At 39.8% G+C, this 576,716-nt stretch overlaps 1 protein-coding gene, 1 long non-coding RNA gene, 1 other non-coding gene and 3 pseudogenes across 7 annotated transcripts; 2 read left to right on the top strand and 4 right to left on the bottom strand.

Annotated features, from left to right (window-relative positions):
- Positions 1–119,277: 119,277 nt before the first annotated feature.
- LOC101710602 (proteasome maturation protein pseudogene) lies at positions 119,278–119,823 on the top strand (annotated as a pseudogene).
- A 102,889-nt stretch (positions 119,824–222,712) lies between these two features.
- On the bottom strand, positions 222,713–550,784 carry Arhgef28 (Rho guanine nucleotide exchange factor 28). 5 transcript variants are annotated; one of them, XM_021251666.2, is made up of 37 exons: positions 550,516–550,784; positions 498,183–498,226; positions 416,775–416,922; positions 412,965–413,258; positions 404,752–404,802; positions 393,863–394,046; positions 390,943–391,123; positions 386,801–386,870; positions 366,214–366,266; positions 365,636–365,696; positions 323,966–324,087; positions 317,640–317,908; positions 315,205–315,412; positions 312,905–313,016; positions 309,368–309,410; positions 304,564–304,687; positions 304,087–304,219; positions 296,987–297,042; positions 296,085–296,133; positions 294,101–294,245; positions 293,890–294,014; positions 291,921–292,061; positions 288,443–288,690; positions 285,933–286,055; positions 284,390–284,507; positions 281,138–281,392; positions 279,533–279,609; positions 274,783–274,961; positions 273,685–273,776; positions 272,468–272,650; positions 270,165–270,299; positions 266,725–266,825; positions 263,827–263,865; positions 263,677–263,724; positions 258,731–259,225; positions 257,373–257,673; positions 222,713–223,876 (listed from the first exon to the last, which is right to left on the bottom strand). In XM_021251666.2, exons 2-37 carry the CDS (start codon positions 498,213–498,215, stop codon positions 223,713–223,715), a joined length of 5,160 nt encoding a protein of 1,719 aa, XP_021107325.1. In that variant the 5' UTR covers positions 498,216–498,226; positions 550,516–550,784; the 3' UTR covers positions 222,713–223,712. The 5 variants fall into 5 exon arrangements, with proteins under 5 accessions (XP_021107325.1, XP_004874207.1, XP_087065712.1 ...); XM_004874150.4 differs by lacking the exon at positions 404,752–404,802; XM_087209586.1 differs by lacking the exons at positions 390,943–391,123; positions 393,863–394,046; positions 404,752–404,802; ... (1 more) ...; positions 498,183–498,226; positions 550,516–550,784 and having other exon boundaries at positions 412,965–413,144.
- Positions 304,694–309,361, bottom strand: LOC110347381 (cytochrome c oxidase subunit 7C, mitochondrial pseudogene; annotated as a pseudogene).
- Positions 429,064–429,165, bottom strand: LOC147828531 (U6 spliceosomal RNA). Its single transcript, XR_015450645.1, has one exon. It is a non-coding gene; the product is annotated as a U6 spliceosomal RNA (small nuclear RNA).
- A 95-nt stretch (positions 550,785–550,879) lies between the features above and the next one.
- LOC147828530 (uncharacterized) lies at positions 550,880–556,955 on the top strand. Its single transcript, XR_015450643.1, has 2 exons — positions 550,880–551,833; positions 552,267–556,955. It is a non-coding gene; the product is annotated as an uncharacterized LOC147828530 (long non-coding RNA).
- Positions 556,956–561,614: 4,659 nt separating this feature from the next.
- On the bottom strand, positions 561,615–562,477 carry LOC147828529 (uncharacterized; annotated as a pseudogene).
- Between the last annotated feature and the right edge of the window lie 14,239 nt (positions 562,478–576,716).

The following is a 576,716-nucleotide window of genomic DNA, read 5'->3' as shown; positions in this document are numbered from 1 at the left end:
GTTTTGGGCCAGGGATTTAGCTCAGTGGTTTCACTGCCTGTTACACAAGAGGAAGGACCCGAGTTTGATCCCCAGTACCAAAAAAAAAAAAAAGAAAGAAAAGGCTGTTTGTTTGTATGAATATGATAATAATATGCTCTGACCTTCTACAAAGAGGAACTTGGTGTAGAATTGCAAAAGAAAATAATATCTTTGACAAGAAAAGCATCATAAACTTTTTTAAACAAGCAGCGATACAGGGAGTATAGCCCAAAGGCTGAGAGGGCTCAGTCATTTGTAGAAATGGAATATTGCATTTTAGAAAGATTATTTGTTGAGTACAATGGGAAATTTATAAATATGTCTTTGTTGTGTTCATAATAAGTCTAGAAAACTGTAAGATTTCATGTGGTTAGCCAGAATACTGCCAGGCAAGCTCCCTCCAGAGCTGCCCACCAAAATGGTGAGGGGGAAAGGTGCCTGCACAGACACATGAAGCATTGGACAGAGCCTTAGCACTGGTCAAATTCCATGCAAGGTGGGCACCATGCTGGGTACTTCATATGCGGCATTTCATTTAACTTTCACAACAAGCCTAAGTACTGGCTGTTCTTACTCTGGTTTAAATGAGGCTTGGAACGTTGAGACTTTTGAGCTACAGACTAATACGTGGCTCCATTTCAGACTCCAAAGTCCATCTTCTTTGTGCCATTCCAACAGGACCTTCTCATTCATTCCTTCCTTCAATGTGCATTTGTTATGCACTAGAGGTGCCACCAAGGGACCGATGGAGGCCAAGTCTGCAGTGAGGGGAAGCTCTTCACAAACAGATGCTGGGAGAGTGCATTCCACTTTGTAGAACCGACAGGAATAGGTAGAATCATGTTCAGTCACAGCTTTTCTCCCATTACTTCTTTGCTGGCTTTCCCCCAGAGATATTGATCTGCATGTCAAATGCTCACCATGCTCCCCTGGAGAGTTGTGTCCTTATCTGTTTCTGTGAATGTGGCCATCTTCCTTCCTCTCAACCAGAGCCCTGTTTGGCTGCTCCTCGCTTCAATTCTGGGCACAATGAGTCCTGTGGCTGCCTCCATTCTGCCCCTAAGAGTCTGTAAGTGGACAAGCGAACAAGGTTCTGGGAGCTAAGTGGACTCTTTACTCAAGCATGTTATCACTCCCTTGCAGCGTTTCCTCTCTTCAGTGAAAATTCTTTATCAGCCTTCAGCAGCATTTCCGTCTTCACTCTCCTCTAAGATTGCAGAGGTGGGAGCTAGGGGTTGGAGAATGGAATGATATTCAAGTGGAAATGTTTACCTTCAGCCTTCAAGTTCACTGATAATTCCAAGGTTCAAATATAAGAGCAAAGTCTTTCTTGTGTCACCCTGTCATCTATGCTACTGTTGGGCAGGCATGGACTCACATCCATCTCCGGGACCCCACCTTGGGCCTCAAAGGCCTTAATAAGGTAACCTCCTCATGCTCAAAGGAGGAAAGACCTAATGACCTTATCAGACTGATAAAACTGACAGGGGGAGGCCCTTTCTCTGAAGTTTGATGTAGAGTAGGCCCAGAAGAAAGATCCACTGCCTTCTTTGAGAACTGGTATTCGTCTTTGACAGTTTAATTTTGTTTGCAGAGAAGCTGGGGCCTCTACTTTTCCTGAACCCTCATGCAAAAGTCATCTATGCTGCACTCCCAAGGAGTCTCACAGATTCAAGAGTTAGCTAGGGGGCCTTTGGATCCCTCTTCACTGAGCTGGTGAGTGCCTCTCTGTAGTTCCAGATTTTCTGTCTCCCGTACACATAGAATGATCACTTGGATTAACTGGAGGCACTTTTCCTCTTTTTACCCAAACTTGAACACATAAGAAAACCACACAAATGGGGGGAAAAAATCAGTGACCAAGTCACAAAGAAAAGCAGCCTTCAGGTGGCTGGTTGGCAGGCTGCCCTGTCCCAGGCATGGAATATTGCAGGAACTGAAGAGATGGCAGCTGCCAGGCTACTCCCCAATATGGAACAATCTAAAGGGTACACTAGTGATCAACCATAGGCATAGTTGATGTGTTAGCTTTCTATTGCTGAGAACAATACCTGACTTAAATGAAGTTACAGAAGGAAAGATTTATTTTGGCTCATGACTTCAGAGGTTTCAGTCCATGGTTAGCTAGCTCCATTGTTTCTGGCCTATGGTGAGACAGAAACATCATGGAGGAAGAAGATACTGGAGCGAAGCTCCTCATCTCTTGGTGGTTGGAAACAAAAAGAGAGAAAGAGGAAGGGGATAGGAACAAAATCTACCCTTCAAGGACACTCCCCCAGTGACATACGTTTTCCAGCTAGGCCCTACTTCCTAAAATTTCCACCACTTTCTAATGGCACTACCAGCTGGGACCAAGCCTTCAACACATGATCTGTTGGGGGACATCCCATGCCCAAGCTATTACAGTTAGGCTGGGGTTGTAAGATAGCTTTCAGTTTCTTAACGTGTGTAGATGATGATTTGGAACCCAGGCACAACACCGAATCAACTCAAACACACCAGCAGAGCCAGCACCAAGCTGTACCTCTTTCTTATTACATATTTGTCAAAGCTATTTCAAATATTAAGCAGAAATTCATAAGACTCATTTGTGTCATGCATCACTGTCATTTTCCCTTCCTTCAGAGAGGAACATGACTCTCTTAGAAATCTGAATCAGGTAAAATTACACTTATTCAGGGGTCATTGTCCCAAAATCTGAATCATCTGTCCCACTAAAGAAAAACTAGAAGCAACCGAGAAGAGTTTTCAGTACTTAAAATTTATATTGCATAGTGCAAGCCCTGAACTTCATGAAATGAATTACAGAGAAGACCCTTGTGCCCTTGATCAGAGCTTATGTGTTCCTGTTGTAAATATGACTGTATTTAAGTTTCACTGATTAGGAAGATTAGGAGAGGGTAAAGAAAAGAGAGAAAGCTTAAGAAAGTGGGTGAACACTATGTGCCAAAATATCAGCTCCACAAGGGCAAATACTTGGTTTCATGTATTCATTGCCGAAATCTCTGTACTCAAAATAGTTCTGGGCATAGAACAGATGCTAATATCTCCTGAGTTAATGAAGGAGAGAAAAAGAAAGTACTGACTTTTAGAGTGAGTGTGCTAGAGGAAAGTAGAAAGAGGGAAGCTGGAAGCTGGGCCATTCTAGCACAGGGGACAGTCTGGCTGGCCCCATGACCATGCAGTGCCAGTGTGGATTGTCTCTTGGATTGCTGTATATGGGGGAATAGATGCACCCTCTCCCCTCTCGCTGCTGAGTGTGACCATGTTAGCCTGAAATTGCTGTTTAAGCCCCTTCCTTGGCCCCATGGGAAAACTTATTTGCAGGAGGAAGAACTGAGGCCAAGAGACAGAAGAGATAGAAAGTGGGAGAGAGAGACAAATCGTTACAGTACATCCTTCTCATTTGAGTCCCTGGGTCCGGCAGGGCCTGGATCCAACTTCACTCCTGAACATCTGAATATGGACCAATGCATCCTCTTTATTTACTTACTTAACCTGATGGTTATTTGTAACCACAACAGTTTGGCCTAATATAAGGAAATTTGTCTTCTACCATTTTCTTCCCCTACAGTGTATACCCACATAAGGAGTCTGGGCAGATCACTAAATTATATACATGGTAGAAAGCTGAGCTGTTTGTGCCATGTCACCTGGGTGTGGCCAAGCAGCATATCCTAGATTGAAAATGGGGCAAAGGGCACCGTGATACTTGGTGCTCCAAACAAGGGAAGGATGCTGCAGAAGGAGTAGAGAGAATGTCAGGTTCTACTCTGTTTTAAGGCACAACATTTGAGAACTAAAACAGCAAAAGTAACTAGGAATTATGTCAAATTCTCTAATTATTGAGAGAACAGAGTTGACATGGCCAGTTGGAAGAACTGTGTGTTGGACAGAAAGGGCAGGACAGGGCAGGGTAGGGCAGAAAGGACTGGTGTGCTTCATGTTTGCGGGCTTTGGAAATATGGGGTAGAGCTTGGCATACACAGTAGGGAATAGTTGAGAGGTGACCCAAGGCCACAAGCCTAGAGGCTGGCTGAGCATTCAAGGGGGAATTTGGTCACTGAGAGTTGTTGCTGTGCTTTATTGGTCAGCAGAGCAGGCAGTGGCAGAGATTGCCAACAGTATGAAGCACAAGTAGAGCCCGAGACCCACTATGTTGAGCTGAGTGCACAGCCAGATCTCACCACAGCCCTAAAGTTGGTGGTTACATTTTCAAACTAAGTATCAAACACTGAAATTAAATTAAATTCCCCATTAAGTTATGTTAAAAGCAAAGATAATAAATACTCAAAGTTAATTTCCATATTATTTCACCACATTTTGTTATTATCTGTGTTCTCAAAGTTAATTCCACTCAGGGTTTAATGGCATTATCTGTGGTAGCTTAAATCTTCTTAAATCTTGGGTAAGTGTAGACACCACAAACTCTATAAATCATGGCTTAATTTACTGTTTTATTGATTGTTAAAACTGAAGAATATGATGAAAATGTTGAGAATCCAAATTAAACTTTAAAAAGTATATTGTAGGGCTGGGGATTTAGCTCAGTAGTTTCGCCGCCTACTACACAAGCACAAAGACCCGAGTTCGATCCCCGGTACCAAAATAAAAAAAAAAGTATATTGTACTCATTATACTGTGAATAGCAGAAAGCATAGATCTAATATTCTTCCAATGTTATAAAACCTTAATCTGATTCAGCAGAGACGTCACTCATATCTTTGACCAGAAGGAAGTTCCGACATGTCTTTGCTGTATTATTTTCATCATATTCCACATAAGTGAAGATATCAGCAACATTTATGGATGAACTACACTTGTCACTTGCTAGCAATTGTGGGTTGACTATACATACAAAAGTTTAGCAGACCCCCTACCGAGATCCTGAGTGGAACAGAACACGCTGAATCAGCCCACTGCAGACATGAGGGCTGTGCACGCCCTACCGAGGTCCTGAGTCACACAGAAGACGCCGAATCACCCCGCTGCAGACAGGCAGCCACCTGGTTCCACATTACAAAGACGCAGAGGACACCAGACCACGAGATGAAGGTACTGAGTCCCGGTGTTCCCGGCCCAGAGGCAGGGGCTTCTGAGCCGCAGTCCCACTGCTCCTGGTCCAGAGGAAGAGGCTTCCCGGTCACCATCCCTCCCGCTGCTCCCAGCCCAGAGGAAAGGGCTTTTGGGCCACCTTCTGTTCCCCTGCTCCTGGCCCAGAGGAAGGGGCTTCTGAGCCACCACCCCACTGCTCCTGGACCAGAGGAAGGTGCTTCCTGGCCACCATCCCTCCTGCTGCTCCCAGCCCACAGGAAAGGGCTTTTGGGTCATGATCTCTCTGGGCCCCTGTCCCACCTCTCCCACCTCAGAGGAGGTAATCCGTGCAGGCGCTAACAGGCCCCTCCCCCAGTCAAAATGAGAAAACATGTAAATAAGTATCAAAACCAGACTTCCAGATTATCTAGAGCAACCCCAAAGGGAAATGAGATGGAACACTCTGATACTCAACCACCTGGACCCACTGAACTGGCAACAAAAGGGGATCTGGAAAAAATGAAATCAGAAATAATTTCTCAGATAACAGGAGAAATTGTGCCCCTAGTGCAAGACATGATTAATTAGTCTAGAGAGGAGCTCAGGAATATGATGGAATCCCAACATAGAAACAAATGGATTCCATAAAACAGATGCAAATAGATTTCCAGGACATGAAAAACTCCATTGAAAGTCTACACAGCAGAATGACCCAATGTGAGGACAGAATTTCAGATATAGAAGATAAGATTGCAATTAATGACAAGGAAAAGAAAAATTGCTTTAAAATTATAAGGGAACATGAGAAATCAGTCCAGCAGCTGCTAGATGATGAAAAGAAGAATAACATAAGACTGATTGGGCTCAATGAAGAACAGGAGAGAGTGGAGATGACATAAAAAAATCTCTTCACAGAAATAATGGCAGAAAACTTCCCAAGCAGGGGAAAAGAGCTTGACATACAGATAAGTGAGGCATATAGGACTCCAAATAGCCTTGATCAAAAAAAATGTACACATAGGCATATAATTGTTAAGATTCCAGAAACTCAACAGAAGAACAAAGTTCTCCAAGCAGTCAGAGAAAAGAAACAAAACACATACAAAGGAAAGCCCATCAGAATCACAGCAGACTTCTCAACACAAGCCATCAAGGCAAGAAGAGCTTGGAGTGACATATTCCGAGCCCTAAAAGAAAACAGCCTCCAACCCAGATTGATGTACCCTACAAAACTATCTTTCAAAATGGATGGAGAAATAAGATACTTTCATGACAAAGAGCACCTTAGGAACTTCGTGAATACCAATCCAGCACTCCAAAGAATTTTACACAATATCCTAGGAACAGACATTGAGGATCACAACCCCAGGAAGCAAAGCAGAATGAACCCATCTGGCATGACAAGAAATTAAATGTAAAGAGAGAGAACCCAACAAAAAGAAAAAGTCATGGCAATGATAAGTCAATAAGATTCAGTTATAACCATCAATGTTAATGGTCTCCATTCACCAATCAAAAGGAATAGACTGGCAGAATGGGTCAAGAAGTAAAATCCAACAATATGCTGCATACAAGAAACACAGTTAATTCAAAAGGAAACTCATAGACAAAGTTAAAGGGTGGAAAACAATACTCCATGTGACAGGAACCCAAAAAAAAGCAGGAGTAGCTATGCTCTTGGCAGATCAAGTAAATTTCAAACCAACACTGATTAAGAGAGACGAAGAAGGACACTACATCCTTGTAAAGGGAAGAATCCAAGAGGAAGAGATGACAATCATAAATATCTATGCACCAAACACTAGTCCACCCAACTATATAAAACAAATACTAATGGACATGAAAAGTCATATATGCACTAATACAACTGTAGTGGGGGACCTCAACACCCCACTCTCACAAATAGATAGATCAACTAGACAAAAAATAAGTAATGAAATACTAGAACTCAATCGAACTCTTGAACAAATGAACTTAACAGATGTTTACAGAGTCTTCCACCCCACAAAATCAGAATACACATTCTTCTCAGCTGCACATGGGTCATTCTCAAAAATAGACCACATAGTCACACATAGAACATGTTTAAGTAAGTGCAAAGGAATTGAAGTTATCCCCTGTAAATTATCAGACCATAGTGCCATGAAATTGCAGATCCATAGCAAAAGAAACAAAAAATTTCATAAACATGTGGAAATTGAACAACACACTCCTGAATAACCAATGGGTCACAGAGGACATTAAAGAAGAAATCAGACAGTTCCTTCAATTAAATGACAATGACAATACAACATATCGGAATCTATGGGACACAATGAAAGCAGTCTTACGAGAGAAATTCATAGCAGTGAATATGCATATTAGGAAAACAGAACGAACCCAGTTAAACAACCTCATACTGAACCTCAAGCTTCTAGAAAAAGAAGAGCAGGACAACCCCAAAGCTCATACAAGGGAGGAAATTATAAAGATCAGAGGAGAAATCAATGCAATGGAGACTAAGAGAATGATGCAAAAAATCAATGAAGCCAAGAGTTGATTCTTTGAAAGAATCAACAAAATTGACAAACCTTTAGCCAACCTTGTCAGAAAAAGGAAAGGAAAGGCCCAAATCCATGCAATTAGGAATGAAAAGGGTGAAATGACAACAGACCCAGCAGAAATCCAGAGGATCATCAATACCTACTTCCAAAACCTATACGCCAATAAGATGGACAACACAGAAGAAATGGACAGATTCCCAGATACATATGAATTACCAAAGTTGAACGAAGAAGACCTAAAAATTCTAAACAACCCAATATCAACCAATGAAATTGAAAATGTGATTAAAAACTTATCAACTAAAAAAGCCCGGGCCCTGAAGGCTTCACTGCTGAATTCTACAAGACATTTCGAGAGGAACTGCTGCCACTACTGTTGAAACTCTTCAATGAAATTGAAAGGGAAGCAATACTCCCAAATTCATTCCTGGAAGCAAGCATCACCTTGATCCCGAAAGTAGAGAAAGACCCAACCGAAAAAGAGAACTATAGGCCAATCTCACTAATGAACATAGATGCAAAAATCCTTAATAAGATACTGGCAAATAGAATGCAGAAGATCATCAAGAAGATCATAGACCCTGATCAAGTGGGATTCATCCCAGGGATGCAGGGATGGTTCAATATACGAAAATCAATCAATGTAATACACTATATCAATAGAGCCAAGGACAAAAACCATATGATTATCTCCATAGATGCAGAAAAAGCATTTGACAAAATCCAACATGCATTTATGATAAAAGCCCTACAAAAAAATTGGAATAGATGGTCTCTACCTCAAACTGATAGAAGCCATCTATGAAAAACCAACAGCCAATATCATACTAAATGGTCAAAAACTGAAACCTTTCACACTAAAATCAGGAACAAGACAAGGATGTCCACTATCACCACTCTTCTTCAATATAGTTCTGGAAACATTAGCCATGGCAATTAGACAAGAGAAAGAAATAAAAGGAATAAAGATAGGTAATGAAGAAGTCAAATTGTCATTATTTGCAGATGACATGATAGTCTATATAGAAGACCCCAAGAACTCCACCAAAAGTCCTCTAGACTTAATAACCAAATTCAGTCAAGTAGCTGGTTACAAGGTCAACACACAAAAATCAATAGCTTTCCTCTACATGAATGACAGACTCACTGAGAGAGAAATAGGGCAAATAATTCCTTTCACACTAGCATCCAAAAAACTGAAATACCTGGGAATCAACCTAAAGAAAGAAATCAAAGACCTCTTCTCTGAAAACTATGACACTCTGAAAAGAGAGATTGAAGGTGATATCAGAAAATGGACAGACATCCCCTGCTCCTGGGTAGGAAGGATTAATAGAGTGAAAATGGCCATACTTCCAAAACTGCTATATAGATTCAATGCAATTCCAACTGAGATCCCAGCAGCATACTTCATGGACCTCGAGAAAACAATCCAAAAATTCATCTGGAACAAGAAGAGACCCAGAATAGCAAAAGCAATTCTAGGTAACAGAGACATGGCAGGGGGTATCACAATCCCCAACCTGCAACTATACTACAAATCTACTGTGATAAAAACAGCATGGTACTGGCAAAGAAACAGACCTGAGGACCAGTGGAACAGATTAGAAGATGCAAAAACAACGCCAGACACACTCAGCCATCTCATCTTCCATAAAGGAGCCAAACACCCTCACTGGAGGAAAGATGGCCTCTTTAATAAATGGTGCTGGAAGAATTGGGCTTCAACTTGCCAAAGATTCAAACTAGACCTGTATCTCTCATCACACACTAAACTAAAATCAGAATGGATTAAAGATCTAAATATTAAAATAGAAACTCTGAACCAGTTGGAACAGAGGTTAGATAGAACCCTTGAAGACATCGGTGTAGGAAAAGATTTTATGAACAAAACCTCAGTTGCCCATGAACTAGCACAAACAATCAACAAGTGGGATCTCTTCTTATTGAAAAGCTTCTGCACAGCAAGAGAAACCACCAACAGTGTGAACAGACAACCCACAATGTGGGAAAAAATCTTCACCTGCTCTTCCTCAGACAAAGGCCTACTATCTCGAATCCATAAAGAACTCAAAAAGATCAGACCTCCCAAATTTAAAGACCCAATCCAAAAATGGGCATCTGAAATGAACAGACATTTCTCAGATAAAGAAGTGGAAATAGCAAATAAATACATGAAAAAATGTTCAACATCACTGGTCATTTGAGAGATGCAAATGAAAACAATGCTGAGATTCCACTTCACTCCAGAAAGAATGGTTGCTATCATGAAATCAACCAATAACAAATGCTGGCAGGGCTGTGGGGAAAGAGGAACCCTGCTCCACTGCTGGTGGGAGTGTAGACTGGTGCAACCACTGTGGAAATCAGTATGGAGATACCTCAAAGAACTAGGACTGGAAGTCCCATTTGACCTCGCTATTTCACTGCTGGGGATCTTCCCCAAAGAATTAAATGAATCATCCCACAGTGATATATGTGCACCCATGTTCATAGCAGCACAGTTTGTGATAGCTAAAACTTGGAAACAGCCCAAATGCCCTTCAACTGGAGACTGGATAAAGAAAGTGTGTTTTTTTTTTTATAAAATGGAGTACTACTCAGCCATAAAAAATGAGAAATTAGAGACATTTATAGCTAAGTGGATGCACATTGAGGCCATACTCTTAAGTGAAATAAATAGGACACACATGTGTAAATACCGAATAGTTTCTCTGGTGTGAGAAACTGAAAGTGTAAATAAGGACTCAATGTATAATAGGTAATGTGAAATAGGAAGAAAAGGGGCAAAGGGGAAGGAAGTGGGAGGGCTAGAGGAAAGGATAGAAGGGAATGGGATTAATATGAGAAAATGGAAAAATAGGACCAAAATCTTTGTAAATAGGGAGGAATGGAGGGGTTGAAGGGAGGGCTGGGCAAGGGTGAAAAATAAGAACCAAAAGAGACTATGTAAAGGTGCAAATTTCCAATGATGAATGTCATTATATTGTATACCTAAAATGTACCAATGATTAGAATGAATAATTGATAATACAAAATAGGAAGAAAAGGTCCAAGGGGTAGGGGTAGTGGGAGGGGCAGGGGAAAGGAAAGAAGGGAAAGGAAAAAGGATGAGGAATGGAAATAATGGAAATAAAGTCTTTGTAAATAGGGAAGGGTGGAGGGGGTGAAGGGAGGGCTAGGAATGGGGAATAAATAAGAACCAAGATGCATTATGTAAAGGTACAATTCCCAATGAGAAGTGTAATTGTGTTGTATACCTACAATGTACCAATAAAAGAATTTAATAAAAACAAAACAAAACAAAAAGTTTAGCAAAAAGCAGAAAGCATTTTGTGTGCATAAATTAACTACATGGAAGTAACTGAGAAAGAGTCATGTATCTTATTATCCACGTCCCAGTTTAACCCCAAGAGTTCACTCAGGCAGTGCATTTGTTTACTTATTGACTATCCAGACCATTGGTTGGCCAAGTGTCATTTCAACCAGTCGATTCTTAATACATTTGACTAAACTGTCCTTTTTATATTTCTTGTTATGTTATCTTATAAAAATTAACCAAAAAATGCAATTTTTGGTCATCCTGTATTTAAATAATTGGACTGGTAAGTGGTTAATCTTAAATTGTGTGTTACATATCCTTTACATTGGTAAAATGGAGAATAAGCCTATCTACGTACCTATGCAAGTGCAAACCATTTCCATTTTGAGAAGCAAGTTATTAACCATTTCCCAGGACACTATAGCCTTCTCCACCTGGCACGCTCAGTAAGCAAGCACAGTGCAAGAAGCTTGCTTGAAAAAAGAAGCTCCGCTTCTGCCCATTGTGGAATAAGAACAGTTAAGATTTTCAGGGTACGAGCATGGAGACCATGATAGGCAGAAGGCCCGAGCAGCTGCAGAACTAACTGCAGGGGAGGTTTGCCCCCACCCATACCATCCATTTACTTGCATTCTCCATCCCTTGGATTTTTCTTTTGTGTTTTTAATTCAAGTCACATGTGTAACCTGAGGACCTATAAATTACAAAGGGCCTTTCAAACAATGTTAGTATGTAAATATAAAATATAACATTAAGTTCCCATCATTAATATTGAGGAATAAGTCAATATTTGATAAAAATTTCCCCAGGGGAATGTGCTTTTCAGCCTGGTTCTATGCCTCACAGACTTATTCAATTATTATTTAATTACCTGGTTAAATGTCATGGCTTACAATGCAGGGATTAGATTAATAATAGCATGAGGTTTATTTTAAACCAGCCCCACACTAGATAGAGCTGATTTTTTTTTTCCTTACAGGGCACAGAATTTGCATTAGCCCTCTGCACCTGGTTTTCAATGAGTTGATTCTATTTAAGCTTCCTCCCTTCTCTTTAAAAAAAATCATTCTCCTGTATTTGTCATATTTTTCCAGTCTTTCAGCTATTCTCCACCCCCTCTCTTCTTTTCCCCCCCGTGAGAGTCTTAATTCTACCATAAATCAAATACCTTAACAAAGAATTGTGCCCGAAATACAGAAATACAAAATAGATTCTGGGTCACAGAGAACCATCTAGTTTCAAAAGAAGGTGGGGCACCATGCAGAGCGGCTTCTGAGCCAACACCTTCTGCTGAATGGTTTGCTGCTTTATTCATCTCCATGAGGTTGCTACAGCAACCGCCCCATCGGGAGGATTCATTGGCACCTAGATGGACTTTATTTCCCTGACATTCGCAGAGGAGGGCAATGCCAGTGTTTAATGAGAAGACTGAGTGATATTAAAGCATTTCTCTTTCAGCTTCATCATATTGAACCAACATTTGTGGTGTTTTTAACGTGTCCTTTTGTTAGTCCAAGAGCTGCAGAGCTCAGGGGTGCTTGCCGGGGGCTGGGGGCGGATGAGAGGAGGTGGAGGAGAGGACCCAGGAGGGCTTGGGGGCAGGCTGCGGACAGCTGAACTGTGGTGGGCCGTGCAGGCCTTTTGTTCTCTGCCATCTGTGTGCTGAGGTTTGGGGAGTGGAGCCAAAGCAGCATTACCTGCATTGTGTCCCTCAAGTTGGGGCAGCAGTCAGTCCTGCCTCACACCAGGGGCCCACATACAATGGCAGGGCCCAAACAGCCAGGCAGATAAACTATCTGAACATTTGATTTGATGCATATTGAGCAAAACTCTTAAAATAAATTATGAAAAACGCTCTAAGAGAATAGACATCTGAATCCCATTGCAAGCCCAGGGCAACTGATTTGTAATGCTAAGTATGAGAACAGTTGTTTCAATGAGGAATGATTTTCAAAATAACCAGAGAGCCTCAGAAACTGCTGCACTAAGGGGGGTGGGGGGTGCTACCTGATGATTGTTCTTCGGGCCAAGACTCTGGCAGTAAAGCTGAAGGGACCATGTGAAAAACCTATGTAAACGGAAGGCTTTTCAGACACTGAATATAAAAATCCAACTATGCAGCTTCAAAAAACCCATAATTTACAAAATATTATATAGTTTTGCAGGAAGTCAGTTTGGCAATCACTGTCAAAATCCACAGGAGGGCCGGGGATTTAGCTCAGTGGTTTTGCCGCCTGCTGCACAAGTGCAAGGACCCAAGTTCGATCCCCGGTACCAAAAAAACAAAAACACATCAGTTCTCAAAATCCACAGGATTTGAAATAATCTTTGATTCAACAGCTTCATCTCTAGTAATTTGTCCTAAGGTAGCAATCGTTGAGATTTGCAAACTCTTAACCATAAGAAAATCCACTCTAGTCATATAATCACTTAACATGTTCCCCAGTTTGAAGCACTGGTAGTCCATGCGTGACTGCCCATCCGGCGGCTTGCACCACCTGGTGGGACTGACCATGCCATCCAGTGGTACAGTCATGCACGTGGTTCAGAGCCACCCAGCAGCGAGACATGAATTATAGCCTCATCAGAAATCTGCTAAATGTAAACCATGGGTAACTGGTTAAAATAAATTTGGTATGTCTATGTAAGAAAGTATTTGTAACCATTAAAATGATGCTGAAGTATATTTGATGAAATGCAAACAGTGTTAATAATATGCTACTGAAGTTAAAAAGCAGATTACAATAGACTATATATATGACTGATTGCATTTTAAGAGAATATTACACTAAAATATACTCCGAAAGATCTGATTAAAAAATTATGGTTGTTGTCTACATGGAGTAGAATTACAGGGGATTTTATCCTCTTTATTGTGTTTAGATTTTCTAAGTTTTCAGCAATGAGTATGTTTTCCTGCCATTATGAGAGTTTTGTAAAAGTATTGTACAAAGGAAATATATTAGTTTTACATTTCTGACTATTAATCACTTATGTAAATGTACCCAAGTTATTTTAGAAGGAGAACAAAAGTCCTGGCCAGATGCTCCAACCTCCTGAGTCCCAGTAAATTCACATCTATTCTGGGAATGGTTGGGACACGGATGCATAAGGAAATGTGGGGAATGTGGGATCAAACTTCTATACTGGTACGTCTTGATTCTGAGATCTGGAGTTCAGGAGCTCTTTTGTTTTCTGTGAGGACGAATTGCTAAATGCAGTGACTCAGGAAGGTAGAGACAGGGAGAGTGAGATAGAGGTGGTTCTACAAACAGAGCAGAAAGTATTATAAAACAAGAACATTGGTCTTATAGTGGTCATACCCTCTTTTTTTAGAGGCCCATCCAGTAGAGTAGAGAAATACCCACAGAACTTCTGCAAGCTGTGCCTCTGGGCAGGGCCACTACCTGGGGATGGTACCCTTCTGCTCTTCCTGGCCATCCTTTGGAGTCTTGACTCTTACAAAAGATACTGGTTCTTTTTTTAAAAAAATTAATTTTATTGGTACATTTAGATATACATAATGATCACATTCATCATAGGGAATTAGTACCTGTACATAATATGTCTTCTCTTCTCCTGCCCACCTAGCATAGATGGTCACTAGCAGTCAATCAATTAAGTGACTCAAGTTTGTATTTGAGCTAGGACTCCTTTGCCATTATGGCCACACTGACTATTCCCAAGTATCATTACAAAGGACCATGATCTAATTTACCAGGTTTGCTCTGCACTATGACAAATAATACATGGAACCTAAAACACCTTTGCATGTTTGATTAGGTGTGTTACAATTAAAAAAATGGCTAGAAATAAAAAACCACATTATAAGTTTGTCTAACTTCTTTCAAATCCTGCAAAAAGAACATACAGAGTAAAACTTTGGATTGGATTGGAAGTAACTTGTTCTGTGGGTATTCCACAAGACAAGTGTGTATTTCTAATAAATTTTAACTTGATAAATGGGCAATCTATTGCAATGTGAGTAGTATGTGAGGCCAAAGGTCACATGCTCACAAAGGAGCCAATGGTTCTCTCCCCCCCCCCAACTGCAAAGGAGGAGGAGAAAAAGGCAGAGGAATCCCTTACTTCAAATAAGATTAGGAAGATGTATAAAATGTGAGAAACAGAAAAAAATTTTGTAGAAAAGCACCACCCAAATAAGGCTGTAGCAGTGTGAGTGATGAATCTGTTTAAGGGCAATGCAGCGTCACATTTCCACGAAATATTCAGAAGCCAAAAGCAAGTGTCTTTGGATAGGTTCCTTGTTAAAGTTGCATGGAAAGAAAAAGATTCCATTGAGCCAATAGATGGCAGTGATTCCATTAGTGGTAGTGAAAGTCCTCCTACACAATAACCTTTGACCCCCTCATACCAGCCACAAAGGTTTTCAAAAGTAAGTCTAGGTTACTTATTTACTTTTTTTTTTTCTGTTTGATACCAGGGATCAAACTCGAGTCCTTGCACTTATGAGGCAGGTGGCAGAACCACTGAGCTAAATCCCAGGCCCATGTGTTTACTTTTCTTTATATTTTGTATTTTCTTTATTATTTTTTACGGTATTACAGTATTGTAATCATTTTATATGAATTTTTTGGAGTTGTGGAACAAATCATTTGAGTTTTCATTACTCCTAATGGGAAAATTCTCTTTGATATACAAGTGCTTTGGATGACAAGCATATTTCTGGAATGAATTATGCTGGCAAACCAAGGTTCTACTATATATATATATGTGTGTGTGTGTGTGTGTGTGTGTGTGTGTGTGTGTATAAAAATGTGTGCAGATATGTACATAGATATATTTTAGTAGTTGCTATAGTTTGTTACATCTGCCCCTATTAACCTTGTCAGTACTTGAGTAAATTTATTACATTAATAGAGTTGCATGAATTTGATTTTAGAAAAAAATAATCTCTCTGGAAGGAAAGTGCCGTCGGCTTCATATAAACAATATTCTTCTGCACACAATGTCTTCTATTTTGGCAACATGTCTTTCCTGCCATCTGCCTTGGAAAGCACTTGCCAGAGTAACAATAATTGAGTTACAGAGGGAATTAGGTGTAATGGAGGGGAAGAAAATTGATTGCTTAAATTTTATGAACAGAAAGTGAGAAAATTGTGATTCCCTGCTATGAACCAAAATGAAACAAAGAAGAAAGATGCAGCGATGACTCCAGGTGGCAGGAACGTTCCTGCACAAACACCAGCAATTCTACGGGGAGGGTGAGAAGGGCCAAGTTTAGTTGAGCAGAGGAAACTGGAAGGAAGGAGAAGGTAAAGGTAGCCCAGAGCAGAAATGATGTGGCCCCAAGGAAAGCACACAGATACTTGAGATCTCATGACCATCTGCCAGAAAGAGTAGTCGAGTTCCTACTGTATTCTGACTGTCTGAAGGCGAGGGACACATCTTTGTCAGGTGGAAGCTGGAGTCTGGGGTGTGTGCGCGGGTGTATGTTGAATGAATGATTTCTGATTCCTGCTGTAGAGACCACTGTGCCTCTGAAGTAGCTGAAAGGCTATGACACACTGTGTGGATTCTTGGGGCCAATCAGACCTCACAGGTCTCTGTGCTATCCTCAGATCAGATGTGAGCTGGGCCACCTGAGCTGGGTTGGTGTCCCTTTTTTGTTCACCTTCCTGGGAAGCCAGTTTTCTTCCTCTCTCCAGGTAGCTGCTGACTCTGATAAACTGTTTGTGAGCCCTGGGACCTCTGCTCATTTGGGTATCAGTTTCACAGGTATGGTCTGTGGGATTCGGAAGGAAGTAGATCTCTTGGATGTGGGGTATGAGGAGCACTCGGCTTGGGGAGAGAGGCTCAGAGGGTCACATCACAGCATCACTGTCACTAATGGATTCAGCCTGCTTACTGCTAAACCATGTTGACAATCGCACACCAGAAGCATTTGTTTCCTCTGTGAGGGGTGCACAGGCTTGGCTGTGACAAGGAGATCTGAGGCATTGTGCTCAGCTCCTAAGGGTTCCAAGCCCCAAACTCCCTCTCAGAGGGCATCTGGGTAGCAAGTTCATAGACCTTTCAACAGAGAACTGTACTAAATAGATTCCTAGGGAAAACCATGGGTTATAATTTTGCATCTCTCAGAGAATGCAAGAAAGGTATAAAGCTATATTCTATCCTAACTACTGGAGATAATTTGCATGTATTTCGATTGTAATTTGGAATTAGTAGAATCTAACTGATGAAGTCAAACCCAACAATGCATGAAGCAGGGTAGATAACATAATTACAGTACCTCTAAAATGGGGTGGAGGGAAGTTAAATTTGAAACAGTCGTGTGATACATTATTAGACAAAAATAATACTTTTATATTTTATTTTTTTAAAAACAAAGTCTCACTATGTAGTTCAGGCTTGTCTTGAACTTACTATGTAGCCAAGGCTGGCTTCAAACTCAGCAATCCTCTTGCCTCAGACTCCCAAATTCTAGGATTATAGGCATGTGGGAGGCTGAAGTCTATTTAAAATGTGTACATTTTCACACTATAAAAGTTATAAAACAGACAGACAGATAGATAGTCTATATATAGAGAGAGAAATTGAACATAAATAAATCAGAACTGGGAAAATCTTTTTCAAATGAATGAAGGAAAAAGAAATTTTTTTAAAATTTAAAAAAATGTATTATAGTAAAAGACGTGTTGACACTAATCTACCTCCCATCATTCTTGCCACTTTCTGAAGCAGTTCTGGAAGTCCTCTTTTGTGAGTATCTTTACAAAGTCTGATTAAAAAAAAATACAGTGAATGCTGCTGCCAGGTGCCATCCAGTGGAGAGGCAATCTCACAAAAACATTACAGAGAGTCCTCATTCATCTTATTCACCAGATCTGGCACAGTGTGACCAGTGTGACCTCTGGTTCTTCCTCAAAGTCAAAGTTTGAATTGATTTAGGACATTTAGGCCTGCCTCCATGACAGCACAGCTGAAGATATTCAAAAAGAAAACTTCCAGAACTGTTTTCAGAAAGTTTTAAGAACTACACGATGTGTTTAAATTGTGGAGCAATCTTTTGAGGGGCATTAATGGCAATGTGTCTTTGACTGTAATAAAATTTTAATAATGTAAAAAAAAATTTTTTTAATGTAAACATCCACTATGTTTTTCAATCACACCTCATACACAACACATAATACTTCAATTAAAAGTTACTTGAAACAAAATATTAAAATTTATGGAGAACCTGAGATTGAAGAAGTGGAGTTTGGACAGCGCAGGTGACACACGTTTGCTGACTCCTTCTCTAGGCCACTGGGCTCCAGCCCTATGGGTTTTTCTGCAGCCAATTATGAGACCTTTCGGGATAACAGAGGGGCACTTTCTGCAGAAGCATAGCAGCTCATCTGCAGGTCCCTTGTATCCTTCAACATTGGGGAGGACGTTCCCTCAAATAGGAGCTTGCTCAGCAGGCTCATATGTGACTGCCTGTGTGGATGAAGAAATTGAGTACAGCACTCAGGTGTGCCTTGGTAAGGACCCCAAGTATCTACAAAGTGAGACTCTAGTATCATGGGCTGCAGAAGCCTTCTGCCTGGGAAACATCAGCCCCTGCCATCCATACTTTCCCTAATGGATTTTAAGTTTTCATTCCACTTAAAATTTTAGTTTTACTTTTTATGAGCTCTGCTGTATTACTTTGGGCTCCTGGTTTTTAATCTCCAAAATGGTGGTGATATTAGATGTACTTGGCTCACATGATGCTCAACCTACAAGATGCTCAAACAAAAATAACTCTTACTACCATTATTATCCCTATTACACTCCCCATTAGTAATCATATTTCCAGTTGAAATAGCCAAGTATTTTGGCTTCTTGGGAAAGCTGGCTGTTGAGAAGTTGGAATTCACCCTCCTTTTGCAGTAGGCTGTGGAGGAAAACCACTTAGCTTCCAAAATCAGTGCAGAATTACCCTAGGACTTCTCCTTTAGAGACTCAGTGTGCAGAAAAGGCAACATTTGGCCACAGTGGATATAGACTTTGGAATCACTGGCTTTCCTGGGCTTCTCCCTCATGTGATAAACTCACAGGAAACAGGGTGCTTTACCACGTGCAGCTCCAAGAGACAACCATGGCATTGTTGTCATCCCTGCTGAGAAGGGTAGGAAGGGGCCCTAGCATTTTCAGAGAACAGTGGAGTGATTATACCACTGTTCCAAGCTACTGAAACCAGCTGTACATTGCCTGGGAGGAGAATGGCTCCAGACTTTTGCTGAGAAGAGACCTGGGAGCCGAGTGTTGGGCCAGACTGCCAAGCCATGAGCTCAATGTCTTTGGCAACCTGGGGAAAATAGGGATCCAAGAACAGCAGCTGCCAGGAAGCTGTGCAGGAAGCAGTACCACCCACAGTGTGAGGATAAAGCCAGGAAGGTCAGGGTGGCCCCAGGGCAGGATCCTAGCCTTGGGGCCAGTCAAGTCACCCACTGATTTCTGCCTTTGTGCTTTTTTTGTATCTGAAAATGCCCAAAGCAGCCCTCAGCTGTCACTTGCTAGGGGAGCAAAACTTCCTTCCTATTAGTTCATGATAAAGAAAAGAATTCTAAAGTTAAAATCTCTTCTAATTAAGTAAGTTTTAGGGCCCTTAAAAAGAATCATTTCCCTTCTGCAAGTTTGAGTACCTGGAATGTCTGCATTGGGAGGAGACCCAGCAGTGTTCCCATCTGATCCCGCATTGCTATAGGCACGGAACTGTGGGCTGGAGAGGTTGTGATGAATTGTACCCGGTCACATAGCAGTGAGGGAAGGGAAGGGACTAAAATCCAAAGCGATTACTGGTCCAGTTTATGCTCTCTTATTCCCCACTGCCTTTTTCTCACTTAGTAAATGAAAAACCTACAATTAAAGCATCAGTTTGAGGGATTAAAAAGTCTTCAGTATGCATGGGACCTCCAACTGTGGTGGGCCTAGGGGAACCCCAGTGAGTCGCCCCTCCCTTCCTGTCCTAGTTGGGACACATTATTTCACCCTATGGTGCCTCTGCTGGAAAGCAAACATGCCCTTCTGGGGAACTAGTGCCAGGATTAATAAGCTAATGCAGAGAGTGACGGATGCCTGCATGGTGTGTGGCTTTGTGAGTGAGCTGAATCTACATCAGCAGGCATTGCAACTGTGGAACACTAACCCTGATGAGATAATTTTCTTCTTCACCAAGAAGGCCCTCTAACCTAATGAAAAGCTATAGATCCCACCCGGAGACAACATAGTCCACAAAAATGCCAAAGCACTTGTAAAATTTGTAGTGACTCTGTATGTGTTACTAAGAACATTCCTTCACCCTGCTACCCTGCCACCATGCTACCCTCAGAATAGCATGTCGTATTTATTAAGCACTATTACGTGTCAGGCAGTGTCCAAAGGGATTTACACCCAAATTTCTCATCTAATCCTCCCAACACCCCTGTTAGGAATGTGGGATTTTTATTGCCATTGTACAAATAATAAAAGGGCAATTCAGGAAGATTAAGCAACTTCCCAAAGTCACAGAGCTGCCTAGTCAGGTATGACATTCTTGTGCAGGCGATCCTATTTTCTTTCAGTACCAGGGTGGGATGGAATAGAGGTCCCGTCAAAATACAATCTTTATCATGGCAGTGGACACCAGGCAGAAACACTGAGCCTCAAATCTAGCAACAAGGGTTTGCAAGTGGACACTGGGCTTTTATATTTTAACAAAGCTGAACAGGAAGGCAGAAGTGAAAATCAACTTAATAAAACAGTGGCAGAACCCAAGTACATGGGTGGACAGTGCAAGGGGATGTATCTGAGGAGCTTTGAAATTTGCATCCTGTTCCTAACCAATATATTTGAAGCATATTGTGTGGATTTAAAGTTATAGAACATAAAGCTGAAACACTCTTGTGGACAATCAGGTGCAGTAAAGACAAACACAGCATATTCCCTGAACAAAAAATTGCCCACATGCTGTGGTTCCTGTGGAAACAATAAAAATAATCCAATTTAGTTATGCAGTGCTCACCTTCCCCTGCCTGTAATTAGTACTGCTATAATGAGGAAAGTGGGGGGGGGGGGGAACCTGTACAAACTGCAAGCATGAAATTACATCTGGCGACTGATGATGCCCCAGTTCCCTCTCCCATCTGTGATTTTCTACACCACACCATCTCTTATTAGAGCTATTTAACATGCCTTAATGCACTAAGGTCCCCTCGCCACAAGTCCTGTAATTTTTTTTCCCATATTCACTCCGTGGTCTAATGCATGAAATAGGTGCCCCAAATATGCTTGTTAATTAACGTGGCATGTTTTTGCTTATTTTCTTGTTAGTTCATAAAAGAATTCTGCCCAGGAATAATGGCTGTGACCTAAAGCCGACGACAAGGATGCCTATGTCTTAGTGAAATCTGTCCACAACAGAGGCACCTCTCTGTGGGTGCTCATGACAGCTGGCAGAATGAGACTCATTGTCACCAGTCAAGAATCCCTCTCCAGCCTGTAAAGAGACTAGGAAGAGAGAGAACTGTTGGAAACCTAAATTTTTGTGGGACACAGATTTTTTACAGGGGAGTGAATTTCTTCCCTTACTTCAGTGGGGACAGGCATTACATGTCTCACATTAAATGTCTGACCTGCATGACTCTTGTGTCATCATAAGCTGAACAAAAAGATTTGGAGGAGATAGCAAGATGGGAGGAGGGGCATTGGCAGAGCTCTCCACACTCTTGTGAGGCTCCTGCAGAGCTCTGGAACACAAAGGAAGGGAGCTGGATTTGGCCTGCCTCATTGGTCTTCTACCTGAGAAGACTGTGACTCCCAGGGGATTGGAGGAGACAGATGCTGATGAGCAGACTGCTGGTCTGGATGGCAGGAGGAGGTGCCAGCAGTCAAGACAAAGAGCTAGGTCTTCCATATCACAGAAGAGCCCCACAGGCTTCCACAGAACCAGTGTGTGCTCCAAAAGGGAGCCAGCCTCTAGACACTTATAGGCACAAGCCACAGAGACAATTGGTGACAGACCAGTCATCCTGCTTTCACCCAGTGAGATGTACTGCAGTTTAATCCCAGTGGTAACCACCAGAAATGAGTATCAGACCCCACAGGTTTAAGATCCTCAACAAGACTGCCCTTACTTCCAAGACCAGCTGTGTGTAGGGTTCCCAGGTCACACTTTTGACCAACTAGTTACAAATTCAGCAGTTTTCACAACCTTTTCATGTTTGTTAATTCACTAGGATGACTCACAGAACCCAAATTCAAGGCCTGGGCAGGAGAGAGTTGGGACATGTCACCAGGCAGGAACATCAGTGTGTTTACCAACCTGAAAACCAGAAAGTGCCCCTGAATGTCAGTGTCCAGAGGTTTTGTTTTGTTTCTGCTGTATGGGGGATTGAATCCAGGGCCTTTGTGCTGAGCTACATACCAAGCCCCTTTCTATTTTTTTATAGAATCTTTCTAAATTGCCTAGGGTGGGCTAGAACTTTCAGACCTCCTGCCCCAGCTTCCAAGACTGCTAGGATTATAGGCATGTTCCACCATCCCCAGCTGATGTCCAAAGTTTTTATTGCGGTTTCACTATATAGACAGTTGGATTAGTCATTGACTGTATAATTTAACTCAATCTCAGCTCCTTTACTTGGAGTCAGCCTGTGCCAAAGTTCTGATCCTCCAGTCACGTGATTAATCTTTCGAGTAACCAATCCCCTTCCTAGAGCTGTCTAGGGATCCACCAGAGTACTCCTTAGCATGACAAAGAGATCTTTATCAGGAAATTCCAAGAGTTTTTGAGGTTGTATCAAAAATCAGATATATCCTCCAGGGTACTGCACCAGTACTGTTTAGAGAAGTGGCTGCAGCCAATAAATTATTATGACCTTACATAGTTACTTTTATTTTTTTACTTTATCTTTTTTTCCTTACCTCCATCTAAAACTGGAACCTATGTAGTAAGGCGGGAGATGGAGATCTGTAAAGAACAGACCACTTTCTGCTGTACTCCAAGCCTCATAAGGCCCCAGTTTGGATTGGCAAAGAAGGCTCTGAATCAGAGAGTGACATTTTAAACTAAACAAAACTATCTTCTAATAACTGAAAAAGAACCAAAGTTATGAAGTTTTTTCTACAATGTCATTAAATGATGGAAAAATTAGGATTTTATAGCATGAATGAAAGTAAGCACTAGAAAAATAAACTCCTTTATGTTAAAACTGCACTAAGCCTAACACTCATTTATAGCCATTCACAGACACTAGGATGTCTAATATGAAAATAATGGAAAACGTCAAGTGTTAGCAAGGATATGGAGCCACCAGAACTCTCATATGATCCTGGGGAGTGTAAATTGTTGAAGTCATTTTGGAAATATATTTGGCAGCATCTGCTAAAATTGCATATGTGCAAAATACAACCCAGCCATTCTGCCTCTAGGGGTACCCAACACAAATTCATTCATATGTTTATCAGAAGACACACACAATAATGAGATAGGAGATAGGGCAAAGCTTAGACTAGCTGGGAAGAGAGGCCTGGATCCCAGAACCACTTCTCAGGACCCATAGTAGAAGTTCTCGCGGGTTATCTCGAGATTTGGATGGCACAAAAAGACAGATGCCATGAAGAGTTCACTATCATGGCTAGTTTCTCTCTCACTCTTCACTTTCACTTTTTCAAACAAACATTGTTACCATTGTTTTGCTTGTTTCATTCAATTCTTTGTTCCAGATGAGAAGAACCTGGAATCCAACTCCAGAAGGAGATGCAAACTCCACAAAACCTGGTAACATTTATTTGGCAAGCCACTTTTAGGAGGCGCTACCTAGTAATAATAATATTCGTGGCAACACAGACCATAATAACATTTAAGTGATGATTATTCAAATGCCCATCAAAGTAGAACAGACAAAAAATAAACTGTGGCATGTTCATAAGTGGAATACTGTATAGCAACCAAAATAAATAATTCAAAACCCTATACAACAGTGTAAATGCATCTCATAAACCTGATACCAGAAGAGAAAATCCATGCACAAAAGATTGAACAACGGGTAGAATATATTCATCCGTGCTGTTGGAGGCTGGATAGTGGCCTGAAAAGTGAGAGAAAACTGGAAAAGAATATGACAGAGACTTCCAGAGTGCTGGGAGCTTGGGAGAGTTCTACTTGTGAAAGGGATGTGTCTACTTTTCTGTACATGTGTTACGATCGATAAAAAGCTACTGGGGAAGGAAAAAAAGGAAGGGAAGGAAAGGGAGGGGAGAGGTGGGAGGGGAGGGGAAAGAATAGGAGGGAAGGGAAGGACAGGAAAAGGGAGTGGAGGGGAGAAGAGGTGAAGGAGAAGAAATTAAAAGTAGGCTTGCTGAAAAAGCATTCGAAACTCTATCTGAAACAGGAGATCTGTGGGGATCTTCAAGGGCTCCAGGGACCTGCCATTCCCTCATCTCATTCTCAGCCCTTGTGGCCTTCCTCATGGGATTAGGGCTGAGAATAAGCATCTTCCGCTTCTCACTTCTACTTGGCCTATTTCTTTAGCATTAGGTAGCTTTGGTTATGTAGGGGGTCTGATTTGGTTTCCCTTGGCTAAATACCAGTGTTGCTCGAAACACAGTGTTTTTGTTAGTCATCCTGATTAGGACTTTGCTTACCAAAGGCAGAAGCTAAGGTGAGGCTGTTTTCTCTTAAAAGGCTATGCTGGCCTTGCAGTCCTTTCTATGCCCGATACATTTACTACATCAGAAGGTGATGTAAATTTCATAATATCAAGGATGGAAACACAGACCTAGTAGTTATTCTTTTCTCTATTCATTGACAGAAAAATTACAGATATGCAAAATTTCTGTGTATTCAGTGGAACTTTAAAAACATTGTATTTTATTTGTTGGGAAACCATCATTGGTCTGTTGTGTTTTTGAGTGTCTTACAAGCAAAGGCACTGGCAACTTCTGCTTTGGAAGAATGAAGATATAGCAATCAAGCTCTAGAGGTACAGTGTCTAGAGGTACGGTGGAGCAAGGGGGAAATGTTTTCATAGCACAATACAGAGATTCTGGTTTCGTAAGCTCAAGATTCCCCCCCTGTAATACAACCTACTATATGTGCAGGTGTCCCCTGGCCCTCCTCACTCCATCCCCATGAGAATTGGGAATCAGGGAAATGACAGGAAAAAACTGATGCTGCTGTAGCTATAGCTATTGCTGTAAGTAAGAAAATGTCTTTTGTCTCTGAACCTTCTTTCCCCTGGCTTAGATATGCTCACATATTTTCAATGTCCTCTGTGCATCAACACTTTAAACCTTTTTTTCTTACTCTCTTCTCACCTCTTCTTAGTGTCAGTTCTTGCATGGGTTCACCTCCAGGTGAGGTCTGCACAGCCATGTTCCGACCCACCTACAATATCTTTCACATAGCATCCGCCATGCCAGCCCGATCATTCACATGTGTCTAGCTCATCATTCACCATCAGTTTCAGATCTTTCTTCAGAGGCATGGCAACTGTGGTTCTGCTATGAATTTGATTATTATCTACTTCATTAACATTGTACAATTTGTCTTTTCGTCACCTCAATTTGGTAGTTTCAGCCCCCTTCTCTAATGTAATTTAAACTATCTTACCTTTTACTGTACAGTTTTCTATCTTTAGAACTTTCTGCAGAAAGGCTCATTGGGCTTTTTTCCTAGTTATATTTAAAGTTGGTGGAATGCCATTCAAGGGGTCTTTTGTAGACTGGTACTTAGTTCTCCCTCCTATAGTTGAAAATAGATCTCTAACTTCTCCTTGATAAATTTTAACCTTCAGTCATTGTCTTAATTATTTCCTGTCACTGAGACACAATACCTGGCTCCAAGCCTATGTGGTACAGCAGAGGAGGGTTGCTCAAGGCATGGCAAACAGGAAGCAGACAGAGAGTGAAGGGAGGAGCAGAAGAGATCAACAATTCCGGGCCGGGCCATATCTCCAGTGACCCACCTCTTCTGACCAGATTCTGCCTCCTAACAGCAAATCAGCTATAAACTCATCAGTGGACTAATCCATTGATAATTATCACACTCCCATGATCCAATCACCTCCCCAAAGCCCCACCTATGAGTGCATGAAGCTTTGGGGGGACGTCTAGATCTAAGCTAAGGCAGTCATATATTCTTATGTCCTCGTGAGGCCATCACAAGAACCAATAGCCATTTTCACATTTCATGTGGTAACTACTGGGTAATTCTGACCATGAAAAATAGTTGATGTTTTTCCTAAACTCTTGACCCTTACTTTACGTGCAAACTCCTTTTTTCATATTATTTCCTAACAGCAATTTTTCAGATTATTTTTAAGGTCTCTTGCTGGTTACTGAGTTTCTTTTCACTTACATATATTTTGTTCCAATGATAATTCCACCATGCAACAAAAGATAACCATATCAGGATGGTATCTTATATATAAAATGAGAAATTAATTAAATTTAATTTAATATGGACTGAACTCATGGCTCCGAAATAGTTTTAGCTTGAATATTTTTGCCTGAATTCATGAATAATTATTAGTTAACAGTCTTTTCTAACAAAAGATAAAAATTTAAGGTAATTTCCATTTCTTAGACTTGCCTTGTATCCTGTAAGAATTAAATAAATAACAGATTGATAAAATTATAAACTATATTTAGGTCTTCCAGAGTTGATATGAACCTCTCCTTCCCTACCATCTCAGCAGTATTTCCCTGATGTTGATTACACAACCCCCATGCATTTGAACTCTCCCTTCAGGAAGTTTGTCTAATTAGCTGGTGGGCTTACAAGACCTGGCTGCAGTGCCTGGTGGGGTTCAGGCAAGCTGAGTCAGAGCTGAGCTCTGGAGTCCTGCAGCCAGCATGCTGGACTAATTTATACTCATGGGTAAAAATTAAGTCGAGTTCTTGGTAGCTGGCCAGATTGTTACACAGGGTGAGAGCTGGGGATGTAGACTGCAGTGTTGGGGTGTGCTTGCTGTGTTCTTCCTATTCATTCTGAGAGCAATGGAAATTGCTTCTGGTGCTTCTCACCTGCATTTTCATCTCAACTGCCTTTATCATGTGACTTTTACCAGAAGGTACAGTTGTGAAAATAGGTACAAGTGCCTACTGAGTTTGGAGTTCAAATTAATAAACAGTCATTTCTCCACTTTGTAATATACATGTTTCTAATAACTGAGTAACCCATTTCTCAGCAAGCCTCGTCAATAACCCAAATCATTAGTAACTGGCTTTCACCGTAACCTTATGGCACAACAGATTGCATTACAACATACTGAATTTCAGGCATCCATTCTGAGAGAAGGTGAGAGAATATTCTCTGGGCTTTCTTTTGTCCAAATTTCTGGTGTCCAACACCTCTTACAATTTTCTCCTTGTCTCCACTGTGCAACTAAATTACAGAAGGGCCTTGATGTCCTTGATGGAAAATCATTGACAAAGAACCTTGTTAAAATTAGGCTCTTTGGCCATGGATTTAGCTCAGTGGCACCACGCCTGCCTTGCAAGCCCAAGGTCCTGAGTTCAATCCCTGGTACCCCCCCCAAAAAAAGGGCTCTGGTGCTCTGAATCACTAAGGTATCTGAGGCACATATACAAGCCTGATGCTATGATGGCTCCATCTTGTTGGGGACACCATTACAGTAGCATTGTGAATCTTTATTTGACTCCTCAGTTGATAGCTGAACTGGCTAGAACCTCTTATCTTATATAAATCCTTTTGTAAATATGGGCAACTATGCTGCTTACCTGAGATCATCTAGGGAAAATGGCAATGAAAACACCTTTCCTGACTGAGATATGCTTCGTGCATACACCACAACTTGTTATCAACAAAGTGGCAAATCTGCATTTCTGGATGGAACAAAGTGTTTAAAATAATAAAGGAATACTATTTTTTCTCCATTAGGAATCAAGGCCCCCATCAAAAATATTCCCACCAAAAGCATTCAATTCATTTAAAAGAAAAAGAGCATGCAAATGGAAATTTGATTACTGTTCATTGTTCTTGTGAGGTGTTTTCAGAAACAGAAGAAATTAAATGAATAATTTTAAGCAAATAAATGTGATATATATGTGTGAAAATGGCCAGCAATAAGAAAGTATATCATTATGTGAAAATTAATATTCTAACAAGTTGCAGAGTGAGGGATTAATTTTCCATTACTGGTGATATTGAGAAATAGTTGATTGTTTAAATGCTGTAGGTCAGGATTTATACTTCTGGCATACATAGTTAATAAATATTTGCTGAATAAATATAGAATGGGGAAGTAAATACATTCCATCGGTTATAACAGCAAATCACAACTTCTGATTTCTTCACAGACTAACTTCCACAACCATCTTTTTGCCATGCCCCTAGAATTGTCATTGAGAGAGAACACCAAGGATTGTAGTTTAGAGGAAGGGACATTCTAGAGAATTTTTTGAAGAGCAATAGTAGTAAGATTTGAACCCAGGAAGAGTCAAAGACCAGATAGAGCAGATAATGCTGCTGTCATGTGGTGGTGGGGAACGGGGGTCTTCTCTGCATTGATCTGAGTTGGAGAGAAAGTGGTTTGTGACCAAATACTGACTCTAGTTCATGCCAGAAAGTGAATATGGGCAAGCTCTCCGTCTGACTTTTGTTTTTAGCACTGAGTTGGCTCTCCTAAAACCAACCACTTGTTGGCTTAACCTAGACGCTGTAAGTCATAAACCTGTGGTTGTGGCATTTGGGCTGACTCTAGCATGTAGCTTGAGGCTGTCTTATGGGTTATTATATTGCATAGCCTTAGCCACATTACTCAAGTCATGGCAATGAGGTGACTATGAACAAGCTCTTACAGCCTGTGTCTGGATGTCCTCCCCAGAGTCTTGTGAGCTCAAAAGTGGAGCTTGTGAAAAGTGACTAGATTATGAGGGTATTATAAATGACTTGCTGTTAGGAGGTGGAGTCTGGTCAGGAGAGGCAGGCCACTGTGGGCGTGGCCTAGGAGAGTATTATCTCCCCTCCCAGCTCCTCCCTTGATCTTTCTCTGCTTCCTGTCTGTCATGCCCTGAGCAGCTATTCCTCCACTGCCCCTGTGCCATGCTGCTCTCCCTTGGAGCAAGCAGACTATGGACTGAAACCTCTGCAAACTGTGAGCCAAAGTAAACCTCTTGCTCTTTAACTTGCAGGTGTTGGGTACTCTGTCCCAGCAAGAAATGTGAGTAATGCACAAGCCAAGCTTATTACAAGATTACACCTTTCTGCTCATAACTGTGTTTTTAGTTATTTACTCATAATGATGATGAGCTTTCACAATAATTTGGGTACATTTCCTAGCCTTGTGATAAACAGTTTACTTGTTGTGTGAGGTAGCCAGCTTGATTGTAATATATTTTCTGTAACCATAATATGTGACTGCTCCATGCCTTTCTTGATCTCATTATCTTGTCATCTTTAGGACAATAGCTTAACCAAAAAGACTTGGGCCAACAGGACTAATAACTATTTTGTGTCCACCAAAGTTTCCTGGCAACAGATAGCTCAGTGAATTATGCAGCTCCAATACAAAGTGGCTGAGGATAGAATTTGTAGATAAATTGTCATAGTTAATCCCATAATTCCATTTTATATTTAAAAGCCATTTCTTTCAGCAAATGTATCAATAGGTGAAGCATTTACCAGAGATGAGGTCTCTGATTCTCTGGCCCCTTTGGTGAAGCATCTATGACCAACAAGCTAGGACAATTGGATGAAATGATGATAAAGCAAAAAGTGTACATTTGAGAATTGTTCAAACCTAAAACAGTTCAGAATTGATTTTTTATTTGAAGGACATCTCCATATTTTTTTAAGAAGGATGTAGTTTTCAGTGAGCATTGCATTCTACTTCTATTTCTCAGTATGGATCATGCATTCAGGGCCTAGAGAGGCCAGGTGGGTGCTATAACTGAGGGAAGGAGTGGACTGTGGCAGTCCAGAGAGCCCATGTCTCCTCATAGAGAGGCAGCCTGAACTCTCAGTGCCTGATGATGGCTACCATGCAGCAGATTTCATGGCAACCAGATTTTTCTACTTATCAGTAAAAGCCAGGAAACTTTATCTTTCAATCAAATCACCTCAGTGTTAAGTCCTGGTAAATAATTCAAAAACATTTTGAATATTCTCTGGGCCAAATAAAATATGAGTGTAGAATAGATTCAGACCATGGGCCACTAGGTTGCAACCTCCCTCTTAACATGTTCTTGGAATTTTTGCTGACACTCATATCTTACACTCTGTATTTTTCACTGCTACTATAAATTACTATTTAGTGTGAAGAAAATGAAATCTATTGTTACCATGGTAGCCTCAACATTTTCAATAATGAGCAGAGATAATTTGTATTTAAATAATGTTGGCTAATATTGAGCTCTATGAGTTTAAAAAATTTATCAAATTAATATGTTTTAGAAAAAGCAAGCTATTCTGTTTTAATTCTATCCAACATAGAACCAGTCTTAGGAACATTTTTGGTTTAATAAAATCAGCAACCTTATCTGTAACCATTTCCTCTTTCATTTGAAAACCCTGTACATCTAAAGGAAATGCAATATATCTATTTCTGGTTCATTTACATTAAATCATTAAAATGTTGTTTGATAAAACCCCTTTGATGTCTATGATGGTTTTGGAAGTTATTCAAAAAACAATGTAGTCTTTTTCCTCTGTAGTCACATTTTGACTAATATAAACAAGTTCAAACACCAAAGGATTTCACTTCTAGGCTATAACCCAAAATTTAAGGATTCTGTGACTTCTACACAGAGACAAAAATGAATTATTCTTTCTCTAATTATCACTATCATCATTTATTCTATCCCAAAGAGATGATGATATAAACTCATCAAACAAAGAATTCCCATTTTATAATTGCAAGTTATAGACTCTATCCATTTTAAGCATGACTCTGAGCTGAGGTCAAACATTTGTGTTCTTAAAATAACATGAGCTTGGTCATACAATTTGAAGCTCCTGCTTGCTATTCCTCCAAATGCACACATACCTAAGGCTGAAAGGATGTGCCATATGGGAAAAGAATATATATTTATGAGATGATTCTTTATGCAGAGAAGACATACATTACTTTTTGTTCATTTCAAGCAGACAAAATAGATCTTTTGTGAGAGATGGAGCTATCCCCACATTACCGAGAGCTGTCACTTAAAATACAATTGTGATTAATATCACTTGCAAATTGAATACTGACTTGGTTCCTTTCCTTCCAACAGGAAATGCAGTTCTGTAGGGATACAGGCAAAGAACATATGTAAACCCTTGGGAACGGACAATGATGAAATGACCCAAAGCATGATTATTCCTTACTACTTCCTGAAATCTGTTCCTCAAATCCCCAAACTAACAGTTCTCTGAATTTATGGTTCACAAAAGTGTTCAAGGGTTTTCAGACCCCTCGCCTAACTCCACAAAAAGTGCGGAAGGGAGGGATTTCAAAGATGTGCAGAACTGGGTCAGCCAAGGTTCACTCCTTGAGATCTTCCAGATATTTATTAGGAGTTCATGGGAGGGGATGTTCCTTTCTGTAGACACAAGATGGATTTTCCTAAACAGAAAATGCAGGTACTTTTAAGTCCTTGGCTAGACTGAGATAAGCTTGTCTGTTGATGATGGGATTGTTCAAACGTAGGATGTCTAGTTTACTCAGAGGCCACCAAGCAAAGTAGGAGGGGAAGTGGGAAGCAGGCCAGCAAGTTTTACGTCGAAGGACTTTCCTAAGCTGGAGAGACAGTTACCAAGTGAATCTGCCATCTCTATGTGAAGGGCTCTGCTGACCCTGTGACATTAAGTGGCTATTCTGAACTCCATCTCTTGCCCTCCATTGAGAAGAGAGAAACAAGCATATCGTGTCAAGGTGCACACACTTACTTCGCAAGACACCTAGGGTAACTGTGTGCATCTTGATGCAATGTACTTGTTTCCTTTCGCTTTAATGGGCAGAGTATGCTTACAAAGACTCAATTGGAGTCTGCTTCTATGAGTGAAGCACTGTGCTAGGCACTGGGGCTCTCCAGGGCAGCCTGGCTAGGGCGGACTCTTCTTTGCTTTTCTACTCCCTATCCTGGTATATACTGCACAGCTATCTCTTCTATATGTTCTAAGAAAAACCAAATGTGTGCTCATTTCTTTTTAGACTCATTTATGTGTGGTAATCACAGGCCCATTTCATGGAAAAGAATTAAATTTGCTATTAGAAGAAAAAAGGAAACTAAATTTGATGGTTTTAAAAATTTTCCTAAATACAGTCACATGCAGCACAGCAAGGGTTCCATTAAAAATGGAGCCCATATTTGATGGTGATCCCACATAACTGGAGCTGAAATAGTGGTCCACACATTGGAGCTGAAAATTTCCAATCACCTAGTGATGTTGGAACCAACCTGAAGTACATTTCATTACTCATATATGAGCAGTGACACTATTATGAACAAACCTGCCTCATTCCCAATCATATAATAGTATAGCACATATGATTATCTACAGTATACAATGCTTGATAATAAAAGACTATGTTACTAGCTTGTGTGTGTACTATACTCTACTATACTATATTATACTTGTACTCCTTTTCCTTACTAAAAAAATTTGACATAAAATAGTGCCCATGCATCTCATGTTTGCTGCCTCTCTTGTTGCATCAATAACCCCTGTGGAGTGACTGACTCAAACTGTCTAGGTCTGTATGAGTACACTATTATGATCACATGATGAAGTCATGTAATGTTCACCTCTCAGAAGTTACCTCCATCAGTAAGTGATAGTGACTGCAGGGTCTCTTTCCCTCTTATCAAATAACATGTGTACAGTAAGTGTACTAATCTCAAGTATGTAATTCAGTGGATTTTTACACACATATATACCCATGTAACCACCACTCAGATCAAAATATAAACTTTCCCACAAATTCCAGAAGTTTCCCTTGGTCTTTTCCCAGTCAACACCCAGGCTCTCCAGGGTAACATCTATTCCTACTTCTGTTGCTGTTAGAGTAGGCTGTTCCAGAAACTCATATAAATGCAGTCTTACAGAGAACACTTTTTTTGTTGGTTTCTTTCACTCAACATAACGTCTTTGAAGTTTATGTATATTGCTTAGTGGAACAGTAGTTCATTCTTTTTTAAGTTTATATGTAATATTCATTGTATAAATTATACACAATATATTTATCCTTTGTACCACTGATGGGTATTTGTGTCATTTCCAGTTTTCGACTATAATAAATATAGCTTCTGTGTCCATTTTTCTTAATGTTTTTATTGGATGTAAACACTTATTTCTCTTGGGCATTTATCTATGGGAAAACAATATGTGTTTAGCAATATCGATGTTGCCAAGTAGTTTTCCAAAGTGATTTTGCCATTTTATACTTCCACCAGGAATGTATGAGTGTTTCACTTGCATACCTTTCCAACACTTGGCTTTGTCTATGTGTAAAAGATTTTCAGTTCTAGCAAATGTGAAATGTTATTTCACTGTTTTCTTTTAAGGGATATTATCCTGATGACTAGTAATGTTGAACACTTTTCTATATGGTTATTAGTTCTTTATATGTCCATTTTTATGTAGTGCCTGTTCAGGTCTCTCTCTCTTTCTCAATTCAATTATTTTTCTTTTCCTTATTGATTCATAGTGTTTTATGTATCATGAATGTCAATTTTGGGGATTTTTTTAGACGTCATTCCTTTGTCAGATTTCTATTGTAAATATCCTCTTCCAGTTTGTGGCTTGACATTTTACTCCTTTATTGTCAAATTTGGATGAACATATGTTCTTAATTTGAAACAAGTCTAATTTATTAGCATTTTTTATGACTAGTCCTTTCTATGTCCTAATTTAAAAAAATTTTTCCTTAAAGGTCCAAAGGAGTAGGGGTGGTGGGAGGAGATAGGGAAAGGAAAGAGTGGAAAGGAAAAATTATGAGAAAAGAAAAACAAATGGAAACAAAGTATGTAAATAGGGAAGGGTGGAGGAGTGAAGGGCGCATAGGTAATGGGGAAAAAATAAGAACCAAGATACATCATGCACAGGTACAAGCACCCAATGATAAATGTAAATGTATTGTATACCTAAAATGCACCAATAAAAGAACTTGAGCAAAAAAAATATTTTTTTTCCTTGTCCCAAGGTCAAAATTATCTCCTATGTTTTCTTTTAGAATATTTATTAATGTATTTCCCATTTAAGGTTATTTTATATCCTGAATTAATATTTAAGTAGATTGTGAAGTAGCTATCAAGGTTAATTGTTTCATATAGGTATTAATTGTTCTAACATGACATAAAAAAGATCTTACTCATATTGAGTTGTGCCTCTGTCATAAATCAGGTGACTATATATGCATGGGTCTGTTTCTGGAAGTATTTCTATAGAGAAATATTTGAACAGTTTTTGTTTTCCAAAGCAAGATCTTGCTACCCATACTAGAAATATTTGTTTTGAAAGCCAAAATTTTTTGTTTTTTAAAGCTAGATTTTTATTGAGAGGAAAATCCTTTGAGAGGTGAAAGAAAATTGGGTGTTGTGTTAATTTACAATCAGAAAGATCATAAAGGAGATCTTGACTAATAATTCCTCATTTCTAGGAACTTACATTGGACTGGGAGGTAGAAAGGAGGAGAATTGGATGGGGCACATGTACCTGAAGAGTGCGCTGTTGGGCAGAAACACTATGTAGGGAGGAAAGAATCAGCAGAGAGAGAGAGAGAGAGAGAGAGAGAAATTGAGAGAGAACAGTCAGTGTTTACTAGAGAAATAGATATAACACCAGACACACAAATATATAAGAATTTCCACCATTAGCTTACGATGACCACCCATAGAGTGAGATGAGGAAGAGTGCAGAGGGTCTGTCTGCACACTGGAGACTGAAGGATTCAGTCAAGGGACTGGAGCTCACTGTAGTGTCCTGTGCGAGTCCATATCAGGAGGATGGAAAGCTGAAGAGTCTATGCTGGAAGGCTGAAGGATCTGCGCCGGAAGCCAAAGAGACTGCACTGGAAGCCAGGAGATGACATCCAAGGTGAAGGGAGAGACCGGAGCTCCTCTGATGAAACAGAAGTAGATTCATCCTGTTTCATTTCCCCTTCGTATCATCCAGGTGACAACCCACCCTAGAGTGGGTTTCCACACCCTAGTGTGTGGAATTGCTGAGCCAGTTTAGTTGAACTTCTCTTACTCAAGTTAACACAATCAATCAACCATCACAGGGGGTGGGGTGGGGTGGGAAGGAGCACATTATGAACCTCATGGAAATTAGGTGGTGGTTTTGAAGTAGCCTTTCAAGGAACTATGACCTCTCCACCAGTGCTGAGCCATGTGAGCAAGGTAAGGGCTTTTCCCTGACTTCTTCTTCCAAGTCACCTATATATCACCTAACACAAGTGACATCCCAAGCTCCAAGCTGATACTCAGATGGATTTTCTCTTTTAGATGGGCCCTGTTTTAGTCACATTTCTCATCACTGAGACACAATATGCAACACTCACAAGTTAAAGGAGGAAAGTTTTAGTTCAGCTCACAGTTTGTAGAAGTTTCAGTCTATCATCATCTGGCTCAAAGGCAAGGTGCCATGGCAGAGGGGCATCACGGAGGAGAAACAGCTCATGGCACAGCAGATAAGAGGAAGTAGCCAGTCTTCCCTTCTTCTGTCTCTTTATAGTCCTTCCAGGCTACACACCAGTTGGTTGATGCCACCTACATGAGGGTGGACCTTCTGTATTCAGTAAATCCATTCAGCCACACCCAGAACTATGCTAAAGCAATCAGTGAACTAATTTAGTACCATAAACCCTTAATCCAGTATCATGCACCCATGATCCAGTCACCTCCCCAAATCCCCACCTATGTGCACATGAGGCTTTGAGGGGGACATCTAGATGCAAGCCTAACAGGCCCAATATATGGAGGCAATGTTATAAAAGGAATACCTCTGTGGGAGTTTTGATCCCATTAAAATTGTGACAAAAGAAACACTTTTAGTCCTTTTACTTGGATGGGACCAGACAATGGTAATACCTACCTCCATTAAATGATAGTTAGCCTCTTAAACCCTAGGAAGAGAATTACTTCCATCATTAGACATCACTGGGAGAAATGCTATATAGCGCTTGTTGATCCTTACCCTTCTAAGCTTATTTCTTTGTAAGAGCTGGATGCCTAGAAACTACATTTCCTGTACACCTTTGCCAGGAAAGTTCCTGTTCAGATTTAGTCAATGAAAGGCATTGATGTCAGATTGAGATGGCAGAAGAGCACAAGCCATTGGTACTCTCCCTCTGGTAGCAAGACATAGACTCTTGGAAGACATGAGTGACCTCTACGGTGGATGTCAAGGGAATTCCTAGGATGTGCCCGTTTTAGGAATGCTAGAGGCACTTCACAATTTCCTGAAAGATAACAAAGTTTCTCTGTGACTTGGACTTTACCAGCTCTTATAATAGTTTCACATGTAAATAATTTCTTGCGTTAAATCCCTTCCTGCTAAAATATTTTGAATGATTTTCTAAGTAAACTCTGACTGATTTAGGAGGACACTTTCCTTAAAAAAAAAAAAAAAAAAAAAGGGCCTTTAAATAGTGAGTTGGTCCAATTCATTATTCACCCTACAGAAGTTAAATTTTATACATATCCAGTGCACAGCTCTTGGGTAAATGACTGTGAATCTGTTTGAAGCTATCTTGTTGCAGCTCTTTCTTCATCCCATCCAATTTCATTTCATCTGTTTCAGTACTAAGTCAGCACTCAACAAGTGTTGATGGACAAATCAATAAAACTTGGAGGCAGCTTGATGTAGTAGAGAAAGTACAGAATTTAGACGTAGACAAAGGCCTTTAAGTTTTAACTTCACAACTAAAAAATTCTTTGATCTTAGGTAAGTTATTAAAACTTATTCACTAAGTATAACAAAAAACTTCTATTAGTCTATTTCAAAGGACTTAGCGAGATAGTGGATGTACTGACATGTTACAATTAGCTGGGAGATAGTTATCATTTTATTAAATGATAGTATTTCAGTTGTGCTGTGGGTCACTGTGGAGCAAATTCCTTCTTGCTAATAAAAATTGTAATAACCAGAACATTTTATAGGCCATGCAGTATCCTAAGATATATGTATATCTCCACAATAATCCCCACAATAACTCTGTGAGATAAATACTATTTTTGTTTCTTTTTTAATAGATGGAGAAACTGAGGCATAACGAGGTTAAGTAAATCACCCACCGTAGCTTATAAAATGGTAATAATGGAATTTGAACCAGATAGCTTGGCTGCTTCCAGCCCCTGCAAAAAACTCAGAATTTGGAAGAATAATAGAAAAAGAAAAGTTGGACAGTCCAGCTTTCCACTGATGTGCTCCATTTGACCAGAAGACAAAAAGTCAGTCAGTGTCAGCTGTCAGGCCACATTCTAGCTCTTGACACTGGTGTGGAAAGAGACCCTGGAGAACAGGCTGTGAGTAGCAGCAGCTGTAGCCTCCCACTCTGGAGTGAATGTGTGGGAGAAGCAAAGAATGGCCAGAAAAAGGCCAGAAAGCACAGTGTGCTCAGACTTCACAGAACAAGCTTGGTCCCAGCCACCAACAGTGCCAGGCCTAAGCCAGCCTGAGAGCAAAGGCCCAAGGCAGACATTGGAGCAGCTGAGCTTGGACCTCATCTGCATTCCTAGTGCCTGTGTGCAGGAGGTCAAGCTGGCTGGAGATGCTGCATCACACTTAGGGGAGATACCACACCCAGATTCTACTCCCTGGGATGCTGGGAATGTCGGAACGATGGCTTTAGATCACTGGCACCATTCCAAAATGGCATCTGGTGGTGGAGTCTTTGCCTGTTCACCATCTCAGCCAACAGAGATAGTAGCTTTCTTCCTGCTATTTCTGCAACCACTATAACCTGCTGTCATTCAGCTTCGTACATTTCTTAAAAAAAAAAAAAAAAAAACTAGAGAAAGTTCTAGACAGACTTTTAAAAGGCTGTTGGTACTTTGAAAAAATATTTACCAAGTTCCATACAATAACTGAAATTACAAAATAGAATGATTAATGGAAATGGTGAAGTCTGGAAACAGACCTTAATGGAGAAGAGAGAGTGAGTGAATTGGGTTTTAGATACTGAGCTTCAGATGAAGAGGAAGAAACGCCAGGTATGGTCTGAAGATTCCAATACCCCAGGTGTAACAGAGAGGCTTAAGAGATAGATTTGAGCACCAGTTTTGTGGGAGTGATGTTAAATCACAGGATGAGATTTAATCTTAAGAGCAGTACTATAGCTGGAAAACCCAAAGAGCAAAGACTAGGTCTAGGTAATTTCTTCTGTCTCCCCAACCATTCTAAGAAAGTTTTAATATTATTTTCAAGGGGTAGGATGTGGTGTTCAAATATTTCAACTTATACTATTCTAATACCTCACTAATCATTTTTCCTAAATCTCTTGGAATCCTTTCTGAATAACGAGTTGGGAAATTAGAGTAAACTTGTAATTAAGAGCTTTTAGAAGAATATACATGGAGTCATACTGGATTATTTTGTGCATTGTATTATTCACTGGCTTTTGTTTTACTAAACAGTAATGTTTCATGCAAATTTGTACCATTTTCAATTAAAATTAGCTCTATTAGCTCATGAAAAGCATGCACTGTAAGTTTTCAAAATATAATTCCTACACACTTGAGGTTTCTCCATTACTGCTCCTAGATTAAAAATTTGTAAGTAAAATGAACTCTGATGGTGAGCACTGACATAGATTAATTAAATAAAATGATAAAATGAATTCATACATAGCAAGGGTTTTGGCTGAGATCATTCACTATGTTTTTGATTGTGAGATGTGCTGAATATCACCCACCCTTTCCTGTCCCCCATTCCACTCCACCTTTACCCCCAAGTCAACTTCGTCAGTGGATTTATATGGAGGGGGTTTGCTGCCTACACCATGTTTTCAATGTGATTCAAATATGTCCAACCATGTTTGAAGGGGCGAGGGAGTAGGGGATGTGTGGGGAGAGGCAAAAGAGTAGTCCTCAAGGGAGAACTTATTATATGCATTAAAGAGATACATATGGGCCTGCCAGACAGACCCAGCAAAAGGATCTGCCTGCAGTTCCAAACAGTGTTGGTATGTCTGGAACACACAGCGTGGTGGTGTCTGGGTATGAAATCCTCCCCATCCTTGCTTCCTGGGTGGTATTGGTCCACCCCTTGAAGAACAGGAACTGGATATGTAAACTGACAGGTGTTGCAATAAACCTTGTACTAATCCTAGGACTGAGGAGCCATGCTGTGGGATTCCACCACCACCATCTGAAGGTGACATAGCAGGAGTGAATGTTTTTCTTTCTAATTTACAAGGAACTGTGAAGCTGTCAGGTGCTGTGGTGACTAATAGGACTGGTGGCCAGGGTTGATTAGCCTGGCCAGGCAGAGACCCATTAGAAAGGGTCCAGGTCAAAGACAGGAATGTAGCTCAGGGAGGCAGAGTCCACAGGAGACTGCAGCTGCAAATGACAAAAGCCAAGTCACGGTGGTCCAGGTCAGGGCAGTGGTGGGCCAGTGGACAGCAGAGGCCCTGGGAGGCTACGCATGATACTAGAAGGAGCAGGAATCAATGTTCCTAAGGTGAATCACAGATATATGTGGGGGAGGGACATCCAGCACTATATGAACAGCTGGTTGCTTGGGGTTTCTAAAATATGAGCAGTAGTAGTCACAGCATTTCATTCAAGTCTATAAGCTGGTATGTTGAGGATGTTTAAGATATAAATAAAACCTGTGGATCACAGAACAGTTGAAAAGCATCTGTTTCCTTATTTCAGCTATGTGTATTCTCTCTTTCTCTCTACACACACACACACACACACACACACACACACACACACACACACACATATATACAAATCATGACCTGGAAGAATACATTTGCAATTAATTTTAAATTACTTAAGTGTCAATGGATGATTTAAAAATGCTTAAACATAGTTTGTCCTCAAGCATCTTAATACTTGAACTCATTCTTTACCTTTCTATAATTTATTTGCATTTGTTAATTTGCTTAGCAATTATTCTCTAACTAATGACATATTTGTACATGTTCCTGGCTTATGCAACCATAGGGGCTCAAATTCTGCTCCAGGATAAATACTAGACACCTGGAGACCAGAGGAGCAGGGTCTTGTGTATTCATAGAGGTCATAGTTTCTTAGAAGGGACAGGATGTCCATTGTATTAGTTAGGGGTCTCAAGAACCCTAGGAAGAGAACCAGTAGGAGACTGTGTGTGTGTATGTGTATATGTGTGTGTGTGTGTGTGTGTGTGTGCAGTCTATCCACTAGATACCAGCAAGACACACACACACACACACAAAGTCATAGCAACCAAAATTGTCTCCAGACATTGATGAATGCCCTCCGAGTGGCACCCCCACCCCATTAAGAAGCACTGGTCTAGATCATTGCTACTCAGTGCATAGCAGGATGAGCATCTCGTAGAATCTTGTTAAATCTTGGGGCCCATCTAAAACCTTCTGAACCATATTTTAACCTGTATTTTAACCTGACCACCATACGATTTGTATGCACATCAAAGTCTGAGAGGCACTCCTGATTTTGCAGAGTCCTGCTTCATCAGAGCACTATTGAGAAACTATCATGAGCAAGACATCATTATCTTGCTCTGAGGATAAGCTAATAAATAAAATAGACATAATCTCAGATCTCATTAACGACCCAGTCTACACTTGTTCAGCTTAGCTAAAGTGTGATACAATCATTCTCACACGTGCGTATACAATGAATAATATATAGTCAAACTTATGATGCAGTTATATACTTAGTTACATGTATTGATGTTCAAAACATATTTTGGTAAGTGAAAAAGCAGATTGCCAAATAGTATACACTGTACAGTATGATCTGTTTTGCAGATGTAAATTAATTTAAATGATATGCACATAAGAAATCTATCAGTATATAAATAAGAAAAAATTTTAGTATGTCTTGGGAAAAGGGATTAGGAGTGATTTTTATCTCCTTTTTCAACATTTTTCTGAATTTTTACAATGAGCATAGATTAGTTTTATAATTAGAAAAGACAAGAATCCTTTTTTTATTTTCAAAAGATGACCTTAGCAGCTACATCTGTTCTGCTTCACAGTCTGTTCTCCCAATAAGGAGGTCCAAAATTCATAAAACATATCTGCACTATTCCTCTCTGGGCTGAAATTTACCTGTTTATTCATCTAGTGACAGGACCAGAAGTAATGATAGATACGAGTTTACTACAGTGCCTGTGTTGGGGGACCTGGTGACCACATCAAGTACATACTTAACCACCACTGAGCTGAGGGGTCCAGACACCAGGCCAGGACTCACCAATCCCATTTGCTCTTCTTTTTGGGCACAGAGCTGGGCCACACTTCTCAGGTATTTTCATGGTTCAGTTTGGTCTTGTAAGTAAACCGTGAGGAGAAGTGATGCATCATGCTACGTGTACAACCCTAAAAACCTCCTGGTATGAGTCTCGATGCTTCCTCCTCATGCTACCTTGACCCAGATGGGCCCATGAAGCAGATGGCTGCTCCATAGGTAGAAGGACTCAGGGTCCCTGCCTCACATATTGAAGTAGAGAAGGCTGCCAATTGGGACCATAGTTTGGATATTATATAAGCAAGAATTAATAAACCTTGATTGCATTTTAGCCATGACACATTTGGGGGGTTTGTTACAGAACATTTGCATGCAGTTTTGAATGAAGTACTGTTGGTGTGTGGAAAAAAGAGAAGCAGGAAATAATCAATTTGAGAGCAGTCCATTGTAGGAGGACTAGTTTGAATGACTGGATCACTATTAACTTGAGTTTCACATCTAGACTTTGGGGAGCAAATAAATGGAAAAGGATAGACATTTAGGCCCTGCCTGTTAGCTAACTGTTGAAGAGCAAATTAAAAAACAAATTTTCTTTTCTAGAATAATGATCTGCAGAAGGACTCTGAGGCTACTGGTCTCTGAGCAGAGAGCTATCTTGTCACTTTAGCAGCAAGTTGAAGCGAGTTGCCACCAAGCAAACCTGTTAGAAGTCAGAGTTTTCTTTTTTGCTTGATCATAATAGATCATCCATTCAAAATTGAATTAGTTTGAAACTTGGCACCAGGCTTGTCAGAACAGATGTGAAATTTTATTGTCAGGGAAAAAGTTTAAAAGTTTCCAGTAATCTTGAGGTTGTTGAGATTTAAGTTTAGTTTATTGAAAAATTGAGCTAATAGAAGCTTCAATTAAAAACATAAAATTCTGCAAAGTTACTATTTTTAAAAATATGTCTGTATATACATTCAAAAGCCTTTGAAATAACAGCCAAAAACAAAAGCAAAAGACCGTGCCTGGTAATAAACTGTTTGGGTGGGCCTGTGAATGTTCTTTTTCTTTTCAGTCCACTAAAAGGAAATCTTAACATTGAATAATAAACCTTGACCTAAGATAATTTCTCTGTTTTTCAGTTTCCTTTCTTGACCTTTTACTAAGCAAACCAGAAGTATAACCTGGGAGATATCTTGACATCCAACACTTCCCTTTGCATGAGAAAACACGACTGTTTCTACAACAGGATATGTCTTGTACGCTAACACATCTGAACAGTGCTGTGCTCAGGTGCAGGCCTGAAACGCAGCAGCAGAAGATACAGAGTTAACCAAAGCCAGGATAAACTAGAGAATCCAACGTTTTCAAGGAAAGGGCTACTTTTGTCAGGACCAGAGAACATTCAGGCCATCCAGCACTGTCAATGAGTTAGCTTCATAAAAAAATGAAGGACAGGGCAGGCATGGACAATGTCACAAGGAGAAACTAGAAGAATGGTATTTAAAAATCTGGCAAACCATCAGAAGGCATAGCACAAGTAAATTACAAACCCCTTCTGGAGCTTAAGCAGAGACAGCGCTATTGAGAAGCAGAACTACACTGGGAGGCCAACCACAGACCCCTGGAAGCCCACTGCAGACCACCAGGGAAGCCAGGACCACCCCCGTAGGACCACTGAATAGGCAAGTAACTCTGGGAGCCCAGAGGTAACACTCCATGGCCACAGCTCCTTTTATTACCTGAGAGACAATGATACTTACAACCCATTCTGGGAGTCTGTTGGGCTTAATAAGCTCATGTGTGTAGGCACCAAGATACTTGGATAAAGGACTAAAGTTATATTATTTCTGGCTGGGAATGTTCCCTTTAAAATTCCTTCTAATTACAGTGCCACCCTTGTAGATACAGACCACAGTGAGGCCCTGCACTGTATTATAAACTTATTACCACCTAATAGACCTCCTGTTTTGGCATTTTCTCACTCACACATTTTCTTTTAACCCCACAGCTTTCTGAACCCCGGCTTGCCAACTTCAGTCAGAGTCTCAGAGGGCTGAAACTGGATGAGGACCACTAGAACTGCAAGTCTGACCATATCATGTCAAGATGAAGACCCATTTCAGAGGGATAACCTTGCACAGATTCTGAGCTGGAAATAACACTCACCTGAATGACTCTCAGGCCTAGCTTTTCATACATGGCTACATCAGAACCCTGGGGTCCCATGGGCTGTACCCACCATACACTTAAATTAAAACTAGTGGACAATTTCTACTAACCTATTCCCCCCTCCCAACACACACACGTGCGCGTGCGCGCGCGCACACACACACACACACACACACACACACCCGAAATGCAGTATGGTTGAATTTCTTCAGTTGTAAAGAGTTTGTGTTTGGCATTTTTCTAATACTTTCTGGGATGAGAATCTAAGAGGACCTATCACTTAGCAAAACCACTGTATAGGTACTTAGTTATTTTGAATTTAATGTATTGGTGATTCATGGATTTCCAGAAAGTATGCCATGCTTCTTGTACTCTGCTATTGGGTGGGAATCTCCCTCACCCCAGGTTTTCTCTCCTTGGTTTGGGCACATAGGGAAAGAATTAGATTTAGAGGAGAGACACTGTGAAACTCAGGACATTAGAGTGTTGCTTCTGGGCAAGCTACAGAAGCTCTGGGACCGTTCTCCTGAGCTCTTCAAAGAAGCAAGTTTCATCCGGGCCCTCAGGGCTACAAGCTTCTGGAAGACTGGCTGCCCTGATCCCTTTTATCCTGGCACCACTTACTGCACCCACAGTGTGATGGCTCCCAACAGCTTCCTGCACAGTATTTGTTGACAAAGCAAAGAAATAAAAGAGGATATAAGCTGTCCATGTCCCACGGCAGTTGTTAAAAACTCACAGATGGATTTGAGATCTACATAAACTGATCTTTGAAAATTTTAAGAAGTATTTGTGTGTGCTAGAGGTGGGGTAAATGAAATGGTAGTTGGCTTTATTTAAAGGAAGAGGTGCCGAATAGTTTGCAGGCAAGAGCAAAAATGCCTTTTGGGTTACTAATATTAACCATAGCTCACTGGGAGTCACAGGCTGGGCTGATAAAGCCTGGGACACATGCATGAGTTACACAAAGTTAACACTTTTATCAATGATCACATTCTCTTGTTCACAAAGAATAGTATCCCGGGGCAGAGAGTGCTACTGCTCATCCCTACAGCACAGCTGAGTGAAAAATGACCTGAGCACTAAGAAAATCTTAGTCCAGCTGATACAGGCAAAAAGTAATATCTTTGTATGTTGGAAAACAATTTGGGTTTGAATCTGGCTCTTCTTGCTATGTGATTTGGGTAAAATTACTTAACCTCTCTGATCTCAATTTTTTTTTGTTAAATGGATATAGTAGCATCAAACTCACAAACTTTATGGGGAGAGGATTCATTCATATAATAAAAACGTTTGCTAAGACCAACTCTGGCACCAGAGGTAGAATGGTGAATAAAAGACAGTATTTCTTCACATATGGAGATTATCTTCTGGTAGAACACATGAAACAATGTATAAAAATTACATTAGCACAATACTTTAGAATAAAGAGTGTTATATAGACAGCAATTTTATTACTGTTTTCCACGGCTACTTTATCTGTTAGTACCTTCACATCTATGGCATAAAATCTCCATAATGACAAGGAATTTTACTTATTTTGTGCATTACTAAATAGTATTTATAGGTAACCAAGAAATATTTGCTTAATAAAGTCTAAATATTCCTCATAGCTTTTAACATATTTGCTTAGCTTCTATATGAGTAAACATGTTTTGGAGTGAAATTCACCCGCATGTCATATACTTGATGTGTTAAAATAATGCTTGCCGCTGAAAAATATTTCTTAAAATGTTTTTGTACACATATACTTACTTCCATATTCATGCTTAGCAACCCAGCTTAGTAATTGCTGGTATGTTTTCCCTTTCCTCTGAGTAAGCTCTACAACCGGACAGAACCCCCAGCACAGACACCCACATGCTTTCAGCAATGAGAGTGCACTAGGCGTGTCTTCTCTCTTGTGCTGTGACCCCACTCTCACCATCGTCTTGCTTTTGGGGGGAAACATTTTGATCCCAGATAAGTGACACAAGATGCACAGGTGCTGAAGCCATAGCTGCCAAGTGGAAGCAAAGTGTGTTCTCCTGGAGGGGAAATTCTAGCACCCATGGAAGCCCAAGCTACCTTCAAGACAACGGTGGTGGAGGTGGAAGGAGAAGAGCAGAAGGCTGTCAGGGTCTGGTGTAAATCCTTAAGTATTTTGCATGGGAAATATCACAGGAGAGTAAATGTAGAAGGATAGGAGTGGTTGACAGGCAATTGCATGCCTGGTAACTTCAGAGACCATGACCAGAAGTACGCCACGCCTTCAAGAGATTTCAAGCTATGGAGGAACCATTATTGATGACGAGAAAACACCTCTCAATAGGGATGATGTTCTGTTCTAGTGGGCAGTGCAGTGTGGATACCTAAGTGTTTCTACCTCTTACACTATAACCCTGTGGTGCACAGGGAGCTGGGAAATCAGTCATTAGCTTAAGCCAGGAAAGAATTATTCAACCGTACTTCCAAAATGCTCAAGGGCAAGCATGTACCTGATCTCAAAATAAACTAGAATCTGAGGGAGAAAAGCTTTAAGGAATCTCTTTTAGCTCCTCTTCATTATGGATTTCTTCTCTATACTCTTTTTATACAATGACTTCTTCTTCCGTGGACAACAACATAAAACATAACCAACAAATGGTGTCTATCCACCAGGAACAGATAAACTCTCTCTTCCTTTCATTTCATACGCCTAAGAAGAGCTATTCTTATTGGCCCCACTTGGGCTTGGTGACTAACTTGGATCTGTGGCTAGGGTTTGATCTGCAGCCTACAGACATGAGCATCAGGAAGTGTGTGAGGAATGGGAGAGAGAAACAGTCCCCCCAAAAAGGCTGAAGGTGGGATGGAGGTGAGTTACAAGAAACATACCTAAAAAGTTTTTACCACAGTTTTAAATTTAGGACTTGTCCAACAAAAATACATCAACTAGTATGTAATCTGAAAGCAGACCATAGGTTCTTAGCTAGATATAGGCTCAAGTAGACAGAAGTAGCCCTTAGCATTGCAGACCTGGGTTCTTGTTTTTGCTTTGGGACCTGAGGCAGGCCTCCTCTCTGGACCTCTGTTTCCTCTTCTGAAAAGTGGGAAAACTGTATTAACTTTGTTCTACATCAATCACTACATCTTAACAATGTTTACATATCATTGACAACAAGACTGATTGGGAAACTTAATAAGGAAAGCTCTTCACCTCTTATTGGAGATACAAACACTGATGTCTCACATGAGAAGTTGTGATGGGGTGATATTAATATGTCTGAATACAAAAAGACAGGGAAATGAAATTTGTTACTAATTTATAAATGCAGTTTTATTGGTAAACTTGTAAATAAAATCCATTTGGGGTGAATAATAGTAGTAGTAACAACAATAAAACTATTTTCTTAGCCAATAATAGTATTAAACATTTGCCAGACTCTGGTCTAAGACATCATTTGATATTTTGTTTAGTTGTCATACTAATATCATAAAGTAGATTCCACTTTTCATCTTCATTTTACACATCAAGGAACTGAACTCTGGCTTAAAGAGAAATCTGGTAGGATGTGGCACAACCACATTTCAAGTTCATTTCTGTTGTAAAAGATTGGAAACTATTGGATTAGCTGACCTCTGACCCTTAAATGAAATGAAATGTGAAATTAATAAATCTTAATAAAATTGAGTATTACTCAGCCATAATGAACGAGAAACTAGAGGCATTTATAGCTAAATTGATGCACATTGAGGCAATATTCTTAAGTGAAATAAATAAGACACACATGTGTAAATACCGAATAGTTTCTCTGGTGTGAGAAACCGAAAGTGTAAATAAGGACTAAAAGGTATAATAGGTAATGTGAAATAGGAAGAAAAGGGGCAAAGGGGAAGTGGGAAGGGTAGGGGAAAGGAAAGAAGGGAATGGAAGTAATATGAGAAAATGAAAAAATGGAAACAAAGTCTTTGTAGATAGGGATGAGTGGAGGGGTTGAAAGGAGGGCAGGGGAAGGGGGAAAAAATAAGAACCAAGATGGATTATGTAAAGGTGCAAATTTCCAATGATGAATGTCATTATATTGTGTACCTTAAAGGTACCGATAAAATTAATTTTGAAAAGATAAAAAAATAAATTACAAAATTGTGCAATATGATGTGGGTGTGTGTATCATATACATTCCTTTTCATTTCTAATATTCCACATATTCACTGCAGGTATCAGAAATATATAGGTGCATCTGACTGTTTAAATGTCTCAACGGGACCTATTCCCTTGTCTAAAAGATACAACAGTGTCTCAGTCACAGAAGCAGCACATGGAGAACCTTCACCAGCACAAGCTCAACTATATGAGGGCACACAGTAAAGTTTTTACTGGCTTTGAGAGTGGCGATTCAACCCTTGATGTTTTACTGCTTGAGCCATGTGGTTTGGGAGGTGCTATTGCTGGATGTGTGGGTTTGTGATTGCCCACGTGTGCACACATGTATGTTAGGGCTGAGTGTTTTCCAGAGTGGAACAAGAAGGATTAACTTTCAGCATTTGGCTCACTCTAACCTATAGCAGATGGGTGCTAGCTTTAAGTTTGTATAAAGTCAACCCTTGGAGACTTGTTAAATAATTTATCCTCAACTTTGGAAGAGCAAAGGAATAAGGTGATTAAGAAAAATGGAAAGCCATATGATAATGTGCCATTGATGGAGTGGGGTTGTCTTTCACTGTAGTACATGGCAACTATAGCAGTGAATGGATTCAGAAGGGGTGGGAGTGGGAAACTCTTGCAGAAGACAGCTCCTGACTTTATCCCCAGCAGCTGCAGCAAAGAAAGTGAGAAAACCTCCATCCTTTACCCAGGGAATAGCCCCAACTTTAAGACATATTGAACCATGCTAATTTTAAGGCCTCCCAATATAACCATTTTATTTTATCCAGCTGTGGGACCTGACTTTTGGCTGGAATACGAGAGCCAGAATGAGAGGGAGGGCAAAGCTGGAAAAATAAATCCACAGGATGCCTGTCAGTACCTGCTTTTAAATTGGGGGTGTGGGACCTGTAGTGAAGTCAGATGGGTGATTTACCATAGACCACCACCTCTTGCTGGCTTTAAATGACCTCCTTACCTCTTCCCTACTGCCAGTAGCAGGGTGGTAAGTGAGATTGGTAGTAGTCCAGACCTTTGGAAGTACCAGGATGGCCGTGTAGGAAGCAGTGAATAGGGATATACAGAGCCAACAGTCACTGGCTAGTGACAGGTTGAATCGATTTAGTAGGAAGTGGGTAAGCTGTAGCATGTTGTCTAGATAGTGTGGAAGCAAAGAATGAGTTAACTGGAGTGCATTGTGTATGTGTGTAAGGTTAACAGGTAGGAGTGTGGTCATGGAAACTGAATGTAGAGGGAGGAGGAGGATGAGAATGGGAGAATTGTGGTGTGGACCTCATAGTGCATGATGGGACAGTGATGAGTCGTGCCAAAGGGAAAAAGAGAAGAGCAAAGAAACATTTTGTGTATTAGCAAAGGCAAATAAGAATACCAAGAAGAGTGATAATTAGGTAATAGGTTGCTGCAAGAAGACACTTTTATGAGAAGGACCAATCAGTTGGGTTCATGGCAAAGAGTCCATCTCCAAGAAGGGTACCAAGGGACACAAGAAGCAGAAGGGAGAGGATGTCAATGGGAAGGCCTATAGTCAGGGCATTGCATATCCCATGAATGTTGTCTAGCATAAGGGGATATTTATGAATTGAGGGACAGGCATTGTCAGGCAACACACTAGAAGAAAGAGGTAGAGGGGAACCTTTTTGGGGTGAAATTGGTTAGGGAGCCCTGATAGTAGCTGTCAATCACCCATTCATGTATAGTTTTAATTATCAACTCATGTTCCTCCTCATTATCAGTGATCCAGAGCCAGATAAGGTCCTCCTGAAGTGCCTAGGTAAAAGTGTAGAATTGCACCGTGAGGCCGCTTAGGGGCATCAATCAGATGGTGACTCTTCAGGAATTCAGGAGAGTTTGAGTCTTAGAGGGCCTGTTAGAGAGAAGAATAGCTGGGAGCTTTGGGTTGCTCTTCTGGCTGATCTATCTGGAGAGCCAGAGGGGCTCTTTTTATTATGGAGAGGTGGAACCAGAGCACCTTTCCTTGAAGTTTGACCACTGTGGGAGTGGTTAAGGAGACAGTAAAAGGTCCTTCCCAGAGCGGCTGGAGGGGTTTTTGGGAAAGAGCCTTGAAATATACCCAGTCACATGGGGAAAGAGAAGGGTGTAGTGTGTCTGATGAGTCTGGAGAAGGAAGAGTTTGACTGCTAGAGTCTGAAGGAGATGATAAGCATAGTTAAGTGTTGGAACATAATCAGCAAGAGGTGGTGAGGGATCAGGTAAATTAGAAAATAGGAGAGGTAACCCATACATTAACTCAAAGGGGGTTAAATTTAATGGTTTTTGAGGAGTTGAGTGAAACCACATGAGAGCCAGAGGGAGGAGGGTGACCCAGTTTTGTTTTAATTCATGGAAAGTTTGGTTAACTGATTTTTAATCAGCCCATTAGCCTGGTCAATGTTGCCTGATGATGGGCCGATAGGGGATGTGGAGTTTCCATTGTATGTTGAGTGCCTCTGTTACCTGTTGGGTGAGCTGGGAGACAAAGGCAGGTCCATTATTGGACTGGATGGAGCATGGGAGACCAAATTGAGGAATGATCTCTGTTAGGAGTACATGAACTACAGTGGCCACACACTTTTCTATGTAAGTGGCCTTTTCCTGGGGGGTGTATCCAGGCTCCGGGGTAGAATAATTAACATTTGGTTTTGAGGAATAGAGGACTGTGCCATTTTGGGGGCAGTTTGATTGGCTTTGTTACTTCCCTGGGCTGTGGAAGAAGATGAGGATTGATGTCCCTTGCAGTGAATGTCGGGAGAGCTGCTGCTTGGAGGGGAGCATGTATCAGGTGCCCATGGACAATGGGGGTTTGCTTTGGGGTCATAAAGCCTCTCTTTTTCCAGGTAGAGTTGTGAGAATGTAGGATATGATAGGCATAGTTGGAGTCAGTGTAGATGTTGCCTCACTTGTTTTGTGCCAGGGCTCAGGTGGGGGCAATCAGTTCAGCCTGTTGGCAGGTGGTGTTTAGTGACAGTGCATTGTTCAATGGACTGTGTGAGAGAGACTCTGGTATATTCTGCCCCTTTTTTGCCTGGTAAATGGGAGGGAACTGAGCTACCATCAATGAACCATGTGAACTCTGGGTTGGGGATGGGCTCTGAGGAGACATTGGGAAGGGAAGAGAGTAGATTTTCAATAGCCTCTGTACAAGAGTGGGTGGGCACCTGAGTGGCCTTGGGAAGCAGTGATGCTGGATTAAGAGGAGGGCAGGATTGAAGGGAAAAGGTTGGGTTTTCTATAGAAGTAGCATGGAAATATAGCCAAGGTGACAGGTGTGAGAGGCTATGGTATGTGAGTAGGTCCTATAAGTGATGGGGTGACTTTACTGCCATTGGTTAGCCAAAAGTTAGTTTAGAGCTCTCTTGGGCTAGGAGAGAAGTGGCTGCCAAGGTACGTAAGCATGCAGGCCAGCCCCTGATGGTGAGGTCTAGTTGTTTGGATAGGTAGGCTACAGGGGTGAAACGTGACTCAATGTTTTGTCCCAAGACCCCCAGTGCCAGACCTGCTCTCTCAGTGACATAGAGAGTAAATCGTTTTAGAAGGCCGAGAAGAGCTAATGGCAGGGCAGAGAGAATAGCAGCCTGAAGTTTATGAAATGATTTTTTTGATGGATACTCTCTCTACAGGCTCAAATGGGTCCCCCTTGGATGCATCATATAGGGGTTTTGCAAGCAGACTGAAATTGACCATCCATAGGCAAAGAAAGCCCAGGAGTCCCAGAAAAGACAGAATCTCGGCTTTGGAAGAAGGAACCAGGAGGACTCAAATAAGCGTTTGTGGTCTAGTGTGATCTCTCGCTGTTGGTATGAGATCTAAACCCTGAGATATTGGACTGTGGATTGGGAAAGTTGGGCCTTGTCCTTTGAGACTCGGTATCCTTGTTGGCACAAAAAAATTGAGGAGTGAAGCCATGTGTTGTTGGGAGAGCTCAAGGGAGGGGCTGCATAAGAGTAAATCATCCACATATTAGAGCAATTTAGAAGGTGATAGATATAGCATAAGAAGATCAGCAGCTAGGGTCTGTCTGAAAAGGTGTGGGCTATCCTGAAACCCCTGTGGGTGGACTGTCCAGGTGAGTTGTTGGGAATGACCAGAATCAGGGTCTGTCCAAGTAAAGCAAAAAGGTCTTGGGATGCTGGATGTAGGGGAATTTTAAAGAAGGCATCCTTAAGGTCTAAGACTGTAAAGTAACAAGAGGAAGATGGAATGTGGGACAAGAGAGTGCAAGGGTTAGGCATTAAAGGATGTATGGGGAACACAGCAGCATTGATGGCCCTCAGGTCTTGGACCAATCAGTAGGAGCCATTGGGCATTAAGACAAGCAAAATGGGAGTATTGTAGGGAGAATGAGGGGGTCTCTGGAGTCCCTTTTTTAGGAGGTCTGTGACAATGGATTTGAGCCCCTGTAGATGTTTTAGAGCTATAGGATAGTCAGGAACAATGGGGAAGTGAGAGGAATCTTTACAGGAGATTTGAATAGGAGAGTGGTGGCTGGCAATGGAGGGGGTAGAGGGATCCCACATCGAGGGATTGATATATGTAGAAGAGGATATATCAGAGGAACTGAAGGATAAATATGTCAAGGGGGCAGCCTGGAGCAGCAGAATATTGGTGGGGTTTAAATTTGTGCGATGGAGAATGAGGGAGGCCCTAAATTTAGAAAGGATATCCCTGTCCAGGAATGGGGTGGGGCAGCTAGGGATAATCAGAAAATTGTGTGAGAAAGTGCTGCCTAACAGGGAATAGGCTAGGGGTGGGGTGATTAGGGGGTTTGTTACTGTGGAGGAACAAGTAGGACCTGAATAGTGTGGTAAGGCCAAATATATAGCCCCTGTGTCAAGAGGAAACAAGATAGGCTTACCTGAGACACTCACAGTTACCCTGGGCTCACTGGAAGTGATGGCTGTGGGGCCTGTGGGCAACCCAAGGCACTGTCAATCCTCTATCACCAGGCTGATGAGCTCTGGCAGAGATGTCTCCATACCTGCTGTCTGGGCTTGAGGAGGGGATGGCCTTTTACCTTTTTGGTGAAGGGGACAGTCAGCCCTTCAGTGGCCCATCTACTTACAGTCAGGACAGGGACCAGGCTGTGGTTTGGGATTGGGGGATTTATTGGCCCAGTGTCCAGTTTCATTACACTTAAAGCAAGCCCCAGGGGGCCTGTCATGAGTGAATGTCTTTTTGTAGGATGGCAGTTTACCCTGTAGGGCTGCTGCCAACATCTGGTAATTAGCCATTTTTTGTTGTTTTGCCTGTTCCTCACGGTTATTGAACACCTTAAAAGTGATGTTGAGGAGCTCAGTTTGCATGGCCTTAGGGCCCTTCTTGACCCTTTTAAATTTTTTTCTAATGTTGGGGGCGGACTGTGAAATGAAATAAGTGTTAATAACAATCGTGCCTGCCTGAGATGTAGGCTCAATCTTGGTATATTTTTGAAAAGCGTCAGCCAATTGGGAAAGAAATTGCACAGGGTTTTCTTGGGGTCCTTGAGTTACCTCTCTGATCTTGTCAAAATTGACTGTCTTTTGGGAAATCCTCTTTAAGCCTTCTATGAGAAGACATATAATCTTGAAGATCCCTGCCTGGGTCATCATCCTGATAAGTCCAATCAGGTTGGGTGTCTGGTACTACCTGCATCCCTACTAGCTTGGTTGGGTCTGTGGCATGGAAATCATCTGCTGCTGCCTAGGCTGCCCTCCAGACTCTCTGGTGCTCCTCAGGGGAGAGAGTGGTGGAGAGAATCGTGTAGATATCTCACCAGGTCATATCAGAGGGCTGAATAAGGCAGTGGAATTCTTTAATATAGACATCAGGATCAGAGAAAAAGGAGTCTAAGCATTTTTCAATCTGAGAAAGATCAGAAAAAGAGAAGGGGACATGTACTCTAACAATGCCCTCAGTCCTGGTGACCTCTCAGAGAGGCATTTGTGTAGCTGGGGGCCGATATTGGAAGGGTAAGGTAGTGAGGATGGGTGTGAGGTGGGGAGTGTGGGGGTGAAGGAGAAGATGGAGGAGGGTGAGGATGAGAAGATGGCAGAGGGGAGGGAGATTGTGAGAAGGCAGAAGATGAGTTGGTCTGGTTGTAAAGTGGGGGGGAGAAAGGGCTAAAGGAGAGTGATCGGTGGGATTGAACATGTTGGAGTCAGGAGGGGTGGATGGTAGGTTTTGGGCTAGAAGTATCTGAGAGGGTATGCAGGTTTGACAGAGAGAGGGATGAGAGCATAGGTTGAAGAAGGCTTGTATGTAGGGGATTTCTGACCATTCGTCATTGCATTGACAGAAATTGCACACATTGCAAAGTATATTAAAATCAGAAGTGCCATTTTTGGGCCATTGAGACACATTGTCTAATTTGTATTGTGGCTAGATCTGATTACAATAGAAGGTGAGTCTTTTTGATTTGAAGTCTTGTCCCAATAATCTGAGGGGCTGGAGTTGTGCCAGGAGGCAGCCTAGAGGCATTTCAAAGGGGTGTTTGGATTATTAGGCTCTCATGTTAGGGTGGGTGAGAAGGAGGCAGCTCCCTAGGAGAAGGGCAAAAGGGGGGAGTGCCCTTATCCCCTTTGACAATCTCTGAGTGAGTCTCTGGAGGGAGAGAATGAGAGGAGCTAGGTGGATGGGGCATCCCCCAGGGGCATGGTCCTAAGCTCAGTGGCTGAGGGGTCTCTCAGACCAAGCGCTTGGATTTTTGAGAACTCCCCAGAGGGAAAAATGAGAATGAGACAAGGACTCCTGAGAGGGAGGCTGAACTGTCTTGTCTGCTCACCCAGAGATCGGTAAACAGTGTGGATGTATGGCATCAACAATGGCAAAGGCAGAGAGCCCCAAGAAGGTACTGGCTCAGCAGATGTGGTCTGGAGGAGACGGCTGAAAGGCCAATCGACCCCAACCCAAAGGGAATTGTCACTTAATCGACCACCTACCTCCCAGTTTTCGGCACCAGATATGTCAGGTAAAAGAGCTGAAAACCAAGACCAGATTAGTACCACAAGGCTTATTGGAGGGACACTCTGCCTCTGAAAAGAGTGCAGCCATGTGGCAGGGGCTAGAGCACCTTTATAGAGTCTGGGTGGGGATTGGGAGATGTGACAGTGAGGGATTAGAGGGTTTGTAAGGTGTGTCACCAAGGGATTGGAGAAGCCCGTGACATCACTGATTGCCAGGAAGGGAGTAAGTATGTTTTGGTGGGAAAAGAGTCATGCTGGGAAGAAGAAGGCGGTCTTTTGGTGGGAGAAGCCATTTTGAGGCTAGGTTTAGGCGGGAAACACTGCATCATGGGAAGGAGAAGGCCCATTTGGGAGGGAAGGGAGACATCTTGGAACTGGGCTTTGGTGGGAAGAAGAGCATGATGGGAAGGAGAAGGCAGCCATTACATGTAGTGACCATTTTAAGGTGAGGGAAATCTATCAGGAAGAACTGAGTGAGGGCACAAGACATAATTTTGCCTGCACTTCCTTCTCTTCTTCCTTTGTTAGAGTTTCCATGTAGCACACGAGGCCAGAGAGCTTGTAATCTGCTCTGTGATTAGAGAAGAGATGAGAAAAACTTTTAAAATAAAAGGAATTGTGTCCCAAATGCCTTCTTTCTTCCCTTTGTGTATCCTGTCCTACCTCCCAGCAGTCCATCCCATCTACTAGGTACCAAGTGGAGATATTTTGCAGATAAAAGTAGGTTAGGGGCATACTAGAGAAATGGAGAGGCTAAAGGAATGGGAATTAGGGGGAGTTAAAACAGAAGAAAAAGGTTTATCTCTTTCCCACTCCATCCAGCCACCAACCATCCCAGCTCCAGATTACTTCCAGGAGAATTAGAGAAGTAGCAACAAAATTTAATTATTTGCTTTGTGATTTGAAAATATATATATATATATATGCATATATATATATATGCAATTTTAAGTTCTTGCAAGTTTCCAAGGTTTTAAGTTACAAGACACTTTCTGCACTGTTTGGAGTTTGAGCACAATTTCATTTTACAGCTTGAAAAATGTTTCATGTAGTAAATATTCTTGGAAGAAATTTATGAAATGGCAAATATTGTAGGGCAGGGGAAGAAGGAGGTGAAGTCCAAGTAGGATACAGGAATTTGGAGGAATATGTGAATAAGAAACTGTTCTGACAGATCTTGGAGGGTCTGAGAAGATGAGAGAGAGAAGGAGAGAAAGAGAGAGAGGAAGAAGAAGAAGGGGGGAGGGGAAAGGAGGAGGGGAGGGGAGAAGAGAAGGAAGGAAAAGAGAAGAGAAGAGAAGAGAAATCACGTAGAATTTCTGACAGGACCTAAGCAAAATCTGTGCACAGCATACTATTGAGTCCATCATTATCATTTGTTTCCTTCCTGGTGTAGCCTTATCAGACTTAATGTGAAATAACCACACAAACAGGAAGTAAGAATAAGTCCCTAAAACTCTGGGAAATAAAGAGGTCAGCCAGTCCTCCTATGGGACTCTTTTACTCAATGAAACAACAGAAAGAGAGACAAAATATGGAGCCACTGGAACCCAGGTCTGAGCAGCAAAGCAAAATGGTGGTGCCCAGTAGAAGATGGCAGAGTAATAACAACATCCATTAACACAGATCAAAATATTGGAGGAACATTTAAGAGGGAACAGTGGAACTGGGATAAATATTGCTATCGTGTTTAGGCTTTGTTATGGCTTGTATCTAGATGTCCCCCCAAAGCCTCATGTGGTCAAAGGTGGGGCTTTTCAGAGGTGGTTGGATCAAGGAAGTGATGCTGGTAGTAATTCATGGTGTGATGCTAGGATTGAGTGCCCCACCATGGGTGTGAGTACTAGCCACCCTAAAGGTAGGTAACCTGGGTAGGATATAGTAAATAGAAAGAGGGCTGCTACTTGTGCCTTGCTGCTTTTGCTGCCTTCTGCCCACCATGAACTGTTTCTTCTCTGTGATACTCCTCTGCCATGCCACCCTGCCTTGGAGCCAGGCAATTATGGACTGAAACTCTACAAACTGTGAGCCAAAATAAACCTTTCCTCCTCTAACTTTGGGTGTTGGGTATTTTGACTCAGCAATGGGAAAGTAACCAAGACAGGCTTACAGTGGCCTGGGAAGACTTGATTTACTAACACAACTACTAACCTGTGTCCCAAGCTTCTCTGTCTGGTGTTCTATTCATGTTCTTTTCCCTCATCAAGACATCACTCAGGCCAACTAATTATTAGAATCACCCACACATAGGTCACAAATGTATTCAACTGATAGCTCTTTACCCTTAATAATAGGGACAATCATAACCACACCAAGTTTTGTAGTTGTTTAAAACCCTCTGTTACCCACATCTCATTGGGTCTGCATAGCAAGCTGGTGAGGTAAGCACTGTGTATATAAGCCTGTTATAAAACCATACATAAATACAGCCAGGTAGTTGAAAATATCTCCACTCGGCAGTCTCAGGCTCCCAGTAACAACTACCAGCTTCCCAGCAGAGCCAGGCCCAGCTTCTCCTATGAGCCAGGCTGATGTGGTTATTTGAGATCTTATCAGTTTTAGAAGGGAAAGATGTTAAATTTGCATGGCCTTCTGAAAAGGATCAAATATTTTGCTTTCTACCTGGAGATTTGATTCTTCTTGACAAGGGGATGAACTTGATGAGCTAATGTAAGGAACTAGTTCTTACAGACTTGGTTTGTTCTGATTTGTATTTGTGAGGTTTGCTTTAAGATGTGTCTACCTGTCACCGTGACATACACCAGTGCATTGTGCTGAGACAGCTCTTTTAAGGCTCTCTCCCCACCAAAAAAGAGTCTTAAAACCTGGTAGTTAACCTTTGGCCTTCATATGAAGACATAGTTTGCTGAGTGCCTCTAGCCCTGTCTCCAACTATTGTAGTCCTGATTTTCCTAGGCAGGGCAGAAAGCTCTGAAAAATATATAGTCCAATCCCAGGAATCTCCTTAATCTTCGAGGCCTAAATCCCCTCCTTTTCTGAAATGTGGAGGAGTGGGAGCTGCAATCTCTAGTGTTCCTTCCTAACACATTAATTCTGTGTTCCAATGAGGCTGGATCTCCACTGTAGGACTTCCAAGGTTAGGTGATTTGGGGCAAAGAATAAGATGCTGAGATCTCAGGAAGCCCAATAATTCAACTGCCTACCAAAATTCCTCCTTCTACTGCAGTTCCAGTTAGTAAATGTCTTTTTGATTAGTGGCCTATTATCAGTGGCCCATTTACAGTTTGGGAGCTCTACTCATGACTTCAGTTCACATCCCTGGCTTTATCTTTTATTCATTCATTTACACATTTCTTTAAGTAATTGTTCCATGCACCAACTACCACTAACTAAATACTAATGTGTTTAATGATGTTTAGATGGTAGCTACTGTGCTAAGCATTTTACATATATCATTCCATCCTCCCTACAACAATCTTTGAGCTACTATTGATGTCCCCTTTTGATAGGTGGGAAAATGAATGTCCAAGGAATTTGAAAGACACTGAAGCAGGAATCCCACATTAAACAATGTGACTCCAGTGACCACTGTCTTGAATGTGCTGCCTAGGAAAATTCATAGGTGAGTCAAGTGTGGTCACTACCCTCGTGAACTCATGCTTTACAGAAGTTATGAAATAAGCATGATGAAATATAAATGTTATCCTAAAGAAATGTGCCTTTAAATAGCACAGGTAGGAGCACCTCTGCCTGCTGGGTGGGGTGAGGGTGATATGTGGTGATCAGGAAAATCACCAGAGGTGGGCAAAGGAAATTGAGTTTCCAAGAAGAGATGTCAGCTTCAATCACTCTCAGACTTTCTCTGATACCGCCATAAAATAAAGCCCAGATCATTGTCTGTTAATGGGCTCATATCCTTTGTGGAGTAGGTGAGCTCTCCTTGGGAAGAAAAATGTGAGCTTCTCCCTAAGAACACAGAAATGGAGAATCTGTAAAACTTTTCAGAGAGTTAAAGCATCAAAAATCATAAGAATTCAGAAATATACAATTTCCACATGACTCTGATTCCCTTGCAGGGCAAGACCTATCTAAAAGTGTTACCATAGATAAATAAGGTACAGTTTAACCTGTGCCTTAGAGGAGGATTGACCCGCCCTGTTTATGATCTTAGATGAAGAAAGAGTCAAAACTAAGGGTGAGTTGCCCTACTCAGCCCTGTTTAGGAGAAGGTGTGTCCTTTTAGACCAAAGCTAGCATAGTATTGACTTCCTTGTCACTGAGACACAATACCCAAAACCCTCAACTTAAAGGAGGAAAGGTTTAAAATGCTCATTGTTTCAGTCCATGATGGGCTGGCTCCAAGGCAGAGACATCTTGGTGGAAGAGCATGGAGACGCAAGGCTGCTTAGTTCAAGGCAGCAGGGAAGTAGAGCACAGGAACAGTGCCAGAGAGGAAGGGCAAGGGGCCAGACCTAGACCCCAAGGCCAGGCCTCCGTGGCCCACCCTGACACAGGTAGGTGTGTGCCCCACCAATCCCTGGGGGTGGATCCCAAAGCCAATCAAGTTGAAACTCCATCCTAACAGCCATGGCTAGTATTCTAATATGCCTACCCACCCACATCTGGCTGTTGGCTCTTAATGACAACATTAAACATTCCCTTTGCAAAATAAACTACCGTATTTGTGATCCAATACCATTGCTATGCTGGGGCCTTGTGTATAAAAAAAGAGAGCTTTGACTAGCCCATTTGTATACCTACTCATGCCTGACAATAGTATCTCTCAGTCCAAAATAATAAATTATTATTATCTCATATCTGCTAGGGGAGAAAGCTGAGGCCCAGAGAGGTACAAACTGTCAAGGATTCTCTTTGGGACCCTTCTTAAGCTAGCCTCATCTACGTAAGACAGGAAGCCCACCCCCCATTTCCCTACTGCAGTGCACAGGCCTCCTATCTACATAAACAATTTCATTTCAAAATATGTTTAAGAACGTATGGGTACATTTGATGTACTGTAATCTATTAAGGGAGAATTGGAATAGTAGGGAGAAAAGAGGTCCTTGCATATTTGCTTACTGTTTAATAATTGTGTCCAGACACCATCTCTTCTTGTGAAAGTCTAGTAACTAGACTATCTCTCTTATTTATTTTCAAATGCCCTGGCTCTGTCTAATTTCATATCTGTCACCACAAGACAAAGTTAGTAATGCTGTTATTACTGACAGTTCTCTTACTGTTAGAACCTGTTTATATTGAAACAACATAAGTCTGCTTACCTCTGCAGTTCCCCAACACTGCTGATTTAATGCCAGTGGCATCTTTATTCACAGCACTGCATCATTCATCAAGCTGTTTGTGCATGCTGGCTGCCAGTGGCAATGTCAAATGTTATTTCTGGGCTTTACGGATGATGACCACAAATGTAAGTCATGCCCAGAGGATGAAGGAAAATGTGAACAATAATTCATTTTCCGGTCGTGTTAAATTTGCAGTTTGGAACTTTATAGGATAGACACAATACTGCACACTTTCCAAGCAATTCTTGTTTCAAACCCTTTAGGTCATAATCAGGGCCTCCTTGGAATGTGATCCTTTCCTTGTGGACCACAGTCCTGCCTACCACACATCTCCCCTGGTACAGAAGATGGTCAGGCAGCCCCAGGCAGCTAGAAGCTGGGTCCAGTCTGTGAAAGATTCTTGCCATACACATCTAAAATAAAGCCAAGAGGACAGGGGAGGAAATACTCACATCAGAAACAATTGTTCCAGGAACTTCCTGCAGGCTAATCTAGAGTAACAGCTCACTTTATCTTTAAGAATATAATTTTTACTTCTTAGCAACAGTGGAGGGAACTGAAAACATGACCTAAGGCTCATTTTACATACTTACTGCAGAGCCTGGCCACAGAATTTGCCACCTCTTGCCAGCCCCGAAAGTGCCAATAAACTTCCTTTTCTAATAACTTGTGTAGATTTCTGTCCTAATAAAACCCTGAACTTTTCCTTTGTTCTCTGGACATAGAGAGGGGTACGGCAAGGGCTAAAGACAGAAAGACAAAGAGACACAATTTCAAAGTACACGGGGGCTGGGAGGTCAATGCCACAGAGGGCAAAGACAAAGACACTCAGAGCTTGCCACTATTTATTGGTGCACACAATAACTGAAGAGTGTATTGGGTGACTCAGAGGGTGGTGGTAATCCTATGTCAATGAGGATCTTAGGTGGATGAGGAGGATCTTATGTTGATGAGGGTCTTATGTTGATGAGGATGTTGAGATGGGCAAAGCATTCTTACAATAGTAGATGGGACGAGGTAGCAGGTTAACAAGGAATTTGTCTGTCCAGGTGAAACTTTTCTCTTTTCTTACTACTGCTCAGTTCTCAAAGAACCAGGATGTTTTCAACTGGCGTAATCTTGCCCTTGAGCATCACAGCATCATGGGACCACTGAGGCTCCAACTTGTGATCAGAGGTACGCCGAGTTATGTTTCCACATACCATAGCCAGTTGGTGGGCAAGGAGACATTAGGCTTCAAAGAGCCTTAATCATAATTTAATTATGAAATGATTTTTCCCCAAAATTATTTAGAATGGCTCTTGACACCAGAGTCCACCCTGGCCTGTGTATGTTGTCCCAGATCACAATCCTGTTCCTTAATCCCAAGTAAAAGATTGGTCTCTGTATTTTTGTTTAGCTTTGACAATTCAAAGACTATCAGTCATTTATCTGGTAGGTATTAAAACCTGTCTGAAACAGGGCTAGGGATTTAGTTCAGTGGTTTTCCTGCCTGCCTTGCAAGTGCAAAGTCCCAAGTTCGATCCCCCAAACCGAAAAAAAAAAAAAAACCAAGACCTGTCTTAAAGAGCCAGAGGTCACTACAACTCTTGGAGGCAAGAGAAGATACTAGATGGAAAGGTTTGTCAGAACTATGCAGCAAAGGGGTTGTGAGCACCTGTGGAAACAGGTATGACCACCCCTTGATGTGTGGTACAGGCTGGTAGAGGAGTGGGATGACTCCCCTGGGTGCCTGCTGCCTCCTTGCCACTGTGGGGTACAATCCTTTTAGACTATGTAGATAGCCTGCTTCTCATCTAAACTTCATTCTGTACCTCTAACATCCACTGATAACTTTTTAAAGCTATAATTTTCTCTATATTTATTAGTTGGCATCCTACTTAAGGAAGAACATTCTTTTCTTTCCTAGTTACATGTCTATTGATATCAGTGTAGACCTGGGATTTTATTTTAGTCAATAGGTACACTCTGATTACTTATTTTGATGCTCAAATTGTCCCACATTTAAGAATCAGGAATTTTAATATCAAACTATGTGACCTTGAGCAAGTCACTTTGCTTTTTGAGTCCTCAAGGACTTGCACAATAAGGAAGCTATAGTGGAAAATCATTAATTTCTTTTTCTATCTGTAGAGTTGAGGAACCAAGATACATAATTTCCTTCTGTTCTTTTTTAATGACCTTTTAAATATTGTTGTTTTTATTTGAGAGTATTTTTTTGCTCAACTTGAATTTTGTAAATTATTTAAATAGTCCATAATAGTGGTTTGTCTAAAGCAACACATGATTAGTTAGCCCATTTATTTCTTAACATGGGGAGAAGGAGGATGGAGTATGGCCTTTTGTATAAAAAACGATGGAATAATTTAAAAGACCCCTTGACCCTCAACAGGAAGTATTGGCTGCTTCCTCTAATAGTGGTGGCTCTTCTCAGATGGCCCACTGGTCCTGGAACTCACGTTCAAAGAAGCAGCAATTCTCAGGCACCCTCTCATCTTCCCTCATGTGCCCTACCATTTCCTCACCCACTGGAATGCCCAACACCAAAAACCCTAGGGTGCTCCCTTTCCCTTTATGCTTTTATGGCCTGAGTGGATTTGATTGTGTTCGTGAGAATTGGCATGTGATTTGAAAGGAAGAAGTTGCATAAGAGTTCTGCTTTGTGTTTCCTACTGACTCTATTTACAGGCAAGCATGTTGCATGGTTAGGATGCTAACACTTGTATGATGTGTGTAAAAGCATCCTTATACATAAACTCTGAGAGGAACTTCATTCTTTTACTCCAATCTTTATATCTGGTTTTTGTTTTTTTAAAAAATTAGCATGTCTATTGTTATCTCATTGAATTATAACTTCAGTCTGTCTCCATTGCTGATGAAATCTTTAGGGATTTTTTTTTTTTTAAGTATTAGAAAAAGACACAGGAAACAAAGGTAAGAAAAATAAGGAGCATTTGTATGACGTGTTTACAAATCTTTTCTTGGATCATGAACTATCAAATATTTCATTTCATTCGCTCAGTTTTGTATTTTCACTGTTCTAGCCAGCACCCTGCTCAATAATGGGGCAGATCAAATGCAAAGGACTTGATCTTTATTTTAAATATTCCTGTCAGCATTCCAATGCAATATTAATCTATTATCAAAAGAACTTTCACCCCATCTTTTCAAAAACTATAATTTGGAGTGGAAGGTATGGATAGGAGATTATCTATAGACTCACAGGAATTTTGCTAGGCAAAAATAAGACTAGTACTTCATCAAGCTTGCCTGTTGTTAAAAGCACAGACTTTTTGTGTTTGCTAACATATCTAGTTGTCACCTTCTTTGGTGAATTTCATGGAAAAAATCTATACTGACCTAAATATAAACTGTACACAAGAATTTAGAATGTTCCCACCACAAGTCAGAAACCAAACATTTGAAATGGTTAAGAAGAGGGGAGCACAGAGTTTTCATTCCATTCACTCAGCACATTAGTGCAGCAGATCTTCTGGCTATGCCAGCCATCTTCAGACGACTTACAGGAGAAGCTTCTAGAACCCAATGACTCTGAGGAAATGAATTATTCTTGTTACCATTCATGCTGGAGAAGAAAGCAGATCTACTGTAGGGCATGAAATTTAAATGTCCAGGTAGCAGCAAATAACTGATACTGTGAGGTGACCTCTGCCTGTGGCAGCCGATTCCAATCTAGAAAGAGCATTAGGGCTGGCTAGTCCATCTGACCCCCACAAGCTGAGCTTAGAAAACAACTTCCATGTCTTCCTCATAAAGGCTCCCCATTTTGGTTACCTTTGTTCTTTCAGCCTTTGTTCTAAGTCAGATGCTCCTGATGGACTCATAAATTTTTAATGAATTATTAATTCATCCACCTGAGTCACTAAGTGGGAATCAAATTTTTCAATTTACTCTGTGGAACAGGGTTTATAATTTTTTGGGTTTTGTTTTCACCATACAACATTACTTTTCCTGAATTTTCAGATCCTACTTTTAAACATTTAACATTAGATGTCTTTATGGAAAATAGAAAAAGATAACCCTAGATAAGCTTTTTTTCTTCTTCCTGACTACTCCTTTACATGTATTCAAAATTAATTGGGTTCTTCATGATTGTGCCAGAGCATCTATCACCAAGTATAAATTTTAAGATGAATATGGAATTTTTTAAGTAATATGAAGATAGGAAAGACAACCAGCATGAAAGAAATAGTATGCCTGTCTTTTGGAATTGCTCAAAAGTAAAACCATTTTGAAAATTTACCCCAAAATATATTGCCAATCTTGAAATTCTTGACACTGGGTGTGCAATAACTTTCAAATTGAGATTATTTGGTTCAAAGCTCCAAATGTTTTTAAATGCCTTAGGTAAGGAAAATGGACTGAAAGTCCTAATGTAGCAATTTGGGGAATAAATTATATAACAGCAAAGAGCAGAGCCACAGATCACAGCTCTGGGAGCCAATTTAGATTTTAATCAGATTTTTCATTCAACTTTAATTAAGGTGTTTGACTTAGAAAAATGACTATGAGTAAAACTGACTGTCAATAAAGCAAAAGAGAAAATTTTTTTCCCAATTAAGGGAAAAAATGTACCCTGACTGCTATGAAGATTCATAGTATGTGCTATGAAAGGCAGCTGAAGAATGCTTTAATGAACTCATAACATATAGTGTACTTCTCTTTCTAGACATATAGAAAAATGTGTGTGTGTCATACTTTTCTCCTTAGATGCTGACATAAGTGAAAATAACAGACAATTTCTTTTATTAATTTAAAAGCTAAGATAACTTCCAAACACTAGGCTGTAGCTTATCATTAGCTTCCTTTGCCTGGTTGGTCAGACTAATTTCAGTAGCTATGAATCAGTCAGCTTATATCTCTACTCAGGCACCGGAAAGATGATTGAAGAAGTATCTGATATAGTTCTTGCTTTCTCAGAAGGCTTGAAGGCTTATTGAGGAAACAAATGGGAAAATCTCAGTGAATCAAACGAGCCTGAGAAATTGGCTGGCATATCCATGATAAAATTGAGATAAGGGGTATCTGCCTCATTTCAGTAAGCCCACAGGGTTCATGGGGAGGGAGACTGAAAGGAAGGCAGCACTGAACCACAAGCTACTGCAGTGAAAAGGAGAGTTGAGCATTCCAAGGCAGGGCAGCAGGAACCAAGCCAACCAGACTGCAGGGTTCAGAGGGGGTACCAGGTGGATGAGTTTAGGCTGAATTAGACTTTAAACACCAGACGGAGGCATTCACATCAGCTGTGATATGTCTAGTATTCACCTGAGTGCTACTACTGTTTGTGTCATGAATTTAATTCTCCGCTGTACTACATATTTCTTTTCTATAGGCACTGGGAGTCTCTGGGTGAGGATGAAACTTTTAAAAGAACAGCCTGGAAGTTTTATCAGATCACATTGTCTGAAGGAGACTGGCACCAGGTGTGGTAGGAGGCCTCTGTATGTCTGGGGTGAGAGGTGGGGCCCATCTGCACTGGGACAGATGCAGCAATGTTAGATCAAAGAGGAGAAGCCAGCCAGGGATTTAGCTCAGTGGTTTTGCCGCCTGCTGTGCAAGCTCAAGGACCGAAGTTTGATCCTCGGTACCAAAAACAAAAAAAACCCAAATACAAAAGGAGAAGCCAAACCTTTTCATTCCACAAACATTCCTGGACACCTTCTGTGAGCCAGTCCTGGATATTAAATAAATAAACAAACAAGCAAGCAAACAAACCACTTGGTAAGCAACCAACCCAAAACAAACCACTTGGTAAGACTTGACATTGGAAGAGGGAAAGCTCACAGTTAGGTTGTGTCCAGCTAATAGGGACACAACATCAAGACTTCAGGAAGCACAGATGCAGGCTCTGTTCCCTCTGGTTTGAGATAGCATAGACTGGTGTGGTGGGCGTGGGCAGAAGAGACAAAAGAGACTCACCTGAAAGATCCCGTCTAGTTGGGCTTTGAAGAATAAGTCAGGTTTTACCAGGCAGAAAAGAAAGAAAACTCAAAAGTGGAAGCTTAAAATAATTGGAAATAGGCTAGTAAATTAAAGACAGAAATTTAAAAATTGAACTAAAGAGGCCAGCATTTGCTTTAACCCTATATACATCCTGTCTGTGACTGTACATTTTCTGCAGGAAAAAATTTTAAAAGGAAGGGATTCCATATTTTGGCAAACACAAAAACATTTATAGAGATAAAGAGAAAGAATGCTTGGAAGGATTGTCATGGAAAACTTAGGATGTATTTTAGCAGGGGTTCTCTTTAAAAAAGAGAGAGAAAGGAAAAAGAAACCTGGACAAGGCTTCTGAGCTAATTCTCTATTGGGAAATGTAGGCACAGAAAGTGAGAAAGAGAAAAGGAATGGAAGGAAGGACGAGGCAGACAAGGGCAGCCTAGGCCACTGTGTCACAAAACCCCCAGACTGGCACAGCCAGTTTCGGGACAGGCACTGAGTGCCTCCAGATAAGAGGTATGAAAAACCTTATCTTAGAACTGCACATCAGAGGAGAAGCAAAAGGAAGTCCTCTGCCCACTTCACTGTCTCTGCTTCCCCATTTATCCAGAAGAGCCCCTGGAAGTTGATGCTTCTGAATGTATTTCTGGGTTGAGTCACTTGGCCCATTATGGCAACAGAGTTCTTTGGAGGAAGCAAACGCTGTAACTTATGGTGTGACATTTTATGGAGTCAGAAGTTCACTACCACTCAAACAGCCGAGGATTCAGAGGACAAGTGAGGCAAGAAGGCCCGTGAGATGTGTCCTAAATTAGTGTATTATGACCACATATATGTCTCATAAAAATTGTGGCCTGTCCTCTTCTACCAAGAAATTTCCAAACTCATTGTTCCTTTAATTTCTCAATTTTGTCCTTATTGTGCTCAAGTATTTGGATCTTCCAACATGGCAGCATGAGACATGCGAGCAAACCCCACACTGGTTAATATCTGTCACTTAGAAGTTCTCCAGAAAAACTGGTTAAGCAAGACGGAGATGAATGAGGATAGTTGGTATTAAATTGAAGGATAGGAAGAGAAAGAAGTTCCTGATCATGTTTGCTTCTTGGTTTTCATGAAACTCTTTTTTCTTTGAAATGGGGAGTGTGGGTTGTGCTGAGTGTGTCTTATTCCTCGAAACTTGATCCTCTTCTGAGGAAAAAGCAGGAAGAAGGGGTGAAATTGACTGGGAAGGAGAGACACATGGGCAGCATGGGGGTTCGAGAGGAAGTGACCCTGAGACGTGAAGTAGCAGCTGTTTCTATCTCTGCCTGACCTGACAAACTCATGAATTTAGGACAAACACTTGAAAACAAAAGAGATGAAAACAAAAACCAAAACAATGCTTTGAGTTTATATACATGGTCAAGATGGCAATCAGCCCATGATAGTGATCCCAGTCTTCCCTGGAAGGTTGCTTTGGAACTTGAAAATGATGATATGACCAGCCATCAGCTGGGAGCTTCAGGTCCATGTGACCTGTAACTCGCTGGTGGCTCCCAATTAACCTCTGTCCTGCTGACTCTGTAATTCAGAAGGGACTGCAGACGCCCTGCTTCAAAGTTAACTGAGACTGTCTGCTCATTCAAGCTAATCCTGATAGTGCTTTAAAGGGTGATCAAGAAATGGAGGGAGGGGCGGGGAGGGAAGGGACCGGGAATGAGAAAAGGAATTGGGGTGTGTTACATACAGGTACCAACTCCACTCAAGGAATGTAGACATTGTGTTCTCCAAACATATCTCCCCCACAAAAAAAGGACGGGGATCAGGAAACGGGTGAAGAGGCTGGGGAGGAAAGGGAAAGAAGATGAAAAAAGGAATTGGGATGTGTTATGCACACTTACCAACTCCACACAAGAGGTGTAGACATTATGTGCTGCAAACATGTACTAACAAGCTAAAAAAATACAAACGATAACATAAAAAATAATTAAAAGGAAAAGATTAACTACACATAAGCTACATGTGACAAGAGTGTGTGGATGAAAGAAATGGAACTATTATTTTCTCCTTTTGTCTGTTTTGAAGTATTACTAATGAGAAAAGAGAATTCTGAGTGTATGTTCTTGCCACACTTATAATCCAGCAACCAGTTTATTTTTTTGCTTAGATTTGATAGTACATAAAATTTTTAACTAATCTCTACATCTTTTTCAAAATCCAATCATTTTCCTGCCATTTTGCTGTCCCTAGATCCTAGATCACTTTTTTTTGGAACCAGGGATCGAACTCGGGTCCTTGAGCTTGCTTGCAATGCAGGCAACAGAACCACTGAGCTAAATCTCCGTCCCCCCTAGATCCCTTTTGAATTGGCTTACTTTTCTGAAACAAAATAGCTACTTTAGCCTTCTGTAAGAAATAGTATTGTAAAATTACAATTTTGATGTGTTTTGTAGGTGTATAACTGTTTGTGTGTATAACCGTCTGTATCATTACGAAAATGTAAAATGTCAGAACGTCCAAGTTTTCTAGGCCCTTGGAGAATAAGGAAGTATGGTTGTGGGACTTTTTAATTGAGGCACTGACACAACAAAATGGAAAGAAAAAAATATCAAAGACTTTCTATGCTTCTGGAAGTCTAAACTAGATGATTTATTTGTTTGCAAAAAGAAACATTGCAATAGTTGCCACCTGTCATTAATCTTTAATCTCTAAAAAGCACTAAATTGTCCACTTTAAATGGGTAAGTTATATGATGTGTGAATTTCAATAATGCTCTTGTAAGAAAAATGTTAAAATTTGTCTTGGAGAATATTTTACTTCAAAAAGCAAAGAAGACATAGATAGATAAACTGATATATAATGACAACTTCTTTACCAATTAGAGTCAGAGAAGGGGCCACGAGGTGACCATCAGGCTGAATGTCATCTACACATCAAGAATTAACTGCCTGCAAATAAGAAAGTCTTAAAAGTTGGAACTTTTCAAAAAAAAAAAAATTAGACCAAATCATATCTGCTTTGGGACCTTGGGGAATGTTACATGAGACGTTATTTAATTAGTGCTCTAAAACATTTGGATGGACAGAACAACAGGTCAAAAACTTCTATTATAGGAATAAAAGGGGCAAAGGGGAAGGGGAAGTGGGAGGGCTGGGGGAAAGGAAAGAAGGGAATGGAATTAATATGATAAAATGAAAAACTGGAAACAAAGTCTTTGTAAATAGGGAGTGATGGAAGGGTTAAGGGAGGGCAGGGGAAGGGGGAGAAATAAGAACCAAGAGAGATTATGTAAAGGTGCAAATTTCCAATGATGAATGTCATTATATTGCATACCTAAAATGTACCAGTAAAATTAAATTTTAAAAAAACTTCTATATTCCTGGAAATACTTAAGAATCTAAGCCAGTTTTTCACCTTTGATGGGAAACATTATAGTAATTTCTAGGCAACTGCTGTGAACTTTTAATGCATTATGGTTAGCAAGAAGTCTTCTCTACCCAGTGTATCGAAACAAAGACCTAGGGCCATATAGTTCCTCTAAAACTATCAGAAAACATAAGGATAAATAGAAGTGAGCGTTGCTTGGTTTCTGATTGTACTATGAACCCAGAGATTCCTTTAATTTGTGTGTGAGAGATGATTGCTGGAATGAAAAGATGTAGAAGAAAGAAAAGGAAATGAGAATCCAAACCCAGGTAGCTGGATAGCTACCTCTGATGTTTATGATCACAGTTTTCAGTGAGATGTCTTACCGAGGTGATTCTTATCTTCACTTGATGATTTGTTAGCTAAGGTGTTTTCTTTATTCTTGATTGTATTAACACATGTAGATACAAGCACTAACATGTATAAAGAGTTAGACAAAGAGATATATACGGTTGCCCCGCTGTGTCCAGAGGTACCATATCCATAGATTCAACCAATCATGGGTCAAAGTGTTTAGAAAAAGTGCTGTACTGGGACTGAGAATGTACAGACTTTTTTCTTGACATTATTCCCTAAATAGCACAAAACTATTGACATAGAATTTATACTGGGTGTGTATTATAAGTAATCTGGAGATGATATAAAGTATATTGGAGGGTGTGCATAGAGTAGATACAAATGTGATATATGGCATTTTATATGAGGAAGTTGAGGATCCCCAGACTTGAGTGTCTATGGCGGCCCAGGAACTGAGGGATAATAGAATAGTGAGAGACAGTAATGCAATGATTAAAAATTTTGCAATGATTAAAAATTTTGCAAGGATTTAGACTCTAGTTCTGTTATTTACCAGCATAGAACCATGAGTACTCTATCTGTGCCTTAGTTTCCTCATCTATAAATAAAAAAGAAAATAGTACCTACCCCTGTGATCCCTATAACTATTAAATATTATTTGTTAATGAACAAATTAGTTGACATACAGCAAACGCACAATGTTAAGATTATGTGTGTCTACTTATTCAGTGGTGATAAAATCTCCACCATCCAATTTCAGTTGTACACATTCTGCCTCTGGAAAACACTTCCAACTGAAGTAATCTCTTAATTGCTCTACTTGAAAAGCTAATTTTTTTTCTTTCTTTCTTTCTTTTTTTTGGGGGGGTGATACTGGGGATTGAACTCGGGTCCTTCTGCTTGAGGCAGGCTCCAGAACCACTGAGCTAAATCCCCGGCATGGAAAGCTAATTTTTAAAGAAATATTTGTTCCAATTACCAAAGTCATTTATGTTTGACAAGGATGCTTGGAAATAAAAGGATTAAGGAAAAACTAAAAATTACCACTATTCTATTACATAGATAGAAGTGATAAAAATTCACATTTTTTCCTTCCTGTGTTTTTGACTTGCTGGAGATCACATATTTATTAAGTTTCTATGTTCATTTTATTGTAGGCACTGTAAAATTATCTGTTATAGAAATTATTTATAGACTTCAATTATATATTGCATATTGACATGTGTTTATATTTTCTCCCTCCTAAAACCCACTTAAAATGAGAGTAAAGAGCAGAGAAGAGCAAATAAAAGAATACAACAAAATTTTTGAAGATAATAGAGAAGCAATGTAATGGATTTTCAGAGCAAAGGAGACCACATTCCCAAGGTCTGCAGTGGTAGATATCCCAAGACTCTTTGACCTTACAGAATTCAGGTAGGTTGAAGACTTGGTGTCAGTGGGTTTCACTGAAGGTCAGAATGAGATGCAAAACCAAAAACAGAGGTATTGATTGAAGTCTTAAAATAGACTCATAGTCTCAGCCCCTCCTCTTCCACAGGAAACCTGAGGTTTAGTCCCTGGATAAATTGAACTAGAAAGAATCCAGCTGGGGATTTAGCTCAGTGGTTTCAGTGCCTGCCGCCCAAGAGCAAGGACATGAGTTTGATCCCCAGTACCAAAAAAAAGAAGAAGAAGTAGAAACAAAGCATTTTGGGCCGGGGATTTAGCTCAGTAGTTCCGCCACCTGCCTCACAAGAGCAAGGACCCGAGTTCGATCCCCGGTACCAAAAAGAAATTAAGATATGAAAGAACCTGAACTCAGATATAGCTGATACAGTAGGGGTGAAGGAGTCAAACATGGATATAAATTCCAGAGAACTAAATGAAATTCTGGATATGAATTGGAAGAACCTCCAGTTCTCTTTGTCTATTTCTTTAAAAATGCTAACAACCAGATGTGTGCCCCAGGAAGGAGAGTGGAGGAGTCTTCCCTGCAAAAAGTCTGCTTGTAGATACCCCTAGAGAAAAGAACTTTAGATGCTGTTATTTTAGGGTTTCACAACAACAACAAAAAAGCCAGCCTGCTAACTCAACACTGTCATTTAAGAAATGATATGTCCTGCCTACACAAATACAGGGCTGTCAACAAGTATTCCAGTCTCACTCTTAAAAATGAACAGAGAATGGAGATCATTTAACAAGGATATCTTCCATAGAAGAGGCTGCCAAAGTTGTTTTCTCTTTCCAGACAACCTACTAGACTCCACTTTCAGTCTCATGCATTGAGTTGGGGCCATAATGATTAGTCCTTTCCAGTGGAACGTGAGCAGGTGGTTGGTGTCACCTCCAAGCTCAGCTGATGTACTTTTCCCATATCAAGGAGATATGGCACCCCTAAGCACAAACAGGAAAAGAATAAAAACTAAAACAGAAAGAATTGGAAATAAGAAAAATCAGAGCTAAAAACATGAACTTTAACAGAAAGATTGTCCAATGAATAGAATCACCCATAAAGTAGAATTAAAAGGCAAATGAAGAGAAGACATAGAAAAGAGAAGAAAATTAGAGCATCAGTCAGGTAAGTCCAATGCTTAATTAACTACACTTCCAGAAAGCATAGGAGAGCAAAGAGGAGAAAGTTTTCAAGTAAATAATTTTAACAATGAGCCACTAGCTTTAAGGGGATCATAAAACTCCCACAAATGTGAAAGCAAATATACCCTTTCTGAAGAATATTGTTGTGAAATTGGAAATACTAAAATGGAAAAGGGACTTACACAAATGTCTAAGCAATGTTCATGCAATGTAAATTAGTGCAACCACTAAGGGAAACAGTAAAGAAGTGCCCTCCCCCCATATATAAAACAACCATATGATCTAGCAGTCTCTCTACTGGATATATACTCAAAGGAAATGGAATGAGTATTTGATTTCTACACTCTCTTGCTTTTTGCAGCACTTTCTCTTAGTAGTCAAAATATAGAATCAACCCACGTGTCCATTAATGGACAAATGGATTTTAAAATGTGCTATATATACAAATGAAGTACTACTCAACCATAAAAAAGAATGAAATCCGCTCATTTGCAACAACATGGATGAACTTGGAGGACATTATATTAAGTGAAATGATTCAGGCACAAGTGGACAAATACCACATTATGTCGCTCACATGGAATCTAAAAAAAAAGTCAACCTCATATGAGTAGAGAGTAGAATAATGTTATCAAAAGGGAGAGAGAGAATAGAATGAAGAGAAGTTGATCAACTGATACAAAGTTCTATCGCGTAAGTAGGGTATCTATAGTTAACAATTTATTTTATATTTTAAATTAGCTAGAAGAGAGGATTTGGAATGTTCTCATCATAAAGAAATCATAAATGTTTGAGGTGATGGATATGCTAATAACCTTGATTTGATCAATGCACAATGCATAATGAATAAAAACATCATGTATGCCATAAATATGTACAAATATGGGCCAAGTAAAAATTTTTAAAAGCACTAAAACAGTGGACCCTTGACTTACAAACTCAATTGGTTCCCACAGGTTGGTTGTAACTCAAGTTGGTCAGTTGCCTTCAAAGTCTCTCTTCTGTACAATTTTAGGTCATACTTTCTTCCAGGCAGATCTCAGTGTCCTTAGAGAGACACTGCCCCAGGATTTCTCAACTAACCCCACACAGGAAAGGATGTTCCTTCCAGAACTCTTTAAGGGTTAAATCTCTATCTGAGACCATCTGGAAGCCCAAGTGGCCAGCATTCAGGTCATAACTGAAGACTTTGGTAGTAAGTTAAAACTAAAATTGTGGTCGTAACCCAAGTTGTTCGTATGTCAGGCTGGTCGTAACTTGAAGGTCCACTGTAATTATTTTCTTGATTTATTCTTTATGTTTAAATAACTAGTTAATTAAAAAAGAAATCAAAGTTCAAATTTTAAAATGTTACTCAAATTCAGTAAAATATTTCAGTTTCACTTATTTTTAAAAAATATCATACCTTTCAGCTTGTACTATATTTCTGGTTTAAATTTTAAATACAAATAAAAATGACAAATAATTATAAAGAATGAAACAAAGTAACTAAAGTTCTGTTACTCTGGCTCTACAATCATTGTGCTTTCATTGTTTATTTCAAATCTACTATTTAAATGCAGTCATATGTAGTGCACAGGGGTTGAAACAAAACTTATACTCTGAAGGTTCCTGAAATGAGTCCAAACCATAAGGGAATCATTCTCCAAACACATGTAGCTGAGTCGGAGTGTGTAGAGACCAAATGTATAACTGGGAGTAATCAGACTTAACATGTTTTATGCAGTGACTACCAAAGGATAAATGATAAAAATGTGCTAATCTGTGCTAATACATTTCTGTATTTACATATATGTTATCAAAACTCAAGAATAACCAAAATGATGAGATAAGTGTGTTTGAAGCAGGGAAGGGTAATTGGAGAGGGGTTCATGACAATATGTCTTTTATTGTAATAAATTTTTTAAAAATATAAACATTCGCGGTATGTTTTAATTACATCTCTTAAGTGAATTCCGCCATATTTGTCCTTCCATGACTGGCTTACTTCACTCAGTATAATGTCTTCACATCATCAAAGATGCAGAATTTCTTACTTTTTAAGGCTAATATTCAATTGTATGTATATATCATATTTCACTTACGCATTCAAATGTTAATAGATAATTTGGGGAATATTTGTTCTTTTTATATTTTTCAAATACCTTCAGGAACAACTTGTATCAATCTGGAATTAACTCATTATTGAAGTATGATAGATATCAACTGTACAGGCAGGTGCTTGATTGATATTTTTAAGTATTAGTTACTTTGATATTTAATTCTTTCACATTTATTTTATTTTTCTATGCAAGTTTTTTATTTATTCATATACTGATTTGGCCATTTTATATTTTACAAAATTTATGTACTTTACTAAGTTCAAATTTTATGATGTTTTCTTATTTAAAAAACTATTTTCTGTAGTAATTTCCTCCTTTTCATTCTGTACTTGGTTTATTTGTATTTTTTCTTGATTATCCACTCTAGAAGTCTACCTATATTACGAATATTTTTAAGGAAGCATTTTTGTTAACCTCTATTTCTCATTCACAGGTGTATGGGTACAGGTGCCTATACTATTTTATTCATTTCTGTATTTATTTTTAGTTTTTCCCCTCTGTCCTAGTCACTTTCTCCTCACTGAGATACAATACTCAACATCCACAACTTAAAGAAAGAGAGCTTTATTTTGGCTCAAGTTTTTAGTCACAGTTTGCTGACTCCAAGGCAGGGAGGCACGGGGGAAGGGTTTGCTGGAGGAAAGCTGCTCACCTCAGGGCGGCTAAGAAGAGAGAGTCAGGGAGAGGTACAGCCTTGCAGTCACACACCCCGTGACCTGCCTTTTGGGACTACACACCCCTTCCTAGCAGCACATCAGCTATACAGGTCCCATAATCCAATCACCTTCCAAAGAATGAGGCTTTGGGGGCCATTTTAGATCTAAACTCTTACACTCTCCTTCTTGTTTATTTGAATGTTTTATTGCCCCTTTCCCAATGTATGAGTTGAACTCTAAGTTTATTTTTACTTTTAATCATTCTTATTTCCCTATCAACCTATTTTAAGCTATATATACCAAATATCTGTTTTGCTGGCGTTCCTTTAAACTCTTAGGAAGAAGTAGCATTGTTAGAAGGCAATTTTTTAAATATTTAAAATTTGGGGATTTGAAAAAAGAGGAAGAAAAGAATGGGCATCCTTTCATTAGCTATTCTTCCCACTAGGGATTTTGCTGCCCTGATATTTTTAAGATATCAGAGGCCTGAGCTGAGGGGCTTATTTCTATGGCTCTGGGTCAGGTAACTAGAAGAAACATAAGAAAAGCAGAATTATGTTCTTCCAATTCATCCTCTTACAATTGCCATGGGCTGCCTTGTGTCCTGCCCATAAACATCACTTCTTCCTCCGCTCTCCCCACAACACACACACACACACACACACACACACACACACACACACACGGAGGGGGTTAGTCCCCTGAGTGTTCTTTCTCCCTTTCTTTTTCTTTCTCTCTTTCTTTTCCTCTTTTTCTCCCCACCCCCTCTCTCCATCTCTCTCTATCTCTCTGTCTCTCTCTCTCTCTGTGTCTCTCTCTCGCACGCGTGCATCAAAAACCCATGCTTCAGTGGTTCTCTAGGGTTGACGGGGGGAAGAGGTAATCAGCAAGCCATGGCAGTCTGCCATCTTGACAGAAGCCAGAAATATTCTTCATTTTCAACATCTGCTTGGCTCTTCTTTACTACTTGTACCTACAGATGATTTTTAAAATATTGTTTCACTGTCTTCCAAAGAAACCTCACTAGGTTATCAAATACTTGTCTTACAACTATAAGTTGATTTGTGAATAACTGACATATTTGTGATAGGCAACGTCACCATTTAGGCATCTAGTATGTGACTTGAGATACTCCATTATTCCTTTATATCCCTCAATAAAGTTTTATCATTTTATTTATATAAGATTTTCTAGCTATTTTATGTCTTTTACTACAATTGTGTGTGGGACACTTTTTTGCTTTATTTTTGTAACTAGTTATTGATGATCTATAGAAAAGTTTATTAACATTGGCAAACAGATTTACTTCCATTGCTTCCTGTAAATGCTAATAATGGGAAAATGGATTTTTTAAATATCTTTTGAAAAGCAAGTGAAAATATAATGAACTTTCTTTTAATGCTAAATAGAGAGGTGTCTTATTTACTTTTCTTGTTGCTGAGACAAAATACCCAACACACAAAGTTAAAGGAGAAAAGGTTTATTTAGCTCACAGTGTGTAGAGGTTTCTGTCCGTAATCGGCTGGCTGCAAGGCAGGGTGGCGCATGGCAGAGGGGCATGGAAGAGGAGAAACAGTCCATGGGGAGTAGAAGAAGCCAGAGCCAACCACAGCTCTTCCTGTCCCTTCTGTTTTATGCAGACTACTTAGGGCAGGTAGCACTCACACCCTTAATCCCAGTGCCCTTGATCCCAGCATTCCACCCTGAATCAATTCCAGCATCACACACTCTAGATCCAGCCACCTCTAAAAAAGCCCCACTTCTGACTGCATGGGGCTTTGGGAGGACATCTAGACACAGGCCATAACATTCCACCTCTGGCACCACCAAGGCTTATGTACATTCCTTTACCTCAAAGGGATCTAGTTCATCTCCAAGAGTTGCCAAAGTCCTAACAGTTTCAACGTTCCTGAAAAGTCCAAGTCCAAAGTCTCCTCTGAGTTTTAAGGCAAACTCTTAGCTGCAAGCCCCTGTACAAATGAAATGAAAGTTAAATACTTCCTACATTCAGCAACACAAGATAGACATTTCCATTCCAAAAGTTACAAACGGGATAGTAAGGAATGGGAACAAAGGAAGACCAAAATGCAGTACAGTAATCATTAAATCCCACAGTTCCACTTCCAGCATCCCCAGCAATCTGTGGCAAGTTGTGAACTTCTACCACCTTAGGTGGCTATGGCTCTTCAGCACTTCTGATGGTTGTAGATCCCATGGCTCCTTTCTTTGGCTGGCTTTGCTCTCTCTGTGCAGCTTTCCTTGGACAATCCGTGTTCCTGGCTTCTCCAACCTTCTGGGTCTCCACTGCACCTTCAGCTTCACACTCACAGCTTCACACACTGTCCTTTGAGGAGCACATTCCCTGGCCTTCCAGACCTTCTGAAATCTGAGTGGAAGTCTTCCTGACCCCAAAACTCTTGCACTCTGTATGTACCTAATACCAGCACCACATGGATGACACCAAGGTCTGCTGCCAGCAGGAGCAGGAGCCAGGCTTCCTTCTCTCTTAGCTGTAGTTGTCTAGTGCCTATAAGCCAAATCCTGAGGAACAATTTCCCTAGACTTCCACCATTCTGGAACATGGTATTCTGGGGCTCTTTTCTCAAAACAAAATCTTTCACCTTTGCAACTCTGAGGCTGCAAAGACTGAAGTCCTGCTGGTTCTTGTGATGCCCTCAAGCCAGATTTTTATTCTCCTGTTCCTTCTCAGCAATCAAGATATCCTCTGCTCTATCTTTGCAGTCCACAGCTTTACTGGAGCTTCCTTTCTGGCCAAAGTCACATTTTAAATCATTCTGCTGGGCTCTTTGTTCTTGATTCTCAATATAAATCTGGCTAAAAGCTCCCAACAGTAGCCAAGCCGAGGCCTCAACATTATACTGCATTGAAATTTCTTCTGCCAGATTAATTAGTCAGCCTTCCTTAATCTCAGTCTCAGGAAAAGTCTCTGGACATGAGCAAAATGCAGACAAGCCTTCTTCCAAAGCATAACACACATTGTCTGGAGTCCAACAGCCAGGCAGTCCCTCTTTCCAGCAGAAACCTCCTGAGTCTGGTCTTTACTGGCAGAATTTCTATCAACCTTCTGGTCTTCTGAACTCTGACCAGAATCTCCCATCAAGCATAACCTAAGGTGTTCCAGCTCTACTTTTCCACCAGGCATCTTTGAACCTTTCCAAACTCTTCCCACAAGCCAGGCCCAAAAGCTTCTGGACCACATGGTCAGGTACAGTCACAGCAACAACCCCACTTCTCTGGTACCAAATTCTATCTTAGCTACATTTCTTGTTGCTGAGACAAAATACCCAACACACAAAGTTAAAGGAGGAAAGACTTATTTAGCTCACAGTTTGTAGAGATTTCTGTCTGTAATCAGCTGGCTCTAAGGCAGGTTGGGGTGGCAGGGGGGCACAGCAGAGGAGAAACAGTTCATGAGGAGCAGATGGTATTAAAAGAAGTGAGTGCCTGCCGTGCAAGCTCAAGGTCCCGAGTTCGATCCCCAGTACCAAAAAAACAAACAAACAAAAACAAAAGAAGTCAGGGCCAACCACAGCTCTTTCTATCCCTTTTATCTTATCCAGACTACTTAGGGCAGGTAGCACTCACACCCTTAATCCTAGTGCCCTTAAGCACAGCATTACACCATGAATCAATTCCAGCATCACACACTCTAGATCCAGCCACCTCTGAAAACCCCCCACCTCTGACTGCATGAGGCATTGGGAGGACATCCAAACACAAACCATAACAAGGGGAAAGTACTTATATTTACATAGGGTTTGGCAGTTTTCTTTGACAATATATGATCATTATATTTAATATCCTTTTCTCATCATAAATGTAATACAGTGGAAGCTAGAGAAGCAAATTTAAAAGGTCAATTAGATCAAGAAGGATAACAGTCCTCAGTAATATCCAGTGTTTATATTTCAGTGTTATATACTTCTACACATTAGGAGATTAGCTTATGTCTGAAAAGGGTTCACAACTAAGTTTTAGACATAACTAGACATGCTCAGTTATGTAATGGGCAGCCAAGACGTGAGTTTTTTGTTTGTTGAAACAGATCGGAAGGCAAGTCCTGAGAAGTTTTCTGGGACCTAAAGGACTGTCTCTTAGGGAAGAAGCCAGATGTTATAAACTCACCTGGTTACAGAACTTTAGTTAGGGAGGACCTGCATGATCCAGAAGTTTTCCAGTCACCCAAATCTGTGTATTCCCAGCCCCGTTCCTAGGTGCATCTTTAGGCCTTGTAGAGAGATAAAGTGATGTCGTTTTCCACAACTCTCTAGACATGGATATCTGAAACATTACTGAGAGGCCCATGATCTGAGAACCACGCCAGAGGAACTATGCTCTCCCTGCCTGCCCCCAGGACCACACAAGACTCCAACGGGACTCCAGGAATCAGCAGCCAGGATTCCAGAGCTAGAGCTACTCCTAGTGAGGGAAACTCAGTGTCTCTAAGGCCACTGTCGTGCTCCTGGAGAAGATTCTCTGAGCCCATGTAACATAGGCCTTGGTGACTCCAAATGATGTGAAGAGTGTGGCAAGGGAACTTGTGAGTCATGGGTGAGCAGGTGAGAAAACAGCCAGTGGGGTCTGAGTTCTAAGAGTGCCCATGTGAGGCCTGAGAAGCCCTAGATAACTTAGGTGTATATATTTACCCTTGGATTGCCTTACATGTTTTAATGCATTAACCCATGCTGTTTCATATTCTCTGAATACATGACAAAGATGGAAGTAACATTTCTTATTTGCAAAATGCCTAGAACCAGTTTATCAGTTGCCAAATAATTTTGAAATTCAACCCAGTAGGTAATGAAAAGCACCTCAAATTATTACTGATGCAGTTTTAACGATGAGGCCCATAAAATGAACAATTTTTAAGTCATGGTTCATCCATTTCTAGTTGATATCCTATAAATTTTAAAAATTATTTTAAAATGGGAATAATCTTCCTACTTCCTATCTTACCAAAAGAGAGCCATCCTGGATCTGAGGGGCCTCAGTTAGTTTGGTAGCTGAGGAGGAAGTTCCAAATTCAGCCTTCTCTTCTCTTTGTCACTTGGTCCTTTGAGTTTTAAAATGATAAGGCTGTTATTGTACACAAGGCAGCTGGCCTTCAAAGAGTTGGCCCTCTCCAATAATCTCACACAAACACACACACAGACCTACATTCACAAGTATATGTAATATGTACACAAATATATCGATATATAATTATAGGTAACATACACAAATATGCCTCATAGAGTGGCAATTAGGAAGCAGAATATAACTTCGTGCTCACCGTCTGACTCAGAACACTGACCTTTAATGTAGCACATATTTATGTACAGTTGGGCCTCCTTATTCCCAGAGTCTGTGTCTGCAATCTACCTAACTACTAACAGTCTAACTACTAAACCAACTTCCCTCTCTATATCATTCCCCACGAGCAAGCTTGAAGACAGCCATCTCTAGGGAAGGCCACCACCCTACTGCTCAGAGGGAAAAAGAACTTACTTGACTCAACTTAGCAGAATAATGACAAAAATATACTTTACTTCAAAAACAGCATTTAAGTCGGAGTAGGAAACCCAGCTGTCTAGCTACCTTTAATAACCTCAAGCCAGGCTGCCTTAATGGCCTGACTCAGCTTCCTGGCCTGGCTCCTCACTGTGTGTTGCTCGGCTGCTGACTGCCTTGTGCCTATGCCCTGGTGGCTTGTTTTTCAGGTATCACTGAGGCTCAGTGGACTGCTGTGTCCAGCTCTTCCCACTTCTTAAAGTTCCTTACCATTGTCACACCCACAAGCTTGTCGCCATGAAGTCTCCCAGTCCTGAGGAAAAAAGCAGCATTCCTCACATGTAGCCAATCCTAACCTGCAGTAATTTTTCACATGAATGTGCTTAAAAGGAAGTAAGATTACTTTACCTTTTAATAGACTTAAAAGACTTTCTCAGAATTTATCAGTAAGTAAAAATGAATCAGCAAGGCTGTCAGGACAGAGGGAAGGAGCCTCAAAAAACAAGCAAAATGTCTTTCTTATTATTTGCCTCTTCTCCCTCCCAGCATGACTTGCTGGGGTAATTATGAAGCAGGGCTTAAGACCGTTCCTCATACCTGGTACTCCCAGCTCCTCTGTACAAGGAGTGAGAGTGCGTGTGCTCCATATGTGTGAAAAGTCCCTTAGTATTTCTGGACTCTGTGGGTATGAAAACAGCTTGGTCTGTAGCACCAGAGATGCTGAGAAAGAAAATAAAATGGCTCAGTTCGCACCAGGTATGGTGTGGCACACCTGGAATCCCAGGTCCTGGGAGGCTGGGGCTGGAGGAGCTCCACAAGTTCAAGGCCATTCTGGGCTTCATAGGGGAATCCTGTCTCAGAAAAACAAAAACAAAGAAAACAAACAAACCAGTTCACCTTCTCACAGAAATCCTGCCAGCTGGGAGGGAGGCTGTATGACAGTGTTTCTGAGGCACAGCTCTGATTTCCAGAAGAATAGATCTCCGCAGCCCTCTGACAGCCTCTTTCTTTGGAAACTCTTATTTAGGGTCTAAATTATTGAAGCAATCAACATGGGAGGGAGCAAGGGAGGGCTGGGGGACTGAAAAGGGGGTTCTCCGCTTTGTGTGAGAGGAGAAAAAGAGGGGCAGCTTTTGCAGACCAATTCGAGCCCTTTTCTGCCTGCCAGAGTGCCAAGTGCCAGCTGAGGCCCGACACCTTGCTTCATTGTGTGAAGACGGAAAGCGATCTCTCAATTATCTTCCAATTAACTGCCTCTTGCCGTTATCTGCTCCCTGAGGACCAATCAGAATGTGTGTTTGAAAAAGCTGAGAGTCAGCCTACCACTTCATCCACTCTCTGGGATCCCTTCCCACCTACCTCCTCCCAGACACACACCCAGCTAAAATCATCCGTGGCTGCTATTTCTCATGACAAACTTTAATGCTTTAATTAGGAAGCATCTGTGTGTCCACTCTTCACAAACACCATATGGTGCTCTGTACGAAATAGGTTTCATTTTCACGAAGGCAAAGCCTTAGGAAAGGGCAGCATTTTGAATATCAATTGTTGTTCCCACATTTGGTGAAGAATAAATTTGCTGTGCTTCAAGAGACCACAGTGTTGAAAAGAATGAAAGGGTTTGTTCTTTACCTGGCAACCATTGGAGGAAAAGATGCCTTGTGTTAGAATAAAGTAGAATTCTACTTTTAAGAATAAGAAATGCAAAGCCCTTTAGAAGTATATTCCAAGAATCTTCTAAACATTCTAAAGATTTAAGATAAGAGATGTCCTATACCAATGTTTCCAATCTATAACAGAATGGTAAAATAGCCATCTCTTACACTTTGAGTATTTAGACCATCTAGGATAATGTTTTGGAATGTTGAAAACACATCCAGTAACCAAAGTGTTCTCTATACCTGTTCAGGAGCCTGGCTTTTCAAGGGTGTGTGCATGCAGCAAATTAATTGCTTTCCATCTCTGACTGCCCTAGACTAACTTGGAAAATATGGTCCAGTGGGATGATATCAGGCCTTTAGATTTGTTTTCTTTTAAAATATTATGTCAGTGAAATAACAAATCTAAGTTTCCAAAGTTCACATTTCTCTAAAATTCAAGGACTTCCATGAGGCCATGTTCAGGATCTTTTCTCCAGTGAGTGAAAAAGGGAGAGACAGGCCAAACTCCAACATGGGCCTTTTCCTGCTTTTATGCAAATCACTCAACATGCAAATGGCTAAATAATTAAACCATTATGGTGTTTAAATGAGCCATTTATATTTTCTTCCTTGCTCAGGTCAGCTACTATTCCTTTGCTGGAAGCCATTGGAAAAGGTTAGAAAAAGTGGCCTGTCAAGGGGAGGGATTGGGCCAAGAAGGCCTATAATTAGTCATTTTCATTTTAAGATAAATAAAGCAGTTGATGTTGCGGAGTGAACACCAGCCCCCTGTCCCCAAATGAGGGGACTGGTTTCTTTCTTCTCCATCACGGGGGTCCCTGTTCTTTACTCCAGCTTGGGTGCCAGTCAGCTCAGCGTCCTCTTTAACTCCACTGCATAATTATGGTACCACATGTGGCTTCTGAGACACAACTTTAATTACTCAAACTCAAGCACACAACAAACCCTGAATTGAGTGAACAAAAGCCTATTAGAAGGTGATCCCCTGTGGCCACAGCATAATTATTGTCAGGGGCCAAGGCTGCTATGGAATTATCCCTGCAATATCTCACTAACCTTCTAGGCTAGAGCCACATGAATGATGATTTGTGCCATAATCTCATTTCCTTTAATGGTGTGACACTGAAAATAATGGGATGGGGAAAAGGGGTTGCTGCCTGCCTGTGGCTCGGGCCTCCATTCAGAAGCCACCACAGATGTGCCAACACGGCCCATGCAGCAATTATGGCAATGACACACAGCCTCCAGCTTTGCATGCAGCAAGGAAAGAGCTGAGAACAGAGGGGCACAAGCCTTCCAAAGTTGGCAACTGAGGCACGCAGCAAGAGCGGCAGAGCCCTACGAGTGAAGATAAACAGGAACCATCCTGCCAAGGGGCTCCTTGTGTCTTTTCCCAAAGCAAAAAGAGTCCCTCCACTGCAATGGCAAGTCTTGAACGAAAGACATTAATGAGATGTTCACAGGGCTTTTCTTTGCTCTAATTAAGCATGCTTTCCCCCCAAGGAGATTCTCATATTTTATCCTTTGGACTCCTATAGTAGTATATAATGCAACTCAGTGCAAATCTTTCACTTCTTAACTAGATGAAGCAGACTCTTCAGAACCCTCTGGTGAGCTCGATCGCGTAATTTTTCCTGTGACAATGTAAAGAAAAAGCATTAGGTTTGAAAGTTACTGGTTTGTTTGTTTAATGTATTTATTGAAGACAGGATCTCACTAAATTGCCCAGGTTGAGCTTGAATTTGTAATCCTCCTGCCTCAGTCTCCCAGGGTGCTGGGATTACAGACATGTACTACTGTGTGTGGCTGCTTCTTCTGTTTTAATTGTTCATTTAACAAAACTGCTTTGATGGCTTTCTTTGCACTTTATTGGCTGGACACATAATAATGATTTAATCACCACAGAGACCCCTATATTACAAGCTAGGAAAAATCTGACTTGTCATCATAGAAATTAATGATGAACTACATCATATTATCACAAATTACTTTTTCTTTCCTGTAATTCCAATCTTTTCTCAGACCTATTATGCTTCTGAAAGATGTGCTTGAACAAATCTACCCACCCTAAGGCAGCTTTTTCTCATCATTTATTTATGTCTGTTTGTCATCAGCTAGCATGGGTCCTTCCTTTAGTAGAAATGGAAATTAAAACTAAGGCACAAATTTATAGAAAAAAAGCTTTAATTGGAAAGTCTAAGAGAAGAAAAGACCCAAGCTTAAGGGGGTATACTCTCATTTAGGGGATCAAACTTTCCCTCTCCCACCCCAACCCCCACACAAAGGCAGGAGGCCAGCTTTAAGGATCAGCTAGTGGACTAGGGTCTAGAGGTTATAAGTTCGAGCCCAGCCTTGGCACCTCAGCAGAATCCTGTTTCAATCATTGTCTGAACCCTCTTGTCGGAGCTCTGGAATTCCCATGGCTGAGGGATGGTTCCATTCTTATGAAAAGATTGTCTCTGTCTGTGGTAGTTTCCATCATGTGTGGCTCTTCTTTCCTTGGAATCCAGGTGAGCATAGGTTTGGGCCAATGGCTAGAGGCTTCTGGAGTAACCCAGTGTCCCTATAAACCTCTCATCTGGTGTCCTCAGTCTTAAAGGTGGATGAGATTGTGTAAATTCAGGGCTAATAAACCTTGTCCACCCAGCTCCTAGACAGACATCCACTAAGTGATCAACATACCCTTATGAAGAGCTAAGAGATTCGACCCAAAATTTACAGAAAGTAACAAAGGATACAAAACCATGCTCCAGCTTTGTTCTGTCTTTAGTTACCTGTTGAGCATCTGTCAGCCCAAGTGGAGTATCGTGATATTTAGCAGAAATGGATTTTAAGTCCCTGATTGTTCCAAAAGAAAAAACAAATCATGCTTTTCAAAAGTAGCAGATAAAGCCCAAGATTCTACTTGTCCCCTACCCCTGTGGTGGCCTCTGGCTATATTATGACTGTGTCATGTATCATTTCCAAATTAGCAGACTAAGCCATTAAAGGACCTGCATAATATAGGCTTGTTCCTCCTCTGCATGCCATATACACTATCTGAACACAACTCTTCCCACCTTGCTGTAATAATTCACTCTGTTCACTCAGGATAGAATCTCCTTCCCTATTTCTAGTCCATCCACCAGATTATGATGTCCTACCCATTCTTGCCAGGCAATTTCAAGAACCACTCAACTCTGCTTAAATTCCCAGGAATTGTAGTTCTCATTTTCTTTGTACCTAAACATTACCTCCTCTGTCGTGTTGCTCTAATGTTAATGACTGTATTTCAACATGCTTTGCCATCATCTGTGTACTTCTCTGTTTCTTTCCAGAGTGTGATTTCTTCAAGGCAGTGAAAGGAATTACTCCGTGCTCTAGTTTGGCTCCTGAATGTCCCCCAAAGGCCCATGTGTTCAGTTTGGGCCTCAGTTCTGGGCTATTGAGAGACAATGGGACCTTTGAGAGGTGTGCCTAGTGGGAGATCCTTAGGTCTTTGGGGATGTGACCCTGTAGGGGACAGTGGGAGTCTGGGCCCTCAGTCCCTCTATGGTTCATAAGTGGTTTGCTCCATCACACACTCCCACCATGAGGCATTGCCTTACCACAGCCACCACAAATGGGGCCATTTTATTATGGACTGGAACCTTTAAAACTATGAGCAAATATAGCTTTTATCTATAATTTAATTATCTAAGGTATTTTGGTAGAGCAACACAAAGCTAATACACTCATCATTCATATATTTATCTATCTATTAATAGTTATTTGTTCCTTATTGGACCAAAAATATTTACTGAGCACCTATTAAATACTAGAGATTATTCCAGCCATTGAAATCTAAGGATGAGAAGGACTTAGTAAGACCTAGTTCTCACAGTCCCTATCACACAAAAACTTAAAGTTTAGGTGAGAGAAACATTCTATTTATCATTGTTCCAATAGGAGTGACCCTTAGAGCATACCCACCATAGGCATAGTGCCAAATGCATGACAGTTGATGAAATGGTATTTGCTGAACTCTGAGATATACTGAGTAAAACCAATTTCTCCTGAACTCATTTTTGATTATGAATATTTTAGCTAAATCTGCTGAGATACGTTATCTCTGACAATTCCTAAACTGAACATCTTTAGAGATGAATAATTCCTTGGCAATAATTCAGAAGGAAAAGGATGCAACATAAATTCTTCATGGATAAAAGCTTTAGAGGTTCATTAGATAGGAGGTAACAGGAGTAGAGAAGGAAAGGTGTGATAATTGCTCCTTGAGAACACTCTGGTCGCCTTCTTTCTTCTATCTGACATTTGAGTGGCTATGAAGTGTCAGACCATACAGTGCAGAAAGTGTTGCAGAGTTTCGTGCTCCATTATAAACATTACTATAAGATCAGGAAAGCCTTCACAGAAAAGTGCTCCGGTGTCCGGGTCTGAATGATAAAAATTCATCCATATGTCCATGCTGGGTAAGTACGTTCCTTGGTGTTCTCCCTAACTCTCCTCTCTAAAAGATAAGGACAATCAATTTTTAAAATTAAAATCAATTAATTCATTGATATCTTGGTTTATTTTTACACATAATTCTTCCTGATCAATACAAATAGGAAAAAAATGGCCAAGGTAAAATCTGGAATTTAGTTAATGGTAATGGTATCAATGTTGATTTTGTATTTTTGACAAATATAATATACTTATGTAAAGGGAAATTGAATTAAAGGTATGTGGCAGCCCTCTATCATTGCAAATTTAAAACTAAAATTATACCAAAATGTTAAAATATTAAAAAGTATTTAAACATTTCATATATATATATATATATATGATATAGGATTTAGTATATATATATGATATATATCTAGGATCTAGGATATAGGATATATATAGGATATATATAGGATATAGGATATATATATATAGGATATATCCCTAAATCTACAATAAACAGAAATATCATTTGGAATATCATGGGCCTCACACTGGCCCATGTCCATCTTTATTTATGTTTTCACACATTCTTTGCTCAAGTTGACCTCACCCCTTCTGTAACCTCTTGAGCTCTTGAACCCTCTGAATGTAATTGTGGGTCAATGTCTTCTTCACTGGATCGGTCGAGGTGGCCCAAGTGACATTTTGCCTTGAGGTGCTAATGGTGACATAAGCTATCCCTAGGGTTCTGACCGCAGTCTGCCGTTAGCCAGCTGCCATTGTTCTGTTAATCTAATGAATGGTTCTGTAGGAAATAACAGAGTAAAGGCTTATTAAAGGTGAAGGCTTCATCCATTAAAATGTTCTTTGTCCTTAATGAAGGTCAGGGAAAGACTGATTGTAGGAGGAAATCTTGCTTTATGCTCTCCCATATGTCTTAATTAATCACCATGTCAGGCAAGCCCTCAGCCTGGACTTGTGTTTGCCTTTATTCTTTAAAACTTGCTAGGAAGGGGATTACTGGGACAATTTAGCATGTTCTGTCAGCAGAGAACAATGTGTGATGTACAACATCTTCCAAAATATATTTGAATTTATTTTCTGAAATGGATATTTTCAAGTATGTATTTTTCTTTTAACCTCTAATCTCACAAAAATTTTTAGATTTGGATTGTTCAATATGGCAACCACTAGTCACATATGGTTATGGAAAACTCAAAATGTGGCTAATATGAATTGAGCTATGGTGTAAATGTAAAATGTGCACACTGGATTTCAAAGAATTATTATGAAAAATGTAAAATATCTTGCTGATAATTTTTATATTGATTATATGCTGAAATGATATTTTTAGTGTATTGAGTTAAATAAAATGTTTTATTAAATTTTGTTTCACTTCCTTTGTTTTCCTTTTGTTTTTTAGTGTACAAGTTAAGTTTTTTATTAGAATGTTTGCAGTACATGATTTTATTCATTGTAGGGAATTGGCACGTGTGCATAGCACATTTCAATTCTTTTTCCCCCTTCTTTTCAACCCCCTTTTACTTTTCTACCGTCAAATTCACTTAGTTATCTTATAAGATCTTATAAAGATAATTATCATATATATAGATTGACATTTTCCTTTTTTTTTTGAGAGCCAGTAAGAAGTTTGAAACTACATATGTGGCTCAAATCATATTTCTATCAGATACTCCTGCCTTGGAGGATCCAAAAAAATATGTTCAGTACTTTCCTTGCCAAATTTTTCCACAAATTTTAGATTTGACTTGAAGGCAGGTAGACATAATGAAAACTGTAACTTGTTTTTTATCCTCCATTATGTAGTAAATTCATCAAATTAGGTCTAGCTGCTATACTTTGGTTCACAACATTTTAAAACTGCGATTGAAAATGTCCACACCATAAAGCTTTTACTGTGTGTTTTAGGAATCAGGGAAAATACCAGGATACCACGTTTGCTCCAAAGCAGTTTGATCCTTTCCCTACTTGATTATTTCTTTTTTCCTACCTTCATGGTTATTTATAATCTACTTTGACAGCTTCTTCCTGTGTCTTCCCAAATTGCCTTTATCTTTTACAAATTATCTTTGTCTTGAGGACAAAGCCCATGTCTTAGTAATTGTCCCAGGTTGTCCCTAAGAACAAGGAACATATTAGTTGCTCCACTCATATGAATAATATAAATAATAATACAAACAAAGACAATAATAGTGTTACTGCCAGATGGAGGGTCCTGTGGATATTCTTTCCAAATTCTTGGTGTCCCAAACAAGGAATTGGACAAGACACATGGAAAAGGCAGTGAGGGTGTCTTATTGAGAATTAAAAAGAAGTACGCACTACAGGACAAGAGCAAGCCATGAACAGTCTTGTAGCAGCCTTGAGGATAAGGGAAAATTTCAATTTGCATCTGAAATTCCTGAATTGGCTTCCCTGTCATGCAATTAAAGCACGGGACAATCGTTCTATCAAAAACTCGCTTGGCCTGGGCCCAGATTTAAACTGCCCTGTGGAAAGACTCTTGGCTTTCCACCAGATGTAACTGAAGGATTGAAAATAGCACTTTTCTGACTAGTCCCGCAAACAGCACCAGATTCAAATGAAGGACTGACAATATCGCTTTCTGATTGGTTCCATGTACAGTGCTCAGGAGCTGTGGAGTCACTTTGGATGCTGTGTTCTGCGCATGTCCTCTATTTTTATAACCCATAAAACATTTCACCCATTTAGTTGTCTGGTTTGCCCCAGCCCTAAGCTCCTACCGCAGTGTCATTATTGAACACTAATACTATGTCTGATTTTTTTCTAAGTGCTTTTACTTCACTCTCTCATAGAACCCACTCAGCAACCCTATGAAGTAAAAACCAAAACCATCTATATTTTATACCTGAAGAAATCAAGGCTGAGAGGCTACAAAGCTTACCAATTCTCACACAGGAGTGAGTGATGGAGCAGGACCTAAAACAAATTACACAACTGGCATGATGTGGGGCAGGCAAAGGGAGGTGGCACTGCACACTATGAAATTCCCTTGGTAAGGCTGAGGACAGCATACTCAGGCTGACAAGAAAATACAGACCAGGAGGAAGTGGCTCCAAGTCCCCTTCCACCATGAGCCCTGGTCCCTAGAAACAAAGAATCATGTTCCAGTCTTTCCATCTGCTATTTCTACTCTGGAAAGATGGTTGGATGAACACTGAGTTATTTTAATTTTGGTAACAATCTGTGCCACACAGCAGAAAACATTGTTGTTGGCATGCTGTAGTGGAGTCACTCAATATGACAGCCCCATACGCCAAGGCAACAGCAGGCTGTGGTGACCACCAGTCTTTGTGCCCAGATAGCTAATGGGCCAAGTAAGTGCAAACCCTCATCAGTCACCGGGGAGTGCTCTGACTTGGGCCTTTCCTGAGAGCTACGGATGATGTCTCCACAGTTCACTTGCCTGTGGGAGACGCCAGTGACAGTAGGTCAATGGCACCACTGAAACTCTCCCCTGCCATAAAATGTCAGAGTTATAGGGAAAGGTGAGTAGAGACGAGACTGGAGGTAGAGGAAGGGTCAGAGTGAGGCAGGCTGAGAGCATCAAGGTAAAGTGGTAAAACAGCCACCAGGGTTCTAGGTGACCATGACTTTAGTTTCAGCTCTGATATTAATTAATTTTATGACCTGAAGAGAACTCACCTTACCTCAGGCTTTTTAGCATATTCTTCATTAGATGAATGAGATTATTTTTTTCTCTAGAGTTCATCAAACAAAATATATGGGTATATAAAATCTTATTGTGAACATGTTTTCATTTTCTAACTAAAAGGCAAATGCATAGATTGAACTCACCTCTGCCACTTCTCTTAACCATAAATAGTACGTGGAACAAGTTACATTCAAGGGAATTCAGTGGAGGTTTAGAGCAAGTAACGTGTGCATGTTTATACTTCACCCAACCAACAAGAGACATTAACACAATGGTTGGTCCCATCTTTTACACTATAGAAATGGTTTCCTGGTTGCTGGTGAGTAGTAGCATGAAACAGTATCCTAAATGTTTCTGGGCCTCTAAGTGCTTAGTTTGTCATTCACAGCACCAGCTTTTGAAAATTTCTCCCTCTAGTTAGCAATTAAATTTTATACTGTGCATCATTTGTGAGATATTTTCTTTTCGTAACTGAATCCTGTTAACTAGAGAACACAAAAAAACTTCCTTATCTGTCACAAGATCTGAAATAAAAATGCAATGCCGTTGTCCCAAACTTTTTTAAAAAGTTGCTTATAAGTGACATTTATATTTCTCATCTACATAAAGTTTCATCATGTACTTTCTGTAACATGTACATTTCTAGGACTCATGGGAGTAAAGATGGGCTTGGAGGATACATAATATAAACCATTGGGTAGGACTTACCGGGGCTATTCAGTTCTTTCACAAAGTATTGCTATTTATAGATGTTAATATCTGTCTAATTTTAGACTTGTCTAATTTTAAGTAGCAAACCCTTTAGGCAACAACCATGACTAATTGTATGTTTTGAGGAGTACTTAGTGCATGGTTGGTGCTCAATAAATGTTAAATAATTGAAAATGTTAACAATAATCATATTTGTCAGCACACTGAGCAGAGACTGTTCCTAAATATGTTTTAGTGGAGGTCTCAGTGCATTGTTGGCAGGCAAACAATGTGGAATGATAATAACACCAAATGGTCCTCTTGGTTTTTCCCAGAAATAAAAGGGGAACTTAGAGACAGTCGAATTGATTTGAGGGTCTATAGCAGGCAAATAATGGCCTTCTAAGGATATCAGTGTCCTAATCCCTGGAATCTGTAAGTTTGGCTGTAGGGCAAGGAGCGACTAAGGCTGCAGAGAGAACAGAGGTTTCTTAATCAGCTGGTCTTAGATGGGGGAATTGGGCTCAGTGTAACCCTGAGTATTCTCATTAGTGGAAGAGGAGGAGAAGAGTCGGAGTCAGAGTCGAAGAGAGATGTGAAGATGCTTTGCATTGTAAAGGCTTTGAAGAGGGAGTAAGGGGCTATGGGCCAAGGAATGGAGGTGGCCTCTTAGGAGCTGAAAAAGGCATGGGAAGCTAATTCTTTCCAGAGTCTCTGAGAGGAACATAGAACTTCTGACATCTTGGTTTCAGGACTTGGTCCTCCAGAACTGTACCATAGGAATTTGTGTTGTTTCAAGCCACTAATGTTAGATTAATTTGTTATAGCAGCAGGTATAAAACTATGACTGGATCTTATCAACACAGACATATTGGCTGGCTATTGGTGTTGAATAGTTTTTAGGTACTCTGGGTACAACCTGAAATGTTACCCAGCACTATCCCAAAAGATAAGAACAGAAAAAAATCAAAGTACAAAATCTTTCAGTTCATTAATACCACCCTTATGAAGCATAGACATCTAGGCAGGAATGTGGATGGTTACTTGTATAGACCTATAAAATTGTAACTTTTCTCTTTTTCAAATTCCTTTTAATGCTGCCCTAGAAGTTTTAGTAACATTTTTTTTAAGAATGAAAAAGAAGGGCTGGGGATTTAGCTTAGTGGTTCTTGCGTCTGCCTTGCAAGCGCAAGGTCCCAAGTTTGATCCTCAGTACCAAAAAAAAAAGAATGAAAAAGAAGAAAAATCTAAATTTTAGAAATAAATATATAGGGCCAGAGATTTAGCTCAGTGGTTCCACCACCTGCCCCCACAAGCACAAGGACCCGAGTTCAATCACCGGTACCAAAAAAAAAAGAAAAAGAAAAAAATATATAGACCAATGTTCTTAGACTGGTACACATACTTTTCAAGCCTGTGTGATCACATGTAGTTTTTAAAGAAATTTTTTTTCCAGAACTCCAAGATTTTTTCTAAGTTATGTTAGCTACCTTCAGAGTAATCCCTGGAATATATTACTATACTAAGAGAAAAACAAAGTCAAAATAGTATGACTTCGGTGTGTTCTTACAAATGTAAAAGAATATGTTTGGGGACTACTATAGTTTTCAAGATACACTAGAATAAATTTTTGAGATAAAATTTTTGAATAATTTTTATTTGCTATACATTATTAATAATATATATATAAAGTCTATTTTATCAAATAATATTAGATATAATTTGATATCCAAACTATGATCAACTCTTATCTTTTGTTTTGTTTTGTTTTTTTGAGACAGGGTTCCTATGCAGTTTGAGCCAGTCTTGAACTCACTATGTAGCACCCAGGGTGGCCTCAAACTTGCAGCGATCCTCCTGCCTCAGCTTCCCAAGTACTGGGATTACAGGAGTGTGCTACCACGCCGGCTGTCAACTCTTATTTCATCTAATAAAATGTTTAGTATTTTCCACTTCCAATTTTCAAAAATTTAATTGTAAGAGAGCAGAAAAATAATTAGCCTTTATTGGTATATAGCTTTCTGTTTCATTAAATGTAAGGAGGAATGTCTAATTAAAATTAATGGAGTTATTTTTAATTTTTATGCATGATCCTCTCTTGTATTCTAAAACAAAAAAGAGAATTTGATACATCCAAGTGCACAAAGGCTTACTAAAAAATCATGCCAATTACCAATAAATTTGTTGAACTTCTTTCTTCCTACAAAACCTTTTATCTTATCTTCACATTATCTTGCATTATTACAAATTAGAACAGCATATTTTGCATTTTAAAGAGTTATAACAATAAACTAAATATACTTAATTGTCATTATTTTAGTCTTGATTTGAAATGTCTTACATGATGTATTTAATAATTTATTTTTCTTTAGGTCTTAAAATATTACTCAAAACATGTATTAACTTCTCTATTTCAATTGAAAATTCAAGTTATAGTCTTTTTGGCAAGAAGTAATTCTAATTTGAATAATTTGTTTGAAAATTAATCTGGGCTTTGATAATTAGGGCTTATGGTGAATATTTCTCCAAGTGAAATGAGTTATAGTCCAGCTTTTGAAAAAAGTACTTAAAAGTATACAATAAGAAAAAAGGTATTAACATAAAATATATTTGCAAAGGTATAATAAAACTAATGGTATATTTCTAACTTTTTAACATGTCAGGTTTAAATAGAGTGCTTCTAAGTGAAAAAATAAAAGTTCAAATGATAATCATTTAACAAGGATTATTAAGTTTTGGTATACTTTCCAGAAATTGAAAAAGTAAATGATTATGATGCCAATTATCTTGTAAGTTAGGTGACTTCCAATTCTTTAACTTGAACAAGACTGAGAGTGTCTAATAAAGTTGACAACTAAATGACCCTTAAAATGTTGACGATAGAGCTTTATATAATTTTTTGGCTCAGAATTTAGCCATTCAAAGAATTGAATGAAATGTTGTAACAAAACTTTCAATTCTTAATCACCTTGAAAATACATATTTTTGGGCCAGGGATTTAGCTCAGTGGTTTCGCCACCTGCTGAGCAAGCGCAAGGGCCTGAGTTTGATCCCTGGTACCAAAGGAAATACATAGTTTTTCAAAATTCTGCAGCTATGTGAGCAAAACCATTTGTAGAGCACCAATGCAGATAATTTCTTGCTGAATTTCAGTGTTTTAGTAGTATCTTTTCATGTACAGAACAAAGATTGCTTAAGCTTACCTAGGAAGGAATTGGGATATAGAGGGGAATGAGGTAAAAACCTGGAGGTCTGAAAGGTATATAAGCACAGGCTGGCCTCAGGAACTACAAATACATTTTCCCAGGATTCCCACCATTTTTTACAGCCCTTGCAATTTCTCCCATCTGATTTTTTTCTCATATCTGTCCTCACCTTCCTGCTTCTCTTAGCAGGAGAGTTTTCTCTAAACAACCATCAAGGCCTAAATAATGGCCTCGGATCTTAGTCTACCCAACGTTTCTCTTCAGCAACCACTGCTGAATGTCTCAAATGCTCTGTCAAGGAGGAAGTTCTGATTTATCCAGCTGAGATAAGAGCTCTACTCCTGGTGGAAACAGCTGTGACCTGGATACATAAGCATTTGTGTAACACAGTCACCATTAGGGGCAGGGGATGGAGGATGGAGGCAGTCCCCAAAGAGGAAAGCTGTGAGTAGGGAGGTAGCCAAGAACATCAGCTAGTTAGTTCTCCAAATTGCTGGGCACAATCACTGCTAATGGATTCAAATACATTAACCCATTTAACTCTCAGCACAACCCTAGGAAGATATTAGTATCCATATTTATAGATGCGGAGACGGTGGCACAGAAAGCCCAACATATTTGACCAGTGGCGGTCTAGATTCAAATTGACTGAGCTAAACTGCCTCAGCAATTTGATCTTTTTGTATCTAGACTTGCACTAAGCAGAGAACATTCTGTATGAGAAATAGTAACTAGTAGAGAAAATGGTAATGCTTGATATTCTCTGTTATGGTTTATATCTAAAAGACCCCCCAAATTCTCATGTGTGTGGAAGGTGATTGGATCATGGGGTACTATACTCATCAGGGGATTCACCCAATGATGAATCCATGGCTGAAGGTGGAGTCGGGCTGCAAGAGGTGAGTCACTGTTGGTGCAGAACGGTGCATCTCTCTCCCCTGCTCCTCTTTCTTCTCTCTCTGCTTCCTAGTCACCATGATGAGGGCAGCTTTTCTCTGCCAGACCCTTCCACTATGGCTCTCCTTCCTTGCAGCCAGCAGACCGTGGACTGAATGTTCTAAAGACTGTGAGCCAAAATAAACCTCTCCTTAAATTGTGAGTGTTGGGTATTGTGTTCAGTGTTGGAAAAGTGACTAAGACATAATGTGACCTCAATCACTAGAAATTTGGGAGATTAGGAATCAATGAAAGAGGAACTATAACATTTTCAATACTTAATTCCAGGCACTTTTTATATATTACGATATTTCATATGCTCTATAATAAGTATTAAAATTCCATTTTGCTATCAAAGAAGCTGAAGTTAAGAGGATTGAGTAACTTGCCCAAAGTTTTGTTTCCATGGTAGCAGAGGAAGAGTCCTGTTCCAGGGTTGACGCTTAGGCCTCTGGACTGTCCTTTTCATTGCTCTGCCTGATCAGGGCCAAGACCACGAAGGTGACAGGCAAGGTGGGGAATAATTCAGTCAATCACGAAACCAATGAAAGTAAGAATCAACTTCCTCAAAGTAAGGTCACCACTTTACTTACAGTTGTGTATTTTATCAATCTGATTACTTTATACTCACCCTGTTTCCTTTCATATACAAAGCATTACCCCAGCTGTCACTGAACTCTATTGCACATATTCAGGTTTCTCCTGAAACAAGGAAGAGCTCTGACTAATTCTTTGCCTAAGATACAACTATGTGAAAAAGTTTCTTTGTGCTCTCGCTTTCCTGGTGGGTAAGTCTTTACTTACTCATTTCAAATGAATTTTTAGGGACTCACAGAATAAGAATTTTAACTCCTAATGATAAACTCTAAAGGCAGGAACAACTCATTTTTAAAGTATATCGTTTAACATTGTTTCACTGGAGTGGCAGCAGTTAACAAGTGACTAATAGCTCCTGTTGGACCCTTCAGAGTGCTAAGAAGCCACCTTGTCAAATGCAGCCCAGCAGACACAGTGGATATAACATGGCACCCTTGATGGACAAAACTGAAACAATTGCGCTCAGGGTACACTAAAGCATCTCTGTGATTTTGTTGTTTAATCTCACAACTGTGCACCTGCCATTGAGAAGTGTCTCACTAATAAGGCAGGAGGAGGATTTGGATACTGAGTTTAAATGTAAAGAGATGGAGGGGAGTGGGCAGGGAGAAAAGGGATAAGGGAAGTAAAAAGAATTAAGACGTGTTACGTACAGGTACCAACTCCCCACAATGAATGTAATCATTCTGTACTGAAAACATGTATTAATAAAATTTTTTTTAATTAAAAAGAAATTTAAATGTAAAATCAGAAAGTGCTTGGGCCCATCTGTATAAAAGAGTGTGCCTAGCACAGAGTCAGATGCTTCTATGGGTCTGCCTTAAAGTAGGGAAGGGGTTACCCGGAAGGGGGCTTGCCAAGTGCCAGTGTTGGCAAGACCTGTGTCATACCACTGACTGTCCCTTTCTCACAATCCTTTGAGGAGGACCTTACCAGACCAAGAGACTAAAGAAAGTAAGTAAGAGACAGTGAGCTCTGTAGGGCTTACACAGCTAGGAAATGGCATCGCTGAGTCACTACCAGTCCTGAAAAACTCCAAAGAACACATTCTTTCCATGGACCTCCTACCCATTCAAAACTGATGGGCTGCTCAGATTATGAAGCAACCAAGAGTTACTAATGAGAAGTTCCTAGAAGGACTCTGATTTGTGATGTGCTAAGATTTGCATGTCTTAGCTTAGCCGTATCACTCTCATTCCTGGTCTCCCTGCTCCAAGCCCAGATTCACCAATCCATCTCATTCGGTCACCAGAGAGCTCACCCCAGAATGCCACCACCATTGTGTTATTCTTGCACCAAGACTACGTTGCTTAAATGAAAATTTCCTAGGGCCTTTCCCTGCATAGGAAAGAGATTGAATAGGAGGCTTGAGAGACAATCATTGAGAGGACAATTTTCTATAGAAGGTCAAGAAGAGGCATTTAAAAGTTACAGGAGGGACATTAACCTGAAAAGGAGGAAAGGACATTTTTTCCCTCTGAGATAGGAAAGCTGAGAAAAATGAGTGTAAATCCAGACTCTTGGAGTGGGAACATTCTTAGAAGGGAATCTCTAACACAAGATAATATATGTGAAGCCCACAAAGGTTCTCCACAGATGTATGATCTCTGGGTATCTGTCAAGAGTCATAAAAGAAAATCTGGCACAAAAGATGAAAGTAACATTCTGTAATAATGAGAAAACTCTCCACGCTGGGATCCTGTGCTGCCAAAACACGGGGAAGTAATGCTAATGTGGAAAATGCTGTGAACTACCACCCAGATCTCTGGAAAGTGAGGTCTTCTCAACAAACCGCCAGCCCCTTCAAGCGATCTGCCTCTCCCAAGGTCACAACCTTCCAGGCAGCTCATATCTAGTGACTGAGTGCTCTAGGGGTGAGAAGACCTTGTTATCTGGCTCACCTTGGGAAAGGCCAGTCCAGCTCAAGAGCTCTTGGTGAGATTGGCCAAGGCCATTCCTGGGCCTGCGTCACTGCTTAAATTCTTCTATCCAGCCCTACATCAGCTCTTTCCCCTCCACAGGTGTGGACCCCAAGGGCCCTCCTTAATACACATTCTGTCCAACAAATACTCAGCCTTCTCTCTTGGCAACCAACTTACAAGAGCACTTTTGATGAACAAGGGGCATAGAGCAAATTAGAAAGCTTATGTTCTCTCTGTCATATCCTGAGCCTATTCAGACTACCATAAGCCAGCACAAGATCACTCCTCTGGAGCTTGGATAACTGTGTTTGTGGGTCCAATGACAAAAAACCCACAATGACTTAGTTATAAAACTTCATGAGGTCAGGTAGTTTCATCTGTACATATGTACTCTCAAAAATGACATTAAACACCTTTCTGTGCCAGGGATTTAGCTCAGTGGTTTTGCCGCCTGCTATACAAGTGCAAGGACCCGAGTTTGATCCCCGGCACCAAAAAAAAAAACCAAAAAAAAAAAAAACCACCTTTCTGTTACCAGGTTCTGGGGTGTTGGAGACTCTTTCTAGAGATTCTTTCTAGATTTGTCTTGGGCTGATCCAAGAACAGAACAAAACCAGCTCAAAAGGTAGTGAGGTTTTACATTAATTAAAGATAGCAAAACAAACATGCTCTGCAGAGCAAGTGTGGACCAATTAAAAGTAGGAAAAGAAGTAGTCTCTGCAGAGTGAGAGCAAATAACCAGTGGCCCAGAGCTTAATGGCTGCCTTCTTTTGTATCCTCCACTTCTCAGGCTGACATCAGGTCTAGGCAGTCCTATCAAAAACCTGCTCAAGTTCTGGAAAGAACTGCAAGTAGTATTTTCTGATTGGCTCCAGGTACAGGGCTTGGGAGGTTGGCTCCTGTATCTCCATGATTGACAGGTCACACCTACTCGCCCAGTTGACTGGCTATGCCCTAATCTCCTGCCTCATTCCTAGGAACTATGCCAGAGCTGGGACATAGAAATGGAAAAAAAAAGCTCCAGGTATCATGGGATTCACAGGTAACTAGAGAATACAGCCTCTGAAACACATGAGAAAGTGCTGTGGTGGCACCATGGACTCAGTCTTTTACAAGCCCACTGATGGTCTGATTGGAGTTTCAAGACGGCACAAGGGGAAGTGGTCAGAATGCATGCAAGCTACTCCCTTCACCATAGGCATTCAACCATGGTCATGGGGAGCACAGACCCTGGAGATAGACCACTTGTGTTTGAGTTGTGCCTTCATTGCTTTCTAGGTTTTATTAGCTAAGTGACCTAACCTCTCTGGGTCTCACTTTTCTCTTTTATAAAATGATGGCTGTATTAGTCAGCTCAGGCCACCGCACCAAGCAGACAAAGATTTAGTAACTTAAAAAACAGATATTTATTTCTTACATTTCCACAGACTGGGAAGCCTAATTAATATCAAGGTGGTAGCAGATTTGGTTTCCAATAAGGGACTCTCTTCCCAGCTTTCAGATAGTGATCTTCTCCCTGAGTCCTCACACTGGGAAGTGGGAGACAGGGACAAGCTTTGTGGTGTCTCTTCTCACAGGGACTATAACTCCTGTCAGTCAGGAGGGCTCCCCCTCCTCATGACCTCATCTAAACCTACTCACCTCCTAAAAACTCTACCCTCAAACACCAACTCTTTGAGGGCAGAGCTTCAATGCGTGAATTCAGTTTACAGTAGTAGTAGTAGTGCAAATAGCACTTTCCTCTTGGGACTGTTGTGAGGATTAAATGAGCCAGTATACAGTGCCTAGACCAGAGGCTGCCACATATTTAACGCTCAATTTGTAAGTTCTTGTTGTAGTTATTCAAGTCACATGAGTTGAGTCAAACACTGGGAAATATCAAGCACGTCAAGGCCTCCCTTTCTGGAGCTCAATTCCTTGGGGTCATATTGTCTCAAAGGGGGAAAATGAGCTTTTCTTGAGAATTAAGAACAGGTCTATTTTCATGCAAATATGGGCTTGGAAAGTCCCTTTGCAATCAATTATCACTAAGATGAAAATCTTAAACCTCACTTTCATCATGCTTCTCTCTGCTTTCCCTTCTTTCCTTTGTGATCAAATGCCTCACAATGTTAAAAAACACATCCACTTAGAGGATTACTCTTGTTAGTGAGTATTTAGCTTTTAATCCCACAGGGAACAAGCAGGTTGAACTATAAAACATCACAGAAAAAGAAGAATTTAGCAGGGTTAATCTAGAGGTGAGAGGTGAAAAGGACGAAATGGAATCCAAAGTAAACCCATCTCAATGAAAATAGTAGTTAGTGTTAAGAGGAGCAGACATTGGTTAATTTTTTTAGCCCATCAGTCACTCTGGAATTGTGTACAAAAACAATACATTTTTTCAGCTTTCCTTTTCTCTTTACCTATAAGTGTTTCAGTATATTTTCTACTAAAGGCAGGCTGTTGGATTCAGTTCTGCATGCAGGAGATGTGGTATGAACATTCCAGGTTAAGTAAACAAATGGGAGATTTCAAAATTCTTTAGGCTGAAAGAAATGGGTCCTTACTCTTTTTCTGGAGTTCTTGAGCCTACTTACTTGGTTGTTTTACTTAGTCTGTTGAATTCATTGGCAATTGTTGACAATGTGACTGTTTTGACTGTTGCCATTTTAATCATTTCCATTACTATTAGACTAGAAAGTTGAGAGCACAAATCCTAAAGTCCCTTCCTGACCTTTTTGATTTTTCTAGTCATTTCCTGTTTTGTCATCGACCTTTGGGAAGAACGAGGACGGTTGTGATTAGAACAATGAGGATGAAAAAGTGTGAACACACATTGTCAAGGGGAAAGGATAAACATGTACTCTTACATATTTCATTTAAAAATAGCTTTATTAAGATAAAATTCACATATAAAATCGACTCTTACACAGTATTCAATTCAGTGAACTTTAGCATATGATTGTGTAAGCATCAGCACTACCTAAGTCCAGAACATGTTGTCACTCCTGTACCGTCTCCTTACAACCTTGAGCACCACTAATCTACGCTCTATCTGTATGCGTTTGACTATTCTAGATATGCCATCTAAGAATCACTTATGATAGAGCCTTTCTGGCCTGCTTCTCTCACTTAATGTATTATTTTCAAGTTCTCATGCATTCTTGATAGTTTACTACTAAGGGTGTCCATTGGTTCAGGATTTGGAGGAAAACGTGTTGGTATCAATCAAAACTTGAAATGTGTGTGTTCTGACTCAGAAATTTTACATCCAGAAATTAATCCCTCAGTAATATTTCTGTGTACATAGACTTGTAAACACGCATTCATTTCAGCATTGTTGGACTGAAAAAATCTGAGGCCCACCAGTGAGGAAAAAGGTTGATATAGTATGTTGAACCAACCCTATATCGGGTGAATCAGTAGTGCATGGGATGGTATGGAATGGTCTCTAGGATGTACTGGTAAGGGAATATAAAGGGACATAACAAGGTACAGAACAATATATAAAGCTGAGTTCTACCTGTGGGGGAAAAAAGTGCATATATGTATATGCATTTCTATGCATGTGCGTATGCACTTATATATTTTCATATATATACACATATGGGTAGTCCAACTTAACAGATCTTTGTTTTATAATGCTCCGAAAATATTATGCATTCAGAAGAAACCAAACTTCTAATTTTCATCTTTCCCTAGGCTGGCAATTTGATGAAATATGGTATGACACTCCCCTGAGATTCCCAGCAGCAGCAGAAAGCTGCAGCTCCTAGTCAGCCCTGAGATAGTGAGGGGAAGCAAGGGGCACTCAACATGTACTGTGTTGCTAAGCTATGATGTTTGGCAGATAAGGTGCATTAAATGCATTTTTACTCACAGTAATCTTAGTTTACTATCTGTTTATCAGATCATAATCTCACTATAATTCAAGGAGTATCTATGTGTGTGTGTGTGTGTGTATGTGGGGAGGGAGAGAGAGACAGAGACAGAGACAGACAGAACATGAGACCATCTTTTTCTAATAGGATGAATTAAAAGTACTAACAGTGGTTGCCTCCAGGGAGGTGAGATGCCAAGCTAGGAAACAGAGAGGGGAGAGAGAAAGGCTTACTCTTCACTGTATCTCTTGTACTGTTTGAGTTTTATTTACCAAGTACATATACACCCTGAAAAATTTCAATGGAGATAATGCTTATTAAGCAGCTCCATGAGCACAGTAGTACCTGGGGCCTATGCAGTAAGTGCCACAGCCTCTGCTCTGCAGAGTATTGAGCCCAGCTACAACAACCAGGGACAGGCATCCCAGGGACAGAGGACCATCTTCAGTGAAACGTAAAGATCTAGGATTTAGGGGCTGGGGTTTTAGCTCAGTGGTCTCGCTGCCTGCTGCACAAGCTCAAGAACCCGAGTTCGATCCCCTGTACCAAAAAAAAAGAAAAAGGTCTAGGATTTGAAGCTCAAAGGTGTGTCCTTATCTTCCTGGAGGCCTGTTGACACTTACACAGTATTTCTACCTGTTGATTAAAAGACTAACACAGATCTTTGATGTCAAAGATTGACTGGAGAGGTAAGTTCAGAGGTACTCATGCCCCCTCCCTGAACACCATCTCTCCCCAGGCCTCCTGGCCCAGTGCTCCTGTGTTTTTTGGGAGCAGTTCTATTTCCACCACTGAACTCTTTGGAAGAAGGCAGTCAGGGTTGGGTCTGGAACCTGGCGGATTATCTTCATGCTCCCCTTCACTTTTGGGTAGAAATGCTGACATTTCCTGTCTTCCCTGTTTCTCTCTGTATCTACCACATCCCAACGCCAAGGAGTAGAGAAGACACAGTCAAGGTCTCTGCCTCAACGCTGTTTGCCGCACAGTCAAGGTCACTTTCAATTTTGGTTTCAATCAGAGTTCATTTCCTCCACTAGTGTCGGGACGAAAGTAAAAAATGAAGTGAAAGACAGACTGTGTAACTTTTATTTTTGAAAGGGTGTTTAATTACGGAAGGTATGATTCATACTATTTCAATACTGCTTATAATGGCTTGCTATTATTTTCAACTAATCAGAAATGAGAAATCTCATCTTCATAGCCAAAATCTGATGCATTTTCCCCCAGCTATACAAAAGTCCTTCTATTGCTCTCCAGGACACAAATGTCAATGCACATCATATCTTAAAATTCACCTATATTTACCTGACACCTTTTAAGATCTCTCTCCAAATTACCTCAGTAACCTCTAGCATCAAAGCCTAGTGAGAATGTGTGGAGTTTTCCTTCCTGTTTGAGTAACACCTATTAAGAGCAAATTAAGAGCAAATCATAATTTTTAAACCTTAAGGGAGGCTATTGCAACATTGCTCAAAACATACAGTTACTGGAATGTTAGCTACCACCTACACATCAGATGATGAGTAATTAAACAGCAAACTCCAGTGGGCCTTAAAACCAAGCCATTCCTAAAAATAAATTACCATGTAAGTCATGGTCTCATTCACACACTGGAAGTACCATCCTTTCTCTGCACTCTTACAGCCCTCTGCCTTGACGAGCACTAGCTTACCTCCATGGCTTTAGGCAGATGGCCACTGGTGCTTGGAACATCATTGGGGTCCACATGTGCCAGATTGCAAGAGGCTCTGATGCTGCACTGCCAGCTCCCCGTTAGGCCAGAGAGCTCAAGAGAAGCCCTTGTCCATTCCTCAGCAAAGCACTTGGCCTTGAGAGCTACAGTGAAAGGAAATTCACCACACTGACTTCACAGGTGCCTTAACATTAGCATTCTTTTCTGAAATCTCACCCCTGTAACAAAATCAGGTACAAATCCTCCTGTCCTCTGCCAGTGCCAAAGCCCTAGAAAGTAGTAGCGGGCTTATATTTGGCTGCACATTTTAAAATCACCTGGAGGAGGGGGGTAAAGTATACCAGAGTCAAGGGCCCACCCCAGAGACTTTTGATTAATTAGTCTATGTTATTCCTGAATTAGTACCCTTTAATCCCTCCCTAGGTGTTTCTAAAGTACAGCCAGAAATGGTTCAGCACAAGCCTCCCTTGTTTCTCACTAACATTATGGAAAATGACTCCTAAAAGCCATTTATCTTTTGTACCTGAGGCTAATTATCTCAGTGTGTTATAATGATTGATTGATTTTGCCTAATCACCCATGTTTGACATAGAACAATGAGTAAATAAAAGACAGGAGGAAAAAAAATACCTACTGCAATTAAAAATAATGAGAATATTGTGTTGTCTTTCCTCCCATATATTTTCCTTGGTACATAAAATGCATATTTTCAAAACTGAGGTCTTTCCTGAGAAACCCAAAGCGTAAATAAAGAGCATAATGAAGGGTAGACCGTGGAAAGTAGGAAGGACATGTTCAGAGGAGATCAGTCACGTTCAAGGTGGTATGGCCGTAGACAGGAAGAACATGTTCAAATGGGAAGAGGAACAGGGAGGGGAAGGAGAAAGGGAAGGGAAGGGAAGGGAAGGAAAGGAAAAGGAAAAAAAGAGGATGGAGGGGCCTGGGATTTAGCTCAGTGGTTCCGCTGCTTGCCCTGCATGCACAAGGACCCGAGTTTGATCCCCGGTACCAAAAAAAAAAATGAGAGAGAATGGAAGGAAAAAATGGAAACAAAGCTTTTATAAATGGGGAGGAGAAGAAGGGTTGAAGGAAGAGGAAGAGGATGGGGAAAAAAGGAAGAATCAAGGTATATTATGTACAGGTACAAGTTCCCTATGATGAATGTGACCAATATGTATGACAAATATGTACTAATACAAAAATAAAGATAAAAAAACCTTAACCTCTTTTTAGGATAGCTCTCCATAAACTTTTTTTTTTCTTTTGGCACCGGGGATCGAACTCTGGACCTTGCTCTTGCCAGGCAAGCAGTGGAACCACTGAGCCAAATCCCTGGCCCATCCATAAACTTCTATTGTCCCTTAACAATACACTGTGGGCATATTTCCATGTCAGTAGTTATAGGTTTGTATCCTGTTGAATGTTGCACAACATCTGAGTGTGTACCTGTGCCACCTGGTCCTTCACCAACCCTTTATATTAAGGTTGGGCATTTGTGTTGCTTCCTTGTGGGGTTTTCTTGTTTGGAGCTTCTTTCTGTTTTTGTTATGTTTTGCTATTATAAACAACATTGGAATAAATAAAACACTTTTGTGAGTTGACCTATTTCCTTAAAATGTACACCTGAAAGTGAATTTGCTGAGTCAGTGTAACGGGGGGGGAATGCTAAGAATGCTGATGCAGGGATGAGTGGCATCCCTCCCCCACAGGAGCACACAGACCCCTGCTGGAGGAGCAGCACCCCTCGCCCACAGGGGCAAGTAGCCCCCGGCCCACTCTTACCCCTGATGAAAAGGTGCAACCACATGCCAACTCCAAGCCAGCTCTGCATTTTGCTTCCTCATGGCACAGAGCAGCAGAGGTGAGGAATAACCAACTTCCCTGATCCTGGACTAGGACAATGCCCGAGAAGAAAAGGGAGCAATCAATGCAAACCTTATGTCCAACAACCTACTCCAACTGGTACCCTGTAGTCTACAGCCAGCAGAGACCAGAGGATGAATTGCATTCCCCACCTACCAATGGGAACCCAGACACACCTTGATTTGGACATCAGCCACAATGGGGCATGGCGTGTGTGGAGGGGGCGGGGGGTGGACAGACGCATCACTGGTGAAGGGAGAGCAACTCAAAACACCCTAGACTCTAAAGCTAGGCATAGAACATTATGACTAGCTGGATCCAAAAACTGCAGATATTGAAAATAAATCACACATTCAATAACACAGCAATTTTTTCTTTGACTCAATTTTCGAAACTTGTTTTCTATTTTGTATTACTTTAATCTTTCATCGAGTTTGAGGGGATTTGGGTTTTTCCTCTTTTTCACCTCTTTTCATTTCTATTCTCTTTGTCTTTTTCCCTTTCAACTTTTTTCCTCTTTCTTATCTTCCTTTTCTTTTCTGTTTTTGCTCTCTGTTTATCTTTTTTCTTCTTTTTCATGTTCATTCTTATGACCGTCCTCTATCACCATGAACTTCATTTTGCTTCTCAATAGGCACACCTCTCACTTTTCTCTCCTCATATCCCACTGAGGAATTTTTCAAATTTTGCTTTTTTCCTTCCCTGGATCCCCACCTCTACTCTGAGTAGTAGAATTACTAAGCTTTATGAGTCTCTAGATAGTTAAATTTATACCACTGTTACTGAATACTGTCCTATTGTTAGCAGAGGCAAAATTGTTTCATTTAATAGATATTTACTGTAAGTCAATAGTACATCAGGCCAGGGATTTAGCTCAGTGGTTCTGCTGCCTGCCTTGTAAGGGCAAGGTCCCAAGTTCGATCCCTGGTACAAAAAAAAAAAAATTACATCAATATTTGGTTGTCTTAGTGTTCATACTGTAATTATAGGTCTCTTTTTTATGGTAAAGGGTGGTACTTCATTGGTCCTTAGGTATATCAATATTCAGTGTGTATCTGATGCTACAATTGATGCTGATTTTGTTACTACACCCAATGTGACATAGCTGTTGCTATTAATTGGTTTTCATGGGAGACCCATATCAGGATGCCTTAGGGTTATTAACAATACCGTGCATATTTCTGGAAATGAGATATTGGGCAAATATTCTGAAATCTCCCATCTCAAGTAAACAGAGGTGGTTGGAACCTGGGACAGACACAAAGGCCAATAGTTAGCCATGCACAGAGAACATCCCTGAAAAGCGAACTAACTAAATAGGTTTACATGTTACAAATGAAGATTTCCACTACAGTCAACCAGAGGCCTCGACACCAAAAAAATAACCAACAAAAAATACAAACAAGATAAGAATACAAAATGACTCCCTAAACTTCCAACTTCTTAAGAGTTGATCCATGGGGCATGAAAGGAGAGGAAACCAAAAGCCGCACACTCAAATTATTTGAAAGGAAGTCAGGGAGGAAAACTAGATCACAGGCATTTAGCAAGCTCACAGAAGATATAAATACAAAGATACTGGGCCAAATAAACAAAATGATCAGTGACTCTACAGAAAACACTAATAAAAAGCTAGACGAACTAAAGAAAATGATACTAAACAGGAAAAACCAGCATAGAAAAGAAGAGTCCATAAAAGAGCTCCAGATAGAAACTCAAAAGATTAAAGTTTTTACTGAAAATATGGACAGCAGAAGCAAACAATTTGAAAATGGAGTCTCAGAAAAAGAAGGCAGGAATGTTGTCAGTGACCAATAACAACAGATAACTTAAATATGAGAATACATCAAAAATGAATCCAACAGCTCTTAGATGACACAAAAAAGACTAATCTAAGATTAATTGGAATTAGTAAAAAAAATAAAAAGAGTAAAAATGGTATAAAAACATCTTTACTGAAATGATAACAGAAAATTTTCCCAGTAAAGGAAAAGAATTTAACAGGCAGATAAGTGAGGCAAACAGAACCTCAGTAAGCCACAAGCACAAAAGATCTTCTCCAGGACAGTCAAAGTCCTAGAAGTCGAACACAAGAACAGATTTTTAAAAGTAGTTAGAGAAAAACAACAAATCACTTATAAAGAAAAACCTATTAGAATTACAGCAGACTTCTCAACACAAACTTGAAGGCCAGGAGAGCTTGAAGTGAAGTGTTTCAAACTGTAAGAGAAAGCAATTTCCAGCCCAGGCTGATATATCCTGCAAAACTATCTTTAAAAGTTGATGGAGAAATGACACTTCCATCATAAAGAGCACCTAATGAAATTCATGACCACCAAACTAGCACTCCAAAATATTCTCAAGGATACCCTAGAAAGAGACAATGAAGCTAATAATGACAAAAAGGGCTAATAGAATGAATATAGCAGATGGAGTGAGCAGTGGAGTAGAAGGGAAAGATAAGAAATCAGCAACGGGGAAATGAGGCAATGAGAGGAATAACTCAATACCCATCAGTAATAATGCTCAGTGTGAATGGTCTCAATTCCCCAATTAAAAGGCACAGACTGGCAGAATGGATCAAGAAACAAACTCCAATGTTAATAACAAATACATTTAACCTAAAAAGAGACAGATTAAAAATCAAAAGATGGAAAATAATATTTGATGCAACAAGAACTGGGGCCCTACACCATACTCCAGGCTCCTCTGACGAAATGTGGTACCAACTGTCAGCAGCATTTTATTCCCTGTCTCTCTTTAGATTGTGCCTTGCAGTCCAGATTTCTTTTTGCTTTAGTTTAAAGGATCAAAAATGTAAAGGTCATAGTCTACGCCACTTTAGATCTCGGCTGAAGGAAGTTCTCCAGCATATTTGTCTACATAGAGAAGAAGGCAGTCTGCCTGGCTTCACAGGCATTACAGTTTGTGTCTAGAGGTCCCCCCAAAGCCTCATGTGGTTATAGGCTATTTTGGAGGTAGCTGAATCTAGAATGTGTGATTGATTCAAGGTGGGGCTAGGCCTGAGGATACTAGGATTAAAGGCAAGAGTGCTACCCTCCCTAAGTATTCTAAATAAGATAAAGGGGGCAGAAAGATGCTGTTAGACTCCCTTGTTGCTTTTTGTTGTCTTCCCCCGCCATGAACTGTTTCCCCTGTTGGCTTTGCTGTATCGTGCGCACCATGTTGTTTCTCCTCTGAGATCCCTGCCTTGGAGCCAACCAATTATGGACTGAAACCTCTATGAACAACTGTAAGCTAAATAAACCCCTTCCTCTCTAACTTTGGGTGTCAGGTGTTTTGTCTCAGCAAGGAGAGAAAAGTAACTAAGACAGTAGAAATACCTTGAAAGCAAACACACCATTGATTTGCAAGTTCAGAGTAAACAATGTATTGGATTAAGTATGATTCATATGATGAGATCATTTTGGGCATGCTAGATGGGCCTCTCTTCACTCCACATCATTGTCACCTTGATATCACTTTAGATACCATTATGTCCAAAAGAGAAAATATCTTATGTATCAGAACAAGGGAAACACATATTATTGTTCTAAGCTTCACCATGACAGGAAAGATTTGAAAACTCCTAGACAGGGCTTGATCAAATTATGATCTTGTTTCTTTAGCTTCACTAGAGTGTTTTCCTCTCGCATGGGCTGAGGTATTTCACATACATGACAGGCACGAGTTTCAGAAGCAAGAACCACAGAGATCAATGAATAAACTTGTATATACTTTTAGTTTAAAAACTGAAGTTAAATATCATTGGAGTATATCATAGACTGCTTTATCTTGCAGGTGATGAGATTCCTTTTGTGCTATGTCAGAGCAAACTTTCATCCCCCCAAACTCTGACATGGTTACAACACAAAGGCCTTTGCTCAGACTTAAACTGTGCATGAAAAGAAGTATCTAAGCTCTTTTTGTCCTCTCTGGGAGCAGAAAAGATGCACTGTTATGTCATTTAACCATAATTCGTTGATACCATTTTAAGAAAGGTCAATAAGAATGAAGATTGCGTTTGTTTCTTTGAACAGAAATATGCTGGTTCAAATTTAGCAAAATATTTCCTATAGGAACTCTGAAAAAATCAAATCTCAGGTTTTGGAAACAATGAATCAGAGTCATGTTATTTCCAGGTTTTTTGTTTGTTTATTTTTTGTTTTTTAATGAAAGAGAAGGGTTCTTTAACTATTTAATGAATGCTGGGGCTTTGGAACCGTAAAAGGGAATTGGGACAAGTGTATTCAAGAAAAATCCACCCATTGATTTCTTTATCAAGAAGGAACAGAGCCCGGGGATTTAACTCAGTGCTGCCTGAGTTCTGCTGCTTGCCTCACAAGCACAAGGTCCCGAGTTCAATCCCCAGTACAAAAAAAAAAAAGAAGAAGAAGAAGGAATAGGTGGAAAAATCCTTTACTCTGGATATGGAAAGTTCTCCTCTCATCCTTATGAAGATACTAATGTGAGTTGGCAAATTGTTTTTCTGAGATAGTTTGGCTTTCCAGAAGCAAACATGTTCAGGTAAAACTTTCCAAGGTAAAGTATTTTCAAAAAGACTCATTTAGTAATTATAAAAATATTTTATTGATGGCCATTTATACCTGCCTGGTGAGGTAACTTTAATTCAATAATTTTTAAAGTGCCAGTCTCCCATTATATGAAGTGAGCCCGAGGGTGACCAGCTCCGGATAGACTCGTGGTGCTGACTGTAAACCTTATCTGTCCACCTCTGGTTGATGTTCTTGCTCCCTGTATTCTTGTCTGGATCACAGCCACTCACAGTGAGACGTGGTTAATGTGGGGACAGACAGTGATCCAGGCAGCTCATTAAATGAGCTATTTCTAAAAAAAAAATTCTGATGCATGGTACAAAACATCTAGAAAGGAGTGTTCCTCTATTCCTGCCTCCAGTACTACATTATTGGCGTGTGTGTGTGTGTTTTATTTAATCTGTGTTCTATGTGTTAAGTAAAAACCATTATGTATTTTTTAAAAACTTTTTCTAATACTGGGGATTGAACCTCGGTCTCCCATGCGCTAGGCAAATGCTCTACCATTAAGATAAACCCCCAGATTATTCTTCCTTCCTTCCTTCCTTCTTCCTTCTTTCCTTCCTTCCTTCCTTCTTCCTTCTTTCCTTCCTTCCTTCCTTCTTTTCTTCCTTCCTTTCTTCATTGGGATAGGATCTTGTTAAATTGCCTGGCTGCTCTGGAACTTTCAGCCTTCATACATCAGCCTCTTGAGTACTGCCTACTTGTTTTAATATGTTTAGAACAGTAGTGAGTGTGAACATTTTCCACCTTTGTTTGAACATTTGAATGCTTCCTCTTCCACATGTCTTATTCATCTTCTTTGCCCATTTTCTTAGTGGTGTAATTTTTCTTATTTATGTGTAAGTTGTTTGTTTATCAAAGCTTTCAATTTTTCCACAATTTGTCATTTGAAACCTCTTAAGACTTTTTTTTCAAGGAAAAACTTTTATCCTGTGAACTTTGAATAGCAGTTCTGTGGTATACTTTTAAATCTTTTCATATGCAATTTTATCAGTCTTTTTCCAGTATGGTTTTAGCTTTGTATGCCAGTCACTAAAATTATCTATTTACCTATCTTTTCTAGTATTTTCATGTTTTCATTTTTATCTAGTTTTCATGTTTATATTTTTATATAGTTAATTAACTTTTTTTTCCTCTACTGGAGATTGAACCCCGGGCCTTCACACTGAGCTTCATCCTCAGCCTTTTGTTTTGTTTTATTCAATTTTTTATTTTGAGACAGAGCCTTATTGGGTTGCTAAGTTAGCCAGGCTAGGCTGAATCTTGCAATCTTCCTGCCTCAGCCTCCCAGACTTCTGGGTTATAAGCACCCACCATACTACCATGCTTGGGTTAACTTTGAAGCATATATATGCTATTCTCTCCTTTCTTTAAATCCTTGCCCGTCTCCCCATTGCCTAGAATTAAGTTCCTTAATGGCTGTCACATTATCTGGTCACCAATTAGCTTGTATATCCCTTTCGTTTTGGCCCACAGGGTTCTTTTTTCCTCTTCCTCTTCCTCTTCCTCTTCCTCTTCCTCTTCTTCTTCTTCTTCCTGGCTACATAACTGGAGTGTTCATCCCCTCTGTGCAACAGATTCCTTGAGAAGAGAGATCAAAATGAGCTTGATAACCCAGCACCCAACACAGGGCCTAGAGGAAAATACATACTTGTCAATATTTGTTGAAAGAATGAATAACACATACTGCCCCTGGGAACCCTCCTCCTATCTCAGGGCAGAATCTAAACTTCTTCTGTAGTACGTTTTTGAAACACATCCTGTCATTATGTCGCATTTAGGTCCCTGGACCCGCACTGATCTACAATGCTAACCAGGCTCCGTTCACATCTGATTCTTCGCTCCTCGGCAAGGGTGGAACCATGTAGTAGGTACTCAGGGTAAACTGTTCGATTCCAATGAAAGAATCCTGGTCTCCCTGGCTTACAGTTCTGGCTTTGGTGTGTTCTTGTATTTAGGAGACCAGGACAGTCTCTAAACAGGTACCTATATTATTAGGCCACAGTGTATGGGCCCAGGGAAAACCTACAGTCCACATGAGTTCAAAATAGTGCGCCAGGGAAACGGGGTCTCAGCAATGGTGACTTCCTGGTAGTAGTGCCCTCTGGCGCCCCCTCTTGGACATCATTCACCACATCATTGGGGACGGAACACCTGCTGGCACTAAAGCCTTTTGCTTGGCTAAGTTTGAACATCATCACTTTAGAAGTGGTAAGGAATAATATAGTAAGCTAACCATCTAACTTTTCTCAGAGTGTTGTACCTGAAAGTAATATCTTTTCTTTCAACAAAGAAGGAAAATTGAGTTACTCATATTGCTGCCCATGGCTGCCTTTAACTTAAGCACCTACTAGGGACTTTTTTCCTATCCTTCAACATATTTTCCTGTTTTTATGTACTTTGACACCTTTATCATATAAATGCTTCCATCAAGGTCCCTCCCTTTCATTCCAATCCATCTCAAATTCTTCTAGTTACCAGAGTGTCCGATGTAAATAGTAGCAATAAAAACACTTCCTTTGTCTCAATTCCCTCTGCCCAGAGTGCTTAACATGTGAACAATGTATACCAAGGCTTTAAGAAGAAATAGTACTGAAGCCCTCTAAGATGGCTGTGTTACAAATTGGTTCCACTGAGTAGCTTGGGACAGAATGGACATTTTCTTTGGATGACATCAGTGATCATAATCTTCCCCACTAACTGATCCCAGGCCTGTGATTTTACAGCACTCTAAGCTTCACTTTGCTTATCTGCAAAGCAATGAGGAGGCTGGGTCTATATGATCGCCAAGGTTTCTTCCCACCCAGAACTGTATCTAATCTTCCCTTCCAGGAAGATAAGAGCAAAGACCACCTAGGTAGCCCGGGGAAGGAGAGTCATCTATCCTGCTGTCTGGCCTGAAACCCAACCTCCTGTCTGTCACCTGCTTCGGATCTGGTGCTGGGAGTGATTCGCAGCCTAGCCACAGGGACACCAGCCTGTTGAGGGGCCTGCTCCTGCCATTCACTCTGACTTCCTGGATGCCACTCTCCTGACTCTAACCACATGGACTGCACTGTAACAGCTCTCATTTATACTAAAAGACTATGAGCAATGGGGTAATTCAGTGCCCCTACCATGGAAATTCTTTTGCTTTTCTTTCTAAACTATCTCTTGAGTTTCACTTGTTAGATATGGGGCTTCAAAACAGAAGTGTTTTTAATCTGGGAGCCTGTCAGCCCTCTCTTGAACCCATCCAAGGGGGACCCGCTGGACCTGCCAGAGGCAGTTTTCTGCTCCTAGGGGACCAAGCCTACCCTCTAGCCTGTAGGAGTGCCTGTCCCCAGGCCCACCAAGGGGCCTGCCAGGAGTCACCTGGCTTTGCCCTTCTCTTTACCCTGGGCTCAGACAGAAGGATAGAGCAGACTTTCCTCCCTTCCGCAGCCCAGACCAGGAGGGAATAATGGCAGTGCATCACCCAGGAGCTCCTCAGCTCATCTGACACCTTCTTGGGAGGTCTGATAAGTAGTGACACCCTCCACAGGGCTCACAGAGCTGCAGGAAACACACACTCCACAGTTGTACTCAGATCCCAGGATGTGGCCGGGCAGGGACTTAGCACAGTAGGTACTTAACACAGCAGGCAGCCTTATGGTAAAGGGCCAGCTAAGGTCCTAGGTCGCCTGTTTCTAGGGGGTGTAGGAGAGGTTGCCTGGCTCCCCAAGCTTGAGCCTCTGCCTACCTCAGTTTCTTCATCAGAGAGAGGGTGCCGTTGTGATAATTAAATGAATACATGCAGAGCAATTGCCAACAGTACCTGGTGCAGAATAATCAGCCATCTAAATATTAATTACTTTACATATGTCACATACGACCATGCTAGCACACTTGTCCCCCAAGTGAAGCTCATAGAATAAGTGATACTAATTTTCATGTTTAACTCTTTTAATTTTTCTCTCATTGGTGGTGCACTCTGTGATGCTGTCTGCTGGCGTAGCAATGCCGGTGAATGGTGGGCTTGGGAGGATGGTTGGTGGAGGAGATGCGATAATAGCCATTAACTGCCCAGGCGGTCTCTCCAAAAGATCACATGCACATTGACTAATGAATGGATTTTACTAAGCACACATAATAATGCCTCCTACCCTCTGCAGCAAGGTGAGTTTGATTTAGGCTTGGGAGTGAACTCATAATCAGCAACTGCAGACTATAGATTTTTACTTGTTTCACAGATACTGAACCCAACTCTTGTGTTACTTCAAATGGTGATAAATTTTCATGTTTGTAAATTTAATCACATCAATATATAAATGGATTCATTTTCCCTAGAGGGATCATAATCTCCTGGAGCAGGAACAGTGATGATGCCCACTCAAGTGTTTTTCTAAATAAAGACATTTGGATAAACTTAGTGACCCAGAAGTGTTTGTATACAACCTACTTATATTTAACCAGGTAGAGAACCAAGAGTGCAAAGCTTTTACCTTGCAAGGCTGTCTCTCCATAGCTAACTATGGAGAGATGTTGTGAAGGAAAGATGAATAAAGTCCCATGCCAGTAAGAAAAAAAGGGCTATTAAATTGAGATTAATCATTGTGGGCCTCTTCATCACTCTCAGACTGGAAGATTAAGGTCCTTTCACATAGCTGCCTGCCATTTTCTATGCCCTAGAGTGGTACCGTCCAACAGGCACCAGCAATGGAGTTAGCGGTACTGAGGACCTCCAACTTTAATGTAATTTTAGTTAGTTAAAGTTCAAATAGCACAGGTGCCTGGTGGTCACCGTATTGCACTGTGTAAGTGTAGGACCGTTTCCACTGAAATCTCCATTATGATATGAAGGGCTGCAGTTGTTCCTAACAATATGAAAGACAAAATTTGCAAATAGTATATGTCAATATTCCTTCCACAAATCTTTATCAATTTCTTTAAAAGCTGTTGAGCATATCATCCAAGGTACTTTTGACATTCAGTTAACCTTCAACCTCTTCTTCAAGACCATAAAAATGTTGAGGAAAGAGCCGGAGATTTAGCTCAGTGGTTGCACCGTCTGCCTCGCAAGTGCAAGGTTCTGAGTTCAATCCCTGGTACCAAAAAAAAAAAAAAAAGTTGAGGAAAGAGATAAGCTTAGGAGAGGAATTTTCCTTTACTTTTAAGCACCTACTATTCTCATGTGTTAAGCTGACTTCCTCTGATGACACTGGTGGACCAAGTTTTAGAATATCTCTGCTGCAAACTACTTTGAAATGCAGAAAATGGGACTGTGGCAGGGATGGGCTGAAGATGGGCTAATGTGTGCCTAGTTTGCAACTTTTCATTTTAGTAGTTTCAAAAGCAATTAAGGAAAGGGATGAGGGTCCTGATTAGATAGAATTCAATTTACCCCTTTTAATAGAGTCAGAGGATGAAGACACACCAAGGTAATCCATCATTGCATTACTGCCATCACCAGACTTGTCTATATTTCAGACAGCATTTATTTCCTTCACAGGAAGACACAACCCTCTGTGTGCTGATCTGGGTGTCAAGAAATACAAAAATGATGACAACAGAGAACCAGATGCAGCAGCCCTCAGATTGGAGCTGGTAATGTCTGCTCTATATGCAGTGGGTCTTTGCTTCTTGTGAGTCCAGACATCTGTCACTAGACTATGTTGCTGTGGGTGGCCCTATTTGTAGGGTTTCCAAGGTCATCTGACCCTAGATAAACCTTGATCTTTTTTTTTTTTTTTTTTTTTTTTTTTGGTATCAGGGATCGAACTCTGATCCTTGCACTTTCGAGGCAGGCGGTGGAACCACTGAGCTAAATCCCCAGCCCAAAACCTTGATGCTTTTTAAGAGTCAGCTTAGGTGCTGGGCCAGATGGTGAAAAATGGCCCTGACTAATCGATAGTCCAGGGTCCTTTGATTCTGCAAGAGTGTGGTTGGAGCTTAATTTGGCTGTACCATGAGGAAGACTCTGTCATCAGCAGGACGTGGCAGACCACTCATAAACTGCTTACCAAGAGTCAAACCACCAATAATGAGGTGGATTTGCAGCTGAGGTTATGAATCATTAATGTGGATGCCAGGTAGGGGCTGGCTCTGGCCCTCCATGGCATAGGCATAAAAAGCATACTTGAAAGCAAGCAGTTTAGGATCATTCAAATGATAGTAACAACAACTTTTGATGCTTTTAATATTTTTGCCTTTTTCCCAGATGAAGGAATTGAAGCTCAGAGAGGTTACGGGCCTTACCAAGAGCACACAGATACAAAGAGAAAAAATCAACATTCAAACTCAGGTCTTCCAGCCCCCCAGAATCTGTCCCTTTTCCATTTCACTAAGGCAGGATGCACAGGGCTGTGTGGCTCAGTTCAATCTTCCAGTAAGGTGTGTCCAAAAGGAAAGGGTGAATTTCAAGAACACTTCCACCTTCCTTGCCTTCAGCCTGTACAGAAAAGAAAGGGAACCAAAGGCCATAGATTAAAAGCCTGAAGTCACCCCCTGCAATGAGTAGCCATGGGGTCCACCTAGGATTTAGTCCTTCAGAGGAGCTAGGCTGGGGTCCTCACCAGTTGGGCATGTCCATTATGAGGAGTGAAACATATACCTCAACTAGTAAGAGGAATGAAGGTACTTGGTGTCTGATGTGGAGCTTGCCAACATTTCTAGTGCCTATTCACAACAATTTTACTTTCAGAAAATAAATCTACAAATGTATTTGCATAGCTCCAAAAGATGAATTACAAAGTCATGCCTTGCACCATTTCACTATCATAAGAAAATGGAAAACACCTCAAAATTTCATCAATAGGGGACCAGATCAATAAATTATAAAATATTCATAGAACAGAATATTAGACAACTATGTAAAAAAGAAGAAGCACCCTATAAAATGATACCAAAATCAGACATAGCCTATAATCCCAGCACTCTGTGAGGCTGAGGCAGGAGGATTACCAATTCTAGCTCAACCTGGGCAACTTAGTGAGACCATGTCTCAAAATAAAAACAAATAAAAGGGGAACGTGTTAGGTGATGTTTATAATGTCATTTTCCTGTCAAACTAGGAAGAAGAAAAGAATCTCATATTTCTACTTGGACATAAAGAGACTATGGAAGAAAGCAAGATCTGGGGCCTGGAAAGAATGCACGTGGTCAGTGAGGGACAAGGACAGTAAGGAAAATGTCTTAACCCAATTTCTGCTCCTTTATCCAGGACAAAGTCAGCAACAGTAGCTATTGAAAAAATGTATGTTGCATAGTTGCACACTGTGGTATGGGAACCCTGATTTTTCCATGATCCTGAGAGCAAATGGAAGAAAACGTCTTCAAGATTGTGTTTAGATTTTGGAAGCTAGAATCCCCAGATTCTCACTGCCTGATTTGGTGGTTATTTTTAGCACCCATTGCCACCTAAGGGCTCGTGGCCAGCTCCTCGAGGGGCTTGCTCTTGCAACTAGGTCTGCTAGCTCTTTGTGCTGGTTTTTCTCCTCAATAGCAGCATCTCCCAGGATGGGAGACTCCTGTTCTTTTCACCACAGAATATCCAATTTAGCAGTTGCACATTACACAGAATCCTCCTTATCCTCTCTCCTGAATCTGGTTTAATTCCCTTCGCCTTCTGCTATGCAGGAAGGAGCTTCCTTTTCTGGCAGCTAAAGCTCCCTGCCTTTCTATTTTTTGTCCTTGTCCTTTCCTTCTTCCTTCCCAATACTGTATTAAGAGAAGTTTCTTCTGCCCTGAAACAAGATGTGAGAGAAATGTGAAAGTTGTCAGAATCAAAATGGAGTCACTTGTATGAACCCTAACAACAACAAAGTACAAATAAAAATGGGAGGTTATGAAGGCAGGATTCTTACCTGTGATTGCCTAACTGAAAGTATCATAAAAGACAGCTCAAACCATGAGCCCATCACTTATTATGGTATATGTATTTCCATTACAGTGTTCTATTATTTCCTGTTCTTTAAGGATCTGTCTTTGACCTTTTTAGATTGGCAGAAAGAATACCTTAGACTCTGTTACCCTAAACAAGTGAGACCCAGGCTTCAAACCTGTCTACCTTCTCTGAAAACATGATCAAGAGTTGGACCATTTCTCCTTCTGAGTCTCACTGCTTTGCCTCTTCTCCAGCTACCTCCCTCAGCCCCTGAACCTGGGACACTGAGACCCCAGCTGCTCAGTCCCGTCATCCCTCAGCTGTGCTATGAACCTCTCTAGTCCTTGCTCTGACTGCCCTCTCACAACATTTCAATGTACCCTTTTTAAAAAGAAAAATTTGAAGAAAGGCAAGTTGATGGTAAAAAGAAAAAGTTATTTGCGGCTCTGATGAAAAATTTGCAAGTCATTCTCTGAACAATAGACACTCCAGTTTCCATATCTGATTTAAACAAAAAAAAAGATTGAAGAAAAATTCTTAACTATTGTTAACATGTACTGTGCCAGTATTAAACGCCAAGCACTATCTAAAGTGACACTGGTTTCAGGACAAGGTCCCCAGCAGAGCCTCTGAGGGGCTTCCTATGCATGTGAGGGAGCAGAATGCCACCATCCCGGAGAAAACAGTGAATGAGAAAGGGAGAAAGTGCCGCCAGGAAAGCAGCTAGGCAAGGCGTGGCTTCCAAAGTCTAGCTTCAGCCTGAGTTCCAGGAGAGCTCAGGGGAATGAACTGTCCTGGTGTTTGGGGGGTTTTTTTTGGTACCGGGGATTGAACTCAGCTCCTTCCACTTGAGAGGCAGGCACCAGAACCAGTGAGCTAAATCCCAGCCCTTGTCCTGGTGTTTATTTCTCCTGCAAGCAAGCTTGCCAGCTCTTATTACCCAGAACCAGTTGGCCATTGGCTGTGAACCACCTCCAGCAGGGAAGGGTCTGGAAGGGTACAGTTAGGTGAGCCCAAACCTGCAGCAGGTGGGGAGGGCTGTGGACCCTTCATGAGAAGAGTCTGCACTGAGTGCCCACAACATGTTACTACTGTGTTCTGTGTATGCTGGAGTACTTAATCGCCACATCATCCAGAGTAGGTCACTATTCTTATAAACCTTGTACTACAGGAAGGGATTTCAAGACATCAGAACAAGGAGAGTGATGAAGGTCACACAGGACCATGAGTTAAATCAAGGCCATCTGCCTCTGACAGCTGTTTCCTTACAGACACTTGGAAAAAATGACTGTTACTTTTCATAAGCAGATATCAAATACTTTTCTTTACTCTCACATAAAGATTGACCATGATCAATAATTCTGAAAATAAATGTACTTATTAGCAATTCTATTGCACCTGAAAATGCTCTGTACATAAATAATATATATTATTCCTTTTCTGATTTAAAAGTGCCACTTATACTCTATATTTAAGTAAACTTACATTTCTCATGATTTTAATGAATGTTTTATTCTTAAAGCCCCAAACAAAAATTTAACACGGTTGGAAGCAAACTCCTGCTATTTATGTTATAACAAAATTTTGAGAGGATGTCATAGGACAGAAATGTGTGTCCCACTTGCCATCTTTCTAGTCACCTTTGGCCATTCTCTGTCTCCTGACACCTTCAGGTTAAAGTGAAGGATGCCACAGTAACAATTTCCAATGCTATAGTTGGGTAAATGGTACAGAACTGAACTTGACGTGCAAGAAAATGTTTTCAGAATAGAGATTAATGAACTTCTATGAAGTGTGCAGAATATTTTTCTGTCGCTCAAATGAATAGCATGCCTTAAAAAGCTTCAGCGTGTGCAACAGTGCCAAGGTAAGGAGGACACTCCCTGCAGGCAACACCAAAGGGAAAAGGCCTTTGGTTATAGCATTTCACAACCAGCTCCTTCCCCACCTCCTAACTAATAATGGCATAATGCACCTGACAATAGCAAACTTTCAGAAGCAACCTCATCTCACACATCTCCTGTACTTAAATGTAGAGCTAACAAAATTTTTTTTTTTTAAAAGAGGACTCTTTAGGACGGTAAATGAACTGAGAGGCTGTTCACAGAGTGGACTGAAGATGAATACCAGAGGACTTGGATCTCAGCTAAAGGACAGTATTCCAGTTACTGAACTTCCAGCAAGTGGGCCTTTTGAAAGTCATGATCTTCTACCAAAAGGCTTTTCTTGTGTGAAAAATGAACTATTACCAAGTCATCTTCTTGAATAATCAGAGAAAAATTTCCAGCTCAACCAAGATAAAATGAACTTTTCCACACTAAGGAACATCCCGGGTCTCTTTGCTCCTCTAAAATTACAAATGGAATTCAAGGCAGTACAACAGGTTCAGTGTCTTCCATTTCTTTCAAGCTCAAACCTTTCATTGGATATTTTGAGGGGTAATGATGAGACTATCAGATTTAAAGATATTCTCAATGATCCACCACAAAGTGAACTCATGGGGGAACCACACTTGATGGTGGAATATAAACTTGGTTTACTGTGATACACGTGCTGTTCATGAAGCAGAGGGGCTGCATCTTGTGATAGCTGTCTTTTGTTATAGTTTGATGTACACAACATTAAAAGTACTGACACAGGAGAATTTCTGCTTAATTATATTAGTGATGATTTGAAATTATTTGAGTCTTTAGATTGTGGCTCTGTGACAGTTGAAAGCACTAAAGGTAGATGATTTCGAAGCTCCTAATTTGTAGTAAAATAATAGCCTTCCCTATCTTTCAAAAACTGTTTCCAGTGAATATCAAAAAATTGTCCAGAGGTTCCAACTCACCTACTTTCTAGGTATTCTATCATTTTAATTTTAAATGACCATTATCAGTATTTGAGCCTACACACTTTCTGGTGGTAGTATCAGAATAAACATATATACACTAATACCTTGGTTCATGAATGCAAAAGTTTTTAGCAGAATTTTACTTCTGTTCACAAACTCCACATTCGATGACAGACACAACCATGGCCCTGCAGAAACACAAATGCAGCTATCTTTTCCAAAATTGTAAAATAGATTAAGTGCATAAACCAAGGTACCACTGGAATTGATTTCAGTGGCAGCACTTAAAATTGAATATAGTAGATGTTTGTTATGTTTTTGTGTAGCTTATTAGAATAATGTTTGCTATATTGATTGTATTTACAATTATAGCTCTACTTTGATCCTGTCATGTTGAAAAGTTCAGAGGTTTTGATTTTGGTCTTATCTTTAAAGTGAAAAAGCCACCAGCAGATGTAGACTTAACAGCTGTACTTTATTACCAGGCAACACTGTCAAAATAAAACTCACTTTTCCTTATTCTAAAAAAAAAAAGAAAGAAAGAAAAGGACTCTTTAAACAGAAAACACCCAAAAGCCTTCTATTCCAGACAGCTTTGTATTCTGTCTGTTTAGCATTATTCCTTGAGATATAGACTATCTCTTAGGGAGCCCTGGATCACGTGTTTCCTGCAGTCTCTTGGCTGAGCTCGGCATAAGCCTAGGATTTCACTAGGTGTTAGGTAGTAAGATCTACCGTGACAGTGTGGACTTTCCCTTGAGGGACCTATTAGCAGGTCAGAATACCTACCAAACTCCCTAAAAGTGGCCCCAGAGGGCCTGGAGAAGGTTAAGCCAGAGTTTGGAGCTGGGAAGGACCAGCTGAAATAAATCAGCAAGAAGCTCCAGTGGGGCCCTTAGCTTAGATAAGCAAAAGCTAGGGAGGGAAGCAGAGAAATAAGGTCTATGTTCTGACTCTCAGAGGGGAGGGAGGAAGTTAGCTAATTAAATTTGGGGACCCAGGTGAGGGGAAATACTCCTTTATGGCTAACTCAGGAAGGAAATAAATTTGTTAGAAAATTAGAATATTGAAATCTAATTTAACCTTTGGTCCTTTGTGAATATTGGAAAGTGGAAAGTGGATTGGTCTTGGGAAAAAGCAGAAAACACTGTCTTTGAGATTCTGTGGCCTGTGTTTAATGTCACCATACTGTTGGGCTTAGTAAAAGGAGAGCCTTGCCTGGACCCCATCCACCAGTCTCATTGGAGAACACCCAGGGGACCTCATTATTCTAGAGGGGTCCCTCAGTCCCTGGACTCCTCATCCCACTCTCTCATGTCTTCCTGGACTCGGTAGCATCAGTCATCTCTCTCCTTCTTGCCTCTTTAATCTTTCCCTCCCCACTGCTTCCTTCCCATTGGCCTGCACAATCAGGTCTCCAGATAATCAATCAACAACCAAACCCTCTTCCCATAGCGTTCCTCCTTCTCGAGTTACTGTCCCATTTTCTTTCCATCACCACTGAACACAGGCTTCTGCTACTTCCTCACTTCTTGTTATTCCCTGACTCTGCACCCTGGATAGTGCTCCACCTTGGAAAGTACACTCCTGAAGGTCCTAGTAGGTATGTCTAGTGCCATTGTTCTCTTCCCTGCCAGTTTCTGAGCAGTTAACACTGCAAATCACTCTTTTCCTAAGATCTCCTTTGTTGTCGTGTTAGTTTTTTGTTTTTTTTTAATACTGTGACAAGATACTTGAGAAAAGCAAGTTAAAGGAAGAACGAGTCATGCTGGGTCATATCTCAGAGTGTTCAACTCATGGTCAGCTGGCTCCACTGTTTCTGGGCCTATGGTGAGGCAGAAACATCACCGTAGAAGGTAGTGGCAGAACAAAGCTGCTCACTTCCTAGCGACTTGGAAGGAGAGAGAGAGAGAAAAAGAGAGAGAGAGAGAAAGAATATACCCTTCCAAGTCATACTCCTGATGACTCACCTTTTCCAAATAGGCCCCTCCTCCTCCTAAAGGTTCACTCATCTCACAGAAACACCTGGGGACCAAACCTTCAACACAGGAACTGGATGCAGTGTTCAGTTGCCTTCCAATGCCTCCTAGACCATTCTTTCTGAGTCTTCTCGGCTGTCTCTTCTTCTAACACCCACTTAAGTGTAGACATTCCCTAGGATTTGGTTGTTTTTGTCCAGCTCTCCTTGCACTGTGGTCTCCCAGGAGAGTCATCTTCTCTTAGTTTCCACCAGCATTTCCATGTGACACAGTCAGATGTGAGTGCCTGGCCCAGCCTGTCTCCTGAATTCAGCTTGCAATGCAAGCTACTTAGGAGCACTTCAAATCCCATAGGTGCAGAACCGGTCATCACCTTCCTTCTCTAATCCTCCTTCTTCCTAAAGCCTCTTTCTCTTCTATGGCATCGATACTCAGAACTCATCCCTTAGGGTCGTCTCCGACTTGTTTCTTGCTCTAATCTATGACATGCAAATTAATTGGAAAATCGTGCTATAAACTAGGGAGCTCTGATCCGGAATCTGTGCCTAACCTTCACACCATGCTCTGCACTTCATCTTCTCTGTCTGAGGCCTTCTTTCTACTCCTACTGGCCTCAGTTAGGGTTCCAGACAACCTCCTGTCACATGAAGAACTTAAAAAGTCCACTCTGAGAGTCTAAAGTGGGAGGATCACGAGTTTGAGCCCAGCCTGACAACTTAGTTTCTTAGCAAGACCCCACCTCAAAGAAATATTTTTTAAGTCAGCAGACCACCTAGACACATCAATTCCTCCAATCTGTCTCACACAAAGACATAATGCATTGGACCACTGAATTGAAGACATGAGTCCCAGCCTCAAAAAAATTTGGTAGTCCTCTGTCTTTTACAGAATTAGTCCATCCTCCTCAGCCTGAGCACTCAAGGCTTCTAGAAACCAATGCCTCTGCCCTCCTTACTTCCCCAACACATGCACCCTGGTTTTCTTTGCCTAGCTGAACACATTCTGCAATTCTTCTGATGTTTTAGTATTTTCTCTATGTGAAAACACTTCCTCTAGCTGCTGCATGGAGGAATTCCACCCATACTTCTATGCTTTGCTTAAATACTGCTTCCTCCAGGAAATCACTTCAGATAGGACCCCCCCGCAAATGATTCATTACTCTCCCCTTTCTCTATAGAAACCCTGTAACTTTGAACTTGTGTTAGGCAGTGTTACTTGAGCAGCCACCAAACAGCAGAAGCAGCATTTGTTAAAAATGTAGACCCATAAGCCTGATTCCTCACTCAGGCTCACTGCGGGTGGTCTAGGACTGATATTTCAGAAAGTTGGCTGGAGGATATGGAGAGAGGCTAGTAAGCATAACTGTGCTGCACTATGCCTTTGAACATACTCCTACCTAGAGTGTGAACTTCCTGAGGCCAGGGCTTGCCATCTCACCTGGCCACCTTGGAGTTACAGGAAACTCAACCTTGTTGAGTAGCCAGCTTACTGTACCTCTCAGTATGGCTCCGGGGTGCTGCTCATGCACCATGATGGTGCACATCAGTAAAGGAATCAGCCCTCTCATTGCAACTTTCATATTCATACTGTCTTTGTTTACAGGATTTGATGTCAGTGGTAGATAAAACCAAAAATGTTTTATTTAACATAAACATCCAAAAAAACAGTTTTTTGCCCAACCATCAGTTTCACCTTGACTCCCAACTGAATGTTGAGGGGAAAGGTGAGTGTTATTTGACATTTACTACCTCCCAGGCACTGTGGCATTTTGTTCGGTCCTCAGATCAACTTATGCAGTTATACTCTGGCTACCACCATTTTTATGATGCATAAACGGAGGCTCCAAAAGGCTAAGAAATTGTGTATGATCATGCAACCAGAAATTGCATCCAGCTATCTCACTACATTCCTCCTGTGGTTTCACGTCTGTTAAATAGGATTGGACTTTTTGGGGGAAGCCAGAGAATTCTCGGCTGGGTCTCATGAGATTATCCAATTGCCCGACCCAGTTGTAAAACCGAGTTTTACTGAGTCTCTTTGTGCCCTAGTTGTGCTTTCATTCTTCTCAAGCACTGAATACTCCCTCCCTAAAATAACTCTTTCTTGCTGGTTTTCAGTAGACCCAAGACAATTATCACCTGCACAGAGCCTCCCTCCTTTCGTCAGGGTGGAGTGAGCAGAGATGCTCCTGAACCTATTAAAGCTGGCCTGGAGCCCTGAGTCACTAGCTCTGTGAGTCAGGGAGCCCTCTGACTTACAGGAGGCAACAGAACCAATGGATTTTCTGGCAATGGACTCAGTACCACCAGGATATTGTTAATCAGCCTTTAAAGGCCCTGGAAATCTCCAGTTTCGGCATGGGGCTGATTATTCACAGTTGTCCCTCATATAAAGGGAAATTGGTTTCAGACAAAGCCTGTGGTCTGGAAGACTCTGCCTACCCAAAGGAGCAAGGCCGCACCCCATCTAAAGCTCTCCCCAGGTTTTACCGCCTTGGACTTGAGAGCTGAATAAAAAGAAAGGTCAGGATCACAGTCCTCTGTGGGCTCTTCTCTGGCACAAGTCTACCAGGGTGCTAGGGAGTAAGCCTGTATTTGGAACTTGAGCTCAGAGAGCTGACTTGGTCCCCAAATCAAGTCCCAGACTATCTTTATTGTGTTTGAGGGTGTCAGCAGAGATGTAGAGGGGGAAGAGAAGGATGATTCATCTACTTTGGCACATATTCTCACCCATAACTCAGAAAGAAAAACTCCATGTTGAGCAACCCAGCTTGTGAGCACTTTTATCACAGTGTTTAAAGAGAAAGTATCTTTATTCTTCATTCATTTGTTCCCTCATTCATTCTTCCACTCAGTAACCATCCATTCAGAACCTCATGAGAGTCAGGTGTTATGCTGCAGGCTTTGGTATAAAGAAGACTCCATGGATTCCCATCTTGTTCCAAGGGTACCTGTGTTACCCATCCCGTGATTCCATGGTCCCCTGGAGTCATCCCCTACCTGCACTCTGTGACTCCCAATCCCCGGCAGTGCAAGAAGGGGACATCTTTGCAGTCTCTTGGCTCTACTCCTGCACAGGCAGGCCCAGTCTCAGGCTTGTGACACCCAGTCCCCTGCTCCTCCTCGGGAGTCCTCTCAGTGTCCCCTCCAGACAACTGGCTTCCTGACCCTACCCTGGTTCCCTCAGCTCTTCCTGAAGCCACCCACAGTCCCAGCCAAGAGAAGCCAAGAGGATTATTTGTCCCGCCCCCTCTGTTAAGACCCCTGCTTTCACTCCATGTGAAACTCTCATTCTTTGTAGGAGACCAAAGAGAAAAATACTATCCCCTTGACCACTGTAGGTTATGCACCCCAGGCTGAAGAGACTACCAAGTTCAGAGGGGCCTGGGACCAATGCACCCTTATTCTGCAACTCTCCCCTGCAGATAGATCATTTAAGAACCAGAGAAACAAAAGAATGGCATTGACCCCCTCCCCCCACACACACACACACATGTGCCCATCCCCATCCCCATCTGTGGAAAGACCAGAGAGAAGAAGCAGAGAGAAATGGCTGAAGGAGAATGCTGGGGGGCAACCCCAGGCACATGAAAGCCACAGAGACCCCACTCTCAGCCCTCCGGAAGCCTCTGAGACAATGCACCCCTCTCTGCTTCTGGTGACTGCTGTGTGAGCAAGACAGGCCAGCAAGGAAAAGACCAGCAGGGGTGGGCACGTGGAGTCAGAAGGGAGTGTGAGGTGGGACCCCTCTGGCCACCTCAGGCACTGCAGACACCGTGCTACCCCTTAGGGCCAATGCCAGAGTCCCGAGTTAGCCTTACCACCCCATGGCACACAAAACCTGCAGGGGCTGCTCTGTCCCCCACCCCAGGTGGGCAATGAGGTCTCCAGCTTAGGAGCAGACCAGGAGCCCTGATTTCATGGTCCAAGGGGGTAATTGGCTATACACAGGAATGCAGAGCTAAGATACAAGCTATGTCCAGTAGGCAAGCACTGGTCCTTAGGAAGGGGAAATCCCTTAAAACTCTCAGATGATGTGTCACCACAACTGACTTCTGCTGTATTTCTTATTTAATATGATTAACTCTTAAGTAATGATAGACGACAAGAATCCTATTATGTAATCAGCTGGGATTTTTCTAGAAAGAAGACCCAGCAAGCAGGCATTTTGAGTTCCACCTTCTTATCTCTGCCCCTCTTTTTTGAGATATTTTTGTTTCTACTAAACTCTCATGTTCTCCCAGACTCCACAGCTGTTGGTACCCACTTCTCTTTCATAAAAGTAAAAATTAAAAAACTGGAAATAACATGACTTTATTTTGTTGTTTCCAAAATCTGAGGTTTGATTACTTTTTACAGATTTCCTATGGGAAATATTTTGCTAAATTTGAACCAGCATATTTCTGTTCAAAGAAAAAAAACACAGTCTTCTTCCTAACTGACCTTTCTTCAGATGATGCCAATGAATTGTGGTTAAATGACATAACAGTACTTTGTTTCTGCTCCCAGAGAGGACAAAAAGAGCTTAGATACTTCTTTTCGGGCACAGTTTAGGTCTGAGCAAAGACCTTTGTGTCCTATCCATGTCACAGTTTGTGGGGATGAAAGTCCAAGTTTGCTCTGACATAGCATGAAAGGAATCCTATCACCTGGAAGCTAAAGCAGTCTATGATATATTCCCAATGGTATTTAACTCGAGTTTTTAAACTAAAAATATATCCAAGTTTGTTCATTGATCTCTATGATTCTTGGTTCTGAAACTTGGGCCTGTCATGTGTGTGAAATACCTCAGCCCATGAGAGAGGAAAGCACTCCAGTGAAGATAAAGAAACAAGAGCCAAGCTTGATCAGGCCCTGTCTAGGAGTTTTCAGATCTTTCTTGTCATGGTGAAGCTTTGAGCTCCCAGGACGACAATATATTTCCTTGTCCTGAGGCATTAGGGAATGTTTCCTCTTTTGGAGATAAGGGTATGTAAAGTGATGTAAGGATGACGATAATGTGTACTGAAACGATCACAGTGGGCTTCAGGCCTCTCATGAGTTGTCCTCTGCTGGGTAGCACATGTGCACATTATAGAAATGACCTGGTGCCCAGACCGCAAAGGCCCAGACCACAGAGAGCAGCACTTTGTGGTGCATGGATGAGAAGGAGGCTCCATGGCACCCAGCATGAGCTCGAGTCTCACAGCCTGGGCTGGAAGCCTGACTGAGGCACTGCCATCCACGTGTCTAAGAAGGGGCTTGGGCTTCAGTGATGTGCCACCGATGTGACTAGAACCTGCAGCAAGGAAGGGATGTGGTGAGGTGCAGCATCCGTGAGCCCAGGATGCCAAATCCTCTCATGTGGGAATGGCTGAGCAGCTGGTGGCCATGCAGAGGGAGTGTGCTCAAGACAGTGTGAGGTGGCTGGGGAACAGGCAGGATCTCAGTTGTCCTGGCTCTGGGATTTCACCATGATGGACCACTGTGCCCCAGAGGGGAGAGGGGCACTGTTCAGGTACTGGGTGCCCAGGCTGGCCCACGAGCTCTGCTGGGACAGGCCCCGCAGTCCCCAGCAGTTCCCACACTGTGGACCCCTGCTGCTAAACACTGACCAAGTACAGCAAGAGTCCTTGGGGTGGGAGTGCAGTTGAGGGAAGTGGCCTCACCCTGGCCATGTGGCACCTTCTCTCGATGCCCTCATCGGGGCCCTTTCTCCTGCTCTGCCCCTCACTGTCCTCTGGATGGCACTTGGTCAGCCACTTCGCCTGCCTGCCTTCTGCCCTTGTCCCTGGCTGTGACGCGTCCTGCCTGGCTGGGGTTGCCCTGCTGCTCCTGCTCAGCCACCTGCCCTCATGTATCTGTATCTGTATCTTGGTCCACACTCAGCGCCTCGGAGAGTCCACAGCGCCCCCTCTGACTGGGGAAGACTGTCTTGCCGATCCTCCAAACTTGCCGGGTGCCCCACCTGAACCCAGACCAGGGCCACCTCCCTGTTCCTCCTCCAAACATGGCAGAGGAGGGGGCCCAGGTACAGTCTGAGAAAGGGGTGGAGGAGGACAGGAACAAAGAGGAGGCGGAGGAGGAGGAGGGACAAAAGAAGGAGGAAGAGAATGAGGGAGAAGAGAAGAGAGAGGAGGAGGACGAAGAGGAGGAAGAAAATGGAGGAGGTGGTGGAGGAAGAGCAAGAAATAGGTAGAGGAGGAGGAAGAGATGGAGAAAGAGGAGATGGAGGAAAACGAGGTGGAGAAAAAGGAGGAGGTGGTGGAGCAGAAGAAAGAGGTGGAGAAGGAAGAGGAGGCTGAGGAGCAGGAGGATAAGAAGGTAGAGGAGGAAGAGGAGCAGAAGAAAGAGAAGCCGGAGAAAGAAGAGGTAGAGGAAGAGCAGGAGGAAGTGGAAGAGGAGGATGAGAAGTTAGAAGGAGGAAGAGGAGAAGAAAGAAAACAATGGGCTGCCCCTGACCCCTAAGATCAGTTCTGCCTCCTGAGTAATATCTGGGCCCTCAGCAAAGGAGCTTGCAGCCTGGAGAGGAGAGCAGGGCCCCCGCGGAGTCACAGGCTGACTTTAAGAAGAAGCAGATGGTGCTGTCCCTCAGCTTGCCCCTTTTCTCTCCCCACCAGCTGCGAGGACTGCAGATGCCCTGCTTTTACCCAGTGACACTCAGCCTGCCTCTATCTGGGCACACAAGGCTGCTAGGGTCCCAAACTTGTCTGTACCTCTGTGTTCCCACACAACAGTCTTTTCCACTATCAGGGCCAGTGTGTCAGCACCCTGCCCAGGCAGCCAACCTCGGACCCATGTCACCTGAATGGGCACTTTAAAAAGACCCAAGTCTTCACCAGCCCTCGTGCACTTAGTGTCTCCTGCCCCACTCCAATATTAAACTATCTCTTTGGTCCACAAACAACATCTCAGGCCATGGTGGGCATCTCCGATAGACAGCAAAAGCCAGCCTGTCCTGCCAACGCTGCCCTGGTTCTAGTTCTCCCTGTCATGTGTCCTATACTTATAACTGTCTTATTAAACAGTCTCTGCACTGTCCCCTCCACACGTGGCCCTGACTTGGGAGATATGGATATCACCTATCTTAGTTACTTTTCTTCTCAATGAGACACAATACCTGACACCCACAAGTTAAAGGAGGAAAGATTTATATGGCTCACAGTCTGTAGAGGTTTCAGTCCATAGTCAGCTGGCTCCAAGCAGGGTGGCATGGCAGAGGGGCATGGCAAAGGAGAAACAGTTCATGGCAGAGCAGGTAGGAGGCAGGAAGCAGTGAGCCTCCTTTTCCCTTTTATTCCATCCAGGCCACAAGCTTATTGTGTGGCCTGGATGGGGCGGCCTTCCCATTATCCATACCCAGAATTATGCTAAACCAATCAGTGGGCTAATTTAGTTATCACACACCCTTAAACCATATCAACACATTCTAGTGGTGGTGAACTTATGGCATGAGTGTTATTTGTTTTTCTTTTAAGACAAAACATGCTAACACTAACATATGAGTTGTTTTTTTCTAAACTAAAACCTCAGTATTCACAGTGTTGGCACTTTGCAATAAGTAAGTGGATTTGGGTTTGCAGTTTGGGCACTCATCTCTAAAAGGTTTGCCCTTGGTGCTCTAGATCAAGCCACCTCTGAAAAGCTCCTCCTATGAGCCCCTGAGGCTTGGGGGTCATCTAGATATAAGCCATCAAGCCATCTCTCTTTCCCAGGCAGTCTATACTGTCAGCCCCCACACCTGCCTCTGACTTGGGAGATAAGGGCACCATTCCTCCATCTAAGGCCATCATCTTCTGGTTTCCTCCCATCTCCAAGGTCAACTACAGTCCACCTGACAGGGCACCTCCTGGTCCTGGGCACCCACCACCCACTGGCAGGACTGCCTGGGCCCAAGCCTCTGCCCCTCCACAGGCTCATGTGGTTCATGGACCATGCGCAACTTTACACGATCCATACATGTTGGGCCACATTAAGGGCCCCATGTGGGCAGCAAAATGCCAGCTCCTCCTTAACTTCAGGTTCAGGGGTCTCACTCCAGGCCCAGTTACACCTCTGCACGAGACGCCCCACTGTGGGTAGTGGACCAGAGCTGTTCCACTATCAGCCACCTTCCCCGGCCTGACCGCAAGCCCGGGAGGACCTGAGTTCTGGGCTGCTTTTCTCTAGCTTGGACCTAGCCTGACACCCACCACTCCTTCCCAGTGACCACTTTCCCCTACCTCTTTGCCTCAAGGGCTGTTATATTCCTCCCATTATGTACATAAAATTTGGTTTTTAAAAAATCTACCCATGTCTTTTTTCCAGATCATTTTTCTTATTAATATATGTTTGTAGTGCACTGTGTTTACACTCCTGTGTGGAGCTGGTACATGTGCATAACGCATCCCAATTCATTCTTCATCCCCTTTCCCTCCCCTGCCTCCTTCTTCTCTCCATCTCTTCATCCCCTTCTTCGTTTTCATGTGTTGGAGTACATAATATTTACATTTCATGTTTGGAGTTGGTAAATGTAATGTACACAACACATCTTAATGCTTTTTATTGATCCCTTTTCGCTCTCCTTCCTCCCTGCTTCTATCTGTTGGTCCATTTCCTCACTGAGAAAGATCTACTTCCGCTTTTCCAGTTACCTACCATTTATTTTGCTCTTTACTTATACTTTGGTTTTCTCATACAGAGAAACTAGGAAATATGTAAGCATGTGTGTCTGATTTATATCACCTAACATTATGGTCGCAATGTGCATCCATTTTCCTACATATGACTCAAATTTATCTTTCTTTGTGGTAGAGTAGTACTCTATTGTATATAAATACCACATTTTCTTTATCCATTAATCTGTTGATGGAAATATAGGCAGCTTCCAAGATTTAGCTATTATGAATTGTGCTACTATAACCCTGAGTATGCATGTATCACTATAATAGGGTGCCTCTAGCTCTTTTGAGAAGACACATAGAAGGGAAATAACTGGAATTTCTTGGTTCAGTTTTTGAAGGAGTTTCTTTCTTTTTTTTTTTCTTAAATTCTTTTATTGGTACATTTTAGGTACACAACACAATTACATTTCTCATTGTGAACTTGTACCTTCACATGACGCATCTTGGTTCTTATTTTTTCCCCATTCCCAGCCCTCCCTTCAACCCCTCCACCCTTCCCTATTTACAAAGACTTTATTTCCATTTTTTCAATTTCTCGGCATTTTTCCTTTCCCTTCTTTCCTTTCCCCTGCCCCTCCCACTACCCCTACCCTTTTGGACCTTTTCTTCCTATTTTGCATTATCAATTATTCATTCTAATCATTGATACATTTTAGGTATACAATATAATGACATTCATCATTGGAAATTTGCACCTTTACATAGTCTCTCTTGGTTCTTATTTTTCACCCTTGCCCAGCCCTCCCTTCAACCCCTCCAGACTTCCCTATTTACAAAGATTTGTTCCTATTTTTCCATTTTCTCATATTAATCCCATTCCCTTCTTTCCTTTCCCCTACCCCTCCCACTTCCTTACCCTTTGCCCCTTTTCTTCCTATTTCAGATGACCTATTACACATTTCCATCCTTATTTACACTTTCAGTTTCTCACACCAGAGAAACTAATCGGTATTTACACGTGTGTCCTATTTATTTCATTTAAGAGTATTGCCTCAATGTGCATCCATTTAGCTATAAATGTCTCCAATTTCTCATTTTTTATGGCTGAGTAGTACTCCATTTTATTAAAAAACCACATTTTCTTGATCCAGTCTCCAGTTGATGGGCATTTGGGCTGTTTCCAAGTTTTAGCTATCACAAACTGTGCTGCTATGAACATGGGCGCACATATATCACTGTGGTATGATTCTTTTAATTATTTGGGGAAGATCCCCAGCAGTGGAATAGTGGGGTCAAATGGGACTTCCAGTCCTAGTTCTTTGAGGTATCTCCATACTGATTTCCACAGTGCTTGCACCAGTCTACACTCCCACCAGCAGTGGAGCAGGGTTCCTCTTTCCCCACAGCCCTGCCAGCATTGGTTATTGGTTGATTTCATGATAGCAGACATTCTTTCTGGAGTGAAGTGGAATCTCAGAGTTGTTTGCATTTGCATCTCTCAAATGACCAGTGATGTTGAACATTTTTTCATGTATTTATTTGCTATTTCTACTTCTTTATCTGAGAAATGTCTGTTCATTTCAGATGCCCATTTTTGGATTGGGTCTTCAAATTTGGGAGGTCTGATTTTTTTTTTTTTTTTTTTTTTTGGTACCAGGGATCAAACATGGCTCTTTGTGCTTGCACAGCAGGTGGCGAAACCACTGAGCTAAATCCCCAGCCTGGTCTGATCTTTTTAAGTTCTTTATAGATTCGAGATAGTAGACCTTTGTCTGAGGAAGAGCAGGTGAAGATTTTTTCCCACATTGTGGGTTGTCTGTTCACACTGCTGGTGGTTTCTCTTGCTGTGCAGAAGATTTTTATTAAGAAGAGATCCAACTTGTTGATTGTTTGTGTTAGTTCATGGGCAACTTAGGTTTTGTTCATAAAATCTTTTCCTACACCCATGTCTTCAAGAGTTCTACCTAACCTCTGTTCCAACTGGTTCAGAGTTTCTATTTTAATATTTAGATCTTTAATCCATTTTGATTTTAGTTTAGTGCATGGCTAGAGATATACGTCTAGTTTTAATCTTTGGCAACTTGAAACCCAATTTCTCCAGCACCATTTATTAAAGAGGTTATCTTTCCTCCAGTGAGGGTGTTTGGCTCCTTTATCGAAGATGAGATGGCTGAGGGTGTCTGGCATTGTTTCCGCATCTTCTAATCTGTTCCACTGGTCCTCAGGTCTGTTTCTTTGCCAGTACCATGCTGTTTTTATCACAGTAGCTTTGTAGTATAGTTGCAGGTTGGGGATTGTGATACCCCCTGCCATGTCTCTGTTACCTAGTATTGCTTTTGCTATTCTGGGTCTCTTCTTGTTCCAGATGAATTTTTGGATTGTTTTCTCAAGGTCCGTGAAGTATGCTGCTGGGATCTCAATTGGAATTGCAATGAATCTATATAGCAGTTTTGGAAGTATGGCCATTTTCACTCTATTAATCCTTCCTACCCAGGAGCAGGGGATGGCTGTCCATTTTCTGATATCATCTTCAATCTCTCTTTTCAGAGTGCCATAGTTTTCAAAGAAGGGGTCTTTGATTTCTTTCATCAGGTTGATTCCTAGGTATTTCAGTTTTTTGGATGCTATTGTGAAAGGAATTATTTGCCCTATTTCTCTCTCAGTGAGTCTGTCATTGGTGTAGAGGAAAGCTATTGATTTTGGTGTGTTGATCTTGTAACCAGCTACTTGACTGAATTTGGTTATTAAGTCTTGAAGACTTTTGGTGGAGTTCTTGGGGTCTTCTCTATAGAGTATCATGTCATCTGCAAATAATGACAATTTGACTTCTTCATTACCTATCTTTATTCCTTTTATTTCTTTCTCTTGTCTAATTGTCGTGGCTAATGTTTCCAAAACTATACTGAGCAAGAGTGGTGATGGTGGACATCCTTGTCTTGTTCCTGATTTTAGTGTGAAGGATTTCAGGTTTTGACCATTTAGTATGATATTGGCTGTTGGTTTTTCATAGATGGCTTCTATCAGTTTGAGGTAGAGACCATCTATTCCAATTTTTTGTAGGGTTTTTATCATAAATGCATGTTAGATTTTGTCAAATGCTTTTTCAGCATCTATGGAGATAATCATATGGTTTTTGTCCCTGGCTCTATTGATACAGTGTATTACATTGATTGATTTGCATATGTTGCACCATCCCTGCATCCCTGGGATGAATCCCACTTGATCAGGGTCTATGATCTTCTTGATGATCTTCTGCATTCTGTTTGCCAGTATCTTATTGAGGATTTTTGCATCTATGTTCATTAGTGAGATTGGCCTATAGTTCTCCTTTTCGGTTGGGTCTTTCTCTGCTTTGGGGATCAAGGTGATGCTTGCTTCCAGGAATGAATTTGGGAGTATTGCTTCCCTTTCAATTTCATTGAAGAGTTTAAACAGTAGTGGCAGTAGTTCCTCTCTAAATATCTTGTAGAATTCAGCAGTGAAGCCATCAGGACCCGGGCTTTTCTTAGTTGATAAGTTTTTTATTACATTTTCAATTTCATTGGTTGATATTGGGTTGTTCAGAATTTTTAGGTCTTCTTCGCTCAACTTTGATAATTCATATGTATCTAGGAATCTGTCCTTTTCTTCTGTGTTTTCCATCTTATTGGCATATAGGTTCTGGAAGTAGGTATTGATGATTCTCTGGATTTCTGATGAGTCTGTTGTAATTTCACCCTTTTCATTCCTAATTGCATGGATTTGGGCCTTTTCTTTCCTTTTTCTGATAAGGTTGGCTAAGGGTTTGTCAATTTTGTTGATTCTTTCGAAGAATCAACTCTTGGCTTCATTGATTTTTTTGTATCATTCTCTTAGTCTCCATTGCACTGATTTCTGCTCTGTTCTTTATAATTTCCTCCCTTATATGAGCTTTGGGTTCGTCCTGCTCTTCTTTTTCTAGAAGCTTGAGGTTCAGCCTCACGTTGTTTAATTGGGGTTGTTCTGTTTTCCTACTGTGCATATTCACTGCTATGAATTTCCCTCATAAGACTGCTTTCATTGTGTCCCATAGATTCCGATATGTTGTATTGTCATTGTCATTTAATTGAAGGAACTGTCTGATTTCTTCTTTAATTTCCTCTGTGACCCATTGGTTATTCAGAAGCGTGTTGTTCAATTTCCACATTTTTATGGAATTTTTCCAGTTTCTTTTGCTATGGATCTGCAATTTTATCACACTATGGTCTGATAATATACAAGGGATAACTTCAATTCCTTTGCACTTACTTAAACATGTTCTATGTGTGAGTATGTGGTCTATTTTGGAGAATGACCCATGTGTAGCTGAGAAGAATGTGTATTCTGATTTTGTGGGGTGGAAGATTCTGTAAACATCTGTTAAGTTCATTTGTTGAAGAGATCGATTGAGTTCTAGTATTTCATTACTTATTTTTTGTCTAGTGGATCTATCTATTTGTGACAGTGGGTTGGTTATTGAATTCCCCCACTACAATTGTATTAGTGCATATATGACTTTTCATGTCCGTTAGTATTTGTTTTATATAGTTGGGTGCACTAGTGTTTGGTGCATAGATATTTATGACTGTCATCTCTTTCTCTTGGATTGGTCTCTTTACAAGGATGTAGTGTCCTTCTTTGTCTCTCTTCATCAGTGTTGGTTTGAAATCTACTTGATCTGCAAAGAGGATAGCTACTCTTGTTTTTTTTGGGTTCCCGTCACATGGAGTATTGTTTTCCACCCTTTAACTTTCAGTCTATGAGTTTCCTTTTGAATTAAGTGTGTTTCTTGTATGTAGCATATTGTTGGATTTTGCTTCTTGACCCATTCTGCTAGACTATTTCTTTTGATTGGTGAATTGAGACCATTAGCATTGATGGTTATAACTGAATCTTATTGACTTATCATTGCCATGACTTTTTCTTTTTGTTGGGTTCTCTCCCTTTACATTTAATTTCTTGTCATGCCAGATGAGTTCATTCTGCTTTGCTTCCTGGGGTTGTGATCCTCAATGTCTGTTCCTAGGATATGGTGTAAAATTTTTTGGAGTGCTGGTTTGGTATTCACGAAGTTCCTAAGGTGCTCTTTGTCATGAAAGTATCTTATTTCTCCATCAATTTTGATAGATGGTTTTGCAGGGTACATCAATCTGGATTGGAGGCTGTTTTCTTTTAGAGCTTGGAATATGTCACTCCAAGCTCTTCTTGCCTTGATGGTTTGTGTTGAGAAGTCTGCTGTGATTCTGATGGGCTTTCCTTTGTATGTGATTTGTTTCTTTTTTTTTTTGGTACCGGGGATTGAACTCGGGTCCTTGAGCTTGTACAGCAGGCAACAAAACCACTGAGCTAAATCCCTGACAAATTTAGTTTAGATTTTTTTTTTTTTTTGGTACCAGGGATTGAACTCGGGTCCTTGCACTTGCGAAGCAGGCAGTGGAACCACTGAGCTAAATCCCCGGCCCATGATTTGTTTCTTTTCTCTAACTGCTTGTAGAACTTTGTTCTTCTGTTGAGTTTCTGGAATCCTAACAATTATATGCCTATGTGTAGATTTTTTTTGATCAAGGCTATTTGGAGTCCTATATGCCTCACTTATCTGTATGTCAAGTTCTTTTCCCCTGCTTGGGAAGTTTTCTGCCATTACTTCTGTGAAGAGATTTTTTTATGTTGTCTGCACTCTCTCCTGTTTCTTCCTTGACTCCAGTGAGCCTTATGTTATTCTTCTTTGCATCATCTAGCAGCTGCTGGATTGATTTCTCATGCTCCCTTATTATTTTAAAGCAATTTTTATTTTCCTGGTCACTAATTGCAATCTTATCTTCTGTACCTGAATTTCTGTCCTCACATTGGCTCATTCTGCTGTGTAGACTTTCAGTGGAGTTTTTGATCTCCTGGAAATCTGTTTGCATCTGTCTTATGGATTCCATTTGTTTCCTGTGTTGAGAATCCATCATGTTCCTCAGCTCCTCTCTAGATTTATTAATCATGTCTTGCACTAGGAGCACAATCTCTCCTGTTATCTGAGAAATTATTTCTGATTTCATTTTTTCCAGATCCCCTTTTGTTGCCAGTTCAGTGGGTCCAGGTGGTTGAGTATCAGAGGGTTCCATCTCATTTCCCTTTGGGGTTGCTGTAGGTGATCTGGAAGTCTGGTTTTGAGACTTATTTATGTGTCTTCTCATTTTGAATGGGGTGGGGGGCTGTTGGCACCCACATGGCTCACCTCCTCTGAGCTAGGAGAGGTGGGACAGGGGCCGGGAGCAGTGGCAGGGATGGTGGCCTAGAAGCCCCTTCCTCTGGGCTGGGAGTGGCAGGAGGGATGGTGGCCAGAAAGCCCCTTCCTCTGGACCAGGAGCAGTGGGACAGTGGCTCAGAAGCCCCTCCCTCTGGGCCAGGAGTGGTGGGACGGACAGCCTCATTAATTGGTTATTGACAACAACCTTGTCTTCTTTGACATTCTGTCCTCACATTTGTCAGTTCTACTGCCCATACTTTTGATATGACTTTGAATCTCCTGAATTTCTATTTGAAGCCCTGTTATGTACTCTGCTTTTTTTCTATTCTGGCCATTTATGTTTTGCATCATTTTTTTTAGTTCTAGCTTTGTATTGGTATTTTCTGTAGGGACACTGATCATTTTGTTTATTTAACCCAGGGTCTTGTTATTTATATCTTCTGTGAACTCACTAAATGACTGATTGATCTGTTTTTCTATCCCCCTGATAATATTCTAAATAATTTGGGTGTGTGGCTTTTGGTTTCTTGTCCTTTGATGGCCCATGGATCGACTGTTGAGAAGTTGGGAGTTTTGAGATTCATTTTACTTGTTTTCTCATGCTTCTTTTTTGTTTGTTTGCTTTTTTGTATTGCAGCTTGGCAGTTGATTATAGTGGAAAGTTTTCTTTCTACTATGTAGAAACATTAATTAATGTTTGCTTTTCTGTGATGTTCTCTGTGCTTGGCTTTTGCCTCTGACCCAAGTTCCAACCACCTTTGTGTATGTGAGATGGAAAGTTTTAGCATATTTGGTTCACTATCCAGTTTTCCAGAAATGGGCCACTCTGTTGTTAATGACCCCAAGGCAATCCAGATAGTATTGTCATCCTGAAAAAACTAATAGCAACAGCTGTCTCCTTGGCTATAGTAATAAAATGAGCATTAATTATAGCATAAAATGCAAACTGAATATGACATACCATAAGGACCAATAAAGTATCACCCTTAAACATAGACTAGAGATCTATATGATAGTGTAAACACTAGGACAAACCAAAAATTGATGTACTATTTACCTATGATAAATATCTACTAAATGGAACAACTGCTTTTACAGTGGTACCTCAGTTCACAAATTTAATTTGTTCCACAATTCTGGAAGAGATGGCCATGTTTGTGTTCATGCAGAAAAGATGGCTGCAGTTGTGTTCATCACTTGATGCACAGTTCACAAGCAAAAAGAAAATTTTGCCACACACTTCTGTTTTCAAACCAAATTTTTGCAAACGAAAGTGTTCATGAACAAAGGTAACAGCATCCTAGCAATAGAACAGTATTTCATAGCAATTACAAAACTTTAGCTAGCTAGCTAGGGATTCATAAAGCTTAGTAGTTATATTAGTCACAGTAGAGGTATGGATCCAGGGAATGAAAAGAGCAAATTTGAAAAATTAACCAATGGGATATTAGAAGGAGGAGATAAAAGTGAGATGAGGGTCCTATTGAGGAGTAAAAGAAAATTAATAGTGTCAGAGAACCATTACAGGAATGAATAAGAAAAAGGGAAAAAAAGGTAAACAGAGAGCAAAACAAAATAAAAAGATGACCAGAAGAGGGAAAAGTAGCTGGCTGTGGTGGCTCAGGCTGTATTCCCAGCCCTTGAGAGGCTGAGGTCAGAGAATCACTGTGAGTTGGGGGCCAGCCTGGCCTACAGAGTAAGTTCAAGGCTAGCCTGAACTACATAGTGAGACCCTGTCTCAAAAAAGAAAAAAGCTTAAAGGGTAAAAAAAGCAAGGACAGAAAGGGGGGGAAACTAAAAGAGAGTAAAAAAGGGAAAAAACAGAAGCCTCCAAAAACCTGATGAAGGAAAGATAAAAATAATACAAAATTTAAAAATAAAATACTTACGTGTTTATTGAATGAGTAGTTTCTTTCCAAGATCTCCAGTCTTAAGATCCAATCAGTCATGATTTTCCATTCCCAGCTTTTGAGCCTATGGGTTTTTGAGATGCACTCCTGCACCAGTGGTCCCTGTGTTTTCTCCCCAGACTGTGGTTACCATTGAAGATAAGCCATTTCCTTGTTCCCACTGGTAGATGGGGAACACAGTCAGCCCTCTGGTCTCTGCTGAAAGTAGGCCACAGGACAGGGTTTGGAGTGGACTGTTGGACTTAATGTCTGCAGTTCTGAGGTCTAGTTGTTTTCTTTGCTCTTTGGGTGTTGTCCTCATCCAGGATCAGGTCAATTGGTTTAGTTCTCACCTCTGCTGCCGGGGCCATGTGGAAGCAAAATGTACGGGCAGCTTGAAGTTGATGGGTGATCATATTCTTGCCTCTTGGGGCACCACATGTCTGGCAGGGTTCTGCTCCCTCCCATGGGCGAGAGACATCACTCATCTGATGAAGGTCTGCTTATTCTAGTGGGGGGGATTTAGTTTTTTTAATTCGGGATTTAGTAGTGGCTTCAGTGCCTACATTTTAAACAAACAAACATGACTACACTTCAAGGTTGGTATCTCTACTGGTTTCTGAGAGAAGACAGAAAATATAATGGGATTGGAAGACAGTAAAAATAATACTTTATCATATTTTTGGCATTTTTTTTTTTTTTTTGGTACCGGGGATCGAACTTGGGTCCTTGCGCTTGTGCAGCAGGCACCAAAACCACTGAGCTAAATTCCCGGCCTTCTTTTTTTGTTTGTTTGTTTGTTTTGTTTTTTTGGTACCGGGGATCAAACTCAGGTCCTTGCGCTTGCGCAGCAGACGGTGAAACCACTGAGCCAAATCCCCAGCCCATTTTTGGCATTTTTTTCATGAAGGCATCATGTACTAGGTACTGTGCTGGTCTTGGAGCTGCCAAGATACCTAGGACACATCTCATGGAGTTTAATGAGAGAGAAATAAGAGCATAATAGAGGCTATGTAAGAGTTGTTCACAAGTCAAGGCAAATACAGAAGAGAGCAGCTAACCAGAGAATTATGGGTGGCTTCCTGGAGGAGGTGACCTCAAATGTGAACCTTGGCTGTGAGAGGCATTTGGCTAGGAGAGAAGTGCATGGAGGGTGTGGGATTTCCAAACAAGGACATCCAGAAAGAGCTGTGCAGGTTGCTATGAACCTTTTCACTTGTCCTCTCTACCTCAGGTGATTTGCACTCTAGAATTGTCTATGTTGGAATTGTTCAGGGGGGAGCTTTTGCAATATACTAATACCTGGGCACCCCTAGATTTATCCTGAAACAGCTGAGTTAGAGTTCAATGTCATTCATCTGTGCAGACCCCTCCCCAAGCTCTGATCTGAAGGGACTTGACCATGTGTTCTCAAAGATATGCTTTTGTGAAATTTTTGGATATTGTTTTGTTCTTCTTCACTAGGGCCCTCAAACTGCACACATTTCAAAACCAACAACTTTGGATTAGGCCCTCGTCCTAGGTCCCTGTGGATGCAGCCTGCTGGCATTGCTGTGTTTTGAAAGCTATCTAAGTGAATTTAATGTATGACGAGAGTTGAAAATATTGTAGAATTTAGGAGCTGGAAAAGATCTGAGTCTTGGTAAAAAACAAAAACAAAAACAAAAACAAAAAACCTCCCACTTTAAAGCTGATATAACAATAATCCAGAGAGGGGAAGTAATGGGTTGAAGGTCCCACAGCTCATCAATGAAGACCAGAATTCAAACCCAGTTCATCTGTCTCCAAATCCACGCCCTTTCTCCTTGGATATCCAACTACAAGTACCACATACAGAAAAGTAGAAGCCAAGGGTTTCCTGCCTGCCTTCCAAATCTGGGTCTCTCATCCGTTGGTCATGTAGCTTGCAGAATCAAAGAGGTCCAGCCAAGACTGCAGTGGGAGATTTCAGGGCACGGGCACTGAGCTGTGTGACAAGGGCTCTCAAAGGCCAGAACTGACTGGGAATGCTTTTGGCTAATCCAGTTAAAAGCCACCAGAGTCAGAGAGCAGAGGCACATAATTACAGCTATTCAAGTCAGAATATCCCATGAGAAGTTTTTCCAGAGCTGCCTTTTACCATATCACAGTCTATGTAATTATCACCTGGGTAAAGCCTCCCCTTTTCAGACAACCCTGCATTGTGAGGAGCCCATGAAACCCACTGACATATGACTAAGGGCTCCACTGAGTCATACATACCCTAAGTCTGTAGGGCCATTGATTTCATAATGGTGCACTTCCCAGTGTGCTCATAATTAGTCATTAAAGATTTCAAAACAGCTTTTAAAAAGTGCTCTTGTATAAAATTACATCACCAGGGAAAATGGAAGCCATGAGGCAATTTGGGGAAAGTAGGATGACGGGCGTCTTCCCTGAAAACCTTGATAGCTCCTGACTTGATAAACTCTGATAGCACTGACAGACAGGGGACACCAGAAGAGACAGCCCCAGCTCTGTGTGGTGGAGGATGGCAATAGAGGCTTCCACCCTCCCACGGGGCTGTGTTTAAAAAGACTATCGCCTCATGCAGGAGGTGGAGAAATGCTTGGGTTACTATGACGTGGAAGAGTCCAGCAGGTTGCTCACCCCGAGATACACATGATGGAGATAGAAAATCGTTCCCTCCACACATCAGAAGGAGGAATGCTGTAGACTGGGAGACAACTATTGCACTCTCTTAAAGATCTCATTGGTACTGTTGCTCTAGCATTCATGAAACATGGATTGTGCCTTTCAGTAGCTGTAACTTCCGGGTCCCGACACACACCACATCCATGCAGTCCCTTGCCTGCCCCTGACAGCCACATAGGTGTTGTGGGCAATTCCCAGGGCTGGATTCAGCCCTGGGTCTTTGAGCTCCCGCAGCAGAAGACTTGTGTTTAGAAGGAGAGACACTTGCTTGTCCATGGTTGGCGAATTAGATAGGGTTTTCTAGAGGGACAGAATCAATAGAGAATATATAGATATATAAAATTATGTGAGAGAATTTATTAGGTAGGCTTACAAAATCAGAGCCTATCTGTGCACTGCAAAGCTGAAGACAGAAGCCCAGAACAAGGAACACCAAGGATGCAGCACCAGTCCAAAGTGAAAGGCCTGGGAGCTCACTGGAGCATCATCAGTTCAGGTCTGCATTGGAAGGCTGAGGAAACTGGAGGCCAATGCTCAAAGGCAACAGCAGTGAAGACCTGCTCAGAAAGAGTAGGGTTCTTCAAAACTGGCACGTTTTCTTCTTCCTTCATTATTCCAGCCAAACCTTTACCACACAAGCCTATTGGTTGGTGCTATCTACATCCAAGATGGGTCTTTCCCTTCAGTTGGCTGGGCTACATGTCAATCATACACACACACCCAGAACTGTGCTTTACTAATTGTCTGGGTGTTCCTTGATCCACTCAAACTGACACGTCAGGGTTAATGGCCACAGTGGAGAAAGAGAAAGAGAACTTGCTTCCTCATAGAGATGCTTTATAGAGATTTTCTATTCAGTGAAAGGCCAATTTAAGTTTTAAAGAGAACCATGAGTATTATCCAGCCTCCTTCCACAAGTGACCTATTTGATATGTATTTACAAAATTATTGCTGCTGAGACAAATGTTGGACTTTCAACAGGATGGAATTCTTGGGCCCCTCAGCTTCAGAAAATTTTGGTTCTTTGTCTTAGGGGCATCTAGGTTACATATTTGTACTGTTACCTCCTAACTGATGAGACATAAGTACACAATTTAGTGTAGGAACTACCATATGAAGGTTAAGACACAGTTTATGATCTCAAGAAATATTCTGCTAGACGGGAGGAAAATAAACTCACTGGAAACAAAAGAGAACCCTACCTACAACATGATGTGGGATAAAGCTCTGCCACAGTGGTGAATTCATACGTGAGAAGCCATACTCTTCCTTTCAGGGACTGAGAAAGTGCCAGGCACTTGAATAACTATTGTCTCTTTTGACTTTTACTGCACTCCATTAGGTAGGTTCCATTATTGGCCTACACACACACACACACACACACACACACACAAGTGAGCGTGGAGGTTAAGAAATTGACTGCAGTCAGAGGCAGGCTTTGAACCAATGTGATCAAATTAACTCAGGTCAGAGGTGGTTATGGAGGTGGCCATCCCACGGCCCTTAGGGAAGCATGTGATGCCCAGCAATAAGCCACCAGCTCTCAGCACCCCCTGGAGTTGCCTCAGTTGCACTGAGCTGCCTTGCTCGAGGTCACATCCTTCCTGTGGGATTATGATCATCTTGACTCAGTTGTTGAATAATTCTGATAGATGCAGCCCACCCTAGATTGGCCAAGACTTTGTCAGGCCCAAACCACAGAATGCCTCTTTCCTCCACTCATTCTTACTTCCTTCCCTTTTATTCCCCAGGTGTTAATTCCTGATGAATGTCTTGCAAACGCCATCTTTGTGTCTACTCCTAGAGAACCCAACCTGTGTCAAGGCCATACTCCTGCCCTAAGATATATACTTAAAAGTCTACATGTGCATATGTGATATTCTGCTTCTCAGGCAATACCTCCTGCACATGATATCTGAACAATTTTCCATTTAATTTTTCTGGCTGCTCAGGAAGGCAGTAGGGCTTAAAGGTCAAGAGCATTAACTTGGAGTCTAACATGACTTGAAATCACAGCCCTGTCCTCATTTACAAGGGTCAAATGTGATAATCTGAATAAAGATCTCAAGAGTTCCTGGCCTGTAGTAAGCCTTCAATATTTGGTGGCTATAATTATTGCCTTCCAAAGTTTCCAAGATATTAATCAGGCCAAATGTACACTAGAGACTATTCCTCCTTTGCACAGTGCAAGAATAGCTTGCAAACTGGCTTCCTGCCTCTTGGGCTGGTTTCTGTATTTTCAATCCATACTCCATGTTGTCCAGAGAGTGATAATTCTAAAATATAGATATGGTTTCTGCTTGAAAACCTTGAATAACTTGCATTTCCTGCAAAGAAAAAAAATTATGTAAAATATGTCAGCTACTGAGCATGGCCCAGCCTTTTCTTTGACTTCTCTGATGTCCTAAACTTCATCAATGACAAAAACAACTTGTGCTTTCCTAAATTTGCTATGTTGCAGGCTGTTTTATGGTTTCTTGTCCTTGAAACTTAATCCCTCTGCCTTCATTATTCACCATGAATTCCCAGCTCCTCTGGGAAAATCCTACTTATTCTTTAAATAATGAATACATAGGATTTATTTTCATCACAGTGGACTGAATGTTTGTGTCCACCTATACAAAGTTGTATGCTGAAATTTCAATCCCCAGTGCAATGCTATTTGGTGGGGGGGCTTTGGGAGGTACGGAGGCTTAGGGCGATCATGAGAGAGGAGCCCACATGATGAGAATCAGGGCCTTCAGAAGAGACAAGATATCCCTTCCTCCCTCCTTCCCTTCTGCTCTCTCTCTCCCTCTCTCTCTGCCATGTGAAGAAATGTAAGAAGGTAGGGATGTGCAAGCCAAAGATGATTCACTCTGCCAGCACCTTGATTTTAGATTTCTTAGCTTCTAGAACTGTGAAAAATAAATGTTTATCATTTAAGTAAACCAGTCCACAGCATTTCGTTTTATCAGCCCAAACAGACTAAGCTGCTATATAACATCTAATCAATATTCTTCAGCCTTCATTTATTCATTTATCAGACCTCAGCTGAGCACCAAGTATGCAGTAAGGCTTTACTACTCTTATGAGGGATTCAAAAACTATCTCTGTCCCCAAGATGCATTTAGTCTAGATAGACAAATAAGAGTCCAGTTATGCTAGGGCTACACAAGTTTCTATCCCAGAACAAATAAGGGGAAATCTAACCGGAATAAGAATTTAGGGAAGGCTTTCCGTGGAGTGATGTGTGAGTTCAACCTTCCATATCTTAGGCCCTGGTAGAAAATTGCTGTGACCTTGCATGGGATCTTATTGTCACTTCCTCTCTAATTGTACAGTAATTTAATTGTACATTTTCTACCAGAATGAACACTTGTGGGCAAAAATATTGTTGTATCCACCTCACTATTCCCAGATACTCCTAGTGTCTAATACATTGTAAGTACTCACTTGATGAAGGATGAATAAATGAATGGTGGATGGATGCTTAACAAATATTTCCATATTTTTATTTTTTAACCACAATTGAAACTAGAGAAAAGACCCTTTGTATATAAATTCACTTAAAATGTACATGATAAAGAAAAAGTTAAATATTTGAATTTGATGTTTTCAATTAAATTAAACAAGGCTTTTAAAATTTTTAAATAAAAATTTAGATCATATATATATATAAGGCCTTAGTTTTTAGAAATAATATTGGCGATAAAAAGAATTTCAAAAAGAAGTCCCTGATAGCCCCAATGGGGACACCGATTTCAGGTTGGAATATTGTACCTATTCTGTACCCCAGAACAAATAAATGGAATTTGAATGTGCACCATAGCCCAACAGTACAGGGGCTGTGGGGCCCAGCAAAAGGTGTTTAGGTCATGAAGGTGCCACTGTCATGCATAGATTAAGTTTGGTTATGGAAAGGCTTGAAGTCTTAAGTTCTCTCTCTCACCCTCTCCTGCACTCTCTTGCCCTTCCACCTTCTGCCATGAAAGACACAGCAAGAAGACCCTCACCAGCTGTCATGGACTTCTCAGTATCCAGAAACACGAATCAATAGATTAATTTTTATTATAAATTACTGATTCTGTGGTATTCTGTTATAGCCTCACAAAATGAACTCAGTGGTATAAATAAAAGAAACAGTTTTGAAAAAAAACCTCGAAGTTTCATCATTTCTCTTTATGGCCTCTCTTTGACGTTTATGTATCAAATTTTCTTTTGATATGTAACTGATTACATCTAAGTATGTATTTGATTAATTACACTTCTTAGTTGATAACTAACTGATCAAACTATCCCACATCTTTATTTTCATGGCTATGTGTTTCAAATTGTAATTGACATTGTGTTCATTAATGTCAAGAATCAAAAATCTCACATCTTTTGCAAAATATAAACTTGTTAAGCTCTTATTTTCTAAGATTTCTGCTTGATCCTTTTTCAAGGATCCATATCTCTTTGTGGAATTTTTCAGTCAAAGCATAAATGGTCTTCCTAATTTTGTTTAACTGTTTGTATTCTTTTGACTCTCATTTTCTTTGTAATTGTTCTTTCATTTATAGATAAATGGATGCATATTGAGGCATCCATTGAGGCAATACTCTTAAGTGAAATAAACAGGACAGACGTGTAAATACAGAATAGTTTCCCTGGTGTGAGAAACTGAAAGTGAAAATAAGGATCAAAAGGCATAATAGATCATGTGAAATAGGAACTAATTCTTTATCAGATATTTTGTCAATATTGTGCTCTTTGGGATCTGCAGCTAGACAGTTATTGTGTTCCTTTGGAGGGGTCCTATTGCCTTGTTTTCTAGTGAAAAATGTATTTCTTATAACTGTACACTAGGATTTAGGTATCTGGTAGGTTGCCTATTTCTACCACTTTTTTTTATGGTTGTTGTACTTAAAGTTGAACCTAGGGTCTTTGCACTGAGCTACATCTCTAGCTCATTTTTAAATTTAATTTTATTCTAAGACAAGGTCTCACTAAGTTTGGCTCAAATCTGTGATCTTCCTGCCTCAGCCTCCCAGAGTACTGGGATTATAGGTGCGCCACAACATCTAGCTTCTCTACCATTTTTAGAAGGTAACTTTCTCCTGAAAATGTGCCTTGGGGTACAGTTTGTAATGCAATGGTGGTTCCAGTTGGGGACCACAGTGTAGACTTCCTGTCACTTCTTCGGCTGTAATCAGTGGCTTTGGGTACAGTGCATGTGATGGCAATGTCAGAGAAACCCATGGTCTCCAGGGGGATATGGTGAGTGGGGATGCTCTAGCAGCCCAGGCAGGCATAATGCACACAGCAGCGGGGGTGGGGTGCCTACTAGGAGGCTATTCCAACAATAGGAATGGTGGCAATGGAGCACAGTGAGCATTTCTTCAGGCTCTCTTGGGGTAAACTCTGCTGTCAGCAAGCCCTGCTCACAGCCCCAGCACCTGCCCTGTCTCAGGAATGATACTCACCATGCCATAGGTCCCAGAGAACAAGCACCTTGGTCTCCCAGATCTTGAGAGTGTGCCCCTTGCCCCTCTCAATTGAACGACAGATTCAAACGATAACTGTCTTCTCAAGATGGCACTGAGCCACAACAGCCTAGACTCTGGGGTCTGGGGAGAAAGCAAGGTCAGTTCCTTTTGAAGCAAATCTAACACATAGAGTCTTGGTAACAACACAATTGGCCTAAACCAAGTAATTCCTGTGAAATTCTCCAGTAACAAAGACAGCTGGGGAGTTCATACTGAGAAAGTGTGCTGGAATTCTCACATTCACCCTTCCCCCTACACAGGGGCAACCCCACCAGGTGGGAAGCCATGTTTGCACTTGGCAGAGTGCCCTGGTCCTCTTTCATGATACCATTCCAGGTCTCTGAGTCTTATAAGATTTCAGTGTCTACCTTGCTGGGTTCCAGCATTTACCCTCAGTTACTGCCTCACAATGTAGCTCTCCATCTGACACTTCGATTCTTTGTTCAGGAGGAGCCAAGTGCTGGGCATCTCAAGCCATCTTCCCAAGGCCTCCCCATGTACTCCCTGAAGATTGCTCAGCACCCGCAGGTCACAGCTAACAGAGGCTTTATCAATGCCTCCTGAGCCTCCCAGAGTAGTATCCACAGTCTGGATATAGATCCCAAGCTAGGCAGGCCAAAGTGAGAGATAAATATCCACAAGGTTGCTTTTTGAAAGATACAGTTCCCCTTTGCCTCTTGTTTATACTGAATTTTTATTTTCCTTTAGATATTTTAAACAATAGACAATATAGTCCAATAATGATATTAAACCAATGAGCATAAATAGACCCAGTCATTTGCTGTCAAAATTTTAGTAAGTTCTCAGGAAAACCAAAAGTTCTGATTCAGAGTATCCACCTATTACCATATTATAAATAAATACTCCACCATGGTCAATTCCAAGGTACTCAGGTATTATGCTGTGTGTCTGGATATCTTCCCAAAACTTCATGCAATCATAGGTGGGGCTTTTTCAGAGGTGGCTGGATCTAGAGTGTGTGAGGCTGAAATTGATTCATGGTGCAATGCTAGGCTCAAGGGCACTAGGATTAAGGGTGTGAGTGCTACCCTTCCTAAGTAGTCTGAATAAGATAAAAGAAGCAGAAAGATGCTATTAACGTCCCTTATTACTTTTGTTACCTTGTGGGCATCATGAACTGCTCTCTTCTGCAATGCTCCTCTTCTATGTGCCACTTGGCCTTGGAGCCAGAAAACTATGGACTAAAACCTCTACAAACTGAAATAAATAAACCTCTCCCCCTTTAACTTTGGGTGTTGAGTATTTTTCTCTCAGCAATGAGAGAAAAGTAACTGAGTCAGAATTAGATACCAGAGAAGTAGGGTCATTTCTGTGACTATACCTGACCAAATGGTTCAGAAGCCTTTGGGACTGGCTTGTGGGAAGAATTTGGAAGGTTTGGAGATTCTGGCTGAAAAAGTAGAACTGGAACACCTTAGGCTGTACTTCTTGGGACATACTGGTCAGAGCTCAGAAGACAAGAAGGCTGATAGAAATTCTGCCAGTAAAGATGAGCCTTGGGAAGTTTCTGTTGGAAAGGACTGCATTGGCTGTTGGACTCCATGCAATGTGTGTTATATCTTGGGAGTAAGATTTTCCACATTTTGTTCATGTCCAGAGACTTAACCTGAGACCAAGATTAAAGGTGGTGGACTAATTATTGTGGTAGAAAAATTTCAATGCAGTGTAATGTTGAGGCCTTGGCTAGGCTACTGTTGGGAGCTTTTAACCAGATTTAAGTTGAGAATCAAGAGCAAAGAGCCCAGCAGAATGATTTAAAACATTGTGAGTTTGGCCAGAAAGGAAGCTCCAGTAGAGCTGTGGACTGCAGCGATAGAGAAGAGGATATCTTGATTGCTGAGAAGGAATGGGAGAATGGAAAAGATGGCCTGAGGGCATCGTAAGAAGCAGCAGGACTCCAGCCTTTGCAGCCCCAGAGTTGCAAAGGTAAAAGACTTTACTTAGAGAAGAGAGTCCCAGAGCACCATGTTTCAGAATGTCAGAGGCGTAGGGAAGTTGCTCCTCAGGATTTGGCTTATAGGCACTGGACCCCAATAGCCAAGAGAGCAGGAGGCCTGGCTCCTGCTCCAGCTCTCAGCAAACCTTGGCATCATCCACACGGTGCTGGATTTAGGTGCATGCAGAATGTAAAAGCTGTAAGGTCAGGAAGTCTTCCACCCAGGTTTTAGAAGAAGCCTGGGAGGTCAGGCAGTGTGACCCTGATAGGGCAATGTGTGAAGCTGTGAGTGTGAAGCCAGAAGTGCACTGGAGACCCCAGAGGTTTGGAGAAGCCAGGAACATGGATTGTGGAAGGAAAACTGCACAGAGAGAGCAGAACTGGCCTAAGAGAGAAACTTGGGAGATACAACCCCCAGAAGTGCCACGGGGGCAGAGCCACCCAAGCCCTGTGAAGTTCATATCTTGCCATCAATTGCCAGAGATGCTGGAATTGGAACTATGAGATTTAACATTTGCCCTGCTGGATTTTGGACTTGCTTTAGTTCCATTCCTTTGTATCCCCCTGTTTGTAACTTTTGGAATGGAAATGTCTAACTTGTGCCATTGAATGTTGGAAGTGTTTCACTTTCTTGTCATCTGTATAGGAGCTTGCAGTTAAGAATTTGCCTTAAATCTCAGAGGAGACTCTGGAGTTTTCAGCAATCTTAAAACTGTTAGGACTTGGGCAACTCTTGGAGATGGACTAAATGCTTTTTTGCATAAAGGGATATGCATGAGTCTTTGTGGGGCCAGCGGTGAAATGTTTATGGCTTGTGTTTAGATGTCCCCACAAAGCTTCATGCAATCATAGGTGGGGCTTTTTCAGAGGTAGCTAGACCTACAGTGTGTGAGGCTGGAATTGATTCATGGTGCAATGGTAGGCTCAAGGGCACTGGGATTAAGGATGTGAGTGCTACCCACCCTAAGTAGTCTGGATAAGATAAAAGGAGCAGGAAGATGCTGTTAAGGTCCCTTTTTGCTCTTGCTACCTTTCAGACACCATGAACTGTTTCTTCACTGTGATGGCCCGCTCCCATGTGCCACTCAGCCTTGGAGCCAGAAAACTAGGGACTGAAACCTGTACAAACTGTGAGATAAATAAACCTTTCCCCCTTTAACTTTGAGTATTGGGTATTTTGTCTCAGCAACAAGAAAAAAAGTAACTAACACACCAGTATAAGGCATCAGGAGAAAATGTGTGCACTGCCTCTGAAACTCCAGATGAGCCAGCTCAGCACACCACTGGATAGACCCTAGTGTTAGGTAGGAAGTGACATTTCAGTTGTCACTCATTTTTAAATTGGCTAACTTTCTGTTGGATATGTTTTTGCTTTGATCAGTTTTATTTTCCTATTTTGTAACCTACATGATTCAAAAATTAGGAAACCCACGTGCATCATTGAAAGCTTCCTAGAGTTGCCCGAAAGAAGTAAATAAAACCTTCTTAATATCCCATTTCTCTAAAGACAAACACTGGATTCTTTGACTTTCCCTCTACCTGAGTGAGTTCTTTTGTTCCCAAAGACAATCCTCCTCCCTGGCCCACTGCTATTCCTATTTCCGGGGTTAAAACAGCAGGACTCTCACATTTGCTTAATAACAGTCTTCCTAGAAACAGGAGGAGACCTAGAACTAAGTTTAAACTTTTCTGTGTTTCCTTCACCTCCCCTCAACCACAAGAATACCTTACAAGTGTTTGCTGAATGAATCATTTTCCCTCAAAATTCATATGTTTATTGTCTAAAGGAGCAGGGGAAGTGGGAGGGATAGGGAAAAGGAAAGAAGGGAAAAGAAAACATATGAGAAGAGCAAAAATATGGAAACAAAGTCTCTGTAAATAGGGAAGGGTGGAGAAGTGAAGGGAGGGCCGGGGAATGGGGAAAAAATAAGAACAAAGATACTCATGTAAAGGTACAAGATCCCAATGATGAATGTAACTGTGTTGTATACCTAAAATGTACCAATAAACTAAATGAGAAAAAAAATCCATTATGTTTAAGACTTAAACTTCAAGTGAATTTATTTGGAATAGAACCTTTAAAGATGTAATTAAGGTTAAATGATTTCATAGGTAACTCAGGACTGGTGTCCTGAGGCCAGGAGAAGGTGACACCAGAAAGTAAAACAGAGAAATGCTATGTGAGGATGCAGCAAAAAGGCTGCCATCTGCAAGCCAAGGAGAGAGCCCTCTGCAGGAGCCAACCCAACCAGCACCTGGATCTTCCACTTCTAGGCTTCAGGACTGTTATAAAATAGATTTCTGTAGTTTAAGCCACCCAGGCATGGTATTTTGCTAAGGCATCCTGATGAGAACAACACACAACACAAATGAATTGCAAGAATGGCCTTACACATCTCCTAGTTTTTCATAAATGCACAAATTAACAATGGCTTGGGGATATGTGTAAATATGTTCACATGCATGAATGTATGTATTACACTGACGCTATAATTTGGTATACAGAGGGCTTACTTAAAGATTGTTGAGAAGCTTGATATTGGACAACCTGAAAATCATTATAACTTGATCTTCCAAATTAAATGTAACTGTTAGTTTCACTTAATATGTACTCATTTTGGGAACTGCCATTGTTAATATAAACAGTCTTGCACATACAGTATCAGATTCAATACAATCAAAGACATGTAGGCTATTAAAATGAACTTTTGAAGTTTCTTGAAGTCAACCTAGGGTTTCAGATGACCCTTTTGCAATTTACCTTCAATCTGTCTGCTTCTGAAGCATGGTGATGGGGGAAGCCAACTAAATTGTAAATGTTTATTTTCCCCCAATCAAATGAGCCAAGAATGATTAAGACTTTAAGTAGGGAGTATTACTTGGCCCTAGCAGACATTACAGACCAGGGTCTGACCAATCTCAATCTGACCAACATAGATCTATTTGCCAAAACCTCCCAGTCACTTCCACAAATGTGCCCATAAATCCAGATCTCAGGTCACCACCTGGAAACACACACACACAGGCAGCTCAGTGTTGCAAGGAATTGTGGTTAGCGTTTGGTTCTTGGGCCTTAATTACACCTCTGGTGGTAACAAAGAGCTAGTTAGGTTATGTTCTGAGCTAGGTACTACGCTCTTCTCTCAGGCTTTCAGAGCACCTTGGCTTAGCTCGCCATCCCATTCCACAGAGAAGCTTTCTGGAACAGTAATCTGAAGTGTACTTCTCTGCCCTTGGTGCTGACTCCGCTACTCTGGGTGCTCCTTGAAACAGACCAAGATCAGTCGAGACCACCAAAGAGAAAACACAGATGTCTGATAGAGAAGAAAGTACGTGATATTTCACTGATGAGTCAAAGAATGGCTTGTTAAAAATAGTATTTTCCACTTTTCAAATTAACACATTTTTTTAAAAAGTAATAGCCAGGACCGGGGATTTAGCTCAGTCATTCCGCCGTCTGCCTCTCAAGCACAAGGACCCAAGTTCAATCCCCAGTACCAAAAAAAAAGATAGCCATTAAACATTAAAAAAACTTGAATTATGTAAATTATTTTCTGTTATTATTAGAGAGCAATTTGGTAACATGGATCAAAACCTCACATTCCTTATGTGCTTTCTGCTTTCAGCAAAGATGGAGTCATAGGTACTAAATGTAGACTCCTGTCTGAAATCACCAAAACCAAAAAAAGATAAACACAAAGTCTAATAAGTAATTATTTTCAAGACCCTAAATTTCAGGCAATGAAACCAGCATCACCCTGGAAAGACAGAAAACAAATGAGTTGAGTCCTCTGATAGCTTAGCTTATTGCCTTGAGAGTTCCCAGACCATGTGAGTGAAGGAGCAGGACCCAAGTGGAGAGGAGTTTGGAAAGTCAGAGCAAAGTCTGAGGCAGGTGAGAGCTTCACAGAGAAGTCTGTGGAGATCTCCCCTGAGCATTCAGCTGGGCAGTACTGAGCAATTGCATGTGAGGAAAAAGGCTGAGAAAAGAACCACTCAGTGGGATTGGAAGTCACAATGGCCGGCACTCACAAGATGGAAGGAAAACTTCCTACTTCCTGAGACACACACAGAAGGCTCTTCTCTCAGTAATAGGAAATAAGTCCTAGACCAAGCACTACTTCAGTTTTACCTAAAAAATATTAAAAGCAAGACCAAAAGGATCAGATTGTTTCTAACTAATTTAACTGCATACCAAAACAAAGCTCATGAATACTGATAGGAGTACAAAAGTATCCAGTACACAACAAGGTGAAATTCAAAGTGTCTGGAACATAATAAAAAACTAATGTTCATGTAAAGAAGCACAAAAATATGATCTCTCATGAGGCGGATAATCAATCACTCAAAACTGACACAGATGTTAGCATTATCAGGCAAGAGACATGAAATAGTTGTTTTAACTGCATCCCATATGTTAAACCTAAGTAGAGACATAGAAGATTTTGAAATCAAACTTCTAAAAAGTGTTTGATACTTAAAAATGAAATATATGAGTATACTAGATGGTATTAATAACAGATTTAACATTGCAGAACCAACAATTAGTGAATTTGAAGATACAGCAAGAAATGCTATTGAGAGAAAAATTTTTTTAAATGAACAAAGCATCAGCAAGCTCTGTGACAACTTAACCTAATACATGTATAATCAAAGTCCTCAAAAGAGGGGAGATGGAAACAAAGTATAGAAAAATATTTCGCAAAATTTTTGAAATCTAATGAGTATAATAAATCTCAAATCCCCAAAATTCCAACAAATCCTAAGCACAAGAATCACATAAGCATAAGTAATTAAAAGCAATGATTAAGAGAAAAATATCACTCATCAGGAGAAAAAAGAATACATTAAATACAAAGCAATAAAAATAAGTGTGATATCAAATTTCTTGTAGGAAATCCAAACAGTGGAGAAGTATCCTTAAGTACTAAAAGAAAGAAAATTATCAACCTAGAATTCTATATCCAGGGAAAGTGTTTCTGAAAAGACATCTCAAAATATATTTTTTTAGATATACAAAATCCAACTTAACCAATTATTATCAAACTCTAACTGAAAGAAATACTAAAAAGTGTGTCAGCTAGAAGAAAATGATACGAAATATAGATCTTCACAAATGAAATAAGAACTTAAAGTGGTAACCATGTGGATAAATATACAAGATGTTTATTAGTTGTGTTAGACGACTTTCTATTGCTGTGACAAAATCCCTGAGATAATCAAGTTAAGGAAGAAAGGATTTATTTTGGCTCATGGGTTCTGAGATTTCAGTCCATGGTTGCTTGGCCACATAGCTTTTGGGCCTGTGATGGGTAGAACATCATGGCACAGAATATATTAAAAATGTATCTCATGATGACCAGAAAGGAGAGAGAAGAAGGGGGGTGGGGGGGTGGAGTCCAGCTATTCCCTTCAAGGGCATGCCTCCAATGACCTAACTCTTTCACTAGGCTCCACCTCCTAAGAGTTCCACCACCTCCCAATACCACCCAAGGCTGACAACCAAGCATTTAACACATGAGCCTTTAAGGAATATTTAAAATTTAAAATCCAAACCTCAATAGGAATTAAACATCTTTATGTAATAATTCACTATTTTGACAATAATAATAAATTGTGGGGTTGATAATATATGTACAGGTAAATTATATAACAATGATACCACAAAAGTTGACAGAGAAAAAATGGAAATATGTATATTATTGTATTTTTTATATGAAGTCATAAAATATCAATTTAAAGTAGAATGTGGCAAATTAGCAATCTGTACTCTATACCCTAAAGCAACTACTTAAATTAAAAACAAGAAGTTATAACTTCTAAGCCAACAGAGAAGATAAAAAAAGAATCACTAAAAATATTCAATTAATAAAAATAGATAAAAAAAGAAAAGAATCAAGAACAGATTGAACAAATAGAAAACATTAGCACAATGACAAATTTTAAAATAATCATATAAATAACTACTTTAGATATAAGTGGTGTAGATACTCAATGAAAAGGCAGATATTATCAGGGTACATTTCAAAAAGTAATACCCCAAAATACACTGCCTAGAGGAAAAACAGTACAAATAGGGAAGAGTAAGAAGATATGTCATCTAGCATTAATCAAAAAATTACCAAGTTATCAAGAAACTCAATGTATAGTGATAAAAGGGTCAGTTTATGAAGAGAAATGAACAATTCAGGGGTTTATCACCCAATAAGGAAGCTTTAAAGTACATAAACAAACAAAAAAAAGTACATAAACAGAAACCAATAGAGCTACAAAGAAAACTAAACAAGTCTACAATTATAGTAAGAGATTTCAATATCCTGTGCCAATAAGTGATGAAATAAGTATATTAAAAATCATAAAAAGGAGACTATTTGAGCAATAATATCAATCAACTTATTGACATTTATGAAACTCTCCACTTGATAACAGCAGCATTATTTATAATTATATATGGAACATTTATCAAGATTGACCATATTCTGGGTAATAAAACCAATCTCAATAGGGCCAGGAATTTAGCTCAGTGGTGCCATGCCTGCCTCGCAAGCACAAGGTTCCCAGTAACAAAAAAAAAAAACAACCAACTTCAATAAATTCAAGTGATTCAACTGATACAAAATATGTGCTGTAACTAGATATTAATAGCAGAAGGAACTTTGCAAAATCCTAAAAGATTTAGAAACAAAATAGCTTATTTTAGAATGTGAGAAATATAGAGTGTGAAATTCATAACAGATATGTAGTAAATTGTGTGTTTTATATAACACAACGAAAGGCAATTAGAAATTATTTTGAATGGGTTGATAATAAATTATAACAAATCAAAGTTTGTAAGATATCACTAAAACAGTACTTGAGATAAATTTATAACCCTAAATGCCTTTATCAGAAAAGAAGAAAGTTATGAAATCAATTACCTCATATCATTCCTTAAGAAATTAGAAATGAAAGACAGAATGAAACCCAAAATAAGTAGAAGAAAGAAAATAACAAAGATCAGAAAACAAAATCCCTAATAAATACCAATATTATTTTTTAATAAAAATTAACCCTGATTCTCACATTTTTATAGAAATATAAAGGACTCAGAATAGTCTAAAAAAAACTCTGAAAAAGGAGCGCAGTTAGAATTCTAACACCCCCCAATCTCATGACAGTACAAAGCTACAATGCTCATGACAATGTGGTAAAGCATGACAATACGGTACTGATATCAAGACAAACTACCAAGGTAGCAAAATGGAGTCCCAAAATGGGTACCCACATAACAGACAACTGATTTCTGACAAAGATGCAAAAGTAGTTCAATGGAGAAAGGATTGTACCTTTAATAAATATGCTGAAACAACTGGATATCCACATGCAAAAAACACAAACCTTATAGCACACCTGTACCGGTGCAAATTCCCTGTGATGAGTATTACCATTATGTATCCCTAAAATGTACCAATAAATGTTTTGCTATTAAAAAAAGAAAAGATACATTTAAAAAATTTCTTAAAATATCCAAAAATCAAGGCAAAGTGGGTCACAGTGGGTCAGCTAAAGTAAAGGCAGGTATGACCTAAGTCATTGCTTTGGCTGAGGTAATTCTCTTGGAGATAGAAAGGCTAGGAGAAGGTGTAGGTGAGAAGGCAGAACCTACAGAGGCAGGCAGAGGCGGGAGAAGTTGAATTGGCTTCTGAACAGGCTGTGTGGATGGCTAAGGAGGCCCTGGTGTGCCTTCACATCAAGCCTGTTGGCAGACTCCAGGTTTCAGTGAGATGAACAAGAAGAGCCTGACTTTCTCATTTTTCCCATGCTGACTGGAGAGGGAATGCAGTTTGGGTGGTGACTGTCACTGCCCTCCCCCTCATCTCCCTCTGCTTCCTCTTATCACCCCAAAATGGACTGGGACAGTTTGCTTGGGTGTCCCTAGCTACCAACCAAGCTTTCACTCTCCACTCCGATGTGAGAGCAGCCAGCCATCAGCATGGTGCCCCTCCCCGACTCCCACCACTTCAGCTGTGTCTCTGAGGACTGCAGATGTGCCCTGGAATGGCTAAGATCAGGAAGGGAGGGATCTGGATGCCTCATTTGCACACCCAACACTCACAGCAAACCTTCCAGCAGATTCCGTGGTTTCAGCCCTCGTATTCACTGACCCAGGCTTACAGCTACTGTGTGAGCAGTGCTCCCCAGCCACTTCTTGAGTTTAGTCTAGGAGGGCTCCCTCCATGTACTGACTTCTCTGTGCTGCAGCACAGGCCCTGTTGAAATACTCCTGCTGGTTTCTTATAAACCTGCTCTTGTGGATAGTATGGACCCCAAAAAGTCCTATAAATCTACTCAGGATAGTGTGGACAGAGCAGTTGTATCAAAAGAAAGAGCAATAAACACTAAGAGCTGTTAGCACCAAAGAGCTCCAGAGACCAGCAGCCAATGAAGTCCAGTAGCAGAGACCAGCATTCCATAGAGTCAACCTTCGGTGACATCAGATGGTGATGGCTGACAGCAGCAGTGACCAGCTGTTGACACTCAGCATTATCCAGTGTCATCTGGTAACAGTAGGACTGCAAGCAAATCTGTACTTTGCCACTCACAATTTCCATCTGAATGGAGCAGAAGAAGCCTAGGCCGGTTGGCAACAACAGGAGAGGAGTGCTGGGCAGTAGAGCAGGGCTCCTCTCATACAGAACCCCTGGCAGGGATGACCACATGGTTCCATTAAGTCTCTGTGACCAAGGGACATCCACAGTGCAGAACAGGAAAGCCTAAGTATGTGAGGCCCTGAGCTACCCAGGTAATTAAGAAGTGATTGGCAGAGAAGCTGGGTCAGCAATGGAGAGCAAACAGGGGAGAGGGAAAAATGTATTAACTTTTAGAAGACCTCGCATGACCCCACAAGTGGGTGAAATAGAGGGACATTTGAGCTTCAAGGGATCCATAGAAAAAATCTTGAAGAAAATAAATGAACATTATCAGCTATTATTGTTGGATGTTGGAGTTTTGGGTCATTTAACTTTCTTCTTTATGATTTCTATATTGTCTGAGTATTTTACAATAAACTTGTATCACTTTTATAATCATAAAAATGCAATACAGGTATTTTTATTAAAGATTCCCAAAACAAAATCAGAATAAAAATTTTATAGGATGAACTCATTATAGTGAAATAGAAACTTGTTATCAGCAGAAAAGAAGAACGGGAGGCAGTATGTCAAGATATTAATAGAACAGTGATTTTTGTGGTAGAATGAGAAGCACTCTCTCCTCATTTTGCTGAGGTTTTTTGTTTTTGTTTTATTGTTATTGTTTTGTTTGGGCATTTGTCACTTTTATAATGAGCAATGTTTTTAACACTGTCATGAATATCATTCTTAAAATCTTCTGAACAGAAATGAAAGCTGGCTGGATATTTAGCTATGTACAAGTCTACTTGTCTCCCTGGGATTTTGCCTCATTCCTTACAAAACAAGGAGATTGGACTCAATAAATTTTTAAGACTTTTCCCTCTAAGGTTTATTCTCTCTTAAAATTTTCATAGATGACATAGGAAGAACTTTGATACTTTTATGTTTATGCTTAGCAATAAAAATAACAAATAGGTTTTAATTTCTCCAAAACCTTTTCCCTCCCTCAGAGTGTCTGCTGAGCTGGTCATTCTGCTCCAGATTTTCTTCTTTGAAACCGAGTCCTGTATTGGTTCAGGTGAGATTGATTCTGAAATTCAAGATTGCTGGGCCTTCATGTTTATTTATAAGCTTCTTATTGAAGCTCATAACTCGTACTTGCTCAAAAACTGATCCAACCTTTTCCGTGCCACACTGCCCATAAATTATCCAAATACCAAGTTTCCAGATTGATTTTTTCCCTGCCTTCCCCTATTAAATCATCATATTAATCACACCAACATTTTCCTTCATTGAGGATGTTGATGAATGCGAAGTAAATTATCTGTCAATTGCATATTCACCAAAGTATGTAAGATTATTCCAGACTTCTTAAAAAGTAGCTATCCCAAACTTCCCACTAGAAACAGGAGTCTGATTTCTTTTGAGTTACAGCAGCAGATGTGCTGGGCTCTCCCTGGAAAAACTAATGCTCCAGTAATCACATTGGTGCACATGAATTTGATTTTATTAGTTGCCATTATTATTTATGGCTTGCTGAACAGAAGTGATACATAGCTCTTTGTGGGCTCATGGCTTAGCTTACTTTTCATGGCAATACTGGGCCCAAGGTATATTTTGGAAGATCTCTTCCTTAAAGGCATGAGTTCATAAACTCAAAACTGAAAAATAAATCTGAAACAACTGTAGGATAAGAAGCGATGCTTCCTTATTCCTCTTACAGCTGAAGGTTTCCTTTTGGAGGAATTACCTGTCCACTACAGGTATTGGTATTGGAAGGTACCACATACTAATGTAGGAGGTAGAATGGCCTCATGGGTTACAAATGTGAGCTTCTGAGTCACACAGATCTGGATTAAATCTTGGTTCTGCTACTCTTCCACTATCGTATTCAGAAAGTTACTTAACCTCTAGAGATTTCTCTCTGTTCACTTATAAAATGGAAATAATACTAATATCTACCTCTTGGGTTACTATTAGGAATTTGATAGATAAGATATTGTAAACCCCTTAGGAGAGTGTTGAGAGCACAGATAATAGCCAATAAATTTTAGCAAGTATGATTTAGAAGATAAAGACCATGAGCTGCTACAAAGGCTCCCAGTGAATTTCCATGTTCTTTCACCTGTTCCAGAGAGGTTATCTGATTGCTCCAGGAAGCTGTTTCAATACTTTGTGTCTGTGTTTGCTGTTGATTTGGCCCTAGGCTGATCATTTTCATCACTTATTATGTGTTCTGCTATTAGTTGAACAATGATCTCCCACATTTCTTTGTGTTATGTTCTTACTGCCTGCTCAGTGTTTCTCTATGCTGGTAACTTTCTGGACACAAATTGTGATGAGCTGGAGACTGAACTGAATGATCTAGCTAATACAAACACTAAAAACAACCCTTTTGCTTCCAAACATTTTAAACCTCATTTCTTTTAGCAGGACAGTAAAAGAACAAAATTTATACTTCACTCATGTTTGTGACAAAGGAAAAAACCTTGAGCACCATCATAGCTGGAAAAAAAAAATGCAGTTGTGTTGCATTTTTCTTTCCCAAGTGCTTTGCAAAACTTTTTCACTATTTTTATAGAAACCAGTGATTGGGCATAAATATATATATGTATATACATATATATGTATATGTATATATACATTTACTTTATCAACTAGGGAGTTAAGGCAAAAAGGTCAAACAAGATGTTTTCTGTTGTAGTTGTTCTGCTATTTAGAAATTAATGGGGCAACCCCCTTTCCAGTCCCCTTCTATCTCTCTTAGGCAGAAGCTTTCTTTCTCCCAATAATTTTTTCTTACTCTTAACCTGTGTTGTTCCTAGAATTCATTCTTTGATTTTAGAGAACACAAACTCACATTTTGGACATCTAGTCGGTTTGCGAGTTACATCTCTTCCCCCTATATCATTTTGGAGGTCTTCCACCAAGATTACTGGCCAGAGGTAAGAGTTTGGTTTTGTTCCATAGGTTCTAACTTTGGTCTTTTTGCTTCATAGAATGTAACTTTTTGTTTCATAGGCTCTGGCTATTTGATTCATAGATTCTGGTTTCTGTTTCATAAATTCTGGCCTTTGTTTCAGCGTTTGTTTCAAATGTGCCTTAATTTTAAGTTGTGTATTTTAAATGTTTGCAAATTTCTTGTTTTTCTTATGCATTGTCTTTTGTTAAAATTGTTTTATTCTTGTTTTATATGTGTTGCATTTGGACTTAGGTGCTTAAAAATGTTGTAAAATGAGTCTCTTATAAAATCATCTCAGATAAAGACAGTTCAGGCTTTTATCTGTCCCTTATAGAATGCCAAACAGTGGTTACTCTGCCAGCTGGTAATTGCCTCTAGGGCAGCTGCTACTCTCAAAGCAGAGGACAGGTTTCTCCAGTTGCCTTCTGGTGAATTCCCACTCCCATTGACACCGGTGGCGGGTGGAACATTGACCAGATAGGCAATTGGGTTCCTTTCAGAGACAGATCTCTGATTGCCTGGAACTAGAGGGTGACAACTGAGGGGTCAAGGCCAGGGCTACTCTCTGGCGGATACCCAAAGGTCCCTCAGAAGAAACTAGCTCCTGAGAGCCCATCTGGGTAATCGGCAGGAAATCTCCACATCTTGTCCCTATCTGGACTCTTCAGTGAGGTGAAAGGGGAACTCTGTCAGTGATCATCAGATATCCTCTGTCTCAGATTGATCTGAAGCTATGCTGTCAGAGCCCTTTCTTAAGCCTCCATTAAGAGTTGAGCTACAGGTTGGGATTGCTTTCTCTACTACTAGTAAGACCTCTAGACAAATGTAGAAAATGAATCTTTGATAGCTTAAAAGCTACCTGAACCTTTCCTCCTCCCTCCCTCCAGGCATGGTCTTCATCATTTATGTGTGTAGGGAGAAAATGCCTTTTCCAATAGGTTATGGACTTTGGAATGTTGACTATGGTCTTGTAAAATGCTATATGGTGATTTTTTTTGATGTTTAACCAGCTTTAGCTTTATTTGGACTTTTTCTCCCTGCTGGTGAGTTAAAAACTCCCCTTAAACTTTTCTCCAAGTTGTTAGGAGTTCATTTCAGAATCCCTAGTAGTCAGACCACTCCTTCCAGAAAGTCAGACTAAGGCAACTCGAAACAACTGTTTTGTCTTGCACTAGGGAAAATAACAATCAGTAACTTGCAGTTGTGTTTTCACATGCTAAATAGAATATGGGACTATTTGGCTCAGTCCTTCTCTTCCTTCAATGCATGCATGTAGGAAGTTGATAAAGGTGCCTTTACTATGTAGACTGTGGCCGCTAGGAGAACCTTTGAGTTTCAAATATTTAGTGAATTTAAAATGGACCTTAAAGGAGTAGGCTTGTCTTGCTAATGAAAGTTGCCTAAATGACTGGATAGAGAACAGAAATTTCTCAGAGCTTTCTCTGCCTTAGGGCCCAGGGCAGAATCTCTGAACAATCTCTGGAGGTGATCTGTTTTGCAGGAAAAGTGCCCTAATTTGACTGTTGACTTATTTTCTTCTCTCTCTTTCAAGGAGCTAGAAAGCAGTGTTTTAAACCTCTTGGTTTGCTAGCAATACTTCCTTCTCTAAATATGATTGTTATGGCTAAAGTCAATTTTAACTTGTGCTTTGAGAGTACTTACTGGGCTAAGGATATGAGTTACCTGAGGAAGATAAGATCATGCACTGGTAAAGGGTAGATAGTCCAGTCCAGTTTTATTTTCTGGTTCTCTCTCCAGATCATAGTTACCTACCCTAGAGTGGTATAAACCTTAGGGGACACTCTGGGGATGCCCTAGGGGGCACAGGACTCAAGAAGAGACTTATGGGATGCCATATTTGTTTCAGTTTAGGAGCTCGCTATCTGAACCTCTTACTCCTTTGAAATGTATTAAGGAACAATTTAGTATTTCTCTACACCCACGCGTGGTGTGCCTACCTCCTAAAGTCAAGTACACAGACGAAAGTACTATGATGGTATCTTACAATTAGAATTATACTGTAAGAGAGAAAAAATGGTCAAATCATCTTATGTTGAGATTTTCTTTACATTAAGAAGTAATCCTTGCTTGTGTTCAAATGTGAATGTGGGCCATAGAAAAATGAGAGACACCTCACCCTTAAGACATTCAGTACCTCTAAGCCTGAGGCTCCTCCTCAACCTAAACACCAGGTCCTGAGAGTGGAGTTTCTAGATCAGCCATAATTAATCTCTATGAGGCTATATCCATCCTTAGCTAAGTTGTTCAGGTGCCTCAAAGACAATATCCCTTCTAGGAAGTAAATGGCAAATATGGGACTACCTGTGTTCATGTGTCTTTTTCTCTCAGTGATCTAAGAAAGATTAAATGAGACCTAGGAAAGTTTTCAAATGACCCTGATACATACATTGAGGTCTTTAGAGGACTTACTCAGACCTATGGACTAGATTAGAAAGATGTAATGTTGCTCTTAAATCAAACATTGATTTCTAATGAGAGACAAGTAGTATTACAAGCTGCTACTACATATAGAGACAGATATTTTAATTTTGGAAACTCAGAAGACAGGCAGCCAGGGGAACAACTGGTTTCTACTAGAACACAAGCAGTTCCTATACAAGACCCCCACTGGCCTCCCAAACAGATAGATTAAATAGAAGACATTTTCAGGCATGTATTCTTGAAGGTCTAAGAAACATGAAAACTAAGTCCTTCAATTATTTTAAATTGTCAACTATTTATCAGGAAAAATAGGACATCCCTACATCCTGATTTGATAAAAGGAAATACTATAGTTTTTCCCAAGTCACAGTCTTGCAATATGCAGACGGAATGCTGTTATGTGCCCCCTCAGAAGAGCTTTCTAGCCAAGACACCTGCTCTGCTGAATTTTCTAACAGACAGGGGTTATAATATTTCTAGATCTGAGGCACAACTTTGTAGCCTTGAGGTAAAATATTTAGGCCTTATTATATCTAAGGGGACCCAAAGACTGGGGGGAAGAAAGAAACCAATTCTTTCCTTTCTACAGCCCAAGACTCTAAAACAGCTAAGGAGATTCCTGAAAATTACAGGCTTTTGTGGCCTTTAGATATCAGGAGTTAGTGAAATTTTACTACCACTTTATTAGCTTATAGAAAAACCCAAGAGAGAGACACCTGGGGACCTCATTCCCAGACCACACTCTAGAAATTCAAACAACCACTTCTAAGTGTCTAACTATAGAACACTGTTTCAGTTTGTGTGTTAATAAAAGATGAGACATGGCTTTGGGGGTGTTTCTACAACATCAGGGAGCTGCTCAGCAGCCTGTAGGGTATTTCAATCATAAATTAGATATCATAGATTCAGAGCAATTCATTAAAAGGATAAGTCCTAAACAATATAGTTAGAACACTCATTCTCTTTCAAGAGGCAAAAAGCAGCCATTTGAGTTCTTTGATTAATGGTTTGATTTTCTGCTTGGAAATTCAGTTGGAGTCAGTCATAGCTTTTGTCTCTGGAGACATATTTTGCTAAGGATCGCAGATCTGCTCTGGAAAAGCTCCTGATCTTAATTGTCCCTCTACACCTGAGATGGTTAAGATTTAGTTCTTGTGTCATACTTAAAGGCACTCTTCTGTCCCTTCTCCACTGTCCTGCCCCTGAGAAATAATGCAGTTTGATTCAAGGCACTTTCCTCTTCTGTGGCTGCTGGATTTTAAGACAAAGCTTCTAGAACATTGAGTTTCCCCTCCCTGGAATCCTTCCAGAGTAAAGCTGACCTTCGTTTATCTCTGAGCCATATTGAAAACTGGTCTAGGCTTAATCCTGAAACCCTCAAAAGATAAATGTATAAGTTTTAGTCCAGATTTATCTGTCTTTCAGCCCTCAGGTAAAATGAGAGAATGGTAAGAACAGCTAACCTGGCTCTGGCCACTTCCTTGCACCTCTAGTCTGCCGCCACTGGCACTGGATGAGGTAAGTCTAAGGACACCTTAGATTGCACACAGAACAAGAGAGATAGACAGGGATGCTTTCTCTTTTTTTAAATGTATACTTTTATTATCATTAACTAAACACACACAATACAAAAATTAAAATTATTCAAAGAAAAACAAGTCAAGGGGAAAAACACTATAATAATATTCAAATATAATAGAACTCAACCAAAGCAAAACTGAAAAGTACTTAAACATTTTTCCATATAATTTTAAAAAAAATCTCAAGCATTAACAAGATATCAGAAGATGTGATTTTTTTAGAAAGATTTTCAAAACTAATATTGAACAAATAGTGGTTTGGAGAAAAAATTTTAATTAACTAGTAGACTCCACATAGGTCAAATTTTTTTTAAATTTAAATTTCAATACAGTCATGTGACATGAGATGGAAATATAATCTGAGAAGTATGTTATTAGGCAATTTCATCCATGTGTATTGCAAAGTACCACACAGAATGCAAACTTCTAAGTGCAAACTGAGAAGGTATACGTCACTCATCTGTGATGGCCCCTTGATATTATCCAAATACACAGTTAAACACAAAGTGCATGAGACTACCACTGGCATAGCAGCACACTGTTTTACAGTAAACACTTTTTATATAAGTAGGATTATGCTCTAAAGGATAAAAAATACAGCATGTTATGATGAGTACCTAAAACAGTAACAGTCATTTATCACACGATCAAGTACTATGTACTATACACAGTTGTATGTGCTTCTTCTGGAAACATATCCTTCTCTCCTTTGATCTCAGTGACTCTTCCTTCCCAACCCCCTGATGAGCTCCAGCCTAGTCTCTATCTACATCTCTTCCTATAGTTTTAAACACAATCTATATATGGATTCTTTCCAGATTCCAGCCTGTAACCTGATCTCTTCCCTTCCCCTCCTGCTACCGCTACCCCTTTGAACCTTTTCTTCATATTTCAAATTATCCATTATTCATTTTAATCCTTATTTACACTTTCAGTTTCTCACACTTGGGAAACTATTCGGTATTTACACGTGTGTGTCCTATTTATTTCACTTAAGAGGATGGCCTCAATATGCATCCATTTAGCTATAAATGTCTCTAGTTTCTCATTCTTTATGGCTGAGTAGTACTCCATTTTATTGAAAAACCACATCTTCTTTATCCAGTCTCCAGTTGATGGGCACTTGGGTTGTTTCCAAGCTTTAGCTATTACAAACTGTGTCACTATAAACATGGGTGCACATATATCACTGTGGTATGATTCTTTTAATTCTTTTGGGAAGATACCCAGCAGGGGGATAGCTGGGTCAAATGGGACTTCCAGTCCTAGTTCTTTGAGGTATCTCCATACCGATTTCCACAGTGGTTGCACCAGTCTACACTCCCACCAGCAGTGGAGCAGGGTTCCTCTTTCCCCACAGCCCCGCCAGCATTTGTTATTGGTTGGTTTCTTGATAGCAGCCATTCTTTGTGGGGTGAGGTGGAATCTCAGTGTTGTTTTCATCTGCATCTCTCGAATGACCAGTGATGTTGAACATTTTTTCATACATTTATTTGCTGCTGTTACTTCTTTGTCTGAGAAATGTCTGTTCATTTCGGATGCCCATTTTTTAATTGGGTCTTTGAATTTGGGGGGCCTGATTTTTTTTTAGTTCTTTATATATTCTAGATAGTAGACCTTTGTCTGAGGTATAGCTGCTAAAAATTTTTTCCCAGATTGTAGGTTGTCTCTTAGCTCTGTTGGTGTTTTCTCTTGCAGTGCAGAAGCTTTTTAATAAGAGGAGATCCCAGTTGTTGATTCTTTGTGCAAGTTCCTGTGCTACTGAGGTTTTGTTCATAAAGTCTTTTCCTATGCCAATGTCTTCAAGAGTTCTACTTAACTTATCTTCCAGCAAATTTAATGTTTCTGTCTGAATATTTAGATCTTTAATTCACTTCAATCTTAGTTTAGCATATAGTGATAGGATGCCTTCTTTTCCTTTTTTTTTTCAAAATGGGAAAAACTGACATAGGTAGACATCTATAGCACAGCAGGTTGGATCCTTGGCAGGCCTTCCCTCACTGCATAGAATTCATACTTAGCTCGAAAAAGGGTCACCTAGTCTCTTCTACATGCAAACCTGGCCTGAGTAGACCCCACTGGAGATAATTAAAATTACCTTTAATGGTCTATTCCTTTAGAGGAAACAATTACATGTGGCTGCCAAACAACTGTGGCTATCAAAGCAACAATGAGAACCCTGTATATTCTGGGTATTCCCATCAGATAAACCATGAGTTTAGGGCCTATCTTAAAATGGTCTTTGCTTTCACAGGTGTAGAAGATTTTTAATTCCTTTTGATTCTTATGAGATCTCCGTTAATTGATTTACAAAGATCTGACTAGTCTTATTTATAGTTATAAACCTTAAAATTATAACAGTTATTATAATTCAACTTGGCCAAATACATCTGAGTGCACTCTGGCTTATAAACAGTTGTCTTATGTTGTGTGTCTCCCTGTCTGTTCAATTTGCTACAACATGTACAGCTGTTATGTTTGAGCTTTTTTCTTTTGGCATTTTGGATTTTTTAAGATGTTTGTAACTCAAGTTGGCTTATAGATAAATGTAATTAAAGGCATGGTTCTGCCAGGTTGCCAGATTATCCAAATAATGTCAACTGGTCTTACAAATATAGTACATGTTGTTGTCTATGTATAACTTGGGAATCTTTCCTTGGTCAAAATAATGTGCTAATTGTTATGATCTGGCTCTCACAGGTCATCTAAAAATTTGTTAAGATAATTAAATAAAGACTCTTGGGCTTGGAAAACTACAGGACAGGACTTCCCTTGGTAAATAAAGGAGTGGCTGCCTGAAAAAAATTATTCCAGCCTTTGTTCACAAAGGGGACCCCAACAATTTCCATAGCCTCATGGGAAATACATTGCTAAACATATTATTATGATATGTATACATTGGTCATGGTCCAAGTTTTCTGTGGGAAAATAAGGTTTTATTTAAAATGTTCTTGGTACAAAACAAAATTAAGTGACAAGGGGTTTCACATAACTGATATTCATTGTTATTTCATGGTGTACTAAATATCATTCATGCCTTCTGGGTGTACAGGTCTTCTCGGATATTGGTTATGGTAATGATCTTTTTTTACCCAGGTATCTGCCTTTCTCTCACACTCCAGCTACTTGTGATAAGAGGTGCATGGCAAGCCAGCATGAGAAAACCAGTCAAATAATAGTTATCTTAAAAACTTATGTGATGTATGTTATATGTGTCACCACACTTAGGGATGCTCAGTCACCGAACAGTTAAAACAATGTCACACTAAAATTGAGGCTAGACATTATGAATTCCTAAGGTACATTTTTAGGCCAGTACGTATGTTCTCTTTAGATGGCATCCTACTAAAGGACAACAAATAAGAGTTTTCTTTATGCCATTTAATGTCTTGTGATCAGATGAAGGTGTTTGACTGAAATGTCATCATGATTGTCATGCTAAAATACTATGTGTGGCTCTTGATCTTAAGTTTCTCTATAATATATAATTGTTGTCTGTTAACATTCTACAGGGATTCAGCTACTAAAACAACCATGGTTGGTAAAAAAAAAAAATAACAGCCCTCTGTGCTTTATACTTCAAAAGTGCTTGATGACTTAACTATTATAATAGTCAAGCTCACTGCTCCTACTGAAATACTTATTTCACTGATCTTCTCTTCTGAGTGTTCAACAACTAAAGTTTGGTGACCAAAACTAGAAAGATAACTAGGTTATGAGGACAGTCAATATTTTGGCCCTGGCCCCTTAAGGTCAACAAAGAATCCAGAACATGAGGGAACCTTTTCTACAGGATCCTACATCTTTGGTAAGTCACCCAACCTCCTGAGCAGGGAGATTGCTGGACACCAGAGGAAAAATGTACCATGTGCCAAGGGAGGGTCACCAAGTGGAAAAATTCTCCCACACTTTCACTAAAAGCAACATGGTCAAGCAAGGCCATGAACCATCCTGACAGCTGACACTGACAGAGGAGCTGAGAGGCTCTATCCATGGTTCCAAAGTAATGCCTGAGGAGACTTAACTGACCTTGATAGATAGCAAGAGGTTCATACTGATTAACAGGTCTCACTTTAACTTGGTCTTAAACACCCAGCAGAAAAGAATAACCAAAAGGAGTATAAAATAACACCATAGTAATAAAGCTAGATGTAAAATTGGCTCCACTCACTGACCCCTTCTGGCAGTTTCCAACTCTGACGAGTAGCTGACCATGATTATGGATCATTAGAGAGAAAAAAAAAACTATGGTAAAATCTATAAGAGCTCAGCTAGAGTTTTATATTTCTTAGTAAAATTTGTTGGTCAAATTGTCTCTTTTCTTACAGCTGAAACTAGAGAGACTTATGACAAAGTATCAGACTTACAGATAACCTCTTATCAATAATAGAATCTAAGAGTCAACAGGTTACAATCACAATTTCAATTTCTAAATGTGACTTTCTCCCCAACCTGCCTATCCATTCTAGTGTGCTCATGCTTAGATTATGCTCTAATTTCTTTTTTCTTCTTTTTTTGGTACTGGGGATCGAACTCAGGTCCTTGTGCTTGCGCAGCAGGCGGTGAAACCACTGAGCTAAATCCCCAGCCCCATATGCTCTAATTTCTTTAAAGTTTTGTTTATTCTTGCTAGAGGCTGCCAAACTCCAAGCAAATGGAATTCATACAAATGGAACCAATGACAAATGTGCTAGACTTCTTTTACTAAGGTCCACTAGATCAACCTTGTAAACAGCTCGTAATTGCTAAACTATACAATACAACTTCTATGTTGGGATTCTGAAGTCCTCTGGACCTTTTACTTATCCTCTTTGTGGGAGCCTATTACTAGTTCCTCTCAGTGGAAACCCTTGTTGGCTATATTCATAACAATCCTGCTGACCTTATAATTTGGTTCATGTATTAACTGTTTCTTTGGCTTTGTCGCCTACAGACTCAAAGCTATAAGCCTACCCAAAATGACAATGCCTGGCACCTATCAAGGCCTTTTGATAGACCCTCTGTAGAGTAACTCTGACTGCTGATCACAACTTCAGCCCTCTTCAGCTGGAAGTAGCCAGAATGGTCTTCACCCTTTGTCCCCTCACAGCAGTTAGGGGTACTTCTTCAGAGGGGGAAATATTGCAGACAGGTAAGCTAATTAGATATCTTGTAGGCAGTTAGACAGGGCCAGCCCAGGAGGAGCCAACATGGAGGACAGTGAAGACACATTCACTGAAGGCCAGCATTGTAAAAGGAGAGAAACTACCACACCCATGTAGGATGAATAGCAGTGAATGATACTCTAAACAGGTATCAATCACCTGGGTGGGGGGCCAAGGTCTTAATCCAGCCTCTCCAGGAAATATCGCTGACTCCCACCCTTACTGAAAATCCTTGTAAGCTTGCTATATGACTTGCTCCCCCATTTGACCCCCCCCCATTTAACCAATATTACCTCTGTGAGAGTACTTATAATTTTATTGGTTGGTCATGGTTTTGTTCCACCTCATGCCCACCTTGTAAATTTCCATTGGTTCTTACAGTTTTGTGCCACTTTGTACCTGCCTCACCACATGGCTTTGCTGTATAAAACATCTTTGAAAAGTGGGCTGGGTGGGTAACCTACTTTCCGGTCCCCCTTCTGTCTCTCTTAGGAAGAAGTTTTCTTTCTCCCAATAAATTTTTCCTACTCTTAGAAAAAAAAAAAAAGAAATTAATAGTCTATGGCAGTATAAATCACCTTTTCATGAAATATCCTCCTCTCCTTCAAAGTGAATAGAGGCTTCTAGTATTTAGAGCTTGCTGGGGTCATATTTGTATAATATCTTATACAATGAAAATGCCATGTAAATAGTTGTTACACTGTATTGTTTATGGAATCATGACAAAGAAAAAAAATGTCTGTACAGATATAGTACAGATGCTTTTTTTTTCAATCCATAGCTTGTTGAAATCATAGATGTGGACCCTGTACATACAATGGGCTGACTGTACTTGTGAAAGACACACAACGGATATGTAAGGTAATGTTAGAGGGTTGGCAAAGAGAACTCTGATAAGCACTTCTCTGGACCTTTGTTTCTCCTCTTGTCCATCCATCTTTCCTTCCATGCTCCTCTGCCAGTGTGAATTAGAAACATGGCACTATTCCAAAGACAACTACTGTGGGGTCAACAAGCGAACTAACAGTGCTTCAAATGAAAGAAATGTTTTATAAAAGTTTGGACCTTTGACTCAAACCTTGGTTTTCTTTTTCAAAATTCTACCATTGCTTATCCATATTCATGGGTGATTAGAAGGAGGATACAGGAACATGAAGAAGGATATGTTCAACCTCGATAATATATTTTTTTAACTGGGGGATAATCTATTCAATCCAAGACCAACTGTGCAGTTGAATACAATCTCTCACAAACCAGACTTCCATCACATAGTTGCTATTAGAATTTCTTCTGTCTCCATTATGAAATGGATGTGTCAGATACCCTAGAATTGCACAAAAATCCTCAGAACTATATATCCATCACTAAGAGGAGGTCAGTCTCCAACACACTTATGCCAGGGTGAGAGACAGGAGAGAGACTGACTCTATTTCATAAGTAGTCAATCATAGGTTGGGAGCTGATTAAAATAATGAGTCATTATTAAACTCCAAAGCTCTACACACACACATGTGAAGTAAGACCCCTCCAAGAAGAGCTCCACTAAGCCTCTTGACGCAGGAAACATTCTGTCCTGAACTTGCAAAAATCACATACATAAAAGATTCTCCTTGATGAATTGGTTGATACTGAGAGCAGGGGAAGAATAAAACTGGGAAGTCCCTTTGTCATCAGGCAAACCAGGGACTCACTGGGACCTCAAATCATTTTTAAGCAGGAGAAAAAAAGTAAGTAGCTGGGAGAAGGTTCAGGTAGGCAAGAACTTCACCCCAAGGAAGTGAGCTGTCCACCCAGATTCTCTGGGCCACAGAATCACAGAGCTTCAGCCATAAAAGCCTTGTGACACTTCCCTGGAGTGTGCATCATGTGGGACATAAAAAATGTGGAAAGCATAAAATGATGCCAAGAAGCTGGCTTCAAAGTTTGCTGAGCATTTGGGTTTCCTTGGAGCAGTCGTTTGAGCATGAGCTCCAGCTCTGTCAGCCAGATGGGCTGTGTCTCATGCTCCTCACCCATGGGGTTCCTCAATTTGTATGGAAACATGAGAAAGGTAAGACAAATCAATAAAAAGAAATGCTTAATACCTAAATAAAGTTATTGGGTGATAGGTGAATCCCACCTCTACAGAAGCAAGAAACCTACATCTCATCCTTGATACAGTCTGGAGGATGAACCATGTTAGTAGGTCACAGAGACACAAGGGCAGCTGTTACTGGGTAGGAATGTTGGAGGCAGCACAGTCTGATCTCTAGGCAGAGAGAAGACCCATAGCTGTACCCAGCATCTGGCAGGGACTTAGTATTGCTTCTCCATTTTGCAGTTCTCATCATCTGCTCAAGGTTTACCCTGTTCCTATGGTCATGGATTATCAGGGGTTCTCTAGGCATTTATTTATTCATTCAAAATGTCCTAATATACACATAGAAATTCTAAAATAGAAATTACAGCAAGTTAAAAGTTATAAAGTATCAAGTATCAGAAATACAAATTAAAATCACAGTGGGATAACTTTTTAATGCCAAAATAAGCAAAGTTTTATAATATTCCTGGCAAGAATGTATTAAAAGTAATCCTTTCCTGATGATAATGATGATGATGATGATGATGATGATGATGATGACGACGACGACGACAACAATGACAAGGACAGGACGGCAACAATGGTGACTGTGATGACAATAATTCAATGATGGCAGCCATTCCAGCCCTGCGTCCTTCTCAGTGCTTGGTAAAGAGTTATTGAATGAGTGAATGGAAGTTCAAGAAATTCTGTCTTTTAGTTCATGGTGAACTCAGCCTGGCCCACCCATGCTTGAGACAGGAAGATAAAGACAAAGGAAAGCTTCCACCAGACAGCTATTTTATGGGTTCCTTTGTGCTCTTCAAGAATTTATCATTCTGACAAATGGCCCCAGGGTAAAGAGCTGTTTCTCCACACTGAAAATGCTTCTGGCCCTGTAGAAAATGTGATGAGTTTGGCAAGGAATTTGAAATTCAAGGTGTGATTCATATTTTTTTAGAGCAATCTATCCAGAGAGCATTCAACAGTATAAACTACTCTTTCCAGGAAGGTTTTTGGCTAGTAGTGTGGTGTTTAAGTACAAAATCACTTTAGTCAACATGTAGGATTCAGATATGGGGATACATATCTATAATCCCAGCACTCTGGGAAACTGAGACAGGAGGAGGATAAGTTTGAACCCAAGTTGGTCAAATTAGTGAGATCTGTCTCAAAGTAAAGAATTTAAAAAGGGCCAGGAGTGTAGTTTAGTGCAAAGTCCCTAGGTTCATTCCCCACTACCACAAAAAAATAAAAAGTCACAGGGGGTGGGGATTTAGCTCAGTGGTGCCACCTCCTGCCTCGCAAGTAAGTGCAAGGTCCAGAGTTTGATCTCTGGTACCAAAATAATAATAATAATAATAATAATAATAATAATAATAATAATAATAATAAATTTTTTAAAAGTCACAGAGAGAGTAGAGGGTTATTATTTGTACATCTTGGGCAGGTCATCAGGTTGACTCCCTAAAAAGAGTCCTCAAAATATATTTTGGGGCAAAAGAAATGAATGTGAGAAAATGCATACACAGGAAGCATCAGATTCTCACTTAGGGCCAACTTGTGCTTATCGTAGATCAGAAAACTGAGGCTCAGAGTGGTTTTTTAAATGCCCTAAATTAAACACTCAGAACTGAAACCCTGAGAAACTAATTCTCCGTCCTGGATTTTTCCACTTGGTCAGAATGGGCCACAGAATATTTCATAGAACACAAGTTCTGAAAGATTTTCCAGGCGAGGAGAGTAGAGTGAGGTTTTACGGTAAGATGCATTTTGGAATAGTACGCACACTGTATTCTATCTGTACATGCAAGCTCCTCTTCCCATCCCAACATCCCCATGTCTACCTGGGGACTCACAGTGCATTACATTTAACAATGTTTTGTAGAAACTGTTCCTCTGAGCACACTCTCAGAAACACTGCACTATCACTTGCGCAAATCTTTTCTTACTTGAAACCGACCTCAAACAGGGTGCAAATCACTGCAGGACCAGAGATGAGACCTCATAAATAAGCATCCATTGCTCCCCCAGGAAATCCCCTGGCCTGGAACACTGGGAGGGACACAGAGACTTTCCTCCCTAGCTATTCCTAAGCCTTTAACCTTTTCGAGATACTTTGAATCATGTCCTTTCTTGCCCCTTTGAAATATATCCATTTTACCAACACTTTAGCTATGCTGTCTCCAGTAATACCTACCATGCCCCTGGCCCTGGCTGGCTGGTTGTCTACTCCATAATCCCTACCCAGAAAGGTGACTCTTCCTAGCAAATCACAAATTCATTTTTAAAACAAAAATGCTTCCTCTCTAGATAAGACAAATTTTTGTATTTTCCCATTATCTTAAACTAAGATATGAATAATTAAATAACTTCATAAGGTCATTTTATCGACATCAATTATCATGGGAAAAAAGTTTAAACTTCTCCAAATGATGTCGTCTGACAGCAGAGAATCATAGAATATAGTCTATGTGACCCATTTCAGAGTTCAAAATTCACTTGCTAAAATACTGGCCTCTCCTGGATCTTATCCCTCAACTCCTTTTTAAGATTCCAGAAACCACTTCTCCTTCCTTTGTTTTATTAAGAAATATTGGATCAGGGGCCGGGGATTTAGCTCAGTAGTTCTGCCGCCTGCCTTGCAAGCCCAAGGACCCGAGTTCGATCTCCAGTACCAAAAAAAAAAGAAAGAAAGAAAGAAAAAGAAACATTGGATCAGGATCAGGTAAGGCCCATTCATTGCTGTCAGCATCATCACTTCTCACTTGGAAAATTCCCCTATGGCTCCTCATCAAGCTAGCAGTAAGCCTTGCTCTGTGGGACCACCTTGTGCAGCCCTTCTGGGGACATCCCATCTCTGCAGGACCATGAAGGGAGCAGCTGATGTGAGCACTGTGTCCTTACCTCGGAGAACACAGCAGGGTTATGGCTCAGCACCTACAGAGGAGGGACAGGCGCCGGGTGGGGGTGGGAGCCAATTCTGTCCCAAGCACATTATCCAAAGTGGTAGTGTCATGTATATATTTTATGCCCACATGGACATGCAATTAGTAAGATGTGAACCAGCATGAATGTGTGATTACCTCACCCATGGACAAACCACAGGACAAAGAGACTGAACCTGGCACCTTCATGACATGCACTCTCCCAACCAACCAGAGACACAACCTCTCCTACTTGAGCCCACATCCAACGCCAGAAGGGTATTTTCTTTGTTGCTTGACCATTCTAAAGGGACACGTCTATTTGGAGTTCAGTGGGCACTTTACTGTCTACAGTATTAAGAGGAAATCCTCTGTCCTTAATGCTTTCAGCTCCATCTCTATGTCAGACTAAACTAGGTGAGACCAGAGCAGAATCTGGAGATGGATTGGAAAGATCTGACCTTCACAGTGGGCACCTGAGAAACAAGAGAGAGGCCGATGGATTAGAGGGGGAAAGAAGGAGGCAATGAGTCATTTATAAAGAAAGACTAAAGCACTTAGCAAGTCATTTGGCTAAAGTATGACTAAAATTAGGGGGAAGGTTAAAAAGTCCACAAATATTTGCATCATGAAAATTTTTCTCACACACCCAGTCTCTCTCACCCTCCTTCCCTTTCTCTCTCTCTCTGTCTCCGCCCCAAGCACACACACACACACACACACACACGCACATTTACACACTCCTATGCCCCAACAGGGGGTTAAATGTCTCTGGTTCCTCTCAGGAAAATAAAATCAGAGGTTTAGATGAGAAGAGAATGATTTCTGTCCCAAACACATTCTCCAAAAGTAACACCATCTTTTGTGGACAAGGTACACAGTAATAGCAAGATGGACAGCATTTAACTTTTCTCTCATTTCTGTTATTTGATACAATAGGATATGGGAAAAAGTCAGGAGAAGAAAGAGCCTGGATAACGAATTGTGTGTTATTGCTGTCTGCCTGGAGACGATGGCACAGTACTTGCCATTGTAGCTTGCCATCTGCAGCCTATGCACACTTGAGGTTTGCAAAACTGTACAACAAGGGCCTTCAGTTAATTTGAGTGTGTTCCCACCTTAGAGCATAGTGACTAGTTGCCATGCTTGCTCACAGTTTTATATTCCTCAGAACATTATGTCTCATTCCAAGTCGTTTTCCGAGGGTGTTGTGAGTCTCACAACACAGGCAGAGTTTAAGTAAGAGAAGGTGAGACCTCCAAGTAGCCCAAATCAGAAGCAGGTTCTCAGGTGTGTCCTAAGGATCTGGTGGAAACTATGGATGAGAAAAGAAATAATCCACAAAGCCAGTAGACTCTATAGCCAAACCAGACAAGCATTAAGCAAAATACCGCCTCTTCCAGCTCTTTTGTTTATCACTAATCTTGCTAAATAATCACATATTAAATAAGATTTTTATTTAATAGGTAATATGCATTCAAGAAAGGAGGAAAAATTTAAAACACATTTAAATTGTGGCAGATATATTACAGTTCTCAAACTCTACCACTCCTCTCGTTTATGCCATCTTCTGTGACTATGCAGGTTCTTCCATTAGAATCAAAGTTCATTTCTTTCCCCCCACTAATTTAGCTTGGCCATGTGAGCAGAAAGGATAATATGACAACTCTAAACCAAAGCCTTCAGGGAGAGAGTGGGTTTCCATTTGCCCTTTGTACTACTATTATCACTGAAAGAACATGCCTGGTTAGCACACTAGTCCAAGAAGGATGAGATACATACTGTAGACCTGGACCCGACCTGTAGAACTCAACTCAAACTGGCTGACCCGTAGGCACATGCTTGTGAGAAAAAATGATTGTTTCCAGGCACTGAGTTTTGGAGTGGTTTGTTACACAGCATGATTACAGCAAAAGTAACTGCTATAATTATAAAGAAAAAAATTGGAAGCACACATACTCCATTATTCAGAGATAACCACATTTAGTGTTTTGGTTTTTGTTTTTACGTGTGTGTGTGTGTGTGTGTGTGTGTGTGTGTGTGTGTGTGTGTGTGTACTATATAAGCATGTCTTAATTACTTCCTCATTGCTGTGACAAAAAGCCTACAAGTTGAAGCAGGAAAGGTTATTTTGGTTCACAATGCATAGAGATTTCAGTCCATGTCTGTTGGCTCCAAGGCAGGGCAGCACAGAGAGGGGCATGGCAGGGGAGAAACAATCCATGGCAGGCAGGAGGCGGCAGCAGCGAATGCCCAAGGCAGGAGGAGAAGGAGGATATGGATATATCACTGGGCTTCACCTCCCAAAATCACACTCAGCTTTAAACCCGTCAGTGGACTAATCCAGTATCACATGCCCACGATCCAGTCACTTCCCAAAAGCCTGAGCTATGAGTGCATGAGGCTTTGGGGGAACATCTAGATAAGTCATAACTAGTTTTTATTAAAGCAATGTATATTGTTCATACTATTTTGAAACTACTGGGTGTTTTCACTTGTTGAGGAATTTTTTTCAAATCAAAATATAAGTCTTATAACATATTTTAGCCTATTTAATCAATAAAGTATTTTTCCATTACAGATGTAGCATTTAGCTTTTAATTGATTAATGAGGTGACGTGTAATGTTTAGGTACATGTGTACATTGTGTAATGTTTAAGTAAGGTTAAACATATCTGTCTCTTCAAACATTTATCAATTCTCTATGGTAAAATTTTCAAAACCCTTTATCCCAGTTTTCTGAAATGTTCACTATGTTTTTATCTATGGTCACCCCCCTGTGCAACAGTGAACTAGAACTGCTTCCTCCTTGACCAACCTCTCCCTATCATCTTCCCCTTCCCCTTAGCCTCTGGTAACCATTATTCTACTCTCAGCTTCTATAAGATCAAATTTTTTAGATTCCACATATGCGTGAGATCATACCATATTTGTCTTTCTGTTCTCATTTCACTTAAAGATATTTGGTTCCATCCATGTTTCCATGAATAACAGACTTGCACTCTTTTTATGGTGGGATACTATTCCATTGTGTTTGCTTCATCCATTCATCAGATGATGGATTTCTTGACTAATGTAAACACTGTGGCAATGAACGTGGAAGTGCAGCTGTCTCTTTGACACACTGATTTCATTTCCTTTGGATATATTCCCAGTGCTGGGATTGCTGGATCATATGGTGGATCTAGTTTTAATTTGGGGGGAACCTCCATAATGTTTTTCATAATGTTTATACTAATGTAGCATGTATTTCCTTTATTTTAGTTGCCAAATTTGAGAAGTGGCTGAATATATTCTGGCAAACAATACAAAAGTACATACACTAAAATGTAAGTCCCCCTTTAATGTATACCTTTCTTCATTTATCCCTTACTCAGCAATAGTGACCATTAAAAGTGATTTGTCTCTTTCCAAACCTTTTTCCTGTGTATTAATATAGCTGTAAACATTTATAGGATTTTCAGAGTTAATGGTAATATAGTGAGTTTATAATCTACAACTTTTCCCCCACTAAACAGCTTCTTTTAGAGCTTGCTTCATGTTACTCTTGTACAGTCACCTTATTGTGTTGAAGTGCTGACTAATATACCACAATGTGGACAGGGCTGTGCTTAGATCATTCAAGGACTCTGTCGTTTGTTGACATGTGAGCTGTACTCTAGTTTTTGGAATGTTCAGTGAACATCTTCTTCATGCCTCTTTGACTACATATGCACATGATTCTCCAGGACCAAAATCTTGAGTGAAATTGACAATTTAATAAATTCTGTCAAAGTGCTCTCCGAAAATCCTGTGTCCAATTTACCTTCTATCAACAGCAAATCAGGGGACCCATCATCACCAACACCAGCGAAGTCCTCTGTATTTGTCACCAACTGATTGTGCAACTTGTCTCAGAACTTCAGCCTTCTAATCTTTAAAATGGCCATGATAATTCTTATCTCACCATGTTATAGAAGGAAAGAACTCACCACTCTCAGTAGTAATGGCATGGCTCTTTTCTTATTACTGTCAGCTAGCATTTCTCCATGGGAATCTTTTATTTCATCCATCCTGGCCCACCCTGTTTGCAGCCCTTAGCATTGTTCATACATTTGCCTGGACCTCTTCCATCCTTGCTACTTCTCAAAACGAAATTCTCACTCTTTCAAGGTTAATCACAAGTCCCTCCTTCATCATGTGGTTTGTAGCCACTCTTCGAACTTCCACAAAAGTCTTTGCTGTGACTAATTTTGACTTTGCTTAGAATTATCAGCCATCTAATAATACTAAATACCTACTATTTATTATTCTTGACTCTGTATGAGCCAGTGTGCCAAATTCTTTTACAGACATTGTCTTGTCTACCATCTCTACACTATTATTATTTTCATTTTACAAAAGAAAACCCAAAGGTTCGAAGAGTTTAAACAATATTCTTGAGGGCATATGTAAGTGGCAGAGCAGAGATTCAGAACCACACCTCTCTGCTGCAAATCCTATGCCATCAATCTCTTCACAGTATGGTCCTTACCTCTTCGTCGAATGCTGTGGTCTGAATATTTCTGACCCCACCCCCAAGTTCATTTGTTGAAACTTAATTCTTAATGGAATAGTTTTGAGATGTTAGGTTCCCAGGAGGTGATATATCTCATCCTCATGAATGGGATTAGTGTTTTTGTGAAAGTGCTCTGAGAGGGGTTATTTGCCCCTTCCACCATATGAGGACACAGCAAGAAGATACCATCTATGAGAAGTTCACTCTCATTAGAGAGTTGATACCTTGATCTTAGACTGATGTTAAATCTGTTGATGCCTTGATCTTAGACTTCTCAGCCTCCAGAACTGTGAGCAATATATTTCTGTTGTTCATATGCTACCCCATGTGTGGCATTTTGTTATAGCAGCCCAAACAGACTGAGACAATGAGACTGGATATTCCTGAAGTGGGGGGGGGCGGTTAGAATTCTGCCTTTCTTTGCATTCTTCTTCCATATAACATAATGGCATAAATGTGGTGGATGTTTAATTATTATGTCTGTCGATAGATTGTGTTTCTTTTCAGGCTCACCACTTGTGCAATAGGAGAGATCTAAGATTTTGTGGAGTAAATACTATGTGCACACCAATACCACCCTTATGCAAGGGTTATATGGGCTAAACAAGAAATAGACCACATATCCTGTGGCTTAAAGAACTTCTATTTCATATTTGAAGTATTAAAGCATAAATGACTGGAATAAATTATGATGACTTGAAAAGCTCTGAAACACCTATCTAGAAAACAAAAGATCTAAATCAAATCAAGAGTTGTAGAGCATACAAAAAATCATTAGGAAGAGGAAATCTCCACAAAGCTGAAGCTCCATGAGGTGAACTTTGAAGAACGGGTGAAATTGGGCAGGGTGGGCGAGGCACGGCTGAGATAAGGATCAACCTGAACAGGGTATGGGGTCACATTCCCACCTCCTGCTCTTTCCCATGCTCAGGGCTCTCTGCATGTCTCTGTCTATAAAATGGGGATAATAATATAGTACAGCACCCAGGCTTAACAAAAATAATAAAATGACCTAATTAGACTATGTCTGTAAAGCACTTTGAACTTCATTACAAAAGGGAAGTGACTATAGAAAGTAAAGTTTTTATTACTGGGGAAATGGGATTGCCCCTTTTCAAAAACTGGAGCAAATCTCCTCTCATAACTACTTTCAGCCCCAGGGAGTTATGCCCTTCTGGATCCCTACATAGAGAACCTCTGTATTTCCAGGTTTTAGATAAAGACCTTAGACTGGAAACTGAAATTCCATCCTGAACCTAGGAATAGTCAAAGATGATGGGGCCCTACTGGCATCAGAATAAGTAAAAGATTTCAGATACAAGAAACAAAACAAATAATCCAGGTGATAACAATGATTCTGAATGAGTGATTCAGTTGCAAACCTGAGATGTGGCCAGACGGGCTGTGGGCTGAAATGACCAAATCTCATACTTCAGCCCATTAGAACATGTTTGCACAAATCCATTAAGCAATGCTGGTTGTTTGTGTCCAAAAAAACAGTTCACACAGTAAGTGCATTGTTCCCAGCATAATACTGAGACTTGTCTTCCGAGATTGGAGTATTCTTACCCAGAAAACAAATTTTGAAAAGAAATAAATTGCCAACAACCTAAGTGATGGGTTTAGGCACTATCTCCCTCTTGTGGGAAAGGGTGAGGTGGTGCTTCCAATTGCCAAGAAAGCAGGGCTGGGTCAACAGTAGATGTTGTTAGAGGGAGGTAGATTGTGGAGAAGGAGTTTGCAACAATTAGAGATGGTGGAAAGTGAGACAGACTTCATCTTGAGGTAGTGAATGCCCCATCACTGGAAGTATTCAGATTCCAGGAGAAAAACTAGAGAAAGAAAGAGAGATATTGGACACAGATGGCACAGGGGTTGCCTCTGTAAGCCTATCATCCGTGTATTTTGTCTTAATCCAATGTGACGCTGCTAAATGTAAAATGAACCTGGTCCCAGGAATGAGATTTTAATTGGTTCCCATTACAACATATTCTCCAGCTGCAAAAATTATTCAGCACTTGACCACAGCCCTGGCTTCTACGTTTCTTGAATTAGAATTAGCAAACTTTGGGGCTTGAGGATCTTTTTTATGTTTTAAAAAACATCTTTAAGAAAACAAGTATTGGGCCGGGGATTTAGCTCAGTGGTTTCGCCGCCTGCTGCACAAGCACAAGGACCCGAGTTCGATCCCCAGTACCAAAAACAAGAAAGCAAGTATGCCATGATTTGGCAGGAAATGTAACATGCCTCATTATAGATTGCTCCTCACCCACCAGAATCTTAGTATTATAATTGTCCAAGGTGCTCAGGGTATGTCCTTGACAAAGACTAAATGCCATAATAATAATAATAAAAATAATGATGATGACCAAAACAAATAACAAGAGCAACAAAACCACTACTGAAAGTTTGCTTACTGATCACTGTTCTAACTGGGCTCATTTAAGGCCATTTAACAAGTCAGCAGAGTTTAGATCTGAAGGTAGGCACTAAATACAGGCATAATTGTTATGCTATGCCCTTGACACTTTAAATTGCTTTGTCTATCTAAATATTATTTTTCTGTACCTAATTTTTTTTATGTTTTGTGTTTCCATCATCTGCTTCTGCCCTTTTTATAGCAAGTGTCCTTGGAGTCCGCTGCAGTGGCCTAGTGACAGACACATCTGACCCTGTCCCCTCTCATCTCTGTCACCAGCTATGTAACCTACCTCTGCTCATCATGCTTGCTTCCTCGTCTGAAACACAGAAGGAAACTCTACCACTCACACATGTTGTGGTGATAAAGATGGTGTGTCTGTGCTGATCCTACTCTGTGGCCCAGCACAGGGGGCATCCTCAGTACACAGATGTGTCACCAGGGAGCACCCTGGGGTTCCATGTCAAATGTTCCTAATTGTGAAATTTTTCACAGGGCATCGTGTTGATGACTAGGCTGGCCACTCTGGTGCAAAGTTGCAGATTGCTTGGTACTACTTAGACCTTCAGGACACCAGCTCTGGACTAGGCAGGCAGGGCCCACCAGAAACCTGTGGTTGGGTGGATTTAATACCTGAGACATGTCAGAGCAGGGGCCAGTCTCCTCGGTGTTTACTGCAAAAGCTGCCAAACATGCTCAGCTAGCAGGAATGACTGCATCTCTCTTTCCACAGCTGGATTCCAGAGCCCATGGGAAATCAGCATCAAATGAGATTCCATGAAATCCAGTCAGGATGTTCACAGGGGATGGGGTGCTTCTGAAAGGTACACATTAATTCAAGTAAATTCAGATCTCACATCTCTTGTAAATTGATTGGAATCAAAATCACAGGACACTTCAAAGGGTCTTGATTCTGGTTGGGTGTTAGGAGTTATTTCATAAAGGCAACAGAAAACAGTGCAATTACCTTCATCTTTTCTCAAATAACAGGGCCATGGAATAAACCCACAGAGCCTGTTGATGCTGGAGTCTTTGTGGATTACGGCCATCCCCTGCATCAAAGTGCAAAGCACAGGGAATGCAGGTCATGAAAGCAGAGATGTACATTTGTTTTGCTAGAATTCAAATGGAATGGGATTGTTTATTTCCATATATGAACCATATGGTTTTAAAGTGTTACATAAAGAAATTTAGCAAATAGAACAGTTTCCCATGGACAAAGATTGTCACTTGAAAGTCTTTGTCCTTACCTAACATGTGGCAGTGTCCATCTGGCTCGCTTAGGACTGAGATATCTCAAAACACAAGATTCTCAGTTCTACAGCCAGAATATTACTTGGCCAACAGATGAGTTGGACACTCTGTGCTGCTTCACATTTGATTTTGGTATGAGTTTTTTGTAGTTCTGGCGACTGAACCCAGGGACATTTTTACTGTTGAGCTATATCTCCAGTCTTTTTTTTTAGACAGGGTCTTGCTAACTTGCACAGACTGGCCTTGAACTTGTAATATTTCTGCCTCAGTCTCCCAGGTAGCTCAGATTACAGGTGTGTGCCACAACATCCAGCTCTGTGTAGTGAGTTTTGAAGCTCCCCATGACAAGGCACACTTCAGAGCCACATTCTCTCTCAGGATCTAGAGGGACCCAGGCCTCAGAACTCGGGGTGTTGAATCCTAGCTCTCATTGGTGCCAAGTCAAGGACTAGTAAGTAGGAAAGGATCTGGTTGCTGATGCCCTTCCCATTTAAAAGAAATCCTTCTGTAAACCCAAAACATCTTGTGATAAGAAGTCTCGATGGTTGGTTTGATGTATTTTTCTCTCAGTGTCTTCTCAAAGCCCAGCAGTGGGTGCATATGAGCAGGTGCCCATCATCTACAGCACTAAGCAGTTGGAAAGTAACTGACATCTGTAGTTTTATAATCAAATAACGTTGAACAGCAGCACAAACTGGACTCAGATATGACCAAAAAGTTCTCGTCCATGAGGATGCCAGCAATCTGCATAGCTGTTAAAATATTTTTCTTAACCTGATCTGTTATCTGTGCTGGAAGGCATGAAAGAAGAGGAAGGCAGAAAGAGCAGGGTTTGAATCTTTCCCTACTGTTTACTATTTTTGGGGACTTAGGTCATTTCATGACCCTGGATCTACAAAATGGAAATAATAATGAGATTTCTTTAGTGCACCCCTGGAGGGTTACATAAGAGAATGAGTGTGTCAGGTTGTACCTAATGCCTGCCTGGTAAGTAATCACCAAAGGGTAATGTATTCATCCACCTACAGGGAGGATAAAACAGGTGTGTACCTACCTGATAATTAATTGTTCTTTATGTGGGAAAATCAATTTTTGGAAAAAAATGGTTTTGGAATTGGAAGTTTCTCTTCTAAGCCAACAGAATTCTTTACCCAGGATGACAGACAGTTGAAATCTTTCCCAGCCCATTTACGCAGGGCTCCCACAGCTCTCAGAAGATACTCCAATGAAGTCAGAACCAAAGGCCTTAATCAGTTGCACCCTGAGCTGTCACTTCTGGTGTGAACCAGGGTTACTGGGTTACTGGGAACAAAGCTCTTCTTGCCAGTAGATACAAGGAAGAGAGTCTGCTTAGGATTTAATTCTCCCTGTTCTAGAGAGACAGAGAAGGGAAAGGGGGAATATTTCAGGGCACTCTATAACTTCCTATGGCCAAGTGAGTGCCTGCCCTTGACATATATTTGTGACCCAGAAGAGGGAAGGGCTGACTGACATCGCTGCCTGAAGGTGGAAACAATCCAACTATATGTACCCAAGACCTCACTCACTCCAACTCAGCATATCACCTTGGAGGGCTTCAGAGTGAATTATTCTTACTCACTGCTTTGATTTGTTTTGTTTTGTGTTTTACAGTACTGGTGATTGAACCCAGGGCCTCGGGCATACTAGGCAAACCCTCTGCCAGTGAGCTACATCTTCAGCCTTTCTTTTAATTTTTTTAAATTTTGTGATCAACTCTCACTAAATTACCTGGGTTGACCTTGAACTTGCAGTCCTCTCGCCTCAGCATCCTATGTAGCTGGTTCATTACTCTGATTTTTACAGAATGGAAGGCTTTGGTCCAAAGGCTTCTTGTCTGCTCATGTGACAACAAAATGGAGTACGATTGTCTGGTCCTATAAAATGATAACAGCTTTCTCCAGGCTCAAGATATTATCACCTTGTGGAACCGTGTGTGCACACCACTGGTTAGTTTCCTTCATTACAGGGGGCGTTCAGGGATCAGATGTTTTAGAAGAAGACAGAATTCCACACTTCACTGTCTATAGGATTAATTCTCATTAATCTCATCAAGAGATTACTATGTGGGCCAGGGGCTCTGTAATCTGGATGATTATTAGAATTAACAGGGAGCTTTATATAAATTCGGATTTCTGGGTTCCACTCAAACCTACTCACTGTGAATCTAAGGGATATATGGGCAGGGGATCTCTCATTTTTAATTAGATTCCACATTGGTTTTAGCTGGCAAATGTTATTGGTTGATTTTATCTAAAGTTCACTCTCTTTACCTTTGTCATTTCCTGTTCCAGAAGCTAAAGAACCAAACACTCATTTCCCTGCCTCCCTTGCAGCTAGGAAAAACCAGGGTTTAGTGTTGTGAGGTGTAAGTGGAAGTCTGGTGGACTGTGGAAAGGTTTTTGATATGCTGACTATAGGGACCAGTACCTCCCTACACCCTTCTCGTCTCTGTGCGCTTTGAAGGCAGACTTGATAATCTAGAACTGCATCAAGAACCTTGTGACCATGAAGTATCAAGCATGTTGCAAAAGCCCAGAAAATCAAAAAGACTTTAACCATGACCAAGCCACTGACCAAATTCAGAAGATACCTCTATCCAAACTTATAGTGCTATGAGAAAAATGAACTCCTATTTGTTTGAGCCACTATAAGGTGAGTGTTCAGTTACAACTGAACACATTTCTAATTGATGCATTTTTTTCCTTTTTTATTGTTATATTTTAATTTATTTTTCTTCTTCATCTTTCTGACAGGGTTGGACAGGCTGGGATAAAAAGAAGCAAGAGCCAGCACTCAAAAGGACTGCTATTTGTCACTTTCTGCCTGGGCCACGTGTCTTTTCCAGACATGGCCTGGCCCTATTAGCTATGGTATGTTGCCTCAGAAGGGGTCTGCCCAGTCCCTCCTGTGAGTCCTTCATGTTCTATTCTTCCTCCATCTTTTTGACATTTTTTTTCTAAATGAGAAGTTTCTTAGGGATTATTATTGCCTGAAGTTTCAATGAAAAAGAAAGAGAGCAATTGAGTAGCAGTAGAAGAAATATTAATAAACAAACACCACTACCCCTGGGTGACTTTTTCTTCTTGAACTGTTTGTGGAGCCCAGCTGTACTGCCCCAGCCTTTGAGAGAGCAGCTTGCCAAAACACACATCCTTTGGCTAGGTTTCCCCTGTAAGAAAGCTGTCTGATGAGTGTGGAGTTCAGCAAATCCTGGCTGAACTACTGGGACTGCAGAGTGGGACACCACCTATCAGAGACTTCTCCCGGACATTGGAAACATAGTCCCTTGTGAGTCTTTGAAACTTAGATGGCATAGTTTTCAGGCAATCCTTTGCCTGCACAAATTGGGGAAGCAGGGAGCTATGGGCCTGAGGCAATGCCCTTCGCTCTCATTTTGGGAAGAAAGAAAGTAAATGACCAGTTTTGTTCATAGCATTCAGCTGAATGCCAGGGATAATCATTTCCAGTTTTCTCCCTAGCTGATAAGCTCTTAGGATGAGTGCAAGACTCCATGCTCAGGCTGCCTGCCCGGCTCCCTGGGTCTTATCGCAGGCCATCAGCAGACCTGCCTGTCTGCATTTCCTTCTGACCCCTGCAGAATCTGGCTTTTTGTAAAAGGCCAACCATTCCATTTGAGGCCCCTTTATGCTGAAATGCTTTTCCCAAACAGATGAAATCAACTGTTTTCTTTCAGGATACGCTTAATGGTTTCTTCTGAATCAGCTTTTGAACTTTGTTTTCAGCTATGAATCATATTTGGAACATGTGGGGGTCAACAGGAGTTAGAGGCTAATAATTTCCAGCTCTGGGAAAATGTGATTCTCAGGTGTTCAGTTGGGGCCTTTTGACAGTGAAACTATAACCCTGAAGGAACTGATCTTTCCAACATTAGTCCTACAATTCTCCCTAAAGTCTTTCTGTGTCCTCCCAATGCCTAGAGATTGAAAATGTGGGCATCATAAAAATGCCTTTACTGGACACACTTTTACTGTAGTATGTGCTTCAATAACAATATGGACAGATGCAGAGCCTGAGTTAAGGGAATCCTTAACTCTGAGGATGAGAGGGCATGGACACCTAAGAGGTTGCATCACAAATCTGGGTGCAGATTGACTATGTTCTTCTAGCTTTCTATTTGTCTAATTGTTTTGGTTTTGTTGAATCTCAGTGTTCTCCAAATGACAGGAGTAGTAAGATTTAAGAGTTAGTATTTCTGAGGACCTGCCACGAACCTCATGTGTGCTGGTCATTGAGTCACTGCAGGAGTTCATGTGGTTATCGCTCTCCTTCTCCACTTTATGAGTTGGAAACTTGTAGAAAAGGGAAGTTGATTGAATTGTCTATGGCTATAAGTACAACACCTGCCTCCAGAACCTGTGCCCTTAACCCAGGCACACCATCAAGTCTTCTTGAAGGCCTGATGCCACATGTATGGGAAAGGACACTCCCACCTGGTCTTCAGCCCACTGTAATGCCTGGCATCAACCTCCAACACATCTGAAAAGTGGCACAGATTCACCTCCAAGGTCATCACCTGGTTATTCCTGAAATGCAGAGCTGCCTTCACTCACCCAGCTCTGTGCAAGTCCAGAGCATCTGGACACATCGGGGATGTCATCCCAAGCCCTCATCTCCTGTAGGTTGGAGTCCAAGGTTGAGACTCTAAAAAGAAAAACTTTCTTAACAGTATTTACACTGAAGTGATCACACTTTTGGCAGCTGTCATTCTTTTTAACAGTAATGATATATCAGAAGTAACAGAAACAGCAGTAGCAGAAACTAATGGGCAAGAAAGAGGAAAGAGCAGTCAGGATAGCAGTAGAAGAAATGCTGTTAATCTAATGCCTGTGCTTCCTTTTTCTCCACCAAGCACTTAAAATACACTTGCATATCAGTATGTCTTTTATGTATTCACTTATTTTCTGTGTTCTAGAAGCAAACTGGAAAAGGTTTCAAATAGCATTATAGAGTGACATCTGAGTTTCCAGAATTGGATTGTTTTCTTATCCACTCATTGATAATACTCCTAGATACTGCTTGCCCTTTATCCACGGAGTCCCTTCTCCTCCAGCAGCTCATTTCTTTCTTCTCTCCACTTCTACCCTTAGAGGATCCATTTAAATGAAAAGTGCAAACTATTGTAGCGTCTACCTAGTACTGTCAAAAATTATTTCCCTTTGTTCTTTAAGCAAGGCAAGTTTCATTTCAAAAAATGAAGAAATTGATGCTGAAGGTATTGAGTGATTTGATCTGTGTTACTTCAGGGGTACCTGGCAGGATGGGGCCTCCACATAGCCCTTTGTATCAAATCCATAGGAAATGCAATAAGACTAGTCTGGGCTGATGGGCCCCCTGCTACCTCCCACTTCTGAGATCACTGTGCCGCCTTTGTCCATTTCTTCTCCTCTGCTTCATACAATGTTGGGACAATATTATGCAATGGAAACAGTGCAGGTTTGGGGCCTGAAAGATTTTTAGGTTTGACTCAGATCAGCCTCTCATTAGCAACTTCAGAGCCACAATATCTTCATCTGCAAAAAGAAGGTACTAATAGCCCTCCACGGTGTTTTAGAATGATTGAACGAGACAGTGATGAGTCAGGAACATTGGCCAGGGCCTGATACACAGCCATCTCTCACCCAGAATATGAATCTTGAGTTGTTTACCTCCTCTGCCTTTGCTGCAGCCACCTTGTTAAGTAAGAAAACACAAACCCATAGTACCTTGTTCCTTTTGTGTTGTTTATGTTAGTATTCCTTGACTGTAGTGTTACAACATGTAAGTCAAGAGGTGAGCTGCCAGCAATAAAATGAGAAAATGGTATGGAATAGATAGAATCGTTCTGAAGTCCAGATGCTGCCATTCCTTTCCTTCTTGGGCTTTGCCACTAGAGAATTGGGTTAAGTAACTGAGCCTTGGTCTCCTCCTCTGTCAAAGGAGGTAATAGTGCTTACCTCTGGAGGAGTTACAAGGATCAACTGTTATGTTATGAGGATCATGTCACAGCACTGAGCAGACATACGCACACAGTAAATGCTCAGTAAATCTCACCTGTCATTATTGTTATTCAGTGTTAAATACTTAAACTTATAAATAATTTAACTCTTAAAGAATCATTCCTCAAACTTACCCCCCTAAGAAATCATCTTTTCTTTACATTCTGAAATGCTCCCCTGAGTGAAAAAAGAAAGGAGCAAACTCATAGCTACAAGCCAAGAAATCCTAATAATGACCATGGAAGTGTCATGCATGTGAATGGCACAGGATGTCTGGTGTATTGACCAAAACAGTGCAATAGCTACCACATGTATGTGTTTATGCTGTGCCAAGCGTTCTATGAAGTACTTACATTTATTAACTCATTTCTTCCTCATCACCACTACGTGAGGTAAGAGCTAGTATTTTCACCACTTATAAAGAGGAAAATGGCACAGAAAGGCTCAGTGACTTGCTCAAGACTACACAGTTCATATCAAAGAGAAGATGTGAACCCAGACAAGCTGGCTCCAAGGTCTACCTTCTATGCTAGACTGCCTAGAAGAAAAAAAAGAGTGGGGAAGTAAAAAAATCACTAAGTTCAGTATTCTCCCACATTACAGAACTTAATTTCTAATGATTAAATTTTAGAATACAAGTAGTGTGTGAAATGAGGATCATTCATACTTTCTGCATTCCATTTGGAATTCTGTTTCCACCTTTCTATGATGAGGTAAGTCCCAAATAAAGTCTAAGCCCCTCCTGAAGATAAACCTAGGGGATGAGCAAAATCAGAACAGCCCTTTCCAACCCCGAGTGGTCAGCAGGATCCATGAGTTACACCTGTATACAGTCCTTACCCTTCAGTGCAGATGGGACCTGTGACCAGCCTGTAGGCTGTAGAGAATGTAGCAAAGTTGTTGGGGAGTTCTTCCATGTGTATGTCACAGAGCGTTTTTCCTGCTGATCTTGAATAAGTAAACTACTACACTGTGAGAGGGGTCCTGAGAAATAGAGGGGGGACTTCTGATCCTGAAAACCCCCTCATCCTCCAGTAGCTGCCAGACAACAAAGAGGAGACCTCAGCCCAACAGCTAAAAGAAGCTGAAGACTGCTGACTCATGTAAGTTTAAAAGAGGATCTCAAACACCAGCAAGGCCATAGATGCCCTGATGGCAGCCTTTTGAGACCCTGGTGCAGGATCCAGTTGAGTCATATCTAGGCTCCTGATCCATGCAAACTATGATATAATAAATATGTGCTGTTTGAAGCTGCTATGTTTGTGATAACTTGAACATAACAATAGAAAACAAATATGTACTGCTTTTGTCATCTTGCAGGTGAATAGACTTGAAAGACTAGAAATTACCAGAGGGATTAAAAATCAAATCTACTAATCTAATTGCTCAACACAAAAGGGTATCTTTCAGGCATTTAATTAAAAATATGAATCAAGAAATGCAGACAGATTCTCTGAGATCACAACCATATCAGCTAAGAAGGGTTTCTTTCTTTCCTTCGAGTTAATTTTTTCCACAACTGGACATTTTTCTTCTTTTGCAAGTTTATAGACTCAAAAGAGCAGAGGACACCTTCAAAGTCTATCTGGTTCATTCACCTGGCTCCAGGAAAGACCTCATCTAAATCAAATTTAATGAAGAGGTGACTGCTCTTACTTAAACTTCTCCCTTGATACTCCAATGACTTAAAACCTTCTACCAGAAATTCTTTCTGTCCACTCAAAATTTTCCTCCCTAAGCCTTCCTTCCTTTGGGCTGCTCTCAGAGGGGATGGGATGGCGGCTGTTTGTGTAGAATGCACAGTAACACTTCATATATTTAAAAGCAGATAAATCCTTCTTAATGCTTGTCTTCCTGAAGCCAAAATCCCCTCACTTCCACCCCATCCCTCCAGTTCCTTGACGGCTCTTGTGATAGCTCTGCTACCTGTGTCTTCAGCCTTTGCTACAGTGCATAAAACCCTAGTCAACTGAAGTAACAATTCTCCATCAGGAAATTCTCTCTGACCACAATATAGCAGAAGTGAACCCTAAGGGTCTATATAGGGTAAGAAGATCAAGAACTAGAAACAAGGATGTATTAAGAAACCAGGAGCTGGGCCGAGGATTTAGCTCAGTGGTTTCACTGCCTGCTGTGCAAGCACAAGGACCCGAGTTCGATCGCTGATATCAAAAAAAAAAAAAAGAAAGAAAAAGAAACCAGGATCTGGTGAAAATTCTTCTTAGGGAATTAAGCAGGCATTGGCAGAAGCAAGTAGGAATTATTCCAGAAAAAAGTTTATCTGGGTGTTCTAAGGGAAATAGAGGTGTAAGAAGGAGACGAGTTTTAATTTTGATGAGTGTTTTTCAAAATGCTTCTAGGGTCATCATTATCAGCAACTCTGGTGTGTTAGTTTCATAGGGCTCTGGGAACAAACTACCAAAATCTGGTGACTTGAAACAAGAATTTGTTCTCACATTGTAACTGAGTTTAGAAGTTTGAAATCCAGGTGACAGTAAGGCCATACTCTCTCTGAAGTCATCAGGAAAGGACCTGTGCCATGCCTTTCTCTTAGTTTATGGTATTACTAGAGTCATGGGGACTCTTTAGATTGTAGCCTCATCACTACTGTCACTGCCTCTAGATGTCCCCCTAAGGCTTCGTGTGCTCATAGGTAGGGTATTTCAGAGCTGGCTTGATCTAGGGTGTGTCTGGGATTGAGCTTATGTGGTACTAAATTAGTCCTCTGATTGGTTTATCATAGTTCTAGATGTGAATAATAGGAAGGTCCACTCTAGGTTGGGGTGGCATCACCCAAAGGGCTTGCAGCCTGGATGAGATAAAAGGGAAGAGGAGGCTTGTTTTTCTGGCTTGTTGTTTCCTGCCTGCCCTGCTATGGACTGTTTCTCCCCTGCCATGCCGCTCTGCCATGTCACTTTGCCTTGGAGCCAAACAACCACAGACTGAAACCTCTACAAACTGTGAGCTGAAATAAACCTTTCTTCCTTAACCTTGTGAATGTTAGATATTTTGTCCCAGAAACCAGAAAAGTAAAAGAACAGTGTTCTTTCCCATGTCTCTGTTTTTGAGTGTCTTGTCCCATTCTTATAAGGATGTTGATCAAATTAGATTAAGAGCCAACCCTACTCCAGTATGACTTCAGTTTAACTAATTATATCTGAAACATCTTATCTCCCAATAAATTCTTATTTTGAGATCACAGAAAGGACATTAATTTTGGGCGTGCTATGCTGATATTTTTCCCTAAAATCTTTATGTTGAACCTCCAAGATTGTGGTAGTAAGAAGTGAGGCCTTTGAGAGTTGATTAGGACCCCTTTGAGGGCTCTGTGCTCTTACAAAAGAGATCTCAGAGAGATCTCTTGTCCCTTTGTCAGTGAGCAGCTAGCAGTCTAAGAAGTTGGCCCTCATTAAACAGCACCTTGATCTTGGACTCCTCAGGCTCCAGAACTACTGGTATGATAAATAAATTACTGTTGTTTCTAAGCCAACTCATTTATAAGTTTTTTGTTTTAGCATCCTGAATGGACTAAAATGAGGGGATACTATCCAACCCAGTTTACCTAGGAATTACTATAACTACAAATTCTTGGTCCTACCTAAGACCCATTCACTCAGAAGCTCTGAAAGAGGAGCCTAGAAAGCCATTTTCAGACCCCCAGGGAATTCTGATGCTTGGAAGTTTTCAGGACCCCTGCTTTTTTTGGTGCCGGGGATCGAACTCGGGTCCTTATAGGACCTCTGCTTTTAATGCAACTGAGGTATTTTCTAAAATGCACTAAAGTGTCCTGACCCAGAGAAACAGAGGAGTATCCCCAGCAACACTTGAAGCTTCATAGATCAACGTCTGGGCCACATCACACAGAATTGGATCTAGGAATGCATTTTGGTGGGAAAACGTTGTTTTGGTATGAATAGGTTTCCAGCCTGCCTTGCACTTATAAATCTGGGCCTGATATGTGGCTGTTTTCTGTTATCCTGCCTTCAGGGACAGTCTGAGAAAAGCTCTGAGTGGAAAGGAGCTGATCTTAGACCACAGTTCATAAAGGACTTTCCAATGCTGCCAAGAGGACTTGTCCCTGGCCTGCAATATCACATAGGGTCCTGAGGGAAGTCACCTCCAGAATCCAAGCAAAGCCCCAGAATCTGGCAAAGTTGGAGATCAATGCAGAAATGGTAAAGTTGGTGATCAAGATAGTCAAGCAGGAAAACACACCAAGTCTTTAGCCCACAGAAAGAAGAGAAACCATTCTCAAAGGAGACATTCCCACTTCCTCTTTGCTGAATAAACACACCTGCCTGAGATGCTAGATAAAGCTCCTGAATTTTAGCACTGTCAGCAGAACTTCCTGGCTGTCTGAGAAGCTTCACGCCATATCCTTCAGACTTGCTGAGTTTTTATTGCACAGTGTGGCCTGGAGACTTTGTCTCTCAGAGCGCAGTAAATGAAGGGACATGAAAAGAAAGTAAGATAGCATTCAAAAATGCCCCTTGCACAGTGTGTGATGGAAATAAATGGCAATGTGTCCTTTGGGGTCTCTTGCTGCTGCCTGCGCCTGGGTTTCTATTCTTCTGGAAGGAATTTCGCAGAGATGGCCGCTCCTGCACAGGCTGCAGGCTCAAGTTTCCAGGATAATGTCCTGACTTTGGATGCATGTGTTTCAGGAAGATATATGTCCATGGGCTTGGGAGAATACAATAGCTGCTTGGTGGCTTGTTAGGAGACTGGATATATTAAGCAAGACAGCACTTTTTATTTTTAAAATTCGGGCTCTTTCTGACTCAAACATTCCTAGAGGAATAATACTGCTTGCTGCTTTGATTTTTATGTGGGCTTATTCATCTTAAAAGCTTCTTAAGAGAGAAAGTAGGCCATTTAAATCTTGCTCAGATTCTGCACCTATTCTGTCCTCTGCTTTGAGATATAGGGAATTCACATACCAGGCGTGTTCTGTATCTAAGTAGTATGAGTGCCACCAGAGAGCTGCACATCTACAGGTAAGTATTAGGGGAGCTCATTTGAGCCCCTCCAGAGATTAGGAGTAGGAAATGAGACCAGATCTTAGGTCCATGAGACTTGTCATGTCTCTACATGACATCCTAGGTGTACCTTGCTCTCACTTCCTTCCACAAAAGAAGCCCCTACTCTACCACCCTGTCCCACACACCCACCCAATCCCAAACTCACTTACTCCTCCTCCATCCCCTCTCTCTGGTAATCGCCATCCACACAAAGAGGGGGAAATCTGTATACTTCTCTGGCCCACTGACCACCACTCATGGGCCACACCATTTGAAACTAATAGATACAGCTTCCATTTCCCACAGGTGCACTTAGAGGGGAAGGGTGAGGTCTCTCCCAATGCACCCTTGACTCTCACTATTCACAGGGGAAAAAGCAGGACTCTTGGAGCCCAAAAGAGAATCCAAACCCAATGGGAGAAATGTTTATTGGACAGCCCTTCTGATGAAAAGCTTGCTTTGCTGTATCTTGATATTTCAAGCATTTATGCCTGTCCCAGCCCATTCTAAGGCAGAATCCCCAAGCAGCTATACATTAAACCAAAAGAGGAAGGTATTTCATATAAAAAATTTACTAAATCCATGAGCTTTGAAATGCTTAGGAGACCCATTAAAAGGTTAGGCATCAATGCCCAATGTCAAACCAAGTAGAACTGGGGGAAATAAAAGTTCCCTTAAACAGAGCTCAGCATTTTCTTCTCACTTCAATTTCAGTAGAATATTCAGCCAAGTCTGTGGATGGGACAGCAAATCAATTTGGAAGTATAGCTGTATTACGTTGTGTCTGTTTTCTAATCAGCTTCATTAATGAGCAGATGTATTTAGATGCCATTAAATTATGATGTATCATTCAAGTGTTATACAAACAAAATATGAAGCACCTGAAATCTTTCTGGTAGTATTGCCAAATATCCCTGTAACACTGTCAACAGTAAGAAGTCTGGAGTGCTCATAAAATATCATGTTAAAGATAAAGGATTGCCTCCCAGCTATTCTACACAGCTTGATGAATCTTTGTAATTAGAATATTTGAAATACAATGCATAATTTCCAAAGAAGGCAAGAGTGTATATAGTTTCTTCAAAGATCCTTTTGTGTGTCCCACTGTGTTTTGTTTCTTTTGAACCTAATGATTTAATGTCTCTTCTTTGTTACGGTATTTTTGAAAACTTTTTTTAGGGCTTTTTTTTATGGGCTTGTCTCTCTTTCTCGCATTTCCTGTCATGGAGTAGGAGGCTACTTTTTATTTTGTAATAAGGTTGCTTAAATCGCTTCCTCAATCTCTCTCTGGAGAACAGGGCTTCAATAAAAACATTTCATGGGATCTTAGAATGTTTTTCCTTTGTTGTTCGCTGCTTGGGCGATGGGAAGAGATGGAAATTGTTGTCATAGATCCAGGCCTGGCGAAGAGCATGCATGTCTCCAGAGATTAACAACAAATTGGGGGGGCCTTTCAACAGCTCCATCTCCCCCCTTTTCCTCCTTCCCTCCTCCCTCATGGGACAAACAGGAAAGCTAGTAGTGCCCACGGGGGTTGGTCTGCTCACACTCTATGACATGCCCCATTTCTCTGCTTCCAGGGCCCCTGTGTGCAGGGCGTTAGAGATAGAGTAACTGCCTTTATCCCTCTTGACAATATTTATGGCTAAACATTGGAAATTGCTCTGGGAAGTAGCCCTATAAATTTCCCTCCTCATGACCTCCTCCTCTCCCTATCTTGAAGGTCAAGATGAATCAACCCTAGAGTGCAAAAAGGGAGGAAGAACTTTCATGAATGATATTTGATAGCAATTCCTTATCTTACTGGCAACACTCAGTGTTTTACAAGAACCACTTTGTTTAGCCTGGGTGACTGATCACAGGCTGGGAAAACACAGATCTCGTGGAGGTGCAAAGTCTGAACAGGAGATGGCTCACAGACACTTACCCTTGTCTCAGAGAGAGGGACTGTGCATTCTGCAGGCTGGTGTACATGGCAGGCCAGCCTCTCTAAAACCCACTCTGTGTTGAGAAGAGAACATCTAGGATGCACCAGGCCCAACTAGAGCTTTGTTGAAATGCAGCTGCAAGGCCTCCCTTACCTTGTATGTGAGCATTAGGAGAATCCTCATCTGACCCAAGCCTGCATTGTCACGTAGGTTGACAGACTCAGGACTTAACCATCCTTAAATGGTTAAGTGGCCCCAAATTTGGAATTCCCCCAAGGCTTCTCACCCAGCACAGGGCAGGGAGAGTTCCACACTGGCTAAGGGGTCATACCGCCTATGCTTGCCTTTTTGGCTCTGCCTCTTACTAATTGTGAAGCAAGAAAGTCACTTAGACAGTCTGTAGAGTAGAAAACATAATGTCTACACCATAAGGTACTGTGAGACTTAAATAAGACACTGTGCAGAAATCTCTTCCACGGTATTAAGCACAGAGTAGGCCCTAAAAGAAGCAGCTGTCATGGTTATGAAAAGTGACATGATGGTTTCTCAGATACCTGGGGATATGAAAAGATTTCAGTCTTCCCACAGACCATGCAGAGCCACCTAAAAGCTTGGGCCAAATGCCTTGTCATTAAGAACCATAGTTCTGGAGTCTTCCCATCACTGCTCTCTTAAAAGTATTTGTATCATAAACAATGTACCTGACATAAGTAACACATTCAGAACATAAATATCAGCTTTGGAGCTGAATTCTAGTGACACACAAGCAGTCTCACACTCCCAAGTACTGTCCATGCCTCTCATCTTATTGCCTAGGGGTTGTGAACCTATGGTACATGCATTATTTCCTTTTAAGACAAAAGATATTATTGTATGATTTTTTTTCTAAACTAAATCCTCAATATTCAGTTGTAATTGCAGTGTTAGCACTTTGCAATAAATAAGTGAGTTTTAGGTTTCAGTTTGGGCACTCATCTGTAAAAGTTCACCATCACTGGGCAACTTGATTGGTTTGGGAGCCATGTAGGGGATTGTAAAGCACACACCTGAGTGTGGGTAGCTAAGTCAAAGAAGTTTTGCCTCAAGTACTATACATGGCCCCTAACCTTTCTCTCTGCCACTGTTCTCTTATTCAGCTTCCCAGTTGCCATAAGCTAAGCAACTTTGTTCTGCCACACCCTTCCCAACACAATGTTTCTTTCTGCCTTGGAGCCAAGTGACCATGGACTGAATCCCTTGAAGCCAGGAGCCAAATAAACCATTTCCCCTTGAAGTTGTGAGTAACAGATACTTGATCCAAGCCTCAGGAAACCTGACTAGTACAAGGCCTAATTGGCCTCATTCTGTGACTGTAATGGGTCCTGACTTTGACACAATAAAACTGCAATTTACATTTTTCTAGTTCTCCAAGACATAAAATCAAAGCTTATGACTATTTTCTTGATTCTGGAAAAATTTCAAAACATGATGAAAGTCAGACAATGTTTTCCAAATTTCTGAGTATTATAACCACTTCCCACTGTCTCCAAGACCAGCTGGATGGAGCTTTGCTCAGGCCTCATTCTCATATCTTCTCAGACAGCTACCTTGAATGGCTTCCCTGGAAGTTCATTCCTACCAGACTGCCTACAAAAGCTTCCAAGTGTGTGCTGGAGAAGAGGACCTGCATCCTCCAGGAGGATCCTGAACATTATGTACTCTGGTTCATTCTCCCCTCCAGGTCATGCTACCTCATGGGAAGAGCCAGTGCTTCACATTCCTATATACCACTCAAAGGGTGGTATAGACTCTAGCGCATTCCTTCACACCAACTGCTGTGAACCACTGGACAGCGGTTGCCCAGACCACCTCGAACCTGCTCAGGTATCTCTTCATTTACCCCAAGATCTAAAAACGGCCTCCACCTCACAGCAGTCCTAAGAGAAGATGAACAAACAGAAAAGCCAGGGAGTTTAGTAACCTGAAGTTGCTCACCTCCCAAGACAAAAGAATGTTTTGGATACAATGGGTGTCCCATTGCAAAGGGAGACTCTTAAGAAACTTAGCCCTATTGTTCCCCAGCTTAAACCCTCAACCTGCTGCACTCTGGTTGGTTGTAAATAAATTTAGACAAGTAAATTCCAGGAGATTTTTTACCATAATTTCCCACCCCCACCCACCACCAGATAAAATACCTCTTTGGGAGTTGGTCTTGTTTTGAATACCATGTGGTTATTAACACCCTTCCAGTGGAATGACATTGAAAGACTCTCCTTCTTATTCTAAAGTCCTTGAGCCTATAATTAAATCACATATGATCAAAGAACATTACTCATATTACCACTGAAATACACAATCTTTATATTCCTAGACAGAGTAATCATCAATTACCAACAAAGCAATGCCCTTAAGCAACTGAGACAAACATTTTCATTTTGTTAGAAATTGGCTTAGGCTTTCTTGAACTCATTTAAAGGACTTGCAACCAAAAATGACTACCTTTTAGGGAAAAGCATAGTACTGATGTTGTCTTCACTTAATTCTCAGTACATCCCATAAACTGGAGGAAAATACAAGTGGTTGCCAATTCCAATTTTGCATAGAAACAACTATAAATTTCTGAGTGAGTTCATAATAAAGACTTGAACACTGCCTTTGACTCCCTACTTTTCCTGAATAAGCCTTCTATAGATGTAAAACTTCACTGTTTACTGTCCTACTTAATCTTCCAGGGTTTTTGTGGGGGGTTTTTGGCCTGTGCTTCTGCTATCTTACTTTATAAGGGGCTTGATACCAGTAAAATGGTACACTTTGTTTTTCTGTGCTTTCTTGTCATGCAGTTATTCCTTTAGAGACGGCAAAGATGAAATTAAAAGGATTGCAGGTAAAAAGTGGAAGAAAATTGTCTCAGCGTTTTGTGGCTTTTTGGCTGAAGAGCCAAAGCTCTTAGATTTAAAAGGTCATTGAACATTTCCAGCTTTTCTTATCACTCATGTCAACTGGAAAATTGAAATCCCTTTTGTCTCTCTCAAGAATGGTTGATATGGGATAAGATTCATTTCAGTTGCTTAAAGTAAGAAAAAAGATGAATTGACTCATCTGAGTGAAAATGCAGGGAAACAAATCACCAAGTATGAGTCAATTCAGTTCTGGGAATCACAAAACTTTACACTTTGTGATTTTCATGGCTATGGATAGGCAAGGAAACCTCCTTGGAAGGTTTCAGTTCTAAGCTATTGTAGAGCTCCTGGAATTCTGGACATGACACCCCTCCATCCTAACGTTCTATCCAGGAGTCCTGAGATCTATCCTGATAGAATTACCTTAATCATTTCCTTCTTCTTCAACAGGTGAATATCACCAGGGAAACAAAATGCTGATTGTCCTAATTAAGAGATAACTCCTGGACTCTTGAGTTGAACCTCATTAAAACCACTAATAGTCAGTGATTTTTGACTTATGAAAACAGTAATTGCATATGGCTCAACCTAATACATGAGATGTATATTAGGAAGGATTAAAGCCCAGGTTGAAACCAATGAATCCAATGTGCAAGCATTGCAGGGATAGGGGTAGAAGTTCTTCCCTGGTTGGCTCCACTGTGCACTCCCTGTGTGAACACAGACAAGTTTGTCAATCTCTATGTCTTGGCTTCCATATTTCTAACTGGAGATGACAGCGGCACATACTTCATACTGTTGTCATGAGGATTCAATGAGTTAACACACAAACATTGTTAAATGGTACTTGGCTTTTGGCAGAAGCTATTATTCTTATTTTTTGTGGTTATTCTGTGCAGATGTGATGGTCCCCATTTGTCATTAGCCTGGTACTTCCTTTGTTCTTTTATGATGTTCCGTCTTGCAAGCCTTATCAATAGCTGCACTCCCAAAGTCCTAACATTCTAGGGGTTATTAAAAATTGGAGTAATCATTCAATTACATTTCATCATCCTGGGGAAAATGTTATTTTCATTTGTGAGCTTACCAACAGAGGCTCTGCAGTCAGCAACTTTCAAAGCCAATTAGAGTCAATGAACTACCCCAAGACATAAAATTAATGAAATTTTCTGACATAATTGTTTTCTAGAAAGCACAGGGTAGCTAGAGAGGCATGGATTCAAATATACTGACTAATTTCATGTGCTTCTCAATCCCAAAGGAAATGCCTTGTTTGCTCATTTTCTTCTACCTCTTAAAGAGGATTTACTTTGTTCATTTGTTTGTTTGTTAAATTCTGGCTTCGATATTATTAGCAGCATCCTAAGAAAGTCATCTTTGCTCATCCCTTTTTCTTCAGGCAGAATTGTATCAAAACCATCCCAGCCTAGATGGGTAGCCACTTGCCCCTGAATGTAGTGTGCTTCTTGCAGGAAGACCAGCTTCTAATTCCCATGCTCCGCATCCATTGGGCTACATTAGCCAGCAATGGCAAGGAAATACTAGCCAGTGAGGCAGGGTGGAGGGTGGAGGAGAGAAGAACAACACTAGACAACCCCTCCCAGATGCCACTTGTACTAGCAACCACCTGAGTGCTGGACACCAGTAGAGGAAAGTAGGTTGCTTCTTCCATAACATAACTGCTTTGACTGCATGGTCTTTATGGTCATGCTTAGTTCTACACTGTTAGAACCCAGGGATCTGGGACTCTGGTGATGTCCCTTCTTTTCAGTTTCACTCTAAATTCCCAGGGAAACCATCCACTAACATAAATAATCCAAGGGCAGACACAATTCTAGGCCCCAAGAGTACAAAGCTACACCAGACCATACCTGGTTGTGTAATCACCAAAGAGTCACCATCGGTGGTACCTGTATAACACAATTCAAGGGCAGAGTTTGGGCAGATACCTGCAGTATTGTTAGGGCTCAGAGTACAACTCTTCCTAGCATGATAACTTCACATGCTTTGAACTGAAAGAAATAGAAAAGACATCAGAAGCAAGGTCTCTGACCTCCCAGTCTCCTTTCTCTTGCTCCCTTTTCTCTCCAAGTCAGTCCACTGAAACTGGGATTCCTCTTCCCTAAGGTGGTCGTGGAAAGTAGAACCCCTCATCCCCATAGTTAACCATAGAACCTAGAGATATTACTCTAATCTGCCCTGCTTTTCTGTGTAGGAGCTGGACATAAAGAAAGTCTCTGACCTGCCTTGTCTGATAGAGATTCTTAAGACCTTCACCCTAGAAGGGTCCAACCCCATACCCAGACACAGTGAGGAGAATTTGAACAGACAGCTTTGTTGGGTATTCCCCCTCAGTCTATCACCATTATTTTAAACCCTTTTGTTGCAATGATATTTCTATGTAGCTGTCCACTCATCATTGAATGTAGACAGTGTTCCCTAGGTCTTTGGATCTTTGCTTTCTGAAGGCTCTGTATCACATAAAACTTTTACTAAATAAATTTGCATATTTTCTCCTGTCAATCTGTATTTGTCAGTTTAGTTTTCAGGTCTGTCCAGGAAACCTAAGGGCAACAAGGAAACTTTCCTCTCCTGTATCATCTACCTGGATAATAAAGCCATTGTGTGGGAAGCACTTCTCATTTTTTTCCGTAATGCCAAATTGTCATCACCGCTGAGATATTAGTCAGTTTTTAATGAGTGGGAGTCTGTACAAGGCATCTGTACTAAGCTCTCTATCTGTGTTGTCTCATGGAACTCTGGAGTAACTCTCTGGGTTAAGATGTACCAGCCCATCCTATGGGTCAGGACACTAAAGTGCAAAGAGTTTGAGTAACTTGCCCGAGGTCGTACAGCTAATCCAGAATGTAATGAAACCAGGACTTGAAACTAGATGTTCACTTCCTTTGCAAATCCATTTCATTTTTATAGTGTCCACGTTTTAGAGTTCTTGGGAGCAAACACACACCATTCACATTTCTTTGGGCCCCCACACAGCATGCAGCACCTAGAACCCAGCTGAGTACCTACTCAAACCTTATTTGCATTTCTGTAATAGTCATCCTAAGTACTCATTGTTTTGAAGTAGAGTCTCTGAGGTTAGCTGGACTCCACTTCTGAATTCAACACTGCCCAGTCCATTTCTGGCTTTCACCTCATCTTATTATTCTAATCATAATATAATCCATGACTACTGTGTACTAAACAAAAGCAAGAGGTATTAGTTTTGGAAGCTATCACAGGTATGAAATGAATTCAGAAAATTTGGCTCTTGGCCTGCTGAAACCTGAGGAATCAAGCAAGCACATGTTGTTGGTCAAGTTTGGGGATTTTTCTAAAGATGTGTGGCTCCCATAACTTTCGTTCCACATTCTTTGGGTTCTTGGCTGGATGTTCAATGCGCAGCATTAAATTTAACTTCTCAGCCCTGATAACATCCTGGGGTTGTTAAATGCACCAAGATACTTGGTAATTCATCTTACTCAAAATTTTCACAGCTCGATAGGCATGCATTCATTATCGTAGAAATCACTTTAATGTTTAACAAACATATCTGGCATGTTCTCAGCATTCACATTTTCCATTTTCACCTAACCTGTCACAAAATATGCTACGTGTGTACAAATAAACAATCTATGCAGAGATGATTTTTCACTGTGTCTCAGGAAAGACAATCCAGGTTCACATTTTTTCAGAATAGAGGTTTTTCATTTCTCAAAGCCTCTGGGCTTGGGTAGCTGGGATCTCCAGCCTGGCAGGTCTTTTTTCTGTTCAAGACCCAGTTTAGGGTTCATGCCCTGTGCAAAGGCTTCCCTGAGTAGTAACACTCTACTTCTCATTCCCTCAGGATATCCACATACACTTTGAGCAACATTCACTTTCCTGTGTTTATAGAGTGTGGTTGCTATTTCACCAGGTTGCTAGGTCATGGGAACAAAGTCCCTTCCGTTAGAATGTGGGGCTTTGCGGTAGTGTCATCCATACTGTTGTTTTGTTCTGTTTCTTCCACACTATTTTGTGTTTCTCTCTTAATATTCTGTAAGTACGTGTCATTTTTGGGCACCAAGATTTTAGATTTTGATGCAAATCTCCTACAAAGACCCAACAGATAGGAAGTTTGCTATGTAGTCACCCACAGGAGGGTGTCCTAAGGAGAATGTAAAATAATATACAGGCTGCTCCTTTCTTTTTGGATGCCTAAAACTGACTTGTGGAGTTAAGATTTTGTAGGTGAAATAATGGCCGCAAAAGTTAGTAAGGTAGATTTCTTAGTGTTCTTGGATGTACAACTTCAATGAGCTTCCCCTTGGACCACTAGGAGATACAAATCTACCAGAGCCTAGTCATCTAGGCATACACAAATTACTAATTCTGCATGTTGTTAGTTTACAGAATATTTTTAAAATGTTTAACTTGGTTGCCAGGAAATTTGTGAAAATAGGACATATCACCAATATCCACATTTCTGGCTTCTCTTGAAGAATCCAACATTTTTCTTTTCTTAGAAAAGATCTGTTTGCATAGGGAATGAAGCCCCCAGATTTCCATAGTTCTCATCATTTCCTGCCTTCTCTCCAACACTGAGGCAGAAGGTCAGCTATCATTTATCTCTTTCCTTGTATTTTTTAAATTATAGCTTTTCTTTTCAAAATATGGGAAAGATAAATAGAACAAGGTTATTTGTCTATAAAAAAATTGGAATTGGGCAGATATTTCTAATGAAACAGAAGTCTATGTCTGTGTGTTTAACAGGGAAAAGTGTCAAAATAAAAGAACACAGCTTAATGTTCCATTGTGAAATATCCATGGGAAGAACTGTGATCACTGAAATGGTCAGGAGTACTTTCAGCTACATATAATAGAAAATCCCCAAACATTGGCTTCCTTAAGAGGGTTACCAGCTCCACAAGCGTGTCAGAGACACAGGCTTCTTCTGTCTTTCTGTTTTATCTTTTGGTGATTTTTATGTTTATGGTTGAAAAGCCTCTTGCACATGGCGCAGGCAGTAAGAAGGAGAAGGGACAAAAGATAGCCCTGCCCTGGGACCTCTACCTGCATCTCACTGATCAGGACTCTTATCACGGGTCTTCTCTTAGTAGCAAGAAAACTCAGAAATCAAGTTCCAGCCATTGGACATGAGAAAGACAAGCGAGAAGAGGACATGAATGGCTTTGGAGTGGTCCCCTCACAATGTCCCCACTACAGGAATATAGAAGGCCATGTCTGAATAGACAAGGGTCCTAATGGAGAACCTTAAGGAATGTGCATGAACATTTTACTTCCCTCATTTGCATGAACTTGTAGACATCTGGGCGGTCATCCATGGCCCGTGACATTTGCTAATTTGTGCCGGATACAAATTTGAATCATCAAAGGCAGAAACCTGGAGTGTGGGAAGAGTCAATTTGCTGGATGTCACAGCAGATAGCATCCACCTCAGAAGTGGGCTTTGGTTTCCTATGTCATGTCTCACACAGAAATGTTGGAAAAATAATACAATTTGTTTCTTTGTAATAAATAGCCCTTTAAAAAAGCCAACCAGCTTTATAAGTAACTTAAGTCCTATGTTTATAGAGTCATTAAGTGCACTTAAATTTTTCTACCATGTTTTATTGCATGGAGGATAATATTACATTGTAATAACATTTGCAATATTGGAGATTCACTGAGGCTTTAGAATGTATCTCTGGTGAATTCCAGAGGTGTGCTGTATATAATAACCTACTAACCATGTGGCTGGAAATCCAAGCACTATGTTAGGAAAGACAGGGACAGATGAATATGGGCTAGACTCTCTTCTGGCTAATGGACACACAGGCAGGCTGATTTAAAAGAATAGATTACTTTTTCAAGGATGCAGCTATATCTCAGTTCCCTAGAATTCAGATATCTTACAACTTCTCCTATCTGGAAAAGTTGGATAAAACACCTAAACAATCACAAAGGCCATTAGAATAGCCAAAATAGGTCTCATGAAGTCAATGTACTAACATATAAATACTTTAAATATATATCTATATGTATGTAAATACTTTATTCCTAAGAATTAGTCACTCTGAGACTATTTACCCTGGCATTACTTGAAAGGTCACTAAGATTGGGTGTCAGGTCTCTGTTCAAAATTGAGCAGGGATGACGAGTTTAAGGAGAAAGTATAGAAGTTAGCCTACTCATAGCACCAAGAAGTTATATCAACCTAACAACAGCAAAGGAGGACAGAAAACATATTCTAAAAATAAGAATCAAGAATCCCAAAGGCTTTGTCTCCTAGAGCCATCTAGTAAAGAGACTTTTATAACACTTAGGCCAGTCTTGGGTCAGTGCTTGTGTTGAGAGTCACTGGTTAGGAAGCCAGAGAAATGTTGTATTTCTAAGAGTTTTATTTAAATAATTAAAACATATGTGTATTCTCTCTTAAAGGGAATGAGCTTCAGATATCTGGAAAGTTTGTTTTTGAGGATTTAATTCCTAAATAATTCTGAAGAGATGTGACTGTATTGTATGTATGTTGGTCAAGCCTTCTTATATTCAGTATGTAAAAACATAAGAAAACATTCAATGTCCAGTGAGATAATCATCTTTTAAAAATTATAATTCACTTGAGTCAAGCTGTAAATATTGCCATACTTAAACACTGAGTGAAATAAACATGCTCAGGGATATTTACTGACCCACATTAACTCCTTAAGTCAATTTGATTCCAATATGAATTGCTTCCAAAATACCACAACCCCCTTCATCGCGCATAGCACACAGGCAGGACTGGACATTACAAGATAGAAAACAGAACAACCAAAGTACAATGCTCTTTACTACAAGCATATTTTAATCAGTGTGGTCCAACTGAACCATAACACTGCAACAGATCACTTCCAGTAAATAGACATTAAATATTTTCCATTAAAGAATATCAAGTAACAGTCTTAAAATTAAGCCCTTCTAAATTGCCTTCTGAACAATAACCCTGCTGCCTGAAAGGGTGTACATCACATAGTATTTGCCATCCTGACAGGAAATAATCCATAGCTACTTGGCAATCAGTCCTTCTCATGTTCCTTTGATAGCAAGACTGTTTTCTCCTCAAACTCAAATAAAAGAACTTGGCCTTCAGTGAGTGTCTCTTCTCAGGTGTCCCTGGTTAGGTCGGTGGTGCCATCTTCCCCAGAGACGGGATGGACAGCAAGGGTTTGCAGGCAGTGTGAGAAAAGAGGAAACATGCATTGGTCTCCATCTATGCAGCTAAACAAGCATCTGCAGGAAAACCAAGGCTTTTGGAAAAAATGTAGAGAGCAAAAGTTAAATGTAGAGGAGAAATAGAGGTCTTTGAAGTTGAAAAAAAAATCTTTTTTCACTATCAACCCTGACTTGTGAACTAAGAATCAACATCATCATTATTGTTGTCATTGTCATTATTACATCACCTACCATTTTTTCAGTGTTTTATATGAACGAATGCTCTGTGAAGCATTTGACATATATAGATACTCTTATTTAATCCTCTGAGATAGTTACTAACCAACATCTTTATTCTAACCAAAGTAACCACACATCTCCCCCACCCCAGAACCTCTTCCATAGTCAGGCTTATTCCTACTTGGAGGAAGGGGCTCAGTTCCAAAGACGTGTCAGTGAAATCAAGGATCCCCAACTCTCTGTGGTTCCCATGATCAGGCTCAAATCCTGGCCTTTGCTGCTCTCTAACTGCGCCCTCATACCTCCCAGTTAAAATTTCTAGTTCCCTGTTATTCCCTAATTGCTGCCATGCCCAAGTATTGTGACTCCAACATATCCATGTAATTAAATCTCCTGGAGAGCAAGAATGATTGAACAGTAAGGAAAGGACTTCCTCACTGTATTTGTTCTATATGCATAAGACCAGCAGCTCAGTCCTAGAGCTGCCAGGAATTGAAAAAGTCCTAGGTAAGCTGACACACCACTTCGTGTTTTCCTGCTAGCCACCTGCCACCTGCCAACCAATATGTTTTCCATGATCCTTTTTTTTTCTCCATAAACTTGATTCATTCTCTCTACTGAAATCTTTCAGCATCACCTTCCTTTTAGTCTGTGTTCCCAGATCATTATCAAAAATTCTCATACCTGGGCCAGACATATACATATCTATAATTCCAAATACTTTGGAGGCTGAGGCAGGAGGATGACAAGTTTGAAGCCAGCCTGGACAACTTTGTGAGATAGACCCTGTCGCAAAATTTTAAAAAATAAATAAATAAAGGGCTGCAAATGTAGCACAGTGATTGAGCCCTTGCTGAGCATGCACAAAGTCCTAGGTTTAATCCCAGTAACGTGAAAAAAAAAATTACACCCTTTAAATTCATGGAGGTGAAGCCAAATGCTTGGAATGGCCAGGATGGAGAAATGCTCCATAAGGAAAGAGGTAGCAAGACAGCTGGTATTTCCTTCTGTGTGCCATCTGTCCTATCCTAGGCATCACTCTTGCTTAGGAACAAAGACCTAATATATTTTCCTTTTTAATTAAATTGGAGGAATCAGCTTCCTACTCCTTTCATTAGGGGCATTTCCTGCCTGTTTCTTTGCCTGGTTGGTAGTTTCCTCTAAGAACTAAACTGTTGGATGATTTTCATACTTGGAGACCAACAAAATTTAATCCCTATTTTTTCTCTGTCTCCCCATCTACTAGCACACCCTTTCATCACAGTTATCCTCTTCCTGAAACCATAAATAGCCACAGTTTCTCATGGCCTCTGCCAGAGTTGCCCACTCTCTGAAGAACTCCTTCCTACTCGTGGGAACCAAACAGAGCTAGCAAACTTTCCCACCTCCTCCAAACTTATCACCACCACTTTCAAAGCCTGTTGTGTCCCAACCCACACAATGGGCTGGGGGAAAGGGAGGGAAGTTGGAATCCACTATAGTCTGGAATAGAAAGGTAGCTGGCATGGAAAACTGGGAACTCAGAGAACATCAAGGTCAGCCCCAGGGTAAAGAGCTGCCCGGGCAGGGTTGGGCCTGGCAGCAGGAGCCAGAAGCCCCAGAGGGTTAAACTGAGAGCACAAGTACATGGGCCCAGGATGAAGAGAGGTGGGAACCAGGGAAGGGGATGAGTCACACACAGCAACATAGTGCCTGGGGGCCAATCCAAAGGAGGAGTTTGGTCAAAACAAGTCAGGCAGGAGAAACATGAGTTTGAGGTGAATCCAAGGGCAGGAATCAGAGAGGCCTGAAGGGAAGAGGGCACAGCTAAAGGGAAACAGAAGGAGCCATGTATAAAGCAACAAGAAGATGGGGACCGAAGGGCTGAGGCTGAATTCCACTTACAGCTAGCATTCCAGTCATCTTTTTATTTGTTCATTGGAGAAGCATATGTCTGTCCACATACTCTAAAGCCTCCTTGAGTGACTTCTGAGTGTTTATTCCTCCCTGATCCAAGGTGTTGCTTTCTAATCAAAACCCAGGATAACCGAATCCAACTTTGCACTGTAACTATTTGTTTGGTAGTTAGGTGGTAAACCTGGACTGTAGTCCCAATTTTGCAGTTAATATGAAGTCAAACTATATATGATTGACTTTTACCCACAAAATTGTTAATTTCGTATGGCTTGACCTAGTATCACATTCCTTTGGGCAGGTTGCATTGCCTGCCAGAGCCTGTTTTTTTGTTTTTGTTTTGTTTTGTTTTGTTTCTGCAAAATGGAGTTAATTTCAGTTCCCAGCATAAGGTCACCTACCTTTTGGTGGTGATCAGATGAAGACATGTATTTTGAGGTCCTTGGTATAATGCCTTATACCTGGTAAATGCTCAATAAATATTAGCTATCATCTCTCGTTTTCAGGAATAATAAACGCTTTTGAATTTCACTGTAAAACACTATGAATGTCCATGAACAGACAGCTTTAGATTACGTAACAAACACACTTGGTGCTCTGCAGTACAAGGCCCATAGTGGGTTGTTTTATTCACTTCTAACTCAAGTGAAAGGAAGCAAATGCTTAAAACCCTGCAGGGTTTTGAAATCAGTTGAAGATTAGCTCTACCAATGAAGGACACTGGACAAGCTACCCAATCTCTCTGAGCCTCTGCCTGCCCATCTATAAATTGGGGATAATCACAGGGCCTGCAGAAATCCTGCCTGTATAGTGTGAGTACACGTGAAGACTACTTGATGAAAGATGATCCTCACATGTTGGGAAGATCTAAGGCCTCAACCAGACCTCCTTAGTAATTCCAGCTCCCAGCATGAGGTAACACCAATTCTTATGTAGACAGAATATTAGGCATTCCTGCTTACCCTTCACTTACTTCCCATCTTTCACCTAGATTCTAGAATTTGTCTTGCCTTGAGGTCCTGGATTTACTGTGCTGCCTGCCATTGGCAAGTTTTGTTGGGTGACTGATTATTTCATCTCAGATAAATCTGGGAGGTGGTTTGGCTTGGTTTTGGAACAATGCTTACTTGCTGGTGGTTTTTGGGTTTCAGGAGAGAAAGGAATTCTTGGCAAAAGGAGACTTTCTCATTCAAAATAAAACAGCTTGTTAAATTTTGTTTTTAAAAACAGCTCCTTACATTTCTGGGACATCAAATGGCTCTTATGAAGGAGAACATTAATTGGTTTCAGCAGAAGGGTCAAACAGAAGCACAGCAAGAACATTTCCTTCTACAGGCAGATGGATTTCAGAATTTGGTGTGAAGAGCAGGCAAGGCATACATTGGGTGCAGTGGAGGCCCGAATGTCTGAAAGCATTTGGCTGAGCCTGGTCTGCCTACTGTTTCTCCCAGTGGGAAGCTGAGTGATACCAGTAGCACTGCAGCTAGACTGCATGTTGCTACTGGGAAACATGTATATAATCTCACAGAAAAATCTGCACAAATATGCCAACTCTCTTAGATAAAATCAAAGACCTGCTCCTCTCATCTTCCTGGCTCTCTCCCTCCCAGTCTCCTAAGTTGTCACATGTAGCTCTTTCCTTGCATTGAAACCAGGGTTTATCAGCTCAGCTAGAGTAGGACGAGTAACCCACGCTGCGTAAATCGCAGTGCAAAGGTAGCTACATCTACACCATCAAGACATAAGAAGAGAGAAGAAGAAACAAGGGCCATGTGACAATTTCATTTTGGTCCAGGAGAACTAAACCTTTAGACCCTATAACAGAAATGGAAGAGTCTATTGAAATAACTGGCTTAAGAAAAGGTATTTGGGGGTCAATTAATTTGGGGATCTGTGAGAGCAACTTAAAGCCGGGGAGGAAAATTAGCGCAGAACTCATCTTCCAATCCAGCTGAAGAGATATGGGGGAATTTTCTGCCTCCTTTAGCAAGACATCACATTGAGCTCAACAAACTGTAATGGAGAAACCCCTGACTCAGAAGACAGAGCCATTAGGAATTCCTATGAAACACAAATGAGACATCCAGAAGGCCCTGCTCTCAGAAAGTGATTTTTCTCTCTCCAAGTCTAGTCTGGGATATGCTAATCTTGGCCCAGGGAAATGGATGGAAATTAAATGAGACTTATTGTATGTTATATTAACAGCCAGTGTCTCACCCATCTTGATTTTTGTCTCACATACTAGAATAATAAGGTCACATTCCTTTTACAATTAGCAATGGCAGATGTCATTCTCTCTGGCTCTATGGGTTTTTATGGAGACTCTGTCAGAAGTTCCTAAGAGGCAAACCAAAACTTCAACCTTAAGCTTCTGTCAGTGATGACAACTTGAGGTTCTTCTCCCTTGGCATACCTTCTTGAGGGTTGGTGAGTGAGTGAGCCATCAGCACTTCCTAGCTGAAGTCTTTTGATGTCAAGTCACCTTGATAGTAGGTGAAGACAGAGCTGGTGAAAGCTTAGAGATCCAGCCTAATGAGGACCTAGAAATGCACAACATAATTGTACCATCTTTGACAACGATTCTGTTAGGAGAATGTCTTTTTTGCACTGTGGGAAAGTGGCTTACACCTGCTCTCTTATCTACTTCTTAATGATATTGTGAGGAGTAATGATAGGTCTGTGATCCATTGCTAACTTCTCAGATAAAAGGACCTTCTGAATGACAGTCTTATTAAGAGATTGGTGGGAATGGTGGATGGCTTTATAAAATGAAGAGTCAGGGTAAGCTCCAAATAGCTATTAATATAATTATAGAAAGTAATGGAGGATTTGGTACGCATTCCTTAAGAGTTTTGCATATACCTCAGAATGACCTTATGAGTTTGCCTTAGTCCTTTCCGGCTGCTATAAAAGGTACCGTAGACTAGGTGGCTTATAAACAACAGAAATTTATTTCCCACAGTTCCAGAGGCTGAAGTCCAAGATCAAGGAGCTAGCAAAGTCCAGCTCTGGTGGGGGCCTTCTCCCAGATTTCAGAGTGCTATCGTCTTGTATCCTCACTTCTATGGAACAGAGAGAGGTTCCATGCCCTCCTCTTTTTATAAGAGAATGGATCTCATTATGAGGGTCCTACCCTCATTATTTTACTTAGCGTAATTACCTCCCAAATGTCCTACCTACAAACACCACCATGTTTAGTTTATAAACTAGGCTGCTTCCTACATTCACTTTAGGTTTGTTAAAGGCCCCTAGTTCTACTACATCCTATTTAAGCTATTTCTATAAAGTAGAGAAAATGATGTGGGTAAATTGCTTTTTCAGTTGCTAGGATTCACTTTGGCACATTTGAGCTGATGAAATCTCTATCTAATGAATTCAGGATGAATTAACCTTAATCACTTCTGCTCCACCCCCTCCACCTCTCTCAATACTTGGTTGGCACTTCCATACTGCTCCCCCTGTAGGAGTTCTTTTGAACTTCAATACACATTCTCTTGAATGTATCGGGCAGCAAAATGTCTGTAGATAAATAGGGTCAGCAATAAAGCTCTGTGTGCTGGAATTATGCCAGCCATTCCTAGAGGCTAATTTGTAACATGATGTTGCCCAGACATGTTCATCTGCAGGCTTGTCACTGGCAGTTGTCAGAATTCCATGGTCTCCCAAAGTCCTCTCTTCCTTTGCAGTCCAGGTTGGAGAAAGGGGTGGGATGGATGTGCCCAGTGGGATATACAAGCCTCCAGCAGCACTCAGGTCTCTGGCAATTAGTACGGTTCCTACAGCTCCCTAAGCAATGTTGATGGACCCTCGTCTCTCATTAAGCTGCCTGGAAGTCAATCTCTTGATGGATCCCAGAGGGAAAATCAAGGAGGAAAGAGTTTATTTTCAGACACAGTTTAATAGCAACCAACTTAAGAAGCACCTAAAAAATGATAATTAAATATTTCTCCAAGGACCAAATTAAGATAAATACCCTAAGAGTTATTCCACATAGATCTGTCTAGAAAATGTCCAATTAGTATAATATATACCACATTTCAAGGACTCAGGAGACTGCTTTGCTTCACTCTCTTTTAGTCATTGTTGATACTCAAGGTTTCTGAGGGAATGATCTTTTTTAAAAAAACATGTTCAGGAGCAGTCTGCGCTCTCAAGGGAAGTACCAGGATATAATTTGTAGCATGGAATCCTGTCCCAAGCCTGATTTTGAGAGTCAGTGGCTTGACAAGAGTCAGAAGTGAAGTTAATTTAGAACAATGAATGGAACCTGATGAAAAGGACAAACCTCCCTGTCAACAAAATTTTGTACCTATTAACATGGCTCTGAGGACAGCCCTCTTGGGTTTTTACTTCCTCTAATAAATGAAATGAGTATATACTTTTTCTGTAATGGAAGGAAGGACTCAAGTGCCCTGTTATTTTGATTCCAGAAGGCTTCTACCAATGAAGCTTTCTTAAACATTTCTGGAGTGGTTTTGTTCTAACGGATTGAAAGTACTTGGAGTTGATATTTGAGATAAAGAAAGTCCTTTAAAAGTCTCATTTCCTTAATCTTCAGCGACAAAGTGAGTGTTTCTACTGGACCATGTTGTGGATGAGAAAACTGATTGAGGAGAGTTTTACAGCAACAAGGAAGGGCCTGAGCTCCTGCTCTCAGGAAGAGCCTCCTCCCACTCCCATACTGCATCTCACGGCCATACAGAGTCACCCTCTTCTCAAAACACCTAAGTTCCTAAAAGAAGCTGGTCAGCTTAGCTTTCTGACCTGAGTCTTTTAAATCTCCCACTTTCAGCAGGTCAAGATGCCCCAATCCACTTACAGATTCAATTTTTGCTTGGCTGGCTAGTATGTCTAAAGCACTTTGAGAAATTTAAGCCAACAACCATTAATGTCTCTGACACATGAAATGCCTACCAGGGTCTTTTTCCTGTGTTATCAAGGTTAATATGAAAATCTGCTGTAGTGAGCAGAAGAAAGGCAGTATTTGAATGACTTTTTAGTTTCAATGCGATGCAAATTCCTGCAGTTGAAAGGCAGAGACCGCCTCATCTCCTTCACTTTTGGCCAGGAATAGATCATTTATTACCCATCACTGGGAAGAGCACGAAAGAGCCCTCATTATCTCCTATCCATGCTTTCCAAATCAATCAGCTCCCTGCTACACTGCTGGGCTTTTTAATTTAAATGTCAGCTAAAGGGAAACTGCTTTTTAAAAGAAAAATGTCAGAGCTCTGTTAACACTGGCTTTGTGTTGGTCCATCTATCACTTTTTGGTTGACAATGTTAAGGAAATTATTTTTCTAAGAATGCTTGCATTAAGCCTTCTCTTTGAATTTTTATGATACTATTCTTAAAAATATGAAAGCTCATTAAAATTCAAGATACTCATAGTTACATGTATCTATAAATTGCCACTGTTGAGGAGGTACAAAACGTATCAAAATGCCACCATACCTTTGAATTCATATTGTATAAAATATTCTAAAAGCTGAAATTCAGTAGCTGTTTCTCAGTCAACTTCTGGGGTTTGCCAACTCTTCTCAGGTGGGACTGTCCTATCTATTGCAGAACCATCAGCTCCCTGCTTCTCCTGCCCACTAATCCAGGAGCTCTTCCCAGTTATTATGATGCTGAGCTCATACCCAAAGGGTGACACTGCCATATGCTAAGTACTTTAACTGAAGAAAATTAGAAGGGACTGTGAAGCAAGATCTGACCTCCCATCCTCCTGTCTCATGCCCCTCTCTTTTCCCCAAAGCAAGTCATGGAAATCAAAATTCTTCCACTTCAAGTTGAGTCATAGAAACTGAAACTCTTCATCTCCCAAGGAAGCCATAAAACCTAGAAAGTTTCCTAGCTCCCTTCTCCCTTCTCTCCCTGGGGAGAAAGGAATGCCCCACAGAAAGGCCAAGAAGAATCTGAATAGACAGGCCTTGCTGGGTTTCCTCTACAATCTATTCCATTAGATCCTACTCCTTTGTCACATTTCTCCATGACTATCCATCATAAAAATGCTTTTTCTGGGGTTGTTGGGTCCTCATTTCTGAAGGCACCAATGTCATGTAAAACTTTGAGTAAATATTCTTTATATTTTTCTTTTATTAACTAGTTTTGGTTTGGTTTGGTTTGGTTTGGTTTGATTTGTTTTGGAGACAAGGTCTTGCTATGTAGTTCAGGCTGAACTTGAACTCACTGTGTAGCCCAGGCTGCCCTCAAATTCATGGCAATCCTTCTGCCTCAGACTCCCTAGTGCTGGGATTACAGGCGTGTACCACCATGCCCAGCTAACCTGTCCTTTGCTATAGGAGTGTTGGTTGTTACTTATGATGGGTAAAGAAAGATACCTTTCTTCCTGTACAACAACAACAAAAGATACGGTCTTCACATATGGCATGTCTCTACTGAGACAAGGTTAAATGAAAAATTCTCTAATAATTTTTTGTTATGAAAAATTATTTTTTTCATAGAACAGCTTTTATATTTTCTTTATTAATATCTACTTGTATTACATTAAAATTTAAAAAATTTTAAAAATCCTAACACTGGACAAAAAATCAAACAACATTTGTTTTGCCAGTCACTAAGACTTCTCACACCTCCACTCAGAAATCTCCCCATTTAGCTCAACTCTTAAAATTCTTTGTATGTTTTGAGTGCTTATTTTACTGCCAGGTTCTATTGCTTTATGATGTTGCTTGAACTGTATTGTTCTTTTGCTGTGGATACAGGTCTTGCTTGGCTCTGTGAGCAGTGTCCCACACACAGCAGGCATCTTAGGATAGACATTTTTGTTGTGTTCCTGTATTAAGCAGAGTCCTGGGCATGGTAGACATTTGTTGTCTTTATGTTGATGGATGGTTGATGTATAGATGATAGGGAGAAATGAAATCCAGATCCAATGACCAGTTGCTTAGTAAGAACACAGTATACGGTGCTTTGTACTTGTCTTCATGGATTGCTGAGTGCTATGGATATTAATGTTGTGTCCCTCCAAAATGTCGTATGTTGAAAATCTAATCATAAGGGTTGGACCTTTAAGAATTGAGATTAGTGTCTTTATTAAAAATAAGGGCCTAATGGCCCTTGCCTTTTTCACTATGCAAGAACTAGAAAGAACCCTCTAAGATCCAGAAAACAAGCTCTGACCAAATCTGCCAGTGCCTTAATCTTGGAGTTCCTGGACTCCAGAACTTTAAGAAGTAAATTTCTATTTTTATAAGCCACCCAGTTAATGCTATTTGCTTATTAGCAGTCCAAGTGGACCAAGACAGTGGAATAGTGGATTGTGTCTACAGCATCATGGCAACTGACCAGTTGGGTTCTTTCAGCTTCATCTTAACATATGGAAGGACATAGTGGAAGGAAAGCAGTAAGGTTTGTTTCCTGGGACAGCAATACACTGAAGTGACCACAAATATTGTGTGTGTGTTTGTGTGTGTGTGTGTGTGCACAAACACAATACACACACTCACCTCTGCACACACATGTGGACGCCAGACACAGAACACATGCTGATGTTTGCCAAAGATAACAAATTTTCTCAAAATGCGAGGATTGAGGGGAAATGTGTATTTTCCTCTTGAACTAACTACCTATGCTGGTTCTACTTTTGTTCATTTGTTTCAAGGTTTCCATTATTGCTCTTTTACTAAATCAGATATTCCTTCAAAAACATCAAAACACTGTTGTTATTTCTTTCTTCCATGCCAATTTTTAAACAAACCCTTTCCCCTATATGTGTTGGGGGGAAAGAAAAGGCAGAAAGACATATTTTTTAAATATTATTATTCTTATTCATGATCAGAGACACAAAAATCAGTTGATTCAAAAGACAGGTCCTACTCTTTTTTATTTTTGTAGTCTTATTAAGCATTTCCCCTGAGAGTTAAGTGGAGATAGCTTTCAAATAAGAGGGAAGGTGGAAAGTACAACAGATTTTACAATCAAACTTAGGGGTAAGTGAACTTTAGATTCGATAGACAAAGGACAATATAGAAATCAAGATGCAAACTTGAATTCTCCACCCTGAGATTCACACAGATCCATTTCACTCCTCTTTCTCTGTCCCTTTGGCTTTCAGTAACACACAATTGGAAGGTGTCTGATTTTCTTTGAGATCTAGAGTACTACCTACAGCCTTCATTCCGGTTTTTTTTTTTTAAGAAAAGAATGAAAGAAACTTTCCTGTTCAGAGACAAAGCTCTGACATGTAGTAAACTAGTAAAACCAGGCATGAGATATATCCGAGGGTGCCTGACTGCTTAAAGGCCCATGTGTATAAACAGGTACCAACCTTTAAGTTGGTGCACATGTTCTACACACACACACACACACACACTCACACACACACGCATGCACATACACCCGGATGGACACACACACTTCCTTTGACCTCCAGGGCACGCAATTCCTCATTACATCATTGTATTCTGGCTCACTCTGTAGGGCTCATGGTTGGGAAGAGGCTGGGTTTGGGCCCCCAGGATACTGGCTCTGCCCCCAAGAAACAAAGTCCCTCTGTGATGCTTTCTAGCTCCTCATTTGCAGACAACCCCACTTCTACCACTGTGAGACAAAGAAGAAGCAATCATGCTTCTAAAGCTGCCAGTCCAAGGAAAATCACTGCCCACCAAGAAGAAAAATCTGTAGATTTTTTAAAACTATTAATTACTTCCTGCCGACCAGGAGGCCACCATACATTGGGACCTCTAAGCAGGATCCATATGGAACCCAATTTGCTGAACTCAGACTTCAACCTAACCTTAATATTTTACTCAAGAGAAAATAAAAATAGTGTTTTAAAAATCAAAAGATTTAGTCCAAATTAAAACAAATGTTCCTCAGATGAAAGTGAACCAGATTGATCTTTCTTTTGCTCTCTAGTCCTGAAAGCACTCCCATGACAGTTTCTCCAAGGCAGCCGGGCAGCCAGTCTCTCCCGGCATCCAGCTCCCTGATGACAATACTCCCAGCAGGTCGGACAACAAATCTAGCTCCAGTCTGTGAACTTGGTCTCCTTGCCAGGTAGTTTTAAAACCATTTACACAGTCCATTTTGATTTTGGAGTGTCCAGACAGATGGGCCATTTGAATCCACTGATCCAAGAACATGTTTTTGCCTATTCCTCTGCCTCTTACAAATCAGACTGAAAAGGGAAGACTGGGTGGATCGTTTGGCCATTTCAAGCAATTATTCTGTCTGGCTTGGATGGATGATAAAATGGAGCAGTGTCAACAGAGTTATCAGCAGTGAGTTTTACTGGAGGAAATATTACATCCCTGGTGCCAAGCACGTCTGTCTGTCTGACTGCTTTGTCTCCTATTGTCTCTATTTTTTCTGCTCTCTCACATACATGCATACGCTCTTTAATTACTAACAGAAAACAGTGTATTCTGCACACTTCACAACATCTGTTCAGGCCTTAATTAATCTAACTCTCACACAATCTCCATGGCAACAGTGATTAACAGACTCAGACTCCACATCAGAAAATCTTCTTTCAAGTGAGTGACTCAAAATATGACCATTACTGAGATATGTTTACACTAAATCTAGTGTCAGATATAATGAGAACTTTGCATGGAACATGTTTGCAGGGAAAGATCGAGTTATGTGATCTCTCCATAGTAAAAACAACTACCCCAAACTAGGAATAAGAAATGCCAATTTTTCAAGCTATTGCAAAAGAAAAAAATCCCATTACTACCTATATGTTACACGAAATTTCCTGTGCTACCCAAGATTAATGACTACAGTTGCCTTGATGGAACACACAGTTATTGTCTGTAGGGAATTTAGAAGAAATGCAAATGTTTAGAAGAAGCTCTTCAGGAGGTTTGTTTTCTGAGCTGGGCTCCACAGACCTTAATTTAAAGCCCACTGTCCTTTGCTGACACCTGCCAGCATCTTACTCCAACCAGAGCTTGCCAGCAGTGGAGAGGTGGACGGTGGCTTTCCAAGGAGCCTATAAAGCGGCCAAGGGAATAGTCAAGCACATTTCTGAGAGTGTGTTTTAGCTCCATGGCCTATGCAGATACTCTCAATGATTCTGGCTGTGTTTGTGTTTATATTGAAGCTGTTATGTTAGAGATTGCAAAAATAAGCACTGGCAACTCCCCAGCAAACCTCCGTTATCCTCCATTATCCACAGTGTCAGAGGCTGGGGCAAGAAGTAGTAAGGAGAGCATGGAAAAATGAAGCCAGGCATTTACTCCCAAGTAGCATTTCAGATTACACAAACGTCCATCATTCACTGTTTAACTTGAGTTGTTCACCAGAAGCAAACCATTCATTGAAGCTCTAGCCCTTTCCCCTTCACTGCTTCCTTCTAGAAACAAGCAAACAAGTCAAAACCAGCCTAGCAGCAGAAACTAAAGAACTTGGACAAACTCTTGGATAAATAAAAATGCAGTTTAGCAAACAGATCAGATTTCTTTAAGGAAATAAAATGGAGATACTTTTGATTGGGCCCCCAATCAAAAAGAGAACCTTCCCCAACTTTCCCCAGAGACTGGAACTTTGTGAATCTCTGCCGACAACTGATCCCTGCATTGGCTGGGGACAGAGCCAATCTGAGTGTGGAGCCTGTGGGGTCACCAGGCCTGTGAATAAAAGAGGGTCACTGGGGAAGTAGGGGTGGGAGCACTTAGTAGGATAAGGGACAGTTCTCTAATATTGTTAAATCAGCAAAGAAAATATAATTTCATTTTCTTACCATGTTTATCCTTTGTCCTTGGGTAATTGTTCTAAGACTCTTGGCTGTGGGTAGTAGCTAAAACTCTCTACTTTCTGTTTCTCAAGAGTTTTATTGGTATGCAGACAACTAAGATTCAATTAATGGCATGTTGAGGTTTCTCAGCCATAAAACCTCTACCGAACTACTGAACTAAGGTCCCTCCTTCAAGTTGCTGTACCCCAAACATGTTCAGTCATCAACTTGAAGGGACTGCTTTGAACTCGCCAGCCAAAGGCAAAGATCAGGGTTCTAGCTCTAGTTCTGGTGACTCTTTGATCTCAGATTTCCAAAGACTCTTGTTCATCCCTTCACCCTTCATTCAGTACGCAGCACAGAGCTCTTACTTGGCCTAGCATCATGGCAGGCTTCCATCTTAGAAGTCTCTCAGGATGCAGGAAAATGCCCCAGCTATTTTGGTTCTGGGGGACCCTCAAGTTTGTCTTTTCCTTAGCCCTGTCACCAGCATATGTCATTTTTAAGAGTGTTTACTGAGTGCCACTCACTGTCCGGGGCTTCACCAATATTGTCCTGACAACAGCTCTGAAAGGCATGGCTCCTGTTGTCATCCCTGTTCCACAGATGAGCAAACTTAGCTCCCAAGCAAAGTTGCTTGTCTAATGCAGGAGGTTCCTCTTCTACTGGAGTCTGCAGCATGAGTCTTTTGCAGCACAGTTGCACAGCTGTGATGGTGTCCTGGGAAAGTTTCAGCAAGCAGAGCCCAGGGCTGTTCAGCTTTCTCATATCTTTTTACCACCCATCTTACACTGGTAAAGGGACATTGGTGCATGAGAGACAGTTGGGAAAGAACACTGTAAATCTTCACATTGTATTATAATATTATTCTGGAAACTTCCTCCCATATGTCCCCCTACTTTTTATAATTTTCTATTCTCCACATACCTCACAGTGGTAGACTAAAATGGGTTGTTGAGGGCAACAATGAAGAAAAGTAAAGAGAAGAGCAAAGTGAGTCTGTCTTTTTTCTTTTTTCTTCTCCACTTACCATCTTGTCATTTGAGTTATACAGGTCCTCAATTCACTCCACAACGGCACCCTGAAGCATTCTTCCAGGCCCTTCAGCTCTAGTAAGCATCTTAAGCTGATCCCTTTACTCTTGGTTCTTGTGGTTAGAACCAGGGACACAGATATCCAGTTGGCCATTTGGCCAGAGCCAACATTACATTATGGTAGAAAGGTTAGGGGTGAGAGGCATCTGTTCACACTTTAAGAGTAGAACATCATAGAGTGGAAGCAAATATTCCTCCATACTCTGGAACCTGGCTTCATGTGGAACCTGATCAGTTGCCCAAGGAGGTGAAGGAGGACATCCATGTTCCTCTATTACTTGTATAAGAGTGCTTGAGTGAGGCAGAAGTAAGATGATGCTCTCATGAGACACCTTAGTTGACAGGGAAGGAGCTCATTCTGGTAGCTCCACATGTAGGCTGCAGCATCCCTCCTGCCCTTGTTTCACATCTCTAGACTGGCTCCATTCTTCTCCTTGCTGAGGACAAGTTTTCCACATCCTATGTGTCCTTCAGTCATAAGCACCTCCTGCTGTAGGATAACTCCTCTGCTTCACATCTGGCCCCAAACTGTCCTATGAGCTCTCGTAGCCACCCAAACTTCCTGTATCACTGTGCCTCTTTCTGATAGGATCATCTGTTCCTGTTCTCCAACAGCTTGCACCCTTGTTCATCTTTATTTTTTCCCCAGACAGATCGCTTGGCCTTTGGCAGACAGTCAGTAAGTATTGTCGAACACGGGAGGTAAGAGGAGGTTTTGAGATGCAAATGAGTTGCAAGTTAACCTATGGAACCTTACTCCAATCTTCTGACCATCCGTGTCCAGGCATTCATGTGTTCTGTTCTCTCTTTCTGGCACAGCAGGAGCAATCTGCCTAAGGACTGGGATCAGGCTGAGTAATTATTAATAGATTTTTAAATGATATGATAATAATAGCTAGCATACAGTGAGTGATTACTATGCCCCAGGCTCCATTCTAAGTACACCGCATATATTAATCATTTAATCTTCACAGTTCCATAAGGCAATTATCTCTGTTTTTATAGATGAGGAAACAGACAGAGGTGAGGTAACATGCCAAGGCCATGCAGCCAGTGAGTGGCAGAGCTGGCTCCAGAATCTATTTTCTTAACTACCATGCTCTGCTCCCTCTCACTGAGAAAGACAGAGAGGGGACAAACATCAATAAGCTGGGATCATTTTTCTGAGTTTAAAGGGAATCCTAAGAAAGAATATATGTATATATTATATATGTATTATATATATAACATATATATTCTTTTTATTTCTGTTTGTGTTGTCCCATGATTCAGTGATGCTACTTTCTTTACCCCACATAATGTGCTTATGCAAGGGTGAGCACATAGTCAGACACACACACTCCTCAGCAGTGTTTTTCTACTTTTCTGAATAAACAGGGCTTCTGCTGTGGGTGTGCTGGTCAGGGTTGCACAATTTCAGCAATTAGGCACCCCTGATATAAGGCAGAGGAACTTGGAATAAAAATGAAGTAGTGCGTACATTTGTGCAGCCTGGAAGGGACTGAACAAATACATGTCATTCAAGACACTTCGAAAGGGATCTCTTTAGGGAAGGTTGATAAATTTCTTTTAAATTCTTAGCTTGGTGGGAAAAGTAGGTCCTTCTGGGGAAACTTGTTTATGAACCTGGCAAATAGAGTGGTCTTCTCATAAGATTAGTGAATTTGTGTGGGACCCACAGAGTGAGTCTCTGTGGAGATCTTAGTCTGTTGGAACTATTATGACAAAATACCATAAACAAGGTCACTTATAAACAATAGAAACTTACTTCTCACATTCCCAAAGGCCAGGAAGTCCAAGAGAAAGATGTCAGCACATCTGATATCTGGTGAGGTCCAACTTCCTGACTAATCAAAGGGAGTTCTTCCTGCTATGTCCTCCACATGGAGAAGGGCAAGGGCCTCTTATCTGTGGATTAAACCCATTTATGAAAGCTCTGCTCTTAGGATCTAATCAGCTTTCGAAGGCCCCACTTCCTAATGCAATTCTTGGTGATTATGTTTTCAATATATGAATTTGCTCTGATTATAGCAGGATCTGTGCTTATTACCTAATGAGAATGAGGTAAAAAGAAGTTATTGAGAAAGCTTTGAAATTTAGTTACATGCAGTGGAAAAGTCACATTAAGTAGGAGGATATAGGTATCTCAAAAATACTCAGGTTTTCCCAAGGGGACTGCATGAAGATTCCATTTTTTTTCAGGGCTTGAAAAATCAACTGAGCACAGATATTTTTAAAGAACCCATGGGGTTTGACTATCTTTATATATTTTCACTTTTTCTATACCCATTGTCATAAGAAAAAAGATATTTATAGCTATCTGAACAAGGATTTAGACTAAAATAGCTATATGATTTTTATTCAAGAGCACAGGATCCTGGAATAGACTTCACAGAGCTAGAAAGAAGACAGATTTTTTTTTTTCTTTCTAGGTGTCTTTAGAAAGGGGAGATGCATCTTATAATTTAGGAGTTTAGCTTGGACATAAAGGAATCATTAGAATTTTAAGAAGCTGTACCCATTCTGGAAAAAGGTTAGTCACTGAACTTTTTAATATAATTATGACAAAAATTATCAGAGGCATCAAGAGTCAAAAAAAAGAGTGCCCCAAAAAAGTCTTTGAAAACTTAAGATTAGGGCCGGGGATTTAGCTCAGTGGTTTCGCCACCTGACTTGCAAGCGCAAGGGCCCGAGTTCGAGCCCCAGCACAAAAAAAAAAAAACTTAAGATTGAACTTGTCCAAGTGAAAATCTAATGCAGATATATGACTTATAACTTCAAGCAGGAAAAACAAAACGGGGATCTGAATGAATTCTTTTCCCCTTCCCACAACTCCTCCTGGTAAGTGCTGCAATTCAGGATGAACTGAAAAGCCTTCCTTTATTTTCACTTTTTATAAGGAGAGATTTATGTGTGAGTAAAATGTGTGTTTTACCATGGTCCTATTCTTAATATTAAAACTAGAGAGTAAAATAATGACATAAAAGATATTTATTGACACTGACCAAAACATATACAAATATTTCTGCAGAACACAGTGGAAACATCTCCTGGTTTATTTTCTCAGACACCCATATTACTCAAAGGCAGGCTCTGCCAGGTGTCTTTTTCAGAAAAGGCCCTCCAGGCAGCAAGTTCATTCCCCTGCAGGAAAGGGCTCTTTTGGGCGGGTGATAATCGCTGGTGGTCCAGGGGCAGCAGGGTCAGGCCAGCTGATAGAAGTGAAGGTTTTCATGGAGTTTCACTGTTTATGTCACAACCATCTTGAGGGGGCTCTGGGCTGGGCTGCAGGATGCTATTGAACGCTGACGTGAAATCTCACGGGTATTAGGACAAAGAAAGTGTGTCTCAAAGCACATGGGTCCAGTCCTAAGCATCTCCAGACTGTGTACCTGGGATAGTGGCCACAGGGTCAGAACAAATGCCTAGCAGGACACGTTGTGGGACGGTGACGGTGATGGTGACAGATCTCCATCTCTGATGCCCAAAGAGATCGACACAGAAAGGATGGCTGAGAAAAAGCCTTCCCCACAGTCTCTCGTGCCTTTTTGGGCACCGGCCACTCTTATTAACCAACTGCTGTGACGGTGAAAGGTCACCCATTATGAAGATGACTCTTTAAATCCAAATTGCCTCATCTCTGCCTTAAAAGGTATTTCCAAATCCAGGTGACTGCATATAAAATGCAATATGAAATTTTACTCTAAAGTCAAAGAAACTTTTAATATACTCCTGCTCATTCAAGTTAGTTTCTCCTCCGGAAATCTTAAAGTAGATGTGATAAGTTAAAGATTATACAGAGGTGTTTTCAATAATTTAATTATTAGACTCTGGCCAAGAATGAACTTGCATGAAATATTAAATATTATTCTTAAAGCAATTTGGGCACAGTCACACACAGAAGGATTGGGTAAGAAAGGTTCTCCCAAAAGTGCCAGGGTTGGGTTTGTTTGGTAAAATAATGACAACACAATTAAAGGTAAACAATATCTTCTTCCACTCTATCTGCTGCTTGCCCATCTTGTATGGCCACTGTTGGTAGATTTGGCTTTGCTTCTGCTAGAAATGTCTGGAGCTGAGGGCAGTGTGGATTTGAGTCCTGGAAGGCTGGGGACTTTGTCCAGGAGGTGCCCAGATCTGCAACAGACAGAGAGCATGGTTATAGGAGAGGCAGCTTGGGACCTACAAGACAGATGATGATATTTCCCAGAGATAAGGATATGCTGTGCCCTTGTAGTCAGCCACAGACAAAACAGTTGAGCCCAGGAAGCATACCAGGCTCTCGAACAATTTCATCAGTACTACTAAGATGTATTTGACTGTATGCACAAATGTTTCCAGTGGCTAAAAATCTCCTTTGTAAAAGCCCCCTAGGGAAGTTTCAAGTAAATAAAGAGGTTCCTATTCATGACAGTTAATTCCCTGCTACAGCTGGGAAAGGGAGGCTCACTTTTTCAAAGAATGGATTCAGGCTTTGAAAATACATAGTGTAGCTATGTGTAATAAACCATATTTACATCTGTACAACATCTTCCCTTATAACATCTCAAAGTCAAGAGTTGACCTCAAGGCTCAAATAATGTATCTGAGTCTTTCCTGGTGTGGGCAAGGGATGGGGAGAAAGGATTATGAAAATGTGTTAATGCTATACACAGTACTTAGTAAGAGTAGGCAGATTTCTTGGGGAAAATCATGCCAATGCCAACTATGACTGGATTTGAGTTTTTTCAGGTTACCTAGCAACACCAGGGCACTCTCTACTCTCCCTTCTGGTAAAACCTTGTAATATCATGGTTTAAAGGGACATGAAGGAGTCTTTTCATTTGAAGAACGAAACACACATGCTGCAAATCACTTGCACTACCCTTGGCCCCTTAACTACCCTCCCCAGGCACAGCCACATGGCAACATGATAAATAGCCAGTTTCTGTTGTAGCCCAACACAGAGCAGGCTTAGAAATCCAAATGGGGAAGGAGGGTGGAGCACCATGCAGTCCACCCTTTTTCACTCATTGGCAAGAGACTTTGCCCTTACTGGACTTTATTCACAGTCTGTACTATTTAGCTGGATATAATACTGTTGGCATTCTAATGACAAACATGCTTGTGACTGACCTACATCTCTGATGGCGGGAGAAGATAGTATGCAGAGCTTGGCAGAAATGAAGGGCAAAATGCCCCCACAAGACTCTTCTTTGAGGAGGTAGTGGCCTTTGCCACCTCTCTTGTCATTGCTTTTTCCAATAGAAGGTGTGGCTGATGGAAGAGGAGCAGCTAGAGCCATAGGAAGTAGAGGATCACCTGGAAGAGCAGTGGCAAGAGCTTACCTGTGTCTCTGAAGCAAAGGACAATCTTTGGGGAAGGCAGAAGGAGGGAGTTGGGTGCGGCTACACCCCACAGCCTGCTCAAAGGCAAAGGCCACCCCTGATCCTTTACACATCAATGGGGTGCAAAGAAAAAGTCCACTTTTAGTGTGGTGACTTGATTCTACTGACCCCAATTCCAGATCCTGTCCCTCAAATACCAGAAACCCATTAACAACTGATAACACAACTACAGAAGTGCTACCATCATTTATCCAGGACTTTCTCTCGGTACAGGTCTTTTTCATTCATCATCTCTTTATCCCTCAAAATCTTGGGACTGCAGTTGGCAGGTGGGAAATTTTATTAGTCATTTGTTGCTGGGACAAAATTTCTAACAAACACAACCTAAAGGAGAAAAGATTTATTTTGGTTCACAGTTTCAGAGGTTTAACTGCATGTCTGGCTGACTCCAAGGCAGAAATGGTGTGGTGGAGGAAAGCTGCTCACCTCATGGTAGCCAGGAAACAGAGAGACAGCAAGAGAGCCAGAGAGGAAGGCACCATGTTCACACCCTCCATTCCTCTTCCTAGCCACTGAATAGAGCCAGCTTATTAGACAATTTCAAAGAAAAAAATCTCAAAACTTCCATCCAGCAGATACTGGTAGATTGAACCAGTTACCTAGGCCACTATAACGCTACCTCCTCTGCAACAGAGGGTCCAGCCAGAAATACTGCCTTGAGAATGAGAAATCAACCATCAAATGAGGCAGGAGGTCACTGCTGACAAACGCTACAACGCTAAGCACCCTGAAGCCCTTAATCTATGTATGTTTCCTACCTTGGGGGAGTGAAATGTAGCAGAGTCTAAAATACTGATGGGACTGGGAATCCAGGAAGTCCCCTTCATAGCTTTAAGAGAAGACTTGTTCAAAGAACAAAGCAAAGAAACAAATTAATGTAAGAGAGAATTCTTTTATCTTAAATTAAATTGTAGGCTCTAGTTCAGGAAAATAGAGAATGAAGAATGAATAATAGGGGAGGAGTAAAGTGTGTGTGTGTGTGTGTGTGTGTGTGTGTGTGTGTGTGTTGTGTGTGAATGTGCACATGCATGCATTGGGACATTTAATCAGAACATTTTCCAACAAAAATAAAAACAGAAGAAAAGCATTTCTAATGAGAGCTCGCTGGGTCCTAAGGTGACTGGCCCATGCTCTAATTCCAGATGTATTACTAGATGTTTCTGTGGTTGTGTGGCACCTGGATGGGGACTCAATTTCCTTCTCCATGTTCTCTTTTGATTTCTACCTGAACTCTGTAGGCAAGGTCAGAGGTCAGACAGTCTGTCTTTGAAATTAGAAACTGTTCCATGATTTCTGATTTTATTACTCCATTTCAGCTCTGAAAGAACTCCAGCACAGCAATTACACATTTCTCAAGGCCAGTCACATTTAGCCACACTTTTTACCCTAGAGAGTATGATCTTCATATAAAACCCTAAACTGAAGAAAACATTGCTTAAATTAAACCTCACTGATTCAGAAAACAGAACTATTGGGGAGTAAAATTAATCATCCAGTTTCATTTATGATCAAAGTACATGTAACTGATGGAGATAAATATAGATTACTTATTTTGAATAACCAAAAAAATATGAATATAATCATAATTTGGTCAACTGAAAAGCAAAATGCTACTACAATGAAGCAAAACATGAAACTGCAAAGATCCAACATTACCCCTCCTTACATTAAAGAAATAATTTTAAAGTTTCTCTGGAAACTGTTTAAAGCAGAGTGAGCATTATTAAGATTAAAATAAGGACCAATAGGCTGAAGCACATAAAAAACCCAATGATTGGCTTAACCAAGTGGAAAGGTAGAATCTTGGGTCAGAGATTTTCCTGCTATATAAGTGAGCTTCTATTTACACACAAGAAATTCCCATATTCACATTATGAGGACCACTGTGAAGTCCAAGTGAATCTCCTAATGCAGTTTTTTAAATGATAGCTATTCACATTTTTGACTGGCATTCCTTTCTTATAGATATGTGGGGCAGAAAATACCTGTGCTGCCAAGGAACATGTGTGTGGGGAGGACTGATCATCCAGCAAGTCCCGAAATCTGCTCCTTAGCCCTTAGTTGCAACCTTCTTGTTGACTCTTGTATTTATCATTTTCACACTTTTCTCTGTTCACCCAGTATTAGAATTGCTAACTAACTGTGAAGAGAATCAGCTTTCCCTCTATCACCTAGCCAGTATTATTATTTATTTAAGCTAACTAGGTAATTGGCTATTTTCAAGACGAGTCTATAAATTCAGTGTGCAAAATACGTATGTATCATCTTCCCAATGAATAAAATAATAGCTAAACTGCAAAGTGAATGAAATATTTTAATTCATTAGGTAAAATGTAATGTTGGGGGGGCCAGGGATTTAGCTCAGTGGTGCCGCCGCCTGCCTGGCAAGTGCAAGGTCCCAAGTTCGATCCCCAGCAACAGAAAAAAAAAAAAAAAGTAAACTTGGGGAAGTCATTTCCCCTCTCTGGGCTTCGATGCATGAAAGGTTGAAATGAAATCAACAAGAAAGTATGTTAAACTTATTATACTGTGTTTGAAATTATACATTTGTGTTTAGGTTCTATGATTCATTATAACATTCTAGAGATACAAAAAAATGAATACATTTTCTTCTGCTTTGTACTCAGGAAATGCAACTAAATTTACTATCTAAATTTCTGTTAATATCATTTTTTTAAGGTAGTTGTCAGATTCTTTTTTCATTCCTCTCTCTTCAATTTTCCCACAATACTTACTGAAGGAAGCTCACATACAATCTTCAAAGGAAAGCATATGGAAAGCAAACGACTGAGTTGCAAACAATACCTACAGTCAAAATCTACACTTGATTTCTCTCCTGTGAATGGCAAACTTAAGGTATCTTGTCACAAAGAAGAAATCTGTCTAGCACTCTAGGAGGGTGAAGCAGGAGTATCACAAATTCAAGCCTAGCCTGGGCAACTTAGCAATTTAGCTAGACCCTGTCTCAAAATACAAAAAATTTTTTTTTTAAAGGACAAGAATGTAACTCAGTAATAAGCACCTGGGTTCAATCTCCAGCACTGAAAAAGGAAAAGAAGAGAGGAGGGGAGATGGGAGGAGAGGGGCGGGGAGGGGAAAGGAGAAAGGGAAGGAAGAGATAGAAAAACAGGCTTGTAACAAGTAGAAAAGGATTGCCTATGATTTTAAAATATTTAGTTAATGCACTTTGCTTTTTCCTGAATTTTCTAAATAGAAAAGTATTTTGAATTATTTTTAAACCAAAGTTTTATTTAAATTTAAAAGCACTGTATAACTTTCATCATAAATATCAACTGCCAAGGTCTGAATTTAGCTCAAGATTGCACCCAGTGGCCAAGAACCCAGAAGCCCAGCACTGCCCATGTTTAGTCTCCTGTGAAATCACCAATGACGCACCGTTCAACCCTCTCCATGTCTTATTCCAGTCTATCCTCCCCATCAGGGGCCACAGAACAGATCTTTGTGTCCTTGGAGCCCTGACTCTGTTCTTGTTTATTTTAATCAAGCTTTCTCACTTGTACTTCTCATTACTATATCCCTGGTGAATGTTCCTAAAATCAAAATTCACACTTTCCTAGAATAACTCTACCTCAAAAAATGATTTTAGCATTAATGTTCCAACTCTGTAAAATAAGTTGTATTCTTTCTTTTGTGAATCATTCAGGCTTACACTCTAAAACATTTAAAAAATCATTTCCTGATGGCATTACTGGCAATCACTATTTTTTCTCAGGAGCATTAATGCACAACATTTTCCCTCTAATAGAAAACATTTATTGTACAGAGCTTGAGGTATCTTCAGAGCAAAAGAAAATTGGTCTCTGTCCCTGATTTTGCTCAACTCAATTTTCCATAGTGAGCCACAAACAGGATGTGAGCCTCTGGCATGAAAACCAATCTGAAGTTGATGTCTGAAGCAAACAGCCTAAATGAGGGCTATGATTCCCCTTTCTATTCCTTAAGTGCCAATATTGCACCTGAAATAAAATAACATAAAACAACTGCAAGTTATTTTAAACTGGAGTGTGTGTGTGTGCACAAATTTGTAAAGTTAGAAAGCAATTTTTTAAAAGCTGTGATTATGAGAATTGGATTTTATTTCTGTATTTGTAACTAACGATACAGCATATTGATCTGGTATCTGAACTTTGATTTGTTCTCACATTCATCCTTCTCCCAACAAAGGTGGCACCATGAATGGGCCATGACCTTTAACAGCAGCACCTCGAGTCTCCTCACCTTGCCCTTGAAATGCATTTCAAATTGTTTCTCTATGCAGGATACCCAATAGGTATTCATGATAAAAGAATACAGCAGTCAATTAAGTTAATGAAAGTCTGGGTGCATCAAGCTCCTTAACTGACAGATTTCTCAGAACACAGATAGGCTTGTGTGTATTATAAATCCCTCAGAGGAAGAAACAGCATGAGCCATCCCCTAAACTCAGCACACCTTTTCTCACAGGGTACATCTCAGGATGTGTTCCATGGAACACACTTTGGAGACCAGGGCATTAGACAACTACAAATCTACTATAGACTAGGAAGAGAAAAATGATTGTGATACTACAATAAATCAGAAGTGAGAAGTTGGAAATAAGTGAGGGTTTCCAAATTCAGGATCTCATGATTCTGTATATAATGTCTGGATTGGACCAGGCAGTAATCATCAATAATTGATAAAGCCGCTAAGAGAAAAGCTGATGGGAAAGGTTACAATGGTTGGATGGAGCTGATGACACCAGAACCCAGGGATCATTAACATCACAAACAGAGAAACAGACATCCTGCCCTACTTGATGGGACGCAATGGGAAACACGCAACAACATTCAAGGAGATATTTTTATGTCAAAAAATGAAGTCTGCACTTAACCAAATGTCTATTCCCAACTATCATTTTACTGAAGCTGCAGGGGTAGAAGAATATATTAAATGACTAGGGAATGGAATCAGCAAAATCTAGGATGTGGGAAATTTTTCAGGAAAAAAAGTATGAGTCCTTTCAACAAATAAATTGTAAGATCATAAGATTAAAAAAGATAAAGGAGGGGCAAAAGAATTTCAGATTTAAAATTCTTTTTGTGTGTGTGAAAATATTTCTTTTTATTTTAACTTAGGAACTCTTGCCCACGTCAACAGATTGTCTGGCATCAGCCACTGCCTCAGGTACTTGAACAGTCATATTGTCCATCGATTTGGTCAAATAGATTTAGCAGCCCGACCGTGACCTGTCTGTTAGTCCATAAGCCAGATCAAGCATATCATTCTCCTCATCAGTGATTGCATCTAACTTCTCATATATGTGATCTTCAAAGATGGGGTGGCAGGTAGAGCAAGCCAAGGTTCCCTCACAGGCACCTGTTCCAAGCCAACAAGCTCAGAGGCAGGCTGGGGGCTGCACTGATGCCTAAGCCCTGTACTGGGCTGCCCAGGAGGCTGCCAGCTCCCACATGGGGTCCGGCCAGAAGCAGCCTCAGGCGGCCTGGGCCACTAAAAGTGGGCTCAGATTTAAAATTCTTAAGAGATATACCAACCACATGCAATATATAAAAACATGAGGCTCCTAATCTAAACAAAACAAAAGGAAAAGGCATTTATGAGAAAATCAGAAAAAGTCAAGTAGTACTGACGGCATGATTTTTAAGTAGCAATTGTTAATATGACATTAGGTGTGATAATGATATTATGGAGATGGTTTTAAAAAGAGTTCTTTTAGAGAAAGGCACTTAAGTATTTTTTGATAAAATGACAAGTCATTGCTAAGTGCATGTATGGGTTTATATCTATTCAGAAAGACACACAAATTGTCCATAAGAGGGACAGGGTTCATTTGCATTCATAGCTATCCATTAAAAAGGGATACTGATTTAGGTACGATCTTTGCTCTTGCCCAGAATATCTAATATCTTCAAGATAAAATATAATTCATAAAACATGTCATTTTATAATCAGGGGTATTTGTCTCTAGCAATGAATTAATACAATTCTTTTGGAATTTGAGCCTTTTCAGTTTGAGTTCCCTTAAAGAATAGGAAATAGAGACCCCAAATCACCCCGCTGCAGACAGGCAGGTCAGCCCATGACCTACCGAGGTCCTGAGTCACACAGAACACGCCGAATCAGCCCGCTGCAGACAGGCAGGTCTGCCCATGCCCTACCAAGGTCCCCAGTCGCGTGGAATACGCCAAATCAGGAAGGTCTGTGCACGCCCTACCGAGGTCCTGAGTCGCGCGGAAGACACCGAATTACCCCGCTGCAGATAAGCAGCCACCTGGCTCCACACTACAAAGATGCAGAGGACACCAGACCACCAGACTAAGGTACTGAGTCCCGCTGTTCCCAGCCCAGAGGTAGGGGCTTCTGTGCCATCATCCCACTGCTCCCAGCCCACAGGAAAGGGCTTTTGGGTCACCATCCCTCCCGCTGCTCCCAGCCCAGAGGAAAGGGCTTTTGGGCCACCTTCTGTCCCACTGCTCCTGGCCCAGAGGAAGGGGCTTCCAGGCCACCACCCCTTCCACCGCTCCCGGCCCAGAGGGAGGGGCTTCTGAGCTGCCATCCCACTGCTCCTGGTCCAGAGGAAGGGGCTTCCAGGCCACCATCCCTCCCGCTGCTCCCAGCTCACAGGAAAGGGCTTTTGGGTCACCATCTCTACCGCTGCTCCCCGCCCCTGTCCCACCTCACCCAGCTCAGAGGAGGTAATCCGTGAAGGCGCTAACAGCCCCCCGCCCCAGTCAAAATGAGAAAACATGTAAATAAGTCTCAAAACCACACTTCCAGATCACCTACAGCAACCCCAAAGGGAAATGAGACTGAACACTCTGATACTCAACCACCTGGACCCACTGAACTGGCAACAAAAGGGGATCTGGAAAAAATGAAATCAGAAATAATTTCTCAGATAACAGGAGAAATTCTGCTCCTAGTGCAAGACATGATTAATAAATCTAGAGAGGAGCTCAGGAACATGATGGAATCCCAACATAAGAAACAAATGGAATCCATAAAACAGATGCAAATAGATTTCCAGGACATGAAAAACTCCACTGAAAGTCTACACAGCAGAGTGAGCCAATGTGAGGATAGAAATTCAGATACAGAACATAAGATTGCAGTTAGTGACCAGGAAAAGAAAAATTGCTTCAAAATTATAAGGGAATATGAGAAATCAATCCAGCAGCTGTTGGATGATGCAAAGAAGAATAACATAAGACTGATTGGGCTCAATGAAGAAACAAGAGACAGTGGAGATGACATAAAAAATCTCTTCACAGAAATAATGGGAGAAAACTTCCCAAGCAGGGGAAAAGAGCTTGACATACAGATAAGTGAGGCATATAGAACTCCAAATAGGCTTGATCAAAAAAAATCTACACATAGGCATATAATCATTAAGATTCCAGAAACACAACAGAAGAACAAAGTTCTCCAAGCAGTCAGAGAAAAGAAACAAATCACATACAAAGGAAAGCCCATCAGAATCACAGCAGACTTCTCAACACAAACCATCAAGGTAAGAAGAGCTTGGAGTGACATATTCCAAGAAGAAAACAGCCTCCAACCCAGACTGATGTACCCTGCAAAACTATCTTTCAAAATGGATGGAGAAATACGATACTTTCATGACAAAGAGCACCTTAGGAACTTCGTGAATACCAAACCAGCACTCCAAAGAATTTTACACAATAGCCTAGGAACAGACATTGAGGATCACAACCCCAGGAAACAAAGCAGAATGAACCCATCTGGCATGACAAGAAATTAAATGTAAAGGGGGAGAACCCAACAAAAAGAAAAAGTCATGGCAATGACAAGTCAATACGTTTCAGTTATAACCATCAATGTTAATGGTCTCAATTCACCAATCAAAAGAAATAGACTGGTAGAATGGGTCACGAAGCAAAATCCAACAATATGCTGCATACAAGAAACACACTTAATTCAAAAGGAAACTCATAGACTGAAAGTTAAAGGGTGGAAAACAATACTCCATGCAAGAGGAACCCGAAAAAAAGCAGGAGTAGTTATCTTCTTTGCAGATCAAGTAGATTTCAAACCAACCCTGATTAAGAGAGATGAAGAGGGACACTACATCCTTGTAAAGGGAAGAATCCAAGAGGAAGAGATGACAATCATAAATATCTATGCACCAAACACTAGTGCACCCAACTATATAAAACAAATACTAACGGACATGAAAAGTCATATATGCACTAATACAATTGCAGTGGGGGACCTCAACACCCCACTGTCACAAATAGATAGATCCACTAGACAAAAAATAAGTAATGAAATACTAGAACTCAATCGAACTCTTGAACAAATGAACTTAACAGATGTTTACAGAGTCTTCCACCCCACAAAATCAGAATACACATTCTTCTCAGCTGCACATGGGTCATTCTCCAAAATAGACCACATACTCGCTCACAGAACATGTTTAAGGAAGTGCAAAGGAATTGAAGTTATCCCCTGTAAATTATCAGACCATAGTGCCATGAAATTGCAGATCCATAGCAAAAGAAAGAGGAAAAATTGCATAAACATGTGGAAATTGAACAACACACTTCTGAATAACCAATGGGTCCCAGAGGAAATTAAAGAAGAAATCAGACAGTTCCTTCAATTAAATGACAATGACAATACAACATAGTGGAATCTATAGGACACAATGAAAGCAGTCTTACGAGGGAAATTCATAGCAGTGAATACACATATTAGGAAAACAGAATAAGCCCAATTAAACAACCTCATGCTGAACCTCAAGCTTCTAGAAAAAGAAGAGCAGGACAACCCCAAAGCTCATACAAGGGAGGAAATTATACAGATCAGAGGAGAAATCAATGCAATGGAGACTAAGAGAATGATACAAAAAATCAATGAAGCCAAGAGTTGGTTCTTCGAAAGAATCAACAAAATTGACAAACCTTTAGCCAATCTTGTCAGAAAAAGGAAAGAAAAGGCCCAAATCCATGCAGTTAGTAATGAAAAGGGTGAAATTACAACAGACCCAGCAGAAATCCAGAGGATCATCAATACCTATTTCCAGAACCTATACGCCAATAAGACGGAAAACACAGAAGAAATGGACAAATTCCTAGATACATACGAATTACCAAAGTTGAACGAAGAAGACCTAAAAATTCTGAACAACCCAATATCAACCAAAGAAATTGAAAATGTAATTAAAAACTTATCAACTAAGAAAAGCCCAGGCCCTGATGGCTTCACTGCTGAATTCTACAAGACATTTAGAGAGGAACTGCTGCCACTACTGTTTAAACTCTTCAGTGAAATTGAAAGGGAAGAAATACTCCCAAATTCATTCCTGGAAGCAAGCATCACCTTGATCCCCAAAGCAGAGAAAAACCCAACTGAAAAAGAGAACTATAGGCCAATCTCACTAACGAACATAGATGCAAAAATCCTTAATAAGATAATGGCAAACAGAATGCAGAAGATCATCAAGAAGATCATACACTCTGATCAAGTGGGATTCATCCCAGGGATGCAGGGATGGTTCAATACATGAAAATCAATCAATGTAAAACACTATATCAATAGAGCCAAGGACAAAAACCGTATGATTATCTCCATAGATGCAGAAAAAGCATTTGACAAAATCTAACATGCACTTATGATAAAAGCCCTACAAAAAATTGGAATAGATGGTCTCTACCTCAAACTGATAGAAGCCATCTATGAAAAACCAACAGCCAATATAATACTAATTGGTCAAAACCTGAAATCCTTCACACTAAAATCAGGAACAACACAAGGATGTCCACTATCACCACTCTCGTTCAATATAGTTCTGGGAAGATTGGCCATGGCAATTAGACAAGAGAAAGAAATAAAAGGAATAAAGATAGGAAATGAAGAAATCAAATTGTCATTATTTGCAGATGACATGATACTCTATATAGAAGACCCCAAGAACTCCACCAAAAGTCTTCTAGGCTTAATAACCAAATTCAGTCAAGTAGCTGGTTACAAGGTCAACACACAAAAATCAATAGCTTTCCTCTACACCAATGACACACTCACCAAGAGAGAAACGGAGCAAATAATTCCTTTCACAATAGCATCCAAAAAACTGAAATACCTAGGAATCATCCTAATGAAAGAAATCAAAGACCTCTTCTCTGAAAACTATGGCACTCTGAAAAGAGAGATTGAAGATGATATCAGAAAATGGACAGACATCCCCTGCTCCTGGGTAGGAAGGATTAATAGAGTGAAAATGGCCATACTTCCAAAACTGCTATATAGATTTAATGCAATTCCAATTGAGATCCCAGCAGCATACTTCATAGACCTCGAGAAAACAATCCAAAAATTCATTTGGAACAAGAAGAGACCCAGAATAGCAAAAGCAATTCTAGGTAACAGAGACATGGCAGGGGGTATCACAATCCCCAACCTGCAACTGTACTACAAAGTTACTGTGATAAAAACAGCATGGTACTGGCAAAGAAACAGTCTTGAGGACCAGTGGAACAGATTAGAAGATGCAGAAACAACGCCAGACACACTCAGCCATCTCATCTTCGACAAAGGAGCCAAACATCCTCACTGGAGGAAAGATAGCCTCTTGAATAAATGGTGCTGGAAAAATTGGGCTTCAACTTGCCAAAGATTAAAACTAGACCTGTATCTCTCACCATGCACTAAACTAAAATCAAAATGGATTAAAGATCTAATTATTAAAATAGAAACTCTGAACCAGGTGGAACAGAGGTTAGGTAGAACCCTTGAAGACATCGGTGTAGGAAAAGATTTTATGAACAAAACCTCAGTTTCCTGTGAACTAGCACAAACAATCAACAAGTGGGATCTCTTCTTATTAAAAGGCTTCTGCACAGCAAGAGAAACCACCAGCAGTGTGAAGAGACAACCCACAATGTGGGAAAAAATCTTCACCTGCTCTTCCTCAGACAAAGGTCTACTATCTCGAATCTATAAAGAACTTAAAAAGATCAGACCTCCCAAATTTAAAGACCCAATCCAAAAATGGGCATCTGAAATGAACAGACATTTCTCACACAAAGAAGTAGAAATAGCAAATAAATACATGAAAAAATGTTCAACATCACTGGTCATTCGAGAGATGCAAATGCAAACAACGCTGAGATTCCACTTCACTCCAGAAAGAATGGTTGCTATCATGAAATCAACCAATAACCAATGCTAGTGGGGCTGTGGGGAAAGAGGAACCCTGTTCCACTGCTGGTGGGAGTGTAGACTGGTGCAACCACTGGGGAAATCAGTATGGAGATACCTCAAAGAACTAGGACTGGAAGTCCCATTTGACCCCGCTATTTCACTGCTGGGGATCTTCCCCAAAGAATTAAAAGAATCATACCACAGTGATATATGTGCACCCATGTTCATAGCAGCACAGTTTGTAATAGCTAAAACTTGGAAACAGCCCAAATGCCCATCAACTGGAGACTGGATCAAGAAAATGTGGGTTTTTTATAAAATGGAGTACTACTCAGCCATAAAAAATGAGAAATTAGAGACATTTATAGCTAAGTGGATGCACATTGAGGCAATACTCTTAAGTGAAATAAATAGGACACACATGTGTAAATACCAAATAGTTTCTCTGGTGTGAGAATCTGAAAGTGTAAATAAGAACTAAATGTATAATAGGTAATGTGAAATAGGAAGAAAAGGGGCAAAGGGGAAGGAAGTGGGAGGGCTAGGGGAAAGGATAGAAGGGAATGGGATTAATATGAGAAAATGGAAAAATAGGAACAAAATCTTTGTAACTAGGGAGGAGTGGAGGGGTTGAAGGGAGGGCTGGGCAAGGGTGAAAAATAAGAACCAAGAGAGACTATGTAAACGTGCAAATTTCCAATGATGAATGTCATTATATTGTATTCCTAAAATGTACCAATGATTAGAATGAATAATCGATAATGTAAAATCGGAAGAAAAGGTCCAAAGGGGTAGGGGTAGTGGGAGGGGCAGGGGAAAGGAAAGAAGGGAAAGGAAAAATGATGAGAAATGGAAAAAATGGAAATAAAGTCTTTGTAAATAGGGAAGGGTGGAGAGCGTGAAGGGAGGGCTAGGAATGGGGAAAAAATAAGAACCAAGATGCATTATGTAAAGGTACAATTCCCAATGAGAAATGTAATTGTGTTGTATACCTACAATGTACCAATAAAAGAATTTAATACAAAAAAAAAAGAATAGGAAATAAAGGTAGTACTGCTAGTTCAACAATATAAAAGTAAACTTTAGGTCATAATAATCGATGTCAATATATATTGTCAAATGAATGAAAGTGTTAGTTAATAGGTTTAAAAATTACATATAATGTCCTAGGGAACCATCAATTTGGAATTCTTATGGTTAGAAAAGACCTTAAAATCTCACTTTATCTGAACCTTGTCTTCCCAGCAGAAAAAACAGAAAATGAAATAAAGGTGGAACTGCACGACAGGCTTCTCCCACAAAGCCATGAACACTGTCTGACCTTGGGTCATCATCGTCATCATCTCATTTAGAAAGAACTTCCTTTTCCTCATTTGTAAGCTTGGACGCTTGAATACAGCAGTGCCTTGCTTCTCCCCACCACAACACTTCAGAGGATGTTCACAAGCAGTGCACACCCACATTTACTCAAACTACAAGCCACCGCACACATAAAACAGGTATTAAATTATTAGCAATTCTTGGGCTACCAAGCTCTTCAGTCCATAAAAAATATGTCAGCCTGTGAGTGGGAGAATTGTTATTATAAAGGCAAACTTGAATTTTCTCTGACTTATAATGATACTTATCAAACTTAGTAGTTTACAAACTTTAGTGGTTTGTTATCTCTAACATAGCACTTGGGGTGCTTCTCAAAACTGATCAAAATAGAAGATAGTCCAAAAATTCCTTCTCAGGTTTCTTAGTACAGTAATTCTTTTTTATTTTTATCATTTTTCTCCTGAAAAGTTTCAAATTTTACATTTATTTTAAAAGATATTTCAGAGTGGTCTATGAACATAAATAGCCAGGCTTGCAGAAAACTTTTAAAATAGTAAAACAGCGTAACATATTGAGCAAGGATAAGATGCCAGCCCTGTTCTATATCTTGTACACTGCTCTCATTCAGGTCCATCCCCAACCAATCTATAATGGTGGGTCAACTATGGACTCTGAAAGAGCCTAAACTGAACACAGAGACAAATCTAACTTGGAAAATCCAGAACACAACTCAGGAACACAAGAAGCTTCAGAAAACCCCAAAACAACATAATTACTAGCTTTAAAAAATAAATAAGAAACATTTCAACCACAAAATGAGAGTCTATGAAATAGAATCTATAGGAACAAGGAAAATGTCTTAGAAATCAAAATTATGAGAGTTGAATTTTAAAAGCAAAATGAATGGATTAGTAGGAGGTAAAGGACAAAAAAAATCCCCTAGAAAGTAAAACAGAAATAAAAAGAAATGGAAATACAAGGGAAAAAAGATCAATCAGAGCATTTAAAAGGGCGCACTTCCAGCCAAAAATGGTCCCAGCAAGACATAGCTAAAGTGAAGCAATTATTTTTTAAGAAGAAAATGAGTAAGCTGGATGTGGTGGCACAACCTGAAATTACAGCTACTTGGGAGGCCAAGGCAGAAGGATCCCAAGTCAAGGCCAGCCTGAGCAACTTAAGGTTCTATCTCAAAATAAGACATAGGTGGAAGAGGAGAAGAAGAGAGGAGGGAAGGAGAGGGTAGTGGGCAGGTTGCACTATTTCCTAAAATTGAAGGAAATACATCTCTAGATTGAACAAATTTGGTGAATAACCAATAAAAATAATTTTAACAAAAGATCACATGAAGGCATATTTTAAAATCCATGTAAGAAAAGATAAAAAGACAGTTCTAAAAGTTTCCAGTATGGAAACAATTTACAAAGGATCAGGAATCAGAATGATATCACAATTCTTAGCAGCTATGCTGAAAAGTAGAAGAGTCAAATTTTTTTAAGTTCTGAAAACAATTTTTTTCATCTTGAATTCTAATCTCAGATAAATTATAAAAAGTCCAGGTAGCAAAATAAATACGTTAAATAAGAAAGACATTTCGAGTCATTTGGAAACAAATTTACTTTCACTAACATCTTTACTTAGGGAAAGTTCTAGAAACATGACCCCCCCAAGCAGTGATGGCAAACCTTTTAGAGCTTTCAATGATACAAACAGACCACTGCAGCACTCGCGCCATAGGTTTGCCTAAAGGAGGAAGCCCAGGCTTTGAGCACACAGACCTCAAGGGACAGCTGCAAGAGACAACCAGGCGACAACACACAGCAGGACTAATTCTTACGGGAACAGAAGGGTAGAAGACCCAAAAGGCAAAATTTCTAGAAAAGAAAATAAAGCTGATAGATGCATTAGATATACTGTGTGTAAAATAATATTGTTAAACTATTGAGAAAGGTACAGGGGCTTTGGAGGAAACTGATGGGAAATAGGAAGAAAGTATGCTCAGGAAAACTAGGGCGAATGGTGGAGGCTGGAATGGCCCTTGGAGGACTTTCTGTACTTGCAATTGATTCTTCTGTGTCTTAGGTGAGCTCAACTATCCCTTTCCAATCCTAAAGTGTCCCGGCTATGCTTGTAAATAGAGTTCTTCTGAAAACTTCTCAAAGTACAAAATGCATTATACATATGCAAAAAGAATCTGTATAGTTGAGTAGACACTTTTGAAATTCCAAAATCAATACAGGTTAGAAAAAAAACTTACATGAACTGAGAATTAATTCACAGAAAAAGGAACCTTAAAAAGCCAATAATTATGAAACAGTACTATATATCTAACTGGTAATCAGAAAAGGGCAGATGGAAAGAATGAGTTACCATTTCATACCCATTGTATTGGCAAAAATTCTTCTGAGTGCTGAGGACCAGAGAAATGGGAGTCCTCACCCATTGCCCATGATCCTCATAATGAGCAACCACTGTAGGAAAAAACTGATCACACCTGACAAAGCTGAAGACAGCCTTATCACTTTTTGGTATCATACTCTCATTCATGGGCTCCAGGATACATGTTTTGGAAAAAAATGTTTACTGGGCATAATTTGTAATCAAAAAACTTAGGAAATACTCTACTTGCTAGTAGTGCAATGAATATGCAGATATTTATTTAATGAAATAACATGTAACAGTTTAAAATGAACAATTTGCGCTACACATATAAACATCCATGTTGAGTGAAAAAAAAAATCCAAAAAAGACATCATATGTGCATATATGAATGGTTATTTTATGTGTTAAAAACCATAAATATGATATATTTGTTACAGATGCATGTACGTACATAGCAGCAGCCTAAAAATGTACCATAGAAGAGACATATACCAATTTTAGCACTTGGTTAACTCTGAATAGGAAAGAAGAGAAAAGATAATGGGAGGGACTTTAGCCATATCAGTAATATTTTATTTTCTAAAAAGAGAAAAAGCCAACAAACCCCTGAAGCAAAAATGGCAAAATGTTAACACTTATTAAATGCATGCCTGATGCATATTTCTATACTTTCCTGTAAACTTGAAATTTGTCATAATTAAGCCTTTTATAGATCAGCAAATAACTATAATTACATTGTGTGGTGTTTATTTGGTTCCAAGTAAAAGAAAATCAAACTGGAAATATATACACATGGGACAGTTACAAAACAATTGGAAATTCAAACATAATGACTATGTTGATGTTATGGAATTATTTACTGTTAAATTTTTCCTAGGTGTGATAATGGTTTTAAAAAATAGTATCATATCTTTGAGACTTATCTGTTAAAATATTTATGGATCAACAGTGTATATAACTTAGAATTTGCTTCAAAATAATATATAATGTGTGTGGGAGGGTAGGAAATCTAGATAAAACTTAATGGACCATAAATTTTTGAAGCTAGGTATTAGGTAAATGAGTGTTTCCTCTACTCCTCTGTTAATTCTGCATACATATGAATTGTCCATAATACTTTTAGGTAGACAAGAAGTATGTCCATTTTTAAATAATCAAAACAAATTAAGATATTCAAATGTTCAACTCCCAATTAAGAAGCAAGGACAACTTATTAAAACAGGCATGAGGCCCAGTGGGATAGAATAGAGAATGCAGAAACAATCCCAAGCACATTCAACTATTTAATCTTTGATAAAGGGGCCAAAAGATACAATGGAGGAAAGATAGCCTTTTAAATAACTGGTGCCAGGGAAACTGGCTGTCCACATGCAGAAGATTGAATGTAGACCCCTATCTCTCACCAGGTACTAAACTAAAATCATAATGGGCCAAAGAACTAAATGATAAAGCAGAAACAATCTGCTGGAAGATAAAATAGATAAAACTCTTGAAGTCATAGGCTTAGGCAAGGATTTTCTGACTAGAACCCCAATTGGACAGGAAATAGTACCATGAATCAATAAATAAGATCATATCAGATTAAAAAGCTTCTGCACAGCAAAAGAAACAACCAACCCAGTGAAAAGACAAGCCACAGAATTGAAAAAAAGTTTTTCCAGCTATTCCTCAGAGGACTAATATCTAGAATGTATAAAGAATTTTTATAAATTAGACCCAATCAAAATAAAAGACCTAATCAAAAAATGGCCTGGGCCAGGGATTTAGCTCAGTGGTTTCGCCGCCTGCTGTGCAAGCGCAGGGACCCAAGTTCGATCCCCGGTACCAAGAAAAATACAAAACACACAAAAAATGGCCAATAAATACATGAAGAAATGTTTGACATCACTGGCCATTAGATAAATACAAATTAGAACAACACTTTAACCCCAGAAAGAATGGCCATCATCAAGAATCAAATAACAAATGCTGGCAAGGCTGTGGGGGTTGGGGGTGGGGGAAAGTGGAAGAAACTCAAACACTGTTGGCAGGAATGTAAACTAGTGCAATCACTACAGAAATCAGTGTGGAGATTCCTCAAAAAACTAAAACTAGAAATTCCATTCAACCCAGCTATTTCCCTTCTAGGAATCCTCCCCAAAGAGTTAAGAGACAATATATTACAGTGATTTATGCATACCTATGTTCTAGAGCAACACAATTCATAATAGCTAAATCTTGGAAGTGGCCTGTATGTCCATTAACAGGTGAATGGATAAAAAAAAAGTGGCATTTAATACACAATGGAGTAGTACTCTCCCATAAAGAAAAATAAACTTGAGTCACATGTACAAAAATAGATGCACCTTGAGACCATAATGTTAAGAGAAATAAATCAGACACCAAGCTTAAATATCACATAGTTTCTCTTATATGAGAACTCCAAATTATAAATAAAGAGCAAAATAAAAGATAGATAATAGGAAGTAGGGAGAGAGATCTTTCTCAAATAGGAAGGAAATCTAGAGCTGAAGGGAGAGGGAAAGGGAAGGGAAGAAAAAACACAATTAAGATATGTTATGTATATGCACCAACTCCACACAAGGAGTGTAAACATTATGTACTGCAAACATGTACTAATTAGAAAGAAAAGAGTGTGTTGAGCTCAGTGACATGTAGATACAAGGACCGGGTAGAATTCTCAAGACCTGAACTCCTGTTAAGGATCCAGAGTCCATGGACTCCTAAACACTTTCTTTCTGAAAGGTGCTGGCAGCATGACCCCACACCTGCCAAAGGAGTTATGCTCCTCATTTTGCTGAGAAAAGAAGAATCAAGTTCATTTCTCTGCCAGCTAAGTAAGGCAGGAAATCAACCTACGAATTTCAATGATGCATTTACTCACTGGTTCAGTGGAGGGGAAAACAGCTGTTGAAATTCTTAAGCATACAAGATGCAGTGTTTTACTTTAAACCAGAAGAAGGCAAACAATTAAATCAAACACACCCTAGCTCATTAGTTCTACCTGCTTCTTAATAATTATGTTATTACCAGACTTTTTAAAAAATTGGCATCCAATTCTTTATTTTAAAGGTCTACAAATGAGTTTTTTGCCCTTTTCATCAAGTACAAAGTTGTGAAATGTTTTATGAAAAAATGTTCAACATCACTGGTCATTCAAGAGATGCAGATGAAAACAACACTGGGATTCCACCTCACCCCAGAAAGAATGGCTGCTATCAAGAAATCAACCAACAACAAATGCTGGCAGAGGTGTGGGGAGAAAGGAACCCTTCTCCATTGTTGGTGGGAATGTAGATTGGTGCAACCACTGTGGAAATCAGTATGGAGATACCTCAAAGAACTAGGACTGCAGGTCCCATTTGACCCAGCTATTCCGCTACTGGGTATTTTCCCCGAAGAGTTAAAAGAGTCATACCACAGAGATATATGTGCTCCCATGTTTATAGTGACACAATTTGTAATAGCTAAAGCTTGGAAACAGCCCAAGTGCCCATCAGCTAGAAACTGGATAAAGAAGATGTGGGTTTTTTTATAAAATGGAGTACTACTCAGCCATAAAGAATGAGAAACTAGAGACATTTATAGCTAAATGGATGCATATTGAGGCCATACTCTTAAGTGAAATAAATAGGACACACGTGTAAATACCGAATAGTTTCTCTAGTGTGAGAAATTGAAAGTGTAAATAAGGATGAACAATGATTAAAATCAATAATTGATAATTTGAAATAAGAAAAAGTCCAAGGGTTCGAGGATGGTGGAAGGGAAAGGGGAAAAGGAAGATGGGAAAGAAAAAAATTATGAGAAAAAAACAAATGGAATCAAACTCTGTGTAGCTAGGGAAGGATGGAGGGGGTGAAGGGTGCACAGGTAATGGGAGAAAAAATAAAAACTAAGATGCATCATGTTCTGGTACAAACACCCAATGATAAATGTAAATGTATTTTATACCTAAAATGTACCAATAAATACATATTTTTTAAAAAAAACAACAAAGCATTGTAAAGTCTAGAAAGAGTACAAAAGCAAACATGTTGTGGAAGTAATAAAAGTATCTACTGGGTTCACAAGGCCAGCTGAGTGGGTCTGAAAAGATTCTAGGGGGAAAAAATGATACAGAACTAGACCTGAAAGACAAATAAGAGGTGACCAGGTGAGAGTAAAGGATGGAGACCTTGACATTCCTGACAGAAGAAACATATGAACAAGTACAGGGATCTGGCCTTCCGCAACTGGGAGAATGTTCTGTGGATGGACAGCAGAGGAGAAGTGTAGGGAGGATGCGGGAAGAGGCCGAGCACCTGAAAGCCAGATCCTGCCTCCAGGCCTGGGCGTGCGTTCTTCTGGGCTTTGCCAGGGATGACCAACTCCCAGCACGTGGAGAGCGTGAGTAAGTGTAAGAAGCTGACCCAAAAACGACCTAAGAGGATCGGACACCAACTTTGTCCACACGCCATCATGCTGGCCTGTGGGCTAAACAAAGCTCTATCTGAAATTCATTGTATTGGATTTGGGTTGCAAAATGCAACCCATGTGCTAAATTGTGCTGGGATGTGTCACTTGGATTTCAACTGTTCCCAAGGGAGAAAAATGTATTTGAAGGATGTACCACATGCAATGAATTGATTTCAACACCCACTGACATCAATAGTTTCCAAAGACTATTTCAAAAAATAGTGGTTCTATGAGATGCTAAGCTTGAAGATGCTGTGATTAAGTAGGTTTGAGAAGTGCCACTTTAGGAGATCTATACAGCCCATCAGCACAATAAAAGAGTAGAAAAAGTCACACAGCCCCCACACGAGCATTTCCCAATATTATCTGCTCACAGGAACTTTTCAAATCATTTAAGACAATAGCAACCAGTAGAATTGTGGAACACTTTTTGAGATGTGATGACTTATACCCAAATGAGGCATAACAAGTCTTTCTGGTCACCAGAGCAACCATACTGGAAGCCATCCAGTGGCTCAAGTGCCCAAATGCATTTCCTAACAATTTACTCCTCTTTCATGACAAGGAATAATGGTATCAGTGATAACAATAAGTATGCTTTAAGTGCTCACAAAATTTAAGAATTGTATGTGTATTGTTTTATGCAATCTTCATGCTATGCAAAAAGTAGATATTATAAGAACTCCAATTTTATAGATGACTGAGATATACCAAGTTGAAACACCTGCTTAAAATTTCACAGATAATAAGTGACAGAGTTGGAATCTGAACCCTGGCATAATTCCCAAGCCTTCTGTCTTAATCACTGATCCAGTATGTCATCCCCATTGTCCATTATTAATTGAGCAATTTCTTCACACATTCATCTTTTCATCCATTTATTTGTTAGTTCACTCAAATCCCTCTTGTAAACATGAATGAATGAATGATAAGTGCATATGAAATTTACTACATTTGAAAACCACGATTGGAGTCTATTTTTACTGAAACTATTGTAGTGGTTGGGGGAAATTTTTTTTTCTCATCTTTGGATGGCAGGAAAAATCCCATAACCTGCTTACTTCATGAGAACACATCTGATCTGATTTGGTTCTTGGTCATTCTGAACAAAAATAAGCAGAAACCTAGGCAAGTTTCAACCCTAGTGTCTTTTTCTGGTTCAGTGCTGACTCAGTCATTTGTTAACGACTTTGTGAAACACATTTTCTGGAATTTTCCTGAACCATATACCCTCAAAGTTAGTAAAAAAAAATCTGAAAATAATAATCACTGGAAGCATTATAAATTTGTTTGAGAAAGTAAATGTTTTACCTGTAAGCTCACCTTGGTTTATAAAAAAGAAGAATTTCATTGTGTCCCTATCCTACCATGTTAGGCATCAGGGGGACGAAGGAGGATAATGGATGTACTAGGTAGCAGGCAAGAAATTGAATCTGACAAATATATCTGCCATATCTACAAATAGATATGCCTACATTTGTTATCTGAAAAAATATAAACAGGGGCTGGGGATTTAGCTCAGTGGCACCGTGCCTGCTTTGCAAGCACAAGGTCCTGGTTTGATCTTTGGTACCAAGAAAAAAAAAAGATTTATATATCTTTTCTTTAATTTGCTGGCAGCAACATCTGAAAAGAAAAAAAGGCCTTGTATACGTTTACCAGGACCAATGATAACTTTTACCAGTAGGAAACTTTTAATGTGATTCTGTTTCCCAGTATTTCGTTTGTTCCCAACCAACACAGTTAAGATTTCAGCTTTTCTCCCTCTATGTTCATTAAGAAAAACAACTCATAGCCAGCCCAGAGCAGAGGGAGCCCAAAAAGACAAATTTAGCATCTAATGTTTCACAATGCTTTACCTTGGGCTTCTGGTTTTATCATAAAATAACTTTTTAAAAATTTTAAGCCAAATTATATAGGTAGCTGAGTACCCTAGAAGAAGTCTAAACAGCCCCCCTGCAGTAGGACCCCAACCATCTTTCAGGGTGGGTATGGTTCCAGGCCACAGTCCCAAGAGGGACATTAAGGTGCAACTGTACTTTCTCATATTGGAACCTGAATGCAAAACACAGCCTCATTACCACTCACTGACTAACAGACCATCACATTTTGGGCAAAACGTTCATTATGCTTTTTTTCCCTCTTCCTTCCAATCTATAAGCTGATGAAAAAGTAGTTTGCATATGCAAAACTTTATGAGCATATTTTAGGGCTCAGCTGAACAGAAGCATCAGTATCTAAAAATATAAGATGATGAGCTCCACTTGTGTCTATCATGCCAATCTGGACAAATTAACAAGAAATCAAAAATAGCACAACTTTTCAGTAGGAATGAATTCATCAAGAGCCAGAAGTTTAACCTACTCACTGGAAGTAAAACAACTTTGAAAACCTTTAGTTTTTAAAGAGAGTTCAATTTTAATCAGATGGAATTTATATTAAGCTTCCATTTTCATGTTATAAGAACATTCCAAAAACAGAGCCATAGGAAAATGAATAAAGACAACACCCAAATATACATATATCCAAAGATTTAGTCTTATTTAATTTTAAGAATATCAAATAGCTCCATGTTCACTATGCTCAAAACTATAAAAAAAAAAATCTATCCTAGTTAAACAGTTAACTGCAAAGAGATATCTGAAATGACAAGAATACAAGCTTGAGAGCCTGAACATACACATTCCAGAAGCTTTTGGCAAAGCCAAGTATGCAAAGTCTCCCTGACTTCTAATATCACACCATCCCATCTTGTGCCATCTGCCTCTAACGAATGTCAGTGTATTCCCAGGATGGAAATATGCCTCATTTCTGAATCATTCCTGCGAAGACTCTCCAAAATATGGATCCTTGACCATGATTCCCCAAATTTGGGAGAAAACACAAACTATACCCTTCCTTCACTCATCCGGAAGAATCAAGAATTCCAGTCTAAATGATCACCATCTAAACTGGACGCAGCTAAGGCTTACAGATTCCTAAACTGACAGCCCCATAAAGGGTTAAAAGTGAACTTCTAAACTCATAATCCACGAGAAAGTATTAAGACTTCTGAAGACACATTAGAAAACAGAACATAAAAACCCCTCCTCCTTTGGGGTTTCACATGAAGACGTCTTCGAGCATGCAATTTCTGTCCTTTGTTTCAGTGAATTTATGAGATTCTCAGAGGGCAATGTCCTTACTGCAGTGTTACAACATCCTGCGTGATTAATTGATTGCAAATCACCACACAGGGTGCCAAGATCACTGGTAGGAAGCAGGTCATTAAATAAAATTAAAACTCTGCCAGTGCTTCGCTTGGAAATGTTTCTTGTTTCTTCCAAGGTTTTATTAGCGCCATTGCTTAAAAAAAAACAAACCCTCAATTCACCAAAGAAGCACAATTCCCTGCTTTCTACTGGATGATACAAACATCCAGCATGTTAGGTTTTAAAAGGAAAAAGCTGTAGTGTAATGAAATTTTCACAAAGAGAACCAGGGAAAAAGAGTCACCATGAAAATAATTAGATTCAAACAGCTTCACTGTGAAATTATTCAGCAAAAGGCTCAGAGTCCTGTCAAACATAATACGAACCTTTGAAAGTCCACATTTTTCCTTTGGTAAGTCTTTAAATTAAGCATTACCATTTCAAATTAAATTGAATTAACATCTTACCCCCAAAGAGAACAGATACCCTGGCTCTTTATCCACATAAATTCTATGATGATTTGTCATTGCAAATTAACCTCACCACAGATCAAAACTATATTTACTGTTTGGACCAAGGTCTGATCAGAACAATTCTACCTACTTAGCCAGCCTTGTCTGAGAAGTGATGGACTAGGAACCTAAGTGTGTTTCAATCCATTAGTCGAGGGTAAATCAAAGCATATATTTCTGAAGATATCACCATACTTAATTTTTAAATTGCTCTAATAAATATGTAATATTTCAGGCAATATTTCATAGCTGACAAGTAAAAGGTCATCCCAAGGTTCACATTGTAGGAGTACTTAACTAAACAAATACTAATTGCTTTGCCTGAGGAGACACTGGACTATTAAATAGGATTTAGCAGAAGAAAAAGGGTTTAAGAAAGTGTTTCATTGATGTTGAGCTAGCCACCCATGCTTAATTTACTGGTGTTCAAGATAGTTTATGTTTTAAAAAAATACCCCAGTGAACAGATAAGCTGACTAATCACTACTGATATAACAATTACATGGTAAATCATGTATGTATCTTCTCCCTCAAATGACAGTAACAGATTAATTTCTACACGTTTAGGCTAACATAAAGCATTTTATAGAAAACACATTTTAACTTGTTTTCATTTGCTACACACTGCCATGTGGTAGCTATATGTACAATATTCTAAATGGAAAAATAATTCATATAAAGAGATGTTCTCTAGAGTTGATAAGGAATTTTTATGCTAAACTGATACATAGTCCTGTATGTAGATAAACAGATTCATTTCAACATTAGTGAAGAAAAGTCTGTAATTTGAAAAAGAATACATACAGTAAGATATCGAAGGGAAGCAATCTTACAATTACCTACATATTTTAAGAATGCCCTGGGATGAAATAAATCTATCTTACAAAAAGTTCTGAAACTCTAGGTCCAGTTAGTCCAAGACACCCATCTTTCTAACCAGTCTTAACCACAATCATACCCCTCAGCCTTGACATCTTTTCTCAGCCTCTTTCAATGTGTGGCTCAAGCTCACAATTGCTTTTATTTCTGCCAAAGAGTCTGGACCTTGATTCTCTCATTTGTTTTATAAATACTTATCAGATGTTTGCTATATGCCAAACATTGCACTTGGTGCCTGAGATAGAGGAATTAACAAAGAAGACTCATGTAATACTCCACCCCCACGAGTCTAGTGAGGCAGACAGACATTACATAAATTATTGTACATGTTATGAATTCAAATTAAAAGAGCTAGTAAGAGTTGCTTCCTGGTGATTATGAAGCTTAGTTTTATCAGTTTATCCAGGACTAACAAGAACAAATTGTTACAGATAACCAAACTCAACAAGATTAAGGACATAAACCAGAATGGAATTTTTTAATTTAAAGGGAGAAATGGTTTACACCAGAATACTGCTGTTGGCAGTTTTGACATTTTCTTTCTATTGGAGACCTCACTTGGAACCAAGTATGATTAGAAGTTTCTCTTGGGGTATGTTTATATGATGCAACCAGCTAGGCTGGGTGGTCTATAGATACAGAAGCCCTTCATCACTTGGTGGCCTTTTGACTATGATGATCAGGTATATAGATATGAAGCCCTCCATCCCAAGTTGGGACGTTTAGCTTGGTCAGGATAGCCTACACTTGGGTATTTATGTTTAATCTTGAAAATGGGGTTGACTTGTTCCACCACAGAGGGCAGAGGGAAGCAAAATGTCGTGATTTGTAAGTTTCTTCCCAGGCAGAATCTGGTGAAATGACAATTGATTCTTCTGAGACCAATAATGGAAGACAGTCACCCCTTGTACAGTTCTCTAATATATTTTCATGCTGAGTTAAGATTTCACCAATTTACAGCTTCTTTTTTTACAACCACATTTTAATCTACTGGCTTTTTAGTGACTTTTAGGGTGATTATTTTCAGAATGTAGATAGGAAGCTGATGTTCATTGGATCCCCAGGCACTGTTCTTACTCCTATTGAATACTTTCTTTTTGTACAGATGGGGAAACTAAGACTTAGAGATCCCATAGCACTGAAGGCTGAGGTCCTTGAACTCAAGGCCAGCACTCCAAGTCAGTAGCACAGGGACTTGTGTCAGGCTGGCTGCTTCAGAGTCACCTAAGGAGAATGTGAGGTGCACATGTGTACAGGCTCTGGCCTAACCCTTATTTGAATCAAATCTCTGAAGAGGGGAATCTGGCCTTTTGTTGCACGCTGTATAACATCCTGACACATAACCAGCTATGATAACCATGATTCTAGCCAAAAAATCGCATTCACGTATGTTACTCCCATTAGCTTCATGGTTAGAGGTGGCCCTCCCCAACCCCACTACCACAGGATTTGGGGAGTGGAATTTGGGAGGAAGATCTTTCTAAGTGTTAAATTACTGACCTTAAACTCCATCTGATATCTTTATCTATATCTTTTTGAATTCATATTTTCACTGAACAAAATGTGAAAGAGAGGAAGCTGCCTTATGTGAGAAAAAATACAGTAAGTATGATCTCACAAGACTGTTGAAAAGAACAAATGAGATCATAAATACAAATGTGCTTTTGAATAGCATGATGTGCCATATAATATTCAATTATTAATTCACTGCAAGGTGAACTAATTTGGATAAACTTTCCAAACCAGGAGGAGTGTAACCTTCAACATCCTTCAACTTAAGAAAGGAAAAAGAGCCCCAGGGATTTAGCTCAGTGGTTTCGCTGCCTGCTGTGCAAGTGCAAGGACCCAAGTTCTATCCCCAGTACCAAAAAAAAAAAAAAGGAAAAAGAAAAGTATGGAAACTAATATCTAGGGGAGGCAAACTAGTCACTTGTTTTTATAAATAGTTTTATTGAAACATAGCTAAGCACATTCTTTATGTATTGTCAATGGCTGCATTTAAGCTACAATTGCAAAATGGCAATGTTGACCAGTTGCAACAAAGATCTGGTGGTTCACAAAAACTAAAGTATTTTCTGTATAACCCTTTAAGAAAGAGTTTATCAACTCCTGAACTAGAGGGCCACAGTCTTTGGCAAATATAAAACAACAGTCCTCCATGTTTTAAGAAAGCTGAATACTCCATGTTTTAAGAAAGTTCTAAAAATGGAACATCCATGGTTCGAAGGGCATGGGAGAGAGGAGACAGTCCCCAAATTTTGATGCATGGGGAGGGTGATACTTCCCGTGCTGGTGTTGGATAATTGTCCCACAATTCACTGTGACTGATGGGAGCATGTTTTATCCTTCACCATGTTTGATACATAAATGATGACAATTTCTCTTTCAAACCCAATTCTTAGTCACACTGAGAATAAAGCCACATCAATAGAGGTCAAATGTGTCCTTAGAGGCCATATGTGTTTATATATGTGTGTGGCACACCCACACACATATATACATGTATATACATATAAATATGCATGCATATACATATGTGTGTGTACAAACACATATACATATATACATGCACACACATATATACCATATATCCATATATATACCATATATATATACACCATATATCCATATATCTATATACATACCCATATATATGTGTGTGTGTGTGTGTGTGTGTGTGTGTACACATGTATTGTTTTTAATTTTTAAGATAAGGATGACCCATATCCAGGCCTGGCCTCTGGAACCATTCATACTAAGTGGATCTCCATTTCAGCAGTTTGTCCAAACCAAACTGGAACCCAGGGCAGGATGAAGAGGCAGCCACATGCCTGGCTCATTGCCTCTGAATCCACCCACCTGCCAGGCTTGCTCTCCTGCTGTGTACCGGGCTCCATGTGCTAAGGCGGATGGCCCTGGCCCAGTTGGCTCACACAGCCATCCTGCCCCTGGAGAATATGCAATCAGGAAGTTGGCAGCAAGCATGTGTGGCTCACCAAGCTCTATGAGCAAATGTCATGTTGCCTTTTCCTGGTACAAATTCTGCAAAAGGCTAAAGTAAAACAGCTACATTTGTCAATAAAAAAAATTAAAAGTGAGGCTTTGAACTTAATTCTTTATACTTTTGTCATGATATAGATTTTCCAAAGCAAGAAATATTAGATTTCCTTTAAAACATCTAAAGTGATAGGATTCTAAAAGAAAGAAACAGAATTGCCCAATGGTTTTTCAATTCTAACTTCTTCAAACTCCTATAGATGTAACTGGATAATAATTTGATGCCTTGATGAATGTTCTCAACCCTTCAGTTTGGGTTTCATTAATCAGTTCCAAAACACAGGTATCTAATATCCCTCTTAATCATGGAAAGAGCTCAAAATCTCCAAGGCTTAAGGCCAATTTAAGTCTCTTATTTAGGCCATATAAATTGAAAATAAGCCTACCAAAATTGATTATTTTCTGTTCTAACTTCTATGTACTGATATAGACTTAATAACACAGATAAGTGGATCTATAATCATAAAAATATACATAGTTTTACTGTTATTCAATTTTTTTAAAAAAATGATCATCTACCACCATATTACCCTGAATGCACCCAATCTCGTCTAAAAAACAATGATCAAATAACTGCCCTAATCAAAGCAAAAAACCCAACGATATGGGTAAATTACAGTCCAACCTTTGTACATTAAAAAATAGTAAGGCTTTCACGACACCTAAACTTTCACAGGAGAAAAATAATCATTTTATTCCCTGTTAAGGGCTGGATCCTGTCCTCTCAAAGTTCACACGTTGAAGTCCTAACCCCTAATACCTCAGAATGTATTTGGCGCTGGACCCTTTAAAGAGGGAAGTTAAATAAGGTCATGAATGAAGGCCCTGATGCCATCTGGTTTCCTCATAAGAAGAGTTGTTTAGGACACACGGGCACAGAGGGAAGGTTGTGAAGACCAAGGGGAAGACAGTCTCTACAAGCCCAGGAGAAACTAACCATGCCAACACCTTCATCTCAGACTTCTGGCCTCAGTAGTTAGCAAGGAGGGAGTACATTTCCTTGTGTAAGTCACTGGCCTGAGGTGCTCTGCCTGGGACCCCCAGCAGACTTCTACCACTCCGTCTTCAAATACACCTTTGTTGCTGAAGTTTACGGAATCTAAGGCCAATTTCACTTTATGAGAAGTTGCCTAAAGCTCTTTGGCAAACCTTCTTTCCACACAAATTATACAAATAAGGTGCCAATTGCTGAATTATGGAATATTTTTAAAAATAGCGGAATTTACCACATTCTCACTTCTTAAAGACTGTTATGCCAATACTAACTATAACATAGCTTTTAATTTGGAAATTTTCTATGTAAAAAAAATCATGTCATTAGGGGTTTAACATAGCTTTCAATATTTGTTGAAAAAAAAATACTACCAAGATGAACTACTCTGAGTACAATGTTTTGAACTGTGAAAATATTTTGCTGGGCACAAAATTCTAAAATGTAGTAAAAGAAAACACTCCTATGGAGTGTAACCTAAAGTTAATAAAATTATTCTCTTTCTTTCAATATCTACATGATTACCATGTAAGATGTGCCTCAATTTAAATTTTATCCTATGCATGGCAAAATCATAATTCTTTTTTTTTAAAATCATAATTCCTTAACTGCACCGAGGAAAAGATTTTAGGTAATCTGCAAATACGGTATTGAAATACACATAAAAGTATGACAGGGAAGACTAAGATGATTTCAGACTTTCATAGCATAAAAATGCTTTCTTCACTAATGAAAAAGGCAAACAACAAATGAATGGATGCATTCAATATATAGTTCTAGAATTTAAAAGCTGGGAAGAAAAATGTCACAGAAATGAAATGATCTTACCTTTTTTTTCCTTTAAGAGTAATTCAGTTGAGCATCTTATTGAGCCAATTACATAGCAATTGTCCCACAGAGACTTTATTATTTAAAGAAATTCAAATGTTTTTGTGGACTTGGCTGGTGTCCCTCATAGGAGAGTGGAACAAGTCCTTAAACCAACTATCTCTTCCACTATAAATAAAATCAAATTCCAATTTGCATTTAATATTCAAACATCCCAGAATTTTGGAAATAACTTCCAAAACTAGACGTTAAACTTCTTTAAAGTGCTAGCTTAAAATATTTACAAGTAACATTGGTTTACTATTAGACTTTAGAGAAACAAAATATCCTTAGGAAAACAAGCCTTGTGGAGAATGTGAAAGCAAGGGGTGCTTAGGATATCTGAAGATGCTCAGGCCCCATGCAGGAGTTGGCTACAGCTATCCAAAACATTCAGAAATAGTTTCCAAATGGTAATATTAAAAGGAAGGCTGGGGGGACCAAAACAAAAAGCTGGCCCTTAATCATGAACATCCTGCCAGGCACTACAAAAGGATTTATTCTGTATCTGCTCCAATTTATTTAAAAATATAACTCAACCCAGCTCTCTAGAAATTAACAACTTTTAACGCAAAGATTGAGATCATGAGCTCCAGAGCCAGTTTTCTTCAGTTCGATTCCTGGCTCTTCCATTTACTAGCTGTGTGACTCGGACAAGTTGCTTAATTTTTCTGTATCCCAATTTCCCTTCTCAAATGGAGATAACAGAACTAGGACAGTGAGTTGTTGTATTGTATCAGTTTCTCCACGTAAAACCTTTGCTCAGTGACCGAAATCTGATGTCAAGTAGTTATTGGTGGTGGTGGTGGAGCAATTTAAAAACTAATCAAAGTCAGAGCACAAAGAGCACGTATAGTGTCTGGTGAGGTTAGACTGAAAAATACCAATAAAAATTCCAGTCTTCTAAACACATTCACGAGTTTTGTTTATACACCATTTTTCCCCATCAGCACTGCTGTTCTAGAAATTCACATGTCCACTGATCTGAGCTGGGACCATATAAACGGTACCAGACCAGGCAAGACAGCAAACCACTCCTTCAAGTGATGCTAGAAACAGTAGACCTTAGGACCTAAAAATGAAATAGCCATCACAGCTTTAATTAAGTCAAGATTAACGGAACACCAGCCGGGAACATTCTAGCCAAATGTTTTGGGCCAGAGCACTGTGGCCCACAAGGGTCCACAGTAGTGGTCACTGGAGACCACTATCTCCCAGATTTGGCAGCAGAATGGGAAAGGAGAGGACCACCCCGCCTCGGCCTGGACTCCAACATCCTACTGCCCCCCTTGCCACCCAGCATGCCTGGGGCCGCTTCTGCCAGCCAGGCTGGCTCCATCTCTGCCCCCACAGGAGTGGTGTGGCAAGCAGTCCTGGAGCCTAGCTCCCCCACGCTGCAGAGGTCGCAGATGTGCTGCTTCTGCTTATAAAAGCTGTGAAAGCTCTGGGATGGGCTGAACAATTTTATCTGGGCCTGACCACCCTCTTAAAAAAACAGATCTCATTTTCATCCACTTCCCTCTCCCCTCCTATTCTGACTTTCTTTTCTCTCCTCCAGAAATAGCTTATCATGCTTAAGTAAACAAGCATAAAGAGGGTTTCTGACTAGTTGCAAAACACCAGTGGTTAACAGTACACAAAGCATTTCGGATCTAATCCCTACTTAGAAACACCAGGACGTTCCTGAGAGGTTTAGGCCAAAGTTGATTTCCTGCCTCCTGTTGACATCCTGAGTACCCTTGGCCTGCACTGGACACACAATTTCTCAAGCATAAGTCCATTTTCTCAGCGTTTCTCTTGGCTCCATCTAACTCTTTACATGTGGATAGAATGGTTCTGCATATAGTCACTGTTTATTTCCTTAGTACTTTTTTTTAATCTAGATGTGATGCCAAATCTTTAAAAGCTTTTTACTCTGAAGCACAAGGCAACAGAAAAAGATGGCAGATGCACAAAAAGTAAAAGAGAAATACTTCGTTCAAACAAAAGCCGAGTGTGGTTTAACTCAAACTGAGTTTCTGAAATATACTGAAGCCAGTAGACAAAACCACACTGAAAAAACACACAAAGCCTGTAAATAGTATGCTACATGAATCAACACAGCAAAGCTACACGGGCCTAGAAAAAGTATTCTGCAATGTGGTCTCCGCAGTATTAAATTGCAAGATAATATATTAAAGGGGTTACATTTTCTAAATTCTTGCTTAAATGTTTTTTAATACTATTTCATTATGGATTTTGTTTTTATTTAAAGAATATTTAAAATGACATTTTAAAGAACTGTTTCATTCTCTGCTATATGCTGAGAAGAACTAAGAATGTTGCAGCAGTGACCAAGGGGTGTAAAGAGCAAGCCATTACTAAAATCAACATCTTTCTGATCACTAATAAATCAGATCCTAGGCAGTGTCAGAATTATTACTCCCTAAATGGAAGAAGCTGGATATCTTCAAAACTTTCTGTTGCTGAAAAATTATCCCCCCCAACTGACAAACTAAGAGTATATATTAGGCATAGAAACAAACCTGTGTCCAGTTCTGAAGATCTCTATACTACTGCTTGTTTTATGTTTTTGAAACATTGTGATGTTGGTGATTTATTTCACGTCCGTGTGGCTGGCCATTTGTTTATTCTATTGCATACCATCTGTTTTTCTGTAGAGAGGTTTCAAGTTCTTCTCATTCCCTACCTCATATCCCACAGAAAACAATTTATAAAAGACATAGATTTAAATCACTTGGACTCTCGTGGAGCTGGAAACCTGAGCTTCCTTTCCTTTATATTTGGCAAATGCTTTAATGGGATTAACAAATTGTGTATTATGAGGTACTCATGGAGAGACACCACCTTTTCTTTTTTTTTACAATGACAAATGATGTTAACAGTTTCATCTGGGGTGTTTAATAGCAATACAGAAGATTTCACTAAGAAGACAGGAAATCACTGTGATAGACAATAAAGTCCTACCACAAACCCTGCCCATACCTTTTATTCTGAGAATCAATGGAAATGCATTGTGAAGTCTGCAGTGGGGAATAAATATCAAGCTGCTTTGCTTATAAGGGGGCATTATCAATATTCTGTCTGGGTCTTAAATGTTAGTTGAATTCTGTAAGCTTGAGATGGCAGACCTTTTCCAGCTTTCACTGATAACAAACAGCTGGCTGTGGCACTTGTCCGCATGCCATAGGTTTGCCATCACTACTCTAAGACCTACAACCACGGCTCCCCTTGTCTAGATCCTTTCAAGTAATACAATTCTCAGACTTCCTCAAAAGAAAAAAAAAGTTTATGCCACAAATTCCAGCTCAGAGCACCAATATATTCCTATTCTAGGGCCAACTTTGATTTGTTCTAGACAGAAGTCAAAGATTCAGAGAAACAATTTCTTGTTGGAATATAACAGGTGATGTGTAAATTATTAATTACCATTTTTACAAGAATCCTTGTTGCTGTCACGGAGAGGAGGTATCTGATGGCAGGGTTCAGCGGCTGTCCACAGTTCATGGCTAACATCTGAAGACTGAGAAAGGTCTGTCTTGAGGACTTCTTGATTTTCACTAGTCCTCACCAAATCAGAGTTAGGTATGTGTGTGGAGCAAGTGGCCTCCTGGTGGACACCTGATAGATTTGGTTTACTGAAAGCATTAAGTGACATTTGTACTAAAGCTTCATTGACGAAGAATGAATTTTCATTCCACAAACTCTCAGATCGATTAAGTTCCACTGCCTGTATAAAGAAATACAGAAAAAGTACAATAATTTCTCCAGCAACTTATACAAATTTCATACAGTATTTATTTCGAACAGAATCTAGCAGTGATGATTTTAGTAACAGTGAAGTCAAGAAGAATATTACCATTTACTCTCCCTTCCCATCTTCTTTAATGAACTAGAAACAAACACTTCAAGTCACTAGGCACTGTATCTTTTTTTAAAGTAGTGTTCTCTGCCACTGAAGAGTTTCACATTAAATCAGAGAAAGCATCATGTCTACTTTTGCTAAATAAAAAAGTTGAAAATATACCCACATAAATGAGAGGAATTTGTACCAAATGTATTTAGTGAACGTAAAAGGAAACAATGCAACAAAGTTCTTTCTTAGGAGCTTATTAATTTTTACAACTTTATGCACTACCAATAAAAAGCACACACGCAATGCACAGAATGTAGAAAAATAAGCTCTTGGGACAAATGGAGTGGGCAACATGGTTGGAGGGGATGCAAAGGGGACACAGAATTCTCTGTAAGGTTTTATCTTATTTGGTCATCAATCAACACAACTCATGACTATTATTAGCGAATGCATTTTGAATTTACAATATCCAGTTCACAAAGAGAGAACTGCCTTGTCCTAACACAGCAGTGTCATGTCTGCTCTCTTCAGTACTTACAGTATACATTATCAGCTGATTCATCTGCTAAAAGGTACATGTATCATTGAATATGGGCGTTTTCTTTATCAATAAGAGCAGATCATATATAGAAGGTCCCTAAAATATAGGAGACACACCCTGCTTGCAATCACTGTCCTCCAGGACCAAACCACCTTGATTTTTCTGGAACAGCTCGGTCCACATTCCCTCTTTAGGTTAAGGTGTCTCAGAGTACAATGACCCATTAGGACCTAGGCTTTTAAATTTTCCATATTTTAGGTCAAGATGTTCAGGCATCATTTCTGAAAGTACCCAGCTTTGACTGCCTACAAATTAAGACCGCCTTGGGAGCTCCCATAGGACCTGCCTCAGATGTTTGCTAAGCCTCCAGTGACGCAGGGAAGAGCCTACCTCCTTGCTCCCAGAAAGGAAGGGCGGAAAGGCTGCGGGGAGGCTCCTCTGCCGGGTGTGCCTCGAGGGGCCCAGCAGGCCCTGCTGCGTGCGCATCCTCTCCTTCTCCTGCTCCACCCGGCGCTGCCCCTCTCTCAGCCGCTCCAGGTTCTGCTGGTACTCCTGCAGCTGGTGGTCCAGCTCGCTGCGGTTCCTCAGCAGCAGCTCCTCCTGTGACTGGCACTCCTGCTCCCGTGCCTGCAGCCAGCTCTCCCTGGCCTCCTGCTCACACTGCTGCTGGGCACAGGTGCGTAGCCAGCGCCTCTGTTCCTGCTGCAGCTGGTGCTGGAGCTTGTGGACGTCGGCCAGCTCTTCTCGCTGCTTCTCCAGGGTGCGGGACCTGTCCTGGTCCTGCAAGGGCCCACCCAGGAAAGAGTGGCCAGGGACCAGGGTCTCCTGCTGCTGGAGGACCAGCTTGTGGATCTCGATGTGGCTATCCTGGATGGTCAAGGCAGCCTGTGGGGCAGAGGAGGACAAAGGAATGAACACAGGCGTCCTACTGGGTCCCCTTTGGGTGGGAAGTGCTTCGAAACACAAAATGCACGACACAATTGTTTTCTCTTAACATTCTGCCCTTTTTCCAAGAAACATCCAAAGACAGACTTCAGCATTTCAAGTAGGCTTGTCTGTTTTTCATAGTGGTAGGACCTAGAAATTTATATAGAGAAGAAATATCAATCCACTATTCTCAGTACCTGAAAGGTTGCTTCCAGCTTCTCATGGATACCAAAATCCAAGGATGCTAAGCTCCTTACATAATATGACTATGTTCATATATCCAGCACATATCCTCTCAGACACTTTAAAGCATCTCTAGATTACAAATATGACCCAAGACACTGCCTATGTATCACTTCATTCACAAAGATTCGGTGTAGTACTTGGAAAAATGGCAAGTCAAGTTTTGCTTTTTTGGAACTTTCTGAATTTTTTTCTATCCAGATTTGGTTGAATTAGAGGATACAGGATCTGAGTCTACAGAAGGCTGATTGTACTTATCTCTTGGACATGAAACTACTGGTTGCTGGCTGTTGATTAATATTTAAGTAGATCCTGAGTAAGAACTCAGAACATAGAATCACAAGACTCTGTATTCTTGTTCCTTATCTCATTCTCTTCCTGAAGTCTCCCCAGTCAATAATTCATGGGAATTTAAGGATCAATATAAACCTAATGATATCCCAATGAGACATTACTGGAGTTACAAATGTTGCTTTCATGAAATAAAAATTTAAAAATAATAAAAATAAGTCAACTATTTGGAGACTTTTGGTAAATGATCTTTTTATAACACAATGTCAGAGAATAGCAGTGAATGTTATTTTTAAGAGATGCATAAGTGGCTAAAGCTGTCCTCTTTGCTGTCTTTGAATTTATAGCAGGAAGGCCATGCATCAAAAACTAAGCTGAAATTCATTTGTTTAACAGATTGCTAACAGGAGGCTGGAATGATTAAGGGAAAATAGATACTCTAAATCTCAGGGGACATTACCAAACAGATTAAAAAACATTTTAAGTTACAGTATCTGCTTATGAAAAGTTGGCAACATCACAGGAAATAATTGCCAAGATTTGGAAAGATGCCACTAAACAAACAAACAAACAAACAAACAAAAAATCTCCTAGAACATGCTTGGAAGCTTTTTAATTTTAAAAGTTCCCACTTAAAGTGGAAAGAAGTATGGAAGAGACAAACGAAAAATGGACAAATAGTGGGTGTGTGTGTCCCCTTTGACTCAGAATGAGAAATCACTACTCTCCTAGAAATAAATTCACATTTTTTTCTTGCTAAGAAATTTTTATGCTGTCCATGTAACAGAGGTTGAAAAGATATGGATTTGACTACCAATTCTTTGTTAGATCAGTAGTTTAGCATACTTTTGAAAGTTAAATTCCTACATGATTTCAGATAAGGCTTAAAAATATTTACTGGGGTCTTTGGAAATAAAATTCATATTTTTTGAATTTGAAAATTAATTTCAAACATCCAGCCTCACTTGAATATTTGATTTATGATTTATAGAAGTTGTTATAAAGTACAGTGATTATCGTCGACAACAGGTACTAATTACTGTGCTTTCTAAATATGAAATAATTAACACATAATAAATAATAAACCACTCAGGATTCTGCTGACCTGGCAGAGCATATGGTAGACTATATGTACACTGTTACTAATTCCAATAAACCCTAAGGGCAACAGTTTGGTGAAACAAACAAAAATTCAAATTTTACATGTCAAAACTACACAGGCAGTGATAACTCTCATGTAAAGATAATTAGAATAATTCACTGTAACCATGAAGAATTCTTCATGCCTACTTAACATTTGGAATAAGATCATTCTAGAATATTCCATGGTAGAGAGGTAGAATCTGAAGATTGGATATTCATTTCCATGCTTAAAGTTTACATTTATATTTAGAACAGAGAATCGCACTTTTTAAGAACTTGCCAATTCATCTTCTTTTCACTTTATTTTGCTAGTGTGTTTCTGTGTCTTTTCCATTTTTTTTTTTTTTGTTTTTTTTTGGTACCGGGGATCAAACTCGGGTCCTTGTGCTTGCAAGGCAGGCAGCAGAACCACTGAGCTAAATGCCCAGCCCTGTCTTTTCCTTTTTGCCTTGTCTATATTTCTTCTCTCATTCTCCTCTCCTACCACAGGGATCCAATTCCATTTTCATCTAATTCTGACATGCTTATGTGAAAACTTCAAGCATGCATAAAAGACTCCACTTATAAAGAGATGATTGCTGTGAACAGATATCTTCCAGAGCCCAAATCCTCAGACCAGCTCAAAAGCTTTGGTTAATAGAATCCACTAGAGGCTTTGATATTTCTCATGTGGCTTCATCCTAATGTGTTGCAAAAATTAGGTCATTTAGGTCACTGGACTTTTGTGAAACTCTAATTCTCACAGAGTCACCTTCAGGGCTGAAAAAGAGAGGTGATCTTGTAAGTATTTTCATCAGGCAACAAAAGCCAGGATGCTCAATGTTTTCAACCTCCAAGAGTTAATGGATTGTGCTCCAACTTCATGCATCCCTCCTATCTTGACAAAGCATATTTGTTTTACATGATAAATTTATCTTTAAGAACATCTACCTCAGACCAGCAAATCTGAAGATAGACACCAAAGACATTCCCATGAAACTGGAAACAAGACAAGGAACTTGCCATTACCACTGTTACCACATTTTCAGAAGTTCTTGCTCGAGCAATAAACCAAGAAAGAGAAATTGATATAATTATTGAAGAATAGCCATAATACCATCACTTTCCAATTTTTATTTTCCAACTGGAATACTCCAAAGAATCAATGAAAAAACTATTAAAATAAAAAATGAAGGTTAATGAGTTGGCCAGCTACAAAAGAAATATATAAAAACTATTACCTTTCTTTATGTAAGCAATAACCATTGGGGAAGTTATACATGCAAATGTACATATTACCTGTACAAAGGCAATTATAAATCTTTCTGGAAAAACATAAAATAAGAGATCGCTGATCCATATTCTTAGGTAGGAGAACTGACTATGGCAACAGTGCCAATTGTCTCTAATTTAGCTCATAATTATAATAAAGTTTCATTTTTATTGGTATTTCATTTTATTTGGTAAGAGGTAAGAAATTTGACAAATTGATTCAAAAGCTCTTGTAAAAGAATATGTAAATACATAGACAAATAATAGATGGAGACTACACTGTCATATATTCCAACATCATCCAAAGTTTTAATACTTAGGACAGTGGTCATAAAACAAGAATAGGCATATGATGAAGAGAATATCAGACACAAAAGTTTTGGTACAGTTGAAGGAGAAATAAGAAAACAGAGTGCTGCACAACTTTACATTTGCTGGTGAAAACTTAAGACTTCATTTTCTCTTAATATTCAAAAGGTATAAAATATGCAATATGAATAAATGATAGACCAATGAGAGAAGAGAGTTTAGTCTCACTAGTAATCAAAGTATAAATTAAAATAATCATATCTTGATCTATTTTCAAAGTGAGGAGAAAGAAGTTTAATTTGATTATTTTTGCAGTGTTCATTAAACATCTTAAAAATACAATTCTAGTAATTTAGCCTAGGAAACATTTAAATGAGGTCAAAAGGATAAACACTTAGAGTCAAAAGGATACAAGACTGTCCATATTTTGTGTTATTAATAATACAAGAGTGTAAGGAATAAGGGATTTGACAAATTCCATGGACTTGAATATGATATATTCATTAAAAATCATGCTTATACGGTTGGGGATTTAGCTCAGTGGTTCCACTGCCTGCCTCGCAAGTGCAAGGTCCCGAGTTCGATCCCCAGTACCAAAAAAAATCATGCTTATAGAATAACAGCTGGTGACATTTTCCTTGAGAGATAAAAAGCCACTCAAGGCCAGGCTCTGGGGCCATTTGTTTTTGTGGGCTCAGCCCTCAGCATAGGGCCCCCACAGAGAGGGGACACAAGAAATGCAGGGTGCTAAACGCACAGAAGCAGGAAGGCCTCAACTGCTCTTAAGGCCTAAGGCCACATATGGAAATGAAAACAGTGTGGGTGTGAATTTAAGTTTTCACCAGAAAACATGAAGCCGCGCTATACTCACCTGAGAGTTTCACTGTGAACGTAAAGCCAGAGCATAATCATCACTACTTTTGAAAGACATGAACTGCTTTATGGTTTCTGAGAAGAAAGGTGTAAAGAAAATACCATAGCGGTATTGCCCTGTGATTACAAATCCAGGTGAAGTTCAACTCATCTGGTGGAATTACACTTTGGGGACTGGCATTCTTATAAGATCACTCACTACCTCTCAAATATTCTAATTTTTAAAGTCTGGGAATCATCCAAGTGAACGGCATGAGGAAAAACATTCACAAGGCCAAAGATTAGAGGAGAGTCATTACCTGCAGGCTATATAAGAGACGAGTTAAATTCTGTATAGCTTGTATAATCTGAAAAATAAGATTACATGGGTCAATGTTTTTTAAAAAGCTCTCATTTGCCACAAATTGAGAAAGGAGGACGGTGATATATGTGAAGCAAGCATCGCTCACCTCTGATTGTGAAGAACCTGGAAAACTTCTACAGTCCACCTACAATACACAAAAGCAGAAGGAAATGAATAGCCACTCTACTTTTGCAAAGCTACACTGTACTGCTCCCAACATACCATCCTCACTCTCTCTAAACTCGATGACCTCATCCACAGTGACTCTGTCTCCTCTCTGGAAGAGGCCCCTGTAGGGTTCAACACCCACTTGACAGGGAGTGCTGCCCTCAGGAAAACCTGGGGTGAGCAATGCAGGGAGGCTGTAGGAGCCCCCTTCACACCAGGGGGGACAGCAAGGGAGATGTGCACACTCTAAGGAAGCTGGATGTGCCCAGGTGGTGGCGCCTCCCCAGCCAGGCTGATATCTTGCATCCTGGAGGCTTGATTTGGAGGCTAGGGGACATCATGCCAGGCCTCGAGCTCCCTGTCTCAACCTTTGGGATTTATGATGACCAACTAGCTAGTGACTGAGAAAAGAGATGAACCCAGAAACAGTGCACAGGGGACACTGAGCTTGGACTCCTCCAATCCTACTGCAATTGGAGTTCACGGACCAGTGCAAAGCCCACAAATGAGGCTGCAGGGTCCATCTGCTAAGGATGGGTCTGTCCTTAGCATTTTGTCTCTCTCATGGCACATATTAAGGGAACGTGTGGATTCTGAAGATTTCCAGTTTCCAGAATTGAATTAAACATTTGTTTAGTCATTTATTGTGTCTTCTCTCACTCTGATGTAAGCTAATGAGGAGCGAGACTACCTATTTATTCAATACCGTATCTGCAAAACTAAGTGATGCCTGGGATGTAATGGACACTTAACAAATGAATAAGGGTCTGGACCTGGTAGCACTCCATCCAGTAAGTAAGTACTGATCACCCACAGTAAACTCCACACTTTGTGCTATGGGACATCATCACATTCCTAGTCCTCCAAGACCATACCCTTGGTGATGCTGCTTGCCTTTGTCTGAGCAGATCTCATTTTAAACTGTAAAAAGCAGTCAGCCATGGTAATGTTCTCAGGTAACTTTCAACTTAAGCTAAATGCAACTAGTTCAGGCTGATAATGAGCTACCTAGATTTCATCTTCCCTCTTGTGCCACAATTAAATATTTCATTCCTAAGAAGTCCCCAGGATAAAGGACAAAGGCTGAAAAAGGAGATAAAGTTTAAAGCATTAGATCTGTGTCCAACCCTGTGGAAGACACCAGGACTAAGAATCCTTGTCCTGTAGTGAGTTTTTGGAGTGCTCAGTTTTCTTCTGATTCTGTCCTTGCCTGTCCATATATGTTTGCATTGGCGGCGAGACCATATGGTATTAATTTTTACTCCATAAAAATTAGACATGTAGAAATGAGTTGGATTGTGCTACATGTAGTTATTTGTACCAGGAACCAGTAGGTTTAATACAAGGCAGGGAGCACATGCTGTTTTTAAATGGAGTTGGTCTGCCACCTGGTGGTCTAATTATGTAACTGCAGCTGGTGTTTTACACAGGATTTCTGATGTTTGGGTTACAGATTTAATGTTTCTTCAATTTCAGAAATTTGCTTTAGTCTTAACCTAATAAGGGAGCTAATGGCAAATATCTATGGTACACTTTTTAAAAATTTGATTTCAAGTGCTCTTTTCCTATATCTCAGTTTATTCAGTTTCTCAAAATGTTTTACTAAGTAAGGACCAAGTTTTCCAGACAGGTTGATTAAAAGAGGAACCTGGACATTTCATCTCATATATCCATCTGTGACTGAACTGGGGGTTGGGTCTACCACAGCTTTCCATCCAAGATGAAACTATTACTGAGCAACTCACTTACTTGCTTTCTTTCCCAAAGAAGTTGAAAACTACCAACTTCAGACTTAAAAGTGAAGTCTGAATTTTAAAAAGATGAAAAGCAGGAAGAGTATAAGACAAATAAGCTAGAAATCTTACAACTGAAATAAGCAGGGTAAAATACTGCACTCCCACATTCATTTATTTTTTAGCCTATGAAGTTTGGAAAAGAACACCAAATGACAGCAGTCTGTTCCATGGATTTTTTTAAATCCTTGGACTTGGTTTCTCTGTTATATGTAATATTTACCAAAAAATATAATATGCAAAGTATGTTACATCTATAAGAGAAGATCTGATATATGTTTCACCACCATATATATATATATATATATATATATATATATATATATATGACTTGCCACCTCCCAGAATCATAGTTTTATTCTTTCCCTATTTATGACACTTGATGATTTCAGTTGAAGTTAGTAGGAAATTATAGGCATTTAATTTTTAAAGGAAATATAAGCTATGCATACGGTATGTTGAAAAAGAAGTATCATTTGGAACAAAATCATTTTTGAAAGCAAAAGTTGGTTTCATGAATTAAAAATATACAAAAAGCAATAAAAATGTGAGTGGTAATAGGAAAACAATTGAAAAAGGGTAGAAGGTCGAGGAAGGAAAAAGAGCAACGATATCTCAAAGCTAAAACAATTTCAGCTATGTTAGTGCCACGTGGCTCTGTAATTGTAAGGATCCGATGCCCAGATGCCCAGGGCTCCTCTCAGTAGAGGTACCAGGCAGGCAGGGTGAAGAGTAAAGATGTGCAGTGTGGAAAGTAGAGCCCAGAAGCCAGAGAGCACAAACAAACATGTACATGTAAGAGTTTTCAACCTCTTTTTTAATAACTTTCCAATTGTTTCTTTGTTTACACCTGCACCATATAGGAAGAACAAGAACATTTAAAGAAGAAATGTTAAAAAGTTTAAATGTGAATATTAAAATTAATCAAGAACAATTCAGAAAAGCACTTTCATTCCACGCACTGTCATTGATAAAGCAGGACCTAGGGCTATTTTATTATACAAAGAAACCAGTGATGTTCACTAACAAATGGTTAACAATACCTTCTCCCCTGCATCAGAGACTGCCAAGTTGGTTACCACACCCTGGGTCCCAGGATCCATATCCCAACAGCCTCTTCCTTCTGTCCCTTCTGTTACTGGTGCTGGAAGCACACCATTAAGACAGAAACAAAAAGGACAACATCACAAGTCAGCCAGCCAGCGGGGTCCCTCTGTACACAGCTGACAGACACACACTTGGAAATAAGAAACATCATCAGTAGTACACACTGAACATCCACGTATGAGGCGTTAAGAAGCATCAGGTCCACCGTCCCTGCCCACATGGAGCTTACACACTAACAGATCCCAAACCAAGAAACAGCATAAACCAAGACCCAGCCTCTGTATTTGCTTCTTTCTTGTACTCACACCTTCATGTACTGTTTGCAGTATACAGGGGGTAGATTCTCCATCTCACTCCCACTTACAGGAAAGAGCCTCATGGGAGGGTGATGCCAAAACAGGCATGGCTGAGGCTGAGCGAAAGCAGGGCTCATTGGCAGACCAGGTCTGTGCCAGGCTCCCCCACGGCCAGGGTGAGAGGAGCGGCCGGTGACCAGGCTTAGGGGAAGGCAGGAGGGAGACATCGTTCCAAAGAAGCTGCAAGTGGCTAAGACTTTATGGCTCCGGTCACACAGACTGAGAACCCACTCACTGTCTCATCATTTCACTGTGTCTTTTTCTCACATTTCTTACGTATGCTACATATTCATAAGTTCTGTAAATACTGCATATTTAAACTATGAAAACACAGAAATGAGTCCAGAAATATCTTTAAGTACCAAATACAAATTTCACTTCATCCATTAGATCTCTGTTGGCAGGAACTGACTGATTTACCCATGTGAACTCAGTGGAAGTTTACAGTATGCCACCTTGCACTGAGGAAAACTGGACTTCTCACGGCTCTTTCACACTAATCAGGACCCTGCTGAGAACGATATTCACTTTATACATTTATAAACTTTCTTATTTGGTGTCATCTTGAAACTTTATTTCCTTTTTTGGGGGGGGACTGAACTCAGGACCCTTTTTTTTGCATGATTTACTATTTTATTTTACATTTTATAAAAACAGGAGCCCAGACACACCCTGCCACCAGGGTGGGGCTCACGTTCCTGGGCAGACCTGGCCACCCTGATGGCTCGGAGCCCCAGACATCTCTTCCTTGGGGTATTTACAGCCCTGTACAAAGCAGGGCTATGAAGGGAACATGGAGACGAGATCTTCCTACCCAGCTGCACAACACCTGCGGCAACAGGAGAGCCATGGAGAAGCAGGGAGCGGCAAACATCTCAACACCTCCCAGCTGCTTGTGAGGCAGGGGCAGCACCACTGAGCCAAATCCCCAGCCCTTGAAACTTTATTTCTAATGAAGGAAATGGTTTTTCTCTTTGTTTAAATTAACAGAAATACTTAGATCTTTGGAAAATAAGAGTTGTCTAGGACTCTGAAGATCTCTTCTAAAACAGTTTTCTTGCTGAGGCAGAAACTGCTTCAAATGATATCAGCTAAGAGTCAAGTTCATTGTGCGCAAGCTGCTCACCAATAATGAAGGTACATTTTATAGAAATTTTTCTGCACTTAAAAAGTAGCTCCACTTTTGGGTACTATTCCTAACTCTTAAAGAGATGCCAAAAGCATTACCCCATCATTGGCCACTCCCTTCCTCTTCTCCCATGCCTCATAGAAACGAGGACAATCAGGGATGAGCAGAAGCCAGTGATGCACCACATGAAGGCAGAAGAAACTGAGTCAAGTTCTCTCTCCCCATGGTCCATTCCAGAGCAGGTAAGAGGGTCTCCAGCAGACCAAACTTCACAAAGCTACACTGTACTCGTCCCCACGATTAAGTGCACTGAGGACTGAGGACAGGGCTCTGCTTCACTTACAAACTCAGTCTGACTTGGGTTTCACCAAGAAGGGCCCATCTCTTAAAGCCAATCGCAAAACAGACCCATTCAGTTACAGGCCTTCCTTTAGGAACAATCTTGTGCCCCCTTTGCACCTTTATAAAGAGAATCAGGCTCTTCTGGCACTGTGTTCCAATCCAGCCCATAATGGAGAGGCCTTTGGGGAGACAGGACCCTACCACTTGCCCTTGTAGCTCCTCTACCTGCACCATGATATGGAACCATTCTGGTTCTAGCAAACTCCATGAGCAGCCCTTAGAGCTGTCCCAAATAACAGGAGATGTGGATGCAGACAGAAGACTGGCTGGCCAGCCTGAGGGAGGGAGGGAAGGAGGGGAGGTCCTGCAAGCTCTGAGCAGCTGCGGGCCAAGCGGAGCCTGCCCAGCTGTCCTTGGGGTGAGGACGAATGCATGGAGCCCTACAGGTATTTTTAGACAGAACTTCCTCAATGGTGTAATGAGGTTCTTCTTGTAAAGGGAAATCACCCAGGGCACTATGATTCCCCTGATGAATCCAGGCTGTGCTGAAATGAAAAGCATATGTGCACATTCTGAAAATAGAAACCCAAGATTAGATAAAGCAGGATTTGAGAGGGGAAAATAATTATTGGTGCTTGTAAGAAATATATAGAATTTAAAACTATACCATATATAGACCAAGGGATATTGTTAAAGAAATTCTAAAATCATACAATCCTCCAGTCCCTAGCTTCTGATGATATTTTATCATATGCATATAGGACCTTTTGGAAGTAAACTTTTAGCACTGCTCCTCGAGAAAACTATGCTCTTTACTATCTTCAAACCCTTTATGGCCTAAAACTGTGCATACAACAGTATAATTAGGTTCCAAGAAATCACCTGAACCAATTCTCTAGTCTGTATTTAAAATATATTGGAATGGCATTTTAATATAATTTTCCCCATCTGATACCGGGAATCAAACTCAGGACCTTTTGCTTGCAAGGCAGGCACGGTGCCCCTGAGCTAAACCCCCAGCGTTTTAATATAAATTTTGACCCACGTTAAAGTGTATGATAAAGCATATCAAAATCTTGGCAATTTTGCCTTTGGCCACACAACCAAACCTTGTAGGCCAGGGGAAGGCAGGAGGGAGACTGATTCTAGTTTTCTGAGCTATATTTTTCTCTGCTGATGCTCATATGATTACGTTTAAGGGCTTGTTCTCTAAGGGACTACAGGAACCCTTCTTTAGAAACCAAAATAGGTTTAAGAAAATAGGTCTAAGAGCCCTTTCAAAAATGTATTCAGCACGTCACATACATCGAGAGTCAGCGAGTGGTTTGGGGAAGGGACAAGACACCCACCAACCTCTCCAGGTCCTTAGCCTTGAAACACTTCACCATTGATATATGAATGCGGTATTTCTTTAAGGCTAGCCCAGCTCTTCTCTGTTCTTTCTAATTTAAAAAAAAGACATTTACCCTCCTCCCAATAGGGACAGAGCCCCTGCTTCCCTTGTACGTGACCACGCCAGCTCCCGGCCAGGGCCTGCCTCTTCACTTACAGGCAGGGGGCGGTCCTGGGACGCCAGCGCCCAGCTCCCCCCTGGAGACAGACTCTGCGCCGCTGACCTCCGACCACTGACTCCGGTCTCCGTCTCCCATCTGCGAGGCCTTCATGGCAACTTGCAGACTCTCCGCTAGGAAGCAGAAAAACAAAAATAAACTCAAAGGATGCAAAGAAGTTTATTTGGCAAATTACACTGGCCTGTGCTTGTTTTTATATGGCCCAGGAGCTGAATGTTGATTTTCCGCTTTTAAAAGGTTGCTCGCATGGTGCTCACTTGAATGTGTGAGCACCTCAAGTAGGAGGCAGCAGTCCTGAGGCAGCAGGACTTGAGAAGCCTAAAATATTTACCATCACCTTTTACAGAAAATGTATGAGGATTTGCAATTGAAACCAACATTTTCAATATCATTTTGCAATAAGGAATTAGTGCAATAAAAAGTGAAAGCCCAATGTATAAAAATATCTCAAAGGCAACTTTCAGTAAATTAATATGCTGAAAAAATTCCTAGACTTCATTTAATATAATTTGCTAGCAGGCATTAGGATTTTTAAAGCTGTTACTGAGAAATATTAGCTGTTCTTCAAAAGAGCATTTCTCCAAACCTGCCTTTAATAATATGGAGTCCCAGCTCTCATCTTGACCTCCCGGATCAAACCCTCCAAAGATGAGATCCGCGTTCAAATCAAGCTCTCACGATTGCTTAGGAGACACCACACCAAAACCAAGTCTTTGTTTACAACAATGGGCTTCAACTCGAGTGTGGATAAATAGAATCGTGAGGAACTTACACACAGTTCTAAAACACTTTTTGCAACTCTTCAATTCAGAAAATGCTCATTGATATCGCCTCTGTTCTAGGCCAAGGCTTCTGATAAGGAAGAAGGGGAAGTTTATGAAAAAAACATCGCTGTCTCCTTAGCACCAAGGCCCACGGCAGATGCTTGGTGAATCTGGACGAATGCTCAGTGAACGAACAGTTCAGTCCGCGGCCCCACTGCAAACATCCCTGCGCCCTTCTTAAGACCCCACCTTCCTCCGCTGTGAAATAAAGACAGCAGACCGTGACTTCTCCATGCCCTCCCACAGCAAGTGCTCTGAGACACTAAAGCAGCGCTCAGCTTTTGCAACCAGGCAATTAATACTGTAGGTTTTGCGAGCCGCATAGACTCTTGGAACTGTTCATCTCTGCTGTGCTGGGAAGGAGCCCCGACACAGCACATGCACAAAAGCGCCCCTAAAACCAAATCTGCATAAACAGGTGGGGAGATGTGCTAGTCTGAGGTGACTTACCAGCCCCTCCCCGACAGCTGCACCCTGGTCACGCAGGTGGTGGTTGCTTCATCTTGTCATCACTGTCACTTCTAGACCATTATCCTCATCTCTCCCTTAGCCTCTTTCTCCTGTGAGGCCACGGCCATCAGATCACAGCTCTGGCTCCCCCACCCTGTCATCCTCCACTTGCAGGTCTGGCCATTCACCAGCCTCTCCCACACATCCCACACCTGGTTCAAGTTCTGTCCAGGCCCAAGCTCATCCCTGCCCATTTCTCAGTATTTTCAGATCTAACCTGTGTCCTTCCACTTCCATGACCTCTCATCTCCTTAACCTTTTGTTTCCAAAGGTCTTTCTGAGCTTGGCTGCCACCCCCACACTTAGGGCCTTGACACCTTACAGCCTTGACTCCTTACAGCCTGGCCCATTCTCCACACAGAGGGTTCCTTTTACACAAGTTGAGTCCCTCTTCCATTTAAAATCCATAGTGCTCCTATCTCACTCGAGATGAAGAGTGAAGTCCTTTATTTGCTCCGTGGAACTTGAGAGCTGGAGTTAACTCATCTCCTGCCATTCCCCACTCCCAAACCTCACTTTCTCTGCACTACCCTCCTTGCATTCCTCAAGCAAGCCTGGCATTCACTGGCCTCAGGGCCTTTGCACCTGCTGTTTCCTGTGTCTGGAACACTTTTCCAGGGTACCACTTGGTCTCCTCACTGCCTTCACTTCTGCTTACATATCACTGTACCAAAGAGCCCTTCCCTGCCCACCTTATCTGAAGAGACCCACTCCAGCTCTGTCACCCTCCCCCCTTGTCCTGCTTATCTCTTCATAGCCCTTGCTATAACCTGACATGTTTATTTCTTTACATTTTGCTGTTTCCAGAACATAAGTTATAGGAAAGGAACAACTCTATCTTGTGCTGCTACATCCTCAGCACAGAGACCCCAACTCATGACACATGGTGGGTGCTTAATAAACATTTCCTGAAGTGGTCAAACCAAATCCCTTCCAAAGCAACTCACTTTCTTTCAGTGCTGCTGCCAGCAAGGAGGCAGCCTGGGGAGGCTCTCCGGGGTCAGGTCTAATGAGGAGGTGAGGTTCTAGATGGACATCTTCAAAGCCACTCAGTTCCCCAAGTTCAGCATAGATATGCAGCTTATCCTCCAAATACGTGCAGATCTGCTGGTCTTGGTTACTGAGTATCTCTAAAAAACAGTATTTACCATAGAAGGTTATCACTAATTCGAATACCACAACTGATATGCACAAATTGATATCACAAATTATGACAGAAAGTTGCTGCTACACAGCAAGCCATCTGCTCTAAAGGCAAAGCACATGTGGTTGGGTGGAGGAGACCCTGGTTCAAATCCTGCCTCTTTCACTTAGAAAATGATTTAGGAACCCTCCCACCTCCACCACACTTGATGAATGTTCATTTTCTTTTCCATTCCCCTAATTCCAGATAACCTTGCAAAGCTGTGCTTTGTTTATGCAGGCTGTTTCCTATTAAGACTAAACACCCAGCTCAGGAATGAAAATTGAGGTAGCCCCATCCATGATGAGTGAACGGCCACAAGGAAAAACAAGGTAAAGGCCTGAAACTCCTTGGGCTTCAGCTAGTCTTGGTTAAAAACCAAACACACTGGCTTATGTTTTTGTTTCTAAACATCTAATTTCTTTGACCATCTCTACATGATTATCAGCCTCATATTTCAACATGTTACAGAATTCTTAAAGCTCAGATGCCTTAACCAGCAACTTCTCTAGGGACATGCAGTCCTCGGTGCACCTCAGAATCATGTGGGGGAGTTAAAAACACTCAGGTCTACACCCCGAAGCCCACAGATTCTGATCCAGATGAGTGAGGGGCCCAGGCATCAGTAACAACCTCTCCGTGTGATTCTGATGTCAAGCCAGAATTGGGAACCAGCGAGCTAATCTTATTTCCTAACTTCACAGATTTGCATTCAATGGCCAGACCTACTGGCTCCTTGTCATACAACCATGACCAGACAGTGCTGCAACTTAAAGTTAAATTAAACCATCAGCCAGCAATGCCCATGCTCCTGTGACCAGCCTGCCCACAACTCTCGTCAGGCTGTTCTCTGGAGGGTGACTGGGCAGGGCCTCAGGTACATGCAATCACTCAGTCATGAGCCTCCCTTCATAACACCAGGGCTTTCCCAAACCCCAGGGGGACAGCACAGCCAGGGAGCCGGACGTGTCCACACCGTACCTTGACACTGCAGAATTCTGGCCACTCTGGCTTCAGCTTTCCGCCTCTCCTCATCACACTCACTTGTCCTTCCCCCTTCTTCTTCTGGGCAACTTTAAAAGACAGTAATTGAGAGATATAACAGAAACTAAATCCAAGTATCTTTAGGCTCATTAAAAAACAGGGCTACTTGGTAATAGAATTATTCATAAAGGTGAAAAATTCAACATAAAGAGAACCATCAGCCCCCTGGCCTGGCCAAGAGAGGGATCTCCCCGAGTATATAAAGGATCTTCCACAATAAACACAAACACGGCTCTCAAAGTCAGCAGTACAGGGTGACTCAGATATTCCAGCAAACGCGCACAAATGCATACATGCAAGCACACACAACCCATCCTGGCATTAAGAATAGCTAAGGTAGTAATTCTTGCTTTTTACAACATTTGGGCACTTGTATTCTTAAGGGAGGAAGGTTGAAAGGGCTAAAGGAATGGGAGCAGGGCACCATACTGGGTGGAATGCTGTTGAGGAGGAAAAATTTTATACACTATCCAGATCCAACTCATCAAATTACCTGTAAGAATGATCACGGCCTCTCTTGCACCCTCATTTTAAAAAACTGTCCTTGCACAAGTAATGAGGAACGAATTGACTTAGACATTTATTGATTCCTCAATACTAGGCATATAGGGAAGCATAAGGCCTAGTCCCTGCTCTCAAGGAGCTTCCAATCTAATGACATAAACATACGTGTATGTATACACATAAAGACAGGAGCTACAAGGCAGTGTTTGGCGAGCACCAAATAAATGCCTTAGGGAGCAGGTACTAAACAGGTAAGGAAGAGATCACTGGGACTGAAGAGGTCTTCATAAAGCAGGGGAAGCAGGAGCTGCACCAAAGGTCCAGGCGGTGGGGAGGGGAGGGCGCTGCATGCGGGGAGGTGAGCGGAGGGCAGAGCCGAAGGTGAGGGGCTCCCGAAGGCAGGCGGGGGCAGAGGCGGGGAGCAGACCACTCTGGCTGAGGCAATGTTTCACACAGGGGAGATATGGTTAGAATATTTCCCAGCTGAACACATCCATTCCATAGACTCCTGGCAGAAAAAAAAAATGTTACCCTTCTACAGCCTGCTGGATCTGCCTCATCCAGTTATTCCGTTCCTCCTTGGAGTTGGTGTGGATTTCATACATCTCAGGACCAGCAGATGAAGCGCTGATCAGAAACATTCCTCTCTCCTCATTAGCAACTTCTCTAGCAATGAGCTTCTGAAGGGAAATAACTGATGGCTTCTGATCCTACCAAAACGAGGAGAGTTTGCAGATGAAGCAGCACCCTCTAATGTGAGTTACCCCAAACCCAAAGTCCCAGAAAGCAACAGGGCTACAGAAACTGTTACTTCATTCTGGACCTTTTCAAAAGAGCGGCAAAAATTGCTGAGATCTCCATCCGAGAGGGTGGAGAGAAGAAAGGATGGAGAGACAGGGTTAAGGGGAATGTTTGTCCTTAAAAATAGTGGTTTAAAAGAACTATTTTTTAAAAGACAGAAAAAACAGAGAGGTAGGAAAAAGTATCAAAATGCTGTGGTCAAGAGAGAAGGGATTTTGAAGACTTGCCAGGAAGATAGTCTATCAAATATTACAAAGAGGTTGAAGAAAATGAAGGGTATAAAAAGTCTATTGGGTTTGGCTATTTATAGTAATTCAATTTCAATTCAGTAACAGAAACAGAACTCCAGAAATTAAGGAGATGGACTGTAGGACACAAGGTAAGAATGAAGAGGCAAGATCTTAAATTCTCTGGATGTATCCAGTACCTCTGCTATGGTCCTGCAGACCTCAGCAGCAGAACTACAAAGCCACTTGTAGGTGTCTCTTCTCACCAACCAGATGGTGGGCAGGAATGCTTCTAATTCATCTTTGTACACTGAGCACATTGTCTTGCAGAGTGAGCACTCAGTAATGTAAACTAGATTTTAGTAGCATTTCAACCAAGGGAAATAGGAAGAAAGTCTACAATTTGGTGCCCACACCATGACTAAATCATCTCTTTTACCATTATTTTCTGTGGACCTTCAATGAGGAGACTCAAGGATAAGGACGACCCTCATAACACTGATGCGGTTATGGAGCTATAGTTGAAAGAATGGTCAAAAGAATGGCTGCAGAATGAGCAGTGTTGGGGGTAAAGATGAGGAATCTGCTTTGGTTTGTGGCTTCCACCACTGTTTACAGAGTCAGCTGCAGAGTGCAGTTTTGTTTCTCCCTCAGGGACCGAGTGACGCCTTTATCCAGAACATGCCACTCTGCTCCCCACTGCTGACTCCTTGCTGCTAGCTTTTCTGTCTTCCCAGCATTGCACAGCTGTGCCACATCTGGAGCTATCTGCCAGGATGGACCAGGAATACCTTCTTTATATTTCTTAGAATAATGTGAAAAAATATGCATCATGACGGGACAGATTACTGGTCTACCCAATTCCAGGCTGTGCCTCTGAAAGGGGAAGCAAAAGCAGTTTTGTGGCAAGCCTTCTGGAATGCTGCCCCCTGAAGAAGGGAGGTCCTCTGAGCATTATTAGTGCCCCAGTTCTATAATGAATCTATTCTCCAAGCTGTTATCTACTTTCCTTGTTTCACTTTAGCTTCCTCAGCTTACAAGGTCAATGGCCTCTGTATGTAAAACACAGGGTGGGTTTGAATTAAGATACGAGACAGTGAAATTATTCGAACATGTTGGATAGTGTTGGAGGAGGAGGGGAGAGGCTCGGTAAGATCTTTCAAAAGTGAAGAATAAATAAAGGGGTAGAAAATAGCATTCATTACATCATGATCAAACCAGGAGGGACCAGAGACACATTCATCATTAGTCACATTCTTCACACATGAACACTAGCAGCGAGCAAGCACTCAAATTCTCAGGAGTGGAGGAAACACATTGGCTTTGGAGACAGGTATCGAACACTGGAAACCCAAAGGCCAAACTCGGCCTGCATGTTTTGTTTGTGCCATAGCACTTTAAAAAGCTATTTTTGAAAAAGTAAGTTGCCAACATTTAAAAACTGGGAGATTGAAACTTCTAGAAATCTCTAGGTTGCTGGGTACCTGGGAAAAAAAAGAAGATTGGCAATCCTGGGTCCATACTGTCATTTAAAAATATTGTCTACATAGCCAAGTAATCACTGCCCTCTTTGAGTTGGGACATGGACTTCCTGGTTGACTATAATCCCCCCTCACCCTCTGTTGTCTCACTGATACTGACTGTCTGGGTTCACTCATTTATGTTTCTGCCCAGTCCCTACTGGCAATTGAAGTTGAAGACCTCTGCTGTCATGGAAGAGGGAAAGAAGCTGCTGTCCATATCCTTTTTGTTACACTCTATCCATTCTGTGCTGATTCCATCAGTGAGTGATTCCACTGTGATAAAAAAATCTTCAGTTTGCTTCCTATTTTGAACCTGAACTTGCAGATCTACACATTTGCTTTGTTCTTTTAATTAATTTCTAAATTGTCTTTTTTAATATTCAAAAGATTCTTTGTAGACTCAGTATCCCAGGACTTAGTGAACATATCTACTTTTTCCTATGAATTGTATAGGTTTGGATCCTACCCCCTATTTCCAGATGAGCCCTCTTTAAAAACAAAACACAGAACTCTTATAAGGACAAGACTCTATTCTCTTGCTACCCCCAGATGCTTGTCTTATAGCTATTTCCAGTCATCATGATAGAACTTTCATGAAAGGGAAGAGGACCAAGAGATGGAGGGAGGAAAAAGGAGGGGAGAGAAAGGGGATAAAAGAAGAATTAAGATGTTTTATGCTCACGTATCAACTCCTCACAATGAATTTAATCATGTACTGCAAACGTAATAATAAAAAAAAAGAAAAACAAATTATGTCTTCTAGAACATGTAGCAAGATAAGCATCTACTAAAGGCAATTGTTCTAAAGGGCACAAAGAATGGAGAATCTCACCATGGGTCCTAGTGTGAACATAACTTTCTAAAAAAAACTAGGGTGAGACCTAGAGATGTAGATATCCATATTCCCTTAGCTAACACCTCAATTCCCCACAATGCTCACCCTACTTATGACACAGGGGCTACTATCAGATACACTTAGAGCACGTGATCCAACAATATAGTACACTTGACTTTTTAAGGGTAAATAGAGCTTTCTCTTTTGCTCCCTAATATCACTTTTATGTGTTGGCTAACATGTTCCAGCAAACCGTATCTGCAACATTTTACTGTGGTCCATGACCAAATACATTCTGCCCAGAAGAGGGAAGCTGTGGCTGCCTTCATTTTGATACTTGGCAGACTGTATTCTTAACCTCCCACTTAAAGGAAAGAGTGGTCTCTGGGTGGTACAGATAACTCTGCAAGGGTCATAAGAGATAAGAGGGACAGATACATAGTTCAAATCATACAGAAAGTTGAGCATCACAGCTGGATCTGAATCCATATGCTATGTTGTCCTAAAAAACAAGATAGTTCTCTGTATATTGTGTCTAGTTCTTGAGCAATCTGCAGGTCATTTAGCTTGTGATGCCACCCAAGAAGCAGGATTTGCTTCTCTTTCAGGTCTCTGGCTTGGAACAAATCTTTGTTTCTATAAAGATATGATATGAATGTTTCTCTTCCAGCCTGGCCCTCACCATCTCCCAGGTTAAACAAAATAGTCCGTACCTTTTCACTTTTTTCTCTATTTTTTCACAGATAACAGCATTGAAAGGCTGTTGGGAAAATCAGGAAGTTTTCATGTAATTTGCAGTAAATACAGTGCAAATAGATCAAGGGCAAGAGGACTTGTTTAGGCTTCCTGATATCCTCCACTGTAGCTCTATGACAAAGGCTTAGACCTTCATACAACTTGGGACACTGTGCCAATACGAGGCAGTGGCCAAAAAGGATAGAGAAGCCTCTCGGGCCAACCTGACAAGTTAGGACAGGCAGAGGAGATGCTGCTCTAGCCTGTTCCTCCTAGAACCCTATCACTGGGATGATGTGCTTCTTTGTTTTCTCTGAGCAGCAAAACAAAAACTTCATTAAACTTTGAATTTTCTGCAACCACCTGGAATTGATGCTATCATCTTATGCACCCAAATAGCCTATCACTCAGTGGATAATAAACACTTCCACTTTACAGAACCACCATTATAGTACAGATTAGTACTGTGTCTTGGAGCAGGGCCTGATGCTCCATCACCCTAACAAGTAGTTAACTGATGGCATCTGCCTTCTCTGCCATTTTGGACCACACAAACACTGCATAACACGTATTACAAAATACTGGTTTTTACTGCTGGTTTAATTGTGTGCTGACAAGACTAATCTAGACAATACAAAGACAAGTGTTATGTGAACAACCTTACTCATCAGAAGTCATTATAGTAGAAATAAAAGTCTTCTTCTGAGACCAAGATGGCGTTCTCTTGCTGGATAGCACACCATCTTGAAAGTTATGAGTGGGATCCGTAAGTGCTACAAGGGCACCATCCAACAGGAAAAGAGAGGGTAAGATACTGGAAATGGTGCCCCTGAATTGGCATTTTAGTTGCTAAATCTGAGAGAGGCAAATGAGGAAAGGGAACTCGAGGAAAGTCTAAGATAGCCACCCAGCCAACAGAGAAACCCATGGGGCTCAGGGCAGTGCCTATTCTCATCCAGGTTTGAAGTACTTCAACGTTTTTGTCACTGGTGATGCTAACTACTGAACCAGCTGTGAAACTGCTAACAACAATGAGAATATCATAGGCCCATGTTTTTGCCAGTGACAATTTTACTTTAATAGGAATTTCAGGAATTTTTCAAGGAAATGCTGGATTAAATCTATTATTAAAAATATGCATTGTATGACCATATACTTACAACAGCTGCAAAGATGTATTTCTGGTCTTTTTCTTGTAAAAAGAGCAGCAGATCAGTTAAAAGTAGAGCTAGGATATCTTCAAAGAAAAAATATTCTTAGTATTAGTGATGCAAACCACAGCTCAAATGCCTTTATTAAATACCCAAATTTCATGCTTGAAATCTAAAGACCATTTAATAAAAATAAAAGACTAACATTGTGTTCTAATTATGAAACTTTTATAAATCCCCTGTATTATTATACCTAGAGATAGAGCTAGAGATAATAGAAACCCATGTGTAAGTGTTCATGTTTGTGTGTGTGACTGTAGGGATAACCAATTTCCAGAAAAAATGGAATACTGCAGTTTTCAAAAGGAAAGGAAGCTACTTGAGTTTTTAAAAGGTTCTAACAGAACACTTATATTGAGGGGAAAAGATGCTTAATTAAAAGTGTAACAGGCAACTACCATGCCAACTCACATACGAAAACCTGCTCCTCTGACCCCCTAAATCTGAGCAAGGTTTGAGACACTGTTTATAAGAACCATCTTCACTCCAGTCACTGTGTAATCCAACCCAGCTACCGAACCACTCATTCTACTAAATGGACAAAGTGCATTAGAATCTATCTGCTGTGGTTAAGATTTTTTTCAACAAAACACTGAAAACTGTTGATCAGCAAATCCGTTTCAAATGTTAGTTGAACTTCCATCAAAACTGGATCATCCTCTCGTGGGTAATGACCCACTGAACTAGAATTTAGTAACTTGTACTTCTCATTGCTTACCTAAGGAAGTTATTATGATGAAGTGTGAGAAAAAGAGAAGAGCAGACCTGTGGTTCTTAGGCCTGGTTGCCAGGCAGACTGCCCTGGGGAGCTTTAAAACATTCCTGGGCCTTGGGCTTGATCCCATGACCAGTAAAATTAGAATCTCAGAGAAGAGACTCTTGAGCAGGATTCATTTTTTTAAGCTCTAGGGGTGACTCTAATGTGTCACCAATTTAAAAAAGCCTGAGTCAGGCAAGGTGCTAGCTACATGATCACCCCTTAAGAATTGAAATAAACTGTTTTAGACTCTAACCAGATTAACAGAGTCTAGTTAATGCCCTTTAGTGAACAGTAGCACCAAGAAAGTGCTTACACCAGGGCTAGCATGTGTGTGGATGTGTTATGTGATGCAACAAACAAAGACAACATTCAGAGTGTTTTCCTCTCTCTTTCATGATCTGACAGCCCCAGGCTGGCTTGGCACACACAGATCATGGCTGTGTAGGTGTACTACTTTGCTTTTAACGTACCACACTTGCCAGAAAAATATTTCCATGCCAACAATTAGCAGAACTGTCAGTGCCTTTGATTTAGACAGCAAACTTGCAGATTCATAAAAATACATGGGAAGGTTCTGACTCAGAGCAGTGTACTCCCTTCAGAGATTTGTACCACCGGTCACATTTGCTACTGAACTTCATAATTTAAACTTTCACCTGAAAAATCAAGGGTTTGTCTATGTATGTTTGAATTCTGACCCTCTTATTTAAAAAAAAAAACAAACAAACCTGTCCTCTGATGAATAGATAAGGTATATGAAAAGAGGAGAATTAGCTCAGCTGGAGCCACAGTACCTTTAAAACGACCCGTAGCAGTTTTCCAATAAACAAGGCCTTCGTGTAACAGTGTCCTTTCTTTACTGATCAGTGCCTGCTTTCTAAACACGTGGCCATTTTTGAGCTTTGTATATGTTTTGTTTTCAATCTTGTTCAGGATCTCAAGCCATTTTTGATTTTTCTCATACTCGCTGACTTTTAAATCCACAGCTGCAATCATATCTTTAATTAAGCAAAGAGCTTTGCATAAGTCTTTATGTTCTTCAGTTCTTTCTGCATGGAAAGAAAAAAGAAAGAACACCATACAATAAGCCAGAGGGCAAAGAAAGAAATTTCTTCTTTAATTTTGAAATATAGTGAAATCTATCATCCAGATAACAGAAATCCCATAAGAAAAATGTTTGATTAAATTCAAATTTATATTATCACTTTGCCTTCCCCACGTGCCAAAGAAAAACTATTAAAATATTTATTATAGAAGATTTTCATTAGTGGATGTAACTTAATTGACAATAAGATATTGGAGTTCTAAGGCTGAGTATGACTTTTCCCCTGCATCAGGGAAGGTGTCACAGACTAAGTTGGGCCTTCCTTCCTTCTTCCTTAGACACAGGTTACCAAGTAACTCTCACACTTTCCAAAAACAGACCCAGCTGAGTGACCACACCTGTGCTCTCTCAGAAACACAGCCATGGGGTGGCCTAAAGAGGCCCCAGACTCAACTGCCTTCCTGGATCCCTTCCTCCATGAAAATATTCAAAACTATATGTTACAGTCACATTAGCAAAAACAGGAATATATTCATATTATAATTAAAACATTTATTTGATTAACATTTTAATTTTTCCCCTTCTGATTGTGAAAAAACTGAAGTATTTCCAAGGGACCAGGACACTGCAAAACAAGTAAGTCAGCCATGCTCATGACAACAGAGTAAATCATAGCCAGTGATTTACATAGGCCAGTTGTTAGTTCTTAAAATACCGGTCACTTGCTCTCATGCCTGGATTACCTTAAGAAAACAATGGAGGAGTTTCGGCAACAGCCTCCTGAAACTTCAAATGCAAGAAAATTTGGCTATTTTCTGTATGTGATGATTGATGAAGATCACCTAGTTGGTGTTGATTGAGATGATGTGAACTGAAAGCATGAAGGAAAGGAAAGAAAAACTGAGAGGGAAACTAGAGGTTCTCCAGAGCCCAGAGCGGCAGAAATACATTCTCAGAAAGCGCAGACCAGACAAATGGGGATCTGTTCTCCAAAAGGTCTAAACATTTCCAGGTCTAAATGTTGTCACAGATTTGGAGGCTTTAATTAGAAAACCCCAAGGAACACATCCTGACACCCATCTTTACAAAGAAGATTCTTTCTCTCTCTCCACTCATCAAAGACCTTGCCTCACTACCTTACCTCACCTCCACAAAGTCGCTTCCCTCCAGAAAAGGGTCTTATTTCTAAAGAGCCTATTTCATGACTAGAAAAGCTGAGTACAGAAAATGAAAGTTGAGTTACAGGGTAATGTGGGTTAAGGCCAAGAAGAGGCTCAGCATCTTTGGACAATGTCCTTGGACAGTGTCTTACAATGCCCGGCCACTCAAAGTGGAGCAGCATCAGCCTTCTTCAGGAGTCTTGTCAGAAATGCTTGCCTTGCTCCCTCTCACTGTGCTTACTTGGAGTCTGCATGTAAACAAGGGGAAGGGGATGGCTAATAAGGTTTGAGGAGCACAGTCACAAAAGAGTCATGTGAACCAACGTCGCGCAGAAGTCTGGGTGTGACTGGGCATTGCTAAGGTCAGCTCTTAGGAGGAGTGTCTTTCGGCCACCACGTCGACTACATTGAGGGAACCTTAACTCACACCTCCAGCTTCTGACATAAGGGATTCTATGGTTCCCAAGCCCCTTACCAGGAATTTGGGACAGAATGATTCTTGAAGTAGCAAGTGGTGACTAACACAATCTGACAGATTTTAGTCCTTGAATTGGGGTGGTAAACTTTAGAGAGAGGCTATAAACGTGATGCAAACTGAAAAGCCTTAACTTTGTTTTCATTCCTCTGCTGAGAAAAAACTCGGGAAGCTTTTCTTTTTATATTATTTTTGTACTCCCTTGTGTGTTAAATTATGCAGAACAATGAAATGGGACATAAGGAGTAGATGCCACTATCCTTGCCTAGTCTTAGCTCTAATCATGACTAGAAAACATGGAAAGAATAAATCATGCATGTTATTCATCTAGATTCCTTCCAAGAAAAAAATGTTAGAAGATGACTTTTGTAAAGTAGGCATTTAAGATCTCGATGTAATTTTAATGATCTTGAAATCAAGTGATAATAATAATGTCAATAAAAAACAAAGCCCACTTCTGAGCACTTTGTTCATACCAGGCTCCGTACTGGGCACTTTCTGACACAATCTCATTTAATCCTCACAACAATTCCATAAGGCTAGGATTATTATTTTTACTTCATAATAGAGAAAACTGAAGCTCAGTTACTTAATTTGCCCAACTACTCACGGAGTAGCAGAGTCAAATATATACAATGGCAATGCAAGTTTATACAATTCCATATCCATTGCCCTTGTTGACATAACACACTACCATACTAATAATAAGTTTTAATCAAGATCAATAAATTGTTTGGGGATTAGGTGTTTTAATTTATTCATTCACTGTACCAATATGTATTTATTGACTGAGAGCCTAATTTTTAACAGCCATTGCATTAGGCATTGAAGATCTAGCTATGAACCAGACATATACAGGCCCTATAAATCCTACAAGGATCTTACAGGCAAGTCATGTGCATTAATGGTTTTTTTAAAGATGCCCAGGTGTTACTCCCAGCACCTGATGAACTGATGGGGTCAAAATAGCCCTTTCACACAACATTCTTGGGCTGATAATCACTGCTTGGGAGAGGTGACATTTGGTGACAGCATCAATGGCATCATGTCTCATCAGACTGCTGTGAAAGTAATAGGAAGCTGAGGAAGAGGAGATATTTAAAAGGTCCAAATAAGGGGAACTCAAGATCGAGGTATGAAGAAGCCTGCTTGGTTTGTGCTACTTGTAAGAATTCAGACTATTTAGAAAGCTGTATTATAAAAGATAATTTCTCAAAGTGAATCCCAATTCTAAGGCTTTAACAGTTTCCAAATATTGGAAATACTTACAAATCAGAGGACACAAACATTATTAGCTATTCAGCACACCTTGGCTATGTTTAAAACTAGTAAGAGAGGCAAATATTGTCCAGGAGTCATCACTTACCCTTTGTGTACTGCAGGACCCTTTCCACCAAGACGGGGTATTTTGTGATACGTTGGGTGACCAGAAGAATGCATTCTGGAATTCCTCGGCGTCGGGCCAAAAGATTACTATTTTGAAGCTTAAAAATAAGCATATTTTTATATACACAAATTCTTACTTGTATTTACTTTTTTTTTTTTTTTTGAGACAGGGTCTTGCTAAGTAGTCTAGGCTGGCCTTGAACTCACTATGTCTTCCAGGCTGGCCTCAAACTCATCATGATCCTCCTGCTTTAGCCTCCCTAGTGCTGGGATTACAGGTGTGCACTGCCACACCAGGCTTGTATTTATTTTTTACATGTAAATTTGGTAATATAAAAAAATCTCCAACATATTCAGGCTTAACATATTTATCATCATTAATTAAAACCTGACGCATCATCATTAAATTTTATACTTTGTCATTAATTTCAATGCCCCAATACTCCAAGATTTCAAGAAATTTCAAGTTACTCTAATGTATTTGTAATTAACTCCAAAAGTGAACAAATTTTTGGAATTCATGAATAACATTTTAAAATAACTAATCAAAATCAAAGTTAATTTTGAGCATGAGTTTGCAGTTTGCTATTTGTTTAGTCAACACATTTCCCACCACATTTGTTATTATGCCTTATAGCACTTAAAGTTCCTTCTAGCCAGGGCAACTTTTTGCTGAGCATTTCAAAATATTCCTCAAGTTTTCCAATCCTCAACACGTGTACATGCAAAAATAAAAAAGAGAAGAATCTGGTAGCATTCTTAAAATGGTAGGTAAAATTTAGATTCCAAGAAGCTTTATAGAACAAATTTCTTACACAAATGAACTGGAAAGGGGGAAAAAGGGACAGAGAAGATTCAATTTAAAGGAGATTTAAGAGATAACCACCATATACAGTATGTTAATCTTGTCAGAGCCTGATTGAAGGAATGCAATTTCATGAGATAAACACTGAAATTTGAAGATATCGAGGAATTATTGCTAATTCATTTATTTTTAAGCAAAACATTTGTTGGTACATTTTAGATATACATAACCATAACACTAGTCATAGGGAATTTACCTCTATGATAATGTGATCATCATATTTTAAAAGATATACTCTTTAAAGATATGTATTACAAATGAAATTATAAAATGCCATGGATTTGCTTCTAATTTTGAAGCAAACTAATACTTGAAACTAATTTGAAAGGCATTGGGTGGAATCTGTATTTCCTTTTACTTTGGTTTCTCTGATATGTAACTTGTCAGGGAATGAAACGGCTTCCCAGAATACTGTAAATCTTCACAGAAGTTTGGAGGACATGACCTCACAGATATAAGATACCAAAAGAAAGGACTGTGGAGAAATATTTAACATAGAAAAAAGACTTTCCATCTTTCCCACAAATGTACCACTTCCTTCTCTTTCCTTTGAAAACAAGAACCTAGATATGAAACTTGTCTAAATCATACAAGGCACAGCATGACCTATTTCCCCATGCTGGTTTACCACTTTGTAATCAAATTTTAAAATACTTGCCTTAATAAAATTCTGAAACTTTTTATTCTGCTGGAGTTCCTTAAAGAGGCTAACAGCTTCCTTATGATGGCTACAGAATTCACCATATATCCTTTTCATCTTACTTGCATTTTCTTCTGAAAACTGAGAATAACATTTCAGTAATGGTTTATAAGTTTAGTAAGTTTTAAACACAGAAAAGAACATGCAATTTTAATGTATTTTAGAATATTCTCTGCAAATTTAGAACAGACATGAAATTTCTGAATATAATTACTTCTTTTTTCCAAGGACTTTAAAAATTAACATAAAAGAAACTTCTTAAGTGATAAGGGTCAACTTAATAAGATTATATTATGTTATAATATAATACCCTAATATACTTATTATCAAGTAAAATGAAAAACATTGGATGTCTTCTATTCTTATTTTTAGGTGGTTTTTTTTTTGGAAAGCTTTCTTCTTCCAATTTGTATTTTAAATATTTTTATGTATTGAATGTCCACACATCACAAGTAGATTAAGAGGTAGGCCATCATTAGCTAAGATGAAAAAAGAATCATGAATACCCAGAATGCCAGTTTATTAACTGAAGAAGAGACACTGCCTGAATGCTTCAGTAGGCCTGACCTGAAGAAAAGTCTCTGTAGAAAAATCTGAACAGAAAAAAACTTAAGAGTCACAGAATGGTGTTGAGAGAATTAGAATTATTCAAATGTCAAAATTTTTAGATTATGAAAGCTCTACGTGCACATGTTCACACTGAAGATCATTACAACAGAAACCAGAACACACCCATCCTCCTTGAAAAATATTTAAAATTTACACCTTACATCTCTGATATTTTCATCGTTGCTTACAGTTTTATATATGCATGAAGTCAATATATCTCAAAAGATGATCCTTAATTCAATTACAATTGCTTTTTAAAAAATCTAACAAAACACATACAGGCTCTAAATAAGTGTGAGAGCTACACATATTCATGGATTGGAAAACTCAACATAGCAAAAATATTAATTCCCTCCAATTTGATATACAGATTTAATGCAATTTTTATCAAAATCCCAGCAAGGTTTTATAAATATAGAAAAGACTCTCCTAGAATGTAATGTATTTGAAATGGCAAAAGAAATAAAGTAGCTAAACAATTTTTAGAAGAAGGATAAAGAAGAACTCCATCATGCAATTTAAAGGCATATATATATATGTATATTTATAAAGATTTTATGGAAACACAGACATACAGATCTATAGAACAGAATAGAAAGAAACCTAGAATGCTCAATTGACTTTTAGCAAAGATGAAAAAGCAACTCAGTGGAGAACTAATAGCCTTTCCAGTAACAAATGGTGCTGGAGTAATTGGACATCCATACATATAAAATAGAAATGAAAAAAGAACCTAAATGTAAGCTTCATAGCATTTTCTTTTACAAAAAAAAAAATGCTCGAAGTGGGACACAGATTTAAATGTAAATCATATAACTTTTAGAAAAAAAAAATGAAGAAAATCTTTGCAATCTATGTCCAGACCAAAAAAAAAAACAAAAAGCAAAATCTTTTAAAGGAAAAACTGATAAGTGAGAGAAGAAGGCACTGAGAAAATAGTTACAAGCTATGTAATTAACAAGGACTTACTATCTAGGCTAGGTAAGAAATCTCAATTGTTTTATTCCCTAGATATGAATTCTAGAGTTCCAATGATGGCAGATTTGCCTCCTTCTCCCTTAAGCCAACATTTCTCTGGGACACTAATAAGACTATCACAGCCCACAGGGGAAAACCATGACCTCCATTACATCAAAGAGTCTAAGAAGAATGTTCTTTAGGGGATTCACTTATGATTGCAAATCCTGGTGGAGGCATCAACAGAGCCTGGATAATCCAGCCAGGTTCTGTGACATCGTTGGCTATCAGGAACCATTAATACCAACCAACCTCAAGCAACATCAAATAAAACCAGCCAAGCCCAACTGGCAATAATTGTAAAGAAATCTATTCCATTTCAGCATACATTTTTATACTGTAAAGAGTTACAAACTGTTATGGCTTGTATCTAGATGTCCCCCCAAAGCCTCATGTGCTCAGAGATGGGGCTTTCAGAGATTGCTGAATCTAAGGCATATGAATATGGATTAAGGGTGTGTGATAACTAAATTAGTCCACCCATTGGTTTAGCATTGTCCTGGGTGAGGATAAAGGGAACCCCTTCCCTGGGTGTGGGTGACATCAATCAATAGGCTTATAGCCTGGGTAGTACATACAGAGAAAGATAGGAGGCAGGTGGCTCCTGCTTGCTGCTTTCTGCCTGCAATGCCATGACTGTTTCTCCTCTGTGATGCCCCTCTACCATGCCACTCTGCCTTGGAGCCAGCCAATTATGGACTGAAACTTCTACAAAGGGTAAGCACAAATAAACCTTTTCTCCTCTAACTTGTGGGTGTCAGGTATTTTGTCTGAGCAACAAAAAAGTAACCAAGAAACAAACCTTTAGGTTTTTTAAGCCAAGGCCTTCAAACCTTCCTTACCTGCTGTACCAGAATATCTCCAATCCGGCTGATCACAAAATTTCTGTCATTACCAGTACAGGATTCCTGCTTGCGCTCCTTCAAACTAGAGAAGAAATGCCTGTGGATTTCAAGCAACTCATCTAAGCAGGGGAAAATCTTATCCACGGTGCTGTGGTCAAGCTGCAGCTCCTCCTTCATGCCTTTCCTGAAGATCTCAGACATGATGAACAGGGTCTGGATGTGATGCATTTCTGTCTGCATTAGCTCTGAAATGTGTGAGCAGACACGTGTTCCAAAGAAGCTTAAAACATGAGTGTCCCTATAGACCTAAATTAGCAGCTCAGACTATGTTACAGAAATAAAAGAGAAGGAATATGTAGGAATAACAGGGATATTTCTTCCAATATACAAATCAGCCCTGATTAAACATTTGAGCTCAGAATAGGAAGCTATTTTCTTTTTCCCAGGTATTAAAAGGTATATGCATAGAAGCCAAGTGCAAGATATAAAAATCAAGTGCATCAGAAACTCTAGCCAGCATCTTTATGTCCTTCTGTTTGGAACTACACCCCATTCCTACCTTACTGTCCTATAAAATATAACTTAGTTTACTTGTTATTTTCCTCCTTTGGGTTTTGCACTGAGTAAAACAATTAATTTGGTGGATTAACTTGAACTAAATATATAAAGTTCTTGAATGCAGCCATTGAGGTTCTTTCTGTTGCAGAACCTGTCTCCAAAATTTCATTTTCTCCAGAGGTAAATGGTAAATCACAATTACAGGTCACAAAAGAAAGTAAAAAAAAAAAAAATGACATCCAATAGAAGAAAATATTTGCCAACCATTGCTCTGATAAGGGACTTATTTAAAAACATATTAAAAGAACATATTTTTTAAACTTACAACTCAAAAATATTATAAAAACAATTTAGAAATGAGCAGAGGATTTGAATAGTTTTTTCTCCAATAAGGTATACACTAAGTGTCTGAAAAGCTGTTCCACAGCACTGGGGTGCAGCTCAATGGCAGAGTCTCACTAGCATGTACAAGGCCCTGGGCTAGATTCCCAGCACCATCGTGAGAAAGCAGAGAAACAACTCACAAACTCACCTTAGTGATTCTACCTCACACACACTAACAATTATACTAAGAAAAAAGTGGACAGCAAACAAGTGTTGGTGAGGATGTGGAGAAACTGGAATGCTCATATATTGTTGGAGGGCTGTAAAACAGCATAGCTACTTTAGAAAACAGTCTGGCAAGTCCTCAAAAGATTAAAAATAAAGTTACCATATGATTCAGAAAGTATAAACAGCCCCAAATATCCAACAACTGATAATTAAATATATAAAATGGAATATTATTCAGCCATAAAAAGGAATGGAGTATTAATATATTATTACAACTAGAATGAACCTTAAAAATATTATGCCAAGTGACAGGAGTCAGTCACAAAAAGAGCACATATTGTACCATTTATGTAAAATAGGCAAAATAGGTAAACCTTTAGGGTCAGAAATTAGGTCAGTGGTTGCCAGAGGCTGTTAGAAAGGGAAAATGGGGAGTGATAGCTACTGGGTAAGAGGTTTCTTTTTGAAATTGATACAAACATTTTAGAATTAGAGAATGCATGATTTTTGTACAACTTTGCAAATACACTCAAAACCATTAGATTATACACATTTCAGAGGTGAATTTTATTGTATGCTAATTATTTTTATTGTCTGTTAATTATGGTTCAACTTTTTAAATGCATTAGAGAGAAAATAAGAGCTCAATGTGAGACATACTACCAGTACAAGTTCTACAAATGTGAGCACTTCCAAACTCACTGTATGTTTCAGGGAAGAATCTAGGATTTCAGCTGTGGAAAGTAAGTCAGTCTACATGTAACTTTCTTTTACCAAAAACAAGAATGTCTTTCATTGGAAACCCACTAGCTTTATGTAATTATTATTTCCTGAAATGGTTTCGGTGCCTCCTCTGTGTTTCCCCATATCATTTCCCTTAATCTTTTAATTCGTTTACTCCTTTTGACCTCACAAGTATGAAGAAGTCTCTTTATCTTTAAAAGGGAAACAGCAAGGAAGAGAAGATGAAGGATTTTGCAGGAATACAAGAGCCATGCCATGCGTAATAATTAATCTTAATGGGTTAGATTGTTTTTAATAATATATGAAGTTGAGCGGTAACTGCAAATAACCACATAATACAAAAGCTTGAGAAATACTAAAAGGGATAGCTTCTTCCCACACAAGTTCTGATCTCACAGCCCCTGGCAGGTTCTCCACTGACCTGTGTGACCACCACCTGATAAAGGCAAGCAGGTAGCCTCCCCACCAGGAGACCTGCAAACACAGAGTCAAGGAAAACGAAAGGCTATCTCATCTTCAAAGTACAGTATCTCCTTTTTGGGGAGGGAGGCTGAGGATTGAACCCAGGGTTTAACACATGCTGGGCAAATGCTCTACTGCTGAGCTATATCCCCAGCCCTAAAGTGGGGTATCATCTTAAAATTACTCTTTAGTATCTATTTTGAACTTGAATTCTTTTAAACTTCATTTTTTTCCTAATTAGTATATAATTTCACCTCCCCTATTTCAGATTGCCTCTATTCCAAATACCGTGAAATAGTGACATACGTCCACAGTTAAATTCCATACTCAGGATGGCGGCACACCATCAAAGTTGTCCTAACCTGGCTATTATTTCTCATGCTGCAGTTGACGAGGATGGCTCCCGGTAAATGCAGCCAAACTGCAAGGTCACATGCAAAAACCCTGTCTGCTGTCCATGAAATAGGTGCAAATATTACCTAAAAGAGGAGAAAGTATAGACCAAGCCAAGGAGTTCTGGTTTGGATCTAAAATGTTCTGTAAAAGTCTCATATATCTGGAAGGCGACTGGATTATGGGGCACTGTACTTTTCAGTGGATTGATCCACTGAAGAGTTCACGCTGAACGTGCTGTCAGGAGGTGGGGGCTGGCTGGAGGTGTCAGTGGGGCATGACCTGGAAGGGTGTATTCTGGTCCCCAGCTCCTCCCTCGCTCTCCGCTTCCCGGCTGCCAGGGGGAGCAGCTGTCCTCCACCAGGCCCTTCCACCATGGTGTTTCTGCCCTGAAGCCAATTTGGATGGAACCCACTGGAAACTGTGGGCCACACAAACTTCTCTTCCTTTAAGTTGTGGGTGTAGGGTATTTTGTAATGGGAAAGTAACTAAGTCACTATGTGACTTGAAAAGGTAAGAGAAATAAACATTAGCTTAAACCAGACTCATACGTTGCTCCCATTTAAGCCCCAGAACAACATTTCAAATCTGAGTGTCATTATCCCGGTTATACAGATGGAGAGATTGAGGCCAGGTAAGTCGGATAAATTATCTGTGATCAGGCAACTAGAATAGAGCATGAAACCAGGTCTGTGTGGTTTCAAATGTCATATTCTTTCCTCTACCCCACACTGCTTCAGCCCCACGATGTATTTGAGATACTTACCAAAAATGACATCTTGCCTTTTGACAACATCCTTCTCCTGCCTACTGCAAAATGAGGGGTCCACCACCATGCTCCATGACTCTGCTTCAAACTCCTGGGCCTCGTTGCTGAGGTCACGCCACAGGGAAGAGTCCACGACATCTAACATGTTCAGAAAAGGAAGGCCAAAAGGGACAGTAACACACACAGAACAACAGACCTTGTTAGGTGCCATGTTTTCAGCTTTTGTACTTTAAACACACCTATGGGAACAGAGACAACTCAGCCAAAATACACAATCTTGTGGAGTTGGAAGATCTGAAAACCAGAATGACAAAATGGTCCCTATCAAGAGAGCTTTTGTGAAAGCAAAGGAGAACCAGACATAGCAGCCTATATGTCCATCAACAGATGAATGGATACAGAAAATGTGATATATACCATGTTTCTCTGAAAATAAGACCTAACTGGAAAAATAATCAGCCTTGAAAACTAGAGATCAAAAATCCAGCCCAGATCAGCCTATTCTGCTTTGCAGAGTAGCCGCTGAGCAAGAGAATAGTGATGGCAGGTAAGGCAAGGATAAGCTGCCATTTTTGATCTCCAGTTTTCAAGGATATTGTCCATCTAGGTCTTATTTTCAGGGAAAGGAGGTATACACAATGGAGCCTTACTTAGCCATGAAGAATGACAAATTTCAGTCATTTATAGAAAACTGGATACTCCCTGAGACCATAACATTAAATGAAATAAATCAGAAACACAAGCATATCACATGGTTTCTCTTATATGAACAACTCAAAGTATAAATGATTTCAAAAGCAAAATAATGATAGATATCACAAAATAGAGAGGCATATCTTCTGCAAATGGGAAAGGAATCTACAGATGAAGGGAGGGGCGGAGGAGGAGAAGACAAGGGGATGTACAAAGAATTAAGATGTGTTGTGTACATGTACCAACTCCACACAATGAATGTAATCATTATGTACTGCAAACATATACCAATAAAAACAAAAAAATAGTGACTGCGTACATGGGGTTAAAAAAAAGAAACCTGAAGATTCTTTTGTTCATTTTGGCTTCCTCTATTTTACTCCTACTTTAGGGAACCTTCAGAATCCACAATGTGCTCATAGGATCTCACTCAACCACTTCTTTGTCCCGGGTTATTTTGCACTGTTTACTCAGAGGTAAAGTTTGAACTGGCCCACTTGGTTTGTTCTGGACTTGGCAAAGCACATAGCAGGGTATAAGGATTTAAACCACAGGTAAATGCAGATTTTTCTGGCAGACATACATATTAGACACACATACGCAAATACCCTTCAGGAAAACCAAATCCTATTGTCCTAAATAGCACTCATCAGAGAGGTTCCAGCTCACATCTGTAATATGGAGCTGACAACAGATTTAAAGGAACAGGTTGCTGAGGTAGAGTCCTCCCCTCTCTCTTCTTCCACTTGGATTTCTTTTATTTGTTGATGGATGTTGGATATGAAAAGTAGTTCCCCAAATTAGGTCCTGTCCTATAAAATACACTTTAAAAATGCTTTTATTCCCCTAGAAGTAGGAGGTAACAAGTGGGGGAAACTACTCAGAAATCCAGGCAAGACCAATCTTTACTAATTAAAATCTATATTTTAATTAATAGACTTAGGATCCTATTCCAGTCCATCAGTTGCTGTAAAACCTCTTTTCAATGATGAGCACAAAATGTACGTCATTCTTTTCACAGACCATGACCCTGTTCTCTTAGGGACATTCCATTTAAAAGTTATATCATGTCTCCTTGATTACTCCCTGGTTGTTTCTTTCAAGATGGAATTTTCTTTCTTCTTAAAAGTGGAACCTATGCCAAATAGACTCCATGAAACAGACTTCTTTTACACGGAACAAAAGAATATGTTTCAGTCTAGCTTCCTTCAGAAAACATTCCTTTCAGCAAATGCTCATAGAAACATAAGTAAATGCAAACACATCTTCTCACCTTCCATCACGAAAGTCTCCGTGGAGGGGGAAGAAGAGCCTGTGGACTGCACCAGCTCATCGGAGTGAGATCTGCTTCGCCAGTTGTTCCCATCACCCTCAGACTCCAAGGATGTGACTGACCTCCTGAAGCCGGGAGGGAGAGAGGAAAGAGGGCTTAGCTCCAGCAGCCTCTCTGAGCCATGAGGATCAAATAACACACAGAGCCTTACCTTTCCAGGCTTGTGCTTGGAACACTTCTAGAGAGCAAAGGGACCTGCCCTGTGGGTTCCTTCCTCGGAGCTGGGAGTCCAATGGGCATGGAAGATGAAGGGTGCAAGGAGAGGCCAGGCTGTGGGATGTCTCTAGCTGAAGAACCTGGGAATCAGAGTGGGGACTGCATGCGTTTCTCACAGAGGACAGTAATTCCAAGAAAGAAAAGTCACTTCAAAGCCAGAGGCTAAATCCTCAAACTGCCAATTCTAATCCGTCGCATGCCCAGCCTTGAAACTGGTCTCCCTGCCTCCAGCTGATTCTTGCTTCAAATGTCACTTCCTTTCACACTGTCCTGACACCCATGCAGCAGGCCTGCTTCCCCCTTTCCACCTGGGGACTGTGGGTGTTTGGGATGACACAAGCAAACAAGAAAATGGAATGGGGAAACACTGGCCAGCTTTCCCATAAACCACTGCTTGTACTCCTTGGAGCCAGCTTTAAATAGATGTAAGGTGTCATTAGCACTGTTACTAGAGCACACACAGCGAGTGTAAACAAGTAGAGAGCATGGAGAACAAGTCAAGGGAACGGAATGGCACTAGGAATCTATGCTTTTCGGTAAAAGAACCTCAGGCCAATGAGACCTGCAAACCCAGCTGGGCTGTTTGCTCTCACATACTGAAAACAGAATAGTGCTCCCATACTTTTCTGGCCAGCTCTAAAATGTTCTAGGCATGGATACATTTGTATTTGATGCATAATATAAATGATTCTCAGAAAATATCTCAGTAACATAATATTATAGCTATGGCATATGGAACACCCAAGAAAAAGGCAGAAACTACTTACACAGATCCCAGGATAATACAAAGGATTTTATATATGTATGGTTTGTTCTTATGACTCCCAAAGATAGAGGAGAGCTACATGGTGTTTTATCTATTCTAGGATGCTTTTTATTTTCACACTTAACTTTTTGAAGTACAGAGGCACTTTATAACTGATGTCAAGAGACTTCTGAGGTCAAGATAAAAGAGTAAGAGATGTGACAGCTATTGACTAACTTAACTCTGTATATCATCACACAAAGAGCATGTTAGCATGATTGTGCATACCTATGGCCCCCATCTGCAGTGTTCTTTAAAATATCAGTTGTACTTTATTACAGCATTGAAATAAAAAATTAACATGCACTTAAAATTCCTATCACATATCATACAATGCAACTTTAGGTAAAATAAATTATGAACTGACAATAAGGCAAAGGATGTTCAAAGGTAGGATATGCTTGAGTTACCCATTCTTGCATGTAATGCAAAGCACTGTTGAAGGTCACCAATTACTTATAAGAGAAACTGTTTAGATTTCAGCAATGTATAAATCAGGAAAAAATAGAAGTACCAACTTAAAAAATACACAAACAAAATTCCAGTAGACCTTATAATTTTACTGTCATCCTAAAAGCACTAATGACATCACAGTATATCAGAGGACAGCTAATCAAAGTATCAAGTCATCATAATAATGCACAATAGGGACTAATAAGAATCTAGGGACTCCAGATGCAATTTGTTTCTACCAACCTTTGTGATTCTGAAGGAGAATGTGGCCTGTATTTGTATAAATATGTGCTGGGAAAACATAAAATTACGTACGGTTCGTGTAACACCTCTCTTTTTCCTCAGAAGTTATTAAATCAATACAGCATGTTCTACTAGACAGCCCCTTAGAACTTTCTCCTTATAACCCTCCCTAACACAAAAGATTATATAGTACATACCATGCAAAAGTACATATGCAGGGGTAATACAGTGCATATGATGTATGGAAATTTATATCCTTCTTGATCTCTTTGTATAACTAAAAATTATGCCAAGCCTATGTAATGAAAGGATAATTGGGCAAGTCAGAAAACAAAAGCAGTAGGTAGTTTTACAGTGGAAAAATGTGTGGCGTGCATTAAAGTTTTAAAAGTTCTTGTCATTTTCTCACATCACTTACTTCCAAGGATGCTCTGTGGTTTGTTCTTGTTATATTTTTCTTGGAATTTCTGGTAAAGAATATTAGAAATACATCAAATAAGATCAAAGTGCCACTGAACTACAAGAAAGCACACACAGCTCCTCAGAATAAGATTCCTTTTTACATCATTTTAAATTATTTTAATTATTTCAAACAAAGAGGAGTTCCAATGGACACTGCCTTTCTCCTTGTTCTACTCCTCATGATCCCTCCTGCCCACATGAGATGACAGTGAGCACTGAAATGTCACCTTCTAGGGCAGTGCTCTGCTCGGTGACTTGACACAGTAAGTGTCTCGGTCAACACAGAGGTTTGTGACTCCATTTTCCCTTTAAAAGAACACCCTTTCCACACACTTGCATTTCTGGCATGACTACAAGAAAGGAGCAGACACAGACGCCTTCATCTATGCAAGCCCAACCCCAAGACAGGACACATTTCTTCAGTCCTGTGCTCTCCAGGTGGGTTCTCGGCAGCACCAGCAAACCCAGCGAACTTGTCAGAAACTTTGAGAGTACAGTCCAGTAGTCTGGGTTTTAACACATTTCCAGGTAATTCTGGTGTTGCCTGATATTTGAGAATCACTGCTCTAATTATCATTTAAAATAACCAGGGTTTGCACTGGTAAACCAAGCAGGCCTCAACAGAAAACCTAACCCACTCACACAATATAACCCAAATGGCCAGACATGGGCTTTCCATTGCTAAAAGTGTACAATTAAGTAAATAACCATACATTTGGAGCATGTGTTATGTTATCACTGCAGTGATCACTTTAGAAATAAATCTAGATAGCAATAAAAATGAGTTAAATCTTAAACAGAATATAAAACAAATAAGCTACCACAGACACATATATTCATCAATGACCAAGAGATTACCTTGATACATGGAGGCAAGGAGTCTTTACAACCCTTATGAACATTTGCATTACAGTCTGAAATAAAGAGAAAAGATTCAGAAGCATCCATCTTATGTAAGAGAACCTAAAATGAATAATACTATACCCTGCATTTACTGGTCATTCAAAAATTCATAAATATTATGAATATTTAGAAAACTTAGAAAAAACAAATATTTAAATCACATGTAGCTCCACCTGAGAGCAAGCACATTGTTGGAATTTTGATTTTCTTGGAGATATTTTTATCTTCTGAAATTATTTTATCAATTATGAACCTGGAGGCAAAGGGGAAGGAAGTGGGAGGGCTAGGGGAAAGGACAGAAGGGAATGGGATTAATATGAGAAAATGGAAAAATAGGAACAAAATCTTTGTAAATAGGGAGGAATGGAGGGGTTGAAGGGAGGGCTGGGCAAGGGTGAAAAATAAGAACCAAGAGAGACTATGTAAAGGTGCAAATTTCCAATGATGAATGTCATTATATTGTATACCTAAAATGTACCAATGATTAGAATGAATAATCGATAATGTAAAATAGGAAGAAAAGGTCCAAAGGGGTAGGGGTAGTGGGAGGGGCAGGGGAAAGGAAAGAAGGGAAAGGAAAAATGATGAGAAATGGAAAAAAATGGAAATAAAGTCTTTGTAAATAGGGAAGGGTGGAGGGCGTGAAGGGAGGGCTAGGAATGGGGAAAAAATAAGAACCAAGATGTATTATGTAAAGGTACAATTCCCAATGAGAAATGTAATTGTGTTGCATACCTAAAATGTACCAATAAAAGAATTTAAGAAAAAAAACAAATTATGAACCCTGGAATTATACACAATACATACTTCTGTGTCTGCCTGAGGACTCATTTGCAATTGTATGTATTACATTGTGAGGAATTTCTGACACCTCGCTGACTCCCATACCAGGCTAATGCCTAGGACCACGGAAAGAAAGAAAACAAGCTCACAAGGATTCTGGGGGAAAAAATGAACTATCAAGCTCCAACAGCAGCTCCTATTAAGCAGAAGTGTGAGGTGAACAAATTCAATGAGAAAAGTTAGCCACTTGCTCATGTTTTATATCCTAAAACAACAACGTGGCTCCACCTCACTGGAAGAAGGGAAGAGGAAGCTTCCCTCTCCATCCTGCCCAGCATAGGAATCCAGGCTCTCCTCACAGAAACCCATGCCGTGTGGGGACTGCTTTGTACCAGGCCTGTCCTGTCCTCTTTCGCCTTCCTGCCTCCACAGCTTGCTCTCATTCCACCCACTCTGCATGCTGCACCCCAGCCAGAGAAATCTGAGATGTATCAGAAACTTTTTGAGAAGGAGTCTTTCTATGGGGATAGAAGGCCCCATCCTGGCCTATCAGTGCCATGCTGGATAAGAGCAAGTGATCTTTCCCCACAACTGCCCTCTGGCTGCAGGTCATTTCAGCCAACACCCAGTGGCCAATAAGCAGGGTCAAGCCAACAGCTCTCTCTACTCCAGAACAAGTAAATAAAAGAAAAATGAAAACTGTAGACTCTATGAGATTCCACAGAACAAAGTTACACTGGAAACTCGGGAATTATGAAGTATGAAAACAGAGAAGAACAATGTAGATATTGAAACTATTTTTTCAATAAGAGATAGAAGATGGGGCTTCAATATAATAGGCCATGAAGGGAGAACAGGATATAAAATAGGCCAACAGGATGAGAGGAAAATGGAGCTCTGTGAGAGAGGCAGAAACTGCTAAGAAGGTAAAGGGGAAGAGCAGAATTTAAGCCAAATTGAGACAGAATATCAAAGCAGTGCTGTGAAATTAAACTTGAAAGATTCCATCCAGAATGTGGCAGGGACAAAGAGTATAATTATAAGACAGACAATGTGACAAAAAAAAGACAGATACCAGAGATCACATTTATCCAAAAAGAAATCAGAATAATTAGATCAGAAGCAATGATAGCCAAAGCTACAATAGACAAAAATGTTGTACAGCTGAAAAAGCACCTCAAAGGGCAGATAAAAAAGTCTCAGTGGTTTTTAAGAAAAATAGCTAAATGACTCCTATTCTATACATAACATTCTGACACTATTCAGATGATTCAAAATTTTAAAGTTTGGACCAGGGATTTAGCTCAGTGGTTTCGCCACCTGCTGCACAAGCTCAAGGACCCGAGTTCGATCCTTGGTAGAAAAAAAAAAAAAAAAAATTTAAAGTTCCCAAGCATTCCAACAGAAAAAGGAAGTTATAAACAAAGGAGTCAAACTAGACATGCCCCAGACTCTCCCACTATAATAAAAGGTGCTCAGCCATATTGGACTAATGTGTACACTGCACCAAAAGAGCAGATTTTGGAAATCGTCCTCTTCATGTGAAAGAAGCAAAAATCTATCCTCAGGGGCCGGGGATTTAGTTCAGTGATTTCAGTTACAAAAGGAAAGGTTTCAGAAATCAGAATAATTCTAATCTGGACTACTGCAAGCATAATCAAAATTAAAATTAAGGAATGGGTTGACTGTAGTTTAAAAAAAAGGAGCAAGAAAACTAAGAAGCAAATGTAAAAATTTTAAGTAGAGACACAGTTGAATAGAAACATATTTTTCTTAAAATAGAAAAGTAGTCTTAAAAGATTAAACATATAATATAAAAAAAGAATACAACAATAATAATTAACAGAGGCTAAAGGGAAATGGTAAACATAAGGAAAATGAAAGAGTATTAAATTATTAGCCTTACACAGCCTTAAAGCTATTATTAATAGATATTAAAAGAGCCTATCTGGCCAAATCCCACGAGAAGATAAAAGCAAACAACACATGGTCTAAATAGTTGAGCCAGACATCAAGGAAAACAGCAAGAAACTATAAAAGATAGTTGGAAGCAGTAAAATTAAATGTAGATAAGAAAAATCCTTTGTTATTAAACAAGACCTTTCAGTTACAATACAGATTACCTCTGGGTAAATTAAAGACACACACCCCAAAGAAACCACGGAAATAGTTAAGGAAAATACAAAGAAAAGAACAGAAAAGGTACAGTAAAATTCAATGCAAAGGACATTTAATGACACTAAAAGAATAGTTTTATGTTGGTTAAAGTTAAATATGTAGTGAAGGTAGGGTTTTTGTACCAGACAGTGTAATATCCTAATAAGCAGTGAAACCTATTTAAAAATAAGGAAAACTTTATAGGGATAAAATTCTTTGAAAAGTTGGCAACACAGGCTTTACCAGAGAAAAATGATGCCAGGAATTTGAATACTTATACTGTGTGTTGCTTCATGTCACATGTTACTAAGATTAGAAATTTTAACATTCACAATTAAAACTAATAATACACTAATGGAATAGCATTACCAACCTAAAACAGAGGAGACTGCCCATGTTGTGTCCCATTACTTAAGGTAAAAACTTAATCTTAATAAGCAAAGTTTAAACCGCTAGCACCAGCACCTCAAGAAAAAAAGAAACTTGTAAATTTTAAGACTAATTCTAAAAAATTGCAGGTTAAAAAAAAACCAAATGTACACTTCGACCCACAAATACTGATTCTGGAATTTAATGTAAAGGAATAATCAAAGATGTGGACAGTGATATGTGCATAGGAATGCTCATTTATCTTGAGAAAATTTAGAGGAAAATTTAAATGCACAGTAAGAAATAATTAAATACATTTGAAATCACCATCAAATGAAACACTGGCATTGTAAGTGTATAGAATATTTTTATGGTTAGAAAGGACTCTGTCAAAATATCAACAGCAATTTTTTCTATGTGGCAAAATTTAAGATTTTTCCTTAAGCATTGTACCATCTATGAATCCTAATCCATTTTTTTAAAGTAATGACTACTTTAACACCTAAATATACCTTACTTTCAAGAATTTCCAACTTCCACTACAACCTTCATTACAATCCACTTAACTCAATAGGAACCAGTATCTTAATGACTACAAAAGTTTCCTATTCAGGAATCCCCAGCCCTGGGCTTTTTCAGTCACTTACTAGGCAAGAGTATCTAAGAGCCAGCTTCTGATGGCTGCTGGGAGGGCAACATGAGTCAGCATGTGATAACTGTCCTTAAAAAACTTAGTCTATTTCAGTGGTTAAAACTCAGACAGGTTATACATAACCCAATAGTAAACAGAATGGGATAAACAGATCAGAAAAGTAACAAGCAAGAATTTGACCACAGTGGTCAAGGAAGACCTCCAAAGAGGAAGTGGAAGATCTAGATCCATGACAGGAATAGAGAAAACAAAGACAAAGGAGATTATCACAAGCTAAACAGTAGGGGTGGGAAAGAACAGGTGGTGAAAGGCCAGGACAAATAGGACTGGCAGGATTCAGACTGTCTGCTGTGGCTAAGGAGGCAAGAATGGTTAGTAGATCCAGTTAGTAGGTCCAGTTAGTAGATCCCAGATGAGGGCCCCGACCCCAACAAAGAGATTGGGTGTGGCTCAGCCAAGCAGAGGAGTCCTTGAATTCATATGAGCTAATGAAAGTGGCACTGTACAGGTTAGTGTGGTACAAGTCTCATCATCAGTTGTAGTTGAAAGGACATGGAAGAAAACTAGCACAATTCACTCAGCAGGCCAGGAGGTGGCAACAGCGAGAGGGAAAAATGAAAGAGTGAACAAATGACATTGCGGCAGGGACAGAGGGAAGCAGACACACAGGGACTGACGTTTGGCCTGCGTGCCATTATCCCAAGTGCACAATGGAGAGGGGTGGCGTTTTGTGTTTGGATTCTGAGGCTTGCTTAAGGCATGTTAGGTTGCAGAGACAGTGAAGTCTCTCAATGAAGATGCCTGCACACAGGGTCACCTTATGAGCCAGTTTGCCTGTGGCACCATTGGTTCAGTGCTGTCGTTATACCATCATTCTTAAAAGTGGCCCTAAATGACACAGTGCTTTAGCCTCTACGCAACCAAAAATGTGAAAGTAAAAGGGATATAGGCATTAATCCTAGAGGAAAGAGTCTATCTAAGGAAGATGGTCTGTGTTCTAAAATATCCTATGTATACCTGTCTAATTAGAAACACTAAAGGGAAAATGAATAAAAGCCCTAGAGCTGAGCCTAGAAGGCATTTGGAATTAGGAAAAAAAGAGACCACACAGGTGGTAAAACAGAACAGTAATGTGCCACGGAAAAGAGGAAAAGAGTTACCTGAAGAAGTAAAGTCAGCCTGAAGCAGGAAGAAAGGCTCTCCAGGCCAACTAGAAAGTGACCCCTAGCTTCCCTCAAGCAGGACTTCAGTTAAGTAGGACAGAGGCCACAACACAAATGGTTAATGAAGAAGGATCAGGGCAGGAGGGCAAGCAGTGAATGGAATATTAAGAGCTGGAAAATACGAGTGAGAAAGGTCTTGGCTGTGGCTAGGGGTATAATTGATGGGGTCCAGTTCTATCAAAAAAGTGAAATGGTAAGCTATGAAACACACACTCACCATGGAGATAACCTAACTGCTAAAATGTGGGCTGCCAGAAACAACCCATAAACAATACTTATAGCAAATCCCTAAAAGTTCAGCAAATTAAGAACTAGTAACTCAGTGGTAGAATGCTCGGTAGCATGCATGAGGCCCTGGGATTGAGTCCCTGCATGCACACATGTACGCACACACACAAATTAGAAAATTAAATCACATTTGAATGATGTGGTGCTATTTCAGATCCCTGAAAGAAAGAAATCAAATCTTCAAGGGAAGCCAAGTTTAAGCATGCAGTAATGTTGGCATCATTAACAACAGTGCCAATCGATCTGCCTTTAATGCTAGAACAACCAATATGCCTTTATGGCCATAGACAGACAGTATTTTCATCAGATATACAACTATAAGTACATTTAAATTCTTTAACTCTTTAAGTTGGGGTACTGTACATATGCCTTCTCTCCCCTTTGTGCACCCATCCCACCTCCCAAATATTCCCCCAATTATAGCTATTGATCAATGCCATTAAATGCATTTCACTTGCCTGGGCATGAACTCTGTCTCTGAGTTATTCTGTGGTTCAACAAATACTTACTAACTACTTGCTCTAAGGCATTGCTCGATATAGCAGAGAACAAGTTCAACAGACACAAATCCTGCCTCATAGAACTTACGATGGAGATAGCTGATAAAATCAGTATGTAAGATGTATAGTAAGTTAGATGGTGGTAAATATTACAGGGAAGGCAATAAAGAGAAAAGGTGAAGGACAAGCCAGGAAAGATGACCAAGAAAGCCTCACTGTGAAGGTGCTATCTCAGCAATCCATGTGGCCAGCCATGGGAAGACCACTGAAGGCAGAGAGGACGGCCGGGTAAGGCCCTTGGGCAGGAGCACATCTGGCATGTTGGGAGAACAGCAAAGACACTGGTGCAGCCAGAACAGAGGGAGCAAAGGGGAGGAAGAAGATGGAGCAGTCCTCATGGGGCCTTGCAGCTATGATAAAGCTTTGGCCTTCACTTGGAGGACTCAGGAAGCCACTAGAATACTTGGAATTCAGGGATCTATGACTTATCAAATTCATGCAAGCTGATGCTTTACAAATGGACTTTAGCAGGTCAAAGAACAAGGACATCAATTGGAATGATGTTGAAATGTTAACTGCAGATGAACAGATGTCAGTGGTATGTGACAAGCCGATGAGTTTTATATACATTTTGAAAATAGAGCCAAGAGGACTGCAAAAGGTTGGACACGGAATGTGAGAGAAAGGAGGTGTAAACAAATACTACAAAGTGTTTGGCATGAACATCTGGCTGGAATGACAGAGTTGTCATTATCTGAGAGGATCTGCTTATAGGTGCCACAGAGAGGGTGATCAAGGGCTCAGTTTGAGACCTGTAACAGTGGAGATGGTGTGGAGATATCCAAGTAGGTATAATAGCAGTGAGGCAGATGGACCTGGGGCTCAGGGACACTATCAACTGCAGACAAAAAGAGCTGATTCTATCCAGCATCAGCCACTGCATGGTAAATTATTCCAATCACATGTGCAGCACTACATACCACATAATGCGGCATGTGAATGTGGCTAGCAATAGCCTATCCACAGGGATCCTACTGGCTGGAGAAACAAAGCACAAAGCCATCACCAGGCCTGGGAACTTACTAGAACACTGGAGTGACTCTCTCCCCGGGAGTGTCTTATCACATGCCACACACTGCAGGGCACCAGAGAGCATTCCTGGAACAAACTGATGTCGATTTGGTTTCTCTTTGTCTTTGGCATCTTTGTTTTTCATCTTCAGAAACAGCAGCAGCAGCAGCAGAGAAGCGGGGGCAAATAGAAAAGGGGAAATGTTGTGAGGCGAATTTTTTATAGAAAGCCTTGAGGACCAACAAATTATCTGCCTTTCGTATGGGAATACCAGGACTGCACACCAAGGAGCAAGGAAATTGCAAAGAAATGTGCTAGTTCCCACAATGTGGCTGTCTTAATATTTCCAATGAGTTGGGCAATATTCCACAAGAAAGGTATAGGTACAATCTAAGGTAAATTATTTTAAAGGAAAGTGGAAACCATACTGACTTCTGTGAAGTAAAACCATCTATGCTTAATAGAAAATAGGTTCAGCATATTAATTACCTTGGATTTATTCCGAGGGTTAGTCATCCTATTCATGAGGAAGCTGAAAGTTCGGCTCACTTTATATTTTTCAGACTCTGATTTGGCTGGGATGATGTATTTATCCCATTCTTCTTCCTCAATTCTACAAAAAAGAATCTGTTATCACAGCTTATAGGAGGGAAGAAAAAAAAGTATGTACATATATAATTATGTGTGTGTGTATATATATGTATCAATGTGTGTTTTGTTCAGGTTTTAATGACTGCTCTAAATAGAAATGTAGAAACTATAAACAACGTATTTTATACATGAGAGATGAACAGGCAAAATATACCTGTGATAAAGCAATTATGTCACAATGTTAACACCTGTAGAATGGAGGTGGTGGACATGGGTATTCAGCATATAATTCTTTCAACCTTTTTTTGTATTTCTGAAATTGTTTCATACTACAATATTAACGAAATGAATAAACACACATAATTTTACTCAAAACATTCATCTCCTTGTTCACTCTGCTAACAGAAATTTTCCAGGATACAACAGTCAAATAAACCCACCATTTGAAACTGAACTTTATTTATTTTGAGAACACAGGGATAATACTCAGTAGACATATTTTCTTTGTTGGTACAGCTCAAGAAACAGACTATGTGCCTCCTGATTCGGTCTCTCCCCTTCAGTCAGGCTATATGCAATCTAATACTCGCTTGGCTGAAGGGGAGAGAAAGAACACTAATGAAATTTTCCAAAATAAGAGGCAAGCCAGAGGTGCCTGTATCCAATCCACGAACATACTGAACATTATTTACTTTTCTCTAATCCATATAACTGTTCAATAGGAAAAAATCCAGGGTATGAAAAGTTATGATTCCTCCTATAATATCCTCTAATAATCTTGTTTCTTATATTATTTTTCTTTTTTTATGTCATCAGTTTATTTACAAACATCTCTAGTATGCCACATGAATTCAAGAGTTTGATCTGTTTCCAAAGAGATTACACCTCTTGAGAAATTCTTCACATCTGTGAAAGGGGATGCTAAAACATCCTTATTTCTTAAGCAGTTGGTGTCTCACTATAAAGAAAGGTGCTACAAATCCAGATCCAAAGTACAAGGTCATCATAACCAGTAACCGCTACTTGTTTTCCACGGAAAATGGTACATTCTTCCCGGGGCCCTCCTCATAGTAGCTCCGATGCACCACAGAGATTGTGAACCTTCGGATGCTCTGTCCCAACATGGTGCTGCTGGAAGCTCTGCGAAAGATGCAGAGATGGAAGGCAGAAGAGACAGCCGCAAAACCTTAAACCCCTCGACCTTGTTCTTATATTATTTCTCTAATAATTATCTTTCTAATATTATTATTGAGAAAGAAAGGAGAATATATTAAAAATCAACTAAGTATTTTATGTCAAACCAGGTAACACAGCTGAAGACTATTTTTAGCATGAACATTTACTAACTAAATTTTCCCCTGCCCCTTAAATCTCTCATTTTTCTAGTTGCTTATATATTTGTTTCTTGAGAATATTTAAAAATAATCATATTATCCATATATGATATGTATGTGATTATATTTCTTGAAAATAATTGCTTTCAATGACAACTTTTTAGGACTTCAGTTTTTCACATATGATTAATGACAGGTTCAGACTAAATTAACTCTAAGACCAATTCTACACTTTAATATATACCTCCCTGGTACATAACAAAACTAACTCATTTAAGCTCTGCCTTAGTTACTTCAGGCTTCAAATCTAGGAATGCATTTGGAAAAAGTAATCACTGGCTTCAGCGCTGCCTCTTGGCCATGTAGCTCTGTGTATCTTGCTCCTCAAATCCTGCACAGTGAACGAAATGAAGTTTGTCACTGAGAGAGAACCTTTGAGGAACCTAGAAAGGGAGTGAATAGAACCAGGCACTTACTGAGCACAACAAAGAATCTGAAATCTTCTTGCTTCCTTTCTACTTCTGTAGCCACCTCTAGTCATTTTGGTTTTAGATAACTGCTTGATTAATGTAATCTGAAGTTTTCAACAACCTCTGGTTTTTTGACATTCTAATTTGCAAAATGCATGTCCTAATATTCAATAGGCTTTTGGTATTAGGGGAGGGGCATATTTGAGAGCTCAGAAAGGATCCTCTCTTGGATCACATTTTGTGACCCACTAAATGCGTCTAAGAGTATAAGATGTTAATGTCTAAGAAGAGAGTAGTGTGATGAAAAGATCCAAATCTCAGAATTTAAGAATGATCAGGTCGCTATGTGTTTTGAGGTCAAGAAGTCCCCTCCCCTATTTCCCAACAGGAATAAAACTAAACTCTTTCAAATAATAGAAAATAAATTCTTGGTAACCCAACCCTGCTTTCTACTCCTCATGTTACAGAAAACTGAATCAATAAAAATTATTTTTTATTAAAGATCTGTAAGTGTACCACAATGTACCGTATCATCCTGTAAAATTCTACAAAATTATATAAAATCATGCCACTTAACCTTGTAAGCTCAAAGATGGATAAGATAATGAAAAAGTAAACATACAAACACCAAAACACTGAGTATTAAAAACAAGACCACCACTCAACCTGGTAGGAACATGAATATCACAGACAAAATCCACTATCAAATTATGAGAATGGATATGACTGTGTAATTTCAGGCAAATGTAAGAGGTTGGTTGATTTGCATGTTTCAAACCTAATTTAATTATGTAGCATTCATCTATATAACAATCAGATACTTAGACAAAGACTGAGAAAACCTTCAACTAATTTCAAAACAGAACATGTCAGAACAAGGATGTCTGATATCCTTTATCAGTTTGATGATCATTAGAATCACTCAAAATAAAGATTCACAAGCTTCAGTCTTCAGATACTCTCCTGGTATTGTCTATTTAATAGGCAAACAGATATTTACAACATGAGAATATGGACCCTCAATATCTTAACTTAATCAATTACATCTTCCACTTTTTAAGGATCTGGGCATCTAGAGCGTAAAAACAAGTTTGTACTATACAAACTGAAAAGTGATACAGTAGCACTTCCTTTAACCCTCAAATATTTGGATTTTTTTAAAAAGTAGGCAATGAATGTAATAGATTTAAGATAGATACTGAGTTCTGCCACCTGCCTCGCAAGCGCAAGGTCCTGAGTTTGATCCCTGGTCCAAAAAAAAAAAAAAAGATAGATGCTGAGTCATACTATATTATCTTTAAGGAATTGGGATAGGTGGAGTGTCTGCTTCAAAGAGCCTGCAATGTCTGGCATAAGGCCCTTTTATATGGATGTATCCTTTTCCAAATACTATGATTAATATAAATAAAATAACTGCAAAATAGGAAGTTCCTGAGCATGACTAAAACAAGGAAGAGGTATGGCTTGGGATCTTACTAGAATATCCAACAAGATTTCAGGACTAGAGTAGGTGAGAAGAAAGATCTACTCTCTTAGACACACCAAAGGACATGGCTGGAAGACACAGAGGCTTTCAGGATACAGACCCAGATGAAAGAAGATGGGAAACAAACAAATACATAAACAAACAAGAGTGAAGGAGGAATAAGAAAGGGCCTCTCCCATCCAAGTTAAACTGTTTTATAAGTTACTATTTAACCAGGTGTGACACTGGCTCCCCTAGTCTTATGTCCCTCTCATAATGGAAAATAAATATTTTTCTTTTAAAAAGCTTTAATAATCGGTCCATTATTTCTTCCATTGTTAAAAAGATAACAGAAAGAAGACTGTTAATCAAAATGAAGACCAAGATGATGATCAAATTCCAGAATTAGAAAGTAAATGAGGGAATAAATATAAGCTGCTTAAAACAGCACAAGGCACACAAAAACACTCAGTAACTACCAGTTACTATTGCTGCTGCTACCATCACTGTCATCATTGTCCTTGTCACAATGCTATCTTCATTATTATCCTATCATTCAAGGGCATTTTTAGACTTCTGTTTTTGTCATTTGGAAGGTTATATTCTAGGCTATACGGCATAGAAATGAACCAAAGGAGGCTTTTTATTATTGCTACTTTTATTCTAAGATTTAAAACAAAATAGTCCATGACCTACATATTAAAAAGCTTCAGAGGATTAGCATTAATAGACCAAAACTAAAACCATTTTCTGTTTTTCAGACGGTCTCTTAAAGCCAAACATTTATACCATTTCTGGCACTCATTCTGCCCATAACACACAATCCCAGGGTTATTTTACAGTGTGACTCGTGAGGTGTTAGTCATTAAAGTGCAGCAGAACTCAGCAACCAGGCTTGCATCCTGGTCTGCTTTCCAAGCTTGGCCCCAGCGAGTTTTTTAACTTTCTAGGAAAAATCTTAGGCATAAAGCTTTAAAATCTGTATATAAATCAGAAAGTTTGTAATGCTAAAGGTAATTTTTGCATCATTTACTCTTTGTATCGAACATAACACTGCTTAGAAAAATCCAAAAGGGAGCTAGCAGGGAAGTTTGGGCCCTTTGTATAAAGATTCCCCAGGGGCTTGAGTAAGTCTTCCCATCCTGGCAGAGAAGACCAAGGGCTCTTTCACTGCTTACCCGAAGCACCCTCTCCAAGAGGTATTTGTCTTTGAAAATAACCAGGACCAGAGCATCCTGTCCCCAATCCCAAGGCCTGCACACCTGAGGACTGAAAGGTGGCTTCTACTCTGATACAGATACAAAGGAAACAAAAGTCTCAGGTAGGTTCATTACCCAGTAACCTTTCCCAACTATTGATATCAAAAGTAATGTGTAGATACTTCCAAAGATGGATCAAGAGGTCCCTCCAGAAAACAGGAACAGTTTACATACCTTTTCTCTCCTGGTGGCTCCGATAGGCTGTAAGTTCTTTTCTCTACAAGACACAAAACAATAAAATGAGAACCAAGGCAGACAAACTAGCAGTCACATGTCAGTTTGAAATGCACAATCACCACATTTTATCATTATCCAGGTTACCACTTAGAAAATAATGGGAAACAAGTCACATTATATAAGTAAGGCAGTGCTCTGGATCTCTCTATTGCTTTCCTTAGTCTGGAGAGGGTGGGGAGGAGACCAGATTTATGACTTTATGAACTAAGTTATCATCAGCAAGAGGAACCAGACATTTTCAGAAGAGCTGCAAATTAGTTCTATATATTTGGATTCTATGCACCAGAGCACCCCCACACCTTATTCATAATGCCAATTCCCTAACATAGAGAATCAGTAGAGGTCTTAGGTGCTACTTTAGTAAAGCTCAAAGGAAATGTCTTGATAGCCAGGGTAAGAGTCAATCTCAATGCAATCTTTAGAAAATCCTAGCAACAGCCAGTTCAGAGGTGGGCTTTGTTTTGTGGCCTTTCCCATTGGGCTTGTGGTGGAGAAGGCAGGCTCACGCAAGCACGATGCCATCTTGTTTCTGGAGCTGTAGTACAGTACTTACTGAAGAACAGAGCAGAAACACTGAAGAAGTGAGAGAGACTGGAAGGAGGGAATGGCCACTGTGGAGCACACCACCTTCAAAGCAGGACACACCCTTACCATCACCATCCACAAGAGAGAAGAGGTAAAACAAGGTTGTAAAGGGAAATGGGTCAAATATGAAGGGAGAATGAGTAAATATCCCCTGAAATGTGTACTTATCAATGGTGCACCTGGTATGATCTTGTATGCAATGGAAAACCTCCTTTTGAGGAAGTTGAAGGTTTTATTTTATAGCCATTATAAAATGTTCCTCAAATTAAGTCACAGACAGAATCATGATCCTTATTGTAAATAGAATGAAGTTATAAGAATACGAGATATCCAAACTAACCCAGCTTTAAGGAAATCAAACAGACTCAGGCAACTGGACACACTCTAATAGGAATCCATCCACTAGTTCACAGTAACTTTCAAAAGTAGGTGGACTTCAAGCCTCAAATTCTTAATTATAGAATGCTTTTCATCTGTCTTGATGAGGTTATAATTATATTTTCAACATTTAACAATGTCCATTTCTATCTAAACATACAACATACCAATTGGACTTTGTTTTATATGTACAAACATTAAATAATAAAGTTGCGCCTACTGTACTCTGGGTGACAAAAATAAAGGCATGAGAAGTAACAGTAACACTTTGGAAGTGACAAGGAAGAAAGAATATGTCAAATGAGAATAAAAAGGAGTAAAAAAAGCATCCTATCTTTGTATATCAGCAATATACCTCCTCCATGGGAGCTTTCCCCTGGGAAGAAAGAAAACTTGAACTCTCTTCCAATAGAGATAAATTTTAGAACTATTTTAAATTTATCAAGAAAAGATTTACAGCAACACAAATGTCAACTGACTTTCTTCTTCATAGCCCTGTGGTTCTGATTAATCAAAATGGTTATTAGTGTAAAAGTCTGCACCCTCAGAGGTCTACCCTTCAGAATCTTTGTATGTGCATGTATGGCTTCAACCTAAATCACCTTATAATTCTTGCCTTCTAGTTAGTATCAGACTTCTTTTGAATAGCCTTGTCTTTAAATATACTGCCTAAAGACAAGGTTTCATTTGCAGAAAAAAAAGAACTGGTTTTTTATTCTTTCTAATTCAAATACAAAGATTAAAGGATTGTATGTAAGGCAAAGGTAGCTTTCTTTGCTCACTAAAATTTAACAAGATAAGGGTATTTTTCCCTTAGCAGTCAGGTCCCTTTCAGTCATCTAGTCTGTAATTTCACACTTTAGAATGCTTTGACTTTACAAATTAGAGAAACCACAGAGAGAAAGGTGAGGCCACCGCGTCGTACACTGTGTGGAAAACTTAAACATTTTTCAAAGAGTAAGAGTGCCAAGCTAGGAATTCCAGCAAAAAGCTATCAAGGTGCCTTTAAAAGGAACCTAAACGAAGGATATGGAGATCTGGCCTTAGAAAGGCCCACAGAATTAAAAAATAAAAATCCAGAGCAAATTCAATCTGCTGTCTTTGTCCCACCCTTTCAAGGTGGTTGTTTCCTCTTTTACTTTTTCTGTGAACTTTCCTTTTAGAGTCTGCCCATTCAGGGTGCCTCACTGGCACAGTAGGTATAGTGCATCACTCTCATAGAATCTGTCTATTCTGAAAATAAAAACTGCCATTTATTATCAGGCTTACTTTCTTCTCTTCTAATAATACATCCCAGAAAAGGGGGGACACATACACAAAGTAGCACCTGTTCTGCGTTTTATCTATCTTGTCTGTCATATTCATTCAACAAGTATTTATTGAACAGCTATCACATGTAAGTAGTTATTTTAGAATAGCAGTTCCAGGGCTGGGGATTTAGCTCAGTGGATTCGCCGCCTGCTGAGCAACCGCGAGGACCAGAGTTTGATCCCCAGTACCAAAAAAAAGAATAGCAGTTCCAGGCACAAAGATTACATTTTTAGTATTGTTCCTCATACCATAAAAATCCAAAATAATACTAAAAATGGAAAATGGAAAAGAGGAAGAAAAGAATGAAATAAATTCTATATATTAAATATAGTATATTGGGAAATGATTAAGCACATATCTTACTTTCTGAGGCTTTTGTGACTCTTAATGATAACAGACAAGAAAGGTGCTATTTCATATATTGAAATAAATTTTGTTAAAATGTGTTTTGCATTGGAATGAATATTTCCAAATATGCCTTTAAATATAATTATGACATAACACATTGTTTAAAGAAAGTATGAAAATTAAAATTTAAAATAAAGTTTAAAATGGGGGCAGGGTCTGAGAGCAGCTGTAAGAGGAGTCCTAAGTTGCCCATAATTATTCTCTATATAGATCTGAATTCACTTTTGAAAATGCATGAAGCTACACACTTATAATTTGCATCTTTTTGTAGTTATACATCTCATCTAAAATTTTATTGTATAAATATATTTCTGATTTCTTACACTGCCAACCAAAACAGAAGAAATAAATGCTGACATATATGTACTCAGGTTGGGACCATGTTGTTACTTCAACTCTCCAAAGTGTTAATAAAGAAAGAAAAAAATCCATTTTTCAATGCTTTGGCTCTGAGGAGTTGAATTATTTTGGCACTTTGCACATAGGACAAAAGTAATTTTTACAATTTACTTAAATAAAATCCTAATTTCAGTTTATACTATACTTGAGGAAAACATTTATTCAAAGAATAAAGGAACAGAGAGGTGTGCATATATGTGTAACTTCATCAAAATGAAATCTATAACTTGACTGATATCCAATAAGAAAAGGATTTTGTAAGCTTAGAAAAATCAGTCATGGAAATGGAGGTGAAATTTGCCTGCTGTTCTTTAATATTTTATGTACTTAACCTAACTGAAAAATCTACTCTGGAATAGAATGTTTTCAAAGCCCAATCTAAACAAGGCATACCTTCCCTTGAATTCCACACTGTAAAATCACGAACTAGCCGTGTTCTTCCCAAAGAAATTTTAGGTGATGAGCACGAATAAGAACGTGAGCGGATTCCAGAAAGCAATGACTCCTGAAAAGAGATCATAACAAAGTTTTTTAAAAGATCTGCGTGAGATTTGACAGTATGTGTTCACCACGAATGTCACTAAATCAGTATCTTTGAGAAAAAGAGTCAACCTGAACACTAGTTTGATTTATTGTTCTTACCTGAATTTTGAGCTATTTTATACTGTAGCATTCAAACAGAATTCAATGCTGAGGTTTCTACATTTAAAGATTATTAGAAATTAGAGGACTAGCCACTTGTAAGAGTTTTTAAACTTCCAAATGCCTGTTTAAATTTACAGTGTAAGTTGCGGCCTCTAGAGAAAAATACACCAGGTCAATGTACAAATCCTTCTAGTCTGTGCTCATTTTTCAATAGATCTTCCATCCAGCACTTCCTGGATATCTTTAAATATTATTCCTTTTTAATGGCCTGCCATTTTTATTCCTGTTTTCCCAATTACATATAATTTCTATTATTATATTGGTGACCTGCACAAAAAGACAAAATGGTAAGGTAATTAAGACATAATTTTCTTCTGTGTTCCAAAAAATTTAAAGGAATATACAACAGAACTTCATTAAAGCCAATTATGATATCCAATTCCTATTCCACGGAGGCCTTAGGATTGATTCTACCCAGGCATTTTAAAGATATTACTTAAGGTTAGGACTAAAGGAAAGTAATGCAAAATTCTTGACTGAAATTAAGCTATCAGAATCTGTCCTTCTGAAGTAAAAGCCTCCTCCTTTCCTCCTAAGTGAAAATATATGGTTCCACTGAGTGTATTGGTTAGTTCAAGAGCCTAGAAGGAACTTGAAAACTTCCCTCTTGCATTAAAGGGTCTTGGGCTACAGCTCCCTGACTATATCAGGAAGCAGCCCCCAGACCTGGATATTAAGAAGGGTTACAAGATGTGAAGCTGTCCCAGAGCCCTAACAGTGAACTGGCTATCCAAGGCCTTAGCAAAATGCCACCTCTTCATTTAAGACATATATGGTAATCATTTTTCCTGACAGCGGAGCTTAAAAAATTGTCCAAACTCCTTTGTTAAAAAGAGTTATACTGAGTAATTACAGAGGCAAATTCTTCTTAACAAAGAACAACATAAAAGTGTTTCATAAACACTGATTACTTCATTCCAAGTAATGATGAGTTTTTCAAGATTCCATTCAAAATACAAAACTAATTAGTATCTACATTAACAACCATACTGATGTCTAATTATCCAGAAACAGCACATGACATTCAAGTTCAAAAGATAATGAGAACTCTACAGGTCCAAGTTGAGAGGAAAGGACGTGTGTCTTTGCTCAGAAGACCTTGATTTGGTTAATAATTCCATCAATAAGTTAGGGCTACCTGGACAAAACACTAACCCCTCCAGTACCTCATCTGCTCAAAAAAAAACATCCTGGTGAGTTATGAGAAAATTATATAGCTTTCATATACTTAAAACATATTTTGTATATTGTATGGCATGTTACAAAAATAAGGTATTACCCTCATGACCAAAATGTTCTTGGTAAGATAATTTTGGCATTGCATACACTGTTTTACAAACAGAACAAATGCAGAAGTATAAAAAAATCAAACAGGAAGAAAACATACATTCAAATACAAAGAGTCTTTCTCTGAAGGACTGAAAGAAGATATTTATTTATTTTTTAACAATCACATCAAAATGAAATTCTCATGTGAAATTGGCAACAAGAGGAACCTGGCTCCATGGCAAAGCTGACAAAGTTTAGGATGTTCCAGAGTAGTTCACGAAGCCACAAATGCTCAGCAAATGTCATCTCAGCTTTACTAACGTCTTTTACTTCACCCCCTAGTCCATGTAAAAATTTATGTGAGCAAAACAAATTTGATCATTTAAACTCATTTAATACCACCAGTTTTTCTCCCTTTGCTTAAAGGATAATGGTAGAAGTCATTACATGAAATGTTAAGTTTTCAAGTATGTGAAAAATGGCATGTACACATGCATCATTGTAAATTAATGGAAGCACACATGCATCATTTTAAGGACTATAAAAATTAAAAGAGTTGCAGAGAGGAAAAAGACTCAAGTAGACATCACTAGTCATCTTTTTACAAAAATAGCTCTTATGTACGAGTAAAAAAGAATTTGTCTTTCAACTAGAGGTGGAGAGATTTAGGTAAGATTCTGCACATTTATAATAAGCTGAATTAATAGCAACCAGAATACCTTCAGCTGCAGATTACTTGACAGAGAAAGCGATTCAGTCCTGGAGATATTAAAATCTGATTCAATGTTGCTCTCAAAAGAGTCCAGTTCATCCCCACTGGGAAGCCCAGTTCTTGAGGAACTCTGAGACACTGGAGTAGAGCAAGTGTGCAGCTGCTCCGAATGTCCTTCCTCCTCACTGTTGGCAACCAGGACATCAAGGCTGGAACTGAAGCACAGAGAAAGTGGTCCAATAACCAGCCAGCCAGACAGATGGACTGACATTAGTTTCTGTAAGTTCACATACTTTCCTCGCTGGAGGTACAACGGTTATGTATTTAATTTCCTAATAATAATTAATTAGTTTTTATTATTTTTCCCTTGCTCCAAATCTCTTCATTTTAAACAAAATTTTGTGTTTCCCCAAATGAACATTTCTACCATTTCCACTGTCTTACAAAACAAAAGTTGGTTTGAATTAGTATCAACCTCACTATTTTTGTTTTTTAAATGTAATGATTCCAAGTTCCACATAGTACCTCTTCACATATTGACACTGCAGACAACACAGAGTCACTGGGCTGATGGACACAGCCACTGGGGGGGCGAGTATTCATAAGTGAGGTGGCTTCCTCTCACCAGGTCTCAGCTGAGGACCAAGAGGGCAGAGCAGAAGGAAGGGGGAATGTGTGAAGCTCCCATTTCATAGATGGGTCAAAGCACAGGTCAGAAATAAGTAAAACACACAAGCTTAAATACCACATGGTTTTTCTTAGGCAAGAAACTCAAATTATATATGCAAAGGCGGAGCAAAATGGAAGACAGATAAATAGGAAGTGGGGAAAGGTAAGAAAAAAACTCTATCGGAAGCAATGCTTAAACTTTCCAGAGTAGGATATGATCAGAAAACATAATGTAGATACTCTGCAATATAGACAAAGGAAGGAAGGAAGGAAGGAAGGAAGGAAGGAAGGAAGGAAGGAAAAAAAAGGATGATAATTTGTGCCTTTTCTTCCTGTATACCTAGAATATCTCCTCTAAAGACCTTCTTATTTCTCAAGTTCTGGGGTAACATGCTCAAGATATCTTAAAGATTCTGCCAGAATACACTAATCATGCACAGTTCAATCTATGTTTGCAGAACAGTATAGAATCTTGCCTGGACTGGCAACCACTTATTCAAAAAAGAGAGCCCAAATTAACCTAACCATTGAAAGTCATGACCACTCTCCAGCATCTACAAAAGTTTTTTTATAATTATACACCAGACATAACCACTACAACCTCAACTTGTGCATCCATGCAAAATACAGTTCAGTGAATGTACCCCACTGTTGCTAGGTCCCTCCCTTTTCTTCCCTCCTGATCAGTTAAGTCACTGCTAAATATTTATTTACCTATGTGGATGCCCATTCTTAGGTAAATATTATGTATACACTCACATGTGTGTATTCTACGCCCATTCTGATTCATGATTTTAGGTGTGAAAATGAACATATAATCATGGGGTTAGGACATAAGAGAGAAATAGATAAATATCTAAGGAAAGTGGAAATTGGCTTATTCTCTAAATAGACAGTAAGATCGATGGACATATGCAGGCACATATGCAAATATATACAATCATATATACAATGAAGTTCTTGTTTAAATGACATTTTTATATGTATGAGAAAATACATGTAACTAACTGTAAGTTACCGAGTGTAAAAAACAGAAACCCTCAGGAGCCCAGCAACCTGTGACTGGAACATTCACCATCCTGTCGAAACTCCTGTGGTCCCACCCATGATCATCCCTCCACTCGCCCCTCGCGCTACCTCATTTTTCTTCTTTATTCACGTGTACATGCCCTATTCTAAACTGTTTGATATGGCATTCTATGAAAATGAAATCTGAGATATTTTATGGTTTACTTTTTGTTTATGTTTCTGAAATGTGTGTTATTACCCATGTAGATGTCATTAATCTCTTTTCATTGCTGTACAATATTCCACATACAGAATTTAAAACTGTACAGAATTACCTATTCCCCATTTAGGTTATTTCCTGTTGTTATTAATACTCATCTATATGTCTACAGGCACACAGTAGAAAATGCATATTTGACTTTACAGAATAATGTCAAACTATTTTCCTAAGTTATTATACAATTTTCATTTCTTTCAGTTTCCCTTGTATGCGTGCTCACCAAAACACTGTATTAGACTTTTTAATCACTGTCAACATAGTAAGTGTAAAATGGTATCTTGGGTGGCTTTCCTCTATTATATTTTAGTCAGTTTTCTTAAATGCCTTAGTTTAAATTAACATATATAGGAAATAAAAGGGGGCAATATTTTGATGTAGAGATAATACCATTGGAGACAATAAATAATTAAAAATATAATTTTCCAAGTCTAGCAACAAAGTTCTTTGATTTTTCTACAATTTCCCACTAGACTGTGTCATCTTACCTTCTTTTCTTTAGAGGACTCTGTTCCATTACAAACCCGTGAAGACCAAAAGAAAGGTTCAAATTGGAAGCATGTGAACCAGCTGGAGATGGGGCTTGAGCATGGACTGCCAGGTGGCTGCTCTCACCCAGTGAGTACATAATGGCGCCCGTGTGAGCAGGAACAAGGTTCTTGCAACTGTGAGAGCTCAGATTAGAACCCATGGACTCGGAACTGGTGTGGGGGGAGAGTCCCTCTATGTTAATGTAGTTGATATCCAAGTCACCAACCTGGAAATTGAAAGAAAGATATTTGCTGAACAAAAGCAGGAAAGAGTGACTTGGGGGCCGGGATTTAGCTCAGTGGCACCGCGCCTGCCTGGCAAGCTCAAGGTCCCGAGTTCAATCCCCAGTACCAAAAAGCAAAGCAAAACAAAACAAAACAAAAAGAGTGATTTGGCTAAGTTAAAAATCTGCTAATTTAAAATCTATCCACCTTATTTACCTTTTTTGTTTTGTTTGTTCTTGTTTTTATTTTGTTTTATATAAACAGATTTCTCTCATGATCTTTTTTTTATATGACTGGTATGCTGTAATTCACAAAAAGGAAGAAGACTTTCATAAACTTGTTTTATATCACAAAACAAGAAACTGGTTATGCTTTTAACATTTTATGAACTACTTACTCAAAATGAAGTGGAAATATTTTAAATACTAGAGGAAAAACAAGAATATATAGCTTTTTTTCAAAAAGCAGTTCAGCAGAATCTGGGCAACCAAGGTAATGGTGGTCACATAAATCTGAGTCTTCTCAAAATCACCACCAAACAAAAAGAAAAGGTAAAGCTATACAATGTACATGCAAATTAGAAGATAGGAAATGTCCCAATCTTCAAATTAGCTATAAATAATAAATAAGCATCAAGTCCAGCAAGCAGCCCCTCATACTCCCACTGCAAAGAGTAAAAGCAGTCTGACAAAAGTGGATGGAGAGAGAAGAGGGAGCTAGTGAAAGGCCTAAAACTTAACTAAAAGTCATCAGCAGAAAGAAGCCTGTACACAGGAAAGAGTCCTGGTTGATCAAAGCACTCACTCATAATAAGAGGCCAAAAAGCACTTGTGATTTGAGGCATCGTTTTCTGAGGAATAGGACAGTAATAAGAAACTGTGTAACATCATGTAAAGATAGGGCAGGGACTGTAGGTGCAGTTCAGTAAAAGGGCATACACTTGAGCCTGGATTCAATCCCCAGCACAAGAGAAAGGGAGGAGAAGAAGAGGGGAAGGGGAAGGGGAAGGGAGAGGGAAGGGAGGGGGAGGGGGAGGGGGAGGGAGAGGGAGAGGGAGAGGGACAGGGAGAGGGAGAGGGAAGAGATAACAGTATTTTATCAATGACAAATTTCCTGGTTTCCTTAGCTATATTGTGCTTATATTAGACTGTACCATGCTTTTAGGAAAATGAACATGAACAATTAAGGGATAAAGGAGCATGGTATTTTGGACTTATTTTCAGATGTTTAAAAAATTCACATACATATTTTAGCCATTTGCATACACACATGCGTACACAGATATACTCAGAGAATAATAAAGTAAAATATGGTAAAATATTAACTTTGGAGGAACTGGAATAAAATGCATGCAGGAATTCCTTGTACTGAAACTAGGCCTGAAATTATATCCAAATAAAACGTTTGAAAGTAGTTTACATGATGAAGGAATTTTCAAATTAGTTTTTCACCATAGAAATGTCCTCATCAGGTAGATTAATAACCTTGAAAATTAATGGGAGACAGCAGACATAAGCTAAAAGTGATTTTAGGTTTCTGTGTCAGGTTGAGGGAGAAAAGGCAGTTAGATAAAATTCATTTAAAATGCTGTAAAACTTATTTTAATTAAGCAGAATTTGAGCCCCTCACATTTCCATTGCTTTTTAAGTGGACATAGGAACAGTGGTAAAGGCTGCACTGATAGAATGGAAATTGTAATTTATGTACAGATGTAGTTTTATTTCTCAGTTTTAGTTGCACAGCTTCAGCAATCTTTGCTATGTTTCACTGCATTGAACTAGGCTGTTTGGATTTCCTTTAAGTAGTACAGAATTAAATTTATATTACAAATAAATACTTTGTAAAGTGTATTACAAAGCTATAGATAATCAAAGCAGTATGGGTCTTTAAGTGTTTGTTTCATTTTTTGTTTGTTTCACATTATAAAGAAATAGTTTTCTCACCCTAACATTCCCAAACAGGAATTACATCCTAACTTCATCTCTAATTTGGAAAGCATTTCATTTTATTTTTTACTTTTTTATTTTTTTTTTGGTACCGGGGATCGAACTTGGGTCCTTGCACTTGGGCAGCAGGTGACGAAACCACTGAGCTAAATCCCCGGCCCAAGCATTTCATCTTTAACGCATCTTGGAACACATAAAAACACTTTTCCCCACATGATATTGTTATGACAAAGTGTCATTGACAATTTTAGCTTATTGAGGTAAATGGATATATTGTAGCATTTACTGAGGGTCAAAACAAAAGGAAATACGGACTCAAGACATCTTTCATTGAAACTATTTTGAGAAAATATGGCAAGACAATAAACCCATTAATATCAGAACATGGCAAAAATCTGCACATTAAAAACTGTAAAACACTGATGAAAGAACTTTAAGGTGACACAAATAATTGAAAAGATACACTTGTGTTAATGAATTAGAAAAATTAATATTGTCAAAATGTCCATAATACCCAAGGGGATCTCCACATTCAGTGCAACCTCTGTCAAAATTTCAACGGCATTTTCCACAGAAATAGGAAAAAAAAAAACCTAAAATCAGTATGGAGCCACAAAAGACCCACAAAAGCTAAAGCAACCTTAAGCAAAAAGAACAAAGTTAAAAGCGTCATATTTCCTGATTTCAAATTATATTACAAAGCTACAATAATCAAAACAGTATGGGTCTGTCATGGACAAATGGAACAGAATAAAGTCCAGATATAAACCCACATGATGCAGTCAAGTAACTTTCAACAAAGGTGCAAAAACAACATGATAGGAAAAAGACAGTCTTTTCAATAAAATGACACTGGGAAAATTAAGACATCCACAGGAAGGCCAGCAGGCAGGAAGGAGGGCAGGAGGAAAGGGAAAAAAGGAGAGAGATAGGAAGAGAGGGAGAGAGAGAAGGAAGGAAGGAATTGGATTTGTTTCTAATACTACACAAAAATCAATTCAAGATCCATTAAAGACTTAAACATAAAACCTAAAACCATAAAATCCCTAGAAAAAAGCACTGGAGAAAAGTTCCATGACATTAGTCTTGGCAACAATATAAAACAATACAAAAACAAAGGTTAACAAAAGCAAAATAAGTAAGCAGGACTACACCAAACAAGTCTCTGAACAGCAAAGAACATGGTCAGCAAAATGAAAAGGATGCCTCTAGGGTGGGAGAACAGACTTACAAACCATTTATCTGATAAGGGGTTGATATCTAAAGTCTATAAATAACTTATATAACTCAAAAGTAAAATGAAAACAAATAACTTGCTTTTAAAATGGGCAAATGAGAGGCCACTAGATACATGGAAAGGTGCCAGCCATAATGAATCATCAGGGAAATGCAAATAAAATCACAATGAAATATCACTTTGCACCCATTAGGATAGCTATTATCAAAAAGTCAAAAAATAACCATTGGTGAGGATGTGGAGAAAAGGGAGCCCTGGTCCACTGTCGGTAGGAATGGAAATTGGTACTGCTACTATGTACAACAGTATAGGGGTTCCTCAAAAAACTGAAATATAACTATCATATGATCCAACAATCCCACTGCTGGGCATATGTGTGAAGGAAATAAAAATCATTCTCCCCAAGAAATAGCCACACTCCCCTGTTCATGGCAGCATTGTGTACAATAGCCAAGATACAGAATTAACCTGTGTCCATCAACTGCTGAACTGAAAAAAAAAAATGGCATGTGTGTGGGTTTAATTTGGCTTAAAAAAAAAAAGTAAATCTTGCCATTTGTGATAATATGAATAAACTTTAAGGACATTTTGCTAATTAAAATAAGCCAAACACAGACAAATATTGCAAGATCTCACTTACATATGGAATCTTAAAAATTAATATTCATAGGAACAGTTGAGTACAAGGGTGGTTGCCAAGAGTTAGTGGATGAGAGAAATGGGGAGATATTGGGCAAAGGGTCCTACAGTGAGTCAGTTCTGGAGACCTAAGGTACAGGATGGTGACTCAATTAACAGTAATGCATTGTATATTTGAAATTTGCTGGGAGTAAATCTTGAATATTTGCATAATAGCAAGAGACAACAATGAGCTTCACTGAGGTCATGTTTAACAATGTATATCAGAACATCAGATTGTATATCTTAAATACATACACTATTTTAACTATACTTTGAAAAGCTGAAAAATAAATAATAATATATTATCACAAATTACTAAAATAATAAACCATATGCATGCATACAATGGTATGCCAGTACTTAGTGTTAATTGGTTTCAGGAAGCACAAATGCCAAAAGTGATGAGTACCAAACAAATTGTTTTAGGTGAACAGAGCAGGGAGTCACAGGCCAATCAATACCCCTAAGTTCCATCTTGTGCATCAAGTATCAAACAAGTGACAAGTACTGGGACATAATTTTTCCATCAAAATGTCGGATACAAATCCAAGGCATTTCAAAGCAGTCGAGTACCAAGCTATGACTGTACATATATATTTTATACATGCACATATACATGTCTCAGAGTGTAGCTATAGCACATTAGTCCAATTAACCTGTGCCTTGAGACTGTCCCTGCTAAACTACCACTTTGTGCCATGCTCCAAACTAGATTTTTTTACATCTAAGCTGACATTCAGCTGGTTTATATCAAGATAATGCTACTAATTACTTACAACTGATGTCTATTGTGATTTATTAGCTTCTCTGTCATTTTGAATTCCATCCCAATCTATGCCATTTATACTATACATTTGTTCTTATAATGCTTTGTAACACTAAAGGAAAAAAGCAGAGTTATTCGGCTAAAGGCTAAAACTGAGATCTATTAGATAGGAAAAAATTTTTGAAGCGTTCCCTCTTTTGCCTTAAGAATTTATCTAATTTAACAGATGTACTTTCATGTGACCTCACATTTAAAGTTATGAAAATGTAAAACTGCTTTACAACTTTTACTATATACCTTTTCCTTGGCCACCAAATATTTTTAAAGTGTGACACCTTTTAATCTTTACATTTTTTTAAGTTGAAGGTGATACTTTTTCTATATATGATAAAACTCATGTCAACTGAAGTGTGATCTCAGATGTTAAAATTATTTTATGTATTTTTAAATCATGCTATGGAAATATCACCTGCATTTTGTCATTTGTCAGATTTACAGTACCATTTTCTTCTTTTTACTTTTGGCATTAAATAAAAAATAAAATTGAGATCACTGAAAAAAAAATATAAGTGGACCAGGGATTTAGCTCAGTGGCATCGCACCTGCCTCACAAGCACAAGGTCCTGAGTTCGATCCCTGGTACCAAAAAAAAAAAAAATATATATATATATATATATATATATATATATATATATATATATATATATGTTAACAGCAAAACGATAAACTATCTATTACCCAGTTAGTATATCTAGTGCATCTTTTATGGGAATTAGTTTTTAAAGTTAGTAGATAAGGCAAAAAACATGTGTCAAAATTATCTATGAAAATCTATCATAAATTAGATTGTGCAGAGATCTTCAGATCTATATTTTAAGTTTTAATTTTCAAATATGAAAATTTGAAGAACACTGAGAGGAAAAAAACAAAAGTGAAGGAGATGCTGACACCTTCAAACTCTGCCTCCAGTGGGAAGAAAATTCTAAAAGATTCCAGCTTCCCCAGAATGATACCATTCTGTTTTAATATTAAAGTTTCATAGCCTTAGTACCTGTTAACAGATGTGTCATAAAGATTAAGTAAGTAATGTATGCAACGCATTATATGGGGCAGGGAACAGGCACCTTCTCGTCACTGTTGGATGTGAACACAAATACTACCCAATCAAATCAGGCCAACAGTGTTCATTGAAAAGCCACAGACAAAATTCTGGTCCTGTGTGTTCACTTCTTATTTCAGTGCCATTGAAGAGCTTTCACTCCTTCTGCCACTTCTTGGTAGAGGAAGGTGTGTTCTGACATAAGGACCCAAGTACAAGCTGGTGAGCAGGACTCCACAGCAGCACTCCATGAGCAGCGCTTAGGCTGCATTGAACAAATTTCTCACACACTTGGGTGTTAGAAAGAGGCAGGGGTCAGCTATGCCTCACCTGATCTAGCACCATGCAGTTGGCATAGACTTCTTCACCCCCATTGAGGATGTCAGAGAGCTGGCCTGCAGCGGGGAACACTGGGGGATGCGTGGACTTCCTGAGGACACCACAGGAGTGACCTAGAAGAAAATGGAAATAAGACAAATAAAATAGAAGGAATTTATTTTATAGTCAAGCTTTACCTTCTTAGTCAAGCCCTAAGGAAAAAAAACAAGTGTATCTTTAAAGCTGGCATTTTGCTGTCTTCATATTTTTAAGACCTACATGCAAGTCTCTTCTATCTCCAAAACTTCTCAGTTGTCTCAGCATGATGTTGAATGAACAGTTCTAAAGAGGCTCATATATGCCCACTCAAAGCATGACTTTTCCCATCATTGGGGATCTTTGTAAAATCAGTTAGATCTTCTCCTTCAATTTCCAACAGATTAAATCAATCTTTATGTCTCTTTATCTACTACATGGAAGCATTAGTGATGGTAGCGAGGTTCTCATACTATGGTAGCTTCACACTCCAGGACTCTTCAGTAAAAGTCCAAAGACAGTACGCGCCTAGCAGATCTGGCTCTGCAGTACCTGCAAGACATACACAGTCCTACACGTGGAGTTTTCTTCTGTCTTAATTACACAAATGTTCAGCGTGCTTAAAACTGAGTCCTGGAGAGATGAGATGTTGTATTTGTAGGGAACAAAGAGTTGAAGGCAATAAAACATATTCATTCCAGAGACCTTCTTTCCTGTGACTTTGACTCATTTGGTTATTCTCCAGACATCCACACAGTTTCCTCATCCAAAGAAGTGGGCTATTAGTATGCTTTCCTCAGAGTTGTGGCTATGGGTAAGAAATGAGTTTGGACATATAAAGCAAGTGACACTAAGTGCAAGATATTTGTCTCATTTTTGTTATTATTAAGAGTAATAAGTTTTTAAGCATGTTCTATTAGAAGTACAAGATTTTTAATAGTAACCATATGTCTTGTCCTAATAATAGACTATCAGTAGCTGTAAATGACTTTATTAGGGTAGATTCACTGTTACTTCCAAAGCATCCTGATATCCAATAAATTTTCTTAAGCAGGTACAAATGCCTCTACGCATGTTCCACTGCCTCTTACCTGTGGTGAGCCACAGGAGTGAATCAGGAAATGAAAAAGGAGTACTGATGTGCAATAATTACAAATTCTATTCTGTCATACAAAGTCCTGGCTGATATAAAAGTTTCAAAGATCAGGGATTGTACAAGCCAAATGACTCTGGCTTCAGATTCTAAATCTAAATCTATTTTTCCCTACAGAAGTGAGATTTTATTAAACTTCTTGAGAAAATACATGAAATAAGTGAAAACATTTTTCTTCTTATGTCCATAAGGTATTATTTTATTAATTTATTTAAATAGCAAGATAATGTACAAATACTTCACAAGTATAACCTATATGATCAATTACTATACAATTTCATTCTAATTACTCAAAAGAAAAGCAAGGTTCCAAAGGCTATAAATCAAGAACCTGACAAGACACTTTCAATGTGTTTCAAAGTAAGCAAATACTTGCTCATTTGTCATTTTACAGAATGTTTTTAAAACATTCATAAGTGAGTCAGCATGGATCCCTGAAGTGAAATTAATCGAGCTTAACTGCTCTCTGGTGTCACATTTTTCAGAGACTGTAAAACACCTGGCATTTCAGCCATCACATTTAGGGATCTGTACATGCTCCTCTTTAACCACTGACAAATTAGGACTTCGTTGATGACTACACTGACCTAAGGGCTAACAAGATATTCAACCAGATAATTGCAAGCGATGGATGGATTTCATTTTTAAAATACAGAATCCAATTAAATACTTCCTCAGATTGTGTGGTGCCAGTAGATGCACTGCCCAGTAACCCAACAGCCATGTTCTTCATGACCAAAGAACATTGACTACTTGTTTTAGAAATGAGCAAAACCAGAAAGTCCCGATATTTTCACATATATATAGGTGAAAGGCTTGGATTTGACTTTCCTTCCCAAGCAAATCTACCTGCCCTGGGAGGAAGATAAGAATCTATACAAAGATTATGTCCAACCAGTAAAATAAACTATAAAATGACAGAGTCTGGGTACTTTTGTCCAAGTCGGAGTGTAATTTGTCTTCTGCACGATTTGACTAGAGATTTTAAAAATGATGTAATTGAGTTATCAAGACAGGTTCACAATCTCTTAGCTGAAACTCCACAATCTAGAAAACTCTGAAAAACTAACTTTTTCATATTTTTGGTTCAAATGCATACTTGGTGAAAGAGTCAGACCTAAGCTCATGTATGGACTGTTTTTTTACCCCATTTAGAGGGAAGATTCAAATATTTGCTGCAGAAATAACACTATGCTTGAGATGGCATTGCCCAATGTCCCCTACGACAGTCATTCCAAACATGGTATAAAGATTATGCCGAAAAGATCTGAAAATGCTGAATTTCAAAACAAATCTGGTCCTAAAGTTTCAAAGAAGAAACTGTGAATCTCTAAAAATTAGCTATGTCTGGCATTAGACCAACACTTTCAAGCTTTTATTACTCCTCTACCAAATTCACAATTTTCCATAGCTACATGTCACCTATATTATTATGTTCTTCAATACAGACTCTTTTTCTTTAAATAAAATTACATTTTAAAGAAGCATCTTATCATCACTGTAAGCAGCCAAGATTCCCTGTCAAAAGTAGAAGGGAAAGCCTGAGATATAGCTCAGTGGTAGAGAGCTTGTCTAGCATGTATAAGGCCTTGGGTTCAATCTCCAGCAACACACACACACAAAGAAAAAGCAATGAAATTAAATTCTAAATACATTTACCCACCAAAACTGGGAGTATGAGAGGTCTGCCCTATGTTTGTTATAAAAGAGCTTTCAAAGGATTTGAGAAGTGTTAAATATGAGGGGTACTAAACTGAGACCTTCGTCTTTAATCAAAAGACAGATCAAAAGGAAATACTTGCCTTACTACACAATTTGGTGTCATCTAGTGTTGGGCATCTCCAAGATGGAGACTGTTCTGGAAGCTTAACTTACACTTGGGAAAACTGGCCTAGGCCGTGCCATTGCCGTCATTCAGGACAGGACTCTGCATCACGAGAAGTCTTATGTGAGCAAGAGGGGTGACTCTATGACTGCATAATGCAGTGCTGCCAAGGGAGTATTTCAGTCTCCTCTTTAGCTCCTCCACCTGTAGCCTGCCACGTAGACTTAGCAGGGCCACTTGCTGTAACAATTTATAATATGTGAGTATCTCGCTGGAACACCCAGAGAGCCTCTGCTTCTCAAAGGACACCTTAAAAATAAAAGGATCCAGAAGAATGACAACCAGAAAAGAAAACCAGACTAATAGGACAGCCGTACTTTCACTAACTAGAACACTACCTCCTGCAAATAATGCTCTTCAAATCAGCAGAATAAGGCTGACAATGAAAAGGACATGCAACTCTATGAATGCTTTCAAATAAATGTCAGCTATATATATGCAAGTGGCTAATTGCTCCACTGTGCTTCAGTCTATTCAAAGAAAAAGCTACACTGGTTTTGTTTTTTCTTTAAAAAGACTGATCTTTCCAAGATTTTCAAGAAAGATGACTTTATTACTTACATATGTAACTACTTTAGTAACAAATTAGCAAAAAAATTATTGAACCACCCCAAATGTCCTTCAGGTCCTTTTGCAATGAACATACAAAAATAATTTGTGGTAAAATTACCAACTGTTTCTTTTAAATGACTGTTGTCATGTAAACAATTTTTCTTTGCAAAAAGTTAACTTTATAGTTTTGCTGATAGCATTAATTTCTAGCATTTGGTAATCTCATATTTTAGAAACATTATAAAAGTTAACGCTCAGTTCTCACCCTGCAAATTCTGAATTAGTAAAGAGTGGAAGTTAACAGTAGTTAAGAGCCTGGGCCCTGGAGCCAGACAGCCTGGTTCAAGTCTGGAGTCCACTAGCTGTGTGATCTTGAACAAGTTACTCATCCCATCTGTGCCTCTATTTCCTAACCTGTAAAGTAAGGATGATAATATACTTATCTCATGAAACAATGTGGAAATTCTGCTGTCTACTGTCTCACTGTATTTTTCCCCTTGCTGCCTTATGAATGCCCTTGAATGGCCTAAACACAGTGAGATAGTGAGGTGAGGCTGTCAGAAGTCCCTACATCTTTTTTAATAAATCCTTTTTCCCTTCTCACCAAAATACGTGATCTTCAGAAAGAAGATCAATACAATACTTGTATTGCAGACCTGAGCAGTCCATAACATGAATAATGAAAGAGTTAATATTTTAAGTGATTAGAACAGAATCTAACACAGAGTAAGCACTATTAAATGCTTGTTGTTATTATTATACAAGTAAATGAGGTTATGTTTTGTGATATTTTTATGTAGTTTTGATGCTTTAAAAAAAATAATTTCATCCTTAGCTATAACTTTTTGTGTTTAAAAACAACCAAAGCCAAAATTAAATACTTAGGAGTTAACCTAACCAAAGAAGTGAAAGACCCCTACAATAAAAACTGCAGTACTGTGAAAATGGAGATCCAGGAAGGTATTGGGAAATGGAAAGATATCCCCTGTTTTTGAATAGGCAGAACCAATATAGTCAAATGGCCTTACTTCCAAAACTGACATACAGATTTAATGCAGTGCCAATCCAAATACCAACAGTGTTTCTTACAGAACTAGAAAAATCAATCCTAAGATTTATATGGACCCAGAAGAGATCCAGAATACCAAAAGAAATTGGCAACAAGAGCAAAGCAGATAGCATCATGATCCCAGATTTCAAGTAAAATTACAAAGCTGTATTAATAAAAACAGCACAGTATTGGCAAAAAAAATTTGTAGATCAATGGAACAGAATAAAGGTTGCAGAAACAACTCCAGGCACATTCAGTTATTTGATCTTTGATAAAGGGGCCAAAAACATGCTTTTGAAGAAAGGTAGCCTCTTTAATAAATAGTACTAGGAAAACTGGCTACCCACATGCAGAAGATTGAGTGTGGACCCGTATATCTCATCATATACTAAAATAAAATCAAAATAAATCAGAGATCTAAATGTTAAAACAGAAACAATCTGTTACAAGATAAAATAGGTAAAACTCTTGAAGACATGGGAGTAGGCAAGGAATTTCGGAACAGAACCTCAATGGCACAAGAAATAGTACTAAGAATCAACAAATGGAATCTTATCAAATTAAAAATTTCCTGCACAGAAAAGGAAACAACAAACATAGTGCAGAGACAATCTAGAGAAGGGGAAAAATTTTTTTGCCAGCTGCTCCTCAGACAGAGAACTAATATCTACAATATATAAAGAACTCAAAAAAACTTAGAACTCCCCTCAAAGTAAAAGATAAAAAATGGCAACGGAAATGAACAGACACTTCTCAGAAGAAGTACAAATGGCCAAAAAGTACATGAAAAAAAATGCTGGTTCCACCGCTCCCAGCCCAGAGGAGGTGAGCCACACAGGCGCTAATAGCACCACCCCTACCCCCACCATCCCTCAACACCCTGTTGAAATGAGAAGACACGTAAATAAGTCTCAAAGCCAAACTTCCAGATCACTGGTGGTGGGGCTGTGGGGAAAGAGGAACACTGCTCCACTGCTGGTGGGAGTGTAGACTGGTCCAACCACTGTGGAAATCAGTATGGAGATACCTCAAAGAACTAGGACTAGAAGTCCCATTTGACCCCGCTATTCCACTGCTGGGGATCTTCCCCAAAGAATTAAAAGAATCATACCACAGTGATATATGTGCACCCATGTTCATAGCAGCACAATTTGTAATAGCTAAAACTTGGAAACTGCCCAAATGCCCATCAACTGGAGACTGGGTAAAGAAAATATTGTTCTTTTATAAAATGGAGTACTACTCAGCCATACAAAATGAGAAATTAGAGACATTTATAGCTAAATGGATGCACACTGAGGCCATACTCTTAAGTGAAAGAAATAGGACACACGTGTAAATACTGAATAGTTTCTCTAGTGTGAGAAACTGAAAGTGTAAATAAGGACTAAAAGGTATAATAGATAATGTGAAATAGGAAGAAAAGGGGCAAAGGGGAGGGGGAAGTGGGAGGGGTCGGGGAAAGGAAAGAAGGGAATGGAATTAATATGAGAAAATGGAAAAATGGAAACAAAGTCTTTGTAAATAGGGAGGGATGGAGGGGTTGAAGGGAGGGCAGGGGAAGAAGGAAAAATAAGAACCAAGAGAGATTATGTAAAGGTGCAAATTTCCAATGATGAATGTCATTATATTGTATACCTAAAATGTACCAATGATTAAAATGAATAATTGATAATGTAAAATAGGGCGAAAAGGTCCAGAGGGGTAGGGGAAGTGGAAGGGGTAGAGGAAAGGAAAGAAGGGAAAGGAAAAATTATGAGAAATGGAAGAAATGGAAACAAAGTCTTTGCAAATAGGGAAGGGTGGAGGGGTGAAGGGAGTGCAGGGAATGGGGAAAAAATAAGAACCAAGATACATCATGTAAAGGTACAAGTTCCCAAAGAGAAATGTAAATGTATTGTATACCTAAAATGTACCAATAAGAGAATTTTTTTAAAAGAAAAAAGAAAAAATATGCCAACATCACTAGCCATTAGAGAAATACAACTTAAAACTATACTGAGATTCCATGTTACTCCGGAAAGAATGGCCATCATGAAAAAAAAATAACAAATGCTGGCAAGGTTGCAGGGGAAAAGGAATATTTCTACATTGTTAGTGGGAATGCAAACTGATGGAACCACTATGGAAATCAGTATGGAGATTCCTTACAAAACTAAAATTAGAAATTCCATTCAACGCAGCCTTTCCCTCCTAGGTATATTTCCCAAAGAGTTCAAGATATCATACTACAGTGATGTAAACATTTCCATGTTTACAGCAACACAATTCATAATAGCTAAATCTTGAAGAGGCCTATATGTCCATCAACAAATTAAGGATAAAGAAAATTTGTTATATATGTAATGGAGTACTACTCTACCATAAATAAGGATATACTTGAGTCATTTGCAGGAAAATGGATGTACCTTGAGACCATAATGTTAAGCAAAATAAATCAGACACACAAGCTTAAATATTGTCACAGTTTATTTTATATAAGAAGCCCAAAATATATATAAAGAACAAAATAAAAGATAGGAAATAGGGAGACATCTTTTTTGAAGGGGAGGGGGACCAAGAGATGAAGGGAAGGAGCAGGGAGAGGAAGGGAAAGGAATGAAAAAAGAATTAGGATGTGTAATGTTCATGTACCAACTCCACACAAGAAATGTAAATGTTATGTACTGCAAACATGGCTGAGTAAAAAATAAAAATTGAATAAATAAACATATAAATAAATAAAAACAGCCCAAGGCAACTGGAATGTACCATACATTCCATTTCCTACACAGAAAGCATTTAAAATGTTGGAACTTTTACTTCAGACCAAACTCGTGTTAAAAAAAAAAAAATTGGCAAAGCCCATTCTGGACAAAGTAACTGAAAAACATAAAATGTGAAGAGAAAAGACAGGCTGCCCTACTTCCTGTAGGGACTCATTGGTGAGCCCTGGTGAAGTAGGAGGGATTCTAAACACAGGACAAAGGATAAAGTCAGACAACCAGTGCCAGAGTCTCTCAGGAAAGCAGAGTGGATTTCAGGATAAGATGTCCTGGTGTGATGAGGCAGGCAGTGCCCCAGGCCAGCCACTCCCTGCAGGGAACCTGGAGGGTGCCAGTCACTCCCAGGGAATCCCCAGCTCTCCTGTGATTCTCCTGGCTTTGTAACAAGTCTTGGTAACCTGCCCTGCACTCCCCAAAGCAGAAATCTTCACCCACACTTCCTTACAGTTGAGGGACATGTGAGACGCTGGAACTGACTACATTTCAGCCATAGGGAGCTGGAAGCGTTACCCCGAATCTGCCAGGAGACAGTGAACAGCACAGACCAGCCTGGGACCTCGGCGACACGATTCCTAATGAAATTCAACCTTCCTCAAGAGGGTCCAGGCCTAGCACCAAAGGAAAACGTGGCCTGCTGGAAGGGTTATATAAGAACTGGTACCCAGACATAAACAAAGCTGCTGCTGGCCTGGCCCAGCCCACTCTGGGCACCAAACTCTGCCAGGCCTGTGAACCTCATGTAAGAACTCTCAGCCCAGAAACCTCTTAACCATGGCTGGACAGAAGGGTTTCATTCACTCATTCATTCATTCATTCACTGTTCTAAGTCTAGAACTTTACGAGAAGAGCAGAAGGATTTATTGAGAAGGACTATTCATTACCAAACAGGGAGACAGAGTTCAATTGCCAGAACTCATTGAAACATCGCCATCATGGGCTCCAGTGACCTTCCTAAGACAGAACTTAACGACGGTCCTGTCACATTATGTGACTTGCAGCAGCCTCTGCAAGGTCACTTGCCCTTCCTCTTGCTCCCGACCTCTAGGATGCCATCCCTTTAGGTCTCCCTCCTCTGTAACTTTCCTTTTCAGTCCCCTCCTCACCTTATGGGCAGAGCAGGTCACACTACTCTGGGGTCAATCCTCAAACTTCTCCCCCTACTCATTCCCCCAGGCGTCTGACCACCTGGTGTCACATCCCATTTCATGGTGATGGCTCTTGAATTTTCATCTCCACCACAGATCTCTCTCCCGAATGACAGCTATGTCCCCTACACCTCCAATGAGCTGTCTGCCAGCCACATTCAGCAAGACAGATACTAAACAAGATCCCTCCGACATCCACCTGCTTCTCCCAGTAAACAGCAACCATGGCTTTCCTTGGAGCCACGCTTCACTATTCTTTTTTTTTCCCACAACTAAGATTCAGAATCTAACTTTTTCTCTGCCAGCCCAGGGCAAGCCACCACCAACTTTTCCCTAGGTTTTGGCAGCAGTCTCCTAATTGGTTTCCTTCCTTCTACTCTCGACCCTCCACGGCCTGTTCGCCACAAAACAAGGCAATGCTTTTCCAAGGAAATCACAGCATGGCATGGCTCTGCAGAATTCTCCAATAATTTCCCATCTCATGATGGAGAAAGCTAGACTTTTCCAGGACCTACTAAGCTTCACATTTCTGCTCCTCCTGCACCCTCACCAACTCCTCTGAGGCCCTGCCCACTACTCTACTCCTGGGCACACCGGCTTCCTCCCTGTCCCGTGCCTTGGGCCAATTGCATTTGCTGGTCCTTCTGCCAAGCATTGATCTTCCCCCGGATATTTAGATGGTTTGCTTTCTCACTTTCTTAAACTCAAATCTTATTGTATCAAAAAAGCAACTTAGATATCGCTTCTTGGCCTTTTGGTTAAGATTGTCTCTAAAAAGGCAACTTACAAATGACTATTACGAGAGAGGTAGGCTTGAGAAGGCTGCTCCAGGCTTTCTTCTCCACTCACTGAAGGCAGGGTGACCTCCCCATCCCAGTAAAAGCTCACCATGTAGTCAGAGGCCTACTCCTTCCCAAGGGACAGGTGCCAACTCTCTCGGGCGGTGCAAAGGGTATTCTAGACCTGAATAACACGAGGTCCAAAAAGAATGCAAGATGGGGCATTGTTAACAGTAAAGTGTCAGGTAGATGTCCATTTTATTCTTCTCACATCTCATTCTTCTAATGTTTTTTGGGAAAGAATCTGACTGTATACAGCATAGAGAATCTCGTTCTAGAGTAGAAAGGAACCAAACTTCCAGGGTGGTGTCAGGCTCCAGAGGGTAAAGCCGCCTCATATGGCACCTCAGCTTCGGAGGGAGGGCCCTGCATCTGTATCTGTACCTGCAGAGTATTTGCTAATGAATAACCTCAGTGGCCTCTCCCTTCTTTAGAGGGATTCGTGGGAGCAGACAGTGCCTGATGGGTTCAGCCAGCCAGACTCCGTGCCCGTCAAAGCTCTGCAGACTCTGTTGCCCAGCACCAGCTGCCTCTCCCCACTTGAGTCCGCCAGCACCAGCCAGCACAGGAGCTCGAGCTGGGGGGCCTCCCTGGCTGGGACTCAGCCCTACTCCCTGCACACTCTGGAGGACCTGCACCACACGCCAGGGTACCCTACCCTGCCACCATACCCCTTCGCCCCATTGTAACCTTTAATTTCTCTTATACCACTTATCATATATTGCCCATTTCCTTCCACTAGAAGGAAGCCCCATGAGCCCCATGAAAATAACAATGATGTTTTATGCTTTACTATAATCCCAATGGCTAGAATCATGTCAGGTATATAGTATTCAATAAGCATTCATGGAAGGAATGAATTATTTCTCCTTAAAAGCAGAAACTTGTATCACTTAGAGGATGTTCTCTTTAGCGATGTAACCTTTTCTGATTCTAGAGGTTTTCTGGGGTTTGGCCCAGCTGTTCTTGCTCTTTTCCAGGGTGTGACAGGAGTAGCACTTTCTTGTTTCATCCATTCACCCATTTATTCTTCTTTTTTCAATATTTACTGGGTACCTAGTGGTTGCCAAGCAGTGTATGACCTCCTGGGTCCATATCCAGGCATTTAGTCTATATCAGTGACTCTTAAACATATCCTCAAAGCCCGGTCATTATTACCTATTCCCCAGGAGAAGTCTGTGTGCAGTCAAGAGGCTTTCCTTCTCCTCTGAGTTTTTCCTCCTGTTACCCTTTGTTTTGCCTGGATCATTCACCACACTCCAATGATAACAGAGTTTTATTTTGCCCTTCCTGGAAGGACAAGTAATTTCCAGGTTGGGCCTGACCTAAAAGAAGATTGCACAGAATGGCACAGATCCCATGCACTTCCTCAGCCCTCTGGGATTGGGAGCCCAAGAATGTTACTATTTCATGCCTTTCTTAAAATATCAGATAAATATTGTTTTGCTAAAGGAATGACAACATCAGGCAGATTTACAAAGTAAAAGCAATGGGAGGAAGATGAAAGAAAAAAAAACAACCAAAGGGAAGAAATAGAAGAAAAATATGAGATACTATAAAAGTCAGTGTCTATTGGGCATCTGTTCTGTATTGGACAATATACTGGAAACTACTATTATAGCTATTATAGAAATGTGCTTCTTATGAAACAGGCACTTTGATATTATATATATATGTGTATATATATATATATATATATATATGAACTTATATTATATATATATGAATTTATTTGACCCCCCCCAAACAACCCTTTGGAGCTGTACTGTTCATTGCTTCCATTGGACAGATGAGGAAGCAACTCTGGTGGCACTGGAGTCACTTCCCAAGGTCACACAGCCTAGTAACTGGCAACTCTCCACAGGCACCCTGCTAAGTGGTACACAGGCACTTTGCTTAATAATTGGGGTTACTTAGTGTCTTATTTTGAAACAAAGAGTATGATATTTGAGCAATGCCTGGTATTTTCCCGTTAAGATGGTTCATTAATGTGTTACAACATGACTTGTAACTAGCTATGTTTGCCTACTTCCTGGTGACTTGCTGCCAGGGTATGACAGCATAAGTCTTGCTGAGAAAATGTTCATAAAACAGCAAACATATGATTTCTTTTTGTTTAATAACACGACATTTAAATGGAAAAATAAATTAAGATGCCAAGTGATATCTCCATATGATAATAGTATATACCTGGTTTTTATGTTCAACTTTTTACTATATGTACTTTCCAGATCTTTTAGAGTAACCCATTTTACTTCTAAAATAAGTGAGAAAAAAAGTCACACTATAAAATTGTGCCTCCTATGTAAAAGAACAGCTGTGCCATTTCATGCAAAATAAGATACCAGTAAGTTGACAGCATCAGATAATGTATGCACAAATGTATTAACTGGAAATGTTTTCCCCAAGAGCACACAATGTTGTTTTTAACCACCTGCTAACTGCATTATCCATAATCGCATGAAGTGTTATCACATTCATTTTGAAGACAAGAAAGTTGAACAGGGCTGAGGTGTAGCTCAGTGGTAGTGTGCTTCCCCAACATGCACAAGGACCTGTGCTTGCCACCAGGGAAGGGAGGGAACGAGAAAGTAAGTTGAGGCCAGGAAGAGAGCTTATCCTGCCCAGGATGTTAAGTGAGTGAATCAGGATGCAATCCCAATGCTGTCAGGACCAAACCCCATCTTTGTCACTGCACTACATTGTTTCCCAGATTCCTTGATGTAAAGGGACCTGTGCCAATATCTGAAATGTACAAAAAGCCCTTTTCACCAGTGGTCTTAGTGTGACCCAGAAGGAAAAAAGCTCTCCATCCCCACAAAGACAGTGAACATTTCCAGTGAACATTCTTTGGCCATTCTGCCTCTAATGTTCTGGTAGGATTTTTCGGATATGAGTCTTGGCCTAGAAAATTTTCTGGCCTCAATCTACTGAGTTGGACCTGAGGTTATAAGGAGAACCCATCCAAATTCTAAACTTATCCTCAGCCCCGGAATTTCCTGTGGGTCACGTGTAAGCTTTTACTCTATAGACATTAGTCTGTACCAAGAGGTGCTCGGGGAGAACCAGGAACCTCTCTTCAAAACCTAGAGTCTCTAACCTCCATCCAAATGCTCAGTGCACCATCAGCCCTTTCTCACCCTCCTGGGATCCTGTGGCGGGTGGTGAGCCCTGGGACCCAGTCAGGCCTCTCAGACCAGTTCTGCCAACAAAGCAAGTGGTGAGGAGTGAGAGCCTTTTCTCTAGTCCTCTCCCTGTAACAGCACTTAAGATCCCCTTTTCCCCACAAGTACAACTTGGTTCTCTAAAATCAGATCCTTTGAAAGTTCTATTCTGTTGTTCTTGAAAGATACAATTATCAAAATTACTGAAGAAGAAAGCAAACCTTTTCTCTTATAATACACAGAGGCATAGAGGGAAGTGGGGGAGAAAACAGGGTCCTCCGAGGGCAATAACAAAAATCTCCCCCAATCTCTCCAAGCCTTTATTTCTAATTATAGCAGCACAAAGTAGTGTTCAAGGGCACGTGTTTACATTTGAGCGAGGACTCTCAAGTGTGTGAACAACTCATTTTTGCCCTTGCTTTCCCTGAGCAATCAAGTAGATATTCAGTCATGTGTGGTGTGTGGACTTTGGTGTGATTAAATCAACAATTCCTTTCCTTCTTGATGCAATTCTTCAAAGCCTAAAGCAAATTACTCTACATAAAGGAAATTTGGCAAAGTGAGGGGGAAAAACCAAGCACATCACAAAAACATTAGGATAGAATCAAAAGACCTCAAACAGAAAGTGGCAGGACTTTGTCAAGACCACCTCCAGTCACTCTAAAAATATAAACAGATGAGGAAGATGACCCCATCACAAGGAACCTGATGAATAATTCAAATCCTACATACTCTGTGGGCAGACATTGGCACTAAAAATGATTGTGTTCATTTCAAAAGTCATAACAAGCTTCCATTAACCAGTGCTTATCTCTCTCGCCATAAGTGTTCTTGCCCCTACCCAAATATCCTCAGTGTTCTACTTCAAAGAAACATGCTAGCAAAATAGAGTCATCCATGGAAATGTAAATTCCTTCACTAATTTTTTTGTGTGTTCACAAGAACACTTTGAATGAATGAATGAATGAATGAATGATGAAAGCCAAGCACAGGCTGGCATTCCACCAAATTGTTCTGAGTTTCTTCTGGTTGAGAAACTCTACTGAACTCCTGAATCCTGTTCCTTTATTCTGAGTGGCTCTGTAGATGTAAGCAAGAAAGAGAGCTAGATATGGGTTTTGCTACAAAGTCCCAACCAAGGCTTTCCATTGTCAAGGATGATGGGGATAAAGGGATGATCTCCCTGCCAAGAGGTTTCCTTCCATGTGGGGAACAGCATGAGAGAGTTTGAGGCCACTCTCAGAAGAGGAGAGCTCTCCTTGTCTCCACCTAGTGCTCTGAAGGAGATCACCCTGCAGGCTGCCCCCTCCCACCATGAGCACCACCACCACCAAGCACATGGGGTGAGAGAATGAAGCCAGGCAGCAGAACCAGGCTCTGCCTCCCTGGACTGCTCTCAGTTGCTTAAGTGATGAGAACAGAATTCCCAAAGTTCCAAAGGCCTCTGAGAGGATCAATAAATGGCTGAGCTGAACACCCACTGCCTACCATTGGGTCTATCATGGTACAAAGGAAGAGACCCTATGCCTGATATTTCTGCAGGAAGTATGTGGCCCAGTGGCCAGGGACAGAGGTTCAAATGATTTACAGTGTGAGAGCCAAAGTGACTCCAAATCAGGGCAAGGCCAGAAAGAGAATTACCAGGTCCTTATCAACACCAAGGAGAAGGTTCCAGCTGCAGACTTTGATCACAGATGCAGAACAGCAAGCATAGTAAGCCATTATGCCTCAGGAAAGACCCCAGGCCAATGAATCCACAACATGGAGAAACCTAGAAGACCCAAAAGGCACTGTGTGGATTCAAGAACCAGGCCCCTCTCAGCACCAACCACCCTCCAGCCTCAGCAAGAAAACACCTTCAGTACCAGCTTGGCAAGAAATCGGAGAGAAGTGGAAGAATCAGACATGCTGAGTATTTTACTTAAAGATGCTGAGTAGTTAACAAAAATGACTATACTATTGCATTTCTTTCTCCTCCTCTATCCCAGTGCCTACAAGGTAAGACTTCACAAAGATAAGTTCGATTATTGACAGAGAATATCTGGGTCAACTCACACCACACTTTCAATATTCACTGCCAGCTTCTGTCACCAATTAGTAGAAGGTCCTTTTGCTCTATGCAGATGGAACTCTCAAGACAAAGAGCAGCTCTGCTAATGCTCCTGGCTTGAGTGCCAGGGGTCCTCAGCAGTTAGTATTACAGCTCTGGGCTCCCACCCTCATCTGTCAGGTCCACAGCAGCAATGGATAACCCTTGCAGCTATCGAGTTCTTAGCATCTTCCACTGGTCTCTGCTGACCTTCATTGCCAGTTGCTGCTGGTTGTTGCTGCCAGTTAACACCCGTTGCTGACACCAATCACTGCTGTTTATCTCCACTGCTGCCAGATGTTCAAGGATGCGGATCTCTGTCATTACCCTCTGGAGCTCTTCGGGATAGCAGCCCCTGGTGTTTATAGCTCTCTTTAAAGTGACTCAGTCTGCCCACTTTCCCTAGATAAGAATCCTTAGTAGATTTACAGGGCCACTGGAACAAGTATCTGTGCTGCAACACAGGGAAGATGAGTGTGTCAGAACATTTGCTGCTTATATAGAGGAGCAACAGTCTTGTGATTGGTTCAAATTTGAGCTTGCTAATTGGTCTAAATTCCAGCCTGCTGATTGGCCCAACCTCAAGCATTGATTCAAGGTACTATTTGGTCAAAATTCAATTCTGATACATGGTTCAAATTTAAGTCTGCTGTGGTCATGACAGACCTTCTGGTGCAGGCCAGGCCTACAGGACAGCAACATCTGTAGCTGTCAATCAGTACACACGCCTGGCTGTCAGAGGGAAAAGGGGAGGGTTGACAACTTCTGATCTGTCTTGCTTTTAGTGATTCAGGTGCCAGAGACATGTCAACAGGTCAGCCATCCTCTACCTTCAAGGAATTCAGTGTCATAAGTAGATGTTAAGTAATAGCTGAGATACAGAATGAGAAAGGCTATCATAAAAGCATACACCAGGCAAAAAGCACAAAGTACATGATGCTGAAATCAGTGGGAATTCAGGGAAGATTATCAATCAGGATGAAGGCCCCTCAAACAGTATCCTGAAGGGCAAGGTGAAGATTTTTAATTGCAGTTTGGACAAATGTTCATCTGAATTTGCTAAAACAAAAGTAAGAGGAGGGTAGGAGTTTAATGAAGGCACATAAAAACAGCTCACAGAACTAAAAGCTGTAATGTCCAATGTCTGAGAGGTAGGAACCTTGGCAACAAAAGAGGCCAGAGACTTGAACAAGGGCCTGGGACCCAGGAGGACCCTATCACCCTTCTGACAGCATTTCTTCCAATTACAGATTGGTTTCTCCCAGCTAACAACTTCCACTTCTAGCCTTCTAGCACTGCTACCCAAAGAGAAAGACATTGCCCCCCAATGTCCAGTTTGAGAACTCCCAAGAAAGGACTCTGATTGGCTATGTTTGGGTCATGTACCCATCCAAGGCCAATCACTATGATCCAGCAAATGTGCTGGGTGGGATGCCTATCCACTGTACTCAGGAAAGCAACGTCACATGAGATGGTGGCAGCATCATTTAGACCTGTGGCTAGAGCACCTGATGAACAACCCCCTAAAGGGTTCAGCAAAGGGAAGTATGCTAGGCTGATCAAACTAACCCTCCAGACTAAGGCAATATTTGGCATCATACCACATTTCCATATGCCGTGAGTCAGCAGGCTATTTCTCATCACTTTGATATACTCCATGCATTCCTGACTCTACCCATTTGCTTAGAGGTACTACCTTGCCTGTTCACCACAGGCGATTGCAATGACTTCCCTTTCATGATGCTTTCAATCTTGAATTGGTCTCTTTACCTCAAAATTCAACAGTCACTGTCCTAATCTTTCCTATGGGACTTAGTTGCTTTCTACCTGTCCGAATAAGTAACCACTGGTACTTCCCCTAAACCAGAAGGAGTGGGGCAGAGTCCCCTGAACATGGGGATCATAGATTCTAATTTTGTCTCTTTTCCTCCTACAGAGAATTTGTCCAAGAATTTGAGCTATCCAGAAATAAAGGGGAAAAATCACTTTCAAGAATTTGGCTAAGTATTTGCTTAATTAAAGAGAGCCATAGGAGGTATGTAGCCACATTATCTACCAAAGGTCTTGAAATGGGTCTCTGCTGACAGAGGAGGGCCTTTAGGCACAGTCTGGAATTGAAACTATGCCATATGAGATTGAACACTATCTTCACTGAAAGCCAAAGAAATCTTCTCATTTAGGAAAATATTTCTCTCCTTAAATAAAGATTTCTGTCATGACTTATTCCTCTTATGGCATCAGGTGTCTTCTAGGGAATTTCTGAGTTGAATACACACATGCACACACACATACACACCTGTGTGCACATGCATTTTCAATGAATCTTCATGAAAGGTAGGAAAGGAAAGAGGAAAAGAACAAGTAAGCCATGAGAAAAAAGTAATTCATCTTTAAAAATTATTATTAAAGCTTCTGAAATGTCATCATACTCCAATACTGTGGCAAGGGCTATTTTTCAGATTAGGTACCTACCCTCCAAACATTAAATGAGCTTAATTTTTTAAAAGCCAAAACAAGCAAGACATGATAGAACATGTCCATAGTCCCAGCATGCAGGAAGCTGAGGCAGGAGGTGGCTTGAGCAACCCATGAGTTAGAAAATAGCTTGGGTGACGTAGCCAGACCCTGTCTCACAAGAAAAGCCAACACAGAGGTCCCACAATCTGATCTTCACTCCCAGCACACTCAGTATTTCTAATTGCATCTTCTCTGTCTGGAACAAAACTGTGGAATTTCCAGGACATGCTGGAAGCATTCAGACCCCATCCTTTTCTCACTTGGTTTTGTCTCTAAGTATCTGCCAGTTGTTCCCAGCCCCAAATGAGTGATGTATGAAAGTACCACATCTGTGTATAAAGGAGGCACCTAGGTCTCAGAACAGCCTTCTCATCTTGCTCCCCTAGAGTTTCCCCTGCCACCTCTCTTCCTATTCAAAAATTCACAAAGGAGAGGGAGGATCTTAGATGAGACACAATGGTACCTTTTGACCCCAACATAGACAGCTTATTAAAGTTCACCATTATTTACCTCTATAAGAGGTGCTGAAACATACAGAGAAGAACAAACCTCTCAAGTCCTACGTCCTACTTCTAGGCCTGGTTCTGTTACCTATCAGATCTGACACTGGGCAACTCATTTCTCCTCTTCGATCAGAGTTCCCAACTAATAAATGAAGATGACAAAAGCATCAAACATGCATGTCTTGTACAAAATTACGCAGGTGGAAAACAGTTTATTCCTATGTCATTCTTTCATTTATTTTCCTTCTTTATTCTGGTTTCGGGTATGGCTTTGAAAATAACTACAACATTCTGCATTAGTCCATTTTCTGTTGCTATCACAAAAAAACATGAGGATGAGTAACTTACAAAGAAAAGAGATGTATTTAACTCACAGTTTTGGAGGCTCAAAGTCCAAACAGCATGGTACAGGCTCTGATAAGGACGCCGTGGCTGCTCTACACCAAAGTGATGATAACGTGTGAGAGAAGGAGAAACTTCACATGAGGAAGAAAGCCAGAGAGCGGAGAGGGGCCAGTCTTTCTCTTTCACAATAACTGTCTCTTGAGAACTAACCAGAGTTCCACGGAAATACCTTAGTCCTTCCCAAGGGCAGTGTCTCCAATGACCTCATGATTTCCAACTAGCTTCTACCTCTTAAAGATCCCAGCACCATTCAACATCCCTAGTAGGGACCAAATTTCCAACCCAAGAACCCTTGGGGAACACACAAAAACCAAAATCACCGTGCTCTAAGCTTCAATATCTTCACCTACAAAGCAAAGACAATATCTGTACTACACAGTTATTTTGAAAATTAGATACCATGTATGTCAAGTACCCATTATAGCTTAGTAAACAGTACTTACTAGGATTTAATAAAGTACCACATAATATTAGTTATTTTTATTATGGCTACAGACAATTTAGTGCTACCTAAGTTTTCCAAGGCTTTCAAGTGTTCTGATCTATATGACCTCTTTGGGTAACTTTAGACTGGTTTTACACCAGCAAAAGGTAAAAGGAAGGGGGAAGTACTTCACACTTCACACTTTAGAGAGCACTATGAGATGAGGTAGAGTAGAAGAAAATGGGAGAAGTTGTAAACATTTCTTGGGGCCTATTATGGCTTGTGTTTAGATGTCCCCCCAAAGCCTCATGGAGTCATAGGTAGGGCTTTTTCAGAGGTGGCTGGATCTAGAGTATGTGATTAATTCATGGTACAATGCTAGAATCAAGGGCATTAGGATTAAGGATGTGAGTGCTACCTGCCCTAAGTAGCCTGGATAAGGTATAAGGAATAGAAAGAGATATGGACTGAATTTCCTACAATTTGTGACTAAATAAACCTTTCTCCCTTAACTAGTGGGTGTTGGGTATTTTGTCTCAGCAACAAGAAAAGTAACTAAGACAGAATTTGGTACCAGAGAAGTGGGGTGCCAGAAAAGTGACTGTACCTGACCATATAGTTCAGGATCCTTTGAGAATGGCTTGTGGGAAGAGTTTGGAAAGGTTAGGAGATGCCTGCTGAAAAAGTAGAGCTGAAACCCCTTAGGCGGTACTTGAGGGGAGATTCTGGTCAGCGGTCAGAAGACCAGAAGGCTGATAGAAATTCTTCCAGTAAAACCAGGCTCAGGAGGCTTCTGCTGGGAAGAGGGACTGCATTGGCTGTTGCACTCTAGACAATGTGTGTTATACCTTGTCAGAAAGTTTGTCTGCATTTTGCTCATGTCCAGATATTTGCCTGAGACTGAGATGAAGGGCAATGGATTAATTAATCTTCCAGAAGAAACTTAAAGTCTAATGTTGAGGCGGGTGGCATGGCTATTGTTGGGGGCTTTTAGCCAGATTTACATTGAGAATCAAGAGCAAAGAGCCCAGCAGAATGATTCAAAACATTGTGAGTTTGCCTAGAAAGGAAGCTCCAGTAGAGCTGTGGCCTACAAAGATGGAACAGAGGAGAAATTGGTCGTTGAAAAGACTAGCAAGAAAATGCCAAGTATTTCAGCAGACAACAGAAAAGATGGCCTGAGGACATTACAAGAACCAACTGGACTCCAGCCTTTGTAGCCTCAGAGTTGCTAAGGTGAATGACTTTACTTTGAGAAGAGAGCCCCAGAACATCATGTTCCAGAATGGCAGCAGACTAGGGAAGTTGTACTTCAGGATTTGGTTCATAGGCATTAGACCCCTACAGCCAAGACAGAAGGAAGCCTGCCTACTGATCCAGCTTAGTAGCAGACCTTGGCATCATCCATGTGATGCTTGTTTTAGAAGCATACAGAATGCAAGAGTTGTGGGGTAAGGAAGGCTTCCACTCAGATTTCAGAAGAAGGCCTAGGAGGTCAGGCAGTGTGACCCTGAGAAGCCAGTGTGAGAAGCCAAAGGTGCAGTGGAGACCCCAGAAGGTTGGAAAAGCAAGGAACAAGGATCATCCAAGGAAAGCTGCAAGGAGTGAGCAAAGCCAAACAAAGAAAGAAGCAATGGGAGCTATAACCACTAGAACTGCCACAGGGGTGGAGCCACTCAAACCCTTTGGAATTCACAACTTTCCACAGATTGCCAGGGAGGCTGGAAGTGGAAGTGTGGGATTTAATGTGTGCCTTTCTAGATTTTGGACTGGCTTTGGTCCCATTTTTTTTGTATCTCCCTATTTGTACCTTTTGGAATGGAAATGTCTATCCTGTGCCATTGAATGTTGGAAGTGTTTAACTTTTTTTCATTGGTACAGGGGCTCCCTGCTAAGAATTTGCCTTAAATCTTAGAAGAGATTTTGGACTTCGACTTTGCAGTCTTGCTGAAACTTAGAACTTTGACAACTCTTAGAGATGGACTAAATGCTACTTGCATAAAGAGATGTGCACGATTCCTTATGGTGCCAGGGGTGGAATGTTATAGCTTGTGTCTAGATGTCTCCCCAAAGCCTCATCTGGTCATAGCTGGAGCTTTTTCAGAGGTGGCTGGATCTAGAGTATGTGAATGATTCACAGTGCAATGCTAGGATCAAGGGCATTAGGATTAAGGGTGTGAGTGTCACTCGCCTTAAGTAGCCTGGATAAGATATAAGGGATAGAAAGAGCTGTAGTTGGTCCCCTGTTGCTTTGCTACCTTCTGCCTGCTATGAATGGTTTCTCCTCTTTGATGCCTGTCTGCCATGCCACTCTGTCTTGGAGCCAACCGATTATGGACTGAAATTCCTACAAATCTGTGAGCTAAATAAACCTTTCTCCCTTAACTTGCAGGTGTTGGGTATTTTGTCTGAACAACAAGAAAAGTAACTAATACAGGGCCTAATGAATTATACTAAAGTATGCATTTTAAAGATTAGATGATAATTCTGGGAGCCTTAAGTGAGGCTCAATCCCGATATTTTAAAATCTTTGATTAATAAATATTAAATTTCTTGGTTGAATCTCCTACTGAAAAAAACAAAACAAAACAAAAACCCAGGCATTCTTAGAGTCCTTGAAGCAGAACAGTTTGTGGATTCTGATCTACTCCAATCATTAACCACTGGGCTCCTGGAACAACCTGTCCTCGGGCTGCCCATGAAATGACAAAGGGCAACCTCTGAGAACCCCTGGGAATGTGTTTAGTGCAGGGTTGCTTTTGACCACTTTCATCACATTCCCCTTGAGGCACCAATCATTCCAAAGAAACTGATTATAAGTGTACCTCTTTTTCTCTTTTCCTTTAAATGCAGGCACAGCACACCTGTGATCCCAGAACTCTGGGAGGCTGAAGCAGAAGGACAGCAAGTTCCAGCCCAGCCTGGGCAACTTAGCAAGACCCTATCTCAAAATAGAAATAAATGAATGAATAAATAAATAAATAAATAAATAAATAAATAAGAAGGGCTAGGGATGTAGCTTATTGCAAAGGCCCTGGTTCAATCCCCAGTACTGGGAAAAAATAAATGTACTAGCTACATTGTTTGACATTTGTTTTAGTGGATTTCTGCACATTTTCCTCTTGTTCACAAACAATCTCTCTAAATTTTCACATCACTCTCTAAACCAGTAATGTGGATGTGTCTGGGTGTCTCTCAAAGAACTGCAAAAACAAGGATGGGAGGGGGACCAAAACAAAGGGAATACTAGCAAGGAAGGTCAGGATAGGAGACAAATAACTGAGAATAAAAGAGCACATTTCTGACCAAACACAAGAGAGATTTGCTCATCAGCCAAAAATTCCAGCCTCCAAATCTTCCTTCATAATTTCCCAGGTGACAGGAACCTACATCTGAGAATGATATTGGTATAATTAGAAAGGACAGAATGAGGAAGAAGTTCAAACCACCTTATTTTTGAAGATTGTGTCATCCTCTAAGAAACAAGATAACACAGTTCTTCACAGCTGGGCATCAGCCTGAAAACTCAGAGTTCTAGGTGTTTCTCTCACTGGATGGAGGTGACATGTCTGGGTTTGGGGAGATGTGAAATCCTGTCCCCCTGTAAGCAGCTTCAGCATCTCTCAGGGTTACCACTTCCTCACACCTTCCAGGAAAGACCCTGGCACTCTAGAAATGGTTGTTGAACAGAGAGACAATTCCCTCATTCCACCTCTCTGAACCCTGTGTTTTCATCAGAAAATGAGGTGGTGGAGCCAGCTCATCTCTATAGCTCTTTTGGCTCTAAAGACTTCTGGCCCTGGGGCTTTGTCCAGCTGACATTACAGCATAGCCAGTCCTTCTCTTCACAACCAGGTCATCATTGTTTAATAAAGCAAGAAAGTGTGGTACGGTTTAACAATCTCCTACTCTCTGATTCCAGCCTGCCTTATTTTCACTTGTGTTCTGTTTCTTAGTGGCTAAGAGTTAATCGTTTTCATAACCTAGGTACCTGCTTTCATTTGAATTAGCTTTAATTTATACATAGCAGTGCTATGACTTTCTGCTGTAGCTCAAACTGGCTACTTCCCAGGATGTGAAGTGGGAGTGTGATTAATGCATTCCCTTCGCTGGCTTCCTAATCAGGAATCCTCATCCTTCCATGTGGTTTGGCCACCTGGACCCCCAACAACTCAAGCTAGTAAGACAGCTGGACGATATAAATACAAAAATAAATAAGGCAGATTAGAGCCAACATAACTGTAACTGGGTGCAACTCAACCCACAGATGTGATTGTCCCACGGACAGTTTCTGCCTGGGGAGCTCTCAGTGAACACAACTAATGTGCACTCTCAAGCACTGGAGACTTCATGTATTTCCTCTCTTACAAGTCAGTTAGAAGTTTCATTTTTAATATTATTTACTATTTGGCAATAATTTCAAATTTACAGAAAATCTGAAAAAAATAAGAATAGCATAACAAATACCATATATTCTTTGCCCAGATATGCCTGTTGTTAACATTTTACTAAACTTTCTATTTGAATACAAGCTTGCTTTTACAAGTACAAGATTGTATTCTTTTGTATGTATATTTTTCCTAGAATCATTTAATGGAAACTTGCATGTATCATGGCCCTTTAATACATGACTGTGTTCTCCAGAGATATATAGGGTTTTATGTTGAAATTTTTAATTCCTAGCTTATAGCATATATAAAATCAATGAAAATAGAACACTTTCCTTGGGTACAAAATAAGAAGAAATCGATTTTTAAGATAACAAGGAGTAGCTTGATGAATACAAACTATTAAGGTTCCCAATGGTAGCACTTCAAGGATAGCAGCAGAGCAACTTGCGAAAGGTGATCAGGCTGAGGTTTCCTGTCCTGGACCATCAGCTCATCTCATTCCTGGAATTGCCTTGATCCCACCCAAAGAGCAAATGAGAAAGCAAACACCTGTAATTTGGTTTAAAGGAGACAGAGATCCTTGAAGCTAACCAGGTATGTTGACAGCTGCTAGAGTCCCTCCTCCTCTGGGACTAGAACAGGAGACCCAGTAGGTCACTCTGCTCTGTAGACTGGAATACAGAATTGCTACACTCCCAAAAGACAAAATTGGAGAGACAACTCACTTTCAGGGACACCTCTGCTCTGCTCCGCTCCTCTGCTTCCTCCTTTCTTTAAACCTCAGAGGGCAACAACTGCCACCTGCTAAGCCCAGCCAGAATAGTGGTGCAGCTACCCAGGGCACCTCTGCTGTATACCAAACAACATCTGGGATCCAAGACCCACACTAGGACAGTGGCTTCCATGTAAGAGAGAATAAACTATATAAACCCACTATGCTATTAATCATGATCCACACAAATGGCTCTTCTTCCTTTGGCAGAAAATGATTTTTCTTACTTTGCCATTAATTTTAGTGAACTTTATAATATATGACTGCATTCCCTGGAGAGATACAGGGTTTCTCATTGAAATTATTTTTTTCAAATATCTTCCTTATAGCTTCTACAAAGATCAATAAAATAATATTTCCAAGGTACACTTTTTAAAATTAACATACACTTGAAAACGGAAAGGAGAAAGTGGTGTCAAACTCAGGTGTATTTCTCCAATCTCACAAAGGCTAGACATGTTTAAATCAACAGGATTCTTTTGTTGTAAAGATAACTTCAAGGTAACTGTGATTAAATGAATCCCAAATATTCGTGCTGTGCTAAATTTTTATGTTTCACAAAGAGAATTTCACATGAACAATAAAGCAAAGGTAGATTTAAATTGAAAGGAACCCGGGCAGAACGAGCAGGTTTACCCCAGAAGTCTCTCTGTAACATAATTCTATAGCGAGAGTTTTATAAAGACATGTATAAACATGAACTTCCTCTGAAAACAGGCTGGCACAGAAGTGAAGAAAAGCAAAGTAAAAATATGAAGATGTCCGGTTTGGCTCCGGAGGAAACAAAAGATACTGTGATCTACCTTGTTTGGACGCCCTTCGCTGAATCTTCATTTTGGGGAAGGAAGGCCACGAGTAGTTAAAAGGTGAGTCTGAGTCAGAATCCATCTTTTTGTTTTGGTGAAGTGAACAGATGAAGAGTGAAGACTCAGGAAGAACTCGGGCCCAGCTAGGAGGCGAGTCTCCCGAGTGATGTAAAAGGAAGGAATGAGGCTGCATCAAAGAGCTCCCAAACACGGGGAGGGAGAAGCAATAAATGTTTTGCTTCCTTCAGGCATTCAGACATGTAGACCAGCAAGGAGGCTGTAAATATTAAAGCCAAACCAGAGGAGTAGAGGGGGGACAGCGGGGGAAGCTAAGAGTCTCGCTGATACACTGCAGTCCAGTTATTTGAAAGGTCGCTGGGAGCAAATGAATCATTAACTCCCCTCTTGTTGCTGGAAATGGAAACGAAGAAGGAAGGTAACTGGGGTAAGCCGTCTGTGATTCAAGAAAAACCTCCAACACAGGCGCTTGTTTGGCTCGGGAGCTAGAGTATCATTTCTCAGAAAAGCCACCCTGTGTGGTATGAGATAAAGGTTGAGGTTTATGTGTGTGGACAGCCAGAAAGCTTGATTCACAGGCACAGGAAGGCCAGGGGACTTCAGGGGAGGGCTCCTTCCAAAGCAAACCATTCTTTCCCACCATCGGCATCTCGGGCAGCTTTTGGGATCTAAGAGCCAAAACGGCTCTGATAATTCAAACAATCAGTCTCCCAGGTTCTTTTAATCCTAAAGTGGCCAGATACTTCTATGTAGAACTGGACTCATCTTGTTAGAGTCGTACAATGTCATTTATGACCATTTAGTGTAACTGGGATATTTTCTTGAATTGCCACTAAGTTTGGCTGTCAATAATGATTTTGGTGTCTTTATAGTTCCAATCCAAACTTTCAGTCCATCTCAATAGAGCCAGTGACTAATTTGCTGCAAACCAACAATTCTTGCCCAGTCTCCCTGCACGCTTTCCAGTGATTAGCATTCAGTGCAGCCCAGTACTGCCTTCCCATAAATCATGGCAGTGCTCAAACTTACTTCTTTAAGTCTGCAGGCACACAAATACACATGCCCCAAATAAGAACAAGCATAGCAGCCAAAGTCTGCAAAGAAATTATCCTAAGTTTCACAGGAGAATCTATTAAATATTTCTTTCAGTAGGAGTAAGTAAAAAATACTGTGCTTTGCTACATTTTATAAGTGTGTGTTACATCCAAATTAACTAAAGAACATTGGAAACAATATGAAGATCCATTGGATCATGACAGTGTGTGTCTTAATTAATATTCATCTCTTTTCTTCAATTATTTCCCAAATTGTTGGCACTATCATGCCATGCTGTATAAAAAAAACAGCTGCATAGTCTACTCAGTGGTAGCTAATCCTATCTGATTGGGTAGGAGTGTGTGAGGGGCAAAGAAAGAAGATCAGGGAGGAGAGAGGCCATTTAAATTCAAATTCAAGTCAAAATCAGAATTACATGCAGCACTACTGTGATTTTTATATTGCTACATAATCCTATAACTAGAACAAAATGCAACTACTATACCTGCAAATATCACAACTAAATGAAAAGAAATTTGAATAAATTTTCTATTTTGTAGCCTTTAATGTGAGGCATAATTATATATTTTTCTTATTCAGTTGGGTGCACCTTTGTAAGGATAAATTACTCCCAATTTTTACATCAGGTAAGAGAGTTTTAATCCACATAGATCTTTAATAAGAAAATATACAAAACCTTGTGAATTTTTACACTCAGTTTCAGTTTTAGAACCTAGTGTAGTGCTAGGGCTGTGTAGGCATTTGTTGAATTAATGAATAATTCACACTAGTCAGTCACAGCCTTTACATGAGAGCTGTAGTATTTGTAATACATGCTGATGACAAATACCTATCATGGCCCAAAACCTTAGAAAAAACAGTAATACCTCATTTCATGAAAGCTGCTGTTTCCAAACAATTTGGTTCCCAAATATAAGTGTTTGGCAAAATTTTGCTGCTGTTCACAAACTCCACATCAGGTGACAGACACGACAACAGCCATCTTCCCCACACAAACACAAACACAGCCATCTTCCCAAAAATGTAAACAAATTAAGTTCATAAACCGAGGCACCACTGTATTTTAAATACATGTATGTGTTATTTATCACAACAATATCTATATGTGTAAAAAGAATAGTAGCTATGGCTAGAAAAAATCTATTGTGCTCTGAGGCTACTGACAATACTTGGGGTGTACATAGGTCCACAGACCTTGGCTCCTTCCAAGACAGACACTAGTATGGATAATCACTAAACTGAAATAAAAATGTTGGGTCAGGATATTGTTAACTTTCTTCAACTCTACTGTCAAAGGATCCCTGCAATAGAACGTTTCTGAAACAGAAAAAAATAAGACCTAATTCTGAATTGGTGGTTTTTATAGCTACTTATTTTGCTAAAAGTCTAGGGATGCTATACTTACAATATCTTCCTGGTGTTATAAGAAAGAGAGAGACATGTTTTTGATTGAATTAAAAACAGAAGAAAAGAATTACAGTCTATGCAGGATCCCTAACTTGTTTTACTAAGTTGGTCAGATACATGACAAAGTACTCAGGCAGGAGGCTCTCTCAGAGGCCATCAGAATGGGGGGAGGATCATGGCAAGTGTGTGTGCATTGGGGGATGTTCATTAAAATGCAAATGATGAGATTCCTACCAGAGACCTGTGGAATAAGGATCTCTGAGGGTGGTCCAGGAATCTGCACAGCACTTACAAAGAGCACCACCCCCATCTCAGGCCATTCTCTGGCTCAGTGAAGTTTTAGAGCCCCACTAAATTAAAAGATGGATAACTGTAGTCAACAAGTTAGCAACCTGCTCCTCTCTTGACCATCAGTGACAGATTAGAAGAAATTCAGGACAGTGTGGACAGAGAGAGAGAGAGAAGAAAAAAAAATCTGGTTAAAAAAAAAAAAGCATTTTTATTAGCTCAGATGCCAGGTGCATTCATTTTTATCTAACTTCGCAAAAGCATAGTCCTTGTTGACCAATTACATATCAATTGATTGTTAATATGGAAATTTTTTTTTTTGCTTACATTCTTTTATTGGTACATTTTAGGTATACAATTCATTTATATTTATCATTGGGGGCTTGTACCTATACATGATGCATCTTGGTTCTTATTTTTTCCCCATTACCTGTGCACCCTTCACACCCTCCACCCTTCCCTATTTACATAGACTTTGTTTCCATTTTTTTCTTTTCTCATAGTTTTTCCTTTCCCTTCTTTCCTTTCCCCTTCCCCTCCCACTTCCCCTGCCCTTTGGACCTTTTCTTCCTATTTCAAATTATCAATTATTCATTATTTTGACCAAAAAAAACCTTCTCAACCAATGCATGTAAAAATACCTCTAATATCAAGAGATTTCTCAATATTCTCAATTGCTTTTCTGTATATCAATATTTTATAAGAATGAAGTGATTTCCACTCAGCAGCCATGCAGAGTAAACATGTAAAGTGGAGCAAAAATATTGTTTGTACAACCCACTTTATTTTAGGCCAGCTCATTTTCTCTCTCACCATAGACTTTCTCCTGAATGTCAGTCATTTATCTTTATTGTTTTCTATAGTAATTAAAGTGGTTTTATTCATCGTCTCAATATAATTACATGTAAATTAATTCAAGGTGTCATTTACATTTCATTCATATTCAACAGATAAATTCATCTGCTGACTGCCTCATTGCAATTACAGCTGGAAGAACTCAAAATATATCTCCCAGGCCACCTTGTCACCAGATATCCTATAACCATTAGAGTACAAGAATGCAAACAACTTCACAGAAAACACCTTTATCATACTACACATACTTTAAGCAGAAAATCCTTTACTTAGAAAATCACCTCCATGAGAATACAATCATGTAAAGAAGATGCTACTACTTTGAAGTTTCAGCTTTCTGGGAGAAAACTTCTCTCCATCTGCTTCATATAACTGACACGTCACCCGCCTTTCAACCTTGATAAAATTAAATCTCCTCAAAGGAATATTGATATCTAGATTGGAGTTATAGTATTTGTGGGGTTTCTTATCCTCCAAAGGAACCCCAAATTCCCTGAGGCCAAGAACTGTGTCTTACTGATATTTTTAAGGAGCCACATGCTATTTGTGATAACATGCTAATTGTGATATATCAAGAGTAAGAGCTGCCTAGAAAATTAGTAACCATGATTTTGGGTGTGTCTGTGGAGGCCTGGCACATAGGCCAGCAAACTGAGGAGGGAGACCCACCCTGCTTGTGGATAGAATCAAAAGGGAAGAAGGAAGAAGTGTTCCCGTTTTGAAAAAGCTCCAGGCTTTGATGTTGCCTTCAGGCACTGGTTTCCAGTTTCTTCAGTCTTTGATGCAGACTTGCACCAGTGACTCTAGCTAGAGTGAGCTTCTCGGCCTTCAGCCTTTGACAGCTACTGGATCCTCTGGCTGGTCAGTGTGTAGCCAGCCATCGTGGACTCTCCCACCTCTAATCTCATGAGCCCACCTAATAAATCACCTTGTATAATTATACATATATTTTCTATTGATGCTGTTCCTCTAGAGAACCTTCACTAATACACTATTTTTTTAACTCTTGGATTTTGGAGACATATATATAAAGCAACTCTGTCCCTTATTTACTTCAAAGCCCTTGCCAAGTCACTCCTCTTTCTGAGCCATGGTTTTCCCATATAAAATGAGATTATGAATAGAATAGAGGTTGCAGAAACAACACCAGGCACATTCAGCCATTTGATCTCTGACAAAGGGGCCAAAAACAAACACTGGAGGAAAGATAGCTTCTTTAAAGGGTGCTGGAAAAACTGGCTATCTACATGCAGAAGATTGAATATAGACCCATATATCTCACCACGTACTAAACTAAAATGAAAATGGATCAAAGATCTGAATATTAAAGCAGAAACACTTAATCTTCTGAAAGATACAATAGGTAAAACTCTTGAGGACACAGGCATAGGCAGACTTTCTGAACAGATCTCAACGGCACAAGAAATAGTATCATGAATCAACAAACGGAATCATATCAAATTAAAAATTAAAAAGGACAGCAAAGAAAATAACCTACAGAGCAAAGAGAAAACCTACAGAATAGAAAAAAATTTTGTCAGCTATTCCTCAGACAGAGGGTTAATAAGTAGAATATATAAAGGACTTTTAAAAAATTTAGACCCCTCAAAAGACCCAATCAAAAAATGGGCAACCGAAATGAATAGACATTTCTCAAAAGAAGTACAAATGGCCAGTAAGCACATGAGAAAAATGTTCAACATTGCTGGCCACTAGAGAAATATAAATTTAAAAAACACTGAGATTCTATCTCACTCCAAAAAGAATGGCTATCATCAAGAAATCAAATACTAACAAACGCTGGTGAGGCTGCAGGGGAAAAGAAACCTTTCTACATTGCTGGTGGGAATGTAAACTAGTACAACAACTATGGAAATCAGGATGGAGATTTCTCAAAAAACTAAAAAAGAAATTCCATTTGACCCAGCTATTCCCCTTCCAGGTATCTTCCCCAGAAAGTTAAAGATATCATATTACATTGAATGCATACTCATGTTTATAGCAGCACAATTCGTAATAGCTAACTTTTCAAAGTGGCCTATATGTCCATCAACAGATGAATGGATAAAAAATATGACATTTATACACAGTGGAGTTTATTTTGCTCTCCCATAAAGAAGGACAAACTTGAGTAATCTGCAAGAAAAATACATGTATTTTGAAACTATAATGTTAAATGAAGTAACTCAGACACACAAGCTTAAATGCCACATGATTTCTCTTATATGAGAAACCAAAATGAAAAGCGAAAGAAAAGATTGATAATAGGAAGAAAGGAGATAGATTTTGTTCAAATGGGAAGGTAATCAAGAAGATGGAGGGAGGGCCAGGTATTTAGCTCAGTGGCACCTTGCCTGCCTGGTAAGTGCAAGGTCCTGAGTTCGATCCCCAGCACAAAAAAAAAAAAAAGAAGAAGAAGATGGAGGGAGAGGAGAGGGATGGTAGGGAAAGGGGATGATAAAAAGAATTAAGATTATATAATTTCCATGTACCAACTCCCTACAAAGAATGTAATCATTATGTAATACAAACATGTATTAACAATAACTAAAAACTGAGAGAAAAACATGAAATGGGATCCTAACTTCTCTACCTTGGAGGATTACTGTAAGGAACAAATGAGATTACAACAGCAAGGAACTTAAATTTTTAACCAGCTTTAAATACTAAGTATAAATAAAATTTCCTTTCATTAAAGTTTCCTTTCATTATTTTTTTTTCAAAACTGCAAGAGGGCAATGTGCAAGAAGTTCCAAGAACATCATACCAAGAAAACAAACAAAAAAAAAAAAAGAAGAAGAAGGAGGAGGAGGAGGAGGAGGAGGAGGAGAAAGCAGCTGAGGAGCCTTCCTTGCCCTGGAAGTGAGGACTGTGGACTGTGGACGTGAGGAACGCTAGAGGTGGGAGAAGCACGAATGTGAGCCAAGAGTCTGGACAGAGAGAGAGTTGAGGGGTAGAAAAAGCTCTTGTTGTAGCCTAAGGAAAAAGAAATTCTTCATGGTAGGAAGAATTCATAGGCTTAGGGAAAGCAACATCTAAAATTACATTTTAAGTTTTCCTTGATTGTATTCCAATTCCAATTTTCTTAAACCAAGTTTCTTACATAAATATTCACAGATATTTTTATCACTTAAAATTCAAAGTTCAAGTTCATGTTTTATAGACTTTTATACAGTTAAGCACATGCAAGTAAGTTAATTATGATGTATCAAAGGAACATTTAAATAATTAATTTTAACATCAACTCTAAACTATTTATTAATTTCATATTACTGAAGCTAAAATTTCCATAAAACATGATGGATAATACTGATTTTTAAAAGAAGGGCAGGCTTATCTTGTATACACCACTGGGATTTTTTTGAGGCACTTTCAACTGGCAGAGTAACAAAATATATGAGTGTATAACCTATGCGTATATGTACATCCACAAATATTTATACAGTATGTGAAACCATATAGGTAAGTGTATACTGTGTGTACAGGTCTAATCTATTCCTGAAACCAAGGAAAAAGTTGAACAAACCCTCTAGGTTTTAGTTATTTGCTTTTATCACAATTTTGGAGGTCACATAGCTAAGCAGTACAGCCTCATTCATTAGCTTTGCTATGGGTAACACCTCTGATTTGTGGGTTAGGATGCTAATAATTGCCTAAATTGTTCTTCAGGAACCTGGAAGTACCTTAAACTGTTTGAAACCACCAGCTCTTCACTTGGGCTTGCACAAAGGTCTATTGGGTGATCACCTGACATCAAAGGGCCGAAAACTCCACCCTCAGAGCATGCAACACTGCCATTTTCTGAGCAAGCATCCCGTCAAGAGCCGTGCTCTGATAATCATGCACAAATCACTAATTTACCTCCAATCACCTTCCCCTACCCCTAAGATCACCATAAATACCTCAAAACCCTCTCTCCTGGGAGGTAGATTTGACCATTGGGGATCCTCAAGTTTGGTCAACTCATAAATAAATTCTTTGTCTTTTGCAAAACTTGTCACTTCAGGGAATGGCATACTGCACAGCAGGCAAACCTGACCGCATTTGGTAACTTGATTACGTGGTTCATCCCACCCTCCTCGTTTTGCTTATCTTTAGGCTCCCACTGCAACAGTGAGAAACCTGGCACCAACTGTCCATCATCCAATTCCAGGGTATCTGTATAGTGGTACTAGAATTGTTAATCTGCATTCCTGTGAGAAAAAAACTTTACAACTAGAGCACAGTGCTTCTATATAGTTTATTATGACTTTATTCTTACAAATTTCACTCATTTTCAAAGTTATTTAAGTCTGCACCTTCTCCCTCAAATAATCCGCCTTCAGTTTGTTTCATAAATTTTTAATGCATAGATTACTTTGTCACATCTTCCTGCCTCAATTTTTAAAAATTTGCACACATTAAGGTTTATTCCCTGTGCTGTAAAGTTCTGTGTTCTGACAAATGCATGCTACCATGTACCCTCAATTAATGAGTCATAAAAAATCTTTTCACTACACTAAAATGCACACACAATACACACATACAATGATGAATACATGTAAAAAGGATGTAAGAACCAACTAAAAGAGTTTAAACTACTAAAGTTTAAATACTTTGACAACCATTAAAGTACTACAGATTATTATTCAAATTGTAAATTGTTTACATCTGTGTATTACCCACACAGATATAAACAATTGAGTGAATAAGTAATGGGTGTGGTGGGGTAAAGATACAAATCTCCTATGCAAAAGAATTCCAAATAATTTATGGAGCCGTTCCACTCACAAGACAGTGAAACTCTGTAAGTGTGGGCTATGTATCTTGACTTCCTTGCAAAGAGCACCATATAGGGGCGGGGATGTAGCTCAGTGATGCTGCACCTACCTGGCAAGCGCAAGGTCCTGAGTTTGATCCCGGTATGGGGCGGGGTAGGGATAGGGGCACAGTATGGAAAGGAGACTGAGGAAGAGCAATTTTACAGTGGAAAAAAGGACAAGCACTACCACGGCCAGGTAATCAAGGTCAGTTCCACAGGAACTGACAATGTTGACAGCTCTGGAACCCTTGAGATGGTGGCATGATGGTGGTACTTTCCCTGTGTGGTCTTCCTTCCAAAACCCATAACCTTAGTGTAATGATAGGGTGTCCAAAAAACCTCAAAAAATGACATTCTGACCAGTGTTTACCAAAACTGTCAGGCTTATCAAAAAATAAATAAAGTGTGAGAAACTCTCACAGCCAGAAATGCCTAAGAACACGACTAAATATAACATGGTATCCAGATGGTATCCAGGGTCAGAAAATGGAAATTGGGTTAAAAATAAGGAAGTCTAAAATCTAAATAAAGTAAATCTAAAACTTTCTTAAAAAATAAAGTTTATTTAAAAATGGAAAGAAGCCAGGCTTTGTGGTGCATGCCTGTAACCCCAGCACTCTGGGAGGCTGAAACAGGAGAATCACAAGTTTGAGCTCCACCTAGGCAACTTAGCAAGATCTTGTCTCAAAAGAAAAAAGAAAAAAGGCTGGTGATACAGATCAGTACAAAGGCCCTAGGTTCAATCTCCAGTATAGCCAAAAAAAACAAAACAACAACAACAAAAAAAAAAAACAGTTAAGAATGGGACCAAAACATACAAAGACTATGTTCCTTAATTTCAGATGTAAAGTTAAGTGAATGTCTGCATTCCTTACTCATATATGTAGAACACAGTTGAGCAATACATTATATTTCTTTTTGCTTAAGGTCTTACTATGTAAGGTTACCATGTAACTCTGAGTGAACTGATTTGGCAAATACTATATGTTGAAAATAATTCTAACTTATCAGAAAAAAATAGTGCTATTTCTTTGGTTGTTAATAACCCTAACCCCAATGAGAAGTTCGCATTTGACAACTGTGGTGTAGGGAATGTAAATCCATCAGATCAGCTGAAATCTTTTTTTTTGGTACCGGGGATCAAACTTGGGTCCTTGCGCTTGCACTGCAGGCAGCGAAACCACTGAGCTAAATCCCTGGCCCTCAGCTGAAATCTTATTGGCTGACAATTCTCAAAAACCTGGATGAACCCTCCCTGCTCACTCCAAGTTTTCTTCTTAAATTCTAGACACCTTCACTTCACTCTTTATTCTGACTTGGTGTTATTTTATTGGGCCATTGCTGGCATCACTTCTCCCTATACTTCAGCTCCACACCTTCTTTAGCAGAGTCTCATAATAGGAAGCATAAGGTCTAATGGCTTTCCTGTCCATGCCTGAATTAAAGGATGGTGCTTCATAAAAATGGCTTCCTAATTAGCCTCTCTAAAATTTACAGCAAATTGTCCCAATAAATTGTTACTGCTTGTGCTGCCTGGCACGATAACTATCCAGAATCTTCATTTCCCTAAAGTCTCTTCCAAAGGATTAAGCACTAGATATTTTTTAAAAATCAAGCCTAAACTCCCCAAAACACACTCAAGCAGTACTCAACACTCCCTCACCAAAGGGATTCTTTTGTAAGTGCCAGTATTCAAAGTGTTCAACACAAGAAAATAGGAAGAAAACTCTGGGTGTCATTTTGACTTTCCATAAAACAAATTTCATAATATCACTCTTAGAATATACCTCAAATTTTTTCCTTTCTTTCATATTTAAATCCTTTGTAGTTTCCTTAAGATCTTATACTTGCTTGAATTTGTAAACTAATCATTTTATTTAAACATCAAAATAGAGTGTTCTCTAAGGACAGAAACTATGAAATTTACTTACTCACTTAGCTGGTTTATTTGGGGTTGAGGATCTTACTTTGGAGAAGGAAAATTTTACAGTTCAGAGAATTGTCATTTTTTTCCTTCCCTCAATACATTTCAGAAATTAAATTTGGTTTGTAAGATGAGGGAAAAGAAGACAATCTAGAATACACTACAGGTAGGGTAGTGCGAATGCCAACTGAGCAGCAGACCTGCTGCGATGCCCATACATTAGGGAAAACATCAACCCCCTCCTTTCGGCCCATTCTGTAGACTTCAGAGTCCAGTAAGTGACTTTCTAACAGCAAATTACAGTCACTTAATTCCTTCCTTTTTTTTTTTCACGTTTCATCATCTCATTTAAGTCCTGGTAGCTGGAAAGTTTTTTCAATCCTTTTTTGGGGGGGCCAGTTTTCCCATTTCCCACAGATCTGCTATGTGGATAGTGATAGTCACTGAAAATCTGCAAATCTAATACAAATGGGCTTCCACTCATTTCTTCTGTAATCAGTTGAAATAAAAGCAGAACCCCATTTCTCAATTCCAAAAGTACAAAAACCCAGTAAATCAAGGATGACCTCAGCACTGCTGAACTCCCCAAGGGTTGCTGGCTGTGGTTCTCAACCTGGGCTGCACCTGAAAATCACCTGGGGCTGATCCGCAACTCCTGGCTTGCTCCAGACCAATTTAAGTAGCTTTCTCCAGTGTGGCATTGGGCTTTGGTATTTTAAAAGCTCCAGTTCCAATGCAGAGGCAGAATTTAGAATTAGAGGATAACACAGTACTTAAATTAGCAACTCCTAACCGCCCCTGAATTTCACATAGCTCTTTTTTATTTTATATCTTTGAGCAGACAATGAGAAAAACCTTAGACCTATCCTTATGCCAGACACATCCTAGACTTGGGACTTTTAAGTCTTGTGGTTGTTTTCAATCAGAAGAAAAGACAATAAAATAGTCTACATACTTCCAGCAAGGCTTTCATTTCTTTGTATCTCCTAGTCTGTAGTTTATATTCACATTTATTTTAATTTATGAGATGAAAGTCTGTCAATAAATACCCCACTGGTCTCATTTAAAGAAAAACATTTCATTCACATTCCACAAGGAGAATTTTCCCCAATGAAGGCACAGATATAAAAGGTGGAACACACTTGATAAAAGAACCAGACTGAGCTCATAACATGCAGCATTCCAGTAAGTCAGCATTTTTTTTCTACCAAACAGTTTTTAAAATCTCAACAACAGAAACAAGATTTCATCATGAGCAAAAGAAATAAAATTATAATCCAAATTTATACAGATAACTCTGTACTCACAATCCTGGCAACTTGGACTATTTTCCTGGACTATTTCTCTAGCTTCTACCATTTTATTCAAAACCAAATCACAAGTAAGATTTAGTTTATATTTGAGAGATGCCCCTCAATAAATGAATGAATGAATGAAATCTGCAGAACCTTCTCTATCTCAGGGCATAGAGAAAGATCTGTCAAAAATTAGGCTTTTAACTTCATTTTTCAAAAGGATAAGAGCCCTGCCAAGTTTCCCTTTTCCTCTTCTTTTAAATTTTCATTCATGTTTCACGCAACATTCCCAAGATTTCAATCTAGATACACATCTGCTATTAAGTAACAGCCAGGAAAAGGTCAGCTTCCACTTACAGGGGCCCTGGCTCTTAAAGATTCCACACTTGAGATCCTGTTTGGAACCTTCTCAAAAGTTAATTTTCCCAGGCAACTTAAAAGTGCTATTTTACAAGTATTTGTAGCTCAGTAGCATTAATTCCATTTCCAAACTTCGTTAATATAAGAAGAAATGAGAAAATAACCTAATTAGCTCTCCTTATTTGGTTGTTTGCCAGGCTAGCATTATGGACTCCACAGTCTCCACTCAGCTCACTATCGGAATCCAGGGCCTGAACCTCTACCAGGTGACCCAGCAATGGAGATCTTGAGAACATAATGTTTTGGTTGAGAGGGACTGTTCCTTTAGATGTTCTAATCATTTCCTACCAGTTTCCCTTTGCTGGTGTTTCTCTGAAACCTCCTCTGTGGGGGCTTTCTTCTCCCCCTTGGATTCCTCCTCAATCAAGAATGGTCTGTGTTTCCCAGCTTAAGAAATATGAACCTCAGATTCTAGTGTTTCCCTCTGTTTCTGCTTACTTTTCTTTGCAATTGATCTGTAGACCAATTGTATTGTTCTGTTTTCACGTCAAGTCAGGTTTCCTTCCACACCAGCTTTGGGCCATCTGTTTCCCTACAGCCTATCTCCCAGTCCCAATATCCACCAGGAAGCTTTCCACATAAGTAAACAATAATAGCAATGCAATACCCGAAGTTTAAAAAAAAATAGCTGCAATTTCAGCCCCCGTATGTACTGACCAGGCCGCTCTGTAACATCAAAAATACACATGTGATGTAAGCAAAAAATACAGTGAATATTTAAAAATTTTTTAAGTTTGTTACAGCAAAAGACACATTTTCTTGAATCTTCCTCAAACTACTGTACACCCCTCACTTCAAACACATTTACCTCATGGTTCTTGCCACTTTCTGAAGCAATTCTGGAAGTCTTCTTTCGTGAGTGTCTTTAGTTACACAGTCATGCCTGCCTTGATATTCTGAATGGATTCAAAGCATTTACCTTTCATGGTCATTTTGATTTGAAGGATGAGCCAGGAGTCACATGGTGCCAGGTCTGGTGAATAAGGTGGATGAGGACTCACCGTGATGTTTTTATGAGCCTGCTTTTCCACCCAATGGCACTCAGCAGCTACATTCACTCCTCATAAAGACTTTCAAAAAAGAAGACCTCCAGAATGCTTTAGAAAGTAACAAAAGTGATGAGATTAGTGTGTTTGAAGTGAGGGGGAGTATTTCTAGGGGAATTAATGGCAATGTATCTTTTACTATAATTTTTTTTAAAACTGAAATATTCACTATATTTCAATCACATCTTGTATTATTAAGAGTTTTTGTTTTGGATAACATATTTGTGAGAAGGATCTATAACATTTTCTCTTTCTTCTTGTGAAAATACTCCATGTTTTTTGTAGAAAACGTACAGCATTATTTTTAGCTACCTTCTAAAAACAGAGCTTACTTATGGTATGTCATGGTAAATAAATAATGCAGGATACAATTCCTATTGTTTATAGAATCCCAACTATGTAAAAAAAAAAAAAAAACCACTAGTAGAAAATCCATCCAAATTTAATAGTAGTTGTCTTTGGGTGGAGAATGATAAGGATTTTTTTCTTTTTTCTATTCTTTCTGTAATTTCCAATTTTCTACTGTATTACTTACATAATTATAAAAGACTAAATTAATTTTTCCAAGAGGCTTATTTAACAAGATGCTATGTCTAAACTCCTCTTTGGCACTCATGCTAAGCTAGACCTGCAATGGCAGATGCGACACTGATTCATACCAGAGTTCTGAAGTGTCAAAATTCCCCAAGCAAAAAAAAAAAAAAAAAAATTCCCCAAGCAAAGAGATGACAGCTAGTTCCAACCCCACCTCTCCCCATGTCTGTCTGTCTCTCCCTACCATAGGGAAAGTGAAAACATGCTTACGTATTTCTTGTTTTATCATGTCAATTTCACCAATCCTTCATTTTTTCCATGCACATAATCACAACATATACAACCTTAGCTGAATAAATTTCATACAAACTTTAATGCAGATAATAGGTGATCAGCTAGGGTAAGAAAATCAGGTTTGGTGTGAGTGTCACTACATCTCATCTATCACTCCCATCTTCACACTCTGGAATGGCCCTCGCTGACAGAGTAGGACCATCACCTTCTACAAGCTTTGAGAATTCACCTGAGACACTGGCCCTCTGGCTTCACAGTCCTTAAGCAGGAAATTAATTTTAACTGGAAAATTTTAATTTCTAACCACAACCACCCAGTTTCCTTTTTTCAGATTCAGATTTTTAAAAAGGAGGTTGCATGACAGTGGCTAATCACACCATTCATGGCTCTAGTGATTCAGTGATAGTTTTATACATCTTTGTTTGCAGTCAGGATTCCAGTATGGAACCTGGGCTCACCCTCCATTGTATTCCCCACAGGCCGTCCATTTATTCCTGCAAGATGTTCGCTGGCTGCCCACTGTTGATCCTAGCTCTGCTTAAAGTTTTGATCTACATGTTTCTAAAAACATGTAGCCTTGTTAACTTGAGCCAACTGGAACCTTTTTTCCTTCTTTGCTTCAGCATTTATCCAGTCATTTCATTTACCTACCTTTTTTCTACGGCCTTCAAATGCCTTGCTCTGTCTCCCCATAGTAGCTGCCTAGAGTATGAAGGAGCCCTACTCTTCACTGTGGCAGTAACAAACTCTTCTTCAACTGGTATCTCTCCCATTTGACCAAATCCCTGGGCCCCTGTAGCAACCACAGAAAGTAGAAGCATTGGCCCTACACTCAAACTAAATGGAACCTTACTGTCAACTCCACACTGAGGTGGTTCTGGGGGGCTGGCCTGCATGTGCTTAGCAGCCGTTACCCACCCAAGGCATTATCCTTCCAATCACCAGTCATTTTTGGTCTATCAACCAGTGGCAGTGTGATTCTTGATGCTTTGAGGGGCTACTAAGAACAACACAAAAGGAACTTACTCTGGCCTGCCCTGCACAATACAATAAAATTAAAATTACACATTCACTTCTTTAGCATGTTGGTCACACATCCCATGCTCAACAGACATAGGTGATTGTTGGCTACCATTCTGGGCAGCACATCTAGAGAACATGTTCATCACCACAGAACATTCTCCTGTGACCCTGACACAGTATCTGAGACCACAGAGAGCAGGGATCACTCTACAGTCAGCAAAGACGTCCACCTCTATCCCACATATTTGACCAGCAGCTCCTGGGGGATGGGTCAAGGCTTCTGAAGTGCCCTCTGGGAAGCACCGTGTCCTACTCCATCTAACTATGGTGCACTTCTTGCTGCCCCTTCTTAGTACCAGGCAATTCCTGTAAAATCTATTATCATCTTCTTTGCATAAATTCAGGAGAGTTTTTGAATCCAGACAGTTTAAATGAACAACAAAACAAATGCTAGTGCCAGAAACCCTCCTCCGTGGCCCTTTTCTTAAGTCACTGACGAAAATGACACATTTGTCTCTCCCCAGACCGTCCTAATTTACTCCGCTTCAGACAAAGTGACTTTACTGACAAAGCTCAGATGGGCTCCAGGATAGTGCAGGTTCTGTAGCCAAAGTCTCCCTACCCAGCAGGTATACCCACCCATTGCAGACTGGAGTGGTTTTTAAAGTCTAAAATTAAAATAACCCTACTATTTAATACTTTTAATGGCTAACCCACCCAGTCCCCCCCAGCAATTTGTCTCAGTACACATTCCTCAAAGCACACATTCCTGGGAACCTGATGCAGTTTGTAGATGACACATCCCATATGTGAGTAACAACAATGGCTCCCAGAGGCCCACAACCATTTAGACAAGATGTTTGCTTTTCTTTCTTCCTCTTCCTCCACTTTGTAAAGTCAATTATTAATCTTATCTTACCTAGCAGAAACATTACAGACATGGGTATTGCTGTGGTCACAGCATCTACAGAGTCCTTCACCCCTGGACTCAACCTAAATGTAACCTAGACACAGAAGTGCACATCTTAGACACGTAAGTGCACGGCTAAGTTTCTGCTTTGATTTCAGGAGCCCTCAGGCAGGGAGAGCCAGCAAGCCACTTCTGACCTGCGGCCATGAGAGAGAAATGCAGTCAGCAGCTACTGTGAGTGCTTCCTCCTTGCTGGCTCCACACTGCTGACTTCTGAACTGCTGTGATTGCTCTGTCGGTCGTGTGTCTGCCTAACGTGCCAACCACACTGCCACTACCCCTGGGGGAGCAGTGCACAAGTCTGCTCGGGGTGTGTTGACAGGTCACCCACCTTCACCATCAGCTCACTCAGGGCACTGTCTCAGCTTTCCCTGATCTCGCATCAGCCTGAGCACTCAGCCCCCACCACCACTCCTCGAGCCTACGTTGCCAGACTGCCCTGCCCACGTGAGCTCTCCAGGTGCGGCAGCTGCCCCAGCTTCAGAGGACCTAAGGGAAGATTCTTGTGCGTTTGCATCCCACTCAGCAGCCCCAGAGGTCTTCACCATCTCAGGGCCCAAACTAGGCCGCCCACGTCCTCAGTCCCCAACACCTTCACGACTCTCTGATCACCTCTAAATAACTCAAAGGATAGGGACGGGGCCCCAGTTAGCCTTGGAGAAATAGAAAATACATAGGAGGAGGCTTAGCTAGGAGCCCCCAGGGAGAGGGAAAATAGAAAACTTATGAACAGATGGGAATTGCCAGGTCCATGGAAGGAACTGTTTTCCCACTGCCTCCAAAGGGACAACCATACCAGACCCACACTTCAGGACAAACACCTAGGCCTTCTCAAAGCCCAGGGGTAGATCATGTAGGCTCCATGGGGACACTGTGGTGTTGGTGTGGAACAGGAGTAAGCTTGGGAGCCCTGGGGCCAGGCAGCGTGAAGTTCTGGGGCTCAGTTCCTCTGCCTACTCTCCAGCAATGGCTCACTGCTTCCCTGAAATGAAACAGTAGTGCCTACTCCACAGTAATAACAAAGTAACTATGCCAAGTACCAGCCCAACATTTGGCAAGTAAAACTGCTCAGGAAGAGCTTTGATTGCCTTGTTTCTTGTTTTAGATTAGAAATATAGCCTAAGCCTCAGAGACACAATATTATGACTGATGCCCCAAAGAAAATATATCTGGGTGGGTTTGAAAAAGTAGGAGAGGGTCTCAGGACATAATATTTTATAGAGAGTGCACAGAAAGCAGTATTTCATAACATACCTACATCTAGGCTGGCCTGGTCTTCATGTTCATTCAGTTGAACCACCAGGCTTTTGACACACTGAAAAAGATAAAGTCAAGGTGTTTTTCTTTAATTACATATATGATACATTATTTTTTGTTTCTTTATCTTGTAGACTAGAAAAACAATTTAGGAAAACATTACTAAACACATATTACCTGTATCGACATCACATAAACAGAAAACTAGTCTTGTGTCTCAGCATTACTTAAGAGTTAAAATTAAGGAAAGGATCTGGTCCGAGCAGAAACAAACCTGAAAGCTGTCCATAGATAAAACACATCATTGGCAAACATCCATAGATATCAAAATACAAGAACAAATTTGTTTTGGAAAATGCATTTAATCAGTTTGCACTTACAACTCAGAAAGATGGCTAGGCTTGATCATGAAGTGATTGAGAATTTGATAAAAGAAACTGCATTTCAAATTATTTTGAAAGTGACCTGGGGCACACTTAGGATTTTCCTTCCTAAGGTGTATGACTACAAGATCTTCATTTCTACTTTAACTCCAGATAGACACGAAGAGAAGAAAGTGAGGTAGGAAATCTTACCTTTCCATTCTCCTTTTCGGGTGGTGATCCGCTCAACACCAAGTTCTTAATCTCTGCAAAAGGAATAATTCTCATCAGGATATGCTGATTACAGTTTTTGTTTGAAGAAGAGGAGGAGGAAGGGGAAGAGGAGGAGGGAGTAAAGAAAGCAGATGACAAGTATTGATGAATTGCATGGGAGCCGTCTGCACAGAGCTAGCTAGGTTTCTAAACTCAGCCCTCCTCAGAGAAGAACGTCTGATCACCTGACTGCCAGGCTCTGGTATTAGTTGTATGGACCAAGATGTAAACAAGCACTGGAACTCACAAGGGAAATCCTAGGGAGGAAAAGAAGCATTGGTAGATAAGTGCCCCAGATTTCAAAAGTAAGCTACTCACTCCCGAAGGCTCTTCAAAATAGCAGACATTTTCAGGACATGATGCACACCCACCTGAGGAAATCCCAAATGTTTGTCAATTTCCCCAAATCTCACAAGTTTTAATGTTTCAAAAGAGCATAACTTATTCTAGAAGAGATTTGTCCTTCCTCTCCTTGCACTGAAGGGTACACATCTGTGCAGCCCCGAAACCCACCTCAGCCAGAGGGGCCAGCTTCACCGTGACCAGCCCCAGACAGCCCAGCTGTTCTCTCGCGGAAAAAGTTTTTTCTGGATCTGGTGATCCGGGTGTTCTGAGATGAACAAGGGAGTCTACGTGAAAGGCCTTTTTCTCTGTGATTTAACTGATTGATTCTCTCCCCAAATACACAGTTTCCAGGAAACAAGAACCTCTGCTGTTAAAATAACCTTTGGGAGCAGGTTTGGGCCTGGGGAAATTAAGTGCTGACATTCTTAGCAAGGGCAAATGGCTAAAAATCTTTAAGCTGAATGTGTATGAATGTCTGTGTGATACTGTGGGGCCCTGGGCTTTTTTCTGGAATCTCATCTTCCTGGGCCTAAGGTCCTATTAGAGGCAGATCCTGAAGAAAATCTGGTTTTCCTAGCAAGTACATTAATTAGATTTCCCTACTCTGTTTTTGACAAGTCATAATAAGGATGACAAATTATAAATAGGGAGTAGTAAATAACGTGAGGATGGAGCAGATAAGCCACTGTCCCAGTTCCCTTGTGTTTTAAAATAATTTGCTTAAAACTAATTTTCAATTTTTTTAAGGAAGTAATACATTTGTATTCCAAAATAGTATATCACTCTTGATATCAGCTTTCATGATTAAAACTAAAAATGTAATAATGTCAATTTTATGTGGTCATAGCAAGTGTTCTCAGCACAAAATGTGGACAAGACAGGAGAAGACGCAACCTGGGCAGTTTGTCCCTGTCATCTTTAAAGGCACATCCCACTCATGGCCTCCTGGTGGCAGCAGAGTAACATTTGCATTAACTACCATTGCCAGAGACAAGATTGTCAAAATGGGCCCCAAAGCCTGCTCTTGGGTGCAGAAGTCCAAAACACAAGGTTAAAATGAAACTTTTCATCACACCACATAGATGCAGAAAAGTGATGTGAAGCACCTACCATGGCGTTTGCCACATGGTAGGTAGACAACAGTTTTGAAACTCATACTTACACCATAAAAAGGAAAGTAGAGAAGATAATAAATCCAACATGTTAAAAAGAGAAGGGAGGGCCAGGGATTTAGCTCAGTGGTTCCACTGCCTGCCTTGCAAGCGCAAGGACCCAAATTCAATCCCCGGTACCAAAAAAAAAAAAAAGAGAGAGAGAAAGAGACGGGAAGGACAATCAGAACCAAAGTTTCAACAGACATATCTGCATTAGCTATCAAGAGAGACACACTTTTACTTTGCCCATTGTAGGATATTCCTTTAAAGCCATCTCAAACCATAAGCTCTTAAATGATTATTATACTGCATCTCCAAAAAATTCTGTACATGTATGGCAACACACATTTTATTCTGGATCATTAATAAGAGAGACGACAACATCTGCAGTCCAGTTTGCATTATCAAAGGATGCAGTCACACCTGATAATCAGTCCCCTCTTTCTCCCAACTCCCACAAGCTGGTGAGCTGAGCTTTGCACACTGCTGTGCCTATGTCTTCTTTATAGTCTACTATGATTTTTATCTTTCATTTTTAAAACAATATGAACTACATTAAAACAGGTCAGTTTTCATTAAAATGACACTTCATTTTTAAAATAACTTTCAAAATTATAAAGTTTTTATCCTAAAATTATTTTTTAAATTTTTTTGAGAATGTGCAGATTCAGGATATCTTTAATTAATCTTAAGACTAAACAGAGCTACATCTCAGAGCTTTCAAAGAATTTGGCACTCATTCTACTTGAGTTTAATTAAATTGCTTCAAGAAAGTTTCTGCTAAATTAACAGGATCCTTTTACACTAACCTACTGTACCACCAGTTGCACAGTGCAATCGAACCACTCATTGCCATAGCAACCTTCAGCAGGCAATGGTATCAGTAATTCTAGCTATTCTGTTTTAAAGACCTATTAATCTTGCCTTCAAGGCCTACCCAAAAGGATCACCCTTCTAAATCAGACTTAGCAAACTTGATAAACACGTTTTTTTATTGCCAAACTATAATGGAACAAGAGATAATCTCTAGTACTTATGTTCACTAGGGACACAGTACCAGAAAACAGGTTTTTAAATCAGGGTTAAGTAGCTGAGAGATTAGTATCAATGTTTCATCAAGGAGATTTGCCTTAAAAAGATCTCAACTTTCTGTATGAGTTTCACCATCTCCTTTAATAAAATGAGACCAGAGTTGACACACAAACAAAGAAAAGCCAGGAAGGACAGCAAGCAGAATCCTAATCAGGACCATAAAGACCACCAGGGCTGCTTTATCCTATCTTCAGGTTTAACTGTCCACAGCCAAGTCCATACTGGGCTTAGATCTGCAGGGCAGCAACCAGAGCACAGCCCTGAAAATGCTAAACAAAGAAACCCTGATAGATTTATCATTGTCCCATGTACCCTTTCGCAATACAGAAGGAGGAGTTTCAGAGTCTTCTCTGAATGAATCTTTTTCTCCCAAGAGGCTGTAAATTCTGGGAGAGCTGGGACCAAACTGATTTTGGTGCAATACTTATACCTTCTGCTTGGCACCTACCATATTTCCCCAAAAGTGAGACCTAACTGGAAAATAAGCCCTCGCATGATGTTTCAGATTGTGTGTAATATAAGTCCTACCCCAAAAATAAGCTGCAGTTAAGGTCATCAGCCAAACAGACTCACTATGTCCGTTGCAACACACGACTGATGCATTGAATTATAAAATAATATTATTAATACATAATTAAATATAAATGAATAGAGTGTACCCCTGAAATTCCCCGGGGGGTCACATTCCTAGAGCATCCACACACTGAAAAACCTTGAATGTCAGATATGGTCAGAAAAATGCCTATAAATGCCTATATTTATAGTTTAAACCCTGAATATGCTATGTCTCCTGCAGTTATGTAATTTAATAAAATACTGTATACAGTACTGTAATAATTTAATTTAATAAAAATACTGTACAGTAGTTCAACCTTCTCCTGGAGTGTCTTAAATTTCTTCTGGCATTTAGGTTCATTGCCAGAAGCCTTGGAAGGTGCAGGGCATTTTGGTGGCATCTTAGGGATCTTAGGGCTTTAAGAAGAACAAAACTAAGAACACTGGAGACAGCTGCAGGCAGTACAGCAACGTGTTACGATGAGGGAATGCTGGTGCATCTGCCACAGGGCGGCAGCCAATCAGTAGCAAGGAGAACTGAATACTGCTCTCGGATTGGCTACTTGCAAACTTCCCACCAAAAAAAACTGCGAAGGGTATTTGCTTTTTCCTCGAAATTGAAGGAGTTTCTGCGAAAAATTATTAATTAGGTTCTAAGGAAAAATCCGCGAACGACTGAGGCCATGAACTCTGAACTGCAACTTCATGGGGGTATACTCTAATATCATTGACATTAATACTTAAAATAAAAGATAATGTAAATTATAATTAAGTATTTGTAAATATCCCTGCAGGTGCTTTAGGATGAGAAGTAAATGCCTATGAAAACAAACAAACTCGAGACTGATTGCTGAGTGATAATTCGGAGTACAGAAACAATGCGCAAATAATGTGCGCACTTGATAACGAAGGGACGCGGTTGTGTCTAATCTTCAGAATTCAATACACTGAGGGTTGTAACGGATGTACTTAAGCACACGTGTCAAATAAAGAAACATTTTCTGAATTTTGGTGCCTGCAATTTGTCATCATTTTTATGTGAACCATCATTTTTAACAGTCATCATTTTTGTTGCCATTCTATCTCATAGGTCTTCAAGTAACACTTGATTTAATGGAAACTTGGTGAAGCCCAGCATACAAGAGGTTGTGACCTGGGTGAAGAATTCACGGATAGAATCGCTGACAGCTGTGTTGCCAATGCACTATGAGCAGACTACACAGACAAGAAATGCTCATTTAAGGAGAACTCTGTTGCTGGACACCAGATGGGGGCCAATGGTTCTACAGGAAATGGAGTCGCAAGAAATTTAGGCTGGAATTCGGGATATGGAGAATTATGATGATGTTCCAACAGAAGATGACATGACTATTTTAAGGTAGATTTTTATACATGAATAAATGTAGTTTTGTACATAAATAAAAATCAAATAGTTGTACATGGAAAAAAAAAAAAGAAGACATTCCCTGAAAATAGGCCCTGTTGCATCTTTTGGAGCAAAAGTTAATACATGACCTAGACTTATTTTGGGAGAAAAATAGTACCAGGTGCTGAATAAATAAATACTTCTCTCTTGAACTTACATCTGGTGGCCCAAAATACCTACAGCTGGCAAGATGTGGTGGCTTGTTAGATAAACAGTGGCTCAGAACAGGGAAGGGAAAGTTGTTTCCTTTTTGGAATTACTAATTCAAACACTAGCACCATTTTATCATCGCTTCTGTACTGCTGGGTGGCTCCGACAGGGTGAGGGCTTTCCCTCTGCTTCCCCTGAAGTCCCAAAGCAACCCCTGCACTACAGGTCCACACTCCTGCTTCCCTGCCAACGCTTTCACCTCCACACACTGCTACAATGTTTTATCCCAGTGTGCAGAGCCAGCTGCCAGAGAGCTAACATGGCCAAGGGAACAAACAGTATTTTTTAGTACAGTAGTGCATGTTTGTAGCAGATAATGATTACATTTATTGTGTGAGAATTTGTACATGTACATAACACATCTTAATTCTTTTTTTTTTTTTTTTTTTTTTTGGTACTGGGGATCAAACTCGGGTCCTTGTGTGCTTGCAAGGCAAGCAGCAGAACCACTGAGCTAAATCCCTGGCCCTCATCTTAATTCTTTTTATCCCCTCCCCACCCCCATCCTTCCTTGCTCCCTCCAACTCCTGGTCCTCTTCCCATTTGAAAAAGCTCTATTTCCTTCTTTTTTTGGCAGGTGGGGGGGATTCTCTTTTTGTTCCCTGTTCTCTTCCTTCCCTCCTGCTACCTCTTGTTCTGCTTCCTATCTGAAAAAAGATCTCCCTAGTTCCTATTAGCTGTCCCTTATTTTGTTGTTTATTTATATTTTGGATTTATATTTTGGATTTCTCATATGAGAGAAACCATGCAATATTTGGAACAGATCTCTCCTTTTATGTGGTTTTTTTTTTTTTTGGTACCGGGGATTGAACTCAGGTCCCTGTGCTTGCCCAGCAAGCAGCAAAACCACTGAGCTAAATCCCTGACCCGAAACCATGCAATATTTAAACTTTTGTGTCTGATTTATTTCATTTAACATTATGGTCTCAAGACGCATCCATTTATCTACTAATGACTCGAGTTTATCCTTCTTTATGGCAGTGTAGTATGCCCTTATGCATAAATACCACATTTTCTTTACCCATTCATATGTTGATGGACATAAAAGGCCACTTCCAAAATTTAGCTATTATGAATTGCACTACTATAAACAGGGGTATGCATGTATCACTGTCATACGATGTCTTTATCTCTTTGGGGAAGATACCTAAAAGGGGAATAGCTGGGTAAAATGGAATTTCTAGTTTCAGTTTTTGGTGGATCTCCATACTGATCTCCATAGTGGTTGTGCTAGTTTACATTCCCACCAACAATGTAGAAGGGTTCCTTTTCCCCTGCAGCTGATCCAGCATTTGTTATTATTTGATTTCTTGATGATAGCCATTCTTTCTGGAGTAACATAGAATCTCAGTGTTGTTTTAATTTGTATTTCTCTGATGGCCAGTGATGTTGAACATTTTTCATATATTTATTGGTCATTTGTACTTCTTCTGAGAAGTGTCTATTCATTTTTGGAGCAAACACTTTTATTCTAGCAACCATTACAATGTTTTGAACTTTTCTTTTAACATCCTAATTACCCCTTTAACACCCTAATTACCTAATTATCCCTTTTTACAAGAAAGGGGAATAGTAATGAGAACTTACATTTTGCCTGCCCAGTACAATGTGGACTGGGAGAAACAATATGTCCCTTGCTTCACCCAAGAGCCTCTGACTCCTATCAATTCCACAGGCTCAGCCTGTCCTCACCATACTACAGCTGCAGACAAGGTGCCTGAATTAGAAGATATTCTAGCCCCAGCAATTCAAAAATGTGCCCCTTTTGGGGTACATGTTTGCAGGGCATAATGTTTGCACTCCTTCTGTGGAGTTGGTACCTGTACATAGCACATCTTCATTCTTCTTTTCATCCTATTTCCCCTCCAATCCTTCTCTCTATCTCCTGATTCCCTTCCCTTTTAGAAAGATCTATCTCCCTACTTCCTATTTTCTTTTATTTTGCTCTTTATTTATATTCTGGGTTTCTCCTAAAAGAGAAACCATGTAATATTTAAGCTTGTGTGTCTGATTTATTTCACTTAACATTTTAAAGTATCTTTTTTATATTTATACTCTGCACTATTTCAGAAAGAAAAAATCTTTTGAAATAGTTTTATAATTTAAATTACTTGCAATACTGTTTTGAGCCACAAAAGTAATTGTTTAAGAAAACTTAGAGAGGACTAAGAAAAATCATCAATACAACCGGCATTAAATTTTATATGTAGGAGGAGTTTATACTAAAGTTTATAAATTATATATATACAAAATAGCTTTATTGAGGTATGACTCATATACCATGCAATTCACCCATTTAATGTATACAATTCTATTGGTTTTAGTCTATTCAGAGCTGTGCTATCATTGCCATGGTCAAGTTTAGAACATTTTTATCACTCCAACAAGGAAATCCACATCTCTCCATATTGTCCCAGCTGTCATCCACCTCGTCAACCATTCACTTACTTTCTTCTCAATCGATCTGCCTGTTCTGGACATTTCATACAAATGGAATAACAACATGTGGTCTTTTGTAATTGGCTTGTTCCACATAGTATAATGTTTTCAAGGTTCATCCACTTTACAGTGCTATATCAGTACTTCATTCTTCTTTATTGCCAAATAATATTTCACAATATCTCTATATATACACTACATTTTGTTTGTTTATTCCTTAGCCAATGGACATTTGGGTTATCTTCACTTTTGTCTCTTATGAACAATGCTGCAATGAACATTTATTTGCAAGTTTTTGTGTAGATATGTTTTCATTTCTCTGGAGTATATGCTTAGGAGTATAATTATTGAACAATATAACCATCTTTAATATACTTTCATATAGATTTTTAATCTCCTATGTACCGTCCCATCATAAAATCTCAAAAGTAAAGAATTCAGTCATAAGGGTAAAAGTAACCTCGGCCCAGAATTTTGACTGCAATTATTAATTAAGCAGAAGCTCAATGTAATTATATTTCAAACTGAAGTTGGGATAAAATTTTCTTAATTTAACCAATTGCTTGAATAAGATGCAAGTACAGCGGCGTCTCTGTGAGATTTGAGTGGCGGAGTGCAAGGGCCACAGTGCGTGAGGGCAGCATAGGGATCTGGACCCTGTGGAGCAGAAGCGCCCGGGACCAGAAAGCAGGAGAGCGCAGAAAGCCTGTGGTTTTGAGCTCGGAGCAGTGATGAGCAACAGAGAGAGGGCCTCTCCCAGGCTGGTTGTTGAGAATTGAAGCCCACTGGGACAGCAAAGAGAGTCACTGGAATAAAGACACAGTGGACTGCAGCAGTTGGTGAGTTGTTGGGGTCAGCACCTCCTACCAGAGCTGGGACTTGCTGCGGGGGAAGAGCAACTCAAACCTGCAGTGGAACCATGCAGAGTACAAACCCTGAGGAGGTCAGGGAGCTCAGTTCCAGCCTCACAGCCAGAAACCAGCCTGAATTTCAGTGGACTAGAGCTGGCTCCTTGTGATTAATCAACTCAGATCTGTACAGTACCCACTTTGTCTACCAGTGACAGCAGAGACACGCCTAGAAGGGGTCATTTTTTTTTTCTCTTCCTTCTTCATTTCTCTCCTTTCTTGTTTCTATTTTTGTTTTTTCTTGATTATTCTTATTTTTATAGGGGCGAGAATATGGTTCCTAGTTTTCTTGTTGCTGTTGGTTTATTCTGTTCTTGTTTATATGCCTTCCTTCTCTCTTTTCTTCCTGTCTTCACCAATTTCCCAAAGTTTGCATGATATTCCTGTGTCCGATAGCCTTACTTCTAATCTTCCCCTCTCCTTCTGTTTCTCTATATTCCCCCCCAACAACTCCTTCCAAATTTTCTTCCCAGAGGGTAAATACACTACATTGAAGGGCTTATTTACTGCAAACATATTTCTGGTTTGTTCTAGATTTTGTTACATAACCACAAATGCACTTCATATAGTTAAAGGTGGCAAATTAAGAGTTACCACAGTTTGTCATTTCCTAAGCTGTTTGATGCTATTTTAATGCTGATTGTATTGCTTTAGCCAAGGTGACACAATCATTCTTTTTTTAAATTTAATTTTATTGGGACATAATCGTTTTAACTAGTTGTTTTCCCTGTATACCAAGACTGAAAATCCCTAAGGGTCATTAAAAATATGATAGGCCAGTGCCAAAGAACCAGAGGCTAGGCTAAGGAAGCAGCAAACTCTCATCCTCAATAAAATGAAGAGGTAGGATCTTGCAACAGACTCAAAACACAAAAGCCTGCTATACCTGGAGTCACCTCCGAGAAGTAGCCATTTCTTAAGGGTTCAAAATGCTAGCAATAAAGATACTTGCCATAGGTAATCTATAAACATCAGCCCAGGAATTAAAACCAAAAACATCAACAACAACAACAGACAAATAGAAACAAGAAGACACTATAACAAGATGCAAACCCAGACTTCCAGCTCGCCAAGGGCAAACTTGGGGGCAAGGAGGTGAAACAATCCAAAAGTCAACCACCTGGACTCCTTGAAGCGGTAACAATAGGAGTTACAAAGCAGATGAAAGGGGCTCTGGAAAAAATATCAAATCAGAAATAATTTCTTAGGTAACTACAGAGATGGTGACCATAATGAAAAACATGACTAGTAACTCTAGAGCAGATACAGATTTTAAAAAAAAAGAGGAGTTGAAGAAAATGATGGAAACCCTGAATACCGAGCATAGGAAAGAAATGGAATACATGAAACACATCCAAGCAGATATCCAAGAGATTAAAAATTCCATTGAAAGTTCTGCAGCAGAATAAGTAAATGTGAGGACAGAATTTTAGATACAGAAGACAGGATGGCAGTTAGTGAACACAAAAAGAAAGATTTCTTAAAAACAAGGGATCATGAAAAATTAATCCAATTGATGACAGATGGTCCAAAAAAGAATAATTTAAGATTGATTGGAGTTAATGAAGGAATACGAGATGCACAAAAGACATAAATATTCACAGAAGTAATCACAGAAAACTTCCCAAACAAGGAAAAAGAATTTGACGTACAGAAAAGTGAGGCATATAAAACTCCAATTAGTCATGATCAAAAAAATCTACACCCAAGCATATAATAATCAAGATTCCAGAAATCCAACACAACAACAAAATATTCAAAGCAGTTAGAGAAAAGAAACAAATCACATGCAAAGGAAGGCCCATCAGAATCACAGCAGACTTCTCAAAACAAACCCTCAAGTCAAGGAGAGCCTGGAGTAAAGTATTTCAAGGCCAAAAAGAAAACAACCTCCAACTCAGATTGATGTATCCTGCAAAACTATCTTTCAAAATTGATAGAGAAATGAGATACTTCCACAACAAAGAATACCTGAGGAACTCCATGAAAGCCAAACCAGCACTCCAAAACATTCTAGAAGATATCCTAGAAAGAAACAATGACCATTACAATTCCATGAGCCCCAACAGAATGAATCCACCAGGGAAGGTAAGAAATTAAATGGGGGGGCAGAGTCAACAACAGAAAAATATCATGACAAGGATAAGTCAGTACGTATCAGTTATAACCATCAATGTTAATGGTCTCAATTCACAAATCAAAAGAAATAGACTGGCAGAATGGATCAAGAAGCAAGACCCAACAATATGCTGCATACAAGAAATACACTCGACTAAAAAAGAATGTCATAGATTGAAAATCAAAGGATGGAAAAGAATATTTCATGTGACAGAAATCCAGAAAAACACAGGGGTAGCTATTCTATTTTCAGACAAAGTGGATTTCAAGCCAAGACTGATTAAGAGAGACAAAGAAGATCACTACATCCTTGTAAAGGGAACAATTCAAGAGGAAGAGATGACAATCATAATTATATGTGCACCAAATACTAGTTCACCCAACTATATAAACAAATATTAATGCAGATGAAAAAAATCAAGTAAGCACTAATCCAATTGCAGTGGAGGACCTCAATACCCTACTGTCACAAATAGACAGACTAACTAGACAAAAAACCAACAATGAAATACTAGAACTAAACAAAACTTTTGAACAAATAGACTTAATAGATGGCTGTAGAGTGTTCCACCCCACAAAATCAGACTCTACATTCTTCTCAGCTGCACACAGGTTATTCTCCCAAATAGACCACATGCTAGCTCATAGAACATGCTTAAGTAAATGTAAAGAAACTGTATATTAGCATACCATAGCACAATGAAATTGGAAATCAATAGCAAAAGAAACCATAAGAATTTCATAAACACATGGAAATTGAATAACTCTCTCCAGAACAATGGGTCACAAATGAAATTAAAGAAGAAACTAGACAGTTTCTCCAATTAAATGATAATGCCAATACAACATACCTGAATTTATGGGACACAATGAAAGCACTCCTATGAGGGAAATTCATAGCAGTGAATGACCATACTAGGAAAACAGAGCGAGCTCAAATTAACAACCTAAGGCTAAACCTCAAGCTTCTAGAAAAAGAAGAGCAAGGCAAACCCAAAGCTCATACAAGGGATGAAATTAAAAACATACTTGACTAACTGTGTGTTTGGGCCAGGGATTTAGCTCAGTGGTTTCGCCGCCTGCTGCACAAGTGCAAGGACCCAAGTTCGATCCCCCGTACGGAAAAAAAAAAAAAAAAAAAATGAGAGCAGAAATCAATGCAATGGAGACTAAGAGAATGATACAAAAACATCAAATCAAAGAGTTGTTTCTTTGAAAGATTAAATAAAACTGACAAACCCTTAGCCAACCTTATCAAAAAAGGAAAGAAAGGGCTCAAATCCATGCAATTGGGAATCACAACAAATCCTGTAGAAATCCAAAGGATCATCAGTATCTACTTTGAGAACATGTATGCTAACAAGCTGGAAAACACAGAAGAATTGGACAGGTTCCTAGATACATATGAATTACTAAAGTTAAGTCAAGAAAATATAAGAATTCTAATCAACCCAATATTAATCAATGAAATTAAAAATGTAATTGAAAACTTACCAACAAAGAAAAGCCCACATCCTGATGGCTTCCCTGCTGAATTCTGCAAGAAATTTAGAAAAGACCTAATGCCACTACTTCTCAAACTCTTTAATAAAATTGAAAGGGAAGCAATACTCCCAAATTCATTCCTGGAAGCAAGCATTATCTTAATTCCAAAAGCAGAGAAGGGCCCAACCAAAAAAGAGAACTACAGGTCAATCTCTCTAATGAATATAGATGCAGAAATCCTCAATAAGACACGGGTAAACTGAATGCAGAAGACCGTCAAGAAGATCATACACCCTGACCAAGTGGATTTCATCCCAGGGATGCAGGGATGGTTCAACATACAAAAATCAATAAATGTAATATACTATATTAATAGAGCCAAAGACAAAAACCATATAATAATCTCAATAGATGCAGAAGAAGCATTTGACAAAGTTCAACACTTATTCATGATAAAAAAAAAAAAAACCTACAGAAAAATGGAATAGATGGTCTTTATCTCAACCTGATAAAAACCATCTATGAAAAACCAAAATCCAACATTATACTAAATGGGCAAAAACTGAAATCTCTCACACTAAAATCAGAAACAAGACAAGGATTTCCACTATCACCACTCTTGATCAACATAGTTCTGGAAACATTAGCCACAGCAATTAGATGAGACAAAGAAATAAAAGGAATAAGGATAGGAAATGAAAAAGATAAATTGTCATTATTTGCAGATGACATGATCCTCTATAGAAGACCCCAAAACTTCACCAAAAGACTTCTAGATTTAATAACCAAATTCAGTAGAGTAGCTGGTTAAAAGTTCACTCGAAAAACAATAGCTTTCCTGTACATGAATAACAGACACACTGAGAGAGGAATCTGGGAAACAACTCCTTTCATAATAGCATTCCAAAATATGAAATACCTAGGAATCAATCTAATGAAGGAAGTAAAAGACCTCTGCTTTGAAAACTATAGCACTCTGAAGAAAGAGATTGAAGAGGATATAGGAAATGGAAAGACATCCCCTGTTCTTGGGTAGGAAGAACCAATATAGTGAAAATGGCCATACTTTCAAAACTGTTATAGAGATTTAATGCAATTCTGATTGAAATTCCAACAGCATATTTCACAGAACTAGAAAAAACAATCCAAAAATTGATTTGGAACCAAAAGAGACCTAAAATAGCAAAGGCAATTCTAGGCAACAAAGGCAAGGCAAGGGGTATCACAAGCCCCAACTTGAAACTATACTACAAAGCTACTATGATAAAAACAGCATGGTACTGGCAAAGAAACAGACCCGAGGATCAATGGAACAGATCAGAAAATACAGAAATAACTCCAGACATACTCAGCCAACTCATCTTTGACAAAGGAGGCAAATAACCTCACTAGAGGAAAGATCGCCTCTTTAATAAATGGGGCTGGAAAAACTTGGTCTCAGTTTGCCAAAGATTAAAACTAGACCCATATTTTTCACCATGCACTAAACTAAAATTGAAATGGATCAAAAATCTAAATATTAAAACAGAAACACTATACTTGCTGAAAAATAGGTTAGGCAGAACTCTTGAAGACATTGGTGTAGGCAAAAACTTTATGAACAAAACTTCGGTCACATGAAAACTAGTACAAAGTATCAACAACTGGGATCTCATCTTTTTAAAAAGCTTTCCACAGCAAGGAAAGTCACAGAGTCGAGAGACAACCCACAATGTGGGAAAAAATCTTTACCAGCTGTTGCTCAAAGGACTACTTATCTAGAATACATAAAGAACTGAAAAAATGAGACCCCCCAAATTCAAAGACCCAATTCAAAAATGGGCATGTAAAATGAACAGACATTTCTCAGGCAAAGAAGTAAAAGCAGGAAATAAATATATGCAAAAAGGTTCAACATCACTGGTCATTCGAGAGACGCAGATGAAAACAACACTGAGATCCACCTCACTCCAGAAAGAATGGCTGCTATCAAGAAATCAACCAATAACAAATGCTGGCAGGGGTGTGGGGAGAAAGGTACCCTTCTCCATTGTTGGTGGGAGTGCAGACTGGTGAGAATTTATTCCAAACATGAGAATTTACTCCTCCTGTGTAATCATATGTTGGTATTCAATATCCAGCTATATTTTAGCTCCCTCAATCTCCCCTTTCTAGCCATTTGTAATCACTATTTTACTTTCTTCTTCTAGGAAATCAACTTTTTTTCACTTCCACCTATAACTGAGAACATACATTATTTGCCTTTTTACGCTTGACTTTTTAAATTGTGTTGAAAAAATTAAAATCCCATACCAAGGGCTTAAACAGATAATCCTTGTTAAGATTAGGACAGTGTTGTCACCAACTGAGTGATCATCCTGCAGAAAAGATTCCCAACTGCCACTTTAATTCCCCAAAACACAGACCCAGCTCCCCTAGTGTAAAAGACCTATATCTTTTTATTTTTCCTGCTGCAACGTGTTTATTATGTGCCAAAAAAATTACTCCACAGCTTACTCCACATGTCTGTAGGGGAGTGCAATCTTGCCTCCAGATACTGCAGTGAGGTAGAGACTTCACACACAGCTTCACAAAACCCACAGAGTAGCTGGGATATGCAACAGTGCAACATCAGCTCAGCAGGAGGGAGGAGGGGGTTATGACACTGGTTCTTTGGCACACAGCTTCCCTAAGAGGGGCAAGTAGTATTTAAAAAAATATAAGGAAAGTCAAGTTTTCAAATTCCAGTAGCATTTCAGTCAACTGCAACTGTTGATTCATACATACCTCAAATGAAAGATGTAAGGAAGGGAACTTGCCCCCTCTAAGAGAAAGGGCTCCTGTGAGCCTTCATCCGCCCCCACCAAAAAAGCAGCCTTTTTTTTTTTAAGCTCAGTTACAAAAGAAAAAAGTCTTGTGACTTTCCAATTAAAAACTTCTATCAACCTCCCACCCATATAAGTGCAACTTAAGAAGGTGCAATAGACCTATATCTTTTTTTTTTTTTTTTGGTACGGGAGATCGAACTTGGGACCTTGAGCTTACGAGGCAGGCGCTGGAACCACTGAGCTAAATCCCCAGCCCTGATAGACCTATATCTTGATAAAACATTTGAACCACATGTGACAATTTAAAAAACCCTTAAGTAAGATCATTTCAAATAAAAATTTTGGGAAGGAAACTGCATGTGCAAACTGCATGTGGATATAAAGTCCTCTTGTTTTCCTAGTGTCACACAGGAATTATTCAAATAAGAACACGCCTTGCAACTATCTGCCCCTACCCAGCATCTCACAAACCAGAGCAAACTGGGAAGTGCCACACCCCATCTAAAGAATGTTCAAAGGAAAAATCTGCTCACCTCTAGTCACCATGATAAGAATGGTTCTGTCCTGGAATCTGAAAACACAGACATTTACCATTAAACTCACTATGAGCCTATGTTATACAATTTGCTATCAAAATGGGCCATCCTGTGCTAGGCATGCGCCGTTATTAGATACTGGGAAGATACTTCATCCACATTTTCTCATTTCAGTCTTATTATGAAGTATCAAATGACACTCCCACCTCTACTCCACCTCTACCACCACTACTCCCTGCCATTTTCACAAACACAGAAGAGTGATTGGCATAAGGCTGAGAAGCCACTTTGTGGCATAGCCGATGTTTTCAGCACAATCTGCTTGCTGCTAGCATGTGTCATCAAGACGAGCCTGTGCATGTGGGTCACAGATCTCTCAGTCGAAAGGACCTGAGACAGACTACCATTTGGAAAACAGGTCATTGCCAGGCAGTGATTCCAATGTTTGCACTTTTTCCATCCCCAAAATGCTGAAGAAAACTAAATCAGCAGCCTGAACACTAAATGGATAGGTCCTCTGCTATACAGAGATGGTTATACAGAGGAGGTTGCAGTGAGGCATGTGGAGGGCAGTCTCTTAATCGGACTTCTGACTGCCTGGGCAAGCTGTGTCACCTCGGGCATGTTATATCACCTCTTTGTGCTACCACTTCCTCATGCATAAAATGGGAAGACAACTCTTCCTTGGCTCCACGTCATTCCCCACAATGGCTAGAGTGTGTGGTGCATGAGTGCACATGCCTCATTCAGCTCACAGTTGCCTGCCTGGGACTAAGAACAGTGCCTGGCACACAGCAGATGCTAAAAAATGCTCAAGGGACACTAACAAAAGTAAACTCCTTGAGAGTGGAGTGTTCTGCCTTTGCCTGTTTATGGGTGCTGCTGTATCACCAGATGCCCAGAACAGTGCCTGCTACAGGTAAATATTCACTGCATTGCAAAGTAGAGGGACCTGCACAGATGAGGACCTCTGTTCAGACCCACAGCCTCTCTGCAGGGCCACACAGGAGTGTCTTAGCAGCTGAGCATTGCTGCCTCAGCCACAAGGGAAATGATTTTACCCTCTCTTCTATGATTAAAACTCATTCCAATCCCACTTCCTACTTCCGTCTCTACTTTTTGGTACTGGGGATCAAACTCAGGACCTTGCGCTTTCGAAGCAGGCACAGTACCACTGAGCTAAATCCCCAGACCCCTATTTCCTTCTTAATGGAAACGCAGAAGGTAATTTATGGGGGAAAGCCAACAAAATTACAGACAAGTGGCATAAGAGTTGAGACAGCATTATCATATAGTTTCCTTCAAGTACAAAAAAATAAAAAAGAGGGCTGGGGATTTAGCTCAGTGGTTTCGCCGCCTGCTGCACAAGCGCAAGGACCCGAGTTCGATCTCCAGTACCAAAACAAAACAAAACAAACAATAAATAAATAAATAAATAAAATAAAGAAGGAACTGGATTCACATAGTAGTGAAGAGTATTATATTGGTTCTCGGCTTTCTTTGTGGCCCACAGACTCTAGGCAGGCAGTCGCCTCCCAAAAGGCATCAAGAATGTGGCAGGCTGTTGGGAGGCACAGATAGTTTCAAAGACTCAAGGTGTCCACGAGTAGTTTGCAAAACACCTCCTGGGCGCTTCCCAGTGACATAACTGTACCGATGAATGCTGAGAACCCAGGTTATAGTGCAAATGGAGCAAATTAGGTCGAGAGAGGAGAGGGTCAGGAGACAGGAGAAATAGCATCAATCTCCAAAGCACCTTCCACAAACCACTTCTGTGAGGTGTTCCATGAAAACTATGCAAAGGGGATTCTTTATAATCAGTTAAACTGGAGAGCTGATAGGTTACACAAGATTACACAGATTTCCTGACTGTCTCTTGACTTACTAGAACCTATGAAACATTAAATGCATTCTAGAACTTCAATATGAGGCTTCATATATAGAATTTTCTATGTATTTGCCTAAATAATACTGATTTTCAGAACACTGTCTAAGACTGAATAATACTCTTTCGGAAATCTTAGAGTGATCCAATAAGGACAAAAAGCAAACAAAAGAATGGAGCCTATTTGTGGATTACTAAATACTAATAATTAGTTTATTAATCTGAGTATATCAAAGGCAAGATGACTTTGGGCTTATTTAATGCATTCCACATAATTTCCTATTATTCTAGGAATACTATTACAATCATGAAATAATGAAAATATAAGTGGCTCTTAGGAATAATAATAATAAAACCTTTTATCACACTCACAAAGACAACAAAGCTAACTCCCAGGCTAAACGAGTTATTATAGTCTTTTAATCTATGACAGCTACAGATACAAGCTTAGAGACTCCACCTCTACCCATTGCCCCAAGGGGAGAAGAAAAGCACAATCTATTAAAAAAAAAAAACTCCTAGTAGATCTCAAGGGAAAAGTTCATTTTAGGGGTAAGGGGTGGGGAGAAGAAACTCAAATACTGAAAATGCTTTGTCCTTCCTCTTGGGTCTCCTCCAGGCTCTTGAATAGACAAAAACCAACAGAATACAGTAGTCTGGACATTAGTTGACTACTGCCCTCTACTGGAATGTGCACCCTGTTTCTAATATTCTTTCAAGAGTAGGCAAACACAAAAGCACTGAAGGTCTACAAAACATATACATGAAGTATTTGGAACTAGAGGACTTCGATATTTGTCCAAATCTTTTTGGCTTGGTGGCTTTGGTCATCTTCACTTGGGTGCCCCACATGCCCTTCAAACTCAACCCATCTAAAAGTGAGTACACTTCTGTCATAATCCTGCTTCCTGCAATCCCACCTAGGGACACTCCCAAGAATGGAGGAGCCACTCTTCTCCTTCACCATTGGCACCCAGTCAGACCCCGCAACTTCAGAGCAGTACTCATCGTCCCCATCTCTCCTATCATCACACAGCTGTGGAGTGGCGACCCTGCTGAATTACTTTCAGCAGCCCTCTGGCTGACAATCATCTCCTCAAATCCATCCTCTATACTCTCACCAGAGCAACCTTTCTAATACAATAATCTCATCATTTGAGAGAGCTGCCAAAGATGTTAGGGGGGCATCTAGCTCCTTGCCTCTAATATAAACCCTGCCAATCAGCCCACCTGTTACATCTCATTTCCTGGTGTCACCACCACTGCCATGTATACACATGTGCATGATACACACACACACACACACACACACACACACACCTATACTACAAGGACTGCAAAATGACCTGTGTTTCCCCCAATGCTTCATAATGTATCATCTAGTTCAGGACTCTATTTTATAAGTATTTCCACTGCCTGAAATTCCCCCTTTCTCCATCAGATCACAGCTCCAAGTTCACCTCCTCCAGGAAGCTTTCCCTGACCCTTCCTCTGTCACAATCTGCAGCATCCTCACTGTACGATTTGCAAATGACTCCTAGAGCACTTAATCAGAGTCTCCTTGGAGAGCTTGTTTCACTGCCTCAACCCCAGACTGTCAGCTCCATGGGCAAAGAAATTGGAATCCCAGTACTTATTTAGATTTCCTTGTTCTAAATTAGTTTGAAGAGGAATGACAAGGGAGGAAATATATACAAGATGATCTAAAAAATCAGAAGCTGATTTGAAAATCACAGCGTGGGGGCTTAAATAAGAAATAAGGGTAGTATAAAAATGTAGTCAGCAATGCCATAGGCCTTGGCAATTGGCAGCCAAGAAACTTAGCTCCAAGTTTTGGGGTTTTTTAGCTCCAAATTTTTATCAGCCCACTAGAGGTGAGAAACCAGATTAGCTACAATTGCAGCAATAATAGCAGGCCAAGTGCTGAGCAGAAGCCAGCATTTGTAACATGAAACCAGGAAGAAGTTTCTCCTACTGGTCTTCAAGGAGGTAGCATGAAATAACTCCTCCTTGGGCAGGAAGGGCAAACAGTAGCACCCTCAAAAGCCAGAAGCTTCACTCACAGAAAACAGCAAAGGCACCTCCATTGCAACCAGATCTCAAAGTTTGGCAGGAAGCTCAGAGGGTCAGGCTTAACCCAGAGGCAGGTGCAGTGTGAACAGCTACACAGACCTCAGCCACTCACTGTAAATGTCCCTTCTCCAAGACTACCTTCTAACAGCCTATTTCCTTCCATCCTACCTGGAATACAGCTGGTCTGTGTTGCCAGTTAAAAGCAAAACCACACGTATTAACTAGCTGTTAATATTGGTGACTTAGGAATAAGAACCTTACCTTATTTTTCCTCCCTAGCCCCAGTATCTAACATGATGGTTCTTAGCCCTATCAGGCCAATGTCCCTTAAGATTAATAATAATATACTCCTTACTATCCTGAAATTAAATATAAAAATAACATAACTCTACCTGCCCATATATACATATATATATATGTGTGTGTGTGTGTGTATTTATATATATATGACCCTATCTTTACTTATAACCTTAAAAAATCAAAATCAATAGTACCCTAACTAAAATATGAAGCAAAAGGAAAATAACCAACACTAAGACAATATATATTTCAATATATAAAACATTTTCCCTAAAACACAATGATATGGTCAGATTTTTGCAATTACTGTCAGGTAATCAAAATGCATTCCAGACGAAAAGTATAGGAATCTGCAAAAGCAGGTAAGAATGATTGGTAGGTTAAAAATTCATGTTTAGTACTAGGGCACACTAACAGACCAGACTTATAAGTATAGGGAAAAGGTATGTGAAATGCAGCAAGGATTGCACGCCCAGATAAACTGCCAAGTTAAAGAAAATGAATGATGATGTCCCTGCAAGTGAGCTGGGTGCCATATACCGGGGCGGTGTCAGAATGATTCCATGCACTTGATGTGAAATAGAGTAGTGACACTGTATGATGAAAAATCTCTCTGTACATCAACTACCAACATGAACAAAACTGTGCATTTGGTCATGGAAACAGCTGTATGGGACAATTCTCAGGTGTGTGTGTGGGACTACACCATACTTTGATGAGTCTCACCTCTAAATGTTGGTGGTGATGTTTACTCCTCATGTCAACAAGCACCCCTTCATCCCTTCATGATCCCCATGGAATCCCCTCTCAGTCTTGCTGCCCCAAGCACAGAGAAGCTCCACAGAGGGTAAATGAGTAAAACAACAAACAACCAACAGAAAGACTGAGTGAATAAACTTTGGAAAATGAAAAATCTGTGTCGGGAGAGTGCTCCGAAAATTAGGAACGTAAGGGCGTGGCCCAGGTTTGGCAAATGGCACTCAGTGAACGCCAGCTGAAAACATGGAAACAGTTGTACATTATGTCTGGTGCTGCCGGAGAATGCACGGGCTTTGTCCTACTCCATAACCCCAGATCTTGTCTCTGAGCCCCATTTTAGTTCCTGCTTTGTTTCACTGTGCACTTCAACAAACTAGTTAACCAGATTGTCCTGGTGCCTTCGGGGTTGCATAGGTGGGGCAGGACCATGCATACCTTCTTCAGTTTCTGCAGCTCCAGAGGGCATGATTGATCTTTCCTTTGGCCTGGCTTCTTGCTCAAGAGCCTAAGAAATGAAACAGAAGGGTAAAAAAATTATCAAAAAACCATTTGAGGCTAGAGTTATCCAACAAAAGATGAAAATCAATCAAGCACTAGGAATGCTGGAAGGAAGGAGGGAAGGAAGGAAAAGATTGAGAAGGGAAAGGAGGAAGGAAGGGGAAGGGAAGGGAAGAAAGGAAAGGAAAGGAAAGGAAAAGGAGAGAAGAGAAGAGAAGAGAAGAGAAGAGAAGAGAAGAGAAGAGAAGAGAAGAGAAGAGAAGAGAAGAGAAGAGAAGAGAAGAAAGAAAAAGTACGCACGCATAACTAGTGCCCAGGATACAGGGACAGAAATCAGGAGAAACCTAGAGGTAGAAGCCAAAACTGTTCCTTGGCTGTTTCTGTAGGTCATGAAGGTTCTCAGGAACATGATGTTCAAGCCAGAAAGAGAACAGAGAATCTCAAAGTGAAAAAGAAGGGTCACTGGTTTATTCTCTGGAGCATCTCACACCCAAATCCTAAGACACAGCAATGTCAGAGGACCAGATGAGGGGCAGGACTGTAATGATAAGGAGGATCCAAAATAATCATGAGTTGGGAAATCACACTTTGAGCTGCAAGCTGGCACACACTGGCACAAGCATCCCTGGCTCAAGCTAAGTTGGTGAGTCTTCTCCAGGTTGAGAGTTTTCTGCCCTCTGGGAACAACCTGGACTTTCCTTTCAGACAGATTCCCCACAGCCAGCAAAAATGTGAAGAAACAAAGAATTATGTGTTGATATGCCAAATGGTAAAACAGCCCAAGATTGTATGAGCACATGTTCCAAAATAAACCTTCAGCTTTTGGGGGCAGGTAACCATACAACTAACATAGACCCCTGCCTCCTTCCCGGCAAGTTATTAAGCTCAGAGGATCAAATATTGTATTCTTTGACCATTTCAGAAAAATATTCTGAGGCCAGCGCATGAAGAACATGAAAATAGACACAATTTACTGAATCACAAAGGGGCAGGGAGCACAAAGTGCCTAGTCATTCACTCTCAAGGGTCATTAACTTTCTCAGCTCTTGCTGGACACAGGGTTTTGTCTTCCAGGGCCCTGGGCATCAGGGGATGGACAAGAGTAGGTCTGCAACAGGACAACCTTGGGCTAGGAAAGAACCCTTTGTCCTCCAGTGAGGGGAGGTGCCAAGCCTACATTTTAAGAAGGGCATCAAATAATGCCAGTTTCTTATCAGAACAAAACTTGGAATAAAATACTATCTTTCTGGTAAATGAAATGTATGAAAACTTAAATTTTTACACCTAGCAGTTTAGGACGCAACTTTAGAAAATTTAAGTGTCGTAGTTGTCTTGTTCATTTCAACCCAGTTCTAGAACCAAAATATCAGGATTCGGATTTATAGAAAGGCTTTCTGGGGCCAGAGATTTAGCTCAGTGGTTCCGCCGCCTGCCCTGCAAGTGCAAGGACCCGAGTTTGATCCCCAGTACCAAAAAAAAAAAAGGTTTTCTTTTGCGGAGATAATTAAAAAATAATTAAAAGATATAGCAAAGATCCTGCCTATTCACAGGTGTGGGTAGAACTCAGTGGCAGAGCACATGTTTACCATGTGCAATGCCCTGGGTTAAATCCCAACACCAAAAAGGAAAAAAACTGTTTTCCCTAATCTTTAATTTCTTTTTTTTTTTTTGGTACTGGGGATGAACTCGGGTCCTTGCACTTGCAGGACAGGTGGCAGAACCACTGAGCTAAATCCCCGGCCCTAATCTTTAATTTCTTAATAGCTGTCTTTACAATCTGGATGTTTAGCACCAGCCTGTCATTTTAATCCTTAATATTTATTACAAATTGTTATGACACCATCATCAAATGGAATATAGAGTAAAAAACATAAAACCTCTGCAAAGTGTGGCTTCTGAAGAGGATCACAGGAACAGCTCTGGGGGACAGCAAAGCCAGCACAGAACCTCTTCAGCAAGGTTTTATTGCTGCTGTTCTAGAAGGCTGCAGGTAACTGGGCAATGCTCACACCTGAGACTACACACATCTCATTGGAGGAGACTGAGCATGGACTGGGATTCAGTAAGCACCAATCAGCCCCTCAGGTCACTGTTTATAGCTGCCATATAAAAATGAACTTTTAGACATGCAAGATTCAATAAAGCATGAATATTTTCTGTATGTAATCTATAACAATCTCATAACATTTGTCATGCGATGTTGTAAAGCTTCAGTGTAGGGAACTCATTTAATAAGTCCCACTTGCTTACATTTAAAATAACTTCTAACCAAATAAGAAGTACCACAAACAATTGTAAACTCAAGAATACCACAGAATTGTTTTGTCAGGCCAGTCAAAATGTCAGAAAGAATCTCAACTATTTCCTTCCCTCCTGGGGCCCCTGCTCACCACCCCACCATGTACCTCTAAGTAGAAAGGAGAGTGCTGAAATGGGAGACTACTGCATTTTAACTGCTATATTTATCAAGTGTTTTCCATGAAATGAAATGCAAACCTCAGAGAAGGTGGAGAACCACCCCTTATTGGTCTTTGGTGTTGTGAAGTCTACTATAACAAATCACGGAGGTATCTAGATTTATTCACCATAAATCTTCCGCAGAAGTTATCAATATTATTTCAAATGTGTATGAAAGATGTCACAAACCCAGCCTAAGCAGTTGGAGGATTTGATAATGAAGTGAGTGCCCAGTGAGTTCTGCCTGCACATAGAGCTTGCTCTACTGTTCCCAGGAATTCAGTCATCAAGTGCCACTCTGCTATCTAAGTGTCTCTTCTGAGGATACATGCATTGCTGAGCTGTGTCCCTTGGGGTGGCAGGGCACAGAGCTTATCCTGAGAACCTCTACAAGGCAAAGCCAGCATCTGTCTGGCTAGATCAACAGCCACCTGGTGCTTTGATGAAAAGCCACAACAATGGCTGCAGATTTAGCATCTTCCAATGACAAGAACTGTATCCTTAAGCAACACCCTCGTTTGTACATTGTATGTAACACTGTGTGTCAGTAAAATACACAAAATTTCCTAAAACCAAACAGAGAGGTAGATCGTACTCTGAAGAATGTTTTATTTTAATTGTTTAAATAAAACTCTATATGGAAGAAGCCAATAATAATATTTAATATATAATGTTTGGGGTTGAATTTTAATTATCTGACACAAACACACAAAAGCCAAAATTGTGATAAATGGCAATATCTATTTTCTGAGCTTTTTGATCTGTTTTAAAGCTTCTACAGCCATAAAAATTGTACCTTGATAATAGATGTGCTTTAAAACTCAGGAGGCCACAAGATCTGACTAGTATAACTAGTAAGTCCATTAAACCTCTGACCCTGGTCCAATAGATCAACTCCTGGCTCTCACTCAGAGTTACACTTGAGTTAATAATAATTAAAATGTATAAATATTTTTTATACTCTTAAAGTATACAAAAGAATAGTAATAATAACAACAATAACAATGAAGGTGAAACAGTTCACCCCCGAGATGGGCATGCTATGGTAGCCTCAAAGTTAGTAAGGGGCCACGGTGGGAGGAGAAAACCTCTAGGTTCTTACCTGTTCTTATGTGTACACTGATACAAAAGCTTAACTACATCTAAGCCCTAATAAGAAAGCCCAGGAGTAGATATTATACATAGCCCTAAATGCAAATGTTTTAGATAAGAACTATAATACTCAAGTATTATAGTAAGTGCAGAGAAAATATCAAATATGAGAATGTTAAAATCCAACCACGGGTAGAGCTGGCTCAGAAAAATCCAGGAATCAAGATTATTATATTGGCCCAGGGATTTAGCTCAGTGGTTTTGCCGCCTGCTGTGCAAGCGCAAGGACCCGAGTTCGATTCCTGGTACAAAAAAAAAAAAAAAGATTGTTATATAAATTATTTTCCTACGGCCATCATATATAATAATCTTCATTCCATACTATAACAGTTTCCAATTCCATGCCCCCAGTGTTTCATTGGATTTAAAAAGTGCTACCTCCAAAAAAGCACCGTTCCCAAAACAATGAATCAAGCCTGCAATCTTTTCAGAAGCATGCACGTCTGTACACCAAAGTAACCAGCACAAACCTTAACAAGAAAGGCTCTGTCCCAAAAGTATTTTCGGAAGAGTTTAATATCTGCCTCCAGTAAGTGCTCAGCCGTGTGGTTAAGGGTCAGAGTCAGTGTGTCTGACGAGTGAACGTACTGCAGAGAAGCATCCTCACTGAGCCTCACTCGGGAGAAGCCTGGGGAACGTGGGCCCTGAAAACTGAAACATCACAGTCACAATCCACACAAAGCTTCAACAGTGCCATCCCCAAGAACCCAGGACCCTCTCTCCCCAGATATACAAATCCAACAGGCAAATGATCCTTGAAAGTCACCTTTATGCAACAAATACATAAGATCATATAAACAGATACTAGTAAAACCATCTTTTTTCCCACCTAGAGAAGCCACTTATTGAAAAGAATTTGAAATATACATATACTTTGAAGATTTCTAAAAATGTAACAGTAATGACTTTCAAACACAGAAATTTTCCTCATTATTTCATTTTCCTTTTAATCTGAAAAGATGCCTCTCCCTTTAACAGGGCCACATGTAAAACAAATTAGCTGGCAGCCAGTGGTTTATTAGGTGATTACAGTGGAAAACAGATATGATCTCTAGGGAGGCACTGAGGTTTGACTGTTACAAACAAGTGAGATATTCATAACACACTGGGACCACTGTTGTAAATCCCTTTGTCATGCAAATTAAAACATGCATAAATTCAATCGTGTGTATTCATGAATACATTCATTAACAAAGGAACATTCCCAAACTAAATTCTTGAATATAAGCTTATTTTCTGTTCTGTATTAGCTAAGAACAATTGCATACTTATTAGCTATAGGTAGGCTTCATAGTTAGTAAAACAATATTCTAGGTGGCTTATAAGATCAGGCAACAGCAATAGTAAGGATGCCTCAGGAAAAAAATAATAATATTCAACATGTTGTCACATCCCAACAGACTGTTCCCAGATTCCTCAATTCACAGAACCAGCTCTGTGCCTCTTTCTTCTTCTAACATGATCTCGTTTTGTTAATGAATGTTTGTTTTACAGTCCCTAAATTATGATGGTTTGACTTATAATTTTTCAATTTAACCATGGTGAAGAAAGTGTATGTAGTCATTAGAAATCTTACTTCAAATTATAAATTTTGACCTTTTCCCAATCTAATAATGCGGGGCAGTGGCAGAGAGCCATTGCTCCCACTCAGCAACATAATGACAGAGTAAACACCTGGGACAGCACAGTGGACTGTGTTGCTAAGCCATGCTATTCAGTAGGTTAGGAGTAGAAAACGCATCTTCAATGTGAGAATTTCCCATCTTACAATGGGTTCATGGGGACATAACCCCATCGTAAGTTAAGGAGCATCTGTATTTCCATTGAAATAAATATTACCTCTATCCTTATAGAGTGATAAAAAGAGATCTGTAAAGAGCAGTTTTATTCTGAGACTTGGGGAAACTCCCCAAACTCTTCACACTAATTGTGATAAGAACTCCAGAATCTTCTAGAAACAAACTCTCCATGCCAACAATAAAGTGGATGCACTCTGAGCCTCGGCAATAAGATGACTGCTATTAATTTAGAATGTGGATGAACTATTATATGATCATAATTGAGTTTATAGTCTAATCCATGAATGCTTTTATTAAACATGTAAACTTAAAAAAAAATACTATCTTCTGATTTCAGACTCAGGAAAAAAGATACAAAGCTACAAAGAGATGAAGAAGTCTGCCTCCAGGACCTCAATGGAACCCTACCCATGCTGACTAAGTCAAAGGACACACTCTTGCCCAGCCCTTTTTAGCAAAGCAAGTGAGACCGTGTTAAACCAAAGGGAAATTCTCTGTGGATAGGCTTGTCTCTTGGTGGACAGACATTTGACCAAATAAAAAAAGTTCTTAAAACCCTCTGATTTCTACACTAATGTCCACTTATTCACTGTATAACCATAAATTATAATTAGTGCCATGAGCCCAAGAAGAAAAATCCATTAAGATATATCATGTAATAATACTCTAACATATTTAATATTTATATAGCGCTTTGAGTCTTTAATGACTTTCCATTTATATTTTGTATTATATATTAAAATAATGAAATCACTACATATAAATCCTTCTTCCATAAGTTAAGACTAATGACCTATTTGAATCATTCTAAATAATAAACAGTAGGCTCATTGTTTACTGGAAGTGTTGATACCATCATAAACATAGAGAACTTTATAGTTAACAAATTATTTCCTTTCCATTATTTCATTAGGCCCTAAATAGTACCAGAGAGGGGCCGGGGATTTAACTCAGTGGTTCCGGCACCTGCCTTGCAAGCGCAAGGTCCCAAGTTCGATCCCCGGTACCAAAAACAAAACAAACAAACAAAAAAAAAATAGTACCAGAGAGTTTGTCTGTCATTCATTGATTCAACAAAAATCTATATTCTTTCAATGAAAATTACTGGCTGGACACTATAATAAAAGAAATTGCAGTGGGTAAAACAGAAATGATCCAATTTCTCAAATGATTTAGGAGTGAGGCATATATGAAACAAATGGTCTCATATATAATTACATATTACTATTAATATTATAAATTAATCATAATCATAAAACATACCACAGAAGGCTTCTCTGAAGAAGTGACATTTAACTTGAAACTTCACAGATAAGTAGGGTTTAGGCTACAGTTTCCTCAACTTTTTTTATTATCTCTCTCCTATGGAGTCTTTTGAGACCTTTTTTTCCTGCCTCTTCTCCATGAAATATTAATACCAAATATATCTGTTTATGTAGTTAATGTTCTTTATACATGAGAACTACCAGTTAAAAAAAACATAACCAACATTAGCTTATGGTTTAGTTATTTCCATTTTTCCATTTTCCATAGTGCTGACAGACTTTACAGAAATGGATTAAAAGAGAAACTATCAAGCAGCTGAACTCACTTTGTGATATCTTCCACAAGCTTGGAGTGTCCGCCATGTGAGGCTAAGTCTAATGGCGTGGCACCCTCTTCATTGGGTAACACCAAGGCCTGGACACCCCCAGGGAGACACAAGAGGAAGTGGGAAAGCCTAGCCAGGCCCCATCTCACAGCCAGATGTAGAAGAGACTCTCTGTACAGAGATACTGTAGAGAAAGAAAAACATGTGATATTAGTTCCTCCATTTCAAGGTTTGTTTCATACATTTTGTCAAAAAGACAATGCAATTAGATACAATAAAATGTCAAAACTAGAAGGAAATATGAAAAGCATCTGATCCCAACACCTCACTCTGCAAATGTGGAGTGGTCCAAGGATTTATGTCAGGAAGCTGGAAGATGCTGGGGCCAGATCCACTCATCACTAGTGTCCTTTGCACCCACAAACTACACATTGCCATCAATTGTCACTAAACACACAAGAAGATCACCTATGAAAAGTAGGCTCTAGGAAAAGACCATCATTTGGAAACAAACACTTGGCAATTTCCAAGGTACCCTTTAATGAGATCTCCCTACTCTGTCATGACCACAGAGGAGCCACTGTCTCTACCCTCTGTCCTCAAAGCTGCTCCTCCCCTAATGAGAAGCGACATCAGCAACAGGCTTTATATGTCCAGAAATTTTGAGATCATGGTGTTTGTCAAAACTTTACAGTAATGCTTCTGTCCATCTGTTATATCTCTGGGGTTATTTCGATATTGCCAAAGCCACCCTGCACTTTGCAACAAGCTAGGCCTCAACCTATTTTAATCTCCCAGACAAAGGGCTCTTGGTTGGTCTGTGTCTTGGTTTCCATTGTGATGTTTGTTGATCTACATTGTGATCGTTTCCTGATTGAATCACCTTACAGGCTGATGGGTCCTTGGAGTTTTTGTTCCTAATACCTAGCATAGCATCTCGTAAATTAAAGTCATTCAGTATTTGTAGAGTTGAATGCCAATCAGCTGTCAAAACCCCAATTAGTATTTATGTATGCTTCAATTACCTAATTTGTATAAAGTTTGTACACCTGTACTCCTACTGCAGTGGCTGAGTGCTTGGAACACAGCTGATCCATGACAGACACAGTGTCATAAACATGTAAATGAATAAATCTGCCTACATTAAAGAAGCTAGATCCCTGCCTGTAGTCCCTGAACTCAGGGGCTGGGATTGGAGGATCACCTGAGCCTAGAAGTTCAAGGTCAGCCTGGGCAGCAGATCAAAAGCCTGTCTTTAAAAATAAGTAAACAAGTGAAAGTTAGACCTATAGATGGCACAGGCATTGGTATATCTTACAACAAGCCTCCTGTTAACAAACTAAACCTGACAATCCCAGCACTCTAGACCTGCTGCAGGGAGCATGCATAAAAATGTGAGCTAAACATGAGCTCCAGCAAAGTCATGTTCTTGACTGTGTGTGTAACTTAAAGAGAGCCCAGGGAGCTGCGTCACAGTAGAATGAAAGGCCCAAGAAGGCAAGGACCTTGTCTTCTATCCTGTGGTGTCTCCAGTGCTAACACAGTGCCTGGCCCGTAGTGTGTACTCTACAAATGGTTCTCTCCTTGGTGAATTCCTATGAAACTTAGCTCTTAGCATTTGACTGCAGCTGCTATATGGAGGATCTATCATTCTTAGATCTGCCTCAGGCACCTCCTGAGTAAACTGTGAGCACAGAGGACAAAACTGCCTACTTCCCCACACTGATACTGTCCACATTAACATGACTATATTGCACCACTGTCTCCATGAGCATAACTTAACAATTTCCAGACAGTCTTGCCCAGGCAAATGAGTGATTGTTCATTACAGGAACTTTCCTCAAGGCTCATCTACTCTTCAGTAGGAACCATCGACAGACAGGATAAAGATCTAAAACCAACTGGAAATATACCACAACCCTTACCCAATCCTACCAGCTCCCCTCCAAGCCTGTCATTACCTACTACCACACCCAAAATAAAAGATCCTCATTAAACCAAACTTGAAATTCTCAATAAAGTCCAGCCTTGTCATCTCCTCCCACTCCATACACATGACTTGCTGAGGATCTGTGGAGGTTAGACACCCCTTACCATGGCAGACAGTGATCTCACCTAGAACTCTAAATGAAAGAATGAGGAGGAAATACTCTACTGTGCAAGAATACCAAGGAAAAATGCTTATGGTTTTAATTGGTTTATACTGCTTTTTCTATATCTAGATCAATAAATGCAAAGCTTTAGGTTTCAAGTATGTAAATGCTTCTTTATTGCTGTGAAATGCCCAAGTTTTCTGAATATTTGTTCCATCATGTGTTCTGTGTGATGTGGCACAGATCCTCCCAGTAAAATAACATCCAAAATGCCAAAATATCTAAAAACAGACAAAGCAGCATACTGCCACCAGATAGCTATGTGATATACTAGAAATCTTCATCTTTAAAAAATTCAAAAGAGCTAAGTTGACTATTAAAGAACTAATCTTTATTTTATCCTTTAAGTTTTTACTGTTATTTCATTAGAAAGTAGAATTTCTTATTCTTAACAGACTCCCAGCAGGGAATGTTTGACAACATTTGCATTTTCCTTCCTTTTTAAATATTAACCAGGAAGAGACTTGCTAGGACTGGGTAACAAAACATACCAATACACTCTCTGGCATGAGACAGGCATCAGTATGAGAAACTGGCCAGCCACACTGGGATGGAATTTCTAAGACATAGATCCTGATCTGAATCTGGTGATGAACATCCCACGGTTGTACAGGTTGCACTTTTCTTGCCCCTCAAAACAAAAACAAAAACATGTTCACATGGGAACAACTAAGCCCTGTGACTTCTCTTTTAAAATGACAGTGCTGGTAGAGACAAACAAGGTATTAATTACTTAGTTCTTCCTAGAATGCCAGTGCCTGTGGAGTTTATAATGCTCCAAACATGGTTAAATCTGGGGTGCATCTCACTGCCTTCAATTCGAACAAGGCAGTGCAGGTGAGGTACAGTCTCCTCTATCAGGGAAGCCTGCCAAGCCCAAGTTCCAGCTCCCTGTTCTCGGCTCTGGGGCCCCATCTCTCCATCTCCGAAAAGAGAGAACAGCGTGGGCCTCAAGGGTTCACAGTTGCCCCTCTGTGTCTCTCTATCTCCTCAAGATTTTCTCCACTTCCAGTGCCGGAGGGAAAGCAGGGGAAAAGAGGATCTTCTGACGTTTAAAAAAAAATACAGAAATAAGAAATTGGCCAGATTGTTGTAAGAGAGAACGGTCTCCTTCAGTGTGAACACCAAGAAGAAGGCAAACAGCTTGAAACACACAGCATCACCACGCATATAAATAATTCTGCTTGTTACAGAGTTTCAGATTTCTAAACACCCGCCAGAAAAACAAACTGTGGAAAGGAGTTATACAATTTGGAAGAGATAGGACTGTTTAACTAAAATTGGAAAAAAAAAATCCAAACAGATATCGCTCTTCCCGTTTAGTTGATACCCAGAATTATCTGAACCAATGTAACTAAGCAGAGTTACTAATAACTGCTCTGATGGCAAACATTAAAAGGTGCAACTGATGACATCCAGGGAGTACAAACTCCCAGACACAGGAAAGAACTGGACAGGCTGGGTCATTCCATGAGTCATTCCCATAACTGCACATCGAGGGCCCGTCTGCCCCAGATGGGGAGGAAGCTCAAAGTCCATGATCCTCACTCAGCAGAACAGCATCAGCTTCTTCATCTACAAACTGAAGCTGTCAAAATAAAGAGCCAAAGTTCCTAAAAATATTCTACCTTCTCTTGACTTCATAGTGAGCAAAGCATGGTGAAAAATAGCACACGCTAAGGGGACTTCCAGAACATCTGTGACAGAGGAGCAAGCTGACAAGACGGTTTGATTATTATGAAAAGAAAGTGGTTTTGTTCCCTGATCAGTCGGCATTTTGAACCATTATTTTACCTACATAAGGTCTGATTGTCTCTCTTAGTTAGCAGGAAATGCAGCTTGGAGGACTGAAAAATTAATTTGTCCATATAAGCTCATTTATTAAAACAAATGCCTCATGACAGAGGATGGTGAATACGGACAGACTATGTATGTGCAGGGACAGGGGCTATGTGGGAAATCTCTGTACCTTCTACTTAGTTTGTCGGGAATTTAAAACTGCTCTAAAACATAAAGTCCATTGAAAATAAAGTGAAATTAATTAACCAAGCCCTTTAGAACTCACAACCACTGCTAGAGAAATGTAAATTGGCACAAGCACTTTGGAGCACACAGTCACATTATCTAATAAACTTAAAGACATCACAGTCTTATAGCAAATTCATTCCACAGCAATTCCATTCCTACATAAAAAGGAGTAAGCTTCATGTGTACCAGAAAGCATGCACAAAAATATGAAGTCTTTAAAATTAGAAGTAATCTTAATCCCCATCAAAAGTACAATCAATTGCAGTGCAATCATTTGATATATTTTTATAATAAAAATGAAGTATAGACTAACAGAAGAGGGTTGCAAGTACAATGGAAAGTGGAAATATTCAAGTCACTAAAGAACATGCAAGGATGATTTAAAATAATAGGAAGTTGAAAAAAAATAAAAACCAAACATTCCTACATATATATATATATATATATGAAGGGGAATGTAAAGAAAAGCAAGGAAATGACTCTTATAAAAGTCAGCATAATATCTATGAGGGAAAAGAGGAGAATGTGACAGGGAAAGGCTGAGGAATATTGGTACTTCCAGACTCCATTAGTGAGTATATGTCTCTCCCCCTCAGCTCCCTCAAACCCTTTCTCTCTCTCAACACTCATAAGTACTACACACACACACACACACACACACACACACACACACACACACACGAGGAAGGGGGGGGTGAGGTTTTTAGAACAGACTGATACATTCAAGGTCCTCTCCAGAACAACTCAATCAAAATTTCCAAGTGGGACACAAGCATGAAACTTTCCTAAAGATTCTCAAGTTGTTTAATGCACAGCCAAGTCTGGGATCTGCTACTTTAAATAAATAAATGATTAGCACACTTTATCTCAATGGTCTCCCTTTTAGGACACTGTCTTCCCAATCAACTCTGAAGAGCTACCTATCAGCTAAAAAGAATGTCACCAAAGAACAACACCAAATAAAGTTTTCTGTTACTTTTACAAGTTATCTTTCATCTACATTATTTATTGCTAAGCCAGGAAATAGCCTTAAACATTTAGCGAGATACTAAAGCTAAAATACGATGGGCACAATAATCAAGAAACAAATGATATTTTTAAATGCAAATAATTCAGACATACTGTACTTAGTAGGATTCAGTAATTTTTCATAGCTCCTGAGTGGAGCCACTGAAATAAGTATTTAACACACTAAGTTTCTAGAAGATCAAAGTATTTCTTTTTAATTCACAAAAATCCAATTCATTACAGTAAGTTCTACCTGATTTCTAAAGCACCATGTGAGGTGTGATTGAAAAACACAGTAAATGTTTAAATATTTTTAAAAGTATCACAGTACGCCTACCTTGCAAGCGCAAGGTCCCGAGTTCAATCCCCGGCACCAAAAACAAACAAACAAAAGTATCACAGTAAAGAAACATTACCATTAATCCCCCCCCAAAAAAATTCACTCTCATTTTAAACACACTTATCTCATTGTTCTTGCCACTTTCCAAAACAGTTCTGGAAGTTCTCTTTTCTAAGTCTCTTTAGTTGCACTGTTGTAGCTACCTTAATGTCCTGAATGAATCCAAAATATTTACTTTTCACGGTCAGTTTGACTTTGGAGAAAAGTCATAAGTCTCAGAATGCCAGATTCAGTGAATGGAGTGGATAAGGACACACCATAATGTTTTTACAAGCTCCCTTTCTGTTGAATGGCACTCAACAGCAGCATTCACTGTATCTTTTTAATCATACTTCATAAAGACACACCTCAAAGAGGACTTCCAAAACTTCTTCAGAAAGTGGCAAAAGAGTGTTTTGAATTGAGGAAAAATAGTTCAGGGGGATTAATGACAATTTGTCTTTCACTCTAATAAATTATTTATTTATTTATTTATTTATTTATTTATTTATTTATTTTGGTACCGGGGATCAAACTTGGAACCTTGTGCTTGTGAGGCAGGCAGTGGCACTGAGCTAAATCCCCAGCCCCTAAATTTTTAAAATTTAAACATTCACTACGTATTTTGAACACTCCTTGTATATAGTCATGGTCTCAACTTGTGTATCTAAGTTATTTGGTAGGCGACCTTGAATGAGACCACTTCTGAGTGCTAAGTCCTGTGCACACAACAATGGACATACTCCCTCCCTTTTGAAAAGCATACAGATGGCTCACTTTTGTTCAGAATAAAGTAGGTATCTGAGCCATGAAATCACTGAAGTACAGGTCTAGGTTTAGACAGTGTAAACAGAAATAAAGAAACTATCTGGCCTCTAAGAAAACAGAACTGCAGTTTAAATTATTTCTGCCTATCTCATGTATTGTGATTTGAAAGTTTGCAGATGTTTGTGAAAAGGCCAAACATGATGACCAAAAGTAAATACAATGGAAAAATTAGCAAAAGTTTACATGGAGAGTAGAAGAGAGAATATGGCATGGGCATCACACAATCTCTGCGTTGTTTTCAGAATTCTGAATGAGGATGAGAAAAAGGGTTGAGTCTTATAGCCTCTTCCTTTCACTAGTCTGCTCAGGGCTCTGGTATGTGTATGCACAAATCCTCCTTTCAAAAAAAGATGTGATGCTGGTGAGTCCAGGGTAAGAATTGCAAATAAAAACACCCTTAGAGGAAAGATGGAAACAGGACATTCTAAAGAGCACAGCATGGCAGGCTTGGTTGGATCACAAAGCCAAATGTAGAAGAAGGGGAGTGATGGAAGCATAATGCCAAGGTTTAGCTCCCTGAAACTTCTTTTTTGCACCAGATGCACTTGAGATACTCAGATTATAACCACCTCTGGGAAAACACACATCACACACACACTATCATCCCAGAAAAATTGCATTGTGATGTACAACACTGGGATGTACTTTATGAATTTGACATCCTGCATAGGCTAGTTATACTTTAGTTTAGTTAGTAGAACTAGTACTAGACAAGTTGAAACACTAAAAAGTCTTTATCAGAACTCCAAGATGGCACCCAACTTTTGGTTCGCACATTTGGGGACATTTCCAGATTGAATTGTACAAGATGCACATTGGTACACGGTATTAAGAATTCAAACCCAACGTTATACAATGCAAGAGGGGATGGACCAGAGGGTTGAAAGATCTAGACTTCAGCACTTACTAAGCTATTAACTACAGGGAAACCATTTAATTTTCAAGTCTCAGGTTGACTGATCTATAAAAAGGAAGAGACATCTGCCCAGCCTACTACCTAGGAAGGCTGGAGAGTCTGTAATGAAAATAACATATGGGCCAGGACTTTCAAGAATGATGAGAGCCAGTGTTGGGGGAGGGGGGATTGTCTTGGCAGTTGTATACACTGTCTGATCTTTTTAATACAACAATTATAATAAACAGTCACTAAATAGATATGTGGCATGTTTGAAAACAGTTTCCCTCTAGTTATAATTTCAAAGCATAATTGAAAGGAGCTAGCCACCTGCTCAGGAAACACTATAATTGCATCAGTATAGTATACCAGATACACCAGTAAGACAAATGCACTGTTATCCCATGCCTTGGGCAGCAGGCAGTCATTAGGTGTTGTAAGGAGCAATTATGCCAGACCTCCTTCCAGCCCATGTAATCCATTTCTCTCTCATTTGTTAGTATTTCTTCGAGGCTATGATTCAAGTCCACTACCAATCTATTCGATAGATAATCTGCTGAGTGGCTACTGTGCCCCAGGCACCCTTCTCTCTCCTTGCACCACAGGTGAGCTGAAATTCTCAGACACCCTCCTATCCACCCACCAGGGGCCTTTGTTTTGTTTGAGAGACAAATGAAAACACACTGCATTTTTCTGGTATTATTGACAAGTAGGCACAGTGTGGACTCATCATGTCTCACAACTGGCTTTTGGAAGTTTGCAGTGCCAGTCTGGATACAAGCACAACCAGAAAGCAGGTCATGAACCCACAGCCAGGCAGGGTCCATGCACTGTGCTGGCCCTGGATGCCAGAGGCCCATATCAAAAATCCCAGACTGAGAAATATTAAACTCTTTGCATATGAGCAGCTGCACCATTAGAAGACTTTAACCCTCACCCCCTGCCTTTAGTGTCAAGCACACAGTCAGTGTATTAGTCACTGTTCCATCTCTGGGGCAAAATACTGACAACCAAAACTTAAAGGAGGAGAGGTTTATTTTGGCTCACAGTTTCAGTCCATGATTGGCTGGCTCCAAGGCAGAAACAGGATGGCAGAGGAAAAGGTGTCCAGCCATGGCAGCCACGAAGTAGGGAAGGGAGAAACTGAGGACAAGAATATACTTTTCTGGGCCAGGGATTTAGCTCAGCAGCACTGCACTTGCCTTGCAAGTACACTGTCCTCAGTTCAATCCCTGGTACCAAAAATAAAAAAAAAACAAAAGAATATACTTTTCCAGGTCCATACCTCCAGTCCCTCTCCTGCAAAGAGCACATTCAATTACTGATAAGTAGAGCACTTCTATAATCCAATCAACTTCTGCACACAAGAGATTTTTGGAGGACATTGTAGATCTAAACCATAACAATCAGTACAAGTATTGTGATGAGGGGAGAGGAGAAGGGAAATGGAGCCAACCAAGAAGGAAATCAGTATACAAGTTGCTGCCTACCTGGGGATAATACTGGGGAGTTTGGAAGAAAAAGTTAAACAAAAACCTAGATGAATGAGTGAAAGTAAAGAAATAAACCACAACAACCACATTAATGTCATGCTTAGTGGGATACCAATAAGGACCTTATTTTCCCTGTTTCTATAGAGAGCTGACATTTATTGAGCACTTTAAATGATTATCTCATTCAATTCTGACAGCCACTGTATGATGTGGTCCTATCATCATCTTCATCTCATAGCAGCCAGAAACTTGATGCAATTATGCTGTTGCCCAAGCTCACTCATCTAGTAAACAGACCATCAGGGATTTATACCCGGACTTTTTTACCTTCAAAACTCAAGTTCTTCACTATTATGCCTCCCATTACACCACGGACGGCTTGAATTTGCCTCATTTGCAGTGTTCTTGTCATAGAAAACATATAAATCAAGACTACAAAAATTAAAGTTTTGAGAGGAAACATAAGAGACTCACACTGTAAAAACTGGAAACTACCTTTTTTGAAAATCAGGTATTGATTCATTTAATATTAGATATACTTGTATCTTTTACAATAACCTTCAGGGAGAAGATAGGACTTATGGAGGAAAATTTAAGAATAAAAAGCTTTCAGCAGATTTTTTTAAGAGGGCAAGAAAAGATAGGACCACTGTGAATCCGCACTTTGAAAGGAAAGGAAAATAAACAAAAACCAAGCTACACAAATGCTAAGGAGCCAGGCTTACACCCCAGGCTCAGTCCTCTCTTCATATGTGGGCTGGATGTGCCACCCCATGCATGCACACACACTCTGTGACAGACTTGCGAGATACAAGCAGCCACAGCTAAAGGAGTAGGGAGGGAAATCAGGTATGTGGGAACATAAGATGGGGCTGCAGAATATTTTTTTAAATTTCAGTCTATACAGCTCCATGCCCACACCAGGGCACAGAGCTGAGAGTGAACACAGGTCTTGTAAAGATCACTGGGGCCTTGCACAGGAAATACAGCTTCCCCAAGATCCCACTTCCCTGCTTCACCCTCCCCCAGGCCTCTCCCATTCTTCTCCTTCAATCACTGCCCTTTTAACCTCCAAGTACTGGTAGTTGTAAAATCCATGTCTATTGGTGTATTAAATAAAATAGTACAAAGACAGCTGCCAGCATTCAAGTGCTATTAAGAAATCTATGAAAACAACAAACTTAACTTTTTCCTTCAGAAGAAGTATTAAGAGGTTCTTTGGCTGCTGGCAACTTCCAATTCGAGCCTAGTCCCCTGGGTACAATCAAAGCCTGCCACGTGCATCCTGCACATTGGAAGGGGCTCCCGAAGAAGAGGAGGCAGGAATGGGACACAGCCTGCCAGAGCCGAACTGCAAAACCTTCCTTAGTTCAGATTCCTTTGGGAAGCACATCAGGCTAGGGTGTATAAAAATAAAAGCTTTCATTTATATTATTTTTCCCTGAAAATTACAGTAGGAGAGAAAGTGACCTGTATACAACCCTAAGTTCTATTTCTCAGATATGAGAGTGAGCAATTCTTTCTTATTATAGTCTAAGGGCCATTATTGCCAGACAAAAGTAGGAAGCTTATTTTGCAAGAATGAGTTTAAGCTGATGCTTCTCCTTTAAAATACAGTGCCTTGAACAGACAATGTGCACAACAAGAGAAACTGACTTAAACTGAAAGAAGCAAAAGTCCTTTTCCTTGGGAGTTTTATTCCTATATTCTTTATTAGCAGAGATCCTATTCTTTTAGGAGACACAGAAAATATTTTAAAATCAGGGATTTAAAACGTTATAAATAATATATGGATGCATAGCTAAGTACAGTGAAATAATTTTATCAATTTATCACAGTAATTCACCATGGGATCTTTTCCAAAGATCATTCTTAGCAACTGAAAGAATGTAATTTCAGCTTCACAAGGAGATGCTTGTCCCAGTAGATACCATCGGGAAGACAGGAAAGACAGAAAAGAAAACTAGATGTGTTTCAAAATGTCAGTATCTCCAAGAGAAACACAAAACCCAGAATCACTTGTTACCCAAAATGCATGCATTTCAAAACTGAAAAGGAAAACTAGAAATTTGTATTTTGAAATAAATCTTTCATAGGTTTCCTACCCACTGGTGTTTCAGCTGGTGTCACTTCACGCCTTCTGTCCGGCACATCATCTGCAGGCAACAACAAGGCATGAGACTCAGCATCCCCTCCTGGGTCAGAAAGACCCAGAACACAATGAAGTCAGCCAATCAACAACGTCTGCTCCAGGGCCTTGCTCTAGTTTCTATCTCTGCAGCCAACAGACCATATTCAAGGATAAAAACACAAGCCAAGCAACCATGTGAAGAGTTACACAAATCTTGCTGCTTACCAGTTACAGATCTCTTTTTTCTCTATTCAAAAACAAGAGAAACAGATATCCTCCCCTCAAGCCCTGCCAGGCCACACATTCCCTTTCTCTGTTGCCTAGAGGAGAGGTGATACTTCTGACTGTGTGGCTTGAAGTAAGATTTAGATGTCATATGAAATTGGCAGCTCCCTCTGAGTCTTTCATAAAGAACTGCTAATTCTCACTCACTGGCTTTTCCTGAAGATAAGAAGCAGTATTAAAACTGCTCTTTAAACTCCCCGCATGAACACTAAGGAATCAAGGCACATTTTAACAGTTGTTGAATAAAATCTGTCTTATAAACTTTCTTCTGAAGTCCTTTTGGCCTCTGCATTTCTTTTCTTTGTCCCTCATTAGTTGTAAAACACAGAAAAACAAACACTGTTCTTCAAAGGGTACTAATTTATGACTACTATTCACAAAGGGTCAAACAACCCTTGTTCTTCATAATAGCACTACATTACAACAAAGTTTTCAATTTTTAAGTCCCTATTCATTATGTTGTGAGTGGTTTTTAGGCAAATAAATATGCGCTACTTGGACTCCTCTTACAACATAGAACTTTGAAACTCATAAATCATTTCTCTAATTTCCAGATTCAAGTTTAAACCTATTGTAGTGTTATGGAGCATATTCAATCTGATCTTTGCAATAAGTAATAAAAATATTAAATTCTCTAAGCTATCTGCCCTGGGTCCTGCCAGTTACATCAATTGATCCTCTTTGGGGAAGTCTCCTCAATCAACCAGATAGCCATAGAATACATCAGCTGTTTCACTTTAAGCCCTAGACAGCCCTAAAGAAAAATTCTAAAAGCTCAATTGGCTTATCCTTGAAATTTCTTCCACACATTCAGTCATTTAGGAAAAATAATTAACTTTCTAAGCTTGAAAAGTAATCTAACAGATGAACTATGTTTTGTTAAAGATTTTAATATTGTCCCTGCTTATTCAATTCCTGGCACTATCTTTACAAAAACAAGCTTTGTTACAGTTTTATTTTTTGTTTTTTTTGGTTTGTTGTTATTGTTGTTGGTGGTATAACAAAGAATCCCACATCTTCCATAACGAAAGGCAAAATCTGCCTATAAGGAGACCTTTGGTCATGTGAACTACTTCTACCTAGACAACAGACAAGAGTCCAAATTCACTTTTCAAAATAATAACATTCTGGCAAAAAAGTCTTGCATCTGCCAATTTGCTACATGTAAGTTTATTAGTAGAAGAATATGTGACTCTTTTTGTATATTGTTTAAGGAAGTAGATCTTTTGATTTTGGTTCTTCATTCTTTAACCAAAAACTGTGCCCAGAACAAGCTCCACTTCTCCATAAGCTGGGAGAGAAGTCACCAAATTCCCACAAGAGACACTGTCAGTCCTGAGATGGCACAGGGAGCCACCTGGGCTCTTCACACATGTGACAAGCACCCTCTGGGGAAGGCCAGCTTGCATGCCAGCTTCCAGACACAGATGTAAGGAAGCTGTTCCACTGAGCTTTGAACTCTAAAGTCATCTGAGCAGCAGCACATAAAACATGGCACATTAGAATATTTCATCCCCACTAATCTAATTGTCAACATTATGCTGATTTCTGAGAGAAGGTTTCTGTCCAAAATAACAAAACAAGGGAAAAAAATCTAAAACAAAACAGATAGATTGTGGAATTGTGTTGGATAATTATATTACTACTCAATGTTTCACTGTAAATGAGACTTCTGAGACCCCTTTGAAGCTTTTATCATGAAAGCTATTTCACAGAATAAATGGGCTTAATTTTATGAAACAGAAATCCAGTTTTATAGATGGCTGAAAATTAAATAAAATCTGGGATATTTCCTTCCCTTGAACACATAACTAAGTTGCATTGTGACAAATGATGGGTGAGATGCAGGCCAGCGGCTGGTTCTGCTTTTCTTTACAGAATGTAATGCTTGCTCCCTCAGACCCTGGCCCTTCTCCAAGACCCCAGGCCTTCCTGATAACTCTCAAGGTCTAAAAGAGAACAAAATAAGAGATTAATCATGAAATGCAGGGAAATACAGAAACGTTTCAAAGCAAGGCTTCAATCAGTCTTTTACACAAAGCCAAAATTATCAAAATTAATAAATACTCATCCAGTAATATCTATTTATACCCAAAGAAATCATAAATAAATGGATAACACAAAGAATTTTTAACAAGAATGAGCAGTGAAGCTTTCAAATATTTTTTAAACATATACTAAAACAAAGAATCAGTAAACAGTATGGAGGTTCATCAAAAATTAAAAATAGAATTACCATGCAATCCAGCAATCCCACTACTGGGTATATATTCAAAGGAAAAGATCAGTATGTTGAAAAGATAACAGCATTCTCACATTCACTGCAGCACTATTCACAATAGCTAAGGAATGGAAACAATTAAAGTATCCATCAACTTACAAATGGATAAAAAAACAAATGTGGTGTATCTATATACATAATGGAACACTATTCATCCATAAAAAGGAATGAGACCGTGGTGTTCGCAGGAACACAGATCAAACTGGAGATCACTGTGTCAAGTGAAATAAGCCAGCTACAGAAAGGCAAGTATTGGATGATTTCACTCATATGTGGGATCTAAAAAAAAAGTTAATTGCAAAGAAGTTGGGAATAGAAAGGTAGTTACTGGAGGCCTGGGAGAATAGGGAAAGGAAGGATGACCAATAGCTACTAAGTTAAAGGGAAGCAAGACATTCTGGTGTGCTGCTGCATAGTAGGGTGACTACAGACAACAATAATGTAATGCACAATCCCAGTATGCCCCCCAAAAAAAGCTAGAAGAAATGATTTTGAAAGTTTTTATCATAAAGCAATGATAAATGTTTGAGATAAATATGTTTAACTTGATTTGGATATTATACAATGCATATATTATCAAAATATTATATGGTAACCAATTCATATATAAAATTTGTATGTTTCTGAATGGCTGCTATCAAGAAATCAACTAATAACAAATGTTGGCCGGGTTGTGGGGAGAAAGGAACCCTTCTCCATTGTTGGTGGGGGTGCAGACTGGTGCAACCACTGTGGAAATCAGTATGGAGATACCTCAAAGAACTAGGACTAGAGGTCCCATTTGACCCAGCTATTCCCCTGCTGGAGATCTTCCCCAAAGAATTAAAAGAAACATACCACAGTGATATATGTGCACCCATGTTTATAGCAGCACAGTTCGTAATAGCGAAAGCTTGGAAACAGCCCAAGTGCCCATCAACTGGAAACTAGATAAAGAAGATGTGGTTTTTTAATAAAATGGAGTACTACTCAGCCATAAAGAATGAGAAACTAGAGACATTTATAGCTAAATGGATGCATATTGGGGACATACACTTAAGTGAAATAAATAGGACACACGTGTAAATACCGAACAGTTTCTCTGGTGTGAGAAACTGAAAGCATAAATAAGGATTAAAATTAATAATTGATAATTTGAAATAGGAAGAAAAGGTCCAAAGGTGCATGGGAAGTGGGAGGGGAAGGGGAAAGGAAAAATTATGAGAAAAGGAAAAAATGGAAACAAAGCCTTGTAAATAGGGAAGGGTGGAGGGGGTGAAGGGAGGACAGGAAATGGGGAAAAAATAAGAACCAAGATATGTCATGTAAAGATACAAGTACCCAATGATAAATGTAAATGTACTGTATACCTAAAATGTACCAATAAAAGAATCTAAAGGAAAAAAAATTGTATGTTTCTATGTGTGAGTTAAAAATAAATTTTATAAAAAAATAAATAATTACTAGAAAAGAAACTATTTTCCCCTTAAGGTGCCACTCCCACTAATGCCACCCAAATTGCAGTAGGCCTCACCCCTTAACTTATTTCTCCCTCCATCACTGTAATTTATCCACCTAGAAGACAACAAAAACTAATAAAATATGTGTACTAGAAAAATATGCCTGAGCATATAAGTGATTCGAAACTGCTTAGATTAAAGCTCTACTAAATTGAGTTAAGTACAAAGATAATATATAAAATAATGCAAAATTAGCAGTATACAACCAAATGGATTTGAATAGAAAATGACTCAACATATATCCACAAAAGTGGATGTATACATTGTAAAAATCTGACATAACCCAGCTGATCTAGAGCAGCTGTATTAGTCCTTCATCAAATGTTCTTATTTATTCGCAACTGAAAATGATTAATTTATGTCCAATTACTTGCTTAGTCAGTGCAATAAAAACTTGAGGCTGACCCCAGTATACAATTTCTAAAATAAAAAGTTAAAAATAGAAGAATTTATATTTGAATCTATTTGTCTAAATGTCTAATTAGGTTTTTAAAAACAAATAATTCACTTTTTGTTAGTACATGTTTGCAATTCATGCAGTTTACAATCATCTTGGGAGTGGTTACATGTACATACATATTTGTTTCCTGCTTCCCCAAAAAGCCCTGTTCTCCTACCCTCTTTCTCATACTTGTTGATATTATTTGTCTTAGCTCATGTTATGGCACACAATGTTTACATTAATTGAAGTTATTAGGTTCCTGTATGGCCCATCTTTATTCCTCTCATTTCCCCTTCCTCTCCTCTGCACCCTTCATCCTTCTTCCCTTGAACTACTTCCCTATTGCATGAGAGCCATACCCTTGTCCCTTTCTATCTATCTATATCATTTTCTTGATTTGCACTTTGCTCACTCAAATGAGAGACACCATACGGTATTTAAGCTTGTGTGTCTGATTCATTTCACTCAACATTATATTTTCCATGTGCATCCATTTTCTTACAAATGTCTCAAATTTTTAAAAAACAAATAATTCTGAGCCAGGGATTTAGCTCAATGGCACCACACCTGCCTCACAAGCACAAGGTCCTGAGTTCAATCCCTGGTACCAAATAATAATAATAATAATAATAATTCTGACAAAAGCATCCTGACAAACACATCTGTTAAGGCCTACCAATCTGAAATTAGCCATTATCCATATATGAGCCACAATGTGTATAGACAACAGAACTGGGGTATGAAAAACTGGGTACAGTAATTTAAACACATGGTGGACTGAATCAAGTCCCCCAACACAACCATAAACCTTAGAGCAAAATTTAGCTTAAAATGCGAATGTTAACCTTGTCCCTTAACAATGACAATGTAGAGAAGTTTCATCACAGAGAACAATGACAATGTAGAGAAGTTGCACCTACGCTGCAAGAAGTATAAAATCAGGTATTATAAACTCTTTTTGGAGAAGGTCTAGGAAAACCCCTAAAAAAGCTCAAGGTTATTTACAATGCCAGGATTTCACCCTTTTCCTGTAGCCTCGTTTCTCCAAACTGTATTTTATCTTTCATATACATACACATGACACACAAAAGATGCCCCCTGTGGAAATCCATTCACGTACCTGCAAAAGGTCAACTTTTACCAGAAACTTCATATGTTTCAACAACAGGTCTAATGCATCACTATAATATTCTCTAACTTAATAATCAGAATAAGCCAATGAGGTGAGTACTATTAGGACTTATTTTAGAGATTAAAAATTTGTGGCACCAAAACTAAAGGAACTTGCCTGAGCCTCATAGCCTGGAAGCAGCAAGTTCAAGATGTGAATCTGGCTATAGAGCTCATGTTCTTAATAACTATGACACTAGAATTGGTTTTCCATTAAATACAATGTCTCATCATGTAAAGAAATTGCTCCAATTTTTCCTTCATGAAAAAATATCTGTCCTATGTAAATATTGGCAAAAGGGTCAGAAAGGATTTTTGGTGACATAAATCTGCCTGGTACAAGGATATGGGTAAATTAAAGGTCATGACAGACTTGATAAACAAGAATGTATCTTCTAATAGCCATGAAAATGGCAACAAGACACGCCTCGACAACTCTGTGCTCTCCAATCTCATATGATTCCATAGCTCTACAGTAAACAGCTGTGAACATACACTCCCAACATGGACAGTTGTATGAATGTGCTATTGCCAATATACAGATTAAATATCAGGAAATCTGAACTTTTAAATTTTGGCATAAAAAATAAATATGCCACGAGAGCAACAAGAATTCCACTTTGAAAGCCCTTACTTTAAGTTATTTGCATGCAGTTGCAAAGTTCCGTGACCTTCCATATTGTAATATTGTGGAGACACAAGTGGGACCTCCACAGACACCCACTGGGTGCAAAGGTGAGCTGCTGGGCCAAGGAAGAAGCCCCGTGATCACTCATCCTGCCCCTTTATGTCCTTTGATGCTGTTCTCTCAGGGGCTGGAGTCCAGTGTCTGGGGAGAATGGTGAAAGCTTTGTGTCTTTGTCAAATGGATATGCATTCCAAAAAAACAAAACCCTGTCCAACATTATAGTTAAAAATGTTTTTTAGGGGGGCCGGGGATTTAGCTCAGTGGTTTTGCTGCCTGTTGCACAAGCACAAGGACCAGAGTTCGATCCCCAGTACCAAAAAAAAAAAAAAAAGTTTTTTTCAAAATCCAAGAGGCTTAAGAAAATGAAGTTCCTTAGCCAGAAAAACATTATATAGGTGTGTTATGTATATTCATGTATATGGCAACACATATCAATATATATATACATATATATAAAACATGTTGCTTATCATAAAACATGTAGATTATATACATACAGGAGACATGGAGGGTACAGCCTGAGACCTTCAAGTACCACTGTTGCAATGCCCCATATATCTCATATCTCATCACTGGGTCCTTGGTGATAACGGTGAGCAGAGCAGACAACCCACACCCCCTAGGAGTCACCCCTTTGTACATGTCAATGAGCCGCCACCCAGGAAAGTATACAACACAGGATGGGGTGTAGTTTAATGCCAGACAACACTTAAGATTTCTCTCATCCAAGTCTTAAAAAATAGGAAACATCTTTAAGTGTCCAAGAGAGATCTGATTAAATGAAAAAAAATGGATATCCTCTCTGATTATGTTTTATGACCATATAATTCTGTATATAAAAATCATACTCTCTTACCTAAAATAGTGTGTTTAATCCTCCCATGATCAAAGTTAAGCTAACTTGTTACTTGTAACCAGAATTTATCAGGAAACAGAAACTCCTAAAAATAGGTCATGGGAAGGATAGAAAAAAACAGCAACAGCAATAATGTATGTTGTGTTCAATAAAAACAACATTTCTATTTCCCATAAAAGTATGTAGTTTGTAATTATCATAAGAACATGTATTGAATGATTTAGCCTTGTACCTAGTATGTGTGTATGTACAGAACCTATGGCCCTGTTCACAAACTGTGTATTCCAAGTGGTTGATATTCAGAGTTCATTCTACCTTTAGCAACTCTAAAAATTAGTATAAATATAATACAAAGGAAAGATAAGTGTTTCAGGAAATGGAAATGCTAATTTCCATGATCTTGATTTGATCAATATGCATTGTATACATGTATGGAATTATTACACCACACTCAATAAATATATACAATTATATATTAATTTAAATTTTCCAAAGTACAAATGTAAAACAAAAGCTGTTGGTGATCCTGACATCTTTAAAGGTTTCAACTCATAGGTTACATTTCTTTCATGGCTGCATTTTTTTCTGGGTGTTTCACAGTTCATTTTTGTCCTTGTTTCCTACTTGGAAATAGAGCACCAATGTCCCCTTGCCACAGCAGGAAAACTTGTCAAAGGAAATAGTCACAGGCCAAGGCCACTGGCTCAAAAGCCCACCATAAAGAAACTGTTCCTCCCCCATAAGGCAAAGCCATTCACCTCCATCTCCCTAGCAACACCTGGGAAGAACAGCACAAACCAGACCAGAGATGGTAGCTCAGGACCTCAAGGAACTTGGCCACATCGGGCAAGGCTCAAGCCAAAGGTGGGCAGGAAAACTCGCCCACTGAAACAGACACTACATAGAAGGATGTATTCTGCACTTGACATATTCAGCACATATCTGAATTTTCTGGAGCATACCCACCCTCAGGTGAAGAGTCTCCCAAGATAGTCCACCCCACTGGCAACTCCAGCTGGCTCATCGCTATCACAAGCTCCTCGTCCAACGCAGGTAGTGCTCCTGCCGTCAGGGCAAATGGTGTCAGCAAGGTCTGGTGACTACAAGCTGTGAGGCGGTCAGCCTGGGTGACCAGCAAACGGGCCAGCCTGCAGGCCAAGTTGTCCACGTAGGTCACTGAGCTGGAGCCCATGGTCACTGGGGAGTAACCTTCAGAGCAGAGGCACACAGATACTGTCACTGTCTCCTGCAGCCGGTGGCCTGCACAAGAACACAGAGAACAGTTCAGCCCAAGTCTCCAGGACACGTTTACAGAGGGTCCCTAGCTCCCCACAACACTGCCTGGGTGGACAGCTCTCCTCAGGAGGGTGAGCAGCAAAGACACCATGTTCTGGAAATGCTGCCACCCCGTGTCCCTAGTGAAAGCCCACTTCACCTCTAAAATCAGTGGATCCTGACTTAAAAACAATCATTTGTGAGTGCTGAGCACTGCATGTGTGTCTTCTTCTCATCACCATACAGTTATTTGCCACAAGGTCACTGCTACTTCTAACCCAGCCCCTGAATCCAGGTCTGTCTAAAAGGCCATTTCTCTTTTCTGCTCTGCCATTTCCTCTGAAGTCATGTAGTTTTACCTATTCACTTAAACAATTTTATGATAGCACCACAAAATTACACAAATTCATCCTAATTCCAAAAACCTCTTTTGAATGTGAGTAAGGAGGGGTGAAGACTACCAAACAGGAAAAAAATTAATGCACACACATATACCTACACGGTGTGATCAAAAATACGGTGAATTTTCTTTTAATTTTATTACAGTAAAAGACATGTTGCCATTAGTCCCCCTTAAATCCTCCCCCTCAGCTTGAACACACTTATCCCATCATTCTTGCCACCTTTTGAGGCAGTTCTGGAAGTCCTCTTTCATAAGTGTCTTTAGCTGTACTGTCATGGCTGACTCAGTGTTCTCAATCAACTCAAACCATTTACTTTTTGGGGGTTTTTTTTGGTACCAGGGATTGAACTCAGGACCTTGCGCTTGCGAGGCATGCAGTGGAACCACTGAGCTAAATCTCCAGCCTTCAAACCATTTACTTTCCACAGTCATTTTGACTTTGAGGAAGAGCCAGAAGCCACATGGTGCCAGAACCAGTGATTAAGGTGGATGAGGGTACATCATAATGTACACCTCCATTTTAGGAGGCTGCCTTTCCCTTGAATGGCATTTGTAGCAACATTCACATTATTTTTTGAACACAACTCAAAAAGGACTTCAGAAACTGCTTCAGAAAGTGGCAAGAATGATGGGATAAGTGTGTTTGAATCAAGAGAGGGTATTTTGAGGGAGATTAGTGGTAATATGCCTTTTACTGTAATAATTTTTTAATTTAAACACTCATCATATATTTCCATTACACCTTGCATATAGCCAGTATATCTACATATTTGCATGAAAATACTAAACAGAAATATATTGTTCAGTGCCCCCCTTCCAATGACAGCTTCTATGTCTTACAGATGCTAATACAGCACTTCCACTGTAAGTGGTCACCTCATCCTACTCTCGACTTCTCCTTACATTCTTCTTCATTGATTCACTCTTCTATTTTGCCAAAGTTGGTGACCTTCTACCTAAGTGCATTTTTCTGCTAACTGGCAGAATTTCCAAGGATCAGCAGCACCAAGCCACTGTGATTCAGATTATCACAACTGGACAGGGAAGTTACTTAGCTCCTGGTGGCTTGTGGTGCACTCTTGCCTCTAAGCAGATGCCTAAGGGTTCCAAGTCACTCAGGCTCTGCCTTATTCTCCAAAGCTTGTCCCCAAAGACTATGTTGCCAGGGCTTCAAGGATCAAGAGAATTTCAAATTCACAAAAAGAGAGCCAGTACCATCATCACACTGACTCTTCAAAAGGGGAGGAGAAGAATGTACCACCAGAGTCCACACAACCACTATTACTACCAACCAGTTATACTGGTAACGCTGTAACCAGAGAAATTTAAGGCTGGGAAATAGACTGTCATTCACCTCTAAGTAATCTGTCAAAATGATCACAAAGGTTTTTGTTTGTTTTTTGGTGATTTTGATTTGTTTTGATTTCAGTATTGGAGAGTGAACCCAGGACCTTTCCAATGAGCTCAGCCCTTTTAATTTTTGAGATCTCACTAAGTCACTAAGTTGCTGTGGCTGGGCTTGAACCTGCCCTCCTCGTGCCTCCACCTCCCAGAGATTACAGACGTGCTCCACCACACCCAGTCAAGATTTTGCTGTAACACACTTTAGTTACTATTTTTATGCTTTCTCTATTCACGTCTTGATTTAAAAAAAAAAAAAGCAAACTAAGGAAAGAGGATAAAACTAAAGACAAGAAAAACATCAATGGAAATGGCAGAGCAAAAGGACAGAGAGAAAAGCAACCAACATCAAAACAATGATGTGCCACTGACTAAGTTTGACATATTTTTCTTAGAAGGGTAGGGATTATTGAGACAGAGAGAAAGTGCTTAAAATTCCTACTCTGAAATTGGATGATAGATTAATTCAATGATCCAGGCCAGGCCAAAAAGTATCCATTCATCTTTATAGTTCTCACTGTGTCTGTGCCGTCTGCACACTCACTACCTGCTTTCTACAGGTAGCATGTACACTACAAAAACACTTAGAAACATATTGCCTTCAAAAAGAGGCCAATCTTACCTGTTTGAAAAGCCTTTATATGTATGATACAATTTAAGAGAACCAGAAAGGCTCATGACTCAAAGACAATCAACAAACAAAAAAGCTGCCTGTCTGTTACGGTTTAGATTGAGACTATCCCCCAAATCCTCATGCGTTCATAGGTGGGGTCACTGAGGGTGGGACCTAAAAGAGTCTATCTCTCACCTGGGCTCCTTCCCCCTCTCTCAGCTTCCTGCCCTCCATGACACAAGCACTTTTCCTCCAGCAGACTCTTCCACCCACTTCTGCCTTGGAGCCAGTCAACCATGGACTCTCAACGTGAGTCAAAATAAATCCTCCTTTAAGTTGTGGGTGTCATGTGTTTGTCCCAGTGATGAGGAAAGTGCCTAAGACATGGTCCTATGGATAATGGTATTTTAATTCCACCTTTAGGTACACAATCCACAAGTCACATCTCAATGAAAATACAAAAAAACTTTATCTGAGAAGGGATATTAGTGCATAATAACAGGTAAAGTGGATATTTTGTCATCTGTCACCATGGTATTTGAAGAAAACAATTAGGAAAACCTTGTTTCAAAATATGAATGTTTTGTTAGTGAGGAGAGAATGTTCTGGAGCCTGAGATCCAGTAAGAAAGATTCTGGACAGATGGAGAACCTCAGCCACCAAAGAGAGCAAGGTAGGGGAGAGGTGACCCTAGGGCTACAAAAAAGGAGAAGGAAGACAAACTGTGTCAAAACCAGTTCTTCCTGAGCCAACTTTGGCATTGGGCTGGGAACTGAGGAGATGACACATAGGCATAATGTTTCCTCCATCTGACTATGCCCAAAGCACACCCACCCTGGGTGCAGCCAGTGGGATGAGCTGCCCAGGGTAAGTTCAGGCTCTGGATGAGGCTATAGAAAGAACAGAAAGAACCTCAGGTGTGAGATAGCACAAGGCAAGTGTTCTTCTAATGTCACAGACACACACATGCACTCATGACCTCGGAGCACTATCGTCTTTTCCTCCTGATCTCTTCCTAGCCTACATCCAGGAGGAAGATGCTTGAAGGAGATGTCCCACCTTGTCAATACAAATGCCACCTCACCTGGAATGCTGGACTTTAGCACGTTATCCTTTGTGCGCTCTGCAATGACGATGTGTCTCTGTTGAGATCCATCATAAATAAAGTAAAATTCAGCATCTTCAGGAAGATAAACATTTTTGCCAAACTTTGCATAGACTGTCATCTGCCCCTGAAAAAATGAATAAGTCACAGTATCATTATAGTTCCTTGTCCTGGCTCTAAGAAACCACAACAAAAGGGCACAGGTCCAAAACACTGTCACTTATTATATTCGCTTCATGAGAGTGAGCTCAAATATCATGACTACTCCTTTCCAACAACAACATTTTTGACATCAAGGAAGACGCTTCCTGATACATTTAGTATGGATGTCAGAGCCAGTTTGTTCTGTTTTTACAGCTAAGGAAGTTCAGGGAATAGGGAAGATGTGAGGGTTTTTTTTAATTAACTGGATAATTGTGATACTTTGTTGTCTTTAAACTCCTACCTGTCAAACATCATTGCTTGTATTAATTTTTACACTGTATGTAAAATACCACTATTATTACAAAGGTTCATGGTAATTAGGTTCTTAGCCCTGCCCTTATCTTTTACTGGACCACTATAGTTTACATGAAACTTAAATTATCACAAACGTTGCCAAATAAATAGAACTACTCACCCCCACATTTCCTATGCCAGTTCCATTTGCTATTTACCTTGTCTGAGGTATTTCCAAGTGCTCTTTATCATCCAGTCTGGCTGCATACTTTCCTTTAAGAGCTTTGGTTGGCACAAAGCCCTAAAAAGTGTCTGATCTCCAAGAGAGGAGCTACCACTCAGGTTACTATAAGGACAAGTATCAAAGGAAGTGGGGCAGCAGCTAGTGGTCTCAAGTATGTGATCACTCAGAGGCTTTGCGTGGGGTTGGGGCGGGGCTGGGGTGGGGTGGGGTGGGACAGATCAGCAGAGCTACACCCAAGGGAGCAGCAGTAACAGCCTAGCCTGCTAGGTCATCTCAGCGGCTTTGCAGGATTCATGATGCTCAGACCATGAACACTGAGTGGGGCCTCCAGGGACAGAGTACATTCCGCCCAGCCTGTGGGTGCAGCAAGGAAGTGGAGACCAGGAGTGGAAAGGGTCACTCACTTTGGAGGACCTCCAAAGCTCGCCCAGTGTGGAGAAGCACCTGGGCTTCTATGTATTCACCCAACAAAAACAAACCCTCTCTCTGAGAGTTCTTTACCCAAGAAAGGGGAGAGAAGTGAGCAGAGAAAAGTCACACAGTCTCCAGGATGTGTGTGCTTTGGACCGGTGTCAGCCTGACATTCCATATGTCAGCCTGACACTCTGAGATGGATGCTGAGTTACACTGATCAGAAGCAAAACCCAGATCAGTCCATGGCTCCTCCTCCTGGCAGCCAAGTAGTAATTTCATCTAAAATATTTTTAAGTAAAAAAGCTATATAGCCTTCATAGTTGTTTACCATCTATCACACACTCACACACATACACACACACACACACACACACACACACGGTTAATCTGAAATTATGAACCAATATAAATACAAATTATGGTGTTTTGCAAAAAATCACTGGTCTGCAATTTTGAACCATCCCCCCTCAGAAAATGGGCCTCCATACATGCACAAAGATAATCAAAGTAACATGCCAAGAAAAATCTTCATATAATAGCTTTAAAAACAGTTTAGGAAGGGGACTTGCAAAGGAAAAAAAATTTAAAATACAAAACAATAATAAATGTCTGACATGACTGAGAGAGCAAACTTAGATGAAATTCCATTTCCTAAAAAAGGAAGAATAACTTGTTTTAGTTGTGTTCCTGGTTGCTGAAGGGACTGTTAATTATTAGAACAGAATCTGACCTGACCTGTTTGTGTTTTTTTAATAGAAAATAGATTGTATAAATAGATCAAAGATTTTACAGATCTCAAAGACATCTAATCTGCATCTATTCCAAACAATGGTCATATTACTATTTTATTTGGTTGCGTTAACAAGAACTACCACTTGACAAAGAGCTTAATCACAACCTTTCCTGATGTAATGCCTCCCCTAGTAGTCCCATCCTGTAATTCATAATGGCTCCCTTTCAAGAACCACTCCATGCTTTATGTTGGAAAAGATGAACAACTTTCAAGTTAGAGGCGAGACAAATCCATTCTGAAGGGATGTACAGAAGTCCTAGGCTTAAGTATTATATTCAGCAATAAAAAAGAGTCCCTGATTTAGTATCACAATGACACCAGGAAGACACAAAGATATTATGGAAGGGAGAGAGGAGGAAAGAGAGGATGCAGAAAACAACAGAGGGAGAAAATGAGAGAGAAGATGGTGGGCAGGAGAGGAAGACAAAGAAAATGTGAAGGCATCAAAACAAGAATGCTGCATTCAGAAAAGGAATGTAAGTCTCAGAAGACAAGGAAACTACTTAGGAGATCACAGGGAAATAGGCTACTGAAAGAATTCACCAACCAGGAATGACAGAGTAAATAATCAGCCATAGATGACCATTTTTGGCTAAAACCTGGGTCTTTCTAACCATGGTGGTCACTTAAAATTAGCTCTCTTCTAAAATGCTACTTGTTTCTTATATTGTAAAAATAAATTCCAGTTTACAGAATCATAATGTACCTCTTTCATTCCCCATCTGGATTCAATTGCATTCTTTGATTTGGGCAATTGAAAGCTATAAACTTTCCTAAGTAAATATACTGCCATCAGAATCAGAATTACTCTGCACCTCTATAGAAGTAATAGTGATGTGTTATCATGTTTCTATGAATTACATCCCCATATAAAACTCAACTATTTCACTGAAATTTCTGGAAAGAGAAGCATGGTAGGCAAAATTAGCCCCCCAAATGAGTCTACAAATTAAATGTATACAATCAAAACTTAAACTGAGTATCTTCAAAAGAAACTCAATGAGGGGCCAGGGATTTAGCTCAGTGGTTCCAGCATCTGTCTCGAAAGCGCAAGGTCCCGAGTTCGATCCTTAGTACCAAAAAAAAAAAAAAAGAAACTCAGTAAGTTTATTCTAAAGTTCACTTGGAAGTAAATACAAAAGAAAGAAAAGTATGAAAAAGAATAAATATTTCACCTGTGATGGGAGGAGTGAGTGCTCGTCCTGTGACAAAGCAAAACATAGAATAAAAAGCAGGGTAATGTAAACAGTGTGACAATGACATCAGACAGATCCCAAAGGATAAGGTGAAAAACAGACACATGTACAGGTCATGAAGGTGGTATTTCACATCAGTGGGTAAAGAATGGTCTACTCAATAGTTTTGGGACAACAGCTGTCTATTAAGTGCAAAAGCATAACTCCTACCAAATAATTAAATGCCCAACATTTAACATAAAAATCCAAGACAGCATAACATTAGAAGATAGTTTTAAAGTCTTCTTTACTGAACAAAATGACAGCAATTAAAGATATCTGAGCCAGGGATTTAGCTCAGTGGCACCACACCAGCCTGGCAAGTACAAGGTCCTGAGTTCGATTCCTGATACCTACACAAATAAAATTAAAATATCTGAATTTCATATACATTGACATCACCCTGAAGTATCAATTTTTCACATTTTTTCCTCTTACCTGACAGGTTTTGTTCATAGGTAATCACTACATAGCTACACTGATGGAATACTCATAATCTTGTGCTTTCCTGTCTTCTGCCAAAAACATTTCCCATGTTGTTCTGAACTTTAACAACTTTTAATTGCATTTTATCAAGTTTTTGATATTCTATAATTCCATGATTAAACATGCTTCTATTGTTGTACATTAAGTATATTTTGCTTTAATATTATAAAGAATATTGTAATAAATAATTTCACGTGCATTCTTATGCTTTGTTATTATTTTAGAATAAAATTCCAGAAATCAGTCCAAGAATGTGAAAAATTGTCACAAACTGCCATACTGCTTTATAAAATTGTATCAGCTTTTATTACAGTACTACATATGGCCAAGGGTATCCATTTGGTTATGAAAATGTTTTATTTCTTCATAAAATAAAAAGATTTTTAAAAACAGTATTCATTTCATCATAATCTTATGAAAAGTTTTTTTTATTATTTTCTGTTAAATAATAAACTATTCGTTGCTAATTTAATTCATATTTTTTTAGTTGCCACTGAAATTTGTTGTCTACTTTTAGAAAAGCTTGTTACCAAACAGTGTGCACAAGTTCAGTGGTCGTTTCAATTTATTTTATTTTTTTTGTATATCCTTTTATTGGTACATTTTAGGTGTACAATATAATGACATTCATCATTGGAGATATGTACCTTTACATAATCTCTCTTGGTTCTTATTTTTCCCCCTTCCCCTGCCCTCCCTTCAACCGCTCCATCCCTCCCTATTTACAAAGACTTTGTTTCCTTTTTTTCATTTTCTCATATGAATTCCATTCCTTGCTTTCCCTTGCCCTACCCCTCCCACTTCCCCTTCCCTTTTGCCCCTTTTCTTCCTATTTCACATTATCTATTATACCTTTTAGTCCTTATTTACACTTTTAGTTTCTCACACTAGAGAAACTATTCAGTATTTACACGTGTGTCCTATTTCTTTCACTTAAGAGTATGGCCTCAATGTGCATCCATTTAGCTATAAATGTCTCTAATTTCTCATTTTTTATGGCTGAGTAATATTCCATTTCATTTAAAAAATGACATTTTCTTGATCCAGTCTCCAGTTGATGGGCATTTGGGCTGTTTCCAAGTTTTAGCTATTACAAACTGTGCTACTATGAACATGGGTGCACATATATCACTGTGGTATGATTCTTTTAATTCTTTGGGGAAGATCCCCAGCAGGGGAATAGCTAGGTCAAATGGGACTTCCAGTCCTAGTTCTTTGAGGTATCTCCATACTGATTTCCCCAGTGGTTGCACCAGTCTACACTCCCACCAGCAGTGGAGCAGGGTTCCTCTTTCCCCACAGCCCCGCCAGCATTTGTTATTGGTTGATTTCAGGATAGCAGCCATTCTTTCTGGAGTGAGGTAGAATCTCAGCATTGTTTTCCTTCGCATCTCTCAAATGACCAGTGATGGTGAACATTTTTTCATATCTTTATTTGCCATGTCTACTTCTTTGTGTGAGAAATGTCTGTTCATTTCAGATGCCCATTTTTGGACTGGGTCTTTAAATTTGGAAGGTCTGATTCTTTTAAGTTCTTTATAGATTCGAGATAGTAGACCTTTGTCTGAGGGACTGCTGGTGAAAATTTTTTCCCACATTGTGGGTTGTCTCTTTTCACTACTGGTGGTTTCTCTTGCTGTGCAGAAGCTTTTTAATAAGAAGAGATTCTACTTGTTAATTGTTTGTGCTAGTTCACGGGCAACTGAGGTTTTGTTCATAAAGTCTTTTCCTACCCCAATGTCTTCAAGAGTTCTACCTAACCTCTGTTCCAGCCGGTTCAGCATTTCTATTTTAATATTTAGATCTATAATCCATTTCGATTTTAATTTAGTGCATGATGAGAGATACAGGTCTAGTTTCAGTCTTTGGCAACTTGAAACCCAATTTATCCAGCACCATTTATTAAAGAGGCTATCTTTCCTCCAGTGATGGTGGTTGGCTCCTTTGTCAAAGATGAGGTGGGTGAGTGTGTCTGGAGTTGTTTCTGCATCTTCTAATCTGTTCCACTGGTCCTCAGGTCTGTTTCTTTGCCAGTACCATGCTGTTTTTTATCACAGTAGCTTTGTAGTAGAGTTGCAGGTTGGGGATTGTGATACCCCCTGCCATGTCTCTGTTACCTAGAATTGCTTTTGCTATTCTGGGTCTCTTCTTGTTCCAGATGAATTTTTGGATTGTTTTCTCAAGGTCTGTGAAGTATGCTGCCGGGATCTCAATTGGAATTGCATTGAATCTATATAGCAGTTTTGGAAGTATGGTCATTTTCACTATATTAATCCTTCCTACCCAGGAGCAGGGGATGTCTGTCCATTTTCTGATATCATCTTCAATCTCTCTTTTCAGAGTGCTATAGTTTGCAAAGAAGAGGTCTTTAATTTCTTTCATTAGGTTGATTCCTAGGTATTTCAGTTTTTTGGATGCTATTGCAAAGGGAATTGTTTGCCCTATTTCTCTCTCAGTGAGTCTGTCATTGGTGTAGAGGAAAGCTATTGATTTTTGTGTGTTGACCTTGTATCCAGCTACTTTACTGAATTTGGTTATTAAGTCTAGAAGACTTTTGGTGGAGTTCTTGGGGTCTTTGATATAGAGTATCATGTCATCTGCAAATAATGACAATTTGACTTCCTCATTTCCTATTTTTATTCCTTTTATTTCTTTCTCTTGTCTAATTGCTGTGGCTAATGTTTCGAAAACTATATTGAACAGGAGTGGTGATAGTGGACATCCTTGTGTTGTTCCTGATTTTAGTGTGAAGGATTTCAGGTTTTGACCATTTAGTATGATTTTGGCTGTTGGTTTTTCATAAGATGGTTTTATCAGATTGAGGTAGAGACCGTCTATTCCAATTTTTCGTAGGGATTTATCATAAATGCATGTTGGATTTTGTCAAATGCTTTTTCTGCATCTATTGAGATGATCATATGGTTTTAGTCCCTGGCTCTATTGATACAGTGTATTACATTGATTCATTTGCATATGTTGAACCATCCCTCCATCCCTGGGATGAATCCCACTGGGTCAGGGTGTATGATCTTCTTGATGATCTTCTGCATTCTATTTGCCAGTATCTTATTCAGGATTTTTGCATCTATGTTCATTAGTGAGATTGGCCTATAGTTCCCTTTTTCGGTTGGCTCTTTCTCTGCTTTGGGGATCAAGGTGGTGCTTGCTTCCAGGAATGCTTTCAGGAGTATTGCTTCCCTTTCAATTTCATTGAAGAGTTTAAACAGTAGTGGCAGTAGTTCCTCTCTAAATGTCTTATAGAAATCAGCAGTGAAGCCATCAGGACCTGGGCTTCTCTTGGCTGGTAAGTTTTTAATTATGTTTCCAATTTCATTGATTGATATTGGGTTGTTTAGAATTTTTAGGTCTTCTTCGTTCAACTTTGGTAATTCATATGTATCTAGGAATCTGTCCATTTCTTCTGTGTTTTCCATCTTATTGGCATATAGGTTCTCGAAGTAGGTATTGATGATCCTCTGGATTTCTGCTGGGTCTGTTGTAATTTCGCCCTTTTCATTCCTAATTGCATGGATTTGGGCCTTTTCTTTCCTTTTTCTGATAAGGTTGGCTAAGGGTTTGTCAATTTTGTTGACAAAATTTCTTTCTTTCAAAGAACCAACTCTTGGCTTCACTGATTTTTTGTATCATTCTCTCAGTCTCCATTGCACTGATTTCTACCCTGATCTTTATAATTTCCTCCCTTGTATGAGCTTCAGGTTTGTCCTGCTCTTCTCTTTCTAGAAGCTTGAGGTTCAGCATCAAGTTGTTTAACTGGGCTCGCTCTGTTTTCCTAATATGTGTATTCACTGCTATGAATTTTCCTCATAAGACTGCTTTCATTGTGTCCCATAGATTCCAATATGTTGTGTTATCATCATCAATTATTTGAAGGAACTGTCTGATTTCTTCTTTAATTTCCTCTGTGACCCATTGGTTATTCAGAAGTGTGTTGTTCAATTTCCATGTGTTTATGAAGCTTTTGCAGTTTCTTTTGCTATGGATCTGCAATTTCATCGCACTATGGTCTGATAATATATGATAATATACAGGGGATAACTTCAATTCCTTTGCACTTACCTAAATATGTTCTACGAGTGAGTATGTGGTCTATTTTGGAGAATGACCCATGTGCAGCTGGAAAATAATGTGTATTCTGATTTTGTGGGGTGATCCACTTTGTAAACATCTGTTAAGTTCATATGTTCAAGACTTTGATTGAGTTCTAGTATTTTGTTGCTTGTTTTTTGTCTAGTTGATCTATCTATTTGTGATAATGGGATATTGAGGTCTCCCACTACTATCGTATTAGTGCTTATATGGTTTTTCATGTCCTTTAGCATTTGTTTTATATAGTTGGGTGCACTAGTGTTTGGTGCATAGATATTTATGATTGTCATCTCTTCCTCTTGGATTCTTCCCTTTACAAGGATGTAGTGTCCTTCTTTGTCTCTCTTAATTAGTGTGGGATTTAAATCCAGTTGGTCTGCAAAGAGGATAGCTACTCCTGCTTTCTTTCAGGTTCCCGTAGCATGGAGTATTGTTTTCCACCTTTTAACTTTCATTCTATGAGTTTCTATTTGAATCAAGTGTGTTTCTTACATGCAGCATATTGTTGGATCTTGCTTCTTGACCCATTCTGCCAGTCTATTTCTTTTGATTGGTGAATTGAGACCATTAACATTGATGGTTATAACTGATATGTATTGACTTATCATTGTCATGACTTTTTCTTTCTGTTTGATCCTCCCCCTTTGCTTTTACTTTCTTCTCATGCCAGATGGATTCACTCTGCTGGGCTTCCTGGGGTTGTGACCCTCGTTGTCTTTTCCTAGGATTTTGTCTAAAATTTTTTGGAGTGCTGGTTTGGTATTCACGAAGTTAGGTGCTCTTTGTCATGAAAGCATCTTATTTCTCCATCAATTTTGAAAGATAGTTGTGCAGGGTACATCAATCTGGGTTGGAGGTTGTTTTTCTTTAGGGCTTGAAACACATCACTCCAAGTTCTTCTTGCCTTGAGGATTTGCACTGAGAAGTCTACTGTGATTCTGATGGGATTTTCTTTGTATGTGATTTGTTTCTTTTCTCTCACTGCTTGTAGAATTTTGTTCTTCTGTTGGGTTTCTGAAATCTTAACAATTATAAGCCTATGTGTAGATTATTTTTTAATCAAGGCTAGTCGGAGTTCTATATGCCTCGCTTATCTGTATGTCAAATTCTTTTCCCCTGCTTGGGAAGTTGTCTGCCATCACTTCTGTGAACAGTTTTTTTATGTCATCTGCACTCTCTCCTCTTTCTTCATTGACTCTGATCAGTCTTATGTTATTTTTCTTTGCATCATCTAGCAGCTGCTGGATTGACTTCTTGTGGTCCCTTACAATTTTAAAGAAATTTTTCTTTTCCTGGTCACTAATTGCAATCTTATCTTCTATATCAGAAATTCTGTGTTCACATTGGCTCATTCTGCTGCATAGACTTTCAGTGGAGTTTTTAATCTCCTGGAAATCTGTTTGTATCTGTTTTATGGATTCCATTTGTTTCCTATGTTGGCATTCCATCATGTTCCTCAGCTCCTCTATTTTTTCATCTGTATCCTCTCTAGATTTATTAATCATGTCTTGCACTATGGGCACAATCTTTGCTGTTATGTGAGAAATTATTTCTGATTTCATTTTTTCCAGATCCTCTTTCATTGCCAGTTTAGGGAGTCCAGGTGGTTGAGTATCAGAGTGTTCCATCTCATTTCCCTTTGGGGTTGCTGTAAGTGATCTGGAAGTCTCGTTCTGAGGCTTGTTTACCTGTCTTCTCATTTGGACAGGGGAAGGGGGGTCCTGGCACCCGTGCAGCTCACCTCCTCTGTGCTGGGAGCTGTGGTACACTGACCTGGAAGTCTCCTCTGGGCTGGGAGCCATGGCACGCTGACCCGGAGGCCTCCTCCAGGCTGGGAGCCGCAGCATGCCTACCCAGAAGCCTCCTCCTGGCTGGGAGCTATAGCACACTGACCTGGAAGTCTCCTCTGGGCTGGGAGCCATGGCACGCTGACCCAGAGGCTTCCTCTGTGCTGGGAGCTGTCAAGTTTCAATTTAAATAACTCTAGTCTTCCTTCTTCTAGCTTACTTTTGAGTATACCTACAAGCTTTGCCTTTAAAAGATCAATTTTCACTTTCCCAAGCAAACTACCGTAGTTGGAATCCATGTCAAAGTCATTTCCTTTTCCCTATGAATAATGAAGAGAATCCCACATTTGACCTATTCATGCCCAAATAAAAAACACTCATCTATACTCTTGCATACTTGATGTTACTCTAAAAGCCGAGATACATGGAAAACAGGGATAACAAATGGAGAGCAGAAAAGATGAACTATAATCCTACTAAATGTACTTCACTATAATCATACAAACAATCAGGTATACTGATCCCATCAAGCATCTCTCTAGAAAAATTGTCCTAAACTTATCAATAATCCTCAAAGACCCAGCCTTCTTCTAAAATGCTGGAACCACATGGACTGCTTTCCAAAGCATTAAAAAGGCATTACAGTATTTTTTGCTACCTTAAGCTATATTATCCAACACTCTCTAACTCTTTCATATGGTAAAGTGGAAGCGGTCATGAACACTAAGATGTATATTCTAAGGACTTTTTCATTAACCAATGTTTCTAATGCCCTGAATAACATGGTGGCTACATTAGCCTAAACACTAGGTATTCTTGCATGAATTTTCACTTTCCCTTCTTCCCTTTTTTCTATCTCACCCACTACAAGCAATGCAGCTGCATATAGTTATACTTGGTTAATAATATTATTTGCTGGATAACCTTAACTGTTTAGTTTCTAAAACATCTGACATCAGTGTATAATAAGCAAACAGTGTGTTTTTGCATTAGACAATGAGAACAAAGTGGTAAATCTTTTTATAGTGGGTTTTCTTAATCTCAGACAATGAGGAAAATCTGTAAATGGATCTCAGTAGTCTAAACCTGTGCCCATTTCCTGAGGAAAGGGTTATGGCCATCATCCCAGTCTCAAAGGCATCCAAAGATTCGGCAAGGGTCACAAACTCCAGCTTTTACAGTAACAGACAAAAATGGGAACTTAACAAAGGTTTGTAATGACAGTTACCACCTTTTCATGGGATAAACGGACACATTTGCTAAAGTATTCGAGTGTGATATACAGCCTTCTATGGAATGATTTTGAGTTGGTATGTTAAACATAATAGAAGCTTAATAGCATGTGCCATTAAAATCATTATTATAATATAAACATAGTGGTCTAAATGAACTAATAAATTTGATTCTTTCTTTTAATATCTGGGACTTATCTTTTGTAATAGCCTTCAGAGCCTTCCCTGCCAAGCAAAATCCTTGAAAGGTTGAGGGAGGGATGCATTATTATTATCCCATTTTACAGGAAAGCAAATACAAGTATAAGTAGTAGCTAGCAGTAACTCCAGAGTCAGATGGACACTTGTATGTCTCGATTTCGGCCCCAATCTCCAAGTCAGCTGCTCTTCACAGATTCTCAATCTGACTGTCTACATATGGTGCCAAAGAAAGCGCTGTAGGCACAAAATATTTTATTTCAAAGTAATGTATTTAAATGAGGTGTTACTTTAAAAGAAAGTATGGAGATGCAAAAAATTATTTCATATATATATATATATGTGCACATATATACAGATATAGATATGTCCTTTGACATATAAATAGTATCTCTTCCATGTACAAGACATCACAGGTTATAAAGTGCTTCCTTGTGTATTTTCTCTCCTTATTCCCACACCAATACCAGGGAGGTAGCATTACAATTCTCATTTCTAAAGGAGAATATTGAAGATGTCAATGAATGAAAAAGCAGAAATCCAACCTAGACCTTTCTGTGCCAGGCCAGCAGGCTTTTCTCCCCAACACATTACTGCACAAATAGCAAGTGCACAAATAGTGACTTACCTATCCTTTTTCATTTACCTCTGTACTCATTTTATATGCTCAACACAGGGGTTCTCATCTTGAAATTTCATCCGGGTAAATGTAGAGGGGTGGAAAAATGTTCCTTAAGCTCCCTGAAGATATATGTGACCCAGAGACATTTATTTGGGGAAGACTGTCTTCTACTGAGAAATTCTTAAAAGGGTACACAAGAAGCTTATAATCCCCCCCAAAAAAACCCCCCCAAAAAAATTAGGAACCACTGAATTAAAGCATGTTTAAAAGCATTTCTCTTTGGCATAATGTAAAATATCAAAATTATTCAAATCTACTACTCAACAAAATTAATATGAATATAAACTGGTTAAATTCTGGGAGGAAATACCAGAATATCATTTGACAAGGAAGGCTGACTCAATAACTTAAAAGACTTAGAGGATATTTCTTCTGAAATTGCCTTTGGGGTAGGAATGACTCCCTTCTCCAGATAGGATGAAACAGACCCCAGCAGGTCAACAGTCCTGTTAATAGCAACTAGACAGTCCAATTAAAGCCATTCTTAAATGCACCAGAGGTGTTATAGAAAGTGGACAAAGGGTAATGAAATTCTATAGAGAAAACAATTTAGATAAGTGACAGAAGCCAGAAGACCATGGAATGATACTTTTACAGGGAGAAGGGGAATAACTGATGACCTAAAATTCCATACCTAAGAAAAATATTCTTTAAAAATAAATCTTCATGAATTTGTGTGTCATCCTTGCACAGGGGTCATGCTAATCTTCTCTGTATCACTCCAATATTAATATATGTGCTGCTGAAGTAACTCTTGTTCTTGGGTAGGAAGAATCAACATAGTGAAAATGATGATACTCCCAAAATTATTATACAGATTTAATGCAATCCCAATCAAAATCCCAACATCATACCTCAGAGAATTAGGGAAAACAGTCCTAAAAATTAATTTGGAACCAGAAGAGACCTAGAATAATAAAAACAATTCTGGGCAATAAAAACAAAGTAGGGAGCATCATAATCCCTGACTTGAAATTAAACTGCAAAGCTATCATGATAAAAACAGCATGGTGGGCTGGGGATTTTGCTCAGTGCCACCACACCTGCTCTCCAAGCACAAGGTCCAGAGTGCAATCCCCAGTACCAAAAAAAACCAAAAACCAACCAAACAAATAAACAGACTCAAGAATCAGTGGAACAGAATAGAAGATGCTGAAACAATTCCAAACACACTCACACACCTTATCTTCAACAAAGGGGCCAAACACCTTCACTGGAAGAAAGACAATCTCTTTAATAAATGATGCTGGAAAAACTGACTTTCCACATGCTGAAGACTAATACTAGACTCATGTCTATCACCATGCACTAAACTAAAATCAAAATGGATAAAAATGGATCAAAATGGATTAAAGATCTAAATATTAAAACAGAAACACTAAATCTGCTGGAAGTCATTAGTGTAGGAAAAGACTTTATGAACAAAACCTCAATCGCACAGGAAATGTTTCAAAGAATCAACAACTGGGATCTCATCTTAATAAAAAGCTTTTGCACAGCAAAAGAAATCACCAAGTGAAGAGACAATCCATACAGTGGGAAAAAAATTTGCCAGCTGTTCCTCAAACAACTAATACCTAGAATATGTAAAGAACTCAAAAAAACCGGACCCCCCCCCAATCAAAAATAGGCATATGAAATGAACAGTCACTTCTCAAATGAAGAAGTACAAATGGCAAATAAATATATGAAAAAATGCTCAATATCACTGGTCATTTGAGAGATGCAAATTAAAATAGCACTGAGATTCCATCTCACTCCAGAAAGAATGGCTATTATCAAGAAAACAATCAATAACAAATGCTGGCAGGGCTGTGGGGAAAAAGGAACCCTTCCTCACTGTTGGGTGGGAGTATAGACTGGTGCAATCACTGTGGAAATCAGTGTAGAGATTCCAAAAAAAACTAAAACTAGAGGTTCCATTTGACTCAATTACTCCTCTTCTTGGTATTTTCCCAATGGAATTAAAAATGTAATACCACAGATATATGCATGCTCATGTTTATAGTAGCATAGTTTGTAGTAGCTAAATCTTGGCAACAGCCCAAATGCCTATCAATCAATGAAAGGATGAAGATACGGTTTTTTTAATACAATGGAGTACTACTCGGCCATAAAAAAGGATAAACTTGAGACATTTCTAGGTAAATGGATGTACCTTGAGACCACACTTTTAAGTGAAATAAATTGGACACACATGTGTAAATATCACATTGTTTCTCTGGTGAGAGAAACCGAAGGTGTGAATAAGGACCAAGATGTATAACAGATATCGTGAAATAGTAAGAAAATTTTCAAATGGGAAGGAAAAATAGGGAGAGGGGAGGGGGAAAAGAAGAAAGGGATAATAGAAACAAAGCTTTTCTAAATATGGAGAAGCTGAGGCAGGAGGATCACCATGTCTGATTTAGCAATTTAGAAAGACCCTATCTCAAAATTTGAAAAGCTGAGAGTGCAGCTCAGTGCACAGGTCCTGGGTTCAATCCTGGGGTAGGAGTGGCAGGGAGAAGAGATCGGTCCAGCTGTGCTCTTGTCAGACATACCCAAGCCATGGGATACTTTAATAGAGATGAAACTGACAACATTTTTAGAGAGCAATGAAAAAGATGTCCAAAAGGATGCAAAAGCCACATTGCCATATGAAGAACAATTGAAGGAACTGAGACTGTTTTGCCAAAGAAGAGTGGGCTCATGGATAAACAGTCATTGTTGTTAATATCTGAGGGTCTGTCATGCAGACGGGGATCAGACAAGTCCTGCAGGCCCCAAAAAGAGAGCACAGAACAATGAGGGGAAAGACAAGGGACAGAGTTCAGCTCCACAGCAAGTGTCTCTCGAGGTTCAGAGATGCCTGGGATGACAAGCTGCTGCTCAGGAGGCACAAGCACTACCAGGAGACTGGCCAGGCGGCTGCTTTCCTATTTTGTTTATTTATTTGTCCTAAGAAGGGGGCTAAGGCCCGTCTAGTTTTGAGAGACCACAACTATAATACCTGATCTGTAACACTAAATTAATTGTTTTATCATTTAAAAAGAGTGGTTTTTATTTAAATTAATTTCTCCTTAAACTTTTGCTTTACTTTATTTTCCTAGCTTCCTGGTTTGATACTTAGTTTATGTTCATTCCATTAGTGATTTCCAAACTGAGATCACAGGAAGCCTAGGTTCCACTGGGTAGCTGAGAGTTCACAAGCTCTTCATTTAAATTTCAATTTGAAAATGTGTTTCTAATCATTTTTAAATCTAAAATGACTTGTATTCCCTTAAATGTATCATTTGCCGAATTTTAAGACCATGAAGTGCCATTGAATCAACAAATGTAACAAATTAAAGCTTAAAGAATTCATTTATAACCATAAAGTTTTTATCAAGTTTATATACTAAGATCCTCATATCACTACTTTTATTAGTATAAGTTTGCCGTACATAATGAACACAGGACATTCACTCTGTGGAGCTGGCACATACATATCAGATCTCAGTCCTTTCTGCTTTCCCTTCCTCTCACACCTCCCTCCCATTTCTCCACACCCCTTATCCCCTTCCCATCTCCACAAAGTCTGTCTCCCTGTTTCCTATCATCTGTCTTTTAATTTGCTCTTTAAATTATGTATACTTTGGGTTTCTCATATAACAGAAACCATGCAACATTTAAACTTCTGTGTCTGATGTATTTCATTTAGCACTATGGTCTCAAGGTGCATCCATTTTCCTACAAATGACTCAAATTCATCCTTCTTTATGGCTGAGTAGTACTCCGTTGTGTATTATAGTACAACTTCTTTATCCATTCATCTGATGGGCACATAGTCCATGTTCAAGATTTAGTTATTGTGACTGTTGCTGCAATAAACACCATAACACTTTGGGAAAAGATATTTCTCTTACAAAGAAAAAGCTTCTTTGGCCCCTCAGACAACAGTACACCCTCTGCAGTCCTATTGAAAAACCACACAGCTCTGTTGTGATCAACCTCACTAATGGTCTAGGAAAATCTCTCTCCAGGCCTCTGTATAGTTCACTTCTCAGATAAGCTTTATGTATGCAACACAGCGAAGACCACAGCAAACCTGATCCAGAGTCAGGCTGCACCAAGACAGACAGAAACCTGGCTATTATTTAACGCTCGAAGTCTATGGATTTATGTCACACTAAGTATTGTCTGAAGGTCAGTGTGGGACAGCTGACAGCCTTAAACATGGCAGCCAGAACCACGACTATCAGGAGCATCCAGAGCCTTCAGTCTCTGTAAAGTGACCTGTCCTGGGCAAAGAACAGAGCCAGAACCACCTGCGTTCCAATCTCAGGGCAGCCATCCAGCCATCAAGCCCAGTGCTCCACAGGAAGGCCCTCCGAAGGGGGAGAAAAATCAGGGAGCAGTGCCCTCTGCCCCCTCATCTGACCAGCATCTGCACCTGCTCACTCATTCCACCCTCAACATGCATGCATGCACCACACACACACACACACACACACACACACACACACACACACAAAGAAGAGTGAAGATCCTGTCATTACAAGAGAAGAGATTTGGAGAATACTCACTGAGAGAAGCACAAATTCAGAAATTTACAAAATAAGGGCCGGGAATTTAGCTCAGTGGTGCCTCAACTGCCTGGCAAGCACAAGGTCCTGAGTTCGATCCCTGATACCAAAAAAAAAGAAATTTACAAAATAAAGATCTGATCAGGATCAAAACCCTTACTGGACAGGAAAAGAAACTTAAGACCCAAAAGAAGAGCTGACTTGCTGTTGGGCCTATCCCACAGAAGCCCAGAGCCAAGAGCCCAGGCTGCCTCCCTCCCTCCAATACCCTCCCCACTGCCCACAAGGTGCTAGTCAGGAAGAGCTAGAGCCCCTGACCCCCACCCTAGGGGCTGGAAAGACCCTTGGAGAACACAAATGTGGTGTTCGCACCCCTCTGCTATCTTGCACCCCTCTGCTATCTTGCGTCCTCTCTCCAAGGACTTCTGTCACCTGTGTTAGGCTACAGAGCACTTTCAAATCCTGCTGCTCTTCTCCTTGCTCTTCTTCTCACAGCAAAGCACAATCCGGGAAAACGCCAGCCGAGACTGAGCTAGCTCAGAGACATGGGAGGTAGCAGGGCAACAAGGAAGGAGCATTCCACCAGTTGGTTCAGCCCCAGCTCCAGGAAAGGAGAGAAAAGAGGAGGAGGAGGAGGAGGGAGAAGGGGAAGGAGGGGAGGAGGGGGAGGAGGGGGAGGAGGAGGGGGAGAGCTCAGTGCAGAGGAAAAGCAAAAATAAGAGCGGTAGCAGAGGGCTGGGAGAGATGACAATATCAAGTGTAGAAAGAGCTAGAAAAACAGAGCAATATGGAATTTAATTGAAACAGGAAAGGGCAAAAGACAGGGAAATAAGTAGATTAATGAAAATGAGGAGGAGAGTGAACTATCCACCCTACCAGGAACTGCAATGTGGAAACACTGCTGTAGAAAAGGGACAGAGGGGAGAGCAGGAGAGGGACCTAACCTTCTGACAATCATTTCATCTGATCCAAATCACGAGCTCTGGGTATAAGGAACATCTGGGAATGTGTCTTTGTGATGTGTGTGTCAGGGACACTTCTGCAGACCATTCACACTACACTCACCCCATGCCCTCATTCTGCTCAGTCTGTCTGTCCATGCCACATACAATCTGCAGGGAGAGGGGAGACCACACCTGCAGACTCCTTTCTCACTCCCTGTCCTTCTTCAGGCGGGAGCTCACTCTTCTGATCTTATTTCGTCCGCCTTATTGTTTCTTGCCCCTTACTTAGCTCATTTCCTCTCCCTCTCCCTCTCCTTCCTCCTCAGGTCAACTGTGTGAGGCACTAAGCCAGCAAGAACAGGACCTACATACAGAGATGCCAAGCGCTGGCTTCACCAGAGGCACCATCTGGCCAAAGTGAATAGGGATCCACCTCCTCTTCCTAGTCCACCACGAAGTCCAGCAGCACGAGCACCACATCGGCAGCCACAAACACAGAGAATTAAACCCCCAGAGTCTGAGTCTTAATCTTATTAAGGAAGACTATTGGACAAGAAGAAGGAAATGAGGAGGCCACAGGAGGGCGAGTGAGGGTTGTGGGTATGACCAAAGTGTGTTATATGCATGTATGGAAGTGTCATGATGAAACCCAGCATTCTGTGTGACTAATATGCATGAATTAAAATATTTCCATTCTAAGCAAAAATTAAAACAAATGCACTCGACCTTCTATTTCTGCAGTGCTGCACTGCCCAGAAGGCAAGCGTGGAGATTTGATGTGCAAGAACCTCAGAGTTACCGCCCAGTCAGGGACTGACCCAAGGTTGCCCAGGTGGTCAGAACCAGATCTAAGCCTCCCCGTTGACTTATTCCATAAAGATGTACGGAGATCTACTAGGTGCTAAAGTTAAAACGAGTTCCCCCCCTGAACCTACACTCGTGGGGAGACACAGACTGGAAACAAATAATTAAGCATCTGATATGTGAGGGATGCATGAGAACTGGTAAAAGTAAGGCTGGGTAAGAAGAGGGATGTGTTAGACAGACTACTAGGAAAATGAGGAGAACTTTTTAGAGAAATATAAATAACATGGGACAGAGCCATGTGGATATGAAAGAATATTTTAGGCAGCAAGCCCAACAGGTGCAAAGGTCCTGAGGTAGCTTGCACCTGGAGTGTATGCAAACAGCAAGGAAACCCTGTGGCTGAAACACCAGAAGGGAAGGGAAGGAGGCAAGGTGAGAGACAAGCACAGACCATTGAAAGGGCATGGGTGTTAGTGCCACAGAGGAAAGTCACTACATCGTCCAGGGCAGAACAGTAACAAGCTCTAAATTTCCCTTCAAAGGATCACCCGGCTGTTCTGTTGAGACTGGACAGTGATGAGGCAAGGTTGGGACAAGGTCGATCCAGGCAAGAAATGACTGGACATTTTTCAGAGCATTTTCTGTCTTATCACAGAAGCTCATGATGCAGTTTTTGTCTCTGCTAAGAAAAGGCTAATGCACTTATTTCCCAAAGACCATATTTGTATGCAGCTCTGTTTCTTAGCAACTGCCATGGTTCCAGCAAGCCCAGGCCAGTGAGAAGATGGAAGCCACAAGGACAGAAAGCAATGGTTTGTACTGAAAGTAGGTGTGCAGTTGTTCCGCTGCCTTCATGGAAAGGCTGGCCGGGTACTCTGGGCCCTTCCTGCCATTTCTCAAAGACATATAGATGAGTGGATGGATGAACAGATAGAACTATGAATCCCTCCACCAGCTTTTCTCTATCAACAACCTACAACACCCAGTGATCAAGTGGCAGTTCTAGTCAAGGGACATTTCAACTTGAATGCAGAAACAGCTTTGAGCAGCTTCTAACCCTGACCCAGACTGCTATGGCAAATAAATTTCTATTTCTTCTAGGGCCAACTATTAACAATGGACACATATAATCTTAATATTCTTTACAGACCTTACTATGGCAGGCGCCCATTTGCAGGTACTTTAACACTGCCAAAGTCCCCACTATGTAGACATTACTGGAGCAAGAGCAGGTATAAAGGGACACCAGGCAGTGTTTTAACATTGAATATGAAATTTCTCAGTTCTTGATGTAGAACCTCAATGTGAAAACAATAGTTCAGTATCTATTACTTTACTGAGGTTACTTTGAAACCCATAAGGATAGAAATGGCCATCATTGCAACCCTTTATGCCTATCTTAATCTTAAAAAGGCTGCATATCCTAATATTGCAAAGATATGACATTCTGGAAAAGGCAAAACTGTGGAGGTGGTGGCATCTAAGGGTCAGCAAGTGGGAGAGGGGGATTAAGAAGATTTTTAGGGGAGTGATACTGTAATGGTAGTCATGTGCCACTACATTTTGGCCAAACCCTGAAAATGTACAACACCAAGAGTGAATCCTGGGCAGTGAAGCTCAGCTGGTCCCAGTACCCGGAAGGAAGCTCCCCGCCTCCATTCCAGGCTCCTAGGGCAGAGAAGGTGAGCCATGTGGGCACCAGAAGCACCCCTCCGTGGAAATGAGAAGACACATAAACACGCCTCAAAAACAGACTTCCAGATCACCTACAACAACCCCAAAGGGAAACGAGATGGAACACTCTGATACTCAACCACCTGGACTCTCTGAACTGGCAACAAAAGAGGATCTGGGAAAAATGAAATCAGAAATAATTACTCAGATAACAGCAAAGATTTTGCTCATGGTCCAAGACATGATTAATAAATCTAGAGAGGACACAGATAAAAAAATAGAGAATCTGAGGAACATGATGGAATGCCAACATAGGAAACAAATGGAATCCATAAAACAGATACAAACAGATTTCCAAGAGATTAAAAACTCCATCGAAAGTCTGCACAGCAGAATGAACCAATGTGAGGATAGAACTTCACATATAGAAGATAAGATTGCAATTAGTGAGAAGGAAAAGAAAAATTGCTTTAAAATTGTAAGGGAACATGAGAAATCAATCCAGCAGCTACTAGACCACGCAAAGAAGAATAACATAAGACTGATTGGAGTCAATGAAGAAAGAGGAGAGAGTGCAGATGACATAAAAAAACTCTTCACAGAAGTGATGGCAGAAAACTTCCCAAGGAGGGGAAAAGAACTTCACATACAGATAAGTGAGGCATATAGGACTCCAGCTAACCTTAATAAAAAAAAATCTACACATAGGCATATAATAGTTAGGATTCCAGAAATCCAACAGAAGAATAAAATTCTACAAGCAGTGAGAGAAAAGAAACAAATCACATACAAAGGAAAGGCCATCAGAATCACAGCAGACTTCTCAGTGCAAACCCTCAAGGCAAGAAGAGCTTGGAGTGACATATTTCAAGCCCTAAAAGAAAACAGCCTCCAACCCAGATTGATGTACCCTGCAAAACTATCTTTCAAAATTGATGGATAAATAAGATGCTTTCATGATAAAGAGCACCTCAGGAACTTCATGAATACCAAACCGGCACTCCAAAAACCTTTAGACAATACCCTAGGAAAAGACAATGAGGATCACAACCCCAGGAAGCCCAGCAGAATGAATCCATTGGGTGTGACAAATTAAATGCAAAGGGGGAGAATCCAACAAAAAGAAAAAGTCATGACAAGGCTTTTAAAGCTTTTGACTTCATCTCCCTAATGAGTGTATAATTCAATCTTATTATTGTACTGATGAGTATTTTTCTGATTCTAGAATTGCACACCATTCCTTGTGCTATACTGGCTATTTATCATCTTCTTATCTACATTTTAATTGGGTTGTCTATTAATGAGCTCTAAGAATTCTTTACATATTCTGCTCATAGGTTATATGCATTGTAAATATGGTCTGTTTAAGAGTCACTTTTCATTTTAATGATGTCATTTAAAGTTCTAAATTTTGATGGAATCTCATCAATTTTTTTTTCTTTTATACATCATGGTTTTTGTATCCTAGGTAGTTCTTGCCTACCCTGAATTCATAAATATTTTCCCTTATAATTTCTTCTTAAAGTTCTATACTTTCAGGCTTTCTTATTTAGGTTCATAGATCCCTTCAAGTTATTTTCGTGTATGGAAAAAAAGGGTTGAGGTTAATTTTTTATATATGGATACCAGGTGTTCTAGTGCCATTTGCTGAAGACACTATCTCTACCTGGGCTCTTGAATTGAGTTTATATTCTATAAAATGCTAATGTTAAATAATCTTTCAAAACTCAGTGGACCATATATGTGTGGCTCTATTTCTAGATTCTCTGTTTTATTCAAATGATCTATATGTCTTTCCTTATACCAACACTGCCTTGATTACTGTAGCTTTAGAAGAAGTCTTAAAATTGGGTGCTAAATGTCTTCCAACACTATTTTTGTTTTTGTTTTTGGCTTTTCTGGTCCTTTGTACTCCTACATAACTTTAAAATTTCAATATCCAGTTCTTCATTTATAGCAAGTATACACAGACCTGAATTTTTATATATACCTTGTGTTTTCTAATCCTTCTAAATTCAAGTACAAGTCCTAGGGGCTCCTAGAGATTTCTTAGTATTTTCTCTGTAGATGATCATTTCATCTACACATAAAGATTTTGCTTCTGCTGTGCCAATCCTATCCTAGTTGTGTCATTTTATTGCCAGACTATTTTGGTTTAGACCTATGTTTCAAAGTCTAATGGACAGATGAAGAGTAGGCATATATGCCCTTGTTCCCCACTTGAGGGAGAAAGCATTGTATCGTCTCCATTCATAGAAGGAGTTTTTGTTGGAAGTATGGAGTACATGTCTTTGATCTGCTGAGAAGGTTCTGTTCTACTCCTAGTCTCCTGATAGCTTTTACCATGAACAGCTGTAGAATTTAGTCCAATACTCTTTCTCCAACTAGTGACAGGATCATATGGCTTTTTCCTTTCCTCTGTTAAAACGATGACTTTTGGGGGTGGATTTTCCAATGCTGAACCAACACTGCCATCCCTATAATAAAACCACTTTCTACATACTGCCAGATCTGACTTCTAAGAGTTTGTTTTGTTAAACAAATTTCTATCTGTGTTCATACTTTTTTCTTCTATTATCTTTATCCAGTTTTAGGATTAGCACAATGTTGAGTTCCTAAAATGAGGGGAGAAGTGTTCCTTCTTTTTCCTGCTTTAAATGTTTGATATAATTTATCAGTTAAAATGTTTATGAGCCTGCTGTTGTCATATAGGTAGGTTTTCAAGCTAGGAATATACTTTCTTTAACAGGTGCTATTCAAATTTTATATTTCCTCCAGAGTTAGTTTTATTAATTTGTCTTCTAAGTTACTTCTTAGAAGTTGTCAAATTTATTTCAAAAACGATTTTTGTAATATGCTTTCTATATCCTTTTAAATTCTGTAAAATCTGTGGTAATGTCTCCTAGATCTTAATATTGTAATTTTAAAAATGTATAACTGATATTGTGTAACAGGAAGAAAAGGTCTAAAAGAGCAGGGGAATTGGGAGGGGTAGGGGAAGGGAAAAAAGGGAAAGGAAAAAATATGAGAAGAGGAAAAAAATGGAAACAAGGTCTTTGCAAATAGGGAAGGGTGGAGGGGGTGAAGGGAGTGCAAGGGAAGGGGAAAAAAAATAAGAACCAAGAGACTCATGTAATGGTACAAGATCCCAATGAAGAATATAACTGTATTGTATACCTAAAATGTACCAATAAAGTTAATGGGGGGAAAAAAAAGAGTGAATCCTAATGCAAACTGGATTTTGGGTGATTATCATGGATCCCTGTCGGTTTATTAGAGGTAGCAAATGAACCATTCTGGTGAAAGATGCCATGTCTCGGGGGAGGGCAGATGGAAAATCTCTGCACTTTCTGCTCAGTTTTGCTCTGAAACTAAAACTACTTTTACAATAGACTTTTTGAAAAAACAGAATGATGCTCTGTGCCCAGAAGGTATTTTAGGTGGTGCCAGTCAAGGAGATCTTTCAGAGGCAAGGCATAGAGCCTGAGATCTAAACTGCAAGATTTGAAAGGTTTTATATATATATATATATATATATATATATATATATATATATATATGGGAAGGGAAAGAAATAAGAATGGAGTGAATGGGAAGCAAAGAAAAGAGGACAGATCATGAAGCAAGCAAATCTATGGGAAATAACCAAAGGGAGCTAACCAGAGACAGCACAGAAGGAAAGCAGCTGTCTTGAACTCAGTGCTGGAGAAGGTGGGCGGGAAGGTGACCTGGCTGCAGTAATAGAGACACCCACAAAGCTAGTTGCTTTACACAATAATAGTTAACTTCTTGCCCACGAAACAGCCCCATCCAGAGAGTGCACTACTCCTCCAAGTTATTCACGGAGACTCACACTCTTGCCACCTAGGGGCTCTGTGATATGTAACTCAGCTCCTAAGTGACCCTGCTCCACCCCAGCCACTGAAAAGGACAGAAGAATGTCAACAATCAGCTTTCCCAGCCTGAACACACCATCCATCTCTTTCCACTTCCATTCGGGTGGGAAGAACTCAGCACCAATGAGTGGCTGGGAAATGTTCTACAAGTGTGTGTTCAGGAGAAGCAACGAGCACTTTCTTCACTGTCCAATCTCTGCCACGGGCTCTTGTACAAGGCTTGATTCCCACAGAACATCTAAGAACTGATAAATGCCACCAAATCTCAAGCGTAGTGTAACCAAATTTGAAGAATATGCTTCAAAAAAAGAAAAGAGACTCATGAATTGGAAATAACGGCCAAGTAATATCCTTGCATTTACCTGGTTGTTTTCAAAAGTGTATTCTCCCTCTCTCCTAACATACCTCTCATTCTCAACAATTTTACTCCAAACAGAGTGCCAAAAGTTATACTTCTACAAGTGTCCCTTAATTCAGCAATGAGAGGCACTGGGTGAAAAACAGCATCATTGATAAAGAATTGTTTGTATAATGAAGGAAAACTGCCATTCTGAATGATAAGGGATACTTCCAGCATTGTAAATTATGGCTATTTATCCTGGGCCTCTTGAAGTTACCCAAAAGTCCAACACTACTAGTGGATACTACAACTTTTCCTGAGACTCATGACTTTATAAGCTGCCTATCAGAAAGGAAGACAAATTCCATTCCAAAACCACCCTTTCCCTTCAAAAACAACAATTCAAATGACAGTTTGCTGACCACATGGGAATGGTAACTGGATTTCCTCTTGAAATATATTCCAACACAGTCACCTATCAAATATTCTCATAACTGTGCGGTAGTATCCCAATTATTCTTTTTAAACCAAATGATCACTAGATATCACCTAAGACCCTTCCCTTTGAAAAGATTATTTGATAGCCAAGCAAAAGCATGTCTCCAAAATATATGATTATGTGAATTTTTTAAAGATCTGTCTAACTGAAGAAATCCTAAATTGCAGAAGCCATAAAGTAATCTCACTCCCAAAGGGATAGGTACAGACTCACATTTGTATTTTCAACTGGTTTACTAGGCTTTCAAACTACACAGTTCTAAACCTTTGACTACATAAGGGAAGCACACAGAACTCCTCTGAGTCAATATAAGCATGTTCCCAATAATTACAGAAATTAAAGCATTCCCATTGAAACCCAAATATGTGAAATTTTATTGAGCACACAGTTGCTAAAAATGGATTCATCTTGTCAGAGAGAACATTGAGAGCTTTTAACATTTCTGGACAAGAGATTAAAGGGTATTTTTTAAGCCTAATAACAGAGGAAAAAATTAAATATCATCCGATCATTGTAATAAATAATAATAATCCAAAGACATCTAAGATGTTGGTTTTTAACTGCCTGATTAATGACTCAACAAAAAGATCTTAAAAAGAAAAGCAAAATGTTCTAAACAGATACTTAACTTTTAGGATAATCCCAAGAATAAGTTTTTCTTTTTCAAATCTAAAATGTAAATCACAAGGAAACATCAGTCTTTAAAGAAACTCCTCCCTCTGGCAGAAAGTGTTAACATGTATTGATCATAGATTGCATCCGTAATCAAGTTGGCAGTCTAATGGAATGCATTTTCCTTTATTTTATCTTTTTTTTTTTTTTTGTACCGGGGATCAAACTCGGGACCTTGCAGTTTTGAGGCAGGCACCTGAACCACTGAGCTAAATCCCCAACGCCCTTGATTTTATCTTAAAGGCAACTACCAATACAAGGTCACACTGGGATCCAGCAAAGTGGGCAGGATCTCTCTACCTGGCCCCTACCCTCCTTCTCTACCTAACTATCAACCTGTCTGTCCTTCTCCCTGCCTTGCTAGCACATCTTGTGAACAGAGTGAGGAGCATTTTTATCCTGGTCACTTCTTTTGTGGATAGTAGATGTATACCACATGTCTGCCAGAGACAGCTTACTATTTTTGAAAATCTGGGTTTGAGGATAAGTTTTGTAGATTTCATTAAATTTCACTTTTAAAAAATCTTATAAACAGAACCAAATGCTATAAACATAACTATGGGCTACAGATTATATGCATGTCAATTTCCTACATTTAAACTTGAACCCTACAAAAAGCGATTTGAAACCAGGATTAGAATAGTCATGAATAGTCATTGAATACCACTTTATACCACTGTTAAGAAATGCATTTAATCCTCACAGCACTGCAAGGTAGGTTTTGTTATTCTTGCTTTATAAATGAAGAAAGTGAGACTCAGAACAAATTAGGTCACAGCTGGGATTCCAATTCAAGTCTGTCTACTATTTACTGCTTGCTCCTATTTCAAGATTAAAACAATTGCTAGTGTCCAGATGGTTCATTTAAAGGCCCCAAAAAGATAAGCTACCAACTCATAATATTTCTCTCTCTGAAACTAACAAAAATAACCCATATCATTGGGATGAAGTTGTCTACTTACTGTAATTTGGACATCTTATTGGGCCTCCGTAATATCAGAAAGTAGTAGCCTCCATGAAATGTGTCTAGTGCCCAAACTCGACAAAGTAAGCATATCCCATATGTTGAAATAAAAGATGATACCATAATGCAGAACACAAATAAATGGATTATATTCTAAATGCTTTTAGAAATAGAAAACCTAGAGAATGAGAACTTTTCAATATTTATTCAGCATTATCCTAGAAACAAGAAGAGACAGCTAGCAACAGTGATTGTTTCAGTCTAACAGAGAATACCTAGAAAATGTTTGTAGTCTTCCTCCTGCCCAGGGGACATGTTCTTTAAAATAAATTTAGTCTATGCATGGTCAGCATCCCCACAATCAGAACAACACATACGACCACTTAGCAATCTTCCAATCCCAGTTGTAACTGAGTTCAGATAAACAGCTCAATCCCACAACAGTTCTTTGAGGTAGATGTTTATTATAATCCTCACTTGACAAATAGGGAAAGTGAGGCAAGCACCGATTAGATAACCTGCCAAAGTGTTTACAGCTTGTTAGAAGGCTGAGTCAAGCAGTCTAGTAACCTGTTATTGCAGAGTCCTTATAGAGGTGCAGCTTTATACACTGGCAATCCTTACTCTCTTCAAATCCCTTGAAGCCAAGAGTGCCTCTAACTATATACAACTGTGGTCCATCTCTCTAGGTTGCATCAGCCCTTCCTAATGTCCAGAGAGTTCTACGCTTCCCCAATCCTCTGCTCATCTTTACTCTCCATCACCTTAAACTGCTATAAAACACATTTTGATGCCTGGTACCATATTCTCCTGTTTCTTGGAGCAAAGTCACATATCTATGGTCAACTATCCTACATCAAAACTGCTCCTTAGAACACAGGATAAATGGTGGAAAAAGCAGCCATGGAAAGCAGCATGATTAAAGAATACACTCAGCCCAGAGTTGCCCGGCAGCACACTCATCAGGGGATCTTATCGGGCCCCCTCAGTAGAAGCCTTCTTCACCAGCACATCCAGTACTGTGGCTCAGTACAGAGCACTGCACTTGCTCTCTGTGGCTGAAAACACTCTCGAGCATTCTGAGTACTAACCTTTCAAACTGTCTTAATTCTAGGCAGTATGTTCAAAGAGGGCTTTATTATACTGTACTATTTTCTGTACTATATAATTCCAACATTTCATCATGTAAAACCTGTGTAATAAGCAGTTTTCAATGAAATATTTATATATTACACCTGACTTGAAAGAAAAATTGAATTTCTGACTTGCAAAGCTGAGTTTATCCAAGATCTGTAGAGGTGCCACAAATGGAAGCCACTACTTGTGACCCGTGATTTAATCAGCTAATAGCCTGATCATTTCCTCACTACATCAGTATAAAACAAAGAAATAATTGTTTTAAGAATGAGAAGCCTTCCTGAAAAAAACAAGCAGGGCTCTGTCCTTTTCTACATGCTTACTAATGGCCTCAATGCGTGCATAGATGTACTTATCAAATTTGCCAATGGCAAAAGCAAGATTGGGAGGGTCAGTTATGGTGAGTCAAGGTTCAAAAAGAACTCAATAGTGCCAACACTAACAAGATGAACTTCCCTGACTATCAATGAAAGTACTGTACTTAAGTTAAAGAAAGCTTAGCAGCAAGACAAAGCATGGATGAAGACCAGATAAATACCACTAATGAGGAAAGGATGGAGAGATTTCAAATGCAGTGATCTGAGAACAGGTCAACCCTGCAATACAGCTGCCCAAAAGAAGCTAAGACAACCTGAGAGCACAGGCGTCCAGAGCAGGGGAGGGAGTCACAGCCACATTCTCAACATCAGGTGGGGCCGATGGGGCACTGTGTTCAATTAGGGGCCCAGCATTTTAATTCAATGTTGAGGGAAGCCACAGGGGAAACAGCTCCCAAATACACATCATGAGAAGAAAGACTGTTGAAGTTGGGGGGTTATGCTGGCAAAGACACCCTTAATGGGAGGGTATAAGAGCTGTTCTCAAACTTTTAGAGGACTATGCCCAAGAAAGAGCCACATCACTATACAAAGTCTCAGGAAGCAGAAATGGAACTACAGTAACAGAGAGAATTACTGAAGGTAGATTTTAAACCACAATTAAGAATTATTTTGTAACAATTAAAACCATCCAAATATGGATTCTCTTCCTCATAGGGGAAAGAAATTTCTCTGCACTATTAGATTTTTTTTTTTTTTTTTTGGTACCAGAGATTGAACTCGGGACCTTATGCTTGCGAAGCAGGCGGCGGAACCCCTGAGCTAAATCCCCAGCCCCTCTATTAGATTTTTTAAGGAGAGTAGATACTCACCTGTTTCTGCTATCGAAGGGAATTCTACACATAAGATTGCATGATGAAAATGATTCCCATACTAGACATATAGGGTTTTTCCTTCTTGTTGATATTCAAAGAACTACAAAACCTCAAAGTGGTCACAAAAGGTCATTACACGCACTCTCCTTAGTTCTGAGCAAGGAGACAATCAAACTGCCCACAAAGATCACTATGAAAGATTTCTTTACATGTTTCCAAGAAGAGATTTTTCCATTTCTTAGTATTCCTATGTCCTAGCTTTTTAGAAAGTTCTTTCTGTTGTCTAATTTGAATTTCATCTTCCCAATTATATTAGTTCACATGGATACCAAAATGGGCTATATAATAATCATGACTGGGGGATGATTTGATATGAGACCAAATAATTAATAAAGAAAAATATTTCCAAAGAAAAATATTAACCAATGAATTTTAAAGAGCTTCCCATCTCTAAATGCCAAATGTCATTTAGAGGAGCAGTTATAAAAACCATCAGAAGACTAGTTTGCATACTTTCATTCCTAAGTGCAGCTCTGACCTCCTTGTATAAGAGCTCTGCTTCTCTCTGTGCAGAAAGAACAACACAGAAATTTAATGTGTTTAGATTAAAGCCACTCAAAATGGAGGGTAAACTGCAGGAAGGCTGCAGGAATACAGGACAGCTTTGAAAGTCTGCTGACAACATTACTTGGGTTTGAAAATGCCTAGTTAACTTAAAAGGTACCAAAATGCAGTCTAAATAAAACACACTCTTCTCTCATTTCTTTAGAAAGTAAATAAGCTGCCAAAATACAGTCATCTTAAAACACTGCTTAGCATAGAACTCTTGCTGGCCCTGCTCCTAGCAGCTTATGCTGTGTTTAGTAAATTGATCACATATCATGTTGATACACTTCTGCACCAAACTAATTTGTCTACTCATGGACCAATCAATTTTCTATTAAAACTCCTCACATCCCAATTAACTGGACAGCAGAGCCTATATTCTCTTTAAATGTCCTCCCTCCAAAACAAAACTATAACCAAGCTTCTTTAAAATAAAACCAAATCATCTCTTTTAAAATAAATTATTTTCTGTAACTGCTACAATGTGGCCATAGATAATACATGTATACACAAGAGAGCAAACTAGTATTTACAACTGGAATTTGCTTACAGGTTGGCCATATGTAGAAGACTGGGAATTCAAAGCCCAGAAGTTCCAAAAGATTTGCTTTTCTGTTCTGGGCCTGCATAGAGTTTTTCACTGAGAAACAAACATATGTGTACACACACATACATGCCTCATGCACACATGTGCACACACATTCACACACACATGAGTACATTTCTCTGGTTTAACATTAGCCTATTATTTAGAAAACTGGAAAAACACATCTAATGTGCCTACACTTGCAAACCAGCCATGTTAGCAAACATGCTTCACCCCCTGCAATAGCCCTAGTTTTTTTAAATATCTCAGTACAAAGACCTCATTTGAATAAGTACAGGTAGTATATAAATACTACATAAAAAAGAAAAATGCTCAGTTATTGGCTGAGTATATACTATATGACAGTCTAACTTTACTTTCACTTAAGAAAGCTAGTGTGAATTCTTTTAGGAAAATGAAGCACAATCATATTTTTTAGTCATTGTTCAAAGAATTGCTAAGAACTACTGAGTTTATCCAAGGGAAAAAAGTAATTCCCTGTGGATCAAAATTCTATTCCCACCCATAAGCCTCAAAACTAAAGGGCATATCCACACAAGACAATGGGCTATATTATCTCTAACTGCTCTTAAATGAATTCACATAACAGACTGCAGTGCAAATAGATTTTGACATGTGCAAAAAGCCACAACCAAGGAATGCTAAATTCCTCTGTATAAAAATAACACATGTATCAGTCTGCCATGGCTTATGATACTCCTATCATTCAATTTAAACTTGGGTACTTTAAAGTCATTAAAAATTTTGATAAATAATGTTTAATTGTTCAGAAAAATATTTGTAAAGTAAAAAATAATTTATAGGGCTGCAGATTTAGCCCAGTGGCACTGCGTCTACCTCACAGACTCAAGGTCCTGAGTTCGAACCCCAGTACCAAAAAAAAGTTATAAAATAATGGAGAAATATTAACCCTGTTGTTAATTATAAACATACTCTGGTGAAAATAAAAATATGTGGGATTAGGGTTTGTTTTTAATCCTCTACGTACTTTTCTGTTTTTTAAGGTTTCTACAAATGAACATCCATCACTTTTATAATTAGAAGAAAAATTAAAATACATAAAATAAATGTAATGGTAAAACTCTTGAAGTTATAGGCACAGGCAAGGATATTCCAAACAAAATCCTAGTCACACAAAAAACAGTATAGAAAATCAACAAATGGGATTCTATCAAATTTTAAAGTTTCAAAAGAAACAATCAACAGAGTGAAAAGAAAACCTACAGAATGGAAAAAGTTATTTTAGCTATTCTTCAAACAGAAGACTAATATCTAGAATATATACAGAACTGAGAAAAGCCCATCAAAAATAAGATCCAATCAAAAAACAGGCAAGCAAAATTAATAGACACTTCACAGAAGAAGAAGTAGAAATGGCCAAACAATACATGAAGGAATGCTCAACATCACTGGCCATTAAAGAAATGCAAATTAAAATAGTGAGATTCCATCTTACTCCAGAAAAAATGATCCTCATCAAGAAATCAAATGGCTGTGGGGGACAAGGAACACTTCTCCATTGCTGGTGGGAGTGTAAACTGGTACAACCACTATGGAAATCAATATGGAGATTCCTCAAAAAACTAAAATTAGAAATTCCATTTGATCCAACTACTCTCCCTCTAGGTGTCTTCCCAAAAGAGTTAAAGATATCATATTATAATGATACATGCATGCTTACATTTATAGCACCACAATTCACAACAGCTACATCTTTAAAACACCCAATATGTCCATCAATAGATGAATGGACAAAGAAAATGTGACATTTATACAGGATGGAGTACCACCTCCCACAGAGAAGGATAAACTTGAGTCACTGATAGGAAAATGGTACCATAATGTTAAGGGAAATATGTAAATCAGACACACAAGTTTAAATATTACATAGTTTCTTTTATATGAGAAACCCAAATTATAAAAAACAAAACAAAAGATAGGTAATAGGAAGTGGAGAGATAGATCTTTTTCAAATGGGAAAGGGATCAAGAGATGCAGTGAAGGGGGAGGGAGGGGAAAGAAAGAGAGGGAAAGAGGATGGAAAACGGAATGAAGATGTGTTACATACATGTACCAACTCCACACAAAGAACATAAACATTATGTATTCCAAACATTTAATAAAAATACTCATTTAATAAAAATAAATAAGGGCCAGGGATTTAGCTCAGTGGTTCTGCGGCCTTCCTCAAAAGCACAAGGACCCAAGTTCAATCCCCAGTACCAAAACAAAAAAATAAAATAAAATAAAATAAAAATAAATAAATAAGATGCCTGAAATAAAATAAAATACAGAAAACTTTGGATTACAAGTAACTTGCTCTGTGAATGTTCCACAAGACAAGCAAACATTTCTAATGAATTTTAACGATAAATGAACAACGTCTTACAATACGAGTACTATGTGATGCCAAACATCACATGATCACAACTGAGCCAATGGTTCTCCCACTCCTTCTCACTCTCCCTCTCCCTGTGCCTCTCCAGGATTGTGGGTGATCATCTCCCAACAGCATGAGGTTATGGAATATAGAGATCTCATCTGCAGAGGAGAAGAAGAAAATGGCAGAAGAATCCCCAGCTTCAAATAAGATTAGGGAGATGTGTAAAATGTGGGAAATTGAAAAATTTTGTAGAAAAGCACCACTCAAATATGGCTGTAGCAGTGGGAGTGATGAATCTGTTTGATGACAATGCAATATCACATTTCTACAAAATCCTCAGAAGGAGGCAAAAGCAAAAGTCATTAAACAGGTTCCTTGTTAAAGTTGCATGAAAAGCAAAAGATTCCATTGAGCCAACAGAAAGCAGTGATTCCATCAGTGATAGTGAAAGTCCTCCTACACAATAACCCTCCTCTCTCTTGTCTCCCTCTCATCAGCCATGAAGATTTTCAAAGGTAAGTGCAGGTTAATTTATTTTCCTTTCTATTTTATATTTTCTTTATTTTTTATATCACATTACAGTATTGTAATCATTTTATATGACTACTTTTGGGTTGTGGAACAAATCATCTGAGTTTCCGTTATTTCTTTTACTTTGATATACAAGTGCTTTGGATTACAAGTATTTTGCTGGAACAAATTATGCTCGCAAACTGAAGTTCTATTGTAAAATAAAATAAATTTAACAATCATTCTTTCATAAATATAAGCTTACCAAATGGCCCAGCCACCTCACTTGTATGTATTACACAAGTACAATGCATTGTGTGAACTTATATTCACACAAAATAGTTACAACATCTCTATCTGTGTAGTTATAACATCTCTACCTGTGATCACCAAAAGCTGAGGACATCTCAGCTGCTCAATGAGTAAACTATAGTTCCTCCACACAATGCAATATTAGTCAGCAACACAAAGGAGCTGTTGTTGTACTGAAAATGCAACAAATGGATGAATCTCAAGTGCATCATGAAGAATGATAAAAGCTAGATTTGAATGGCTATGTAAGGTATGATCCTATTTGTATGCCAGCCTGAATGTCACCTTTTACTTTTTATAACTATCGGGGGAAAAGCAGATCAACCATTGCCACAGATTAAGTTAGAGGAGGCATTGACTATAATAAAGGAGCAGACAGGGAATTTGGGATGTGATGGATATGTTCTATATCAGAATTGTAGTGCTGGCCACAGACCTGTCTGCATTTGTCAGAACTCAGAACTGTATGCTAAGAACGGTACTATTATATGTATACTGTACCTTATCTACCTTTTTTTTAAAAAAAAATCATATTTTAGAACTGAAAGTATATTCATGTCCACATTATATTAAGTTGCATGTGACTCTTTCTCCAAAATGTATCAATATCTCCTAAGACAAGAAAAAAGGAAGGCTGATTTTTTTTTTAGGGTGGCATAATTATTATCTAGTAGGCACAGATTTCTAAAGCAACTGAATCCAGAAATGAGAATTTTTAATAGTGGCATATGGATTACATACAATTTAGGCCACTCAGGCCTGTCTGGGACACCATAGCAAATCCCAGCAGGGACACTAGATGACACCAAGGAACTCCATGACCTGGAGAGAAGCTTCCTAGAAAGGATGGGGATAGAAGACAGCGTCTTCCAGTCTGTTACTCTCAGGACTCCCCCATAGGCAAATGGCAGAGTTCACCCAAGAGCCAAGTGAACATGGTAATTAGGGGTCTATTTTCTTCATGCTCAGGTGGGAACATTTCTATATTAATTAATACGTGACTAAGTAGTCACCAGGCCAATTGTTCACTGTAGGGCTTATAAAGCCCTCTCCACTTCTATGATACTAGAAAAATATGGCTGAGAGGCCAGGGAGGAGACTTCCGGGGCTTTTCCTCCTAAAAGGGTCTGGGTAAAAGAACTTCCTCTTGAGCTTACAGGGAGAACTAGTTTTTGTTTTGTCCTTTTTTCTTTTCCTTTATTTAGATGAGCATACAAATAAGCTTAACTGAGCCTCATTGAAAATTACAGTCCTTTTTAGACCAGAGATGTGAAAAATTATCATTATAAAGTAAGAATTTTGCTTTCTTATGAAACGTTTTTTTTTCAAATGGTACTCATTTGGAGTGGTATTATGGAAAACATAAGAGGAAAGTAGCCTCAAAGAGGAACAAGAATAATTACCAATTACATTACTCTCTTCCCTAGATACTTTGAAAGGATGTTATACTTTCCAAGGTAGAATGTGGACCCACTATGTCTTCATACTGTATAAAAAAAGGCTGACTAGAAAATCAATGTTCTTGAAGGAGAATACTTTGGCTAATTAAGATATTAAATAATTTTTAAGGACTTAAGGCTTTTTAAACCCTGTTTACATTTTTAAAAAAAGAAAAGCAGGGGCCAGGGATTTAGCTCAGTGGTTCCAGCACCTGCCTTGCAGGCACAAGGACCCGAGTTTGATCCCTGGTACCATAAAAATAAATAAATAAGTGAAAAGCAGTATCCTAATTTGTTTATTAAGCCAGATCACCAAAGAATGGCTACTTTAAAACTGAATTAGCCTTAAACTCGGTGTGGTGGTACACATTTGTAATCTCAGCACCCGAGGATCACTGCAAATTCAAAGCCAGCCTGGGCTACATAGTGAATTCAGGTCAGCCTGAACTACATAATGAGATCTTATCTCTAAAATCCAAATAAATAAATAACAGGATTACCCTTCTTAATATATTTGAATGCAGACACACACGCACGCGCACACACACACACACACACACACACATATATCTTTTTCATCTTCATTGTCTCTAAAATTCTGAATTGATCAGGATGTATCACAAAATAAACATCATCTGTCTGCCTACTTCTGAACAGTGTTTTTCTGGAGATCAAACTAGCATCAGGAGTAGGACTTTTAGGTTTAAATCAATAACCAAATGTCCAGCAAGAAATAAATAAATAAGGAGCAAGAATACTTACATCTATTATTTTCATGTCCTGCTCAAAGCAAAGTGAGTCTTCCTAGAAGATTAGGTATATTTGAAACATATGTAATGAAATAAGAGGAAAAGGGCAATGTGAAAACTCATGAGAGCTGCAGATCAAGAGACCCAAACCATTTCATTCTGTTCTGTTCATCCACACCACCAACATTTAGTTCCAGGGTATCCACGAAACTACTGTGTAACTTTGGCTACACCATTTACAATCTCTCTGAAACTGCAAGAGGGGGAAATCACACTTAACAGACTGGGTAAGTTATGTGAACTGGAAAGAACATTTATGAAATATCCAGTACAGTACATGGTTCATCATGGATGTTCAAAAATATGATCTCTTTCCTTTTCTCCCTTTCTTCTGAGAAGCTATTTTTACATATTCAAAATGAAGTCTTTTGCTTAGTCTATTAAACAGTTCAGCATAGAAAAAAGCTTTTCTACTTCAAAGGCCACAGGTGTCTGATACACGTGTGTGCTACAGTTTCATAATTTTTCAATCAGTAGTGAACAGCAGCAAAAAGCCCTAGCTGACAGGCTCCCAGATACAAGCATTAGACTTTGACTGTGTGCTTCAGCCTGTGGAGAATCTCCCAGATTAGCACAGGGCCAGCACAGACCTCTGAGAGGGCTGCAGCTAAGGCCTTATCCGAAGGGCACCTCTGACAGAGGGCCACCGACAGGTGAGAGCAGGATTCCTACAGAGTTCTCAGGCAAAGGCTACAGGACCAACAACTATTAGCTGCGTGGAACAAAACAAAAACCAAAGATACCACTAATCAAAACAATAAAATAAAGCCTTTAAGTAGGGTGATTCTAAATTAAAAGCAGCTAATCTGACAAGCCAAATTCAGACTGATTTCAAACAAAAGTCCTAACAGTGCTCAAAGCAGAGGTGGTGCCTTCTAGGCGGAAAACACATCTAAAGTTACTAACACAGACCACACCACAAGCACTGAGGACAGGACAATCTGGGTTTTCCTCAGCACATTCAGGACCTGAGCGATGCTTTTTCTCAACTTCTCAAGGTTCCACCAGCTTTCCAGTCTCCACAGGAGGGCTCAGATAGGAGTGACACCAAAAGACAATCAAATGAGATGCTGAAGAAGGAAGTCACTGGGCAACAGGGGTCGACAAAACTCTACCATAGAAGTTCACTCCACAGAGTCCCCACAGACACAGGCTAATGGTTAAAATAAAAATGAGTTGTTATAAAATGCACAACTCCTACTCCAGTGCCCCCATCCTCCCTCAGACACCACAGAGGACAGCCTCAGTAGCTTCCTTAGAAAAAAAAAGTATAGAGGGGAGAGGCCCAGACTCAACAGTCCCTGCTCTCCAGAGTGTCAAAGACCTGAGAATTAAAACAATAGAATCTCTAGTCTCTGTTTAAAACAAATGATTAGTGGAACAGGTTTGAACTGCTAGTGCTATGAAGAACTCTAAGAATCAGCACATTTCATATAATGCTGTTTTGAACAGGCATGGCCTTTCAAATTCCCCCAAAGTTTCTTCAGATGCTAACCTGGTCAGCAAAATGATACAGTTTACGTTACTTCAATTCTGTCATAGCTAGCGCTTTGGCTTACATTTGTGGGTCTTTTTTTTCTGGTTTGACTTTTGATATCAACTTTGAGACACACATATTCATATACCATTTGTCAAAAACAGTTGGTCAGTAGGAAGGGTAACAATCAAGGTTGGAAGATTTGGATTCAGGACCCTGGTCGAACCTGTCAGCTTCCTTCACATCTTTCTTCAAGTCCCAGAGTAGGACATTTCTCTTCAAACTCCCCTGTCCACTCTCTGCCAGTTTGTCAGGTTGTATCATTCCACCCATCATTTCTCCTCTTCCATCTTCCCTGTCTCCTTATCTAAGCTACCGCACCTTGGCTGATAGGACTCCTCTGACCCCTTAATCAAAACCACCACTGAGGTCTTAGGAGCCAAACACAATCTCCTGGATCTCTCTTTGTCTGCTAATTTTGATGCCTACTTCCTGCCTGAAATTCTCCCCTTCCCTGACTTCCAACATACCCCTTTCTCTTCCTCCTTCCTCTATTTAAACTATCCCTTAGTTTGCCAAGCATCTGTCACTCATTCATTCAAAAAGAAAGACATGCTGCTTCCAGGGACTTATCATATCTGTTCATGGAGCCATTTACTCTTCTTATCTACAGAACATAATAATTATTGAATGAGCTCTATAATCTAAAGTAACACAAGTGAAAAGCAGATCTATATTACTTTAAATCTTCAGAGGTAAGATTTCTTAAGGCTACTGCCATATTCAAAGCACCTTAATTTACATTAAGTCATTTGTATTTTACAATAACTCATTTTTATTTTAACCATTTGCCTATGAGGCAACAAAAGATCTGACAGGCAGATTAATAATGAGATCTGTGCCTGAGCACTCTTCAGCCTGGAATTTCCCCCACTGCTTGGTGCTCTGTAGTTTTCTTTTAATGATGCTGAGCTGCTAACCATATCTGGTACTTGGTCAGGAATCTAATCCTCATGTAACCGTCTGTTCCTATGTAAGAGCATGTTCTGCCTTCCTTGATGATGAGGTTTCTATTGTAGGGGCAAAACTGAGAGCTTTGTCTCTAAGAACACATGCTTACTATGGAATAGCAGACATTCACTTCGGATATAGTTTTGTGAGGCTGGGGATTTAGCTCAGTGGTGCTGCGCCTGCCTTGCCAAGTGCAAGGTCCTGAGTTCAATCCCCAATGGGGGGATATAGTTTTGCCACACCATATAGGTCCCTAAAATCATTGTGATGGACGTATTTCTAAACTTGCATAGGAGTTAGTTTTTAGCTATTAACACTTTCTGTAGCAAGTTTGAAAAACAGTGATATGCATCTTTCTTTTTTCCTTTGTCTCATTTTGGGAAAGGATCTTTTGTTGGCAGCCTGAAGCATCCATCTGCCTTAGTTAGGGATCTTAGGAGTGAAGCGCAGGGGCATTTTAGTATTGTCAGAAGGAAAAGAAAGGAGAAGAGTCAGCTTCTGACATCCCAAATATGCTTTTATAGCAAAACAATTAACTGGAAATGCAGACTTTATCAAGAACAGGCTGAGAAATGCAGATAATGGCTTCCTTCATAGAAGACAAAGCTTCTTTTTTTTCTTTTGGTACCAGAGATCGAACTCAGGACCTTATGCTTACAAGACAGGTGGCGGCACCACTGAGCTAACTCCTTGGGCCCAAAAAGCTTCTTTTAAGACTAGGGATGAAGCTTGCTACCTTAGGACAGGAGAAGGGAAGACTGCAAGTAGAAAAGCCCAATCTTCGTCCCTCCTGGGACCACGCGGTCATGAGGAGAGGCAGGAGGCAAAGTCCAGACCACCATTCTCTGAATCCCGGCCACAGAGACAGAAAGGTTGTCAGGTGAGTCGTGGGCACTCCAGGAGTGAGCAGCACTTGACCACTGTGACTTGGGAGGCTGCTCTTGCATAGCCTTGGGGACAACTGGAGCATAGTAAACAGTGATACAGTGTGGCCAGACTGAGGGAAGGACAGCACCCCTGCCAGTTTCCACTATGCTGTAGTGCAGATGCAACCAGCAAGCCCTAGGCTCCCTGAGGAGGATAAAGATGTGGTGAGGTAAGAGGCAGCAGCCCCCACCTGCTGAGAGGAAAGATGCTCACCAGGCTTTGTGAAGCATCATGACCAGGCCCTGATACAGAAGTGAGAGACCAGACCACACGGACACAGAGGCCCGCCAGACACCTAGGATGGACGGGCCCACTGAGGACAGACATGAAGCCAGGCAATCTCCAATCACCCCCTGCCCTGTACTCTCCATACACACACAAACCTTCCTGGAAAAGAATATAGGAGGAAGTCAAATATTGGAGAGATTGGGTATTTTATCTAAATAAATGAGTATGCAAAACCTAGAGGAAGTGCTTAGATCACTGCATGAGGCTACACAGACTAGAATGGACTCATGTGTAGTATTGCCTACCCAGGGGACTACATTTCTTCTCACCCAAGGACAACTTGAGAGGACCTATAATTCTGTTAACTAGTATACAGAAAACAAAGTCCTTTTCATGAATACTATTTACAGTCTAATGGCATTATTTCCATGACTGACATCAACAGGTCTTTGCTGCTCTGACTGATACAACAATCATCTTACACATGAGACTTTCACAAGTTTATCCCTGCAATTATGGTTTCTCTTTCTTCTACCCCTCTCATACCCAGAAAGCCATGAGAACTCTTCTTTTTGTGTTCTAGCACCTAGGGCAATACCTGACATATAGTTGGTAGTCAATAAATTTTTACTGAATAAATGAAAGTCATAATGAATAAATTATAACACTCTATGATAAATAAAAACATAGCCATGCTCTATGTTATTATATTGGTATCATTATTATGCCAATAATAATAATTATGCAACAAAACCTAAGTTATGTCATCATTTCAGTTTTCCCAAATACTATGTCAATATATACAGAGATCTCTCAGAAAGGACTAGAAGGTGAAACCACAGGGAAGACAGTGGGATATCAATTGCAATGTGAAGAGGACAAGCTAAAAACAGAGTGAAATAAAGGAGTTGAACAGTCTACCTGGCACGAACAATTGAACAAGCAGATTTGTAGGATGTTAGTCACAATAAGGAAGGAGGGGCTGGGGATTTAGCTCAGTGGTTCCACCACCTGCCTTGCAAATGCAAGGACCTGAGTTTGATCCCCAGTACCAAAAAAAAAAAAAAAAAAAAAAGGAAGGAGGGGAGGAAGAAGGGCAAAATAGGCCTCAAGATGGCTTACAAAGGGAACAAACCAAACACACTAAATAAACTGCTTTGTCTGTGTAGCAACAGGCCCACATCGACTGAGCACAGTGTTGCTACAAACTATGACTACCGTTACAAACTATGACTATGACTACCATGTTAATTAACAAGCTTGAGCATTCTTTTGGCTGGGTTGTATTCCAAATTTTTTAATTCATTCTGGATCCTCTGCTTCAATAAATGTTCTAACTTAATTACTCAAATAAAAAATAAGGAATGCACTTTATGCTAGTATGTATACAAATAGGTCACTCCTAAGAGCATCATCTTTTTTGTTTTCCTTCTCTAGTGCTAGGAATTGAACCTGGGGCCTTTCACATGCAAGGCAAACACTCCATAACTGAACTAAATCCCCAGCCCAAGCACTGTCCTTTCTATCATGAGAAACAAGTAGAAATTCTGAGCACAGGAATCGTAGAGCACCTTTACCCATGAGACTTACATCCTAAATGTGAATCTTATATGATTCATATAAGATTCACAAACTTTTCTTTACTATTTAGTTTCATTAAATATTTCTAAGAAAAATTCATTTTGCAAAAACAAGTATTTTCTCCAAGACTCCACTGGTGCTTCAAATGACCTTCATCTTAGAACACTGATATTACTATGGTGAAAAACATAAACTATGAAAAAGTCTAAAGAATGTCCCTGAGAACCTGCTGGCGGTTGGGGTGGGCAGGTAAGAGAAGAGAGGTGTTTCCACAACAAAGCCAGCAGAAACAAACACAGGCCAGAGCCCAGGTGCCCACACTCCCACCTGCGGGTACAGGAGTGCCACAGTCCAGCAAACACAGGTTGAACAGGCACGGCTGCTCCCAGTAAGACAACTGGTGACAGCAGCATCAAGCATTATCTTCACCCAGATTTGCTCCATCAAAACAACACTAGCAAAGCCCCAGGCTGCAAAGGGTTAGATAACAAAGGTCACTCCAGCTGCCAACAACGAATAGGCCTTAAAAAAAAGAACTGCATCTCAAATCAGTCCCTAGCTTTAGAGCACAATCAGCTCTCCAGATCTTCAGGAATCTAGGAATTCAACCAACTGCAGAGGGAAAATATTGGGGGGTGGGTATGCTGAATACACACACTTTCTTCCTTTGTCATTATTTCCTAAGCAATACTACAGAATAACAACTCCTTACATGACATTTACATGGTATTACATATTAAAAGTAATCTAGAGTTGACTTAAAATACAAAGAAGGATCAGTGCGATTTACACTGTGTGAGCCTCAGCATGTGAGAGGGCAATGAGTGTCACAGATGGTAATAAGAATTCACCTATAGTCAAGAAATACAGAAAAGTTAAGAGTTTACTGATACACTGCAAGAGAGCAGCAGGTGAGTCCAAAAGAGGACCATGCTGTCAGGGTGAAAGGCAGAGATTTTTATATCTGATTTCAACATAAGGAGGGTTCAGGAGACATAATCCCAGGAACATCATCCCATCATGGTCGTGATGGCTCCATGTCCATCCATCTCAGTTTGAAGGACAGCCAAGTGCTGTTTGAAGACCGAGTAACATTTTGTTCAACAGGGTACAGTGCCCTTAACATTGCTAGAAACAGTGCTTCCAAATAAAATTAACAAGTACGTAAAAACAGACTAATGTTAGTGATCAAGGGGATCAGAATAAAATACCTATGTTTGAAAGGGACTTTTGACAGAATATTGGGAGAGGGGAAAAAACGGTATTCTTTAAGACATGACAAGAAGTTAGATCATGTAGCAATAAATTCACACACAGCTTATGAGGTGGAAAGTTAATATTCTGCTACATGCTAATCATTCAGCTGCAATGTGGCCTTTAAAGGAACAATGATTTTTAAAAACCATGATTCCTCACAGTTTATATGCAGATATTACACCATTTTATATAAGGGACAGGAGCACCTGCAGCTTTGGGTACTCATGTCAGGGAAGGCAGCTGAAACCAAATCCCTTTGGTAACAGGACAACCATACTCATACTGACAGGAGCACTACGTACAACCATCAGTTAAAACACAGAAACAGTGGTTCTCAGTGCATAAATTTAAGAAACAAATTAATGGCTAGGACTAATTCAGGAAATAAATTAACGTTTAGGATTAATTTAGGAAATAAATTAATGGTTGGGATTAATTTAGCAAATAAAGATGCCTAGTACATTACAGCATGTCAGTTAAAGAAAAAAATCTGTCTCCCCTGGCTACTTAAAACTTCTTTTTTTTTTTCAAATTCTTTTATTGGTACATTGTAGGTATACAACACATTTACATTTCTCATTGGGAACTTGTACCTTTACATGATGCATCTTGGTTCTTACTTTTTCCCCATTCCTAGCCCTCCCTTCACCCCCTCCATCCTTCCCTATTTACAAAGATTTTGTTTCCATCTTTTCCATTTCTTATAATTTTTCCTTTCCCTTCTTTCCTTTCCCCTGCCCCTCCCACTTCCTTTACCACTTTGGACCTTTTCATAGTATTTCACAATATCAATTATTCATTCTAATCATTGGTACACTTTAGGTATACAATATAATGACATTCATCATTGGAAATTTGCACCTTTGCATAGTCTCTCTTGGTTCTTATTTTTCCCCCTTCCCCTGCCCTCCCTTCAACATCTCCATCTCTCCCTATTTACATGTTTCCATTTTTCCATTTTCTCATATTAATTCATTCCCTTTCTTTCTTTTCCCTGACCCCTCCCACTTCCCCTTCCCCTTTGCCCCTTTTGCTCCTATTTCACATTATCTATTATACCTTTTAGTCCTTATTTACACTTTCAGTTTCTCATACCAAAGAAACTATTCGGTATTTACACGTGTGTCCTATTTATTTCACTTAAGAGTATCACTTCAATGTGTACCCATTTAGCTATAAATGTCTCTAATTTCTCATTTTTTATGGCTGAGTAGTACTCCATTTTATAAAAAAAAAAAAACACACATTTTCTTTATCCAGTCTCCAGTTGATGGGCATTTGGGCTGTTTCCAAGTTTTAGCTATCACAAACTGTGCTGCTATGAACATGGGTGCACATATATCACTGTGGTATGGTTCTTTTAATTCTTTGGGGAAGATCCCCAGCAGGGGAACAGCTGGGTCAAATGGGACTTCCAGTCCTAGTTCTTTGAGGTATCTCCATACTGATTTCCACAGTGCTTGCACCAGTCTACACTCCCACCAGCAGTGGAGCAGGGTTCCTCTTTCCCCACAGCCCCGCCAGCATTTGTTATTGGTTGATTTCATGATAGCAACCATTCTTTCTGGAGTGAGGTGGAATCTCAGCATTGTTTTCATTCACATCTCTCAAATGACCAGTGATGTTGAACATTGTTTCATGTATTTATTTGCTATTTCTACTTCTTTGTGTGAGAAATGTCTGTTCATTTCAGATGCCCATTTCTGGATTAGGTCTTTAAATTTGGGAGGTCTGATCTTTTTAAGTTCTTTATACATTCGAGTTAGTAGACTTTTTTCTGAGGGAAAAGATTTTTTTCCCACATTGTGGGTTGTCTCTTTTCACTACTGGTGGTTTCTCTTGCTGTGCAGAAGCTTTTTAATAAGAAGAGATCCCACTTGTTGATTGTTTGTGCTAATTCAAGGGCAACTGAGGTTTTGTTCATAAAATCTTTTCCTACACCAATGTCTTCAAGAGTTCTACCTAACCTCTGTTCCAGTTGGTTCAGCATTTCTATTTTAATAATTAGACATTTAATCCATTTCAATTTTAGTTTAGTGCATGGTGAGAGATATAGGTCTAGTTTTAATCTTTGGCAAGTTGAAACCCAATTTTTCCAGCACCATTTATTAAAGAGGCTATCTTTCAGGGGCCGAGGATTTAGCTCAGTGGTTTTGGTGCCTGCCTCGCAAGCACAAGGTCCTGATTTCGATTCCCAGTTCCAAAAAAAAAGAGGCTATCTTTCCTCCAGTGAGGGTGTTTGTTTGGCTCCTTTATCAAAGATGAGATGGCTGAGTGTGTCTGGATTGTTTCTGCATCTTCTAATCTGTTCCACTGGTCCTCAGGTCTGTTTCTTTGCCAGTACCATGCTGTTTTTATCACAGTAGTTTTGTAGTATAGTTTCAAGTTCAGGATTGTGATGCCCCCTGCCATGTCTCTGTTACCTAGAATTGCTTTTGTTACTCTGGGTATCTTCTTGTTCCAAATGAATTTTAGGATTATTTTCTCAAGGTCCATGAAGTATGCTGCTGGGATCTCAATTGGGATTGCCTTGAATCTATGTAGCAGTTTTGGAAGTATGGCCATTTTCACTATATTGATCCTTCCTACCCTGGAGCAGGGGATGTCTGTCCATTTTCTGATATCATCTTCAATCTCTCTTTTCAGAGTGCTATAGTTTACAGAGGTTTTTGATTTCTTTCATTGATTCCTAGGTATTTCAGTTTTTTGAATCCTATTGTGAAGGAATTATTTGCCCTATTTCTCTCTCAGTGAATCTGTTATTTGTGTAGAGGAAAATGATTGATTTTTGTGTGTTGACCTTGTATCCAGCTACTTTATGAATTTGGTTATTAAGTCTAGAAGACTTTTGGTGGAGTTCTTGGGGTCTTCCATATAGAGTATCATGTTATCAGCAAATAATAACAATTTGACTTCTTCATTTCCGCCTTTATTCCTTTTATTTCTTTCTCTTGTCTAATTGCCGTGGCTAATGTTTCCAGAACTATATTGAACAAGAGTGGTGATAGTGGACACATCCTTGTCTTGTTCCTGATTTCAGTGTGAAGGATTTCAGTTTTTGAACATTTAGTATGATGCTGGCTGTTGGTTTTTCACAGGTGGCTTTTATCAGTTTGAGGTAGAGACCATCTACCAATTTTTTGTAGGGTTTTTATCATAAATGCATGTTGGATTTTGTCAAATGCTTTTTCTCCATCTATGGAGATAATCATATGGTTTTTGTCCTTGGCTCTATTGATATAGTGTATTACATTGATTGATTTGAGTATGTTGAACCAGCCCTGCATCCCTGGGATGAATCCCACTTGGTCAGGGTGTATGATCTTCTTAACAATCTCCTGCATTCTATTTGCCAGTATCTTATTCAGGATTTTTGCTTCTATGTTCACTAGTGAGATTGGCCTATAGTTCTCTTTTTCGGTTGGCTCTTTCTCTGCTTTGGGGATCAAGGTGATGCTTGCTTCCAGGAATGATTTCGAGAGTATTGCTTCCCTTTCAATTTGGTTGAAGAGTTTAAACAGTAGTGGCAGTAGTTCCTCTCTAAATGTCTTGTAGAATTCAGCAGTGAAGCCATCAGGACCCAGGCTTTTCTTATTTGGTAAGTCTTTAATTACGTTTTCAATTTCATTGGTTGATATTGGGTTGTTCAGAATTTTTAGGTCTTCTTCATTCCACTTTGGTAATTCACATGTATCTAGGAATCTATCCATTTCTTCTGTGTTTTCCATCTTATTGGCATATAGGTTCTCGAAGTAGGTATTGACGATCCTCTGGATTTCTGCTTGGTCTGTTGTAATTTTTCCCTTTTCATTCCTAATTGCATGGATTTGGGCCTTTTCTTTCCTTTTTCTGATAAGGTTGGCTAAGGGTTTGTCAATTTTGTTGATTCTTTCAAAGAACCAACTCTTGGCTTCATTAATTTTTTTGTATCATTCTCTCAGTCTCCATTGAATTGATTTCTCCTCTGATCTTTATAATTTCCTCCCTTGTGTGAGCTTTGGGTTTGTCCTGCTCTTCTTTTTCTAGAAGCTTGAGGAACAGCATCAGGTTGTTTAATTGGGTTCATTCTGTTTTCCTAATATGTGTATTCACTGCTATGAATTTCCCTCGTAAGACTGCTTTCATTGTGTCCCATAGATTCCAATATGTTGTATTGTCATTGTCATTTAATTGAAGGAACTGTCTGATTTCTTCTTTAATTTCCTCTGGGACCCATTGGTTATTCAGAAGTGTGTTGTTCAATTTCCACGTGTTTATGAAATTTTTCCAGTTTCTTTTGCTATGGATCTGCAATTTCATCACACTATGGTCTGATAATATACAGGGGATAACTTCAATCCCTTTGCACTTACTTAAATATGTTCTATGCAAGAGTATGTGGTCTATTTTGGAGAATGACCCATGTGCAGCTGAGAAGAATGTGTATTCTGATTTTGTGGGGTGGAAGACTCTGTAAACATCTATTAAGTTCATTTGTTCAAGAGTTCGATTGAGTTCTAGTATTTCATTACTTATTTTTTGTCTAGTGGATCTATCTATTTGTGACAGTGGGGTACTGAGTTCCCCCACTACAATTGTATTAGTGCATATATGACTTTTCATGTCCATTAGTATTTGTTTTATATAGTTGGGTGCACTAGTGTTTGGTGCATAGATATTTATGATTGTCATCTCTTCCTCTTGGATTCTTCCCTTTACAAGGATGTAGTGTCCCTCTTCGTCTCTCTTAATCAGTGTTGGTTTGAAATCTACTTGATCTGCAAAGAAGATAACTACTCCTGCTTTTTTTCGGGTTCCTCTTGCATGGAGTATTGTTTTCCACCCTTTAACTTTCAGTCTATGATTTCATTTTGAATTAAGTGTGTTTCTTGTATGCAGCATATTGTTGGATTTTGCTTCTTGACCCATTCTACCAGTCTATTTCTTTTGATTGGTGAATTGAGACCATTAACATTGATGGTTATAACTGTTACCTATTGACTTATCATTGTCATGACTTTTCCTTTTTGTTGGATTCTCCCCCTTTACATTTAATTTCTTGTCACGCCCAATGGGTTTATTCAGCTGGGCTTCCTGGGGTTGTGATCCTCATTGTCCATTCCTAGGATACTGTCTAAAATTTTTTGTAGTGCTGGTTTGGTATTCATGAAGTTCCTAAGGTGCTCTTTGTCATGAAAGTATCTTATTTCTCCATCCATTTTGAAAGATAGTTTTGCAGGGTACATCAATCTGGGTTGGAAGCTGTTTTCTTTTAGGGCTTGGAATATGTCACTCCAAGCTCTTCTTGCCTTGATAGTTTGTGTTGAGAAGTCTGCTGTAATTCTGATGGGCTTTCCTTTGTATGTGATTTGTTTGTTTTCTCTAACTGCTTGGAGAACTTTTTTCTTCTGTTGAGTTTCTGGAATCTTAACAATTATATGCCTATGTGTAGATTTTTTTTGATCAAGGCTATCTGGCATCCTATATGCCTCACTTATCTATATGTCAAGTTCTTCTCCCGTTTGGGAAGTTTTCTGCCATTACTTCTGTGAACAGTTTTTTTATGTCATCTGCACTCTCTCCTGTTTCTTCTTTGACTCCAATCAGTCTTATGTTATTCTTCTTTGCATGGTCTAGCAGCTGCTGGATTGATTTCTCATGGTCCCTTACAATTTTGAAACAATTTTTCTTTTCCTGGTGACTAACTGCAATCTTATCTTATCTTCTATATCTGAAATTCTGTCCTCACATTGGCTCATTCTGCTGTGTAGACTTTCAGTGGAGGTTTTCATCTCCCGGAAATCTATTTGCATCTGTTTTATGGATTCCATTTGTTTTCTATGTTGGGATTCCATCATGTTCCTCAGCTCCTCTCTAGATTTATTAATCATGTCTTGCACTATGAGCACAATCTCTGCTGTTATGTGAGAAATTATTTCTGATTTCATTTTTTCCAGATCCTCTTTCATTGCCAGTTCAGGGAGTCCAGGTGGTTGAGTATCAGAGTGTTCCATCTCATTTCCCCTTGGGGTTGCTGTAGGTGATCTGGAAGTCTGATTTTGAGACTTGTTTATGTGTCTTCTCATTTTGACCTGGGTGGGGGGGGTGCTGTTGGCGCCAGCAGGGCTCACCTCCTCTGAGCTGGGAGTGGTGGGACATCAGCTCAGAAGCCCCTTCCTCTGGGCTGGGAGTGGTGGGCTGGATGGTGGCCTGGAAGACCCTTCCTCTGGGCGGGGAGCAGCGGGACTGACACTGGCCTGGAAGCCCCTACGTCTGAGCTGAGAGTGGTGGGATGTCAGCTCAGAAGCCCCTTACTCTGGGCCGGGAGTGGCGGGATGGACAGTGGCCCAGAAGGTCCTTCCTCTGCGTTGGGAGTGGCAGAATAGATAGCAGCCCAGAAGTCCCTACCTCTGGGCTGGGAGCAGTGGGACAGACCTAGTTAAAATTTCTTAAGGACAAGCAAATCAATTCAAATCAGTGTTCATTTCAAAATAAGCCTGCAGTTTGAGAAAAGATTAGCTGACAGTCTCTCGGCTTTATTTCAGCACCCACTGGACCATAGCAGCTGATACCTCATAAGAGGGAACTGCTGGCATTTCACCTCTCAGTTACAGGATATTTAAGATGCCTTTGCAATGCCCACATATTTTTCTGAAATAGACTCATAGGAAGGACACCTAAAAAATTGTATTTGAAAACTCACTAGAGAGATGCTTGTTAAGATCTCCCTAAACAGCTCCATATGCAGAAAAACAGCTTATTGTGATAGTAGCATTTGGAATCTGCTACCCAACACATAATGATACTTTGCATGTTCTATGACCTACAGATAGAACCTACTTTAGCAGTAAATGATAGCTTTCCAAGATCATTAAATAGCAATAATAAAGTAACTATCACTAAAAGGAACTTTATTCATGTTGTGGGCATTTGCCTTTGGGATTATTTTGTTTTTGTCTCATTTCTTGAGATTTTAAAAGAATTACTCACTGTGTGCATCTGGGGTTGGGACAGATCCTACCTCACCACAGGAAAGTGGACATTTCCTCTCCTAGTCCCCATAAGTCTTACAGCCTAGGCTCAGCTCCTTGGTCCCTCCCAAGCCTTGAATTGAAGTGAGTGACACAAGACCTAGAGACCTTAGGGATCATTCACAAGAGTGGCACAGGTACAGGACAGCACAAAGCAGGTCAGCAGCACCGTTCAGCAGTGGCAGCAGTGTTGAGCCAGATCCATTTAGAATGGAGGACACTACCACATGGTCTCCAAAGCCAAGCCTCCTGTCATCCCTCTGTTCCCAGTTTAAGTCTCCAGCCATCCATTTATGTTCTTTATTTTCTGCCTAAGTCAGACTTATGTTGCAAAAGGGCAAATGGTTTCACTTGAATGATAACAATGAGTAAATCTCACTAATGAGCATTCACTTTGAATGAAGAAGGACAACAGATTTGTTGGCAATGACCACAGACTGAGACCTCATTTCATTTCTTTTCTATCTAAGCTAGATATTTGGGGGTCTTGATGAACTTTTACTTTCTCAAAACTAACATGTTAGAAGAACAACATTCAATTCAAATCTTTACTGTATGAAATTAATCTCTGATGATGGAAGTCTAAGTAGAGTTTACCTGTGGGAAGAGGAATGATGAGGATGGGCTCAAGGAAGCCATAAGATGCTGGAAGAGTTAATTTTAACTTTGCTCACAGTTGAACCAAAAATCCAACTTGATAAAGCCTATATGGCTGAGAGTGAGTCAAGCATCAGGTCTCACTGTGGAGTAAAAAGGGTGACTGACCCTTTAGTCTAAGCCCTGCTCTCGCTCAGACAACATACAGTGCTTGTGTCAGTGCATTCAAACATTCATTATTGTGCTTTATTGACTAAAATATCATAACCATGGCTCCAAAGAAAGTTAGTGATACCAGCAGTAAAGCTAAGAGGAAAACTGTGAGAACCATGAGAGAGGTAGAGGGAGGGAGGGAGGGAGGGAGAGGAGGAGAGAGAGAGAGAGAGAGAGAGAGAGAGAGAGAGAGAGAGAAGGAGGGAAGAAGGAAGGAAGGAAGGAAGGAAGGAAAAAAAAGAAAAATCATTGCAAAATTTGTTAAAGTCCTGGAAAAATGAATTTATAAGTGTAATTTTTGGACCTTAGAACCAATTCGTTGGTTTTCCATTATTCCTCATAGAATATATTCAGTTCTCAAACTTTTCAATGTTCAAACACAAATTTGGAATGAATTGAGTTTGACAACCAAGATATCAATGTATCTTCACTGCGTGAGCTGATTCCTTCAAATTTGCTTAGATAATGAACTTCCTCAGTCTGGCCCCTGGCAAATAGGTTTTCTACACTAACTTAAGAAATACCTTATGAGGAGAATAAGAATTTTTTTTCACAATTAGAATAATAACTGCTTCATCAAATACTGCATTTTCACAAAAAAAAAAATTAGCCTCCATAGAGTACTTCTATTTCATTTCCTTACAGCTGTTGCATTTCTCTCATTTGTAACTGAAAGGGAAAGGAGATATATTTGGGAAAACTACAATAGGCAGTGAATAAAGAAATCTCTCTTAACAAATGCTCATTGTATTTTGAATGATTATATCCAATGGGCCAATAAACAAAGTAATAATCTCCCATCCCAGAACAAAGTTGTACTGTCATATAACTTACTTATTTCTTCCCATTTTTCTTCCAAGAGAGGTGGAAAGAAAGGCAAACTCATGCACTAGATTATGAGCCTGTAATGTAAGTAATGAAAATGCACCTCTGTACTATTATTTTAATGAGGACTTTTCTACCGATCTGTGTACAATAGAAGCATGCTGATAACTTCAAGGGAAAAAAGTTCACTGCAACTTGCACCAGTTCCAAATTAATTTGTGCCAGTTATTTTCCATCTCCTTCCATTGGCTAATGTGTATGCAAAATTCAATGCAAATGAAGCCCAGGTCAGCTGGAACTTTCAGATTCTGTCTTTTGGGGAAGCCTAGCATAGCATTAGTAGTAGGATGTATACCTGCACTGCTCCTGGCAATGTAAGTGCCAAACTACGTATGGGAGAGAAGACATCACCCATTGCCCATTTCTCCGGGGCAGAGAAAGATAAACAGAGATCAAGAGTTCTGTTCTTCACTCAAATAATATCATACTATTATTTCATTTCCTCACATTTCATAAGCACAGATCATTCCTAGTCTACTTATATATAATCTATTTCTTCACCTAAAAATGGAATTACACCAAAATCTGACAGATATGACAAGAAAACTACAGATACGACAAGAAAACTACAGATTAGGATTGCCCATGAACACAGATTCAAACCCCTCCATAAAATATTAGCAAATTAAGCTCAGCAATTCATAAAAAAAATAGATCACAACTAGTAGGGTTCACCTCAAGAATATAAGCCTGATTCAGCACTCACTGTAATTCACCATATTATGAGAAGAAGAAAATCCATGCCATCTCCATAGATGCAGAAAAAGCATCTCACAAAATTCAAAGCCCAACATGTTTAAATAAACAATAAAAAAAGTTCTCCAAAAACTAGGAATAGAATTTTTTACCCAATTAAGGACATCCAAGAAAAAATGAACTAATATTATACTTAAAGGTGAGAAACAGAATTATTTCCCACTAAGATCAGAAACAAAACAATATGTCCTTTCACACAACTTCTATTCAGTACTGCAAAGTAATTATAAAGTAAATAAATGGCACAAAGATTGGAAGGGAAAAAATAAAACTGCTCTATTTTCAGGTGACATGATTATCTCCTTTTAATAATATCCCAAAGTGGGCCAGGGATTTAGCTCAGCGGTTTCACAGCCTGCTGCACAAGCGCAAGGACCCGAGTTCGATCCCCGGTACAAAAAAAAAAAAATTCACACTCTTACTGTTCATTGCTGGCCTATACAAATAAAATTAACTTTTATGTTCTGCAGTTTTGCTAACCTCACTAGTTCTAGGAGTTTTTCTGTTGGTTATTATTATGAGTGGCTTTGTTTTTACATTTTCACACTCTCATGGGCCGGGGATTTAGCTCAGTAGTTCGGCTGCCTGCCTTGCAAGTGCAAGGTCCCGAGTTCGATCCCCAGTACCAAAAAAATATATATCCCAAATAACCAACAGAAAAGCTCCTAGAACTGGTTAAGTGAGGTTAGCAAAACTGCAGAACATAAAAGTTAATTTTATTCGTATAGGCCAGCAATGAACAGTAAGAGTGTGAATTTTTTTTTTGGTACCGGGGATCAAACTCGGGTCCTTGAGCTTGCGCAGCAGGCAGTGAAACCACTGAGCTAAATCCTTGGCCCATGAGAGTGTGAAATTTTAAAAACAAAGCCACTCATAATTGCCACAAATAGTGAAGTACTTATATATAAATCTAACAAAATATGTGTATTATCTGTACACTGAGAGCTACAGAATACTGATGAAATAAATAAAATAAGACCTAAGAAACCGGGGAGACATGTCATGCTCATAGATTATAAGACTTAATATTGTCAAGATGTTAGATTTTTCCCAATTTGATCAGAGATACAATATAATTTCAGTCAAAATTTCAGGAAGCTTTATTTTATATTTCAAGAAGTTCATTATAAAATTTATGTAAGGAAGAAGAAAGCTGGAAGATTCATATTGCTCAATTTCAAGATTATAAAACTATAATAATCAACAGTGCAATACTGGTAAAATAATATGTACAGTAGGACAACAGGGCAGAAAATGTTTTAATAAACCCATGTAAATATATTTGAATGTTTTTTGGCAAAGCAACAGAGGTAGTTCAATGGAGAAAGCATTTTTTCAATAAATTATGCTAAACAATTGAACATACATATTCAAAGAATGTTAACAGATAACTCACGTTTATACAAAAATTAATTTAAAAGCATCATAGATGTAAATGTAAAACTATCATTTCTACGGGAAAATCTACATTACCTTAAGTCTAGGCAAAGAGCTTTTAGATATAAAATCGGGAGCATGATCCATAAAAAGAAAGCTTGATAAACTAGATTTACTTTACAAAATGAAAAACATTTGTCCTATGAAAAACACAGTTAAAAGACCGAAAAGATAAGTTATAGGCTGAGAAAAATATTTGTAAAATTATATATCTGAAACGAAAGTTATATCCAGAATATATAAAGAACTTTTACAAAGCAACAATAAGAAAATAACTAACCCAACACAAAAAGGGGAGGTGGGAATAACTGAGCAAACACTTCACCAAAGAAAATATTTCAATGAAATATAAGCATATGAAATATGGCCAACATCACTATTCATAAGGGCTATGCAAATTAAAACTCAGGAGGCTGAGGTAGGAGGATCACTTCAGATTTTAAGCCCAGCCAGGGCAACATAATGAGACTCCATGGCGGGTGGCAGGGGGGACCAACATATGAGATACTACTACATGCCTAGAAAGATGGCTAAAATAAAGGAACTAACAATGCCATGAGCTGGTAAATATATGTAATGACAATAACACTCATATATTGCTATTGACTACAAAACCATAACAGCCACTTTGGAGAGCAGTTTTATAATTTTTTAACAAAGTTAAACATCACTTATGACAAGACTCAACAATATCGTTCTTATTATTTTATACAAATGACAACCTATGTTCACACAAGTATCTGTATACAAATATTCAGAGAAGCTTTATTCATAATCACCTAAACCTGAAGCTTCAATACATGAGCCATTAAACAAACTGTATTACATCCACATAGTACTCAGAGACATAAAACAAGAAATCGTTGATTCATGCAAAAACATGGATGAATGTGAAATACATTTTGCTCAGTGTAAGAATTCACATGCAAAAAGCAACATATGAGATGACTGCATTTATATCACATTCCAGAAAGGGAAAAACTATAGGATGGAAAATCAGGAGAGTAGTATTAGGGATTCGGGATGGGAGGAGGCTTTGATTGCAAGACAGCAACATAACAAAATCTGAGAGGTAGTAGGAACTGTTCTGAATGGTTCCATGGTGGTGGATACAGGATTACATTTGACGGGCCAGGGATTTAGCTCAGTGGTTTCACTGCCTGCTGCGCAAGGACACGAGTTTGATCCCCGGTACCAAAACAATAAAAAGATTACATTTGCCAAAGCACATGGAACTCTACACAACACGAAAAAAAAAAACTTTTTTGATATTGAACCTAGGATCTTCTCACTAAGCTACATTCCCAGCCTCCCACCTTATTTTAAAATTTTGGGACAGAGTCTCGCTAAATTGCTAAGTTTCCCAGACTAGGCTCGAATCTGCAGTCCTCCTGCCTCAGCCTCTCAGAGTGTTGGGTGTTGCCACCATGACCAGCTAAGACGTAAATTTTACTGCACATAAATTTTTTTTAAAGTCAACCGGTATGGCAGACCGCCCCAGTGATTATGCCCAAAGCAGGCTGTAAAGCAGTGCAGGCTATAAAGAGTAACCCTGTAAATGGCTTATTTTAAGAAATGAGTCCGACCAAAGCCTACATGACTCATAGGGGCACTGCAGATGGCGCATGTGCCAATATCAGCCCCCTGCCAATAGCAATGCCAGAGGCCAGAAAAATGGCCGGTGAAACTATGAGGCTAATAGAACACACAGCCAAGGTCACAGTGACTCTTACCGAAATTCCATTCCCAGAATTGAAACCTTCTTTGCTAAAAAGACAAGGTTAATTATTAACCACAACCTATATTTTCTCTGTTCTGTTCCTAATTCAAGAATACTTTGTCTCCTCTCTTACAAGCCTTGCCTGCATCAGCAACATATCCCTAGCAACCACACGTAGCCCTCTCACCCTGACCTAACTATAATGTCACCAATAAATACCAGTGGCTTTGGCTGGCCAGGGTGTTTTGCTGGTTGCTCAACACTGGCCATCCTGGCTCCCCATTACTCTCTTTAATTCTCTTTTGAGTTTTTCTTCTCGCCTTGCACTGTAACACCGAGCAGGAGATCAGAACGATCCTTGGGGGTCTCTGGTAAACTGGGATCATGGGGGAATCCAGGATGGAATATAGGTTGTAGAAATTAATCTCAACATATTACAAATGTCAGACAACCATACTGAAAGGGATGGGAATAAAGGAGCTGACCTAAAACATTTTGTCTTGACTGTAATACAAAAGAATTACACACAAACTCGGTATTCCACTTGGCAAATCTATAGTCTCACAGGGGTACAGGTCAGTAATACTGTAAATTTACTTTACAAGTAAACTTAGTTGGAAAGAATAGATTGCAGACAGTGAGATTCAACTTTCTCATTATCAGAAGAAAAAATGTTATAAATAAAGAGTAAGTATGAGGATAGATTTTGCAGTGCTGGACTGGAATCAAGGTATCAGTCATACCAGCCCATCGAGGTTTACTTCTCAGCATGGTTTTCCAGAGATAGTCCTACCTTTTCACTCTAGAAAGAATTAGAATTCTATGTTTTTTGTTTATTTGTATTTTGCTTGATTGGTGTAGAATTAATGAATGTCTTTGGTTAATGGAGAGTAATTCTTCAGAGACAATAAAAAATTTTATAAGTTAAAAACAACTTTACAAGACCAGATGTGGTTCATGCCTGTAGTCCTAGCAACTTGGGAGGGTGGGGCAGGAGGATCCACTTGATCCCAGAGTTTGATACTGACCTGGACAACATAGTAAGGCCCTCATCTCAAAAAACAAACAAAACACAACTTTATAAAATTATTTTTATATAGAAATCTATGAGATTCCCTCTGCATACTAGTCAGGGATGGTAATTAGATTGAAGATATTCAAGAATACATACAATAATAATTTATATTTGCATATTTGGGATTCCCCAATTTATGCTCAGATTCAGTTCTAAAAGATTTCTTGTAAGTCTTGCTTGGAAGTCCTCAGCCAGCCGGCTCTGCCAGCCCTTCTCGTATTTCAGGACTGACCCAGGGATGCCACTTCCTGGACAGAGGCAGAACTAATATCCCCACCAAACCCTGGGTGGCCCAACCACCAGCGCCTGTTTATCAGCAGCCACTGTTTCCTTACACACTTTACCCACATCCTCCATCACCATAACCACAAAGCCAAACCTCTCTCCAAATATCCCAAACTTCTGAATTCACCTCTCTGTTTCAGTCATAGGTAGCTATGAGATGAGACCAGCCAGGGTGGGCCAGATCTGCCTAAGAAGGGCACTGCCTACAAGGTCTGGCCCTGTTCAAGTGCTTATATAAGGAGTAGCATGAGATGTTGTACCATGGGGGCGGAGGCACAAATTCCCAGGAGACAATCTGGGGCGAACAGAGAGGTCAGGCGCTCGTGGAACAGAGGGTTCCAAGTGATCAATCAGAGACCCTAATTCCCAGCTCTGCAGAGAAAAGGCAGCACAAGGACAGAGCTGCTGGTCCCAGCTTGAGGTGTAGCTTCAAGGTCCTCAAAGAGTACTCACCCTCCTTACTCACAGCCCTTCAGATTAAGGGTTCCAGTCACGTGTAACTCATTCACATCCCCAGATAATCTTATTCATTGACCCCACGGCAGGAGCGCAAACGAAGAAGAGAGGAAAAGGATAGGATGGGAAGAGGGCACCTACAGAGGAAGCTGTCTACCCCCTGGCAGCATCCTGCTTTCCTCTAGGTAAGCTCTTCTGGTCTTATCCAGGACACACGTTGGGATTGTTTTCCTCAATCTCTTAGATATCCCAGGCCTTCCTTAAAAGTTAGGAATTTTAAAGGCCGGGGATTTAGCTCAGTGGTTCCGCCGCCTGCCTCACAAGCTAAGGACCCGAGTTCGATCCCCGGTATCAAAAAAAAAAAAAAAAAGTTAGGATTTGTAAATGTAAAGCTAAATGTCTTATTTCCATCAATAAATGTTTCTGAGACTCTGTCCCAGGCATGGTACCTGGGACTCAGCAGTGGAAAACAAAGCCAGGTCTCTGCCCTGCCAGAGCTCGCAGTCAAGAGAGAGAGCAAATTGTAACAGATGAACATTAACAGAATCTTTTGAAAAATGATGTACATTTTCCCAGGGGACATTTCACTTTGGGATGGAGAAAACAAAATCATTCTCATGTTGTTTTGTTTGTCGGACCATTCATTTGAATGCCCTTTGTTTGAATACCGCAGACACTAAGGACAACAAACTGGATTTCATCAGCTTCCTCTCTGGCCTGTTTCTGTCTCTCTGGCCAAAGAGTATTTCTGCAGGACCCAGGGAGTGAAATGCCCAGACCATTCCCTGGCTCAGCTCCATTTGGAGCTTGGATGGCTGCAGAACCTTCTGCCCAGGCATCCTGAGGCCAATAGTTTATTTCCCCTGTGTTAAACCATGAGAACCACCGTGATACAACGTAAGTCTCAAAACAACCGCACATACTCAGCACTTCTGAAACCTGCTCTATGCAGACAGGGCACAGGCAGTCACTGGTTTGCACTCACCTGCCTGCCCAGTATTAATAAGCCCCTTTATTCCCTGCCAAGGTCATTCTCATCATTGAAGATCAACAGTTTACAACATGATCTACAAAAACCCATCCCTCAAATACCTAGGAGGATCTATGAAATCACGGTCCCTGGAAACTCCAGCTTAACATTGGCTTTTCCTTTCCTAGTCTCAGCAAGACTATAAAACTAGGTCTCTTTCAGAGAACTGCTCTGCCCCTCACTTCTCTAACCATCCTTAAAATCTATACAAAAAGCCAAATGGTCGGGACTTCTTTCACACACACACACACACACACACACACACACAATCAAGATTTGGAAAGATGGGTTCACCTGGCAGGTACGTGGCCACCAGGTGGTTTTAACCTATGGAAAAATTGGGAAGGAAGACCCTATCATACTATTTAGGATGGGCTCAGTCAATAAATGTTTACTGAGTGCTTGATGCTCACATTGAATGTCATATAGCTAAGTAAAATCTAGAATATGAAGACCAAGCAGAGGGAGGTTGGTAAGTGGCAACAGACAAGGTGGGAGCAATGGCTGAATGAAAAGGTTATCAGCTGATCAAGAACAAAGGGAGGAGAGGTTAACGCAAAGTGAGATTGGTCAGCAGATCTTTGGTTTTTGTAAGTCTGGCTTAATGATAATTTGCTTTGGTTACTTCTGTCGATCAGCATGTATCTATGGATTTCAATAGATAAGAGATTCTCTACCTCTGTTATCTCATTCATTTTTTGAAATTTTTTGTTTTATTTTTAATGGACAAACAGTAACTGTACATATTTATGGGGTGCACCGTGGTGTTTTTTGTTTGTTTGTTTTGTTTTGTTTTTTGGGTTTTTTTGACACCAGGGATCGAACTTAGTACACCTTGCGCTTATGAGGCAGGTGCCAGAACCACTGAGCTAAATCCCCGGCCCAGCACCGTGATGTTTTGATGCATGTAAATACTGTGAAGTGATCAGATCAGGCTAATTAGCATACTCATCACCTCATTCTTTTGTAATGAGAACATTCAAAATCCTTTCTTCTAGCTATTTTGCAATATACCATATATTACAATTAACTGTTGTCAACTTCCTATACAACAGAACACTGGGACTTATTCCTCCTGTCTAACTGAAACTTCATCCTTCCTGATCAACATCTCCCTTTCCCTGCTTTTCCCACCCTTTTCTCAGCCTCCGATAGCCACCATTCTACTCTCTACTATGAGTTCAACTCTTCTAGATTCCACATATAAGTAAGATCATATAGCACCAGTCTCCCTCTACCTGGCTTATCTCACTTAGCACAATGTTCTCTGGCTTCACCTACGGTCCACAAATAAGAATATTTTCTATTTTTAACACAGTAAATATTATTCAATTTTATATATAAAATTTATAATATATAATATATTTTTTAGATAAATATTTTTAAATGTATTCTTCCACTAATGGACACTTAGGTTTATTCCATATCATGTGATTGTGAAGAGTGCTCACATAAACATGGCAGTACAGACACCTCTTAAACACATTGATTTCAATTCCTTTGGATACATATCCATTAGTGGGGCTGCTGATTCGACCTCTATTATAAACATTATATGATGACAACACAATTCATGGGATTACTTGGCATCTACAAAAAAGAGCTCACAAGCCATAAATAAAAGCATCTTAATTAGTTCTGAAATGTTGAAAAACCTCAGTTCCCCAAATACTGAATCTTCAGAATATTCATGAAGTTTTCTACCTACCCTCTCCAAATTATTCGTGTGAACCTCCCGACCCCTCTACCCCGCCTCTGTTAAATACCGACAAGCTGCAGGGCAGAAACCCAAGACATTGTGATGCACACATTTCGGGGAAGAGTGGGCTGGTCCAGGACCTGGCCCAGCTGTGATGACACTGGGGTGGTTGCTGAGCCTGCAGGCCAATCACAACCCCCACCCCCACCCCCCGCCGCCCCGCTGAAGAGATTTATCAGCTGTATGAGGAGGCGAAGTGTGGTTCTCCTGAGGACTCACGGAGCAGCTCTTTGTGTTTTCCTGTCAGAAGCTCTCAAAGGTGCAGTACTTCTTAGTAACCCTGTGTGGTTGCTTGCTGTCTCTTGGGACTTGAAATTTATTGTTATACCATTACTGTTTCCAGTTTCACCCTATAGTTTCTAAGCTAGGTTCACTTCCGGTGTTTCACTTTTAAAACCTCTAATTTATAAAAACCCTCTTCCTCCTACTTTGTTGGCTCACAGCCAGGCTTCCTGACTCTGTACTGCTGGATCTGCACCTGGAACACCTATCTGGGCTACTCTGTTAGGCATCCTGTAATGAGGAGGAGACTGAAGCAGTTCCCTTCTAACAGTAAGTTACACCCTGTAGGTATTTCCAAAAGATTCACTAATCAATGGATAGAGCCTCCAGGAAGGAGCCCAACAGTAACATTGGTTAGTCTACCTGGGGAGAAGCACAGATCTCCTATCCAACTACCTTAGCCAAATCAGGAAATACCCTGTCATTCCCCTAACCCCTCCCCATAGTCCCACATACATGCACACACACTATGGCATTTTTAATTTTTTCAGTCTCATTTAAACCAACACAACTTATGGAAAATGAGAGTGGAGTTTCCATATGATGATTCAGATTGTCAACTTCATTGACGTGGGGGCTGCCTAGGGGACTGGTAAAGCACACTTCTGAGTGTCTGGGTGATTCAGTGAGGTGTGAGTACTATATGGTCCCTTGGTACTATATATGGTCCCTCACCTGTTCCTCTCTGGCACTGTTCCCCTGTTCTCCTTCCCACCCACCATGAACTAAGCATCTCTGCTCTGTCATAATGATCCTGCCTTGGAGCTAGCCAGCCATAGACTGAATCCCCTGCAACTATGAGTCAATTAAGTTGTGTTTGTCAAGTATTGTATCCCAGTGACAGAAAAACTGACCAATATACATATACTTCTATACTTAGATAGGTACTACACATAATGCACACACAATTTTGGAAAAGGATATAATTTTTAAAGACTTTCAAATCATTGAATTAAAAAGTAGAAGGAAAAGAGGCCAGATACATAATCTTTCCTCCACTAATATCTTTTCTTTTCTTTTTTTTTTGGTACAGGAAATTGAACTCGGGACCCTGCACTTTCGAGGCAGGCGGCGGAACCACTAAGCTAAATCCCCGGCCCATCTCCACTAGTATCTTGAAAGTAGAAGGTGAGTGTCACAAACAGTAGTGTAATACCCTACTAGGACTCCTACTGCTGGCCAGGCCAGGGCCTGAGAACTACCCTGAGCACCATCCCACCCAAAGAAATGCCCAAGACTCTTTTCTATTTTGTTGTTGTTCATACTTTCTAAAGACTTGCCTTCTAGGAATCAAAGTAAAGAATCAATAGAGTAAGAATGGGAGAACCCCAAACCCTAAAAAAGAACATCTTGATCTGATTTCCAAGACATTATAAAAACATTTTTTTTTAAGCACTTTCCAGGTAATTTGACTCAATGTCATCAATTCAACCATGAAACATAGAGTTGTATACCTTGGCTGGTTGGACTTTCCCTGCCATGCTGTCTGGGTGCCGACTGACTTTAAAATAGAGATCACCTCTCTAAACTCCCCCTCCTCTAATCCCTGACTCTTTAATTGGATTTAACAATGTTTGAGAAACATAAATATTTATATATTTTGCTATCTGGACTCTCACATTTCCATACAGACTTAGAATAATCTTCAGTGTCTGAATTCATCATATGAACTTGATATTTCAACTCAGGATCAAAATATACTGAGGCAGTGAAGAAGGCCTATAAATTTAGATTGATGCATAAATTAACTTTTTCTACCTCACCCTGAGGTAGGGTAAAGATTCATTATAATTTGAAAAGTTTGAGGGACCCTAATCAGAAATCCCTACTTTAAGAGATGGCTAAACAATCATTTTAAATATAATTACCAAAAATCTCTGTATCAGACTACTTCACACTCATTAACATGGCTATTATCCAAATCAAATAAAAGCAGATCCTGTGTTAGTGAGAAGATGGAAAAAATAGAACTCTTACACATAGCTGATGAGAATGTAAATAGTATAGATATGGTGGAAAATGATGTGGCAGCTCTTCAAGAAGTTAAACATGGAATTACTGTGCAATCCAGCAACTCTATTTCTAGGTATATACAAGAAAAATTGGAGGCAGGGACTCAAATAGATACATATACACTGATGATTTTAGAGTAGTTAAGTACATAGAGATACAAAGTACAATGGTATAGTGGCCAGGAGCTACAAGGAACGGAAGAAAGAGTTAGTGTTTAATGGATGGAGTTTCAGCTGAAGAGAATGGGAGAATTCTGGAGACTGTTCATGGTGAAGACAGCTATGTGAATGTACTTAATGCCACTGAACTGGTTAAAATTATATATATCTGAACAGCTAAAATAGAACAGAGTGACTATGCCAAATGTTCACAAGATGCATAAAAACTGGATCACTCATATATCACTAGAAGAAATGGAAAATAGTTTGGTAGCTCATTTAAAAACTAAATGTACATGGTCTGCAGACGCTGTCCCGAGGTCTGAGTCCCACGGAAAACACCGAATCAGCCCGCACCCCGGCAGCAATCCCCTGGACACCACCACTCCCTGCTCCTCTGTACAGCCACCGGGTTACACACTACGAGTACACCGGACCACCAGACCACTGTACTGGGTAAGTTGGAGTCATCTTCCCTCCCATCAGGACCAAGTCTATCTTCAGGGGAAGGGCAGCTGGAACCTGCAATACGACTCTACAGAGTTCAACCCCACAGGAGGACAGGGAGCTCAACTTGGGACTTGGAGCCAGAAATCTGCCCGAATCTCACGGGTCTGCGACTAGCTTGCTGAAACACATTGACTTATATCTGCACACTGCTACTCACGTTGTCAATTAGACAGCAGAGACATACCCTGAAAGAGGCCCTTCATCCTCATTGTTATATTTTATTCCCAAAATTAGTATTATTAGTTTGGTTTTTTTCTTTTCATTTCTTTTGCTCCTCTTATCTTTAATTTTTTTTCCTACTCTTTGCAAATATTTGTTTTTCTCTCCTTTTTTTCTTTTCTTTTCTTCTTTCTTTTCTCTTTCCTTTCTCTCTCTCATACTCACACTCTTGCTCTTGCACATTGTTCATCTTCCCTTTTTGTCCTTGTTTTGGTCCTCATTTGGAGTTCTTCTTTATTTTCCTATTATTCTCTTTTTCCTTCTCACCTGTGTCCTCTGACCACACTGCTAACCTTCCCCTATCCTACTTCCCATCTACCCATCCCTCCCCAACCCCTTCTAACTCCCAAACCAAAGGGTAAAGTTGTTATATTGAAGAGTTTATTCACTATATGTTGGGTTGGGCCTCGATCTTGATTTAATTCACACAGCTAAAGGTCATAGATTAATAACTACCACAAAATGTCATTTTTGAAGATGTACTTGATGCAATGGTGTTGCTGATTGTATCACTTGGGCTAAGGTGTTGGTATTGATCTACTTAATGAACCTTCCCAGTATAAGGAAAATGAGATAGCCTTAGAGTCATTAGAGACTCAAAACTTAAAGACCAGCTATATCTGGAAGACGACCTCTGAGAAGCAATCATTCCATAAAGGTTCTAATTACAAGAAACAAAGATACCTACAATAAGCAATTTCAAACTATCAACCCAGGAGTTAAACCAAGGATAGTACCAAAAACAAAAATGAGAAGACATTTAAGCAAGGCACAAACTCAGACTTCCACCCCACCAAGGGTAAACCCTGAGGCAAATGAGATGGAAAAGTCCCATAACCAACCACCTGGATACCCTGAACTGATAGCACAGGAAGTAACAAAACAGATGAATGAGGCTCTAGAAAAATTCAAAGCAGAAATAATCTCCCAGATATCCGCAGAGATGGTGAGCAGAGTGAAAGACATGATTAGAGGATCTAGAACAGAAACAGATCAAAAAATAGATGAGCTCAGAAACATGCTGGGAGCCACGAATACCCAGCATAAGAAAGAAATGGAACTATGATAGCCCAACATAAGAAAGAAATGGAATCCATGAAAAAGATTCAAACAGATATTCAGGAGATCAAAAACTCCATTGAAAGCATGCAGAGCAGACGAAGAGAATCTGAAGATAGAATAACAGATATAGAAGACAGGATCACGGTTAGAGACCATGAAAATAGAGACTTCTTAAAAATAGTAAGGGACCATGAGAAATCAATCCAACAACTGGGAGACGATGCAAAGAAGAATAACATAAGACTGATAGGAGTCCATGAAAAAACAGGAGAAAGCACAATTGACATAAAAAACTGTTCACAGAAGTAATAGTGGAAAACTTCCCAGACAGAGGTAGAGAATTGGACATACAGATAAGTGAGGCATATAGAACTCCAACTAGCCATGATCAAAAAAAATCTACATCTAGACATATAATAGTCAAGATCCCAGAAACCCAACAGAAAAACAAAATCTTACAAGCAGTTAGAGGAAAGAAACAAATCACCTACAAAGGCAAGCCCATCAGAATCACAGCAAACTTCTCAACACAAACCCTCAAATCAAGGAGAGCCTGGAGTGAAGTATTTCAAGCCCTAAAAGAAAATAACTTCCAACCTGGACTGTTGTATCCTGCAAAATTATCTTTCAAAATCGATGGGGAAATTAGATACTTCCACGACAAAGAACACCTGAGCAATTTCATGAACACCAAACCAGCACTAGAAGCAATTCTAAACAATATCCTAGAAAAAAACAATAAAGGCCACAACTCCATGAGGCCCAACACAGGGAAGCCACCAGGCAAGGTAAGACACTAAAGGGAAAGGGGGAAAAAATAAGAAATAAAAGAGACAACAAAAGTAAAACATCATGACAAGGATAAATCAATATCTATCAATTGTAACCATCAATGTTAATGGCCTCAATTCACTAATCAAAAGAAATAGACTGGAAGAATGGATTAAAAAGGAAAATGCAACAATATGCTGTATACAAGAAACACACCTAACTCAAAAAGAAACTCATAGACTGAAAGTAAAAGGATGGAAAACAGTTCTCCACACCACAGGAACCCAGAAGAAAGCAGGGGTAGCAATCTTATTTGCAGACAAAGTAGATTTTAAACCAAAACTAATCAAGAGAAACAAAGATGGTCACTACATCCATGTGAAGGGAAAAATCCAAGAGGAAGAGATGACAATCCTAAATATATATGCACCAAATACGAATGCCCCCAACTATACAAAACAAATATTAATAGACATGAAAAACCAAATAAACACTAACATAACTGTAGTGGGGGACCTCAATACCCCACTATCACAAATGGACAGATCATCTAGACAAAAAGTTAACAAGGAAATTCTAGAACTGAACCAAGCTATTGAATAAATGGACTTAATAGATGTTTACAGAGTGTTCCACCCCACAAAATCAGAATACACATTCTTTTCGGATGCACATGGGTCATTCTCCAGAATAGACCACATGCTAGCTCATAGGACATGTCTAAGTGAATGTGAAAGAACTGAAGTTACCCCCTGTATATTATCAGACCATAGTGCAATAAAATTGGAGATCAATAACATAAGAAACCGCAAAACCCCAACAAACATGAAAATTGAATAAAATCCTCTTGAACAACCAATGGGTCACAGAAGTAATTAAAGAAGAAATTAAACAGTTTCTACAAGTAAGTGAAAATGCCAGTACAACATACAGGAATCTATGAGACACAATGAAAGCAGTTCTACATGGGAAATTCATAGCAGTGAATGCCCATATTAGAAAAACAAAGAAAACTCAGATAAATAACCTAATGCAGAACCTCAAGCTCTGAGAAAAAGAAGAGCATTACAAATCCAAAGCCCATACAAGAGAGGAAATTATAAAGATCAGGGCAGAAATCGATGCAATGGAGACTAAGAGAACAATACAAAAAAATCAATAAATCAAAGAGTTGGCTTTTTGAAAGAATAAATAAAATTGATAAACCTTTACCCATCCTTATCAAAAAAAAGGAAAGAAAAGGCACAAATACATGCAATTAAGAATGAAAAAGGTGAAGTCACAACAGATCCAACAGAAATCCAGAGGATCATCAATACCTACTTCAAGAACCTCTACTCCAATAAAATGAAAAACACAGAAGAAATGGGTAGATTCCTAGATACATATGAATTGCCAAAGTTAAATGAAGAAGATATAGAAATTCTAAACACCCCAATTACAATGAGAGAAATTCAAAATGTAATAAAATATTTACCAACAAAGAAAAGCCCAGGTCCGGATGGCTTCACTGCTGAATTTTACAAGACATTTAGAGAAGAACTAATGCCATTACTCTTTAAACTCATCAAGGAAATTGAAAGGGAAGAAAGGCTTCCAAATTCATTCCTGGAAGCAAGTGTTACTTTGATTCCAAAACCAGGGAAAGACCCAACCCAAAAAGAGAACTACAAGCCAATCTCCCTAATGAACATAGATGCTAAAATCCTCAAAAAGATACTGGCAAACAGAATACAGAGGGTCATCAAGAACATCATACACCCTGACCAAGTCAGATTTATCCCAGGGATGCAAGGATGGTTCAACATTCGTAAATCAATAAATGTAATACACCATATTAACAGAGTCAAGGACAAAAACCATATGATCATCTCAATAGATGCAAAAAAAGCATTTGAAAAAATCCAGCACCCATTCATGATAAAAACCCTACAGAAAATTGGAATAGAAGGTCTTTACCTTAACCTGATTAAGGCTATCTATGAAAAACCAACAGACAACATCATACTAAATGGTCAAAAACTGAAAACTTTCACACTAAAATCAGGAACAAGACAAGGATGCCCACTATCACCAATCCTGCTCAATATAGCTCTGGAAACATTAGCCACAGCAATTAGAAAACAGAAAGAAATAAAAGGAATAAAGAAAGGAAAAGAAGAAGTTAAATTGTCATTATTTGCTGACAATATGATGCTTTACATAGAAGACCAAAAAAACTCCGCCAGAATCTAGACTTAATTGACAGATTCAGTAGAGTAGCTGGATACAAGGTCAACACTCAAAAAACAATAGCCTTCTTGTATACAAATAACAGACTCACTGAGAGAGAAATTAAGGAAACAATTCCTTTTACAATAGCATCCAAAAAAATGAAATATCTAGGAATCAATCTAACAAAGGAAGCAAAAGACCTCTACACTGAAAACTACAGCACTCTGAAAAAAGAGATCGAAGAGGATACAAGAAAATGGAAAGACATACCTTGCTCCTGGGTAGGAAGAACCAATATAGTGAAAATGGCCATACTTCCAAAACTACTATATAGATTCAATGCAATGCCAATTGAAATTCCAACAATATATTTCACAGAACGAGAGAAAACAATCCAAAAATTCATTTGGAACCATAAGAGACCTAGAATAGCCAAAGCAATTCTAATCAACAGAGACATGGCTGGGGGTATCACAATCCCCAACTTGAAACTCTACTACAAAGCTACTGTGATAAAATCAGCATGGTACTGGCAAAGGAACAGACCTGAGGATCAGTGGAATAGATTAGAAGATCCAGAAACAACTCCAGACATGCTCAGCCACCTCATCTTTGACAAAGGAGCCAACCACCATCACTGGAGGAAAGATAGCCTATTTAATAAATGGTGTTGGAAAAACTGGATTTCAACCTGCCAAAGATTAAAACTAGACCCATACCTATCACCATGCAGTAAACTAAGATCAAAGTGGATTAAAGATATAAATATTAAGACAGAAACACTAAACTTGCTGGAAGATAAGTTAGGTAGAACTCTTGAAGACATTGGCATAGGAAAAGACTTCTTGAACAAAACCTCAGCAGCACAGGAACTAGCAGAAAGAATCAACAACTGGGATCTCATTTTATTAAAAGGCTTCTGCACTGCAAAAGAAACCACCAACACAGCTAACAGACAACCTACAATATGGGAAAAAAATTTTAGCAGCTGTATCTCAGACAAAGGACTACTATCCAGAATATATAAAGAATTGAAAAAAATCAGACCCTCCAAATTCAAAGACCCAATTCAAAAATGGGCATCTGAAATGAACAGACATTTCTCAGACAAAAAAGTAAAAGCAGCAAATAAACCTAAGAAAAAATGTTCAACATCACTGGTCATTCAAGAGATCCAGATGAAAACAGCCCTGAGATTCCACCTCACTCCAGAAAGAATGGCTGCTAACAAGAAATCAACCAATAACAAATGCTGGCGGGAGTGTGGGGAGAAAGGAACCCCTCTCCATTGTTGGTGGGAGTGTAGACTGGTGCAACCACTGTGGAAGTCAGTATGGAGATACCTCAAAGAACTAGGACGGGAAGTCCCATTTGACCCCACTATTCCCCTGCTGGCTGGTCTCTTCCCCCAAAGAATTAAAAGAAATCATACCACAGTGATATATGTGCACCCATGTTCATAGCGGCACAGTTTGTAATAGCTAAAGCTTGGAAACAGCCCAAGTGCCCACAGACTGGAAACTGGATAAAGAAAATGTGTTGTTTTTTTTTTAAATGGAGTACTACTCAGCCATAAAGAATGAAAAACCAGAGTCATTTATAGCTAAATGGATGCATATCGAGGTCATACTCTTAAGTGAAATAAATAGGACACACATGTGTAAATACCGAATAGTTTCTCTAGTGTGAGAAACTGATAGTGTAAACAAGAGTTAAAATGATTAAAATGAATAATTGATAATTTGAAATAGGAAAAAGGTTTCAAAGACAAAGGCGTGAAGGGAGGGGAAGGGGAAAGGAAAAGATGGAAAGGAAAAACTATGAGAAAAGAAAAAAAAAATGGAAACGAAACCTATGTAAATAGGGAAGGGTGGAGGGGGTGAGGGGCGCACAGGTAATGGGGAAAAAAATAAGAACTTACGGGCCGGGAATTTACCTCAGTGGTTTCGCCACTTGCTGCGCAAGCACAAGGACCTGAGTTTGATCCCTGGTACAAAAAAAAAAAATAAGAACCAAGATACATCATGTACAGGTACAAACACCCAATGATAAATGTAAACGAATTGTATACCTAAAATGTACCAATAAAAGAACTAAAAAAAAAAAAAACTAAATGTACACTTATCATCCAGCCCAGTAAACATTTACGCCACAGAAATGAAAACTGCATCCAAACAAAAACTCATACACAATTGTCCATAGCAACTTCATTTATAACAACCAAAACCTAGAAGCAACCAAAACATCCTACAAAATAGTTGAATGGTTATAAAAACTGGACACCTATATACCATGGGCTATTGCTCATCAACAAAAAAGAATGAAGAATTGATACATGACAAATCGGCTGTATCTTGGGGGTTTTTTGGGGTTTTTTGGTACTGGGGCTCGAACTCCGGTCCTTGCGCTTGCGCAGCAGGCGGCAAAACCACTGAGCTAAATCCCCGGCCCAGATTGGCTGTATCTTGAGGATATTCAATCTGAAAATATCACAGGTTGTTTGACTCCATGTATGTAACATTCTCAAAATGACAAAATTATAGAGATGGAGAAGAGATCAGCCACTGTCATGGTTTACAAAAGGCGGGGCGGGGGTAACATAAATGTACTGTAGCTTATCTACTCGTTGATGGAAACTGAACATACTAGCAATTGTCCACCACCATAAAGGCTTTAAATATTATCTGTGCTCCTGTTTTTTAATAAAGAACTACATGTAATTTAAAGGATATCCCAACTTGCACTGTAAACAATGGCAGCTACCAAAAAAAATTCCACCAGCAACTTGTCATGGGTCACCTTATAGCCTCCCCCAATTTGGCCTATTTTCTTATTAGTACTTCCATTTGCGGGGGGGGGGGGGGGGGTACCAGGGATTGAACTCAGGACCCTATGCTTTCGAGGCAGGCAGCAGAACCACTGAGCTAAATCCCCAGCCCTGGCCTGTTTTCTTTCCTGTTTGCCTGGGGGAGGCTTCCTATTGAGTTCAGTCAGGCATTCTTGACATAATATCATCTATTTTAGAGGATGTTTAATCCTCTACCATCTATATACAAACATCTTTTTAAAATTCAAGAACATGCGAAAATGTACAGGACACTCCCACTTCAAACAAAGATAATAAATAAAAACCTGAACTTAAACATACAACTTAATAGGTTTGTCACTATTTATACATGTTCATCCCTGATTTTATTTAAGATGACACTTTCCTGATACAAAATGATTTTATTTATAAGTAACTTTTCTAAAATACCCTTACTGTGTAATAAAGAATATATTAAAGATGTAAAGAACTATAAAATTACAATTCAAAATAAAACAGACAACTGCACTTTTGTGAGAGTTAATTTTGACTGTTTTACCCCTCAAAAAAGTCATTCAACTGTCGTTTGTTCCACTAGTCCTTGGGACAGTTTCATATTCCAATTCATGCAAAGTATTTTCAGTTTTTGACCAATACTTCTTTCACACAACATGTTATGTTGAGTTTAAATTACAAAATCTATGATTCATGCTCGAGCCACAAATTTTCTTAAATCTAATTTATGAGTGGCCAAGTACATTTAAATAGATTAATGCTTTAACGATGCAACTTTATTAAATTATCTGCCAGAAATCTCTGCTGAAAATGAATACTTCAGTAATCACTTCATTTTGTTCTGTAGGGTTTTTGTTATCTGTTCTCAAGGGAATAGAAGAAGCTATGCTTCCTCTCTCTAGAAAGTCACTTTCAAAAACTACTGCCAGACTGTAAACAATAAATGACTATGTCAGATGCTTAAATGGACTCTGTTTTAGCGACCCAAATTTTCAAATTCCCTGCCACCAACTCCCCCTCTGCTCGGCACTTCCCACACCCAGCTCACCCACAAACAGATCCTGTCCACATGCTGCGGCTCCACAACCCTTCCCTTTTCACTTCCAAAGTAACATGAAAGTCTTTGGCAACTTAAAGAAAATAACCTTAGTCTTTGACACAGTCTGCACCTGCAACTGTTTCTAAGTCTGTCTCTCTTGCTCTGGCTCTCGGGGATAACCCTGACCTGCCTATTCTGTGCGTAATAACTCCACCATCCGTTAGAAAAGGTCGCTGTTTTACATTTAGGAGGGAAAAAAGTTGGCAAAATTAAGTTTAACAACTCAGAGAATGCATAGCACATCACCTGTGGTACAGCAAGGTACAATCAGGAGACCGGGGCTCCAGTGCCAGGCTTACCCTTCACAGAAGTGTGATGCTCCAGCCTCTTCTCAGGCTGCTCGCCTCCCTTGCCTCCTAACTGCCTTGCAAATCAGTGCATGCGCCTTCTCCCTGGAGCACTCTTCTCCCGTCTGTCCTCTGGCTAATTCTACTCATCTTTCTGAACCCAGCCCCTATGCAGGCTCCCCTAAAAAGCATTCCCTAAGCCCTCCTGGCTTCAGGAATATATTCCTCCGTAGGGTCTCTATCCAACCCCTCATCACAATCACCATACATAATCACTTTCGTGTGGCTGCTGCTGGGCTAGGACTTTCTCCAGAGCAGAAGGGCCTATTTTCTCTCTCCCTTCAAATCCTGATCCAACATAGATTCACTGAAGCACACCAGTGAAACCTCGGGGCTCCTGGTTTATGAGCCTTCTTTGAAATCCTGGGAGGACCTTCAGTGTATATTCACATAGTCATTTTTTTTTCCTAGTCCATAACGGTAAAATGTTTTTCAAAATGGAATAGAGTTTTTAATCTGCACAAGTCAAGGGGAAAACAACAATAAAGCATGAGATATCTGTGAATTGGGTTGTAAATGGTTTAATCAATGTGTTCTGGGTGAATTATGTTGTAGAAAAATTAAATAAAATTATTCAATAGTGGGGTTACCCCAGGGATGGTGACGGGTGAGGGCAGATATTTTAACTGCAAGGTTTAACTATCCAGTCCTTTGCATTCAGTGTCCCCTCAAACCCACTCCTCCTGCAGCCCTGCAATGTCTGAGAGAATTTTTATGACCTAGAAAAGTAGGTGAATTGGGAAATGTTTTTGTGTTTATGGAAGGCTTTTAAATTTTGTAATTTCTCTTTACAAATAAATACTTCCAATTTTGTATTGATACTTTTATATTCCTACTGTGAAAGAGAAGCATTCAAATGCAACATGCATTAAGCCTTACAAAATCCTCCTGGATTTGCCCCTCTGTGCCTTACTTAGTACCTGGCACATAAAATCTGCCTGGTGAATTGATGTGTGCACTAATGTATACAGAGTGAGTCACTGACCACCACCAAGCTCACCACTGCCCAGTAACACAAAGTCCTAATAAAATAGCTAACATGGAAAACACGCTGTAGGGCACTAAAAGATGTTCTGAACAGGTAAGGTAGTGGCTCAATATTTTTTTATGGATGTAGATTAAAATAACTATGAGTAATGGGAGATACTAGTAAAGAATGTTAAGGAAGTGGCTAAAGATAAATAAAAGAGCTAATGTGACATGGCTACCAGAAAATCTTCCCTGAATTAGGGAATTCTTCAAGAATCTTATTTGTAAAAGTAAACTTTTTCCTTCCTTCTACTTTATCAGAACTTCCTGGCTATTAAATTTTAGTTTCCAGCTAGGAATTATCTATCTTGCAAGATCTCTCTTTTTTCGGTACCAGGGATCAAACTCGGAACCTTGTGAGGCTGGTGGCAGCACTGAGTTAAATCCCCAGACCACTTCCTCTTTTTAAAATATGTTCCATATAGTATCTGCAGAATTTCTTTAAGTTTCAAGTTCTGGGACATGTTCCTCCAACCCCCAAATAAACTGACTGTTATGATTACAGCCTGCCTCTGCTCAACCTTCCCCCATGACTCTATACCTGTAGTACAAATGATAAAACAGCTGTTTTCATTCCAACACAGTGATGACCACACATCTGCTAGGAAACTCTCACACAGTACAGAAATAAACCAACAACAAATCAGAGTGCTCTGTATTCAGGTGGGTTGGGGTGTAACAGAGAGCACTCTAGACTGGCAATTAGAAGAATCAGAAGGCCCGGGGTTCAGCTGCATCCTGATTCAGCTGGGCAGGCAAACCTCACTCGGCTCTGTGCAATCACAGCCCTGGCCCAGAGTAAATGTGCCCAAATGAGGGACACCACCAGCCTCCTTACCTACAAATGGAGAATAGCAAGTCCTACCTCACGAGTTTTATAAAAACTAAATAAGCCATTGTATAGCACTGGGCATATAACAGGTATATTTAACATAACAGGTACATTTAACAACATGCTGATTGTTGCTCCCACACTCTGAGGTAGGAGGCAGCTTCCAAATGGTAGTCCAACCCATAAAGTAGGCACATGTCTCAGAAAACTGCCAACAAGACACCAACTGCACATCTGCCCAGTCTAATAACCTCTCCAGGGCTTTACATCTCATTCCTACCTTAGGGATATTCCTGGAGACAGAATGGGAGCAACTTGAGGAAAGTTCTGGAAAGAAGATGATGAAGACATCCCTTGCAGGCAGAGAGAGATACTTGTCTGATTAGAACAGAGAAATAATATAGTTATAAAGTAAGAGATGAATGCAAGTAAAGAACACACATTTGAGAGAAAGAATAAAGTGTTCACAATGCATAGAAAATGGCAACACTGAAGGGCTAAAGGCAAAAATACAAAGGTAAGTAGGGACATGGCAGAGGAGGGACAGGGTCAGCCATGAACATCAGGTCCTGATGACTGACGATGAGGACAAAGGACAGGAAGTAGAGAAACCCAGACTTCACATGAGATGTGTGGGAGGATGGAGTTTGGTAACACAGAACAGCAAGATAGGAAAGAAGCTGCTTTAGAGAACTTAAAAATTTTTTAAAAATATAACCATCTGGATTTGAAGTCAAGGCTAGATAATGAGCAGTTACAGCAATCAAGATGGCTGGAGACAGAAGAAGAGAGAAGCAGAGGTCAGGGCTGAAGGGCCACAGGCTCCCAAGAGTCCTCAAAGAGGAGCTGTGGTGGGGAGAACAATAATAGGTCAGTGGCCTAAAAGAAGGGGTGGGGAGTGCCCTGGGGAGACCACATCACAGAGAAGTGAAGCCTAACAGTCAGAAATCACCAGAAAGAAGCCAGCAGGGGTCATAAACTCCAAAGGCGTGTGTGTGTGTGTGTGTGTGTGTGTGTGTGTGTGTGTGTTACAGGGGATTGAACCCAGAGCCTTTACACTCGGCTACATTATTTTTTGTTTGTTTTGAGACAAGGTCCACCTAAATTGCTGAGTTGCTCAGGCTAGGCTTGAAATTCCCATCCTCCTGCCTCAGCCTCCCAGACAAAGGTGCACTTTTTCAGTACAAATGAGATCACTCAACTTCCCTGTGGACACTTTCCCCAGCCGCCATCCAGTGACTGCCTGTTCATTACCTGGGCAACCAGGCCTCCAGTCCATGACCCGGACCCATCCACCTCTTACCTGTCTTCCCCTGCCTCACATTGCATTGGCCTCACTGGCCTTCTACTGGCCCTCAAACATGAGTTCATTCCCACTTTCAGGGACTTGGTGCTTTCTGATCACTAGGATGCTCTCCAGGGGATCCTAGATCACACTACCTAATGACTCACACACTCAGGCACATGCAAACACACACGCATACACATACCATTCTCCACCGTCCTCCACATACCTGAAATTACCAATTACCTGAAATACCACCACTACCTGAAATTCTCACGTCCTCATTGTCTCCTCAGTTCCCAAATGGACTGGGCAGAGCATGAGCCTGGGCATTGTTTTCTATTCTTCATTCAGAGACATCATAAATTAAAGAAGAAAAAATTAGTGCCTTTTCATAATAGGATAAAGCCTGCCTGTGTCAAATTATGGAAAGGAAAATAGAGGTAAGAGCTAAGACAACTTAGCCAAAACACCCACATCCTGGGTGGGGGGGAGCAATTGTTATAAGGTTTTACAGCTATAGTCACGCCTTTGAGAAGAGCAACCTTTTCTACAATATGTAAATGAAACATCTTATTTCTTTTTTTTTTTTTTGGTACTGGGGATCGAACTCGGGTCCTTAGCTTGCGAGGCAGACGATGGAACCACTGAGCTAAAGCCCCGGCTCACACCTTATTTCTTGTACTGATTGTTCTCTAAGTGAACAACTCGATCATCAACCTCAAATCCTGGCTTTGCTGGCAATATATTTTATAAAATCAAATAAATCAAAACTGTCAATTACTTCAACTTCTTTATTTAAAATACAAGGCTGCACATCACCCAAAATTGTGGGGGTGTCAGCACAAGACAGGAAGTAAGTGATATGAGACTGTAAGAACACTTGGTGCTTATTTGCTCACAGAACCTCAAACCCACACTCGCAAAGAAATTCCTCCAAAGCTGGGTGATGGGTTAATTCTGAGGGCAGTTTTCTATGGCTGTGTATTTTACCTTTAGGCTTTTCCCAAGATGCCTATCATCTACTAGAGACAAGGACAGGAGCACTGTGAAGTACCACTGTGCTGAGAAGAAAGGGTACTGTTGCCTTTGGATTGCGAACAGGGATGAAGTTAGTGGAAGATTTATAAAAGTTTCTAAGTCAAAGGTTTTACTCAAGTCTGAGAAGCGGTTTTTCCCCTCCACTCCTGCCAGAACTCTCAAGCAGTCTCTTGCAGCAGCTAGAGTACAAGACGTTACAAGAATTGACATCTTGTGGCCACCAGCCAGGGAGGGGAAATTAGTTTCCACGGTCCTCTTTGCTAGAATACCATGGTTTGGAATTTGTTTGCCCCCACAGAAAACAAACAAGTGAAAAGGCAAAGAAATAAAAGTATGCCCAAACAGAGAGGGTACAACAAGGTGGAGTTAAGTCAGCAGAAAGCAAGAACCACTAAAAATAAGCCAAGTTCTACAGGTAAAGCTTAAGCAAGTGTAGAGACACCTGACATGTTGCTGTGCTTAAGTCAAGACACAAGTAATGTTAACATAATTTGGTTAAAAAATTTTTGCACTAAGTAAACAAGTGATCCACCAGTTGATTTCAGGCAAAAGGCCCTCCTGATTCTACTCTCTAGGCCAGAATTAGCTGTAGTGGCATCTTTTAAAAGACACCCTCATGCATACACTCTAACCTTTGAGCTAATTAAATTTCTAGTAACTTGAGCTGGGAGCTTGATGGGGAAATTATTTGGGCTTTTGTGAGCAAAGGAGCTTTTTGAAGGTCAGGACTTGCCTAGTTGTAGTCACCAGCAATATCCCAGGGGGGAAAAATGGTCCAGGAAATGACACCATTCTTCACATTAGAAACTCAAAGGAAACTGCAGGACAGAAAGAGCCAAAATGGTGCCCTTAAGTACCCAGCCAATGGCTGAAGTCATTTTAATCAATCAGTAAAGTGGGGAATCCCCACGCTTACTGTGGGATCTACCACAAACAAACTTTCCAAGTTAAAATATATATAAAATATATAATATATAATATATGTGTGTGTTATGACTTTCGATACAGCATTTGAAAACAGTGCCAAACCAGCTAAGTTAACTTAGTAAAGTATATCACTCTCCCTCCTGGAGACAATTTCCTCATTGACAATGTGAGGGTGGCCAAGCAAAGATCTCCAAGGGGCCCTCACAGGCAAAAAGACTCTGATCTAATGGTCAAGAGGCCACTCACAGGCAGCCTATGCGAGATGCAAAGCCACGAAGAAGGGGCAGGCTGGGAAGACAGGATTTCCTTCAGCAGGAATCAGAAGTCAATGGGACTCTGTGGGAGTCCGGAAGAAGGCATCTGCCAGGTGAACACAGAACAAAGCCACCAAGTCACTTACTGCCTCAATAGGAAGCTGCTGCCTTGGGCTAGGAAATGGCCTTGTGACTCAGAGACCTCGCCAGACAACCTGGGACCTGTCCTCGGGCCTCCTTAGAAGGCTGGGACAAGGGGCACATGTTTGGCCAAGCATTCCTACACCAGGACCCAGAAAGTAGGGAAGGCTGAGGGGGGAAGGGTTTGCTCAGCAACTAAAGTACAACTGGTCTCTAAACCTCAGATTACACCTTTAGTTATTATACACAGTGAGCCTAGCGCCAACTAACATCCTAAGGACCAAACACAGCAGGACACCGTGACTCAAAATAAAAGAATAATATAAACAAAAAAAGCTAAGAGAATAGGGAAGCAGCTCAGATCCAGCTGGCAGTAAGCTACTGAAACAAAAACTCCATTCCCCAACAGTCACACAATCTGTAGCCTCCTGAGAAAGAAATATTCTCTTCAGCCCACTGCTGCAGTTTACATACCCATGCCATACACTGGAAGGACGGAAGAGAGCAGGAGTCCAAACACAGGGCTCACAGATGCAACCCCTGCATATGTTATAAAAATCTTCAGAGATTAGATGCTCGAGTTGGCCAGAATTTGAGAGACAGTGGAAATAAAGTGCCAGGGCAAAAAAAAACAAGTAAAGAGTAAAAAAGTAAGAGAATTTCTTTTCCTTTTTAATTTTTATAAACATAATCAACATACAAAATTTCACACATTACCTTGCTTTAAGAAATGAAAATGAGAAGAAAATTCCCAGTTTCATAATTAAAACTAAAATGAATGAACCCCTAGATGTTAAATATTTCTGAAGTAAATAAAATTTGAACTCTTACATCTCATTTGCAAAACAATCCATTTGAAATAGGTACACCCTTCACCCAGCAGTTCCACTCCCAAGAGTGGGCATGTGACAAGGCTGTCTGGTGAGTAACTGTCCCTGTTGCCAAGAACCAAAACAAAGATCAATAGGGAAGTAGCTTGATCCAGATCTATTCATTAAAAAAGCTACACCTAATGACTTGGAGTTTAAAAGCATGCTGAGTTGTAAAATACACAGAAATCCACATAATATGATCCATAAATCTTCCTATTAGAGCTTCATCCATTTGTATGAGTATGAATGTATGACTACATGAGTACAGAAAAATAATGGAAATATTCACACTAAGGCAGTGCTTCTCAAACTAGCAAATATCAGAATCACTTGAAGGTTTTTTAGATACCAACTGCTGGACACCCTGCAGGATACCTGGTTTAGTAGGTCTGGTGTGAGGCCTAAGAACATGTATTTCTAGTAAATTCTCAGGGAATGCTGATGTTTTAGAAACCACTGTAGTAGATAACTTTTAATTATAAGAGTTACCTGGAAGGACTGAAAGGGGAGGAATGGAAGAAGGGAACCATATAGGAATGTCCAAAATAATAATAACAAGCTTTTCCATATGATTCTACTTATAGAAGGCATTGTATGTGTGTACATACCCAAAACAAATTCCTAACAGGACTGTTGCCAGAAAACTATTAGAAGTTATTTCAGAAATGAAATTTCAAATAATCTTTATCTTTTATAATTTTGCTTATTATTATATTCTTTATAATGAACCAGTGTTACTTCAATAATTTAAAACAAAACCATTTTTATTGAGAAAAGGGGAGAAAAAACTTTGGAACCAACAATTTCTTAAGAAAGAGCTTTTCTATTTTGTTCATAGCACTAAACTGATATCTTAGGAAGACTAATGTTAATATGTAAAACTAAAAACATAATGTAAAAAAGAAAGATCTTGGATAGGTGAGTAAGTAGAACCTGTATTTTTTTTTACAACTCTCTTATCCACAAAAAATTTAGAAAAAGAGAACATAAAAAGAAATTCTAAAGTTCACTTTTAAAGGTGCACAATTGCCTTGTGAATGCAAAACATCTTCCTCTTTTAAAAATCCAATTAAATACACAGTAAACAAAATCTTGCCTCTTAAACTGCCTTTGCATTGCTTCCTATATGTCTTTATGTACAGACCAGAAAATGACAAAAATAAGGCTAAGATTAATAACCTAAAACCAAATAAAATCAAAATAACTTTATAATTTCTAGTACAGGACTTTCAGGCACCCAGGCTGTCTCTTAGAGAGCTCTAAGGTAGAAAATAAGTCTCTCAGATAGGTTACCGGGATTCTAATTCACACTTTTCCAGGCTTTCACAGGTCTCCTGAGACTCAACACTGTATCTCTCCTAGCTTAAAACACACCTTCTCATACCAGTTGATGACTGAATTTGAAAACTCAACCTGGCTGTCCAACAGACCACAGGCCTCTGCTATTTTTTCCTGCTAGGAACAAACAGCCTGGCCTTCTAGAGCTGGCCTTTGGGGTCCCCTTCAGCACAGTTGCAAGAAGCTGCTAAGAGGCTCCAAATTGGATTTATGGTACTCACATCCCAAAATTCTGGAAGGGTTCTCTGTACTGACTCAGAAATGGAAGCATTTTTTATTATAAGAATGTTATGGAGGGCCAGGGATTTAGCTCAATGGTTCCACTGCCTGCCTCGCAAGCTAAGGACCCGAGTTCAATCCCCAGTACCAAAAAAAACCCAAAAACATAAGAATGTTATGGAAATTCAGTGAAAGCAATTTATAGTCAATGGGATAAAAACCACTTATAAAACCCATTTGAATGAGGTACCCTTTTCTGAGAAGGTGGGTAGAAATTGGAGAATGATTTCTACCATTTTTTTTCTCCCAGGATTACTGATCCATTTAAATAATCCAATTTTTTTAAACACCTGTGGATTGAACCAGGGCCTTTGCACTGAGCTACATCCCCAGCCTTTTTAATTTTTCAGACAGTGTCTCTCTCTAAGTCATTAAGTTGTCCAGACTAGGCTTGAACTTGGAATCCTCCTCCCTCAGCTTCTCAGAGTGCTGGAATTACAATCCTACACCACCATCCCCAGTGGATCAAATTCCCCTTGAAACAAATCTTGTTTACTTATTTTTGAAAGACTGTTGTGATGAGATTTTTCCAGGGCATCAGTATACAGTGATACACAGAAATATTATGAAATTGTAAGATACCATCCCAATACTAGAAGAGAATACATTTGCCCCTGGTATCCTCAAGGAATGGGTTCTGGGACCCCTCGTGGATACCAAAATCCACTGATGCTCAAGTCCCTCATACAAAAGGGCATAGTATTTGCATATAACCTACACACAAACCCCAGTGTACCTTAAATCATCTCTAGATTACTTATAACACCTAGAGCGATGTGACTTCTGTATAAATGGTTGCTATACTATATTGTTTCAGGAAAAATGACAAGGAAAAGAATCTGTACAAGTTTACCACAGATGCAGATCTTTCCCAAATATTTTCAGTCTGTGGTTGGTTGAAAAAGTGTATGCAAAGCCCATAGATACAGAGGACCAACCGAAGGTTCTCAGAAGGGCAGAGCAGAGGCCAGCCCCCAAGACACACAGACAAACCATGGCATAGCTTTTGTATCTGCACTAGACACACATTGCTCATTTGGTGAAATTTGATTTAAGACTACTTGTCATTATAACATACTCCTGCCGAGTTCTTTCTGGGGAAGAGTCCAAATAGGCAGATTGGCCTAAGGCACTTTGCAGTAATTTTTACTACAAAAAACCAAAGGTAAGCATGAAAAGTGGGACACAACCCATGTAAAGAGAAAAAGTCATTTATGATAAATATATTTAATATTTTTCATCTAAGATATCATCAGTTATAATAGGCATTTAATATTCCACTTAAAAAAGGAAAACGCCAAGTATGACATTTAATTACCTAGAATCTTATTTTATACATATAAATAAGCTCTTCTAAATTAATTCATACATAACTTATCATGCATCACACTGCTGTTTGCACGTCTTTCTTTGAACATAACTTTGCCTTTTAGTGCCAAATCATGGTGAAATCATTTTGAAAGCAATTAATTTATTAAGTTAAAAACAAGAACTAAAGTAAAATGAACAATTGTGACCAAAGTCACAGATGCATAAAGAATATGCCAGGGGGCAGGCACAGTGAATATAAGAACATCTCAGAGGCCGGGGATTTAGCTCAGTGGTTCCACCGCCTGTCTCGCAAGGGCAAGGTCCCAAGTTCCATTCCCAGTACCAATACAAAAAAAAAAGAAGAAGAACATCTCAGATTCAGAATAAAATGAGAAGAAAATTACACCTTAGAATTGATGATACATTAACATCTCAATACAATAATTACACAGGGTAAGATTCTGGCATATTTTCTTGGTACCTTTTTCTGTACTTTTCATTTTTATTCTAATGGGTATACTTTTACTTATAAAAACTTTGTGTGTGTGTTTGATTTATTTAAATATCTTTTTTTTTTTGGTACCGGGGATCGAACCTGGTCCTTGCGCTTGCACAGCAGGCAGCAAAACCACTGAGCTAAATCCCCAGCCCTTAAATGTCTTATCTCCTTAGCCAGTGTGTATTATCAGCTCTTCCACTAGCCTGGTCTTAATCTAATAGGTCTATGTTCAAACAGCCACACAAGGATGTTGATCAACTACAATGTTTTATAACATGGTTAGTTTTGAGGTCTGTCTGTTTTAAGGCAGAGAAACAGGAAGGCACACTTGTGGAAAGTAACAGCAGGACTCGGAGTACTTTATAATCTAGCCTCCAGCCAGTCTTTTTATCTTTAATTATGCCTGGCCCTGCAAGCACATTTTATGTTCTGCAAATCATAATCTACAAAGAGAACCAGAGACCACTGGGTAACACACAAGGCAGCTTTTTTATTATTCTGAAATCCATTTATTTTGTAATCTTATCTTCCTCCTGAGAACCCAGTAGTCTATATAGTGTGTGGAGGAAGGGATAGAGGTGTATGCTAGCTGGGTAGTGAAGTGTGGGAGATGGATGAATATACTTTTATTAGTTGAATCTTCTGATTACCTTGCTCCAGTTTCTTTTTTTTTTTTTTGGTACCGGGGATCGAACTCGGGACCTTGCACGTGTGAGGCAGGCGCCAGAACCACTGAGCTAAATCCCTGGCCCTCTCCAGTTTCTTAATATTTGATTCTAAATCACAGCTACTCCACACATCCATACCTACCTGTCCAGGCCCAACACCCACCAACAAGGCTCCTTCCCTGTGGAGGAGCAAAGATGAGGCCATCTGCCATTTTGTGTGTGAGGAACCAGTTTCCTTCCCTTTTGCACCAAGGAACTGGTCTCAGAATCAGAATCCTCCTTTGACCTAGAGGGCACATCTGACCAGAAATCTCATTGAGTGTGTGTCCCTGAACCTCTATTCCCTCTGCATGTGTCCCAGCACTCTGCCTTTGGAGTTCCTAGTTCATGCTTTTAGATAAAATCATCACCAAGCCATGGCCCTCCCCTCCAAAAAAACACACAGACACTTTTGACTATCACTGGATGTTATCATAAAATAATATGTTCAAAACGTATCCCTATATGGGAACTCAGTGCTTATGAGTCCAGAAATTATATAAAAATATTATTCTAAAGGCAGTCTAATTAAAACTCAGACTTTGGAAACAAGAGTCAACCAGTTGTAAAAGGCTCTATGAAAATACTTGTACTAGACAGTAATGTTCAGGTAAAGCCTCAACTCAATAGCAAACAAAATATTTCTCCTCACTTCAGGCACATGGTTCGAGTTAGGAAAAGGATCCATGGACCTGAAGCCCAATGCTTAGTGACTTACGTAAAGAGGGACTTTGCTGCAGCTCAACTCCATGGCTTCTGCATCTGCAATGAGAGCAATAAATGACAGCAGTTATTGCAGGAGCTCCACAGCAACTGGCCCTCAGACCCCTTCCTGGCCCCCAGCTCAGTCAACATCATCACTTGGAGGAAGGGGCCAATGCATCAGGAAAACATCACCAAAGAATAAAGAGGGCTGGGTGGGGATGGAGCACAGTGGCAGAGTCCTTGCTACGATGTGGGAGGCCCTAGGTTCCAGAATCAGCACCACAGAAATAAATAAATATATATCTCCCTAGTTCACTTTCATTACTGTACATATATAAGGAAACCCTACTACCTCAGATGTTTCCCCAGAATAGGAATATTTCTGAAACCCAAGGAAGGACAACATTAAGTATGTTGAAAGTGGGCCGGGAATTTAGCTCAGTGGTGTCCGCCACTTGCCTCGCAAGCGCAAGGACCCAAGTTTGATCCCCGGTACCAAAAAAAAAAAAGTATGTTGAAAATTTTGCCTTAGTTCATCACTTGCCTCACGGGCTATTCCAATGTCAGAATCTACTTTTGTTCAGGTGAGGCAAAGGGGCATAGCGACAAGATCATCCAGTGGCCTCTCGTATACAGGAGGTCAGAGATCTGAGTGGCTGCATCGGCATGATCACAATGGGGGTGTGGGGTGCAGTCCACTGTTGAGCTATCCAACCTCTTCGCCTGCTGTACGCACCCACACTTGCCTCTGAATGGCCTGCCTCTTTAAGAACAGCACACAGAGGTGTCTATGAAGACAGAGAAACAAAATACAGTGTGGGCATACAATAATTCCACCATTCACTATTCAACCTTGGAAAGGAATAATGTGGAATAATGTGGTGGCACTCACTACAACAGTTTTGAACTTTAACACCATGGTGTGAAACAAGCCAGACAGAAAGGACAAATGGCGTATGGTTCCAATTATATGAGCTATGTAGAGTAGACAAACTCATAGAAACAGAAAATAAAATGATGGTTCCCAGCAGTGCAAGAAGGGAGAATTTACTGTTTCATGGATTTTTTTTTTTTTTTTTTTTTTTTTGGTACCGGGGATCGAACTCGGGTCCTTGCGCTTATGCAGCAGGCAGCGAAACCACTGAGCTAAATCCCCGGCCCTGTTTCATGGATTTTAATGGACACAGAGTTTCATTTCTTGCACTAGGAAAAGTGTTCTAGACATGGATAATGGTGATGGCTGTAAAATAACATGAATGTGTTTAATACTACTAAACTATACACAGAGAAATAGTTATTTTATGATAAATTTTATGTTATATGCATTTTTTCAACAATTTTAAAAATAACTGAAATAGCACCCAGAAGCTGCCTTCCTGATTAAAAGAAAAAGAGCCAGCATCACTCCCTGCACACTGACTGTGGGTCTGGTATTACACAAAGGTAACCAGAAAGGAGTCCAGCCCTCAGGTGAACAACAGAGACAGAGATCGGGAGACAGTGGCGAACAGGCTGCAGGAAGATTCCGCATGGAACAGTCAGGGAGATGCATTGCCCCTCACTGTCCCCCCACACCTCCAGCCACCACCCCACCCCCAAACTCTAGGCCCAGCCCGGCTCTCATCCTAGGTCATGGCCCCACTGCAGTACTTTCTTTGGGGTACTTCTCCTAAGAAGGCGGGCACACAGCAGGTTGAACGGTGACATGTATAGTGATTCTCAGAGGATGCTCATGGCAAGGAAGAGAACATGAAAAGTCCTGTTTTTATTTATTTTGTCTAAAACCACTTAAAGTGAGTTTTCCTAACGCTCCATACACGTTACATGGCAGCCTCCAAGGTCAAAGTAATGCTCTATGAGTCATCTTCAGAGCTTGGCAACAGGACCCTTCCTTCTCAGCCCTATTCCCAGCATACTATGCCCTGTGAGCATTTTTGTGGATCCCCTAAAATGGGCTGTGAATGGTAATCGTGAATTTCTAAAGAAACTAGCTCCAAAAACTGGGCTGGGATGGTTAAGCTTGATTGTCAACTTCACTGGCTTCAGAGGCAACCGGGAGATGAGTAAAGCACACTTCCACGTGTTCAGGGTGGGTCATGTTGGCATGACCTTGGGGACTACATCTGTGACTGGCCCCTTCCTCTCTGGTGCTGCTTCCCTCCTCTCAGCTTCCTGGCCACCCTGAGGTAGCTTTGCTCCACCACACCCTTCCACCATGTTCTCCCCTGGAGTGAGTTGCCCAAGCCAGAAATCTCTGAAACCATAAACCCATTTAAACTGCATATGTTGTTTTGTCCTAGCAACAGAAAGGTTACTAATAAATACATAGACCAATGGCTCCAAGAGTCTGGGAAAGAAACTTCAAATTAAAGATAATATTAACAAGCAATGACAATGCACTTCATATGAATTATCTGCCAGCCACACTATGAAATGAAAAGAATATCCAGGGCCGGGAATTTAGTTCAGTGGTTCCACTGCCTGCCCTGGAAGCATAAGGTCCTGAGTTCGATCCCCGGTACCAAAAAAAGAAAAGAATATCCAATCCAAGAACATTGATAGTTTGATAACCTCAAAAGTCTAAATCAGTAAGAAAGTATTAAAACATGAATTTATATCCACTACCACTGATCATAACTCTCACCCTAAATGTCTGCCGCTCACCAAGATACTAGCAATTTTTCAGCTGTTTACAGTACACCACATGCAATTCCAGTCCTTTACAAAATTTCACCAAACTTGATATTAAAATTAAAAGACCCTTTCAAGATTTTTTCTTAACAGCAAAAGAAATGCGAGTTGGCCCTATAACATTACCATAAGAATCATAGTGGTTTTTATAAAACACCAGAGAAACTCATTATTCTAGATAATTAATAGGCACTAATTAAAAAAGAAAATTGCAGAAATAACACACAGAAAGAAAGCAAAAAGCTAAAATGCATTCCTTTATAATAAAACCATTGAATATTGTTGAATATTTTTTAAATAACAGCCAGGTGTGGTGGTGCATGCCTATAATCCCAGCACTTGGGAAGCTGAGGCAGGAAGATCACTGCAATTTTGAGGCCAGCCTGAGATACATAATGAGTTCAAGGCCAACCTGAACTACATAGCAGGACCCTGTCTCCAAAAAACAAAACAAATAAAAAAGAAGAAGAAAAGAAAAGAAGTATATTAGAACAAATTAAAGTGTGGGTAAGGTTTGCTATATATACACTTAAAGTACAGATTTTTCCATGGTTCAGTTTATGATACTTGCTAGATTTTATTTGATCATAAAATACCAAAAAAAGAAAAAACTCCACTTTTGGTGAGAATGTAGAGACATACTCTGAAATGTAAATTGCCTCTAGCAAAAAGTAACATTCTATAGGAAAACTGTTCAAGTCCAATTACTGAAAAGGCAACTGCTGTCATAAGTTTTGCTTTGCTTTGCTTTGTTTTGCTTTGCTTTGCTTTGCTTTGCTTTGTTCTGTTTACTCCTGGTACTGGGAATTAAACCTGAGACCTTTACACTGAATTAAAACCCTGGCCATCTTTTGTTGTTGTTCTTGTTGCTAAATTGCCCAGCCTGGGCTCAAACTTGCAATCTTCCTGTCTCAGCCTCCAGAGAGCTGGGATTATAAATGTGTGCCACCATACCAAGCTCGTGATAAATTTTAAAAGCACCACACATGAGATTTCATTTATTTTGTGACTCATGGGCAAGACACCGCAATGAAGACTTGAAGCTAAAAATAAAAGAGTCTACAGGACATTAACCCAATTATCATGATTAATTTTACAGAAATAAGAACTTCAACACTGTCAAATTCAGTAATGAAACAGGAAGTAACCATAAAAATCTTTCCCACATTGAGGTGCATTGGTTATATTCTGTAGTTGTCAAATTTAAATATATATCATATAATTTTCTCTTACAAAAATAGAAGTATTCCAAACTTGCTGGGATTTCTGAGGTGGAAAGTGATTGTTTATATCAGAATACATATATTTTTTTCATATGAATAACCTGTCTCTTCAAGAAAAAAGTGGCATTTTCATTAGTGAAAAAGAAATTGCATTTCAAAAGATTATACATAGTTTATGCCACAGTAAGTTCATTTTCAAAAAGAATATATGTACATGTGTCCACTGTCTTGTGATTTTATTGCAAACTTCTTTTTTTTTTTTTTTTTTTTTTTTTGGTACCGGGGATCAAACTCGGGACCTTGCGCTTGCGAGGCAGGCACTGGAACCACTGAGCTAAATCCCCAGCCCATTATTGCAAAAATTTAAGTTTGCCACATATAGTAATTCTCCCATCTATATTCTGTGAATTTCTAGAAAAAGCATTCTCATCTAAGTTCTAAATCTTCAAAAAGAGGACTTCATGGGCTTTTTCTTTTAATGCAAAAACTTCTGATTCATGTGCAAAAGGCCTGGTTGCTGTCAGGGAAGAAGAGGATGTATTTACCAGACATATTTAAACAAGAAACCATTGTGTATTGGTGGATGGGATGGAAACACTGGCCCCTCACTTATGAGTGCAGCCCAACACACGCATCTCCTATCAGAGTCGATGTATCAAGCTGTAGTTTCTTCTCCAGAAAAGAAACACTTTAAACCAATTTCAAAGCCAACAGTAAGAGAACCAGACATTCAAATATTAAATTCAAATATTAAAACGACTAAAAGAAAGCTTTCAAAAATAATGGCACATATTCATCATATTATTCTCATGGACATATTATATGAGATGGGATCAAAAAATACAAGATATGTTTAAATGTGAAACATCTTATTGCAGTAAAAGACATAATGCCATTAATCCCTCTTACGTCAAACGTACTAATGCCATTGCTCTTACCACTTTCTGAAGCAGCCCTGGAAGTCCTTTTTCGTGTCTTTGGTCGCACTACTGTGGCTACCTCCATGCCCTAAATTGACTCAAAATATTTACCTTACATGAGAAAGAGCTAGAGATCGCACGGTGCCAGATCTAGTGAATAAGGTCAACGAGGACAAACTGTAATGTTTTTATGAGCCTCCCTTGCACTCAGCAGCAGCATTAACCCTACATTTTATCGCACCTTGTAAAGACACTCACAAAAGAGGTCTTCCAGAACTGCTCCAGAAAGTGGCAAGAGTGATAGCACACGGATGTTTGGAGTGAGGGGGAGTATTTTAAGGGAAATTAATGGCAATGTGGTTTTTTTTTATTGTAATACACTTTTGGGTAGGGGTAGTGGGAGGGGCAGCGGAAAGGAAAGAAGGGAAAGGAAAAATGATGAGAAATGGAAAAAATGGAAATAAAGTCTTTGTAAATAGGGAAGGGTGGAGAGAGTGAAGGGAGGGCTAGGAATGGGGAAAAAATAAGAACCAAGATGCATCATGTAAAGGTACAATTCCCAGTGAGAAATGTAATTGTGTTGTATACCTACAATGTACCAATAAAAGAATTTAATACAAAAAAAAATTGTAATACACTTTAAATTCGGTTGTCATAATTTTTTTATTATCCCTTGTATATTAACATTTATAAAAAGAACGAAAAAGGTTATTCATTGAAAAATTAGTATTGTGTTTAACCTTCCTCACTTTTTTCATTTTTATGTATGTTTTAGAATATACATTACACTAGTATATTTACCGATAAATATATTAAACAAGATACACCCTAACATTTTATTTTCTTATTACGGGCACATGATAACCTTTTGAAGATCTACTGCTCAAAAGCAGGACTTTTTCTTTTCCCTGCTTGTCAGACTATAGATGGTCTTCCCAGCGGTTTCCTTCGGTTAGCAGAATTAGGCAATGACCTGTGGTGCAAACTAAGCGCATGGTAGCCTCTGTAGTTCCACATTTATGAGGTGAGAAGATGAACATGTGCTGGACTGCATTGCAAAACCCGGCATCCCTGGGCTTTAGGAAGGCTCTGGATTCTCCATAATTTTACTTGTCAGTCAGCACAAGGTCATACATCAATAAGCCTGCCCCAAATTTGGACTGTAATATGATTCAGCTAAAACATGAAACACTAAGGGACAGACAGCCTGGTATTTGCATCTGACCTTACATTTAATAGCTCACATCTTATTATTCCTGCCTACTCTACCTTTTTCTGTATAGAAACTGTAAAAAATATTTTGAGCAGCAATAATTGTGTTTTTCACTCTTTGAGAAAAAGAAGCTAAAATATGTGTCATCATTTTTTAAAATCCTGGTTGAGTGATTTCACTACTTTATAACACTTCAACTTGAGTGTTTTGTTCTCATGACTATTTACTCTGAAATTGGTTTTAAAATATTTCGTGGCTGAAGAAGACACCTCAGTCTGATGCACACATTCTAAGTAGTTAAGAGTTCTAGGGGCCAGGGATTTAGCTCAGTGGTTTCACCGCCTGCTGCACAAGCGCAAGGACCCGAGTTCAATCCCCGGTACCAAAAAAAAAAAAAAAAAAAGAGTTCTCAGCTTCAGTGCCAACCCTTCCAAAATCCCTGTCACAATTTCCACAATGAGCTGCAGGGAAAATAACCTAGCTGTTACAGCTTGTGTCTTGAGGTCCCCCTAAAGCCTCAGGCAGCAGTCAGAGGTGGGGCTTTTTCAGAGGCAGCTGGATCTAGAGTGTGACAATACAATTGATTCATGGTGTGATGCTAGGTTCGAGAGCACTAAGATTAAGGGTGTGAGTGCTACCTGCCCTAAGTAGGCTGGATAAGACATAAAGGATGGGAAAAGCTGTGGTTGTCCCTTGTTGCTTTGCTACTTTCTGCTCACCATGAACTGTTTCTCCTCTGTGATTCCTATCTTGATGCCACCCTGCCTTGGAGCCAGCCAATTATGGATTGAAACCTCTTCAATCTGTGAGCTAAATAAACCTTTCTCCCCTTAACTTGCAGGTGTTGCACATTTTGTCTCAGCAATGAGCAAAGTAACTAAGACACTACTCAATACAATGAACAATTTTCAAACTGAAGTGTATTTTTTAAATTTATATTCTCATTTGGATTTTCCTCCAAATCAGTTCCTCTTTCACAGTTAAAAGCAGTAAATTCTGTGCTCACGGAGCTGTGTGGCCACACTAGGCTGTGCCTCCCTTTACATCAAGTTTAATAAGCAAGTTTGCATTTGCCCAGCAAGTTACAGCTGCCGAAGTTCTTCATGCAGCGTGTCTTTTCTCTGTATGTATATCATGCCCTACACTTTGCTTGTTGTAATCCTTGATTTCTCCACCTACAGTTTCTAAATTTTTCACATTTAAATGCTTTTTAAAAAATCATACTACATTTTTCAAAATGCTTCTTGGGAAAGTAAATGTCAAAATATTTCCAAAGTCTTGCAGGCAGATACTAGGGAATGATTTAGACCTTAGTAGACAACCATGCTTTTTAAGTTTGTTCCCCAAAGGGGGAAAAAATATAAAGAGATTATCAAGATGCAAAAGACACAATATTTTAGATTTATATTTTGAAGAATATATAATATCTCAGTATCTTTGATTTCTAGACAACTCTTTAAAAACTACCCCACTTCAAACAGGCTAAATTGTTTTAATTAAAGAAGAAAATATATATTCAACTTTATGAAAAAAATAAATTCTTGACTTTATGAAGTTCTAGGTTTCTCATATTTGTGCATTTAAATAAAATATCTAAGGCAGACTGAATATAAAACCCATGACTTTAATTTTGTCTGGATATGCTAACAAACATTGTCTAATATGTCTTTTATAAAACCAATTAACAATGCTCAAAGAATATTTATCGACATTATTAATAACTACATTTGGAAAACTAATAATAATCCAAACACTATGTTAAATATTCTACAAACGTCATCTCAAATGATCCTCACAGCCACCTTGAAAAGAAGACGCAGGAAGCCCTTGTTACATGAACATGTATTTCCAAGTACCTGCCACTACAAATGAAGTAAAAGCTATCTACACATAAAGACATTCAAAAATGATCTGATCAGGCTGGGGATTTAGCCCAGTGGTTCTGCTGCCTGCCCCGCAAGGGCAAGGACCTGAGTTCTATCCCCAGTACCAAAAAAAAAAGTTTAAAAAAAAAAAAAAATGATCTGATCATCTATCAAGTTAAGTCTCAGATGAGCAATGCCCTCCCCACTCACCCTCCTGTCCCTCCCTCCACTTAATACCAGCATCTATCCTCCAGTTATTGTATCTTTGCACAGAAAGAGAGGGGGTTGTTTTGTTCTGTTTTTGCAATTTGTTTGCTTTGGTCTTGGTATAATTAGAAAATGGTGCAAATAAAACCCAAATCACTTAAAATAAAATTGGAAATACTTTGAAAGCATAATATTTTTCATACAGTTGAAAAAATCTCATTGGAGAACTGCTAAATATAAAGGCACTGATCCATAAGAATGTAACAGAGACCCATTAACCAGTACAAAAGGGAAAAATCACAACAAGACAGAGGCTTCAAAGATAATCATTTCAATATTGAAAGAGTAAGAGTACCCTCCATGAGAAAAGGGAAGATCTTGAGTATGACTCATAATCATGGTTTGGAAATCAAATATGGCAGCACAGATGTCATGCCATTCAATCTATTGATTTTGTTAAAAATAATTCACCTGCCTCCCAAGTACAAGGTCCTGAGTTCTATCCCTGGTACCAAATAATAATAATAATTATTATTATTATTCTCATCCTCCCTCCCCAATTAATCATACACACACACACACACACACACACACACATTCATTTTCTATTCATCCTTAGAATTATTAAGAAGTTGAAAATTACAATTTGCATAAGAGCACATAATTAGCAAATGGTAGTGCCTGAAGTCAAACACAACTGTGATCCTAACTGGAGAAGGCAAGAACAGCACATAATTGGGAAGTAAGGCCAAGTCTCAGTAAAGCCCTTTGATGCTAGCACAATGGAAATGGGTAAGGAGAGAACATTTTAGAAATAGGCCTGCTATTGAGTAGACGGCAATGTCTATAGCCATGTTTCAGATTAGAGCTATCTACCTGAGTTATGCAAGTCTAAGCAGCTTTAAGTGAAAAAGTTGAATTATTTGGCAAACTCAATGGGGAGACGTCTGAAGATTAGAAAGGAAACAACACAGTAACTATTCAATAGGATCTCATTAATTCAAACTAGTGGGGGCGGTGGGGGTGGGGAGGAAGAAGGGGAGCCAGTCAGTCTGAAATGGTGCAGCCTAAATTAGAGGATGTTTATAAAGTACAAAGAGGCCCATGAGTTGGCTGCTAACAAAATGTTCCGCCAAGCCTGTCACACTCGCCTGTATTTCTCAGGATATATTTGCACATCAACAAAGCAATTAAGGCCTTAAAAAGCTTCTTCCAAATCTACTGAACATCTCCTTCACAGTTTTACTTATGCCATGAGTCTAGTGAGGGTATTGTTCATAATCAATGCAAAACTCAGTTATCACTCAAGCATCCTGGGCAAGATACAACCTATCCAAGTGTCACTTTCCTCATTAGCAACAGAGCTCTAAAGTCCCCTTTCCACATTCAAAAGTCTATGACCATCATGTACTATGTGCAAACCACCATGGATGCTGTCTTGGGAGGGAAACTAAAATGTGTGAAACACTACTACTATTGAAGAGCTTACAATAGGTCGGAGTGATAAGATCTACATCCGTAAGCAGTCAGAGGGTGGAGAAGGGAGACCATTAACCCAGTAGACTAAGAGAGTGCAAGGGAAGCATGAGGAGAGAAAGGAGTTCTCTGAATGGATGAGAGTTCAGCATGAGGACAGACATGAATGGAGACATGGAAGTATGAAGCAGTGGGTTTGTGAACCAGAGGCAGGAGATATCACTGACCTCCTACATTGATACTTAATCTTTAAAACACTTATTACAGCTGGGCATGGTGGCGCATACCTGTAATCTCAGTACTCTGGAGGCTGAGGCAGGAGGATCACTGTGAGTTCAAGGCCATCCTGGACTACATAGTTCAAGGCCAGTCTGATCTATACCCTGTCTCAAAAATAAACACATACTACATCTGGGATAAAGGAGAACAGGAGAACAGGCTTATAGGGGGCAGGGGTCCTTTGCCAGAAACTTAATAGTAACATTCCTAATCTTACCCTTACATCAGAATTTAACAACATACATCCCACCTTCTCCTGTGTTTTTCTTTCACATGTTCCTCATGATGGAAAACGTTATCAAGTACAATAAAGGCCTAACTAATGCTGATAATTCTGGGGTTAGACACAGCTAATGATTGTATCAAATCATTACAGGTACCTGTGTACCTCTAATACCAGAACTCTGGGAGACTGAAGCAGGAGGATCACAAGTTAGAGCCCAGGTTGGGCAACTTAATGATATTTTTTTAAAGGGCTAGGGATGTATCTCAGTGTGAAGGCCCTGGGTTCAATCCCTAGTACCACCTCCCCCTACACACACACACACAATCAGACTCATGATTCTTTACCAATATCTCATTCTATTTTCTTACTTTTCATATTTATAAAGTTAAAGCAATAAATCACACAGTGTCTTGCTGCTAAAACAGACAGGTAGGTATGAATGTCTCGAAGTTCTTTCATCTGCTGATGCCTAAAAGCATCAAAAAAGTCAATATAAGACAGACTGTGGTGTAGCTGTTCAGTCTACAAAAATTTAAAGTAGTCATCTGGCAAGGTCTCTCAGAGAGGCCAAGGAATGTATTACCAAGAAAAGGGCACTTGAGATAGATAAAACCTGCTTAACTTTTCAGCCTGCTCTTACCTTGGAAGCTACGTGGTTTCCCACTCTGCACTTAGGGGAGGGGAACGCAACTTTCTCTGGAGGCTTATGTGGAATTTCTATAAAGTAATACAACATTAGTTAAACCATGAGTTCACGATGTATGGTCTACGGATGGACTTTACAGTTCAGAAAGTCCATGAAACTGAATGCAAAATTCTGTGTACATGTGCATTTCTCTACATGAGTTTATAGATTTCATCAGATTCTCAAGAAACCATTAGACCTGAAAAAAACTGAACTACTTTTTTAATCATGTTAGACATCAAACTTTTAAAACCTTTTGGTCTGTGAGGAGAATAAAAGCACATGCTATGGACTGGAAGAAAATATTTGCAAACCACATAATGGATAAAGAACTCTCAACTTGATTAGAAAATCGACAAAAGACAGGACAGAGATTTCACTGAAGAGGATGTATGGATGGCAAATACATGGGAAGATGTTCACCATCATAGGCAATAGGGACATGCAAATTAAAACCAAAATATTAATCCATACCATTCAGCATGATTAAAGCAAAAGAGTGGCATCACCAAATACTGGAGAGGGTGTGGGCTAAGTGCACAGGTCATACATCTGGCTGGGAACACAAAATTATATAGCCACCCTGGAAAAGCTCAGCAGTTCTTAAAAGCTAAACACATAATTCCCACCAGAAATCACCCTCATGGCTACTTTCCTTCTAAAGATATAAAAACTCATGTTCACACATGTGGTCATTTATAGCAGCCTTACGTATAATAGCCCAATGATAGAATAGTCCAGATGTCCTTCTACAGGTTAGTGGTTAAACTCTGAGTCATATTTACATTTATAACGTACAGCCAGCCCTTCTCATCTCCGAGTTCCATCAACCACAGATTATAGCTAGGCCTACAATAGTTGTGTCCATACTAAATGTGTCTAGACTTCTTTTTCTTGCCATTATTCTCTACAAAATATAGCATAACAACTATTTGCATAGCACTCACATTGTATGAGGCATTATAAACAATCTAGAAATGATTTAAAGTATAAGGGAGGATTGCATAGGCTATGTGAATATTATTCCATTTTATAGAAAAGACTTGAGTATTCTTGGATTTTGGTCATCTCTGGGGATCCTGGAGCTAATCCTCAACAGATACTGGGGAACAATTACATACCAACCAACAAAAAGGAGCAAACTACTGACACAAGTAATAATACAGAAATTTTATGCCTAGTAATAAAAGCTAATCCCATATTGTTAAAGGGTACGTTATTCCATATACATAACTTCTTTTTAATAAAAAATGTATAGAAATGGAGGACAGGTTAGTTGTTGCCAGGAGTTAGAAACAGCTTTGGAGGTAGCGATAGCTGTGAATAAAAAAGGGCAATACACAAAGTAAAGGCTTTGGAACTGTTCAGTGTCTCAGCTATAGTGCTGGACACATGAAATACACAGGTGACAAAATTATATCAAAAAATTTTAAGAAGTATTGCAAGATTATGTGATGAAATTGCTAAGCATTTTACTGAATATCATTAAGCAATCTGTTTCTTTTTATATCAAAATTTATAAACACACATGAGCATAAATAGAACTGTGAGATCTGAAGATGGATAAAACATATCACAATGTCTATCCTGGTTGAGATACTAGTGCAATAATTATATAAAATGTTATCCTTGAGGGAAACTAAGCAGGGTATACAAAGTATCTTTTTATTGTTCCTTACAACTGCATGTGAATTGACAATTGTCTCAATAAAAATTTCAGTTAAAAATCTTGTTAGTAATTTATGCATCCTCACTGTCATTTTGCAGTAGCAACCATAGGTGGTTTTTCTTTTTTTTTTCTGTCTTTTATTTTCTTTTGCTTTTCTACTAATGCTGACATCACTTAAAACATTTTTAGAATTTCTTTCACAGATTGTGACATGTTTTTTAAACTATTATTTTGTATGGCAGCAAGGCTTTAACCTTTAAGAATAAACTTTTAAAATATACCAAGAAATTTACTTCCATCCTGGGTAATAAAGTGAGATAGCTAGGTAGGGAATTTTATTTATAAGACTAAACAAAGTTCCTGCCAAATCATGAAACTGGTTTTCTACTGTGGAGTCCCGGGCTTAATTTAAGGTTTTAAGATGCAGAAGAAAAAAGACACATTCTTCTGGTTGAGAAACCCCTTTTGGAGGTAGTGATAAGTAAGTCAGGGAAGGGTTTGAAGTTGTATAATAACTAAACTAAAATTATATTTTCATGAGACTGATCCAAAACAAAGACTGCTGACTAGACAGAAGAGAAAATACTCGAGGCAGAGAGAACTATTAGGGGATTATAAAGATGTGAAAACTCCTCCTGCTACTTGGATGTGTTTCTAGCCAGAAGTGGGTCCTCAGCAGTTGACAAAAGTAACCATTGAGGAGGGACAGCCACCAGCTCCCCCAAGCCTTGGATCCACATTTCAGGCAGCAGATTGTGGTTCTGTGTGACAACTTTTCTACCTTCCCATCCCCACTCCAGCTCCATGTAGTCTCTACAGGAATGGAAAATTACTTCCCTTTTCCCATAAAAATTGAGATATTCTTAAACTGGAATGGCTAATTACTGTACCCAATTCTAGATCATAAAATGAACAGACAAGAGTATAAAACCTGGGGAAATTATAGAAACAAGCCTTAACATTTAGACATATGACCTTCAAGCAAAAATTAAAAGAAGTAAGATTTTGTCTTTGACATATGACCAGTCTCTACATATTCAGTTACTCAGTGTTTCCTATATGTTTTGTACTAGATAATGAAGCAGATATAAAAGGTCTCTTTTTAAAGATCTTTCAACCTATTTGAAAAGGAAGGATATACACACGTGAAATAGCTAAATAATGACCTAAAGTAACAGACAAATACCAAGGATAATATAAATGTTCACCTGCACTGCAAATATGTACTGAATTCCCATTATATATCAGATACTGAGGCAGCAAAGATAAGCCCCATCCTAGAGGGAAAAAATGAAACTACAAAATGTGTATGTGGTTCAGGGAGGGGCAGAGGCAGAAATGCCCAAGTTGGTCAGCGTGTGTGTGTGTGTGTGTGTGTGTGTGTGTGTGTACCAGGTATGGCTTCCCAAATAGATGAAGACTAACCTGAGATTTATAGCATGGACATTCCTACCCAGAAAGGGCTTGGGAAATGGGGGTGGGCAGCTTCTGTGGATCTCGTAAGATGAAGGAAGAGAAGGAGGGGGAAGGGAGCTGCTAGTGGCATTCAACATCCAGGACACAAGGGTGTTAAGTGTCCTATACTGCATGAAGAACCGTTCCACCCCAAATGCCAATAGTGATTCCAGTTGCAAGTCTTCAAGGTAGATGAGACTTTTGCAAATAGAACATGAAATGGGAGAACACTTCAGGCAAAAGAGACAAACACAAGTACATGGAAGAATAAAAGAAAGACCTATTCATGGAGCTACAACGACCTCCAGGGCCACCAAGAAATGCACATATAGGGTGGTGGTAGAAGAAAAGGATGGAAATTTTCCCACATCCCAGTGATACCCCAGTAATGTGAACTTAAGGCCAGTGCATGGATTGCGGGGGGAGGGGGATTGTGTTCTAAAGAGATCACTGTGCCAGCAGGTACTGTACGGATCAGGTAAGAGGGAGAACAAAATCAGAGCAACCGATAAGAGGCAACTGCTGTCCAGGTGAGTAGTGCTTCAGAACAGAACAAAAGCAATACCACAGGAAAGATAAACACAAATCCAAGAGATATTTAAGTGATAAAATTAACAGGCCTTGATGCAGAACTAGACTTGGGGAGAGCTAGACTAGGGCGACTCCTTAGCTCCTAGGATGGGAAACTGTGGGTGACACCACTGACAAGATACAGAGTGGAAGAAGTGAATGAGGGACTTAGGGAGGAGCAAACTAAGATGTGATGACTGGTACCCAGGGTGGGCTGAAAACAGGGATCTGGAGGCTAGAAAGATAGGTCTCGGCTGGAGAGAGATTGTGACGATATGCTACAATAATTAAGACCACTGGGAATAGATATGATCAAGGGAGAAGTACTTGCAAATACAAAAAGGCTTATCTCAGAATCAAAACTTGGAGATCTCTAAGAGAAAACTAGAGGAAAAAGAGCTCACTGAACATGAGGAAAGAACAGTCCACAAAACCAGCAACCAGAGCTGACATTTCTTTAGCACTGTTGGTCCTTCTTGGACATGATCTAAATGCCTCTTAATTCATCTGATCTTCACAACTATAGAGTACCTGCAGATATTATCCCTACGTTACAGATAAGGTGTGTGAAGCACAGAGGATGTACCTTGCCCAAAGTCACAAAACTACTTAATGGCAGAACCAGCATTCAAACCCAAGCTCCAGATCCTGCACTCCCAAACACTTCACTCACTACTAAGATAGAAATTTAGAAGGAGTATAATATGACAAAATCCAAGAAAGGAGACAGTTTCAAAGACATGGAGAAGGACAACGTGGTAAGGTAAATGCAGTAAACCAAGATAAGAGCTGAGATATGGCCACAGGCTACACAATTTGAGCCCCAACCCTGTTGGCAAAGGATCAGGGTGATAAGTGCAGGGAGAGCAGTAACCAGGAGGCAAGGAGTGGAGATAAGCAGATTACACAGTGAAAGCTGTAGGAATCAGGAAAAGGAAAGTGCTTTCAGAATGAAGCCATCAGAAAAGCCTACACACAGAAAGGGAATCATGAGCCATGCCTTAAGAAAGGGGGAAGTTGGAAAACTCATGGTCAGATGATTTCACTAATGAAAGCTGAATAAAAAAAAAAAATGTTACCATGATTGAAACTGTTCTCTAACCATGGGTTCCAGGGCCTGGCACAAATGTGACTACATATGCTAAGTATAAGAACTACAAATTTCTATCACATACAAGCCTACCTCATGTGAGAGTCAGCATTTGGAATTCAAGATTAAATCAGAAAATAATTTTCCTTTTCCATTAAATATTAAACACTGCGATGAGTCACAAAGGAATTGTCAAATAGCAGATTTTTAAAAATCATACTGAATATTACAAACAGCATCAAGAAGTATAAAGCCCTGCTCTTCAGAAGTTTACAAGAAGACAAGTCCAAGCATATGTACAGTTAGCAACAATCAAGAGCCAAGTAATAGTCTTAATAATAACATGCAACTTTTCAAGCTTGTAACAAACTGCAGTGAGATTATAAAGAATGAGGTCTCAGAAGGGGCCATGGTCTGTGGAAATTAGAAAGTTACTAGTTACCAGTTCAGCTGCAGGGGAACTTGTGCATGAAACAAAGAAACAAAAGGCATCAAAATGGCAAGAAACAAAGGCATCAAAAGTGCAAGAGAAAATAGATCCTGGTACTTGTTGACTAATAGCCTGTCCGAAATGTCCTATCACAGGGATTGTCCTAGACACTAAAGAATTGTCCCATGCCCTTCTTTGGAAATTAGACAGATTTTAATTTTGCTCCTAATGGCTTAAGTGCCTTTTCCTTAAAATAAACAGCAAAGGTTAGCTACTCCCATAAGTCTCCTTGAGAAAGAGGACTTGCTATATACTATTTCCTATCTTCTAGGAATGTCACACCAAATAACTGCCATTCCTTGATATAATCCCATGGGAAAAGAGTACATAAATTCCTTTATCTATAAAAAATCCACTATATAAAATTCCTAAATATTTTACTTTACATTAGAACTTAATTGCTAACTCACACTTAATATATATTAAAGTTCATTTTAAATAAAATATAAAGGCGGTATTAGTTTTATTGAACCATTTCAAAAATATTGTGAAAAAAAATTACCATGGGCCATCTAAATAATTCTACTGGGGAAAGTGGCTGTGTTTATGGTATATATTCCACCCCAAGAAAAACCAAAGGAAAAGACTGTGTCTATCCAAGCAACCCTAACTTGGACAAGTGAGTGACTTAACATTGTATCTGCTCCCCAACACACAATGCCTGCTGTGAGGCAGGTAGGCTTTAAGCCTTTTTTCTCTTCACAGTATTAATTTATACCAAATCCTAAGAAAAACTAAACATCTCCTTCTTGAGTCATGTTTTCCATGATTCTTAAATATCGATGTGCTTCCTCATGGACACTGAGCTCAATTTTTTTTTTTGTACTGGGGATCGAACTCGGGACCTTGCACTTGCAAGCCACGCGGTGGCACCACTGAGCTAAATCCCCAGCCCCTGAGCTCAATATTTTGACCAATGCACTGTTAGAAAGGAACTAGGGGGCTGTGGATGTGGCTCAGAGGTAATGCACTTGCCTAGCATGTGTGAAGCCCTCAGTTCCATCCCTAGCACCAGAAAGGAAGGAGGGAAGGAAGGAAGGGAGGGAGGGAAGGAAGGAGGAAGTGGGGAGGGAGGAAGCCAGGAGGGAGGGAGGATGAGGGGTGGAAAAGGGAGGGAGGGAGACAGGAAAAGAAAGAAGAAATCATATTTGTTTTGTAGATAATTATATTTGTTCTAGAAAAATAAAGCTAATAGGAAAAGCTAACATTGGAAGCAACAGGACATCCATATGTCACATACCAAGTACGTGGTCAGTGCTTAAAGTAATTCTCATCACATTAATAAGACTAACTTTACACCATCTAACCCTATTGTCAACATATGCACACATGCATACAAAAACACCATAAATTTCACCTATCTTGTTTCCTAGTTCTTTACATTCCTATTCTTCACAGGGTGATGGTTAATTAACCAAGTGATATAACTGAGGTTAATACAATATGACGATACAATAATAATATGATAATGGGTAGTAATGGGAATAAGTCTTGATCTTCCCTGCCAGCACACTAGGACCCAAAAAATGACTAAAAGATGCAAACACAGAAGCAAAAAAAGTCACACATTTGTAGTACAGCTTAGGGAAAGCTGGCCGCTTAGCCAAAATACAGAAAACCTATGGTTTCCTCACATTCGTGCAGTAGCCTCTGTGTGTGTGAGTGTACACACACACATGAATGCAGCTCAACACACATGCTTCTGTATATATCATAAATCAATCTAGGTTTGTGGCCTACAAATTTAGATTTTTAAGTGTAAACATTACATGTTTATGGATGGAACCTCATTTCAGATGAGAGTTCAGAGAACATTCAGAAAATCATGCCACATACAGCCTCCCAGGTACAGAATGTACCCAGTAAGACACAGTTATAAGTGAGCAATTTAGTACTTGGCAGCCTGTAACATCAACTCAAGACCACATCCATTGTCTCCTCCTGTATTATGAATTCATGTCATGTTAGGCTCTAATAATGCAGTTTCACCTTTTTAGCTGCATTACACTTTTTAAACAACAGTGGTTCTTTCCATCTTTCTGTAGCTTTAGGATATCACCTCACTCTGAACTAAAGATGTCATTCCGTACTTTGAAATCCATACTTTTTTTTGTACCGGGGATTGAATTTGGGGCCTTGCACTTGCGAGGCAGGCAGCAGAACCACTGAGCTAAATCCCTGGCCCCTGAAATCCATACTTTTTATCAACTGGTCATAAATTAGATCTTTAAAGCTCTTTCTTTTGGGCTCTGCATCTCTGCCTGCAGCCATCTATCCTCTTGCGATCTAGGTCCCATTCGCTCCTCATATTAGCTGGGAGGATGTCTGCCCACAGTAGTCCCTCCTCTGGTGTGTGCAACTCCTCCATCTCCGGGGTTTCCCTCCCTTTGCTTTGTGCTCAACACTCAGAATTGTAAGGCGAATAAGCCAAGGTCTCTCTGTCCCTGGGGAAGTCAAGGCCTACGGGAAGAAGCACGCTCACAGCTAAGGAAGGGTATGTACAGAGCATGAGGGTCAAGAGAGGTATGGCTGCTGCAGAGAACACAAGAAAGATACCAATCCTGTCAGGAATAGGAAAGTTAAACTACTAGGAAAAGCTGAAAAGGGCTTGTTCGTTGATTTTTTTTTTTTTTTTTGGTACCGTGAATGGAATTCAGGTCCTTGCGTTTTTGAGGCAGGTGGCGGAACCACTGAGCTAAATCCGTGGCTGTTGAATTTTTTTTTTAATGGACTTACTTTCTGCCTATATTGCAGATTAAATAACCTCAAAACCCTACTGTTCAAAGAATAGCTAGACTATGTTTAAGAATCACTTTAAATGCATATTGAACTATTCCAAGAAAGGGAGCTCTCCAAAAGCCATCGAATATTCATTGAAAAACAGAGCAATAGCTTAAGGAGAATCTTTGCCCTGAAGAGTGCTGCTGGCTGGTCTCAGCAGCTCAGAAGAGTGGGTTTTAATGACACTTGAGAACAAGAGACAGAGTCTTGACCCACGTAGAACTGGGAGTTGAACTGACACCCCTGCACAAGGCGGAACCCCAAAGAGCTGTAGCTTTAAACAAATAATAATAGTAAAAAATGTGGCTATCAGCAAAAGGAAAAGGCAAGAAACGTTTTTGATCTCAGTCTAAGCCCTAAGTCTTTGACAGAGCAAAGGAGTATCTTCTGGAATGCTTTAACTGGAAAATTAACATACAAATACAGTGCTACCCTGGAGTGCCTTTGGGGTTAACTCAGAATGATGAGAATCCCAAGGTTAAATCTTATTAGACACAGGCTCACAATGCAAAATCATAAAACACTCTATCATGTGAGAGACAGTACAAATAGCAAAATTCGACCCTTGATAATTTCAAATAATACAATAACCAAATATTCCGTAAAATGTGTTTATATAAAGACATTTCTAAAAATAACTAAAAACTTAAACATAAACAAGCTATTTTCTCATATTAATTCCATTCCCCTTTCATATTTTGTAAAGGTGAGACTCTCCAATGATTAATGTCATTATATTGTACACCTAAAATGTACTGAAAAAATTAAAAAATAAAACAAAATTAAAAATAAACAAGCTATTAGTCTTTTTGTTTGTTTGTTTTTGGTACCGGGGATCGAACTCGGGTCCTTGTGCTTGCGAGGCAGGCAACAGAACCACTGAGCTAAATCCCTGGCCCAACAAGCTATTAGTCTTAAAGACCAGGCTGACTTGCCCAAGAACCAAATGAGACTTCTGAAAATAAAAAATAAAATCTTTGGGATGGGGTTCTAGCTCAGCGGTGCCTCACCTGCCTGGCAAGCACAAGGTCCTGAGTTCAATTCCCTGTACCAAAAAATAAAATGTTTGAAATTTTGGTGGGCAGGTTAAGTAACAAAGAAGGGAAATAGTGAAAGGATAACTAAGAGATAACTAATACACTGGAATCTGGATCTTAAGAAATTACTCAGAATATAGCACAGAGTGACAGAGGTAAAAAAATATGAAAAGATGTTAAGTAACATGAAACAGAGGATGAAAATACCTAACATACTTTATGTGAAAGCTCCAGACTGAGATGATTTAAGAAATATAAGAGAGGAAATATGTAAAGAGATATCTTTGAGAATTTCCATGCATGAATAAAAGACAAAATCTCACATTCTAAAAATATATGGAACACCAACAAATTCATATCTAGTTAATCATAGTGAAAGCACAGAACATTACACAGAGAGATCTCAAGTAATCTGCAGAATCATGTCAATTGAGGAATTTCATTTTGGTAAATATTTTGTATGACCAAAAAGAAAAGTGTAGATAAATATGTATATACTTAAATATTGGCTCTCTTACAATGTGGAATTGCAAGGAGGGATGCAAAAGTCATTAGCTTTGTGCACGCGCGCGCGTGTGTGTGTGTGTGTGTGTGTGGACCAGGGCTCAAACTCGGGACCTTGTGCTTGCAAGGCAGGCGCTGGAACCACTGAGCTAAATCCCCAGTCCAGTCATTAGCTTTTTAAAAATATTCCTATGGATTATCCGACTTGGGATGGCCATGTATTTTATTTGTAAATTTTTAAATACTTCTTACCAAAAATTTTTTTTAATATTTCTTTCATTGTAAAAGTTTTTTAATTTAAATTTTTCAGATTAAAACTGTGTAATGAAGAGTAATTTAAATTCATATTTAAGAATTTAAGTGTACATTAATAAATAAAGTTTTAAATGTATAATTATTAAAAATTTTAATTTTATAAATTTAACCACAAAAAAGAAAATAAATGAACAACCTTGATCCTATGATTTATAATCTGCAAGCTCAGAGACCTGAGTCTCCTTATCTATGAAAATGGGGTGATAGTATCTACTTTACAAAACCACACAGAAAATCAAACCAGCTTCTGGAGCTAAATCTCCTAATGTCAGTACTTTAATCAATTCCTTATTCTAAAGCAAAATCTCCCTCCCTCTAATTTTCACACAGTAGTCCAATCTGTCCTCTGAAACTACAAACTTAGAAGACTGTATGCCTCATCAACACTTCTCCACATCCTGTGTCTTCTCTGGGAAGAGAACTGCTCCTTTGTTTCCTTCATTTTATTGTTTCAGGAGCTTTTCAATATATCAGATCCAAAACGATCCCCTTCACTAAGGCTGGCAGTTTTGTTAAAGTCGCTAGAGCCTCTCAGGCTTACAATCCTAGACTGGGTCTGATTTCTCTTGTCTTCCTTCACATACATTCATTCACTAGCTCCACACCCCAGCCTGTTCTAAGAGTGTGTTAGGTGGTCACAGGTGGCATTCCCTTCCACTCCTAATTCATCCTAGATATCAGTGCCAGGTTGAATACTCAGTACTCAAAATCACTGTTACCACTATTTTACTCCTCTGATCAAAAGCAAACCTCAGCCTTCGATAGTGATCAGATCAAATACAAGCACCCCACTGGCATCCCAGGCCTTCCCCAGCATTGTTTGATTCACACACAAAACATCAGTCACCACTTTGCCACATGAACTCTCACTTGACCAAGACTGGTTCTCATTGTGTCCTACATCTGGGCTCCTCAAACTTTGCCCAGCCCCAATCTTACCATCTCCGTGAATTCTTCTCTGACTTCTCACTGTGGCATGTGACACTAGAGTTTGAATCTTGGCTCAAATACCTCCCGCTCAATTACCTTGGGCTCCCTCACTTGCTTCCCAATATCTGATGTGGGGATCAAATGGAACCCAGTAGGCCAGATATCGAGGCCAGTGACCTCTCCTGTATATTTTATTTATCCTACGATCTAATAATCAACTATGTCACAGCACTGTTTGCTAATTATTTCATATATTTATCTTCTCTCTTCAGCTACATTATTCCTCTCACATCCTTTGTTGTCCTCCTTACATAACAAAATGTAATCAGGGCAGTAAGTCCAATCATAGTCTTTCACTAGGACTGTAGAGGTGATTGTTTTGAAAACACTATATATTCATTTAACAATATTTAAGCATCTGCTAGGCACTGGGATATTATGTGCTGGATATTACATGATTAAACAAGAGAGATAAAAATATCAGCCTTTTTGAAATTTATAATTTATTTATAGATAACCAATAGGTTCTAAAAAGCAAATTTTATAGCACATTAGAAGGTGATATCTGGTATTTTTAAAAGTGTATCAAAGGAGAGGAAAAAAAGTAAAGATAGGCCAGGGAGGGTGCAATTATAAATATCTCAGTGAGGGAAGGATGGCAGGAGAAAGCTACTGAGTGTACAGCCTGAGGGCACTCAGGCAGAGGAAGCAGAAGGCCGGAAGTCCCGAGGGGATAGGGGAACAGGTCTGGTATGAGAGTGTTCCCAGAGCAGCAAGAAGCCCATGTGCCTGAAGCAGAGCAGAAGAGGAGTAATAAAAGATGTGGACAGCGAAAGACAGAGGGCTGATCACAGAAAGCCTGGCAGGGCACATAAGGACTTGAGCTTTTCTTCTGAGAACACTAAGGAACCAGTTGTGGGGTCTGAGCCCAGAAGCAACACAATATGCAGTAACCAGATCGTGCCAACTACTGCGCAGCAGCCACAAGGTCAGGGACCAAGAGCAAGAACGGGGGATGTGTCCAAGGCCACTGCAGTGATCCAGCAAGAGAGAATGGTGGCTGAGACCAGGGTGTAGCAAGGGAGGGTATGAGAGGTAAATGGATATATTCTGTAGATGGATCCAATAAGATACCCTGACAAACCGGAAGTGGGATATGAGAGAAAAAGACAACTACCATCCATGTTTGATGTCTGGGAAGAGGATGAAACTGCTCTCCTCAGAGACTGGGGATGTCAATGGATGGTGCAGATGTGGGGATGGAATCAGAAGTTTAGTTCTAGACACATCAGTTTGCAGTGTCCCACAGGTGGAAACCTGTCACACGGACATGAGAGACACAAATACAGGCCTCATTCTGCCCACAAAATGTTTCTGCTTGTCTCACTATATTCTCAAAGCATGGATGGAGAGATGAAAAAAAGTTAGGAGGAAGGAGAGGAGAGACCGTGCCTGCCTTGGAGGATGTGGGGAAATAAGAACAGCTGCCACCTCCCTTCACACACTGGAAAGGTATCCATAGCCAGAAGAGACAGGGATGTCCAAAACATGGCTTTGAGGAACAGAAACAGGCAGTCACACTGACCCTCTGGTTACCAGCTACAGCAATGACCATCTTGTGAGAAAACCATCCCCAAATGCTTCCCTCTCACACTTCAGTTGTTAAGGTAAGATCTGGCCTATGCAGCTATTTTCCTTGGAAATCATGGTTATTTTCCAAAGGAGTTTGGGTTTTCTAATAGTCAAGGAAGAGGACCAGACTGAGAACTGGGCAACCCATGTTAGCCCTGGTGCTTGGCCATCCTGCTTAGCTGCACAACATGTAAGTATTGCCTCAGAGAAAAAATATGTTCCACTGCCCACATGTAGGGAGCTTTTTTTTTTTTGAGTTAATGAATGAATATGTATAAATCACTATGAGCTACTCAAATAAAAGGACAATGAAACTTAGTAAGCTTTTGAGATCCAGACTGAAATTTTAACTATTTTCTTTCAAACCCCTCTGAAAATTAGCCTAAAATATTAAAAATTATCTTGTATGGACCTGTGGAGACAAAACGCGATAACATGGGAAAGCTGTTTGTGAAAAACAATTGTAATCTAAAGATATCTAGAAATGATCTCTCAAGATAAAAATGCAATATTAATCAGGTCAAAAGTCATTAAAAACAAACTAACAAAAGGCTGTCCACTTAGAAAGGATCCACGTAGGGCTTAAATGTTTTTACCTGTAAACTGCAATTAGGCCAAACCCCTAGTTGTTATACAAGCTAGAAACATGACAAAACCCTGAGAGAAAATAGAGACTTTTGTCCACGGCCCATAGAATCAGGCACATTGAAAGCATCATCTATGAAAAGAGCTTTGTTGAAGGCGTTTTCCCTTATTTTCTAAATGCTGTTCAACTTCATTCAAATGGTGACGATTAACATTGAAGTGAATAGGCCACTGTACAGATTCTGTTCATAATTCAAATAGATGGTTTTTCCTACCCAGTGTGATTTTACATCACTATTCAAACAACTTTTCATTTTGTCTAATTCCCAAAATGTTCTCAGAATGTGCCAAAGACCAGATGAACACCCAATCTGGAGGCAAAAACTCTCCCTGACAAAGGAAGGATGTGCTGAGATTACTGAGAACATCAGGTTTTCACACACCTCATTTCTCATCTCAGGAAACAAAAGTAAGTAGTGGCTAGAAAATTATCAGGCACACACAAAGGGAAGAAACAAGCCACAAGGTAAAAAAAAAAAAAAAAAAAAAAAAAAAAAAAAAAAAAAAGACACCACAATTAGCCTGAATCTGGACCAAAGATTTTAGTAAGTTCCTTCCAACAGCATTTCATGGAGCGGGCCAACAAAACTACCCCATTGTGGACACCTGAGGCAAGAACAGTCTCAAGACTTCCTCAAGGACAGAGAGTGCTTAATCCCTCATCTGCTAATGACTCATGGTAAATTCCGGATTCCTTGTTCTGTGTTTACTACACATTGACACTAATCTCCTAACTGGTCTCCCCACTATCAGCCCCAGCTCACTCCAATCCACACAGCTCAGGACTAAAAGATTCAACTACTGAAGCCAAGTGTGGTGGTCCATGCTTGTAATTCCAGCATACTGGGAGTCTGGGCCAAGAAGACCACAAGTTTAAGCCCAGCCTGGGCAATTTATAGACTTTGCAAGACTGTCTCAAAATAAAAAATAAAAAACAGCTAGTGAGGGAACTCAGTGCAAAGCCCTTTAATTTAATCTGAGTACTGGAAAATAAAAATTTTCAACTACTGAGAATACTACTCTGGGCATCTAGCCCCTTCCCCTATGCTAAATCCCTCAGCGGCTCCCTGCTGCCTAGAAAGGAAAGGGCTGGCTCCCCACTCCCTTCAACCTCAGCCCATAGCTCCTTCCTTTCTTCTCCAGAGCAAATATCTGTGAGGTGCTGGTTATCTGGCACCCTTGCCTTTTTTCTGTTAGCACCTGAGACTTCCCTCTGGGAAATCCCCCACCCACTCACCTACCCACCCTGGACTGTGTTTAGCTTTGGAAGGGCTTTTTTTTTTTTTTTGGTACCGGGGATTGAACTCAGGTCCTTGCGCTTGCACAACAGGCAGCGAAACCACTGAGCTAAATCCCCGGCCCTTGTGTTTAGCTTTGATAGGAAGTAGGATCCCATTCCCTTAGAGAAGCCATGAGACTTCATTATCCCTCTCCCTGCCCCAGTGTGGCCCGGGCTGGTACACAGCCAGGATGCTTAAGCAGAGGTTCTCTCTTAAACAGATGATAACCTGGGGGCAGCCAAGGTTCTAAACGGGCACCAACGCCAATTTCTTCTGTTTGCAGCCAAGAGCTACTTCTTTCAGGCAGCTTCACTCTGCAAACTGGTTATACCACCCAGGGTGGCCAGGAGGTATTCCCTAAACACCACATATACACTTCCACCCTGTGATATCTTCCCAGAAAATACAGAGCAGAAGTGCTCTGGCAAGGGTAGGTACAGGTCAGGAGTGCCAAGCCTGAGTGGCAGGGGATGATCAGGGAGGAGATAGATTCTGAGTTTTAAATGATGAATACAAGTGTGCTAGACTAAAGGGTAGGCTAGAAGAAACTGGAGAGGGGAGGCATATTCTACCATATGCACTAAGAACAGAGAACATGTCAAATTGTTGGATTTGAAATTTCTTCCACATAGCTGTGTGCAACATTATGAGGGAAAGGCTGAGATTAGAGATGTAAGACAAGGCTCTGCTCACTTGGTATATTGTATGCTGTGCTAGCAATATGATTCTAGTTAAGGAGGGGCTTTGAAGAAATTTAAGCATAATCCCTAAAATTTAAGAGATCAAATTTCTGTTTTCCCTAATTAGCTTTTTGAAATTCCTAATATTCACCCTTTATATACTCATCCCATAAGATACAATGTATTATTAAGACAAGACATGAGTTTAATAAACTCATACCAGAATAACTTAAATTTTGTGTAAAAAGCACCCTAAAATCACCTTCAACACAATATTGAGCAAAGCAGGAAGTAAAAGTAGCTGCAGTTTGTCCAAATATCAGGTTGTAGAAAGACACAAGAAAAGCGACACACACTTGAATTAGGGCTCCCAGCTCTGCCTCTTACTGGATGTGTACACTTGGGTAAGATACTTAACCTCTTTAAGCCTCAATTTCTTTATCTGAAAAATGGAGTTTCTGATACCAGTAGCTACAAAACTGTTAGGGTGATGAAATCAAATGTATGCACATTCTCTAGATAGTGACACTATCCTTTTTCTAAGAAGCAATTTCCCTAATGGAAGGCATGCCAAAAAACCAGTGGGTTATGAATGAGATGTGACCTTGAAAAGTTGCTTGGCCACTTGAGGGCTCAGTTTCCCAAGTTGTACAATTGGAATAATAATCATTAAACGTAAGCGTTAAATGAGATTCTTAAATGTAAAGGATTCTAGATATGTAAAATATTAGTATTATTAATGAGTATTTGTGTGCTTATGAATGACCTTCTCAAAGAGATTTCTGATGCCATCTTTGAATTTCCAGTTCATCCACTTTCCATGTGTCACTCATAAACCTACAGAGACTCTTACTGCTTATTATGGCTCTCAAAGGGTTTGCCTTTCAATCCTTACGGTGGCCCCACCCTGCCTATTTCTCTTGTGCTATTTCCTCCTTTGCCCAAAATGTTCATGCTTTCCCACTCATGGTACACAGGTTTCCTGCTCCTGCACTTTTGCTCACACTGATGGTCTTCCCTGAAGCACCCATGCCTCGCCCCTACCCCACTGTGGCAGATCCTAAAACCTAGTCACTTTACCTCTTCTATACAGCCCTCTCTGTTTACATCAGCAACAAAGATTCTCTGAATCTAGTTCTGAACTCCTAACCAAACTTCCAGTTGATATTTCTGACTTAACTAAATTCTGTTTCTTGCCTGCTGCTGTTCTCTTCTCAGCTAGATAATGAGCTGCTTGAGGGGAAAGATCCTATCCTTGTTTACATCCTCATCCCCTATTATTTCAGGAGACTTCCTAAGACACAGAGAACACAGACTGGAAGCCTGCAAACTCCTTTGCAGTCCCAAAGCTTCATCAGTTCATCTCCACTAACTGCACTTGATGCCAAAGGCAAGCCCGATAAGCAGGGCCAGTAACAAAAAATATTGAGAACAGTAAAGTAATGGAGAATTTTATGCAGTCACTGAAAATGATCACCTTTGAAGGATATTTAATGGCATAAAAACCATCAACTGTAGGTTTACTATGTACCAGGCCCTATATGTTAGCCCTTCATAAAGTGGTAGAAACAAGGGCAGTGTGGGTGAGAACTTCAATATTCCCCATAACCTCTGCCAGCTTCCCTGAAATAATACAATCTGAGCAAAACAGTGTGTACAGTTTTAAGGCAAGACCTGGCCTTCTAGTACAATTACTTTCCCCCCATTCTTGCTACCTACAAAATCTGGAGTTGCCTCTTAACGTATAATACGTTAATTCTCCACAATAGTCCATAAAATGTTAGTATTTCCATTTTATGGATGAGAAAGCACACTGAGGACCCAAACTCACCAGCTAAAACCTGATGGAGCTGGGAATTAAGCTCAAGTCTGTCCCACTCCAGAGCTCATTACCCAGACCACCCCACCACCAGCAGCTTCCATCCACTTCGCCTCAGGCCTAAACTGAGCAGACTACAGAAAGCCCCATATATGCAAAAAAGTCAGGGCTGAAGTCTTATGAAATCTCACCCAATAATCAAGGTCTCATTTTAACTCTCCTAAATATCTTTAAACCAATTATAGCATTTGTCTTTCAAAGTATTTTGGTTTCTCTGAATTAGAGTTTCAGAGTTGCTACTATTAATTCCCTCAAGCATTAATTATCAAGACATCTTTACACAGGTTTGGATATCAGAAACCCAGGTATACAAGTAATTTCCACAGTCTGAGCATATCTCTAGTGTTATGAATGGGCCAGTCCCCAGTGACTCTAAGTGGATTGTATGCAGCTCCACAACAAGCCTACACACCATGGGAGAGCACCCTACAAGGGCCATTTAACTTCTATACTGACCTAGGATATTGTCCTACACATCACATTTACTCATTTCACAGGAGAATCAGGATACTCATTTAGAATTCCAAGAACACAGTTCTTCCTGCTATGGCCCTGATGGTGGGATTACATACACACTTCCTCCTGTCTCCACATACACAGAGCCAGGGAACCAGAACACCTAGGTCAAGGGACAAACATGGCCTGGGTATGGGTCACGGCACAGTGGGGAATGTCTCCAGGGGTCCCTGCTTCCTTTCACTTCGGAGGAACGAGGAACCCAACCCCCTTTCCCTGTCACTGCCCACTTTTTATCCCTTGAACAGCTAAGGAACAGATTTCTCCATTACCCTGCCCCTATTCCTCCAACAAGCACATACTCCCTGCTGATACTTTCCAGGCACTTTTTCTACTGGTAGCAAGTAGAAACGCAGAGCATAAATAACAAACAAGGGTCAATTATGAAGTTTTAAAAGGTCACACTGAAGCTGTGTAACTAAATAAAATTAACTGCAAACCAAAGAACAAGATGGAGGACCTGGCTCATTTTAATTTACTCCTTGAGAGCATGACCTTAGCCAAATTACTTCATGCCTCTGAGCTCTGGTTGTCTGATCAATAAAAGGAGAGTTTAGGGGCCGGGGATTTAGCTCAGTGGTTCTGCTACCTGCCTCACAAGCGCAGGGACCCGAGTTCAATCCCTGGTACCAAAAAAAATAAATAAATAGAAGGAGAGTTTGAACTACCTGTGGCTACATCTACTTAATCTTTTCCCGATAAATGAGTGTGATATTTCTGGCTCCATGCTTATCAAGAAATCATCCTCATTCCCAAAAGCCTCATCCAAACCCTGACCCTTTCCATTCTGCATCAGCTGCTCCTGGTTTTCTCTCCCAGTCTCCTTCCCCATCACCACCATCATTCGTGTGTGTGTGTGTGTGTGTGTGTGTGTGTGTGTGTGTGTGTGTGATGAGGAAAGGGAAACACATGTGATGCAGTATTTAGAAAGCAGACTATATAATGGCTTAGAGACTAAGATTTAGATTCAGACATGGATGTCAATCCCGTTCAGCAACTCACTAGCTTGTGACCCTAGGCAAGCCATAGTCTAAGCCTTTGTTTCCTCTTCTATGAAAGGGGGATCATAATAATGCCAATTTTATAAGATAGTTGTAGAGATAAATGAGTAACACACCCTTAGCAAGAGCCAAGCCCACGTATGCACTATAACATCACGGTCATGGCAATGGTGGTGATGATTATTAGTGCTATAAATATTCTTTTCCTGAAGGATGCCACAAGCTGACTAAAGTGAGACTCATCCTAAGAACCACTTATGAGAAGGAAAAGAGATGTTTCGGTTTGCAGGGAAGACTAAAAGAGGGGAAGTGAGCAAAGGAAGCTGTTGGTGAAAAGTGAATCCAGGCACAGTCCTGAGCATTTATCCATCCACTTACCCCTCCTCTCACTACTGTCCATAATATCACAGGGGCCAGGCCAGGGAAGCCTCTCCTGCAGCCATGTGAGAGACAAGAACAGTCTGTTACTTCTAGAATTTAATTGAGAACATCCTGCCTTCCATTTCATTTAATGAGAAGTAGTGTTTATATTTCATTTAATTCCAAGAATCACTGATGAGTTTTGCTCACATATTGACTTCTGGTAATTCTGTGTTTCACATATAAAATATTGCTCTCAGCCTCCATCTTATGACAGCAATAGATTTATAATAATGTTTTCCGGAAATGGCATTTTTCCCTCAGAAACTGGACAGAAACTTTCACTGAAAGAGCCCCATATATACAGCTCCATCTTTTCTTTCACGGAACAGAAGTACACTTCACAAGAGCAAAAGTCAGTATTTCAGAGGAAAAATGAATTTTCTGAACACTGAACATATTATTTTCTAAGAGATTATTTGTGAGGGCTAGGAATGTGGCTCACAAATAGGATGCCTGATTAGAATGTGCAAGGCCCTGGGTTCGATCCCCAGCACCACCAAAAAGAATCCAAAAACAAACCTGAAATATTATTTGTGGAACTAGAGAACCTGCCATCATACCAGAATATGAATGTCAACAAAAAGCATCCTTGAGTGTGAGGTAATGGCAAGATGGCCAAATAGAACCAAAGTAAATTCATCTCCCTAAGCACAGTAGTATGACTTTTGATGCATAAAAAATGGAGTCATAGCACTTGACTAGGAATAATAAAAGCAGTTGCACAATTTTATGAAATCTCCATTCAATTATTTCACTCACTCAACCAAAACTTATAGGATAACGAAAATGTTCTAAATATTGGACAACAATCTGGAGAAAAGATGACTTAATCTTTTTCTCCTTCATATGCTCAATCCAATGGGAATGACACACTCACATAGATAATTACATGCACAAGGTGTCACAGGCAACACCCAATAGGATTACACTGGGACAGGTGTGAGCAGAGACTGATTAAGAAGGATATGACAGTGACTACCAGCTGACCATGGAACTGATTCTCCCTTTCATGTCAGCAGTAGAATCCTTCAGTGTTCACTGCATGTGTGGCCAACGAGCTGAAGCTTTACTGCCCAGGATGGTAGCCATTAGCCACGTGTGAGTATTGAAAACTGGAATGTGGCTAGCCTTCCACGTTTACGTGATAATATTTGGCTACAGTGAGTTAAATATACTGGATTAATATGATTTACTACTTCTTACTTTGTAATATCATTATTAGGAAATGTTAGAGTATATACACAGCTCACATCATATTTGCGGAAGACATTACTGCACTAAAGACTGTGTCATAGAGCCTTCCCTGATATTAGCTGTGGGTGCACAATGAAATTGTGGCTAATGGGATATAAATAGGAGTACTATACACAATGTCTGAGTTAAGCTCTTCAAAGGAAAGCCACGGCCTCCACATATTCCCCTGCTCTGTCAGGCTTGATGCAGATGAGTGCTGGGAAGCCAGCTGCAAACAACCCAATGAGGAGGATGCCCTGGGGATGGCAGCACAATGGGAGAGAAGGAACATGACCCCTGGAGAGCCTCACAGAGCAAGCCACCCTGCTCTCCAGGTATCTCTGAGTTTATACCTTTACCCAAGAGACACTCTTATCTTATTTAAGCTTCTGTTCAAATTTCGTTAAAGTAAATCAAAATATTCTAGTTAATAGAGGAAGGTATAAGAGAAAAGTTCCTAAAGGAGATGATACTTTTAAGGACATCATAAAGAGCAGATATCAACCAGGGAAGGAGAGTGTCCATTGGTCATAAGGACCACGGGTTGGAAGAAGAAGGGTATTTGGGGCAAAGAAGACAACAGCAGAAGGACAGAAAGGCAAGGACCAGTGGATCCACAGTGGGTGCCTACAGTGATCTCTCAAAAGGGAACACAGACATGGAGGCAGGAAACAGGAAGCACCAGAGGCTACAGCTGCAAAGGCAGGTCAAATCCCAGAAAGCTTTGGATGTTGGCTGAGAATCTTAAACTTTGCCATGTAGGAATGGGGAGCTACTGAAGAGACCAATGAAGGAGGGAATAATCATTCTGTTTTCAGATGGATCACTCTGGTGCTAGTGCACTGACTGACTTGTACAGGGAGGTCTTGCAGAATGAAGGGCCATTCTGAAGGTAAAGTCATCCTAGGGAGTAAGTAGAGGCAGATGTAAAGCAGACTCTGAGAGGCTTAGTGAAGGGTGCCTATCAGTGAGGCAGGGAAGGCAGGAGGAGCCATCTGGTGTGGAACAGAGAAGGAATAGGTTCAGGATCAGACACCTGAGTCTGTGGTGTCAGTGTTTCTGCCAAATCTTGTCATTAACACTTTCCCTTTGCTGGTGCTTACAAATGGTACCGAATCAAACCAAAGATGTAGATTTGCAGTGGGCATTTGTGTGGATACCCAGTGATTACAGACATCCACTCTCAAACCAGGGAAAGGTATAGTCCCAGAGGAGGCAAGAAGAAAAATTGATCAAAATTACAGGAGCCTAAAACACTGCTGAAACTCTCCAGGCTCTCTTAGGAAAAAATGGTGGGAAAACAAGAATGCACAAGAAGTCTAGGGAGAAATGAGGAATAAAAAGGAAACAAAGCTATCATTAGACTTTAAAGCAAAACTTTTCCTCAAAATACCTCCACATTAATTTTATTAGTAATAATAGCATTTTCCACTTTGATTCGAATACTTCATTTTCTCTAATTCTTCTCCATATTTTCTGAAGATCACATATACTAAGATATAATTCCACTGAAGATTTGTTCAAAATTAAGATCAGTCAAGACAAGATTAAAATTCATAGTGATTTTTTACAACTCTAAACCACTGCAGTATGCTATTTTACAAGTTTTGCACATTCATTTTACCCATTATTAAGGAAATAACCTGAGAAGAAATTCTAACATTTCTGAATTTTAAAGAATGCTACTGATTGAAAACCCTTAATGACGTAATTATATAAATACCTTTTTAAAACATGATCCTAGCACTAGGCAGGCTGAGGAAAGAGGATCACAGCAAGTTGGAGGCCAGCCTGGGACATACAGTGAGTTCAAGGCCAGCCTGTACAGCAAGACCCTGTCTCTAAATAAATAAATAACCAATTTTGAGCAGGCTACTTAAATTTTTAGTTCTAGTTTCCATATCTTTAACATGATGATATAATCTGACCCATCTTCCTACTTCCCAGAACTGTTATGGGATGTTAATAGGAGCTCTCTGTGTACTGTAAATGGATATACAAACTTTATTGTCTTACATAGAAGAAACCCCTCAACACTACTAAAATCTCCTGCATGGATCTGCAAGCAAGTGGATAGAGGGAAAACAATAATAATAATTAACCACAATTTTCTGTAAAACGTTTCCCAGACAAAACAATGAATCTATTGCAGTGGAACTTAACACAGATTCCTGGGTCCCACCTGCCAGAGATTCTAAGTCAAGTGGCCCCAGTACATAGGGTTTGTGTTCCAAAGAACCCTTAGGTGGGTCTAATGATGACCTGGTTTGGACTACTCCACTCACCCCAGAAAAGACCACCCTAGACCACAGAACCTTCAGTACATACTGTACCTCAGGGGGATGGAATCTGCAGCTGTCAATCTATTCACTAGTGCAGCATTTATAGAAAGCTCCCAGTCTACAGAAGCACTAAGCAAGCCAGAGACGTAGCTCAGTGGCACCATGCCTGCCTGGCAAATGCAAGGTCCTGAGTTCGATCCCCAGTACTGGGGGAGCGGGGGGGAGAGATGCACTAGATGAGGTACTAGGAGCCCATGGTCTAGTGGAGGAGACACCACAGCACATAACCAGTGATGACAACATGGTGTTATAAGTGCTGGGGTGGAAGTGGACATAGGTACAGGTACTTAAGGGACCAAGAGGAACAGGTGGTGACTGACTTGGGCCCTAGGGTTCCTAAAGAACAGCATCTGGAAAAAGTGCAGGAAAAAGTGAAAGGAAAAAGGGAAAGTAAGCAGAGGCCATAATAAGTGCAAAGGTGGAAAAGCAAGCAGCCAGGTGTGTTCAGGGGGATGGGGGAGATCTCCCTGGCAGAGCCAAGGTCAAACAGGAACACCAAAGCCAGACCACCAAAGGTCATGAGAACCAAAGACTATGAGGAGCCAAGGGAGGAGGAGTCTAAGTAGAAAGCTGGCATGGTCAGGTTTGTGCTTTAGAAACTTCACTCTGAGAACAGAGAGGACTATGCATGGTGTTAGGGGAAGATGGGGAATGCAGACAGGTAGAGGGAAGTCTGGAAACAGGGTCTGTGGTTAGGAAGCCTTTCCAGCAGCCCAAGCCAAAACCACAGGTGAACATAGTTGAGATGGCAGGAAGATTTCCACAGAAATTAACCCGGGGCCTGCTAATTCAAATACATATCTGGAACCTAGATTCTCACTAACCTCACAGATCATAATCAGTGGGAAAACAGTGACATTTAGAGTGATCCCACCATGGTATGCTAGTACATCTCATACCTACATGGGTGAGTTGCTTCATACCCTCTAGGTGACAAAAGAATTTTCAGTAATAGTCTTAAAAGGAAATCCATAGTAATAATGGCCAGAAAAGAAATGCAATGAAGATTTTATTGATATATATTATCTCATATATATATACATATATATACACATATATATATGTATATATATATGAATGGTTGGGCCAGTAGAAAATAGTAACAATGCAAATGTCAACAAAGCTCTTAAATATCTCCAAAGGTAAAATGAAGGCAATCCCTAAATTGAGCTAGTCATGTGACCTTTGTTTTCTTCACTCATCTTTTAGTTTTAAAATATTTTTAAAATTAAATTCCAATTTGAGAGCTATTCAAATTCAGTAAGATGCCGCATGATTCAAGTTTTCACTTTGGAAAAAAAATATTAAACCTCACAGCTCTCACTCTGCTTCACCATTTTCCGTGCTCAATACATAAACTCAGAATGGCAGATCTATAACAATTCAAGCTCAGTTTTTGGTCTTTACTATCACTGTTTTATCATTGCTTATTTCAAACCTGTTGTTTAAACACAGTGACAAATAGTGCTACAAAGATCAGACACAAAATGGACCCATGGCAAGCCAAACCTTTGTGAATTTATTCTCAGAACGAGCTATGTAGTACGTGCAGGGCCCAAATATATACCTGGGAGTTGTCAGACTTAAACTCCAATTGAATTCAATGGAGTCTTAAAGGATAACTCATTAAAATGTGCTAATTTGAAATGTGCACAGATATTATTAAATGCAACAGTGATGGCACCAGTGTTTCAGAACTTAGGGCAACAGATGATTGTTTCTGAGCAACAGTAACTATGACAGATATTGATTGAATTGCTGGAATGTGACTGAATGACTTAAATCAGTTTTTAAAGTATTTTTGAATTCCCTACAGAAGATGTACACCCCGATCCCTACAGCCTGAGGGCTGGAAGAGGGAAGCATGTCCAACTGTCCTTGGGATACAACTGGAAACTAAGAGACCCAAGGGGACAGAGGCAAGGTCAATAAAAAACAAGTGCACAGTGGTAGAGAGTGGAACAAAAGTAAACAGGATAAATCCTTGAGAGTAACTGATTGAGAAATCACTTTCAAGTTCAAAACACATTTAAAATGCAAACAGATCCCTGGGATGGGTTAAAAATGCTGAGAAGAGAGCACAGGTATTATAAGGTCAGAATTTTGGGTCGAGGATATTGCACCTTTTCTGAAACTTTTCTTCCAAAACATAGCCATAAGCTTGGAGAAATCATAGTTCGACAACTGAATAGCCAATGAGCTTGAGGGGAGATTTTAAAAAGAATTAACTTCTTTTTTTTACTTGGAAAAATTTAGGGGGACTACATAAGCCAGATTCTCAAACACAGACAGGTGTCTTACACAGACTGTACCAAGTATAAAGAGATGAGGCAATTACTTCCACTATGAAGATATTTGAAAATGTATAGTCAGTGAAAACTTTTTGGACTAGTTGACAAGTAAGCCATAACATCTTCTGGTCTCCTTTACATCTGGACAAGCTATGCTGCCCTCCTAGCCTTCTGCAGCGACCCCATTGACATAGGAAGTAGAGCGTGGCAAAGCTGGCTGGAAAAGTGGGTGGGACCTGTCAATTTCAAGATCCCAGGACTGTGCCAGATGATTATCGGGACCCCTATGAAGAATTTCTCTCACATTCCCACCAGATGCTAATGGCACAAAGAAGACTGGACCAGGAGGTGCTCGCTATCATGACTCCTCACAGTAGCCCATCCTGGGTCTCCCTGTCCCAGGATGTAGTTTTATTTTTGCTTTTTTTCTCTTTTCTCTCATTGTTTGGCCCAAGTTTGCTCTACAGAGCTAGTTTTTCCCTTACCCCTTCATCTCTTTTTTCAAATAAACTTTTGGCACAGTTTTGGCTTGTCCAATTCTTTGTTTGAAGCAAGAGAAACCTGGAATACTTTTGTTGGCAAGCTATTTCTAAAGGAACTACTCAACAATACCACGGAAAACCATAGAGAGGAAGGGCTCTAGAGTCATCCAGACCAGGGATCAATATGCAAACTATTAGACCTGGGTAGATTTCCTAATCTAGCAGCTTCTTAACTCCCTCATTTGAAAAACAAAGACACACAGTATGCTTGTCATAGGAATTAAAAATAAACTGCATGAGCACACAAGCCCAGGGCCTAAAAAAGGGAAAGCAGCTGATAAATGGTCATCATCATAGTCATTATTAACATCAAACTCTAGAACTCCAAACCAAATTAGTTCTCAATAGCTGATGAAGATGACACAAGATATTCCCTACGACAGTCCCCAAATGCTGGAATAAATGCTCAGATGGGTGACTAAACCAAGGAAGAATCACATTTACAAGTGTGAAAGGATGTTCACAGGCCAGTCAAATCATTAGAGATCCCTATCTTCTGCAGTGGGATACCATGCAAACCCAGAAGATAAGATCTAGACAGGAAAAATTTTTTAAATGTATAAAGGAGCCAGATCCTTACCAAGGAGACAACAAAAATTCAAGACTCCAGAAGAGTAGAAGGTATTGAGCCCTAAACATTTCCAATATGGCAGAGCAACTGATTTTTTTAACTGTACTGTTACAATTCAGCATGACTCTAAATCCAGAAGAAATCAGCAAAAACCTTTCTTTACCTTACCATCACATTTTCGTTATGCCGACCAATCCAAAAGAGAAGGGTCTTTCAGTCACCAGGTTTGAAGAACTAGAAGAGACTGGGTGATTCAGGTCCATAAAACTGTGGATTTCTCAATGGAAGAGCAAGGCCAGCACTGGCAAGCCTTTAAATGCACACATCCCACCAACATATGAGAGAAGTACTCACACAAAATGTCTTTGGTGGTAACTTACTTTTCCTGAAAGGGGGATTTGTGGCCTAATAAAATGCCTCAGAAATGCTTTTTCTCAAGTGGCTTTATACTTCAGCTAAACAGTGGAAGAAAATAAGAACAGTGTCTTTGTGACCATGAATACAGAACTAGGGATTCCTACGAGACCACAGGCACTCATCAGTCCCTTTTTTTACACAACAGGCCTCTTTGAGACTTTCTTCCCCTAATTTGAATTGGCTCCACATTTTTCTTACACATTACTTAAATGCAGAAGTGTTAAATTAACAAAGAGATTTAGGAACTGGCATGGTACCAGCTTATCACATTCACTGTTTCTCCATATTTGTATTTACAGCAATAGTAAACCTAAGCCATAAATAACTTTCTGAAAATGGAGCTGCAGTTTCTGGTTTTATATTTATATATCATCTAAACTTTCAAAGTGTTTCCATCTATAACTTCATTTGATCAGCAAATTATTCAGCTTTGCCTAGAGGGCTGGTGTTGTTCGTTTCATAGGTAAGGAAACTGGGGAATGTAAACACTCATCTAAAGTTAAACTAGGTTTGTACCTCTAACCTCAAGTTTAATTTTGAGACTCCACATTTTTAGATTATTTACATTTTAAACACAAGTAGCCCATTAATAAATAAAATCCTAGCTGGCTGACTTACAGAGAATCCATAGCTGGTTGATTTGTAGAGAGAATAATTTTTCTTTTTTTCCTTTTTTTTAGAACTTTGTTTGCATTAGTAATATACAATAAAGTTTTGTTTCAACAGAGTATATGACCATTTGACCTTTACTCGAGGAAATCTTCTTTTGCACTGTAAATATCAAAGCCCTGCCAAGCTGATACTTAAATGGCATTCTGATCCAGATACATGAAATTTGCTTAATAAGTCTGTTTAACTTACTTAAGGGCTCTTCATATCATACATGCTATTAATCTGTGATACATGCATGTTGATCACAGAATCACAGATGGGGACAGATGAGGAAACTAAGGACTAGGTAACGTCACTTACAACATAATATAGAAAGCTAATTTTGGCTGCAATTTAAACCTTATACTGATGTTGAGTAGTAGGATTGTCTCTAATTACAAAAATGTCAACTCTCACAAGTATATCTTCTTAAAATTACTTATAATCTCCAGTGTTACATGGGATACACAACAAAGCTATACTTCTTCAAATGTCTAGTGAAGTAATGCTCACTATCTATACTATGTAAGCCCACATTACAAATAGGGAAGGATTATGGCAGAAAAAATACTGTGTTTTTATAGAAGAAATTACTATATGTTTGTACCCAAAATGTGACAACTTTATTTTCAATAAAGATATACAGGCCGGGGATTTAGCTCAGTGGTTCTGCCGCCTGCCTTGCAAGCCCAAGGACCCAAGTTTTATCCCTGGTACCAAAAAAAAAAAAAAAAAAGATATATAGGGGATATAAACCCAAACTTATCCTAGTTAGTAAATCACTATATTTAAATCATTCACACAAAAAATAAATCGAACTATAAAAGGCCATGGGATGATGACTCACTTATAAAAATCAACAGAATTTGCAAAGTGTTTTATTATGATTTTATATATATATATACACATATATAAATTTATAGACACATACACACAGTTTCTTACTAGTCAGAAAAATAAGACCCAAATATCCAAAGGCAAACACACAAATATTCCAAACAGCTGCACAAGTTTCTGAACTAGTTATAAATGCCTGTTGGAACACATCTGTGTAATTTCTTAATTTAGAAAAATAGTGGTTCCTAATTTATTTTATTTCAAGGTAACAAACACCCACTGTAAAAAATAGGTTTTTGCTTAATTACACATGTGTATGGAGAGATACACACACAAAAAGTAGAAAAATGAAATCTTCTTTAATCTCTCCATAGGTGAGAACAATATTTCAGTTAAGTTTGAGCTTAGATATGACCTGTCAACAGGCACATTTTCAACCTACTTTGTAAAATCCTGTGTGCTGAGGCCATAAAGATCTGCTCCCCAGACAAAGGTATCTTGGCTGGACATCACCAGCCTCTGAAATAGCTGCTCACGTACAATAAATGTGCACTGGCTGCTCTAAAGAAGGGGAAAAAAGGAAAAAGAACCATGAAAGTGTATCATTAAGGAAAACCAACCACATACTTGGAATTCTAAGGGAATAAGTTAACAACAAGAAGAAAATAGGCACCTGGCAGAAAAAAATGTTAAGGAAATTATTGAGACATGATACACTTCCTGTCAAAACAACACATGAGTTGGTGATTCATTCAATTAGTATCTTCTAAATACTGTGTGACTTTAAATGCTCTGTAAATTTAGTGATGTTCAATTATGACACAGGAGGATTTCATTTTTTAAGTACTAAGCTGTTCAAATCACCCTGTGCCCCAAAATACATAGAAACCAGCATGCACTCACTGTGTTCCCAACAGCACTCTTTCATGTCACTAAGGCAACATAATGCTCTGTAATGCAACATAACACACCTCCTGCTTTAGCTTTGGTTTTAACTGTGGCCTTCAGTGTAATTCAGAGTTGCGGGCTGAAGAGCTGCCCCTCAACAACAGCAACATGAGAATCAATTTTTTTTTCTGTACTTGGGATTGAATGCAGGTCCTTTGCACTGAGCCACATCCCCAGCCCATTTTTAAATTTTTTCATTTCGAGACAGGGTCTTGTTAAGTTGCCCAATCTGGTCTTGAATCTGGCAATCCTTCTGCATCAGCCTCTCTGAGTATTGGAACTACAGGTGTGTACCACAATGCATAACAAGAGAAATAGCAGGACCATTATCAGACATTTCCAGAATTCTATAAAGTTGATTCAGTTCTCATGTCTACTAGTAGATACAGTAATTATACATAAAACTAGATTTTTCCATACAAATTTAATAAAGAAATTTATTATAAACATTGCCAAAATAACTCAAAACAAATTAGGTTATTGTTGTTTGTGTATCTATGTCTGTGTATGCACATACACATGTACTTGTGCTGCTGGGGATCAAACCCAGGACCTCTCCCATGCTTGGCAAGCATTCTGCCACTGACTCACATTCCAGCCCATACAAACTGTAATACACAAGAACAATCTTTTCTGTTTAGTAATATCTAAGCTTTCCTTGTCACCAAACAGCTACTGTAAATGTTCAATTTGTTTACAAGCTCAACTTTGCAAGGGATTTTTAAAAATTATTAACAAATGATTACATGTATCCAAAAGACAAGTTTTAAGGCAGTGTAAGATTTGTGATTGTAGTGATATACGTGCACCCATGTTCATAGCAGCACAGTTTGTAATAGCTAAAACTTGGAAGCAGCCCAAATGCCCATCAACTGGAGACTGGATCAAGAAAATGTGGGTTTTTTAATAAAATGGAGTACTACTCACCCATAAAAAATGAGACATTAGAGACATTTATTGCTAAATGGATGCACATTGAGGCCATACTCTTAAGTGAAATAAACAGGACACACATGTGTCAATACCGAATAGTTTCTCTAGTGTGAGAAACTGAAAGTGTAAATAAGGACTAAAAGGTATAATAGGTAAGGTGAAATAGGAAGAAAAGAGGCAAAGGGGAGGGGGAAGTGGGAGGGCTAGGGGAAAAGAAAGAGGGGAATGGAATTAATATGAAAAAATGAAAAAATGGAAACAAAGACTTTGTAAATAGGGAGGGATGGAGGGGTTGAAGGGAGGGCAGGGGAAGGGGGAAAAAATAAGAACCAAGAGAGTGTGTAAAGGTGCATATCTCCAATGATAAATGGCATTATGTTGTACACCTAAAATGTACCGATAAAAGGATATACAAAAAAAAAAAACCAATTTGTGATTGAATTCTAACACCTGAAAGATATTCCTCCAATAACATTTTTGAACTAACATGAAGTACACAGATTTTCATTTCGATGGCTATATTTTAAATTCACTCTTGCTTTTATATCATCACTGAAGCAGACACATAGATTACATTTGAAAGGCTGTAACAAGAGGCAAAAATTAAACCATACTTTGATCTCTATCATACCAAGTGTGGTTATGCAAAAATATCTTCTCTCAGGCTTCTGAGAGCACCCTGCCCACACCATCTCCACATTAACATGTACGCATTGGTTGTCATAGTGGCTGGCTCTGCAGCATTGAGAACTCCTTAAGATCTACATGGAAGTCTCTCATCGCTGATTCCCCCAGCACCCAGCATGTGCCTGCCTCCTAGGAATTCCTGGGCAAACCCAATGCAATGAAGACTCAAAAGCAAACAGAAGCCCTGAAACTCCCTGAAGCAGAAAAGCTTCGGAAAGAACTACTGGATGCTTACAGGGCTTACAGTCTCTAAACACAGCATGTAAAAATCTCAACTAAAATGATTCCCAAGGTCCAAATCACCAATATGCAATAGGATATTTTTTTCTTGAGGTTTTATGAAAGGTGGAGGAATGTCATGCTTTAAAAATGTGAGCTTTTCATAAGCACATTTCTTTAATATTAGTAGCCTAGAACCACATCATATACAGTACTAAAGGTTTTAGAGCTTTGTCCTACCTTTTGGAAAACAAAAAATGTTTTTGAAAAATCAAACAGAAGGCAAATCCACCACATTCCTTGAGAGAAAGGTGGTGTGGAGGTAGGGAAAAGGGGGAAGAGAGAGTGAATGAACCATTATAAACATTCTTATGTTAGCTGAGAGTTGACATTTATCAAAAATGTCATACGCTTCAAGAAATATTCTCCACCCAACCTAAATTGAGTCAGGTACATTAAATTCTATCAGCTAAAATAAATTAATACTCATTTCAGTCATCTTAGAATTCAGTTAAAAATAATTACTAGATTATTACTGGCTGATTCCACCTCACTGCTTAAGAAGTATTCTGACAATAACAACATGAGCTGCTGTGACTGGGTAATCTCAGAGTATTAGCAATCATCTCTCCCTGTAAAGACGAAACCACCATCTTCAAATTCAGCTTCAAACACCATCTTCAAACTCAGCTTCCTGAGCAACTTCACCCAGATGTTGCCAGTCAAGCTTGTGAATGTGCTCTGGAAACCAAGTATAATGCTCATAACCTGAGGAGGCTTAACATACCATCTTTACCTCCAAGGAGAAACAAAACTTGAAAGCTGAAACACACCATGAGGATGGGCTGCCCTCAACTCCTTGGGTTTTAGCTGAGATTCAAGGCCCAGAGAGGTGACATGACCCACCCAACATATCAAGGACAGTGTAAGATTTCAACCCAAACTCCACTTCTGATCCAACCTTTGCTATACCAGACTGATAATATTTTAAAAACCTTCCTCTTGGACACAATCTATTATCCAGCTACAATGAGTGGCACAAAACACCAGCAATCAATTCCAACTCACACTGTAAAGACTGTTTTAAAATTCATTTAAATTCAGACATCTCACCTACTTCTAATTTCTGTTATTGCTTGTACACCTTTTTGAACAAATACCTGATGAGTAACAGCTAATAAAGATAAAGATTCCTGGGCCGGGGATTTAGCTCAGTGGTTCCGTCACTTGCCTTGCAAGCGCAAGGACCTGAGTTCGATCCCTGGTACCAAAAAAAAAAAAAAAGATAAAGATTCCTACTATGAATAAGGAAGAAAAAAAATCTTACTCTTAATTTTTAATTTTAAAATAAACCAATATCAAAATTCCACTTAGCATTCTATCAAGATATTTTCTTCAAATTGGTCAGGATAAAGTTGAATTTCCCCTAGCTCAACCCAAGTGAAAAGTTAACCTAAGATTTTCTGTAACTATGAAGAAAATAACCTAAGTTATCTATGGGTGAAATGTTTATCACCTTTTTATTAAAGATTTTAGCACGTTTGTATAAGAAGACTAAGAAAAAAAATCAAAAAAAAGAAGAAGACTGAGAATCAAAGGACATGAGACCTTTGTCTCACAATAAACAAATTTCTAACTCATGACCTTTTGAATAAAATAACAAGAATTCCTTGACACTGTTTTACTATCAATGAGCAAATTATCAGTATCTCTGGAGATCAAATGAGAAAATAGTATACAAGTACTTTGTGTAATAATTTAATATCACAAGCACACAACTGAAGAAAAATGCTTCTATTTTACTCCCCCTGAGAATCAATAAATTAAAACCCTATTAAAGCATTCATAATAGGCTCTGTAGGTTGTTCTTTGCCTCCAGGAATAGGGAGTGGCCGGTAGGAAACTTCCTGAGTCTCTAGGGGGCTACAATAACTGGTATAAAAGCAACAACCAGAAATCCATTGCTGAGAACTTTTGACAAGTTGCAAGCTTGGCAACTCTGTGAAAGGTAACACTTAAAGAATTAGAAGAGTTGCATCTTATACATGACAGTAGCTTTCGGAGAATAAAAGGAAGACACATTGTGCTCTTCCATAGAACGATAAGCCTGGATCTTCATTCCTCCACCACTCCACCCCATCCAAATTCCACCTCCACCAAACCTTAGTAACAATCAATGAAACCAGTACCTTTAAACACGTCACTCTTCACAGAATGACCAAAAACCTCCTATTTGGGAAAGATACTGATGCTATGGAGACAAAGAGATTATTGCATTCAGTGAGTTCACGATTAAAGTAAAACCTGATTCTTGGGTTTGGACTGTTTGCACTTGTACAAATAAAAAGAATGGCTTTGTTTTTGCCCTTTTCCTGGCCCCTTTTCAAGAACAAATGGAAAGGGGGTTGTGCTCTCAAGAGTTGTGCTCTCAGACAGAATAAAGGTCCAAACAACCTGAAGTTTTCCAAAAAGTTTAGGATAGTAAGATGCTTTTTTCAATTTATTTTTAAGCCACAGTGTCAAGGAAGGGATGCATCTGCTTGGGACTGGTGACAAAGTATAGAAGAATGATAAGTCAATAAGGAAAACTCCTCTTAAATCTACTTGGATTTTGCCTCTGCTTAAAGGAAAATGATTTTTCAATTGAAGAGGAGAGAACATCTTTAAGTGAGAAAGTTGATTGTAAAGGAGTGTAAGTTATCTGGAAGAATTTTCAGGCATCTGGACATGCCAGGATAGGAAAAGAATCTGATGAGATTTCCTAACCATGATCTATCAGAGGCTGTGAAGAATGTTAGATGGATTCATTACAGGAGTCAGGCACATATTATTCCAATTTTCAAAAGGAGCAGATTCTACAAATTCTAGAGAGCAGGCATTTCTGCTTGATCCTGGGTGAGACTGTAGAACAGGTAATTAGAGGGCTGGTGTACAGGTACAAAGGAGAAGCAGAGAATACATATAGAGGCACTGGGGGTTCTCCAAGAATAAGTCACTTGAGAACCACCCATTTCATTTTGTGATAACAAGCTAGTAGTCTGGTAAATGAAGAGGTGAAGTAAATATAGCATATATCTAGAGTCAGATGCTGGTCCAAATAAGTGTTGATTTAGTTTAACAACTCTACCTGAAATGAATAATCATCCATCTGAAGTTTGTATACACACCAAATTGCTCTACCTTAGACCTCAGCCTAGAAAATGGGTTTTTTAAAATACTCTTAAGTCATTAAAATAGTGTATTAAACCTGTGGATAACTTTAAACCAAAAGTGGTGGTGAATATGATAAATTCATAAACAAACTAAAAGATTTTGAATGATTAGAACAAATGGTCAAATGCAGGGAAATAAATTTAAGATATTATTAAAGATAAATTTAGGGCCGGGGATTTAGCTCAGTGGTTCTGCTGTCTGACTTGCAACCACAAGGTCCCGAGTTTGATCCCTGGTACTAAAAAAAAAAAAAAGAAAGTAAAAGAAAAATTCATAAGACATTAAGTTCTATTCATAAGACTAAAAAAATAATTTTTTAAAAGTCCATGAGTGTGATGTAGCTCAGGAGCAATATGTATAAAAAGAAACTATAATTTTAAGATGACTGTGAACTGCAAATATCAATAACGCCATAAAGAAGTATAATAGTTACAAACTACTGTTTATTGAGGAAGTATTCTACCTTAGGTTCTGTGCTCTACAATTTACATAGACTACCTTACTAAGTTCTCACAACAATCTATGAAAGAAACACATAAAAACTGACACTAAAACTTAAGGGGAATTGTGCAAGAAAATGTAGAAGTAGCAGAGCCCTGAGTGTACTGGTCTCTCTGATTTGCACCTGTTACTCTTGGCCACGAAGCTTATTCCTTGCCTAGAAGAAAGGGGTCTCAGTGAGGCTGGATATTCTATGGTGTTCCACATGGCCAGGGTCATCTGGAAGGACTGTACTTTAAGAATAAAGCAGATTGGAATAGGTTCCATTTTTAGGATGTTAAGAATTTAAAATCGTATCACCTAACAGAGGCTGAAGAAACCCAAGGGGTTTTTTCCAAGCTCAACAAAGGAAAGCTCAGAGGCAAAATATGTCATTAATTTTCAAAAATGTGGGCTGGGGATTTAGTTCTGTGGTTTCGCTGCCAGCTGCGCAAGCACAAGGACCCAAGTTTGATCCCCGGTACCAAAAAACAAAACAAAAATGTAAGGGCCATCATATAATAAAAATTATTCAGAATGATCTCCAAGCAGCAAAACTATGATGAACTTAGTACAGAGAGGAATTGTTTTTAAAAGTCTGAGCTTTCCAAAGATGGACTGGAATTATCTTTATGGTTATGAGTTCCTCATCACTGGAAGTATTCAAGGACAGATAGATCACCCATTTTGAGTTACGCTATTCAGATAAAACGTGCATCTGCCAGAGACTACACAAAATCTTTTAGGTTTCTGTGAATCCAAAGATTCAGATTTCATTCATTCTCCAGAAGAATGATACCACTTCCTTAGAGAAGTCCACAGAGGCTTCTTTTATATCTGGAAAGCCCAGTCATCTACTCCTGGAGTAACCTTGACCTTCCTTTCCCTGCACCCCAGTATTTTCCAATGCAATCTATACCTGACGCACAGCAACACAACATCACTAGTCTTGCAGCGATGCTGTGAGTTAGAAGGACTTGAGATGACAATTAGCAAACTAATTAACCAACCAACATATATATATTTTTTTCTTTGAGTTCCCTACAAAGTAGCCTAAATCAAGATCCCTGCCATCAATGGACTGCAGCTAGGTTGGAAAGTTGAGATTTACACACAGGCACAATGAACCCAGGTGACACGGGATAAATATGAGGTACTAGCAATAGGGTGATAGGAGTTCAGAAAGGAAAATACCTCCGTTGCTACTAATTTAGTTGAAGGTTTCAGAAAGAAAGTGGTTTGAGCTGGGCTTTGAGGATTACAACATATTTTACCTTGAGAGGAGGAATGGCTTATCATGAACAAAGTAAAAGAAATTAGAAATACAACTGTCCTTCAGTATCCACAAGGAGTTGGTGCTGGGACACCTATGAAGACCAAAGCCCAAGAAAACTTAAGTCCATCAAATAAAATGACAATATTTTATATAATCTATGCACACCCTCTTGTATACTTTAAATCATCTCTAGATTACTTATAATACCTAATTCAATGTAAATGCTATGTAAATAGTTTTTAGCCAGTGTTGTTTACAGCATAATGTTAAAGGAAAAAAATCTGTACATGTTCAGTCTAGATGAAATTTGTTTTTTCTATTTTCCATCTGACTCCAAGGAAGCAGAGCTCATAGACATGGAGGGCTGACTGTGCACAGCATACTCTACAGGCAGTTAGCAGCCTGGTTGACAGAACTGTAGTGCACCCAAGAAGAGCCAGCAGAGCACTGCTGGCACACTGATGGCATAAAAGGAGTTCATGAGGAGTGGCAGGCTTTCCATGGACACTGATCAATGCAGAATACTAGAAACACCGAAGAGGAACATGGCAATCAAAGCCAGCTAGATACTGGAACCTCCTCTTGTAAAAACCTTGCCAGGGGCCAGGGATTTAGCTCAGTGGTTCCGCCGCCTGCCTTGCAAGCGCAAGGACCCAAGTTCGATCCCCGGTACCAAAAAAAAAAAAAAACCTTGCCAGGTCCATCCGAGAGATTCTGAACCAAAGTGGTTCCAATGAACAACGAGGCTTGAAATCCTGTGTTAAGGGCTCAAAGCAAATAACCTATGGGTTCACTAATCACTGAGCACCTCCTACCTTTGAAACTGTAACACTTGTTCATACAGCAAACCAGGAAGCTGGTGAAGAGTGAAAAGGAGGAAAACTGTTGACAGTGTCTAGACAATAGAGGTGCACTTGAGGGAAAAGACAGAAATTTGTTGCAGAGTCTTTGCCTGAACCATGTGACCCAGTGAAAACCTTTTGGTTCTCACCATGCTTAGAAGTCCTCACGGAGACTTCTTTTGCTCCAGAATTTATTTTTATCATGAAACTAAGAAACAAGCAGCCTGTTTGTCATCTTTTTTTCCAGAACCACACCAACCCTCTTCCACCTAGGGACTCTCAAGCAAAAGACCAGGGGAGCCATCTGATCCACCCACATGAGATCTAGACCTTCATGTCTGAAATCTTCCTGGACCAAGTCCAGAAAGATAAGTTACTTCAGCCGGCTGACTGGTAATCCAGGTGAGATAAGACAGTACCAGTAGCAGTCAGGGCCTATCATTCCTTCAGAGGCTTACAACTGCCTCCTGCATAGTACTGACCCTGTAGATTGTGCATTCTTGCCAATGTTGACCACACAGGAAAGCTAAATTGGCAAATGCTCTCCTCACTTACAAATTTCATGACCATATAGAAGGTTAAAGCTGAGAGGGTTGCAGAGATCCTCAAGTCTAATCTTTCTTGCTTTACTGGATAAGGAAACTAAGAGCAGAAATGGTTCATACTTGCCCAGGGTTACATAGCTGGGAAGTCACCAGGGTCTCCATGCCTGCCTTGGACTCCCAGCCTAGAGTGACTTCCCCTGGGTCATGCTGACATTTGCACTGCTTTCTGAAACCTAGAAAAAAACCTGCTGCAGTGATCACTGTTGTCATTGTTGTTTGTGGTGTGTGTGTGTGCTGAGACTCAAACCCAAGGCCTCAAGCATGCTAACCACATATCTACTACAGAGATACACCCCAGTCCTACTACTCTTTTTGAGTGTTTATTTGCCATTAGTTATCAATATAATCACCACCACTTTCTGACACTCTCTGACAGGCACTATGGGAAAAGCCCTCTATAAATTAATTCATTGAAAATCTGATAAAGCAGGTTACTATTGCTATCCCCATATTACAAAGAAAACCAAAGATAGAGAGTGGTTACACAGCCTGGGCAAAGTCAGGGCTGTCTAATCCAGACCATCTGGCTCCAAAATCCACACTCAAAGCCACTTTGTTAAGAGTTCATGAAATATAATTTATTTAAATTATAAAATGATGGAAGAAAAGGATTAAGCCTTAAGCAACAAGGATGTGGTCACCAGTGTTTGATAGTGAATTCAAGAGCTAAACCATGCCTTTTATTAAAGTATGCAATATATCTCTCTCTTTTTTCTTTTTTGGTACCCGTGATAGAACTCGGGACCTTGCACTTGGGAGACAGGCGGTGGAACCATGGAGCTAAATGCCCGGCTCCTGCATTTTTAAGGGAAAGTCTAGGGTATACTTGATGGAATTATATAAAACATATTAACATTTTAAGTCTACTATTTAAAAAGGCAAAATTACCGTGTGACAGCACTCAAACAAAGCCTGTCCCTTACAGTGAGCAGGCTTATCTGTGTGCTGGTTTCAGAAGGGTCTCTTCAGGACATAGCACTGCAGAAAGCCAAGGTACCACTGCTGATTTCCTCCTGTTCTGCCCTCACTCATAGGTACATTTTCTTCTGCTCTTAAAGGAATATTACTTTTATGTTAACTTCCTACAGAAATCAAACCCAAAATTATTACTAACTGAGGAAAAATGATACTAGGACAAGATTAATAAATCTCTAAAAATTAAAATACATTTTTAATAAAAGTGTTCAAAATCAACATCACTGGAACAAATGTCCAATGTTCAATTATATTACTTTTCCACTATCCTTCCTATTAAAAATGATGTCAAACTTCATTATCTTGTTTACCCAGGAGAAGAAGTCCAGAAGGCATAACAGTACAAATGGGCAAATTACAACTGTGCTTAAGATCAAATTTCAAGAGAAAAATAGGAATCAATTAAGACACACTTTCACATAAAAAAGTTATGTGACTTAGTTTACCAGCCAGATGTCTTAATGCAGAATATACAAAAGACTACTCTGAAAATGTCACAGATGCTAAAAATTCTAAGGCCTGTAAAGTGTTGCCTTAGACGTGAAATCAACAGCCCAGATAATTAAAGGAAAAAGCAGTGCCAGGCACACAGTAGGCCTTCAATAAATATTTGTTTGTGTTTGTTTTGTTTTACGTTTTGTATATTCTTGCTGTTGCTATTGTTTTTGCAGTACCCAAGGAACCCATACTGAACTACATCTGCAACCTTTTATCTTTATTTTGAAACAGGATCTCTCTAAGTCAAGAAGTTGCTCAGGATGAACTAGGTAGAACTTTCGATCTTCCTGCCTCAGGCCTCAGCCTCCCAGAGTGCTGGGCTTACAAGGTGTTCACCACCACTAATAGCTTCAATAAATATTTGTTGAATGAATGTAAGTGATGAAATTTTCACAAAAATAGAAGCACATGATAGATTGTCACAGTGACATAATAACAAGGTAACATTGCTTTGAGCTTCTAAGAACTGCTTTTGGATCCCATAATAACAAAAGAACCAAGAGTGGTGGAGAACAGACAAAATGACTGAGTCCCATCCAGTTAGGACAAAATGCCCTATGACACAAGATCTGATCTACATTTCATTAGTAAGAAAAATATCTCTCAGCCCAGCTTTGCCCAAGCAAGAGATTGGCCTCAAGCCCTACAGAGTGGCATAATATTTACAGTATAACTCTAACATGGCAGAATTTCCTAAATTTGCTCATTTCAAATGTACTACTGTTTTTAATTTCACACCCTCAGTAGGAGTTGTCTAGCAAGGCTCACCTCTTCATAACAAATCTTATTTAAGGTCACAGGGTGGGGGGAATCACATAGCTACTACTGTGTTCCCTTAAAAGCAACACAAACACAAATGCAATTAGATAAAACCTACATAAACCAGACCTGTCATAGCTGATCAGTAAATTAAAACATAATAAAATTATAGGCAGCCTGGGAGTTTGAGAGTAATTTATATTCTATTCAGAATCATCCTAACCACATCCCGGTAGGGAAAGGGTTTTCCAAGATTTATATCATCAGTCTTTTTTGTTGGAGTCAACACTTGGTCATTAAACCATGGCAGGACTTGAAGTTAGAGCTTAAGTTCCAGTAGGGTGGTGACCAATTTTGTACAGAATGCTTAGGATAAAAGTAATAGTATAGTCTGCTATTTACTTTAATTCCTTCTTAGAACACATTTCTTTTCTTACATGGTATATTAAAGGTCATATGTCAGAGCTCACCTGAAATTCCTGACCAATTTAAGTCTTAACCACAAGAATAATTTATTCTAACAACACAATCAGAAAATATTTCAAACTCTTCTGCAGTATTCACATAATTTAGAAAGAAAAAACAAAAGCGTGAAACCCAAGAACCAAGAAGGGCAATTTCATAGAACCTTACCAATTACTATTACCCCCTACTACTTTCTTTACCTTTAAGTATTTCTTAATGCCTAGAGGACAGCGGCACTTCACAGGAAAGTTTAATGACACCTTGGTTACATAACCTGCTCTTGATTAGTCAGATTATGTGCTTTTGATAAGGAAGAAAACAGTCAAAAGCAGGACAAACACTGAGTCTCTGTTCTCCATTCTCCCATTTGCCAGGACACTCCATTTGAGTCACACACCCAATAACTAGCTCTGCGCCTCAGTTTCCCTGACCACTAAATACTAAGTGTGATGCTATCCATAGTCCTATTTAATCAAAACTAACGAGCGCACATAATCATATATAAAGCCCATCTCAGAATACTACACTGAAACACTACGTTGCATTAAAATTCCAATGACTTTGACAGCATTCCTTCCTTTTCCTCCAAACCTCAAAGGGGTCAGCTTGGCCATTTATCAAGATTAGGCAAATACCTATTTGCATTAACCTTTAGATTAAAAACCCAGGGCTGAGAGATGGAAATCTTTCCAAGTGAAATAATCACTCTGCTTGAATTGTCATGTGCAAAGTGGACATGACAGGGACAGAATCTGACAGCGGCAAGTCTGATTTGTTTCTGCTATGAAAACAGGATTTTGCTGACCTAGACAGCTTCAGGGCCTAGAAATACCAGAGGACAGAACTTCAGAAAACCAAGGGACATATGGGACCTCAAATGATCAGCTCTGTATAAGCAGCTCACTTATTTTCTTATTTCTTTGCCCAAGAAGCGTGATCTAGTGGTAAGACTCCAAAACTCCTGGTCTGTGGAGACTGAAAGTCAGGCAAGGGTCAGGGAGGGAGAAGCTGGGCAGACACAGATGTCACCTCCTTCCTGGGGCCAACCAGCTGTAACCAACGGGCTGCGGGCCCCTAAAGTGGACTGTCTTGGAAATCCAGCTGGTGGAGCATCAGAGCATCAGTTCCACACAGTCCTGGACAGGCAAGTATTCCTTCCCAGCCCCAGTCTAGGCCCGTCATTACGACCTTTAGGAAGCCCTAGACACACAACGGTTAGGGTCCTGCCATCCACACCCCACATATTCCACGGGAAAACAAATCCATAAAAAAGCGCAAGGAGTCCCACCGAATTCTGATGCCCATCCCAACCAAGAGGTCCACAGAAGCTTTTTTAAACACAGCAAATGTTTCCACAAGAAATAAATGTCAGTGCTCCTGTCCCGAGCCTGACCTTGGTCTGCATCTGGGATCGCTCTGAGCACCCGGCACCCCACAGCACAAGCACCGATGAGAAGGCGGGACCCCGGCCTTCACGGCTCTCCCTTCGCCACAGGCGTGCAATGTATTTTCCGGGCTCTCTTAGGGCTCGAGCTGACCCCCCAGGCCCCGTCCCCAAGCGCGGCCGACTAGTACGACAGGGGTCGCCGCCCCCGCCTCCTCGGTGCGCTCCGGCCGCCCAGGCAACCCAGCGCTCCGCAGCTGCCGCGGCGCGGAGCGGGGCGGCATAGCCCGCTGCACTTGTTGCGTCCTCGAGGGCCCGGGAGCGGCGCCCACCCCTCCGGCCGCCCAGCACACTGCAGCTCCCCCTTCCCACCTCTGCGGACCCCGGTGTTCTCGCGGACCCTGGAGAAAGTTTGCGCCCCACGGACCCAGGTGGACAAACTTTTCCGCCCTGGGCTGCAGGGATCGCGGAGGATGCAGCTCCGAGGGCCATTTACCTGGAACTGGAGCCCCGCGGCTTCCGGAGCCCAGGCGAGGCGCTGCTCCCGGGCGCCCCGGAACGCGCCCCAGCCCCGCCGCGCCCGCAGCCGGGACGGCTCTCCGCGAGCTCCACACGCCCGGCTGTCGCCCCGCTGGGCCGGGCGGAGGGGGCGGAGCCGCGGGGCCCGGCTGCACGCTGGTGTCCTGGTGTCGCGCTGGTGTCGCTCCCGTCGCCTCCCCGCGGCCACTGGACACCCCCCTCCCCCGCCTCCCCGGCTGGCTCGTGTCACATGGCCAGGCCTGCTCGCCGCGCCCGACACCGGCTCCCTCAGGAAACCTGAAGCCGCCCTGCGCCGCGGCCGCCGCCAGCCCCTCCCGCCGCGGGGCGCGGCCGGTTGCCTGGGCTCCCCTCCCCGGCCCGGCCCGGGGACGCGCCGAGGCTGGCGCGGGCCTGCAGCGCCGGAGCGGGGCCAGGCTGCACCCTCCTGGCGGCGCCCGCCCACCCCGGGGCCCCCACGCCTTGGCGCCGCGGGAGGAAGGGGCTGGCCGGTCCACTCCTGAGAGGAGTTGTGCCAGGCCCGAGGGAGGCTCTGGCTGTGCTCAGCCAACAGCCACCACACCCGCGACCTGATACAGCCCAGGTCTCTTACAATGGGAGGCATTATTTGAAAACCAGCAGACGCCCTCTTATTTCGTGAGGCTGATGTTCCCCTGGCCCCTAGCTTTGCAAGCTGCGACTATTCACGTTTATGAGTGCAGGTGGCTAAAGTCGGCATGATTCAAAAGGCTATGGAAACCGTAACCACTTTTACAATGAACAACGAGGTGGAGGAACTCTTATCTCCCAACACGCTTTCCCACTTGGAACTGAGCACAGCCCCAGATTTGGAAGGTGTTCCATCAACCAGGCCTCCATAAATGTTTACTGAAGATGCTTATCGAAGTTTTAAAGGTAAAAATAAAATTACCCATTTTTTTCTGTAATTACCTCGAGTCTCTGCTTTGTCCCCTTTTACCAACCTCCAGAAGACCGGTTGCCCAAGGGACAGGGATGTGGCCCCAGGAAGCTGGCCGCCAGGGCACCAGCCATAAAGGAGTAGCCTTCCCACCTGACCATCACCTCCCAGCCCACCTGGCTCATATGGAGCCTAACGAAGGAGAGAGCCGGTGGCGACCAAAGTCCTGAGCTCCGTTCTGGGCAAAGGCTGCCACTGGCTCTTGATGAAGGGACCGGACAGTGGCATTGTTCTCAGGACTTGGACTGTCCTCTCAGCTGATTCCATCCCACAAAGCTACCAACCCAAAGAAGGTCCTGCCCATTACCAAAACTTCAAGGTATGTTATTTTCAAACAAAATAATACTTCCAGCATTAAAATTTCTACTGGACATTAGCTGAATCAACACACTACACAAAAATGATTTCCAAACTGGCTAAAAACAGTAATGTGTTAGAGGCCTTTGTTGTTCTTTTTCACGGCGCCAATTTTGAATCTTTCTAAGGTATTTTTCTTCTCTTTCTTTTCCTCCTTTTTTCCTCATTAGGCAATGTGGGAAGAGGAACAAATATTATAACCCAAAATATTATTATCCCAAAACCCTTTCTCCACTAAAAAGAAATCAACCAGCAAAACTAGTAATTGTAAAACTCTCTTCATGATTATATGTGAGGACATGTAACCTTACTTAGTAGCTGCAGTTTTCTTGCCTTCTCTCAAGCGCTGAGCGTAATCGATATTTAAATAAGTACTTGCCTTTCAACTTCTCTAGGTTCAAACATGAAGCAAACTGTGCTCCAGCAACCTTAAAAGAAGCCGGTGAGGCCTGAGGCAGGGAACCATCCATCTTGTAAATAACCCTCTGCATCTGATTGATTTCACTGCTGCAGATGTAGGTCACTCAGGACTCGATAACACTGAACTGGGCTGGGACAGCATTTGTTTAGAAATCACAAAGACTACGGAAGTCCACAGCCAAGGAATATTCAGCCGGCAAAAGACCAGGTGGGCGATTCTGCTGGAAAAATTCCAACTTCCTAGTGAGTACTATGCCAGTGTCCCAGCTAAGCTCTGTCACAATCAATTCATTTTCCCTTCATCCTTAGACTTCATTCTAGACAGACCTCCTCCATAAATCTTTCCTTCATTGTCCTGGCTTCTGCCACTCTCTGAACTTTGACAAAGAATCGTGACCTTATCACACTGTGCAGCACCTGTTTATACTGTCATACGTTGGACTATTACAGGTTCTTGTCTTCTCTTCAACTTGCCATTTCAAGGACAAAGACTATGTCTTACCCTTGTAATCTCCACAATCCTGGCACAGGGCACCATTGGAGTATTTAATATTTGTTTTTTAATTGAACTTTCATATCATATCAGTTATGCAGGAAGGAAAACTGTATGTCACCATTTTCAAACTTTCCTTTGATGGATTATAATCAGTCTGAATTATATTGTCTATTTAATTCTTTCCTACCCTTTAATCTATTTCTTTTGCCAATAATTCTCAAAAAGTGAGTAACTATAAATTTGATGTTTGGCCATCTGTTCACTACATAGTCAAAATATCCAGTTAGAGATCAAAAGCCTAGAGCTCACTACAAAGTCCAGTCCAAGTCCATATCAAAAAGCCAAAGGAAAGGTCCTGAGTTCAATCCCTGGTACCCCTCCTCCAAAAAAAGAGCCAAAGGACCTGCATTAAAAAGTTAAGAGTCTTCACTGAAAGCCAGATGTCCAGAGGTGATGGTAAAGACCTGAGCTCCTCCAAAAAAGCAAAAAGGGCAGATTTCATTTTGCTCTTTTTATTTCATCTAGCCCTTAAACCTAACGATTAATGCCACCCATCTATGGTAGATTTTCCCTCTTCGTTTGCAGCTTACAAGTCAATCATCCTAATACACCAGAGCCATGCTCCACTAATCCAATAGGCTTTTCTTAATCCATTCAGGTTGACACCACAATTAACTATCACAGTTGGGAACAGCTGAACTAAAAGAACTGAATTTGTTGCACGAGAGAAGGACAAAGACTAGCCCCCAATGACATGGATGGAAATCAGCCCATCCATGGCCCCTAATGTTGAACAATCTGGTTTGAATCACAGGTGAGCAGTGCTTCAGTGTAATGTGCACATTATTTACCTGAAGATTTGTTAAAATGTTGATTTTGATTTAGTATTAGAGCAGATTCTGCTTTTCTGACGAGCTTCCAGTGTTGCCCAGGCCTCTGATCTGTGGACCAAACTCTCAGTATCAAACTAACAGAGATTCAAAATGGACATGGGGTGGGCAAAGAAATATTCACATTTGTTAAAAAGAAGTCTAATATCTCTGAATATTTTAATCAATATTTATTGAACCCAAGCTATGTACAAATACATGTTTTTCTATTTTTGTATAAAAGAATAGGCCATTTTTAGCCAGTGATAAATATAAAGTCTTCCCTAAAGTGTCAACTTATCCACTAGGCAAAGCGAGTACATACTACATTTAGGAGCCCATGAAAATGTTTTCATTTCTATCAAAATCAGAAGAAAAAAAAATGAACTTTTAGGTCAAGAAAATATTTTTACTATATGCATTAATATATTTGTTTTTATAAGCAGTAGTGAAATGTTTTTAATTTTTTACTTATTTTTATATGTAGAAGAAGGAGCCTATGAAGGCAACAGTGTCCAAAGCCCACAATAGTCATTATTCTCAAGGCCCACATTAGTCGCAGCTATTTTTTGAAAAGCACAGGAACCCTGTAGTGGCTGATATTGGCACACTGATATTTACATGAGTGTCAGCAAGATATAAATATTGGGAAGATTATAAATATGCCTCTTGGGTGGAGCAGGCCCTATAAGTACTGAGTTCAATATTTCCCATGTGTGATTTAAGAACGCTTGGAATACTCCACTGACAAAAAGTTGTTCCCCTTCAGCTCATCCGTGAGGGCCTCAAAGTCCACCACTAAAGATTTATCCCACTTCCAGAACCAGTCTTTGGAGAGGCACAGGATTTCTTGTTTCCTTTGTAACACTGACCCTATTTTAGGCCCAATTCTTTACCATCCAGACTTAGGTCCACATAGAAATTTCTCAGGGGATTCTCTATGAAAAATATATAATGATGAGATTTTATTTTATAGGAATGAAATCTCATATCTAATTCTAATCTGGTCTGAAAAACTGAGATATAATCATTCATGGCTAACGAAGATTGCCGTCATTGTTCATCAATACAGTAACACTAACAAAAATGACTGGTGGTTTTGCTATCTGCCACCAGAAATATTAGCCATTTGTGGCTATTTAAATATAAATTCATAAAATCAAAACTTCAGTTCTTGCTCATACTAGCAAACACTAGGTGCTTAGCAGTATCCTCTTGGGCAGCATGGATTCAGAGCCCTTCCATTACTGCTGTTTCAAAGGACTCTAAGTGGAGAGGGGACCTCCTGTTCCTGACACTCGAAATACAAGGCTGACTTGGAAATATTTGAAATCTAGATTGGGCTCATTTTTTTCTTTCCACTTGTCAACTGATTTATGACTCATAGTCAGTTACTTTGCTCTTGTTTAAACTTCCCAAACCAAAATATCTAGGAAACCAACTTTTAGTTAATATCACTTGCCTACCTATGAAAAGCCAGTTAATCCTATGCTTGGTCCATCCAAAGAATTGCAGGAGTTTTCCCCCAAAACTTTTTCTAGAACAGTGATAATTGACATTGCTGCTTATGTTTTTTTCTTGCCAAAATGTCTTCAAGTTACTTCCTCCTGTAGCCAAGTTTTTAAATTTTAAACTAACTCAAGACCCCTTTTTGATCTCCAAGGTATAACTTATACAAGGCAGTCCAACTGTATGTGCCACCAAAGCACCATAAGTCTATATATCTTCTATCAGTCAGCAATTTTGTTCCCAAGTGCACCATCAGTGTTCAGAAGTGGGGTGTAAGAAAAAACAACACACTATCTCACATTTCTCCAGTCCTCTAACACCTGCTGAGCACTGCCACAAACATGTTAAATCCCAGCCTGAAGCAAGTTTTCATAGTTACATAATAAAAGCCCTTAAAAACTGGAGTAGATAATTGAGATACTAACACCATTTTAATTAGGGTGGCACAACTAGTCACTGATTATGCATGTGGGAAATAATGTGTGTGCAACTGTCACATGGGCTGTAATTATATTTAAGACTTCTGGTGACATGACAGATGGTGAGAATGAAGCTGTAGTGTTCTGTACATGATGTCATCTGCAAGCTGCAAAATGCACGTATAGCTTTGGGCACCTATTACTCATTGCAGAGGATCAAGATCCTGTTTTTCTGTTTACAGAGTGCAGACAGAGGAAGGGAAAAGACAGGAAAATCTAAAAATAAAATGAGTATGAATCAGTCTTCCGCCACCCCCCACATGAAAAGGTGTCTATAAAAATATTTTAACTAACCTTTTTAAAATTCATTCAGATATATTTGATGGCTCACAACATATAATTGAAGACCTAAATTTGGAATCTTGCCACAAATGCATCTAGGAAGTTTTGAATAGCCAAAGTTAAATATCCTGCAACTTTTGAATCCAACTCCAAAGACCTAGTCCTAGGTAGTCAATGCTAAGTGTGATATACAAAAATATTTCTACTGTTATTGCTTCTGTTTTCAATTTTGAAAACACTATATTCTCAGTCCTTTGGTAAAGATGTCTCTCAGAGAACTAGCACAAAGAATCAACAACTGGGATCTCATCTTATTAAAAAGCTTCTGCACTGCAAGAGAAATCACCAACAGAGCTAAGAAGACAACCTACAATGTGGGAAAAAATTTTTAGCAGCTGTACCTCAGACAAAGGACTGCTATCTAGAGTATATAAAGAACTGAAAAAAATCAGACCCCCCAAATTCAAAGACCCAATTCAAAACTGGGCATCTGAAATGAACAGACATTTCTCAGACAAAAAAGTAAAAGCAGCAAATAAACCTAAGAAAAAATGTTCAACATCACTGGTCATTCAAGAGATCCAGATGAAAACAACACTGAGATTCCACTTCACTCCAGAAAGAATGGCTGCTATCCTGAAATCAACCAATAACAAATGCTGGCGGGGCTGTGGGGAAAGAGGAACCTTGCTCCACTGCTGGTGGGAGTGTAGACTGGTGCAAGCACTGTGGAAATCAGTATGGAGATACCTCAAAGAACTAGGACTAGAGGTCCCATTTGACCCAGCAATTCCCCTGCTGGGTATCTTCCCAAAAGAATTAAAAGAATCATACCACAGCAATATATGTGCACCCATGTTTATAGTGGCACAGTTTGTAATAGCTAAAGCTTGGAAACAGCCCGAGTGCCCAGCAACTAGAAACTGGATAAAGAAGAGGGGCTGGGGATTTAGCTCAGTGGTTTCGCCGCCTGCTGCAAAGCGCAAGGACCCGAGTTGGATCCCTGGTACCAAAAAAAAAAAAAGCAAAGATGTGGGGTTTTTTGATAAAATGGAGTACTACTCATCCATAAAGAATGACAAACTAGAGACATTTCTAGCTAAGTGGATGCATATTGAGGCCATACTCTTAAGTGAAATAAATAGGACACACGTGTAAATACCAAATAGTTTCTCTGGTGTGAGAAACTGAAAGTGTAAATAAGGATTTAAATGACTAAAATGAATAATCGATAATTTGAAATAGGAAGAAAAGGTCTAAAGGGGTAGGGGAAGTGGGAAGGGAAGGGGAAAGGAAAGAAGGGAAAGGAAAAATTATGAGAAAAGGAAAAAATGGAAACAAAGTCTTTGTAAATACGGAAAGGTTCACAGGGAATGAGGAAAAAATAAGAACCAAGATACGTCATGTACAGGTACAACCACTCAAAGATAAATGTAAATGTATTGTATACCTAAAATGCACCAATAAAAGAATTTAAGAAAAAAAAAAAAAAAAAAAGATGTCTCCCAGAACTCTAAGGAGGGAGATGGGCAGGTAAGTTTACAGAGATTCTCAGCTAAAAGAAAAAAAACCTTAAGAATCTTCCATGATAAACAGAAGGAAACTGATTAACATGGAGACTTGGAAGACATGGACAGTTATAAAGTAGCATGTCTTTAACTCTTCTTGTTTTTAAAAAATAAAATGTCTTACCCAGTACCCTGTCATAAAAGAAAATGTATTTAAAATTTTGTCACTCTGACACTATTTCATAAAGCAAATAATTGTTTTTTTTGTTTTGCAAAACATTTTCACCCATGTGGAATACATAACCCAGAGAAGAGAAGAGTAGAAAAACCCAAGACACACACAGCCTTCACCCCCTCCTTCTGGACCAGGGGTCAGCAACCTTTGTAAAGGCCCCTGTAGGCCCAATAGACAGCTGACCTTCCATTATCCAGCACTTCTTTATCCATGGCTTTAATCAACTGTAAGTACAGACTATTCAGAAAGAAAACCTGCATATGTACAGACTTCCTTTCTTGTCATTATTCCCTAAACAATCCAATATAACAACTATTTATAGAGTATTTCCATTCCATTAGGTATTATAAGCACTACAGAGATGATTTAAAATATACGAGAGGATGTGTATACCTTACATGCAAACACAATACCACTATTTTTAGGATTTTTTAATTGGCACATGATACTTATACATATTTATGGGCCACATTGTGATAGTTTTCTTTTTTATTACTGGGGATCAAACTCAGGATCTTGCGCTTGCAAGGCAGGCGTGTTGCCACCGAGCTAAATCCCCAGCCCTACACTGTGATAATTTGATATATGTGTACAATATCCAATGGTCAAATCAAGGTAATTAGAATTTCAGTCTCCTTAAACATTTATCATTTTGTTCTGTTGGGAGCCTTCCAATTCCTCTCTCCTAGTTCTTTATAAAATATATGCTAAATTGTTGTCAACTATAGTCACCTTGCTATGCTGTAGCACACTAGAATGTATTCTTTGAAAAATGAAGGGATAAAGAAAATGTGTATATATAGAAGGGAATATTGTTCAGCCATAGAATGAAATTATGTCATTTTAGGCAACAATGATAAGCCTAGAAGACATTAAGTGAAACAAGTTAGGCACAGAAAGGCAAATACCATGTTTTCATTCATATGTGGAAGCTAAAAAAGTTGATCTAAGAGTTGAGAGTAGAATATGGACTATAAGAGACTATAAAGGGAAGAAGGAAGAGGGGGATAGAGGGATAATGAGCACCACACTGTGCTATTTTATTCAAAGTCCATAAGCATCCACAGATTTTGGTATTTTGGAGTAACATCAATCCTCCTCAACTGCAGTATCCAGGGACAGCTGTATTTTAGGCTTTGGAGCTGTGTCTTAAGTTACTTTATCAGCCCTGAGACACAATACCTAACACCCACAGCTCTAAGCAAGAAAAGGTTTATTTGGCTCAAGGTTTGTAGAGGTTTCAGTCTGTAGTCAGCTGGCTCCAAGGTAGGGTGGTGTGGCAGAGGAGAACAATTCATGGCATGGTAGTCAGGAAACAGAGCTCAAGACAGGAGGGAGATAGACCCTTCTAGACCACGCCCCCAGTGACCTACTACCTCCAACCAAGCTTCACCTCCCAACATCACATTTAGCCATAAACTCATCAGTGAACTAATCCACTGATGAGTATCATGAACCCATGATTCAATCACCTCTCAAAAGCCCCACCTATGAGCACATGAGGCTTTGAGGGGACATAACAGGCTATATAGTTGTGACACAATCACTCAGTTCAGTCATACTACAAAAACAGCAATAGAGGATATGTGAACAAATCAGCTTGTCTATGTTCTAAAAAATTTATTTCCAAAAGTTAGCTGTGAAGTAAATTTGAACCTCAGGCTATATGCTGCTTCATCTCTGCCCTAGGCCATTGGAATAACTTGAGGAGCTATAAAAACCACTGCTGCCTGGGTACCCTCATAATTGGACAACTAGTCCTGGGGAAAGCCCCAACACAAGGAGAATTCAAAAGTAAGCTAAGAAATTTAGCTATAGAAGTAAAAAGTTAAGCTATAGAATAAAAGGAAACAGTGTAGAAAAGAAAGAAGAAAAATGCAGAAAATCTCAATAATATATGCCAGAGGTATACAAGAAAATAATGTAACTATAAAACAGGAATAAAGTACTGCGAAAAGGGAAAGATCAAAGGACAAGACAGTATCTTCAGAAAGTAAAAATATGAGAGAGTAGATTTTTAAAATTTGGCAAAGTGTTGAAGATAAAGTTGAAGAAATATCTCAAAGTGTTTTTAAAAAGACAAATGCACAGGGATAGGGATGTAGCTTTGTGGTATAGTGCTTGCCTAGCATGCACAAGATCCTGGGTTTGATTGGAGAAAAGGGAGGAAAGAAGGGAGAGGGGGAGAAGGGGCAGGAGGATGGAAACAACTCACTAAAAGGAGTTCCAGGAAAAGAGAGAAAAGAGAGTGAAAGAAACAATAAAAGACAACATTTTTATATAAACACAGGATTGAAGGAAACTTGAGTCTTCTTCTAAGACTTGATCCACAAGATATATGTAAGAGCATGAAGATACATACATAACACTATGCTCAATAAAACATTTTTGAAACAGTAAAAAATTGAAAACCTAATTGTTCATATGGTTATACAGTTAGATAAATTATAGAAAACCCATACTATGTAGTTGTTTAAAAAATAGTAATGTGGGGCCGGGGATTTAGCTCAGTGGTTCTGGCGCCTGCCACACAAGCACAAGGTTCCGAGTTCAATCCCCAGTACCAAAAAAAAATAGTAATGTGGCTATGAATTTGCTAACGCACAAAGAAGTCTAGGATAAACTAAGTGAAAAATAGCAAGTTGCAGAACAATATGTTTAGAGGAAGTGCATTTTTATTTAAAAAAATAAAGTAAAAATAAGGGACCAAAGGTATAGTTCAGTGGTAGAACTCATGCTTACCATGCATGAGGCCCTATGTTCAATCCCTAACACCACAAAAATAAAAGTGAGATAAAATGCTTATAAATGTATGCGTGTTTACAGATGCATTGTAGCAGATCTACAAACTAAGCAAGGAACAGTAAACAGTGGGTTATCTCAGGAGAGGGGTGAGGCTGAGGGGGATGGTTAGTGAGCAGATCTTTAGGTTTGCATTTACACACATCTATATTGTTGATTTTTTAAAATAGTCTGCATGTGTTTCTTTAAAATCAAAGGCTATACAATTACAAGATTATGGAATGGAAAACAAAGTTTTCCCCTTTATTGTATTTCTGGGGGGAAAAAGAGCAAATTATCAGGAGTCAGGTTGGAAAAAAATGAAATTCCTGATTTGAGAATGACTATTAACCCAGACAGAACATTCACAAGATATCGCCCTGCCCTTCAGGAGCTTACATAGATTTGGAAAGACAGGTCCACACAGGGGTCGGGTGGTAATGCTTTGAAGACACCACTACAATAAAAAGAATCCCACTATGCCATGGGTAGTTGTTGGACATCTGCTAGTTAAGCAGAAAGTTAAGTATCTAAGTAGAAAGGGCAGCATGGACCTGACTTTCTACTTGCTGATTATGGTCTTCTGGCAAATGATTTTAACTCACTAAGATATACTTTGCTTTACCTTTAACATGAACACCATCAGAGGCATCTTACAGGCATTTTTGAGATTGTGGTGAAGACTGGAGCCTGGTACTCAGCAGGAACTGGGGAAATGATGGCCTTCATTATATGCCATTGTCCCTACTGGATAGTAAGGTCTCTGAAGGCAGGGATATGTCTTCCTGCTCTCTGTGTGTAAGCCCCTAGGGTCTATCAAGATATTGATGCCCATTTCAGCAAACTGCCTTGGGAACAGCTCTAAGACAGCAGCACACAGGCCAGTGCTGGGGAATGCGTATCACTGGCCTATCATCTTGTCCCAGAGCCAGATGGGAAATAGAGTGCCAAAGTGCTGGAGATTTTTTGTTTATTTGTTTGTTGTCCCTTTTTCTTTTTTTTCTGTTTAAACAAATGTGCAGCACAATGTTTCAACAAGTAAGGCAAATGCCATGAACATGAAAGCTCAAGTTTGCAATATGCCACATCTAGACTCCAGGGAAGGTGGAAGTCATCCTAATTAAATAATCAGGTAACATCATGATGAGTTAATTTGTAGCATCAAAACTGTCCTTTTAAGTTTCTTTTTTCTTGATGATCAGAGGTCCAATGTTGTCTCCAATCTCTTCCTTGCGTTTTGTGGGAGCCCTATCACAGAATGGGAACATTTTGGACCTCCAACAAAGGCAGTACACAGCTTTATCTCCCAAATCCTCCTTGTCAAAACCTGTACCACTTTGGGGTTGTCTTTATGGATGTGAAGGTTTACTATAGATTTATTGTGATGCTCTTTAACATACAATCTTTTGTAAGCTAGGTATCCAATTGCAGCTGTCCCAGCAGCAAGGGTAACTGCTGCAATCCATTCAAAGGCCATTTGTTTATTCTTTCGGTGTAGCCTTTCAAGAATCTTTAGAGCCAGGGATACAGCTCAGCGGTGCAGCACCTGCCTGGCAAGTACAAGGCCCTGAGTTCGATTCCCGGTACCAAAAAACCCAACAACCCCAAAACAAAGAATCTTTAGAAACTGAAGCGCTTAACAAGTACTCCAAGTCCAGGCAGTGATGGAGAGAAGAAAGTTCCGCATAATCTGGTTAGCCTCAGCCTTGGAGAAGGCTAGTCTATCCCCAGCATGCAGTGGGCTCACACTCTAGAATTGGGACTCAGACCCATGGTGCAGTCACTCTCGAGGCATGTGCACAGAACACTGCACAAATGGCCTCACACAGATGGCGGGAGTCAAGGTACCAAAAGCATCCTAAGGGCACTGACTCTGGGTTGCTACCCAGAGTGCTGATTTTAGAGGGTTTTCTGGCAAACACCCAGATGAGATGGTCCCTTTTGGTACCAAATGTTGAGATGCATTTAGGCCTGGCCAGTCCTGTCCCATGTCCCCTCCTTCTGGGAGTCCACTTGCACCTAGCCATGCTCTTCAACATCTTTTGTGGGTGGCTATAACATAAGTAAAGGGCTGCTGCAAATCTCAGACCCTCTCTTGGTTTTCCTAAGTCAAAATGCTAAGCACAGGGACCTGTGTCCTAACCCCTTTGATTTTCAGTGCTTCTGTTGCTCTTATCCTTTTATCTTTTGCCTTTCCTTATCTCTTGATTTCTGCACATGGGAACATCAAATTGTGAAAAGAAAAACAATTTCTTCTGTGTATTCAGGAAAATGACACAGCACTGTTGTACCCAGCATGCATCTGTTCTACATGATTTCCCTCATCCATTTGTTACCCCAGGTTACACAGAGCAAGTGGTGTTCTGCAGCCAAGGGATAAAGGCATAATACCCCAAAGCCTTTTCCCATCACACGTTTGGACCTCACCCCTGGAGGTACTGATTCAGCGATTCCTGTGTGTATCCTGAAATACGTTCCTCAGGTAGTTTCATTAGGCACCCCCAGTCCTGAACTCAAGAAACACCAGGGCAACCTGCATTCTCTTTTGAAGAGCTACTCTTGGCAATGACTTCTACAGAGCCACTTTCTCACTGGCTCCTGGTCTCAGTTCATAGTCCTTCAAGGAATCACATTATGACTCACAGCCTCACAGCAACTAACACTTATGATCCTCAACATTTAGCAGGCACTGTTTTAAGGTCTTAACTCATTTAATCCTCACCACCACAGTACTACGAGATACTAGTAGTTGTCTCCTTTTCATCAAGGAAGCAACCATTCACTAATAAAGCCCAGATTTAGACCCAGCCCATACTTAACCAATACCCCTGTGGCTTCCTTCAGTAAGTTTCAGAGGATCTCAGGAGTCACATGTTTCTTTATAATGAACCTAACCCATCATTATGATCCACTATGATCCTGATTTCTCTGGTCTCACCCCCATCTACAGCTCTTCCATCTCCTTGGTCTGCTCAGCCACATATATTCTACAAACAATACGGCTAATGTCAGTGATTCTCTACCTATCCCCAGGCCTTAGCTCAGACTCTTTCTCCAAAAAGCTCCCCAATAGCCCCACCATTGGTGTCAGTCTGGGTTAGGTGCCCTTATGAACACTTCCATCCTACTCTGTGCATTTTTTGATCACCATACTTACAATGGATGTTTTAGTTACATCTTCGTTGCTGGGACAAACTACCTGACACCCACAATTTAAAGGAGGAGAGGTTTATTTTAGCTCACAATTTGTAGAGATTTCAATACATAGTCAACTGGCTCCAACCCAGGGCAGTACAGCAGGGGGCATGGCAGAGGTAAAACAGTACATGGCATGGCAGACAGGAGGCAGGGAAACTTCCTTCTTCCTTCCCTTTTTATTCCATCTAGGCTACAAGGCTATTGGTTGGTGCCACCCGCATCCAGGGTGGGTCTTCTCTCTTCAGTAAACCCATTAACCACACCCAGAACTATGCTAAATCTATCAGTGGACTAATCTAGTATCACACACCCATGATCCAGTATCACACTCCAGTTTCTCCCAGAAGTCCTATGAGTGCATGAGGTTTTGTGGAGACATTCCAACAGTCTGTGCCTTCCTCTGTCTCCCACAGATAAGGGTTTTCTGCATCAGGAGTGTGTTTTAGTCATCTTGGATTCTTTGATGCCCAGTACAAGACCTTTCAGGGGGAACATACACCTAGTTGTTTCTGTAACTATTTGCTGAATAAACAATGTCAGCTCAGTGATATCTCAACCCCTTGGCCTACAGGAAGGGCTTATTAAGTATCTCTAAAGTCTAGGACAAGAAGGAACAGCTTCCAAAAGGTCTTTATTTAAGACTTAAACTCTAAAAACCACACCCTCACATTCTTTGGATCCTTTGCTGTCTTGCCTTCCACCACCCTACCCAAATATATTTGGATTCTTTTCTTCTAGCTGAGAAATCAAAGACTAAACAGTTTTACTCAATATGGAAAAGATACTCTCCCATTCAGACTTCAGCTTTCTTAACAGAAAAGTCTTCTTAGTCATGCTTAAATTCTCTTTTTCTCACCTATCTGGACTTACATTAGGGAGGACCTACTGTAATGGTGAAAGGGGGACCCTGGAAGTTCTGAGCGAAGGCTCCAAAACCAGCCATGGGACATATCAAACCCTTCATAGTTATCTTCAACATAGAGGTTACAAATATAAAGGTTCCAGTCTTTATTTTTTATAATTCAAATTCTTTAGAATAAGCTGCAGCTTGTGACAGACAAGGAGATACAAAGAAAAAAAAGGTGAACAGCAACTGCCATAGAATCATAACAGGTGGTCAAGGGAATAAAAGAGCCTATAAGAAGAGACACAGTCTGGCATTTGAGTCACAGATTCTCTATAAGATTTTACATTTGGTTTTATAGATAAATATTCTTTTACAATTTCTGTTACCAATTTTATAAGTAATTTCTATTAATCCCCTAGAACACTCCTGATATATCCTAAGATTACCAAGTATATTACAGCCAAATCTCACTCACCATCATTCTCACACCTCAATCACAGTCAGGTAGTTCAGTATCCATTTGCTTTTCCAGACATTTTGGAACTCATAAAATGTGGTACAAAAATGACTTAGATAATAAATATTTGATAAACTCTTCAAACTATTCCTTGTTACAAGACCATTGCTTTTGCAGATAACACAAACTGCAGTAAGAAATTCATTACAAGAGTTTAAGAAAGAATGAAACCTTTACCATACTGCGGTTAGACTTTAACTTTTGATGCTGACTGCATGACAAATTGGATAAATCATAAAAGTAAATATCATACCACAAGATGAAAGCCCCAAATGCTAAAGTATCATTAATCCTATCAAACACATCTTTGCTTTTTCTGTGCCATCAAGATGTAATTGTTTCTTTATAAGTTAAACATACCACATGTACACTTGGCAAAAGAAAGGGGAAATTTGGTGTATTTAGACCATTTTATAGGCATTTTTTCTCTCCAACTAAAATAATCAACCTGAATAAAACTTTATTCTGTTCACCTCTATAAATGGTGCCAACCCCAGCATTTTAGGTTTGAGTAAGTAAAACCGAATGATATTTATCTGCTAAATTCTATTAGAGCTTTAGGGGTTTGGCAGGGAGAGAGGCACAGTCACAAACCCATTTGAGAATATTAGAAAAGCTCAGATCTTTACCCCAAAATAATGTACATTCACTCATACTCACTGTGTATTTACTTTTCAGGGGTTCTTGACCAACCCAAACCTAATTACCAGATTTCTTAGTAGTCATAGCTTATTTAAGTTGAGCAATGTCTTAATTCTCATTATTAGTGGAATAATTTGTCTTCTTTATTAAATTAGTATCGCACAACCTAAAATTAAGAGACAATAATGTTATTAAGTAGAGGTAGTAATAAATCAGTTTCTAGAAAGGAGTTTTGCACTTCCACAGCTGCTCAGCTGGCCATCCCACTTCCTGTCAAACATCTCACACTATATACCACATGATACCTTGAACCAGGTGTCTTCTAAGGCTGTTGCTTCACTTCCTAACTGGAGCCATTGGCTCACACCTGTATTTTAATTGCAGTAAACACTTTAATTGGCTCTTTCTAATGTTTTTGTCTCTGTCTACCCTCTTTGGAACAAGTTCCCTACATTTGAAAATTTCCCACCTTTGGGTTCTACTTCTTCAGTGGAAGTATCAGCTAGAGACTCACTTTCCCAGCTCCCTTGGAACTAACCCTGGCATATGATTTTGTTCTTCCAATCAAATGCACTCACTCCTTAAGGACTTAATTCCAAAGAAAGGGAAGGAGAGAAATAAAAGTGCTTTTGGCAATGATTTTTGCAAGGGCAATAGAGCCATTAGTTAGGAGAACTCCCAAGATATCAGAAGTGGCCTTGCTAGAGGATCCTAGTACCTGGAGTTCTATGGTACAGGCCACAAGATCCCTGCTGGTGCAAGCAGCTTTGGGGTCCTGTGGAATAGTCCAGTGGTAAACTTTGGCACTGTGTAAACTCCAGACCTGATTCTGTGGCACATCTCAAAATTCAGTGAGCACTTTAATCTTTAAAAATACTCTCTTCTCCATCATTAATTCACTCAGTATTTACTTAGGGAATAATACTGATAATAATATAGTGCCAGGAGCTGTTGCAGGAGCTGACAATGCAGGAATAACAAAGATTTCTGTCCTTATGGAACTCACATTCTAGTGAGGAAGGGCAGACACTACACAAGCGAAATAAGTAATGCAAAAGAGTAAGGAAAAGAAAGGGAGAGTGCTAAAGGGAAAGATTTGCCATTTTGTTTGTTTGTTTGTTTTTGGTACCAGGGTTCGAACTTGGGACCTTGCAGTTGCCAAGCAGGCACCAGAACTATGGAGCTAAAATCTCAGCCCAAACTTGACATTTTAAATCGGTTGGTCGGGGAAGACCTCATGCAAAAGAAAGGGAGACACTGGATCAAACCCAAACAAGCATTTGTCTTGTGTATAGTGCCAGCAGGTGTTGTCCCCACTGCAGCCACAGCAGAAGCAAAGCCTGTGCAACAGCGGGAGCATGTTCCAGATAGGCTCATGAATAATGGTTATCTTGGGTTTTTTTGTTACCAGGGATTGAACTCAGGTCCTTGTGCTTGCAAGGCAGGCAGTGGAACGACTGAGCTACATCCCCGGCCCAATAAGGGTTGTCTTAATAATCTCCCTAAAGTCATTCTCTATCCTATGGAGAGAATCCTTGCCTTCATCCTGATCTGACAGTTGAAGCTCAGTTTATCCAGAAGGAACTGGTCAAACTTCCTGGAAATGTTACCCTCAATGTAGGCAATGTTAGAGACCAACAACAGGCAAACCCGCCCCTCTCCCCAGACACACACAGCATACACTTACTTATTAACAAAAATGTGATTCATTAATATTAATGAAATAGAGATTCATTAATCTTTTTTCGGTACCAGGGATCAAACTTGGGACCTTGTGCTTACGAGGCAGGTGGCAGAACCACTGAGCTAAATCCCCATCCCGAATTCATTGATCTTAAAACTCCAGGTAAATGTACTTTAGCATCATTGCTTTATAAATATTTGATTGAGGGGCCAGGGATTTAGCCCAGTGGTTCTGCCACCTGCCCTGCAAGCGCAAGGACCCCAGTTCGATCCCTGGTACAAATAAATAAATAAATAAATATTTGTTTGACAGCAATCATGAAAATTGGCACTTGAGGAAGACATTTTCTTCATCAAACATTCAGAGCTTTAAAAAAAATAAAAATTCTAAGGTATTAATCTTCAGGGAACATTTTTCCTTTTTTTTTTTTGGTACAGGGCATCGAACGGTCCTTGTGCTTGTACAGCAGGGGGTGAAACCACTGAGCTAAATCCCCGGCCCCTGGAACATTTTTACTCTTAAGTCTTAAATTACTCAGAATCTAGAAACAATTTAAAAAATGACAAATTTGAAGACATAAAAATAATATTTTATATGGCAAAAACACCATAAACAAAGTCAGGAGACATTAGAAGAAAATATTTACAAGTGGGGAAAAAAAGGCTAATATCCCTCATGTATAAAGAATATTTACCTAGGGGAAAGGAAAGAAGGGAATGGAATCAATATGAGAAAATGAAAAAATAGAAACAAAGTCTTTGTAAATAGGGAGGGATGGAGCGGTTGAAGGGAGGGCAGGGGAAGGGGGAAAAATAAGAACCAAGAGAGATTATGTAAAGGTGCAAATTTCCAATAATGAATATCATTATATTGTATACTTAAAATGTACCAATAAAATAAAATTTTTAAAAAAAGAATATTTACCAATCAAGGAACAAAATAAAATACCTTAGAAAAATGGAGAAAATACATGAATAGACAACTTATAAAGGAAGATACGAAGGGGCCGGGGATTTAGCTCAGTGGTTTCTCTGCCTGCTGCGCAAGCACAAGGACCCAAGTTTGATCCCTGGTACCAAAAAAAAAGATATGAAAATGTCCTACAAACATAAAAATGTTTATATGATATTTAGGAAAATTCAAATTAAAACAATGCTAAGATTTCACTTCTCACCTATCAGAAGTTAAACAGCTTGACAACTAATTGTGTTGGCAAGGCCTTGGGGAAACTTTCATGCATTGCTGGTACAATGGAAGAAAATTTGACAATTTCTAACAAAATTAAATATGCACAGTCTTACTTTCAAAAGCTTACCCAGATGTTACACCACCAAAAGCACATATGCAGCATTTTTTATAACCATACAACATTGAAAACAATTTAATGACCATGCACATAAAATTTGAATAAATTATGCTGCACTCATACATTGAAGTGCTAAACATCTGTAAAAGGTATGATCTGTATCACTATGAAGTAATTTGAAATTTTTTCCAGTGTACACTGTTAAATGAGAAAGCATAAGTCCAAACGAGTTTCTTTAGTATGTTACTTTTTGTGTACAAAATAAGAAAATATAAGAAAATACACATCCATCTGCTCATTTGTGAGAAAGAAAAACAAAAACTGAACTAGAAACTAATGAGGCTGATTAGCTATCAAAAGTGGGTAGGAAAGAGTGAGGGATTGGGTGGGGGAGACAGGAGATGAGGTAGCAGAGAGGGAGTGGGTGCTTTGACTGTGAAAATCACAGTGATGTTTCACACACGCCAAAACGTTAATTAATTAGTTAATTATTTAAATTAAATTCAGCCACTTTGTGGAGGGAACCCAAAGTGCATTACAAATAGTAACAGATGAAATTAACTGCATCACAAATAAACAGTATGACTGCACTGTAGATGTGGAAGAAAAGAACCACAAACAGATACTAATAGAAAAAAATTTGAGAAAAAATTCAAAAAGAATTATACACAAATATTGTGATCAAATTTATTTCTCATAGGGATATGAATTAATAATACTATCATTTTTAAAAATATGTATAGGGTCAGGGAGGTAGCTCAGTGGTGCCATGCCTGCCTGGCAAGCACAAGGTCCTGAGTTCGATCCCCAGTACCAAAAAACAATTAATTAAAATAAAATATGGACAGTAGGATTGAACAAATAAGTGAATATTTGTAAATGAGAACTACATTCCCCAGGGTTGGAGAAAGAAGTGCCAAAACTACCTATGATATCAGATTAGAATTGGAAGACAGTATGACCTCATGGCAATGTAGACATAGATTAATAGATACACATATACACATGAGGTCAAACATGTAGATAGAAGTGTTGGTATACATGTTCATATGTTTCCAGCTCTGTTCATTAAGGGAGCTGAGAGCAGTGACGCCCCTAGAAACAATGAGCACACCTAGGGCTCAGATCTTGGATTCTATCACCACTTTCTAACACAAAGACTTCTTGAGTTGTTTGGCTCCAGGACCAAGAACATCTTATGGTACCAGCAACTGAGGAAGTATTAACAAAAGGATAGAGGGATATTGAAAGGACACAGAAGCCATTCTGAAAGAACTCTTAATGTCCAAAGCTGAACAATTGGAGCAATACAATAAATAACAGGATTGGATTACAACCTTCAGAACAAACTAAATAGTCATGAGTCCATTCTCTTGGCTAAGTGGAGGAATGAGAAAGAAAAATAATTCAAATGATGAAGAAAAAGAAAATCTTCATTTAGATTCCATAATAACAATTGCTGTGGTCAAGAACTGAAAATTTAATCCTAAACAAGGTATTTGCATGCATTCACATACCTCTTACAAGATACTTCTCAATTATAGAAGGAAAAATAATAATGGTGAAGAAACCTGGCTGAAAATAGCTTAACTAAGTGATCCAAGTCAGCATCACCAGTGATAAGACATATGGACACCATGGAGCCCCAGTGTGATACACTGTGAAAGACACGATATGGCATTCCTGCCCAAAATACACAGCCTGAATCTAAAGTAGCAGAGAAACTTAAGTTGAAAGACAGTCTACAAAATAGCAGACCAGTGTTCATTAGAAGTTTTGAAGTCCTCGAAAATGAGGAGTGATTGCTAAGGATCACACATTGCAGGAGACAAGGGGAAACAACAACTAAATGTAGTGTAGGATGCTGGATTGGATCCTAGTGCCAAAAAAGGACAGGGCAGGGCCGGGGATTTAGCTCAGTGGTTTCACCGGCTGCTGTGCAAGCAAAAGGACCCAAGTTTGATCCCTGGTACCAAAAAAAAAAAAAAATTAAAAAAAGGACAGGGCAGGGGAGGACTGGTGAAACCAGTATGTCTGAGTTAATGGCTGTGTGCTAGTGTTGATTTCCTGGTTTTGATTATTATTCTGTGGTTATGTAAGTTGTTAACATCAAGAGAGTCTGGCTGAAGCCTCACTATTCTTGGAACATTTCTGTAAGTCCAAATGATTTCAAAATAGAGATAAAATAAAACTATAAGTTCTAAAGCCATCTGTTCTTGAAGATTCCATTCTTGTTTAGTTTTCAAGAGAGCGAAGACTCATCTCCTTGTTTGGTCTAGACAGAGCAAGCCAACTCTCTCTGGAAGACCTGCTCACTCTCACCCAAAGTCTAACACTGGCCCCTTCATTATTCAACATGCAAGCAGTAAGCATTTATTTTTGCTGTGTGTCACACCTTGTGTGTGTGCAGCTGATACCACCCCAGTCATCTCATACCTAACTCCTCCAACCATTCATCCCAAGTCAGCTACTGATTATTGAGTCACTGTTCAAATACTGCCCTTGTGCCTATCTTCCCAGGATGGACCCAGGATATCTATATTTTATTTTCTGTACTGTTAAAGAGATTCAGAGATAAACTACTCCATGTTGCCATTGCACTGTTGATATAAACGTTTATGTTGTTTGATCTGAACATTAAATTAATATTCTTCTGTCAAGTGATCTCCATGTCCTGTTTTCTTTTTCTTTTCTTTTTTTTTAAAGCAAAACATTCATTGGTACATTTCAGATATATATAATGATATTCATCATAGGAAATTTGTACCTGATATATCTTGCTTCTTTTTTTCACATTCCCCCCATTTCTTATTCCTTGTCTTATTTACAAAAGCTTTGTTTCCATTTTTTCCTTTTATTTTCTCTTCCCTTCTTTGCTTTCCCACTTCCCCTTCCCTTGTTCTCCTTCTCATTTGAACATTTTCTTCCCATTTCCCAGTATCTATTATACATTTTGTTCCTTATTTACATTTTCAGTTTCTCACACCAGAAAAACAATATGGCATTTAAATGTGTGTATCCGATTTATTTCACTTAAGAGAATGGTCTCAAGGTACATCCTTTTAGCTATAAATGTGGCAAGCTCATCCTTCTTTATGCTACCATTGAGTAGTACTCAATTGTATTTAAAAAAAACACATCTTCTCTATCCATTTATCAGTTAACAGGCATTTGGGCTGTTTCCAAGATTTAGCTATTACAAACTGCAGCTATAAACGTGGATATGCATATACTGCTGTGGTATGATGCTTTTAATTCTTTCAGGAAGATACCGAGCAGGGGAATAACTGGGTCAAATGGAACCTCTAATTTTAGTTTTTTGAGAAATCTCCACACTGAATTCCACTGTGGTTTCACCAGTCTATACTCCCACCAACAGTTCCTTTTTACCCCACATCCCTGCCAGCATTTGTTATTGGCTGATTCCTTGATATATCCATTTTTCTGGAGCGAGATGGAATCTCAGCATTGTCTTAATTTGCATATCTCAAATGACCAGTGAAATTGACAGTTTTTCATAAATTTATTTGCCATTTCTACATCTTCATTTGAGAAGTGTCTATTCACTGGAGATGTCCATTTCTGCATTGGGTCTTTAAATTTGGGGGAGCTGGTGTGGTTTTTTTTAGTTTTTTATATATTCTAGATGTTAGTCCTTTGTCTGAGGAACAGCTGGCAAAATTTTTTTCTCACACTGTGGGTTGTCCCTTTACTCTGTTGGTAGCTTCTTTTGCTGTGCAAAGGGTTTTTAATAAGATGAGATCCCAGTTGTTTATTCTTTGTGATATTTCTTTTTGTGTGTGTGTGATATTTCTTGTGCCATTAGGATTTTGTTCATAAAGTCTTTGCCTACACTAATGTCTTCAAGAGTTCTATTTATTCTGTCTTCCAACAGATTTAGTATTTGGTTTAATATTTAGATCTTTGATCAATTTTGTTTGAGTTTAGTGCATGGTGAAAGATATGGGTCTAGTTTCAATTTTTGGCATGTGGAAAGCCAGTTTTTCCAGCACCATTTATTGAAAAGGCTATCTTTCTTCCAGTGAAGGTGTTTGGCCCCTTTTCCAAAGATAAGGTGGCTGAGTATGTTTGGAGTTGTTTCTGCATCTTCTAATCTGTTCCACTGATCCTCAGGTCTGTTTTTATCACAGTAGCTTTGTAATATAATTTCAAATCGGGGATTCTGATGCCTCCTGTCTTGCCTTTGTTGTGCAAAATTGCTTTTGCTATTCTAGGTCTCTTCTGGTTCCAAATGAATTTTAGGATTGTTTTCTCTAATTCTGTGAGATACGCTATCGGTATTTTGATCGGAATTGCATTAAATCTGTATAACAACTTTGGAAAGTATGGCCATTTTCACTATTGGTCCTTCCTACCCTAGAACAAGGGATATCTTTCCATTTTCTGGTATCCTCTTTGATCTCTTTTTTCAGAGTACCGTAGTTTTCAATGTAGAGGTCTTTTACTTCCTTCGTTAGATTGATTCCTAGGTATTTCATTTTTTTGCATGCTGTTGTGAAAGGTGTTGTTTCTCTAATTTCTCTCTCAGTGAGTTTGTTATTCATGTACAGGAATGCTGATTTTTGAGAGTTGATTTTGTATCTGGCTACCCTACTGAATTTGGTTATTAAATCTAGAAGTCTTTTGGTGGAGTTTTTGGGGTCCTCTATGTAGAGTATCATGTCATTTGAAAATAATGATAATTTAACTTCTTCCTTTCCTATCCTTATTCCTTTTATTTCTTTCTCTTCTCTAATTGCTCTGGCTAATGTTTCCAGGACTATCTTGAATAAGAGTGGTGACAGTGGACATCCTTGTCTCATTCCTTATTTTAGAGTGAAAACTTTCAGTTTTTGTCTATTTGGTATGATGTTGGCTGTTGGTTTGTCATAGACGGCTTTTATCAGATTGAGATAAAGACCATCTATTCCAATTTTCTGTAGGATTTTTATCATGAATGGATGTTGGACTTTGTCAAATGCTTTTTCTGCATATATTGAGATGATCGATCATATGGTTTTTGAACTAGGCTCGGTTAATATGATGTATTACATTTATTGATTTGCATATGTTGAACCATCCCTACATCCCTGGGAAGAAACCTACTTGGTTATGGTGTGTAATCTTCTTGATGATTTGCTGCATTTTGTTTGCCAGTATCTTATGGAACTATCTTGCATCTATGTTCATTAGGGAGATTGGCCTATAATTCTCTTTTTTGGTTGGATCCTTCTCTGGTTTTGGTTTCAAGATAATGCCTGCTTCCAGGAATGAATCTGGGAGTACTGCTTTCCTTTCAATTTCATTAAAGAGCTTGAGCAATAACTTATTTGATCACATGACCTGGTTATAATAATAGCAGAGACTGTTTTATTTATAAGAACAACCAGCTACCTGGGGTTTCTTTTTAAGAATTTGATGAATTCATCGTTTAATGACTTAGAAATCATCCCATCATTATGACTTAAAGAAAAAGAAAAGAGTGTGCATGTATTTTTACTAAAAATCCACTGATTTTGGCAGTGCTGGATACTTTTTTTTTTTTTAACAAAACAAAGAAAGACCACAATGTAAAACCTCATCAGGAGCTTGGTGATCTAAATCCAAATCAGAGTTTCCTTACTAATCACAATTTCTTCACTTACAAAATGGGAATAATATCCATTTCCTATGCTATCATTGGAAGCATTACATTGTAAAATTTTGCAAGGCAATGAGACCTAGAAACTTTCACTTATTATTCTCTTTGAATCTCAGCTCTAAGGCACTTTTTTCTTTTTTTAACTTTGAAGGTTATTTTGCTACCATGAAGTCCAGGGAGGAGCAAAATTACATACTTTACAAACTAATCTGTTACCTGTTCTTTAGATTGCAACATGAAAACAAATAGTGAGACATAGCATACTGTATAAACTCAAAGCACTGATTTGAATTGAGTCCTCAGTGGGGAGCATACTGATTTAGAGATATTAAATCATCATTAAAATCTATAATGAACAAGAAGAAAAGATAGAAAATAACTACTACAACATATCAAAAGTTATTTTAAAGAACTGTAGTAGAACTAGATTCCTGATCATTTTGGGGTTTTGTACTCCTTGATGACCTGCTATTAGACCTACCACGATGTTGGTAAGCTGGCACCCATTACCAGACAACCTCAGAACTCTTTGCCCTTCCCTGAAACTAAAATGACCTGTAAGAAACACATTAGGAAGAAACCATCCTCACTGCCAAAACAACCTCACACCACAAACTTGGAGAAATTTCTTTACAATATAATGAAGGCTAGATGAAGTTAAAGTAAATGACTGAAAACTGACTCACAGAAGTAGATATTTCCCAACTCATTCAATGAGCTCAATATTATACTATCCTGACACCAAAAGGCAACAAAGACATTTTAAGTACATAGTTCAGTCTCCCTTATTAACACAGATGCAAAAATCCTCAACTAAATGTAGCAAACCAAATCCAGCAACATACATAAAATATTATACCCACAATCAAGAGAAACATCCCAGGAATGCAAGATTTCTCCATCATAAGATGATTCAATGACATAATGTACATTACTGGAATATAGGACAAATAGCATGTGATCATCTTTTTTTGTTTTGTTTTGTTTTGTTTTGTTTTTGGTACGGGGGATTGAACTTGGGTCCTTGCGCTTGCGCAGTAGGCGGCGAAACCACTGAGCTAAATCCCCGGCCCAAGCATGTGATCATCTTAATAGAAGCAAAAAAGTATTTGAAGAATCCAACACCCTTTCATTGTTAAACTAGGAGCAGAAGCCAGTCGTGATGGTGCATGCCTGTAATCCCAGCACTTGGGAGGCTGAGGCAGGAGGACTGCCATGAGTTTGAGGCTAACCTAGGCTACATAGTGAGCTCAAGGATAGTCTGAACTACAGAGTAAGACCTTGTCTCAAAAAAAGAAAGAAAGAAAAAAACTACAAGCAGAAGGAAACTTCCTCAACCTGACAATGAGCATCTGTGAAAAACTCAAAACTAGCATCATACTTAATATTAAAAGTCCAAAAGTTTTCTCCCTACTATCAAGAATGAGACAAGGGTGTCTGCTCTTGAAGATTCTATTTAACATGGTACTAGTGGTTCTAGCCAGAACAATTTATAGGCCAGAAAATAAAATTAAAAGTACCTGAAAGGAAGAAGAAAAACTATGTTTATTTCCAAATGACATGCTTTTGTATATAGGAAATCCTAAAGAATCTACTTAAAAACTTTTAGTGTGAATAAGCAAATTTAATGGGATTGCATGATACACGATCAATATAAGTCAATTGTATTTCCCACACTAGCAACCTTGCATTCTTGTGATAAATCCCATTTGATCGGGATGTATAATTCTTTCCTGATAAGATCAGCAACAAGGCACAAAAGCCCACTCATCACTATTATTTAATATCATGCTGCAGGTCCTAGATAATTCAATATGGAAGAGAAAGGAAATGAAATACATAAAGATTGAGAAAGAAGGGCCAGGGATTTAGCTCAGTGGTTCCATTGCCTGCCTCGCAAGTGCAAGGACCCGAGTTCAATTCCTGGTACCAAATTAAAAAAAAGTTTGAGAAAGAAGAAAAAATCTCTCTGTTTTCAAATGACTCAAATGTCTATGTAGAAAATTCCAAAAAATCAATAAAAACACCAAAAACTCCTGGAATAAACAATTATAGCTACTACAGTTGTAAATTTACAAAGTTAAAGTATAAAATGTCACAATGTTAACATATAAAAGCTAATTACTTTTTTATTATAACAGCAATAAGCAATTGAAATTTAAAATAAAGAATACATTTCCATTTACATTAGCTCAAAAATACCTATGTGTAAATCTACCAACTTTGCATAAGATTCATATGAAGAAAACTACAAAACTTTGATTAAAAAAATCAAAGAAAATCTAAATAAATGGAGAGATTCCATGTATATAGGAAGACCCAATATTGCCAAGATGTCAGTTTTTCCCAACTTTATTTATAGATTTAATGCAGCTCCAATTAAAATTCAATTTTTTAGATATTGACAAACTTACTCTAAAGCTTATATGCC

This window comes from Heterocephalus glaber, unplaced genomic scaffold (genome assembly GCF_053883595.1).
Source record: "Heterocephalus glaber isolate CG9 unplaced genomic scaffold, H.glaber_assembly_v1.0 deba00001056, whole genome shotgun sequence".
Classification (NCBI taxonomy): Eukaryota; Metazoa; Chordata; class Mammalia; order Rodentia; family Bathyergidae; genus Heterocephalus; species Heterocephalus glaber.
The sequence above is the reverse complement of the archived record's forward strand: the minus strand, read 5'-3'. Positions and strand labels throughout refer to the sequence as shown.

What these genes read in the sequence shown, in the direction of transcription:
- Arhgef28 (XM_021251666.2), bottom strand. Translation starts at nt 498,215, where the DNA reads ATGGAGTTGAGCTGCAGCAAAGTCCCTCTTTAC. An exon ending in CCGAAAAGGAGAATGGAAAG is followed by an intron (nt 365,697 to 366,213) that starts GTAAGATTTCCT and finishes TATCTTTTTCAG; the next exon opens with TGTGTCAAAAGCCTGGTGGT. An exon ending in TCCTTTCTGGGAGCAAGGAG is followed by an intron (nt 257,674 to 258,730) that starts GTAGGCTCTTCC and finishes TTCTTTATACAG; the next exon opens with GCAGTGGAACTTAATCGATC.